General features: G+C 38.9%; 2 protein-coding genes and 2 non-coding genes across 20 annotated transcripts; 2 read left to right on the plus strand and 2 right to left on the minus strand.

Annotated features, from left to right (window-relative positions):
- Positions 1-115,083: 115,083 nt before the first annotated feature.
- BBX (BBX high mobility group box domain containing) lies at positions 115,084-407,273 on the minus strand. Of its 17 annotated transcripts, XM_067034706.1 has the most exons (20): positions 407,094-407,231; positions 406,562-406,693; positions 403,763-403,834; positions 287,379-287,452; positions 256,286-256,386; positions 215,077-215,247; positions 209,523-209,765; positions 198,804-198,999; positions 194,671-194,738; positions 179,051-179,131; positions 175,948-176,022; positions 166,627-166,707; positions 150,902-151,910; positions 149,522-149,660; positions 146,009-146,157; positions 136,717-136,806; positions 135,298-135,357; positions 127,358-127,555; positions 125,141-125,327; positions 115,084-120,953 (listed from the first exon to the last, which is right to left on the minus strand). In XM_067034706.1, the coding sequence occupies exons 6-20, from the start codon at positions 215,236-215,238 to the stop codon at positions 120,866-120,868; spliced, it is 2,826 nt and encodes a 941-aa protein (XP_066890807.1). In that variant the 5' UTR covers positions 215,239-215,247; positions 256,286-256,386; positions 287,379-287,452; positions 403,763-403,834; positions 406,562-406,693; positions 407,094-407,231; the 3' UTR covers positions 115,084-120,865. The 17 variants fall into 17 exon arrangements, with proteins under 17 accessions (XP_066890807.1, XP_066890802.1, XP_058921475.1 ...); XM_067034701.1 differs by lacking the exon at positions 406,562-406,693 and having other exon boundaries at positions 407,094-407,243; XM_059065492.2 differs by lacking the exon at positions 406,562-406,693 and having other exon boundaries at positions 256,268-256,386; positions 407,094-407,243.
- On the plus strand, positions 367,775-367,847 carry TRNAE-UUC (transfer RNA glutamic acid (anticodon UUC)). The gene has a single exon. It is a non-coding gene; the product is annotated as a tRNA-Glu (tRNA).
- Positions 407,274-413,571: 6,298 nt separating the features above from the next.
- On the plus strand, positions 413,572-413,644 carry TRNAK-UUU (transfer RNA lysine (anticodon UUU)). Its single transcript has one exon. It is a non-coding gene; the product is annotated as a tRNA-Lys (tRNA).
- Positions 413,645-560,427: 146,783 nt separating this feature from the next.
- CCDC54 (coiled-coil domain containing 54) lies at positions 560,428-561,673 on the minus strand. Its single transcript, XM_059063946.1, is given in 4 exon segments — positions 560,428-560,860; positions 560,862-560,929; positions 560,931-561,381; positions 561,570-561,673. Coding segments are annotated over 4 exon segments (1,056 nt in total).
- Between the last annotated feature and the right edge of the window lie 4,506 nt (positions 561,674-566,179).

Below are 566,179 nucleotides of genomic sequence, written 5' to 3' on the forward strand. Positions count from 1 at the left end.
CCTGATGAAAGCTAAATCTGGGGTAAAGTCATATTATATCAGCTTATTACCTATTCATTTATTGCAATTCATTCCAATAAGTATATTAAATACCTGTCATGCACCAGACTCCATAAGGCCATGGAGAATAAAATGAACTAAACATGATCCTGCCTCAGGGAGTTCACACTTGAGAGGAGGAAACATATGGGTATAAAAATAAGTATAAAATTCAAGGCAGAATATGCATAATGCTATAGATACCAGGAAGTCACACCGAATAATTTATACAATAACTATATACTGAATACCAACTATGGACCAGGCACTGTTCTAGAGCCCAAAGAGACAGGAGTGAACAAGGAAGATAGAGAGCTTGTTTTCATGGGGCTTACTTCTCATACATGAAAAGGGATAAACGGTCCAATTTCAGCTAACTGCTGTGTTGAAAAGGAAACAGGATGATGTGATCATGAGTTCTGCAGGAGCAACAGGTGGTCAGCTAAGGTCTCTGATATCTGACCTGAGACTGGAGTGGTGCCAACAGGGCAGCTTTGAGAAGATCTTCTGAAAGAGAGTTCGCCACAGAGAAAGTAGCAAGTGCTAGGAGTTTGTGGGTTCGCGGCTGTGACAAAGTGAGGAAGTGCAGTGACATGAGAAGCCGCGAGCAAGGGTGCATGGGGCCAGCTCACACAGCACACTTCGGCTGTGTTGAAGAATTTGGGGTCTAATCAAGGTACTATGGGAAGCCAGGGAAGGGTTTAGAAAGACCAGAGGTATGATCTGATTTACATTTTAAAAGAGCACTCTGGTTGCTCTGTGGAGCAGGTTGACTGCAGTGGGGAGAAAGTGAATGAAGGAAGCCCAGACAAGATGCTATTTTTGTAGATCCAGGTGAAGGATGATGAATGGCGACTTGTAGCTAAGCTAGAAGCGGTCTAGATGGGGAAGAAAGGGACAGATGCAGGATATATTTTGGAGGTGAGCCAACAAGAATTTGAGGAGGAGGAAAAAGGTTGTTTCCAAATGAAGAACACTTCAGTTTCTATCTTTACTTCAAAATCCTTTAATGTCAAACAGTAAATATGTCTAATGTCTATTTAAGCTAATATTAAAATAGTTTGGCTCTTTAAAGTTTTCCTATGGTAAATATGGTTATGCACGAAAGTTGTAAAAAAGAGCAGGGTAAAAATTAAGAAAAATATACAAATATATCATATAAAATATGAAATATGATATATACATATCTAAGATGAGAATGCTTAACTTTTCCCCCAGAACTATGATTTGATCTTGTGTTTCTGAGGAGGTGGTGCTGTATCAGATTTTGTCTCTTTGTCTATAGCATCTTTCAAAAGCTGAAAACAGTTTGACAACTTTAACACAAATGCTAGGTGTGAGCATTTCTTTATATAGCAGAGGTGACTTCCACCCATTGGGGAAAATGGGAATGCCTAGTGTCCCAGTATGTCAGGGGCTGGATGGAGCACACGGGCATCTCACCAAGGCCTTAAATATAATGCAATCGGACAGATTGCTGTTAAGTCCATTCCCACCCCTGCTTTGACCGGGGAGGAGGGAGACTGCAGCTATTTACAACAACTGGCTGGGTGAGGCCCGTGTAACGCAGTCCCTTGGGGAAGCTAGGTTAGAAACCTTTGTCCACGGGCAGTCAAGCCCTGAAGGGTTAGAAGGGGCCACTGCAGACTCGGCATCTACAGGAGGTCCTCTGATGATTGTTATGCCTTTTTGGTCCTGTCTGTTTAAAGACTAAGGATTCCATAGAGGTAAGGAATGGGCGGGAGTGAGTTCTTGGGGGGGGGGGGTCCTCCAGGGGAAAGAATCCCGTAGAGAGCAGTTGGACCACCGACTGCAGTAGTGTATCCTTCCACTGCCCGCCCTGCGCGGATGGGAGGTCGAATGAAGCCGGGACAAGCCAGCGAGGCTGTACCGTGGCGCTCATCAGACCCTTGGAACATCCTCTCCCCTGCCGCGGTTGTAATGGATCTTTGCCTCCTAAAAGAGGAAGATAATGCCGGGTTTAGCTTATAAATAGATAGTTGTACGCTCTCCCTGCGAAGCATTGATTGAGAGAGCCAAGCTGACTGTTGATCTAATTTTAACTTACATTTTAGCATGCAGCCTCTCCGCCTCCCTGTCGCTATTTGGCGGAGCGCAGAGCTCAGCTGTCTCAAGCGACCGCCAGAGGGCGGGCCGCTAGTGTTCCTGCCACCGTACCCGTCTGGCCTCTGTTTACGCAGGCATACAATGCCGGCCTTTATTGGGTTTGAAAAATAGGAGTTTCATTTTCCTGCGCCGGGATGACCTCATCACTCATGAAAATCAGAGGAAAGCGAGGAATTGGATGACGGGCAGTCAGGAAAATAAAGCTTGCATTTCACCTTCTCCCACTCCGCCACCTACACAGAGCGATCGGGATGTGCTTCTCATTTAAAAATCACGTTGCTGAAGCCGGGAAGTGGGGGAGGGAGGGAGGAGCGGAATGTTAAATTCTTGTTGGTACCGGCACTGTGTGTTCTGTTTAGAAGGTTAGTATCACCTACTCTCTGCTTACAAGGGTTCTCTATGGAGCTGTCACCAAATGCCAGTGCACCAACACTCTCTAGGAAAGAGTGACTTGACTTTAAAATATTATTAGTTATTCTTAAACATGATTCATCTTGCCACAGTTTAAATAATGGTCATCAGCAATTTTATACTGCTAGCTTGTAAATTTCAGATCTGCTTATGGCTTCAGACGAACAGGATCGGTAATTACAGTCTATCACGTTTTTGTTGCCACCTTTTGGGACCACAAATTATAGGGTAGAGTATAATGTGATGGGAAGGGAGACAGAAGACAAAGAAAAAAATCCTCCTCAGAAATTCCCCAGCCCTTGGAGCTCAGTATTTGGACTTTCCTTCTGGGGTTGAGTGAAACATATTAATAGAAGCTAATGTTTATCAAGCACTTGCTATGTGTCTGGCACCGTACCAACCGTTTCTCCTTAAATCCACAAGACAACCTATCTGTTAAGTTCTATCATTATCCCCATTTTAGGGTTGAAGAAATTGAGGCTATGTTACTTGCCCAAAGTCAAGTTAGCTAGAAAGGGGCAGAGCCAAGGTTCAAGGCTCAGAGGTGAGTGACTCCGAGCCCATGTTCTTGATCACCGTGTTATACGTCTTGAAAACCTGCCTACCCTTGGCAAACTCGTAAACTTCCTTCATCCCTAAGCGAAGGAGGGTATGTGTGAAGAGAGGGTGACAACTTTCAGACAAGGCCTGCCAAGGCCAAAACCAAAAGGTTCTTCACAGGGAGAGCTCCTGAAAAAGTGAAAAACATACAAAGAAATTATCATCTGCAGCTTTGCCCCTGACAATAGCTTATAAGATGGACATAAAGTCACCAGAAGAAGGAAATGTTCAACAAAGTGTCCTCACTTGGCCAATCATTCAACAAATATTTGCTCACGGTGAACTGGCCTTTGCAGTGAGCACTGGGGTAATATGACACAGACAAGGTCCATCCTTTCCTGGAACCTCATGCGGGAGGGGGTTATACATAGGTGAACAATGCAACACATAATTCTAATTGATGATGACTGTAAAAAGAACATGAGTTATTTGGGGAGAGGGAGCCCAGGCTGGCCTGTCTGAGGAAATGACATTCCAGCTACAACATGAGTAGGAATTAGCCAAGTGAATGGCAGGAATGAGTGTATCGTGGACAGACATGGGAAGGCTTTGAGGAGGAAATGCTGTTGGGAATGGAGCTATCAAGAGGGAGAAGAGATGTGAGAGGAGACTGGAGAGCTCTCATAGGTCTTGTAAACTAGAGTGAGGATTTCGAACATCATCTTAAGTGCAATGGGAAGACCCCTTGAAGAGTTTTAAGCGTGAGAGTGAAGTGATTTTATTTATATTTTGAAACAATCACTTTGTGATGGGGAGAATGCGTGGGAGATGGGATAGGGAGTGGGTGTGGGCCGACCATTAGGAAGTCAGTACAACAGCTCGGGTGAGAGTTGATGGAAGCTTGGACAAGGCCTGGCATGTTGGAGGAGGAGGGAAGTGGATGAACTAGTTAGGGGTTGGTGATAGATTAGACAGGATAGTTGAGGGAGAGAGCAGGGTCATGGATCTCTCTCAGTTTCTGGCTTGGGGCACAAGATTGAATGAGGCATCATTTATATTTATATTTATAAATCCAGTGGACATGAAAAGAGGAGCAAGCTGGTGCAACAGTTGGTTTGGGCCATTCTTATCTGGAGAGCAAACGCTGCTGACCAGCAGACAGAAAGGAGACTTCAAGGGGAAGTTTTGAGTGACTTGTCATTTCTTTATGGAAATGACCTTGTTTTTGTTGCCTCCACGGTTGAAAGGTAAGCATTAATACTGCAGTAAGACGCTATAAGGAAGCAGTGAGGTGGTGGTATATGTATATGCTTTTATTATGAAACTTGGAGTCTGTGAGCTCCAAAGGAACCTGAAGAAGGCAACCAGCAGCAACTCTCGACTTGTAAAGGATCGCAAGCCCAGGCAGCAGCACTGTGTTTTACAGCCCCACATAGAAGCAGAATCACCAGTGTTGGAAGTTGGAAAGGATGGCATTACACCCACTAGGAAACTAAATACCTACAGAGATGAAGTGATTTGTCCAAGATCATGCAGCAAATCTGTAAGTGAACAGGGAAAGGAAAAAAAACAGGTCTTCTGGTTCTTTCCCATGCCACTCTGCCTCTCAGGGGTCAAGGCTTTCTCTCTTGGGCACACAAGTCTTCTACTTCATCAGGGGACATCGCTGAACTGCTGTGATACTGGTAATACACTTTCATCCAAACTCCGTGAGAAATGCAAGTCTCTGTAGTCTGCCCACCATGCTGCAATTCTTCAGGACAAGAACCCCAACTTTCCTTAGCATTTCTGGGCACTTGCCCAGGCAGCGCTGCCCGAGGTACCCAGCTCCTGGCAACAGATCATTTTTTCTTGAGTCAGAAGGGATGGATGGATTATTTCCTTCCCTCAGGGACTGTAGGATACACTCTTGCCCTTGTGGGAGGCTCCCAATTATAAAGGAAGAGTTGATGACCTGCTTTGCACCAGACCCTTTGCCCGTGGAGCTCTTCCCAGTTAATGAAGTAAACACTAGCTGCTCTTCTCCTTCCTTCACATTCTATTTCCTTCCCTGCCTTTTTTTCTTTGGAAATTTTAGCATTGGACTGGAACTGAAAATCATTATCCTATGCTTTCCTATTCTGTTTTAGAGTCATGGAAACGTCTCTTTTTCCTCAGGTATGTACAAACCTGAGATGCAATCAATTGTCTGACCAATTTGACATGTTAAGAGTAGAAATAAATGGTCAAAATTTGCTGCTATCAAGGTAAAGCAAGAAAAGTGAAAGTAGTTTAAATCCATTTACCTAACACATCATTTTGAAATAAAGTTTTTCACAACTATGATTAGTGGTATTTAATGACTATGAATCTTAGGTGTTAGGTATAAACAGTCCTATCTGCTCAAATACACTCATTTCTTTTAATCTCTTCAAGTGGTAAATATTTGTGTGAGTATGTAAATCTTCTTTTTTCCAGTTTTATTGAGATATAATTGATATACAGCACTGTATAAATTTAAGGTGCACAGCATAATGATTTCAAGTGGTAAATATTATTGTCCTTATTTACACAAGTTTCTTCTGAAATATTTAATCTCCAGGAATATCAGTCTCTGCTATTACGAGGACAGTAATATTTAATGGCAGTAGTTTTCTAAAGAAGGGTATATTCAAAAGTATGATTTATAGGAAAGCAACTGATGGCATTTCTCAGCAGAGATGGACATTTATGCAACAGAAAACAGCCATAATGATGTTTTAAATAAACAACTAGGTAAAAACAATGGCATGAGGAAATAGTTACGAATGGCTCCTATAGCATAGAATTTTATCAGAAGAATTTAATCAAATCACTTACATGCTAAAGGCTGCTTCATCATTTAGTCTTTGTTTCTTTAAAAAAATTCTCACATGGACTAAAGAAGGCTTAATTTTTCAATTTATACTTTTCTGCATTTTATTATTTCTACAATGCATATATGTGACTTTTACTAATAGAAAAAGCAAAAATATTAAAGAAAATTTATGCCATGTTAAAAAAAAAAACACCTCAAAATCAGAGGATTGTTGCATAACAGGAGGACGCTACTTTGATATTAATCTCCAACAAAAGTCAAAGTCATTTAGAGGAAAAATGCCTGTCAAAGCAGAGAGCCCATATAAGCAATAAGGAGAGCTTGAGAGTTGAAAATTCTGTTGTTTAGGCTGCCCTTAAACAGGAAAATGTTTATTCTTTGATACCAGAGAATAATTACAGTGGTTTGTGATTCATACAAGATGTACACTGAAATGACGCTGCTTTGAATTCTTTCTCCAGTAGGGTATGGGCTTGTGCTGGCCTTGAATATAGGTATTAAACAGAAGGATGTCTTCCTGGGATTAGGCACTCAGTTTGTAACTATGCAATACAACAAGTTGTCCTAATTAGGTTTAGAGTCCACGCCCTTGACCTCATTAGCAGACAGTGACACTAACTGCTTACAAGCAAGCAAAAGCATTGATAACCTAAACTGTATAGATTAATGAAGGAAAAGGACCCACTGCTCTGTGGGAGCAGACTTTTCCCAACCAGTCAATGGGTGAGGGATTGCAGTCTCCTTCTGGATGTTATAGGCAAATGAATTATTAAGAACAACTCTCTGAATAAACGAATCAAGCACTTTTTCTCTGCTTTTCATGCTGCTTGTCTCACTTAGGCTAGCTGTTCATTGATGAGAAATTTTTTTAACAACAAAGTTTGGGGGAGGTCCCATTCTTTTCATGGCCGTCTTGATAGCCTCTGACATGCTCAAGCACAAACATGGTGTTTTAACCATCCCTGCTTGCTCTGCACACATATCTTGTCCTTTCTTTTCTTTTCTTTTTTTTGATAGGGAAGTGCATTCAACTTCTTGATGCTAATTGAGGAAAGAAGACTAGGAATGAAAACGTCTTAAAATTCTTTGCTCTTGTGTTCAGGCAAAAACACCTTTTCCCACTCTTCAGTGTTTTTAACTATCCCCCCTCCACCTTTTATTCCTTCAGTTTGGAGCTGTGGTTCCCAGTGCTTTTCCTGCAGAAATTCACATAGGCATGTGCCACCCCCTCCCCAGGTGTAGAAATAAGATGGGATGCAGGTTGGTTGCCTTCCGCTTCCTCGCCTGCTCTGTCCCCGCTCTGAAAGCATGTGAGAATGTGTGGGAAGGAGAGCAAACTTGGTGCAAGGATAATCTTACATCCACTGCAACTTTCATGAAAAGTACCCCATGTGCAAACTTCAGAACTTTATTACTTACAATAAAGTGCCTGTGGCAAAGTGCACAACTCACTGGACAGTATGTCATAACACGGTGCTTAGGAATTAGAGCAGTAATATATTCCCATTCTTAAGATGAAGTGAGGGACAGAGTCTACAGGATTTTACCACAGAGGCCCCGAGACCCACCAAGCACAATTCCTCCTATTCAGAGTAGAGGTTTCTCTGTGAGTATCAATCTGTAAAAGGGAAAATTAACTCTGATCTGATGCAAATGAAAAGAAATACAATGTGCAGAAATACTGAAACAATCCAGGTTATGATGCTAAATATTCATACCGAGAAACTACATTGATTCAGGCTCTTATCCTTTTCATGACGTGGTTTCCGCTTCTTTACAACAAAGGCAAGTATAGTACATACCCAATAGGACTGTTAATACCTGTGAAGCAGTGTAAATTCTGCCTGTCATATAATAATCTCTCAGTAAAGGTTAACTCCATCACTATTATTCTCATGACATGAGCACAGGCATTGAAGTTAAACTGGGGATAAACTCCAACACTGCTAGTATTGTTAATTTTACTAGCACTAAATTCACCCTAACTATGACATAATCTGAAAGGGAGGTGGTTTTATGGCCATCCTTGTAGCCAGTTCAAATTATTGTTGAGCCAGAATACAGGTATGGTTAAATAGAAAGTTAACCTTGGGCTTCCCTGGTGGCGCAATGGTTGGGAGTCTGCCTGCTAATGCAGGGGACACAGGTTCGAGTCCTGGTCCGGGAAGATCCCACATGCTGCGGAGCAACTAAGCCCGTGCGCCACAACTACTGAGCCTGCGCTCTAGAGCCCACGAGCCACAACTACTGAGCCCACGTACCACAACTACTGAAGCCTGCATGCCTAGAGCCCATGCTCTGAAACAAGAGAAGCAACCGCAATGAGAAGCCCGCGCACTGCAACAGAGTGGCCCCCGCTCACCACAACTAGAGAAAGACTGTGCGTAGCAACAAAGACCCAAAGCAGCCAAAACTAGAATAAGTAATTTTTTTAATAAATAAATAAATTGTGGTAAACAAATGACATCTTGAAAAAAAAGAAAAAAAAATTTAAACATCTTTATTGGAGTATAACTGTTTTACAATAGTGTGTTAGTTTTTCCTTTACAACAAAGTGAATCAGTTATACATATACATATGTTCCCATATCTCTTCCCTCTTGAGTCACCCTCTCTCCCACCCTCCCTATCCCACCCCTCTAGGTGGTCACAAAGCACAGAGGTGATCTCCCTGTACTATGCGGCAGCTTCCCACTAGCTATCTATTTTACATTTGGTAGTGTATATATGTCCATGCCACTCTCTCACTTCGTCACAGCTTACCCTTCCCCCTCCCCATATCCTCAAGTCCATGCTCTAGTAGGTCTGTGTTTTATTCCTGTCCTACCACTAATCTCTTCATGACATTTTTTTTCTTAGAGTCCATATATATGTGTTAGCATACGGTATTTGTTTTTCTCCTTCTGACTTACTTCACTCTGTATGACAGACTCCAGGTCTATCCACCTCATTACAAATAACTCCATTTCATTTCTTTTTATGGCTGAGTAATATTCCATTGTATATATGTGCCACATCTTCTTTATCCATTCATCTGTTGATGGACACTTAGGTTGCTTCCATGTCCTGGCTATCATAAATAGAGCTGCAATGAACATTTTGGTACATGAGTCTTTTTGAATTATGGTTTTCTCAGGGTATATGCCCAGTAGTAGGATTGCTGGGTCGTATGGTAGTTCTATTTGTAGTTTTTTAAGGAACCTCCATACTGTTCTCCATAGTGGCTGTATCAATTTACATTCCCACCAGCAGTGCAAGAGGGTTCCCTTTTCTCCACACCCTCTCCAGCATTTATTGTTTCTAGAGTTTTTGATGATGGCCATTCTGACCAGTGTGAGATGATATCTCATTGTAGTTTTGATTTGCATTTCTCTAATGATTAATGATGATGAGCATTCTTTCATGTGTTTGTTGGCAATCTGTATATCTTCTTTGGAGAAATGTCTATTTACTTCTTCTGCCCATTTTTGGATTGGGTTGTTTGTTTTTTTGTTATTGAGCTGCATGAGTTGCTTATAAATTTTGGATATTAATCCTTTGTCAGTTGCTTCATTTGCAAATATTTTCTCCCATTCTGAGGGTTGTCTTTTGGTCTGGTTTATGGTTGTTTAACCTTTAAAAATTGTCCATATCTAGTGGAACCATAAATTGGTACAAACATTTTTTTAACATCTTTATTGAAGTATAATTGCTTTACACTAGTGTGTTAGTTTCTGCTGTATAACAAAGTGAATCAACTATATGTATACATATATCCCCATATCCCCTCCCTCTTGCGTCTCCCTCCCCCCCTCCCTATCCCACCCCTCTAGGTGGTCACAAAGCACTGAGTTGATTTCCTTGTGCTATGCGGCTGCTTCCCACTAGCTATCCATATTACATTTGGTAGTATATATAAGTCCATGCCACTCTCTCACTTCGTCCCAGCTTACACTTCCCCCTCTCCATGTCCTCAAGTCCATTCTCTACGTCTGTGTCTTTATTCCTGCCCTGCCCCTAGGTTCTTCAAAACCTTTTTTTTTTTTAGATTCCATATATATGTGTTAGTATATGGTTTTTTTTTCTCTTTCTGACTTACTTCACTCTGTGTGACAGACTCTAGGTCCATCCACCTCACTACAAATAACTAAATTTCATTTCTTTTTATGGCTGAGTAATATCCCACTGTATATATGTGCCACATCTTCTTTACCCATTCATCTGTCAGTGGACACTTAGGTTGCTTCCATGTCCTGGCTATTATAAATAGTGCTGCAATGAACACTATGGTACATGACACTTTTTGAATTATGGTCTTCTCTGGGTATATACCCAGTAGTGGGATTGCTGGGTCATATGGTAGTTCTATTTTTAGCTTTTTAAGGAACCTCCATACTGTTCTCCATGGTGGCTGTATCAATTTACATTCCCACCAACAGTGCATGAGTCAAGTGCACCCCCTCCAGCATTTATTGTTTGTAGACTTTTTGATGATGGACATTCTGACTGGTGGGAGGTGATACCACATTGTAGTTTTGACTTGAATTCTCTAATGATTAGTGATGTTGAGCATCCTTTCATGTGTTTCTTGGCAATCTGTATATCTTCTTTGGAGAAATGTCTATTTAGGTCTCTGCCCATTTTTGGATTGGGTTGTTTGTTTTTTTTGATATTGAGCTGCATGAGCCACTTATAAATTTTTGAGATTAATCCTTTGTCAGTTGCTTCATTTGCAAATGTTTTCTTTCATTCTGAGGGATGTCTTTTTGTCTTGTTTATGGTTTCCTTTGCTGTGCAAAAGCTTTCAAGTTTCATTAAGTCCATTTGTTTATTTTTGTTTTTATTTCCATTTCTCTACGAGGTGGGTCAAAAAGGATCTTTCTGTGATTTACGTCATAGAGTGTCCTGCCTATGTTTTCCTCTAAGAGTTTGATAGCGTCTGGCCTTACATTTAGGTCTTTAATTTATTTTGAGTTTATTTTTGTGTATGGTGTTAAGGAGTGTTCTAATTTCATTCTTTTACATGTAACTGTCCAGTTTTCCCAACACCACTTATTGAAGAGGCTGTCTTTTCTCCATTGTATATTCCTGCCTCCTTTATCACAGATAAGGTGACCACATGTGCGTGGGTTTATCTCTGATTTCTATCCTGTTCCATTTATCTATATTTCTGTTTTTGTGCCAGTACCATAATCTCTTGATTACTGTAGCTTTGTAGTAGAGTCTGAAGTCCAGGAGCCTGATTCCTCCAGCTCCGCTTTTCTTTCTCAAGATTGCTTTGGCTATTCAGGGTCTTTTGTGTTTCCATACAAATTGTGAAATTTTTTGTTCTAATTCTGTGAAAAATGCAATTGGTAGTTTGATAGGGATTGCACTGAATCTGTAGATTGCTTTGGGTAGTATGGTCATTTTCACAATGTTGATTCTTCCAATCCAAGAACATGGTAAATCTCTCCATCTGTTTGTATCATCTTTAATTTCTTTCATCAGTATCTTATAGTTTTCTGCATACAGGTCTTTTGTCTCCTTAGGTAGGTTTATTCCTAGGTATTTTATTCTTTTTGTTGCAGTGGTAAATGGGAGTGTTTCCTTAATTTCTCTTTCAGATTTCTCATCCTTAGTATATAGGAATGCAAAAGATTTCTGTGCATTAATTTTGTATCCTGCTACTTTACGAAATTCATTGATTAGCTCTAGTAATTTTCTAGTAACGTCTTTAGGATTCTCTATGTATAATATCATGTCCTCTGCAAACAGTGACAGCTTTAATTCTTCTTTTGTGATTTGGTTTCCTTTTGTTTCTTTTCCTTCTCTGATTGCTGTGCTAAAACTTCCAAAACTGTGTTAAATAATAGTGGTGAGAGTGGACATCCTTGTCTTGTTCCTGATCTTAGAGGAAATGCTTTCAGTTTTTCACCATTGAGAATGATGTTGGTTGTGGGTTTGTCATATATGGCCTTTATTATGTTGAGGTAAGTTCCCTCTGTGCCTACTTTCTGGAGGGTTTTAATCATAAATCAGTATTGAATTTTGTAGAAAGCTTTTTCTGCATCAATTGAGATGATGATATGGTTTTTATCCTCCAATTTGTTAATATGGTGTACCACATGGATTGATTTGCATATATTGAAGAATCCTTGTACTCCTGGAATAAACCCCACCTGATCATGGTGTATGATCCTTTTAATGTGCTGTTGGATTCTGTTTGTCAGTATTTTGTTGAGGATTTTTGCATGTATGTTCATCAGTGATATTGGTCTGTAGTTTTCTTTTTTTGTGACATTTTTGTCTGGTTTTGGTATCAGGGTGATGGTAGCCTTGTAGAATGAGTTTGGGAGTTTTTCTCCCTCTGCTATATTTTGGAAGAGTTTGAGAAGGATAGGTGTTAGCTCTTCTCTAAATGTTAGAATTCGCCTGTGAAACCATTTGGTCCTGGGATTTTTTTTGTTGTTGTTGGAAGATTTTTAATCACAGTTTCAATTTCAGTGCTTGTGATTGGTCTGTTCATATTTTCTATTTCTTCCAGGTTCAGTCTCAGAAGGTTGTGCTCTTCTAAGAATTTTTCCATTTCTTCCAGGTTGTCCATTTTATTGGCATATAGTTGCTTGTAGTAACCTCTCATGATCCTTTGTATTTCTGCAGTGTCAGTTGTTACTTCTCCTTTTTCATTTCTAATTCTATTGATTTGAGTCTTCTCCCTTTTTTTCTTGATGAGTCTGGCTAATGGTTTATCAATTTTGTTTATCTTCTCAAAGAACCAGCTTTTAGTTTTATTGATCTTTGCTATTGTTTCCTTCATTTCTTTTTCATTTATTTCTGATCTGATCTTTATGATTTCTTTCCTTCTGCTAACTTTGGGATTTTTTTGTTCTTCATTCTCTAATTGATTTAGATGTAAGGTTAGGTTATTTATTTGAGATTTTTCTTCTTTCTTGAGGTAGGATAGTATTGCTACAGACTTCTCTCTTAGAACTGCTTTTGTTGCATCCCATAGGTTTTGGATCATCGTGTTTTCATTGTGATTTGTTTCTAGGTCATTTTTTATTTCCTCTTTGATTTCTTCATTGATCTCTTGGTTATTTAGTAGTGTACTGTTTAGGGTCCATGTGTTTGTATTTTTTATAGTTTTTTTTTCCTGTAATTGATATCTAATCTTATAGAGTTGTATTTGGAAAAGATACTTGATATGATTTCAATTTTCTTAAATTTACCGAGGCTTGATTTGTGACCCAAGATATGATCTATCCTGGAGAATGTTCCATGAGCCCTTGAGAAGAAAGTGTATTCTGTTGTTTTTGGATGGAATGTCCTGTAAATATCAATTAAGTTCATCTTGCTTCATGTGTCATTTAAAGCTTGTGTTTCCTTATCACAAGGAAACACAAATCACCATTCCCAAATCACCTTTCTGATTGGTGAAAGAGGGGTGTTAAAGTCCCCTACTATTATTGTGTTACTGTCCATTTCCCCTTTTATGGTTGTTAACATTTGCCTTACCTATTGAGGTGCTCCTATGTTGCATACATAAATATTTACAATTGTTAAATATTCTTCCTGGATTGATCCCTTGATCATCATGTAGTGTCCTTCTTTGTGTCTTGTAATAGTCTTTATTTTAAAGTCTCTTTTGTCTGATACGAGAATTGCTACTCCAGCTTTCTTTTGATTTTCATTTGCATGGAATATCTTTTTCCATCCCCTCGCTTTCAGTCTGTATGTGTCCCTAGGTCTGAAGTGGGTCTCTTGTAGACAGCACATATAGAGGTCTTCTTTTTGTATCCATTCAGCCAGTCTATGTCTTTTGTTTGGAGCATTTAATCTATTTACATTTAAGGTAATTATCGATATTCATGTTCCTGTTACCATTTTCTTATTGTTTTGGGTTTGTTATTGTAGGTCTTTTCCTTCTCTTGTGTTTCCTGCCTAGAGAAGTTCCTTTAGCATTTGTTGTAAAGCTGGTTTGGTGGTCTGAATTCTCTTAGCTTTTGCTTTTCTATAAAGGTTTTAATTTATCTGTTAAATCTGAATGAGATCCTTGCCAGGTAGAGTAATCTTGGTTGTAAGTTTTCCCCTTTCATCACTTTAAATCTGTCCTACCACTCCCTTCTGGCTTGCAGAGTTTCTGCTGAAAGATCAGCTGTTAACCTTATGGGGATTCCCTTGTATGTTATTTGTTGCTTTTCCCTTGCTGCTTTTAATACTTTTTCTTTGTATTTAATTTTTGATAGTTTGGTTAATATGTGTCTTGGTATGTTTTTCCTTGGATTTATCCTGTATGGGACTCTCTGTGCTTCCTGGACTTGACTGACTATTTCCTTTCCCATGTTAGGGAAGTTTTCAACTATAATCTCTTCAGTTTTCTTAGTTCATTTCTTTTTCTCTTCTTCTTCTGGGACCCCTATAATTTGAACGTTGGTGCATTTAATGTTGTCCCTGAGGTCTCTGAGACTGTCCTCAATTCTTTTCATTCTTTTTTCTTTATTTGGCTCTGCAGTAGTTATTTCCACTATTTTATCTTCTAGGTCACTTATCTGTTCTTCTGCCTCAGTTATTCTGCTCTTGATTCTGTCTAGAGAATTTTAATTTCATTTATTGTGTTGTTCATCATTGTTTGCTCTTTAGTTCTTCTAGGTCCTTGTTAAACGTTTCTTGTATTTTCTCCATTCTGTTTCCAAGATTTTGGATCATCTTTACTATCATTACTCTGAATTCTTTTTCAGATAGATGGCCTATTTCCTCTCCATTTGTTTGGTCTGGTGGGTTTTTACCTTGTTCCTTCATCTGCTCTGTGTTTATCTGTCTTCTCATTTTGCTTAACTTACTGTGTTTGGGGTCTCCTTTTCACAGACTGCAGGTTCGTAGTTCCTGTTGTTTTTGGTGTCTGCATCCCGTGGGTAAGGTTGATTCAGTGGGTTGTGTAGGCTCCCTGGTGGAGGGCACTGGTGCCTGTGTTCTGATGAATGAGGCTGGATCTTGTCTTTCTGGTGGGCAGGACCATGTCCGGTGGTGTGTTTTGGGGTGTCTGTGAACTTTTTATGATTTTAGGCAGCCTCTCTGCTAATGGGTGGCGCCGTGTTCCTGTCTTGCTAGTTGTTTGGCTTGGTGTGTCCAGCCCTTGAGCTTGCTGGTCATTGAGTGGAGCTGGGTCCTAGCATTGAGATGGAGATCTCTTGGAGGTCTCTGGCTGATTGATATGACGGACCAATGTCCTGAACTTGGCTCTCCCACCTCAGAGGCTCAGGACTGACACCCATCCAGAGCACCAAGACCCTGTCAGCCACACGGCTGCTAGAGTTGGATGGTCTCCTGCATAGGGGGCATGGCTGTGGCTCACCATGGGGACAAGGACACTGCCAGCAGAAGTTCTGGGAAGTACTCTTTGGCATGAGCCCTCCCAGAGTCCACCATTAGTCCCACAAAGACTGCTACAAACATTCTAAAGAGTGTTAAAAACCTTAAAATTTGAATTACCCTATGTCTCAGCCATCCCTTAACTGTGAATTTATCTTATGGAGAGAATTAGAGATGTGTGAAAGATATACATCTAAGATGCTTTATCAAATTTATTTATAACACTGAAAAACTGGAAGAGCCTTAATGTCCAACAATAAGTTACTAGTTAAGTAAAATATGTATGTTTAAATGAGGGAAAGCTGCATAGACATTTAAAATTATGTCATAGAAGACTATATACTGGCATGGACAAATGTTCCTGATATGTAGTCCAGTGAAAATAGCAAGTTACAAAACAGTATATTATAAAAATACTATTCATATATAAACGTAACAGACTGAGGTGTACAAATGCAAATATTTTTTTAATGAAGCTTGTTGCTATATTCTCAAAACTTTGATTTTCTAGTCTACACAGAACATACATATTTTTTGGCCTATTCTTATTTAAATCTTAGTCTAGTCCCCTGATATTTATAATCCAATCTAGTTATTAGAGTCTTAGGCTCTCTTTGTTGACAATTATGTCAAAATTCAATATTATCAGCTGTCACTATTCAGAGTTCCAAGCTTTCTCTCCCTGGACTAACACTGTCTCCTCTACCTTCACCAATTCTAAACAGAGCAGGGAAGAGAAATCCTCTTCTTGTGCCTGCCCAAGAGCATCAGTAGTGGGAGGAAGACCTGATCTTCACCTGGGGCCACCTTATTTCCATGGCATCTACTGCTGTGGATTCTCAGTGAAAGCCAGATGCATGGTTTCCTGAGACCATATTTTGTTCCACACTAGCGCCCTCACAGAGCACCCCCTCACCATGTAGGGGCAGCTGTGTGTCATTTTGGCACACTCAGGAAGCTCTACATCTCCTACCTGTCTGCTAATCTCTGTGCTCAGGTTAGACCTTGAGATCTTCTTCTGTGCCCTCTGAGGTGAGTCATTGACAACTGGGAAGGTGTGTCTCCTTTCTCCTCTCTCTCTCTTCCAGGCACACTCCAAGATCTCTTTGAGTCCTACTAGTATTGATTATCCCATCAATCATTCTGCCTTCTGAAATCACCTGATTTCCTGAGCAGGACCCTTCCATCTTTAAGGGTCACATGTCAAATAGCTACCTTGCTACCTGGGAATGGGATGGGATGGGGTAGAAAGGCCATGCAGTCAGGAAGACAATTTGTCATCCCTGAAGGATCTCAGAGAGCCATCCTGAGAATCCTGGCCAGGACTTTCTCAATTAAAAAAAAAAGTTTTAAGTGTATTTATGTAAGATAAACTTCTCCATTGTAAATATACAGTTAGGTGAGTATTAACAAGGGCAAACACCCATGTAATCACCACAATCAAAATACAGAACAATGGGCTTCCCTGGTGGCACAGTGGTTGAGAATCCTCCTGCCGATGCAGGGGACATGGGTTCGTGCCCTGCAGAGCGGCTGGGCCCGTGAGCCATGGCCGCTGAGCCTGCGTGTCCGGAACCTGTGCTCCGCGACGGGAGAGGCCACAACAGTGAGAGGCCCACATATCACAAAAAAAAAAAAAAAAAAAAAAAAAAAAAACAGAACATTTCATCTGTCCAAAAAGTCCTCTCTTGCCCTTCAAAGTCAATTCCTGCTCCCCTGTCTTAGGCAACTGATGACCTGCTTTCTATCCCTTGAGATTTGCTATAATTTCATGTAAGTGCTATATACAGCATGTACTTTCTTGTGTCTGGCTAAGCACAATGTTTCTGAGATTCACCCATGGTGTTGCTGTAGTTTGTTTCTTTTCATTTGTAACATTTCATTATGTGGATATATCATAATATGATTATCTTTTCACTTGTTAATGGATATTTGTATTGTTTCCAGTTTGGGGTTGTTACAAATAAAGCTGCTATAAACATTTATGTACAAGTCTTTTTGTGGATATATGTGCTCATCTTTCTTTGGTAAATACCTAGGAGTGGAATGATTTGGTCATATGATAGTGTACATATAAATTTATAAAACTGCCAAACTGTTTTCCAACATAGTTGTACCAGTTTTTTCATTCTTATTGGAAGTGTATAAAAATTCCAGTTCCTCCATATCATTGCCAACACTTCTTTTTGTAAGTTTAATAATTTAAGCCTGTCTAGCAGATGCATATCTGCTATCCCACTGTTGTTTAATTTGCGTTTCCTGATGACTAGTAATGTTGAGCATCTTTTCATGTGCTTATTAGCCATTTGTGTGTCTTCTTTGGTGAAGTATCTGTTCAAATCTGTTGCCCATTTTTAAAAAATAAACTTTTTTATAATAGTTTTTTGATTTACAGAGAAGCATAGAACAAAAGAGTTCCCATATACCACACACCCAGTTTCCGCTACTGCTAACATCTTACTTTAGTATGATTTATTTGTTACCACTAATAACCCAATATTGATATATTATTATTAACTAAAGTTCATACTATATTCTGATTTCCTTTCTTTTCACCTAAGGTCTTTTACCCCCACAGGATCCCACCTAGGATACTACATTAAACATAGTTATCATGTTTCCTTAGGCGCCTCTAGACTGTTCATTTCTCAGGCTTTCCTTGATTTTGATGATCTTGACAGTTTGGTAGAATATTGGTTAGCTGTTTTATAGAATGTCCCTTAACTGGAGTTTATCTGGTATCTTTCACATGGTTAGACTGGGGTTGTGAGTTTTTTGGGAGAAGACCACAGAGGGAAAGTGTCACTCTTATCACCTCAGTCATATCAAGGGCACATGCTACCAACACGACTGATAATTGTTGATGTTAACCTTGATCACATGGCCAAGGTTATGATTGTCAGGCTTCTCCATTGTACAGTTTCTCTTTTTTTCTACCTCCCATAATATATTTTGTGGAAGAAAGTCAGTATGCATAGCCCACACTTAAGGGTTGGGAGTAATATTCCACTTTCCTGAGGTAAAATATCTGAATAAATTACTTGGATACTTCTGTATGGGAGATTTGCCTATTGGCCCCATTTATTTACTCATTCAAGCATTTGTTTACATCAGTATGAACTCATTAGCATATATTTTCAATTTTGGATTATATTCCAATACTATATTATTCATTTTGTTGCTCAAATTGTTTTATCGGTAGGCTTTCAGTTAGCTCCTGTGTCCATCTGATATGTCCCTATCGTGTTTTTCAAGCATTTCTCTTCTGGAATGACAAGATATATCTGGGAGAAAAGATTTGATGTGTTAATTAATTTGCCTTTTCTCCTACCCAGGTGCTTGCAAGACTCAGATCTTTCCACACTCTGTTGCTGCTGGATCCCTTACACGTGTCCCCCACTCCCCACAGATGCCATCTTTTGTTTAGAGGACACAGGGCAAGACATGTAGAGAACATGCTTGAATGGTGCTTGAATAGGTACATAGGGAAGAGGTCACAGTAATTGTAACCCTGTGACAACACTGAGTATAAGATTCTGCGTGTCCAGTAGGAACTATATAGTGTATGTAATACGGAGCACCCTCTAAAGCAAAGTTTGAACAGCGGTACCAAGTGGAGGAATTAATGTATGTAGGTCAACATAAACAAGTGACTGCCAGTTCTGTTTTTGAAAACCTGCAATGGAGCACCTCAGTCAACTATTCCAATGTTGAAATAATTTTTTCCTCTGGTTGCTCTGTATCAGTGGTCGTAAAACTAGAGCCCACAGGCCAAACCCAAGCCAGTGACTGCTTTTGTAAATAAAGTTTTATTGGCACACAGCCACTCATTCTTTGTGCATTGTTTATGCCTACTCTCACGCTCAAATGGCAGAGCTGAGTAGTTGCAAAGCCTAAAGAAATATTTCTCTGGCCCTTTACCGAAAAAGTTTCCTGACCACTGCTCTATTTCATGGCTAGCTTAAATCTTACGCAACAATAAAGGGTCATTTTTGTGAGTTACAGCCTCCAGGGGGACAGAGAACCATCTATCAGTGCCATCTCTCCTAGTAACCTTCATATGAGAAGTCTTAAGTACCCACTTATAAAATTAAATAACCATGTTTATCTAATCCCCTTGCTTTGACCTTCTCTATTTTATCTAAAACCTAAATTCACAATTATGCTTAATTGCTAAATAGGCTCACGGGTTAGGAATACATATGCAGAAGCTTAAAATGTTTATCAAATACCTTTCAGAAATTTAGGAGCGAGACAAACTTTCTCCTTAACTGGAGGATGTCAGGCATTTAAAGAAGTGAAGAGCACCTGGATACATTGTGGGACTTGGATCTTTTCTGCTTTTCTAAATTCAGGACATTGTATTTATTGATCTACAGAAAGGCTTTGGGTAGTGGGTGTGGAGAGGTGGAACACAGGGTACCACAGGTGTGACAAAGGCTTTCAAAATAAAATGCAGGGCTTCCCTGGTGGTGCAGTGGTTGAGAGTCCGCCTGCCGATGCAAGGGACACGAGTTCGTGCCCCGGTCCGGGAAGATCCCACATGCCGTGGAGCGCCGTGAGCCATGGCCGCTGAGCCTGCGCGTCCGGAGCCTGTGCTCCGCAGCGGGAGAGGCCACAACAGTGAGAGGCCCACCTAGCACACACACAAAAAATAATAATAAAAATAAAATGCAAATTGGGTTTTAATGAAGTGCAACTATCGCAAAACCGTGAAGCGATCAGGGAACTTTTTGTTCTACCTGCTTGGTAGAGTTTTATTTTATTTACTTTATTTCCTTCTATGTACACATTTCTTTAAAAAAAAAAAAAAAAGCCAGAGACTACTGAGAATGGTTATGAGAGATATAAAGAAAGGGCTAAGTGGCCAGTAGCTCTTCTAACTCAAGAACAAAGTGACTGCCAGAGAACTCTGCCGCCCAAGGTTGGCCAAAGGTATGTTTGTCTTTGCGGACAGGTGGTGCCGTCTAGTGGGAAAACATCCTGTCTGGCCTTGGTTGCTGGTTCAGCCACCCTCGGTTCTGTGTCTTGAGCTAATTCTGTAGTCTCTCTGAGCCTAATCTGTAAAACAGGGATTGTGTGTGCCTTGTATAGTTACTATAAGGATGTGAAATAATAGACGTACGGTGTATGGCACTTGATAAATGATAGTTTTCATGACTTATTATTTCCAGGACACTGTACAGCTACATACACCAAGAGTAAGGGTGTCAGAGAGTGAAGTGAGATGTGACAGACCACAGACATTCTGGAATAATCACTGCGTGATCATCTCTCCTCCAAGAACCCCTTTAATGTTTTACAGTTTGCTTGGACATGGAAAAGGTTAAGGAGAGCCCTGATGTAATCTCTGTACCACTCCCTTTTCATTTCTGCCTCTGCCTGCACAGAAAGTCAGGGACCTCTATGACAAATTCCAGGCATCCGTGGAGGAAATGCAGACTCCAACATAATGAAGATTCAGGGCACAGGGGATCTGCACCCATGTGACACCCTGGCTGGGCCCTGCCTCTAGTCAAATAGTCCATTTTCTCTAGCTCCAGAGAAAAAATTTAAGGTCAAAGTCAGAGCTTTATTTGGTTTCTCTTCTGATTCTCTTCACAGCTGATGGACCCTTGGTTTAATCCTGAAGGTGGCCAGGTAGGTCCACTTTGTGTTTATCTTTCTCTGAAAGATCAGGAGGCAACCCGAGGTCATGGACTCCACGCTCTAGAAGAGGCCAGACCAGGGAATGAGGTGGCAATAAAGATGAGCTACAGTGCTGAGTCACCAGCAGGGCTGGCATCAGGCAGGAGTAGAAGAGGTGACAGCCTGCACCTTGAGACTGGGGGAGGGGATGGGTGGGGAGAGCATGTCCGTTTGCTAGGGCTGCCATAACAGAGTACCACAAACTGAGTGGCTTCCAACAGCAGACATTTACTGTCATACAGTTCTGGAGACTACAAACCCCAAATCAAGGTGTTGGCAGGGTCCTGCTCCCTCTGTAACCTGTACAGGAGAATACTTCCTCACCTCTTCTAGCTTCTGGCGTTTGTCAGCAATCCTTGACATTCCTTGGATTATAGGATTATATCCTTGATGTACCTCTGATGTTTCCTGTTAGAAAAATCCTTGCCTCCCAAATATTTGACAGAGATGCTAGGTCCCTGCTTCTTCAGCCTCTTTTCAATATTGCTTAAGAATTTAGCTTCCTGGAAGGCTAGTGGCTCTAGGCTAGAGGAGAAATGTATAGGAATGTGTTCAAGAAATGCATCATCCTGAACAAAGTAGAGATGGGAAGATGTCTCAGGAAGAGATAATAAAAAGACCAAATAGATTTTGCATTCCCAGGAGGAATAGTAATAGTCGAGCTCCATGCAAATGAACAAAGGAAATGGGAAAAGGAAGGTAATTCCGTGACCACTCACAGGAGGGGTTGGGCTAGGGGTAAAGATGTCTGTGTCCATCAGGGAAGGAGACTTTTAAGGAGGAGGAGAAACAAACTTTATATTTCTATGCTTTAGACCTAGAACACCGGGATATGGTTCTGTTTTCCACAGTTGACAAATTGCTATTTGGAATACGAGTTGCACAAAAGGAGTTATGAAACTCTGGACTGCTTTGTCTCCAAGCTGGCCCATGGTGGTGGGATTTCTTCAATCGGAAGTGCTCTTTCAGTGTAATAAAAATGTCCACAGACGGCACTGCCCCAAAGTGTTACTGTTTGAAGAGTTCATGTCCATCTGTGTTTCATATACAGTGTGATTTCCTGGGGACATGAGGCTCTCTCTACCCCCAAACATGACCTGTTTTAGCTTCTCCCAAAGTCTGAAATCTCCATGATTAAACCCCTTCCTCCAGTTTAAGACATTTTCTCCCCAAGGCTCCTGTAAAAATGCAAGTATCTTCCTAGGAAAAGCAACAGTCCCATGGTTTGTCAGATTCCCTCTTGACACAGTTTGGCAGCAGGATCCCAAGAGCACCAAATTAGTCTGCAAAGGAGGGAGAGGGATGATGTGATAAGGAGATAAGTCCTTCTCCCCAGCAGGCTCCACCCATCCAGGCGTGAGGGCTGCAGAGGGGCTGGCCTTGGGTGTAACTACAATGCTGGGGCCCTGGCAGTAATGGGTCATCAGATGGGGGCAGGGGATAAACCATCCCAAAGGATGACTTGGGAAACAGTGACGATACACTCAATATATTGGCAGACAGCCCTCCGTGAGAAATACTGTTTGGTTTCGGTTTTAATTTCTAAAGGCATACTCTATGTTTTAGGGACTTTCTAACTTTTTACACCATGGAAGAACATGTTTTCATTAAGCAACACTGTACCAAAGATGACGTACAGACATTGCCTTGAAAAGCATGTACTTCAGTTCCTTTGCTTACTTTCAGAAGTCCTGAGTCAGGCACTGCCAGGTCTCCCAGGTTTCCTTTCTTGCTGGGGTGTGATTCTTTTCTTTCTGATTCTTTCCTCCCTGTTGATGCCCCTCTGGCATGGGGGCTCTTCTCCCTTCTGCACAGAGCTCCCCTAGACTGTTGGTTCTCTATGTCCTTCCTAATAAGACTGTTTAACGTGAAATTTTATTATTGTGCATTTTGAATTCTACCTTTTTTTAGAATGAAGCCAATGACAAAAGAGCAAGTTTATAGGGCTAATATGAAATACACATAGAACACAGAATAATTAAACAAATACAATACAATCCACTCTAAGTCTTTGCAGATCTCTGCTTTAAGGTAATTTGAGATGTTTCTTTCCTTCTTTTCTTTTTAAAAGAAGGCAGCAGGGAATAGTGGGGGAAACATGGACTTTGGACCCAGACAGACATGAATTTGAACCAACTCTGCCTCTTGTGAAGTGTGGCTGGACAAGTTTCATAAGCTCTCTCTGAGCTGTGCCCATTCAGCACGGATAGAAATTGCTATGTTGCAGAGTTGTAAGGATTAGTAGTAATTCATAAATCCTAAGGCTGTTTTGAGGACTAAATAAGTTAATGTATGTCATCTAACTAGCAAAATGCTTGGCACTTAGGAAAAGCTCTATATATGCTATGTACTCTTATTAAATTATTAATAAAATTATAAGATATACATAAGAAAACTAGAGTTGAAAAAAATCAAGACAGACAATGGACTATTATTCAGTGCTAAAAAGAAATGTGTTTGTCAAGCCATGAAAAGACACGGAGGGGGAACATATGTATATGTATAACTGATTCAGTTTGTTGTAAAGGAAAAACTAACACACTATTGTAAAACAATTATACTCCAATAAAGATGTTAAAAAAAAGAAAAAAGAAAAAGAAAAGACACGGAGGAAAGTTAAACGCAAAGTTACTAAGTGAAATAAGTGAAAAGGCTATATTCTGTATGATTCCAACTACATGACATTCTGGAAAAGACAAAACTATGGAGACAATAAAAAGATCAGTGGTTGCTAGGGGTCTGGGATAGGGGGTGGGGGGAAGAATAGGAAAAGCATAAAGGATTTTTAAGGCAGTGAAAATACTCGGTATGATACCATAATGATGGATACCTGTAACTATACCTTTATCCAAGCCCATAGAAGGTACAATACCAAGAATGAATCTTAAGATAAACCATGGACTTTGGATGATAATGATGTGTCATCGTCGATTCATCAATTGTAACAAATGCACCACTCTGGTGGCGGATGTTGATCGTAGGGAGGTTATGTATGTATGAGGCAGGAGGTATATGGGAAATCTCTGTACCTCCCTCTAAATTTTGCTGCTCTAAAATTACTCTAAAAGATAAAGTCTAAAAAATTTAGCCAGACAAGGAACACAAAAGAAACATTGAGCGGCGAGAAGTAAAGTTGCCTTCTTTCCCACTTTGAGTTAAGGTCCTGATTTCTATGGCTCTGGACATCCAGCAGTGGAATAAAGATGAAGACCACCAGAGGCAGGGGAGATGCAGCTTGGGGGAAGATGACAGGAGGAGAGGAGAGCGCACAGGCTTTTAGGCTGCTACAGTCTCACAGCATTTGGTAATAGCTTGAAAATGGGAGATGCCATTATCATAAAAGCATACAAACAAGGAAGTAGAGAAGTATTCATTGTTTTAAAGTCACTTAGTCAATAACATTTATCTTATTGTCTGATTATGAAAATAGCATATGTTTGTATTAAAAATTAGAATATACAGAAAAACACAAAATCAAAAATGAAAATAATCTGTAACAGAGAGAGGACCATCCATCACTTAGGGTCAGTCCTTATAAGTCAGTATATATACTGACTTAGGGTCAGTATATATACACTGACCCTAAGTGTATATATATATATATATATATATATATATATATATATATATATATACACTTCTTTTTCCTTCTACAAACACAAGCTTATTTTATAAAAGTAGCATACTTACCTTTTCACTTAATTATATAATGTGAATATTGTCCCATGTCATTAAATATTCTTCTAGTGCATCTTTTAAAAAGTGTATTATTAAAAATTTTAAACATATATTTTATATTTATTTTTACCAAAAAAAGGCACAAAAGCAAATTTATTTATGTTAGATATTGGAAATCTAAACCAACCAACAAACAAAGCAAACCTAATATATTTACTGGCACCCATGGATACCCATTTACCAAGCAAAAAAAAATATTTTTTTAACATATAAAAATATAGAGTCCAGAATACCGAACCTCCATGTACTCATCACCCTGATACAACAATTAACAAGTCATGACAAGTTTTCTTTCATCCATATACTGTCCACTTCTCCCACCCCTCTTGGATTTTCCTGAAGCAAATTCCCTGTAACATGGAATTTCATATATAAATATTTCAGTATGTATATCTCTCTAGAAGACATAGGGATTGTTTTAGAAGTATAATTACAATAACATTATCACACCTGAAAAATAGTAATAATTCCTTAATATCATCAAATTGCATTCAGTGTTTACTTTTTCATGGTTGTCATATCTTAACTGTTTGAATCAGGATCAGATTTGGGTATGTGAGATATTGCAAGAACCCTGAATTTAAATTGGAAGTATTGATATGAACTCACAATGTATTTTTATCTAAAACCAAAACACATTTTTTAAAACTCTGTACACTGAAAAGGACTAAAAACAATGACTAACCCAGTAGCAAAGAACACTTCTAGTGCCAAGATTATAGGCTCTAAATACCATTTTCCACTAAGAAAAACTAGAGTTTCTTGGAGAAATGTTAGATTCCAAGTGTGGGGCAGAAAATGAGCAAGATCTTATACCAGAAAGCAGAGAAAGTATGCCCAAACCCCAGGGTCACATCCAAAGGACTCAGGAACTGGAATAGGCTCCCATGGGTCAACGATGCAATCATTTAATAAGGATAACTTCAATAGATTGAAATGTGTCAAATATGTGTCAATCCATGAGTTCACAGTGTTACCCCTCCAACTTCAAAATATGTGTGCTTAAAGAATGAATAGAAAGTAATTGATTTGAAATGGAAAAGCATTAAATCCTGAAAATATGGAAACATGAGAAATGACCCTGAATTAAATGTGTTTAAAATGGATTTTAGGGCTTTCTTTGGTCCATATAAGCCACCTTAACAAAACATTTTAACAAAAACTGAAAAAAATAGTCACTGGACTTTTTGGAAGAAAATGTCCCTACTGATTCAAGGCCAGTTTTATGGCTAAAAATTATAAAAATTTTTGCAGAGCTCCAAAAGGCAGCTCTTGCCTCAGGGCGGGTGCTGATTTTTGTTCTATGGAGGGTGTTTATGTGGTCAACACCAGAGGTTCCTCCCTGTCCTGAGTCATGTTTCCTAGATGCAGATCCTGAGATGAGTGATGTAACCGAAGGCAATTCTCTAGAGAAGAGGACAGCTAGCCGTGGTCATCAGCCAGCCCTGCAGCACTTAGGGGATAGGTGTCCAGATGGCAGAGTGGATCTGGGTGGGGCTCTGAGACCATGCACGATACCACCTAAACACCTTCCACCCAGAGACATGTCAGACAGCAACAAATAGTGTGCTTTCATCAAAATCAAAACTGAAAGACAGTGAGGCAGCTTAGCGCAGAAAAAAGAATCCCTTTGATGGAGGTAGCATACCTGGGCAAAGGTTTGCCTTCCACCAAAGTTGTGAGATTTGGGGCAAATTACTCAGCCCCTCCAAGCTTATTACTTCATTCGTAAGATTGGAAAAAATTAAAATGCCTATTTTGAGTCCTAGTAGAAAATAAGTATGATATACATAGAAAATATATTTATATATGATATACTAGTGAATCACATATACTTTTTTATATTAATAGAAAAATCTCTGGAATGCTGTCCTCTAAGGTTAACAGTAAGTGATCTGTGGGCGAGGGGCATTGTGGGTAGTCACAGAGAGAAGCACAGCAGGTGACAAAGAGCATAGACTTTGGAGCCAGGCTGTTTCGGGACTCGGGGACAAGTTGTTGAACCTCTCTGTGCCTCAGTTTCCTTATCTCTAGAATGGAGCTAGGTAAAAACCTACCTTCCAGAAGGTTGCTCTGAGAATTAAATGACCTAACATAAGAAATCATCTAAAACAGTGCCTAGCAGGCCATAAGGGCAATAAAACTGTTAGATATTTATATTGTTTTACTTGGCTTATTCCTGCTTTCTAGTTTTTCTACAGTGATTAAAATATTGGTTTTACAACATGAAAAACGTATAAAACCTAAGAGAAAGTTTCTTTGTAACATGCGAACTGTTATTGACAGACATTTAACTTAATTTCTATTCTAAACGGAACTAAAATAATGAAAACTGTTCTGGTGATATATCAAACAGAGAACCATGGCCATAAGTTTTCTACTGCTCCATTCAAGAAGATAAAGCCCCTTAGGAGTGAGGTTTATATCTTTGCGTTGAGTTTTCACTGCGGTTATCTTTACCTTGCCCTTTGCACAGCCGTGGGCACCTCCCGTCCTGTGTCGTGTACTGCTTTGTGTAGGTGCAACATCAGGATTTCAGCTGTCAGCGGTGAGGGTCAACTCGCTTAGCTGTCCAAGCTGCGCAGGACGCTTTTTGTTTTTTTTTTTAAGAGTATGAAAAGGTAACAGCGGCTGCCTCGCTCACCACAGACAAATGAGTACAAAATGGTTGACTCATCAGCAACTCCTGACAGACGCTAAGCCCGGTGCACGACAAAGCTCTCCTGGGACTGGCCACCTTGGTCACAGCCTTCTGTTGTCACGGTCACATGCAGACTCAGCAGGTTCTCCACGTACTGGGCGTCTCTTGCGTGAGGGGTGGGCTCAGGACAGCCAATTGCTGTTTTATTGAAAATATTCAGCTGGCTGAGCAAGGCCAATATTGAAGAAATTTGTTTGAATTGTTCATTTTCCCCAGAATTTTCCTCTTACTGTTCAGGAGAAATGAAGAAATGGCGGTGCATATCGCACACACACACACACACACACACACACGCACACACATGCTTTAGGTTAAATTATCATCAAGAAGCCAGTAGGATACCTCTCCAAACGTGCTGCTGCAATCACATTTCAATCCAGCCACCACACTTTGCAGGTAATTGCACGTCAGGGGCAAGCCACAAATACCCTTAAATACAGATTTTATCGTTCCTGACGCCCATAAGCGCCATCACCACAATGAACACTCAGATTCCAGATCACATGGACTATACATTTCACAAGAACTTTTAAAGTCCAGACTAACGGAGGAATTCTCCAGGCTATAAAATTTCTTTGGAGACGACATGAATTCAGAAGGATAAAGTTAATTGAGGAAAAAACAAAAATAGTGATGGATTGATTCTAAATTTAGAGAGCAGAAAGGTTTCTCTTTTGTGGTTCAGCTCTTGCCTTTCAAGGTTTCTTTCTGTCTTTCTCCAGTGGGTCTATTAGCATGACTCTCTAGACCTAATTGGCAAATAGAAATAAATAAATCATGGCGCCCATCCAAGCATTTTGAGGGAATTTATAGCTGGAGTGTATACATATTGATCAAAATGAGCATCCTGCCATTGTTGATAAGGACCTTGGCAGACAGACCTCGGAAAACCGAGCAAAATTATAGTACCGTAAACTGTAGAATCACTAAACATTTCATCACGTATCACAAATAAAACAATGCAGTTTCTATCAGAGGAAATTGTTCCTGATTGAGCCGCCAGACTGTTTTGAGGTATTGGGCATGAAAATGTGAGATGTTAGGGAACTGCTTTATTTCCATACTTTAAAAATCTTCAACGAGTTTTATTTCAAAGATAATTTAAAACAGCACACCCTGTATTGGGGTGGGGACGTTTTGTTAAGACATACAGATTTTGAGACAGAAATCAAAGTTTAGAGGCAAACAAGGTTTTCTCTGGATAAACAAGCATAAGTAGCAAAGTCTACAGGCCAATGTGCCATTTAACTTATTTTGTAAATGCTCAGGAAATGGGAATACAAAAGCAAATACTCTCAGGGACATAAAGACTTTAAATGTTTTTAGGTAGTTTAATGGTATGCTAACTGAAACAATTGACTCTGTATGGGATATAATGTGACATTTGAGCTTCAGGATCGGTAAATCAAGAGGAAATATCTTTAAGAAAAAAGAAAACAAAAATTACTTATAAAATTATGAACTCTGACATGATCTGTCCAAATAATGAATATTCAGTGTCTTTTATGCACAAAGTACATTTATGCAAATTCTGGAGAGGAAGGAATTTGCATTATAAAGGATCCCAAAGATGTGGCACAAATGTGTGGCTGGAAAATAAGCTCTAGTTATCACTGAAATGAGAATTAGAAACAAAATGAAAAATATTCTTCAACCTTTGAGCAAGTCCTGTTGTGTGTGCATCTTGAAAATTGCTTCAATATTGGACATTAAGAAATGCAGTGAAGGGCTTCCCTGGTGGCTCAGTGGTTGAGAGTCCGCCTGCCGATGCAGGGGACACGGGTTCGTGCCCCGGTCCGGCGGGCCTGTGAGCCATGGCCGCTGAGCCTGCGCGTCTGGAGCCTGTGCTCCGCAACGGGAGAGGCCACAACAGTGAGAGCCCCGCGTACCGCAAAAAAGAAAAGGAAAAAAAAAAAAAAGAAATGCAGTGAAGCAACTGAATAGGGAAAATCCACTGGGCACGGTGTGGGCAGAAGGCCTGATTCACACGTAAGGAGAGACACACATCTTGAACATTAGGCTAAGAGGAACTGAATACTCATTCAATGAAATTCTAAGAGGTACTGAAACAGTCTATATGGACTTAAACCCTACGCTTCCTTTCTGGTTCAAACTTCTTAATAATGTACATACTTTACGTTTCTAGTTTTGATTTTCTCACCTCCATTTTAGTCTTCAATCATTTAATCAAGTATCTGCACTCCTCGCTCCAGATGAACAACTCCTTCTGATGGAATTAAAAATTTCCTAATTCCAAATTTAATAGAGAATTTCTTCTTCTCATTTACCTGATCTTTCTCCCCTGGCCATTCCTTTATTGCAATTCTCCCCTCCCACAGCTCCTGTGGTGCCTGCTCCCAAGTTTTCTTTCCGCCTCTCTGATTATTTCCTGTCACTCCACTGGCTCCTTTCTCTCTACTTGTGCCTTCTGTTAGGTTATCCTTGCCTCTTCTCAAGCTACATGCCCACCCACGATCTTAACCACGCCCAGACTTCAATTACAACCTATTCTCTAGTTTTTTCCAAAATCCTCCTCTCTCCCCATCATCTCTCCCCTGAGCTCTAGATCCATATTTTCAGTTGTCCTTTGGACATCCCAGTTGAATGTCCCTCACAAATACAAAGACAACATGCCTGAAATCAGACTCAGAGTTCTCCCTGCACCCCTTACCCACTCTTCCTCACTCTCGGTTCCACTGCCAGAGCCCTTACTGACACACACTGGGTCTTGGGTGAATTACAAAAAGGATCCTTCCCTAGGCTAGCTCAGCCCTACACCAGACTGGACTGTGGCACCCAGGGAAGACTTTAGCCCTCACATCCCCTCTGCTGAATGTCTTTGTGGAAAGTACAGACTGCCCAACAGTTTGAAGTAGGTAGTTCTATGTCAGGGAGGGAAAAATTTCCCCCTACCCCTCCCGGTTCTTTCGGCTGGTCTGATAATTAAGTTGATACAAGGCAGAGTAACAGGAGGGAAAATAATTTTTGGTTTTGTATATATGGAGGTCTTAAATATAGGGCTCAAAGAAGTAATCAAAGCAGGCAGCTTTTAAACCTTTTAGACGAGAAACAATAAATTTGTGAAGAATTGACAAAGAAGATTGGGCTTAGGGTAATAAATTAGTGAAGAAGTAACAAGGTTTCTTTACACAGCCTTCTCAGCCCTAATCCCTATCTCTGGTGATAAGGGTGTCTCTCTACCTTCTGGTGCAGGGAGGCTACCTTTCACATGGGAGATTTATTTCCTGCTTTCAGGGGAACAAAGAAGGGTCAAAGTGTCCTTCTTGTACTGGCTGTTTCCTAAGTAACTTTAATTCAAAATAATTGATATGCCAAAGTGGTATATTTGGGGATGGCCTGCCCTGAACCCCATAACCTACCATTTTCTTGTCACTCAAACTTAGAATTTCAGAGTTATCATCTCTATAACTACTCAGGCATTAAATTCTGTCCATTTTATCTTAGGAATAAATGTACTGTATGAGAAGTGTTTTTGCCTAATATACCATCTCTCAATTTGTACAGTGTATGTTCGCAAGGCTTTCTTATTTGTTAAAATAAATAAGCATCAATGGAAATTCTAACATTTTTGTTTTAGTCTGTCCAGGCTGCTATAACAAAATACCATACACTGGGTGGCTTAAAAAACAAACATTTATTTCTTACAGCTCTGGAGGCTGGAAGCCTGAGATCGAGTGTCAGCATGTTCAGGTTCTTGGTGGGCCCTCTTCTGGTTTGCAAATTGCCAATTTCTCATTGTATCCTCACATGACAGAAAGAGAGCAGAAGCAAGCTTTCTCATGCCTCTTATAAGGGCACTAATCCCATTCATTAGGGTTCTACTCTCATGACCTCTTCTAATCCTAATTACCTCCCAAAGACCCCACCTCCTAATACCATCATATTGGGGGTAGGGTTTCCACATATGAATCTGGGGGGAACACAAACATTCAGCTGGTAACATTTTTCTTGCCTCAGTGCAGTAGATCACTCACTAGGGTAGACGTATCCCACTTTGTAGACTGATAATAAAGATTAAACTTCATCACATAATGCACAAGACCTTTAACAACTGGTCACAAAATGCCTTTTCAGCCCCATGTTTTATTCCTCCATGCTTGCTCCACTCAGAACATGGTGCTTGGTGTTTCTTGAATGACTCCACACGGCTTCCTGCCTCTGTACATTGGTACATTCCTTGATTCTTTCTAGAATCTCTTAACATCTCCTTTCCCTAATGCACTCTTCCTCATCTTTCAAGGCTTAACTCAAACGTTACTTTTTCCATCAAACTTCCTCCAGTCCTTCTTCCACCCTCTCCCACTCCAGCTACCACCCAGGGAAGAGTTATCACCTCCCCCTCTCGTAACGCCATAGCTCCTTCTATATGAAATATGTACTACAACCCCCTCATGCTAGTTGGTTAGTGACTAACTTTCTCCCCCATTAGATTTTACTCTCTCTGAAATAGAAATCATGTCTTATTCATTTTGTATACCAAAGGCTTAGGATTGTTAGACATATTGTAGGTGCTTTGTGAAGGCTGAATGACTGAGTAAACAAAATGGATGAATATTTTAAATTAAAGTTCCCTTTCCCTATGTCCAAGCAGAGGCTGGCAGAAGAAATTTAAATATTGACTAGGTGTGTAGTCTAGATATGTTTTAACACACATAAACAACTTGTGTGTTCCAGCAAGCCCCTTCCAACTTCAAAATGTCATGTCACCACCCCACCTCACCAGTAGGACACCTTCAGTGTCTGCAGAAAGAATTGAGGTCCTATAGGTTTGCTACTTAATTTTACCAGGCACCAAATGTGCTAAAAATACTTCTATCTTCTAATTCTATTGTTCACTGCAGTGGTTTTACAATATGTACACAAATTTTTGGCTACTCTTTTCAAGGGTTGGAGCCTAATTCCCTATCCTTGAAAGTGGGCTGGACTTTTAGACCCCCTTCTAAGAAATAAAATCAAGTGGAGGTGATGGTGTGAGACGTCGGAGTGTAGAATTTTAGATTACCAAAGGCACTGCAGCTTTCTCCTCACTTGCTTGCACTCTCTTGGACTGCTTGCTCTGGGGGAGGCCAGCAGCCATGCGAGGACATTCAGGTTCCCTGCAGAGAAGCCCATATGGTGTAGAACCCCGGAATCCTGCCACCAGCCAAGTGAGGAGCCATCTTGGAAGCAGACCCTCTAGCCACAGTCAAGCTCTCAGATGACTGCAACCCTAGAACATCTTAACTGCAACATGAGAGACCCGGAGCCAAAACCACACCTCAGAAACCTTGTGCAATAATGAATGTTTGTTGTTTTAAACTGCTAAACTTCAAGGTAATTTATTAGACAGCCAAAGTTAACTAATACATGTATTGACTATCTTTGTTTAGAACAACTCCCAGAATATGAGAAATAGGCTCTCCTTCCTCTCTGCAATCCTCAGGAAAAGGTTACTTTAAGGCAAAAAAAAAAAAAAAAAAAATGGAAATAATGTTTATCAAGGCCGAAAGTAAATTCATGGAACTCATTAACCCATGAGTTGTAATAGCTTGGGTGTATTCCTAGGTTCAAGGGCTTAGCTACACTTACAAATGATATTCATTTACTCATTCATTCATAAGTCCCTTAAAAGCACCTATTCTGTGTTACTCACTGTGCCTGATGATGGTAGGATCCTACTTGGTTATTAAAGAAAATGACTTATATTGGTAGGAGGCACCTGTAGCCCCCTGAGTCTGAGGGAAAGGCAGACATCCAAGCCCTCCTTCAAACTGCACCACAGTGACCCTGGGGGAGAGGAAGTGAGCTGGTGAAGTATGGATCAAGGAGAGGATTAATTAAGTCCTCATAGTTAAGGTTTCCGAGTTGATCACTCACTGACTTCTACGTGACAAACCTATGGTTTTTCTCTCTGCAGCATCCAGGGAAGTTCTTTTCATTTTCAGAGCCTGAGTGCACCCTCTCCACAGTGCTGCAGACATGAAAAGGAAATGCTGCCCAGCACTGAACATCAGCAGAGTCCCAAACTTACAGTCATCATGCTTTTCCCAGCCAGAAATTTTTAGACACTTGAACAGGAAACTTGTGGCACAGATGGAAAATGAATTTCATCTAAGTTAAGCAGAGTAAATGAGAGAAAGGAAAAAAAACCCTCAAAGATCAAAAAGCTGTGTAAGAGATACTCTAAGGACCCAGATTATATAAATGCTTGTAAGCTATGAGTGTTTTCATGCAGTGCTATTAAGAAACCTGAAATTAAGGTGTTGGAGGTTTTACTTAAACACACATGCATGCACACACACTCGCAGGGAAATCAATCCCCTATCAAGAAAGAACGGTGGTAGGTGTGCAGAGCAGTTTCCAGGCCACCGCAAGACACGGCGCTTCTCGTGGAAATGCAGCCCCCCTCGAGTCGAGTCAATCTAACCTGTGGGAAGATATAATTTGCTGTACCACTGAGAGCTGGGAGAGAGTAACACCTCCCTAGGAGCCTGCCACGTCTCCTGCAAACCCCAGACAAAGATGTATGGAAAACCCTGCCGCTCGGGGGTGGGGGTACGGGGGAAATGTTTTCTCCTCCAGAGCCAAGTAGGGCATTTGTGAGACAGTCCTGCCATCTCCTAACCAGGCACGTGCACGTGCTTCACACGTGCACGTGCTTCACCATGCAGCCTCTCTGGAATTAAGCCATCATGCCTTTGCTCAGTCGGCTTCCATAAAGGGCACATTTTAGAATGGCCAACGCCATTGCCAGTGCTCTTTTCTCAGGGCTGACGCACAGTTAAAGTGTTTGAATAACCTAGACCCACTGCTGTCTGAAAAGGCAATCCAGGCTGCGCTTAACTTTAGTAAATGAGACCCAACCGAAAAAGTGTGGTATGGGTAGAACCAGGATGTCATATCCTTTCTTTAGGAAATGGTTCTCAAGTGTGGTCCCTGGAACAGCAGCATAGGCATGATCTGGAACTGGTTAGAAAGGAAAATTCTCAGGCCCCATCCAGACCTCCTGAAGCAAAACTCCGGGAAGGGGACCCAACAATCTGTGTGTTAACACGCCTTCCAGTGATCTGGGGTGCATGAACGTTTGAGAACCACTGCCTCAAAGGAATGAGTCATGATCTCATTCTGTGGCTATTCATAGAATCATACACATGGTAGAGGAGAATCTACTGGGTTCCATCCAAAGGTAATAAAGTAGTTCTGTTTCTGCACTTTTTCAGGTGAGAATTTCTGGCTTCTTGTCTTCCCTAACTTGTCTCAGGAGCCACAGTGAAAACCCTAGGATACCTCCCCCCACTGATCCCTGCTGTGGTGTTTGTGAGGTCTGCCTCAGCTAATCTTACACTTTCTCAATTTGCGTTATAGCTGAGTCTAGTTTATCCCATTTGATACTGGAGTAATGCATTCCTAGAAAAGCAGACGATGCTGCAAGGGATGATATCTGGTAAATGTGTTCGGGCTGTGAAAGTACACAAATGCCCACATAGAGAAAAATTTTGTCCCGCAACGAACCACTACTGCCAAGCATCACAGAACCGCATGAGATTCAGGGCAGGGCTGGGCAGAGGACTGAGGTATTATGGCATCATTCTTTCCTGTCACTCAAATTACACTTAGAAAACGTGAGCCTCCTTCAGAATTAAAAAGGAGGAGGGGCTTCCCTGGTGGCGCAGTGGTTGAGAATCCGCCTGCCAATGCAGGGGACACGGGTTCGTGCCCCGGTCTGGGAAGATCCCACATGCCACGGAGCAGCTGGGCCCGTGAGCCATGGCCACTGAGCCTGTGCTTCCGGAGCCTGCGCTCTGCAACGGGAGAGGCCACAACAGTGTGAGGTCCGCATACCGCAAAAAAAAATAAAATAAAATAAAAATTAAAAGGAGGAGGACCCATGACTTCTACTTAAATAAAATAGCCTCTCAATTCAAGTCCCTCATAGCTGTTCAGCTAATATTAGTACAGTGATTCTAGACATACCAATGTAAAAAGATAAATAACTGCATGTGGAGTATGATTATCAGCAACAGAAAGCAACAGAGTCAGGGCACACAAGAACCACAAGTCAAATATCTCATTGTTCTCCTTGACGGGCTTTCTCTATTCCACAGGTGTCATTAGTCCCAGGAAGCTGACCTGTAGTTTCTTTAATCATAACCACCCAGTATTATAGCTCCGAGAGTGAGTTTTTTTTCTCCTAATGTTTAGTGAAAGAGATTTCTACAACCATGTTTCTTATGCAGAGGTAGTCAGAAAATGAATAAAAATGCTGTTCTGAGGTCTTTTGAGATGCCATATAATTTAATACATAACTGTCATCTTGTTCCTCACTGGATTAATTTTCCAAGAGAAGATTCCAGAATTTCTTGTAGGGAGTAATTATGAACATACAGGGATATCTGTTGAGCAGCTCTGTAAAGGTGAGGAAGTGGGAGAGGACTGCAGACTAGAATAAGCTCCCAGGGACACTCTCCAGCCCTGGTTCTCGACCACATGAAAGATATCACCATCTCACTATCCTTAGAACAGGCTTGCAAGACAAAACAGTATGTAAAATTCAGGTTCAACTCTCCCGCAACATTATGATTTCCCTAAGTGCTGCTACCAAAATGTCCGAAACTGTAGGCATGAAAAAACCCTCTACTTTAGCCCCCATGTCTCAAGTGGTAGGTCATATGTCCAATAGTTTCCAAAATCATCTCAATTTCTGTCCTGTTCTCATGTAGTGGGCCTGAGATCATAGAAAATATATATGTTGGTCTCTACCCTCAGTTCCTGGCACAGAGCTCCTGAAACCCTTGTAATTACCTGGGTGATAGGAGTGCTTTTACTCTAATGAGATGACTCTGAGTGAGCTAGTGGATGTGGACTGGTCACTGGAAATACCCAGCCATGATTAGAAGCTTGGAATCTTCAGCCCTGCCCCTCATTCTCTCGAGAAAGAGAAGGACTGAAAATAGAGTTTATGATTGGTCATGCCTATGTGATGAAGCCTCCATAAAATTCCAAAAGTAAGGGGCTTCAGAGAGCTTCCAGGTTGGTGAACAGGTGGAACTTCCTGGAGAGTGGTGCTCCCAGAGAGGGCATGGAGGCTCTGCTCCCCTTCCCATATACCTCGCCCTATGTATCTTCCCATCTGGCTGTTCATCAGTATCTTTTATTGCATCATTTAATAAACGGGTAAGCATAAGTAAATGCTTCCCTGAGCTCTGTGAGCTGTTCTAGCAAATTAATCAAACCCAAGGAAAGGGTGGTGGGACCGTCCTTTGTAGCCAAAGTAGGACAGAAGTCTGACAAGTGACCTACTACATGCAATTGGCCCTGAAGTGGGGTGGGGATAGTCTTCTAGGACTGAATTCCTAACCTGTGGGATCTGATGTTATCTCTAGGGAGATAGTGTGAGAATTGAGTTGAATTGTAGGACACCCAGCTAGTGTCACAGAGAACTGCTTAGTGCAGGGGAAAACCTCTACACATTTGGTGACCAGAACCTCTTGGTAGGTAACATTATTATTTCATTAATGCAACAGTTATTCTCAGCCCCATTTTCCCTCACACATCTTCCATGATAAAGGCTGAAAAAGTGAGATTATTTGCTTTCCCAGATTCTCTTTCAGCTAAGGGTAAGTAAGCATGTGATCCAGATCTAGCTAATGAGTCAAAAATGGGTTTCTGGAAAAGCATTTATTGCCAGCAGTATAAAATATGCAAAAGGTTTTTGCTTCTGCCCATTCTTTCTTGCTTCAAATGCTGCTGTTAGAACATTACGCCCAGAATGTGGTGGCAATTATGTGATCTTGAGGAGACAACTTGAGGATAAAAGTGATTCTGCAGAGGATGGTTATGTGAAAGGATGGAAAGAACCTGAGTGTCCGGTGGTGTCACTAAGTCACCAGATCAAACCTAGAACTGCCTACCTCAAACTCACTGATATGGAAAATAATTAAATGTCTTCACTAATTAAAATATCATCAGATGGGTTATCTGTTGTTTGCAGCCCAAGTCATTCTTGACTGAAATATTTGTGTTTTAATTCTTCGCTTATAAAATATCAATGTACCCATGGCTAATCAATAAGTCTCATCAAAGTTTCCTTTGGGAAAGACTCCTCATGTGCTACTCTCTCTCTAGTCATGTTGTCACCTTACTTGATATGTGGATAAAAACCTGTTGTTAGGGACTGGATGTTTGTGTCTCCCTCCCCAAATTTATATGCTTAAGCCTAAGTCCCCATGTGATAGTATTTGAAGATGGGGGCCTTTGGGAAGTAATCAGGGTTAGATGAGGTTGTGAGTGTGGAACCTTGGTCCCATGGGATTAATGCGCTTATAAGAAAAGACACCAGGGAACTTGGTTTCACTCTCCACAGTATAAAGACACAGAGAGAAGGCAGCCTTTTATAAGCCAGGAAGAGAGCCCTTACCAGAAACCAACCATTCTGGCACCCTGATCTCAGACTTTCAGCCTCCAGAACTGCAAGGAATAAATTTTTCCTTAAGCCATCCAGTCTATGGTATTAAGTTATGGCAACCCAAGTAGAGCAATACACATGTTTTGGCCTAAGAATCTTTTTATTAGAAAAGTTAGTACAACTTTTTTTTTTGGCCACACCACACTGCTTGTGGGATGCTAGTTCCCCGACCAGGGATTGAACCCAGGCCCTCGGCAGTAAGAGTGTAGAGTCCTAACCACTGGACAACCATGGAATTCCTAAGTATTAATTTTTATTTTGGAGACATTACAGACAACAAATTAAGAAAAAATAAAATATTTATTTATCAATTTGTATATATCAGGAGCTTTAAATCTTAACTTTCCCATGAGTAATAATAGTTATTATTATCATTATTATTACAGATGAGGAAACTGAAGTCTAGAAATGTTAAGTAATAATATGTCCAAGGTCTCTTTAATAAGGATCAGAGTCAAGATAAGCACCATGACTTGTCTTATGGCGATGACTCTGCTCTTTCCTCCTCATCCAAATCGTCTTTTCCTACATTCTAAGAGAACTTGTTTGTTCCATTCATGAAACTCTTTATATATTATCTTTCAATACAGGCATTTGTAAGAAAAGTGTATACATAATCACTGACAATATAATAAATACATGGTCAAAATATTATTTTTTACATACCTTTCATCTTTTCATAAGTTGAGCGCTTGAGGCCAGGAGCTATGGACCTGAGAAATTATGTCTTTATAAGGAGGTACCAACACTTTGAATACCTAATGCTTGTTGAGGGACTTAATTCCTGTTATGAAAAGCTTAAGTTTATAATCATTACTCTGATATAGGCTTTTTATAACAAAAACTGTGTTGAAATAAAAATTGATGAAACCTTTAATTTTAAAAATTATGAAATAAAACCTTAGTGGATGAATAAGGTAAAAAGTTGGGAATAAGATATTTTGCAAAATTGAGTTATCTTCTCACCATTAAAAATGATAAGATATAGAATAATATGTTCTTGAATAAAAGTGTGAGTAGAAATTTGCCATGTTATAGATTCTATAAAACTCTTGGTGCACTAAGTACATTTCACAGATGTTAATTGTTATTATCATTTATAAAAATACCAGTGATGAGGTCATGAGACATACTGTCCAGTCTAAATCCTAGTTTTAAAAAAATCAACTAGGGCTTCCCTGGTTACGCAGTGGTTGAGAATCTGCCTGCTAATGCAGGGGAAATGGGTTTGAGGCCTGGTCTGGGAGGATCCCACATGCCGCGGAGCAACTGGGCCCGTGATCCGCAACTACTGAGCCTGCGCGCCACAACAAGAGAGGCCGCGATAGTTAGAGGCCCGCGCACCGTGATGAAGAGTGGCCCCTGCTTGCCACAACTGGAGAAAGCCCTCGCACAGAAACGAAGACCCAACATAGCAAAAATAAATTAATTAATTAATACAACTCCTACCCCAAACACCTTTAAAAAAAAAAAAATCAACTAATGTAAAAAGATGTCAGGAAAGTACCTAAAAATTATATTATCTGCTAAGCTAATCTAGAAGGCTTAATATATATTTAAATATATATATTTATTTAAATTTATTTATACATATAATAACGATTGAGCTTAAAAAAGATAAAAACTCAAAATATCTTTTATCTCATTTCTTTAGAAACCGTTGGTATCGGGGCTTCCCTGGTGGCGCAGTGGTTGAGAATCCGCCTACCTATGCAGGGGACACGGGTTCGTGCCCCGGTCCGGGAAGATCCCACATGCCGCGGAGCGGCTGGGCCCATGAGCCATGGCCGCTGAGCCTGCGCGTCTGGAACCTGTGCTCCGCAACGGGAGAGGCCACAACAGTGAGAGGCCCGCGTACCGCAAAAAAAAAAAAGAAACCGTTGGTATCATTTTAGGTGGACGAACACAGGACAAGAGTAAAAAATAATACCTTCAGCTTGAACACTCTGGTACTTTATTAAAAAACCACCTATCCCTTGTTCTGACTGCCTAAAAATAAAAATGATTTAGGAGCAAGAAGGTTTGAAACAATCTTTAAGTCAAGTAGTATATAAAAGCAATTATGAGGGGCGACATGTTCTCTGCTATGAGAGGAAAAGTATATAAAAATGTCAAAATAGTAGCAATAAAAAGACTATAAACTTCATCCTTATGTCCAGTCAGGAAATGAAAGATCTTTGTACAGGCTGTACTTTGAAAAAGTTAAAGTGTGCTATGAGTTAAAGACATTGTAGGACCAGGACATCACTAGTTCTCAGAAAGGATAAGGGGGAGAAGGTACACATGACATAAAAGTGGTTGTTTTAGAACTTTCTTTCCATTTCTTTGTATGTGGGGGCAATAAAAGGCAGACAGGATTTGCCATCATGTTTCTTCCCACGCAGAGAAGCTCAGGACAAAATACTGGCGCAGTCACCCGTGCTCAACCCCCTCCATCACTTTCCTTCCCCGTGCTGTGTGCCCCCTCCCTCTGCGAGGTTCAGGGCCTCTCTCTATGGACCCCACCTGGACCAGTGGTTTTCTGTCCTGATCTCCATTCTCCAGAGACTTGCGAGGTCTTGCCAACTGGATAAACAATATAAGCTAAAATGTTTCTCACTGATAAATGACAAAGTGTGTTATCCAACGTGGAAGACATTTCGTTTTAATGCTTTATGCCAAAAAGAAAATGGCATAGACATTTCTGGCAAGGCCAATAGAGGAAAACTCTGTGGGCCTTTGATCTTTCTCCAAATAAACCATTTCACCACATTCTCAAACCCTCCCTAAGTCAACAAAATAGAACCTTCCAGTTTCACTGCCTACTTCCACCAGAAAAGCCCTCAAAATACCCGATCTTATATCCTAAGACCTTCTTACATTAAAGATGCCTCCATATACACATATATATATTAAAAGTTTAAAAAATTGAGTCTTTGGCCTTGAGTAGAACTTTTATCTCAGTCATTGTATTAGTTTTTATGGCGGCATAACAAATTACCAGGAAGAGAGGGACATAAAGCATCATCCATTTGTTAGCTTCCAGTTCTGTGGGTCAGAGTCTGGGCAGGCTCAACTGAGTGCTCTGCTTAGGTTCTCACAGGGCTGAAATCCAGGTGTCAGTCCAACTGATCTCTTATATGGAGCCTCTCTTCATTCAGATTGTTGGCAGAATTTAGTTCCTTGTGGTTGTAGGGCTGAGGTCCCCACTTCCTTGGTGGCTGTCACTTAGAGACCATGCTCAGCTCCTAGAGGTCATTCTCAGGCCCTTGCTCTGATGCTCCCTCCATCCCAACAGCAGCTTCCTTCACATTCATCCCTTCTCAGGCTTCGAATCTCCCTGACTCCCCTTCTGCCACCAGCCAGAGAAAACTCCTTGTTTTTAAAGGGGTCCTATGATGAGGTTGGTCCATCTGGATAACCTCCCTATCTGTGGTCAACTGATTGGTAACCTTAATTACATCTGGAAAATCTTTTTTTGTCATGTAAGGTAACATAATAACATGAGTAGCACTGAGGGCCATGTTTACGGGGGCCGTTTTAGAATTCTGTAAGCCACAGGGATCTCATAGACATTTGCTTATAATGCTTTAGAGCAGTCTTATTTTTGCCCTTTTTATGGGGGATTTACGTAGATGTCTTAGCTGTCTGTAACAGAAAGGTAACTCTTTAGAACAGAGATATTTTGTTTGTCAATAAATTACTTTGAAAGAGAGATAGCTGAGGCAAAAAAAGTAAAATATAAAGAGGGTGCTGAATTTGTTATGTCTAATCAGAAAACAAAGAGATAAGTTGTGATTTAGCTAAGGGATTCAGAATTCTGTTTATGGAAATCAAATAACAAAAATTTGAAAATTGGGGTCAGGATGAAACCCAAAAGGCACACAGAAGATATACATGATACATGGGACTATGAAACTAAATTTTATCCCAGTTGAAAATTGCAAGCTTGGAGTCTGCCAGGGATAAAGCCACTAAAATCAGATTGTAAGAAGGGACTCAGGAGATGTGGCTCAGGTAGCACCATCCTGGGTGCTGGTTCCAGGCCACATTCCTTACCTGGACCTGGACTAGAACCCTTCTTGTGGTCCTAAGACTTTAACCAGCAAGCACAACAGTCTTTCTCTCTCTTTTTTCCCAGCTTTACAATTGACAGATAAAATATAAATATTTATATTTATAAAAATATAAAATATAAATATATATTTAGAGTATACAATGTGGTGGTTTGGTATGCATAAACTTTGTGGAAAGATTACCACAGTCAGATTAACTAACACATCCATGACCTCACACAGTGACCTGTGTGTGTGTGTGTGTGTGTGTGTATATACGCTTAAGATCTATTCTTTTAGCCAATTTTGAGTATACAATACAGCACATTAATCATAGTCACCATACTGTACATTAGATCCCAGAACTTATTCATATTATAACTGAAGGCTTCTACCCATTGGTCAGCATCTTACCTCATTTCTCCCACCCCCCAACCCCTGGCAACCACCCTTCTATTCTGTTTCTGTAAATTTGGCTTTTTTTTATTTTGTAAGATCCCACATTTACGTGAGATCATACAGTATTTGTCTTTCTCTGTCACACACAGCAGGCTCTTGATGGTGATCCTTTTGGTTGGGTGCCTGAGTGCCCAACTCCAGGAAAGTATAAATTCAAATAGAGTTCATCTTTTTGTGTAAGCTGTCTACTGTTATTATGCTGCTTTGTTTATGCTTTATCTGTTTTAAGATGTTTGAAATGGATAAGAGAATCTGATTTATTAAACTTGTAAATCTGATTTACTAAATTTACAAGAGTTTTGTAAAGATTATAAATATCTTGCATGTTAGATTTATAAGTTTGTCTTATCAGGTGTCTGAAATATTTGAGAGAATCAGTTTATCAAATTGGCAATGATAGTGTGAAATGTCTAAAAATTTAGTTGCTAAAGTGTCTAAATAGTGTTACCATTTAAAGGATTTAATCCATCAAATTTATAAGCTAATTGAGCAATAATTAAATAATAAAGTTAAGTGTTTAAAATCATAACACTATCATTTGTAAATATAGTAAAAAGATTTGTGAGTTAAAAGTAAAGGCTTATAAAAACTAAGTTATAAAATTTATACCTTTTATAAATTGAATATTAGCACAAACATAAGGCACTATAAATATGATCTTCTATGCCAAAAAAAGCAGCTTTGGGCACTAAAAACTCAATTACTGTTATTAAACACTGACGAGAGATATAACTGCAATGGATATCAATCATAGTAGTTACTAATTATAATCTACCAACTACATATCAGTTGTGTGATATATACTGAGTTTATTCATTTATTTGTTTGTTTTTGAAGATAAGAGATAATATAAAGTACATTGCTCCTTAAATGTGTGTTGAAGTGAACTGACAATCTTTTAAAATCTAAAAATATTACTTCACATACTAGTTGGAATTCCTTTAGTTACAATTAACAGAAAAGAACTGAAGTCAAATTGTTTTCATAATAATAATAACAGCAATAGCAACAATAGTTGTTCAAGTCACTTAAGAAGTCCAGAGATAGAGGAATTACACCACGTGGATCTTCCTTCCAAAAAGAATGAACTGTCCACTGTCAGGAGCGCAGGAAACTGACAGCCCCCAGCTGCTAAGCATCGGGGTTCCCTACAGTCTTGAGCCGGAACCACCCTCTTTCTGGACAGCCCTGGTCAGTAAGCGCAGTAGGATTAGCAGGGCCTGGGCATTTCTGCCCAATGTGAGACTCCTCCAATAAGCAAGTTTGGCTCTAAATCTCCCTGTTAGGTTGACCAATACTTTATAAAATCTGCATCACAGTCTGGGCTCGCCCTGCACAATCCTGAGTTCTCTCCCTTTGCTTTCACAGGCGTCACTGTCCAATATGCTTCCTCCACCTTTGTCTTTCACCAGCATTACCCCCAATAACTCTTGGTCACTGGCAACTCCATGCTGCTTACCAAAGGGCCTGAATGGCCTCTTGGGCAAAGCTTGACCCGGATGTTTAATGACACCACAGGGTTCACTTTCTTTCTCTCTACTCTGCCTTCCCAAGTGGCAGAATTGCCCTAAAGCTGTCACTCTTCATGATAGCACCATGCCACAAGTACCAGCTGGAGCTAACTGCTTCCCATTCACAACCAGTGGAAGAAGGGAGCATCTTTGGGTAACATTCATGAGAGAGAATAATTTTCTTCTCCAGACGCTTCTCATCAAACATCTCCTTTCTGTCCCTTTAACACAGCTTGAATCATCATCCTACCCAACCACCATGACTATGGTCCATCCCTAGAGCTCCTGTGAGATCAATTCCAACCAATCTGCAAAGCTGGGAAGCTCTGGATCCCATTAGAAAGGAGACAGAGAGAATGAATGCTGGGGGAAGCAACAACTACATTTCCCTGAGATGTTTCTTCTAATGTAATTTATTTTAAGAAGATGAAACAATTCATATTACCCAGAACAGTAAAATTTTGAAATTGACTCTTACTGTAGTCCACCGATCCATTGCAATTGACCTAATGTGAGACCACTATCCAGGTTGGCAGCACAAGTACTTACTTCTGTGAACACCTGTGCAGGTGTTATGCAGGTCTTGTGCAGAACACTTATTTTACTGTTACTGGGGGGATGACCCTCTTGCACTACTAACAAACTCTCTCTGTTTTTGTTTCACAGACTTTGAGCCCCAGATCACCATAGTTATCCTATTTTCCTCTGGAGTAAACAGTATGCCCCAACTTAACTTTATTCCTCAAGAATTCTTTGTGTTTTAGCTATTCGCAGCTTGTTTTTATAAAATGGTGACATATCAGTTAAGTTTTTTGTTTCCACATTAAAAGGGTAAGCATCCTTGAACACTACCCAAGATCACACCGCAGAATTAGTCCCATGAGGGCACTGCTGCTCCCAACAATGAGCATAAACTCTAGAGCATAAACTGTTAATAACGGAGGCACACAAGTCAGAAGCTACAGTTGGAACTCTGACCACTGTAGCTTCTGGAAACTGGATGTCCTGTCGCTTCTGCCCACAGCCTTGCCAGAGTGAATTCTGTAGAGTTCTTTCTCCAACTCACTGGGTTCCCATTCAAAATGGGGCCAGAACATCTGATTAGCAGAGCCCACATCCTGAGCCCTGACTGCAAGGGAACGGTAGGTGGAGAGTTTCTGTCAATTTCAGCTTCTAGAATGGGAGGTGAGCTCTGCCTCACAAAGTGGAAGATTCCAGATGCTGGATTCTTTGCATTTACTTTCGTTCTGCTAGAATCTCCTGTGTGTAATCCTCACAAGGACTTTATAAGAGATTTCCTTAGTACCTAAAGCCTACGAGAAAAGAATACCCTAGTGTTCATATGTCTTAGGTGAACCAGTGTCAATAATAATTGTCAATAATCGCATTCAGTTTGGACTTTTTTGGGGAAGCCGGTTACCATATTAATAATACATTTGTATTCCGTTTTTGTTTTTGTTAGTAAGACAAGAATATATTGCCTTTATTAATGCTAAACCCATAGACTGTATACAGAGTACTTGTCACTATTATCTCACCATTCCTATAAACATTCATCTTGGAAAGATTAAATTCAACTCGGCAGATGTTTATTCAGCTCATAATAAATGAAAGACCTTGTGCTAGGAACTGGGGGATGACAAATTTGCCTTAAATTTTCACTGTGGTGACTACTTAGTTGTTATTTTAATTCCTTCATTATAGAGAATTTGGGTATTAACTATTCATAATCTACTTTTATATTTCACTGTCAATTTTCCATTATTTCCAATTCTACAAAAGAGCTCCAAAATCTTCACACTACATTTTTAGAGGTTAATCTTCACTACAGTTTTTTTGTTCATATTATGAATATCATTTTGAAATCTAAGCAATAGATATTTGAATATAAAAGGCAGTTGATAAAAGACATTAATTATTCATATGCTAAGGTTATTACTCTCATTATTGTGCAAAAAGAGCATTAGAAATTCACAAATGTGAATATGCGTTTGAAGGGATATACCGTTTACACTTGCTTTCGCGCTAACCTGATATTTAGTAGGCATTAACAGCAGAGGAGCCTGATGAGAAAACATTGATCAGAGCTCTGTTTCAGTGCTGGAGGTTGACACAATCCTATACTATTCGAACTCGATAAAAAGGTAAAGGTCATGACTCATCTTTAAATTGAGTTTTGAATTGACTCTCATTGTCATCTTCTTATATTTGCCACTTTGTGATCCAGTCCTGTTTTCCCCAAATCAATTCTATAAAGGCTTTCCATGTAATATGCTCTAATCCTTTTGTTTCTCCATCTGAAATCAAGTCTTGAACACGCTTGATCGCAGATGTGATGAGGCCACACTTTTTACTTTAATTTCCAAACTGATTAGATATAGCTGGGAATAAGTGAGTAGTAGTTACAGAAGAAGTTAACAGTTGAGACCTCAGTCTCTGCAGTCAAATCTGGGTTTCTCCCCACTGACCACGTACTTTTAGACAATTACATAATCTGTGTAAGTCTTAGCTTTCATCTCTAGAGAGGAATTGACAATAACACTTTCCACAAATGGCTGCTGGTGATAATTAAATGGCATACTGTATTTAAAACTCTCTGTCATATCACCCAGTAATCCCAATCCTAGATATTTACTCAAAAGATATAAAGACATAACACCACCCAAAAACCTATACACAGGGCTTCCCTGGTGGCGCAGTGGTTGAGAATCCGCCTGCCGATGCAGGGGACACGGGTTCGTGCCCGGGTCCGGGAAGATCCCACATGCCGCGGAGCGGCTGGGCCCGTGAGCCATGGCCTCTGAGCCTGCGCGTCAGGAGCCTGTGCTCCGCAACGGGAGAGACCACAACAGTGAGAGGCCCGCGTACCACAAAAAAAAAAAAAAAAAAAAACCAAAAACCTATACACAATGACCATTACAAATAACAATGTCGTTGATTGGATGCTTATAGTGTTATGTTGCAATGCCAGCTCTGAGGGAAACCAGAGCGACAAGGCCTTTGCGGAGTTATTAGGGTCCTTTTCCACTTCACATCTAGGAACTCAATTTTTCAGTTCACTATGAGATCACAAGGTTATAGGAGACTGAGTTACATTAATCTCATAAGCCATTGAAGTATAAAGGTGACAGCACTTTCCAACAGAATTAAAGCTGCCACATGGGTCAGCACAGTCCTGTGCTCTGGTCCCATCATAACAATCTCTCCTGTGGGCAGATCTCAAGGAAGCCTGATACATATCAGCTTCCTGGGTGAGCAGGGGATCAGCACAAGGAAGAGAAGTTAGTCCAAAACAACATATGATCCAGGTCATAAGAAGAACCCTGGCAATCATTCCTGTTTTCGTAATTCACCAGAATCAATGTCTTTGTTTGTTGAACAGTGTGGGATAAACACGCATAAAATCTTGTTGGCAACTCTCTCTTCTCCAGACTCCGTCCTCCCGCTCCTCAGTCTTTCTTTGGATCTGGTACATTGCCCTTGACAGAAGCGGCTTTCTTGGTTACAGTCACACTTGTTCCTTCCCCCTGAGATGTTGCCTTTACTGGATTTGGTGTTCCCAAGTCACCTCTGCCCCACAATGAGAGCTAGTATCTAATATTTCCTCAGCAAGTAGTTAATCTCATCCTTTTATGGATTGCTTTTGCTAGATTAACAATTAAAGAACAATTAAAGCTTTGGTTATCTATTGCTCTGTAACAAACCAACCCAAGGATTTGTGGTGTAAAACAATGGCCATCATCTTATTATTAACTCTCCTGGTTTGGGGTGTTGACTGGACTCAGTTAGGTGGTTTCCCTCAGCGTGTGACCTGCAGTTACAGTCAGACAATGTCTGGTGCTGGGATGTTCTGAATGCTTCCTCCTCCCATGTCTGGTATGTAGGCTGGGAAAACTCAGACAGCTGGAGGTTGGAATCTCTAGAGGCCTCTAGGCACGTTTCTTCATCTCTGTGTGTCTCTCCACATGGTGTCTCCAGCAGAACTGCATCAGGGTAGCTGAACAACTCACAGGGTGGCTCTGGATCCAAAGGCTCATGTTCCAAGTGAGACAGAGCCAGCAGTCCCCCAGCATCATTCCACCATACTCTGTTAGTCAAAGACCCCCCCCAACCCCAGGTTCAAGAGGAGGGACATAGACTCTGGCTCTTGATGAAGATATGGCAAGGTTCTGGAGGTGCACACTGGAAATATTATTGCAGACAGTTTGGGAAAATACAATCTACCACAAAAGGTAATGTTATTTGTAGTTATTAGAGGACCGAAGCTCTTTTATTACATATCACCAAATGCCTATTTGCAGGAATGCTAAATATATGGCCCTTATTTTCCTGCTCTTCTCCACAGCCCTGTGAGGTGGGCAGTGAAAGGTATAGGTATTGCAAATGAATAGATGAGGACATTAAGATGATTTACAAATTGATAAACTCCCCCCAAAATATAATATGGAATTATTTCAGGATCTCTGACTCTAATCTAAATAGTCAAGTGCTTTTCAAAATGAAAATGGCAATTCAAGGAGAAGAATATACCATAAACATTTTTTTTAAAACAACTAGTTGAGTTGGTTTAAGATGTGTGTCAGGAAGTGAATACTTATGTGTCTGTGTGGCTAGGGCCTTCTTGGAAAATTTACTGGGAACTGGTTACAAAATAGGACGTAGAAGTTAATTGATAACTGGATAGATAGTAAGAGATGTATCTCCCTGGAGGCATGTGTTTACATTTCAAGGGGGTGTGTGTGTAGAGAATGAGACCCAAGCCTTGGAGACTTCCCCGAGATTGTAACTCAGAGATGATTGCCTTCTCTCCCCACTGGAGACATTTATTTGTATTTCAAAGGGTAGCAACTCAGGATCCTTCTCCTTCTCTTCTCAAGGAGACTTTGCTTTCATTAGGGAGATTAAGTTTATTTCCCACCCTCAGGAGGGAAAATTTTATACAAACTCTGAGATTCATATCATTTGGGGGTTCCTCCCTACTGCACAGACCCTGGTATGTGTAGGATGATGTTCTGCTCTCATCACAACTCTCCAAGGAGAATTGAGACAAAGAGGAACCAATGAGATTATTACTGTGAGTTGGTGATAATAATCTGTCTTGAATGTCATGAAGAGCCTAGGGGTAGGACAGGAATAAAACACAGACCTACTAGAGCATGGACTTGAGGATATGGGGAGGGGGAAGGGGAAGCTGTGACAAAGTGAGAGAGTGGCATGGACATATATACACTACCAAATGTAGGGTGGATAGCTAGTGGGAAGCAGCCGCATAGCACAGGGAGATCAGCTCTGTGGTTTGTGACCACCTAGAGGGGTGGGATAGGGAGGGTGGGAAGGAGGGAGATGCAAGAGGGAGGAGATATGGGAACATATGTATACGTATAACTGATTCACTTTGTTGTAAAGCAGAAATTAACACACCATTGTAAAGCAATTATACCCCAATAAAGATGTTAAAAAATAATAATAATAATCTGTCTTGGCCCTAAAAATCCCATGTCTCTAGGAATATAGAAATTAAAAACCTATCAATGTGAAAACAGTACAAAATACACTTAAATATACCTATTTAGGTACATTATTGCTTAATTCCCTTTTTCTTGATACTATACTTACTGTTGCATTGGTTTTGGTCACAGAGGGAGTTAGAATTCAGTGGGGTTTTCTAAGTGAACTGTAGGAAAGGAAAGATTCTCTTCTACCCTCTTTGGGTCTAAGAATTAAATTGAGATAAGACAGATTCATGGGAGAAAATCATACATATTTTATTGAATTTTCGCATATGATGGGAGCTTTCACAAGAGAATAAAGACCTAAACAAGTGGCCACAACAGGAAGCTTTTATACCTTTTAGACAAAGAAACAATAAAAATAAACAAAAACAAAGAATTGACAATACAGTGGGCTGAGGTAAGTGCTGAAGAAGTGTCTAGAAGGATAAGGATTAGTTTAACAAGGCTTATTTGTACAGATTTATTGGCCCCAAATGTCCAGTCTCTGGTGATAGAAATGTCTTCCTTCCTCCCGGTACAGGGAGGGTACCTTTCACAGAGGAGCTTCATATCCTGCTTTCAGGGAAGAAGGGTGGGTGGGAGTCAGAGTGATCTCTCTGCTTCTGCTGTTTTCTCAAACTTCTTCAACTTAAGATATTCAATATCCCAAGGTGGTATATTTTGGGGTAGTGTGTCCTAAATCCCATCACACTGGAAGTTTTAATCCATGAATTCATGACTATGTGTCCCAAAGCCCTCTTGACTAGTCCCCCCATGGGGTAGAGAAACCCTAATTCCCAGGGAAGACAGGTACAAACTCAGTAAGGATCATGGGTACATCTCTCATGGCAATATAGTATGAGACTAAAAGTTTAATGGAGGCATAAATTTTGTTTTTGTCTCTTCTATAATGCCTTTTCAATAAGTATTGTTGAATTGAATTCTGTTGGGGAGGAAAAAAACTTTACTGTTGTGTTGCACCCCACTAGCCTGCCATCCTCAAGACCCAAGAAAGAGCCTGGAGTCAGCAACAGAGGCATCAACAGATGTCTTAATGGATATGGGATCTTACGTGTCTGAAGCCAGGTCCTGGAGTGACACCCCACCATGTCTGGCAGACAGCAGGCAGGACATGGGGGTAGGGGCAGGACGTGTTACCAGTTATAGGGGGAATTGACATCAGGTTGGCTCACTGGTTACCAGAGAAACCAGCAGAGGAACACACCCTTCACTGCCCCTTTGATAAGCTATCATAATGGAGGTGTTCTAATCTTTAGATTAGAACAATCACTAGCTGGGGTTGAAGACAAGGATGTAAGCATTTATTGATTAGGCCCTCAATGATTAAGAGGGAAGATTAGACATGTGAATAGGATATAGGTGAAGCAGGGACTGGTCAAGCAGGGGATGCATAGAGAGCAAGAGAACGGCCATCTTGAGTGGCCTGACTGTACATCTACCCTACTAGGTTCTTCTGGCTGGTCTAAGAATTAAATTGACTCCAGTCCAGGATATCACAATGACCATGGCTTCTAGCAGAATATAGAGTAGGCAGGGGAAGAAAAAAGACAAGAAGCCTTTGAGGGAAGAAAACTGATTTGGATGAATGCTGTATCCAAAGAGCTAAAGCAGAAGGCTGTCTGGAAGAACCACTTTACAAAGAAAAATAACATTATCTTGAAGAATCATTCTGGAGACCGTTCAGATCATTTGAGCCAGTATCTAGAACACCAGCTGTTCCAGAAGGTAATAGGATTTATTTTTATTTTTTATTTGGTGTTGTGAGGTTAACCTTTGAAGGCATGCAGTTTGGGACATGCTTCTATTTAGTCTCTGTGCAAACTGAGAAAATCTTATTCATCTGTGTTCTCATGTGGAAAATGAGGCAAAAGAGTGATGATTAGAAATTCTGTAAAACACACACACATGCAGGGTCAGTATTCTGTCCTTCAGCTGTGTGGCCTCACATCACATGGAAATGGCTAAATTCTAAAGGACGACATGAGTTCTTCCTGCATCTCATTCCTCTCCTTCTTGAGGCTGGAGGGTTGGACCCTAGGAGGCTTTTTCCAGCAGATGCCAGTCACTGAGATGCTGTGATGATGCCCTGTGGGGTGGGGGTGGGGGAGGGTGGTGGTATGTTAACTCACGTGAGTTAACAGTGAGCATGGAGATGAGGGTGTGGTAGCAGAATCAGGAGCCCCAAGGATGCCACGTCCTAAGCCCCAGAATCTGTGAGTGTGTTACCTTACACAGCAAAGGGAAATGAAGCTTCCAGAAGGAATTAAGGTGCTCCTCAGCTGGCCTTGAGATGGGGAGATTACCCTGCGTTATCGGGGTGGGGAGCCCAAGGCAATCCCAAACATCCTTAAAAATAGAAGAGGGAGGCAGAGAGAGAGAACTGGAGAGCTGGCAGCATAAGGGGACTCAGCCTGATGTCCCTACCGACTTTGAAGAGGAAGAGGCCATAAGCCAAGGAATGCAGGAGCCTCCAGAAGCTGGAAAGGCAAGGACACATTTCTTGGAACATTTCTCGGAACAGCCTCCAGAAGGGAGCATGGCCCTGACGCCACCTTGATTTTAGTGAGATCTGTGAGATTTGTGTTTCTACAGAACTGTGAGATAATAAATGTGCATCAAGCCAAAAAAAAAAAAAAAAAACTGACATGAGAGATTAATAGGAGAAAATAAAATTTAATTTTACGTATATATGGGGGGTCCATAAGAATATGAGGCCCAAGGAGAAGTTAGGCAATTAGGTTTATATGTCATCTGAGAGAAGCCGAAGGGGATAGAGGTCTGGAGCTTCCAAGAGAAGGAAGACCATTCACAAAAAAAAGATGAAAAAGAAGCACATGTTTGGTAAACGAGTGTTTGCTGGGCCATATAGAAACCATGGGATACAGAGAGGAATTTTAACAAACAGGCTTTGCCAGGTTCCTCGATGTCTACCAGATCCAGTTCATGTTCCAGTTCACATTATAGTGTAGTTATCTATGATGATAGATCCCTTCCTGGACCAGTCATCTATCTAAATTCTTTTAGGCAGTTAGGGGCAAGGACAAAGGTTCTTTCTGAGTCTTTTGAGCCTTGTTTGTTTTTAGCTCGAAATAATCCCTGTGCCAGAGACACACATCTTGGGGTGGCGATTTTTGCTCCCCTACTATTCCATTAATCCACAAAGATCCAATTTAAAGACAGTGAAACTCTCCAGCCTGCTTGATTCAATCTACAAAAGCATGTCATTTGTCCCTCCCTCACCCCTTTTCAGGCTTACATTGGAGGCTTGGCAGAAAGCCAAAATATTTAAACTGTTTACATATGGTCGCTAAATTTTCTTTAATCTTTGAAACTAAGCCACTGAGCATTTGTCTATCTCACCCTTACTAAGTTTTCACACAAGGTTGTGGATCTGAGCTGCAGACGTGTGGTAACCTAACCCACATTCTCCTCCTCCTAATGTAACTATTTCTCCTCTCCTCTAAGTGTCTAAGATAACTATTAGTAGGGCTGTAGCAACAACCACTGCTTGATAAGTCCCAACACAGAGCCTGCAAGGGATGTTCCATGAGTTCCCCTGATTATACATCACAGAGGATACCCAAGGAGTAAGTGAAAATTTGCTGGACTGATAGGCTTATGCTCTGCTGATTCTACTCTAAAATGTAAGCTGCCCTCTAGAAAGTTACCCTGGACTTGCAGTCAGGGAAGCCTGTTTAGCAATTCTCTGATAACAGTGCTGGTCCCTGAATAAATTATCTCACCTCTTAGCAACACTTAGTTTTTCCCTCTTAACTCCCTTTTTTTTTTTTTAACATCTTTATTGGAGTATAATTGCTTTACGATGGTGTGTTAGTTTCTGCTTTACAACAAAGTGAATCAGTTATACATATACATATATCCCCATATCTCCTCCCTCCTGCATCTCCCTCCCACCCTCCCTATCCCACCCCTCTAGGTGGTCACAAACCACAGAGCTGATCTCCCTGTGCTATGCAGCTGCTTCCCACTAGCTATCCACCCTACATTTGGTAGTGTATATATGTCCATGCCACTCTCTCACTTCATCATATCTTACCCTTCCCCCTCCCCATATCCTCAAGGATATGCTCTAGTAGGTCTGTGTTTTATTCCTGTCCTACCCCTAGGCTCTTCATGACATTTTTTTTCTTAGATTCCATATATATGTGTTAGCATACGGTATTTGTTTTTCTCCTTCTGACTTACTTCACTCTGTATGACAGACTCCAGGTCCATCCACCTCACTACAAATAACTCAGTTTCGTTTCTTTTTATGGCTGAGTGCTCCCTTTTTCTCACCTGCTGCGAATCAGGGATGCCCAGAGCAGGTAATGTAACGTGGCCACCTCAGTCGAAGAGCAGAATCTCATCACAGAGAGCAGAGTCCACAGGTGAACTCATACAACAAACAGTAGCTGCACTTTAATTGGTCTCCATTGTCTATCTCCACAAGTACTTTTGATTAGGATATGCTTACAGCAAGAGGAGAGTCTACGCAATTACTCCAAGGAAGATACATATTATTCACACACGTCTGAAAAATTAAATATACACTCAGCATTATTCACAACCAACAATGCTAATCGTTCCCAGAATGGTAATCAAACTTATAATACAAAGAAATGGAAACATCCACGTTATAGCTTTGTTTCATTGACTTAGGAATTTTCTCACAGGTAACATTTATATAATTCTCATTTAGCCCTAGTTTAAGACTTTAAAAATATTTAAGAAGAAAATTTAAAAGGAAAGAACAGAAGACTTTTTTATTTTCAGGGCAGGTAGAGAGACTGTGTCCTTTCTAGGAGCCAAATTTAGGGAGACAATGTTCTTAATTCCTATACTCATGTATTAATTTATTCAAAACACATTTGTTGAACTCTCATTCACTGCTACTGGGAGTGAAAATTGGTACAACCACTTTGGAAAACAGTTTAGTGATTTTTACTGTAAAAAAATTAATAATAGAAACCTCAGTTAAATAGAGTCAGGGGACCAGAAGGGGAAGCTCTCATGCCCTGTGATGATAGCAGAGCCCAAGAGGAAGAAGGAAAAACCTCTCTTCTTTCCAGACAAGGACGCGACCAATGAAAAGCCATGGACTCTCGGTTTACTACAGCCCTCCCAACTTCCTCTTCCTTCCATAAAAGTGTTCTCTTTCCCTTGTGTGTGGGGGACTTGCATGTGGCTCACCATGGTAACAGACCCCCATTTGCAAATTCTCTGCTGATACCAAATAAACACATCTTTGCTGGAGGAATATCTGGCGGTCTATTTGTTTCAGGTCAACACCAAGAAAGCTGAAAATATGCAAAACTTATGATCCATCAATTTTTCTCTTAGCAATGCAAATACACATGCATCAAAACACATGTATGAGAATGTTCATAGCAGCACTATTTGTAATAGTCCCAAACTGGAGACTTAAATGCCCAGGAGTGGACCAAATAAATAAATTATTGTAGACTTACACAAAGGAATACTATTAAGCTAGGAAAATAAAATAACTAGAGCTATACACACAAAAATACTTGGAAGGATCTTCTGAACAGGAGGAAAAATAACTTTCCCTCTACCCTTCTGAGTTCTTGACTGAGACCCCTTGTAATAAAAGACAAGTTCACAACAGGGAAAAAAAAAAATTATTACTATGTATACTTCATGTATATGTGAGAGATACCCAGGAAAAATGAGTTACTTTCCAAGATGGTGCAATCTAGCACCTCACATACCATCTTCAGCTAAAGCAAAAAGAAAAAGAGTGGAGGAAAGGGAGCAGCCAGTTGGAGGAAATTACCAGGAAAAGCATGATAAACAAGGACACGGTTTATTATGAGGATTTAAGTCTGTGTCTACTCCATTGATAACAGTTTCTTGTGATTTAGAGTCACCCTTCTCTTCCTGGTACAGAGAAGGAGACACCTTTACAAATGGAGATTTCCTTAATAGGTGTAAATTTCCTTTACTAAAGGGTAACTTCTGTATCTTCAGAGCTTCTCTGTGTCTGGTGTTTCTCAAAATAATCCTTAAGCCAAAAGAGACATATTTTGGAGTGGCACATTCTGCAACACTTCAAGCATATACGGGATATGACACCATATTTAAAAGTTCTTCTCTTTTCCCTACTGTTAAAGTAACCAATAGGCCCAAGATGGAGTCACCCATGCTTAAGCCCCCCATCAGCAAACCAGAACTTAACTAAATGTCTGTGCTCAGCTCTCCCAGAAAATGAAGGCCGAGGTCAACAAGTCAGCACGTGCCTCTTGACACAAGTTACCTGACCCAACTCCAAGACTTCTTGTTCAGTTTTGATTGGGGCTGCAAATTATACTCAGACTGAGATTGTCTTCTCCAATATTTTATTTAACACAGATTCACTGCAGGAATTATAATAATTTCACAAGCCAATAACATACAGGATAATGTCTCTTAGTCAACAATAAAGAAATAACATACTCCAAACCAATAATGGATTAATCATACTATTGTTCCAGGCAAAAGGAAGATGACGGGAATAAAGTCCTAATTTAGCTGAAGTATACAATTCTACAAGTTGGTTCTGGGGAAAATCTGTTTAGTCAACCAAGAGCTGAAGTCCAGCTGCCAACACAAAAGTCCCTTGTTGCTAGAGCTCGTTGCTAGGCAATGAAGATGCTGGTGTTGAAGGGTAAGATCATCTCCTTCTCGCGGCCACTGCACAGTTTTCATCACTGCTGACAAAGAGTCGCTTTGCCCAATCAGGAGCTAATGTGCCAAGATCTTTGAGAGCTATTTACATCAGCAAAGGGTAGCCCTGCCCAGACCCAACACTCCGAGTTGCAGGTCAAACCTCTTAGTATTTAAAGCTTACACATCCCCTAGCCATAGTCTCTTCCGCATGTTCATATTGATAAGCCTCCAGTAGTGCTCATCAATAGCTGAGCTACTGAGTGCTGATCGACAACCTCAGATGTCGATGATGACATCCTGATGCAACTTCCTCAATGTAAACAACTTCACCCTTAGAACAAAACTTTCTTCTTAGATCAAAAAATAAAAATAAAAACTAAAACAAAAACAAAAAAATACCTGGATTTGAAATCATATCAAATCAATACACAACACATTTGTTTACTCCATGCAAGGAAAGTAACCCTGCTTCAATCAATCAGCAAATGCCCAGTATGACTTCCTCATTCCTGATCACTTTGGTCTACAAAAATCCTCTGACCTTGTCTAGTTCTTCCAAGCTCCTCTTTATCTGCTAGGTTGGATGCTGCCCCATGTGTGAATCACTGAATAAAAGCCTACTAGATCAGTAAGTTGGAAAATGTTCTGTGGAAAATGTTCTTTTAGCACGGCTAAAAGATTGCCTGTCTTCTTGTCACTAACCATTCCACCTTGGAAATATGCACCTAAGGACTTGAGCTTTGGAGGGTTTCTTTAAAACCAACTAGCTTAGGCCCTTCTAAAGGAAAAGGCATTCTTCATTAAAGGCATCTTGGGCACTTGCAGCAAATTTCTCTCTTTGCTTTTTGATTTATATTTGAATTAACAAATTTTTTGTATGGGTGGCCCTAGCTTGCTCTCCAGAGCCTCTACCTGCTGGTTCTGGTTTAGAAGACCATCTGATGAGCAGCTTTGAGGAGACAGGAACCACCCCCACCCACTGTGCTTGTTAAGGGAGTTTAACCAGAAACCCAGAAATTAAGGTTTTCACATTCTTATCTCAAGAAAAGGAAATACTTAAAAATAAAGATCTGTTTTAAAATACTCAGATACTAGGCTTCTGTACTCCAGCATAATGCTTCCTTTTTGCAAGTTGCAGATTCATGGCCCTCAGCTCCTTCTTTCAGTGACTAAACTAAAGAAACTCAACTATTTGACAAAATCCTTTAATTTTTCTTCACATGCACCTCCCTTCCACCATAAGACCTGGGGGCACCAAGGCAAATTAAGTTCCAGGGATTGGTCACTTTGATCACCTGGGTATCCCATAGTTCTCCAAAGTAATTGTGCAGATTTAACAGCAATATGTTCCAGGGTTGGAGCCATATATTAAAAGGAACAAACTATATTGCCAAGAAGGAGACAACATTTGCAAAATCCTTTCTCTAAAAGAAAGGTCATAGGATGGAATCTTGGGATAAGGCAGAGAGAGGAATGAGAGATGAAAAAAGCAAGTCTGAGTCAGGAGTCAAAATCTAGTTCAGTAGTGCTTAGGATGGGGTGACTATAGGACAGGTGCAATAGAGACGAGCTTAAAGAAGTCCAGAAGTGAAGAGTCATGGTGCTCAAGAACAAAAGCATATCATATCCAAACAGCAGAAGCTGGGGTACACAGTGTCCGTGGAACTCAGGCAAATTCATGGGAAATATTATACCGTCATTGTCTTCCCCCTGGGCCCTTACCTCGACAGGTGCTGAGGGACCTCTTGGGTTCATCATGACGTGGTCAAGGACAGGTCAAGGGCAGAGAGCAGCAAGCAGTGTCTGGGAGTCTTTACTCCCTGACTAGGGCCAGTGAGGCCTCAGGAGTTATAGGATCCCACCAGCCCACCAAATATTTGAACAGAAAAGCTAGTTAGATGCTAGTTTCAGCAATGTTATAGACTGAATAACCTGAAAAATACCTAGGGATGCTGGATAAACATAAATAAGTGTCCTTATAAATTTTCATCTGAGAATACTAGAAAGTAAAGGAAATTCCCAGTGGCCTAAAAACAAAGAGGAAACTAAAAAACAGAGTAGTAAGTGTATGAGTTGATACTGTGGCAGCTGTGGAGATGGAATAGTAACTGTTTCCACTGCCGGGGGGATTGGGTACAGTATGCAGAAGAAAAATATATTTTCCTCTATTCTTCTCAGTTATTAGCTGAGATCCCTGTTATGAAATACAGATTAACAAGAGAAAAAACAAACAAAAGTTTATTAACAGGTACACATCGTGTATACATGGGAGAGAGAGAGAGAGCTCAGGAAAATGAGTAACTAGAAGAGGTGGGTTAGAATTCAGGCTTAAATACCATCTTAATAGGGAAAGTGCAGAAGGAATGTAGGCCTCTTAGGAGAGAGTAAATGATTTTTAGGGAAAATGAATGAACCCTTAGAAGAACAGATGGGAGGTATGATAGTTTGTGATGAAGTTTGTCTGGGTGTGGTATCAACTTTTAGTCTCCTCTTCTGTGATAACAGTCAATCTTTTCTGGTTAACTGGACTCCTGAGAAAGGGATCTATGACAACCAAGTTCCTTTTGGAGGACTAGCCTTTAGCAGATAAGTTCAAAGAAAACGTCTCCCTGCGTTTGCTGTTTTTCAAGAGCCTGTGGCTCAAAATAATCAATATGCCAAAGTGGCAGATTTTGGGGTGGCATAGTCTGCTCTCCCTCAGGTATTAACCCTGGGTAGGAACAGGAATAAGATCTGGGGCCTACATAATACATGGGGGTGGTTAGAACTGTATCAACACATGAATCCAGGATCCTTGAAAGTGTTATTTGAAAAGGATTCTATAAAATGTCTAGAGTCAAAACTTTGCTTTTCTGCTCAGACATATAAAGAGCTTGAAAGTTGTCACTCCTGTTTTTATAATAAGATAAAGCTGGATAAACTGAAAATCAATGACTTTTCTTGGACGCCTCATAGACCCGAGTTTGCAAGGTAAACCACCACCTTGAAATCTGTAAAGGGAGGTGCATCTATATGAGTTACAGTCGAGATCTGGTGGAACAGAAGCTTCTGGAGCCAAAACCCGGTAGGAACACTTACATGGTAATTTTGATGAATTGCTGGAGGCTGAGTGTGAAATAACATGAGGATAAAAAACTCCTGGAAGACACATTTCTTGGGAGGGATGGTCTTTACCTCCAGGAACTCTACCAGATTCTAATGGTGAAAATCCAAGAGAGATCCCCTTATTACCCTGGCAGGGGGAGAGAAAGAGTAATCATTGTGAAATATATCCAGAGACCTCCTCTCCAGCGGAAAAGACTTTGCCAGAGCCTTATCCCAGCTTGGGAGAGTGCATTCCCCTCTTCCTGTCTCACATAATTGGAAGGACAGTGTAGTCAAAGGAGGTCAAGGCTTTAAGGAAATAGATTGGGAACACAGCAGCCAGGGAGAGGGTTACGGGATGCAAGAAAAGCTGTACCATAGGAGAAATATTTCTGAAGGTGAAAGACTCAAGACACAGGCTAACTAATGGACTGAGATTTAATTGGAAGATTATATATAGAATGCTTTCTCTTCCTGATACCTTAGCACCACACCAGGGGGCTCCAGTATAACAGTGGATACTGCTGAAAGATCTGCAAAACATCTATCTTCTCTGAGGAGGAAGACAAAGAAGAGAGGAGACAAAAACAAGGAATTCGGAGCCTCTAGTACCTGTAGCTACAAAAAAGATTAAACACAACATAACTCCTAGCCAGATTAACATAAATCCTCATATAGACTTATTTACCTTAATTTCTATCATCCAATATAACATGTCCAGTTTTCGAGAAAAGATTATAAGGAATACCAAAAGGCAGAAAAACACAATTGGAAGAGACAAAGTAATCATCAGAGCCAGATTTAAATATGACAACAATGTTGGAATTATAAAACAGGAAATTTAAAATAACTATGGCTAGTAATTAAGGGCTCTAATGGAAAGAGTAGACAACATGCAAGAACAAACTTAAAACTAAGAATCATACAATTATTAATTTTCATACAATAATAGTAAAAAAGGATATTCATATAACTTATCCTCTTTTCATATTAAAAAAGAAAGCCATATAATCTGTCAGTAGATGCAAATAAAAGCACATGATAAATTTTAGTATATTTTATTATAAAAATTTAGCAAAATAAGAAGAAAACTTTCTAAGCCTGATAGAGGGTATCTGACAGGAACTCACAAAAAATCTATAGTTGACATAATTCTTAAAACATTAGAAGCATTCCCTTTAAAAGCCAAGGATTTCTATTACCCTAGATTTTATTAAACATTATATTTGGAGGTCCTAAACAATGCAGTAAGATTTTAAAAAGGTACAAAATTTATAAAGATCAGAAAGAAAAAAATACTGTCACTATTTACAAGTAATATCAAAATTAAATCTAAAAGAATCCACACAAAATCTCTTAGAGCTAACAAGAAAATGTGGCAAGGTTGTTGAACAGAAAATCAACACACTAAAATTGATTTTCTTCTAATGGACCAGAAACAAACAAAGCATGATTTAAGGATACCATTTACAATAATACAAAAACTGGAGGTACCTAGGAATAAAGCTAACATAAGATGTGCAAGATTTTTATCAAGACATAAAGAGAAAGACTGGAGAAATGAATAAAATTCATCAGTAGAAGGCCATATTGTAAATATCCACTAATAGGGTAATGGACAAATAACATGCACTTTATTTAAAAGCTGAATACTATATAGCAGTTCAAAGGAATAGACTCTAGCTACATGCATCAATGTGAATAACCTCAAAAAGTTAATATGGAGCATAAAATCAAGTCTTAGAAAACACACATTGTTATAAAATTTATATATTTTAAAAATATTTAAAACTGTATACTGTTTATGAATACACATGTGTAGTAAAAACATAAACATCAAATGTAGGATAATAGTAACTTTTGGAGTGGGGAATAGGGCAGTATTTCCCAAACTTTCCACATTGTAATAATTACCTGGGAATCGTAAAAAATATTAAGACATTCCAATGTAAGTGGTATAAAATAAGACCTGGGCGATGGGAGTTTTAAATGTTTGGTGGATTCTAATGTGTAGCAAAGTTTGGGAAGCACTAACGTAAATATGAGTTAAGGGCAGGGTAGTTATACAGGTAACTTCAACTCTATTTGTGAATTTCTGTTTCTTAAAATAAGTTCTGAGGCTTCCCTGGTGGCGCAGTGGTTGCGAGTCCGCCTGCCGATGCAGGGGACACGGGTTCGTGCCCCAGTCTGGGAAGATCCCACATGCCGCGGAGCGGCTGGGCCCGTGAGCCGTGGCCGCTGAGCCTGCGCGTCTGGAGTCTGTGCTCCGCAGCGGAAGAGGCCACAACAGTGAGGCCCGCGTACCGCAAAAAAAAAAAAAAAAAAAAAAACACATGGTGGAGAGGAGCAGCTGAATGTTTACGCATGTGTTAAAAGGCAAGTAGAATAATGCCTTGGTTTCTGCAGTGAAATTACTCATTCAGTGTGAACCTACTGTGTGCAAGGTACAATAAGTGGTTCAATTTTAGCATTTAAAGAAAATACATAAGGCAAAATACACTCTAACATTGTTTTATCGATGCCAACACTAACATTTATACCTGAGCACTTAAAGGTTTGTCAAAACAGACCCTCTTAATTGAATGAAACACATCTTTTCTTGACAAAAGACACAGATCAGTGGAGTTAAAACAGTGAAGAGAAATGGTTTGAGAGTCAGCAGTTATTCTTGGTAGGTGTCAAGGTGGGAATGTTGATTTATGAAAGAATATGGGAAGAAAGAATAAAACAATCTCCATGAACATTAATTCTCCTGGGCAAAACTCTATCTCTGGCAGAAAAAAAATGAGACATAGCCCCTACTCATTTCTGCTTAAAAGGAGATCAATACAGTTGGACTAAAAATTAGTTCTTAGACGTGGCTGCAAGTTAAAATCCTCTGCGGAAAATTTTTAAATTGTTAATGTACCCGTCAAATTCATTGAATCAGAATATGTAGGGGTGGAATCTGGCGTGAGAGTGGAGAACTACAGGACTTAAGTGAACAGAAATTTTAGAATTATCTAATTTGGTAATTCGAAAAATAATTAGTTTTAAGTTGTTGGAGCCTTTTTTCAAATTCAGTTGAAGCAAACTAAGTATGGGACTTCCCTGGTGGTCCAGCAGTTAAAAATCTGCCTTCCAATGCAGGGGACACAGGTTCAATCCCTGGTCCGGGAACTAAGATCCCACGTGCTGCAGAGCAACTAAGCCCAGGCGTCACAATGAAAGGTCCTGCACACCCTGGAGCCCACGAGCCACAAGGAAAGATTGCAACTGAGACCCGACACAGCCAATAAATAAATAAATAAATAAATTTTTTTAAAAATAAAGCAAACTAAGTGTATAAAATGTAGACTGTGCTGGCTTAGTCAAGGTTGGGAGGGCAATGTTGAGGCTGAGAAGAGGGTGTCCAGACCCATGCCTACTCACACATCCTACCCTTCCCTCTGCCCTCCCAGACCCTGAGTGGTTCTGTCTCCTTGGAGCCAAGTTTAAAAACTTCTCATCTGCAAATTTCAAATGTTTTATTTGGCATATTGGAAAGTGAAGACACATTTGCTGCTCATTAGTGCCTAGGAATAGATTAATAGTCTTTTTAGATGTCTAGAAAGAAAAAAAATCACAAGTGCAGGCCTGAAAAGGATTACAGAATGTCTTGTAAAGAGCTTTATAATAAGGGGTCATCTGTCCACATTGATTTAAATACAAAGGCAGTGGAATGGATGAGATGAACTCACATGATTCCGTTTTCAAATCCACTGTTCTACCAATCAACTCCTCTTTTTTTTTTGGTTTTTGTGGTACACGGACCTCTCACTGTTGTGGCCTCTCCCGTTGCGGAGCACAGGCTCCGGATGCACAGGCTCAGCGGCCATGGCTCACGGGCCCAGCCGCTCCGCGGCACGTGGGATCTTCCCAGACCGGGGCACGAACCCGTGTCCCCTGCATCGGCAGGCGGACTCTCAACCACTGCGCCACCATGGAAACCCCTGAACTCCTCTTTTAACCAACTTTTTCCAGCAGAGGAGCACTAAAGTTATTGTTGAAAAAAAATTTTTTTCTTGATATATTAGCTTAAGCTGTTAATTACTGTTGCTGTTTAATGATTCATTTATGGTAATTAATGTATTAATTATTTGTACTTTTACCCTTAAGCAATTCTGTGCAGAAGGCAAGTTTAAAAATTCAACAAATGTAAATAACAAGCAGTAACTGTCCAAGCAGTATCATTTAAGTGCTATTTAATGAATTATAATATTTCAATTCCATTAAGTTAAAAGGATTAGCTTCCAAGGTATTGTTGTCTTCTGATCCTATTTCATGTTAATTACTCTAGCAATACAAATAACATCAGAGTTTGCACAGCATCTTTCTTTCACAGGATCTTTATTCATAGTGAAAGCAAGAGTGTAAAAAAAGAGAGGGAATACTCCAGTTCAATTAAATTCAACAACTATTTATGGAATACCTACTATGTGCTGGACTCTAAGATAGATACAAAGATGGGTGAGTTACGGTCTGTGGTCCAAGGCAGGCTAATGGGCTTTATGATACAATAGCATCATTTTATGGAGTACCCACCATGCACCAGATTCATGTATATAATTTTTAATCTTCATGACAATGGTGCAGGGTAGGAGTTATAGTCTCTATTTTACAGATGATGAAAGATTAAGAAGAGTTAAATAACCTACCCACAGCCACCCAGCTAGTATTGGTAGAGCCAGAATTTGAACCCAGGGATGACTTTCTGGAAAATTCTGCCTTTTCCTAGTAGAATATATAATCAGGAGACTCCAAGCAAAATTTTGAAGTAGGCAATGCTTGCCTTTGGTATCCCTGCCACCCCCATTTTTTCTGATCTCATTTCTCGATTGGAGCCCATGCCCTTCCCCACCCCTTTCCAGTACTTCCTTTGTTGTTCTTTGTTTTGTTTTGTTTTGTTTAACATCTTTATTGGAGTATAATTGTTTTACAGTGGTGTGTTAGTTTCTGCTTTACAACAAAGTGAATCAGTTATACATATACATATGTTCCCGTATCTCTTCCCTCTTTCGTCTCCCTCCCTCCCACCCTCCCTATCCCACCCCTCTAGGTGGTCACAAACCACAGAGCTGATCTCCCTGTGCCATGTGGCTGCTTCCCACTAGCTATCCACCCTACGTTTGGTAGTGTATATTTATCCATGCCACTCTCTCACTTCGTCACAGCTTACCCTTCCCCCTCCCCATATCCTCAAGGCCATGCTCTAGTAGGTCTGTGTTTTATTCCCGTCCTACCCCTAGGCTCTTCATGACATTTTTTTTTTCTTAGATTCCACATATATGTGTTAACATACGGTATTTGTTTTTCTCCTTCTGACTTACTTCTGTTGTTCTTTGGATTCCAAGCACAACATAGAAACCGTCCATTTAGAAATACTCTCTCCATTAAGTCCCCTCTACTCTAGACCAGAGCTGTCCAATAAAACTTTTAGCAATAATAGAAATGTTCTATACCTGCATCGTCCATTATTGTAGCCTCTAGCTACCTGTGGCTACTTAACACTTGAAATATAGCTAGTGTGACTAAATGACTGAATTATTGATTTCATTTTAATTAATTTAAATTTGAATTTAAGTTTAAGAAGCCACACATGGCTAGCGTTCCTTGCACTGGACAACACAACTCTAAAACATTTTCAACTCGCTTCTTGTTTAAAATATTTTCCCATGTTTGATTTTTCAAAGCCTGTTCAGCTAGGACACAGTATCGCTGCATCTAGTACACTGATGGTAATTAATTTGTATGTGTATTTCCCAGAAAAAAAAAAAAGGTTGCATTTGAACAGAGGCCTTCTGGACATGAAAATGTGAATTTTCAGACACAATGACAAGACACTGGGGGAGATTTCTCTTTTTTTATCAAAGGGACCTTTGAATCTCATTAATTCCGTAATGTGAACAGCTAGATGTTGGTGCCACAAAATGGTTTTTGTCACATTCACCCTTTACAATAATCAAGCAATTGTATTACACATCTCAATACAGAACTCGGATATTTTCAAACATTTTTCAAAGTACTTTTCCCAGTGTACATTTTTTTCTGTTTTCTGATTTCTTTCTATTTTGGAACCCAGAAATGTAACACCAACTGGAGTACCCAGTTCCATGAAAAATACTGCTTCCTCGGGCCCAAAGGCAGCAGCCCAATGTGTCCCTCACCTGTAGCAAGTGTCTGCAAGGTGCTAAGGAGGATACAAGTGGCTGTCCATCTCAGAGATATCACATTTTTTTCCCCAGAGTTACAAAATTGAAAGCTTTCAGAGTTATAAAATTGAAGGCTTTCAGAGTACAAAATTGAGGAGCAAAGTGTGTAGCTGAAACGCAAAAGCAGATAATAGGAGCTGACCTCATCCAATCAAGGGACTTTGGGAAAAGAAAAAAAGGCATAGGGCTGGAGGAAGGTGGATCAGGGATCAAAGCAGAAGTTGAAATCCAAGGACCAAATAAGACAACTCCAAATCATGCCCCAGGTGAGAGGGAACAGGCTCAAAGGAGCCTAGAAAACAATGTGAGGTCTGGAAGTTGATTCTGAAGGTCTGTTGGTCTGAAAGTGCCTTTGCTTTCTGGAAGGTTTTCCATGTGACACCCAGATGTTCACCTGGTCTTACCTAATTTTAAAGAATTCTGACAGGAGGTTATGTGAGGATTTGCCTTACCCTAATACAACCTTTCTTTGTTGCACACAAATTTAGCACAGATCCCTAGATGGGCTATATCCTGTTGGCATTTAACTTCAGGAAAGTGACGTGTAGGTGTGAAACAATAAGAAATGTATACTGGTCTTTACTCCTGGTTCCTGCTAATATTTAGTCTTTAACCCCAGTTCCTGACACAGAACTCATAAACCCCTTGGAATTTCCTGGATGATAGGAGTGTCTTTTGTTCAAATGAGGTGACTCTCGGTCAGCTCCTGGATGGGGGCTAGTCACCAGAAAAATCAAGCCAAGACTAGAAGCTTGGAACTTTCAGCTCCATCCCCCATCCTCCAGAAAGAAGAGAGGGGCTGGAAATTGAGGTAATAATCCATCATGCCTACATGATGCAGCCTCCATAAAAATCCCTGAAGTACCTAAAGTACGGGATATATTACTGAACACATCCACATGCTGGGAGGGAGGTGTACCCTAACTCCTCAGGGACAGAACTCCTGTACTTGAGACCCTTCCAGACCTAGCCTTAGGTATCTCTTAGGTATCTGGCTGTTCATCTGTATCCTTTATTATATCCTTTATAATAAACCAGTAAATGTAAGCAAGTGTTTCCATGAGTTATGTGAGCCCTTCTAGCAAATTATCAAATCCAAGGAGGGGGGGTCACAGGAACCCCAGTTTATAGTCAATTGGTCAGAAGTACAGGTGACAACCTGGGATTTGCAGCTGTTGTCTGAAGTGGGGGCAGTCTTATGAATTTGAGCCCTTAACCTGTGAGATCCATGCTAACTCCAAGCAGACAATGTCAGAAATGAATTGAATTGTAGGACATCCTGCTGGTGTCACAGAATTGGTCAATGTAGGAAAAACCCCTCACATCTGGTGGCAGAAGTGTGAGAGTAAAGGAAAACACAGGAGTTTTCCCTAGATGGCAGGGAAAGAAGGGCCAAAACCCACAGAAAACAACTGAACAGAATTATTAAAACAAATACCTCCAAATTTGCACTGAAAAACAACTCAGGGAAAACCACCCTTGTCAGTGTTTATTCTCAGAACTGTTTTAATTCTTTCATTCACAATCAGTACACCTTCGCTCTGGGTTATTCACATAAAAGCACCATGTGACTCAATTCTCATGGAAATTAGAGGGTTGCCCTCTGGGAAAAGCATTACAGTTTATATTTCTATCCTTTAGATACAGCTCTTCAGGTACCTGGAGCCTCTCCCCTGAGGGACATGAGCATTACAGGATTAAGTTAGCAGATGTGACGTACCATGATTTCCCAATGAAAATAACAGTAATTTGGCTAAGTAAAATAAAACATCTTTTTAGGGGGCTTACAACTGCTCATTTTCTGTCTCTCGAAGATGACTTTCCTCAGTGTTTTAGGTGGATGGCACATGCTTTGGGTCCAACACCAGGGATGAGATGACTGAGCAGTCTCTACTCTGAAGCTGTTTCTGGCAATGGGCCCTTGCCAAGCCTTTGGAAAAGGTGAGTCTGTGGTGTTCACCACCCCAACTCTTCAGGTTTTTCTGCATACACATTAAAAGGAGCTTATTCTTCCTGACAGAGCCTTTCTGATTTGACAGAACGGTGGAAGATATATTCACTAGAGTGAGAAAAAAGGAAATTGAGGTCTGTTTGTATTTCCTTTAGGCCATACGTTTCCTAAGCCGAGACTTTCACGTTTTTGCTCCTTAGTGGACTATAACGGCAGCATGATATTCTGCATCTAATTAGTCATTTCGTTAATTTTATTGGAGCCACGATGGTGACCACTGGCCTAATTCGAAGGAATTGCCCTTGGCTTCTAGGCTTAAAGATAAGCCCTTGTAGTGTAGAGGGAGGTGACGCTCTTGACAAAAAAAACATAACTGTCCGCTGCCCGGCACTGCTATCTCTGCTTTGCATTTCTCATTTCCTTCACTCTCAGGCCTGCTGAGGCCCTGCAAGGGGCCTGGGAACTGTTGGCAAGGGGTGGGGTGTGCCCACAGGAGCGGGAGGGGACCCAGGTTCCACTGTGCTGTGCTTTGTGGCTTCTGGGTATTGGGTGACAGCTTCATCAATGAATTATTGCTTTTAACTTATTAAGTACACATTTAAAAATTATAATTTGAATAAATTTATTATGTATATATAATTATAGATTATACATATGTGTCTGTGTGTATATATACATATATATATATATATTTTTTTTTAATTAAAAGACATTACTCTCAGAAAAGGTCACGAGTGTTTAAGGCCTTTACCAAACTTATAATCTACCTAATGGTGAATATTCAAACTATTCACTCGCCCAAACACTTTTTAACTAATTTTTCAAGGTCTTTTGAGATTGCTCATGATAAACTTCCGCCCACACACAGGACAGTGTTCCTATTGTGTCTGGTCCACCACAATTCTGGGGCTACAAGTAGACGGAGATTTTATTTTCACACCTCAGAGGGTTTATTTTTCCTGCCAGAGTTTATTTTCAGAAGCCAGTTCCTGCCCCCAGTTTTCTCATCACAATTCATTATAAAAAGCTGACTTAAGGAACAAATGGTTAAGCAGTAAGATTTAGTTGTCCTCATGTTTGCACAGTTTTATATTCAGTTTAAATTTTCCGGTGCAAAGCACAATTAACATTTGAGTCTGCCTAACCGTGAAGAAATAGCGATTACTGTTTTTACTGGAAATAATTCATTTTGGTGTCTTCTCACAGCCTGGTTGCCTGATCCTTCTACGGTTCCTCTTCTCCATGACAACCCATCCAACACGGCTTTCTTCCTGCCCTGGTGTTTTATTACATATAAGTGAAGACTCCTTTATATGCTGCTTGGTATATTTTTGCCAAAAGGAAAAAAGATTGTTGAGGACAGGGACTGAATTATATGCAGTATTTCTTTAGAAGCCCATTCAGCATCTAAAACAGTGTTTAGTACATAGAGGGCCCTCCATAAATATTTGCTAAAATGAAACTAGAAACAAATGTTAAGTCAAGCTCAAACCCATGAATCACTGTGGCTAGTAATCATATTTTAGGAAGAATTTTTTTTTTAATGACATTTTTATTATTATTACTTTTCTTTCTTTCTTTCTTTCTTTTTTTTTTTTTTTTTTGTGCTAGGCGGGCCTCTCACCGTTGTGGCCTCTCCCATTGCAGAGCACAGGCTCCGGACGCGCAGGCTCAGCGGCCATGGCGCACGGGCCCAGCCGCTCCGCGGCATGTGGGATCTTCCCAGACCGGGGCACGAACCCGTGTCTCCTGCTTCGGCAGGCGGATTCTCAACCACTGCACCACCGGGGAAGCCCAGGAAGAATTTGAATAATTTCTCAACTATTGCCTTAAATCATTGAGATACCATTTTTCTGATTTTTGCCCTTGCCATTCAACCACTTATTTCTCAAATAGATTTTTACCCAAACTCAAAAGTCTGGGCTTAGAAGGAAAGCATAGAGTTTACTTCTAGGCCAGTTCAGCAACAGGTTTTTGGGTTTTTTTTTTTCAATGAAAATGTCCAAATTTTTCCCGTTTGAAAACAGTGAGATACTCTCCAGTTCACAAATCCATTTGTGGATTTGTGAACAAAGTAAAATGGATGCCTGCTGCCTGATCATTCTGGAAGAGAAAACTGCCATTTTTCTGTGTTGTATTTCATGGCAGTCTCAATAACCTTCTCCTGGTACCACCTTGTGCCTTCTGTACTGTAACCAAGAAGAAGTACCTTCCCAGGTTTACCATCGCTGTTAAACCCCAAACACACCAGGCAACACGGCCCTTCAAAGGGGCAAGGGTGATATCTTTCCTCCTGGTGTTTCAGGTGCTTTATCTCAGTTCTCACCACAATGTAACCAGTAGTCATGTTTATATCCCTTGTAGAGATGAGATATCTTTTGAATGAGAAATGTGGTGCCTGGATTCAAAGATTTTGAAATATGTGTAATGAAGATGAACAATTTTGCTTCTCTCATCTCCCACCTACTCAGTTCTCATTCTCCCAACCTTCACACGGCTTGTTGTTGGTTTCTGTGAACCCTTACAGAGTTCATTGATGCATAAAAAATTAAAAGTGAACATATAGTCTTATCCCCCTTGTTCATTAAAAAAAAAAAAGTTAGTATGCTACCATATAGTTTGTGCCTTCATAGGAGAAATTTTAATCCAATTCTAGCAGACATCAAAGCTCAAGGTTTCTGTACACTGCAAAACTGCTTTCTTAACTACAGAGAAGCTGGAAAAAGCACACTGGATCTCGGTCCATATTCCTACCAAGCCAGTCTCCCTGTCCCAGCTATGCGAAGTCTTCAAGGCTCTAGTAGGATTGATGATGAGCTGAGAAGTGCTGAGAGGATCATACGAAATTAGTGAAACCTTTCACTTGCTGGTTTCAAGGTTTGCATCAGGTATGGTGAGGACAGGAGAAGAAAAAGAAAAGATCCATGATCCAGAATATTTCCTGACCATAATACCTTCTAACCAGCTTGCACTCCAATTCAAGATCTGTTTTTTTATATCAAAAGAAGCATGTTTTACTGGCAGTAGGATGTCTGGGGTGAGTATTACAGACCTGGCCCAGGTTGCTCCTGGGAGCTGGGGTTAGAGAGTAGGAGAGAAAGGGAATTCAACTCTTACTAAACTCCCAGTGGACAAGGAGCCCAAAGGGAATTATTTAAAATGTAAATGGTTGCAGCAACATGGATGGACCCAGAGATTATCATACTAAGTGAAGTAAGCCAGACAGAGAAATACACATATCATATGATATCGCTTATAAGTGGAATCTAAAAAACATGATACAAATGAACTTATTTACAAAACAGAAATAGACTCACAGGCATAGAAAACAAACATGGTTACAGAAGGGGTGGGGGAGGGATAAATTAGGAGTTTGGGAATAAAATATACACACCACTACATATAAAATAGATAACCAACAAGAACCTAACAGATAGCACAGGAAAATATACTCAATATCTTATCTTATAATAACCTATAGTGAAAGGAGAATGTGAATAAAGAATATACATATTGGGCTTCCCTGGTGGCGCAGTGGTTGAGAATCTGCCTGCCGATGCAGGGGACACGAGTTCGTGCCCCGGTCCGGGAAGATCCCACATGCCGCGGAGCGGCTGGGCCCGTGAACCATGGCCGCTGAGCCTGCACGTCTGGAGCCTGTGCTCCGCAACGGGAGAGGCCACAACAGTGAGAGGCCCGTGTACCACAAAAAAAAAAAAAAAAAAAAAGAATATACATATTTATATATATATGTATAACTGAATCACCTTGCTGTATAGCTGAAACTAACACAACATTGTAAATCAACCAAATTTCAATAAATTTTTTAAAAGAAAAAGAAATATTTAATTTCTTCCTTGTTGAAAAAAAAGTAAAAAATAAAATGCAAATGGTATCATATCACTCTTTGTCTTAAAAATCAGTCAATAGCCCCCATTACCTTTAGATGAAAAGTCCATACTAATTCTAGTCATAGCACCCAAGGCCCTTGATTTCTTTCAGGCCTCTTGTCTCATGGCTCCCACACCCCGCCAGCCATGCATAAAGTTCAAGGTGCCCTCTTGGCTTGCAATGCTCCTCCACGCCCTTTCCCAGTTAATTCCCATTTATTTTTCAAGACCCAGATCTGGCCTCATCTTCTCCAGAAAACCTTTCCAGACACCCTTATTCTGGATGTGTTGCCCTTCCTATGTGTACCTATTGAAATTCTGCTTATCTAAGTATGCCACCCGTCATACTATATCCTCATTTCCTGTCTCCCCCACCAACTGGGAGATCAGTCCTACATCTCACAGGTGGTTTTCACAAAGTTTTATAGTATAATGAGCCCTGGAATAAAATTTCCTGCATTTGTATTTCATCTCTGCCACTCATGGGCTTTGAGATTTGGGGTACAGTGATTTACCCTCTCTGTCCTTCATTTCATTCATTTGTAACATTAAATGAATAGTAGTACCCACATGGGTGGTTCTGATAATTAAATGATATGGTGTAATTAAGTGCTTAGCACAGTGTAGAAAGAGAGTCATTAGCTTGTTCATTTATTTGCTTAGTTTTTAATTTTTTTTTCTTTCCCCTCTGGAATGTAAGCTCCAGGAGCACGAGGAAGTTATCTGGTTTGTTCACTGCTGTATTCTCAGTACCTGGAACAATACCCAGGAGCCCAGTGCATAATTATAGACTATTTGTTGAATGGATGTATCAATGAATGACATGTGAGTTCGTCATGGTGTGTTCAAACCACTGCAGGTCAGCCAATTTCCCCCTAGCATGGTCGCTAGACCTATTAGCTGCTCAACAAATATCGGTGCCTGATACTTCGTGTTGTCAGTCACAATCTCTTGCATAAGAATGAGACCCTTTGGCAATATCCACATGGAGTTTGGTGAGAGCAACAAATATGAGTACAAAAATCAGCAATTGCAATCACTCTGTCAGATGTGAACATATACAGCCTTACTGGTAACAATGACAGTCATAACAACAATTTCAAAACAACTCAGGCAAAGCAACTTTCTAGTTATCACTTGTATCTCTACAGATACTGGAATCCAAGTCTTTTAGAGTTTCTATCCTTAACCAGAAATTCATATTTTGTAGTCACTGACATCATCATTTAACAAACAGGAACTTGGCATTTTCAATATGAGAAATATATTGTGACTCCCTTTTCTCTGTAGAAGAAATGTTAAGCATCTCAAGTAAGGAGAGCACCATATAATAAAAATCTTTTTTTGTTGTTTGAGGGAAGCTTTTTTGTAAATGGAGTCTGGGAGACATTGCTAAATTCATCAAAGTTTGTACTTACTTTTGCTCAAGCTAGCTGGCAAAAGAGTATACGGAGAATAAGGAGACCAGGCTTTATTTACTCTAGACCAGGCTACTCAATGTGCACCTATCTGCCTATGTGACCCTGGACAATCACTATATTTCTCACTGCACATGCAGGTGGGTTGAGTAGGTGGTCTCCAACGTCTTCCTGGCCCTATCCTTCCGGGTACTTTCAGCGGATGTGGTCAATTCTAGAATGGATGAAACAACCATGGGATACTCCCTGATATGACTCCATGCAAAACATAGTAAAGAATGAATAAGAGGTGGTTTTCACCCTCAGAAAGCTTAGCAGTTCAATAGCATTTCAGAACAACGGGACAAGGGGGACAGACATTGAAAGCAAAGCAATTCTCTGTCCCATTGCTTTGATTTTCTTTAAAGTACACAAATTAATTTGTTGTAAAAGATTATTTTTAAAAATCATGATAAAGTCATGAAACTTTCTGTGGTTATCATAGGGAATGGATACAAGAAGTGGTAGGTGGTGGGAGAAGATGGTGGGGGGATGGGTTGAAAGGACTGGGGCTTCCCTGATGGCGCAGTGGTTGAGAATCCGCCTGCCGATGCAGGGGAAATGGGTTCGAGCCCCGGTGCAGGAAGATCCCACGTGCCGCGGAGCAACTAGGCCCGTGAGCCACAACTACTGAGCCTGCGCATCTGGAGCCTGTGCTCCGCAACGAGAGGCCGCGACAGTGAGAGGCCCACGCACCGCAATGAAGAGTGGCCCCCGCTCGCCGCAATTAGAGAAAGACCTCGCACAGAAACGAAGACCCAACACAGCCAAAAATAAATAAATAAATTAATTAAATTTTTAAAAAAAGAAAGGACTGATAAGTGCTGGTCCAGTGAAACAGGATATGGGTGTCAGCTGTGAGATGTTGGACTCATTCCTTAGTCTCTCTTACCCTGTTTCCCAGCAACCTCATCTACGACTTGAGCATAATACCTTTCCTGCTTACCTCCCACTCTTCTGGAAAGACCCCATCTTTAACAAGTTCATGCTTTGAAATGGTAAAATCTACAACTGTAAGTTTAATCATTCTAACATCTACAAAGGAGGGTAGGAAAAATAACACTATATGACATGAACCTTGTTCACAATTCAGATGTACAAAAACATAGTTGATTTTCTACCACTAAACTTAATGTCTGCCTCAAGCCTAGAAACACGCTCTCAGTCACTCTCACACTCAGAGTGGAGTGTAAGTTCTGGGGGTCCTCGGAGCACAAGGCGTGAATATGGTAGGGGTACGGGTGCCTGGCTTTGAGTCTCCACACACATGCCTGCTGGGGCCTCCATGCGTCTTCAGCTGTTGACCCACAGGTTGCCAGTGACATATCCTTTCCTTCTGTCCAACCGGCATCTTAGACCCCATGCCTCTCCCCACACATCCTTGTGTGTCTCCACATCTTTGGAGTTGTGGGAATGTGTCTATGAGGCTATGTAAGGACCCTCTTCCTCTATTTATCAAAGTCCCTCTCTGGGGTCTTCCTGACCCTGTGAGCCATCAGCTTCCATCAGTCACCCAGTTCTAAGATTGTCTCTCAGGCTCCTAGTTACTGACAGGAAGGAAACATCTGTCTATACTTTCTGGTCTCTACTGGTTCTGGGGAAATGCCTCCCAGGCCCCAGAGGAGACCGCTTCCCTTATAATCCCTCGACAGTCTCCTTCCCACAGATTTGGTTTTTCCCCAAAGGCTTCACCATTCCCTGAGGCCTTGGGTTTATCTTACCTGTGCTCCCTTCTCTGAAGTCCTCCCTTGAGAAAATGAGCTCAGAATTGTCTAGTGACATGAGGGGATGGAGACGGTAGTGGAAAATACTGAATCAGCGATGGAAGAAAGTTCAGTTAACATTTTATAAAACTTACAATACTTTATGAAAGTTAATATCCCACTACTGCTACCAACAGTAATAATGGATGTGCATAAATAGAACCAGGTTAGTTGAGTTTGAGACAGTCCACCTAGTGGAAGAAAAAAAAGATTTCAGATAATGAGGAAAGGAGAAAATAACACATGGTCTCTGTAACATGGTTGCTTTTGAACTGAGTTTCACAGAGAGCAGCATCGTTTTGTCACGTGACTCTCCTGCCTCTCTCCTACGTCTAAGCCCAGTCTGTAGCCGCAAGGAAGCATCTGTCTTATGCCCTCAGGTGTTCAGGTGGCCCCTGGGTCTGTGTCCTCCCGCTGGAGGGGCGCCCTCCTCTGCTCCACCCCTGCCTCCCAGGTCCCCTCCAGCCCCGCCACTCCAGCTAACCTGTCAGTCTGCATTTTCAATTACTGTCCTTGGAAAGTGTCCAGGTGGTCCCATGAAATCAGTGAATGTGATGAACTGAACACAGGCAATGGCAGTTCTGTGGCCTCCCTTGGGATAATTGGTGATACCACGGGGTGTTAAAAATACAAGCCTGAAAATCATTGCTTTGAAGGAAGGGAGGACAACTGAGCCATTTTTTCCATTAAAATGCATGACATTTAAGTAATGCCCTTGTTCTTCTGGGTGTCCATCAACCTTCCCTTTTTTATGCACTGAAAAGTCTAAATATTTATTAACTTCAATTCACAGACTTTATTATAGCTGCATTCAGCCGGGGCACACACAAGCATTTTTAAACTATATGGCTTGGGCTTCCCTGGTGGCGCAGTGGTTGAGAGTACGCCTGCCGATGCAGGGGACACCGGTTCGTGCCCCGGTCCGGGAAGATCCCACATGCCGCGGAGCGGCTGGGCCCGTGAGCCATGGCCGCTGAGCCTGCGCGTCCGGGGCCTGTGCTCCGCAACGGGAAAGGCCGCAGCAGTGAGAGGCCTGCGTACCGCAAAAAAAAAAAATAAGTTCTGGAACTGCCTTCTGAGTGTTTCTTAATGGCCATTTCCCACCAAAACTGCAAGTGATTAAGAAGATACTCTGTGTTTCTTCCCTGTCCTCTTCATTATCATGCTTTGCTATCAACTAACACAGTTTTGGGAGATAATATTAGAAAAAAGCCAACAAAGGAATGTAATTTGAAATTCCACCGTGCAGAGAAAACCACTTTTCCTTGGGAATATAGACCTCTTCCAGTTTATGCAATCATGTAGTTTTTTTTCAAAGGTCTCGAGTAAATCACATTTCATAAACATTGAAATGCATTAGACTTGCTTCCACTGCTTTTGTATCAACATTAGCAGTGGTACCATTCCTTTTTCAAATGATTTTTTTTAAGAGAAAAAGACAAGATCTTTAAAACTATTGAACCACCTGTGACTAGCTGCAAACGTTTGTACTAAGGACGATGTATTTTTCCTTTTATGTCTTCAAATAGACTGCTAGTCTCTGCCTTATCACCACTGTGCAGTTGCAATTAGAATGCAGTAAAGGAAAATGCCACAAACTACAGAGGAGGAGCGGCCGGCACCTGAGATCTCACAGGCAGCAGCTGGGGTCACTGGGCCATGTGGGGAGGCTGCCATGGGCTGACTTCTACTCCCTATGGTTTGCCTGTGCAAGGGGCTACTTTGTGTTGTACGCTGGGGGTGAGGATGTCCAGTCTCTAAAATTAAATTACGTCCTTTATGGAGCAATTTTGTGTCCATTCTGCGTCCCACAACCTGGGGAACATTGTATACTTATAATTTCTTTAAAAAATAAAAAATAAACTCATAGTGTATATACCACTCTGTAACTCACTTTTTGGTTGGCAAATTCCTCTTTACATCCATAAATAAGCACAGGTGTCATAAAAAAGATTCTGTTGTACGAATCTATAACAATTTATTTAAACAGTCTGTAATTAGTGGCCGTTTGGGGGGTTTGCACTTTGGGCTGTAGTGATGTCTCTGGTTCCCAGGGTCACATTCCTTGGTGTACCTACCTCTGGCTACAGCCACGACTGCAATGATGAAGTGTCACGAGGGCTCAGACTCACCTGGTGCGGACAACCCAGCCCAAGGCTGCACTGGCTTTCCAGGGCCGAAGGAGCCAGGAAGCAGAGGAGAGACTGCTGTCCCCGCTGCCCCCAGGCAACCTTCAGTGAATGGGGAATAGAGCTAGTGAATAAATGCTCCAGCCATCTGTCCTTCAAGAGGAAAACTGCAGAGGATTTTTGAGTGATAGCCATGTGGGTGCAGTGGAGTCCAGCCCCAGGACCCCAAAGCATCCACCTCATTATATTTGTTTTTCCTTCTTTTCTACTCTCTCCTTCCTGCTTCTCAGGATCATCTTGGAAATAAACTACCTGTTCTACAAGTTCTGCTCTCAGGCTCTGAACCAAAATAGACTATGATAAACAATGATGCATAAGATGTCCTTAAATGTACAGCTCGGCCACTGATTTATCCTTAGGATAAATTTCTGGAAATGTACATTGCTGAATCAAATGGCAAGAACTTTTAAAACTAGGCTCAAACTAGTGCTCTGCTTAACAGAGTTCCTAACTGCAAGGCGATTGATTTTATTTTATTTGCCTGTGACTATTCAATCCCAGAGCTCTCATGAAGCTGACTCTTCCCTCAAGAAGTGAAGCATTGATACTAACTTCCTGTAGTCTTTTAAGCCACCCTCCCCAGATGCTCTGAAAATCCCTGCCTTATGCTACCCTAAAATCATGATGAATGGAATAATTGGAATGCACACCCACTGCCTCCCAAATAGACATCTCACTTCATTGCTTGAGAGTTATTAAGAATGAGTAGTAATTTCGCTGCTGAAAAGACTACTTAAGGGGAAAGTAAGAAATAAGAAAAACATTTACTCATAATTTAAGCCACAAGGAGATAAAACCAACCACTAGATAAAATATCTGTTTCTCAACTCAAACTTTATATCATAGTGGCAGAAAAACTCTTAATTATAGATAGTAAAGTCTCTGGATTTTATTTTTTTACCCAGCATCAGTGGTAAGAAATGTAAAAATAACTGCTTGGCATTGTCCAGAAGGAACTCTATATACAAGCACTTTGGGAGGACAGCAGAATCCTCTCACTAGAGAGCGGACGGTGGAAAGACAGTGTCAGAGCCAAATTGGATAAGCCACAGCCTTTCCACGAGGGGAACTGGTGAGCATATGTTTGCATGTATAATTTATATAAACACATATGTGATTATTTTTTAAAATAAGTGAACTATTCATAAATCATTTAAAGAGGCAAGGTACCTTTCTGCCATCTTTCAGGAAGTCTATTTTATTTTATTTTTATTTTTTGCGACAGAGAAAGGTTGTATTTGACTTTTGAAGGCAAGTAGTACACAGCATACCAGATTCTAATGTATACTCCCCACCTTCTTTTTTCTCCATCTGCATTGCGAAATCTCAGCTCTTCACGAAGTGTATTTTAAAATGGTATATAAAATCTTTCGGCAAACCCTTGCAGGTTCTGCCCTCTTGAACGGTTTCCCTATAAAGAAAGAGAAAAAAAAAAAGAAAGAAAGAAAGGCTTCCTTGGCTGTGTTTGCCATCAACATCAATAACTGCAGCAAGGCATTCTGACTGCTATTTATTCTGTCATAATTACTATCACCAAACTTACATGATTACGGAGTTAGTAATTCTGTTGATTATAAATAGCACTAATGCTGTAATACATCAGCAAAGACTGGCAGCATTATGGAGACGTGATACACACACACATGGAAAGTCGGACCTTTGAGGATTATAATTTATATATTTCCCAGAAAGTGTTATCCCCACGTGGCCTCTCTTTCCAATCGCTCCGATAAAGGTTTCATTTAAACATTACTACACTGCTCTCCGCTCAGTGTCTCTGTGGCCTTCTCGGATGTCCTTTACACAGTCTGGGCTGTGTTTTGTATTCAAAAGATAATCCCTTGATAGTGTATGGACCTAGTAATGTCCTGGTTTCTTGCATTTGCTAAAAGCAGGGGCACTGGATTGTAAAAGCCACTAGAGCCAATTCTATTTCTGTTTTAACAGTGGTATATCTTCCTTTTGGCCAAAGGTTTACTGAGTGAATTCTTGTAGCATTGAAGCCTTCACTGCTGTGGGGGTTTGGTTTGGTTTGGTTTGGTTGAGGGAGGAGGGCAAAGGGTACAACTGGACCTTTATTCAAAATACCACGTGTCACAGAGGGAATCTGCATTTACTGCACAATTTCAGTTTTCAGAATTTTTGCAAAAGGGTCACTTGGGTAAAGAGAATTCCTCTGTGGAACAATGTGTTTCCACCTTCCCCGAAGCATACTCCTCTCTGAGGAATGACGCTTTCATTTAAAATGATGTGTACTGAATAAAGCTGACATACTTCCTGTTTTCAGCTGTCTACCTGATTCTTGGGAGCACTTTTTTTTAAAACATAAATCTTTATTGATTCAGAACTAGAGAATGTTTAATGCAGTGGTAATGTTTATTAACAAAGGAAGTATGTTTTTGGCAATTCTCTAGTTCATGGCATGAACGTGTATGAGTCTGTGTGTGTAAAAACTCTTCTGATTCATCTTAAGGTGAGTTTTTTTTTTAATGGAAATATAAAAATTAGTATTCTGATAATCACGACTACAGTTTGATATTTTACTATGTCGTTTTCTGCTCACATTCAGATATGGTGGCCTCACGTCTTGAAGTTTTCAAGGATAATCAAAATTCCAAATATCCTGTTATGTTGTTAGATAACTTGTCCCGATTTGAAAGTACAGAAAAGATGCCACCTTAGACAAGAACTGAAGACAGGATAATTGTGAAACATGATAAAAATACACAGACTGGGCTTCCCTGGTGGCACAGTGGTTGAGAGTCCGCCTGCCGATGCAGGGGACACGGGTTCGTGCCCCGGTCAGGGAAGATCCCACATGCTGTGGAGTGGCTAGGCCCATGAACCATGGCCGCTGAGCCTGTGGTCCGCAAAGGGAGAGGCCACAACAGTGCGATACCCACGTATGGCAAAAAAAAAAAAAAAAAAAAAAAAAAAAAACACAGACTGTAAGAAAGCCTAATCCCAACCTTCATTTCAAACCATTTGTTTCTTCTACTTGGAAGAGTTTTGAAGCAAATAAACATTTTGATTGTCTCCCAAATTTATTTCAAATTAAATCTGTGTTCTGCTTAAACTTCCAACCATTCTGCAGCTATATGTAGACCCCAAAGGCGTACAAATAATGAAGCATATTGACAACTAGCTGTCATGTGTAAACCCAACTTAAAAGAAACAAAAAATGGTAGAGTTTCAGTACTGTGATCTTATTTTGAAAGGAAAGCCAGTTCCATTGTGGAGCTTATTTGTAGCATGAATTACTCTTCTTAACAAATAAAATCAATCTTTTTACCTTACTTGACCCTACCCCAAACAGAACAGAGACCCCCTGGTCAAGAAGACTGAACATTTTCTGAATAGCAACAGACTTCCAATTCTTGCATTAATTATTACAAATGTTAGGTCAAGAGATTCTGATTGCATTTTTCTTAGATCTACTATAACTATGAAAAGACTTTTGATGAGGCTCAGAAATTTGGATGAAAAGTAGAGCACAGCCAGTGACTCCAATGGCTGCTTGGGTCACCAGGCCAAAGCAGTGAGTGGCTTTCATTTCGTATTTGCTCTGAGTGAAGATCACATGACTTAAAAGAGGGATGTATTATTTTGTTTCCAATGCTTCCAGAATATTTATATGTCCCTAGAGAGAAGAGGGAGTGGGAGAAAAAAGCCTTTGGCGGGCATCACATGCTGCTCACTTTTCTTTTTTTTTTGCTCACTTATTTTTTTAATTTGAGGATTGCTTGCTCTATGTAGGGCTCAACTTCAAATGTGAATAACCATGAGGAGATCTGATTACAGATTTAAATGCCCCAGAAGGCACAGCCTGCCCAGAAGTTAGTCAGGTCAGGCTGTTTTTCTCCACTGGTTTGATTCAACCCTCTGGTGACTCAGATATAACTTAAGCATGATTAAATTTTAGAACAAGATGCCGGGAGGACTGTGAAATCTTCATTCCTAAAATTAGGAGCAACAATCCCTTGGCTCAGGTGGTTGACTAAGGCAAAAGTTTGGGCTGGACTAGTGATTTCTAAATGCTGGTCCCCGTCCCCTGCAAGGCCACCATGAGAACACCATTTCTCAGCAAAATGAAAAAAATGAATGATATATCATGTTTTTCCAGAAGTTAAATTTGTTCCATTTTAATTATAGATTATATCTGTCATAGAACTCCCTTTGTTTGTAACACCATATTGTTGCTAGTAGCTGGAAATTAATTTTCCCATGACATAGCTTAGAAAAATAAAAAGTAAGCAGCCCTATATCAATCCCAATTTCTTTTTAAAAATTTTAATGGGCCTGAAATCCAAAATTGCTTTTCATGAAACCAAAGCTTGAGCAGTGGGGTGGGAAGGGCATGGTGATGAAAAGAAACAAACAACAAAGAAGTGGGTGCTATAAGAATTAGTGGAATTTTTTGATGTCGTGAACCCCTCTAATCAGTCAGTTTTCAGTAATCAGAGACCAGGTGTCCAGAAGGCCTGATCTTCCTAGCTCAAGCATCCAAATCTCCACTTCACAGGCTATCTACTTTCAGCTCCTCAAACCATGTGAGCAGTTCTGCATATGTGGAAGCATTAAACAAGGTGTGAACAGAAACTGGTATCTAGCTCATGGTGATGGCCAGTTACAGAATGGAAAAAATAATAATTTTCTTTTGATAGAGCCACATTAATATTAATTCTAAATTCAAAATCAGGAATGGGAATGAAGGTATATGCCAAAGGCACTTGGAACTACAACCCAATCCTTAGGTCACTGAGCTCTAAACTAGGTGAGTTAAGTCATCATTTTGATGCCATTTTTCACACGTAGAGTGAGATGCCCCAGATGGGGTCTAGAATCCCTAGGAGATAATCAGTTAGCTGTTGCTATGGACCGAATTGTGTCCCTCCCACCCCAAGATCATGTATTGGAGCTCTAATCCCCAATGTGATAGTATTTGGAGGTATAGACTTTGGGAAGTAATTAGGTTTAGATGAGGTCATGAGGGTGGGGCCCATGTGGTGGGATAAGTACCCTTATAAGAAGAGAAGACACCAGAGCTCTCTCTCCACTATGTGAGGACACAGCAAGAAGGTGGCTTTCCACAAGCCAGGAGGAGGGTCCTCACCGCAACCCAGCCATCTGACACTGATCTCAGACCTCCAGAACGATGAGAAAATAAATCTGTGGTTTAAGCCACCCAGCCTATGGTATTTTGTATTGGCAGCAGAGCTGACTAAGACTGCTGTCCTTAGAACTGTGAGGCAATAACTCAACTGCAGTGAAAAGAAGTAATCAGCACTTTCTGACTGAGGTTTGAAAAAGGAAAAGCAACCTGACCCCAAGATACATGAATCTTCAGGGAGGAGAGGAAAGAAATGTCTGCATCCACCAGGGGCAGATACCTGGCCTGATTCTGACACAATTCTGACATAGAGAACTGCAACTCCAGCAAGTAAGCAAGGAGTGTCATCTCTGAGCATCTCTGGCACAGAGATAGTGTCTGGGCCATCCCAGAAAGCATATGCTAGGCCAGTGCTGGCTCAGCCTGCTGTGACAGCTCAGCCTATGAGGCCAGTTTTCAGGAGAGCCAATGGGCAGTAGCAGAAAACAGTAGCAGGAATGGTGGCAGAGGACTTCAGACCTCTCCATAATTTGATGTAGCTGACTTCTCACGTGTCCTGCGTAGCCTGCAGCCTGAGACAGTTCAGTGAAAGAGCAACACTCCACAGGGAGATAACAGATTTGTTGACCATCTGGCATAGGGAGACCTAAGCTGGTTTGTATTTTTAATTGGAGAAATAGAGATGATGTGTGTGTGTGTGTGTGTGTGTCTGAGTGTGTCTGAGTGTGTGTGTGTGTGTGTGTATCTCTATCTATCTATCTATCTATCTATCTATCTATATTTGTACCCTTAGTTTATTGAGCTGCTATAATAATAGATAGAAATAAAGAAAAAATGGCTTTTTTGTAGGAAAATCATCAACTCTGGACTCTGCAAGGTCTCTCAGCGAGGCAGTACTGCATGGTGCTTCAGAGCACGGGCCTGGCACCGTGTCACCAGGGTTGGAAACCCAGCCTTGCCTACTTGCTAGCTGTGTAACCTGAAGGAGATTCCTTTATCTCCATGTGCCTCATCTGTTACATGGATATAATGATACTGCCTTCCTTCAGGAGTTACAGTGAGTATTAAGCATGAAGTATTCAAAACTACGCCTTGGACAAAATTCATTCTTCTTATTATTTCCAATCTAATATTTTGTAGAACAGGTTACCAGGATTCAGAAATAAATCCCTGAGGTCACAAAGCAATTTAGTATCATTATTATCAGTAGCATGTTAAGGTGACCACCCGCCCAGCTTTCCCGGGACTATGTCGGTTTTAGCATTAAAAGCCCTGCATTCTGGGCAAAGCAGGATGTTTGGTCACTCTCCCGTGAAGAGGATAAAGTCACATGGAGTGGGATCAGCTAAACAAGGTCCTAACCATTGGAGAGATTTTCTTCTGGAAAGGAGAAACATTACCACTGAAGCTGTAACTCCAAACGTAAGTGCCTGGTGTGAGACTCTGATAATAGTTAAGAACGCATCTGTTGAGTTGTGCGTGACCATACAAAGCAAAGTTTCTCTAAAAATGTGTGAGTTTGGTGGACAGGCTTTCTATCCTCTGGGGGAATTCCAGCCGTGCAGATGTGGTCTGGTCTCATAAGTTGAAGGTCTGTCCTGATATTTACAGAATGGAGTTCTGAATAACAATCCAAGATGGCATGTGTAGAACATTTATCTCCAAGGAACTTGGTGTTCTTGGCAGTCATTATTTAATTAATCCTCGCCCTGTCTCCATGCAACACAGAGCAGGCAGGTGTAATTAACTCTGTTTTGCAGATTTCATGACTTGGAGTTATGCCTGGTTACAAGGTGCCTTGGAAAGAGATGTTCCACTCTGATAACAGGTTTGATTTGGTTCCCATTCATTTTAGGGAGCCTGAGACTTGGTGTGACTCTAGGGAACCCCAAATGAACACTATAAACATGCTCCACCTCTCTTTGCTTGTCACAAGGTTTATTTGCTCACCACGTTGGACAGCTTGTGCCCTACAGGCAGGACACTCAGTCTCCAGAGGTCAGCCAACCCAGTCCATTCCCTGCGTGAAAAACGTTCACGCTACGCCTTTGTGTGAACTGTGATACCTTTACTGATCGATCAAATAATGGATTAATAATTGAGAAGTGCGCTACAACTCAGCCCACACCCTCACCTCGGGAGCAGTAAGTCCAAACAGGGAGGGAATAAGTGAAGATAGGAATTGATTTCCCCATCTGAAGAGCTGAGCTGACAAGGGAGGTGCTCAGAATAACAAAAGGGGATAATAGTCGACACGCACTGAATTCTGAAGGCACACCAAGCATTTTGTATGTATCAATGCTATGGACTCAATGTTTGTGTGCCCCCAGCAAAATTCATATGTTGAAACCTTATCCCCAATGTGATAGTATCAGGAGGTGGGGACTTTGGGAGGTGGCTGGGATAAGTGCCCTTATAAAAGAGGCCCCAGGGCTTCCCTGGTGGCGCAGTGGTTGAGAGTCCGCCTGCCGGTGCAGGGGACACGGGTTCGTGCCGCGGTCCGGGAGGATCCCGCATGCCGCGGAGCGGCTGGGCCCGTGAGCCATGGCCGCTGAGCCTGTGCGTCCGGAGCCTGTGCTCCGCAACGGGAGAGGCCGCAACAGTGAGAGGCCCGCGTACGGAAAAAAAAAAAGAGGCCCCAGAGAGCTCCTTCCACCCTGTGAGGTTACAGAAGATGGATGTCTGTGAATCAGGAAGCAGGTTCTTACCCTAAGCCGAATGTGCCAGCGCCGTGACCTTGCATTTCCCAGTCTTCAGAAATGTGAGAAAGAAATGGTGTTCAAGCCACCCAGTCTATGGTGTTTTGTTATAGCGGCCCAGATGGATCAGATAAACAATTCATTTAATCCTCACCAATAAGACAGGAGTTAATATTTCAGCTAAGGCCGTGTGCCCTTTGAGGGATCTTCACCTCCTCTGGTTGTGGGTATGGCCAGCAAGGAGAAAGTTTTATCTGTCTAACCTGAGCCCAGGAGGGGTACTGGGCACAGCAGAAAGTTTGCCAGTATTGAAGGCCTTTCCTGGTTTAACTAGTTTCCCAAACATATCATTCAGGCTAGTGGGAAATCAACATCATTATTTTGTGCCCCATGCCTCCACATTTATCATGGTTTGCTCACAGGGACACAAGCTCATCATTTATTGTGATTTCAGCTACGGCACCTTCGTTTGTCCTTGTGCAAGTCAGGGGAAGGTGGAGTGGAGGGATAATCCAGAGATAGGAAAGATTTTGGAGGCACTCAGATAGGAAGGCGAAGGCTGTTTCATTATGGAACATTTTGCGCTAGTTCCAAAAAGCCAGAGCTGTCACCATGGGTCCAAGGCACACTCCAGGATCAGGCAGTCCCTACAAGCATTTATGGCCGTAGGTACAAGGCCTCCTGAGCACAGAGTATTTACTGATAATGAGAAGTGTGTAGACAAGAGCTAGTTTTAGGACAATTCTAAAACGTGACAAGATGACATCGTCAGTAGGGTCTTAAATCAAGCCCCATATGCAATTCCAATCAGTAGTTGCTTTTTTTGCTACTTTGGAAGCTGCCACCAATCTGCTGGGGTGAGAACAACTAGTTTCCACTTCCGTTTCATCTTCAGAACACGGGCCAATATAAACTGGCCTATCACTTGCCAATTTGGACATTGCTCTTAGGAAGTCAAAGATATTTGAGAGTCGGCAACCACCAGTCTTGCTGAGGCTGCCTTCTCCTGCCTCAGGTTCACGAGCGCTTCTCCCACCGACATGTTCCATCCAGTCTCCGGGTCAGACAGATGGAGGCAGGTAACAGATGAAGGTGAGCAGCATAAACGCTGATCCTGCCTCACCACAAATCCCTCCCTCGACACAGGGAAATCCTTCCCTGCCACAGAACTGCTCACCTTCTGACCCAGGCTCCAGTGCCTCATGCATAAGACTGAGTGCTGCCTGGATCCCTCAGGAGTCCAGCGATTCCTCTGGGACCCTGGGACCCTTACCCTTCCCGAGGCCTGGGGTTCACCATGCCTGAAGCACGGATTAGTATGCTAGAGGAACTGGGGATGGTGCCAGGAGCAGGATGGACTAAGCCTTTGCCTCTTAGGGGCAGAAGGGAGATGGGCCACAAACAGACAATAATAAATACTCGAATTCAGGAGATGAAGCCTGCTCTGAAGAAATGTCAGGCAGGGTAAGGAGGTAAGAGTGAGGTAGGCTGCGGAGTGGAATGCAGTTTTGCCCCAAGCCCTAAATTGCTTCCTGGGGCCCTGTCACCCGACAAGAAACATCACCCTCCCCTCTCTTGCCAGGGCCCCAAACCACAGCACAGGACTGGCCCAGTGAAACATGAAAATGCCAGCCCCTTGTTAAAAGAGTATTAAGTGTTTCAAAACCGTGAGAGCAGAGAATTAAACCAAGCTCGGGGCCCCGCGCATGTGCACAGGCTGCCAGCCGCTGCAGATCCACGCCTCGTGGGGAGCCAGCCCGTTCCTCTTGGTGGTCTCAGCTCAGCCGTCAGAATGCCCGTCTGCTTCTACTGCAGTCCGAGGCATTGCCTGTTGGCCTCTCTATGGCTGGGGCTTGCCAGGCCCCTTGAGCCCAGACCCTGCACCCTGCCGCCCCCCAGCCCCCATCCCAGCCTCCGAGAACCTCATCTGGTCACCAGGCCCGCCCTCCAGCCCGTGCTTTGCTGTAGAAGCTGGTCCGTCTCCAGGTTAGTTCAGATTATCCTTCCTCACTCCCCCCGGGCTCTTCTCACTTCCACTCCCCACTCCGTTCTCCTGTGCTGCTTCTCTGTCTGGCAACCCGCAACAGGATTAGGTCCATGGGCACCAGTGATGTTAATATTTGGCTTTGGTTTCAGAACCTCTGGGCATATTCCTCCCAGCAGCACTTAAGGAGAGAGCTCAGAGGATCACCCACATTCAGAATATGGCTGCAGGGAACTAGCCAGCCTGCCCAAACGAGAAGCACTGTCACGAAGATGCTGGTGCAGGAATACTCACTGGGCTCTTTAAACCGCATGCAAAGGCATTTTAGCACCCAGGTTTCAATGCCGTGTTCATGTCATCTCTGCTCCTGCTACTGGTGAGCTGAAGGGGAAGGTATAACTGAATATGTTTGTTGAATCAGCTTCTGTGACAAGAGAGATAACAAATGTGAGTCAGAAAGTGAAAGGAATAGGTCTTACAAATAGGAAGCAGCAGAATCCTTTTTGTCCCCACTATGGAACTTGGAGCTGAGTCATGTGGAGAGGATCGGGCTGGGTAAGCTTCTTCAGTGCATAGGAAGGAGGATGATAAGGGCTCCTGCCTGGGACTCACTATTGTACCTGGAGGAAGAAGGGAACTGATACCCTTTCTAGTTTAGTAATAAAGAGGATTAAAAATGTGCTTTCAGAACTGTGTGGGCTCTTTTTTATATTCTATAGCAATAGGAAAACATATAGATTAACCTGGTTCCATCCTCCCATGCACATAAAAACTGTGAACAAAAAGATGTCTTAATTTTACGAGTTGATATGATTTCAGCATATTCAGATAATCTGAGATGACGGCCTATTATTTCAGTAAAATATATTAAAGCCTGCAATTGATTCCTGCCGAAAAGGAACTTATCCAAGGCATGGTTTCACTCCTAAAATCGAGACAAAGCCCTGTGGAAAAGTGCAAGCTTGGAACGGTGACGTTGACCCCTCCAAGCTGAGGAAGGTGCCGGGCACGCTGTCAGGATCGCGGCAGAAGAGGGAGTGCCAAACAGAGGAAGCAGCTCCACCTGGTCTGGCCGCCGGTGCCTAAGAGTTCCCTGGGCCCACATGCCCCCACTTACTCTATGTTCTCCCTGTCTCTCAATCTCCTGTTTTATTTTGCTTCGTTTTGGTTTTGTTTTCTTTGTCTTGACCCATTTCTGCCTATATTGTCCTTGATCTTGAAACTCTCTCGAGTGTCCACTTTCATCTGTCTGGCTTTCAACTCCTTTCTGGTGGATGACACTTGGAGCGGGTCATTTGCAGTCTCCAGACCCACCCTGGTCTGGAGCTGAGCATCCTTGGACAGCCTCACCCAGGACAGGAGACTCCCACCTACACCTTGTCTTCAAACAGGGCCATCTCTTACCCCGAACGCTCCCTCCACGCCATGAGTTCCTGCCAAGCTTGAGGTTTTCCCCTCCACCTCCCGTTCAGCTGGTACCCAATATACATAGTTCATGGATCGTTGAACAAGAGTAGGCAAATTATTTTCTACTTCTCTTTCTTGGGATAGTTTTTCCAAAAAGTAACATTTTTTTATTAAGCCCGGATCCTATGAGTAACATATGCAGAAGTGCTTTGAAAACTGTAAAGTGAGGTACAAACATTAGCTATTATGTTTCACCTGAAGGAACCCTTCTGTAACGGCAAGTAGAAATAAAGCCTTCACAAGAGGCATATCTACTCACTTTAGGTTTTTGTTTTAGTTTTCTAAAACCATTCGTCAAATTTCAAACACCATTTAATATTTGTAAATTCCCCTTATCCATATTTTTAACCATCTTGATCTTAAGGAATTCCATTCAGCGTACCTGCCTATCGTATGAAATTACAAATTAGTCACCCTGGAGTCCTGATGAGCCCAGATAGGCAGGCTATAGGCCAAATAGAATGTTTCAGGGCTTCCCTGGTGGCGCAGTGTTTGAGAGTCCACCTGCCGATGCAGGGGACACGGGTTCGAGCCCTGGTCTGGGAAGATCCCACGTGCCGCGGAGCAACTAGGCCCGTGAGCCACAACTACTGAGCCTGCGCGTCTGGAGCCTGTGCTCCACAACAAGAGAGGCCGCGATAGTGAGAGGCCCGCACACCGCGATGAAGAGTGGTCCCCACTCGCCACAGCTAGAGAAAGCCCTCACACAGAAACGAAGACTCAACACAGCAAAAATAAATAAATAAAATTAATAAACTCCTACCCCCAACATCTTCTTTAAAAAAAAAAAAAAAAGAATGTTTCAGCCTTCTGGTAAAAACCTCCCTAGGATAATTTCCACTGGAATCTTTGTTATACCCAAAGCAAGCTCTGATGTAGGGTTCCCAGGACATGTATGTAAAGAAACACACCCACAGGCCTTTTAAGATATCTACTCAATACTCTGTTTCAATGATTTAGCAATAAAAAATAAAAAATTTTTCCCAAATCACTTCTGCTTATCCATCTTTATTGATCCAGTGTGATACACGGTAACAGCATAAGATTTAACTCTAAGTCCAGGTTTTATAGGCTCTGTAGTGGTGGCATTAATTGAAATAAGCCTGTTTCATCTAAAATGTTTTCTGTTGCTCCCATGTCATAGTCAATGTGTATTTGTTTGTTTAGATCCCCATGTTTGTCCAACACTGTTAACTCCTTACAGTGCCTCAGTGAGGTCTAAGTAGAACACATTGAAAAATGTTTGAGAGTGCAATTTAGTGAGTCTGTTGTTGTTTTTTTTTAAGTATGCAGTAAGAATTATCTTAAGAAGATATTCATAGCCTTACAAGTACTATATGTGCCAACAGCTAGAGCTATTGTTGGTGTAATAGTTAAGTCAATAAGCACATTTAAATTAGGTCACTCAACTTTCCGCAGTCAGTGTTAAGCTACCTTTGTATTTAACATAACATTTTCACATCACACTTAACTTGATACAAAAATTTTAAAGTACAGTTTTCTAAGAAAGAAGTCCATCAGATTTAATAAGTAATTCTTAACCCTAATTGCACATTAGAATCACCTGGGGAGCTTTTGAAATTATATATGCCCAAGCCCCATCTAAGACCAATTAATTCCAGATCTCTAGGTCTTGGTTCTCAAAGTGTGGTCCCCTGACAGGAATTTCAGCATCACCTGAGAACTTGTGAGGAATGCAAATTTTTAGGACCACCTCAGACCTACTGAATCATTACTCTGGGGCTGAGGGTAGGCCTGGGGCCCAGCCATCTGTGCTTAACAAGTTCCCCAGTTGTCCCTGATGCTAAAGTTCAAAAACCACTGCTTTAGGTACCAAGATTTGCATTTTTTAAAAAGCTTCCGGAGATTAGAAAATGCACCCAGGGCTGACAATCACCAGGATAGCAGTGCTGTAGGACTTCAGAGGCATAAAAACAGAAGAAATTGCTAAAACAGAAAAACACATCAAGCTTCTGTTTATAGGGGAGTTGTCTCCTACACCCCAAATGTGGGTCTGTGGAGAAAAGCAGTCGGTGTAGCCTCCTAAGGTCACACTCAGTGACTGGAGTAGACGAGCCATGTCCCTAGATGGGACATTACCCACAGCCCCACCACCCAGACTAACTCCTCCTGGTCAGGATGCAGAGATGGCAATAAGAATGACTGGCCAGCGGACTCACCTGCAGGGTCAGATATATTACCACCCTGCCTGGATAGAGTATTTCAGACCAGATGGTTGAATTTGGGATTTCAAGTACATAATATTTTATTTGAACTTGTACCTAGCAAATTTCATTGAAATAAATATTCCAAGTGATTGTGTCAAAGAACATTCAGATAAATACATAATTATGACAAACCAATAAATGCTTCCACTTGATCAAGCATTCAGGTTGAATACAATAAATCATTTGCAACCATTCTTTCAAAAGTTTCTTAGGAGTGACTCTTAGAGACTGAAAATAGGCATGTGGAAAACTACTGATGGAATCAATTTATAGCTTAAGTTGTCTACAAGTAATTCCCCTTACTAAATTCCTGGTAATAAAATGTATTAAAAAATAAAAGATTTATTTAATTTTTCCTATAGTGTGTATATATTTCCTAGATGTCAACATAAATTTCGTTTTAAGTTACTTAGGATTTTTAAGCTTACCTTTGGCAGGCACTTGAGGGTTAAGTAACTTTTCTTTGAAATCACTTCCTTCAGAAAGAAAGGAAGCCTTGTATTTAGACTCAGTAAAATATATTTTGAGAATTACTTAAAATAGAATTATCTTAGAAAAGAGTAAGAAAAAAAGGTACTAGATTCAAAGTCAGCTCACTGCACTAAAAGCCTCCTAAATTGAAACCTTCTCATTAGTCTTCCACCAGGAGGCCTCCTCCCTCGTACTCTCTTTGCATGTTGATGAGATTTTATTTAGGGTCATTTTAAATTCCACTTTGTGTCTGGAAAAGATATCATCTAATGCCTGAATCATCTCTACTATGTCCCTCTCCAAACACCTCCAGTGACATGAAAACTAACCCCTCCTGATGCAGAGGAAGCATCCTATTTTTATTTTGAAGGCTAGAAAATTACTTTTCCATGCTGACCCTTTATCTGTCTTTCTCTTGCCCACATCTGTCCTGCTTCTGGCCCCTGGTCGCACAGACCCTATCTAATCCCTCCACAAATATACTAACCCTTCACATATTGGACAATTGCTACCAAGAAAAATTTTACTGAGATAAAAGTAAAGGTTTCTATGGGAACCTAAGAAATAAACTGCATAAATACAAGATTGTAACAGCATGAGTCAACGGCCCACGTATTTTAGCTCCAATGTACAGAAGAGGAAGTTGAGGCTGAAAACCATGAATGAGCTTGAAGCTCACAGTGCTGATCACTGGTGGGACTGAGGCTCGAGCCCAGATCATCTTATGTGAATTTCTGCCCTCTTTCCAGCTCTCTGTAATGACCCACTCTACTCTTTTACAATCTTTTTGAATTTCCAACTTAACCCAGTTTATTATCTTCCCACACCAGCACTCTCTATATGGTAAACTGTTTACTTGGCTTCCCAAGCCTCCCCTGTTAGAATATGATTTTTTTTAAAGGCAGAGATCATGTCTTTAATTTAGTCTAATATTTCCCATAGTATCACCCACATTGACATGTGCGATGAAAAGTCAAATCTTTATTTTGACAATTTACTCTCTGTAGAAGCAACATAAGGAAAAAGAAAATTATCCCAACCTAGAAATGTAAATCCATTTTTGTTTGTTTTTTTTTTTTTTTAGTGTGGTCTTATATATTACATACAGTTACTGGTGCTAAAGATATGTCTTAGCTAAAAACTTGGTATATTTTTTTCCCTAAAGATATGAATGCTTAAGGGCTTCCCTGGTGGTGCAGTGGTTGAGAGTCCGCCTGCCGATGAGGGGGACACGGGTTCGTGCCCCGGTCCGGGAAGATCCCACATGCCGCGGAGCAACTGAGCCCGTGAGCCATAGCCGCTAGGCCTGCGCGTCCGGAGCCTGTGCTCCACAACGGGGGAGGCCACAACAGTGAGAGGCCCGCGTAACGCAAAAAAAAAAAAAAAAAAAAAAAAAAAGATATGAATGCCTAAGTATAACACTAACAAATACCTAAATATTTTTCATTTTTCCATTTCTTTGATTAGACATCTTTCTTTCCTCCAGATCTGTCTCTACATTCTTTCCATACTACTCTTCCTCCATAATAAAACAAGTCTCCTGACCCCCAGAATGAATTGCACACTCCTTGGCATGGTTCAGGGCTGAACGGTCCTGCTCATTTATCTCACTCTGCTCGCCTCGCAGGGACCGTGAGCACCCAGCCACACAGAACTGCGTGCCCTTCTCCAGGCCCACACCAAGTTCTCCTGCCCTGCACTTCCTCTATTTCCTCTGCTATCCTGTAAAACTGGGGAATATGAGCAGTTTGTTTACTTTTTGTTGTCTTCCAAACTACTAAAAAAATTTCCAAAAGGCAACCGTCAAACAATAGATTAATCTGGCTCTTAATATGACTATCAACACTGAAAAGAATATATTTCAATTCCTGGTTATTCCCTCATATGGAGAGTGCTGGCAAACGAACTGTCGTTGATTTGTTTCAGGCTGAGCCTTGCTGGCGGGTTTGATGGTTAATTTTATGTGTCAACTTGACTGGGCTAAGGGATGCCCAGACAGCTGGTAAAACATTATTTCTCCATGTGTCTGGGAGGGTGATTCTGGAAGAGATTAGCATTTGACTCAGTAGATTGAGGAAAGCAGATCACCCTCAGGAATGCCTTGAGGGCCTGAATAGAACAAAAAGGTGAAGGAAGAGAAAACTTGCTGTCTTCTCTTGAGCTGGGACATCCATTTTCTCCTGCCCTCAGACATCAGTACTCTGGTTCTCAGGCCTTCAGACTCAGACTGAATTACACCTCCAGCTTTCCTGGGTCTCCAGCTTGCAGACGGCAGATTGTGGGACCTTTCAGTCTCCATAATCACATAAGCCAATTTCTGTAATGTAAATATATATATATAGGGGGACCTTCAAGATGGCGGAGGAAAAAGATGGCAGAGATCACCTTCCTCCCCACAGATACATCAGAAATACATCTACATGTGGAACAACTCCTACAGAACACCTACTGAACGCTGGCAGAAGACCTCAGACTTCCCCAAAGGCAAGAAAATCCCCAGGTACCTGGGTAGGGCAAAAGAAAAAACAGACGAAAGAATAGGGATGGGACCTGCACCAGTGGGAGGGAGCTGTGAAGGAGGAAAGGTTTCCACACACTAGGAAGTGCCTTCGCAGGCCGAGACTGCGGGTGGCTGTGGGGGAAGCTTTGGAGCCACGGAGGAGAGCGCAGTAACAGGTTGCGGAGGGCAAAGCAGAGAGATTCCCGCACAGAGGAGCAGTGCGCACCAGCACTCACCAGCCCGAGAGGCTTGTCTGCTTACCTGCCGGGGTGGGTGGGGGCTGGGAGCTGACGCTCTTTCTTCAGAGGTCGGATTCCAGCGAGAGGACTGGGGTTGGCTGCGTGAACACAGCCTGAAGGCGGCTAGTGCACCACAGCTAGCCGGGAGGGAGTCCAGGAAAAAGTCTGAAGCTGCCAAAGAGGCAAGAGACTTTTTCTTCCCTCTTTGCTTCCTGGTTCGCGAGGAGAAGGGATTCAGAGCACCACCTAAACGAGCTCCAGAGACGGGCGCAAGCCACGGCTATCAGCGCGGACCCCAGAGATGGGCATTAAATGCTAAGGCTGCTGCTGAGGCCACCAAGAAGCCTGTGTGCAAGCACAGGTCACTCTCCACACCTCCCCTCCCGGGAGCCTGTGCAGCCCACCTCTGTCAGGGTCCCGTGATCCAGGGACAACTTCCCTGGGAGAACGCATGGCACACCTCAGGCTGCTGCAACCTCACGCCAGCCTCTGCTGCTGCAGGCTCGCCCCACATTCCATACCCCTCCCTCCCCCAAGCCTGAGTGAGCCTGAGCCCCCCAGTCAGCCACTGCTTTAACAACTTCCTGCCTGGGTGGGAACAGAAGCCTGAGGGCAACCTACAAGCAGAGGTTGGACCAAAACCAAAGCTGAACCCCAGGAGCTGTGAAAACAAAGAAGAGAAAGGGACATTTCTCCATGCAGCCATGGGATCAGAGGATTAAATCCCCACAAGCAACTTGAGGTACCCTGCATCTGTGGAATACCTGAACAGACAACAAATCATCCCAAAATTGAGACAGTGGACTTTGGGAGCAATGGTAGACTTGGGGTCTGCTGTCTGCAACAGACTTGTTTTTGATTTTTATGTTTATCTTAGTATAGTTTTTAGTGCTTGTTATCATTGGTGGATTTGCTTATTGGTTTCGTTGCTTTCTTCCTTCTTTTTTTTTCTTTTTTTATTACTTTTTAATTTTTTTATTTTAATAATTTATTCTTCTATTTTAATTATTTTATTCTACTTTTAAAAATTTGTTTTCTTTCTTTTTTCCTCCCTTTTCTTCTGAGCCCTGTGGCTGACAGGGTCTTGGTGCTCTGGCCTGGTGTCCAGCCGGAGCTTCTGAGGTGGGAGAGCCAAGTTCAGGACACTGGACCAACAGGGACCTCCTGGCCTCACATAATATCAGTAGGCAAGAGCTGTTCCAGAGATCTCCGTATCAATGCTAAGACCCAGGTCTACAAAATGGCCAGCAAGCTCCAGTGCTGGATGCCCCATGCCAAACAACTAGCAAGACAGGAACACAACTGTAGTCATTAGCAGAGAGGCTGCCTAAAATCATACTAAGTTCAGAGACATCCCAAAACACACCACCAGATGCAGCCCTGCCCACCACAGGGACAAGATCCAGACCCACCCACCAAAACACAGGCACCAGTCCCTTCTGCCAGGAAGCCTACACAAGCCACTGAACCAACCTTACCCACCAGGGGCAGACACCAAAAACAACAGGAGCTATGAACCTGCAACCTGCAAAAATGAAACCCCAAATGCAGTAAGTTAAGCAAAATGGGAAGGCAGAGAAATATGCAGCAGATGAAGGAGCAAGGTAAAAACCCACCAGACCAAACAAATGAAGAGGAAATAAGCAGTCTACCAGTAAAAGAATTTAGAGTAATGATAGTAAAGATGATCCAAAATCTTGGAAACAGAATGGAAAAAATAAAAGAAACCTTTAATAAGAACCTAGAAGAACTAAAGAGCAAACAAACAATGAAGAACAACACAATAAATGAAATTTAAAATTCTCTAAAAGGAATCAATAGCAGAATAACTGAGGCAGAAGAACAGATAAGTGACCTGGAAGATAAAATAGTGGAAATAACTACTGCAGAGCAGAATAATTTTTAAAAATGAATGAAAAGAATTGAGGACAGTCTCAGAGACCTCAACATTAAATGCACCAACATTCGAATTATAGGGGTTCCAGGAGAAGAAGAGAAAACAAAAAGGTCTGAGAAAATATTTGAAGAGATTATAGTTGAGAACTTCCCTAACATGGGAAAGGAAACAGTCAATCAAGTCCAGGAAATGCAGAGAGGCCCATACAGGATAAATCCAAGGAGAAACATGCCAAGACACTTATTAATCAAACTATCAAAAATTAAATACAAGGAAAAAGTATTAAAAACAGCAAGGGAAAAGCAACAAATAACATACAAAGGAATCCCCATAAGGTTAACAGCTGATCTTTCAGCAGAAACTCTGCAAGCCAGAAGGGAATGGCAGGACATATTAAAAGTGATGAAAGGGAAAAACCTATAACCAAGATTACTATACCCAGCAAGGATCTCATTCAGATTTGACAGAGAAATTAAAACCTTTACAGACAAGCAAAAGCTAGGAGAATTCAGCACCACAAAACCAGCTTTACAACAAAGGGTAAAGGAAGTTCTCTAGGCAGGAAACACAAGAGAAGGAAAAGACCTACCAAAACAAACCCAAAACAATTAAGAAAATGGTAATAGGAACATATACATCGATAACTACCTTAAATGTAAATGGATTAAATGCTCCAACCAAAACATAGACTGGTTGAATGGATACAAAAGAGAGACGCGTACATATGTTGTCTATAACAGACTCACTTCAGACCTAGGGGCACATACAGACTGAAAGTGAGGGGATGGAAAAAGATATTCCATGCAAATAGAAATCAAAAGAAAGCTGGGGTAGCAATTGTCATATCAGACAAAATATACTTTAAACAGAAAGAAGGACACTACACAATGATCAAAGTATCAATCCAAGAAGAAGTTATAACAATTGTAAATATTTATGCACCCAACATAGGAGCACCTCAATACGTAAGGCAAATGCTAACAGCCATAAAAGGGGAAATGGACAGTAACACAATAATAGTAGGGGACTTTAACATCCCACTTTCACCAATAGACAGATCATCCAAAATGAAAATAAATAAGGAAACACAAGCTTTAAATGAGACATTAAACAAGATGGACTTAATTGATATTTATAGGACATTCTATCTAAAAACAACAGAATACACTTTCTTCTCAAGTGCTCATGGATCATTCTCCACGATAGATCATATCTTGAGTCACAAATCAAGCCTTGGTAAATTTAAGAAAATTGAACTCATATCAAGTATCTTTTTCAACCACAATGCCATGAGACTAGATATCAATTACAGGAAAAAAAACTGCAAAAAATACAAACACATGGAGACTAAACAATATGCTACTAAATAACCAAGAGATCACTGAAGAAATCAATGAGGAAATTAAAAAATACCCAGAAACAAATGACAATGAAAACACGATGTCCCAAAACCTATGGGATGCAGCAAAAGCAGTTCTAAGAGGGAAGTTTATAGCAATACAATCCTACCTCAAGAAAGAAGAAACATCTCAAATAAACAACCTAACCTTACACTTAAAGCAATTAGAGAAAGAAGAACAAAAACCCCCCAAAGTTAGCAGAAGGAAAGAAATCATAAAGATCAGATCAGAAATAAATGAAAAAGAAATGAAGGAAACAATAGCAAAGATCAATAAAACTAAAAGCTGGTTCTTGAGAAGACAAACAAAATTGATAAACCACTAGCCAGACTCATAAAAAAAACAAGGGAGAAGACTGAAATCAACAGAATTAGAATTGAAAAAAGAGAAGTTACAACTGACCCTGCAGAAATACAAAGAACCATGAGAGATTACTACAAGCAACTATATGCCAATAAAATGGACAACCTGGAAGAAATGGACAAATTCTTAGAAAAGCACAACCTTCCGAGACTGAACCTGGAAGAAACAGAAAATATAAACAGAACAATCACAAGCACTGAAATTGAAACTGTGATTAAAAATCTTCCAACAAACAAAAGTCTAGGATCAGAAGGCTTCACAGGTGAACTCTATCAAACATTTAGAGAAGAGAAAACACCCATCCTTCTCAAACTCTTCAAAAAAATTGCACAGGAAGGAACACTCCCAACTCATTCTACGAAGCCACCATCACCCAGGTACCAAAACCAGACAAATATATCACAAGAAAAGAAAATTACAAACCTGTATCATGGATGAACAGACACAAAAATCCTCAAAAAAATACTAGCAAACAATATCCAACAACACATTAAAAGGATCATACACCATGATCAAGTGGGATTTATCACAGCAATGCAAGGATTCTTCATATATGCAAATCAATCAATGTGATACACCGTATTAACAAATTAAAGAACAAAAACCATATGATCATCTCAATAGATGCAGAAAAAGCTTTTGACAAAATTAAACACCCATTCATGATAAAAACTCTCCAGAAAATGGGCATAGAGGGAACCTACCTCAACATAGTAAAGGCCATATATGACAAACCCACAGCCAACATCATTCTCAATGGTGAAAAACTGAAAGCATTTCCTCTAAAATCAGGAACAAGGCAAGGATGCCCACTCTCACCACTATTATTCAACATAGTTTTGGAAGTATTAGCCACAGCAATCAGAGAAGGAAAAGAAATAACATGAATCCAAGTTGGAAAAGAAGAAGTAAAGCTGTCACTGCAGATGGCATGATACTATACATAGGAATCCTAAAGATGGTAGCGGAAAACTACTAGAGCTAATCAATGAATTTGGTAAAGTAGCAGGATACAAAATTAATGCACAGAAATCTTTTGCATTCCCATACACTAATGATGAAATATCCGAAAGAGAAATTAAGGAAACACTCCCATTTACCACTGCAACAAAAAGAATAAAATACTTAGGAATAAACCTACCTAAGGAGACAAAAGACCTGTATGCAGAAAACTATAAGATCCTGATGAAAGAAATTAAAGACGATACAAACAAATGGGGAGATATACCATGTTCTTGAATTGGAAGAATCAACATTGTGAAAATGACTGTACTACCCAAAGCAATCAACAGATTCAGCGCAATCCCTGTCAAACTACCAGTGGCATTTTTCACAGAACTAGAACAAAAAATTTCACAATTTGTATGGAAACACAAAAGACCCCAAATAGCCAAAGCAACCTTGAGAAAGAAAAATGGAGTTGGAGGAATCAGGTTCCCTGACTTCAGACTATACTACAAAGCTACAGTAATCAAGAGATTATGGTACTGGCACAAAAACAGAAATATAGATCAATGGAACAGGATAGAAATCACAGAGATAAACCCACTCACATATGGTCACTTTATCTTTGATGAAAGAGGAAAGAATATACAATGAAGAAAAGACAGCCTCATCAATAAGTGATGCTGGGAAACTGGACAGCTACATGTAAAAGAATGAAATTAGAACACTTCATGGCACGATACAGAAAAATAAACTGAAAATGGATTAAAGACTTAAATGTAAGGGCAGACACTGTAAAACTCTTAGAGGAGAACATAGGAAGAACATTCTTTGACATAAATCACAGCAAGATCCTTTTTAACCCACCTCCTAGAGAAATAAAAATAAAAATAAACAAATGGGACCTAATGAAACTTCAAAGCTTTTGCACAGCAAAGGAAACCATAAACAAGATGGAAAGACAACCCTCAGAATGGGAGAAAATATTTGCAAATGAAGCAACTGACAAAGGATTAATCTCCAAGATATACAAGCAGCTCATTCAGCTCAATATCAAAAAAACAAACAACCCAATCCTAAAATGGGCAAAAGATCTAAACAGACATTTCTCCAAAGAAGATATACAGGTTGCCAACAAACACAGGTAAGGATGCTCAACATCACTAATCATTAGAGAAATGCAAATCAAAACTACAATGAGGTATCACCTCACACCAGTTTGAATGACCATCATCAAAATATCTACAAACAGGGCTTCCCTAGTGGCGCAGTGGTTGAGAGTCTGCCTGCCAATGCAGGAGACATGGGTTCGTGCCCGGGTCTGGGAGGATCCCGCATGCCGCGGAGCGGCTGGGCCTGTGAGCCACGGCCGCTGAGCCTGTGCGTCCGGAGCCTGTGCTCTGCAACGGGAGAGGCCACAACAGTGAGAGGCCCGCGTACCGAAAAAAAAAAAAAATCTACAAACAATAAATGCTGGATAGGGTGTGGAGAAAAGGGTACTCTCTTGCACTCTTGGTGGAAATGTAAACTGATGAAGCCACTATGGAGAACAGTATGGAGGTTCCTTAAAAAACTAAAAATAGAGGTACCATGTGGCCCAGCAATCCCACTACTGGGCATCTACCCCGAGAAAACCATAATTCAAAAAGAGTCATGTACCCCAATGTTCATTGCAGCACTATTTACAATAGCCAGGACATGGAAGCAACCTAGATGCCCATCGACAGACGAATGGATAAAGAAGATGTGGTACATATATACAATGGAATATTACTCATCCATAAAAAGAAACAAAATTGAGTTATTTGCAGTGACCTAGAGTCTGTCATACAGAGTGAAGTAAGTCAGAAAGAGAAAAACAAATACTGTATGCTAACACATGTATATGGAATCTAAAAACAAAATATGGTTCTGAAGAACCTAGGGGCAGGACAGGAATAAAGACACAGACATAGAGAATGTACTTGAGGACATGAGGAGGGGGAAAGGTAAGCTGGGATGAAGTGAGAGAGTGGCATGGACTTATATATACTAACAAATATAAAATAGATAGCTAGTGGGAAATAGCTGCATAGCACAGGGACATCAGCTCGGTGCTTTGTGACCACCTAGAGAGGTGGGATAGGGAGGGTGGGAGGGAGACACAAGAGAGAGGGGATATGGGGATATATGTTATATGTATAGCTGATTCACTTTGTTATAAAGCAGAAACTAACACACCATTGTAAAGCAATTATACTCCAATAAATGTTTAAAATATATATATACATACATATATATACATACATATATATATGTATGTATATATATATAATATTTTACTTTACTTCTGGTTTCCTGGAGAATTCCAAAAATACAGCAGAAAAAGTCTACTGACCTGGTTTCTTATGAACTTTCTGTTCTATCCTTGAGCCAAATGGTGATGTCGAGGAGACTCATGAGGAAAATAATGTTAGCTAACTTTTACGGAGAGCTTACTCTATGCCTCTATATACCAATATTCTAAGCTCTTGTATAATTTTATCCACATCCCTCTACAGTTCTATGAAGTTGGTACAGGCTTTGTGAGAAGACTGAGGCTCAGAGAGGTGAGGTAGCTTACCCAGGGTCACAGAGCTAGGAAATGATAGAACTGCACTTAAATCTGTGTAGTCCGATACAAAGCTCTAGCTTGTAACCATCATGAAACACTGCCTTCCCAGCTTCAAGGGTTTGTGAACACCCACTTTGGGTAGATGGGCTCATACTTTGTTTTCCATGAGTATCAGATCTGTCCTCAGGTCCAAAGGATTCTGGGGCTGACTCCCCTCATTTATGTGCACAGAAGTAAAACATCTACCGATTCTCAGATGTCTCTGTGGTTCTCACCTGGCTGTCCATTGGAACCACCACATGGACCCTTTCAGGCTACAGATGCCCTATCCCAGAGATTCTAAGTTGGTCTGGGATGAGGCACCAATGTCCATAAAGTCTAGGGATTCTAATAAGTACCAATGTGGGTCCAGGTTGCCACAAGTAAATGGACTGAGACTTTAATTTCATTGAAGAGGAGCCCAGATTCACTCCTCACAAGGCTGACAGTATTCCAGAAGGGAGAGAGGCCACCGAGACCCCTGTTCTCAGTCTCCAGGGGTTAACTTCACTTTTAGAGCCCACTTTGCTGGCCCAGACGAGGGAAAAGAAGCACGCAGGGGTGGCGTATAGCTTTCAGCCAGGGTCCAAGTCACAGCTGCACCCAAGGCTCTGGCGAGGGCCGCACAGGCAGGTATAATCAGAATTTCCCAGGGGATATTCAGAGCAGATCCCCCAGCAAGCACAGCTTCTAAATTTGTCCTCAGGAATGATTAATCTGTTTAAGCTAATTTCTAGAGCATAATTAAGATGCTCTAATCAAGGAAGGAGATTGCTATGCAGCAGCCTCGGGCACTGATTTGGTGGTAGGCGGTCGTGACCATAAGGCCTGAATAACCTAGAGGAACCAGTGAAGGTGAGGGAGCAGCCTCAGCCAGGCAGGTAGGAGGAGTGTGGGCTGCTGGAGGTCACGAATGTCAAAGGAGAGAAGCGGGTGAAGGCAGGGGGCTCAAGCCAATGGAACGCTGGTGAGGGTCAAGGGCCATGAGCTGCGAGGTCATACCTCCAGATTTGGGAGATCAGGTTATTAACGGCTTTGGGAACAGCAGCAGTGTTTGTGGAGGTGGATGTTCTTCTCAAGGGGCATTGAGGATTGGCTACTTGGTCCCTGGGGGCTTCCAAGCCTGGGAAAGCGAGGCCAGGGGCTAGGGCGCAGGGCTGTTTCTCCAGTATGCGTCTTCCTCTTTGGGGAGGAGAGTTGGACGATGCTGGAGCAGATCATGTCTCTGGGCCCTAGAAAGTGACAGTGATATAGCATCTCCCCAATAACCCCCCAAGGCCCAGCATCACAATGGCATTTCCCCTCCCCATTTGGGTGGGACACGAGGGCTGCCACGCACATAGGCTTGAAGTGACACTGACATTCTCACTGGGCCCAGGTCTCAAACTGCAATGACAGAATCCCCTCTCCACTCCCCTCCCTTGCACAGAATAGTACTGGAAGAGGCCTGGGTGGGGGAGGGGGAAAGAAGTGGGGAGGAGAGAAGATTGGGGAGGGCAGGAACAGGCAGAGGGGGGTGTTTAGTGTTTGTAATCTCATCTCTGGCTCGGTCTGCCCCCGCCAGACCTTTACTACCTTCCTTTCCGTCGTGCTGTGTCACTGCCAAGCCTCTGGATAACACACATCGCATCTTCTCAGTCCCTTCCTTCAAGCCAGCTGCCCCAGGCCAGGCCCACGCCACTGATGAAGATATATGGTCTCGGTTGGTTGGCACTCTAATTTCCTCTTAATCTGCATGAGGCCCATTAGATTAAGCACTCTTGACATCCAGGCTCTTAAACCAGAAAAGGCTCAGAGAGCTGCGTGGTCAGCATAGCAAAGATAGTGGGGTGTTGGGCCAGCCCCTTCCCTGGTTCTGGGGACTGGAGCACCTCGCACCTCAGCTGGCATGCAGGGTCCCTGTGGTTTAAACAAGGGGGAGGAAATGGCGACACTACAGATACAGAGGATGGTACCTACTCAGGCACCTCTGGCACATGCTCAAGGGCTCAGCTCCTGTTTTGGTGAATTACCCTCCCTTTCAAGACATTAGGATGTAGTTTCTGAATTTAGAGGCCAGGTTAGGAGAGGAAAGTCGAGTCAAGTGTGCGAGGCCAGTGTCAACAGGCCAGAGACGCGTTTTCTAGGAATTCAAGGGAGACTTGACTAGATGGAGTTGCAGCCTCTGTCCAGGGACAGTGCAGGCCCTCGATGGTGAAATTAGCAGGAGCAAGAATAGCAGCCAGGATATCCCTGAGATCTGTGCCTTCCGTGCCATCCCCACCACCGGAGTTCATCTTCCCCGTTCTCCAACTCAAGGGCACCTTTGAGGAGCTGACACAGTCCTGATTCCCATTCAAATGTTTTCTAAGGTTTGTTGACTACTATTGAAGACAGATTCCAGCTCCCTAAAGAGTGCAGCTATGGGACAATGTGGACCTCATTAATGCTCTACAAACACAAGATATGTTTCACTCAAATATGTAAATACAAATGCTCTGTTTTGGTACCAAGTACAGATGAAAATGCTCTGCTGCGTTTAACTACTGAGATCCACTGAGAGACATCAATGTTATTAAATAACCACAAACATTCCCCTGGAAAAATCCACTGGGGTGTTATGTACTGACCCTGAATTTTTTCTAAATTGGCTGTGTGGGGCAGCTTGCCTCCTGAATTATGTGTCTCTCTACTCCTACCACGCCTGAAGTGTGCCAACCAGACTGACACAGGGGCAGGTGGCAGGACACATGTGTGGCTGGCCTGATGAGCAAGTTATGGCTCTTCCTACCCTTCAGGCTAACAGCCCAGCTCTTCTCAAGGTCAGAACCTAGTGAACTCAGCTGAGCAAAACATATGGTCCCTCCTCCGGAACCTTTGATATTCCTGGCTGGAGCAAACTGAAATCTACCAAGATATAACACCCTTAACTTTTCAAGTCAGATGCTCTGAAAGGGGAGGGCCAAATGAGACTTTTAGAGGCCTAGAGCTTGAAAAACAATTGTGGTTGCTCCTTTACCATATATTTCAAAATAATATATTAAGATATAAAAGAAATCAAGACATTTGGGGTGCCACCAATGACCACATAAACATCCTATGCCGGGTATCTCCCCTTTGCCGCTCTCTTCCACTCTCCACTTCTCTCTGACCTGCTCTGTGTCCTGGGAGGCTAAATGAACTGATTGTTCCAATAGGTTCTCTTGCTCTTGGCTTCCAGTAGGGTCTGGCCAATGGGAAACAGAACAGGAGATTAGGAGAGCAGGAGGAGAGTGAAGCCTTGTCACCGTGGGCTGACAGTGGTCCTATTACCTGCTCTTTCCCCCTAGTTCTGTGTGTCTCCAGGTGTAGGTCACCCTTCCAGGACCTGGACCCTTCAGGCCTGGGGTAGACAGGGGTCACTGGGCCCACTGTTACTAGCCCAAGGACCCTGCACCATCTTTTGTGGTTCCCCTATTCCTTGTTAAATAATTCTCTTATTAAACTCAAATTTGCCCAATTCAATTGTGCCATTTATTTCCTGCTGGGACTTAACCAATATAGTATCAAATGTCAAATTATTTCAGAAATGTTTCCTTTGGTGCCCCAGCCTTGTTAATGCCCTAAGAATATCCCGAGATTTTTTCTTGGGTAATCCAGCGCCTCAAGTGAGGGTCAGTTTGTAATGCAAACAGGTTGCCCCTATATTGGGTCTACCCCTAAACCATTACACCAGGGCCAATGCACTAAAGTGCAGACGGCCATGGGCAAATAATGTTGAAGAACAGGATGAGATATTCAAAGGCAAAGGAATCGGTACTTTTCTTACAACAATTCAGAGAGTGATTACGATTTCTAATTTAGTATCGCTGAAGGTCATAAACGATTTTATTACAAAAATCTACTTAAATAAATGTGATTTGGATTTTAGCATTGTCAGCTGAAACACTGTAAAGAGCCTAAAACATTGTAAGGAAAATAGGAGTAAATTATCAAATTTTGTAACATTTGTGCTCACTGGGAAATCCATCCCTGCCTTCTCTCTCTCCTTATGCCACGGTCTGCTTCCTGCAGAAATGAAACAGAAGCTAGTTCCCGTTGCACAGTGAAGGATGTGCCAGTCTGCAATATACCTTTTGATTTCCTTGGTCGGGAATAGAGTTCAGATGGCTCATCCTGATTCCAGGCTTAATTTAGTCCTCTCCTCTGGGAAGCCTTCCTGGCTCCTTCCACTGTACTCCTCTGGCATTAAAAGGATTCGTATTTTATATCATAGTTCTCAAATTTCTGTCTTCCCAGCCTCCCTGCAGATTGTGATTTTGCTGATGGCAGAAATGAGACCTTTCCTCCTGTTACAGTATCTCTCACATACACTTCAAGCCCCATCCTCAGTTATTTGCTGAGAGGATGGATAAATGAATTGGTGAGAGAGTGAAGGTCTATCGCCTGTCAAGATAGATTCATTCTCAGATTTTTAAAAATTAATTAATTAATTAACTCCTTTATTTTTGGCTGTGTTGTTTCTTCCTTGCTGTGCACGGGCTTCTTACTGCTGTGGCTTCTCTCATTGGAGAGCACGGGTTCTAGGTGCATGGGCTTCAGTAGTTGTGGCACATGGACTCATTAGTTGTGGCTCGCAGGCTCTAGAGCGCAGGCTCAGTAGTTGTGGCGCATGTGCTTAGCTGCTCTGCGGCGTGTGGGATCTTCCCAGACCAGGGCTTGAACCCGTGCCCCTGCATTGGCAGGCGGATTCTTAACCACTGCACCATCAGGGAAGTCCACAGAATTTTTTTTTTCCAGGTCCTAATAAATATCACATTGCCAAACCTGATGCAAAATAGTAGTGAAGTTTGGAAGTCATCTTTTTCCATATCTAAAATACTGAAGTGGTTTAGTCAAACAGGACAAGGCACAACTACTTCTACTTTGAAGGGCATCAAGACTTTCTGACGACTGTAGTTTTTAAAACACTCTTTTCTATTTGGAAGCAAGCAGAGCACTCGCATAAAATGAGGTAGGTATCCCTTTCAGAGGAGAGCTTTCTTATTTTCATTTCATGCAGTGTTTACCAATCTTTTTTGTATATAGGTCCATTCAGGAAAAGGAAAAATTTACCAATGACTTGTTTTTTTCCCATTCAAAATAGGAAAAAAAAAATTAGCCTTGTTGAGTCCCAGAAGGAGGAAAAGTGGTTTTTTTTCCCATTTAATTACTTCAGTAAACAGAAAAATGCTGATGAAAAAATTAACAAGGGCTTTTAGCCACCTAACTGTTCCTTTTTGGTGATATCTGAGAAGTAGACAGGCAGAGGGGCTATTCTAATTTTTATTTAATTAGTTGACTTTATTATTTGTACTGGTTTTAGGTTTACAGAAAAGTTGAGCAGCAAGTACAGAAAATACCAATAAATCCCCTCACTATTCCATCCCCTCTGCACTCCCCTCCCCCAGTTTCCCCATCATTAATATCTTGCATTAGTGTAGTGACTTTGTTACGACTGAACAAATATTGACATATTCACTAAAATTCATCATTTACATGAGAGTTCACTTTTCTCATGCAGATTCAATGGATTTTAACAAATTCATATCATGAATCCATCATTACAGTATCATGTAGAAGATTTTCACTACCTAAATATTCTGTGTTTCACCTATTCACCTTCCCCAACCACTGATCTTTTTACTGTCTCCATAGTTTTGCCTTTTCTATAATGTCACATAGTTGGAATTATACAGTATGTAGCCTCTTCAGATTGGCTTCTTTCACTTAGCAATATGCATTTAAGTTCCTCCATATCTTTTTGTGCCTTGATAACTCATTTCTTATTCTTGAATAATATTCCACTGTATGGATGTACCACAATTTGTTTATCCATTTCTAATCGAAGGACAACTTGGTTGCTTCCAGTTTTTTGACAATAATTTGTTTGTTTAGCTTCTATAAACATTCACGTGAAGGTTTTTGCATGAATATAAGTTTTCAACTCATTTGGGTAAACACCTAAAGGGACAATTGTTGGATCATGTGGTAAGCCTATGTTTAGCTTTGTAAGAAACTGCCGCACTATTCCAAAGTGGCTGTACCATTTTGCATTCCCACCAGCGACAGAGTTCTAGTTACTCCACACACTTGTTAGCATTTGGTGTTGTCAGTCTTTTGGATTTTGGTTATTCTAACAGGAATATAGTGGTATCCTGTGTTAATTTGCAAGTCCCTAATGACATAAGATGTTGAGCATCTTTTCATATGCTTATTTGCCATCTGTATATTCTCTATCACCTCTTGTGTGGCGTCTGTTCAGATCTATTGCCCACTTCTTAATTGGGTTGTTTTCTTATTGTTGAGTTTTAAGAGTTCTTTGCATAGTTTGAATACAAGTCCTTTATCAGATATGTGTTTGTAAATATTTTCTCACATTCTATGGCTAGTCTTTTTATTCTCTTAAAGTTTTCTAATTTTTTAAGCATTATAGAATTTTAGAATTTACAAAACTTGTTCAAATGTTGTATCTCATTGCATCCACAAAAAACAATCCCCGGAAGCAGATGTTATAATGCCCACATTAGAGAGGAAACAAAGAGGTGAGGTGATTTGATTCTGGTTATGTAGGGGTTCAGTGTACAGAGGGGGAAAAGCTTTGCCCTGATCAATGGGATTTGGGGGCTGCCTGTGGTGTGTTGGCACCATACTTGCTAGGTGTTACAGGGCTGTACAAAATAACTCCCTCTCCTTCCCACTTGGCTGTCTGATTCCTGGAGATGTCTGTTTTCTGCTTGCAGTGAGCTAAAGATTTATATTAAAGAGTATCCTGGTTTTCAGAGATCCCACATCTAGCATTCCCCATCCCACATCCCTCAGTGGATGATGGGTTTCAGGGCAGGCCACCCCAAACATGCCACTTTGGCATATTGATTGTTTGGAATTAAAGTCAACATAGCCAGTACAAGAAGGACACTCTGACCCTCCTTTGCTCCCCAGAAAGCAGGAAATATATCTCCCAAGTGAAAAGTACCCTCTCTATACTGGGAGGGAGAGACATCCTTACCACTATAGATAGGAACTTCAGGGCTGAGAAGGCTGTGTAAACAAACCTTGTTACACTAATTTACTACCCCAAGCCTAAACTTCTTTACCTTGCCAATTCTTCACAAATTTATTATTTATTTGTCTAAAAGGTATACCAGCTGCCTGCTTTGGTCACTTCTTTTAGTTTCATATTTTTTAATGAATTCTCCTATATACCAAATTAAATTTGGTTTTCTCCTGTTAATCTGTTCTATGTCAATTTAATTACTAGGTGATCCAAAGAGCCTAGCGGGAAGGAGGGAAAAGTTTTCCTGCCCTCCATGGGGTGACTCCATGAGCTCTCAGCTTCCATCTTGGGGTGCCTGTGGTCCAGATCCCACTGGAGTGCAGCTACTTTGAGACAAGAGATTTAAGATTTTTTTTCTTTTTTTTTTTTAGAGTCCAAGGTGATTGTCCTGGAAACCCCCTCTCCTCCTTTGGCAAAACAAAAACAACCCACGACAAACAATACCAAAATGAAAAAGTGAAACCTCTCTCTTTTTGTGAGCTGACATACTGCATTTTGGCTTATTTGTGAGTGAGCACATCTATTAGGGGTTGCTGATCTCCATTTTACTCTAGTCTCAGCCTCTCCGGAGGTGGGTACCACACTTTGAGACTCATGGCACTTTAGGAAGCTGCATAAACTCTTTCAGTGTATCACGAGCAGTAAAGGAACCATGATGGTAACTCTGCGCTATAGATAATCCCAATGACATCACCCATGCACAGGGACCCACATGCCAACTTCTGCCCACCTGAATGCTCGGGTCCAGCCTAAAGGCAGTGTCAGGGTCTCCAGCTTCACGTCTTTCCTGAGCCTAGAGATTTAAAGTTCCCTTTCTTCTTGTTCTTGGCTGAATCAGATTACACAAAGACAGCATTAGCACTACAGAGAATTTAATGGAGTGGTTAACGGTGTAGGTGATGTCAATAGGAATTTGGCAGCATCTGAGAGAAATAATCATGACTTGACAACCCTTCTTTCAGAAAGCAAAATTGCCTGGTTCTGGTTATACCAGTTGTTATTGGCTTCCCTGCCTGCAAAAAATGTCACAGTAATTCCAATGGGGTTGTTTACACAAGTGGAAAAAATCTGACTCTTTGATAACATGTTTCAGTTGCAGCCCCTTTAATGACACTCAGGGGCCTTCCAGTAAGAGAGAAATTTCCTCCAAACTAAGGGAGCAGTTATCTGGAAACAGTGCCCTTCCTCGGTAAGGTTATTTATGTTCATTGGGCTAATGGTTTTTGTCCAGTAATACATTTAAATTGCTTTTCATTTTACAGTTATGCTTTGCTATCACATTTCAGAAAGTGGCTTCTCTTCCTCTGTACAGCAGGCAATTTCCTCAAGTATGTGATGACAGCATTGTCCTTTAGAAGTCATTTGAAATAGACTCAGTCTCAGCCATCTCTCAGGAGAATATTCTCTGGCTGATCATCATAGCCAAGTGGAAAGTACAAATGAACTCAGGCTGTCTGGTAGCTCCTTTCACTCTCTGGTTCCCTGGAGGCCCTGCAGCAGGGCGATGGCGAGCCTGTTGATCTGGGACGGAGCCCGACATTCAGACATTCTGACGTTACCTGAGAAATAGGCCCCCAACTTGGGTGTAAGAAATGCAAGGATCAAGAGGAGACACTGCAAATGATTTATAAACTGAGTCACCCTTACCTGGTATGGATGACAAAGAAAAAGAGGGCTCTGTAGAAATGAACATGATTAGGTTTATACAACATTGTAGCAGAGATTTCTCAGTTAAACTGATAGCTCATGGGGCAGTTGGGAAAAAATCATATTCTGTTAAAGCTAAAAAAAAAAAAGGAGGATTAGGCTGTGGAATGAATGTGAAGCACATATAATTCTATTCAAACATATTGGGTAATAACTGCAATATAAGTGCTATAATACACTAGCTTTATTTTTTAAAAACAGAGTTTTCATGAAAATGGATCATGCTTCTTTCTGCCTGATTTTCAAACTGAGAACAGTGTGTGTATATGGTAAGTTTTGAAGGTACAGGCATACCTCATTTTATTGCACTTCACAGATTATGCATTTTTAACAAATTGTAGGTTCGTGGCAACCTTACGTCGAACAAGTCTATTGGCACCGTTTTTTTCCAAGAGCATTTGCTCACTTCGTGTCCCTGTGTCACGTTTTGGAAATTCTCAAAATAGTTCAAACTTTTTCATTATTATATTTGTTATGGTGATCTGTGATCAGTGATCTTTGACGTTGCTACAACGACTCACTGAGGGCTCAGTTGATGATCAGCATTTTTTAGCAATCAAGTATTTTTAAATTAAGGTATGTCCTTTTTCTTTTTGACATAATGCCTTTGCACATTTAATGGACTACAGTATAGTGTAAACATAACTTGTATAGGCACTGAGAAACCAGACAACTCTTGTGGACTCGCTTCATTGCAGTGGTCTGGAATCGAATGCACAATACCTCTGAGGTATATCTGTAAATGGTTTAAGCTCATATGAGGTTGACATTCAAGTTAAAAAGTTTTAACCTTAATATATAATTGACTAGGACGCAAAGAAAAGGGGCCAAGAAGTGTAAACCGCGTTGCTTATCAGTAGCAGTTTAAGCTCAGAAAACTTGGCTCTGTTCCAAGACTTGGAGGCTTGTGATGGCAGTCAGCGCTCTTCAGCAGGGAAAGGTGAGCCGCTGAGGAAAATCGGTTCCCTGCTCCGTGACGCGGGCATCTCCCAGGGCCCCGCCCGCTGTGCAATCTTGCCACTTCTTTGGCTCTGCCTTGTCTTTGGCTGCAGGTGAAGGGCTGCTCTTCCCCAGGAAATATTATTGTCAGCTAATTTATGACTCAGTTCATCCCGCCACCACCAATTACCGATGCTGCTGTCTGCGGTAGGCTCAAAAGCTGGGACAGATTCCGTCTAAAATAGATCTTTGGCTGAGGAGCAGGTCGTGGGGGGAGCAGGCAAGAATGTCACACAAAGGCGACTCGGAAGAGAAGAGTGCACAGCCAGACCAGACAACCAGTTGTTTTTTTTTCAAAGAAGGCATATGGAATATTGGATGTGTGTGTAGGAGTGAAAGAGGAACGCCAAAATAGTAATCCACATGGATAAATGCCCATACACAGAAGAAAAAGATCTTGGTCCGATTCCAGTTTGAATGGTGTCCCTAGGGAGGGCTGTGGCATGCCTGAGAGAGACAACCCCTCTGCATTCCCCTTCGAATTTCAGGTGTCACCCCAGGTGGGCTGGTGCCAGCGTTTGAAGACCCTCGTCTTCGCTGTTGCTTCAGCCATGGTCCTCGGCACCCGCTAGCCACTCAGGAAATGTTGTTCCATATGTGACCCACTCATTTGAAGTCAGACCTTTGGGATGTGGTGAGAGGAAGACCAGTGAAGACTTTTTAGGCAACACAGATCTCACTGACTTGAGCCTTTGGGGGCCACAGACAGAGGCCTGATGAACTTTGAATTCAACTCTTTAAAGTTCTAGAACTCTTCTGAATTCAGACATAAATTACAAGGCAGTTTCCATACCTAAGAGATAATCTTAATTCCTAAAGCAGATGATTTTGGAGTTAAGGAATTCCTTTAACTATCAATCCCTACAATGGGGATTTTGATTTGGCCGTACTGAGGTAAATAATTAGCTTAAAAGTTAGATTCATGGCCTTCAATACACGGGAAGTAACGCTGAAGAGTTCTAGGTAAGAATAGGTTCTTCCTTTCTAAAGGCTGAGGATTAGCCAAAGACTCATGTGCCCGACTGAGATCCAAATTGAAATGGTGGCAGCACACATCAGAAAACAAGAATCTTTCCCAGCAGTTCCTTGGAGCAAAGCATTTCTTGAGTCATATGCACCCAGCCATAAAAACCTTACAGATATTCTCAGTGGAGAAGAAAAAAAGAAAAGGAAAACAGAAAAGAGCTTTTGAGTATGGAGGATGTGGAAGTGGGAAGGTGTGCTGCCTCAGCAAGATGCAAGAGCTGGGACTAAGATAGGGAAAAGATGCATAGCCCACGGAGAAGGAAAAGAAAGTCGGGGAGTCATATTATCTGGCTCCAGGATTACCTCTCTAACCCTAAGGCCAAATGCTTACACTGTGCTGCTTGACCTTGCAATTTCGGATATTCTCCAGCCATCATGGCAAGGTTGTAGCCGATGTGCTATCTAACTGCACATCAGTCCTGGAATTAGCATAGCTGGGAGGTTCCATACCCTGGGACACACATAAAGGAAACATATGCTGCATCATGGATCGTCCCCAAAGGCTTTTATCACATTTTTGTCATTCTCAGAGACCTGAGAAATTAAATTTTATTCTTTTAAAGTAGAACAGTAACACACCCATTTTTTTAGTCTTCAAAATGCAGATTATCAAGTTTCACATGCACTTATATGTAACTTCTTTCTGACAGTCTTTGATTTCCATGCCCAACCTCATCTCTGTTGTATTTCAGTGGACCATTTCTAACCCCCACTAGATTATATATCCTCAGAAGACTGTCTTGTTGATGCTTAGCGGTCCAATAGCAGGCATCCACCGCAGATTTGCGGAACGACTGGATTGCTGTAAGAGCATGACAGCAATTTAATGGGCGTGCCATATGGGTAAAGAACTCTTCTGGAGCCAAAACAAGTGAGGTGAACTAATTTTCATGGGCCCTGAAACAGAGAAGTGGATGAAGCACTGTTTTTAAGGCGTTTTATTCTAACAACACAGTTTTGATTTTGACTGATACACAATACGGGTTTAATACAGGTGAGGCTACGATTGGTGTGTTAAGTACTTCATATTCCACTTACAAGAGGGGTTTAGATTTCTGAGAACTTGTCAGAGTGTATCACTTTCATTTTTAATATATTGCTATAAATACCTAAGCCAAGATACAGTATGGGAGAAGCGAAACTTTAAAGTTATTTTGTAAATCTCCATCTAAACTTCTCCAGTATTTATCTCAAAGATTATATCTCCAAGGAAAAAAAATTTTAATTATATCTTTTGCTTTTCTATTAAATATTTTTCAAATAGCTGCTTCATATTAGATGGCAAATTGTTACCTATTTTTGTATCTACTGAGTGTATTTTAATTGTTTTTAATGTATTTTTTCAGTGCTTTCATGTTTATTTCTGGAAGATATGAATTGTTATCTGTTTAATGTCTTTCATAAGCAACACAGATAAGATGCCCAATAGTGGAAAAAAAATCAAGAAATTATACTCAAGCATATTTCTTGGAAATATTTCCATGCTGGCTTTAAAACCATTTGACTTTGGCTTCAAAACCATTTTGACTTTTAGACACTGAACTCTAAAGACCTGTTTGTATGAAATTTCCCTTTCCCCCTTTCATCCTCTGTCATTCTCAAGAAACTTTCAATCCCCACATTTTCTCTTCTGACTTTGCAATACACAATCCTGAGACAAAATGACCTTTTGTGAAATTCTCTAGGGTAAGGGATCGCTGAGTAGATGAGACTTAAAGTAGGAATTATCATTTTATCTCTTCCAGCAAGGGATTTCACTTTATGCTTTAATTTCTGGCCTGTTGACCCAGGACTGCAGATTTTTAAAGTCTTTGGCAACCTGCCTTGCAGAGTTCATCTAAAATTTTGTCTCCACCTCTCCCCTACAAGAACAGATTTCACTCTTAAAAGTCTGAGACAGAAAATGCAGCAGGGACAGGGTTGGAGGGAAAAAGTGTAAAGGACAAAGGAAGTTTATAAAAGTTTTATATAGTTTTAAGTTTTAGCCCTTGGGCCTTTTTAGACATTAACTACAACAAAATCATAGAAAGCAAGACCTAAATAAATTACATAAATAACATGCTAAGAAAAGGCCGCCTTTCTGTTTAGAAACTGTAAATTTAAAATGTCAAATACAGAGATACCCAATTTGAACAGCATTTTCTAATTCCAAATGATCTTCACTCCAGCAGTGCTGTGGCTCATGAATTCCTTTTGCTTTGGACAAGAAACATACTTTTGGAATCGTGAGGAGGTGATACTTAAAATGAATATTTATGCATATCAAAATATTTGATTTAAAGACTATCTGAAGTATTTATACATGAAATCACACTTCTGGGATATACGTATCTGGGGTTGGGGGATGAAATGGAGGAAAATGGGTGAAATACAGATGAAGGAATTGAGGAAATGCAGGTGCTTGAGGTTGGGTGATGGGTACGTGGCATGCAGTACACTAGCCGCTCTATCTTTGCATATATTTGAAAATTTCCATATTTCGAAAAGGTGACAAGGTTTCCGATACATTATGATCAGCAAATTTACCTTTGTTCAATATTCATGGAATAGAGTCAGTAGTATTAGTTTTAGCTCACTTATTGATAAGAACCATGTTATTGTTCCTTGCAAGAGATTTCAGGTTCTACCCGAAAGGACAGATGTGATTGTATATGTAGGGTCATAAAACCACACACATATGCATATTATCACCCTTTTTCCTAACAGAATTTATATTCCCCCAATACATTTTATTCTCTATAATCCAAAGGAAGTGTGCTGGAGTATTAGAAAATGTAATTAATTAGGCAGACAGATTTTACAGAAATATCTTACAGTGCTACATACACAAGTATGAGTTAGCTATGTGAACTTAACCTACCGTGAGTTTTCCACAACATCAAATCCAAACAGCTTACCCCTAAGGCATCAGGACCCTAGTTCATTCTGAAGACGAAGTTATACTTAGCATCTCTTTTGAATACACTAACATATCAACCTTCCAGTTGGAATAAATATAATACAGTCAAAATTACCACTTCATGGGCATTTCCGTTACAGGCCCCATGCCAACATTTTCATATATATTTCCTTTTCATCCCAGTAGTGGTGTTAAGAAGTTACTATTAACCACCATCATTTAGGTTAGTGAGGTGTGAGGTTAAGAAACCCAGCAGTAAATGGGTGGAGCCACACTTTGGAGCCAAGTCTGTCTGAATGCAACGGCTGTGACATTATACTATATATGTAGTTATACACTGTGCGTGCATGTGCACAATTGTGTGCCAATCCAAAGGATTAAAAAAAAAAAGCAGCATATCCAAGGTTCTAAGGTTCAGGAACATCATATTCACCAAACTTGAGGCCTGAGTTTATACTACAGTCTTAACGATACTATGTCCATCCTTTTATTATAGTTTGGGGAAAGATGGTACGCTCAGGCAGGTCACACTTTCCCAAGGAGCCTCTCCTCCTGCGCAGCAGACTGAAGCATGTTTTCCTTCTTCTGTAGGGCTGATTTCTGCTCCACTCGTTAGGCAAAAGCAACCAAGGCTGCTCATACAATGGTGAATCTCAGGTAAAGTTTAGGGGAGACCATCATTTGGTATTCTAAAATAGTTGAAAGGTCTTATTTGTGTTAAAGTATTCTCCCTACTGTTTTTAGCAAATATGGTATATTGAAGGCACATACACTATGGCCAGTAGTGTGAACAAAAAAAAAAAAAAAAAAAAAAAAAATTGAATAATATCTTTAAAATATTTCAAATTTTTATTAAATATTTTTTATTCAGTTTTAAGATCACAGTTAAAGTACTTTAGCATGTTATACACATGACTTACATGTGCAATTTTTAGAAATATCAAATTAAGTATAAGATTTTGAAGAAAGAAATTATATAAATGTGTATATTGACTTTTACTACACATACATCTAAGAAAGCAATAATTCTGTTGTACCATTAAGTGGAAATCAATTATTACATGGCATGTTTACACCAACTCTAAAGAGAACCAAGCCAATTTCTGAAAGCAAAAAAAAATGAGCGATTCGGTCATGCTGAAAACTGTCAACAGACTTTAAGACCTGGTGGTCCAATGAAGCTGTGGTTAATTTATGACAGGTAAGTAAGCAATTCAAACCTATGGGAAAAGTTCATAATCTGGTATGTGTACTCTCAGGTGGTTTTTATTCCTTTTTGACAGATTCCTGAGAGCAAGACATGAGTGCTAAGGAAATGAGAAACATGTTGCCGAGCATGTGCTGAGCTCCAGATCACAGACCTCCCCCACCCCAGTTCCGCCACTACGAGCTGAGGCACTAAAGTGAGGTGTCAGGGGACGTGAGCACCCCCCTGGGGCCGAAAGGGGAGGTCATGGTTAGTCCACGAAACGAGTGCCTCTGTGATTTAGGTTAGAGCTTGTGAGGTAAGATGTGTGGTGCGGTGCGGTGCGGTGGGAGGGTGTGGAGGCATGGAATTAGGTCCTTGCTCCTCGGTAACCAGTTCTGGCCCAAGTTATTAGAAAATCTTTGGAAAGAGTAGTAATGTTCACAATAACTAATTCTGTGCATAAAGATCAATTTAAGGGCAGGATCGATTTTGACCACTGACTGCAACAAGAAAACAGTGGCCACCAAACTTCTAAGTACAAGGTTTCCTCTTTTCAATTATTAATATATATCATACCACCACAAATAAAATTTGGCCAGGAGAGGAAACTTTTTTGTATGTGTGAAGAAAATGTATATTTATATTTTTAAGGAAAGTGTAGCACAGATGGGGGTGTATGAGAGGAATCAGATGTACTTGTCTTGTTGTTCACTCTTTTGCTGCTTCTTTTTCTAAAATGTAAGATAATGTCCCCAGTGAAAAGGACAAGGTCATTTAATATGGGGTATAATAAACTTTGCTATCACTTCCAAACTATATAAAAGCAAAGCAGTCCATCAAACCCTGAATACTTCACCAGACATATCTGGTAAGATGAACTGAACAACTGTTTCTTTTTTTATTGTAAGTATGATGTTAGTCAATCTAAATAAGATAACTGTAAAAAAAAAAAAAAAAAAATCCCCAAACTCAAACACAAAATCCAAATCTAATTCTTTGGGAATGCTTGTATAAATAAAAGCAACACCTAATTAACAATTAGTACACTCTTTATAAGGTGCAAAACAAGATCCTACGTGGGGAAAGCTAAATTTTAATTCCCACCTAGCAGTCACTCTGAATACTTTATAGGTCAAATGTAATAAGAGCATTTGCTTCTACTGCCCATTTTCAGCAATACATTGTTCTCTCTGGAGAAGGTGGTTTGGGAAGTCAAAACACTGCAGCGGAAAACAGTGGCACTGAAGGTAGAAGCAAAAAAAGACAAACCTTTGAAACAGGACTTACTGAAATTAACCGTTAAAGCCGAGGTAGCCCATTAGAATTGGCCTTATCTGAGGGCTCTGTGGAGCAGTGCAATCAAAGGTGAACCTTCTCACAGCATCACGTACACCCCGACTTTCCCTTTACAAATGATGACTGCAGGCCTTGCACGACTTCCTTCCTTTTCCCCCATGAAGCGGCGATACTTCCCCTTTGCTGTATGGATGCTGGCCTCCAGCCTCCAGCCGCTGGTCTCCAGGCTTCAGCCGCTGGTCTCCAGAACACTTAGGATTCATACAGTAGTTTAGCAGGCAGCATGGTCCCACTGCTTCACATTAATGCCAAATGCCAAACTTGGAACAGAGTTACTTGATATTCCCCATCCCTCCCCCGGAACTGTATAAACAAAGCATGTCATTCAGTTTTCAGCTTACTCCTAGTGCTGTATCGATTTATAATTTGCTTGAGATTTTACATAGGTGCAAACATTTCCAGAGGATGAGCCAAGGACTACAGAGTGCAAACAAAATTTTCTATGACTCAGGCAGAGTAGCACCTGACTTGATAAGAGGGTGACGGGGATTACACAAGTTGGATTCTAAATCACCAGACCAGTTCAGATGCTCCTTTTTGTTCATAGTGTTCCATCACTTTTTTTCTCTGCAGCAGTTTTAATGGCAGGAACTATAATAACAGTGATAACGTGGGAGTGAGTCCAGCAAGGCTTTGAGGGGGCACTGGTAGAAAGCTCATCTGACAGAATTAAATAAATATATTTTTTTGGGGGAAAAGACTGTCAGAATTACAATGGTATGATATATCCTTTAAAAAAAGAGGGCTTTAAAGAATTCACCATTTTGATCTAAAATCTGGGAACTAACCTAGTTTGGGGATAAGAACCTGTGTCTTCAAAGTGGCTGTGGGACCTTTTTCCTTTTCCTGGCCTCATTACAGTTATCCAAACAAATAAACACTTAAGAAGGGTGTCTTACAGTATTTTCTCTCTTTCACTCAGCTTCTTAGAGCTGCAGCTTCAGTAACTATAATATACTCTACACACTTCAAAATTACATAGGAAAATACCCAGAATAACTAAATAAATAAAGGGCTAAAGAAAACTGGAACAGTACTGTGTCTCCATCTGAGACTAAATCATCCACTTCCAGCAACACAGAGAAGGGCTAGGACAATTTTTTTCAAAAGATTTATATACAGGTTTGAATCCAGAAATTAAGGTTAAAAGCATAAATATTGATAATTTCAACTAGATTCAGAATGGTTTCAGAAAGATATGATACAACAATTTAGAATAAAACAAAAGCAGAAGAGCATCATATTTTGGTTTGCTTGAGATATACATAAGGTGCAACAACTTTTCTCTTGAGGATGCTTGTGGGACAAATGTTAGTGTAGATGGTGTTTGCTGGCAGATTAAGGTAACACACCATAGCAATATGATTTTCCAAAATAAAAAAGAATGAGAGAAGTGAAATGAAAATGATAAATGGGGGAGGGTACTACATGTTGGCCTGCAATATTTGTGCTAACAAATGTTGTTACCTGAAAATACCAACACCCCTCTCCAGTGGATTCAGGGCATGAGAAAAGCACTATTTTTGAAATCAAGACTTTACTCAGAGAAATGACAAGGCGAGTGTCTAAAAGACTATAAAGCTTTGCAGGATTTCTGCTACTCTCAGTGCCTAACCGCTTAAAAATTAAGCATGTCTACAAAAAGGTGTTTTTTTTTTTTTTTTTTTTTCTAAAGTATCTGAAAACAGTCGTATCCAGTAGGTTGCCCTCCACCCCAACCCCTGCCTAAGGGAAAAGCCACTGAGGTTTAGGAAAAGCAGATCAAGTAAGATATATTAATCACATAGAAAAAAGTAATCTTTTGTTTTGCTTCTTTTTAAAAAAGGTCCCATGAATATACAGCACTCTCTTAAGGAACTCTAGTGAAATGTAATCAGAGGACTGGAGGAGAGGGCACTGGCAAAAATAGACCTATTCTAACATGTTCTAGAGAATAACAAGTTAGTACCATTGTCAAGGTGCATGTTCTGCACCAAACAATTTTTGTTTTGTTTTGTTTTTGGATTTTAGCTAATTATAATTTTTAAATCACTGCTAGCAAGTGGTCCAGAAACTCCAACAGCCACCAACACTGGGACCCAGCAATTTTCAAACATTCACTTTGTGTTTCGAAATTTAGAAAATATTAATACAACAGCATCATAGTAAAAATCTCATGCTAAAATCTGGGGTTGCTCACCTGATTTATTTCTATGTGAATGGGGCTAAGCTTCTGCCTCTGATGAACCTTGCTTACTAATTCCTTTTTCCTCCATGCCCACAAGGAATATGTATTTTTGAGGACACCATTCCAATGCCCTGATGCCCTCTTTACCTGCTTTGAAAAAAAAAAAGCCCAAATCTCTCTGTTCTTTTTCAATTCTGTTAGTATGTTGTACATATTTTCCAGCACCGAAACTGAAGTAATATCTACAACCGTGAAAAGCTAAACCTAGTCAGTACTAATAGAGTCATTTTTTTTTGTATGGCTATTAGGTCAAATTACGATTAGAAAAAAAATCATCATTACAATTCAGTCAAGTATAAATAAGAAAGCTAGATAAAACCTTGTAAACTGTCACCATTTAGAGATCTAATTCAAAAGTTTCAAACTTGAACTAACACTATCAAAATTCCGCCAGTTTGAAAACCAGTAAAAATTATTGCTGGATTCCAACAATTAAAATTTGGTAGTTTGTGCTGTGATGCAAGAGTGGGGAAATACTTTGTGCTATGGAACAAATACCCTGTAAAATCTGTAGCCGCCGACTAATTTTGATTTATCACTTTGCATCTGTTGCTAAGAAACAAGATACTGTGAATGTCAGGTGGTGGAGTCAATATGTTGAATGTTCTAAGCCAGTTAATCCACATGCACTGGCATATGTATGGTTGGTTTTATGTTCAAAAGCAACAAAACATGAAAAGGAAACAGGAAACTTGCAGGTGGATCTATAACTGCGAGTCCCACTCTGGTCAGGCACACCTCCCTCATCAATACCTCCGTAACCACAAAAACTCAAAATGGCTCTAAAAACCTGCAGTGCCAATTAGGCTGTGCATAGCAATTGCTACCCGTCCAGTCTGTCTGGGATGGATGTAAAAGGTCTGTAGCTCAAAGTCTACACGAAGTGTGTGTGTGTCTTCAATGTGTTCTGAATAGTGAAGTAATACTAAGGTCACTTCTGAATAATATTTTTCTATTTTTGTCTGTATGAACGATCCATTGGTCACTCAGACCCCTGTGTAAAAATAAAAGAATCCTCAAGGCATGAAAACATCAGTAATCTGTAATCTGCTGGACTCTTCCCCTGTCTGGGAAAATATTCGCCACAATTTGCCCCAAGCAAATTCTTCTTGGTCACTCAAGGCTAATGAAAAAATTCTGCTTGTAAGAACTGTAATTTTTCCTCTTCTCTCTCTTTCTCTTTTTGCCAGCAAACTACCACTCTGGTGGCAAATATAAAAGTGCAGAATATATGGACCACGAGGCCGAGCATACACCGCTAACAATGGTACATCTGCCTGCCCGTGCTGCTTGGGCGTCTCTGGAACAGGCTTTTTAATATTATTCTACAATATAAATGTAGGTATAACCTATTATATAAACCATCTTAGAACATAAATCTCCATGTACAAAAAAGACTAAGAATATCTAATAATAACTAGTGCAGTGTGTCAGTTTTTGTTTTTTTGTTTTTTGTTTTTGTTTTGAAAGAATAACTAGGTAATATACGAAACTAGTTTCACACTCTCTGGTTGGTAAAAGAGATGCTGGATGAGCTACAGTAAAGGCAGCCTTTTACCAAGTTACCACCTATTACCATCAAAAGCCTTCAATAGAAAGCAAAGCTCTAGGATCACCCCGTTTCTGCTCATTATCAGACAGATAACATCACCCTCAAAGACTCTGGGTTCTGAAAGAACAAACTGGCCCAGGGTGCCAACTTCTGCTTCAAGTGAATCTGGGCCGTGTAGGGCAACAAGCACTTGTTTGCAGTCTTATATTTTCCACCACATGGACTCACTAGCATCTCTCAGTAAAGACAAGGCTAGGGTAGTAGGTAAAGCACAATGTTTTACAATTAAAGGGCGCCTCACTGGTCAGCGCAAGAAATAAGTACAGGAGCCTGTGGCATTTCTTTTGGCTGTCCATCATGGGTGAGCGGAGTTGATCTCTGACCTCTGTAAAATAAGAGGAAGAAAAAGAGAGAAATCACTTTTTGAGAGTACATTATCAGAAATAGGAGAGGATGATGAATGACCAACAAAAGCTTTCCAATATACCTTGTTTAATAGCTACGACTGACTTAACTACTTATACCGTTTAATTAAAACTGTTTTTATTCTTAAAGCTTCTTTATTTTTCTTTTTTAAGGATTTCTTATCTCAGTTCCTCTCATACAACTCAACAACATACTCTGACCCCAAACAACCACCTCCATTATGTAGAGACAAAACCTGAAGCACCAACAGATTTGGGGAAATTCCCAGGAAGTGGAAAACTCTCAGTCAAGGGCTATGGTTCTAGGATGACAGTTTTCCTCTGGATCTACTTATATTAAAAAAATGACACATTCCTTTCCTTGACTTGCCCGAGGGGAAGAAGACTCTCCTATACTAACCGATAACCTTCAGGCTCGTTTCTTGAGATATATAATAATAAGCCCGATTTCAAAACTTAAGGCCAATAAAAGGGATGGCCTCTGCAGAGAGAGGTGAACTGTGACTTCAAAAATGAATGGAAAGAAAACACTGAAACCCCCCTAACGAAAGAGAAGTCTCAAAGGCATATGGAGGGAGAATGCACAGGGAAGAAGGCAAGTACCAACTCTGAATTTTAGTGTGTGAGAAAATCCAGTCAACTTGGGCCAAAATCAACACATATGGAGAAAGAACTCTAGACAAGACTTTAAAAAATTCATGGAAATTCTTATCATTTGGATTGGATCTACATCAAACAGATGTAGATCAGACAGTTATTTTTCACTCAGCTTGTTGTTTAATGAGTAGGAGGAAAAATATGATTTACTTCATGGTTATAAGAAAATTTCTCGGTACTTTCTATAGAGCTGCTCATTCTAAAAAGATAGGATTGGACACCTCCTTGACATTTCCTAATAGGTTTCCCAAGCCTCAACAACGCATACTCATTGCTCTGGCCTACGATGGTCTGTAATGCACAGCACTGTGCTGAAAATAAGGGATAGAGCAGCAGTGGTTTCACTGGTTTGACCGTTTCAATACAGTATCTTCTTCAGATTACGTGAAATACAAGGGGCTATTTTAAAATTCAAATTGTATCTCTCCATAACTATATCCAATTTTCTTTTTCTTGATGAACAAAAAAGAAAATTAATACAGATAGATTACATTAGGGATTTTAGAATCCAATGATCACTTAGCTTAAGATATTAGGAATTTAGAAAAACAAAACGTGTTATAATCAAGCCTCTGGATTAATCTGTTTATTTATGTGAGGATGCTGTACGAACCAACTACTCAATATGTTCAACTCTTTGTTCAAGAAAGATGAAATTAAAATGCTATTTTTTACTTTTAAGATTGAATATGTAACAATATTACAAAAGAGAAAAAAAGTTTTAACAAGTATTGGAAAAGGAAACATACAAAGAAAAAAAAAGTGAAAGATGAAAAGTACAATGCCAAAAAAAAAAAAACCAGCAAGCAAGAGGGAGTGAGAGAAATTGGGGTGAAAGCCCAGCTTACTCAGTGGAAAAAGAAAAGGATGTAGGAGCATGATGTGGCTGCCACGAAGTGATGGTTCCAGCTCCCAGGGGAAGGTCAGGTGAGATTCCCCATGAATCTCTATGACATGACAGATGCTTGCTTAAGTGGCACACTGGAGCAAAGGCAAAGACAATGAAGTTCAAAGACTTGGATTCAGATCTTGACTCAAGCTTAGTTGTGTGCTCTCAGCAAGTTAATTAACCACCTGTACCATCATTAAAATGGAACTAAAAAGACGCACCTGGCAGAGCTGATTTTAAGAATAAAAGTAATGAGCTTCCATCCTCATAAACCTCCTAGTAAATAAACAGGCTCTCAACAAAGGTTAATTCCAATTTCCTACTACCTGCATTCTGTAAAAGTGCTTTTCTATGTTGGGTTTCTGAACCCAATATTAAGATTTCTTGTGGCAAGAATGCAGGTAATATATGTTTACCCCTAACTCTATCAACCACCCTCTAAATTATGAACTAGCTGATGCCTAAGCAATAATTAATTGATGTGCAACCCAGGTACAATTACATTAAGCCTGCAGGTGGAGGGACGGCTGGGAGCTCTGCTTTAACAGGTTAACTGCTGAAGTTACAACTAAGGTTCTCCAAGGCTGTCTGTCTAGATAGTAAGAACACTAACCATTTGTTAGGTTGATAGTAAAATTCTAATAGGCAATATTTTTTCTTGCTAACGGGAGGTGTAAAAAAAGAACCTTTACTCACACCATTTTTTCTATGCCTGCTAGCTAACTTAGGCAGTCATTCTCAAGAACACCTCATTTATTCATTCACCCATTCATTGGTTCATTCGTCCATTGTGTAACAGGAACTAAGGAAGCTGTGTACATGAAGAATAAAACCAGTGCTTTGTTTTCAAAGCGTACTGGAAGGAGACAGATGCATCAACAAATAACTACAACCCAGTGTGGCAGCTGGTCTAAGAGAGGTGTGCACAGCGAGTGTGTAGGACTTCGGGAGGAAGACTGAGAGAAGAGGACAAAAGATAGACAGGCTGTTCACCCGAGAGGAGGACAAAGGCAAGAAGTGGGCTTATCTGGACAGGAGTAAGCGATTCCATGTGACCGCAGGACAGAGAGGAAGGTGGTGGTGACAGTGGAAAGGCTTGCTGCCACTTTCTGCTGCTGCAGCTGGAAGTCACTGGGGCAGGGGCAGCTGGTTAACAGAGCAGAGGTGTCACCAGTCGTGCTCAGCAGGGGACGCTGGCAGCAGCAAAGGTGACTGTGTGGTGGCCCTTCCTGAGCCCTGGATTATGACCCGCCTCTGAATTCTTACATGACCTCTTATTCCCACAATTTATGGGGGCACTTAATAGCACTCAGGCATATTTTTAATTCTTTTTACTTGTGCTATGAGTTTGTCCTCTGTGCTCGACTGTAAAACCCCACGAGTGGAGAAGTGTCTGTGCATTATCTCCCTCAGAGACCTGAGCAGATTTTAACAACGTCTGTCACCGTTCACTTGCTATTAGGCACTTGCAGTGTACAGATGAAAAGGAATGTGACTTCTTGGAAAAATATAGAGGCTGTTTGTGAGGAAGCACTAGAACTGTAATATGACAGGTAAACAGCAAGAGACAAACAAAGCTTCCATTGGGGTCTGCTAAACCTGGATGTGAAGGAGAATGGAGCCTGACAGATGGGTAGACACGTTGGGGTAGATTTCAGGCTCTGTTGGACTGAAGACTGAAAACCTAAGAAAGAACTCATCTGTGGGTAATCCACTTTGAATAAAAACAAGAAATACCTGAATTTACAAAAGGCTTTTTTATCTTCCCAAAGGATCCATTAAGTAGCAGAACACCCAATTATATACTTAGAACTTAATATACTTTCTGTGGGGCTTCACTGAGTTCAAAAGGCTTTCATATCTGGTCTCATCTGATCCTTACAACTTTGTGATTCTTTGGGGATACTGTTATGCTAAACAGAACATGAGAAAACTGAGGCCCAGAGAAATAAAAGACTTTTTAACAAACACAGAGAGCTGAAGAAAAATCCAGGCCTTCTGCCTTCCATGAGTCAGATGCTGAGATGCTCTTTTTCCTGAACCACACTGTTTTCTTCCGCTAGTACCACCAACGCCATCCTCAATGGGGGTGTTACCATGTGCCAGTACTGGGACACTAGATTTATTCTATATAACATCTCTTATGAAATGAGAACCACTTACAGCCATAGTATAAAAGAAAAAACAGAGGATAGAGAAGTGAATGATCTTGCTCAAGGCCTTACAGTTTTCAGGTGACAGAGGTGGGACTCAAACTCAGGTCTGAGAACTGACTCTAAAGCTTTAATGATTAGATAATGTTGCTTCTCTGCTCTCTCAGGCTTTTTCAGAAATGAAGCTTAATCACAGAATAATACTATGTTCAAAGTAAAACACTTGGTGGGCAATACTCCCTTATATTTTCCCACACGGCTAAATAGTATATATACTTTTGTTAACACCTCGTGAACAAGTCTTCCGAACCCCAATCATTGTGAAAAATATCACAAATCACATCAGAAAGGATGATTTGGGCTTCCATATCACTGTCTCCACCCATGTTCCGTGAAAGGGGGTGAAGTTGAACAGGATCCCCGGGCAGCGAGGTTTCCCACTGCTAACCTATGCACATTTTCCATGGCGGCCACTTCGGCCAGTGCAGCGAGGCTGAAGAACGCAGACACGGCTGGCATCTCCGGGGTGCTGCTCCGCGTCTCCGTGGCCTCCCGGTTGTGTGAGCATTCGTCATTGCAGCCTGTCTCGGTCACCTTAGCAAGACTCCTCTGCAGTTGTTCCTTTGGTTTGTCATCTGTAATGAAAAGGAAATTCATCACGAGAGGGATCGCTCTGTTCTCTCCAGAGGAGGGACACAGAGAAAACTCAGTGTCGGACAATGTGAAATGAGCTAATATGCTTTACTGTTCACTTCTGTCATCCACCAAATAGTAAGGCTTTTACAGAATCTCTTCTTCCATGGGAATAAAACTCTTTTATTAAGCTCAACTGCAACCATGGGCAGCACCATGCCCTGAAGCTGAGAGGAGGAGCTGTGTTTTACCCAAGAACAAAGAATAGGTCAGTCTTAGAGAAAGAGGGAAAAATGGACCGTGGCCAAAATAAAACCCAAGGGACTTCTGCAGAGGGCCCAGTGGATGCTGTAAAATGGCCCTTAAAAACTCAACTGACCAAACATTCCTGATGAAGCCACAGCATGCCCTGCTATGCACCTTGGGCATTCAGTATGCTATGTTACCAACACTTAGGATGGACTAAACTAATCCCAATGAGATTAATCAGTTCCAATGAGATCCTAAACTTCTTTTTGCTCTGAAGACCTACTGAAAGGAAGCAAAGGGCCCTCTGGTATTTATGAAGAGGTGGCTGAAATGCTATGCCAGTACATTTGTTGGAAATAAGTACACTTTATACAGCCATTAGAGAGGAAGAGGAGTAATCTTTACCATGGTTTTTATAATAAAACATTTTAACTACAGAAAGTAATTGATAAAGGCTGTAAATGTCATATATTAGAACATGAAGTGCTATATGCTTTTCTACATAAAAGGGAATATTTTCTAAAATCTTTCACTCTTCCTACAAGCAAAAATGAGGCTATAACAATTTATACAATGTGAAAATCACAGAGCAGAATCCAGAGTGGAAAGGGAAGGAGAGAGGAGCCCGCTGGACTAAATATCATGAAAACTAGATTCTATTCCTCATCCTACTTAGTGGTTTGATGTGTTATGAAACAAAATTCCACCTCTTTAAGTTTCACTTCGTATACGACAGTAAAATTGGGGGTCTTTAATATACTTTAAGGTTTAACAATCTACATATGCAAAACACAAGTGCACAAAATTCACTAAATGACTTCTATCTCAGCATACAATAAGTCTAACAACTAGATTAACCTAAATCAGTTATTTACAAATATTCTCAAAAAGCATTCATTTAAACATTTTTTTTTTTTTTTTAGCTATTTATAGAAGTAATTATGGATGCTTGACCTTTTTCTGGAAACTGGGTTAGGGTAAGGCGGGGTGGGGGGGCGGGGAACACCTCCTTCAGAGCTGATAGAATGAGATGCTAGAGGCACTGAAAGGCAGAAAGGCAGCAGCTAAGCCCACTAATACTTAGTTGGTGTACCACCCCTAGATATGAGGGGGGGGGATGCTCGGTGTCACTCGCTTAAGCCGGGCCCCTCAGGCAATTCCACAGAGGCCACCAGGAACAGTAAACAGCCCACAGGCCAAGACTGAGATGGAGAAATTCACTGTAAGTTAATATTTGGTTAGGGATTAGCCCAGAGAATCAAGAAATCCAGAAGCATTCTCAGGCTCCCTTAGTGGTCTGAATCAGCTGTATAGGAAATGCTGGATGCTTTCTTTCTCAGCTTTCTTAATTCATTGGTTTAAATACCTGATGATCTGGTTTGTAATGACTTAAAAAGTGAGCCATGGACAAAGACTCATCCAGTATTTTTAAAAGTCTCGAATCTTTGGGAATTTACTTAGGACTGTTTTTGTGCATGCTGAGAAAGAGAAGGTAGCTGACAGTTCTAAAAGCTACCTTTCCTTCCTAGGGATTCCAGATATGCTCTTGGGAAAAGAGCTATGATTTTAAAACATGGACTAAAACATGTATGTTTAGAACGCTGTAGGAAACCAGTTCTCAAGGAGATCCAGAGAGAGAAAATGTTACTGTGACCAGACTGACAGAACAGACCCATTTTTCAGTGAGGACCCACTGTTGGATTATTGTCATTTTCTGGCCACTGTGGCCCTGATGGTCACCTGCTTGCTCTGGCCATCTCTGTTTAAAGCTTCCTTGTCTTACCCAAAGTACCTCCTGCTGGCGATACCCGGCCATCTGCTGTCCTGACAAGGTGTGTGATCTTGGTTTTCCTTGCTTTTCTCTTTTGACTGCCCACCAAGGGTTCTTGCGTTGTTGTTGGCTCTGGAGTGTTGGGAATGGATGGGGCATTTTTAACCTTATAAGCAGGCTCTGTGGTGTTTTTGTCTTCTGAAAATATGGCTGAAAAAGGACAAACCATATAACGTTACACACAAAAACACAAGGCACCAACGTTGCTCTGGGAAGGAAACATTTCTAAATGTCTGACCTATCTGAACAAGAACTTACATTTAGAGTTTTCAGAGTATTGATGGAAAAAAGAAATACTGACTATACTTTTAAACAAATATTTCTTTAAATGTGTGCTTTGATAAATTAAGTACAGAGGGATAGGATGCCCTCTCTATATTTTAATAGAATACTTAACTAAGAGGCCATTGGAGTAATATTTTCTAAGTGTTTGGATCTTGCAGGTTGGTGGGGAGGACAGTGTATGCAAACCTGAATAAACTGTGTCCCAACAGACCACAATTTCTACATGTGGTCAGGGTCCCTATCTGAGACCCTTTGGACCAGCTAGTCTGGAAAGGATGATAAAAGAAGTTTCTCTTCTTCTGAGGATACTGAGATTAAGTATGTGCTTCTTAAATTTACAGTTATCATTGGGACACTTGCTTTCAATCTCCAGGTTGGACTGATGAGAAAAGAAACTTTCTTTTATGCACACTGAGTATTCAGTAAGGACCTGGCAAACACTGATGAAGCCAGCACCTATGGAAACTCTCTCCCATCGGCTGAATTCTAGGACCAGGCGAACGTGCTTTAGGGAGATAATTCAGCAGGACACCCCGAAAGGTTAGTTTTAGGTACTCTAATTTTAACTATAACACCAGCAAATCATTTAATAGCACATACTTGTACCCTATTAGTCACTGTGTCAAGAGTAAGGAACACACTTGCCACCAAAGACTTTGCTCCCAGTTCAAATGGGTTGGGAATGCTGTGTCTCTTCTTACTCATTTCCTTAGGAGTTCGTCTCTCCCCCTCCCCCCTTAATTTAAATTTAGACAAGAATATGCAGATGTGAGTACAACAAGCATTTAGGAGTATATATTTGTAGGCGTTTCCTCATTGGGACTGTTTTTATTCCAGTGACCTAAGGGCTTTGGGGCAGGAGAAAGAGGCATCTTTCCATTTTTTAACTATCCAATCTCTTAACACAGGCATAGAAATTGTTTTTGACAAAGAAAGGGGGGAGTGTGGTTCAGGAAATCACACTGTCATGTTTGTTTGACATGACAAAGTCTGTGCAAACTTAACCTGGAGGATACCTGGTGGTGCTCATAAGAAGGTGGATACGAAGGTAGACACTGGAAATAAGACAATATATGTAACGTGGGAAGACAAAAAAAAAGCTAAAATAAAAGGAAAAGCGCGAGAACAATTCAGGGTGTGAAAAAAGGCACTTATTGGTATAAACACTTACATAGGTTTCATTTAAAATTTTTAATATAGCTCCCTAATGGGTTTAGGTACATCCTTGAGAAAGGAGGCTATAAATTAGTAACATCTTTGCCCTCAAGCATTTGATTCCAGGCTTTCTATTCCAAAACAAGTGGGAAATCTTTTCAGTTACATCAAGGGAAAGGATGTAAAGCAGAAATCATACCATGATTTGTGTCTTGGCCTTACCATATTATTGCGTAATAGATAGCTGTGTGTGGACAGGCTTAAGATAACAGTTACTTTAAAAAAAACCCAAAAACTATTTGGCAATGCTCCCAAACACCTTTTTTCAAGCAAGTAATCAAAACTTAGGAAAAAGGCTCCTTTCAAGTTGTAGGTCTATACCCAGGTCAAACAGTCTTTTAGTTATTTATACTTTGATAGTTAACATAGGCCAGTGGTAGTACATATGCATTAAAAAAAATTTTTTTTACACTTAAACTTCAATAAAAGCTACCAGCAAAATGAAAAGATAATTTGGTTAGAAACACTCCAAAGGAGTTTCATGACTCTGCATTAGCCCTGAAGTTCAAAGCCTCCTATACAAAGAGGCCAAAGTCTGAGTTTACAGCAACCTCTACTGGATATTCACAAGCTTCAAAATTCTAGTTTCTTATCCAGACCTATCAGTTGTCCCTTCTGATTACAGGGGGAAACTTGTGATCTCTCCAGTATGATCACTGAATCATAGATGAATCTTCCAGAAAAAGCATGAACCTCTTCCCAGAAAAATCCAGAACTTGTGGAGATAAGGGTACAGCAGGATTCCAAAGCTGAAGTATGTATTACATTCAAATTACTGCTTATGGAAAGAAAAACCAAGGAGGTCAAAGAAAAGGCATGGACACCAGAAAAGGGCTAAGAGGGCTGGGAAAGATGACCTGGTTTCTACAAGACCAGGGATAATGGAAATAACATAGTCAGAGAGAGACCTAGGTTCTACTCTTGACTTTTTAATTTACTAACTGTGGGACCAGGGGTCTCAGTTTCTTCATGTAAAGATGGAAGCTGGACTAGATTAGCTCTAAAGGAGCCATCCAGCCCTAAAATTCTTTTCATTTTGCCACACAGCCTAGAATCAGTGTCCTGGCCAGTGTTTTCCTTAGCCAGCTTCAGAGTCTCAAGGCTGTGGAAGAGTACTCCCTTCACTAGGACTGTTAGGTTTTTGTTTTTGGTGAGCCTTCAGATGTTTTAATTTCTTTTCAGGGGTTACTCATTTCCTGTGTGTTCCAGATGAATTGATAAAAACACAATATGAAGCCAAGGGGATGGATGCAAAGGGACTGCAAATGGAAGGTGAATCAGGCCTTAAGGCAGACTGAGACTAGGGGAAGCTCAGAAACCAGCAGACAAGGAGCCAAGGGGTCAAAGGCAGGGCGGCTGATAGATACAAGTGATCATCGAGTCCCAGAGGTCTGGAGGCTGGGAGATACTGAGAGAATCAGGCTGCAGACCAAGTGAAAGAGGCAAAAAAGGAGAATGCATTGGAAGTTCTCATAAATCACTGGAAAGGAGGCAATGCCACCCTTTATATGTTGTCTTCTCTAAACCTACTGTCAGATCAAGAAGTAATCACAGGGCCTATAGATCATCCACATTTGAGAAACGCATGTAATGTGATCTTGCTGGGGTTAGGAAGAGAAGGTTAAAGTGAGTCTACCCCATGCTTTGACCCATGGGTGACCCCTAGAACATCCTGCCTTTTTGGCGGCCTAGACCAATGACAGTCTTCAGGGTCAGTGCTCAGGGAGAACCCTCTCCTAGGAGAGGAGAATTGGGGAAGGCAGGTAAGGCTAAGTCAAAGAAGTACAGTTGACCCTTGAACAACACAAGTTTGAACTGTGCGGGTCCACTTATAAGTGGATCTTTTTAAAGAAATACATACAATAGTACCACACAATCCACAGCTGGTTAAATCTGCAGATGTAGACCTGCTGATATGGAGGGCCTGGAGGGCTAGCTGTAAAGTTAGACATGAATTTTTGACGAAGGGGGTGAAGGGGGAGGGTGTACCCTTAACCCTCACTTTGTTCAAGGGTCAACTATAATTGTCTGGGACAGAACAGCAGATCTGAGTCCAGCAACATTAGCAAAGAGAAACTTCTTTTATCATCCTCTCCAGACTAGCTGGTCAAAAGGATCTCAGATAGGGACCCTGACCATATGTAGAAATTGTGGTCTATGGGGACACAATTTATTCAAATTTGCATACACTGTCCTCCCCACCAACCTGCAAGATCCAAAACAAAGGCTTAGTGGTGCAAAAAATTAATAAACAGAAACCTCAATTAAATAGAGTCAGGAGACAGAAGGGGGAGCTCTCACGCCCTGTGATGACAGTAGAGCCCCACAGAAAAACAAAGACTCCTCTCTTCTTTCCTGGCAAGGACTCAAGCCAATGAAAAGCCAGGGACTTGATTTACCATAGCCTTCCCTACTTCTTTCCCGCCTATAAAATTCTCCTTCCCTTGACCTCATGAAGACTTGCACACCATGGTTGTACCCCTCAAATTTGTATTCTCTGCTGATCCCAAATAAACCCATCTTTCCTGGAGAAATAACTGGCAGTCTATTAGTTTCAGGTCAACAGTGGTGAGGGACAGGAAATTTAAAAAAACTCAGAGAGGGGAAGAGCCTAAAGTTGTATACCAAGACAGCAAGGCAGCTCCTTTTTTTGCCCTCCCTGCCAAACTAATGGAAATGTGAGAAAAGAAAGGCTTTTGCCCTCTAAAAACAAATCAGTCATTTCTCTTTGGGCTTGTAATTGAACACACAAACCTACCCAAGCACCACCAAACAAGTCCACGGGGCTGATTTTTACACTCCACAATAATCATAACATACTTGGAGCATATCATGTGAGGGTGATAATGTAAGCTGATTCCTAGGGCAACATTAGGAATGTGGCAATCAGAGACTATCTTGTTTTCCAAACTCTGCTCCCAAAATGTAGAGTAAGTTTTTTGGGAAAGCAGCACTGTGCTTGTACTATACTCCAGGAGGCCACTAAAGTGCTCCAGAGTCATGAATTCACATGCCAACTACAGGAGTCAAACTTGCACTGCAATTATTATAGCCAAGTCTGGAATCTCATTGCCATGGGTTAGTCTCCCATGAGCTGAAAATGCAGTTAACTGCTGAATGGAACACAGGAATCAAATGAATGAGCCTCACTTAAGATCCCGGGGACCTTGCTGAAATTATAAAGCAACTATTTTGAACTTAGGAAAAGAAATCAAGTTAGCCTGAGTGTGTGGATCATATTTCAAAATCTAACTAGAAAACCAGATTTTTCTCCCCTGTAATCAGATTTATGTACTGCAAAGAAACTAATCTTTTAGACATACCTAGTTTGAGGTTTAGGTTTTTTGTTTTTTTTTTCTTGTAAGACAGCATTTATAATTTCAACAAATGAAGGCTATCCAGAAACACCTGAAAAATCAAAACTGCAGTGGCCAGTGTACTTTAGTGCTGGTTTCTTCCCTTCCTGCTTACATTCGTCAGGCTTCAATTCCTTATCATGTATTTGGGGCTGATAAGGTCTCCTTAAATTGACTGGAGCTGCTGTTAAGATTAGTTTTCACAAAACGTATATGTGAAAGCCCTCTGGAAACACAAAGCAATATAGTAATCATCACCATCAGTATTACTACAATTAGAAACCTCTACCTTAAGCATGAACATATGTCACCATAAGTTGGTGGAAAGATAAACACAGTGGCAGAGGGAGGTCATCTTGGTTTATCTGAAAACTTTAACTCTAGCCTATAGGCAATCTTTTTTTTATGATCTGCCAAAATTTCAAGAAGTGGTTTAGCGATTTTGAATTTTAAAAGCACGGGGAGAATGCTTAAAATAGATTATAAGCGTAGCATTTAAACCTCAGATTTGATTACTAAACACCTGAAAATTTCTAATATTTTGGGGAAAAAAAATTCAAAGCTAATTATACTCAGGGTGGTGTAAAGAAAGGATAGTGAACTTTAAGTCATCCACTTTAACAGAAGCCAGGAGTGGCTAACAGCTGTGAAGCCTCAGTTGAGTCAATATTTCATTTATAGACATCAGCTACAAACAACTCCTTTCTAACCTTTGCCCAGGATAGCCTACACATGCTAACTGTCCTGATTATGGTTTCATTTTTCTGTCCTTATATATTTATAATATCCAAGGTAAAGTTTTAATAAGCAATGATACGGACATAGGTGAGAAAGAGGATGGAGTAAAGGGCCTAGATAATTCACAAAGCACATAGTCACCACCTGAACAAGTAAATGTAGGGGATGTTATAAAAATAAATAACAAAAAAAGTCACTTTAAGTTACTGGTTAACTTCCAACCCTCAAGTTGTTTCCTTTTTTTCTGGCCATGTAAAATGAATTTGCATTCTACACTAAAGGACATGCAATTTTCAGTGCATGTTCTCCACAGTTTTGTTGCATATACATTAATAGTAAATATAATTAAATGTCAACGGTAATAAATATTTCCATCTAAACCCTTCGGACTGCCTAGAAGACTCAAAATTGATTTGCTTTTCTGCCCTCCAAAGGGCAGAAAATTAGGGCTTCAGAATATGGTATTTTTAGTAGCACACCACCCACTCAAGATATCACAGTAATAAAATCATCAGGTGTTAGAAGGGAAATGAAATGTATAGTTCATGTATTACTATGCCTTCTCATTCACTCCACCCCTAAACGCACATATCTTACAACACAGTACAAATGTGGACAGTGAATCCTAGTAAGGTTAAATGGTCTGTCCTATTGAAAACCGCTTATTAGTGGCAGATCTGAGACTAGCACCCAGGTCCCCTAATTCCTACTTACTTCGCTCTTTGTACCACCCTGGCACATGCTATGATACCTCCTTTTACATGCAGTAGGGTTTTCATTGTTTAAAACCAAAATATTTAGAACAGTATCATTTTAAGAAAAGAGTAACATTCTCTTAAATGCCTCTTTTAGATTCCTCTGATAGGTTATCAGTGCCTTACATTTATTTTTAAAATACACAAGTGTGAATGCATGTCAATTGGGGGTTGTTAGGATTTAATGCTGAGAGCAGCACAACAATTCATATTTTGTTTTGCCAGCAAAGTGCAGAAATGATACTCCACAGAGGTTGTAAACGTGAAGTAACAAGTCAGAAAAGAGATGTACTTCTGGCATTTTCTATAAAAGCAAAACGACACAAAAGCAGACATGCAGCTCATGTGAACTGTGCCTACCAAACAACAGAAGTTCAGGTTTATAATGAACTCAAATTTGAATTTTTTCACAAATATCTTGAAAACATGAGTATTTTTTTTATGAATGACTGAGGCCACATGTGCATTTTAATTTTTTTCTCCTTTTAACAAAGAAATGAGAGTACATTTGGAAATCAAGAGAATGGACTTGTTCATCAAGTTCCCCATAAGTAAATCAAAGGGGTAATAAATCAAACGATGATCACTAAGGTCCCTTCTAGTTTTCAAATGAAGTGACTCCTCATTAAGCACTACAGAAATGTTCAGCTCTTCTAAAATATCTGAATGGAAAAGAGAGCATCAGTGCGAAGAATGGAAGGATGGCTCCTTACCACCACGAAATCAGCATTCACCTAAGAGTTCAATATTTAAGAAGAATTAAAGTCACAAATAAATACGACTGTGGGAAATTTTGAAATAAAATCTGTACCTATACCATCATACCAGTCAATATGGGACTTTTCTTTGGCTACCATAAGCCTCAGGGACATTCCATGTGATCACAGTTAGAGGAAGTGGGAGGTGGGCTAGGAAGGAAGTTCAGGTCAGGAATCATGTCTGTAGGGCACCCACGTCCAGCCAACTGGGAGAGCCCCGTGCTGCCCTATCTGACTCCCCATGAGCACCTGCCTGCAATGTGAGCTGCAATACTGAATATTTTCAGTTATGAAAACCTCTAATTTCTGGTTATTGTGGTTCAAAGCTTACAAGTCCCCTTTTCACAAATTAAACTCCACAGGACACACAGCCTGACCCTTAGTAGGATCAAAAATCTATCAGTTTTGATTTGAAAATGAAAAATAACCCAATTATGAACACTCAGGTCTAATGCCCTTGGTTAAACCTATATAAATTATGCCAGTTTATGGGGCTTCCCTGGTGGCGCAGTGGTTGAGAGTCTGCCTGCCGATGCAGGGGACACGGGTTCGTGCCCCGGTCCGGGGAGATCCCACATGCCGCGGAGCGGCTGGGTCCGTGAGCCATGGCCGCTGAGCCTGCGCGTCCGGAGCCTGTGCTCCGCAACGGGAGAGGCCACAACAGTGAGAGGCCTGCGTACCGCCAAAAAAAAAAAAAAAAAATTATGCCAGTTTAAACCTACAAAACTTATGCCATTTCCAGCACAGACTACCTGAAATGATACAATGAATCTTGCTTCTTTTACCTTCTGTAGGGTGAATGGCATCCAAGAAGAGTTGCTTGTTTGACCATTTATCCCCACTTCCTAAAAAAACAACAGAAAAGGAAAGTGAAACTCTACCCCTAGTATAGACACATACACTATAAAAATAAGACAATACACAAAACCACTTCAATAAAAAGCATTATCACACAAATGAAGCAGAATTTTACTTCAACTACTTAAGTCTCAAAACTGCATTTGCCAACTAAAATAATTAGGCCATATAGGAAATGCATTAAAAGTAAACAAATTTGCCTTTTTAAAAATATGTTGTTGGATAATTTCTATGACTTTAATCAAGATAACCTGAAGATTGTTTAAAAGGTAAGAATAAAAGCTGACATTTTACCTAAAGAGTGATCTTTCTTCACTGGAAGCAGAGAATAAATATTAACATACAAAACAAAACTAAGAGGCTAACGTGGAGGTGAAAATAAAACCCAAATTAAGTAAAAGGTTACACGCAGGAACACAGAGGCACGTATGTCTACACATGGAAGACAGCTGCATTTAAAGCCTCAATCCAGAAACACGAAAGGCTCCACATCTGGCCATGCAAGTAGGATGCAAACGGGCATCAGGCTCATGGCAGTCATGACACTAACATGCAGGAGACGCTAGAGAAAGCCTGACTTCCAGGACACGTGGCTATATTGAATTAGATGGGATTTATCTTCTGTGTGAAAGAAGAATAGGAGCCTGACCTGTGAGAAGAGACAAATCTTCAGATGAGCCCTGAGGAGGTTCAAGGGCCTATCCAGATCATAACAACGAGACAGATGCTCAGAGTAAAGGGAGGGTAGAGTGCGTATATTTCTAGTGCCCTCTGGAAATAACAGTTATGTGACTGAAGGAGGTGGGAAGAGTCTGACAAAGTATATAAGTAGAAAAAAAGAAGAGAGATAGGTTACGATGTAGGAGTGGAATCCTCCTGGACAAGAATCCTCAAGTGTCAGAGAAAGTATAGCAACTGTGGGACTTTCATACAAATACGAAACTGGTTAAGATTTCAGGAGGCAGGAAAATGTGGTCCTGCTATGAAGGCTGCCAAACATGAAAAAAAAAACAATAGTCAAAGAAAATAAGTGGAGAAGAGCTCAAGAAGACTAAATTAGAAAATGCACCAAATACAAATAAAAAGAAGCAATTTTAGGATTCATATGGAACTCTGAAAATAGAGACAAACATGGGATTTCAGTAGGAATCCAAGTGAAGAAGATCTCTCTTTGCAATTAGCTGCAGAATCTAGAAACAATGAATGTGCCTGCGTCAGGAGCGGATGACATTGAAGCAAGCAAAGGGGAGGTAGAGGCAAAGGCGGTGCAGTGAAGCATCACTCAAAGATGAATTCACAATGGACGTGGCCAAGAAATCTTAATGGAGGATGGAAGGCACCAATACCTTTTTCCGGAACATTAGGCTTCTCCTTTTTGTGCTTATATTTGCTGACAATTTTGTGGAATAAGTTCTTTTTCTGAGACTGGAAAGGACCTACAGACAATATTAATATAAATATATTTAAAATTCACAATGTTTCATAAAAAAATACTGTGTTTCTAAACAATTACACCCTCCCCCAGCTTGTGGAATAAGCAAACTGATTCACAAGAAATGTCATCTTGCATCTTTTCTCATCTAACTTGTGCTTAGTGCCCTTCCCTAGACTTACTAAAAAACCAGTGAGATTTTCCTTAGAAATATATTGGACAGAAGTCTCCACTAGGGCTGGGACTCCCTCAGCAGAAACTTCAGATTTTGTGACTAGAGACAGACCACAACCAGTGACAGCAGAGTAGATGTAGTCTGTAATAAAGAAAAGATTTTACTTTAGATTCCTAAATACCATGAAGGAAAGGATGGCACTGGCATTTCATCTCTAAAAAACTGATTTTCACAAGGACAGCAGTTTGAGGACAACTTCCAGGTTGGCCCGACAGCTTTCTAGCCTATTCTGAGGATATTCTAGGAGGAAAAAAACGATTTAAAAGTAGAAAAATATTTGCCAAAACTTTTTTTTGGAGGGTTGTCGGGGGAGGGAAGTGGGGAGAAATCTCAGACTGTATCTGTTTTTTCACATAAAGAAAAGAGAATTGGGATTTTTCAGTCACCCATCAGAAATGCCAACAACAGCACTGACCTCCAAAAAGCAGGTTGCTTTCTACACTTTGCTGATATTCCTATGTGAAACTGACATTTTCCATAACTTCTGTTTCCTCGTGTGTAAATGGGGATAATAATAGTGCCCAAGTCACAGGGCTGAAGGGAGAATTTAAAAATTAGAAGCTCTGGGCTTCCCTGGTGGCGCAGTGGTTGAGAGTCCGCCTGACAATGCAGGGGACGCGGGTTCGTGCCCTGGTCCAGGAAGATCCCAAATGCCGCGGAGCGGCTGGGCCCGTGAGCCATGGCCGCTGAGCCTGCGCGTCCGGAGCCTGTGCTCCGCAACCGGAGAGGCCACAACATTGAGAGGCCGGCGTACCGCAAAAAAAAAAAAAAAAAAAAAAAAAAAAAAACCCAAAAATAATAAAAAATAAATAAAAATAGAAGCTCTATAAGCTGCTCCTGCTGCATCTACCCACCTGCCAGTGTCTGCATCCACATGACCTGCCTTCCTGCCAGAGGCAAACTATCTGTGCTCCTATCTAAAGTATACAACAAAATGGTTTTTATATTCACACATATTTGCAGCCACCATCAATTTTAGAACATTTTTACCACCTCAAAAATAAATCCCATATTCTTTAGCTATCACCCCTCCCAATATCTGTATTCTCCCTATCCCAGACTGCCCTGGCTAGAACCTCCACTATAATGTTGGATAGAAACGGTGAGAGTGAACATCCTTGTCTTTATTCCCTATCTTAGGGGGAAAGCAACAAATCTTTCAACATTAGGCATAATGCTAGTTGCGAGGTTTCTTTTTTTTCTTTTTGGTGTCTTTTATCAGGTTTATTAATAAGTTCCCTTTTATTTCTGAGTTTGTTGGGTGTGAATCATGAAAAGGTGTTGAATATTGTCAAATGCTTTTTCTACATTTTCTACATCTATTGAGATAATCCTGTGGATTTTTCTTTGTTGTTGTTTTACTGATATGGTAAATTACATCAACTGATTTTTGGATGTTAAACCAACCCTGCATTCCTGGGGTAAAATACCAATTGGTCACGGTATATAATTCTTATATCAATTCAGTTTGTTGGTATTTTGTTAAGGATTTCTGTGTCCATTTCTGTTAGAGATGTGGTCTGCAATTTTTCTTTTTTGGGATGTGTTTGTCTAGTTTTGACATTAGTATAATACTGGCCTCATAGAATGAGTTGGGAAGTGTTCCCTCCTCTTCCAATATTATGGACAAGCTTATGAAAAACTGGTATTAATTCTTTAAGTGTTTGGAAGAATTCAGTGGTGAAGCCATCTGGGTCTGGTACTTTTTCGATTACTAAATTCAATCTTTACACTAGCTATAGGTCTATTCAGATTGTCTACTTCTTCTTAAGTCAGTTTTGGTAGTTTGTGTCTTTCTAGTAATTGTCTGTTTCATGTAGGTTATCTAATTTACTGGCATATAACTGTTCATAGTATTCCTTTATAATCCTTTCCAGTTTTGTAAGGTCGGTAGTAATGGCCCCTATTTCATTTCTGATTCTAATGATTTGAGTCTTCTTTTTTCCTTGGTCAGTCTAGCTAAATATTTATCAAATTTGTTGTTCTTTCAAATAATTAGCTTTTGGTTTTAATGATTTTCTCTATTGTTTTCCTATTCTTTAATTAATTTTATTTCATTAATCTCCTCTCTAATTATTTCTTTTCTTCTACTTCCTTTAGGTTTAGTTTGTTCTTCTAACAGTGTCTCAAGACAGGTTATGTTATTGATTTGAGATCTTTCTTCTTCCTTAATATATGCATTTATACCTATAAATTCCCCTCTAAGCAATGCTTTGGCTGTATCCTACAAATTTTAGTATGCTATGTTTTCATTTTATTCATCTTAAAGTATTTTCATATTTCCCTATTGATTTCTTCTTTGACTTACTGGTTATTTAGAGTGTGTTGTTTAATTTCCACATATTTTTGAGTTTTCTAAATTTTTTCCTGCTGTTCATTTTTTTTTTTTTTTTTTTTTTTTTTTTTTTGCGGTATGCGGGCCTCTCACTGCTGTGGCCTCTCCCATTGCAGAGCACAGGCTCCGGACGCGCAGGCCTAGCGGCCATGGCTCACGGGCTTAGTTGCTCCGCGGCATGTGGGATCTTCCCGGACCAGGGCACGAACCCGTGACCCCTGCATCGGCAGGCGGATTCTCAACCACTGCGCCACCAGGGAAGCCCCCTGCTGTTCATTTTTAATTTCATTCCATTGTGGTCAGAAAACATAATTTGAATTATTTCAATCCTTTTAAATCTACTGTTTTGTTAAATATCCCAGCATACTGTGTATTCTGGAGACTGTTCCATGTCCACCTGAGAAAAATTTATATGATGCTATTGTTGGGTGGAGCATTCTATATATATCTGTTAGGTCTAGCTGTTGTATAGTGTTCAAGTCTTCTCCTTCTTTGTTGATATCTGGCCTTCTATCAAAACTATCAAAACTTCTATCAAAACTATTCTTTTTTCCATATCATTGCTCACCTTCTGATACATTATATACTTTTCTTATTGTTTAGGCTTGTTTATTTCTGGTAGTCCCACTAAAATGTAACCTCCTTGGCAGCAGGGTTCTTTGTGTTCATTCACAGATATATTCTACATGCCTAGAGTGGTGCTTAACACATGACTGGTTCTCAACAATACTGTTGCATGCACAAATAAATAAAGCTCTTAAAACACTGATGGCATCAATAAAGAGCTCAAGAAATGACAGTTTTTGCTGTTATTACTGATAACATAAAGGTGTACAAGTGTTTTTTGATGACTACACCAAGTCATCCTTCTAAATAATCAATAGCAAATACTTCTGAATTGGGTGGTGGTGATCTGAAATGGAAACAGAACACTTCTTATTTGTTCTTTTTTGGGGGTGGGGGGCAGTGAGCAAAAAGGGAAAGAAAATAAATTTAACAAATACAAAGAAAATATATCATGTATACAATCTACACTAATATTATAGGTATTCTCTATAGTCCATTTGCAATTATTCATATGTATTTTATACAATCCAGGAAACTGCAGGCCAGTGCACATGAATGACAGATACATGGGTAATCACAGAAAACAGAAGAAGAAGAAAGCAGAAAAACAATTCTGAGACTTCTGAGGACCATAAGGATCACCCATAGGAAAATAATTTAGTAATAATAAGCTATTGCCTCACAGGGAGAATGATTTGTGTGTTCATCACTGTGTATGAGGACAATGGGATAAGGAAGTGGTTCACAGAAGCAAACTGATTTGATGTATGGAATGGGTTAAGAAAGAAGAATAGAATACATATTTTCAGACCAAACCATACTCAGACAAATCTAAAAAGTATAATTTAAGGACAAAACTAAATATAGAGCTTGCCAATTTTAACATAAAAAAAGAACATCCAGGGTGGTTTAGTACATAGAAGAGCTCCTGTAAACTTGTATTTTTAAACCTCCTTTGCTCCCAAACTATAACTAGAAAACAAATCTAAGCAAATGACAAGTTCAGTTAAAAAAGAAAGTGACAAACTTGAAGGAGTAATAGATAAGATATGATGGTATTCACTGAAAAGCAGAAATTTTAGAGTCAAGAAGTGAACAGTTTGATTCCTGCCCACCAGTATGGTACATATATTTGATATTTAGTTCAAGGAAAATAAAGTCAAAGTTTGTAATAAATAGCACATATTACAACTATTTTTTCCATAGTTTATTCTATTAATATAGAAATGTCCATGGAGGGAAAAGAAGGTAGGAAGTCAGAAGCAGAGAAAAGAGTTTTAGAAGGAATCATTCAGAAAGCAAAGAACTGGCAGCTGTCATTCACTAAAACACTGTCTCACGTTTCCATGCCATCTCATCTCCTCATCTTCCTACCAAATTTCGTGAAAGATTGTTTGTATCAGCTTCCACTTCCTTATGATAAAATCTCCTGTTGCTGGCATATAAACTAGCTTAGGACTCCACTCACATTTTTGGGCTGGATGACCTGTGTTTTGAAGGTATCAATCTCTTTGGCACCCCAACTTCACAGCTGGGTAGAAAATAGCAAAGACAAACCACAATCTGAGAGGGTAAGAGGAGTGCCATAGAGACATTAACAATAACTTTTCCAAAACATTAATGTTGTTCATGGTTTGCTGAAAAATGGACACGTTTTGGCTGAGAAGTGTAGTGACATAGGAGCCATTTCAGTATTAGCATGGTATGAAAACTTTTCAAGGTCAGCAAGTAAGGTGAATTAAGTGAACCTTGCTCTGGAGAACTATTATAGGAAATAAGCGTTCGGCATAACTAGAATGGTGGTGGCTTAATGCCCAGTTTCTATAGTTTCATGTTTTTAAGCTATAAAAAGGGAAGACGGTTTATTCTAAGACTAGGCTGTCATTTCTGTAATGAACACATAAGTGATGAATGACCAGTGAAACAACAAATTCCTTTGCAATAATTTATAGCAGAGCTTCCCTGGTAGCCTAGTGGTTAAGAATCTGCCTGCCAATGCAGAGGACACGAGTTTGAGCTCTGGTCGGGGAAGATTCCACATGCCGGGGAGCAACAAAGCCCGTGCGCCACAACTACTGAGCCTGTGCTCTAGAGCCCGGGCTCCGCAGCAAAAGAAGCCACCACAATGAGAAGCCCATGCACCGTAACGAAGAGTAGCCCCTGTTCACTGCAACTAGAGAAAGCCCACATGCAGCAACAAAGACCCAATGCAGTCAGAAATAAATAAATAAAATAAATAAATATATTAAAAAAATAATTTATACCAAAGTGCTCCCAGCTGCTGGGCATATGAATCTGTGGATTGGAGTAAGTTTAAGTAAACCAGCCACAATCAAGTTAGGATTCACTGAGGGGCAAGGGTCACCTTAGTGCGCTAGATATACATGCCTTGTTTAAAAAAAAAACTAGGATTATACTAGGTATACCTTTTATACATGCAAATGTGCTGTCACCATGTTCAAGAAAATGTCTGGTGGCAGTGAAGACTCTCAAACAGTTACAGGGCGAAAAACAGAGTTCTGCCCAACCTGGAAGCTATCACTTCCTGATAGGAAAGGATGGCCTGGCTTTCATCACGTTTCAGCTCTTCAGCACAGAAAGTATCCTCAGGTTGGCTCAATCCCAAATTGGGGTTTCTGTCCTCAATCTTTGATTTTGTAAACCTGCTTCTTTTATTTCACTGTGATTTTTAAGAATCTCAAATCCTTAACCATTTGAAATTTCAATCTTGCAGTGTATGTGTGAATTGGAAAAAAAATGAGAAAGACCAACAGTATGTTTGTTAATGGGCTAAAAAACAGTGTGAAAAGATAAAGAGATGAGGGAGGAGAAATTAAGTCAAGGGTCAAGCTCAGGCATAATTTAAACACTCTAAATTGAACTCAATTAACTTTTTCTCCATGACCCTACTTTACTTGAAAATTACTATTTTACAGAGCACTCCGACTTCTGAAACTTTTATAAAAAGTGCTTCATACATTAAGAGTAAATAAACACTTAAAATAATGTGTCAAAACAAACCTCTCAAGAAGTTACAATTAAATTTAGATTTATAATTCAAAGCTTTCATTTGAATATATATGTGGGAGAGAAAGCAGAAAACACTATAGGAATGGGCTGCTTCAGCTGACCTGCATTGTGAGTTAGATGGATCATAATTTCCTGGATAATTTGTTCTTTGAAGCAAAGGGAAATTCTATTTCTAAATCATCTATATACTAAGCCTACTATAATGTAGGCTGAGCCTCGTTGGAGGAAGGTGACAATTATTTTCATCCCTTTTTATTGTAAAGTTTCTGACAAGACCTATTACATAGACATAAGGGACAGGGCAGATAGTGGAGGGAAAGATGGAAAAGGGGAAGACTACTTAGAAATACAGATATAAATATGAAGACCCCTGGAAAAACAGAATTGTAAGCCCAAGCAGGTGCTATGATTTTGAGATATGTAACTATATAAATGCATACATAATCATTTTCCTCTAGAAATTACATTTCATAAACATTCTATACATATAACCTGGAGGAGCTAAAAAAGTACCTAGTGTAAGGCAGGGAAAAATGTAATAAGTGTTGAATAACAAATATAGGAGAAAATAAAATACAGACAAATGGCAAACTGTTGGAGAAAAAATGTGGTTTCCTATGAACACTCGCTCCTTTACTAAAGAACTAATGATCTCACTCACAATGTTTGCTTTGAACGATTCATTATGTAAAGATGCAAAGGGTCTAGACTCTAAGAAAACAATCTCCTCTATCCTCTAAAGATCAGGCAATTACAGCACAGCTGGTATGATAATTTCATTAATAACTTGTAGGATAGTACACTGGCGCTGCTAATGCCAAATTACAATCAGCCACAAATACTATTTCTTTAGTTTGCTAAATAGAGAATATATTATTTAATTTCTGCTTTATTTTAATCGCATTTTGCTCCACAAGTCGGAATGCAGAGCAAAACCTAAAGCCTTGACAGACCTCCTACCTATGTAATTACTGATATACTGTATAAGAACCAGGGACTCTGTGGCTTGAGAGGCATAATGGAAGAGTTAAGGTGATATTGTGTAAAGTATAATCCAAAACTCCAAAAAGCTATTTCATAGCAAAAGAAATACTGTTAATCTCAGCTGGGAGAGGAAAAACATAGACAATCAAGACCCAAGAGAAGGTCTCATGAAAATACATCCTAACTTCAGGGTTTTATAGCTTTATAAAGATAAATCTATTGTTACTGTCCCTGAAAGATAATTCGGCCAACTTCAGAGCTCTAAAATGAATGTCTCCAACTGCAAGGAGTGGAGGAAGAGAATATATCCTGCATAGCAATCAGTTAAGTTCCATTTTATTAGATTGTCAGGTATTTATCAGCAACTTTAAATCCAAGAATTATGGTGCTGACGATACCTGGCATCTTTGGGCTCATGGACTACTTTACCTATTCCTAAATATCTCTGGGGCACAAGGACTGTCATTTCATTTGGCAGTCTATTACAGTGCTCAGCTAGCTACCTACCTGTCAACAAGCTGCTTTATTTCTTTCCTACCTATCTTGGGAGATCTCAGAACAACCCTATTTTATTTTCCCTGATGAGCAAACTTGGTGATGCAACGTTTCTTTTTTAGTTCTTTATTCATTAGACTTGTTTTTATTAACCACAGCAGAAAACCAAGCTAATTCTAAAATCACTTTTACATTCTTCCCTGCCTTTAATCATGAAGGGAGAATTTTTTTCAACCTTTCAGATTCATCCTGAGATACAGGTATCCTCAGCTGTTTCAGTGTACAACGGGGGTTTTAGGTCTTGAGGGAAAAAGGTTTAGGTTTCTTCAGACATAATTTTTCCCTAGATATATACCTTATAGACTTCCCCAAATCCATGAAATTATATATCCTCATTAACATTTATCTTTGATCATTATCCATGACTGCTAGATTTTGGCAAGATTTATGTAAAGATATATGTCATCATCTATCCATCTATCCAACTAAAATACACACACACAAAAGAATTAATCTGATTTGCCATAAAGCAAGCAACAGGTAGCCTCTTTTACAGGGTAATTATGAGAAATCTACCAAATCCTGCTCAGAATTCGATCCTGGAAACAACAAAACCTTGGCCACACTAGTTCTTCATCTCTCCATTCACTACCCTTATAGGAGAGCTACCAAATGAAGTCTTTCACATCTGTATGGAAAACTAGAGGTATACCTGCCTATCAACCTTTAGACCTAAAGTAAAATCAGAAGACGAGTTTCTCACTGGGAGCAATATTGTCATTTAGGGTAGGACAATTCTTCATTGTACTTGAATGTACTGAGTGGGTTTGGATATTTAGAACCCTAGCCCCTGCCCCACAAATGTAACGGTGGTCCCAGGTGTTGAGACCACTGAAAAGGCATCCCCCCCACTCTTTAAAACCCCTCTAGGAACTACAGTGCTGCCCCTAATGAGTGCTGAGACCCACCCAAGTCACACTGATAATTTTAAAAGCTTCCTTGATATACACAGAGGAGAATCTGGTATTCTTGAAAACACAGCATTTTTCTAAATTTAACGAAACCAATAAAAATTATATTGTCGGAGTATTATAGGGAGTTTTATTTTCATTTGATTCACACTGTTAGTAAAGAATAGAGTCTCCCTATTAGGTGAATGGAAGGATTTCACCGCCCCAGAGTCCAGCCTGTTGCAGACAGACAGGGAACAGGAGAATTAGGCTCAGCCAGCAGTTTCTGCTCAAGAGAAGCTCAACATTCCCAATCTGAATTCTGGAGAGCAGGAGGTCGAAGACCATGTATAACACTTTCAAAAGAGCTACACACTTATGGGCAAATGTATAGGCTGAGATGCCAAAGGACAAAGGCTGAAGAGACTTAGGAAGGAAAGAAGAGAGAGAGAAGGCAGGAACCAAGATAATTTTGGAAAGCAACCTGAAATTCCAACTCACTGCTTCAACTGTAAACACAATTACATTATCTAAAGGGAGCTGCAGACGCTGAGGAGAGGCTTCAGTTAGATTCTGACCACACTGCAGGAAAGTACAGCACACATCTAACCTTTGCTGGTTTTAGTCGGTTCTGAGGACATATTTCCAGTCTTCTTCTTTTTTCTTGGGACAGGTACACATTTCCGGTCAAATGTAACAGGACTATACTGAGGGAGGCTGTTGAATTTCTTTTCAAATTCTTCATCCAGCTTTGCTGAGCTAATAAAAGAGGGGAGGGGATAGAATCAATCAGCACATGATGTAAATATTTAAACAGAAAATGATCTCAGATATATTTTAAGATATTCCATTTGAAAATGGGGTCCCTAAAAATTAGGGCATTATTAACAAATTCTGTGCAAGGACAAAATACATCTTTTCAGAAATGCTTGAGACTTACCAACACAATTTTCTTCATAAACTCACACAACAGGTTATTACCTTAGAAAAGTAGAAACATTATATAAAAATAGCAGAATATTTTTATTTTGTTCTTCCGGTACGCGGGCCTCTCACTGTTGTGGCCTCTCCCGTTGCGGAGCACAGGCTCCAGACGCACAGGCTCAGCGGCCACGGCTCATGGGCCCAGCCGCTCCGCGGCACGTGGGATCCTCCCAGGCCGGGGCACGAACCCGCCTCCCCTGCATCGGCAGGAGGACTCTCAACCACTGCGCCACCAGGGAAGCCCCAGAATATTTTTAAAGTGGAGAATTTGCTGTTCTTTCCATTGGCATGGGAATTTTTCATTAAGTTCAATACAAAACATATTCCATCCAGACAAGTTTCTCATTCTAAAGGTTCTCGTGTGTGTGTGTGTGCGTGTGTATGCAAGCTTACTGATAGTATGGTATATTGGTAATTTTGTAAGCTTAATTTAAAAAAATATTGACTAGTATGTGATTAAAATATATACTCACAAAGAAAATGCAAACAAATATTCTGAATATTAGAAAAAAATTTTGGGCAGTTGACCAGGATGAGGACAAGACACTCAATGAGAAAAGTAAAGCCAGTTTTCAAAGAACACAACTGGCAGAGAGGCAACATTGCTTTAATGCAAACCACAAATGACTTCATAAATGCCACCAGCAAGCCACCAGCAAAGTTGGGAAATCCTTGGGTTGCTTTTGACTGTCTCTAAGTCCCCCTCACAGCAATGGCAGTATGCCTGCTGGATCCTAGGCTAGCTGCTGGCTTTCATTTATAGTGAGACTTATTAGCTAAGATGCAACCCAAACAGATGGGAGAAGCTGCAGGAGAACTGCTGTGCTTGGTAGATGGAAAATGGAAAGCATACTGAGAAGAGAGCAGCTTTGAGTACCAACTTACAAGAAGTTAACGTGTTAGGCTGCTACCTGAGGGATGTCCTTGAGGTGTGTCCACTTAAGACTGTTCTCAGTTTTGGAGAAATGTACAGGAATTGGGAGCAGAGATAAGACACTCAGATGACCATCAGAATGGCTAACTGAAAAAGGCCACTACTAAGTTCTAACAAAGCAGTAAAGGGTGGTGGGTGGGAGTGATGTTCCTCCCTTAATAAAACTGTCTTTTCTCATTTCAGTTAATAAACATTTATACTAATGGAAAATCAGATACTACCTGATACTAACCAGATGCTGTCAGAAAGCTATCTATACGTCATATGTTTTTCAGATACTCTGGAGAACCAAAAGAAAAATACAAAATGCAAGGTCCCTTCTTTTTTCAACTAGAATAATTACCTATGTTTTTCGTGGAGAAGTCTATAAAAGTAGAACTGCCAATACTGAGTGAATTTTTCTTGGCTATAGTTAACTAAACAGGTAGCACATTTTCTGCGATAAAAAGGTTTAAAATGCTCATTTAGAAATCTCAGAGAAGACTGACAGGATCTGGCATTTTTCACTGCTCATGAACTATGTTGGCATATTCCAAACAAAGCAAACCCAGATAGTCTGATTCTGATGGGCCAATATTTAAAGAAGGGAGAGAAGGAAAGATCAGAGTTTTATCACTGATTTAGCCTGTAGAAAACCACACTCCCAGTTAAATACATGTGGCTTCCTTAGAAATGATTAAAACAAACAAAAACTCCCTACACCCCAATCTCTTTTCAGGAACAGATTTTCAAAAGATTGTTTCACTTTTCGTGTTCCTCAAAGAAGACTGGTAAAAATATCTCTCTCATAGCTTCAGCAGTTTCGAATGGAAGCACCAGAGAACTTTCTGTTGGGGAGCCTTCATGCCTACTTAATTCCCCTGGCCTTCATACTGTTTGCAACAAGACCTGCTTCTTTCTCAGTTTGTAGACCCACAGGGCACTGGAAGTTGCAGGAGATATAGAGCACTGGTCCTGATGCTCGATTGTCACTTTTTAAGAAGATCATGCAAATACTTTTGTATTTGACAATGACCAATGTGAGGATTTTCATGTCATTCTTTAAGCATAATGTCAGCAAAACTAATTTGAACTACTTTGGACTTTTAAAAACATTAGAAACAAAATATATAACATTATAAATATATCATCTCGATAGAAATAATAATGAGGAATCATCATCACAAGACATATTTTCCACTCTCCCACTGTATGATGAGGGCCTTGAGATTAACCAGACCTTAAAGCACTGTAACGTCCAGTTGAAAAAGTATACTATCCCACAAAGAGAAATGCAAATATTTATGGATAAACCAAATATAATACTCCCAAATGCATAAAATTTGCATGCCTCTAATATACTTATGAAAAAATATGGAAAATATATTAAAATGTACTTATTTCTAGTCAATGTATTCTTTTCAAATTGGACTAATGAGAAATCTCAAAGGATTTTTAAATCAGTACAACTGAATATACAGATGATTTCTTCACCAATAGAAAGTACTGAATCTCCTAACTAACAAAATGCTTTCTGTTAAGATTGGTATTAGAAGTCCGCTTTATATAATAAAAAATGAAATAATTCTTAATGATTTTATCTTGATGTATGCACCTTCCTGATACTGCATTTTAATACATAATTAATTGCTGAATATTCTCTGTATCAAGAGAATACTTAATCTAATATTTTAATCTCAGAGCATTAGAACATGGTTTACACAAAACAAAGTCAGAGGTAGAAACATAATTTTATCTACATTTTCAGCTGTCATTATTTTATAAACATGTACATAACCTTCAGAAATATTAAATGAAGTACATACAGTATGTAAAATTAGCAAAGTATAAACATACTTATATAATATCCATCATAAACTTCAGATGAGAAATGCATCCTGGAGATGCACTGTAAACGTAAAAACATATACAATGTAACGAACGCCACTAATACAAGGTGGACCTCCATTCAAACTCAGGCCTAAGTCTAAAATCTACACATTTTGTACTATACTTGAAACATGATGACACTATCACTCACACAACCATGCTAACGGCAGGAATCATGCGATACACCTGATTTGTATTTCTCCATGTGCTTACTAAGATGGCAGGAAGTGCTGACTGGATACTCAAAGAACAAGCAGTTAGTGATCTGTTTACCTTGAAAATACCACCACATGTGGGGTCTATGCTGTGTGTCTGACTGTGCTCACAGACACCTACCCAAGGAGAGAGTCTTCCTTTGGCTTTGTCTTCTTGAACTTCTTGCTTCCACTGGCCCCACTCTGGTTAAATGTCCAGCTTTCTTCATTCCAACACCCTTCGTGATCAGAGGAGTTTCCTTTTCCTGAGCTTCGTTTCCCTAAGGAAATTCAAAAGAAAGAGTGTGCTTGGTATATTGGGATGGAAGGGAAATCATCTTAGTTGCTTCACAAGTGACCTCTTGACCCCTTAGGTATCATTTGCATGATGCCATTTGTAACTATTTCAGATTCCTCAGAGTGATTCCTGATGGACCACCTTTAATAGCAGAACATGCAAAAAAGTAACTTACAGACTCTGAACAGGTGCTACATGACTCATGAGACAGACTAACTATCAATACTACTAGCTTTTCCATTAGATAATCAGCCTGAGGTGTGGGAGCCCTTTTCTGGTATGCACTATTAATTCTAATTTCCCCAAGACTTACTGGAATGACATCCCTGGAGAACTATGTACTCTCAAGGATCTTCATTCAGGACTTGTTAGACCTATTTTCACACATCTCTACAGTTGGAATTTAGCTGGGCAACAGGTAGTCCCGTAGCCAGATACTATATTTTAAAATAGATGAATTTATATGAAACACTCTATGGAATAAAGGTATATATATTAACTGGTTTCTGGATACTGTTATGTTTTAAAGAGCTCTTCACTTCAACTACAGTTTTGTTTTTTTTTTTTTTTTTTTTTTTTTGCGGTACGCGGGCCTCTCACTGTTGTGGCCTCTCCCGTTGCGGAGCACAGGCCCCGGACGCGCAGGCTCAGCAGCCATTGCTCACGGGCCCAGCCGCTCCACAGCACGTGGGATCTTCCCGGACCGGGGCACGAACCCGCGTCCCCTGCATCGGCAGGCGGACTCTCAACCATTGCGCCACCAGGGAAGCCCCAACTACAGTTTTGATTACCTAGTGGGGAGGGCTAGATAAGTTATTTGCTTCTAGAGTCTATAGGTCAAGATTCTGCCAAACATATCTGCTTGTTTCAGAAAATTATTTCCATCAATTTTCAAAACCAGACTTAAGAGCTCTACACATGCAATACTGATCCTTCAAAACAAAAAGCCAGCCAACACCAGTAAAAAAAAAAAAGGTTGGAGTAACTTTGAACACTTATATTCTGAGAACTATGTACTAAGTGAATAGAAACTCTCCTTAATGGTGCTAAAAACATATAGGTAAAATGACAGATGTACATAATCTATAAACCATAAAGAATTATACAAATGTAAAATGTTATTTTGATACTATACTGTTCTTTATTGTGGTTCTTTTCAATACATCTAAAGGAGAAATTCTGCTAGGTTTCCATGTGCTTTTCAGATTTAGAGAAGTCACTTACCTCTGTCAACATTAGCTCGCAGAGAGGTGAGCATACCCTCAGACACCAGGGTTTTATAAAGAGCACCTTTGCAAGACCTCTCGGATTTCCGGGAGCCACAAGTCTCTATTTTTCTGTGACAGTCACTGTCCTCAGGCTTGGCCTGTCCCGAAAGGCTGGGTGGTAATGCATCCTCTGTAGGGGTCAATGGTTCTGCTTTTATACCCTCTGGCACCTCACCAGAAATGTTCTTGCTGGCAGAAATACTGATAAAATCTTGAGGTCTTGACTCTTTGGTGGTGTCTGAGGATTTCTCCTTTGACATTTTCTTCTCTCTTGATTTCACTTTCTTCTTTGGTGGCTTGGCATCCAAAATGCTTCCCTTGCCACTTGAGGATGTGCGGACCTTCTTGCGAGGGGTTTCTCCAAGCTTCTCGATGCCCCAGTCTCCCTTTGCAACAGCTTCAATGGTGTACATGACACTCTCGATATCAGATTCTGAGGACTGCCTCTTTTTGCAAGTCTTCTTGGGTGTGGATTTATCATTTCCATGTCGATCCATTTTGTTTTTCTTCTTTTTCTTTTTTAGCTTTTCTGGTTTGCTTAATGCTGTGGGATCCTCAATGATCATAATTCCATGAGGATGGCACATGTGATCCTTTCTACTGGGAACATCGCTTATTATTATCTTGCTACTGGCAGAGTAAGAAAAATCAGGGAAGTGACTACATTTTTGATCTTCCTCTAATTCTTCCTTTTTAATTTCTTTGGGAGCTTCCATTTTTATACCCATTATATCATCCATTCGCAGTTCCTCAAAATTTCTTAATTCCTTAGAATCTCTTACATTTTCCTTAGCTGATTTTTCAAATTCTGCTTCTTTCTGTAACCTGGCTTCATCTATTTTCTCCATTTTTATTTCTCTTTCTTCCTTTCCCTTCTCCAATTCTTTAATTCTTCCACCATCTGATTCTTTTGTTTTTATTAGCTTTGATTCTTCCATTTTCACCCCCTCTGATGCCAGGCACATCTAAACAGTTAAACATGAGAGAACAACCAAAATACATTATTCTATACTTGAAATTAGCTTAAACTTTTAAATTATATCCTTTTAAAAAATAATCAAAACAAATTTCAAACTTTACAAGTCCACTTCTGCCAAACTAACTTAAATTATTCAAATTAATAAAAGGCTTTGTAATATATTCATTCAACTCTAGAGAAGCATATACTCAAATTCTCACTTTCCAGTTTCTCATGAAGCTTTCCTCTGAAAACAAGATTTGGTAAAAGAAAGATGGGATCTAGAGTTGAAAGACCTGAGTTTGAATCTCAATTTTGCTATGTGCTAACTCTGCACCTAGAATGAGTCACTTCAGTCCTCATTCCTCTGTTGTCTTTTAAAATAAAAATGATGATAATAGTTGTCTCAGGATCCTGTGAGGTCTAAGTGAGATGATGCACATATGGCAGTACTTAGTAAATCATCCCCAAACTCTATTCAGATATTTACCTTTTCTTTTTTCTTGGGGAAATGAGAGAAATAGCAACAATTTCTATCTACCTGCTTAAAATTAGAAATGATAAGATGATTCATTAAAGAACTACAGAAGGTTTTGTTTAATGAACAAAACATTATAGGTCCACAAATGCCAACAGATAACCTGAAAGATCACAAAAGCTCTGAAAAATAAGTGGGGGGTGGTTGTTTTTTTTTTAAAACCCATTTGATGGCAAACTTGTGATCCAAACTTACCTGGCTGCAAATTCTGACCAGAACTATTATCTGACTTAATGTGACTATTCATGTTTTTGCTATTAAATCTCCATGAATTTGAATATATATTAGGGGAATTCATGGCATACTGTAAGATACACACACTGTTATCATTTTCCCTATAATCTGAAAAATTTTGAGCACCAAAACACATCCGGGAGTAATTCGGTTAAGTTTTTAAATTTCACATATAGGACATTAAAGGAGAAACTCGCCATCTTCCTCTCCAGCAACTATGTACCTTGAAACTGCAATCTAAAAGCTATTTTCTAAAAGAGGAAATTACAGCTCACTGTAAAAGTCATTTTCAATACCTGGCTTTTCATTCACTAACACTCCCTGTAAGGCTCCCCAGTGCTAGGTTCAGTGGGGGACACTAAATGTGCAAAGATCAATAAGGTCTGTCCTATGATTCCTGACAGCTTCCACTCCAGCCCCCCAGCCCCTCAGAGGGATTCATCACGAGTCACTACAAGGCTGATGAAGCCAATGGCAGCACAGGAATTCTTAACCATTACTCATTTTATCTACTCTGCACTGTCAATTTGGAGGAAAAAAGACCATTAGGGCTTGCTGAACCCCCCAAATCAAGTACACGAGTAGGAAACTGATCTGTCTTAAAAGAAAAATCACCATTTTATGGAATGGCAAGTAGTCAGAGATTGTTAACAGCTATAAAATTCATTTTTTAAATGGATAATACATTGAATTAAACATCAGATACTATTTTACCTCATTTTTTCCCTTAGTACTTTCAGTACATCTCAAATCCTTCCGTGAGAATTATGTTATGATTAGTAAGTCTCGGAAGAAGCTGGAGAAGGGGCGGGAGGAGGCAGACAGTGCAAGGGTTTTTTTAAAAAAATGAACATGACAAGAGTACCCAGCCCTTCAGGATCATTCACAGGGAAGATGTGTAATATCATGAATTCACAACAGAGCTGTCTTTTTCAGGAAATCATGTAAGTTAACTTTTAGACCTCAGCAAGTAGTTATGAAGAGTGAGAACTTCCCTTTATTAAACCTAACCAGAAAAATGATCAAAGCAAAATGTTAAATTAATTCTGAAACACTGGGATACATTTCATCTTCCCTGCATGCTTTATTCTCAGGGGAGATTTGCTGTTTTTGTATCAATTTTGGAATAATTTTTATTTTCCTTTCTCAATTATCCTAGTCCTTCATGAATCTAACTGTCCCGTGTGGGGAGAGAGACTATGCTAGAAGAAGGCTAGAAAGGCACCCTCAAGGTAAATGTTATAGTTCTCAACCCCTATCGCTCTGGTGGCCTTTAATAAGTCACTTCAGGGACCTTTGCCACACAGGCACTGATTTTGCCAACAGTTTGCATTTGCACAGGTTCATCTTAGCAAACCCAGTAACACTTTGCAAACTCTATTCTCAGCTTCAGTGTATTTCAAAACAATTCTCCTCATCACCCCTGATAGGATTCTACAGCTAGGAATGAAATGGAACAAATGCAGACATTCACTCTGGGGACATATTCTGGGAAATAGCATAATATTTCTTGGGAAGGTAATTACCCCGAGCACTAGTCATGCTTTACTTCCTTGTTTCAGGCTCTTAAACTTTTTTCATAAACAGAGCATGTTAATTCTAAATTATGAGAAAAACAATTACATGGCTGGAAGTTAAACTATAAAAGTAAAACAAATCACAAATTTCACTAACCAAACCCCCAAACAAACACAAATCAAACTCTCAGAGTTGGGTGTCACTCTAGACTTACCTAATTATCTTATCTAATGTTATCTAATTTAACATTCTTCCTAATGTAGAAATTCATTTTATTATAAAATGCCTGAGAGTTATCCAACGTTTTGCACAAAGACAGTGACCATATTGGAGGGCAATGCTGTTTGAAATTTTTTAAATATTGAGCAAAAATCTATAAATCCTATCAGTACTGGTTGTTCCCTGAAGCCACTTAAATTAATCCACTCCTTCTCTCATGTGACAGACTTCTAAATCCTAGAAGATAGACTTTATGTTCCCATGAGTCTCTTCCCCTGGAATAACTGCTCATTATATGTAAAGGCTTCCCAACCTTGCAAAATTGGGTCCTTCTTATCCAGATGCAGTATGGTTGTCCTGAAGTGAGAATGGACTTTATTGAAATAAGCTGGGTTTCTGTGCAAGCACCATACTTGCTTGCTTAAGGCCACACAGTGAGCTAGGCAGGTAAGCTTATACCTGAACCCATAGGAGGATATAAAGGCTGAGAAATCGTAACAGTACATCCTCCGCTGGGTTGTTGCCAGGCAAAAGTAAACGAATGTGTGCAAATAAAATTCATAAATGACATAAAGCTTATAAGGGCTGGAAGACAATGATATTTCAATTTAGCAGTATCTTAGATTAAGTTCCTAGCCTTCCTGTAATAATCTAGATGAAAAGTGAAACTATTTGTCAGTTGATAAGGACACTAATCTTTTAATGAGAACCAAAGATGAACTTGCTCCACTGTTTTTATTTTTAATTCATTTTTACTGGAGTATAGCTGCTTTACAATGTTGTGTTAATTTCTGTTGTACAGCAAAGTGAATCAGCTATACATACACATATATCCTCTCTTTTTTGGATTCCTTCCCATTTAAGTCACCCCAGAGCATTGGGTAGAGTTCCCTGTGCTGTACAGTAGGTTCTCATTAGTTACCTATTTTATACATAGTAGTGTATATATGTCAATCCCAATCTCCCAATTCATCCCCGCCCCTCCTCCTTGGTATCCATACATTTGTTCTCTACCTCTGTGTCTCTATTTCTGCTTTGCAAATAAGATCATCTATACCATTTTTCTAGATTCCACATATATGCATTAATATATGATATCCTACCTGTTTTTTAAAAACAGGTCAAAACTTCTGGCTTGTATCAGGCTTGTGGTCAATTAAAATCCTGGATTACCCACATACTATGCTGGGAAGCTTGGTCTCTCCCATTCTGTAAAATCTTTATAAAATCTTCATACTTTTTGTAACTAGATGCAAGAGTTTCCATTTTTCCTTACAAAGTATATCTTTTCAAAATTTGAGTTAAATTACCTTCCAGCTTTGTGTTATAGACACATTTGATAAAGTTGCTTTTTATGTCTTTGTCTAAATCTTTGGTAATAAAGTTGAGTAGGTCATGGCCAAGGACAGAGCCTTCTGGCAAACCTCTAGAGCCCTTTCATCAGGTTGATTTGAACATTAATAAGCTCCAGCAATCTAAGAATGTTTAATAATCCAGTCTAAACTCCCCCCATTTTGTTTACAAGGACATCATAAGATTGTCTGTCAGAAGTTTTGCTGAAATCTGGATACAGTATGCCATTAGCATTCTCTTAGCCTATTTTATAAGCATACAAAATAAAAAATGAGGCCGGCTTGTGCACCAGTCAGGGTGTAACTGCGCAAACAGAAACAACTTAAAGCATATCTAGCCAAGGGAATTTAATGCAGGGAATAAATTAATGACACAGGTCATGAAGAACTGGGATACCAAAACAGGAGGTCATGAGGGAACCCAGGGATTAGCAACAGCAGGAAGGCACAGGAGGGACAAATGGGGGAAGGAGTGTGACGAAGCCCAGGGGCTAGGTCCCTGGTGGAGGATGGACCTGTGGTGGGCCAATCTGGAAGGAGCTGGATACACAGACGAGATGATGCCTTGGCTTACTCCCACCCCTCCTCACCCCTTCCCTACACATCCCCGACTCTCTTTTCCTCCCATCCCCTAATCTTCTGCCAGTGTCTCCCACTGGCTGAACCCCGCTAGAAATCAGGGGACACAGGAACCCAGAAAAGGCAGTCTGCAGTCACCCAGGATATAAGCCAGCACACACGGTACAGAGATTCGGGGAAGCACATTAGACAATAACTTTGGGGGGTGGCGGGAGACTTCAGTACTTCCCAGTTTCCATCTTCTTTTCTATGAGTTCAAACATGATTAAAAATAATTTTCAAAAGTTTCTAGGAATTAATAGCCTGCATTTTCACATGACATAAACAGAGCCCAGGAACAGCTATGGAGTTAGTAACTCTTAGAAGATGCCATCACTCTGAGATGTGAACCAATTTTATATTGAGAGGCAATTTCAAAAGTCAGGGATTCTAGAGAGATTGTCTATAACAACAGACTGACTCTGCCACCAATTAAGCTCCTTTTCTCTAAACCGTTCTGTGCCTGTTTCTCAATCTACAGAATGTGGATGTTAACATAGTACTTGCCCTAGGACTACTGTGAGGTTCAATGAATTGCACATGTATAGTACTTAAAATACTATCTAGCACAGAGCAAGCATAATGTATTGTGACAATCATCCCTTTGGGGCTTAATGTCATGTAGGAGAAATGCTGGCTGTTATTAGTAGTAGTAATATTCGTACTGTGTCATTAACAGCACATCATAGCCCTGGTAGACTAACTGCTTTGCTCCAGTTTTTAACTCTAGGGATGAATGATTCTATATCCGCAGGGAAAACCATATACAACAAAATTAGATTCAGAAAGATCTTAAATCAATTATCTTTCAAGAAGCAACTCTTATTAAAGATATAATCAAGCTCAGTTCTACTTCTGGGTACAAGCATTACTTACTCACATCTACTTTTGGGTCCATATATCAACACTTTAGTGGGACCTAGGAAAGCACACACAAACTACATTATGTACATATGCAGGGAGTGCACATAGAGAAGCACACAGTGGACACAAAAGAACATAAATCAGTGTGAACTCAAGTGAATAAAAGTGCACTGTGGGAAGCACAGAATTAATGTCTGTTATTAATTAGCCAACTTGCCCTTAGTAGAGAGAGGGTTGGTTGTTAATCAGGCCTTGAAACAGAACATGCCTTAGTAAATGACAATTTATTCTTCTGTTATTATTTTAAATTGAACAATAACCTTCTTTAAAAGTGAGAATGGAAAATCATCTGCAGGACACCTTCTGGATGGAATTCCCATGGCTGTAGTCAAAGAAGTTAAAATGTTAATGTTTTCAATCAAATGCTGGGCATAAATATTTGATATATAGCGTCTATTCCCTCAGGAACTACTCTATTTTTAATAACTGTAACTTCCGGGGGCAGGGGCACAAAATGTATCCTGTTCACCTTTGTATTCTTCTCCAAGAATATCCTAGTAAAAAAAATGAAAGCATTCAACAGATAATTGTGTTGAACAGTTCATTAATTCCGAGGTAAATGATGAATCTAAAATGGATTCTGATTAATACCAGGAGAGAGTTAACGAGTCTATAAAAAACAACGCTAATTATGACCATGCTGCTGTTTGGCCTAGACCAGTGATCACATTGTCCTTAGTTATGGTTCCCAGGAGCACCAGTGAAAATTAATCACCAATATTTTAACTTTACCTCTGACAACCGAAACCACACTGAAGTTTCTTACTGTTTTGCATAGTCAGTGGCCTGATAGTGATGTGCTAGAAGAAATGTAACTCATTCCCAAAAGAAAAACAAAAATCATTATGTTGAAACCCAGATCCTTTGGATGTACACATGGGACAGACATATAAAAAACTATCCTCTTCCAAATGATTGCAAAGGAAAAAAGAATCAATAAAGACACTGAAGGGATGAGATAAAATGAAGGGATTATTTTTCATGTCCCTGAGTTCAGGGAAGCTGTCATTTTCAGTTCAGGTATGACCACACCTTAGGTTCAGGGTTTGTTACTGGGTAGTGGCCTTAAACACACAATAAACCTGTGCTGCACCAAGGTTTTATCTCCTTAAAGACATTTAAAAATGTATTCCTTTCTACAAATGTTAAGATATTGATTCATTTCTTTAATGTGTCCTGCTTTAAAAGACTGAGTGAAATGGCCAGTGAAAAATAATTAATCGTGCAGTAGATGAGAAGTAATACCACAGAAGACGATGCCCTTAACTGGTACAAAGAAATGGGTAAGTAGTTCCAAAATGTACCATATTATTTCACTATTATATTTTGTCTTTCATTGTCTGTTATAAAGAAGCCAGCTGGATTAAAAACAAGGCAGTATGGAAACAGACCCACTGACACTAATCAAGAAGTTTCCATTTCTAAATTTCTGTTTTTTAGTACAAAACAAATGTTTTGCAGCCAAGGTATGTTTACAATCATTTTGTACTGGCTTATTATCTGCCAAAACAGTGTAGACATAACCCTAGGATGGCATTTCGCGGTGCTTTTCCAAGATGTGCATGTCTCCCATAATTAAATAGAACCAGAACGTTTTTGCCATAAAAATATATTGGCTGATGGTTTCAGAGAATAAAGAATAGCATCACTGCTAAGATAATTCAATTTTCTTTATTATAAAAGATAACTGGTCACAGAACAGTGGTCTAAGTGTCTCTCAGCACTAAAATCTGTGCATATTAAGTAGCTTACTGTTTGGTTTGCTGAAACAATTAGGCCAGGTGAAATGGTGGTTTAAATGGTTATTCACTATTTCTTCAGAAACTATACCATTTCTGAAGACACTAGATGGGGTGGGGATGGCCTTTGCTCCAAAAGGCCATTTACTGAAGTCTCCTCGCAAGGTGTTAAAGGAAGTCATTAGGAGGTGCATTCCTATGTTTCAGTTCCTACAAAAGGAAGTTGGTGCAATTGGAAATAAAATGAAAAGTTTTAGAATAGGAGTTTTCTAAAAATGACTTGCAACTCAGCCCAAAAAGGAAAGAAATACACCGCTTTCAAACAAAAGGCCCCCTCTAATATATCGTTAAGTGTTAGAATTCAATTTTACGATAAGAGTCCAGGTGAAGCTGAGAACTTGGGAACTACATGTTGAGGTTCTAGGCTTCAGGGGGTTACAGTAGGGTGAAAGGAGAATGCACATCAATGATATGAGGACACAACAGAACACTTGAATGGTGTCATACCTCAATCAAATACCACCTATAATTGGTAATGTGGGAGGGTGGGATTTCCTACGTTTTTCAATATAGTATAGAATTTCTGTAATTTTAACATGACTCATCTTTTCTTAAAGTGAGCCATAACTTTCCATAAGATTTAATTTTTATAGATACTAGAATAAATTCATCTTTACCTACCCATTTGACTTTAATTATAAAGGTTTTTTGCAAATTAGAACGCAAGAAAAACTAGGGTGTTGAGGTCTCTGAAAATGTCTTCATCCTTTTTTTAATAAATAGGGTTAATGACAACTTTTCCAATTCCCTTGGACCCACCATATCTACAATCTTGCTTTTTATATATATGAAGAGAGATCCTGTCTAGAGAGATCCAGCATTCTCTTTCTTCAACTTCGCTGTAACAGATTATCAGTTTAACAAATTGAAATAAAGAAGAAGAGTATAACATAGACAAATCCAGCAATCCTGGGGTGACCGTTTTTTACCTTTCTTTCTTCTGTGCTCAGAGGAACATGGGTTTCTGCTTTCCAAACTCAACTGTTTACCCAGCTGGCAATCCCCTTGTGTTGACTCTTTCAATATTGGATTTCTTCAGCTATCCCTTCCCCCTCAGCATCTTTCACCTCTGCTTTTCTACTTGTGGGGCCCCCTCTCGGTTCACAAACATCCAGGTTTCCTGAAGTTGGGCTCCAAGATCAGGGTAAACTTCTGAAAGCCGTTCTTTTCCCACACTGAGGTTCAGAGCTGGAGTTGTCTCCGACTCCCCTTTGCTTTACCTCTCACATTGACTCGATCACCAAATCCACCTGAATCCCCTGCAGCCTCCCATGCCCACTGCCAGCTCCCCAGATGCTGGTTCTTGTCTTCCCACACCCAGACGTCCACAGAGGCTTTCCGCTCTGTTCTACACAGCTGCCAAGTGAGTCTCTCCAAGGGCTGCTCTCACCACTGCACGCCCCTGCTCCAAATTTTCAACCACCGTTCATTATTTTCAAGTGCAAATTTCTCTGCTTTACACTAAACACCCTCCCAATTCTGACTTGCAGCTACACTCTATCTTTACCTTCCATATATCTCCTAGCACAGCCCTCCCCTCTGCCCAGCTGATTTACTTGTCATCTACCTATTTCACGTTTGCCTGCCTTTACCTCTTTGCTCTATCTCCTCCATCTCTCCATTTAATTACGCATAAATCACAGTCTCTACTGTGTTTGGATGGTTGGGTATAAAGGGGTGTGGACAAGTGTATATGGATGTTGGCAATGACTGTTGGACTCAGAGTCGGGGCTCAGAAGGGAAAGGAGAGGACGGTGACATTTGTACAGCAAACACCTCTCTAAGGGGGCAGCCATTTATCAGCTCTGACCAATTGTTCTCATGCAGAAAGGCTGGTCCAGTGTCTCCAGACCCTCTACATTTTCAAGAGAGGTCAGAGTACGCATTTATTTGAAATCTATAATTTAAAAATACTAGCCACTAATTCAAATGTAAAATATAATGCAGGTCAACAAATTGTGGGCCAAAGAAAGCATCTCTTAACAAAATTGGATGTGGCCCAAAGGATGCTAGTTTCAACCTCTGTTCCTCAACAACTCCTTCATCAAGAACCATCTTTCTTCATGCTCTTTCCCCTGTGCTGGGTCCTCAGAGCACCCCAGTTGATATTAATTTCTCCGTTTCCTGGTTTTACACGTTCACTTTGCTATCACTCAAGTTGAACTTCCTCATTTCACTGCATGCTTTCCTGTGAAACCACTTGCACCATTAATTTATTTCTTATCCCTTAACTTTTTATATTTTATCTCTTTGCAACTGGAGAATAAGCTCCTGGAGAACAGGAGGCATACACTGTAATTTCCTACAGTCCTCACCGTATCTTCCAAAGTATATTCACAAACAGGCACTTACTTATTTAAGGGTGTAGGATGTATCTTGGCAGTTTCAAAAGTAGAATCACTTTTAAAAAAGGAAATATCAGCTCCATTTCTTTGACAGCAGTCTTGAACAATCTGTCATTTTATTCAGCCATACACATATGTGTAGGAGTAGGCTATCTTCCACAGAGACTTCTATAACGTGCAAACTCCTATAACAAGTAACTTGCACAGTCTTTTATATTAATCTAAAACAAGGTGACAGAATAGCACAGTGCTGAAGAGCCCAGGCTGTGGAGAGACTGACTGGGTTTCTACGGAAGCTCTAACATTTCCTGTTCACATGACCTCAGGCAAGTCACAAAACCTCTCTGTCCTTTTGTTTCTTACTGCGTAAAAGAGGAATGATAATAGTACTACCTCAAAGGACAGGTGTGAGAATTCAATGACTACATATAAACTACCTAGAAAAGTGTCTAGCACACAGTAGATAATAAATGTAGGTCATTATTATCTTATGTTAGATAATAAAACTTACTTGTAGATAAAAAAATTGGAACTAAAACAAATAGTAATATTTTTAGGCTTATGCTCCAGCCTCTCATGGCACTCCCAACCCCAAAACTGGATCTTGAGGTAAGGTCTTCCTATACCACTGATCTCAGAAGAAGGCTCACAGGTTATCTCAGTGTACATCCATATGCAGGTAGCTTGAACAACCTCGCTGTTAATAGCACAGAGTAGGCCCTCAGAAACTACTGTTTGTTAGAATAAATGAATAAACTGCTCCACTTGTTGTACTAGGCAATATTAGTATCAGGTATCTTTAAGTGTAGAATTTTCTTTACTAAAATGTACAGATAAAGATGTGTCTGTGTGCTCTCCAACTATAGCAATTATAATATACAATGATCTCCAGGAGGATGCTTTGCTATTCTTTATGTGACCTGACCTAATTAATCTCAAAAGGAAAGGAAAAACAATACATTATAGTACCTGTGCCAATTAACTGATTAACTGAACAGTATGACCCTCATGGAGGTTCAAACATAAATGACTGTATTTTTTACAATTCCCGGACCTCAGTAGCACAATGCCAAATCTCCCTTCCTAGCTGGAGTAGATTCCTGAAAAACACCTGGAACAGATTCCAGAATTTTCAGGTCACTTTCAGCCATTCAAAATCCACCCAGGGCTTCCCTGGTGGCGCAGTGGTTGAGAATCTGCCTGCCGATGCAGGGGACACAGGTTCGTGCCCCGGTCTGGGAAGATCCCACATGCCGCGGAGCGGCTGGGCCCATGAGCTATGGCTGCTGAGCCTCTGCGCGTCCGGAGCCTGTGCTCCGCAATGGGAGAGGCCACAACAGTGAGAGGCCTGCATACCACATATACACACACACACACACACACACACACACACACACACACACACACACAAAATCCACCCAATTTAAAATGCCAATCAAATGCCTGAAGCAGACACTTCCACCGGAGCATCTTCTGGCTTGGGGTGCTGGGAAATGGGGAGCGCTCCTTGCAATGCCCAAACTGAGAGCGCAGGCCAATCTAAGTCTCCTTCTATCTGCTGCCAGCCTCCTCCAATTTTCGTTTTGCCTGCTGAAGTGGGTGTAGGGCACAGCAATAAATATATGCCTACAATATTTCTTGCTTCTCTCCAAGAGAAGAGTTTTCTTGCAAGCAACAAACCCTGTCTTTGGGAGGGCTCCTCATTCACTCCTTCTCCCATGTCCACCCACCAGAATGGAGCTGGGAAGGGTGAATGGTTAGTTCTGGGGCTGGTTCCTGGCCCTTCCTTCACAAGACATATAGCCTCTGGTTGAGAGGACAGAGGAAGGAATGGTGCAGGTAAAACCAACTGCGCATGGTTATGTCTTTGTCTGTTCCTGCTAACTCCACATAAGACTGAATGACCTTGACAGAGATGCCAAGGACAGAGACAATATACAAAATATTTAACAGGCAGGGGTGCTAAGCAATCAGAAGGGATGTGGTCTCAGGGCTAGAACAGGGTGCTGCAGGCCCCTTGCTGTGCTGTCCAGTCGCTAGAAGGATAGAGGAGACCTGGGATGCTGGCAGAGTAGCTGCAAAGGTACTCAAGGTGTAGGGTCCCAGTCTTTTTATCAACAATAGGAAGTATTTTGTACCGGGACAGCTGTCCTAGTGCAAACAAGCTGAACATCACTTCTATTTGTGGGAGTTCCTCAGAGTGTCCTCAAGTGAGATATGTGATGGTCCCAGGCCTTGCCCTCTCCCCACGACCATTCGTGGCCTCTTGCTTGATCAAGCTGAACTACTTTCTACTTGTTCACTTGGCCCCTGGAAAAGTCATGCATCTTTGCAATGCCAAGACAGTGTATCAGGCTGTTCTAAGTCTCTCCCTGCTGCTGACTTCCTCCAGTTCTCTTTTGGCCTGGTCAGAGAGGTGAAGGGCACCGCAGTAAATAGACGTCTAAAACATTGCTTGCTTCTCGCCGAAACATGAGAAGACACTTCTTGCAGTACGACCCCTAGTCTTTAACAGGGGTTCTCTCAGAGCTGTCTTCACTCTGCTTGACAGAGGCCAGGGGTGAAGAAGGGAAAGCACTGCCTGCTTTCCTCCACAGGACAAGGAGAAAAGCCACAATATTCCAGATGACTGCCAAGCCCATGATAGCCCCACCCATGGGGTTAGGGTGGGGACGTGAGGGGAAACCCTTGGAGTGGTAGAAGGGATGACAGCTGCATAAGGCTGTCTCTTTATAAATCCCAAGAGAAGAATCTAGCGCAAACTGAAGGTGGCTTGTTGATGGCTTTCCCTTTAGAATGTGTAAATTTAAAGCTGTTCCTTAGGATATCAGACAACGGCATCAATTCTGGGCCACAGGAAAAATCCTCCTCAATTTCCTATCATACTTATTTAAAGAGGTACCCAAAATAATTAAATATTATACTTTGTTCAAGAAAAAATTAACATCAAATACACAAGGAATAAAAAATAACTGAGGAAGCATATTTCTACTGGTGATTATTTAGAGATGCTGATTAATCCATTGTGCACATATTTATGTTTAATTATAAACTGGGAAGGCTTTAGGATGTTATTCTAAAACACACTCTATTAGCATTATGGCATCATATTCATGTGGTGCAAATAATAATGTGAGAAGATTTTCTTGGTAAATTATTTTTTACCCACCCTGTTCCACCAAAAGCATATTATTTTTACTTGGATGTTATAAGAAACTAAGTCTGAGTATAAGCTGATTTGCTATAATTGGAATAGGCTTATTGCAGTCATTTTACCCCTTTAAATTATGATACCAGCATTGAAACATCTGTTAAACCATAGCATCTGTTTTATATTTGGGATGCATCCTTACAAATTTGAAGAGTGTTCTTTTTAATGAGCTCTGATTTAATGGGGAATCCATTTTTTTTGTGACTGTTATGCCAAAGAAAGAAAATGAGAAGACAAGATTCATTGCTCTAGCACCCCGCCCACAGCAAAGCACCTCTAAGGGCCATACATTTCTAATACAAAACTATTTAATAAACAAATATTAACACTGAAAGCTAGTGTGTTTTATAAATCAGTGTTGTTTAATATTTAAAAGACCATATGGATATGTCTGTATATATGCACATACCCCACCCCCCTGGAAACGCAGAAAGGGCCATATTCATCTTAGTTAAGAAAAATAATCACTTCTTTCAAATAAATTATCTTGACAATGTATATAGTCTTAAAGATACTGGACAAATTTATGACCTCAAAGTCTCCCTGTATACCAAGACACGTTTACAACTCTAAAGGCAGACTCATTGCCAGATCTTTATCATTTTAGTTCTATCAGAAACAGTACTTTGCCACTGACTTACCCAGTTCTTTAAAAAACTATTCCCTGTGGCATTCCTAATTTTTCTAGTCATTCGTAGCCCTTTATTTGAGTCTGAATTTCTCTTATACAAGAAGCATGTCAGCTTCATGTCAGACAAAAATGGATTAGTTTGTCCCACTATTTACATACTTTACTGTTTCAGGCCTTTTTATTTTTATATTCCTAATTTGGATCTGGCTGGACTTTAAAAGCTTAATTTAAAGATATTTAGGGGGAATTCCCTGACGGTCCAGTGGTTAGGACTCAGCACTTTCACTGCCGGGGCCCGGGTTCGATCCTTGGTTGAGGAACTAAGATCCCACAAGCCACAAGATGCAGCCAAAAAAATAAAACAAAACTTAAAAAAAAAATAAGGATATTTAAAACTGCTAAATTTTTATGATACAAGCTACCATAAAATTTAGAAAATGACAGGTTGTCCCATTAAGTTCAATAAACTAAAAGAATTTATAAAAGAACCATATCACAAAAAAACTCAGAAGGAACTCATTGGAAGGAAGACAGAAAAAAGAGAGAAAAGGAAGTTTAATATAGAGATTTTGGGTCACTCATTTTGTACCTCCTAATTTGTCTCACCAAAAAAGAAAACTGTTACAACAGTGTCCAGGCGCTAAAGCCATTTCTTGCACACGTCCCCATAGGGCAGATCGGTCCAGCTTGGCAGAGGAAGCCTTGTTGCCACCCGTCCCAGCAATGACCACTCCCGGCATCTTCTCCCGCCCACCATCCCCCACCAAGTGAGGGCTCTGTCCTTCTTAGGCTTTACAAAACATCTTTTCTACTTTGCCAAAGGAGTAGTAGCATTTTACACCCACATCACATCAAATGTACAACTGATAAGATGTTATAAAACCAGACTTTAGAACAAATCCTTTTGAGTTCTTCACTGAAAACAACCCCCAGATTAAAACATCAACCACCTAGTTTAATAGTAGTGCTTTCTAGGGATTTATAGATATCACAAGAGAATCAGAGAAGAGGAAAATGACCTAGGCCTTTCTTCTAGGTTTAGGATGTACTTACTTAACCAACCTGAGAGAGACAAAAACTGACCTTATTTTAAAATACTACCTGTGAAAAAGATTTTGCAATTTCCCTGGGTAACCTTTTTCAATGCTTAATGACTTTTCGTAGCAAAATCCACTTCCTTAAGTCAAAGGTTAACCCTCTCATTGTTGAAAATTAGATACAACACACTTTATGGTCACAGGTGAGATGGTATAGTTTAGGGAACACAGTTACAATTAACTTTTTTGTGACTTCGACCACTGCAGATCTTATCACAACATATTCTTAGAACTTGCCTCTGCCAGTTGAAAGAGTGCAGACTTTCCACAACGTTTTACAGGTTCAGCACCGCCCAACTGTGAAGTGTTCGAAGAAATCTATATTGAAAACAATTCACATAAAGAATATTAATTGTGATATCAGAATTTTCGCTCCTCATTCACACACATTCAGGAGCTTTCCTTAGTTTAATGAGAACATCATTGCTACCAAGTACCAAATAACTTTAAATGTGTTACGCTTGGGATTATAATTTTGAAACCGATGTTAGTAAATAGCCTCAAAAATAATAACAAAAAAACAGGTGTGGCTTGGGTGGTTGTTGGATGACAAGAGTATTAGTATCTTGAGAATTCCAGGCCCTATTTAACTCTACATCCTTAAAACAAGTTATGCATTTCCATTTCCATATAAATACCAACTCAGCAACTTGCCACATAGAAAAGAGATTTAATGTCATTTTATATTTACCAAAAAGTAATTAGTTAATTTTTTGTTGAAATATATTTGGAATCACTGTGAAAAGACAGCCAACAAGCCAGTCAACAAAATTTTTTTTGAGAATCCAATATAAATGTGCTAGGCAATATGACAAGAGCTGGTGAAGCTAAAAGTTTTACATAAAACACTGGCACTGGCTCTGAGAGTATGCTCTAAAGTACACAAAGATTGACAGTCAAGACCACAATAAGCCATACAGTTAAGACCTAAGTTGTAGCACATCAACATACACACAACATTACATTGTGACTGCATCCTCTTCTGCAAATTTGGTTCAACAGCAGCCAGGCACTAATAACAATGAACAGCAGTGTCCTTTCTCGTTTTTATATGAAAACTTAATTTTCAATTTCTAGCTTAACTCCATAAAAAATCGAGGAGGGCATACGTTCTTAAAGATCTTTACAAAGTATTCTTCTCCTAGAGAAGTTCTGTCATCATTTGAGCAGCTAGCTATGGTCTAAGCTTTTAATATTCTTCGTGATTCTGAATTCTTTCTCAGTTTAAGACAGAGGTATTTCTCAGTTCAGTTTAGGAGATAAACCTACCTTGTGTCTATACACTTACAGGTGACCCCAAGACCCCCAGGGAATTCTGTGGAGCTGTCAGCCCCAGAAGAGAATGGGGACTTACTGCTAGAGAAAATTCTCCCTAGAACACCTGCTGATAAGAGCCAAATATTTAATAAGCTCCCTGGGCCACTCAAAAGGGACTAGTTTAAGAAAGTTTTAAGGAATTTCTCTTCCTGGGTACTATCATTTTTAAAAGAGTCCTTTCCTATTTAACCCAATCACTTACTTTTTCTTTAGAAGATCAACTTAGGGGCTGAATCTTTTTGAAGATTTTCCTCTAGCTGAATTTCCTCTGGTATATGCCATTTCTCCTTTTTTAGACAAGGTGAATTCAATTACTAACCTTATCACTAGACTAAGAGAAATAAACACATTTAATATAATCACCGACTCTAGGGACTTGGGGGAAAGAAGTACTGAACATCAATGCCAGTCCTGTGAACCAAGGTTGCATAATAGAAAGGACATGGCTTTTGTGTCAGACAAACACGCCTTCATTACTTCTTGCTGTGTGGACTTAAGCAAATAATTAAGACCTCATCTTCACCTTCAAAATAGAAACAATACCTGCCCCATATTAATTACTTTTGTGAAGATTAGATGTTATGTTAGTGAAGAGTTCGGCACAGTGCTCTGCCCACATTATGCTCTCAATAGACAGTACAATTATTAGTAATAAGGATTTATCATTGTTAACACTAATAAATAAACTCTTTTAGGACACTTCCAAAAATTAGTTACAGACTGAAATTAGAACATAATTAAAAATTGCAATGTCAGAGGAGAATTATTAAATTTAATAATCTATAAAATATTAAATTTGTCACACAATCATACGACATCCTCAAGAGAACAACAAGCCGGTGATGCTCCCCTACACAGCCTGACACTGTTTTCTAGCTCTTCCACTGGCTCCCTCTGCTGTTGCTTTTGCTGCTGTAGTTTTATGTTCCCGATGCTGTGTGTGTGTGTGTGTGTGTGTGTGTGTGTGTGTGTGTGTGTGTGTGTGTGTGTGTGTTCACTACCACGAAGCCTGTCAAATGCCTGCACGGCACACCCAGACGCTCAGCATCGAACTTCTGACCGCTCGGATGTATTACCTGCCAGCTGAGTTAATGCACAGCTGTTCGAGTCGAGGCTTGAGAACGGTTCCTTGCCTTGCAAAAGAAACCATCACCTAATGTTTAGTAAGAACTATTTTCCTCATCACTTATGGGAGGATTTTTACCTATTTGTAGGTACAGGGCAGTATTTTAAATGCTCAAGGTTGCTGGAAGCCTTATTTTCAAAGGATGTTGGGGGAGAGTCAACATATTTTAGCAGTCCAACATTTTTAGAATCACTTAACAATAAAATTTTCATAGAACAACTTAGGGGTAAGATATACTTTCTAAAAATGTCTTTTGGCTTCTTAATTGGGGGCAGGGGGTTGAATATATGTTAATGTCTGCAGCACTGGGCATAGCTGACCTTTCTTTTGAGGGTCTCCTCTGGATTTCCAATACTGCAGAGTCCTTGTTTTCCTCCTACCTCTCAGGCCACTCCTTGCTGTTGATCTTTGTTGGCTCTCCTTTTTATAGAGAGCACTTAAATGTTTTCCCTTAGGGTTTTGTCTTAGGGCCCCCTCTCTTTTTCTTTACACATTTTCTCGTAGTAATCTCATTTACTCTGATGGCTTCTAATATAAGCATAGCTTGTGTAATGCCAATTTGGTATACCATTGTTCATTTCCCTGTTTTTTTTTTTTTTTTCTATTTAAGACATACACATCCTTTCAAGTAAGAACAATGTAGCTAATACATGTTTTTCAATGACAGGTCAGTTAGTGGTGGAAAGTGTGTGTTATGCTACCCTCCTGGGTAGGCGGCAGTAGTGGGCCATACTGCACAGTAGGTTCATGGCTATGCTTTTTATTTTCTTCAAGTTGGATGGTGCTTGCTAATCTGTTAACTCCACTGTAGTCTCTCCTCTGCCTATTATGGAATGTTCTGATAAACAGGGTGGGTGTTAAAAGTATGTGATGTACAGCAAAAGCGCCAAGAAAAATTATCACCCTGGGTGTTAAAACTGTTAATTTTATAGCTGACTGAGGTAGGGGAGCACACCAAGGAAAGAGGTGGTAAAGATCAAAAGCAAATTAGCTGGAAGGCTTTGCAATTATGAGGGGTATCATAAACACTGTAGCCTGGGAGGAAATGACTAACAATTGTTGAGTGAATAAATGAATCAGAGAACAAATGAACAATATGAGATGACTGGTGTTCCTTACCTTAAAAGAAATATTAACACTCCCAATAAACCATGTAAGACTTTCACACTGATGAGCTGCTGTGTGAGTATATGGAGTCTGTGTTGAGTGTAATATTCTGTAACATTGGGCATTCCATCATGAAAATGAATGCTTTAAATGTGCACCTATTGCTTATATCCAATTGTGAAGATTCCTTGGTGAGATTATGGTGGTATTTATATTGGCAAAGTAAAAGCCTTCTAAGGAAAGTTTTAATGTTCAAATCTATTTGTCTAAATTGTCCAGATTAGCTCCCTCTCTTCAAAGTAAATATGCAATTTTTCAACGCAAAGATATACCCTAGGTGTAAGAGTCAGCCACACAGCAGAGAAGTGGACCAGGCAAGGCTTGCCTGTGGACCAGGCAAGGCTTCCAGACTTATTTTATTTATTTTTTTTTTTTTGCGGTACATGGGCCTCTCACTGTTGTGGCGTCTCCCATTGCGGAGCACAGGCTCCGGACGCGCAGGCTCAGTGGCCATGGCTCACGGACCCAGCCGCTCCACGGCAAGTGGGATCTTCCCAGACCGGGGCACGAACCCGTGTCCCCTGCATCGGCAGGCAGATTCTCAACCACTGTGCCACCAGGGAAGCCCTCCAGACTTTTTAAATAATGGAAGACAACAGCTCCCTTCTGGCATTACATTTTGTCATTAGTCTTCAGTAAATGAGATCTAAACAGTGACAGATGTGTCACTCTACCTGTAAACAACAAAAAATGCAGATAGGAAACTCACTTTGACCAACTTAATGGATCAGAGCCTGGAAACAGAGTGATGGCTCTTCAGAAGGGCCAAGTTGAATCTAGATGAATTATGAGCATCAATACAGAATGGGAGACAGGCTGAAATGCGAGGAAAACAGGCTCTGCACTCTATATTTTTCTTTCTAGATCTTGTAAAGCAGATGTATCTTTCTCCCTTTAAACATAAACATTTATAAGGAACCTACAAAGAAAATGTTCTTTTTTCAATTTCATGGTTCCATGCAGGTTACTTCAATGGGTTTTAAAACTATCAGGTTTGGTTAAGAAGGAAAGATATCCTTCTCAGCTTGTGACACGGAGATCCAAGACATAAAAGAAAAAATATTTTCAACTTAAAGAAATGCCCAGGGCTTACTGTTTTTTTAAAAACTGCATTTCTAGGATAATTGTATTACACGATAAATGACCAATAGCTAATGTCTTCCTAGAGTTATGAACACTTGTAAATGAAATTAACGCGAATGGTCTCTAAGAATTCTGCAAGCCTGATCTTAAAGTGATACTACAAAGCTAAACATTTTTAAAGAATAAATTGTTTCCTAAATATACAAACACCTACTTTTCTCTAAGTGCACTTAATAGGACTGAGAATCCCTCTGAAAAGGGATGAGGGCCCTTTGGGATAAAGTGATAAAGTGGCCCATTGGATATATTTCTATTATCTGCCCATTCCTTCCTCACTTAACCCTTTCCCTGTAAGGTCCCAGAGATACCAGAAAGTGCCTTACCGATGCTGATTTAATAACCTGTGGTAAAAATTGCAAACTACAGAGCAGTGATCTCAAACTGCAGTTCCTAATAGGAAACTTGTTGAAAGTGCAAATTCTCAGGCCCCGCTGCAGACTTAATAAGAAACTTTGGGAGTGGGGTTCAGCAATCTGTGTTTGAAGAAGCCTTTGAGGTGACTCTGGTGTACTTTCAAGTTTGAGAATCTCTGCTATAGACTAATTAGAACAAGAATTTCAAGAGTCTTTGTGTTTTCTCAAAGGTGATGGGTGTTTTATGAAATAATTACAAGAGTTTTAGGGATACAATCACAGTAATTATAGGCTATTCTATTTCTACTGCAACAGATATGCTCATAGCAGATTGTAGTAGATAATTTTATTAGCTCATCTACTTAGATATTGTTTAGCTTTGAATAAACCAACACAGTACTGGGCTGACAATAAGGTCAGATCATAACACGAAAGAGATTGAAACTTCTCTTGAGTCAGCTGAGGAAAGTGACTGGAGGTCACAAATATCCTTAGAGAACCATGTACTATACTTTTCTTGTATAATCACGTATAACATTTACAAGTAAACAACTAAGTATGTAATAATTTAATTTGCTTAGGAATTGTAAGGGCTCTTAATTGTCAACCTATGCAAAATATAACTGGGAAAAATAATATATGGAGTTGAGAAGGGGAACTGTATTTGATTCTAGGGCAGAACATTTTGTTTTGGTTTCTCCATCATGCATGTCTTCCTTTGTTAATGATGCCTGAAACAACTCATAATAAGTTTTCAAATTAATTTTTTTAAAGCTTCCTCAAATCTTATAAATGCACAGTCAAAAACCCTCAGAAGATAAGTACCACTGAGGAGAGGAGTAACATCTGGAAATGTCTCCCTGCACAACTCCTCCTAAGTAAGAAGAGGTTCTTCCCCAGAAAAAAACTTTCTTTTTGAGGAGTGAGTGTACTGAGCAGTAAGAACAAATTAATTTAAGAGAGGTATGGGATCTCACTCTCCAGAATCACAGGACAGTGGCTGTTACACTATCAAACTGGTTCCTCAGAGCTCCCCAGGGCATATCTGATGGTGATTTCGCTTAAACAAGAACCACACTCTGAGTGGCAATACCTGTTAGAAATGCATCAGCTGAGGTATGTCATACAAACATTTTAAATTAAATTGAAAACTCTTGGTAAATAGTGCATATGTAAATATCAGATGTGTCAAAGACGAGCCACTACGTTCTGATATTCATGATACAAAAGTGTAGAATTTAATCAAAAAGAATATATGGCAAATAAATTCTGTTTTGAAGGAGCTGTTTCTAAAAGGTTGGATGGGACTGCTCAGGTACCAACATTAAAAGTAAATTTATAGTCATCACGTCAAAATTCTTTTTTACCTTTGAAAAAATTATTAGTATCAAGTAAAAGGATGTCAATGACTAAAGGAAAGCAAGGAAATATTGAACAAAACTATTCCCCAGACAGTGAAAAGCCTGTTTATCATAATGAAAAATTATGATAAAATCTTAATTTATTCAGATTCATCAAGCAAATTGTTCTTCGTTGAATGATACCATTATATGATATTTTTGTTACCAGTTTTACAGAATAGCCCTCAACGAGTAAAGCAAATACTGTGGCAGAGAAGCCTAACGGATAAACAGGCCAGAGGGCTGGATCAAGTCATGGTGGTTGACACAAGTGTCCAAAGAGGAAGCAGCATTTTTTTTTTTTAATGTAAGTGCTAGAAGTAATTTTTTCTCATTTTTGAAGTAAGATGCTGGGTTTTCTCTTGCCAAAAGGATATCATTTTACATTTCATTTATGCAGTACACTTTATGCAAATGAATCAAAGTGATTCAATACATCAATATTAAACAGAACAGTCCTGCTTGTCATTTTCTCTCAACCCTATAAAAATTGCTTAGTTTATTATATGCATTTTTGGTTGAAATTAATAAAAGGGAAAATGGGGAAAGACCTAAAGCAGATGGCATCTTATTTTTACAAAAGGGATATATTTTATTATTTGTCATATAGTGCTCGTTAGAAATGAGCATATGGTTGAGGCCAGGGCTTTTGAGGCAAAATCAAGCATTATCAGATTTGCCTACTCATCATACCAACCAAGAAAATACTCTCTAGTGTGTACTCTCTCTCTCTGGCTGACAATCCGAAGAAATCTAAGATCCTGCATGAGCTGACCTGACCTAAACCCAGGGTTAAACGCTAATAAAAATACTGGCTGAAGCTACATCACACCCAAAGCTAAGCACTGATGATCTAACAGGTCCTATTCACCCCTGCATTCACTGTGAGAGTTATTCATCAACTACAGCATCTAATTTCACTCTTGGAAAAATTTAATAAATTGGAATGCTATGGCCTTCACATTGACAATTTTCCGAAGCTTTTAAAGTAAGTTAAAAACAAGGCAAAATGAAATAAATGAATTACTGGAAAGTGTGTATTCTGAGTGAACTCTTTAATGAATGCTTGTAAAATGGGTATAAATTCTGTAGCTGATCTGTGATTAGAGCAAAGGCAGCAAAAAGCCATAAGTAGCCTCCCATGTGTATTATGTTAGTAATGGCAAGAGGCATGCCTAAAGTTCTCTGTATGTTATAAAATTCCATTCCAATACTTCCTTAGCTCAACAAGTTTTCTGAATCCAATGTGTGTGTGTGTGTGTGTGTGTGTGTGTGTGTGTGTGTGTGTGTGTATTAAAAAGAAGGCCATACCTCTGTAAACTGAAACCATAAGACACTGATGAAAAAAATCAAAGATGACACAAACAGATGGAGAGATATACCATGTTCTTGGATTGGAAGAATCAATATTGTGAAAGTGACTACACTACCCAAAGCCATCTACAGATTCAATGCAATCCCTATCAAATTACCAATGGCATTTTTCACAGAACTAGAATAAAAAATCTCAAAATTTGTATCAAGACACAAAAGACCCCAGATAGCCAAAGCAGTCTTGAGGGGAAAAAAAGGAGCTGGAGGAATCAGACTCCCTGACTTCAGACTATACTACAAAGCTACAGTAATCAAGACAATATGGTACTGGCACAAAAACAGAAATATAGATCAATGGAACAGGATAGAAAGCCCAGAGATAAACCCAAGCACCTATGGTCAACTAAATTATGACTAAGGAGGCAAGGATATACAATGGAGAAAAGATAGTCTCTTCAATAAATGGTGCTGGGAAAACTGGACAGCTACTTGTAAAAGAATGAAATTGGAATACTCCCTAACACCATACACAAAAATAAACTCAAAATGGATTAGAGACCTAAATGTAAGACTGGACACTATAAAATTCTTAGAGGAAACCATAGGAAGAACACTCTTTGACATAAATCACAGCAAGATCTTTTTTGATCCACCTTCTAGAGTAATGGAAAGAAAAACAAAAATAAACAAATGGGACCTAATGAAACTTCAAAGCTTTTGCACAGCAAAGGAAACTATAAACAAGATGAAAAGACAACCCTCAGAATGGGAGAAAATATTTGCAAACGAATCAACGGACAAAGGATTAATCTCCAAAATATATAAACAGCTCATGAAGCTCAATATTAAAAAAACAAACAACCCAATTCAAAAATGGGCAGAAGATCTAAATAGACATTTCTCCATAGAAGACATACATATGGCCAAGAAGCACATGAAAAGCTGCTCAACATCACTAATTATTAGCGAAATGCAAATCAAAACTACAATGAAGTATCACCACACACCAGTTAGAATGGGCATCATCAGAAAATCTACAAACAACATATGCTGGAGAGGGTGTGGAGAAAAGGGAACCCTCTTGCACTGTTGGTGCGAATGTAAATTGATACAGTCACTATGCAGAACAGTATGGAGGTTCCTTAAAAAACTAAAAACAGAATTACCATATGATCCAGCAATCCCACTACTGGGCATATACCCAGAGAAAACCATAATTCAAAAAGACACATGCACCCCAATGTTCATTGCAGCACTATTTACAATAGCCAGGTCATGGAAGCAACCTAAATGCCCATCGACAGACGAACGGATAAAGAAGATGTGGTACATATATACAATGGAATATTACTCAGCCATAACAAGGAACGAAATTGGGTCATTTGTTGAGACGTGGATGGATCTAAAGACTGTCATACAGAGTGAAGTAAGTCAGAAAGAGAAAAACAAATATCGTATATTAACGCATATATGTGGAACCTAGCAAAATGGTACAGATGAACCAGTTTGCGGGGCAGAAATTGAGGCACAGATGTAGAGAACAAATGTATGGACACCAAGGGGGGAAAGTGGCAGTATGAGTGGTGGTGTGATGAACTGGGAGATTGGGATTGACATGTATACACTGATGTGGATAAAATTGATGACTAATAAGAACCTGCTGTATAAAAAAATAAATAAAATAAAATACAAAAAAAAAAAAAAAAAGAAAACAACAACAACAAAACGAAGGCCATACCTCTGCAAACTGAAACAAGGCTGATGCTTGACATTGTTTTGAAGGAACATCAGGGTGGGAGGCACCTGAAGATATCTGAAAGGAAACAAATAATTTTTAAAGCACAGGGACATTTTACCATAACAGACTAATAGATTCTGCCAAATATTTCCACTGTACACACAGATAAAGATTAAGACATGAGTCATCACCCTCAATACCTTTTAGAAAAACAGTATCAATGATAAACGAAGACAAAGGCCATGTTTCTAAAAACACATGTGGAAAGAACAAAAAAAGACTGAGTTTGGCTCATTTGCCATGTCTCTTGAAAGGGTGTCAGATATGTATCAAATAGCAGTTGAGGACACCTGTAGAGATAAATTTCCTTATTTCAGTGAATTTTCTAAAATATTATTAAAAGTTGAAAGCTGCAAGTAAATCTCTCTCCTCAAGCTGTTCTCTGCTTTGAGACAGCTGTGAAACAGGGTTGGAGAAGCAAACCATGTGGGTCAGAGTATCTGGGACTGAATCTTAGTTCTGCTACTCACTAGCTACATGACCTTGGGCAGCTCAGCTAATCTCTCTTGAGATTTATTTTTCCCAACTGTAAATTGATGATGATGATGATAATCCCCATTTTACAGGATTATGGTAAGAAGAAAATAAGCCATAGAATACACTGCCTGGCATGGCACCAAAACTCAATAAATTGTTTATTGAATATGAATAGCATTTCTTTATTTTATAACACCATGCATCTTCCCATCCAACACACACACACACACACACACACACACACACACACACACACACACGCCCCTCAGGTGTCTGACAGTGGACAGAGGATTCTGTCACACCATCCTTGCTTCAGCTAGGAGAACTTTTGTTTCTATTTGGTGATTATGGTAGCCTCATTAAAAGTTTGCTCTGAGGGCCACATGGAAATAGTTTTAGGATGTTTTGAGAGCAAGGTCAGTTATTAATTTTGGTTTCAAAGTGAACAAAGATTCTATACAACTACAAACTAGGGTGAAAATGAGTCACAAGAGCAGAAAGCATGAGCATTGTAAATTCAGCCCATTTCCAGTTCCACAAAAGTCTTTTTCTTCAATTAACTGTGCTCACCGACTCCATCAAAGGGAACTTAGCAATACATGCAGCTTGATCATGACTCCTCAATCCCAGGAATCATTTTTTCATATTAATTAAATTAAGTTGTTTAGAAAAACAATGGAGCCAGTTGGTGATACAATATCAAAGTCAATTTTAGGGATAAGAAAGAATTAGAAGAGAGCCTGATGGAATTATTGACTCTATTCACTGCTGAAGGCATTAGGAAAATTTTAATTCCACCATATCTTTTGCATCAGACAAATAAGCATTTTTAGAACAAATATCAGTAAAAAGAAAAAAGATCTCCCAGATCCTATTTAACAAACTAGATATACACAAATTGTCGTAAATGGCTAAGATCTAACCAAGTACTTTGAAAATATTTCAGGGTAAAGATGTAGAACTCTTCTTGGTCAAACCATGAAACCTATCATTTCAAAAGACCTCCGTGTGCAAGCTGTGACAGACTGCAGATATGAATCCACAAGGATGTTCCTGAAATCCTGGGAATTATAAACTGTAGGTCTTACTTCAGACATGACTTTTCACTCCTACCAACCCTCTATAAAAGTTAAAGAAAATAAATAGTTTGTGTAAGGGGAAATGCCTGACCTACAATATATTTCTTCAAGGATTAAATTAGACAGTGAACAAAACAGAACCAGTGGTATAAACAATCTAGATTTTTGAAAAGCATTTCACAAGTTTTTAAACAAAAGGATGTTTCTCCAAATTAATATTGGGATAAAGGAGATGCTGACATGAATAGGGAGCTCCTGAAGAAATATTAGATTAGGGTCAGGGATCTCTTTGGAATCTTTGGTTTGCTGTAGTAACCAAAAACACGCACATGTGTCAACACACCCAAAATTTCATGTGAAATTTGAGAGATTTCACTACATCTTTCACCAGGGATCACTGGCTAAGTATCTTTGCTTTCAAAGTTGAGACTAACATTATTTAATATGTCTGAAACTACTGTTTAAAAGGGAGTGCAGATTGAATCTGCTATTACATTAAATTCTTGAGGAAACAACATAAAAAACAATTGGAATTCATGGCACATATCACAGAGAGCAGAAAGGAAAGTGATAGATAAGGAGTATTATGTGAGCAAATATATATTAAAACATTCTGGTGATATCAGCAGGACATTTAGGCATATAATAAACAATGTCATAAAAGAAATGACCTAATATGCCAGTGTGAAAAGTAATTCTGCCAATGAAATGTTGAGAACCACCAGGAAAGGACACTAGAGGAGAAAAAATTTTGAAACTAAAAATATGCTCTCCTTTGTACAAAACTGTACCACAAGGGGCAAACATTAGGAAGGATGACAGTGTGAAAGAAGGTCTAGTGAAAGACAATTAGAATGATCAAGGGAAGAACATGTGGTTTAGAGTTTAGAAAAAAGTAATCAATGATGGCTCCATATTGAGTTCTAGGGTAAATGCAGATATTTGGGGAAGCAGTCTTAACCTTTAGACTTGATATCAAGGATAATGTGCTTTCCTACATCATCTCTGAATATGTCAGAGACATACTGAGCCAAACAGGTTTGACACAGACATAAGATTTTGAAAACTGCCAACTGCATGCTAAAGTTTCAATTAAGAGAAGTTTACTTAAAATAAATACAAAGGAATGTACAGCCAATAACCATGAGTCAATTCTGTCTTCTGATTTAATACCTGGAAAATCAATATCTGATAAATGACTAAGTTCTAAAAATAGTTCAATTATATTCTTAACTTCCCTATCCATGAATAAAAATTAGTGATGAGGTTTACATGAAATAATATTTAGTATGAGTTAATAACAAGCTTCTATAAACACATTTATTCCTTAATTAAGAGACTCTAAAGTTCCAGAATTTGGTACTATTTTCCGTTTTATGATTACTTGAGCTAAGAACGCAGGGTTCTTCTTTGCTTTAAGTTACTTTCATCAGCCCAAATTTAAGCTCACTTTACAATTTCATTAAGTATAAATTGTAATATATTACCTCAGCAAACTGAAATAATGGTGACTTCTGACGCAATTCAGAGGATTCTGAAACATCAGGCCTGCACGTGCCAGAGGATATCTGAAACAAAGAAAGGTGGTATAAGGCATCACAAGAATAGCTTCTGGAACACAACAGAAGACAAATGTCACGTAAAACATTCCTATTTGAGGAAGGAATGGTTTTGACTCCCCAAATTTGAGGGATTACTGTGACAAAAAGGTACTTAGAGTCTGCAAAGTCTTACACAAGGTTTTATCAAGTTTTATATATTCATTCAACTTCTAAATAATGCCATAAATTGTAGGAGATAGACAGGACAATGCATTTCAGAAAAATTACTATTAACCAAACAGAAATGTCTACAATGATGCCTATTTGATCTCTTGGCTTTCTGCAACCAAATCCAAAGAATATCTACTTCTTCCATGTTCTGTGTTTCCCCACTATTTCATATAACCTGACTACATGAAAACCCAAATGAGTTTCGATTATAAACCTTTTGGGAAAACAAAACTAAGGTCCAATTTTTGTTTTCCAGGGCTTTCATGTATTTATATACAAGCCCCAATCTTAGAAAAGTCAGTACTATTTTCCTAAGAGAAATTTCCTTTATAATATATTCTTGTATATTATTTACGACACTGGGTAAACATTTAATGCTCTACAATCTTTACCTGTGATTTTCACTATTAACAATAGTTACAGAAACACCACTGATTTTTTAAAAAATTCTTGCTGTTTATCAAGTACTATTCTCAGGATACATAATTCCTCTTTATCTCAATGTTAAAAATTGACCCATTTCTGCACTTGGGTGTGAAATAATAACTTAGGTGGTAGCCTGTAATTCAAAAGTCATAGGAGTCATAGAACGTTAGAGGGGAAGGATTTCAGCATCCCTCTGATCTAACTCTTTTTAAAGATAAAGGAACGTAGGACCAGACAGGTAAATGACATCTCTACTCCCCAACATTCAATAATCCCCTTATTCTTTATTATTAAATAGCACATAGCACTGACCACCACAAGACATAAATATGTGTTTATGGTCCATCTTCTCCCACGGATTTTGTTTAATGCAGAATCCTCAACATTGCCTGGGCACAGTGTAGATACTCAAGTATTCGTTGAATTAACTAAATCAAAATTGACAACATGTCTTCTAAATACCAAAATGGTGTGTCCCCTCTCTCTCCTTTCCTGAATGACAAGGTGAGAGTCTTAGGGAACAAGTTATCTTTCACTTTAGAGGAAAAATAAAACTTAAAAATACTTTTAAATAACATGTTTCTGACAACAAAATAATCCAAGATCACTATTGAAAATATTAAAAAAAAAAAAAAAAAAAAGGAAGAATCATCTCCCAAAGATAAGCACCGGTAATATTCCATGTATATTCTTCTAGTTGTGTGTATAGATAATGTTTTCAACAGAAGTGGAACGATGTACTACAGTTACAAAATATTCGTTTTTAACAATACATTGATTTTCCTGTTACTAAACCTTTTCCAATGTAATTTTAATAGCTGCATGTGGTTAAATTAGATGGTTGAATCTACGGAAAGAGCTGGCAGTCACCCAGGTTATGTTCCTAAAACTAGAGTTTCTCACTGAACTTCTTCAGTAGACATGGAAGATGTGTTTCTCTAACAACGTCATAGGCCACTGGGCAGGAGCAAGCATTTAAAATTTTAATTGTCACCTTTGGATTTGAAAGGGTAATGGCCAACTTCTTCCAGTGATAAGCTCCACAGAAAAGGTGCAGAAGCTTTAATTAATTTGCCACCTGTGGTTTTGGCTGCCAAAGCCTGATTCCCTCCCTGTCACGTGACTATTTGAAAACTAGTGTGCCAAAAAGTCCAGAAGTTTTTATTTGCTTTCTAAAACTTTGAAGCCAAGGAGACACAGAATGTACTAAAAAAGGCCAGCAGGGCTTCCTTGGTGGCGCAGTGGTTGCGAGTCCGCCTGCCGATGCAGGGGACACGGGTTCGTGGCCCGGTCCAGGAAGATCCCACATGCCGCAGAGCGGCTAGGCCTGTGAGCCATGGCCGCTGAGCCTGCGCATCCGGAGCCCGTGCTCCGCAACGGGAGAGGCCACAACAGTGAGAGGTCCGCGAAACGCAACAACAACAACAAAAAAGGCCAGCAAATCCTGAAATTACTAGCCACAAAAAATTCCTTTATTGGAAGGAATACTTGAATGAACTGTATCTTTATAATTTCTAAACAATGAAAAAACATCAATACTGTCCTGATTTATAAAGAAATCCTGTGGGCTTAACCCCTAGATATCTTGGTAAATAATCAAAATTTTGTTTAAAATTGAGCCTAGGGAATTCCCTGGTGGTCCAGTGGTTAAGGATTTGGTGCTTTCACTGCCGTGACCCAGGTTCAATCCCTGGCTGGGGAACTAAGATCCCCCAAATTGCGCAGCCAAAAATTAAAATAAAATAAAACAGAGCCTAGGACTAAATAAAAATTATAAAGTGACTTTTAAGACTTTAATAATGTAGGTTGTACACACTACAGAAAGCTATGGAGGTATTGAGAGTTATCATTTTTGAGATTAGTTAACCTATGGCTCAATTAGAGTTCATATTAACTGTAAGAAGAAAAGTCAACTTTCTTTTAAGTGCCATTATAGATAATATGGCCATGACTATACATCCAGTCGTAAAGGTTTAAAGTTAAATGAGACCCTCTGCAATCATTATGATGGATGGTCTTAAATAAAACTTTCTATTTGTATGGAGAATTCAAATGTAAGTACTTATCAAGACATCTGTGATCCTACACGTTATGTCGATTGTACTGTGCAATCAGAGAAGTCTATGCATGCGTGTTTGTGCTCCCCACGCACCCGATGCACAGTAGATACACAGTGAATACTGGTTGACTGACTTGATTCTCTGTGTTTATGAATATGAGGAATCTCGATGACCTGGCCAGGAATCACACAACAAAGGCTGTCCAATGGTTAAAACAGCAATTACAGTCTCCGAGGCTATGCATTTTACTGTAGTGGATAACATCTCCTTATAAATTCTAGTTTACTCTTACTTTAAAGCACTGTGGATTTAGCCTTTATTTTCAGTGTAGTATAATGGAAACAGCACAAAATTAGGAGCCAGAAGAGTTGGCTTACTACTAAGCTGTGTGGTTACCTGACTTTCTAGGCCACAGAATTAACAGAAGCAGCAAATCAGAAGGGGCCAAGAGTGGGGATAAGAAAAAGGAAGAGGGGCTTCCCTGGTGGCGCAGTGGTTGGGAATCCACCTACCACTGCGGGGGATGCGGGTTCGAGCTCTGGTCTGGGAGGATTCCACATGCCACAGAGCAACTAGGCCCATGAGCCCACATGCCACAACTACTGAAGCCCGCGCGCCTAGAGCCCATGCTCTGAGACTGCAACAAGAGAAGACACCGCTGTGAGAAGCCTGCGCACCACGACGAATAGTAGCTCCCGCTGACCACAACTAGAGAAAGCCCGCGTGCAGCAACAAAGACCCAATGCAGCCAAAAATAAATAAAATAAATAAATTTTTTTTAAAAAAAAAGGAAGAGCGTTGAAAAAGAAACAATGCCACCAGCAAGAAGACACAGAGCGAAAAGACAGAAAAACTGTAAGTACAAATTAAAAAAAAAATTTTATTGAAGCATAGTTGATTTACAACACAAATGTTTTATAAAGCATTGTAGTCTATTTAAAACAAAATAACCAAAATATTGGGTGTAAGACAGGCTTAAGGATGTACTGTACAACATGGGGAATATAGCCAATATTTTGTAAAAATTGTAAATGGAAAGTAACCTTCCAAAATTGTATTAAAATTTTTTAAAATCTTGGTTATTTAGTAAAGTGGATTATTACAAAAGCTAAAAAATATATTTATATTTAAATAATAATAATAACATAGAGCAAGTAGTCCTAAAGTTTTTCCTAAATGTAGTAATTAATATTTATAACTGTGATTCTAAGTTGTCAAGATAAGAATAATTATAAAATATATCCCTTATTAAAAGGCAGAAATGCATGTGATACATGCTAGACATATTTCCATCTAAAATCTCAAAATGTAAAAATGTTTCAATGACATGGAAAATGTACTGAGGTAGAATTCATTCTTGAGTGTTTGATAAATGAGGCATCCAGTGCAAGTGTATATATTTGTACATACATGTAAATGTTTGGCAAAGAAATCTGGCATTACATCCACATGGAAGGAAGAGGTTATTTCCCACAAAGGACTCCTGTTTAATGTTATTAGAGGATCCTAGACCTTGTCACCTCGCAATATCACCTTGCTGTTTGTATTTACAGTATCATAAATTACTTATTAGGCAGAGTATGCTTTTTATGGAGAAACATCATTCTTCAACATCCATTCTTCAGCTAAAGCCAGCTTACTTCCTAAACATAACAAAATATAGAGATCAAAGGTAACTGTTCTGGGGCTTCCCTGGTGGTGCAGTGGTTAAGAATCCACCTGCCAATTCAGGGGACACGGGTTCGAGCCCTGGTCCAGGAAGATCCCACATGCCGTGGAGCAACTAAGCCCGTGTGCCACAACTACTTAGCCTGCGCTCTAGAGCCCACGAGCCACAACTACTGAGCCCACGCGCCACCGCTATTGAAGCCCGCGCGCCTAGAGCCCGTGCTCCGCAACAAGAGAGGCCACCGCAATTAGAAGCCCGCGCACCGCAACGAAGAGCAGCCCCCGCTCGCTGCAACTAGAAAAAGCCCGCGGGCAGCAACGAAGACCCAATGCAGCCAAAAATAAATAAATTAATAAATAAATCTATTTTAAAATATATATATATATATATATATGTTCATCAATTAAGAGGAAAGAAAAAATACCAAATAAGTAGAGATTCAATAAAGGGAGGAAAAAACCCAAGAAGCTCTTTTTAGAAATAGTCTCTGAAATAATCCATAAAGCCACTAGGTGTTGCTATATGCCCAATAAAGAAAACTGCTAAAGGGATTTAAAAAGCAGTTTTGTTAACCACATACGTTTTCAACTTGCCTTAAATCCAATCTTCCCTTTAAATTAGCTATAATTCTCAATAACCAAGGAAGGGGAATGATTAGCATAATTAAGAATTACGACGACGAGGTAATACTTTTTTCCCACAGGCAAAATGCACATCATGATAACGAGAGACATAGAAACATGATCCAGCCCCTTGATATAAAACAAGATCAAGCCACTCAGATGCACTGTTTGGAAAGCTAGGTTTTATTAAGAGCCCATTCCTACTTTGCAAGGCACAAGACCACAGACACAGAGCTGGATTGTGATGGACACATAGTCAACAAACGGGATGAAGTACACTGGTTGTATCTGAACTCCACATCCCTGCTCTTGCTAATTTAAACATTTACTGATTACTCACTCCTTCAACAAACAGTCAATAAACACCCATTACATACCAGCCACAAAGACTGCTGTTCTCTTTCAAGAAGCTTACATCCCACTTGTGTGCATTATATGCTGGGGAATAAAATGAGACTAAGGGGATGTGTCTGGCTGTTAAGTTGCTTGCATTTCAGTGCAGGAGACGGCTACACATTAAGAACGGACTTGCCTCTTGGTGGACTATTACAAGGTCTGTGGGAGGACAGAGAAGCAGCCTTCATTCTTTCTGGGGACAGATGGAAGAAGTAAGGTAAGTTGCATCTGAGATCTCCCTAAAAGGAACGCCAGAATTGTGGAAATGATGTGGTCACAGCAGGAGGAAAAGCATGGAGGAAGTGCCCTGTGTGTGTGAGAAGCAGTGACAGTCCCTGTGTGACTGAAGCCTGAGATGCCCGGGAGTGCAGCGGGAGATGAAGCAGACTGAGAGGGAACTGAATGCTAGGTTAAGAAGTCTGAAAATTAGGCTGGAGGCAATGGGGAGTCAGCCAAGGTTTTCAGTCAGAGGAGCGGCAGGATGAGAGATGTGTAGTTAAATAATTCTGTCAGTGGAGTGCAGGATGACCTTGGCTGGGGAGTGACTGGAGGCAAGAGACCAATTAGAAGGTTAAGGAAATAAACCAGCTGAGATGCAGGGCCCCAATTAAATCAGAGATGGCATTTGCCAGGGCTCAGTAATTGCCTGGAAGGGTGTCGGGGCGGAGGGAGAGGGGTCAGTCAGTTCAGTGCCAGTGTTCCTAAGGTAAGTTAAACCCTTTCACCGAAAGAGCAAGGATGAGAGAAGGAAGACTGTTTAGGCAGAGGTGGAAGGCGGGGTCGTCTTCTTCCCGAGGAGAGGGGTTGGGGGTAGAGGATTCCATTTCAGAGTTCAAGGACAAAGATCCTGTGTGACTCCAAGGCCCAGTGATCTGATTCTCACCCTCACTCAGCCTAGGCGGCCCAGGCTCTCCTACAATTGGCAGCTTTTGCCACGTGTCCTTCTATAACGGAGGACCTGAGTGATCGCTTAATTTGCATTTAATGTGAGATGTTAAATGAAGCTCTGAAATGGACTTGAGCTTTTTAAACACAGGTGAATTCAATGTAAGTATACTGCATACAAGTTAGTCCTTCAAAACCTACTTAAGGACTAAAAAATGAAGCCACTCTCAATTAAACCTAAATGAGGTTAAGGAGCACCTGAGGACTAAAGCTGCACACCTGAGCAGCAGACACTAGGACTGGGCTGCAGTTGAGAGAGAACGGGGTCACCCAGAGGAGCACAACCCAACAGCACCGCGTAGAGCTGTGAGCTCCTCAAAATTAGAATGTATGTCAAGCCATTTGGCTGAGAGGAAGGATAAGTCCCTGGCTTTTCTCAGGGCACCAGGGCTACCAGAGTCAAGTTTCCTATAATTCTAAGCCGTGTGGCAGATCACTAGGATGGAAGTCCAGGACAGACTCCAGGTCACCTCTACACACTGCTAGAGTAGTTGAGACAAACCATAGCACCTTCCTGCCTCAGTTTCCTCATTTGATTAAACGGGCAACAACGCTACTGACGTCTTCACAGGGCACCGTGAGAACAGAATGCGGTTGTGTATACAAACATGCTCTCAACGACAACGTGGCAGCAACAGTACCACCCTTCCTGTTTACCTTCTTGTTCTCTATTCTCCTCTTTCTTTCCCCGCTCACTTGTTGCCCACCTTCCCCACTACCCCTTCCCACCATCTCTGGGAGACCGAGGATCTCATGTGAGTTCACCACTGTCTTGAGCAATGCGGCCTAGGAACTCAACGAGGACAGGTGTTTGTCAATCAGGCTGGGTCGAAGGACTCGATTGTCTGGGCTTTGAGCCCCACTGCTGAGAGGTGGGAGAGGCTGGGCTGGATGGGCAGTTCTGCCAAAGTGGGCAGTGAGCAGTGACATGAAAAGGAGAGGTTTCTACCCGGAATTGAGAAAGCTCAAAGAGCCTATTTAATGTAAAATTTAAGTATAGTATTTCCTCACAAAATATGTTTAAAAGCTATAAAACTGTGAGAAGGGAAATTAACAGCTTCAGTGGGAAGGGGGCAAGAGTTGGGGGTAGGGTTGGAATTCAGTGGATTTAAGCATCCTGGAGTAGTCAAATATAGTAGCCTAAGAGAGGCGCATGTCAAACTAGCTCAAATGTACCAACAGGCGGTAAAATAACTTTCCCCACTTCACTGATATCAGATATTATAAGAAAGGGGAAAACTTTCAAGTTTATCAAAAATCTGTATTTGTTTTAAATTTAAAACAGTGTTTTAAATATAGACATATTCATTAACAAGAATTGGTATTATCACCTTTTCTCTAGCTTAGATTTCACCCATCTCATTACTTAATGGAAAATATACAGGTTTAAATCCTAGTATAATGACTTTCTTGCTCTATGACCTTAGACAGGCTATTTAACCTCTCTAGCCTAGTTTCCTCATTTATGAAATGGGGAATAATAAACCAATCTCTTAAGGCGCATGGAAGGATGAAATGAGATAATCAGTGTAAGTGCTCAGTACAGTGCTTGGTGCCCAGAAAGCACTCATGAAATGGCTGCGTAAGGATGCAGACACCACTGCATAAGTGGCCCGAGTTGAGGTCAGGTGGGTGGGGACTGAATCACAAAGGTCCCTGTAGGCTATATGAAGACTGAAGCTAGTCCCCCTGGGTTCAAATCCTAATTCTGTCACTTCATAGCTACACAATCTTGAACAGATTATCTTCTCAATGTGAATACGCTGCTGGTAAAACATACTATAGCCTGTAGGAGTAATAGCCTGACATAATATAAGCTTTCAAGTTAAGTATGAAATACCAAGAATCAATTATGGTAATAATACTAGGTACCTACAAGAATGCTTTTCAGGAGAGGTGAAAATGCCTTACAGGTTTTATTTAATCTTCATAGATGTCTTGGGAGTTAGAAGCAAGTGGGTATTATTATTTTTTTAACATCTTTATTGGAGTATAATTGCTTTACAATGGTGTGTCAGTTTCTGCTTTATAACAAAGTGAATCAGTTATACATATACATATATCCCCATATCTCTTCCCTCTTGCATCTCCCTCCCTCCCACCCTCCCTATCCCACCCCTCTAGGTGGTCACAGAGCACCGAGCTGATCTCCCTGTGCTGATCTCCCTGTGCTATGCGGCTGCTCCCCACTAGCTATCGGTTTTACATTTGGTAGTGTATATAAAAAGAAACGAAACTGAGTTGTTTGTAGTGAGGTGGATGGACCTAGAGTCTGTCATACAGAGTGAAGTAAGTCAGAAAGAGAAAAACAAGTGGGTATTATTAGTTCCATCTTACAGGATGGAAGGCAAAGAAAAACGTGGCTTGATCGTAACTCTACTGTCATATCTCTTCATTCCAACAAAAGAACTAGGCATTCTAAAATCACAGACCCAGGTCTAATATTACTTCCCGAACATCTGAAACTTTGCCTTCAGTTCATTCATTCAACTAAATAGATATTGATACCGTCAAACCTTTTCATCAGCCAAGATCACTCTGCCTACCTTTTCTTATTTTCTTTTATTCCCCAAACTATCTTTTCTGTTTTAGCCAAGATGACTTTCTGGTGCTCACTTAGGTCCAATACTGAAATGTCGACCTTTCCAATATTATTCCAAGCTGTTCTATATATTATGTGTTGAATAATCTCCCCTTCCATTTCTGAAATGTATCGCTCCCTACCTTTATTTTTAAAATTTAATTTAGCTTTACATTTTTATTAAAATAAGTTAAAAATATAACACTATAGAAATTTTCAGTCCTGGAGATTACTTCTAGAAATTCTTGATCAAATACTTATACTTTATTTATTACATTTTCATCTTCAGATAGTAACTCACTGATATGAATCATAAAGGCTTAACTCAATGTAACTAACTGCCTTCTCTTTAGCTCTTCCCAGAGTTTGATGTGAACATTATTACTTTTATTTCTTCTATTTTTTTCCTTCTTGTTCCTTTAAAGTAAAAAGGAAAAGTGTTCACTTAAAGCTGCTAGACACTGTAGAATGGACTGGCTCTCTACAACCCCCTGGTTAGCATATTTTAAGCATATACCATATTTTCTTGATTAAAAAGCTTCATATGTTTTTCAGCTTCTGTTTGCTAAAATCTCATATTCATTGCAAACACTCATTTCCATTTCCTTCACTATTATAGGGTTATTTCCTAATAAGATTTCTATGCTTACATTTCACTGGGTGTCAGTAGAGACAAGCTTAGGCTGTTATTTTGAGTGTGTGTGTGGGGGGGGGGGTGTAGGGTGTCACTCCCTGATGGCTGTGTTGCTCAATACAGGCAAACCTCGGAGATACGGCGGGTCCGGTTCCAAACCACCACAATCAAAAGTGAATATTGCGGGCTTCCCTGGTGGCGCAGTGGTTGAGAGTCCGCCTGCCGATGCAGGGGACGCGGGTTCGTGCCCCGGTCCGGGAAGATCCCACATGCCGCGGAGCGGCTGGGCCCGTGAGCCATGGCCGCTGAGCTTGCGCGTCCGGAGCCTGTGCTCCGCAACGGGAGGGGCCACAACAGTGAGAGGCCCGCGTACCGCAAAAAAAAAAAAAAAAAAAAAAAAAAAAAAAAAAAAAGTGAATATTGCAATAAAGCTAGTCTCACGAAGTTTTTGGTTTTCCAGAGCATATAAGTTATGTTTACACTATAATGTAGTCTATTAAGTATGCAATAACATTATATCTAAAAAAAAAGGGACATGCTTTAATTTTACAATGCCTTATTGCTAAAAAAATGCTATCATCTGAGTCTTCAGTTAGTCATCCTTTTTCTGATGGAGGGTCTTGCCTCGACATTGATGGCTGCTGACTGGTCAGGGTGGTTGGTGGTAGATGAAAGTTAGGGAGGCTGTGACAATTTCTTAAAATAAGACAACAATGAAGTTTGTCACATTAATTGACTCTTCCTTTCACAAACGATTTCTCTACAGCATGCAATGTTGTTTGATACTATTTTACCCACAGCAGAACTTCTTTCTAAACTGGAGTCAATCCTCTCCAACCCTGCCACTGCTTATCAAGTAAATTTATGTCACACTGTAAATCCTTTCTCGTCATTTCAACAATCTTCACAGCATCTTCACCAGGAGTAGATTCCAGTTCAAGAAACCACTTTCTTTGCTCCATTAGAATCAACTCCCCATCTGTTAAAGTCTTATCATGAGATTGAAGCAATTCAGTCACATCTTCAGCTCCTAATTCTAGTTCTCTTGCTATTTCCACCACATGTGTAGTTACTTCCTCCATGCAAGTCTTAAACCCCTCAATGTCATCCATGAGGGTTGGAATCAACTTTTTCCCAACTCCTGTTAATGTTTATTTTTTTGTTTGTTTTTTATTTTTCTGGCCGCACTGCACAGCTTTTGGGATCTTAGTTCCCCCACCAGGGATCGAACCCAGGCCTTGGCAGTGAAAGCACCAAGTCCTAACCACTGGACCGCCAGGGAATTCCCTTAATGTTGATATTTAGATCTCTTCCCATGAAACGCAAACATTCTTAATGGCATCTAGGATGGTGAATCCTTTCCAGGAGGTTTTCAACTAACTGACTTTGCCCAGATCCATCAGAGGAATCACTATATATGGCAGCTACAGCCTTACAAAATGTATTTCTTAAATAATAAGACTTGAAAGTCGAAGAGACTCCTTGATCCATGGGTGGCAGAATGGATGTGTTAATAGGCATGAAAACAACATTAGTCTTCTTGTGCATCTACATCAGAGCTCTTGGATGACCAAGTGCATTGTCAATGAGAAGTAATTTTTTTTTTTTTTTTTTTTTTTTTTTTTTTTTTTGCGGTACGCGGGCCTCTCACTGTCGTGGCCTCTCCCATTGCAGAGCACAGGCTCCGGACATGCAGGCTCAGCGGCCATGGCTCACGGGCCCAGCCGCTCCGCGGCATGTGGGATCTTCCCAGACCGGGGCACGAACCAGCATCCCCTGCATCGGCAGGCGGACTCTCAACCACTGCGCCACCAGGGAAGCCCGAGAAGTAATATTTTAAAAGGAATCTTCTTTTCTAAGCAGTAGGTCACAACAGCGGGTTTAAAATATTCAGTAAACTATGTTATAAACAGATATGCTGCCATCCAGGTTTTGCTGCTCCACTTATACAGCACAGGCAGAGTTGGTTTAGCCTAATTCTTGAGGGCCCTAGGATTTTCTGAATGGTAAATGAACACTGGTTTCAATTTAAGTCACCAGCTGCATTAGTCCCTAACAAGAGAGTGGGTTTGTCTTTTGAAACCTGGAAGTCAGACATTGACTTCTCCTCCCTAGATATAAAAGCCCTAGATGGCATCTTCTTCCAATAGAAGGCTGTTTCATCTACACTGAAAATCTGTTGTTCAGTGTAGCCACCTTCATGAAGTATCTTAGCTAGATCTTTGGAATATAACTTGCTCTAGCTTCTACATCAGCACTTGCTGCTTCACCTTGCCCTTTGATGTTATGGAGATGGCACCTTTCCTTAAAGCTCATGAACCAGCCTCTGCTGGCTTCAAACTTCTGCAGCATCCACACCTCTTTCAGCCTTCACAGAATTGAATAGAGTTATGACCTTGCTCTGGATTAGGCTTTGGCTTAAGGAAATGCTGTGTGTGGTTTGATCTTCTAACCAGACCACTAAAACTTCTCCGTATCAGCAATAAGACTGTTTCACATTCTTATCATTCGTGTGTTAAATGGAATAGTACTTTTAATTTCCTTCAAGGACTTTTCCTTTGCATTCACACCTTGGCTGTTTGGCACAAGAGGGCTCACTTTCAGCCTTTCCCAGCTTTCGACATGCCTTTGTCACTAAGCTTGATCATTTCTAGCTTTCCATTTAAAGTGAGAGACATGTGACTCTTCCTTTCACTTGAACACTTAAGAGACCAGTGTAGAGTGACTAACTGATTTAATTTCAACATTGTTGTGTCCCAGGGAATACAGAGGCCTGAGGGGAGGGAGAGAGATGAGGGGGAGGGGGGACTGCTGGTTGGTGGAGCAGTCAGAACACACACAACATTTATTAGTTAAGTTCGCTGTCTCATATGGGTGTGATTTATAGCACCCCCTCCCCAAATTACATTTGGGATCAACATTAAAGATCGCTGATCACAAACCGCCATAACAAATATAATAATAAGAAAAAGTCTGAAATACTGCAAGAATTAACAAAATGTGACACAGAGATAAGAAGCGAGTAATACAGTTGAAAAAATGTTGCCAATAGACCTGCTGGATGCAGGGTTGCCATAAACCTTCAATTTGTAAAAAATGCAATATCTGCAAATGCAATATCTGCAATTAAATGAGGTATGCCTATACATTTATTTTGCTTCTTTAATCCATAAACTCTTTAATAACAAACACTGCTTTTTAAAATTTATCCCAAATATGTAATGCATTTCAACGTACAGGACTGATCTTTTATGTGAAAAAGAATCAAACAAACTATAAATGCAATTTTTATCCCTTTTATTCATCAGAGACACAAATTACAGAACCAAGCTTGGCTTAATAACAGTAGCATATAAAAATGTTGACCTGATAATGCCAAAAATCTATGGTGGCAGATTCAGAGTTAATCAGAAGACAGAAAAAAAGGAGAAAAGTCAAACATTTTGCTTGTTATTATTTGCTCACTGCTATCTCACGAACATATAAATTCTCTCTGAAAACCCTAAGAGCACATCACATGTAGATCTGGGAAATTGTACAGGCCAAAGAAGCTTTTAACCTGGAATTTTACTGTTCCTGTAACAGCAAGCCTCTCTACCTTCTAGAATTGTTTTTAAAAATACAGCTATTACCTATATTAAATTTTCTATATTAAAAAAATAGACTTTTGAGGACTTTTTCTATGTGATTAGGTTTTAGACTATTGAACAAAGGAAAATCTCCCTTTAAATAAAATATTTCAGAATAAGAATTTTCTCGTGGCATTTTTTAAAGCCATTACGATTAGACCTCCTCTGTGGCAGAATTTTTGTAAAATGTCACTTTATTTGACTGGTCCTACCTAATAGTATAAACAGACTTCACAGTAATTGTTCCAAATGTCAGAAGCATGAAATTTCTGTACTTCTCTCCTTATCTCATTATATTTATAATTTTCTTTTAAAAATATAAGTATGTATTCACTGTATTTGTCATCTGCCAATGTACATAAGCCCCTGAAGTTCTATGACCATGACTACATATTTGGAATAAGACATTGCATAGAAATTAGGTGCTAAATGAAATCTACTGATACCTATGACATAAACTCTCAAACTAATATTTAGAAACAGTATTATTTTATACAAATTTTGCTGCTTTATTATTTCAGTATCTCAAGATTATTTTCAATAATGACTTAAATATATCTGAGATGAAAAGTACGGATTATGAAGAAAGAGTTGTATTCTTAGAAGTGGTTCTTAAAGACCTAAGTGCTGGCAACTTCCTCCTTAGCATAAATTCCCTTCTCCTGTACAGTTTACTTCTTTAAGCCATTTAACTTTATTTCTTTAGCTTGAGAATTTTCAAAACAGTTCCCCTTCATCAGAAATGGAAGACTGACCAATGCATGGTTTAAACTGCTTGTGTCAAACTCTGCTGTCCTTAAAAGCTGTGAGAAGAGCTATTCACTAAAAACAGCCCAAGAGACAAACTTTAATCAAAGAAAAAAAAGTATTCCTTTCTTTGACTAGCATTTACAGATAGATAGCATCTATCTGTAAGTTCTTAGATGTTTATTTGTTTACATTTTTTCCTGAAAGTTAAAAGGAATGCTAATAGATATTGGGAAGAAAACTCCATTATTATCTTATCTGTTAGAAAAGATGATACTGACTTTCACAATACAGTGTATTCTTGGAAATCATGAGTCAGACTGTGTTGAAAGGTCAAATGTGCATTATTACTCCAACATTCACCTGTGGGAACATGCTTGGGATACTCTACACCCAAGTGAGAGTTAGTCTGATTGCTATTAGGGAGCAGCCATGTGTTAGAAAGTAAGATGATGCCAGAGAAGGCTATTGTGTGAGGAAGTACAAACATGCTGAATAATGAGTATGCAAAGGTACAAAGTGACATGTTTACTTTTTCTAGCTAAAGATTAGTATAATGTAAATAACTACCAGTCCACCAAATTTACATATTTATTGCTACACTGAATTGAACAGAAATAAAAAGTTAAATCAAATTGAACATATGGTCAACTACTATGGATCCCAAATATAAACTGTAAATAATAAAAACCTTTTGTGATGTAAATATCTTATGTGGTATCCTCTAAAGCGATTATCTGAATAGACTTCAACTGTAATCCATATATCACGTACACAACTTAAAAAACAAAAGAAAGAAAGAAAGAAAAAAATATATATATGCAATAAAATTGCTATTTTGTCCTAAATAGCAACTCTGGTTGGGGATTGAAAAACTTCAGGCTCAAGGACCTGAGTTTGGTAAAATAATATGATCTGCAGGTCACTGCATCTGGCCTCTGTTAAATGGGTCTGGAAGATAGAGGAATTCCACAAATGCAAACTATGCATGGCTACCGGATACTACCTGCCTATCAAAACCATACTTAAAAATATTTAGCAAAAACAGCCTAATAACAATACAAGGGAATAAAAAATGAAACCAAGGTCATAAGGGCCTAGGTCCTTTTTCATTTCCATTTAAAAAAATAAGCAATCTTGGAATGCCATGTTTCCTGATTTTCAAAAACAGGAGTTTGAATTTATTCAGGTACCAGAGAGACTGACAATTTCATGCTTTTTTAAACTCTCATCTTTTCACTAGCAAGTCTAATGAGAACATCACAAAAGCAGAGAATGTTATGAATAGAATGAATGAATCATAGGATCCACCCTATGGACCCCATGACACAGTCATGGCAAATGCTAATTATCTGTACATTGCAAGTCTTATTCCTATGCTCAGGGAACCTCAAAATCTGCACCTGACTTGTGTTTCTGTCCTTTGGGGTTTACGTACCCCACTCTGTTACCCTCAAGGCACAATATAATGCACATAGAGATCTTAATGAAAACAATTAAAAGCAGAGTTTATTCATGAGCTGTAAAAAGTGAAACTGTAGAACTAACAGTGTGAACAGAACACAAATGTCTGTGTTCTCAAGCCCCAGCAGAAGCAGAGTGGAGAGGGATGAGGGACCGCTTACCTCTGGTGTACCAAGAGCATGTTCTCCAGCTAAAAGCAGCATGCTCAGGCCTCCCATTTGAGTAGGATCTAAATAAGTCAAAAACAAGTAAATCATCAGTTCACAACCATGAAGTACATATAATCCAGAGTCGAAAAAGAATATTCACAAAGACTAGCAATCAGAAATCCAACAGAACCACATGTAAATTATTACAGAAAACTTCCGAAACTCTTTATGAAGGAAAAACCTGGAGTACATGTGCTTAGTACTCATACTTTTGTGAGATTTTTAAATACCACTGTTGTCCACCATTCCAACAAAATACTTTCTTCAATACCACAGCTGTTTATAACATGAATTATCTCCTAATGTGATGCTTCTTTCCTTACTGCATGGGGAGTTTGGATGGATTTTTTTTTTAAATGAAAGAGTGCTTATACTTGTCTTCTAAGAAAGTTGAGATTGTTATTCTCAAATTGTTATTTCTGCCACATGATATCAGGGCTGATAAAAAGAACAAGGCCATCAGAGGAACTAGAGAACAGGGAGATATTTTACAAAGGGGACTCCAAAAATCTAGTGGGCTTTGTTCAAATATTCTTTCTTTAAAACTTTCAAAAACAAATTTAAATTAAACAATGATATGTTTTATAACATCTTAAATCTTAGGGGTGCAGTTAGGCCCTTCCTTGAAAGGCCTCGAAATACCTTTAACATTGAAAATGAACCCTTTTTATGCTACCAAAGGTCTTTGTTTTCATTCCTTCAATAATCAACAGAAAAAGAAAGAGAAAACAAAAGCAAACTGGTAGATCTATGACCCAGGATTATATCTAAACAAGTAAAGTACAGACAATAAGAAACCTATAGACTTTAAGGTGGTCTTAAATGAATTAAATTTCAGAACTTCAATGAACTAACATATCTGAAACTGCCTAAGTCAGTGCTTAGCCCAGTGCATATTGGTCCTCAATAAATGCACTTTTTATTTTAGTAATCTCTCTACAATTCAAAATGATGACTGGGCATAGTGTTGCCTGAAGACATTAAGATGTCTCTCTTCTCTTTCTTTTTTGATTTTTTTGTTTAAAGATATGCCCTTAAGTACATCTTTGAATACAATCTGTCTCAGGAACTCATGAAGCAACTCTGACCACATCTTACATACAGTCAAATTAAAAAAAAAATTTTTTTTGAAAAAAGAATCTGAGGGGAGGGAGGGAGGGAAAGGAAGGAGGGAGGGAGGGACGGCAAAAGGAAGGAAGGAACGGCTTAGTAGAGGGGAAAATATGTCACCAAACAATCAGGTGGTTACAGAACAGCTCCATATTGTAAGGTAGCCACGTAGGAATACACAGAGGAACATGAGCTGGTTTGCTGAAATAAGGCTCTTTGTTGTTGTTTTAAGAGTCCATCCTTAATTAAATGTTAAGTTTATGAACTATTTTGGCTGCTAAAAGAGACACGTAAATCTATCGGCAAATAAAATTCAGGAGAGACAAGTGAATTTAGCAGAAAGTAAAGGTGTGCTTTGGTTCTTTGAGCAGCTAAATACTTTTGCAGCTGCCATTCTAGAGATCACGAGTCTTGCATAATTGCATTCTAATAAAGATAAAAATGTGTTAGTTCAAATTATAAAGTGAAATAGGAACATACTTCCGTGATAATTTATTTAAGTTATATACCAATATGACTTTGCTGTGTAGATACTAAAACACAGACAAGAAATAATCATCTTTTATATTAATTTATACTTATATAATGTTATTTGGATATATCAAAAATATATTTATATAAATAGCATGCTTTCCCTTCACCGAGAGGGCTTCTACTAAATTAAATTCTACATAGCTTTCCCTCCTTGGAAATCATACACTTGACTGCTTTGGGGTTATTCAAAATGCAAAATGTCATGTGACAAGGACTATTGGGAAAACAAAACAAAATGAGATTCCATGTTGAGGAAAAGCATAAACTGGCCTCTAAAAGCCCTATAGTATCCCCTAGATTTAAACAGCTATGCACCATGTTTCAATTAAAGGCAAATTAATTTGCTTTCATTGTGTTAAAAAGGAACATCACACCAACGTTATCCACTATACACTAGCTTAACAAGGGCTCTGATCATGGATTTCCAACATCCGTCACAGGCCCTTATATATAACGAGATAAATGTGAGAAAGTTGTTTTCCTTCTTTCCTGTATTTTGCTTAAAGAATGCTGTTTTTAAAAACTGACTTGTAGGGGCTTCCCTGGTGGCACAGTGGTTAAGAATCCACCTGCCAATGCAGGGGACATGGGTTCGATCCCTGGTCCGGGAAGATCCCACATGCCGCAGAGCAACTAAGCCCGTGCGCCACAACTACTGAGCCTGCGCTCTAGAGCCTGTGAGCCACAACTACCGAGCCCACAAGCCGCAACTACTGAAGCCTGTGCGCCTAGAGCCGGTGCTCTGCAACAAGAGAAGCCACCACAATGAGGAGCCCGCGCACTGCCAACGAAGAGTAGCCCCCACTCGCCGCAACCACAGAAAGCCCATGGGCAGCAATGAAGACCCAACGCAACCAAAAATAAATTAATTAATTAAATAAATAAATTTTTAAAAATAAAAATAAAAGGTGACTTGTAAATATCCTGGTTGAAGTCTAGGTCCCACTTTGAATTTGTAGGTATAACAGGTAGATTAATAAACTGTCAGAAACGGTGCTACAGGCAGACATCTTTTACTGCTTTCTGTAGTTTATCCACAATTACTTTTGGTTTTTGAAGAGCCACTGTGTGCAAAAAAACAAAACAAACACAAGCTACATAGACCAATCTAGATTTAGAACTGGGAGAAAAAGCAATGGAAGATAAATGCTAATCAAAGGAATTTACTTAGAAGCCAGTCATAATATCCTCTTATTTGATCCTGATGATAAAATGTTTTATAAGAGACTCTTACTGACACAATCTGGGGAGTCTAGAGAGCTCACCAAGACTACTAGCAAGTGGGTTGAAGCTAAAATTATACAAAGTTAACAGCTAAAACAAGGACAGATTTCTATTCTGATTCCTCTGGGATATGCAAAAGCATCATTTTGGAAGCTCACCTAGAATTATACTACAGACACTTACATAACAATCACCTGAAGACTTCGTTCCCCCAGAATGCTGCCATTGCATCAGACTGCATTTCTTAGATGTATATATGACATCACCACACACTTTGTTATACCATGAATCACACACTGCACTGTTAAATCTCATTAGGCCTACTGGCTATTAAAAAATGAAGTGTCATCACAATACTGCTTAACTTCCACTCCCAAGCTTTCCATTTTGCAAACTGTTCAGAGCTCTCATCTTAAAGAAAATTTGCTTGTAATAATGAAACAGGAACCCTATAGCTCAACACCAACTTCAGTGCTTCCATCCTGCCCAGTCTCCCTATTTCATCCCGGAAAACTCCCCTCTTGATTACGGTATTATAATAGCCATGGAAGATAGAATCATTTGCAGGGTGAATAGAAATGCTTTATTTCATGGTAGTAAATGCTGTAGCATTCCTTACCACCCAAAGAGTATTAAGGTCTCATAACAAATGGGACCATCTGGAATGTTAAATTTGCCTGGCCCATAACAGGAATGGGGGCCAGGGAGAGGGTAGGATGGAAATTCCCTCTAAGAAACAGCTGTCAGATCCATCACAGATTTGTGATGGAGTTGTTCATAGTCTTGGCTTCGATGTTTAATATCCTCAGATGATCTACATAATTGTGGTTTTTTAGGTATCCAAGATAACTAAGGTGCTTACCGGGACACCTTAATACTGTGCATGAGTGTGTAAACTATTTTGTTACATTATAAAATTCCCTGAGCTCCTGACAATCTCCACATTGCTGTCTGCTTTTCCATAATGTCAATGTCAGGAATCCACACATATTTGTAATGACTCAACCACTTGTTCTATACCTCCTTTCTTTAATTATATTATATATACACATTCTATGTATGTTATACTCCAAAGCTTTAAGCTATGCTGCATATTTGCCATTGCTTCCTATCGGTTAAATTTTGCTTTTCTCTCTCTTTCTATTATCTGTTAAAAATACTGCCTAAATGAATTGGCCTGTTCTTAAAGAACAGGTGAAATTAGTGTCTAAACTCACCAGCCATCCCAAAGTTAAGCTGAGGCATTTCTTCAGTCTTTGCTTTCTTGGGGCTTGGCAAGTCTCTTGAAGAGTCAGATGGGAAGGCCCATAGTTTCTTTCGTGGATTGACAGTGGATGTTGGGGATTTCACAGGCTTGTTTGTGGTAGGACACCATTTGTAGCCAGGATTTGCTTTCATAAATGCATCTTTATACTATAAATAAAGAATAGATAAAATATTTTAATTAACACATAGATTGAAAAAGTTCTAGTACCTTCACCTTACTCCCCTATTTAGATAATGAATGAAAAAAACACTTTCAGTAAGTTCTTTCCTTGTAGAAGAATGACAATCTCAGTACAGGGCTTTAGAGCTAGGACATGAATTTATCTACTAGAAAGTTCATTTGTGGGACGAGGGTTCAGAGGCAACACATTTTGTATCTTTTAATCCTCTTCTTTTTTTTTTAGGATCCAAAACGTTACCTGACCTTGGTAGAGAACGGGAGTTATTAATAATGTGGTGCGTAAAGCAGCACCTATTTCAAAGTAGGCATCAAGTACCTTACAAAATGTGAGTCAGTACCAGGGCCAGTAATTAGATTCTGCTCACTGCTTAATTTGCTAAGTATGTTAAAATTTAAATCTGTGCTTTACTGTACAGGCAAATGCAGGGAAACCTAACAGAGCAAAGTAATCAGTTGTGGGATAGAAGCACCAAGATCACGAATGGGAGAATGGGAACAAGGTAGGGCAAACTGATGAAGAACTTTTTAGTTCTTTGAAGATGCAGGGCCATGTAGACGAAAGAGTACTGGATGCAGTGTCTGATGACCTGGGTTCAAAACCCACCTCTGCTATAAACCAGCTGTGGATATTAAGCAAATTGTACAACCTTTCTCAGCCTCAATTCTTCCATCTAAAAAGTGTAGCTGCACCTGGTAACATCCCAGGGTTTTGTAATGAGCACATGTGATCTCAAAAGTGAACGTGCTGAGAGCTGTGATGTGTGACGTTTCAGATTAATCCATCAAAAACTGTATGACTTTACTTGGAGGTTTCAAACATCACTGTTAATATCTTCCTTTCTCCATTTTTCTGTGGTTTTCTCCCTTTTCCCCAACTCGGCCATTTATTTCCCTTTCCTGACAATAATTAAACAAAAATATATTTCTTGCTATTCATGTTATATTGCCAATGGTTATGTTATCTGATAAAAAGAATTTTTCACGTATTCTTCAATGATTTTATGTTATATTATTGCTAGATACCTTATTTAATTAATACAATTCTTTCAATCCCCTAAACTTGCTTTTTAAAATGGTCACCCTGTGTGTAAAATTAATTTAGTGTAAGCTCAAAATAGCATTTTTATCTAACTCATTAAAGAAAAAAAAGTTCCTTTACCCTTAGTGTAAGTATATGTAATCCAACTAACAAACTTTTTCCACCACTTCACTTTAAATCATATAAATGAAAATTGTACTGTAAATAATATAATGCAATGTTAGTAGTCAATGGTTTAGAACCATCCCAAAGAATCACCCTTAATTCAAATTTTCTGAATAATCAATTTTTTTAACTAAAAGCTGTACATCTGCATACTGATACATAGGTACATGAAGAAGGAAGGTAAGCATAAAAAATAGTAAGATATAGTTCTACTTTTCCTACAAAAATAATTAAAATGGGATACAAGGCCAGATGCAAACTAGAATTTACCATCACATAACAGAATAAATTTGGAGGTATCAATGTAATGTAAGAGGTACTCTATCCCAGCCCATTCACATGCATAAGGGGATTTACATCTTAAGCTGAGGCAGACAAATAGCCTCGCCTGCTGTCTGGAGGTGGAAAGTGACAAATGATAGGGTGAGACGAAAGCAGCAGGCACATGCATCATTATTTTGTCCCAGCAAAATGCACACGAGCTGGTCTGTCAGATGAACAGTCATTTGGACAAAGGTCACCACTCTATAACGTAACAAAAGACTATCAAATAAATTAACATATTTGTCATAAGACATTTTAAAAGTTTTGGGTACTTTTGGTGGTTTCTTAAGAAAAAAGTCCCAATTCACGGATGGGACTAGACTGATGGATGTCACTAGCCTTCAGATTTCTTCTGTTTCTCAGGTGTCCCCTTCCTCCCCTCCAATGTTGTCAATCTGCTAGGTAAGTTCTTTCCCAGTAAATATTACATCCTTTTCTAAGAATCACTTAGCAATTTGCTTTGATGAAAATCAACATGTGTAATGAAAATGATAATACTGTCATTCTTAAGAATGAATTATTACCAGCATCAACTATTTTTAAAAGTACTGATGGTATTAATAAAGGCTAGCTTAAACTAACTTATGATGTGGAGCTGTGCTGAAGATAACATAAAACAGTGACAATCACTGACCATAAACATGTCTTTTTCTTGCACTTATTCTACCCACCCACCCATATCCATCTAATACTTTGTGAGGATCAACTAGGTGACAGACAATGCTTAGACACTGGGGACTAAAAGAGCATAAATTAGAGTCCCTGCCTTCAAACTGTTTACAATCCACAATCAGTAATCAAAATGTTACTTATTCTTATACATGGTCCACGGACTTTCCCCTGGCTCAGGCATGAAAAATGGCTTTGCAGAGGGTTCGTAAAAGGGGAAGCTAACTATGTGTTGAAGAACAAAAGGCAAGAGAAACGCCTGGAGTATGTGAGGTTTTATGGAAAATGGTGACTGGGAATTCACTATGAGAGTCAATGCTCTATAAATGTATTACAATTTTAACCTTGCAGATTCTTAAACTTGATGTAAAACAACATTCATTAGCGCAATCAAGTATATATTTGAGCAAAAGGGTTAAGAATGTAGGAGACAGAGAAAAGAATAACACACAGCCCTTGTCCTTAAGGAGTTTAAAGCTTAGATGGAGATGCCATAAATTCATGAAAAGACACACAGGTCAACACAAGCAGTGTGTGAACACCAAGTGAGGGCGGAGGCAGGAAGAACCCTCAGCGTGTGAGGATGTCTGTCCTTGGAACTGGGCTCATGATCAATCACTTGCTCTGATTCAGCTATAAGAGACAACAGAAAGGCTTAATCATTTGTTGTGATGAGGTTATTAGGAAAGGGATTACAGAGAAAGCTGAGTAAGGGAGAAATGAAAAAAGACTATATATAGTCTGAAGCAAATAGCTGAGTGAAAGTATTAGCAAGCTGGTCAACCATGTGGGCAAAAATCCATCAGCACAGGACTGAAAGGACCAAAGAGACAGGCCCACCCATCCAGATCCCCAAGGCAGGGCTTTCATGCTGGGGGTGGGAGGGGAAGCTCAGTTATCCTCCAAGAACATCAATCACAGGCTACTGGTCCTATCTCCTAGGTAACTAACCTCCTTTTTAACATCTCCCATTAATATAAAAATGCCTATTTTATTTTTGCAAATTTCCAACTGATTAGATAACCTAAGTGAATTTACCTTATAGGCACAGATCCTGACTTACACAAGATGCTCAGTAAATGCTGGCTCCCTTCTGTCCACCCTCAACTACTACCACATTTCATTAGCAATGATAATACATCACTGTTATTCAATAATGGTATTAAATACATACCCTTTGCCACAGTATTCTGTCTACTTCATATATGACAATGGCATTACTATATACCAAAAGACAACACTCTATTATGTTAATCTTTAAAAACTTGGGTCTCAACATTACATACTTTTGCAGATCATTTATAAGAATGGTAAATCTGATCTTAAAAAGCACCTTAAGGAGAGATGTACTTATTAACTGTCTTCCAATTGTTTGTTTCTAATTGGAGGAGGGGATGTATCAAAAAGTCCAGGAGTATTCTAGCTATTATTACAGTCTAGATCTTCTCAACAGAGTGAAAGAGAATGATAACCCTGGAGAGGTCCAGTAATAAGGGACCCTGGGAATATCTATACAAATAAAGAGAGCTGATTCTGGTGCAAATATGTGAAATATCACCATGATTAAAAAAAAAAAAATCTACCAGAATTATGAAGGAGAGATTACACAGGAATTATCTGATTTTTAAAGAGCTATAACACACTTTTAAATCTTAGAACTCTGCAGGGGGCTAAGTGAATCCCTAGCATAATAAATTTTGAGACAGCTAATGAATTTTGAGACAGCTGTACCTTTTCACATTGGCAGGCAGAAATCACATTATACAGGGTGGAAGAGGAGAGGAAGATATTTGAGAAGTGGAATTAATTTGTACTTCCTTAGTTTTAGGAACTCTCCCTCACAAAACTTTAAAACTTCTCATTTAGATCGGAATTTTTCTTACCAGATACTTTAACAGGAAGAAAATTAATTAGACTTTTATATGACACAACACTGAATTAAGTTTACAGTTCCAATAGAACAAAAATATTTCAAATTATACATTAACCTATAAAACTTTCATGTTAAAGCCACTCCAGTAAAAACTATACACTTCAAAAAGTGACTTGAGTAAGTGACCAGGGAATTGTTTGGTTCTCTTGTAGAAAAGTCATAAAGGAAAAACTGAATTGGCTACAGATACAGTTGCCTAAAATGTCTATAAGGATTACTGTGGCAACAGCAGTTCATTTCCACGTATAAAGTTTTTTAAAGGACAATTTTACTCCCTAATTTGGGTAAGGAGGAGAAAGTCAGTTTAATCAGTCAGCACTATTTAAAAAGTACCAAAAATTTCATAATTTCTTTTAAAATGTACTTTTGGTACATTTTAAAAGGCAGATAGGGATCTGGGTAAGAAAACTATCTACATTTCTGAAAATGTATGATAATTCACGTTAACTAATTTGAATTGTAAAATGTTTTCTTTAAAAAATGTGTTCGCTTAGGTTTAGTAATTTCCTTAAACACTTTAAACCTTTTCTTTAAAAAATAGTTTATGGCATGCATTTGCAACATTTCAAACAGTACAAATGTTAATTTTTACCTACATCCCTTTGAAAGACCACAAATTCCAAAGTAATCAAGATTTACTGTAGGATATTGGAGTATTAGGTCTCTAAATCAATCCGAATATTAACATCTGAAACCAACACCAAAAATTAGTTTTAAGAGACTCAGTTTAAATTCTCAATGTCACTCACTATGAGGTCTATTTTTTTTATCACTAGCAATGGGGTCTTTATAAAGTCCCTATAATTTTATTTTATTTGAATATTTAAATGGTAGCGTTTACTAACAATTAGCAAATGGATTGATGTTTCTGAAATCAAGTAGTTAGCTCACTTAATGGAACATCTATTTTGTTAGGGATTATTAATCACATTGGACAGTATCTGCCAAGTTGGGCAAATGATGCATTTTAGTTTTGTTGACTCTTGTGTTTCAAAGACTAACTAATTTTGTATTTCAGTAGCACTTCAGCGTGTTAACAGGTTCTAATAAAAACAGTAAAAGATTACTAGGTAAAGAAGTAACAAATACAAACAAACATAAGTTTGCTTATCAGGAACAACTAACGTTTGTATAGCATTTTAAACTTCAGACCATGCTTGTGCACACAATGCCTTATTTGCATCTTACCTTGACCCTGTGAGGGCAGGCATCTTTATTGCCATTTATAGATGTGGAAACTCAGAAAGGTCTGAGAATGGAGAAGGCCAAGTATGAGAACCCAAGCTCTACTACTACTAATTTGCTGCCCTGAATAAGTCACTTAAGTTCTCTGGGCCACAGTGTCCTCAACCTTAGCTTTCGGAAAATAATATCTAACTCATGGGATTATTCTTAGGATTAAATGAGTCAAATGTTTATAATGGAATCCTGGGCAGAATAAAGCAATATTCAAAACTTGTTATTATTATTTCAAAAATAAACACTTGAATATTTTTTATAGTAAGAAAGTCCTGACATCTGGAACACAGGAATGGGAAAGGTCTCAGAAACAAAAAGTACTGGGAAACATGAAGCCCAAATCTTTGGTTTTACTACCCACCTCCCCGCAAAGTGGTGGGGCCCCTAATTAAGTGATATTCAGAAAACCCCACACAGAGTCAAGTCATTTCATTAAAGGCAGTCCAAAGTGGCTGACAGAAGAAAAAAATGTCAATTGACAGCTGAGGGTGGACCGAAAAGAAAGACTCATGGAAAAGCAAAGAGGAAATTCAAAAGAACAAAAGGGTTAAGAATCATTTAGTATACAGATAAAAATATGACTGTAACTCAATTGTTCACAATGGTCTCACCAAATTACAGATTATAAAATTATTCTTGCAGAGAAACAATAGGTTGAAATTTTGAAAAAATTCAACAGGCATTCTGAAATTTTTAAGTAAGGAAGTATTTAAACAAAATATTACATAAAATTTCCAGGATAAATATATAAAATAAGTGTGTTTAAAGAAACAGCAAAGTTTCATCTACCTAGAAATCACTTTTGTGTAACACTTGTTTCTCCAGAATGCGGGGATAAATGAGGTGCTGCTCTAGCTTAGTAGTATGAAAGATGCCCACAGCATTCTTGTAAAAATGCAAATTCTGTTAAGCATGATGTGATAATTAACAAAAACTGTTCCGAGTAATACATGAGAAAATGACGGTAAATCTTCTTTGGAGAAGAATACATTTCTGATGAAATCAAAGCAAGGGAATGAATACGTTAATTTTATCTTGAAGAAACATGGAGGAAGAACTGATCACTAAAGACCCCATGGAGAATTTGTGGTGATAATCTCTCCTAGACTACTGAGGACAACAGATACCAACAATTACAAAAGGCTATTACAGTTTCCCTTCAAGCTGTATTTTATTGCATTTAATTCCACGGCTCTTTTATTGACATACAACTGAACTTCCAACTTTTCAGGCCAGTCTCTCAAGATTTTTTGCCTTTATATCATCGTTTCCTGTTACTCTGATACAAATACCCCAGGCTTGGGGTAAAACTTTCTTGTTCTTGAAACTGTTCTCACTTTTCCATATCTGCTCTTATCCTTGCCTTTCTTCTGAATCCTGTACCAAAGCCCAAGCCAAATTCTATCAACTTCATAAAGCCCTTTCTGAAATACCCGCAACCTGACCCCAACCTCTGCACAGGCAGACTATTCCCATAAGACCCACGACATGTTACTGTTACCATTTTTGACTGACTTACTCAAATCTCTAGTCTCTCAGCTGTCTAAAGTGAACAGGAGATACTAAAAGGATGCTAGAGTCAAATAGGCAAGAGTATCCCAGGCTCCACCAATGTAGAGGCGGTCAAGATACTAACTCCAAAGAGCCTTAGGTCCCTGCTCTGAAGAATAGGATAACTGACTTTACATGTTTGTGCTTAGGTAAAACATCCAGTCTGGAATGAACCAATTAATAAATGCATGCATTCTGCCTCATGCCTCAGATCCTACAAAAACCAAAGGAGGGGGTATTATAAAAGGTCACTCAAAATTGCCTTAACTTTCCAGGTCTTCTCCTCTTCTTTGCACTGACTCTGCTCTACCTGAAGGACAACATATGTGATCCTCTACATTGACTGTCCATTAATTAACTATGACTATTAGTTTAAGTGACATGTGGAAGTTTCCAGCAATATCCTAGTCAAAAATGCAGATTATATTCATGTATTTGTAAGGGAAAATGTTAAAAGGAAAAATTTGTTTCTGGGTCTCTTAACAGGCAGTTGAAGAAGCAAGAGCCTGTGAATGTCCACAACACTGCACCATCATGCACACTGCCGAATTTAAGAAAAGAACCCAGGTTATATCCTTAGGACAGTATTTTTAAAATTACTTATAACTAATTATTGCTCTAATGAGATTCATCAGAGAATATGAAACCCTCATTCAAACATTTTTTCAACAATGCCAATCAGCACTGGGAAATAATTCAAGAAACCGAAAACAAATCCCAAAACAGGTACATCCTCTTACCAGATGCACAAACAGAAAATAATCAAAAAGTAAGGGAAGGGGTCAGAGAAAAAAAAAAAAAAAAAGTAAGGGAAGGGTTTCCCTGGTGGCACAGTGGTTGAGAGTCCGCCTGCCGATGCAGGAGACACGGGTTCGTGCCCCGGTCTGGGAAGATCCCACATGCCGCAGAGTGGCTGGGCCCGTGAGCCATGGCTGCTGAGCCTGCGCGTCCAGAGCCTGTGCTCTGCAACGGGAGAGACCACAACAGTGAGAGGCCCGCATACCGCCAAAAATAAAAAAAAAAGGAAAGAGTCAGAGAAAGTTTTAACAGATTAAAAAAAATGATCTCTTCAAAGTTGTATTAATTATTACTTTAAGAATATATTTTAAAAACAAGAAGAGAATGGAAAAAATTAAGTATTTCTCATTCAATTGGTAATGACAGAATAGATATTGGTGAACATCACAAAACTATTTACATGCACATGCAAACTATGCTGCAAGACTATGTCTTGTTCCTAATAGAGAACACATTTTAAATTGGGGGTTTTAAATTAAAAGGTTACACATAAAAAAATAGTTTTAAAAATGACTGCCTGGAGAGAGTGGACCTTGAGGAACTGAGACCATATTTATCACTAACAATCGTTAAGACCCGATACACTGAAGCCACCAATAAGTTTTTGTTGATTAAAGTGACATTTCAATTAAGGCTGCAATATTAACACTAAAAGCACCAGCACAATTACCTGCACTTTAACGTAATTTCGAAACCATTTGGTAAATAAGTTGAAACAAGTATCATTTATGCCTAGAAACCAATTGTATAAAGGATTTTCAAAGCAACTGAACCTTCCACACTTGGTACTAGAAGTGAGACAATATTTCATAAGAGCAACAAGGCAAGTTGTGAGATGGAAGATCCAGTTATGGTCTCTACTTGAAGTAGTTTGCAGTGGGGGGCACCTTATCAGATTTAGATTTCATTACTCACCACAATGGCAAATACTGTGAAGCTAATTAAGTAATTAGTAAAGGAATTCCTGTATGAAAATGATGCTTCCTCCTCTTAAAAATGGCCACCTATTTGGTTTGTAAAGTAGCAGTATTTAAGAAAAAGCAAACGGTATACGTGAGACAGGCTGCATGTTATCCAAAAGCAGTAATCCAAAAACAAACTCAAGAGTTTAATTATAGGAAGTTTGTGAAGTTCCCTATGAGGTTTCAGATAATTGTTTGTTTTATCATATAAGCATGACTATGAAAGGATCTAAAGCTATTTAATAGGAAAATTTTACTGTTAATTACTGTTATGCTCGTGAAAATGTCCTGCAACATTTAAAATCATGTAGGTTACTGGAATTGATTTTAAATTTTCTAGATGCTCTACATAGTTAAAATCCTGTCTTTAACAATATATTTAATTCCTGAAACCTTATGTAATCATTAATTACATAGCTACTATGTTAATCATTTACTCTGGATTCAAATTTCCCTGAACATTGCATAAGAAATTTTTATGTTCCATCTTAACTTGTTAAAAAACTCAATAAAACCACAGCAATTGAAAGAACTATTTTTCTACATACTGAGATGTCTAATAAAATGTCTCACTTGAAACTCTGTATTTGTCCCCTGCTGGTTCATCTTTCCATAGAACTTAACCAAATGTTTGCATGGCTAGGGCTTTCATGAATCAAGATTATTTGCAAGTTGCAACACTCAAGAAACAGTTAGAATTACTCCTTTCACGTTTAACCACAATGATATTGCTTTGCTTTCCCCTTACTTGCTAAATCCATTAGACAATATATTTTAAATGCATAATGAACTCACATTAATTTCAATTATTTTAGGAACAGACCAGAATACAGTTTTTCAAGAAATTTACTCACATTTTGGAATTAATGCCCCACCTCTCTGAATAGCCTTCCTGAATAGAAATACTTCTCACCAACTATTGCCTACACAGTGTTTACATGCATGCACACATCACAGTACCTCCTGTTACACCGCCATTCATTCATTTACTGGTTTTAAATATTCATGCTGCACAACCTACAGAGAAACAAGTCAAGGCAAATCTCTTGATAATTGCGTTTACTGAAAAATCAAAAAGTATTAGTGCTGGGAGGGATACAAATTTTGCTCTAACTTTCTCATTCTAAAAACATATTTTTAAAAAAGAAAAGAAAAGAAAAGCCGAGACGCAGAGATTGACTTAGATACGGTTACAAAGCTATTCAGCATCAGAACTAGATTAATATTGTCATCTTTGCGATGGGCATTCTCGGACAGCAAAAGCGGGTTCCTAGAAAAACTAAAAACAAAAACCATTCATGGGCTTCCCTGGTGGCGCAGTGGTTGAGAGTCCGCCTGCCAACGCAGGGGACACGGGTTCATGCCCGGGTCCGAGAAGATCCCACATGCCGCGGAGCGGCTGGGCCCGGGAGCCATGGCCGTTGAGCCTGCGCGTCCGGAGCCTGTGCTCCGCAACGGGAGAGGCCACGACAGTGAGAGGCCCGCGCAGAGCAAAAAGAAAAAAAAAAGAAAAAATCATAATAAATAAAATCACCTTAATAAAAATCAATCCCCCACATCAATCAGTGGAATATATATAATGAGAAAAAACTTCTTGGTAATACGTTGCTTTTGGCACCTCACCAGTATTTGCAAGGTGGACTTGGAACTCAGGAATAGGAAACAAAGCTTGTATGTCTTCACTTAACACTTGATTCAAGGATTCACCTTCGTGCTGCTAGACTTTTAGCACGGACTCCAAATTTACTGACTGGGGGTTACAGGATTGGTTGCTCCCAGTCACCATAAAACCTCATCACTGTAACCTACCTCCTTGGCCATGTCTGTGTATTTCTGCTTTTCCTTTGGATCGAGAACAGCCCACCAATCAGCTAGTATCTTGGTAGCACCTCGGTTATCAAGCCTGGGGTGTTCCTGACGTACAAGGGAGCGATGACGTTTGCAAAATAAGAGAAATGCATTCATTGGTCTCCGGGCTCGCTGTTCTGGTGATTCATCATCTTCAGTTTCACCAACATCTTGCTCTAGACCATCAGCCCCAAGAAGTTGAACCTATCAGCAATAAAACAAAAGCCAAATGTTTAACACATCCTGGATAACTTTGCTTTAACAATTAGTCTTGGTTTTTAAATTGTATTTTTCCTTAGCTCCACTTAAACAACTTACAAATTGGGGGGAAAAAACGATTTTTTAAAAGTCATCAACCACTGTTTGTGGTTGGTAACCAACTTAAGATGTTTTCTTTTGCTTAGTTTCTACAGCAACCTGTGCATGTCTGTATTACAGCATATATTACATTGTTGTTATAATTTCTTACATTTTTTTCTCACTAACAGTGAGCTCTTTGAGGACAAAAGCTCTCTTATTTTCCTCATACACAGTGCATAGCTTAATGTCTGGTCTAACATTAGTATTTAACTAACTATTGAATGAAGGATTCAACCCATTCTGTGATATATGGGTCTCAAGATTAACAACAATATCCACATAAGATACATGAGCATTAGTTCTGTCTTTCTACTCTTTGGAATGTGCTGTTGTACAACTAATAATATGAAAATGTTTAACATGAAAGTAGATAAAAATCTAATACAGACTACTTAATGTTTTTGTGCATATCACAAGTGGAGCCTCCTAGTGTAAAAATCAAAACAGACTTCTAACATTATTTGAAGGAAGAACTACATAGTAAATTTTCAAGCTTGTAGATATCACACTTCCTTGTCCACTGAAATTCAATGGTGATAGGGCTTAAACTTTCAAAATCTGTTTTGAATCCTCCCCTTTCCTAAGCATTTCATTCAAGGTCTTCAAGGACTTCTGCAAAGCTCTGATCCTCTCCATCTGTGTAATTCTCATTGCCACTGCCCTAGTACCACTCTTGCCTATGGCCTTGTCTTTCTGCTTTCAATCTCTTACAATACTTCCTACGCATGGCTGCAGGTTAAATTTCTTAAAGCACATTTCTGATCACAGAATCTCAGAATATAACAGGATTGTTAAGTATCTTCTAAGGCTAAAATATGACAGTGCGACCAAGAACAGAAGTCCAGTATGCTTACTAAAACCATTTCTTTACTTGCTGCTTCACAGTTAAAATCAAGAAGGATCGAGGTAGTTGTTAGACTGCATTACACAGTAGGGCAGTAGTTCTTAAACATGAGTGGGCACTGGAATCCCTGGAGGTCTTGTTAAAACACAGATTGTTAAGTCCCATTCCCAGAGCTTCTGATTCTGTCGGTCTGGAGTGGGCCTTGAGAATGTGTATTTCTAACAAGTTGCCAGGTTATGCTCATGCTGCTAGCCTGGGGATCACACTTGGAGAACCACTACTATAAGGCAACCAGGTTCTGTTATATCGTGTTTATTGGGCAACGGTTACAGACGCTCTAGGACAAATCACTAGCTTAATCCAATTAGATGTTTTTTAAAAGCCTTTTAAGTTTAAATTAAGTATTGCACATGCATTTAATTAACCATCAATTATCTTCAAACACAAATAGTACAGAACAATCGTGAAGTCATAGCTACTTGATTTGGAAATACATTAGGGATTATTACTGGGAGTGAAGGATACAGATTTATCTTCCTCATTATGTATATAATCATTAAAAATGATTTGAGTTTTCAAGGAATATTTATTTAGCATTCTGAAACTAAGAAGCTACAGAAAAAAATCAGGCATAAAAAATGTATTATGTAGGTTGAGGAAGTAATTATAGTTTCCCTTCAGAAAAGAATAACTTTTGATTCAGTTACTAAATTATAAAACTCAAGCCAAGAGCTGAGATAAATAAGACAAATCCTGCCCCAAGGAGTTCACTGTGTGGGGAGAGGAGAAAGATATATACGCAAATAAATTAAAAAGCAGGTTAATGACTGCAACAACCAGTGCAGCAATGAAGCACTAGCAGATGGGTGGGAGAACAGGGAAGTCTCCCTAGAAAAGGTGTGGTCTGGGCTAAATTTTGAAAGATGAATCAGAGTGTGTAGGGGAGTCAATGGGGAGTCATGGGGAACTAACAGAGATTAAATAAAGCTCAATAGTTCAGACACTTATATGCAGCTCAATAGTACCAGTATATAAAAGATTAGAACAGGAATCTAAGGTTACAGAAGAAGCTATGGGCCACTTCATGAAGCATGTGCTCTGTTGTGTTAAAAAAACAAAAAAAAGAAAAAAAAGTGCATTTAACCCTGTAAATGAGTGGTTTCAAACTGCACGGATCAATAAAAACCCTTGGGAGGGGACCAACAGATTACCAACTTTTTGTTTTGCCAAGTATGAACATTAAAAAATTTTTTAACTACTATCTAATATTATAATTGTTTCACTAAATTAACTAATCAAAAAGTAAGTAAACAAATAAATATATGTATGATATATAAATTAAATTAAAACGAAAAGGTATCTGGACCTATTTTTCTTTCACCAGAGGCCAAGTAACACTCTGCAACAAATCAACACTAGCACTGGACCAGGATATGGAAACCACAGCTGGATGTAATGAAGAGCCATGAGTGGTTTCAAGCAGGGGAAAGACATTGTTAGATCTGTATTTTGAGAGAAGTCCTGTCATCAGTGTTGAGCATGAATTACGGTAGCAAAACTAGAGTCAAACAAAACTAGAGGAACAAGTTAAAAGTTTATTCCAGCTGTCCATGCGAGAATGGAGACACAGGGCCGAATCAAAGCAGTAATCATGAGAATGGAGAACTGAAAAGAGAAACAATATTCACTAATGAGGTAGAGCCAAGAGTGACTGGTGTCTAACTGGATGTAAAGGTTGAAAAAGGAAGAGTGTTTCCAACTTTGGCAGCAAGATTCCTTCATACACAACAGAGAACACTTTTTCTCAAATGAGAGAAATGAGATCTGGTGGCAGAATGTGAAGTGGCTCTTAGCAGAGAAGTCCCAGTTGGGATAATGAACTGATGTACCAATATAAAGAAGTTAAGACCAATGGTGTGGGTGAGATCTCTGAAGGTGGACCAAAAAGAGAACAGGACTCGATGACTTCATTCTTTCACTTAATAACTATTTACTGGGCACCCGATATGGAGCAGGCACTGTTCTAGGTGATTCAGACAGAACAGTGAGCATACAGACTCCCCATCCTCATGAAGATGAAGAGTAGCACAAGTGGCCTGCCACTCTAGAAGGATCCCTCTGGCTGCTCTGTTGAGAACAGACTGTAGAACGGCAAGAGCAGAGGCAGAGAGAGAGAGGCAGAATACAATAATCTGCACTAGCATTGGTGGTAGCTTGGATCAAGGTAGCAGTAGTGACATTGCTAACAAGGGGTCAACTTGAGAACACATTTGCAATGTATGGCTGAGAATTTACTGACGGATGGACAGATGTGAGACTTGAGCAAAAGAAAACAGACAAGGTTTCAGGTCTGACCAATTTGACAGTTGGAGTTGCCATTCACTGAGAGAGGAAAGATGTAGGAGGATGGGGTTTGCAGGAGAAAAGTGAAAGCTTCATTTTGAACACATTCAAACTGAGATTCTGATTTGGTATCTAAGTGGATATGTCAAGCAAACAGTCAGAAATACAAGTCCAGAGTTTAGAAGAAAGGTCCAGGGTGGAGTCAGGAATTAAGATAAGAAGCCCAGAGAACATCAACATTTGAAGGTAGAATAATGGAGGGACATCAACTGGAAGGAACTAGAATGGTATAGTTGGGAAGGTAGGAATAGAAATGAGTGATTGCTGTCATGGAAACAGCAGACAGCTTCAAGGACCAAGTGATCAACAGGTGCAAATGTGTCAGAGAGATCAAATTAAGCATAAGCATAAACTTGGCAATTTCCTCAAACAGGAAGAATAACACCATCTCTCTGAAAATGGAAAGGAAAAGATGGATAAGGAGTGAGATAAGAGTAAGAGGAGTAAGTAGAGAAAGCTGAAGGAGTCATTTCTGGTGGCCTCTCTTTTCTCTGTGAAAGAGAAGAATAGTAACAGTGAGGAGACCATAAACAGTACCCAGAGAAGATGTCTGTGAAACAGAAAAAATGTTTATAATTCGTGCTGAGACGAGTGGAAAAGGAAGCTGACCCAAGCCTAGGACAAAAGACTGAATGGATATTGAAGGCCTGGAGAATAGTATAGGCATGTTTATGAAATTTGTAGTGACACAAAATAAGTACTCATCTATTTTTTTTATTTTTTTATTTTTTTTACTCATCTGTTTTTTATCGATTGATTGATTGATGGCTGCGTTGGGTCTTCATTGCTGCGCGCGGGCTTTCTCAAGTTGCAGCGAGTGGGGGTTACTCTTTGTTGCGGTGCACGGGCTTCTCATTGCAGTGTCTTCTCTCATTGAGCACGGGCTCTAGACGCGCGGGTTTCAGTAGTTGTGGCTCGCAGGCTCCAGAGCGCAGGCTCAGGAGCTGTGGTGCACAGGCTTAGCTGCTCCGCGGCATGGGGGATCTTCCCAGCCCAGGGCTCCAACCCATGTCCCCTGCATTGGCAGGCAGATTCTTAACCACTGCGCCACCAGGGAAGTCCAGTACTCATCTATTCTTCTACTGAGCATATAACTATTCAAAATCTACTCTGTGCCAGCCACCACTCTGGGCTTTGAGGAAGGAGTAGAGGACAGGAAGGGCAAGACCCCTGCTCTTACCGAGCTTATAGCCTAGTCTAGGAAGGCAGACATAAACAAGTGCACAGCTAAACACAAAGCAAATGAGAAGTGTGAGGGAGGAAATCCTCAGACGTGGAATGCATTGGGTGGGAGGGACACCTGAGATGATGGGGAGGTAGTCCTTGTGCTGAGACCTAAATGATGAAGAGGAGGAACCAGTCATGCCAAGATCTGAAGGGACGTGTGGCTTTCTAAAGTCAGCTGCATGGCTGTGTGACTTTCTCGCAAGAGCCGGCTGCTCAAGTGTGAGACCAGAGGAGGGGACCAGGAGCTGACTGAGCACAGAGGCACGGAGGGGTAACAGCAGCCAGATGCTCTGGTGGCCTCAGAGATGAGGACCTGAACAGCTCTGAACCTGCCTACAGTGGCAAGGCTAGGCTGGGAGGGAAGAAAGAGAGGTCAGGAGCAACAGGTGGGTGCAGGTAAGCACATCAAATTTTATGAACTCACTGCATTTGAATATTGTCTGCAAATTATTAACTGACAGAAATACTATTTAAGAAGGATCTGTTTCAGTTTAAACTACTACTACAGATACTTTAAGAGTCATCAACATTTGGAATAAAAATGTAGATTAAGTAGTTAACTAGGATTCAAGTTATACAGACTCCTAGAAACGCCTCCTTTGCACCACACATGTTCACTGCAGTTTCTAGAATGAATGGTCAAATAAACTTAAAACTTCTACCATAAAAGGAGGAAATTACCTTATCAATATCCTCCTCTTCGTCCTCCTCTTCCTCCTCTTCTGAAAAGTCAAGAAGTTTCTTTGCTAGCAATGGATGCCACTGAAGACACTTTCGTTTTGGTCGTTTTCCAGCCCCTTCTCCTTCTGCTGAATGATCTTTATTTCTATTACTGCCTTTCATTACTGTGACCTGTAGTAATGAAAAAAGGAGAAACAGAGAAATCAAAGTAAATTTGATTAAAATTAGTTTATTTAGCTTCCTTAACTTTAACTGGATTATAGTTTTAATGATGGAAATATCTACCAGCTTAGACATTTACTGGATTCAGTAAGAACTAAGTACATAATCAAACATTCATTTTAGTGGGTTAAATTGCTAATAAAATTTTCCTTTTATGAAATCTGCTTCCTTCCACTTCAGAACTTCAGAACTCAAAACCCGAATAAAGTGTTAGGATGATTACAAGTTACTGTCACCTGTTCGTATTTACTCAAAATAGTGTTTCTCAACGTTTTCCACCAGAGGAATGTGAAAAATGCCTCCCAGGGGAGCAAAGGTGCTCACAGAGGTGGGCCTCCCTACATTCTCCAATGGCTCCTATTTTATCATCATAATTTACATGAATTTCACATTCCATACTATGATAAATCTGAGTCCGAAGTATTATTAAGTAAAATGAATGCTTTATAAGAATCAAATGTTTTAGATTTAAAATACAACTATTTCATAAGATGACACACATTTTTCAAAAACTGTGCAGCCTCCAAGGATCCCGTCTATGCATGAATCACTTAGTTGGATGAGCACCCTTCTGTACTGGCCTGTGATATAACAAATCACAAAGATCTTTGCATCTCCCTATTACATATGTACTACAATCCAGCAACAAAGTTTTGCTCTCTAAGTTTTTTCCCCCTAAAAGACGATTGGCTGAAATAGCTAGGCTATAGTCAAGCTATGAATCTGACAATATCTTTCAGAAGCCAAAAATTCTAAATTATTTTTCAGAGAATATTTTAAAAAGTTTTTCTCCATGAACGAAACTACATATTTATATTATAAAGGTGAAAATAACAAAAAATGAGGTTTACCTTCTCCATCATGCCCAGTCCCACAGCCCAAAGGTAAATTATACACAGTTTCTTACATGCTTTCTCATAATTATTTAATATTTTTCATTCATTCATTTGAAGTAACATTATATACAAATTACTCTTTATACAAAGTCATGTGAAAACTGAAATACAGTTAAATGCTATCAACGTAAATGGTTCATGCTGACAATTACAAACGTAAATGCCGTTGCCAAAATCACAGGGTGGTGGTCTTTTTGGTCAGTTTAAATCTGTATTGGTCCAAACACTTGCGAAGTGTTTGATAGCACTTGCAAAGTACTATCAATAAACTTTTAATGCCATGTTGCTGACACTAGGATCCATGAACATATAGTTTCAATATTCATCTAGTTCTCAAGCCTTCAAAGCAATACGACATAAGCAATTTTAAAATCTTCCTTCCTTGTTTCTGAGTTTGGGGTCATATTTAAGTCTTCTTCACTTCAAAATCGAGAAATATTCACTAATGTTTCCTTTGAGAACTTATGTGACTTCATTACTTTAAAAAAGCCATGTAAATAACTGATCAATCTGGAATTCATTCTGACAAAGGAGTGAGGGAGGGATCTCGCTTTTTTTTTTTTCCCAAATAGCTAACCAACTGTTCCAAACCATTTATTAAATTATCCAGCTTTTCCCCATTCCTTTGAAATGCTACTTTTATCCTATACTACATTACCACATGTGTATAAGTCTACTTCTGGATTCTCTTATTTTAATAATCATCCCCTCTGTTTTCCTATCCTTTGACCAACTTTAATATCCTTAGGACAATCCCATTCTGTACCTTTTTCTATACACAAATATATCAGTAAACAGAGCCATTTAAAACTTTTAAGTTGAAAATATCATGCTCTTCTAAGTCAATACACCTTGATCACCCTCATTTTGTAATAACTATATAATATTCCAAAATAGGAACAATCACAATTTTCTCAATTATTCCATGATTGATAGACGTTCAATTTCTTGTACTACAATAAAATCTTAATTAAAAAATCTTTTAATCTTCATTTTGATAAAATCCTCATTATTAAAAGCTGTGTCTAGTCCAAAAAAAAGGGTGGGGAGGTGAGAAAAACATGTTCCCGTGGTTTTCTTAGCAAGATACTTCTGCTGAGTATCTGAAGCAATTACATGATTCATGTGGCTGCCTCAAGAGTAGAAGTTATTGAAAAACTCTAAATGGAATTAGTTATCTGGTATGCTCTTAATAAATAATAAAGGAACAACGATTTCTTTGAATTGATAGACCATTTAACGATTCCCAGTCTATCTACAAATAAAACTTGGCATGGAAAACCCAATTTCTAAAAATACCAATGCTATATAGAGAGAAGAGGAAACAGCTATTTTTGTGGCTTATTAATCACTTCAGGATGAGATGCTTGAGTGGTAATTAAACCCATACTGGGTTTTAATACCGGATATTTTATAACACATTTTTTAAACAATAAAAGAAATTAATGGGAAACTATATGTCAGGCAAGCTGTTATCAACAGGAGAGGTCAAAGTGATTGCCGGTGCCTAGAGAAAAATACATCATTTACCCTCAAGGATTCCGATTATGCTATTTGATTATGTGTGAATTGTGTTTAAGTGTATGTGCCTTTGCATATATTTATGTGTAATTTCAATATTCAAGCAGAAAACAGAATATCAAGAATCAAATGAATGGATGGTATATGTGGCTTTGGGGTTCAAAATAACCACATTCACCTCCTCCCACCTCAATGTTCTGATTCTTTCCACATAGCTGCTACAGCACTACGATAATGTATATCTTCTCTGATACTCCCCAAATTAATCTCTCCATCCCCATAAATACAATAGAAAGATTTTACATTGCTAACAACACTTACCACATTTTCCCTCGAATTACAATTATTTGGGTACATCCTACCTCCATCACTAGGCCTTTTTCTTGATGATCCAAGACTAGTTATCTTTATATAGAAGCATCTGGCTTATCAGAACATCAAGATCAGTTAGTTGTGAGAATTGTTATAAACCATATGAAACTCCATGCTAAATTATGGTGATAATTCACTATTTTTATACAGTAGAATGGCTTCAAAATTAACCCCCATCTCTCTCATTCCTGTGAATTCAGATATTTCTTCCTGAGTGGGAAAAAAGGAGGTCTGAAAACTATGTATAACACTGAATGCGGGCCAGGGTGGCATGTTCTGTGTGAGAACCACCGAACCCCTGGGCTGTACGAAAAGTAAGATTGATAACCTCTAGCACAGTCTAGAACAAAGTAGGGGGAAAGCAAGTATTTTTAGCATGAATGAGAGCTGAATTGAAGATAGTAAACCTGGGACAAAATAGTCAAGAAAAGTGTAACTGATCTAATGACCATGAACTACCCAAAACTATAAACTACAGATTTTAATAACTTAGTTATCTGATTACTTTTTAATTCACCATGGATCTGTTTTCAAACTGTTGAAAGAAGGCAAAAGAATATGTGTGTGTGTGGGGGGGGGGGGGAGGATGATGCTCCTGATTATCATTCAGAAGTAATGAGAAAGCAAGAGAGAAGAATGAAAGAAAAGATGAGGAAAAACATCTGAGAAAGAAAAGGGAAAAGAAGGCAGAATTTTGACACTCAAGCATATTGCTTTTCTTATTTCAACAATGAGGAGGAAAAACTGTTAATTTTTGACAGTAACAGAGGGCTACCTTTGTAATTATTTTGCCACTAAACCCCCCCCCCCCACATTATAAAGTTCGGCTTCTTGTTCTGGAACATGAGCAAATTAAGCTAGCAATCTACATGTAATGAATGAAACAATTGGGGGACTTTATTCAAAAGGGGTCCTTCTTCCTTTCTGCCCGGCAACTGTAGAATAACAAATCAGGTTATTCAACTACCAGTGGACTCTGTACTTGAAAGACTCAAGTTGCTGAGATTATCAAACGATGGAGGCTGAAGGTCCCTATCCAAAATACAGTTGACCCTTGAACAACACGGTTTTGAAACTGTGAGCATCCACTTATACATCAAATTTTTTTTTCAATAAAAACAGACTATATTACTACATGATCCACGGCTGGTTGAATCTACAGATGGGGGAGCCATGGGTACAGGAAGGTGACTGTAAAGCTTATATAACCCCTGCATTCAAGGGTCAGCTGTATTGAATATTTACTTATCTTATAAAAACAAACCAACCCATGTGTTCCCTTTTCTTTGCCAGATGAGTTACCCTAATTAGTACTCATAATACTGAAGTAAATGTAAATCAACTTGGTGATGAATTAGGAAAAACTTCATTTACCTATATTCTTCAAATGCAGCAAGTCCATTCATGAAGACCTTTACTGAGGTCAAACTTCATGAGAAATGTAAAGAAGAAATATCGTAGAAGACACAGGACAAAGTAAATACCACAAAAGAAAAAAATGGACATTGACGACTAACAAGCCTCCTTTAGAATCCGGCCTCTACCACTACCTGCTTGTTGTAAAGTTATTCATCTTGCTGATCTTTCCACACATTAAAACTAAGTAACAGCTCTACTGTGAGAACACTTATTATATAACACCCAGCACAGAGCCTGGCATCTAGAAGGTCCTCACTCCATGTTAGTAAATCCTCCCTTTACCCACAAGCTTTTTAGAGAGAGTATGGGTTTAACAGGCAGCACGTTCTTGCTTAACTCAGCCTAAGATGCAGTTCAAGAGAGAGCACAGAGGACTCCCATTTAACAGTGGTCCACATGCTTCCCAGATGATATAACCTCCAGCCTCAGCAACTGAAAAAGAAAGACGGAAAGTTTCTTTTCTTTTGTCTGAGTGATATACAGTCAGAAACAGAGCCTTGGCATAGCCATAAATTCTGTAAGATCCTCTAGTCTTTCCTCTTGTCTCACAACTTAGGCAATCAGTACACTTTAGCTTTTAAAACACTGTAAATTTAACTGTGTCACAGGGGTATTTTAGAGTTTAAACTGTTTCCTAAATGTCCAATAAAATCCCATTCAAATCATATTAATGGAAATTCAGACCAAATGAGACAGGGGAAGGTAAGGGAGGCCCACAAAATTTCATTGTCAGACAGCCATGCATTCTAACCTCAAGTAAGGCCTCTCCTGGGTCCAACTAAGACTGTAAAGCTTTAGAGCTGTCTCGGACCTACAGAGAAGATGAAAAATCAGCACAGAGAAATGGTGGTAATTCGGTAGCTCTAGAGCTTCCCACAAGTTGGACCAACCTGCTTAAAACCTTCTGAGAGCGCTGCTGCTCTCAACAGCCCTTGTTTCCACTGCCTTGCACACTCCCTAAAATTCTCTCACTTTCTGCCAAAACGGACATCCTCCTCCAAAGCCCAGGTTATATATCACTTCCCTTCTAAAGCTTTCTGTGAAAACCTTAAGTCAAATGCCATCGCTCTTTGATCACACTTGAGCTTGCTCGTCAAGCACTTACCATGGTGTTTCAGTTAGTTTTATCTACGTCCTCACTATCCTCCACGAAATAGGTTGTGAACTTCTAGAGGGAAGGTGTCATGGTTTCTTACTTTTCTGTCCCGGGACCTCAAACTGAGCCTGGTACACAGCAGTCCCTGTAAAGGGTATTTATGGCTTATAATTTCCTCACCTAACACTGAACCACATACTACAACTTCCCAGAATGAACTGTTCCTCAGGATAATTTTAAAAACAATACTAACACACAGCTAATATTTATTAAATACTAATCGCTTCATACTTAATATTCATTATCTCATTTAATCCTTATAAGAACCCTTGAGGCAGGTACTATACTATGCATCCCAGTTGAAGAAGCTGAGGGTTAAGCCACTTGCCTAAGGTCACACAGTTAGCAGCAGAGAAGGTGGCACTAGAAGCAGGAAGGCCAATTCAACAGCCCAAATGCACACCTAGGACAAGAAGCTCTAATATAAAGCCTTCCATCTGTTGATGCTCTGGGCATTTCTCATAGAACAAATAGCTTATGAGCCATGGAACTACCTAAAGGAAGCACTGAAGGGTTGGAACGTGAACACTTTCAATGGTTCACAGCAGAAAAGTAAGTGTACATCTCTGATGACTCCAAGCGACAATTAAATTAGATTAACTTTAAAACGCTTTGAAGATTAAAGCCCTACAAGTGCTAATCATTATTATTTATTGTAATTCTAATGACAATTCTAAACTGTAGACAGATTAAATGAAAAATATCTTTCTATAAAGTAATACTCTCATTTTAGAAGCAATTCAGTCACGCTATTCATGCAAAGAGTGTCTTTAAATGCACTCCTTATTGAAAAGCAGTAGCTCTTCAAGTTGAAACTTTAACTCTGTCAAGATGTTATCTACATGCTCTTCATGAATACTAATAAGACACACACTATTTAAAGAACGGCTTAGCTGTACTGGCAGTTCTGGTTCCTGTGTCCTTCTCTCATGAAGGAATATGTATTTTAAGATCTCCAATACTTACAACTCCATGACATTTAGCCTTAGGAGAGCTTAACATGGTTCTCAAAATGCATGCTACTCTAGGCTACAGATAGAAACAACAGCTACCTTGAAAGAGATAAGGCACCAAAAGAAGTGACTTAGGGAAGAAACACTACTTACACAAGGAATTCAGTAACAGGCCGAAACATGTTCCCCATCACACCACCCTCCCCCAAAGGCCCAACTCTCTGTTTTCTTGTAATTTTATGGTGGCATTTACATTCTTCATCACAAAGTCACCAAATTCCTATTCTTCAACAGGCTTAGCATAATACATTTGCCTCTTTCAGTTTCTAAATTAACAGAGGTGCTTTTTAAAAAAAATCCATTTATTAGATGGTTAGGACATACTTATCCCACCGACAAGAATCTGATGCACAAAGTCACGGGAGTCTCTTGCTCATTTATTCTCAATGCAGCTGAACGCGTATTTATTGATCACATGTTGAGCTATGCACTGTGGGAGTTAAGTGTACAGCCTTACCTCTCATTTAACCATCGCCCCTGCCGCCTCTGCTCCCCTGCCACGCTGGTGTCGTCCTGTCTGGCAGCACCTGCCCTGCGCTTCCTCAGCCCTCCCAGGCCCACACACTGTACCCCACACACCCATCCTCACTTTCTGTGCAAGTCCCTCTGAACTCCCATTTCTGAGGAGCTATCTTCATTTGCCCCAGCTCCTGTCTCTTTCCTTCCTGAGCACCTGTTTTGGCCACCCACATTTAATGGCTGTGCCATATTTTTTGACACCTGATTGTGTAACAATCATCATTTTCCCGTACAATATATGTATAATGATTCCATATGAACTCCTCCCACAGAGACCCTTGAGGGTAAAGAACATGCCAGATGCTATATTTTCTGGATCTGTCAGAGCAAACCATCCCGTGTTAGACAGGGAGTACGTGAGGAAGTGAACACAGAAACAATACCTCTCTGCTTTCTTAGAATGCTGTTTCTTTACGTTGTTTTGCTAGAAGGCAGAAGAGATATAAGGCTTGAAAAGAAAATATGCAGAGAAGGAAAAATAAGAACCCAGAGGGTTGCTCGGGAGGGGAGGGGAGAAACAGGCAAATTGACAAGGCGATGTAATAAATATAATGAAATCTAAGTCATTTCCAAACAGCTGTCAGTACTAGTCTCAGAACATGTTTTCGTAGCTTTATTCCCCTCTCTGGTTATTTGTTACTGACTCTCATTATTCTCTCAAAATAGAATAGCATAGCACCTTCAGCTCACTAGCTCTCTTTTCCTATCATAACTGGTCTGCTAATTAACCTTAACTCTGAACTCATCTAACCATTTTTCTTTCCCAGTCTATCCCCAAGTTGCCAGCTGCTCCCGTGGTCTCACACTACTACAAACTTTTCCAACCTCAGGTTGGTCTTCAGTGCTCGTTCATAGTCTTGACGTGTCTTAGTCCCACCCAATCCCACAGTGCCCATGATAACTTATTGGTTTCTCTGCAACCCCTATTGATGATGATGAGTAAGGATAGTAATAATAGTTATATATATGTATAAAATGCTTCTATATAGGGCTTCCCTGGTGGCGCAGTGGTTGAGAATCTGCCTGCCGATGCAGGAGACACGGGTTCGTGCCCTGGTCCGGGAAGATCCCACATGCCGTGGAGCAACTAAGCCCGTGAGCCATGGCCGCTGAGCCTGTGCGTCCGGAGCCTGTGCTCCGCAACGGGAGAGGCCACAACAGTGAGAGGCCCGCATACCGCAAAAAAAAAAAAAAAAAAAAAAGCTTCTATATATGTAATGCTTATATATATATTGCTTCCTATGTGCCAGAAGCTAAGAGCATTCTAGTTATTCTCTTAACACACCACAAGCCTAAGAGGTAGGCTTATATTATAATCTCCTTTTTACGGATAAAAAAACTGAGGCACAGATAACATATAGTCTGCCTTGTTTAGATTGTTAACAAAGGTTTTTATAGGGGCTTCCCTGGTGGCGCAGTGGTTGAGAATCCGCCTGCCTATGCAGGAGACACGGGTTCGTGCCCTGGTCTGGGAAGATCCCACATGCCGCGAAGCAACTAAGCCCGTGAGCCATGGCCGCTGGGCCTGTGCGTCCGGAGCCTGTGCTCCGCAACGGGAGAGGCCGCAACAGTGAGAGGCCCGCATACCGCAAAAAAAAAAAAAAAAGGTTTTTATAATATTATATGTATCAAAATGGTGGGACACAATTATCACATTGGAAAGAAGCTGAAGCACAAGAAGACAAGCTCACAGGGTCATTTATTGTCAATGAAGTTGAATACATATTTACTGATCACCTGATTAACTATGCATTATGTTTGTACATTACAGAATGTCCAAGGTCACACTGCTAGCACATAATTGGTGGAGCCAGTATCTGGCTCCAGTCTGGCTTTGGAATCTGGTTCTGGACCATTATACAATATTGCCTCCTAATAATAACTAACCTGATTAAACCTTTGCTACCTGCTAAACACTGTATATGAATTAATTTCTTTAATCCTCCTTGGAGAAAGGAACTATAATGGTCAAATATTATACAGGAAGCAGCTGGGAATGACAAAGCTTAAACAACATGCCCAAGGCCATTCTGCCAGCATGTGGCAGAGCCAGGATTCAAACCTAGGCCTTCTGTCCCCAGAGCCCAAGCTTCTCCATACTGTCCTTCCCGCCATAATCCTAGTCATTCTAAGAAAATGTCTTTGCCTCCTGGTTAACAGAAAGGTCTTCATATGTGGACCCTCCCGAAGTCCCACCTTGCCTACCAATTTCAAAACTTGTTTCTTCTACCCTATCTCAAAGGCAGAGTTTCAAGGTCAGCTCCTCCTCTCACTCCCAGTCTGTGCTTCTCATCTTTCCTGCCTCCCTGAGCCATTAGTCTTTCAGTTTCTTCGATGAACTATCAACAGTTTCTTTTAGTTAATACCTTCTCTTTCGGTCTGTACACAATCTCAAGTCTAAAGCCCTCTCTGAATCCTCCTCCTCCTTCAGCTAGTCCTCTTTTTTGGTACAAATTGGCCTCCAGCCATCAGGCCAGGAGAATGCCTAACCCCAAGCCATGAAGCTAGCAGCCAAGAAGACCTGGGCTGTCTGGTAGTAAGACTGTTCACAGGCTCCACCTTGCACTTCCTGTATTGACTTCCTTCCTAATCTTCTTGGTTCTAAAGCCCAGGATTAATTTCCTAGAAAGCATTCACAGTTCATTCCAACTGTGTCACAGGCTCTGGCTTCTCTACCTCAATAATTCACACTTACATCTTTGATTTCTAGCCTCTCAGAGAAAACACCTTGCCTGGGCCAGCCCTCTGTCTCCACCATATCCGTGGGAAATATGCCAGAGCCCGCATGGTGCCTAGGAACTAGACATTCCTTCCTTTCACAGAAACATCTGGAAAACATATACTATCTTTTCTACTTTCTCACTGTAAGTTCAAATCATTGCAAACGGTTCCTAGCCCCAACACCTAACCTCTCACCACGTTCTGTCCCCTCCACCTGCTACATGTATGGTCTGCTCTCATCCATCCCCCATACTGGCTCAGCGGTCTGGTCTTATCTATAGCCATGCTGACTTCAATTCTCCACACTACAAATATCTGCTCATGCCCTTCTCCTGCATGAACCTCTTTAATAGTCAGTCTCTCAATGTACTCAGGAAGATGTCCGAACCTCTTCCTTCACAGAGCACACAAGACTCTTCCTGACTTCGTCCCTACTTAGTTTTATGGCTCACGTTTCTTTGCTCAATTCTCACTCTTAAAGCTCTACCTACACTGTGTTACATGCCATCACCTGGAACTCACCAGGGACTCTCACCTCTTAGCATCTGTACTACTCTCTCCTCCCAGTGGAGCTCGGATCTCACATAAGCCCCCACTGGCCCTTACTAGTCTGAGAAAGAGGTACTTCTTAGGTGTCTCCACAGTACCCTGTACTCAATATCCATCCACCAATGAAACGGTGTCTTTCCCTCTGTATATCCCATTGGCTTTGACAGAGAACGAGGGCTATATAATGCTCACCACAGTATCTGCAGGGCCTGACACAGAGCCGGGCCCACCGTGGGAAAACACTTGTTCAGGTCTGCTCCCTGCACTCTCTTCCTGTCACCTTTATTGCTTCTCGTTTGCCACTGCTTCTTTTCTGCTCCTTCCTCACCACACCTTGCTCTTTCTTCCTGCCCTGTGACCCTCCATCTCAGAAGTTCCTTGCACCAACTTCAAATAGCATTCTAAAACTACCAAACCAGAACACCTGGCAATTTTACTTGTTTGGAAATACTAGTTTCTAGGCAACAAATGTCAAAATGACTCAATGAATAATTCTGACCTCATAAAGAGAAATAATTATCTATTCCCTTTTCTCTTGTACCCATCACTGAACACTATTTAATCTTCTGTGCACCAGTTTACACACAGCCCTTTAAATTGTAAGAATGAGAATGCATATTTTTAAAAGCAAATATATTAAACTCCATCTAAAATAATCAAAGTTTAAAAAATTATTTTTTCATTTATATTAACTTAAAACGTTTTCTAAACTAATAAAAAAGGTCTGGATGTCTTTCACCATCCTGATCTCTAATTATAACTTAAAAAAAAAAAAACAGAAACAATGGTTCTAGTTAAGAATCAACAATCTCTGATACCTCTAGATGGAAATCTCTTTTTCCTAAGCTACTGTTCTTTACTCTAAAAAGATGGCAAATAATCTTAAGATACAGTTAAATTTAGTATACTTAATAAAGCAAAACTTCTCAGTCTTAATGGTTACAAAGCAAAACTATTTTTCCACAATGTAAAAAAGAATTGGTATTTCTTATTTTAATAGTTACACTGTTTACTGAAGCAGCTTATCCTAGCTTCTGCGATGCCCACCTGCTTTACACTGTGGAATTGAGGTAACTTGTCATTGACCAGATCACACATTTTAAGAAGGTAGGATGTTCCTTATCTATATATTCCCAAATGCTTGGACTACTGTCTTGAATATATTATGTATTTAATGAAAAGTGCTTGAAAATGCATTAACTTAATGATGTTATATCAGACTGAACATTTGCCAAGGAAATTAATCAGAATACATAGGGAGCTATGATACATTTATAGTTTCCGTTTAGAGTTAAGCAGAAAACCATTTGTTTTATACTTGCTTCACACTTGGTAAAATTTTTTTCCATAAGTATATTCCAATTTCCGGACTTAATACACATGATACAAAAGTGCTTATTTGCTGATTCAGAGTCATAACAGTGCCCTGTTCAGAGCATTATACATTCCATTTACATTCCCTGAAAGCTTTTTTAAATTTACCAAATGTATTAAATTCATATTTGTTTTAAAAAGTTCTTCACTTCATAGAATAAACAAAACAAGTTCCTATTTGCATACCACTTGCTTGCATTTTTTTTCCCTTTTGAAAACTACCAAAGTGAGAATATAAATGGCTAGATGTTTTAAGATGAGCCTAAATTCAGTCTTCTTTCCTTCCATTTTTCTCTCAACGCACAGCATGAGAATGGACATTACCCACAAAATACATGTCTACTGAGGCATCCTGTAATATTTTCCTTACAACCTAATTTACATAAATCTGCTCCCTCTGCTGGCCGCATTTTTATCCTCTAGCATCCTATTTAAATAAAAAGGCGGGCTTCCCTGGTGGCGCAGTGGTTGAGAGTCCGCCTGCCGATGCAGGGAACACGGGTTCGAGCCCTAGTCCGGGAAGATTCTACATGTCGCAGAGCAGCTGGGCCTGTGAGCCATGGCCGCTGAGTCTGCGCGTCCAGAGCCTGTGCTCCACAACGAGACAGGCCACAGGTGAGAGGCCCGCGTATCACAAAAAATAAAAATAAAAAAATAAAAAGGCAATGCTTTATACTATAAAGAAAACAAAAGCTCCTCTATAAAAAATTATAAACCAAATAAACCTGGAAAATCACTTAAGAAGCTCTTTTACATCATTAAGGCATGGCATTAGCTGATTTTAGGGAGAAGCAGTCTTCCAAGTATTGAATTTTCAAATATAGTGTCATTTTGCCCCAAAGCAAGATTCTTAACTCTACTAAGACCATTTCTCATTAATTCAGTTCCTTTTAACCTGAAATCTCCACAGTACTTTGCAACGAGTATCTAACCAAGCCTTCCATAATTACATGAACAGCATTATGTAGAGTGGGCAAGCAGGAGGGAGCTTGCCTCACTCATACACATAGTGATTTGTCACAGCAGCAAGAGTTAATGGCAAAATATGCAATCAACAACAGGGGCTACACAGTGCTACCCATATGCCCACACTACTTTTTCTTTCACCTTCTTTTTTCAAAGATGGAAGTTACTTTGCAGACATATGTAAGAAATTCTGTTTTGATTATTATAATAAAGTTCTTTATAATATGAAATTTGGGTACATTTCACTAATAAGTTCTAAATATATTTTCTAATAAGAAAAATCAGTGCTGCTCTAAGAACCTCCTGGCTACTTTAATTGCTACTTCCCAATCATGAACCACGTTGTAACTTGCAAAGCATGTATTGCATATATTAATTTATTTAATATTATACAATCCTGTTAAGTGGGTGTAATTAAGCCCACTTTACAGCTGAGTACGAGGAGCCTCAGATTTACATAATTTTTCCAATGTCATCAAGGGGCAAAACAGGGACACAGTCTAAAGGCTCTGACTTTAATCCCAAAGCACGACTACTTTCTTCCACTTAACTGCATAACTGATTTTAGCTTTCAGTCAATACATTTATTTTGAGAGGAAAACTAATCCATTTCATAAGCCTTTTTAAGCGTTCTTTTAGTGGCTTAGCATTTACTTAGCTAGAGAATCCCCAAATTTACAGTCATATTTAAAATAGTCCTTTGTATGGTTTTAGACATACTACATACATTGGGGAAGGGAGGCAATCAGGGAACAAGAAAGCATATGTATCTGTGACTCAGTGTACTTTGCTTCACTTTGCATTTTGTAAATATTGATGTTGCAGCTCCTAAAGTGCTCTCAGAAGTAGTTATGACTGATAGCCCATGAGTGCTGTGTCTTTCAAAACAAATATGCTTTACTGATGGAGAGCACGTGCATCTCCATCTAATTATTCTGAGAGCCAGGGTGGAACAAACAACATGATTTCTCAACTCAACTCAGCATTCTACGTTGAACACAATAGGCAGGTTACAGTTTAACACATACCATGAAAGCTTGTCATTTCCATGAGCAACGCGACATGTAAGGGAAGGGCATTACAATTCTGCCATATAATCCTAGAGAAGCATAAGACTTCCTGTGGTTATTGCAAGTATTTTTAAGTATAAACAAAAATTCAGAACATATTTATTACAAAAAGAGGTTTTTAACATATGTCCAAGTATTTACTGCATTTTAAAATATATAATAATATATACAGTTTTAGGATAAAAGTACATTTGGGCAAGAATTTGAAAAAGAACCAACTGGAGTAAATAAAATATGCTTGTTCACCCCAATTTTAGGGGAAAAAATAAATAAAACCCGTCACTGTCTGATGTGTACCCAAAGTCACAAGCTAACAGAAAATATCAGGCACATTATTTATATCCTGTTAAAGCATTTCTCAAACTAGAAGGTAAGCCTCATTGAGGAGTGACAGAATTCTGCTTGCAGCGCTCTCCCAGCTGTCTGGATTCAGTGACTACCAAATCTGTCCCTGAAAGGCACGCAAATTCCTCCTCAGCTCTTACGTTGCTCCCCTAGGGAGACCTCCTGATCCCAAATCAACCTTTTGAGGACCTACTAATGCACTAGGATTACGAGAGATGACACTGATTATAAAAGATGAGTTGGACCAATAAAGGACTTGTTGAGATAAGATCTATATAATAATGAAACAATTTGGGAACTAGACAGCACACAATAGAGTGCAATAAACATGGTCCAAACGATCAGGGAATATTTAGTATGCAATAATAAGACATTCTCAGCACCCAGATACTTGGCAATTATAATAGACATTGGAGAATTCATACAATTCTCTTTATTCACTTTGATGATCCCAATTCGTCCCAGTGTTAACCCTTTAACTAATGGCTAAACTTACCCACATCACTGAAGACACTGCCAGGGGTGAACTCCAGGTTCTGGGATTTCCCTGTCACTGCAAACTTTGCCAGCTCTCACCTAGCTTCTCTTACTCTGGGCACCAGCAAAAATAGCCCTTTGAAAAGATCCTGAAAACAACTATTCAGATCCTCGTTGTCTTGTTATTTAAGACTGGGTTAGGGTCTGCAACTTTCCACAGGATGAGGTACCTGGAAGGAAGTCAGGTGGCTGGCTATTCCTGAAACCTCAGGCTTGACTTAAGAAGAATTGGCTGGCACTTTATGGGAAAAAGTGATGCTTAAGGGAACACAGAACTGGAATTTTGTTGGCATTCACACAGAAACTGGTCAATGATGATCTGAGACAGGTGTAAAGTGTGGTAATATTTTCATGCTTCTCATATTCATTTTTCTCTTGCTTGTAGAGTTTTTGCATCAAGAAATGGGAACTATGGAACCAGTAATAGTAGCAGATTCAGAGTAAGGAGGCCCAGCATCTAGTCCTGGTTTTCACCTCACAAAAAGAGAAAGATTCAAAACCAGACCCGAATCAAGGACAAAATTAGTAACTGATTAAGGAGGAAAACTGTGGAAGGTCTTCAAGCATCAGAACCTTGGTCTAGATGACCTTGAAGACCCATTATTACCATTCTCTGCTATGATTTTTGCCTCCATGTCTCCAGCCGAGACCAGGCTGTACTGCAGAGTCCCCCCTCTCCTGTATATAGGCCTTCCTTCCCCTCTCTCATCTCCTACCAGGAAGATAAAGACACAATAAATCAGCTTTCACAGCCCCTCACATAGCATTTACACTGGTGACAATTCACCTGTATAGGTAGGTCTTTAAAAAATACAGCTGTTTTGTATATTTCTTCCCACACTGCTTTTCTCACAGTCTATGCCAACCCCTTCTACCATTAATTAACACTGGATTCTATAATTTGAAAATTGAATACAATTTTGAATTTTGTATATCTTCATTAAGTTGTTTTTCATTACTGACATTTTAAACATTTTCCATGTGCTTCTTAGAATTCTATATTAAGGAAAAATAACTCTTCCAACTTTTAAATAAGACTTCCCAACATCTTTTTAGAGAGTGTATAGGAAGCATTTTTTTTCCTTAAAAGAAAAAGTCAATTTCTAATAGCTTCAATTCAAGGCCATGGAGGTCCCTAGTAATTTTTTTTACTTTATAAATATTTGAGTGTATGCTTTTTTATGGAGATGTTAAACTCTCAAAGACCAGGAGATTCAGATTGCTAACAGGTTGGTTAGGATTAAATCACCTTTGCCTTACTTTTGCATTTATTAAGAATCACATAAGCCTGGAGAATCTGGAGCAAAACTCTGCCTACGACACTGGAAGATTTGAACACCACAATATGCAGCTCAGACAGGTAATAAATGTGGCTAAATCTGAGACTTTAAATCCTGGGTCTCTTCACATCAATCCAAACCATTCATGTGCCAAGAGGGGAACGAGCTGGAACAACTGAAGAGCTCCCTGGTGATGGAAAGATTAATGGGGAATTATAGGTACCTAATACATGAATAGTAGACAAAGGGGGCTGTCCTTCACCACTGAAAGTGCTAAATTATTAACTGTGCCAAGCCCAGGCAACTACTGTCACTATTCTTTCAACATCTAACTTCCAGACAGTTTAAGATGTTTACTTTTCTACCTAAAAATTACCACTGGTTTATAGTAATAGAAATCTAGTCATCATATATCCATTTAAATATGTTATACCTAATATTTAGGATTTACAAAGTCAAAAAGAATGCTGTGTAATAGAAACAATAATAAACACTTCCATTTCAGACATTTACTTTCAATTTAGTTAACTACATTTTTATTGTAAATAAGGAAAGACTTGTAATTTAAAACTGAAAATAGAATTTTCATGTGCACAAAGTATGCCTTTTATCATTTTCTCTCTGGACTTAATCATACATCAGGACACTATTCTAACTACAATCATTAGTTCATTTAATCCTCAAAACAACTCTGTGAAGTAGGAAGTCTAATTATCCACATTTTACAGATAAAGCAGCTGAGTCCCAGATGGAAATTTGCCCAGGGTAACAGCCAGGAAACTGGTACAATGGACACCAGGATTCAGACTCAAGTGGTCCAGCTGCCATACTATACTGCTGTTCAATACTTCTTGTCCATACATAGATGGCTCTAGAAGCATTTGGGAAAATGATAAACTCTGCAGTTGTCGCAATGCATTTTTAAAAATGGGATTAAACTAAAAAGGTTCCTATTGAGTCCTCTGAAGATCAAGAGGGCCTCAGTAGTAAAACATATGATGTTTACCTTTGTCAGCTTTAATCTGTGATTTTCTTTTTCAAGTGACATGCACCATGTACTGCTAAAGTGACTTAGTATAGTTTAACCTTCCTGTAATTAGCATTATGAGCCTGTACCACAATTAAATCATTGCCTTACCTCAGTAGTTTATAAGATTGTATTATTAAATATCCTTGAGTTCATTGAATGATTTTTATATAAGAAGTAAATATTAACAGACAGAATACAGATAAATATTTTGTTGGGTGATTTTACCCCCCACTCTTTGGCTGATTAGTTAAGTATTTCATAACTAAAACTTGCTTTACTTAGTATTCCCCAAATATCCTGGAGTCCATATGTTATAACAACTTTCAAAAATTCTGAGATTCGTCTAAGAGTTATCTCTGCTACCAAACGGTTATATGGAACCCTAAATCCTAATTTCTCCTCTGTTACTACAGATCTCTCACCCTGGGTAGGATAAAGCAAAGTATGTGGGAGGTGCAACAGGTGCAAGAGCTATAACTACTTCATTCATAAATGTGACAGTATCTGAACCACAACCACTACCGAACTTTGGGAATTCTGCAACTATAATTCTCAAATCCTGTCTGGAATGCTCCCTAAACATACTGCAGTCAGAAATTACTGGCCAGGTACCTATCATCAAAAAAGATGAAATTCTTTTAAACACATTAAAAAGGGAACAGGGGGGGCTTCCCTGGTGGCGCAGTGGTTGGGAATCCGCCTGCCGATGCAGGGGTCACGGGTTCGTGCCCTGGTCCGGGAAGATCCCACGTGCCGCGGAGCAACTAAGCCCGTGAGCCATGGCCGCTAGGCCTGCGCGTCCGGAGCCTGTGCTCCGCAACGGGAGAGGCCACAGCAGTGAGAGGCCCGCATACCACAAAAAAAAAAAAAAAAAGGGAACAGGGGTGGGGGGAAGAATGGTTATTCTTATATAAAAATTGGACTCTACTACTGCTAAAATGGAGAGAGGCAAACCAGAAGATTTCTCATGGTTGTTTCTAGACACTGGATTCTACGAGATATAAATTTGGGTTGGCTAATAAAACTGCACATTAGAACTGAAAGGGACCTTAGAAATCACAGACCAACCCCATCAATTTAAAGATCTGTAAACGTAAGTTCACAAAAGGTTGGGATTAAAATTAAATCTTATTCTCTGAGTTGGTATAAAGTTTGGTCCCTTTTGAGCAAATTATTATCATTATTATTAGGGTATTTTGGTTTGTTGTTTACTGAATTACAAACCTGAGATTGCTTTAAAGTTGTGTTATTAGTAAGACAAATGAGAAAACCGCCATTTAAAAAATTCAGAATTGCCAGGTTTATTTACAATCAAATAACAGAAAGAACTCTTTCTTTCTCTTCCTCCATTTTCAGCCTATGAAATGAACTGGATCAATATAGGAAAAGCTTCTAAAGGGCAATTTTATTCTATTATCCTAATGAAAGAAATCACTGCAGAATGGAACAGCCAAGAAATGATCTGTTTGAGAGCAACTTACAATTCTCCAGGTTCCTTGCTATTTGAAAGAGTAAAATATCTCAAAGACAAAGCATGTACCAACAAAAAACCCTAGTGGCCGCAAAATGTAGGAGAGCAAAAACCTGCACCGAGAGTTAACTGAAAATCAATCAATAAAGACAAAAATCAGGAAAGTTGAATGAAGGATTCCATGGTTTGGGGGACTTTTGCCCAAAACACAGTATTAGTCAAAATGCTCTGGGACACAGGGAGTATTTCTGTAAGGCATTACTTACAGCAGATAGCAAGCAATCAGAAAAGTGGAAATCAGTATCCATTACTCATGGCAGGATAACCTGCATTATCCTCTTCCAGATGCATCACTGGCGAGAGTGGATGAAGAAAAATGAAGGCTGAGAAAGAAAGGAAATGGTGTTTCTTTTACACATAACTTTCAGCAAACTTTGATGAGTTTCAATCCAGGATGAGTTTTCCTCCCTCTCCTTCCTTCAATTTCTTTTAGAAGAATCATCTTGGTTAGGTTGTTCAAGTGTGACTTTGCAACTAGCCTAATGTGGTCCCAAATTACCACCTTCAACATTCCTTGCAACAAGCACCTGATTAAATACCCTCTGGTTAAGCAGATCGAGGTAGCTTTACGCCAGTTCCAAGAACAAGAACCTGTCAAACTGACAAATCAGTATCTTTACCCTGTCGGGTACTGTCTTCTGTCAGGACGGTTTCCTATTTCTTAAAACTTGCTTCTCCACTTTGGTAGCCTCCTATCAATCTATATAAGGGCCTGGCTCCTAAAGCATGTAAATTCTTATTTTCCATTCTCCTTTTTCTCCGAAGATTACACCGTTGACCTGATCTAGCAGGAAGTTACCTGGGAGACATTTGCAGTGACCCTACCACAGAATTAGAACTGCATTTCTACCAGAGCCAATTTTAATTTCTAAAATGCCTACATCAGTTGCGGGTGTTTTAAAACAACTCATAAAAAAGGATCGCCACTACTGTGGTGCTGCTTCCCCCCACCCCCGCCCTTTCTCCACAGTCAGAAAGAAAGATGAAAGGCAGGAAGTAGCCTAACTATCAACAAGCAGTTTTCCTTTGAAGACAGATAACAAGATACTGCAGTTAAAAGTATATCTGTAATTGCAAATTTACTCTTCTTGAACAAATTCCAAGTACAATATCTGCCTTTGATCTTGGAAAAGCATTTTTCTCACTGTTCATAGCTGACACTGATAGTTCAGTTAGGCACCCCTGCTCCCAAATATGGGAAAAATGTTCCCTGAAATTCAATCATGTGAGTTATTAGCTTTGAGCCATCAGCTTAGAAGTAGCTGTTTATGCTCTGCCACTGCTGCTGCCTGGGAGAGTTCTGCCTGCTCTGACGATGTGAGGACTTGTCATAGTAACGGCATCCACCTGACCACCTGTGTGATGTCAGACTGTCCTGGAGAGTCATTCAGCATCTCCTTGGACAGGGACCATTATCCCAGTAAAACATAATTACAGCTATGAGAAAAAAGTTTGAGGACCTTAAACCTAAATTCTGTTTAAGGTTTTAAAATGAAATCCATTCTCAACCTTCATTTTCTATTTCAGTAAAAGTCTAATGGTAATATGTGGCTTCAATAATGAAGCAAGTCTATTTTAAAACAATAAAAATATTCCTAGTGTCTCCATGGTCCATTTTAAACAATTAGAGGAGATAAATACCATAGCATTGTACCATTTATTCAAAAATATTTTCTTAACTTCAACAGCTATTGGTTGTGGATCTCTTAATATAAGGAGGAAACAAGAGACATTAACGTGGTAAAATTATGGGGTTAAGCTCTTATCTTTGGTAATTAATAGCCCTTAAAGCTCAATTAGTAGAGAGAAACAGTAGTATCTAACTGAACGCTAAGAAACATTTGTAATCCTAGGTTAAAATCCTCCATTACAACAATAGGATTTTTTCAGGCAATGAGAAAAAGAACACCCTCCATGGAAAACAGCTCACACATACACACACACACACGCATACACACATACACTCTTAAAGTGTAGAGCTGATATATTGATAAGATACCAGAGAACTGCTATCTGAACTTGGATAGTAAAGTATTCCATGCTCTCATAAAATATGATTTTGATTGAACATGACCCCAAAAGCCAAATCTAACTTTTGAGATTCTTTGAAAGTAGCATTAACCACCTAAGCATGTGAACACACAGTGACTCACAGTATCTGCACGTAACATCCTAGGTAGCAGAATTAAGGAACGATAATCATGTCACTCTGTCAGCATCAGGCAAATGTTGTCATTAATAAATCCTTACAGTACCCGAGCAAAATAGCCATTTTCTTTTCCCTGAAAAAGAAAACTTTGCCTCCTATCCTTAAGAAATGGCAGTGACTTTACAGATATATAGGGAACAAACATAAAATAGCATACATTTCTAAAATGTACAGCTCCAGAGTGCAAACCCTGAATCCCACCATCTTTGTGAAATACAAATAAAATACTAAATAGGAAGAAAACTCTCAACAAGAAAGGCATAGGAATTAGGTAATCAAGAAATTAAACAAACAAACACCTTTCCTTAAATGCATTTATAGCAACATGTATACCCCATGATTCTAATTTAGAAGAAAACAATCTGTAGAAGTATATCTATACATAGAAAAGACACTGGAAGGATAAACATGAAAATGTTGTGTTCACAATGGATATGGAGTAGTATATGCATTGAGGGTGACTTCCATTTTTGTCTTCATGCTTTTCAATGTTTTCGACATGTATTATAAACAAAAAAGAAAGCCAGTAAGGTGTTTTAAAATCAGATATTTTAAATGTAATTTAATAGAGAACAAAGTAGCTGGCTTCTGAGGTACCAAATCAATAAGCTACAGTGGAAAGTCATTTTCTCTTTCTGATCCTGCCTGCGACCATGTGACATCTTTTCACACTTGCTCAAAATTAACTGCTTCACTACATAATGGCTGCAACTACAGCAAATGGGCCTTTTTGTCTGTAATTCAATTACTGTAGAAGGTTTTATAGTTAGAATATTAAGAAGTGAAGCATGCATTTGACTACATACAGAGAAATATAGCAGACTCTCGACATACCATATGCTAATTAAGAGTGAATTTTAAAATTCCATTGTCTATTTACCCCAGAGGCCTCCTAGCTTATTAACCACCGCTGTGGGTCTAGTGGGAGAGTAGAGACATTGTTCTGTCTCATTTCCAGGTAAGGTAAGTGATTTCCATACTGTGATCAAACGCCAGAGTTAGTTTGCTAGAATGTGTTCCCTCGTTCCCGCCATATTTTATTCACACAGCTACTGCAACTTTATCACCTTGGATAGAAATTTTCATGTCTTCCACACTTGATTGAAGCATACTGACTACAAAGAATGCATCCAGTAAATGACAGACAAATGAACAAACTGTCCTAGAAATAACTAAACTTGCAGGCAAATGTCAGAAATGGCTCAAGAAATCATAGTGAATCATCTGTAATCTCAGTAACATAAAACACGGAAAGAAAGCTAGTAAATGTTCCTTCCTTATGAGAGGTTTCTAGCAACTTAAGGCTTCTTTCCTTCCTTCAACCCCCTGCTCACCCCCCATCCATGTTCCTAACATCTTCAAAAATTTATTCAACATCTGCTTTTAAAAAGAGAGGGACAAAATTAGTTTTTTCTGTAGTACAATTATAAAGCTTGATTTTTCTCCTCACTAACTACAAATTATCTTTTGGATTTCATTACACTGTGCTGTTATGAAGAATGCTGAACATGTGTCATTTTATTTTACATTTGATTACATGATCAGTAGCTGCTGAGAACATGCTTTAGGTGTATCTATAGGTGCAGCCTCCTCCATGATCTAGATTGACTTTTATAGCCAACAGGTGTTAGATTTGGGGAATTTATATCTACAGCATCCACGCCGTTAGTTTTACTCTGAGACTGGGAGATAAAAGTTTACCCTTAGTTAAGCAACTGAGTAAAAGTATCCACAAGATAATTTAACTTAATAAAATAGTAAGTGTAGAAACCTCCAGAATTTCTACAGGATTACAGTACCATCCACCTTATTCTTTATGTATGTGGCATGCATCCTCTGAGTCCAAAGAGGAGAAGCTTCCAATTACCTATATGGTTCTGCTCAACTTACAGGAATATCCTTTACTCTAAATCAGCATTTCTTAGTGAGGATGCTTTTGGCATTTGGGGTGGGACAGGTCCTTACTAGGCAAGACTGTTTTCACTCCCTGCTGAGTCAAAATACATCTCAGCTCCTTTCCCATCCTTTCATCCCCATCCTCAATCTTAGGTAGTAACATTCCCCAATCGCTGAGAAAAATAATGTCCCACAACTTTCCAAACACTCCCGAGGCGAGGGGCTGGAGGAAGTACTATGATCCGCACTACCCCCCTGCCAGCTGAGAATCACTGCTCTAAATAAACCCTATATATAAAAATTCACAAAGATAATTTAAACTCCCTAAAAAACAAGCTTCACAGGGCTCCCCACATGAAGAGCCCACGAATGACTACATTCACTAACACCTCCATCACCCCATCCTCACCCCTTCCATTTTCAGGAATATGCAAGGGTCACCTACACTATATTCTTAAGGCGTCCTTGGTCAGCTTGAATATTTTCTATGAACCTCTGACCGTTAACCCTTATGTCATAAAACTTCCATGTCAGTTAATATTTCCATGTCTATCTGTGTTGATTACATACGGGATATCTAAATTGATTTAACCTTGTCAAAACAGGTTTCTAAAGCATTATTTATTCCCACTACAATCATGCTTCCTCTCTCTAGTCAGTTATTTGAAGAGAGACAAAGACCCAACTTGTTCAATTAATGAAATTAATTCGTTTCGGAATTGTAAATCTCTGTTTTTTTCATTGTCAGAACTGAATAATCACTTACATAGAAGTTGAAACATGACTGCCTGCCTTATTTACATGTGCAGCAGGTCCTATAGGATCCGTCAACAGCTAAGAGGCCTTTTAAAAACTGGTATAGCAAGACCTGGTACTACAATACAATCACAAATGGTCTCCTATAAACATTAGATAAATAGTGGCTTTAGTGGTTTCTGACTGAAAACCCAGCCTCCTTCAGGTGCAGCTAGTCCTAATGTTTTCGTAACTTGGCTCTGTCGCCAGAGTCAGGCCAATCAACATTCTCATTTTACTTGGAAACCACTTCACCCTTGTGCTTTTTGCATGTCTACCACCACTTCTACTCCTTGGCTTCTGGAATCCTATTTGGATTTCACGATATTTTGCCTTGGGAACAGATACTCCTTGAGATAAATGAGGTAAAAGTCTGCTCAGGGTTAGCTCTGGTTAAAACAAGGAAGCCAGATGTGTTCATTTATGTCACCCTTCAACTCTGCTCTGCAAACAACTTTTCTAGACTTTCCTCAGAACCAAACAGTCCCATGTGGCCAATGAGCAAGTCTGACTTCTTCGGCCCTCCATCATCCAAAAATAGGACTCGCTTGTCAGTGACGGCATTCTGGGCACATTTAACACTTATGGGCTCAGCAGGAAGCATCTGAAATCTTAAATTACGCTCTGTTTTACCCTTGTTCCTCCCAGCCTTCCTTGATCCCTGGGACTCAGATTGGACTTTCTTACTGGCGCTATTCATTGCTACCAGACTTTCTGCTTTAAATGCCTGCCCTGAATCAAAGCCCAGAAAATTCCATGAGTCTAAATTTAAGGTAATATACATTAAATTATTACCATGGTCTATAAATTCCAAACAAGTTAAAAATTATGTATCTTTGTATCATCCTCACAAAATATTTGCTAGGTAGCATAACTCTAATCTATATTGAGAACTTTACAATATCCAGTATTGCATTCAGTAAGAAAATCTGATGATACTGATATCAATTTTAAAGAAGCCACTTAGATTTCTAGTATTTTTTTTTTTTTAATGAAGTCCTTAAATACAACTTTGAAAGAAATCCCAGACCATCCTGCCTAATTCCACTTTGGCTACATCTAGTGCTTCATGTGGTTTGGCAGAAAGGTTAACAGTGTGGACTCTTGTTTTTTCCTGGATTCATAAACCTCTATCAACAAATAATTAACTGTGTTACCTGGAGCAAGTAACCTAACCTCTTTGTGCCTTAGCATCCTCATCTATAAAAAGAGGAACAATAGTCCTACCATATTGTGAGGGTTAAACCAATTCATATATATATATGTGTGTGTGTGTGTGTGTGTGTGTGTATATATATATATATATATATATATATACACACACACACACATATATATATACATGAACTGCTTAGAGTACTGCCTTGCTTATAGTAAGTGTATATGTATGAACCTTGCATAGAGTAAGTGTATATGAGAGTTTGCTATTATTATCATCGTTATGATTAGTCACGGAATATAAGCATTCAAATCAACTTGAAATAAACCATAATTAACAACTACTAATCATTAACCTCATACATTCAAAAATGTAACAAATTCATTCAACACCGAGAACTTAACTTATAAACAGATGCCACAACTTATAAACAGATGCTATGCTAAGCTGACCCACGCTGCTTTAATCTAGTGCTCTTATTAGTAAATATTGCAAGTAAAGGAATACTTCTGCATTTCAAAATTCTATGGGTAGAAAAAACTGGGGGAAAAACAAAATATAAACAGTGGGAGATTCGTTTAAAAGGAACAACATGAAAATCCTTTTCTTGACATGAAGAGATATTTGAGATAAACTGTTAAATGAAAAAAATAAGGAACAGGTTCATGAGACATAAGAAGATTAAAATTCCTCTTTTATAAAAATACGACATAATAAATATGCTTATATATGCATAGACAAAAAAAAAGAAGCCTGGGAGAATGAACACTGAATTGTTCACACTATTATCTCTATATAACAGGATTGAGTTTTTCTAATTTTTGTTAAGTTTTTAATAAATAAAAATAATTCAAAAACCAAAAGTAAGAAAACACTGGGGTATACTGTAAGCATTCATAAAGAATAAGCTTTTAAAAATACTAATTGGCTAAACAGAGATTAGCCAAATCATTCATAAATTTATATGCACTATGCAGAATAAGATTATTAGCGTATTAATAATTAACTATTTGAAAGCTTAACTTGAATAGCAAAAATCTTCCATAGAATCAGGCCAGTGCTTCTTACAACCTTATCTTAAAAGGAACTTTGGAACCACACCAAATATAAAATTTATATCTGTTATAAACACAATGTCCCGTATGTGGCAGAAAACATACATTATTTTCTAACTGATGGCTATTCTAATAGAGGACCAGTTTTTTCTACGCTTGTTGTTTTTTTTATAAAATTAAGAAAAAAGTGGTTAGGAAAGCAGGCTTCCCTATGTTACTAATACAGGTTACCAACATCATGTGTTTGAGAACATGTCAGGGATGTTGTAGAAACTTTCCTTACAATGAGTGGGCGATACAACAGAATCACTGATAAAAACGTTTCACTTTAGGATTATTTTAAAGTTCATATAAGTCCAGATGCTCACGAACACCCAACCTTCAAAGAAAGACATTTTCTGTTTCAATTATACCCTTTAGTCAGGAATGCTGCAGGGCTAATTCTAAACACAAATATAAAGTGCCACCTAGTGGATATTTTTATAAAGTTTCTCTGCTTACACTTTAGTGTTATGAAGTAATCTTTAGAAAAGCTACTTGGGGTGGTCAAAAGGTACAAACTTCCAGTTATAAAATAAATAAGTCCTGGGGATATAATGTACAGCACGGTAACTATAGTTAATAATACTAAATTCCATATTTGAAAGTTTCTAAGAGAGATGGTCTTAAAAGTTCTCATCACAAGAAAAAAAATATCTAACTATGGATGGCGATGAATGTTAACTAGACTTATGGTGGTAAGCATTTTACTATATATACATACACACACTTATATATTGAATCATGTTGTACACCTGAAACTAATATAATACTATATCTCAATAAAAATAGACAGCTACTCTATATGAGGAAACAGCCATCCCTTAAACAGTGTTTCCTCACCTATTAGTGATCTGAGCTGGTGGAAAACATATCATTTTTTTAAAAAAACACACCTCTGACTGATAATATTGATTCTATATCTCAAGTTGAACCTCTGCCACCATCACAGAGAATAAAAAAGAGCCCAGTTATCTTCTAAGTGTTCCAGGACCTGTAACGACAGCATACACAAACTAGAAAGGAGATCCAATTTAACATCCTTTTATCATTCACTTCAGTTGATAACAATAAAATATTAGCATCATTATATCAGGACAGTAATTACTATTACATCTGCTCTACACTATATGAAAACAAATTCACTTGGTCTAAATACACTATATCTGGTATTTAGAAATCAGAAGGGTTTCCAGCAAAGCCTTTGTACAAGCTGCAAAGGCCCTCATTTACCATTAGAGGTGGCAGCAACACAAGTTATGACCAATTAAAATGAAATTAATGAAAAGAATTAAAGTGATATAAACACATAATCGAGGTAAAGTAGAAGGCTGAGGTATCTAAGTGTTCATAGTTTTAGTATGTGATAATTCAGATAACAGTTTAGGGATAGACTTAAAAAGATGAATTCCACATCTATCTAAATTTTCCTAGTTATAGACTCAATATTTTGCCTTAGGAAGTAGTCTCTATAAATATTTTTAAAAGCTTCTAATTATCTAGATATTTTCAGATTCTCACATGGTAAAACAGAAATGACTAATTTATTTGGAGAGCATCATACTCACTGATGAAAAGTTTTGACTCAGAAAAGAGTTGTTCACAACCGGTTGTATTTGACATCTTTAGGAAAATTCTGCATGTTTTACTACTGTTCCTTGGTGTCATATTTAATTTATAGTATAATTTCTGTTTAAGGAGCTACTCTTCTAAAAATGCGATGCTTCCTTTTAGAGAATTGACAGGGACTGCAAATCCAAAATCCAATCCTTGGAGGTCACTGAGTCCTCCAATTTACAGATGAGGAAAAAACAAGATCCACAGGGGTCAAAGATTAGATCAAGTTCACCAAATAACTTAGTGGCAGAGTAAAAATACAGGTCTCTTAATCACAAAATTAGAACGCTTTCCACTATCTCACACTGCCTTTTTTTCTTCCTCAAACAGAAATGGAATGTTTCCATTAAATTCTTCTTAAAGTACTACAGTTTCACTTTTAATCTAAAAGGTCCACATGGGGACCTCCCTGGTGGCACAGTGGTTAAGAATCCACCTGCCCATGCAAGGGACACGGGTTCGATCCTGGTCTGGGAAGATCCCATATGCCGCGGAGCAACTAAGCCCGTGCACCACAACTACTGAGCCTGCCCTCTAGAGCCCGCGAGCCACAACTACTGAGCCCACGTGCCACAACTACTGAAGCCCGCGTGCCTAGAGCCCGTGCTCTGCAACAAGAGAAGCCACTGCAATGAGAAGTCCCCGTACTACAACCAAGAGTAGCCCCTGATCGCCACAACTAGAGAAAGCCCGTGTGCAGCAACGAAGACCCAACACAGCCAAAAATAAATAAAAATTAAATCTTAAAAATAAATAAATAATAAAAATTTAGAAGTAAAATAAAAGGTCCACATGGTAAATGCTGCCCAGATGATGTGCATGAAGGGCAAATAGGAGTGTTAGAGCTGTGAGTTTCTTCATGATCATCAAAGAAAATATAGCGGGATGGGTGCAAAGCAGCTTCTGTGGAGAAATTTACATCAATGATTTTGAAGAGGGGACCCAGAGACCAGGGAGCAGACCCAGCAGTTATTAAAGTGGGAACCGTTATTGTTTACTGAGAGGGTAGACGGGGCTGCTTCTGCTTCCCACTGGCATGGTCCTTAAACTTTCAACAGCTGGGGAGATGCCATTTCCTCAACAGGTGCTCAGAAAGTGATAGTTGAGAAACAGAAGTTTGCAGGGTAAACAGAAGTGCACGGGCTCACTTATATTACTTAAGAAAAGCTCTGATTTCCCTCAAAACTGCTATTTCTTACCTCTCATACCTCAAAGAGTAAGTATATACACACCACACATTCTTTCAGCTCTGAATCCGTTGCAGTTTCCAGGGTCTGAAACTTTTATCTGTGGTCTTCCTGTCAGATTTGGAGAAAGTGACACTTCTCTTTAACTTTTAATCTACAGTTTAAAGTGTCCTTTTTGTTACTACTTTACTGTTTATTTCTTAGTACTCATAGGGCCATATTCCTGACACAGTAAATACACACTAAGTGAAAGTCTGGAAAAAAAAAAAAAAAAACGTGGATTCTAATACCGAATCAAAGCAGGAGCATGCCTTGGCTAAATCACCTAACCTCTGAATCTCTGGTTGCTCTATCTGGTTCTGGAGAGGCCCATCTAGCTCTAAATTATTTTAAGGCTCTATTTCTTGAGAACACGCTACAATAGACTTCAATACAACAAAACCTATCTGGCCTGTCTCTAACATTACGTCTTCAGCAAAGGCTTTAAACAGAAGTCTGAGGACTGTGGTGATAGGACCAAATCGAAAAGGGGTTCTTTGTAGCTTATAAGTGAATTGCTTTTGAGAAAGCCTCTGTCGACATCTTACTTTGGCTCCTCCTCTATACAAACTGCTGTGGGAGCCTAAGAAAAGCAGCTTTCAAATGTGCAAGTGCATAGATTTGGTGTTGCTGCCGCCAGGCTGCAACGGCTGCCAGAGGACCAGAGTGAGTCAAAGCAATTCTACACATCGCAGGCCTCAAGGTCTTCCCTTTACTTGGCAACTATACACTGGGATCAGTCATCCAGCTAAATGTCAAGAGTCCCAAAGTCATTACTGGTGCAAAGGGTTCCAGTCTGAAACTTTCAAAATGATATAACTTTTAAATCATTACAAAGGAGATCTTTTTATGTTACTACAAACTTAGACTAATTTGTGAAAAATTAAAAGGGTAGTGAGACCATGACTCAGGAATTATACGATGTATGTGTTTGGAAGAACATTCACATACACCTTTTCTGGATCAAAGGTATTACTGGCACTTATTAAAAAAATCAAATAGAATCAACAGGAACCATTATTAATGCTACTTACTCAGTCTGAGAATTCTCAAAGATATTTACATCTGAATGCCTCATTTTCAGGCTCCTGTAACACTTGCTTCCAACTTTTAAGGCAATTACAGATGATTTACTTACAGGCTCTTTTCCCTTGAAAAATGTATCTCCATGAGTATTATTAATGGTTTCGGTCAAAATACATCATATGTAAGCTTGAATGCACTTTATTTTTTCGAAAGGGAGAAGAATTAACTTTACTTTTGTGGCCGCACCCCTCTGTAAAAAGTAGTTCATTTCTACCCTCCAACATAAATGAAATATTTAAAGACTATCACTGAAGACAGCTCCTCTTTTACAGACACTGTTCTATGAGACTTTTCACTGTTCTAGATGAAAATAAATTATCAAATGAAAAAAGGTCTACATGTTTAGATATTAGGAAATGCAGTTCTATCAAATAGGCTTCTTAATTTTGAAAGTAATTCTGCATGTAATATGTTACACTAATTTTTGAAAAACTATACAGTAGACAAACATCCTGAGTAAGACATATTTCTAAGAAAAAATTTTGAAATGGGTCTTACTAATAATCTGTTCTCTTATCAAAGAGCAATTTGTAAAAAGGAAAATCTTATTATAAAGGAGACACACTTTGATCTTAATCTTAATCTTCTTTCCCCAACAGCCTGACAGTTTTTAAACTTTTGGCTATGCTCTTAATTTGGGGAAGAAACTACACAACTCAGTTAAAGAGGAAATGAATAAAACAATTCTTATGGTTTGGAGGGGTGGGGAGTGGGTGGGTAATGAAGCAAAAATGCTGGGAGTTTGAAAGAAATGTAGAATAAAAGTTTATTATAAACAGATTTTAAATGGCCATTTTATCAGAAATTGAACTTTTTGACAGGATATAAAAACTCACTATCTTACTCCAAGAAAAACCTTTGCTTGAATCAAACAAATCTCACTGTTACTGAATCCCACACAAGGTTGTGTTACTATGTAACTCCTTGCATCACTTCTGTAAGGAATATTTTCTCTACCAACTTGTTCTCTTTTCTTCCTCATCAAAATTCTGCTAAAAACATAATGAATGCAGAACTCCTTCTCTTATTAACCTCAATAACTTGATTTAGGAATACTCATACTTATTTCGAATTCCTACTTTGTTCATCATTCAAAATTCACAGATTTCTAGAGTTAGAACAAACTTTAAAGATTATCCGTTTAACTGTGAAAGAGGAGGAAATTCAGGTCCAAATGAAGAAATTTGCTCAAGGTCCGAGAACCTGCTCAAGGTGAAAGAGCTGGGACTAGTAACAAAGTCATCCCTGGGATTAATTTTTCATTTTCATTCATCACTGAGGAAGTTGAAAAGGCAACATTTAATAATAACTAAAGTTTATTCATTTTATATATTTTTTAAAACAAGAAAGCAAATCATTGACACTTTCCACAAAGTATAAAAATTTCTTTTCATTAAATTTCATGTCATTGTGCTTTCCTGGTGGCGCAGTGGTTAAGAACCCGCCTGCCAATGCAGGGTACATGGGTTTGAGCCCTGGTCCGGGAAGATCCCACATGCTGCGGAGCAACTAAGCCTGTGCACCACAACTACTGAGACTGCGCTCTAGAGCCCATGAGCCACAACTACTGAGCCCGTGTGCCACAACTACTGAAGCCCATGCACCTGGGACCCATGTTCTGCAACAAGAGAAGCCATTGCAATTAGAAGCCCGCACACAGCAACGAAGAGTAGCCCCTACTCCCCACAACTAGAGAAAGCCCGCGCGCAGCAACAAAGACCCAACACAGCCAAAAATAAAAATAAATTAAAATTTTTTTAAATTACTAAAAAAAATTCACGTCAGTAAATTTGTTTCATTAAAATGATCAACAGCCATTCAACATTCAAAACAAATGCATCCACTGCCTTGCCAACCACCTTGAAAAAAAGACAAAACAATATATGACAACTAAGAAGGAATTCAGACCTATGAGAAAATTCATAAGATCATAATATTATCCTGGAAAGGTTTGATTAACTCACCATACCATATTCCAATAGACGACAGAACTTAGTAAAAAAAAAATACCATTGTCTATATTCTTCCACTGTTGTAGCTGCTTTTTACACCACCCCCTACTTCAACCTCTAAATGATTCACACCTTACACTGAGGGTGTATCCTATCTCAAGGAACTAGTGACAGTACAGCACATCACAAATTCAAAAACACTGTAAACGTTCCATGAAGTTTCTACCTGGACTACATAACATTTTCAACCTAGGTTTTTTCCATGAAATGCCACATTCAACTATGCTTGAAAACTGCAATCATATTATCCTAGATCTTCTTTAACTTAAAATACCATTTTGCATCATATGTCTCTATAAAGTAGCTAGGACCTTTCTACTAACAGGTCAAATCCTCCCAATACTTACTTTTCAAATTGTAATTTCAGAATAAGAACAATCTTTCTCAAACAACCTGAACTAAGAATTATGTAAGAATACATAAAATAACTAATGCACTTATTTTACACTTGAAGAACTAAGCTGAAGAGATCCTTAAGGTTTCACATAAATAACTCTAAGACACTTGCTCTACTTCTCAATTCAACATTCCAGACATAAGATTACATTTCATCTAAAAGTCATCAGGCAGGAGGCAGCATCTCCAATTTGCCACGTTTTAATAATGAGTTTTGTCAATGGTCATAATTTGGTGTTTAGGGCCTTTCCCAACCATATTAATTTTTCTGTGCCTATCAGGGATGAACAGTCACAAGTGAAAACTTTGAAGATATATGATTTTCAAGAAAAGGATCTCAGAAAACAGAATCATAAAAGTAACCTGGATTTCTAACTGAAATACAATTTATTCTTTTAATACACTCTTCTATTGTGAATATTTAGTTATGCCAGACACTTATCAACACTCTTTCTCCCTAAGTATTTACAGTAACAGTCTCTCAAGGAGACAATCGGTTTGCAGTCCTAGATGGATCTAATAAGATGTGTGAATAATTTTATACCACTGCACTCAATTTTACAGTTCCTAAAAGTCTTTGGGGATATCATTCTCAAATGTTTCCGGTTTTGTCCATTTCATTCTTTGGATCGATTTTCTTTGGTGAACTAAAGCAGTCATCGCTTTTTACCAAACAGCACACACACAAAATTACAATTTTCTTCCATCTTGTGAACAGTATTGAGATATATCCCTTGTCATGTCAACCTTGAGATGAAAATTCAATGTTTTCCTTTGAGGATCAAAGAAATAATTCAAGAGAAAAATAGTAAGCATATTATCACTTAAGACTTCTTACTAACAGTCTCATTGGTGTTGAGGCTCAAATTTGTCCAAATTTTAACATGAGATTACACTACATATGAATTTCAAGACTTCAAGTTACAGAAAGAAGTTCTTATTACAGCAGCCAAAACCTAATCTGAATGCTTATTTTTATTTCTTTACACTACCCAAATCAAAGAACTTTTTGTTGGGTAACTGCAGACACTCAGCTGAGTCAATGAACATATTTCAGACAGCCGCTTCTTGTTTGTGAACCTAAAACTATTTCTGCTGAATGAAATGCAGGTTATACAAAGAGAAAAATTAGGATCCCCCCCAAAAAAAGCCTCCACTTAGCACAGCTGGAGGATGAAACAGCAAATGAAATATATATGTAAATCTCATTTAACCAGAAAGCAACTAACTGATATTCCTTGATTGACCACATGGGCCGGGAGTGGGGAACCTTTTAGAAAAAAAGCTTTTAGAAAAAGTCAGGAATTATATAAACAAGCAAACATCAGCTTAAAAAACAAAAACAAACAAACAAAAAAACAATCTTCCAGAATGTCTTGGGCAGGAGGTGGAGAGGTTGTTGGTGTTGGTAGTGCGCAATTCACTGGATGTCTGTACCACCTACTTCTTCAAACCTCCCACCTCCTCTACATACTATAAATATTTAAAACTGTGAAATAAGTGTTAATCATTAGAGTGATGACACCAAGTTCATCTTCTCATTAAAAAATAAGTTTTACTATTAATAAAAAATTCAGTTGTATACTAACATTTCTACAATGATTTTATTTACAAATATTAAAACTTTTCTAGCTGTCAATGAGTAAGAAAAATTAACCAAAAAATTCTTTTCTAAACAACTGTTCCAGTTTATCCTATAAATTTTATTCTAGGAAACTGGGACACTGATTTCATTCACTATACACCAAAATTACTATTTGGTTGGAAATATCTCTTCCTATTTATTCTAAATTGATATAAAATATATCACTGACCCAAATTTTGTCAATTGACATTTTTCTCTAAATTATCAGAAAAGAGCATTTTTCTCAAATGCTGTGATTGAGAAATAGCTAAGTCTAACATATAACACCTTTATCAAACGCAAATTCAGGTGTACTGACATACATACAATTATGTGTATATGAATATGCATGAATATCATCCTAATTTGGATCCATTTAATAATTCCTAAGAAAGGAGTCTATGACAAATCAAATAAGGAATAAAAAGTTCATCTGTTCTCCATTTCATGGTTCATCAGTCAGAGCAAGGGAGCAGGAAAGGCTTGGACTTGGCAGCCAGATAGGCCTGGCTATGAATTTTTACCACTACCAGTTGTCTAATTTAAGGGTCTCTCTGTTCACTCATCTATAAAAGTAGGCTAGTAGCTACTTCACAGGATGGTAAGAATGGAAACAGATAGTACAGAAAATCCCTTTTAGAATGCCTTACATATGCTGCCTTAAATATTTACTTGTAAAAAAGAGCATGACAGGGTGTATTTTCTTTTTTTTCCAAGCCCTTTGGCACCCCCTTACCCCAAGAGATGCTTACGTAACTTATAAGTGATCATCTCCATTTCCAAACTAATCTGTATCAGTAGATTTATTCAGAGTCATGCTTTAAGCCTTTCATTCTCTGAATCCAAACTCTGTGGGACTTCACAGTCTAGTCCCAGAATTTAATTCCTCAGATAGGCATTCCACATCTTTTTTTGTGCCCTCCCTGCCTCACCCCAACTCTCCCCCAAAATCTGGCCCCAAACTTCCACTGCCTTTCTCTACATCCAATACCCCAGAAGGTGTATTCAAGGCCCAGCTTCGTGTATTTGAGTACTTTCTTGCCTCTTTTTATTTGCCCAGGGATCCCTTATTTAAAATGCCCCTTTCTCTCTTCCTCTCCATGCAGGTGGAAATAACACAGCCCCTTCCTCCAAATTTCTTAGTTCCCTACAGCATGAGCCATAAACTTCCTTGTGACCCTCTTCTGTTATTGGCTTGAATGATTATTTTAAATCTGTTACTCTTAGCCTCTTATCGTTTTACCTCCACTACAGACACATCCACAGCATCATCATCAGTAGCCTCTTAACCACAGACAGTGAGTCTTACACAGAGTCCCCCATTGAAAATGATAGGCTTAAATCCTGTAAGATAAACTTGTCCAGGTTTATTCTCCTCATAACTGTAAACTCTAAATGGAGGAGGAGGATGAGGAAGGGTGGGTATCCCTACGGGTCTTTGAAGTCCCCAGAAAAATGTAAAGGGAGAAACAGGAGAATGCAACCCCATCGCGATTTCACCATCCTTACTAAGTTCAAAGAGTAAAAGAGCCAGAACCTCTCAATGAAAACTGTCTTTGAAATTATTTAAATGCAAATAATTTTACACAGACCCACCAAAAAAATCTCTGGCACATTTTTTAAAGTTTGAAGGAAAAAGAAACAATCCTTGAGTAAGCTCCAGTAAGACCAGAAGAAAGGCTTGTTTGGATGAGCTTTAATCTCGAGAGAACAGCTGACTGGATGATTCCATTCAGTGAAAAATCAGACTCACTCACTCCTGCCCTGGCACTGAGATCTAGACGTTCTCTGACTCGAGAGTTCCAGGGCACGGACTTCCCTAGGTCCAGAGAGGTCCTTCACAGTTGACAGGGTACTAATTGACGAACACAAATCCTGTGTTTACAGGGCAGCTTGAAACTCACAGAAAGTAACACTGCCATCTACCCAGTGTAAGGGCTAAGTAACAGAAATTACTATAAATGGATGAAAACAGCAGCCAAGATTCTCCTAAGCTCAAAACAGACCTTAACCAAAGAGCAATGATGCCATCATTCAAACAAGACACCGTGCTTGGCTAGCACAGGGAAAGGGAGTGAAGTATCCACCAGCAAAGCACAAAAGAAATGTACAGAATCTGAGGAAGATTTTGTGGGGGAAACAGTTTGGCACAGACACAGAAGAATACCATATTTAGTGATCTTTAACAACATTACGGTGCCGGCGTGAGCTTCCTAGGAGTCCCAATCCCTCAAAACAATTATCAATATTAAAGTGCTGCTGCTCTGCTTTCTGTTCTATTGCCTTTATTAAAAAAAAAAAAGAATCAGTGATTTATTATTCAGATTTAATACAACCTAGTCAGCCTTTCAGAAATGTAGATTTTGCAACTAAGATAATGAATGGAAATTAACTTCAGGAAAACAGATTCATTCCTCACTTCTTTTTCCTCAAAATTACCGACCCATTTGAACATTTCACTATTTTTTTATCCAGATACAAACTCCCACACAAAATGAATATTGCTATTCTAGCAACACCTAAATTTGAATGAAGTTATTCAGAACTATTTTAAAAAGATGCTTTTTAGTAATACAGATAAATCTGTATTTTGTATAATTACATGAGTAATTACATAAAGCTCAACTTTGAACTTACTGTTGTATGTATTACTAACTTTGCCGTATAAAAAACATAAACCAAGAGTGAAAATTAAATGTGCGGTTCAAAATTTATTAATTTAGCATTTAAAAATTCCTCTTCCAAGTTAAGAACATTCAGTGGAAAATCTGTAATAAATGCATTTCCTAGTTTCTACCAAAGGAAAATTTTGTATCACTTGTTTATATACATTTATAAATTTTCTACTGTATTTAAACATGATCCTGGGCTTCCCTGGTGGCGCAGTGGTTGAGAATCCGCCTGTCGATGCAGGGGACACGGGTTCGTGCCCCGGTCCGGGAAGATCCCACATGCCGCAGAGCGGCTGGGCCCGTGAGCCATGGCCGCTGAGCCTGCGCGTCCGGAGCCTGTGCTCCGCAACGGGAGAGGCCACAACAGTGACAGGCCCGCGTACCGCAAAAAAACCAAAAAAAAAAAAAAAAAAAACATGATCCAACTTATTAACACAATGGTGTATTTTTAATATTTGCTGCAACTTAGTCATTAGAGAATATATGGTTCTTTTTCAAAAGACATTAAACTAAAATACTAAGTGACTACTAGGTTTTCAGACGCACTTTCAAGTCTGTCTAAATTAAAATACTAAGTGAATTAGTATTACAAAAGAAACTTATAACTGATAAGTTAAAATATTAATGTGAACACTTAATAGGTCAAGCCTTTTACATTAACCAAAGTCACAACATAAAGGCAGCTAGAGTGAGCATAAAAGGATGTTTCTCTCCTTGTATTCCTGAGGAACAAACAGTAATCTGTTCTTCTAGAGATAGGATGGTATTAACTGCTTCTTTCAGAACAGAACATTTGGCATAATACGGTTTTATAGAGTTCTGTGAAGTAAGCGGTTAGGAGGGGTGAATTATCACAGGTAGCCTGGCTTCTGGCTCCTCATGGCAGGACTGCACAGTAAATCTCCAGTGTTTCGTGTCTACTGAGGCTGGAGGTGAGGTTGGAGGTTAATGACTGGTCTTTCACTGAGTATTTTAACATTAAAAAAAAAAAAAAAACCTAGAAAGATTTTTTAAATCCCATTTAAAATTAAGTTAATGTTATTAAAAATCGTTCCTCATTTTAAAAGTTTTCTCCCTTTTTCATTTTTTTTTAGTTACAAAACTTTTCTCTTGCCTTACTCTCTTCTTAGCCTAAAATTTGCCTGACTTACATGGGATTTTTCACAAAGCAGATCCATAATATCATGACAAGATTAGATTATTTTGTGTCCCATAATGAAAGAAAGAGCCTCCTTAATCTTGGTTAATGTTCAAATAGACAGCTCTCTGGCCAGGACCCTCAGGAGTGACTGGGCAGTGTTTACAATTTACAGAAAGTTAAGACAGTTTGTGTCCCTTGCCCCGTGTAGTCTGCTCTCTAGCTTCTTTTGCTTCTGATCGAGTTCAGCAGTACTCACAAAATGAATTCTGGACAAGTAACAGGTTCAGGAAACACTAGTCATGTGCAAATCCGAAGAGTCAGATGACTCCTTGAAAGGGGTTATAGCACAAATCTATCTTAGAGTGAGAGTCCCTGCAACAGCTATGGGAAGGCGGAGCGAAGGCGGTGAGCGAAGGAGTTCAGGTCTCACTCCCCATTTACCTTGGGTTGAGGAGTTCCTGGCAGAGAAATCACAGGAGAAAGGGACGGGCAACTTGCCTCTAGCACCAGATAAAGACAGATCCATTGACTTCAAGGATCCACAACAGTTAAAACCAAAAGTTAAAACCAACACTAACTCAAAGATGGTAGCTGGCATGTGAAAGGAGACATGGAGTTACGTGGTACAGCAAGTAGCAAAGGGAGGATGCACTGTCCCACTCACAGCTGAGGGGCTGGAAGAGGAGGTGGAGGAGCAAGAGGCCAGGACTCAAGGTTTTGCTCCGAACAATGCCTGGGCTGCCCGGTGAAAGAAATTGGGAAGCCAGAGGAATTCATCACCCTTTCTCAAAGAAAGATAAACCTATTCTTTCTCCAGAACAAATCAAAGCTAAATAACATGAAGGGAAGTTCGATGTATGCCCCACTTGCTACGGTTATGAGAGACAATAACTGGCAGGTTGCTGTGACATAGCCCAGTAAGGTAGATGGATTCAGGCTTTGGTAGTGGTGCCCAGACATCCCGTGAGAAACTGTATTTCATTTCAATTGAAGATAAAATACAAAAAGGTTGGAGTTAAAAGGATTCTTACAGATCACTGTTCTACCACTCTCATTTTGCAAAAACCCAGAGTGCAGCTCAAGAAGAAATGACTACTTATGGTTTACAAAGCTACCCACAGGCAGAACTGTTTACAGTATGCATGATTTTTGCCCACTGCTTTTAGGGTAATTATTATTGCTCAGCTGGGAAAAGGCATTTCCGTCCTTACTACATTTACATCTTTCCTTTCTTCATTCAATAAACATCAATTGATTAATAAGTACTAGGCACTAGACCTGATCCTGGAAGACTCCCCTGGAAAACCTCAGAAAATGAATGTGGTAGATAGTGGTACCAAGTTTGACAATAGGCAAAAACAATGAAGTCAGTCAACTAAAATCACAGACCACCAAAGTACAAAGTACAAAGTTAGGAGGAACTGTGATATGAAAATTGGAATGGATTGTGCAAGTATAATCAGATACCAAAAGAACCAATGGCTGAGAAAAACAGAAGTAGGTGAAGGACAGAAAAGGGAAAAGGGTGGCAAATAGAAATTGTCATTTACTCGAGCTTTTGGGACTTTTGCAACACAGAACAAAACACAGGTTGCAAACAGTCCTCTGTGGGTCACTCTTTCTCTATCTCAATTCAAATTAAGGAAAAAAGAAATCAGTAAAAGATGTGTACATTTCTCTGCCCAAACTATCTTTAGAAGGCAGGAATAGCTGACAACTTTCGTTTAACATGAGAACATTACATTATTATGATGTAGTTTTCCTGGGAGAAAAAACTCAGCTAGCAAACATACCCAGCTATTTCAGGATGTCTGGACTTAACTGGGTTTGAGAAAAGGTGTGAGTGACAACTGGAAAACTAAGAAATACAAGCAGCTGCTGCAAAGGATAAAACTAATTTTAAAAAAGGTCATCAGGATTATTGCTAAAATGGTGTTACAGGCAACCTACAAAATTACTTTAAAAATAATCTAGTCATTTTAAAGAACTATATAAGGGATATAGAATGAGAACACTTATACTCAGCTAGAGGGAGGATTAAGATGTAACAAGTTCTATGGAAATCCATTTGCCATGATCCTACAGAGTTTGAGGTTGGGTTGACCTAGCATTTCTACCCATGAACATACATCCTAGAGAAATAGTATGTGCATAAAGAGGCATGAATAGGACTCTCAAGATTTTTTCCTTTGCAGTTTTATCTCCCATAACAAAAACTGGAGACAATCTAAATAGACATCAAAAGAAAGTGGATAAATAAATTGTGGTATTTTCATACAATGAAATACAACTGTGATCATAAATGAATTACAGGTATAAGCAAGGATGAATCTCTCAAACATGCTGAGTGGCAAAACAGGTGTTACAAAAGAAAACATATAGTATTATTATTTATATAAATTTCAAAAACAAGCAAAACTTAACGTAGGGGATACATAAAACGTGGGAAAAAACTATAAAGGAAAACATGGAATTAATAAACTCAACATTCAGGATTGTGGTGGTAGTTAAAGAGAGGTGATGGAATCTGGGCCAGGCATAGCTCTATTTCCTAAGTTAGTGGTAGGTACTCAGTTATTCATGTTAATGTTATTCTTTGTATCTTATTCACATGTTATAAATACTCCTTGTATATATAGCATTTTCTAAATACTATGGGGTTACTTCTATTTTTAAAAAGCTCTCCAAAATAACACTATATTTAACAAACTATTTTAAAGGTATGTTTTAAGTATCTGCAAGTAACAAGTACCTAGCACACACTCAGGACTTTATAAAATTAACTCTTTTAATTCACAGAAAAACTCTCTGAGGTAAACATTTTCATTCTTAGTGTACATAGGAGGAAACTGAGATGTCTGTTACGTAGACTGCCCAACATTACATAGTTAGCAGCAGTAGAATTCATAACCATATATATCCAACTCTGAAAACCATGGTGTGTCCCTAGGTAGGACTATCTAAAATACAACAGCACAGATAAATTTCCAACATAAACACAAAACTGACTTGTTATACTGAAGTTTACTATTTTAATTCATCTTAGCATTTATAATGCATCTCTAGATCATATCCTAATATTGACAGTTTGTATTAACTTTATGTCACAGTACCTCATTATTACTTCATAATCACAATTTACCGTTAAACTCTATAAATTCTAAAACTGGCAACAGACACCAAGTATGTTTATGGAAATTCTCAATTTGGCTGTACTTCTTTTCATAACTTGACTTTCTCTAAGACTGGAAGTTTAAGGAAAGTTAGCTGCTGGTAGGCTGAAACACAGCATTCTCATTTCACTGCCCTCCCATCAGGGACTCACTCGCAAGCAAGCAAACAGGCTTGCCAAGTGAGAAATTACTCACTTCCACCCTCTTTTTCCTCATCTTTCTTCCAATAATACTTCAAAGCCTAATTTTAAACTCATGCAGGAAACCTGATTAATACCACCTGCTTTACTCTACTCCATTAACTCTAGGCCTCTTCGGCACACATACAACACAACTCACTTATATAATTATTTGTCACACATACAATACAACTCACTTATATAATTATTTGTCAGCTTTGTACATCAGTGTTGTTTTCATTTGCATGGGTGTCCAGCCTACAAGAGCCACTGAAAAGTGTTTACAAGTTTATTTCTTCTGAGCTATGCCCTAACTCATTCTTCTTTGCCTAAAACACCATCAACTGTGCTCTGTAAACAGTAGTCACTTAATAAATGCTGATTGACTTACTACAGCGGAACAATTCACCTCTGGTATTTCTCAATGTCCCAGTGACTCCGCCACATCTACAAACATGCTGGAGATGATACCAGGTACCCGTTAGAGGCTTGGGGTCTTCCTGAGGGTGCCTGGGACAAGAAAAACACAGAGAGAGACCAAAGACAGTCAGGAGAAACACAGAGAGAGGGAACATGGAAATAAACAGAGGACAGAACAGAGTGAGAGGAGTCAAAGAGCCAGGAGTTATGAGAGACACTCAGAGACAGGGAAGAGGTCAGTAATCCAAACTTGGGTTTTAGGTTGGAAACCACATTTTTGGTATTATTGACTCCTGTAATAGGTGCATTCATGTTACTAAATTTATGATATAACTGACAACTTCAAAGTTATTTCTAAGGTTTTTCTGAGCTTGTAACTTTATCTATTAAAATTCATCTTTATGTGGTAGCATCTTTGGAGACCTACACACAGATACAAACATGATTCTCATATTAACCCAGCTGTAAATAAGGAAATATTTTTCTAATTCTTCAGTTTAGAAACTGGTTACTTCAGAGACATAATGTGACTTGCCCAAGGTCACAAGCAAGAATATGATAATTGGGGCCCCAAATCTTCTGATTCCAAACTCCAGTGCTTCTTCTGATGTCCTATGTTCTCTATTAGAAATGAATCATATATAAATTCAAATTGTTTTTATAAAATAAAGTTCAACCTACATATTCAAGATAAAACTTTCTATCTGTTCAGACAATCAACTGCTGAGGTTACTCGCTAGGATACTTTACTTCAGAGCTTCATTTATTTAAAAAAATCTATCAGAAAAAAATAAAGCAGAATAAAACTATATCAGGAGGGAGGAGAGAAGATGGCGGAAGAGTAAGACACGGAGATCAACTTCCTCCCCACAGATACATCAGCAATACATCTACACATGGACCTGCTCCTATAGAACACCCACTAAATGCTGGCAGAAGACCTCAGACCTTCCAAAAGGCAAGAAACACCCCCACGTACCTTGGTAGGGCAAAAGAAAAAAGAAAAAACAGACAAAAGAATAGGGACGGGACCTGCACCAGGGGTAGGAAGCTGTGAAGGAGGAAAGGTTTCCACACACTAGAAGCCCCTTCGCGGGCAGAGACTGCGGGTGGCAGAAGGGGAGAGAAGTTTCAGAGCCACAGAGGAGAGCGTAGTAACAGGGCTAAGAAGGGCAAAGCGGAGAGATTCCCGCAGAGGGTCGGTGCCGACCCACACTCACCAGCCGAGAGGCTTGTCTGCGCGGGGGCTGGGAGCTGAGGCTCGGGCTTCGTTAGGATCCCAGGGAGAGAAGTGGGGTTGGCGGCGTGAACACAGCCTGAAGGGGTTAGTGCACCACGGCTAGCCGGGAAGGAGTCCCAGGAGAAGTCTGGAGCTGCCAAAGAGGCAAGAGACTTTTTCTTCCCTCTTTGCTTCCTGGTGCAAGAGGAGAGGGGATTAAGCGCGCCGCTTAAAGAAGCTCCAGAAATGGGCGCAAGCCACGGCTATCAGCGCGGACCCCAGAGATGGGCATGAGACGCTAAGGCTGCTGCTCCACCAAGAAGCCTGTATGCGAGCACAGATCACTCTCCACACCTCCTCTCCCAGGAGCCTGTGCAGCCCGCCACTGCCAGGGCCCTGTGATCCGGGGACAACTTCCCCGGGAGAACGCACGGCGTGCCTCAGGCTGGTGCAATGCCACGCTGGCCTCTGCCGCCAAGGGCTCACCCCGCATATGCGCCCCTCCCTCCCCCGCGGCCTGAGTGAGCCAGAGACCCCGAATCAGCTGCTCCTCTAACCCCGTCCTGTCTGAGCAAAGAGCAGACGCCCTCAGGCGACCTACACGCAGAGGTGGGGCCAAATCCAAAGCTGAACCCCAGGAGCTGTGCGAACAAAGAAAAGAAAGGGAAATCTCTCCCGGCAGCCTCAGAAGCAGTGGATTAAAGCTCTGTAATCAACTTGATGTACCCTGCAACTGTGGAATACCTGAATAGACAGCGAATCATCCCAAATTGAGGAGGTGGACTTTGGGAGCAAGATATATAATTTTTCCCCCTTTTCTCTTTTTGTGAGTGTATACGTGTATGCTTCTGTGTGAGATTTTGTCTGTATAGCTTTGCTTTCACCATTTGTCCTAGGGTTCTGACGGTCCCGTTTTTTTATTTTTCTTCTTAATAATTACTTTTTATTTTAATAACTTTATTTTATCCTACTTTATTTTATCTTCTTTCTTTCTTCCTTCCGTCCTTTCCTTTCTATTTTTTCTCCCTGTTATTCTGAGCCGTGTGGATTAAAGGCTTTTGGCGCCCCAGCCAGGCATCAGGGCTGTGTCTCTGAGGTGGGAGAACCAACTTCAGGACACTGGTCCACAAGAGACCTCCCAGCTCCACGTAATATCAAATGGCGAAAGTCTCCCAGAGATCTCCATCTCAACACCAAGACCCAGCTTCACTCAACGACCAGAAAGCTACAGTGCTGGACACCCTCTGCCCAACAAATAGCAAGACAGGACTACAGCCCCATCCATTAGCAGAGAGGCTGCCTAAAATCATAATAAGGCTACAGACACCCCAAAACACACCACCAGACGTGGACCTGCCCACCAGAAAGACAAGATCCAGCCTCATCCACCAGAACACAGGCACTAGTCCCCTCAACCAGGAAATCTGCTCAACCCACTGAACCAACCTTAGCCACTGGGGACAGACACCAAAAACAACGGGAACTATGAACCTGCAGCCTGCAAAAAGGAGACCCCAAACACAGTAAGATAAGCAAAATGAAAAGACAGAAAACCACACAGCAGATGAAGGAGCAAGATAAAAACCCATCAGACCTAACAAATGAAGAAGAAATAGGCAGTCTACCTGAAAAATAATTCAGAGTAGTCATAGTAAAGATGATCCAAAATCGTGGAAATAGAATAGACAAAATGCAAGAAACATGTAACAAGGACCTAGAAGAACTAAACAGGAAACAAGCAATGATGAACAACACAATAAATGAAATTAAAAATACTCTAGAAGGGATCAAGAGCAGAATAACTGAGGCAGAAGAACGGATAAGTAACCTAGAAGATAAAATAGTAGAAATAACTACTGCAGAGCAGAATAAAGAAAAAGGAGTCAAAAAAACTGAGGACAGTCTCAGAGACCTCTGGGACAACATTAAACACACCAACATTCAAATTATAGGGGTCCCAGAAGAAGAGAAAAAGAAAGGGACTGAGAAAATACTTGAAGAGATTATAGTTGAAAACTTCTAATATGGGGAAGGAAATAGTTAATCAAGTCCAGGAAGCACAGACAGTCCCATACAGGATAAATCCAAGGAGAAACATGCCAAGACACATATTAATCAAACTATGAAAAATTAAATACAAAGTAAACATATTTAAAGCAACAAGGGAAAAACAACAAATAACACACAAGGGAGTCCCCAAAAGGTTAACAGCTGATCGTTTAGCAGAAACTCTGCAAGCCAGAAGGGAGTGGCAGGACATATTTAAAGTGATGAAGGAGAAGAAACTACAACCAAGATTACTCCACTCAGCAAGGATCTCATTCAGATTTGATGGAGAAATTAAAACCTTTACAGACAACCAAAAGCTGAGAGAGTTCAGTACCACCAAACCAGATTTACAACAAATGCTAAAGGAACTTCTCTAGGCAAGAAACACAAGAGAAGGAAAAGACCTACAAGAACAAACCCAAAACAATTAAGAAAATGGGAATAGGAACATACATATCGATAATTACCTTAAATGTAAATGGATTAAATGCTCCCACCAAAAGACACAGACTGGCTGAATGGATACAAAAACAAAACCGGTATATATGCTGTCTACAAGAGACCCACTTCAGACCTAGGGACACATACAAACTGAAAGTAAGGGGATGGAAAAAGATATTCCATGCAAATAGAAATCAAAAGACAGCTGGAGTAGCAACTCTCGTATCAGACAAAATAGACTTTAAAACAAAGACTATTACAAGAGACAAAGAAGGACACTACATAATGTTCAAGGGATCGATCCAAGAAGAAGATAACAACTGTAAATATTTATACACCCAACATAGGAGCACCTCAATACATAAGGCAACTGCTAACAGCCATAAAAGGGGAAATCGACAGTAACACAATCATAGTAGGGGACTTTAACACCCCACTTTCACCAATGGACAGATCATCCAAAAGGAAAATAAATAAGGAAACACAAGCTTTAAATGATACATTAAACAAGATGGACTTAATTGATATTTATAGGACATTGCATCCAAAAACAACAGAATACACATTTTTCTCAAGTGCTCATGGAACATTCTGCAGGATAGATCATATCTTGAGTCACAAATCTAGCCTTGGTAAATTTAAGAAAATTGAAATCGTATCAAGTATCTTTTCCGACCACAACGCTATGAGACTAGATATCACTTACAGGAAAGGATCTGTAAAAAATACAAACACATGGAGGCTAAAAAATACACTACTTAATGACGAAGTGATCACTGAAGAAATCAAAGAGGAAATCAAAAAATACCTAGAAACAAATGACAGTGGAGACACAACGACCCAAAACCTATGGAATGCAGCAAAAGCAGTTCTAAGAGGGAAGGTTATAGCAATACAATCCTACCTTAAGAAACAGGAAATATCTCAAATAAACAACCTAACCTTGCACCTAAAGCAATTAAAGAAAGAAGAACAAAAAAAATCCCAATTTAGCAGAAGGAAAGAAATCATAAAGATCAGATAAGAAATAAATAAAAAGAAATGAAGGAAATGATAGCAAAGATCAATAAAACTGAAAGCTGGTTCTTTGAGAAGATAAACAAAATTGATAAACCATTAGCCACACTCATCAAGAAAAAAAGGGAGAAGACTCAAATCTACAGAATTAGAAATGAAAAAGGAGAAGTAACAAGTGACACTGCAGAAATACAAAAGATTTTTAGAGATTACTACAAGCAACTCTATGCCAATAAAATGGACAACCTGGAAGACATGGACAAATGCTTAGAAATGCACAACCTGCCGAGACTGAACCAGAAGAAATAGAAAATATGAACAGACCAATCACAAGCACTGAAACTGAAACTGTGATTAAAAATCTTCCAGCAAGCAAAAGCCCAGGACCAGATGGCTTCACAGGCGAATTCTATCAAACATTTAGAGAAGAGCTAACACCTATCCTTCTCAAACTCTTCCAAAAGATAGCAGAGGGAGGAACACTGCCAAACTCATTCTATGAGGTGACCATCACCCTGATACCAAAACCAAAGATGTCACAAAGAAAGAAAACTACAGGCCAATATCACTGATGAACATAGATGCAAAAATCCTCAACAAAATACTAGCAAACAGAATCCAACAGCACATTAAAAGGATCATACACCATGATCAAGTGGGGTTTATTCCAGGAATGCAAGGATTCTTCAATATACGCAAATCAATCAACGTGATACACCATATCAACAAACTGAAGGAGAAAAACCACATGATCATCTCAATAGATGTAGAGAAAGCTTTTGACAAAATTCAACACCCATTTATGATAAAAACCCTGCAGAAAGTAGGCATAGAGGGAACTTTCCTCAACATAATAAAGGCCATATATGAGAAACCCACACCCAACATCGTCCTCAATGGTGAAAAATTGAAACCATTTCCACTAAGATCAGGAACAAGACAAGGTTGCCCACTCTCACCACTCTTATTCAACATAATTTTGGAAGTTCTAGCCACAGCCATCAGAGAACAAAAAGAAATAAAAGGAATCCAAATCAGAAAAGAAGAAGTAAAGCTATCACTGTTTGCAGATGACATGATACTATACATAGAGAATCCTAAGGGTGCTACCAGAAAACTACTAGAGCTAATCAATAAATTTGGTAAAGTAGCAGGATACAAAATTAATGCATAGAAATCTCTGGCATTCTTATACACTAATGATGAAAAATCTGAGAGTGAAATAAAGAAAACACTCCCATTTACCACTGCAACAAAAAATAAAATATCTAGGAATAAACCTACCTAAGGAGACAAAAGACCTGTATGCAGAAAACTATAAGACACTGATGAAAGAAATTAAAGATGATACAAATAGATGGAGAGATATACCATGTTCTTGGATTGGAAGAATCAACATTGTGAAAATGACTCTACTACCCAAAGCAATCTACAGATTCAATGCAATCCCTATCAAACCACCACTGGCATTTTTTACAGAACTAGAACAAAGAATTTCACAATTTGTATGGAAACACAAAAGACTCCGAATAGCGAAAGCAATCTTGAGAACGAAAAATGGAGCTGGAGGAACCAGGCTCCCTGACTTCAGACTATACTACAAGGCCACAGTAATCAAGATAGTATGGTACTGGCACAAAAACAGAAATATAGATCAATGGAACAGCATAGAAAGCCCAGAGATAAACCCACACACACATGGTCACCTTATCTTTGATAAAGGAGGCAAGAATATACAGTGGAGAAAAGACAGCCTCTTCAATAAGTGGTGCTGGGTAAACTGGACAGGTACATGTAAAAGTATGAAATTAGAACACTCCCTAATACCATACACAAAAATAAACTCAAAATGGGTTAAAGACCTAAATGTAAGGCCAGACACTATCAAACTCTTAGAGGAAAACATAGGCAGAACACTCTATGACATAAATCACAGCAAGATCCTTTTTGACCTACCTCCTAGAGAAATGGAAACAAAAATAAACAAATGGGACCTAATGAAACTTAAAAGCTTTTTGCACAGCAAAGGATATCATAAACTAGACCAAAAGACAACCCTCAGAATGGGAGAAAATATTTGCAAATGAAGCAACTGACAAAGGATAAATCTCCAAAATATACAAGCAGCTCATGCAGTTCAATATCAGAAAAACAAACAACCCAATACTAAAATGGGCAGAACTAAATAGACATTTCTCCAAAGAAGATATACAGATTGCCAACAAACACAGGAAAGGATGCTCAACATCATTAATCATTAGAGAAATGCAAATCAAAACTACACTGAGGTTATCACCTCACACCAGTCTGAATGGCCATCTTCAAAAAATCTACAAACAATAAATGCTAGAGAGGGTGTGGAGAAAAGGGAACCCTCTTGCACTGCTGGTGGGAATGTAAATTGATACAGCCACTATGGAGAACAGTATGGAGGTTCCTTAAAAAACTACAAATAGAACTACCATATGACCCAGCAGTCCTACTACTGGGCATATAACCCTGAGAAAACGATAATTCAAAAAGAGTCATGTACCAAAATGTTCATTGCAGCTCTATTTACAATAGCCAGGACATGTAAGCAATGTAAGTGTCCATCAACAGATGAATGGATAAAGAAGATGTTGCATATATATACAATGGAATATTACTCAGCCATAAAAAGAAATGAAACGGAATTATTTGTAATGAGGTGGATAGACCTGGAGTCTGTCATACAGAGTGAAGTAAGTCAGAAGGAGAAAAACAAATACCATACGCTAACACATGTATATGGAATCTAAGCAAAAAAAAATGTCATGAAGAGCCTAGGGGTAGGACGAGAATAAAACACAGACCTACTAGAGCATGCACTTGAGGATATGGGGAGGGGCAAGGGTAAGCTGTGATGAAGTGAGAGTGGCATGGGCATATAAACACTACCAAACGTACAGTGGATAGCTAGTGGGAAGCAGCCACATAGCACAGGGAGATCAGCTCAGTGCTTTGTGACCACCTAGAGGGGTGGGATAGGGAGGCTAGGAGGGAGGGAGATGCAAGAGGGAAGAGATATGGGAACATGTGTGTATGTATAACTGATTCACTTTGTTGTAAAGCAGAAACTAACACACCATTGTAAAACAGTTATACTCCAATAAAGATGTTTTACAAAAAATCTAGAAACAATAAATGCTGCAGAGAGTGTAGAGAAAAGGAAACACTCTTGCACTGTTGGTGGGAATGTAAACTGATACAGCCACTATGGAGAACAGTATGGAGGTTCCTTAAAAAAATACAAATAGGGCTTCCCTGGTTGCGCAGTGGTTGAGAATCCACCTGCCGATGCAGGGAACGAGGGTTCGTGTCCCAGTCCGGGAAGATCCCACATGCCGCGGAGCGGCTGGGCCCGTGAGCCATGGCCGCTGAGCTTGCGCGTCCATAGCCTGTGCTCCGCAATGGGAGAGGCCACAACAGTGAGAGACCCACGTACCACAAAAACAAACAAACAAACACACACAAAAAAACTACAAATAGAACTACCATACGACCCAGCAATCCTACTACTGGGCATATACCCTGAGAAAACCATAATTCAAAAAGAGTCATGTACCAAAATGTTCATTGCAGCTCTATTTACTACAGCCAGGACGTGGAAGCAACCTAAGTGTCCATCAGATAAAGAAGATGTGGCACATATATACAATGGAATATTACTCAGCCATAAAAAGAAACGAAACTGAGTTATTTGTAGTGAGGTGGATGGACCTGGAGTCTGTCATACAGGGTGAAGTAAGTCAGAAGGAGAAAAACAAATACCGTATGCTAACACATATATATGGAATCTAAGAAAAAAAAATGTCATGAAGAGCCTAGGGGTAGGACGGGAATAAAACACAGACCTACTAGAGCATGGACTTGAGGATATGGGGAGGGGGAAGGGTAAGCTGTGACGAAGTGAGAAAGTGGCATGGACATATATACACTACCAAATGTACGGTGGATAGCTAGTGGGAAGCAGCGGCATGACACAGGGAGATCATCTAGGTGGTTCGTGATCACCTAGAGGGGTGGGATAGGGAGGGTAGAAGGGAGGGAGATGCAAGAAGGAAGAGATATGCGAACATATGTATATGTATAACTGATTCACTTTTTTGTAAAGCAGAAACTAATACACCATTGTAAAGCAATTATACTCCAATAAAGATGTTAAAAAAAAAAAGAAGAAAGACAAAAAAAATAAAAAACTATATCAGAATGACAGAAAATTCCAACAGAAAGGAAATCACGTGAACAGGCACTTGACAAAATTTTAACATTTTAAAAAAAAGAGCTAGAGTTAGTTCATTGCTTTTACAACTATAATTTCAAAGTTTTGGTGATTCAAGAAATTTCAGCTGAAAGATCAAAAGCTCCACATTTCAATGAGTTCTTACATCTAAGTACTAGTAAACCTGTCTCAAACATGTTCTCTCATAATGTCGTACCTAAAGTCTATACTGCAATTCTATTTCAGGGTACTACATATAGTGACAATGATTTCATGCACCACTCTTTGTAACCATTAGTATTTTCTCTTGAGGAATTCAGATGCTCTCTTAAGTAATCATGCCCTTTTAGAAGCAATCAATTGCAATCAATTTTCTGTAATTGTCAGAAAAGCTCCTTTGATACAAGTGTAATAAGCATGTGAGTGGATTTCACAGCAAGACAAGATAATAAGACCACAAAGAAATTTCTATTCAATTGTGTATCAATATTTTCCCATGTTCGGCAATTTTTTAAATTGTCAAATCAGGCCTGAAGCATAGTACTGTTCTGCCCTCTAGTGACTGGCTAGGTTCTATTAACTACATGTGTTCTTTAATTGCTTTTTGAGCAATACTTAGGGTTTTTTTTTTTTAAATACATATGACAGTGCTTATTTATAACTGAATAGTGAACAAAGGGAACTGGTCAAATTTAAGATACAGAATGTGGTATGAACACTATGCAGGAAAGATAACACAATTTCTTCTCATAACGATGCTACACCTAAGTATTACAAACAAAAAAAAATTATATCATTTATTCCAATCTTTATTCACATTTTTATGTAGTTTATTTGGAAAGGCCAAAGAATTACATTCAGTTTCTTTGCTAAAAGTCTTGCAAATTTCACAACTATAAATCCTAAATTGGTTTAATTATATTATTTTGGAGTCTGAGGTATCAAGGTAAGTGGTACTACATATACCATACATAGATGAACAATTTTCTAATAATTATAACAGAGCCAAAATATGCTTAATACAAAACTATACTGAACATTATTTACCTTTAACTGTTTCAAGTGGCACTTTAGGATTCTTCTGAACCTCAGTGTTGTCTTTAAAAAACTGTCATTTTATATGTGGAAACATTAATCAAGGATGCCAGTTAAGACACAATTATTACACAGAGATTCACCATAGTATTTTGATGAAGGATACTTCTTTCCCTTAGTTTCTCTTGCCATAAACCTCTTGTAAGAAACCAATGCATCTCTAGAACAGAATTTCTACACTCACTAATCCTAAGCATCCTACTTCTGTGTCTACACACTTATGTTAAAAACAAAACTACATTTGTACACATGAATGTAAAGGGATACCTGAACATGTGAGGATAATGCACAGGCAGTATGGTGGTGTGGTTAGGAGCACAAACCCTGCAGCCAGACTGCCAGAGCTTGAATTCCAGCTCTGCCCCTATTAGCAGTATGACCTAGGGAAGATTACTTAATTGCTCTATGTTTCAATTTCCTCAGGTACAAAATGGGAGTAAAGAGAGACACCTACCAATAGTAATATTTCATATCTTCGTAAGTATTTGGGTTATACAGGTACATATATGAGACTATCAAAATCCAGAAAAAAAATATTTAAGATTTGTGTATTCCACTGAATGTAAATTTTAAATCAAAAGAAAAGACTTGTACATAAATACTGAGCTACAATCAATAATATACATGCTGAAGTAATTAGGGGATTTGCAGTGATGTCTTTACTTTTAAATGCATCAAAAAGAAATTGAGGGCTTCCCTGGTGGCGCAGTGGTTGAGAATCCGCCTGCCGATGCAGGGGACACGGGTTCGTGCCCCGGTCCGGGAAGATCCCACATGCCGCGGAGTGGCTGGGCCCGTGAGCCATGGCCACTGAGCCTGCGTGTCCGGAGCCTGTGCTCCCCAACGGGAGAGGCCACAGCAGTGAGAGGCCCACATACGACAAAAAGAAAAAAAAAAAAAAAAAGAAATTGAACTGATGATGGATGCACAGATTATAGGTATGTAATAAAATAAGGAGAGTAAAATGTTAATGGTTAAATCTAGGTGGTGAATATAAACGTATGCTATATGTTTGAAGTTTCAAAATAAAACGTTGAGGGGGAAATACATCTACCTTTCAAATAGTTGATGTGAAGATTAAATAAATAAGGGAATTAAATATATAGAAGAGAGCCTGACAATCAACAGTATAGAATGGCGATATGTTTAAGCAAATGAAACTATTCATCCCTAGTTGGAAAGAAAAGGTAAGAAAGTAATAAGGCATTGGGCTCCAATTGGGCTCTACTGGACCAAGTAGTTGCCATCAAGGTTGTTAAAGCTCAAATTTCAAATATTTACATCATTAACCTGCATGAGCCATGTAGAGAACATGGTCTTTGAAAGTCAGAAAGAGCTGATTTGAATCCTGGCTCTGTCTTCAATTACTCAAGAAGCTCAGACAATTTATTTAAATGTTCTGAGTCTCAGTTCTCTCATATATATAATATGAGAGTAATGATACCTACATCTAAGAGTCATTGTGAAGATTAGAAAAAAAATACAGACACACACACATACACACAGAAATTAGCACATGAAATGTAAATAATAACTACTGCAGTTCTTTAAAATTATAATCATTATTACTACTTAGGGTGAGTCTTTTATACCCTTACAACTATTCTCTGCAGATGGAAACAAAAGTGGCTATGTATCTGATTCTAGATATGCAGGTGGCCCTACTAATCCAAAGAGCTTTCTACAGGATCTTTATTTAAACAGTAGGCCTTTCTAGAAGTACCAGTGTACTTAGAGTAAAAGAAGAACTGACAATGACAGGGAATTCACTTATCCCTCTGTAATGCCAATTATAATAAATGTAAGTCCTATGGGTGAGGCATTTAGGAAGTATGTTTGCTGATGATATTTTAAAGAAAGTCACACTTAGTGTATGTGAGGAAATAATATTAGCATCTGGATAAGATCTGATTTGAACAGTCTTAGGTAACACATTTAAAGAAAAGAATATTAAAACCATATTTATAGAAGATGAGTTCTATGCTCCCAGGGAGTGGCTTTGAGTCATTATAGATTACTCCACGAAGACAGTGGCTCAACATAGTTTCAGCTAAAAATAGAAACAAGAAAGTGGAAATGAAAGGGGGAATATTGAAAACATATATGCAACTTGGCTTCTTCCTTGACTACTCTACAAAAACTGCTTCTCCAAATGTAAATCAAAACCACAATATCAGAATGGCTATCACCAAAAAGTCTACAAATAACAAATGTTGGCAAGGATATGGACAAAAAGGAACCCTGGTACACTGTTAGTGGGAGTGTAAATTGGTGCAGCCACTATAGAAAACAGTATGAAGGTTTCTCAAAAGACTAAAAATAGAACTACCATATGACCCAGCAATTCCACTCCTGAGTATACATCCCAAGAAAATAAAAACACTAATTCGAAAAGATATCTGCACCCCAATGTTCATAGCAGCATTATTTATAATAGCCAAGATATGAAAGCAACCTAAGTGTCCATCAACAGATGAATGAATAAAGAAGATGTGGTATATATGTGTGTATATATATATATATATATATATATGTGTGTGTGTGTGTGTGTGTGTACACACACACACACAATGGAATACTATTCAGCCATAAAAAAGAATGAAATGCTGCCATTTGTAACAACATGGATGGACATAGAAAGTATTATGCTTAGTGAAATAAGTCAGACAGGGAAAGATAAATATTGTATATTATCACGTATATGTGTAATCTAAAAAATAAAACAAATGAGTATAAATGAATATGACAAAACAGAAACATAATTATAAATACAGAGAACAAACTAGTGGTTACCACTGGTGAGAGGGAAAGGGGGAGGAGGGGCAAGGTAAGGGTAGGGGATTAAGAGGCACCAATATTATGTATAAAATAAACAAGCTACAAGAATATATTGTACAGCACAGGGAATGTAGCCAATATTTTAAGATAAATTCAAATGGAGTATAATGTATAAAATACTGAATCACTACGTTGTACAATATAATGTTGTAAATCAACTATACTTCAATTAAATGAATTCATTATTTTTAAAACTGCTTTCTCCAAAGGACCCATGGATCACCTAACCCAAACACCTTTTTTTTTAAAAAAAGATTTTTTTTTTGGATGTGGACCATTTTTTTTTAAGTCTTTATTGAATTTGTTACAATACTGTTTCTGTTTTATGTTTTGGTTTTTTGGCCACATGGCATGTGGGATCTTAGCTCCCCGACCAGGGATCAAACCTGCACCCCCTGCACTGGAAGGCAAAGTCTTAACCACTGGACCGCCAGGGAAGTCTCCCCAAACAACTTTTTTAAGCATTAAATGTCTCTATTTTTCTTGAAATCTCTTTCCCATCTTCCTTAGCACTATACTCTATTGCTCTTCCCACCAAAGACCTGATTGTTCTTCTTTCCTTTAGACGTGTTTTCAGAGGTTCTGTTTTCAGAACAGAGAGGTGTTTTCATAGGTAGGTGTTTTCAGAGGTGTTTCAGAGGTGTTTTCAGAGGTGTTTTCAGAGGTTCTGTCTTACCCATATTTTCTACTTTCACCAATTTTCAAAGTTTCAGCCCCACCCCTCTCTTAAGCTATACCCATCTTCAACCAGAATCTCTTCCAAACTCATATCAAATTCATAAACGCATCCTATACATAATCACATGGATATTCTCTGCATTTCAAATCCAATCCATCCCAAATTTCACCTTCCCCTCCCACAAATCAGTTTCTACTACTATCTCTCTACAGCTGGTAGTAGAATTATCTAAACATCTACACTTAAATTAAAAACCTACCTCTGACTTCCTTTTCAACACCCCCCCACCACTTCCTTCCCTCTTATGATTCCTTCTACATCCCCAACACAAGTTCAATCGGTTGCTAAATTCTACACATTAGTAGTTTGGTTCAAGCGATAAGACAGGATTTGTATTCTTTGAGAAACAGAGTGAAAGCTAAATTTACAATCACTAAAAACACAAAGAAACAGACACACACAGGCTAAATAGTAGTAGGCATCAGACATTTGAGAAAATCATTGAAGGAATCCTTAAAAGTGAGTATCCATTAATTTTTCCCTTGCAAAATGGGAGATTTATTTGATTTTGTGAGTTGGATACCTCAATCCAAAATATTTTAAGATACATCCAGACAGGGTATAACCTTCATAATGTCTCCCACGATGGTCCTATTTACAACTCTCAAATCCTATTAGAAAAACAAATTTCTTCTTACCTAGGATATGTATGCTAAAGCCCCCCAAACCAAACTTTCCAATGTCTACCTCTTTTCCCTTCCAATCCAGCCCATTTATATTGTCTACTCAAAAATTTTCAGTGGTTTATCTGCCTTTAAGAAAAAAAAGTAAACTCACGGTGAGTTTCAAGACCCTCCTACATCTAGCTCGCGACCAAAATTTCCCATTTTACCCTCCCAAACATCCCATCCAAATGGCAAAAGGGGTCTACAGGCATTCCTTGAAGATATTGTGGATTTGGATCCAGTCCACCTGAATACAGCAAATATCAACATAATAAAGCAAGTTGCACACATTTTTTGGTTTCCCAGTGAATATAAAAGTACATTTACACTATACTGTAGTCTATTAAGTGTGCAACAGCATTATGCCTAAAAAAATGTACATGCATTAATATTTTTTATTGCTAAAAAATGCTAACCATCATCTGAGCCTTCAACAAGTCATAAACTTTTTGTAATAATAACATCAAAGATCACTGACCACAGATCACTGTGATGAATACAACACTAATGGAAAAGTTTGAAATATTGCGAGAATTACAAAAATGTGACAAAGAGGCACAAAGTGAGCAAATGCTGTTGGAAAAAAATGATGCTGATAAACTTACTCGACATAGGGTTGTCTCGCCTTCAATTTGTAAAATATGCAATATCTGCAAAGCACAATAAAATGAGGTGTGCCTGTATTTGCCTTCTCCAGACTTCTGTATTTACTCCTCTGTGTAGTCTTCCCTGATATTCCTACCTGGGATTTTAGATCTTCCTCAGAACTCTTAATGAGGTTTATTTATCTACCTTTATTCTACCTAATTAGTTTGCCTTCTATTATCACATCGTGACCTTGACAGTGTCTAACAGTTTGCACATAGTAAACATTTATCAGATAAACAAATAGAGGAGCAGAAAGTATATTACTCTATCTTTAAATAAAACATTTTTCCAATGAGTTTACTATAGGGAGTTCAGGTTCTAAAAAGGAACACAAGAGCTGGAGAAAGAGTGCAAACACTCCTCACTCTTATAGGTGGGCCAGAAAGGTTTAGAATTTCAATATATAGTACACTAATAATTGAAAAAATATATAACTAAAGTCTATAAAATCCATAGCTGTTATGGTTAGAAAGTTCACATATTCGACTAGGAAATGCAAAATTGCTATAAAAAGATCACAAACACCTAATACATACATACTAACTTACAGAGCAGCTTTTTGAAGGAACCAAGGTATTTTCATAGACGGTCCTAAATTATCTTCAAAACCAGTTTAGATACACTAGAGATATTCAAAATTAATAAATAAAAGTTACTAGGGACAAAGGACAAAGGTGTACTGCTTCATGCTCATGTGCATAAAAATTATTAGAAATAAAAATACTTTCTTCTCTTGGATCAATTAATTGTGAAATGTTAAGTCAATGACCTAAAATGAAGGGAAATTTTGCTTTTCTAGTTATGGAAGAACAGAGTAAGTTCATGAGTTCACACAGCTGTTTAAAATTTTTTAAATTTTTTATAGTGATCAGGTTGAGATAATCAATATACAAAAATAGCTCTCATACTTTAAAATTCATTAAGAATTTATAATATAGTTCCTTGTTTTGTTAAAATAATTATAGTCTTTGAAGAAAATTGTATAATTATAAAACTGTACTATTATGCTTAAATAATTTACTTGAGTTGCTAATTTTGTTAATCCCAACAGTATGAGATGATAATATTCCTGAAATAACTATAATCCACTGAATGATAGATGACTTATGTCCTAATACTTTCATATATTTGAGCTTTGATTACGCTTTAACAAAATTGCAAAGTTAAATTGGGCAAAGTATAATTAAACTCAAACATCTATTATTATGATTGTATAGAAAGTATTTTAAGATATCTAACAATATAAAGAATAAATGTTATTCTTTCCTAATGGCTTAAAGCAAGCCAATCCTGTATTCTATAGACTTTTAATATAAGATGTGCAGTATAATGACATTTCCCTTGTTGTGAATAGAGACAATAACATGCTTGAAATTCCATTTCAAAGAACAGTTAAAATAGTAAAAAAAAAAGTCAAACTCCACTTTTGACCCACTGTCCATTGTGAGAACAAACATTTTCTTAGCAACCCTGACAATGTGCTGAGTTGGCAGTGTACCCTGCAGCACTTTTAATCCTCTTAAGAACCTCACATGGTCAGTATTCACCCCATTTCACAGATGAAGTTAAGTAACTTTCCCACAGCCCAATCAGTAAACAACTGAGTTAGATGTAGTCTTGTGTAGAGTCCATCTGACTCCACAGCCTATGCTTCTGAGATCAAATTACAGCTGAAAAAAGTGATTCATTTAAATTTGTCTTCTATAAGGAAATCTTTAAGTTTCTACCTATACCCATAGGAATCTCCAAAAAGCAACAGTGATCATTATGCAGTTGACAATCTAGAGGCAAGAATAAGAATGTTTATAAGCATTAGGAAGTAAAAGTTCTAAAATATTTTTCACAGGCACATTATAAACTCTAATGTATGGAACAGTTTATAATAATAGAAGTAATCGGTAAAAAAATTCTATGTCTTTGATGATTAGGTAAAAATTCATAAAAAAAGAGCATAACTGGGACAACTTTACCATCAACAAGATAGATTTATCTTATGTCCTCTAAAAAGTGAAACTCTCAGTGAATTATAAGGAAAAGCAACACCCATTATGCTAACAGGAAAAACTAAACTTTCGAACTTGAAAACTATCATTGCTTTAAGTATTCATTTCACCAAATGACCTGAAAGATGAGCTGTATGCGTCATCAAATGGCAGGACAAAAATGACTGCTATAGGAAGAGGTTTGGTATTTAAATAGGATTGACAGTGGCTGCTGATTTCAAACTTTTCTCTATTTTGTCTTTATATAATACACCCATTTGATGACATGGTAACTTTAACAAAGCTGAAAACATAGCAGATATTCAAAAACAATATTAAGGGCAGGGTTCAGAGTTTCAATACGTGTCCATCCAGGTGCTGCCTGGATAGATAGATGGACATATCCTCCTCTGCACATGGATACATCTCACATTCTGTAGGTTTCACTCTCTCTAATCTTCTAATTAGTGTGGCAAAACTAAGAATGCTTGGGACACTGTTCACCACATAAATGGTATCTTCTTATTATTTAAGCCTTATTCAGAAGACAGTTCCTCCCCATCTAGCTGGCTCTTTCAAGAAACCTGTACACTGTATGTGCCTATGATGACTCAACACCTTAAAACATTACATTCCTGAAGAGGAATACTTCTGCCTCAAAGAGATGCTTGGTAGTAAATGACTTTACAATAAAAGTTAAGGAAACACTGAAATAATTAGATAACTCATCTATTTTTTAAGAACAGTAATATAACCATGGCAGAGGCAGAGCAAATGCAAATTAAGCAAATTATAAAAGTCTGTAAAACCAAAACACAATGCTCTTCTCTAACATATTTATAGATCAATTTGAATATAGAAATATCCTAAAAATAACACCCCTAAGAATAAAACATCTAAATGTGGACTTTAGTCAACCTTTCGGTCACATATTAACTGAATCCAGGTACCATATAGCATCTCTTTTGGCCCAGTCTGAACCAATCTGCCTTCCTTAAATCTCAGAACCTTAACAGGCACTCCACTCACAGGACCACTGATGGAGTGTTAGGGAAGTACGTGGCAGAAGGCTTACAACTCTTAATAAACCCCTGCTGACTCAATGTACACTATAAATGAGCCAACAGCTACCCAGAAATTTTTTGCTGCTCATTTTAAGTTCTTTTCTTTTTAATTTTTAAAATGAATTTATTTATTTTTGGCTGTGGATCTTCTTTGCTGCGCACAGGCTTTATCTAGTTCGGTGAGCAGGAGCTACTCTTGGTTGCAGTGCGCGGGCTTCTCATTGCGCTGGCATCTCTTGCTGCAAAGCACAGGCTCTAGGCACACGGGCTTCAGTAGTTGTGTCATGCGGGCTCAGTAGTTGTGGTGCACAGGCTCTAGAGTGCCGGCTCAGTAGTTGTGGCACACAGGCTTAGTTCCTCTGCAGCATGTGGGATCTTCCCAGACCAGGGCTCGAACCCATGTCCCCTGCACTGGCAGGCAAATTCTTAACCACTGCACCACCAGGGAAGTCCCTCATTTTAAGTTCTTAAGCTTACTAACATTTATTGATTATAGGACTAACTGCAACTTAAAGGCACAGAAAGATGTATTTTTAAGGAACACTCCCCTCCCTGAACTCAGACTGGGAAGAACAACTATCTCCAGGTAGACCTGGGGATGTTTATTAACATAAATGTCAATGGAATACATGATTAATAAATGTGAACTCCTGTATTACCAATTCACCAAATGTTCACTAAACAAGTTCCACATGCCAGACACTGTTTCTACGTTTGGAGTATACAGCCATCAACAAACTAGACTCTCTAATGTAAACTTAAGTCTCTTGGCTTCTTCAAGAGGTTATCTGAAAAAAATTACATGTATATACTACTATACATTTACACATATCTGTGTATGTACAGAATATCCAGTAAATGCAGTACATATTTTACATTAAAATGTATGGAAATTCTGACTGAAATGGTATGAGAAATTTTACCCCATTTGATTTATTTCTTTTCCTGGAGAAACACAATTCTCTGTAATAGAGATCAGAGGGAATATGGACTTCAGTATAAAAATAATTTATCCATCACCTTTCATAGTAGTAATACTGGATGAAGTGGTTATGTCTGACTTTATTTGTACTGTCCTTAACTAGTAAATTCAATATCAGTAGACTGATCCTACTGTCTACAGAAGAAATATATTGCTAAAGTTTATCATATACAAGGCTTGAGTTTTAGTCATTCTGTAAATAGCTTTAGAGGGAAACTGAAATCAAAAGCAGATAAGGAGATTGGTTCAAGACAGTGGGAGTAGAAGGACGTGTACTCATTCCATCTTGCGAGAGCACTGGAATCACAACTAACTGCTGAACAGTCATCAACAGGAAGACACTGGAACTCACCAAAAAAGATACCCCACATCCAAAGACAAAGGACAAGCCACAGTGAGACGGTAGAAGGGGCACAATCACAATAAAATCAAATCCCATAACTGCTGGGTGGATGACTCAGAAATTGGAGAACAATTATACCACAGAAGTCCACCCACTGGAGTGACAGTTCTGAGTCCCACGGCAGGCTTCGCAAATGGGGGTCCGGGAACGGGAGAAGGAATTCCTAGAGAATCAGACTTTGAAGACTAGTGGGATTTCACTGCAGGACTTCGACAGGACTGGGGAAAACAGAGACTCCACTCTTGGAGGGCACACACAAAGTAGTGTGCACATCAGGACCCAGGGGAAGGAGCAGTGACCCCAGGGGAGACTGAACCAGACCTACCTGCTCGTGTTGGAGGGTCTCCTGCAGAGGCGGGTGGTGGCTGTGGCACACCACAGGGACAAGGACACTGGCAGCAGATGTTCCGGGAAATACTCCTTGGCATAAGCTCTCCCAGAGTCTGCCACTAGCCCCACCAAAAAGCCTATAGCATCCTGTGCTGGGTTGCCTCAGGCCAAACAACCAACAGGGAGGGAACTCAGCCCCACCCATCAGCAGACGAGAAGATTAAAGTTTTACTGAGCTCAGTCCACCAGAGCAACACCCAACTCTACCCACCATCACTCCTTCTCATCAGAAAGCTTGCACAAACCTCTTAAATAGCCTCATCCACCAGAGGGCAGACAGTAGAACCAAGAAGAACTACAGTCCTGCAGCCTGTGGAACGAAAACCACATTCACAGAAAGACAGATAAAATGAAAAGGCAGACTGCTATGTACAGATGAAGGAGCAAGATAAAACCCAGAAAAACAATTAAATGAAGTGGAGATAGGCAACCATCCAGAAAAAGAATTCATAATAATAGTGAAGATGATCCAGGACTTCAGAAAGAAAATGGAGGCAAAGATCAAAAGACGCAAGAAATGTTTAACAAACACCTAGAAGAATTAAAGAACAAATAAACAGAGACGAACAATACAATAACTAAAATGAAAAATACACTAGAAGGATTCAATAGCAGAATAACTGAGGCAGAAGAATGGATAACTGACCTGGAGGACAGAATGGTGGAATTCACTGCTATGGAACAATACTAAAAGACCTCTGGGACAATATTAAATGCAACTACATTCGGATTATAGGGGTCCCAGAAGGAGAAGAGAGAAAGGACCCAAGAAAATATTTGATGAGATTATAGTCGAAAACTTCCCTAACATGGGAAAGGAAATAACCACCCAAATCCAGGAAGTGCTGAGTCCCAGGCAGGATAAACCCAAGGAGAAACACCGAGAAACATAGTAATCAAACTGACAAAAATTAAAGGCAGAGAAAAACTATTAAAAGCAACAAGGGAAAAATGACAAACAACATGCAAGGGAACTCCCATAAGGTTAACAGCTGATTTCTCAGCAGAATCTCTACAAGCCATAAGGGAGTGGCACAATATATTTAAAGTGGTGAAAGGGAAGAACCTACAACCAAGACTACTCTACCTAGCAAGGATCTCATTCAGATTAGACAGAGAAATCAAAAGCTTTACAGACAAGCAAAAGCCAAGTGAATTCAGCACCACCAAACCAGCTCTACAATTAATGCTAAAGGAACTTCTCTAAGTGGGAAACACAAGAGAAGGAAAGGACCTACAAAAGCAAACTCAAAACACTTAAGAAAATGGTAATAGGAACACACATATGGATAATTACTTTAAATGTAAATGAATTAAATGCTCCATCCAAAAGACACAAACTGGCTGAATGGATACAAAAGTAAGACCCATATATATGTTGTCTACAGGAGACCAACTTCAGACCTAGGGACACACACAGACTGAAAGTAAAGGGATGCAAAAAGATATTCCATGCAAATGGAAATCAAAAGGATGCTGGAGTAGCAATACTCGTGACAGATGAAATAGACTTGAAAATAAAGAATGTTACAAGAGACAAGGAAGGACACTACATAATGATTAAGGGACCAATCCAAGAAGAAGATATAACAATTATAAATAAATATGCACCCAACATAGGAGCACCTACAAACATAAGACAAATGCTAACAGCTATAAAAGAGGAAATCGACAGTAACACAATAATAGTGGGGGACTTTAACACCTCACACCAATGGACAGATCATTCAGACAGAAAATTAATAAGGAAATACAAGCTTTAAATGACACAATACACCAGATAGATTTAATTGATATTTATAGGACATTCCATCCAAAAACAGCACATTACACTTTCTTCTCAAGTACACACGGAACATTCTCCAGGATAGATCATATCTTGGATCACAACTCAAGCCTCAGTAAATTTAAGAAAATTGAAATCATATCAAGCATCTTTTCTGACCACAATATATAAATTAGAAATAAATTACAGGTAAAAAACATCACAAACACATGGAGGCTAAAAATACGTTACTAAATAACCAAGAGATCACTGAAGAAATCAAAGAGGAAATGAAAAAATACCTAGAGACAAATGACAACGAAAACACGATGATCCAAAACCTATGGGATACAGCAAAACCAGTTCTAAGAAGGAAGTTTATAGCAATACAATACTACCTCAAGAAACAAGAAAAATCTCAAACAATTTAACGTTACACCTAAAGAAACTAGAGAAAGAAGAACAAACAAAACCCAAAGTTAGTAGAAGGAAAGAAATCATAAAGATTGGAGCAGAAATAGACGAAATAAAAACAAAGGAAACAATAGCAAAGATGAATAAAACTAAAAGCCAGTTCTCTGAGAAGATAAACAAAATTGATAAACCTTTAGCCAGACTCATCAAGAAAGGAGGGAGAGGACTCAAATCAATAAAATTAGAAATGAAAACGGAGAAGTTACAATAGACACCACAGAAATACAAAGCATCATTAAGAGACTACTACAAGCAACTCATTGCCAATAAAATGGACAACCTGGAAGAAATGGACAGTTTTAGAAAAGTATAACCTTCCAAGACTGAACCAGGAAGAAATAGAAAATATGAACAGACCAATCACAAGTAATGAAACTGAAACTGTGATTAAAACTCTTCCAACAAACAAAAGTCCAGGACCAGAAGGCTTCACAGGCGAACTCTATCAAACATTTAGAGAAAAGTTAACACCCAACCTCTCAAACTCTTCCAAAATACTGCAGAGGAAGGAACACCCCCAAACTCATTCTACAAGGCCACTGTCACCCTGATACCAAAACCAGACACTACAATAAAAGAAAATTACACCCTAATATCACTGATGAATATAGATGCAAAAATCCTCAACAAAATACAAGCAAACAATATCCAACAACACATTAAACGGATCATACACCATGATCAAATGAGATTTATCCCAGGGATGCAAGGATTCTTCAATATATGCAAATCAATCAATGTGATACACCATATTAACAAATTGAAGAAGAAAAACCATATGATCATCTCAATAGATGCAGAAAAAGCTTTTGACAAAATTCAACAACCATTTATGTAAAAACTCTCCAGAAAGTGGGCATAGAGGGAAACTACCTCAGCATAATAAAGGTCATATACGACAAACCCACAGCCAACATCAATGGTGAAAAACTGAAAGCATTTCCTCTAAGATCAGGAACAAGACAAGGATGTCCATTCTCACCACTATTATTCAACATAGTTTTGAAAGTTCTAGTCACGACAATCAGAGAAGAAAAAGAAATAAAAGGAATACAAATTGGAAAAGAAGTAAAACTGTCACTGTTTGCAGGTGACATGATACTATATATAGATAATCCTAAAGATGCCACCAGAAAACTACTAGAGCTCATCAATGAATTTGGTAAAGTTGCAAGATACAAAATTAATACACAGAATTCTCTTGCATTCCTATACACTAACAATGAAAGATCAGAAAGAGAAATTAAGGAAACAATCCCATTCACCAGTGCAACAAAAAGAATAAAATATCTAGGAATAAACCTACCTAAGGAGGTAAAAGACCTGTATTCAGAAAACTATAAGACACTGATGACAAAAATTAAAGATGACACAAACAGATGGAGAGATATACCATGTTCTTGGATTGGAAGAATCAATATTGTGAAAATGACTACACTACCCAAAGCCATCTACAGATTCAATGCAGTCCCTATCAAATTACCAATGACATTTTCTACAGAAGTAGAACAAAAAAAATTCAAAATTTGTAAGGAGACATAAAAGACCCCTGATAGCCAAAGCAGTCTTAAGGGAAAAAAAACGAGCTAGAGGAATCAGACTCCCTGACTTCAGACTATACTACAAAGCTACAGTAATCAAGACAATATGGTACTGGCACAAAAACAGAAATATAGATCAATGGAACAGGATAGAAAGCCCAGAGATAAACCCACGCACCTATGGTCAACTAATCTATGACAAAGGAGGCAAGGATATACAATGGAGAAAAGATAGTCTCTTCAATAAATGGTGCTGGGAAAACTGGACAGCTACTTGTAAAAGAATGAAATTGGAACACTCCCTAACACCATACACAAAAATAAACTCAAAATGGATTAGAGGGCTTCCCTGGTGGCGCACTGGTTGAGAGTCCGCCTGCCGATGCAGGGGACACGGGTTCGTGTCCCGGTCTGGGAAGATCCCACATGCCGCGGAGTGGCTGGGCCTGTGAGCCGTGGCCGCTGAGCCTGCGCGTCCGGAGCCTGTGCTCCTCAAGGGAGAGGCCACAACAGTGAGAGGCCCGCGTACCGCCAAAAAAAAAAAAAAAATGGATTAGAGACCTAAATGTAAGACTGGACACTATAAAATTCTTAGAGGAAAACATAGGAAGAACACTCTGACATAAATCACAGCAAGATCTTTTTTGATCCACCTCCTAGAGTAATGGAAAGAAAAACAAAAATAAACAAATGGGACCTAATGAAACTTCAAAGCTTTTGTACAGCAAAGGAAATTATAAACAAGATGAAAAGACAACCCTCAGAATGGGAGAAAATATTTGCAAACGAATCAATGGACAAAGGATTAATCTCCAAAATATATAAACAGCTCATGCAGCTCAATATTAAAAAAACAAACAACCCAATCCAAAAATGGGCAGAAGACCTAAATAGACATTTCTCCATAGAAAACATACAGATGGCCAAGAAGCATATGAAAAGCTGCTCAACATCACTAATTATTAGCGAAATGCAAATCAAAACTACAATGAAGTATCACCACACACCAGTTAGAATGGGCATCATCAGAAAATCTACAAACAACATATGCTGGAGAGGGTGTGGAGAAAAGGGGACCCTCTTGCAATGTTGGTGGGAATGTAAATTGATACAGCCACTATGGAGAACAGTATGGAGGTTCCTTAAAAAACTAAAGATAGAATTACCATATGACCCAGCAATCCCACCATCTACTGGGCATATACCCAGAGAATACCATAATTCAAAAAGACACATGCACCCCAATGTTCAATGCAGCACTATTTACAATAGCCAGGTCATGGAAGCAACCTAAATGCCCATCGACAAACAAATCGATAAAGAAGATGTGATACATATATACAATGGAATATTACTCAGCCATAAAAAGGAACAACATTGGGTCATTTGCAGAGATGTGGATGGACCTAGAGACTGTCATACAGAGTGAAGTAAGTCAAAAAGAGAAAAACAAATATCGTATATTAACACATATATGTGGAATCTAGAAAAATGGTATAGATGAACAGGTTTGCAAGGCAGAAATAGAGACACAGACGTAGAGAACAAAAGGATGGACAACAAAGGGGGAAAGTGGGGGGGATGAAATGGAAGGTTAGGCTTGACATATATACACTAATATGTGTAAAATAGATAACTATTAAGAACCTGCTGTATAAAAAAATAAAATAAAATTCAAAAAAAGGTAGATAAATGAGTTAAAATAATTTTCAACTAATTAAACTGTCATCCACAAAATTAGATCAGTGCTCAAGAGCTTATCCTTTAGTCTATAAACACAAAAGATGAGAAAAAAAATTACAAATAAATTTAAAGTTATTTTTATACATAGGTACATGTCTCAAAGGTTTGTTTCCTTTGGAGTATGTTTTGTTTTTATAAAGGCATCAAATCACCAGAAACTGAAATTATTCCAGTGACACGAACACACATATTAGAAAAAATTTAAAGATAAAACGAAGAGTTAAGCTGAGCCTACATCGATGCTATTACCCATCACTAATCCCAAACACCCATCAACTGACTTACCTAATAGAAAAAGTTCCTATTACGTAGTAGAAAGAAGTACTATACATATGTTCAAAGAATTGCACTTAGACTATCATGCTTGAGAAATATAATGATTACCTAACTCAAGAGCTGATATCAGAGGAAAAAAGGGAAAGAAAGGAGGAAGAAAAAAGTGGATAAAAAAAGAGAGAGAGGGAGGCAGGAAAATAAACAGGTAGAATAGCAGATTTAGGACTCCATGGCTTCTGCTGGCTTTATTTCAAACAAACAATCTCTTCTTTCTGTTTTCCAGAATCTTTAAGAGTATGCCATTTCCCTGTTGAATTCACAACTGATTCACAAAGTAAAAGAATATAGCCTTGAAAAAATGTGAATTGGCTTGATTATAGTAAGCAGAAACAGATACAACTCAAAAGAGTAATCGTCTTATTCCTCAACCTAATTTTCAAATACATTCCATTCCTAGATAACAATGAATACACATGGAATACACATGTAAAAATCGATTTTTACAATGATGTAATTCCTCCATCATACAAAACACTCTAATTTTCAAGTTCTTAGATTTGATCCCTTCACTTGAAAGACACTTTTTCATGCACAGTGACTTCAAAGTGGAAGAAATATGAATTCAGTAATTTCAAATGTCTCCCATCTCAAAGATCCAAAGATATTTTTAGTCTTAGATGACTATAATAAACAAGGTTTTCTTGTTTATAGATTAAATAACATAGAAAGTTGTTTGGTTTTTTTAACTTTCACGTCACTCTTTGGCACAGAAAAACAATTATCTCTGGGATGAACTGAACTGGTTGCCCTCAAATTCATATGATGAAACCTCAAAACCCAGTGTGATTATATTTGGAGATAGACCCTAGAAGTAGGTAGAAGTTAAGTAAGGTCATTAGGGTGGGGCCATTATCTGATAGAACGGGTGTCCTTTTAAGAAGGGGAAGAAACCAGAGCACACTTTCTACACACACACACACACACACACACACACACAAAAAAAAAAAAAGGTCATGTGAGGACACAGCAAGAAGGCAACTGTCCATAAGCCAGGAAGAGAAACCACACCAGAGACAGAATTTGTCAGCATCTTTATCATGGACTTTTAGCCTCCAGAACTGTTAAAAAATATCTGCTGTTTAAGCCACCCAGTCTGTGGTATTTTGTTATGGCAGCCCAAGCAGACTATATAATCTTTAAAAATTAAAAGATTCTATTTTTGAAATAGTGTTACTCTGTCAATAATCCAGCTGAGACGACTTCCCTGGTGGTCCAGTGGTTAAGACTCTGCACTCCCAGTGTAGACGGCCCGGGTTTGATCCCTGGTCAGGGAACTAGATCCCACATGCATGCCGCAACTATGAGTTCTCGTGCCGCAACCAAGAGTCTGCATGCCGCAACTAAAAGATACTGTATGCGCCAACAAAGATTCCCAAGTGCCGCAACTAAGACCCGGCGCAGCCAAATAAACAAACACACAAAAAAATCCAGCTGAATATGTAACTGACAGTTGTTGCAACAATGATTCGTTTATGAAGAGAAGTGCCTGGAGCAATGTGAAGAATAATTCACTCCAAAATTATTTATATATGTGTGTGTTGTTCTACATTTAATTGTCATTTGGAAATAGCATAAAGCTTTGAACCCCTAAGAGATATCCTCTGTTGTCCTGATTTTGAGTGCAAGGGGACAATGCCAACAGAGAAGTCCTCAAAGGAATCTAAATAATCTCACCCTCACTGGAAAACAGCAGCATAAAAATCTTGAAATAGAAATGTTGATTCTTTTGAAACCAAACAGCATTTGCTCTACATGGTGAAGAAAATTTCTGTGGCACTGTCTCTCGTTCTTGTACCTTGTGCATTGAGATTATATAAAATTTGATTTCTTTGATGCTGACCTCATTAATATCCAGAGTCAAGGCCATATATCCACCTTTGGCAATCACTCTGTCCTTAGGATTTCTATGTTCTCAGTGGCAAGAAGTGATTTATTAGATCGTAGGGTGACTAGTATTTCTACAGGATTCACCCTTTCAGTGGAAACTGTAGAATATATAGGCTCTTATGCATTTAGGACAATTTGTTAAAACTCGAAGTATGTGTGTGTAAATATAAATATGCAAACATAGTTTAGATATACATACACTGTAATAAAGGTACATTATAGTGCATTCAAGATTATTGAACTATGATCACATTTTTCTTAACTACCATTTCTTGACTGCATCCCATGTGCCAGGCAGTGTATCAACACTCAACATAATTCCCTTATTTGATTAACAGAATTCCACAAGGTAGAGATCATTATCCGATATTAAGATGAGAAAACAAAATTTCAGAGAGGCTATATAAACACCCAAATTCTTTCCAATTTAAAAGTTCCAGAACTACGGTTTATGCCTAAGTTTCTCTGAATCCACAGATGTCTAAGAATGTTCCTTTTCCCCAGTCTTAAAGAACTATGAACTATCAAACAAAGCACTGTTTATATACTCCTTGATATTTAAATCATCTTAGTCCACACAGGTCTGGTAGCAATGTTTTATAAAACCTGTGGGATTAATCAAATCAACATTGGTTGAGTTCATAATGCCTAGCAATTTTCTAGAAAACTTAGGAGAGAATAATGCAATCACTGTATAGTGAATACGACCTCGAGTGAAGCACATCAGAAAACCCATGGGATTCAATTGTTAACCACCTTATAGTATCTGCATTTTTTCTCTCTAGAATGATTCCTTAAATTGATCTTAAGTAGAGGCATTTGGTTACCACTACATGGTAAAATTATTGTATTACTACTGGAAAAAACAGAGTACCCATTTTCTCATGCTCTTCCTCTATATCAAATTAGATAACATCTGTCAAAAGTTCTTAGGGCTTCCCTAGTGGCACAGTGGCTGAGAGTCCGCCTGCCGATGCAGGGGACACGGGTTTGTGCCCCGGTCCGGGAAGATCCCACATGCCGCGGAGCAGCTGGGCCCGTGAGCCATGGCCGCTGAGCCTGCGCGTCCGGAGCCTGTGCTCCGCAACGGGAGAGGCCACAACAGTGACAGGCCCGCGTACCGAAAAAAAAGAAAAAGTTCTTAACTTAGTAAACATAGGTAAGAAGTTATTATGAGAATCATTATTTCCCTTCTTTAACTCTGTATGCAAACCATAGAGGGTCCAGTCTGCAGCAACTTTCATTCATTTTAAAAAAACTTATAAAACAATAAGGTAAGTAAGTTTAGTATAGACTGTATTTCCATTTATTGCATAGTGGAAAAGTGATAATGTTCAAAACTTAATGAAACTCTTGAATTGTAGCAACTCCTCATTCCTTAAAATTTGTCACAGGGTTTCAAAACTCAGTGTGTTCCATGTAACTACAGGAGGATTCATTGTCAAATAACTTTCCATGTTAAACAGATTCATTTACTACAGGACTTCCTGGAAGCTTAACATACTAGGTGCATTCTGTCTGTCTAGAAGAACCCTAGACAGGATTATGCAGATATTATACTTAAAATATGCATTATGCCTCCCTATCAGCCTTCCCCTACCCCACCCCTCTTAAAAGGCCACTCCTATCCTAGGACATGAGTTGGCCATGTGACATGCTTTAGCCAATGAAATATAAGAGGTAGTGACATATACCACCTCTCAGCAGCAGTTTAAAGAGCCCAGATTCCGCCATCATTCCTTTCTCCTTCTGCCACAAGACTTAAGCATCCCAGAGAGGCTGTCCTTCAGCTTTGGTCCAGGAATGAAGAGGATATGGAGCAGAGTGGCAGCAGATTCATCAAGAACATGAACATGAGCGAGAAAGAAACTTTTACTGCCTATAAACCACTAAGACTTGGGGACTCTCTGGATAATTAAACAAAATTTTGCCTAAGCTAACTAAAATAGCATGTTTCCCAGATTTACTGAACCCCGGCATCATTCTGCTCTGTAACATTTTCCAAAATTTGTTTCCTAAATTACTCCCGATTTTGTATGGCAATTTTCTGTTAGTTAATACTGTATTTAAGATGAATATATAATTATGCTAGAAGTATAAAGTCTCAGTCTTCTTAAATTTTATCAGCATTTTTTGTCAATTTCTGCTTACAGTCAATAAAAGTATTGTATTAAAATAATCTGATTAACATTTAGAGATCATAGATGAGATGGCTAGTCAAGACTGCCAACAACTACTGATTAATGATTTAGTTTTCTGACTCGGTAATATAAAAGGTCCTGCTTTACTTTCTATATATGTATTCATATTCAGAAAACTAAGAATACTGCCACAAATTTAATTTTCTTTGTATCTCACTATACTCAACTGCCTTTAGGATTAGTAATCGAGAACATATTTGACATTTCAGTATAGGTATTCAAATATTCTGTAGTCTATTCTGCTGACCCAGTAAAACCATAATCAACTGTATCCTAACTGGCATTTGTAAATCCAGAATTTATATTTCTAGCTTCATTGTGCCTTAAAGGATAGCACAGAAAGGAGGAAAAATAACTAAATCCCAATCTTCTCACTGGCAGTAAGATTTTGGTGTTGTTTCAATATCCTAGTAAACACACAAGCTAAAAAAATGGCATTTATTTTTACAATGTGTACAACCCTACACTGCAACATTCAGAAGAATGGTTCAGAGGCCTTATATTTACATTCATATCATAAAAGCAACATTCAGTCATATACTTACTAAAACAAAAAAGGTAGACACAGATATTCTAGACGGACCTAATAAGCTATCAAAAATACTTAAGAACAGAAAAGATTTAAGATTTTGATGAATAAAAAAATTGAAAAATAAGTTCATGTCCTAAAAATTGCAACTAAACAATATTTACTATTTCTGTTAATTTTAATTTATATTAAATTCCTTGGTCTTATAAATCATCAGTTCACCATAAAGTATTCAAACATCAGTAAAGCAATCACACACTTTCATTCCCAGACTGAGAAAACGCTATGCATTTAAGTAATCATGACCAAAATTAATCTTAAAATATTCCAGTTTTGAATATAACTTATATACAAGAGGACAGAATTATAGGATCTGTGAGTTTCAAAGTCTGATATAATTTGCCACATGTATATATTTTAAAATCTCAACTTTTTCAGGCAATACAAAAAAAGGCTTTGGGGGAACAGACCAATGTAATATTTATTTAGGTATGTGTTTTCTAGATAATTAGGACTTCAATAAATGTACTTTTCACCAACAGCCCATTACTGTGGAGAAACAAACCAGAGATTCTGAAATAGTTAATTTTTTAAAATTCATGATTTTAAAGGAAAATTTAACTTACTTGATGATAGAGATTAAAGTGTCACTTAAAAAATACTAATAAAATTGACCAAAAAAATACACAATTATCACTCTTCCCTGATCAATATGGAAGGTGAATCCATCTGACAGGAAAAAGTTGAGACCAGCTCTGTTACCACTTAGCTCCTGACTGTTTCACTGCTTCCAGGTAAGTAAGTAAGATGAACCTGCAGGGCTGCTCTTACCGGTCAAGTCAAGACTTTCCATTGTGATTTCAATGGAACATCAGAACTTCCAGCTTCTGTGATGCAGCAGAATTCTGTGAAGGACCCATAGCAAAGTGATTAAAATGGTGAGCCAGGAAGCCCTTTCAAACAAAGCTGACACTTATTCTCCTTTAGCAAAATAATCCCTAAATAAGATGAATTAACAGCCAGGCAATCAAAATCAGGAAAATTATTAAACATCCCTCTACTAACACTATTTAGGAAAAAAAGACCTGAAGTGTTTATTGTCAACTTTAATTTAACAAAAAGATAGTCACTAAAATTACTCAATGGGAATTCTGAGACTAAAGTTACAGAGACAAAGAATTACAGCCAATCACTTCTTAGCTTTCTAACTAAATTCACGTGTAGAGTTACAGGTGAATTCTCTGGAAAAACATGAAATTATATTGACATCCTGACTAAATTGAAGTTATTTGAAATGACAGGCCCAACCCATACAGTTGAGCTGTGGTTCAGATGTTAATATCTTATATTTTATCTTTTAAATGTTTTAAAGATAACAAGTGAAACCAATATAGTTTTTTTTAACGTGGGGAGTGGGGGGAACACATACAAATAGAGAAAAGCTGTAACTACAAAATTACTTTCTAGCTACATATGATGAAATAAATATAAGAGGATCAAAATCAACAAGAGTATACAAATTAAATGAACATTTTACATTAATACTGCAAATATAGACATACACTTACACTGTATCTTTTTTAAAAATTATTTCAGTTTCCGAGACATTCATTTAGTTTCTCAAGTGCTTCATGGTAATACTAAATTCACACTCAACTAAGAGAGACAATTTCCCACCCTCCTGCAGATTATAACAATATATTTCCTTACAATCAGTAGGTTATAACACACTATAGAAATCGGATATCACTTACTGGCTTACAGCTTGATTAATACTGTTAGTGATTTTATGGCTTGGCTAAAGTTTTTTTCCCTAATCAGCCACTACAGTATGGAAGAATTGGCTCTTATACATTAAATATCAAAAATGTGTAATGATTCATCTGAGTAATCCTAACTAGACTTAGATGATTCAGTTGTCACCCAGTGCTACGGAAGAAAACAACAGCTTGAAAGAATAAATAAAATATTAAACGGCCTCATGTGGCTTCACACAAGATACTACTCATTCATCCACATTTTTAAAAACAAGGCTATGGATGAAAGAATAAATCCTGATCTTTGACGAAAACAACAAAGGACATATGAATACTTTCAAATTAATGCCTATGTTTTTATCAAGGAAGTGTACAATTCCAAAAACTGATTAAGTAAATTATATAAAAGTCTATCCTTAATTATCATAAACTAGGCAACTAACATTAAAACTGCTGTTTTGGGATTCCCTCGTGGCTCAGTGGTTAAGAATCTGCCTGCCAATGCAGGGGACATGGGTTCAAGCCCTGGTCTGGGAAGATCCAGCATGCCACAGAGGAACTAAGCCCATGCGCCACAACTACTGAGCCTGCGCTCTAGAGCCCGCGAGCCACAACTACTGAGCCCACGCACCACAACTACTGAAGTCCGCGCACCTAGAGCCCGTGCTCTGCAGCAAGAGAAGCCACCGCAATGAGAAGCAACGCACCGCAATGAAGAATAGTCCCGGCTCGCCACAACTACAGGAAGCCCAGGCGCAGCAATGGAGACCCAATGCAGCCAAAAATAAATAAACTTTTTAAAAAAACTGCTGTTTTAAGAAAATCACAGGTACTATCTCATATATTTATTTCCATACTTTTTCTTGATATAAATCCATAAAAGCCAGTATAGAGAAGAACCATTAAAATAAAAAGTTAATAAATAGGCAAAAATCTATATGAATATCTATAAATAACTGTCAAGTAAATAAATTGCTATAAACTAAAAAAACAAACAGTATATTTATTAATACTGCCAAAACTGGGAGAGGAGGGTCCAACATTAATTCTGATAGTGTGGGTTTAATTCTTATTTTGGTTTAGAGATTTGCTTACATTTTAGTGGGGTTTTTAAAAAATTTATTTATTTTATTTTATTTATTTTATTTTTGGCTGCATTAGGCCTTCGTTGCTGCATGTGGGCTTTCTCTCGTTGTGGCGAGAGGGGACTACTCTTTGTTGCAGTGTGCGGTCTTCTCATTGCGGTGGCTTCTGTTGTTGTGGAGCACGGGCTCTAGGCGCGCGGGCTTCAGTAGTTGTGGCTCATGGGCTCCAGAGCCCAGGCTCAGCAGCTGTGGTGCACAGGCTTAGTTGCTCCGTGGCATGCTGGATCTTCCCAGGCCAGGGATTGAACCTGTGTCCCCTGCACTGGCAGGCGAATTCTTAACCACTGCGCCACCAGGGAAGCCCCTACATTTTAGTTTAAGAAGTGAGTGCATGCTATCTGAGAAATAAAATATGCTAGTATATCCTATATACAGAAGTTCTTTTAGGAGCTCAACAATAAACTCTCACTAATCTTAAGGTATCCTTACACATTTGTTTGTTTCTATAATCAAATATATACCCCCAAAATGGACCATATCTATACTTTATTTTGATTACTGTTCAATAATTTATCACCTGGGATGCAACTATCTATGGATAAAGTAGGGAGGGAGAGGGAGGAGGCTGACTGTGCTGTGGCCAATATGAGTTTTAAAACTCAGGATAACAAAGAAATCATGTTGGACTTTACTGACTAGGAGCCAGGGAATCAGCCACAGAGCAGAGGTCAATTTCAAGGCTGAAGATCCTGCCTGAGACAGACTCCCTTTGAGTTCTCTGACAGCCAAACTCCACATTTTATCTGGCTATTACAAATGCTCACATGAGTAGCTTCAGAAAAGTAGTTTCAGCATAAGCTGTTCTACATTTACGTTACCAGTACTTCAAAAGGGTTTTGATTTGATGGAAATGGGTGGCTGTGTGAGGTGTCAGAAGAACAGGTGGGCAAGAATGGGAAATGTCTAAAGGGTGAATATAACCCCGCAGAATGGTGACCTGAACATGCCCTTAGACCATAGCCAGGAGAGATCTTCAAGTGAGCCACGCCAGGCCTGTCTGTGTTCTCTGGGTCACACCACAGCTTCCTCCTAACCCTCACTTCCCATCCACACAGGGCCTTGGATTCCTGACTGCCCACACTTAGCTCCCACTGTCTCGTTAAGAGCCTGCTCCGTTAACGGGCTCCTTTTCCCTTTGCAAGGCCCGCTTCCCACCACAATACGGCTTCCCACAGGATGCACACCTAGCCAGGACGGACCTGGCACAGCTCAGGATGCCCTCTGAGATCATCCTGGCAGATGGGAGAGCTAATGTTGAATTATCTCCTCTTTACCTCTTAACCACAAAGAGAGTATCTGACTTGGCATCTGAAAAACCCATCTTAAAGATCTGGCCTCAGCAACCACTGAAATATCCCAAAGCAGCTGGCTTTCTGGCAGTTTACACATTGCCCCCCTTGGGGTTCTATGTTTTGAAAGCTTATTATACTAAAAAAGGTGAGGTGCCACTTCTTATAACGAGGCAGGCTCCCTCATTAGTGTTAATGTCCAGTATAACATTCAAAGGCACATCATGACAGGATCCCCTCTATGCCAACACTGTATGTTTTGCACCCTAATGTCACTACAACCTAGTCAGTGCAGAAGGGACTCTAGGCAACCATGTTGCCCATTTACATGGAAGAATATTTAATCCCCATGAATGACTGCTTTTCTGATGTTTTCATCATTTCTCTGGGTAATAGATTAAGCTTTAACTAACTCATTTTCATACATAACCCTAATTCAATCAAGCTCAATAAAAGTCATTCTGGACTGCAATTATTTGCTAAGGAACAATTACATTCAAATGAAAAAAAACTTGCTGGGCATGATACAATGCACGGTACAGATGCCTCTCCATTTATGGAGCCAGAAACAACAACAAAAATAGCCAAACTGCTAGAAAAGGAAATAGATTTTTTTCCTCATCTTCCTGAATATAGAATACTCACGCTTTTACACCTGAAGAAAACAAAATGGAGAACCCAAGAAAGCAAATTTCAAAATTATTTTTTTCTATTATGTTTATGCTTTGAAAGAGGCTGCATTTCTAATCTAAGAGTAAGCATGACCTCTGAAAGCCAAAATAAATCCAGGTCACAAATAACAGTCTTAACATCCACTCTTTCACTAAATCTTCCACTGGCTTCCTCCATTTTCCCAACAATATGTATTCCGATCTCCACTTTACAAAGTCGGTGTTCTTAAAATATTTTTCCTGTCTTAAAATTACTACTTTAAATAAATACAATTCTTACATTTTCCTCAATTCACTCTTTTATACACTGCATGTTTACAAATGAAATGTAAAGGTTGTTTATAAAAAAACTTAAATACAAACACCGAGCTCTTACTTCTACGTAAATATATCATATTTTTAGTCCAAAAAAACTCATTAACTAAAGCCTCCTTATGTATATGCATAAGGTCTCCCACTCACCCCAATGTAATTAATATTCTTTTCATCTCCTCAGTAGTAGCACCAGGCACATTACAAAATAATATAGTACTGAAATTGCATACCGGCTGTTATGCAATTTTGGCCAATGAATTCCATACCTCAGGTCACTGTGGTACACCAGAGGACAAAGGATTTTTTTTTCTAGAAATGATAAGCTCCGGTTAAATCATTTGCTGAAATAAATTATCTTCATGTAGACAAAGATAAATGCAGGGAAATATATGCTTTTTAACAAGAGTTGCCTTTACTTCATACTTCATATTTTCACTGTCTTTATTTTATTACAGTGACAATATAAAGTATGAATAAAGACAACACTTGTTAAAATCACCCTGCCTGTCTTTATAGTTGAAGCTTAAACCAAAGCTATTTCACAGCCATTTCTGGCCAGGCACCAATCTTTAACAGAAATTACAAGTGTCAGCTATACTAAGAATGGAAATTTCTTAAAAGAAAATGCAAATCTAAAGTATCTTTTTATCACCTTCCCACCCCCACCCTTGCATTTCCTCATGACCCAGAGCCTTTCAGTTAAGAAACCTTAAACATAGTAATAAATGCAAAACAAGTCCTAAGAGTTCACTAGATACTAACAGCAAAGCAAAGTAACTAAAAGTCATTACAGATCTGTCCATCTGTTTGGAATTTCCAGAAAGGTGTTGGAAAACACCAGCAGGCAGAGACAGAAACTGTAGCATTCACTGTTAGACACAGGTCTAAGATGAAAGATTTGGAAATCCTCTCTCCTTCAGTACTCAATATTGACCAATTATAAAACTATACTTTAAAAACTACCTTCCACCTATCTACATGCCAAGAGCACAGAGATGCAAATGGTATAACCTTTTACAGTTTGAGAAATTAATAATGACCTACTATTAACACTGCAAAAGGTATTATAAGAGTTGTTGTTTTCTAGAAGCTGATGATCTAGTTGGGTAATCGCATACACACCCACACCCACACACACACACACAGTTACACAAGAAGAGAGAGAAATGTATAATGTCAAAACGGTAAGCAAAGAATTCCCCAAAAGTTAGACTGCACAAGGGAATCTTTATGCAGGAAACAAATAAAAGCTGCAACCTAAGGCACCAGCTGCAAACTGAGATATGGCGAAAGGGGATGGAGAAGGGTGTCACAGGCACAGGCAGAGACTGGGCCTAAGTTACATACTGGGAAGAAGCATGCTGGAAGGGACAGGAGGCAGATCTGGTCGAAGTGCAGGGCTCACATCAGAAAGTGGAACGTGAAATGCGGGCAAATGAGAAAGTAATGTAATTTGCTCTTTTTTTTTTCTCTCCATAGCCTCATAAACAGCAGAGCACAGTTAGCAGCATGGTGTTCTGCAAAGCATACTGACTTTAGGGCCAAACTTGTACCCCTCATTTACTTACTCCCCTGTAACTGTGGGCCAATTCCTGAGACTCTCTGCGCCTCTATTCCTCGTCTGCAAAATCAGGGTAACAATTCCTACACCTCTAAAGGCTGCCTTAAATTATTAGAAGATATTATAAATACAAAGGTCTTGGCATACAGGAAGTGCTCAGTAAATGTTAGGAAGCTCACCAGAGTTAAACTATGTGGTAGAAAAGCATTTAATAAAGTAATATTGTGAACATGCCGAAGTTTGCTTTGAATATTCTCAACATTTGGATACTAAGTAAATTGCTAGCTTTTCAAAAGGTAGATTTTATTTTAATTTAGGTAGTTTTAACATACGTTTAATTCTGACAGTCTGAACAACCACTTTTTACTCCTACCAATTTCGAGCTACATTACCTGATTTGATAATATGATATTTTATTATAATGCTCATATGCCATAAGACTGTTGTTTCTGGGACCATGGTGCAACTATGAATTTCTGCAGTTTCTGTAAGTAGAGGTGGAAAATGAGTAGGCATTAGTCCAGTCAGATAGATGGCTTGGCAGGGAGGCCCTGAAAGCCTCTTTTATACTCTTGTGAACTATATAAATGTGCCTTTGACCTTCTCAAGCAGGGGAAACTGCACATTTAAGACAGAAAGAGTTTCACTTCCAGGAAAAGTATAAAAACATGCTTGCCAGCAGCTATGTGACGAACACCGACAGGGAACCCCTAGGTACTTTGGGAAGATTCCTTAGCTCTATCAAGCCACTGAGCTGGAAGATATAAGGTTAAGATAATCCCAGCCCTGTGGGACATCGCGCCTATGCATTACTCTGGTTTAGCCCAAGTAAACCTTGGCCTACACACTTGAGGAATTAGCCTATATCTTTAGGGAGGGGTTCTGTGAATGAAACCCACTGGAGGAATCTCAGGACAGCCTTGTCCTTTGAGGTAAGAAAGGATTCCTTTAATCAACAATAATTCACAATATACAGAAAATCACACTCTTAATTTAGTCCAAAGTCATTTGATTAAAAAAAGGAAGTCAGCTGTTAGCAATTTACATAATTTTAAATGGAAAATATTCTGTTCTGAGAAGTAGACACTAGTCTTTCCCTTTTTTCCTTTATCACTTAAATTGCACAAAGACAATTTAAAGACATATAAGCGTAATTTAAAATTTTGTGATATTAATAAGCACATATCTATTACAATTTACATTGTGTTATTAAAAACCAAAAAAACTATACTATCCAGAAAGAGCCCCTGTCCCTTTCAGGTATGCCTAATGGACATCTAGCAAAGAGCTTTGCAACAGAAAGACTGGTTCCAGATATGTTAATTGCAAGAACATTCCTGATATGAAGACATAAAGGAGTCTGCTCAAAAATGATCCACAATAAAGTGTTAATATGCTCCCTTTTTGAAGTTATTTATTCACAAAGCAGTTATTCCCAAGATAAATAATCCTATACAGTGATTAGCTACTTTAAACCAGAAAGATCCAAAAAACTTTCCTTAGAGGGAAACAGAGAAGTCCAATCCCAACATTTCCATAGCTGAAACCAAGACAGACCCAAAAAGGTTAAGACACTGGACAAAAGGCCTTCAGCTGGTTTGTGGCCATGCTGGACCACACCCCATGGCTCCACACTGCTGCCTCTGCAGGATTTGATGTTATTAGCCCCTACTGGACATTCCAATCAGTCGTGGAATCACAGAATGCTGCAGGCAGTCAGAGGTCACTCAGTTCAGCCCCTTCGACCACATGGCAAGCTACAGGCATAGCTAGGCCAGAACCCAGGGCTCCCACTATGGGTCAGTGCATTGCCCCTACTGCACACTGCTCTTCTGGACTATCATCAATCAGTTTGATCTGACAGCAGGGAGCTCCAGACCAGGTTACCTTAGATTCCCTACTCTTCCTCTGGTCTTCCATTGTAAATAGCAACATTCAGCTGGAAAAGGATCATTAAAAAGGGCCTAACTTCACTCTCGGGGTTGTCAGAGAATGCCTCTTGGCTCTAGAACACTTTCCCCTTTCTAGTCTGAAGACAGAGAAAGACAACTTCTAGTTGCAGAAGTAAAAGCACACAAAATACTACTTTGTGTTTCTAAACACTTTTATAAATACCTTGAATAAAAAGTTAATGTTCGTTTACGTGGGGGGAGGGGGTAGTGAGTATATGGAAACTGTACTTTCTATCCAATTTTGCTGTGAACCTAAAACTGCTCTAAAAAGTAAAGTTTATTAATTTTTAAAAAAGCTAATATCAACTTATTTCATTCTAACAATATGAAAATTATATACTCACTAGCAAACGACAGGCCAATGCCAGTTGAGAATTTATAAACAGTAATTCTCCCTTAAATGCTCACTCCCACCAGAAACACCTAGTAACAATTAAATTTATGTCCTCCATTAAAACTAAGCCCATGCCCTACAACAATAATGTCTGTACAGTATATATGCTCCACTGATCACTAATCTTCAATAAATGCCTCTGCTCCTATGGCAGTCATTTAAAGTAATATACAATATCTGGCTCAAATTAAACCAAGCAAAAAAAAAAATCAAAGGACATATTCTCCAAGTATTCCCATTGATAGACAAAGGGTTTATCCTTTGTGGTTAATTCCAGCATACTGACCCTTAGAGCTCAGTGTTACACACCCACAGAGGCCACCAATTACAAGGTGAATGGTGAAAGGTGTATGCCCTGCAAACATCTGTAACAGCCGTGGTTCTCAATACTGCCAGAAAGTATTTTGAAATGTTAACTTTTTTTATAGTTAAGAAAATCAGGTTTTGTCACCTTTCAAGTTAAAATGGAAACTCACTGTAGATGCCTTATTTAAATGGGAGAATAATCAGCCACAAAAGTATGTTTTTCTATACTGGCTTTTCTTAAGCAGAAATTATAGACATGTATGTTTTTGCCTGCAAGGTATATGTGTATCTCCCGTTTTCTGGTAAAAGCACTTTGAGTTTGGAGAAAATACTCCACCTTCTCAAGGTCCATGTGCCCTGAGTGGGACTGAACTAATTATACTCAAGCTTCAGAGATAGAAATATGACCCAGGCTTGGCCCATCAGCTTATTCCATCTTCCGGAATGAGAAATGGGTGTGAAACCTGGATTGGGGCACAGCACACAAAATATATAACAGGTGTGTTAACCTACATTATTACTAGTGTCTGAAGTGAGAGGAGAAAAGAAAGTAGAATGCTTGGCAGTGTTGCTGTAATAAGAGAAAAAAACCCAAAAGTAATGGACCACACATAAAGCCCCTGAAAAGAAATGATCGAGAGCACTGATTTATTTTACTTTATTTCAAATCCTAATTTCAATAAATTTATTCAAAAATTTTGGCACATCATGACATTCAGTAAGTCAAGATGTTTAAATTTTCAATCTGTACTCCTGTAGCACCAATTTTCTTTCAATTTATATTTCCTATAAAGAGAAGTTTCAAGTTTCAACAAAAACACTGAAAACCTGGATAATGTTAATGTGACTTCTAAAACCAATTCTAAGGGCATTTCCAATGCCTTGTTTGTTATGTATGCTATTATAATTAAGTGGATAGTAGCACACAATTCATTCTCCATGCCTGAAATTATATTTTTTTTCTTATATTTTGGAGGAGGAAAAAAAAACATGGAATAGTTGGGAATACAGTGCTTTGCTTTAGTGAGAGTTACCATACAAATTTCTGGAAAAATAAACAATTTTTAAAGAACTAAAGTAAAATATAATGACATGAAAGCTATTCTGAATATCATTTTTAATTGAGGTATAACGGTATATAATATTATATAAACTTCAGGTGTATAAAATTATAAATCAATATTTGTACACACTACAAAGTGGTCACCACAGTAAGTCTAGTTACCATCCATCCCCATACAGTTGATCCCCTCTACCCATTTCACTGTACCCCCAAACACTTGCCCCTCTGGTATCCACCAATCTATTCTCTGTGTCTATGATTTTGCTTATTGTTTATTTTATTTTTTAGATTCCACATATAAGTGAAATCATACAGTATTTGTCTGACTTATTTCACTTAGGATAATACCCTATAGGGATCCATGTTGCAATGAATGGCAAATTAAATTAATGAATTTCACGTTATTTTTTATGGCTGCGTAGTATTTCAGTGTCTGCATGTGTGTGTGATCTTTTTTATCCATTCGTCCATTGGTAAACACAAGTTGTTTCCACACCTTGGCTATTGTAAACAATGCTGCAGTGAATGCAGGGGTGCATATATCTCTTTGAATTAGTGTTTTTGTATCCGGATAAATATCCAGAAGTAGAATAACTGGATCATATGGTAGTACTGTTCTTAATTTTTTGAGGAATCTCTCTATATATTGTTTTCCATAGTGGTTGCACCAATTTATATTCCTACCAACAGCATATAAGGGTTCCCTTTTCTCCACATTCTCTACAACACTTATTATTTCTTTCTGGTAACAGTCTGAATATAAATTTTAAAGGGAATCTTCTTTGCACCCTAAGTTACTTTTATAGATAGGAATAGTCACAAAGAACCAAAGAGTTGGATATTATACAATATATTGGAAATTATTTTCTTCATAAATCTCTCATATAAGTTTACTTGACCCAGGCCTTTCATAAAAGTTGACAATAATATGTGATATGTTCACATATGAACAAACACATACAACCTCAACTCCAAAGTGCTGAATTCTATTGTTACTCTGATTCCAGAGAGTCCTTGCTATAATTTAAAAGCAACAACACAGGGCTTCCCTGGTGGAGCAGTGGTTGAGAGTCCACCTGCCGATGCAGGGGACACAGGTTCGTGCCCTGGTCCGGGAGGATCCCGCATGCCGCGGAGCGGCTGGGCCCGTGAGCCATGGCCGCTGAGCCTGCGTGTCCGGAGCCTGTGCTCCGCAATGGGAGAGGCCACAACAGTGAGAGGCCCGCATACTGCAAAACAAAACAAAAAAATAAAAGCAACAACACAAGCACTTATTTCTTACTTTGGAGGTAAGATAGATACAGAGAAATATCATTTAAATGTAAAATCAGACCTAGAATACATTTCCAAACATTAGCTATACTAAGGAGGCTTATACAGTGTTCTGTAAATGTCAGTCCCTGCTTTGACAACACAGTTACTTCAATTACTCTACTTGGGGTGAACAGTAACAGGAAGAATAGTAATATATCTCAGATTCTGATTCTGGAATGTGATTCATTGTCTGCAATGAATCTAGTCAGTGTCAAGAGTTTCATATAATGAATTTTGGGGAATCCTCCGGATATAGTATAAGATACACACTTGAATAGAAGCCTATTTATTTGTAATAAAATCTGCAACACAGGTCAACACTGTAGCTAACAAGACAGTCTTAATTAACTAATTAGCTTCCCTTTATCCCATACTCCACTCCCATTCCCCTCCCTCTCTCCATTTTATTGACTCTTGTCCTTCCAGTTTTATTGAGATATAATTGAGATATAACACTGTATAAGTTTAAGGTGTAAGCATAATGGTTTGCTTTACACACATCCTGAAATGATTATCACAATAAGTTTAAGGAACATCCATCATCTCATACAGATATAAAATTAAAGAAATAGGAAAAAAATATTTTTCCTTGTGATGAGAACTCTTAGCATTTATTCTCTTAACAACTTTCATATATAACACAGAGCAGTGTTAATTATATTTAGCATGTTGTACACTATATCCCTAGTGATTCATTATTTCTATACATTTCAACAGTGATTCATTATTTCTATACATTTCAAAATGATCACCATGCTAAGTCAAAGTACTATATGTCCCCATACAAGAATATTATATATATATAATTACTAACTGTATTCCCCATTCTGTACATTTCATACCCTTGACATTTATTTTGCAACTGCAAGTTTGTACCTCTTCATCTCTCTCACCTATTTCATTCCTCTCCCCAACCCCCTCTCCTCTGGCAACCACCTCCTTGTTCTCTGTACCTCTGTACCTATAACTCCATTTCTGTTTTGTTATGTTCATTCATTTTGTTTTATAGATTCCACATATAAGTGAAATCATACAGTATTTGTCTTTCTCTGTCTGACATATTTTACTTAGCATAATATCCTCTAGGTCCATCCATGTTATTGCAAATGTCAAGATTTCATTCTTTTTTATGGTCAATATTCCATTCAGCCACTCTACGTCTTTAGATGGGAGCATACAAGTCCATTTGTGTTTAACGTAATTTTCTTTTTTTTTTTTTTGCGGTACGCGGGCCTCTCACATTGCTGAGCACAGGCTCCGGAAGCGCAGGCTCAGCGGCCATGGCTCACCGGCCCAGCCGCTCCGTGGCACGTGGGATCCTCCCGGACCGGGGCACGAACCCGCGTCCCCTGCATCGGCAGGCGGACTCCCAACCACTGCGCCACCAGGGAAGCCCTAACGTAATTATTAATAAGTATGTACTTTTTGCCATTTTGTTCATTGCTTCAGGGTTGTTTTCATAGTTCTTTTTTGTTCCTTTCTTCTTTTGCTCTCTTCCCTTGTGATATGGCTAACTTTAGTGTTATGTTTGTATTCTTTTCCCTTTTTCTGTATGTGTATCTAGTATAGATTTTTGATTTGTGGTTACCATGAGATTTATATATAGCAATCTATATATACGTGATTACTTTAAGTTGCTGATTTCTTAAGCTCATACACATTTTAACTCTCCCCCCCCAATGCTTACTAGGTTTGTTTTTTTTGTAATGGGTGGGATGGAGGAGTGGTGGGAGGGAGGTCCAAGAGGGAGGGGATACATGTACACATATAGCTGATTCACTTTGTTGTATAGCAGAAACTAACACACCACTGTAAAGCAACTATACTCCAATAAAAATAAACTGTTTTTTACATATTTCACATTTTTTGTTTTTGTTTGCCTTAACTAATTATTGTAGATATAGATGATTTTAGGCCTTTTGTCATTTAACCTTCTTACTAGCTTTGTATGTAGTTGATTTACGACCTTTACCATATATTTGCCTTTACCAAACAGCTTTTTTCCTTTTTGTAATTTTCATGTTTCTAGTTGTGGCCTTTTCTTTATCGATAAGAGAAGTCCCTTTAACAGTCTTGTAAAGCTGGTTTGGTGGTGCTGAACACTGTTGGCTTTTGCTTGTCTGTAAAACTTTTGATCTCTCCATCAAATCTAAATAAAAGCCTTGCCATGTATTCTTAGTTGTAGGTTTTTCCCTTTCATTACTTTAAATACATTGTTTCACTCCCTTATGGCCTGCAGAGTTTCTGCTAAAAAGTCATCTGACACTCTTATGGGAGTTCCCTCTTACACAACTTGTTGCTTTTCCCTTGCAGCTTTTAATATTCACTCTTTATCTTTAATTTTTGCCATTTTAATTATGTGTCTTGGTATAGTCCTCTTTGTGTTGATCCTGTTTGGGGCTCTGTGCTTCCTGGACCTGGATGTCTGTTTCCTTTTCCAGGTTAGGGAGGTTTTCAGCTATTATGTCTACAAATATGGCTCTCTGCCCCTTTCTCTTTCTTTTCTCCTTCAGGGACCCCTATCATGTGAATGTTAGTAGGCTCGCTATCCCAGTGGTCTCTTTCAAACTGTCCTCATTTCTTTTCACTCTTTTTCTGTTCAGCTTCAGTGATTTCCACTCAGGTCAGTGAGTTTTCCAGCTCGCTGATCTGTTTCTCTGTATCATTTAGTCTACTGTTGATTCCTTCAAGTTTATTTTTCATTTCAGTTATTGTATTCTTCATCTCTGTTTGGTTGCTCTTTATATATTCTCTTTGTTAAAAACATCTAACTTCTCACTCTGTGCATCCATTCTTCTCCCTAGTTCTTTCATCATCTTTACGATCACTACCCTGAACTCTTTCTTGAGCAGATTGCCCATCTCTACTTCACTTAGTCCTTCTGGAGCTTTAGCTTGTTCCTTTGTTTTGAACATATTCCTCTGTTACCTCATTTTGGCCTAATACACTGTTTTTATTTCTATGTATTTGGTTAAGCTGGTTTATGGTTCCTGACCTTGGAGAAGTGGCCTTTTGTAGGAGACATCCTATGTGTCCCAGCAAACACACTCCCCTCTGGTCACCAGAGCTATATGTCTTAGGGGTGCCCCCTATGTGGGCTGCATAGGTCCTTCTCTTGTGGCTGGCTGGCTGACCACCGTGGGCAGTACGGTAGGTGTGGCTGGCCCCCAGTTCGGCTGGCTGCCAGGCTCTGCCTTATTTGGAGGATGCCAGCCACTGGTGGGCAGGGCCAGGTCGCAGGGTGGATGGCTGTGGCATCAGGAGCCCCACATCTAGTGTTGGCTGGCTGGTGGGCAGGGCTGCTTCCTGACACTGCTGGCTGTAGGGTCCAGGGTATCCCAAAGCTGGTGTCGCCCACTGGTGACTGAGGCTAGATCCCAGGATGGCTGGCTGAGGGGTCCAGGGTATCTCAGAGCTGGTATCTGCTTGCTCGTCGTGTACAGGGCCGGGGCTGGGGAGTGGGTCCAGGGCTGGTGCTGGCCTGCTAGGGGGTGGGCTGGGTCTTGACAAGGCAGGCTGGGGGTCTGTGGTAGTCCTGGGGCTGGTGCCCATCCACTGGGGGGTGAGGCTGGGTCCTGGAGCTAGTGCTGGCCCACTGGTGGGCAGAGGTAGCTCTGAGTGTCTCGGGCTGCAAGGCCCTGGGGGTCTCGGAGCTGGCGCTGGCCCACTGGTAGATGGGGCTGAGGCCCAGGGGGTCCTGGGGTTAGTGCCTGCACAGTGGCGGACAGGGTTTGGTCCTGGGGCAGCTGTGGGCTCAGGGGATCTTACGGCTGCTGTGCTGCTGGTGGGTGGGGCTATGTGTGTCCTGTCCCATCATCTCCCCGCCACACCCCTGCTAGTTCCCTGGCCTGAGGCATCCCAGTGCTGGAGCCACTGACAGGCTGGTGGGAGGGGTTAGTCCCAGTACTAATAAGCCAGAGGGAGAATTCCAAAATGGTGCTTCCCAGCTCCAGTTTCCTTGCAGTACAACAAGCTCACAAAAATGGCTGCTGCCAGTGTCCATGTCCCCGGGGTAAGTTCCAGTTGCCCCTTGCCACTCTGGGGTGCCCTCCATGATCAGCAAGTGGGTCTGACTCAGACTCCTTTCAAATTACCACGTCTGCCCTGGGTCTTGGAGTGTGTGAGATTTTGTGCTCACCCTTTAAGAACGGAGTCTCTATTTCCCACAGCTGTTGGTCTGCAGAAAGTAAGCCCCACTTGGCTTCCAAAGTCAGTGTTCTGGGAGCTTGTCTTCCCGAGGTAGGATCCCCTGGTTGGGGATCCTGATGTGGGGCTTGGACACCCTGGCTCCTTGGGGAGAATCTCTGCAATTGTAATTGTAATCCTCCCATTTGCAGGCCCCCCCCCAGGGGGTATGGGTCTTGACTATATCACATCTCAGCCCATCCTACCTGTCTCATTGTGGTTCCTTCTTTTTTTCTTTTTTTTTTTTTTTGCGGTATGCGGGCCTCTCACTGTTGTGGCCTCTCCCGTTGCAGAGCACAGGCTCCGGACACGCAGGCCTAGCGGCCACGGCTCACAGGCTTAGTTGCTCCGCGGCATGTGGGATCTTCCCGGACCAGGGCACGAACCCGTGTCTCCTGCATTGGCAGGCGGATTCTCAACCACTGCGCCACCAGGGAAGCCCTGTGGTTCCTTCTTTATATCTCTAGTTGTAGAAGATCTTTTCTGCTAGTCTTCCAATCTTTCTCATCAACAGTTGCTCTGTAGATAACAGTAATTTTAGTGTGCCCATAGGAGGAGGTAAGCTCATAGTCTTCCAACTCCGTCATCTTGGCCACTCCTCCAAAGCAATAATTTTAACGTGCGTACTGAGTATTCTGAATATGTGCTAATTTTACACAGAACTGAGAACGGTACATCAGATAAACAGAGGTAGAGGAGAGGACAGATGCTGTTAAGAGGAAAATCTCTTTTGAATTTCAAATATAAGAACTCAAATAATACTTTTCTTCTATTTATTTCCTGAGCTATGTTTTTACCCCCCTCAGAGCAAAACATAGTTGAAGATTCAACTCTCTGACCACCTCACCCTCAACACCACCTTAAACTTGGGTCACCCAACGCTTGGAAAGAGGATGGTGGAAATTGGGGCAGGAAGAGAGAAGGAGTTGCTAAGGCTAATGTAAACCTGACAATACCCAATATACCATATGAAATATCTTTCAGAGACTACAAAGCAGGGGCTTCCCTGGTGGCACAGTGGTTAAGAATCCGCCTGCCAATGCAGGGGACATGGGTTTGAACCCTGGTCTGGGAAGATCCTACACGCTGCGGAGCAACTAAGCCCATGTGCCACAACTACTGAGCCTGTGCTCTACAGCCCACAAGCCACAACTACTGAGCTCATGTGCCAAACTACTGAAGCCCGTGCACCTAGAGCCTGTGCTCCACAACAAAAGAAGCCACCGCAGTGAGAAGCCCACGCACTGCAACAAACAGTAGTCCCCGCTCACCACAACTAGAGAAAGTCCACGCGCATCAATGAAGACCCAACACAGCCAAAAGTAAATGATAAAATAAAATTAATTTTTTTAAAAAAGAGACTACAAAGCAGCTGCAAGCCATCTAAATTTCAATGTATAAGGTTCCAAAAAAACAACATAGTTTCTGTCCCATGAACACTCAGTGTTGAGTGTTCAACACTCAACACAGCAAAGAGTCTCAACAAATGCACAGAATTGTTTGCTTATAAAGAGTTAAAATTAGAAGAAGAAATGTATCACAGAAATGGTCCGAAGCAAAATTAAAGCTGAGGGGACTTCCCTGGTGGTCCAGTGGTTGAGACTTCATGCTTCAAATGCATGGGGTCTGGGTTCGATCCCTGGTCATGGAACTAAGATCCCATATACCACAACTAAGCCCGCGTGCCACAACTACTGAGCCTGCCCTCTCTAGAGCCCAGGCACTGCAACTAGAGAGCCCACACGCCACAATTAGAGAGTCCACTCGCCGCAACTAGAGAAGCCCACATGACACAATGAAGACCCAGCGCAGTAAACATAAATAAATAAAATTTTAAAAAAATTAAAGCTGAGGTTTTGTGTCCTCAAACTTTCTTCACAACTCTTCTCCCCTCCCCCAAAGATTCCTCACGCCACCACAGGTACCAGCAGGTTTCACTCCATCATCCTCCATATCAAAACCTGCTTTTACATCAATGATTGAGAATGTTTACCAAGTAGTAAAATATGCATGGTAACAAGCATTATGTCCAAGTAAAAAATCTCTAACTGTGGAGTAATAAGAGTAGGTAGCAATGAAAGCACATCCACAAATTTATAAGTAACCACCATCATCTCCTCTTTATCTGCTTTTTAAAAATTTATTTATTTATTTATTTTTGGCTGCGTTGGGTCTTTGTTGCTGCGCCCGGGCTTTCTCTAGTTGCAGCGAGCGGGGGCTACTCTTCGTTGCAGTGCGCAGGCTTCTCACTGTGGTGGCTTCTCTTGTTGCGGAGCATGAGCTCTAGGTGTGCGGGCTTCAGTAGTTGTGGCTCGTGAGCTCTAGAGCGCAGGCTTAGTAGTTGTGGCACATAGGCTTAGTTGCTCCGCGACATGTGGGATCTTCCCAGCAGGGCTCAACCCTGTGTTCCCTGCATTGGCAGGCGGATTCTTAACCACTGCACCACGAGGGAAGTCCCTATCAGCTTTTATATCACCGAAATGTAACGGTTAGTCTAAACTGAGTAGCATCAATGGGATGAATAAGAAAAGTCTGAAAGTAGCAAACAGGGGATCCCTACCTTAACTGAAAAGCATGTAAAATGACTTATTGCAATATGAGTCAGCAATGTAAAGTACTCAAAAGGAAATCGAATTTAGCAGAACTACACTGTCCAGCAAGAGGGAATGAGAGCCCGCTCTACCTGGTGCTGTCTGTCTTACCAAGTGAGGACAGAAAGAACTAAAGTCCCTCTAGACCAGACCATTGAGAGATTATGGACAGGAGCCAAGCAACCCAGTTAGGGGCAAAATGGTTGAAGGCAATGAAAATATTACTCTGGAAAAGAAGTGCTGTTTTCATATCCTTTTGGAGTCTTATAAAGAAGAGGCATCAAAGACATAATTTTATATAGTCGTTTCAGAGTTTAAAATGGGCATCAATTAACAGATGTTTCTAGGAGGCAGTTTGAGGTATTCAGTATGAGGGAACACTCTCTAACCATCAGATCTGTCTGAAAGTGAAGTGAGTATCTCTTAGATATTTATCCATCAATGGAGATGTTCAAACAGAAACTTTAGGAGTTACTGTATGGGCACTGAGGGCTGGTCGCTAAGCCAGATCAGAGTCTAAGATCCAAACATTTCAAGATTCTCTAGCTTTCTGAAATCAAAGCAAATAAAAGCTGGAAGCCATGAGGCTTGGAATCCATCATGCCCAACAGTCATGATGCCCAGCAACCACAGCTCTATGCCCTTGATCCAAATGTCAAATGTGCTAGTGCAGTAACATACCAAAGGAAAGTTTAGGCTATATGCACTTTAAATCATAACGAATGTTAGTTATTAGTCAAACTGTTTAAGGAACTGGAAATTGATCTGATGCTAGTTTCTATTAAAAGTCTACACAGATCTTTTCATAAAATCAAAAGATTTAATATTAATACAATTCAATCACCTACTAAGCTTATGTTCATATTGTTACACTGAATTCAAACTGGTTTAATATAAGAAATTAAAAATAAATATGAAGTACTATTATTTTCATAAAACTGCTCTTTGAAATCCAAAACTTTTTAGACATTCAAATCTATTAAAAAATTATTACAGTAATTGATATAATATGGTTTTTTAATTTTATATATTAAGAAGACATAGCCACCAATAGTACAGTTATACTCATCAACTTCACAAATGTGAAAAAAATTTTCAGAGTAAAAATTACTAGATGGGTAAGTTATTTAACCACATGCCTTCTCAATGTGTATGTTTTAAATCATTATTTTATGAACATCCCAAAAGACTAGGCCACTAATTGTAAGAGAGCAAAGGATTTGTCAAACACTCACATTTGGCTAGGGATTTTATTTTTTAATCTGTATCTTACAGACTTAGGTCCACATTTTTATTTCATTATCTTATGAAATTTGCCGTTTGGCATATTTTTAGCTGAACTTGCAGGGTGGCGAATACACCCTGGCATCGAAGATCATGAGGTTAATATTTTGGTAGGATTAACATACCTTATAATTGACTTCCTAAGGGATTGTGCCATTGTTCCCCTGCCAGAGGACATTCCCTTTCAGTTAAAATTCCACTGTACAGATAACTACTTTGATATCCGCCCGGTGAGTTCTTTTTGCAATTGTACATTTTTATTGCGTGAACCCTTCTCTGAAGGTTATCCCAAACACCTGACATAAAAGCAAAAAACAAACTCCCACAACCTTAACTTTAGAAATCATATTTCCTCAATAAAAATGAACTTTAAATTACAAGTAGATACACGTAGACACTTCCAAAAACTGAAAAGCACTAACAAACAAGTAGAAACAAGCATTTCTAAGATGCCACAGAAGATTCCCACTAGGATCTGTAATTCCCACTAGCCAGCTCTTGCTTGCCAGTGCTTATGGAAGACAACTAGATTAAGTATTCTAAAAACCATTTTCAATTCACTTTGGAATACTCTGTCTTCCCATAAATGAATTTTCTTAAAGTGATAAAATATATGCAAAAATAATTTGAAAAGTTTTCAAGTATAAAAAAATTTAAATAACTACCATAGCTTTTTCTTGTAGCTAAAAATAAAATCAATTTTACATTTCTTAAATACAGGTCAGAAAGACAGCAACTGGAGAGAAGTTAAGGAGTCTTTGGTAGCTAAGGAAAACTGATCTGATTGAAATGTCACCAGGTTGCTATGGATAATCCACAAATAGCAAGAAGAATGCATGCACTGGTAATATTTATACGCAAGAGACCTCCTCCTAAAAAAGACAATGTCTTTAAAAACAAACCAGAACCCCCAAGTTTATCTTAAATTATCAGCTTTTCCTTTTTCTTTTTTTTTAAGCTAATTCTAAGCAAAAAGAATGGTTCCAGCCCAAACATGCAAGAATAAAACTTACACTACACACCAAACACAATGCTTAATTCAAATCTTCTAGATACCCTAAACCAGAAGACTTACTTGAAATTTTGATCTTTTTCCTAACATTTAACCTTCTCCCACCATACAGATATTCTATGGTAATTTTCTTCTTCCTTTTAACCTAAATAACTTCACTATTTTCATGCAAGTAGTTTACTAACATGACTGCCTGCTCGGGGCACTTTATGAGGTAGATGTGATTAGGCAACAGTCAGATGTGCTGAGTGAAATGGGGGAAGAGCCCAAAGTGAGCCCAAGGGCTTGGAGGCCTGGGCAGAGGGGCAAGGTGATATTGCCCTACTGTGGTGGAAAAGCAGGGCATCCTGGTGGTTAGGGCAGAGGATATCGCAGAACAGCTTACTCTAGTCGGCAGAGACCCAGTTGTGACCTCTTTGTTACACGGAGTGAACCAGAAAAAAGTGGAGGAGACAGCAGAATTTGTGAGTCATCCCAACACGCACAGGCTAAACCTATGGTTGAGAAGTGTCATCCAGGGTCCTCACCTCCGAAGAATGGGGAGGACGGGGGGCCCAGGACTGAAATCTCAGGGAACCTTCACAGCCTGCCTTTTGACACTTCCCTCATCATTTTGAGAACAGTCAGGAAAGAAGCATGAGGGCTCATTACCCATGACTGACACTGTTGAGTATTTTGAAAAGTTGGAGTGACCTGTGGTCTGGGGGGGGCCTGCTGATCCTGAAGTCCCCTTTCCCTACAGCACCCTGTAGCCTGCCGGTAGCATACATTGCTCTTCCACGACTTTTCCTTATGTTTACAATCCCTAAGCATTGCAAAAAAGATCTCTACATGCCAAAGCATATTTCACTCACAGAATTACCAGACCATATCCTATTTTCTGTGAGAACTGGTTTAAAAGTGAAAAGATAAACTAACTGCTTTAGTGGGTAACAGAAATGACAAACTCATCAGGATGAGGCAAACCCTATCTGAAAATCTAGAATCACTTTCCCCACTCCTTACCCCAGAAATTTAAGTGGTTCAATTCAAATTAATGGAGGCAACGTCAGCAACCAAAATAACCCCAAGTTTGGTTTTTTTCTCTGGGGTAAGTTGAGGGTGAGGAGAGAACATATTCAAATATAAAGAGTAGCTGTATTTACTCTGAGACATTTGTTTAACTAATCAGAACTTGAAGGGGCCTCAAAAAGTTTCCACAATGCAGCTTCCTTTTGAGTCAATCGCTCTCAATCCAGACAACAAAACACAATCACAGGAGACACTTTTTAAAATGCAGAGGCCCAGGCACTTCCTATCCTGAAACCACTAAAATGAGAATAAAACCACTTAAATGAGAATAATCAGTGAGGATGCCTGTGGTGGCTTTTCAAAAAACAAATGATTCCATACACTGCCTCAACAACATGTGCATAATTAGTAGTAACTTAGGGACTACTACCTTGCATGATTTTTTGTATTTATATTTTGGTATTCATATTTTGGAGGATTTATATATTCATAGACCCTGGATAGTTTTCAAATGAACAAGTTTAGAAGTTGTTTGTTTTTTACTTTGTTTCACTTTGGTTTTGGTTTATTTCCCCCTCATTAGCAATTAATTAGCATTACAGCTTCCTTTATGAAGAGGAAGTGCTAAGGGACAAAGCTACTGAATAACTGGGGAGCTTAGCTACTCACATCACCCAAAACACACAGCCTCAGCTCTGCAAGCTCAGCACAAAGAGACCCACATCTTCTTATCAGGAGAAAAAAATGCTTAACTACCCTAGAAATTGCAGGCTTCCCCACGTTCAGATCAAACATGTAAAAAGGAAACATTTCACAATTATAAATAAATCAAAACACTTCTTTAAAGTTGGAGAGATCAAGGAAGTAAAAATGCTGTTTTTGAGGAACATGGTAGTTTCCTATCTAGAATTTCTCTAGACAAAAAGAGTCTACCTTCAGGTTCTGACACCTGTTATAAGAGTTTCTAATTTCTCAATTTTTTAAGTTCTCATTTTACTTTAATACTGGAAAATAAACCCTGAAGCTCTCAGGTTGCAGTGCATAATAACAATGTAAACTATACATCTGGATCAAAGAAATGCCAATATCAAATACAAAGACTAAAAACCGGTGATTGCCAACTATCTGATGCCACATCTACTTTTGTTTTGGTTCAATTTTCAAAATGTCTCCTAATGTTCTGTGAATTTTATTAATTATGTCACAGCATTCACTGACATAACTGAAAGTTCGTTAAACTAAATGGAAATAATCTCAATGAACCCTAAAATAAGACGTTTCCTCACATAAAAATAGTACATATAGGAGAGAAAGATGAGAAAAAATTATTTAATCTATCTCAACCTCTCTGTTTACTGAGGGGCTTTCAAGTGACTAGTTTTATATTTTGATATCAGAGTTGGGAGATATTTTATTTATGAAGGAATTCTATGTTTTATTTTCATTCCAATATAAGAAAAAGGAGGAAGCAAACACCTATTAAATACACTTTACTTGCACACGCACACCATTTTCATTTATAACCAGCAAGTATTTAATTCAATATCTTTACTAAAAAATAAGGAGCCCTTTAAATCTTTCTGTGCTGTTTAAAATTGTTGCAGTGAGCATTTTTATCTTTTAATATAATTTTTTTAAATATGGAGCCCTCCAGTGGCCAAATATTTGTTACCATTGAAAGAAAACCATTAAATAAGAGAGTACTCGTCATGCTTTCTTTTTCACAACGAACAGAAATAACCATTGTACATTCTTGTTATTTATCATTTTCTAAATAATTTGGTAAATGTCCTCCTCAAAATAAGCCATACTTATACCATCATCAACGGTAAGATATAGTGCACATAGAAAAGAAAAAAATATTTTGAACCTATTTAACCTTAGAGAAAGTAGAACTTAAATAATATTCAATCACATACAAAAATGCATGCATCAGATTTAAAATACACTATTTTTCCTCCATGATCACGTGCTAGGTGGTAATAAAATTAAGTGAGTTCACTGTGAGTCAAAATTCTTGCTTATAGCATTTATCAATATTCTTGCCTCAAACTCTAATCACCCTAGCTTCTAAACAAATTAACAATTACAGGAACAGTTTGAAGACTTTCCTCATCAGAATTCTCTCTTCCATAAAGATGCATAAAGCTTCCTCTGCATTTGGGAAACATCTAGAAACTGATTTCTATTGATCGAGACCGGCAATGAAAAACACACTAATCAAACAGGTATTGCATGGGGCACCTACCAGCTTCCAGAAGCTTCACTGGGATAATCTCATTTAATAGTTAAAATAACCCTATAAGATTAAGTCTTGGCCAGTCTCCGAGATGCCCCCCACACCCCCACCCCCGCCTCCTAGAAGTCCCCGTCCACACTGAACAGGGAACACCTGTGTAACCAACAGGGTATTGCAGAAATCAAAGAGAATTCTGAGGCTGGGTCACACAGAAGACACTATGACTTCTGCCTTAATGGTTCTTCAACTCCTTGCTCTGGGGGATGCAAAAACATGACGACAATCTGTAAGTCCTAAGAAAAGGTCCATGTGACTGGGAAGCTCATGAACCCTCCTGCCAACCAGGCACAATCTAGCCAGGCCTGTGAGTGAACCATCTTAAAGTAATCCACCACCCCCGGCAAGGCTTCACAGGAACCCCGCCCAGGGTCACCCAGCTAAGCCACTCCCAAATTCCCGACCCACAGAAGCTGTGAGATAATAAATGTTTTAAGTTTCATGTCAATCTGTTATACTTCCATAGGTAACTAATACAGACTGATGCTTCTACTGTCTCCATTTTACAGAAGAGCCTGGGAGTGTTTAAAACTTTAAATATATCTAGGAAGAGGGATATTTTTCTTTCTGTAGAGCTTTTCTACCCCTGTGTTATTATTTGGCCATTTCCCCAAAACATTTAACTTGTAATAGTCTGGATTTTCAAATCACCCATATAGAACATTTCTTCTAGCTTTGTTGTTAAATAGATTAGCATCCCTAAACTTAAAAAAATTTTTTTAATTCTTCACAGAAAATAAAAGTATTGATTATATAATATGTAACCTATTTTACTAATGGTTATGTCTCAGCTTGTATTCCGAATATGTAATATGGCTTATGTAGAAGTAAAAATCCCCTTTTCTTATAATTTGCCTCTGTAGTTCAAGAACTAAGGCTGCTAACACAGCACATACAATTTGACTTTATCTAAATGCACAAATGTAAATGGTGGATAAAATCACTTATTATATGCCAGAAGCTATTCTAAATGCTATTAAATATTAACCATTTAATCCTCACATCAACCTAGGAGGTAGGTACTATTATCCCCATGTTACAGACATATAGAGGTAAGGAAAGGTTAAGGAACTTTCTCAAAAACACACATAATCAATGGCAAAGCTACGACTAAACCCCGGCAGCAGTCTGGCTTCTGATCCTATGCTCTTAACCATGAGCCTATACTGGTTCTCCTAATCTCTATTTATTTCACAAAGTACTATGGGTAGGAGAAAGACCATGTGCTTTGGAATTAGAGTTATTAAGCCCCTTATATCTGTATGATTTAACCATTCTAAATCTGTTTTTCTCATGTGCATAATGGGGATAAATGAGTTGCATTTTTATTTTTATGAATATTAAATTAAAACAAAACATGAATAAAAAACACCCTGTAGGGGCTTCCCTGGTGGCGCAGTGGTTGAGAGTCCGCCTGCCGATGCAGGGGACACGGGTTCGTGCCCCGGTCCGGGAGGATCCCACGTGCCGCGGAGCGGCTGGGCCCGTGAGCCATGGCCGCTGAGCCTACGCGTCCGGAGCCTGTGCTCCGCAGCGGGAGAGGCCACAACAGTGAGAGGCCTGCGTATCGCGCAAAAAAAAAAAAAAAAACCCTGTATAATGCTGGCCCATAATCAATATCTATTCATGTTTTATCTTTTCCCCAAAGGCAGATTTTTTTTATTAATGCCAATGAAGCTTAAGCTTCAGAGTCCTTCACTTTCGCAGCCCAACCCAAGAACAATGTGCCTAATTTCATGTTCATAACTTGTCTTGCTTTTCTTAAAGAGCGCCCTCAGACACCAGCAAAATCTGGACCTACCTCTGCTCTTTCCATTAATTATTTCAACACTAAAGCAAGCCCTATGGGTTCCAGTCTGGGTAAAAGGAAGTAAATATACTCCACCTTGTCTGTCCCACTAAATGTAGCTATAAAACCTGGACAGAATATATGCCACAGCTATTTAAGTAGCAGGAAAATAATGGAAGAACGACAAATTCTGAAGTACCGTCTTCTCCATTCTCTCTTGTGCTGGACTTCTAGATTTCTGTGGTACCAAAGAGAGGCGGCAAAAACAGGAACCAACAGGAACAAAAAATCTAAAGGGGAAACTTCATCTTTGATTGGAGGTACATTGGTTCCAAGAGGGTGGGGCAAACCTACCTCTTTATCCTCCCACCACTTACTCCCAGACACGGGTACAATCATGGGACGTGCATAGTAGACCATGGTAACTAAAGCCCCAGCTTTTCAACCAGAGAATCAAAATGAAAAGTGGGGAACTTCCCTGGCAGTCCAGTGGTTAAGACATCGCCTTCCAATGCCAGGGGTGTGGGTTCAATCCCTGGTCGGGGAGCTAAGGCCCCACATGCCTCAGGGCCCAAAAACCAAAACATAAAACAGAAGCAATATTGTAACAAATTCAATAAAGACTTTAAAAAAAATGAAAGTGGGAGATGGTAAAGAGGAGTTCTTTATTAACTCTTGGTCTCATCCCAAACTACACATGCATGGATCTGATCCTAAGCAGTACACAAGACACTGAGAACTGAACTACTGGATAGAGCACGGCTCAATTCTCAGATTGGCCACTGGGTGGCAAATAAGGAGACAAATCCAAATAACACTGAAAAGGCTTTAAAAAGAGAACTGACCTAGAAAACAATTCACAGATATCCAGCTTGAACTTGAATCCTGAACTTACCTGAATCAATTTCCTACTAAAACTAAAATATCACAATTTTCCATAGACTTTATAAAAAAACCCAGAGTTTCATAACAATCAAAATGTCCAGGATAAAACCCAAAGTCAGTCAGCGTATGAAGAAATAAGAAAAATCTCAACTTGCATAGGAAAAGATAATCAACAGACCCAATTCTGAAACAATGCAGATGTCAAACTTATTTGACAAAGATTTTTAAAATCCTCCAACAAGTGAAGGCAAACACTCTTGAAGATGACAAAAAAAAAAAAGGACTTAAAGGTGGTACAGTGCTCTGGAAAAGTTTGGATATTCCTCATATAAATATGTGCTTACGATATAAACGGGCAATCCTACTTATTCCTAGGTATTAACCCAGAAGAAATCAATGCATATGTTCACACGAAAATCTCTACATGAACGCTTATGGTGGCTTTATTCATGATTGCCATAAATTGGAAACAACCTGACGGGTAAATAGATAAACTCCAATACATACATAATGGAACACCACTCAGCAGAAAAAAAGAATGAGCTATTGATGCAACAACTTGGGTGAACCTCAGGTACTACAGTAAGTGAAAAAAAACAGTCTCAAAAGATTCAATTTGTATCACATGCTCCAAAAGACAAAACTATTGTAATGAAGAAAAAAAACAGTGTTGGCAGGAGTTGGGGTTGGGAGAAGGGTATGACTACAAATAACATAAGAAAAGTTGGAGGGGGAGGAATGGAACTTTATAAATGTGAACATTGAACTGTACATAAAATCTATTCATGTTTTAAATAAATAGAGTTATACACACCAAAAGCCAATTTTATTGCCAGTTAATCTAAAATGTTTAATAAACAAAAAGTTTTAAGCCCAAAGTTTTAAAAAAAATAATAAACTGCTGGAGTATTTATGAATAAAAGCATTTGTAAGAGATGAGTAGTATCAATTTACTGATTGAAAGGACATTTGGCCCATTGCACTAAAACCCGGTGGAATCAACTAAACAGCATCAGAACTGAAAATGACTTAGAAAGGTGTAATCTTACCCAATATGTTTCCTGTTCTATTGTATACACAAAACCAAGACCAAAATAGCACATGGAACGAAAATCAAAAACACTGTGTCACTGTCAGTTACCAGGCATCAACTCAGGCCTTCAAACTGAAGGATATCCAAAGTACCTGAGGTAATAATCTCTCTGTCTTTGGAAGACCCATTCCAATATTAATAATTCCACCTGGGAATTCCAAGCTATGTTCTACATAATACCATCTTTGCAGTATTTTCATCTTCTCTACCACATTAAGAAACAGGTGAGGAAATTTTACTTCCAGAAAGGTGGTACAAACATACTTATCCCTAATGCTCTCACTAAATACAACTAAAAACACTAGACACTACATACCAAACAATCATAAGAAGACTCTGAAAGGAGGAGAAAAAGGCAAGCTAGCTAGGGACTTCACGACCCAAGGAGCAACACAGTTTTGAGATCCCTGGCTCTTCTTTTCACCCTGTATGTCCTAGACTTGGAACTGAAGAAGCCAGCAACCCAGAAATGCCAATGAGGCACAGACCAAAAAGTCCCAACAAAGGTTAGCTCTCTCCAGCCAAAGGACTAGGAAAGCCTAGCAAGACAGAAAATTTCTAGACAATAACTGTACTACCTGAAACAAACATGACAGAAAAAACTATGGTCCCCAACACCTTTAATGGAGTAGTGTCATAGAAGGATGAGTAGGGAGGTGGGTTTTCATCCTATCAGACAGTAACAAGTCCAAGTCCTCCCTCTCCCCCTCCATATAGTCAATGGAGATCATGTGCAGACATAAACTTTCATCTCCCACCTAGCAGTAATAATGTTTCCCTCTCTTTCCCCACTTGAGTGGTATCAGAAGAGGCCTAGTGAAGACACATCAGGATTTTGACCACTGTCCAGCAGTAAAGAGGCCACCACTGACCCTGACCCTTGGTGTCAGTGGAGGCCATGCATAAAGCAGTAATGAGACACTCCTGACCCATTCAGCTGCAGTGGTATCCTCAGAGGCCTAGTGATGAATGGGACCTCCCACCTCTGCCCAGAAGTACCAAGGAGTCCCTCTCTACTTTGGATGTCAACGGAGGCCAAGTGCAGAAAACTAGATTTCTCTTCCAACCTGGCAGTAATAAGATGGTGCCATTCCTTGCCCCTGCTACAGCAGTGTCAGAGGAAGTCAGCTAAAACAGGAGGTTTATGTAAGATCCAAAGATTCACAAGATAATGCCCAAAATATCCAGGTTTCAATTGAAAGTCACTTCACATACCAAAAGCAAGACTGTCTCAACTTGAATGGAAAAAAAAACAAAATAAAACAATTAACAGATGATAAATTAAAGATGAGATGTTAAAATTATCTGACAAAGATTTTGAAGCAGCCATTATTTTAAAAATGTTTCAGTGAGTAGCTGCAAACATACCTGAAACAAATGAAAACATAATATGTCTCAGCAAATAAATAGAAGATATAAAAAAGAACCAAATGGAAATTTTGGAACTGAGAATCACAATAACCAAAATTTAAAACTTAAAGAATGGGCACAAAGGCAGAGTGGAGGGGACAGAGGAAAGGATCAGTGAATTAGAAAAGAAAACAATAGATATTATGCAACTGGAACAAAAGAAAGAAAAATTTCTAAAAATTCTAAACAGAGCCTCAGGGATCTATGAAATAATAACAAAAGTTTAAAATCCATGCTATTGCAATCCAGGAAGGAAGGACAAAAAAGGGCAAGGCTGAGAAAGTGCTCAAGCAAATAATGGTTGAAAACTTTCCAAATCTGGCAAGCAACATATACCAAGACACATCATAATCAAACTAGAAACCATGGAGATGAGAAGGCAGTGGCAATTTTTCAAGTGCTTAAAGAACAGAACTGTCAACCGAGAATACTATACCCAGTGAAAATACCCCTCAGGAAGGAAATGAAAATAAAGACATTATCGGATGAAGGAAAACTCAAGAGAATTTTCACCAACAGACATAACCAAAAAAAGCAGCTAAAGAAATTTAATAAACAAAAAGGAAAAAACAAAAGAAGGAACCTCAGAATATAAGGAAGAAAAAAGAACATTAGCAAAAATATGGGTAAATACAATATGCTTTCCTTCTTCTCTTTCTAAGTTATTTTTGATGGTTTTAACAAATTATAACAGTGTCTAATACAGTTCTAAATGTATGTAAAGTATTTAAGACACTGTATTATAAATGCAGGAAGTAAAGGGACATAAAGAAAGTGGAAGTAAATGTACTAACTAAAAAGCCAGATTGGCAGTGGGTTAAAAAACATGATCTAACTATATGCTACAAAAAACTCACTTCAAATACAGTGACATAGGTAGGTCAAAGTAAAAGAATGTAAATGGCATATCCTGCAAACATTAATCAAAATAAAGCAAGAATGCTATATTAATCAGAAAAGTAGACTTAAAAGAAAATCACCAGACACAGGGAAAGAAAGGAGCATTAAGGGACTCATGATAAAAGGGTCATACCACCAAGAAGATAGAGCAATCCTATAATATGTATGTACTAATAACAGATCTATAAACTATGTAAAATAAAAACCTATCGAACAGATATGAGAGTGTGAGATGTCAACAAACCTCTCTCAGGAATTGACTGAATGACTAGAGAGAAAGTCAGAAAGAATATACAAGATCTCAACAACATCATCAAAATACAGGATCTAATCAACATTTATAGAACACTTGACCCAACAACAGCAGAATACACATTCTTTTTCAAGTGTCCAAGGAATACATACCAAGAAAGACTATATGCTAGGCTATAAAACAAGTTCATCAACAAATTTAAAGAAATTAAAATCTTAGGATTGTGTTCTCTGATCACAATACAATCAAATTAGAAGTCATTAACAGAAAGATAACAGGAAAACTCCTTAATGCTTGAAAACTAACAATATACTTATACATAATCCATGAATCAAAAGTCTCAAGGGAAATTTTTTAAAAACACATTTAACTGAAGGAAAATGAAAATACAGCCTAACAAAATTTGTGGAAACTAGCAAAAGCAGTGCTGAGAGGGGAGTGTGTAGCACTCAATGCTTTCTCGTGGAAAAGAAAATCTTCCAAATCAGTAATTTAAACTCCTACCTCAAGAACCTGGAAAAAGATCCAGATGAACCCAAACAAGTAGAAATTAAGGAAATAATAAGGAGAAGAAATCAATGAAACTAAAAATAGAAAAATGATTTTGGTGTTACCTTGATACCAAAACCAGACAAAGATAGTACCAAAAAGGAAAACTATAAAACAATATTCCTCATTAGCACTGAGGCAAGAATCGTTAACAAAATATTAGCAAATAGAATTCAACAATATATAAAAAGAATTATATAGCATAACCAGAGATTTATTTCAGGAATACAAGGATAGTTCAATATTCAAAAATCAATTAATACAATCCACCACATTAACTGGTAAAAAGAGAAATATCATATGATCATATCAATTGATTCAGAAAAAGTACTCAACAATATTCAACATCCATTCATGATAAAAATTTTCAGTAAGAGGAATTGAGGAAAATGTCTTCAATTTGATGAAGAGCATCTAAAAATAATGTATAGCTAACATTATAACACTAAAATATTGAATGCCTTTTTCCTAAGATCAGGAACAACACAAAAATATCCACTCTCATTACTCTTCTTATGTAGTGCTGGTAGTTCTGCCAGCACAGTTAATCAAGGAAATGAATAAAAGGCATATAATCCTGAAAAGAAGAAATAAAACCATCCCTATTTGCAGATGACATGATTATCTATATGGAAAATTCCAAGGAATCTATAAAAACAGTTTCTAAAATGAGTATGTGAACTTATAAGGTCATAACTTAAACATACAAAAATCAATTATATTTTTATTTATGAGTGATGAACATATGGCCATCAAAATTAATGTTTTTATATACTAGAAGTAAACATGTAGACACCAAAATTAAAAATACAATAAATACCACTGGACTTCCCTGGTGGTCCAGTGGTTAAGACTCTGCACTTCTAATGCAGGGGGCACGGGATTTTTTGTCGTTGTTGTTGTTGTTTTTTGTTTTTTGTTTTTTTGTTTTTTGAGGTACCCGGGCCTCTCACTGTTGTGGCCTCTCCCGTTGCAGAGCGCAGGCTCTGGACACGCAGGCTCAGCGGCCATGGCTCACAGGCCCAGCCGCTCCGCGGCATGTGGGATCTTCCCGGACCGGGGCACGAACCCGTGTCCCCTGCATCAGCAGCCAGACTCTCAACCACTGCGCCACCAGGGAAGCCCTGGGGGGCACGGGTTTTATCCCTGGCCGGGGAACTAAGATCCTACATGCCGCACGGCACTGCCAAAAAACTAAATCAAAAAAAAAAAAAATGTAATACCATTTACAGTAGTTTTTAAAATGAAGTAATTAATTGTAAATCTAATAAAAACATGTCCAACACATGGATGCTGAAAAGTACAAAATGCTGATTAAAAAAATCAAAGATCTAAATAAATGAAGAGATACACTGTGTTCAAGAAATGGAAGACTAAACATAATAAAAATGTAAATTCTCCCCAAACTGATACTGATATACAGATTTAACACAATTCCTTAAAAAAAAAAAAAAAGTCCCAGCAAGATTTTTGAAGATGCAGTAGATAGAAACAAGATTAGTCTAGACTTTATATAGAAAGGCAAGCAACTAGAATGGCTAAAACAATTTTGAAAAAGAAGAACGAAATCAGTCTATCTGATTTCAAGACCTAATATATAGCTACAGTAATAATTAAGAATGCATGATATTGCTGGAGGAGCAGATACAATAGATCAATGAAACAGAATAGAGAACCAGAAATAGACCCATATAAATATGCCTATCCTATTTTTGACCAAGGCACAAAAGCAACTTAGCTTTCAAACCAATGGTGCTGGAGCAACTGGACATCCATAGGTCCATCCAAAGGACCTCATCCTAAGAAACACATCTTATACAAACATTAACTCACAATGAATCATGAATTTAAATGTCAAACACAAAACTATAAAGAGAAAAAGAGAAAAAAAACAAAAAGTCTTCAGAATGTAGGGCTAGGTAAAGAGTTCTTGGACTTGGACTTGACACCAAAAACACAATCCATAAAAGGAAAAACTGAACTCCAACAAAATTCAAAACTTTTGCTCTGCCAAAAACCCTATAAAGAAGATGAAAAGGTAAGATATAGATTGGGAAAAAATACATGCCAACCACATACCTGACAACTATTATCTAGAACTGTCAAAACACAACAGTAAAAAAAAAAAAAACAATTCAATTAGAAAATGAACAAAATTCATGAAAAGACATTTTACCACAGAGTATACAGTTGACCTTTAAACAACACAGGGGTTAGGGGTGCCAACCCCCTCTCCCCACCACACAATCAAAACTTGTGTGTGACTTTACTGTCGACCCTCCATGATTTCAACCAACCATAGATCGTGTAGTACTGTGTTAACATATTTACTGAAAAAAATCCATGTTTCAGTGGACCTGCACAGTTCAAACCCATATTAAGAGTCAACTGTATTGATACACACAACTTGCATGAATCTCCAGAGAATTATGCTGAATGAAAAAGTCAATCTCAAAAGACTATGTACCATACAACCTTATTTCTATAACATTCCTAAAGTGACACAATTACAGAAATGGGAAACAGATGAGCGATTGCAAGCAATTATAAAGGGGGAGAGGGCAAGAGGGAAGTGGATGTGACAATAAAAAAGGCAACATGAGGTATCCTTGAGGTGATGGAAACATTCTACATGTTGTCTGTATATATGCTGATACTCTGGCTATGATATTTTACCATAGTTTTGCAAAAAGTTATCACTGGGGGGAACATGAATAAAAGGTACATGGGATCTCTCCATATAATTTTTGATAACTGCACATGAATTGACAATTACCTTGAAATTAAAAGTTTAGTTAAAAAACTATAAAGCAATACTGATTCAACAACAACAGCAAACAAAAAGCAGGTGAGAAGTGTGTACTTCTTCATGTTGTCATTCCTTGGGGTAAGAGTCTCCTTGCAAGGCCTTGGACTAGGATTACCAAGTCAAATTTCCTCTCACTCTACATTCCCCCTTAGCTAACATCATTCATTCTGGAGGCTTCAATTACCTTCTGCCACTTCCTCTCTTCAGAAGTTCAGCCAACAGATCTGCTTCTCTTGGGGCTGTCCCTGTTTCGGTAGTTGTTACTATATCATCAATGCATCAGACGTTATTACTGTTAATGTGTGGTTTCCTCTGTCTCACTCTCACACATCTAGTCAATCATAAAACATCGTTAATTCAAGTTTCTAAATACACAGTAAATCAGTCCATTTCTTCTCATCTTCACTGCCACCTCCTGGTCTAAGTTATGACTAAAACAATCTCTTGACTGACTTCTACATCCCCATTTGTGCCTCCCTCAAAAGCATCCCTCCTGTAGCAACATAAATACAAACCCCTCACTCTCTAGCCGAAAATCTTTCAATGTTATCCACTGTGTTTGCAGTAATCTCATAAAAGCACACAAGGTACCACATATTCTGGTTTCCACCTCAATGATTCCACCTTTCTCACTCTTTTCTAAAATCCAGTCATACTATTCTTCTAGTTTCTCCTAGACATCCTGCTCTTTATCACCTCAGGGCCTCTGCATTCCCTCCCACCACTCCCAGCCCAATCTACCTAATTTTCTACTCATCAGATCTTATCTATCACTTCCTCCAAGACAGGTTTTCCTGAACCCTCAGATGAGGATAGGTCCCTTATTGAATAATGAAAGAGATACCTATACAGTACTGTACAACTTCAAATAAATCTAATTAAAGTGTTTTAATAAAAAGAATCAAATAATTCTAAGATTCATGCAAAGATAATATCTAAGGTATAAATAACATATTTCAATTCACAAGTCATACATATTTGCTTTGGTGATCTATTTAGGTTAATTTAGACCTACTTGATAAAGACACTTAACATCCATTTTCTTTGGAACTTTCTAAATATGAAATATAATAATAATAATTCTCCTAGTAAGAAGCTTTGTCATTCATAGTCAAATCTGTGACCGTGATCTCAGATTTCTAGCCTGCAGAACTGTGAGAAATAAATGTTTGTTGTTTACAAGCCACCCAGTCTGTGATACTTTGTCATAGCACCTTGAATTGACTAAGACAGAAAATTGGTACTCAAAATGTGGTGCTGCTATAACAAATACCTAAAAATGTGAAGTGACTTTGGAACTGAGAGTAATGGGTAGAGGCTGGAAGAGTTTTGAAGTGCATGTAAGAAAAAGCTTACATTACAGTGAACAGACCATTAAAAGCTATTCTAGTGAGGGCTCAAAAGAAGAGCTGCAGAGAAAGCCTCCGTCTTCCTAAAGAACACCTAAGTGGCCCTGAACAGAATGTTGGTGTAAAGATGGGCAGTGAAGGCCATTCTGATGAGGTCTCCGATGGAAATGAGGAATATGTTATTGGAAACTGAAGGAAAGGCAATCCTTGTTAAAAAGCAGCAAAGAACGTGGCTAAACTGCACTCATGTCCTAGTATTTTGTGGAAAATAGAACTTGTGGTTCTATCTTGTGCAAGATAGAAATATCCAACAAAACTGACTATTTGGCTGAACCTTTTTCTAAGCAAAGTGTTGAAGGTACCATCTGGCTTCCCTCGAATGTTATAGTAAAACGTGAAGAAGAAAGAGATGACTTAAAGACAGAATTTGTAATCAAAAGGGAAGCAGAAACTTAAAATTTGGGAAACTCTAAGCTTATCCATATTACAAAAAATAAGCAAGCATGTTTGGGAGAGACCACTAAGGGTGTGGCCAAAAGACCTTTTGATGAGAAGATGAGTATGCGTATGAACCAGGGATTTAATCAGCCACCCCAGCAAGAAAACTGCAATCTGAACCCGAAGGGAAGGAGACAGGAACAAATGAAGGTTGGCTGTCAAGACTTCTTCAAATTCATAGAAGGGAACCATAGAGCTATTCTGCTTCAAACGTGTGATGTTGGGCTTCCCTGGTGGCGCAGTGGTTGAGAGTCTGCCTGCCGATGCAGGGGACACGGGCTCGTGCCCCGGTCCGGGAAGATCCCACATGCCGCGGAGTGGCTGGGCCCGTGAGCCATGGCCGCTGAGCCTGTGCTCTGCAACGGCACAGGCCACAACAGTGAGAGGCCTGCGTACGGCAAAAAAAAAAAAAAAAAGTGTGATATTCAGCACAAGGTAATTCAGAGATCATCAGGGCTTCCGACTCAGTTTCAAAAGTGGTGAGGGCATACCTGGGTATCAACAGGCCAGAAGACTCCCACCCAAAGCCATGGGAGCCAGACCCCACTCCGGCAGAGCTGTGGGGAAGTGGCTATCTTCATCTTGATTTCAAGGGAAGGAGCCACTTGGAGCTAGAGGCACAAGACCCAAGCAGAAGGCACCATGGCAAGGGCAAGGCCACCACAGAGACCTCCACTAGGGCAGTGCCCAGCAGAGCTGTGAGAGTGGGGCTGCAGGTCCCTACAACTCCAAACCAGCAGAGCCACAGGTGTACCATTCTTGCCTGGGAGAGAGGCTGCGGGACTGCACCCAGCAAAGTCCTGGGGGCAGAGATGCTCTAGTGTGTCCAGAAAGTGGGGCTCCTGCCCCAGTGGGCCTGGCAGGCAGAGCATCAAGTTAAAGAAGATTATTCTTGAGCCTTAAGATTTGATGCTGTTTGCCCTGTTGGGTTCTGACTTGCTTAGGAACTATCACCCCCTTGTTTCCTATTTCTCCCTCTTAGAATGGGAGTGTTTAATGCTATGCCTGTACTACCATTACAATCTGGAAGCACACAATTTGTTTGATTTCACAGGTTCACAGCTAAAGAGGAATTTGTCTCAGGATGAACCGTCCCTTGAGTCTTACCCATACCTGATACAGATGATATTTAGATGAGACTTTTGAGTCAATCCTGGAACCAGTTAAGATGCTGGGGCTACTGGGATGGTGTGAGCGCCTTCTGCACGTAACAAGTTCATGAATTCTGGGGGGCCAGCAGCAGAATGCTCTGGTCTAAATGCTTGTGTCCCACCCCCGCAAATACATGTGTTGAAATCCTAATACCCAATGTGATAGTATTAGGAGGTGGGGCGTTTGTAAGGTGCTTAGGTCATGAGGATGGAGTCTGCCTGAACGGGATTACTGCCCTTTAATTGGCCATTCTGTCATGTGAGGATACAAGAAGTCTGGGATCCAGAAGAGGGCCTTCACCTGGCCAGGATAACACCCTGATCTCAGGCTTCCAACCTCCAGGACTATGAGAAATAAATGTTTTTTTGTTTACAAGCCACCCAGTCTGTGGTAGTTTGTTACAGCAACCTGAACAGACTAAGACAGGCTTACTCATTACGAATAATTTAGCAACCAGTGCACTATTTTCTTGCAATTTTTCTTTGCCATTTTATGGGCTTTAAGGGCAACTTCATACATACACACACACACACACACACACACACACACACACTTTGTTAGAGGTGTTAAGTTTACTGTGTAAAAAGCAACACGTGCTTTGTAAATAAATACTAAAAATTGAACCTAAAGTTTAGGTTTCTTTCTAAAGTATTCTTTCTAAAGTTTGATAAGTTCGACTTAGTTTCTTAATGATAAAAACAATAACACCAGAAAAAAAAAATAGGAAAATGACTGTTGGGATGTGCCATGTAAAAAGAAATTTGTTTGAAGCTTTAGAAAATACGTCTCTACGCACTTTCTGAATAGTACCTTAGAGAGGTTAGGGCTTTAGACCTTTACATTTTAAAATTCTACAAGAAGTACTGAATCTGTATTTCCCAATTTCATGTTTATTTTCCAATATCCCATGTTGATTTAAAATTACACATGGACACTTTGTACTGAGTACTACTCTAGAATTAACTAATTCCACTAGTAATCATACCTTCATCTATTTGTCATACAGTTTTCAACTGTGCTTCTGTATAGTTCATGTACACATGGTTCATAGTTCTGTATACATTTATATGTTCATTTCCTGTTAAAAACATCTAGTTAAAAGCATCATTATGAAGCATAAAAATAATGAATGGGTCATGAGAATGGATTTCAGAATATAAGATAAGAATAGCCATGTAAAAATACAACCACCATTAATTGATATAAAATATGCTTACAAAATAGGAAATAGAACTTGGGACTACTGGGTTTTGCAAAAGAAGCAAGGAATACTCTAAAAGTGCCGCTTCACAGGATATTAGTGTTCATATTTTGCCAGCCTCAGGTTAATAAAACTGGGCTGTTTCCAAACTGTGAAGGAGGACATACACTCAAACCTGTATTAACCAAAAAGCTGGAGGAGTAGCTTCGTTTGACTGACTAAATTTACTTATAAGGCCTTTTTGTTTCAACTACTGCTATCGAAAAACTTTCTAAAATGTATTAAGGAATACTTTCTTGCTTTAGTAAGTACCGTATAGTGAATATAATTAAATCACCAGTGACTGACTGCAAGTCTTATCATACATCAGGGTCAGCCTTGTGAGCATCAGTTTTCATTGGACCCTAATGAAGATGTGCACATTTAGGCTAAATGTATACAGACTGACCCCAGGCTATTCATTCTTTGGGAGTTCGTCTTTTTAAAAAACAAACAACAACAACAAACTGAATTGTTTAAAATTAATATTTCAAAGGGGAGGAAAGGAGCTTATTTTCTTGTAAGTCAAAAACCAGGAAAAATAAACTTGGTTATCTGAGCTTTTACTGTATCACTGGAGCTTTTCTAAAGTAATAGGTACTCTTGAAAAATCTGTTCCATTTCAACACTGTTATGGAAATAAATGCCCAAGGGCAAAGCTGGGGGAAAAGAAAGGTAAAATCCAATTCCTATATAGAGAAGAAAACAATATTGAAGAAAGCTGTGCAATATCCAGGTATTTACTAAGTATTTACTATGTACTAAGTATGCTTAGGTACTAAGTACTCTGCTAAGCACCATGGCTACAGGAAGCCTTTTGTGCCTGGGCCTCAGTTTCTTCATCTGCAAATTTAAAAGTTGAGCTATATATGCCTCTCGTTTAATATATAAAAACTTTCTGGGCTTCCCTGGTGGCGCAGTGGTTGAGAGTCTGCCTGCCAATGCAGGGGACACGGGTTCGAGCCCTGGTCTGGGAAGATCTCACACGCCGCGGAGCAACTGGGCCCCGTGAGCCACAACTACTGAGCCTGCGCGTCTGGAGCCTGTGCTCCACAACAAGAAAAGCCGCGACAGTGAGAGGCCCGCGCACTGCGATGAAGAATGGGCCCCGCTCGCCACAACTAGAGAAGGCCCGCGCACAGAAACGAAGATCCAACACGGCCAAAAATAAAATAAAATAAATAAATAATAAATAAATAAATAAACTTCCCATGCTGTGATTCATTATGAACAAAGTGATACTACTCTACTCTGACCCACTGCATGTATGTATGGGGTTCGGGGGGTGGTGAAATAACTTTCCAAGGGAGCTAGGATACTCAAACTCCTAAGAATACTATTCTCTACAATTAATTTAGGAATGCTGGCTAGTCATTTTATTCCTCTTTCATTGCTTTGGGCAGAACAGTAAATTAAGAACAAATAAAGAGCTGATTGGGTTATGTGTTATGGGATTAAATATTAAATATCCCAAAAGAGACAGTGAAGCATCCATGGAGGCCTTATTTCCTTTCAGTTTTCTCTGAAGTCTTACCCTAAAAGACAAATGGCATCAGCACTTGTGGTCTGACCAACAGAGCACTGGGGTGAACATGAGCAGGGCTGGATTTGGGTTCTAGCCTTGACAGTAGCAAACTGTGTGATCTTAGACAAGTCACCTGCTCATCTGCAAAATATTTTCTTCTATTTCTGTCATTAAACAAGAAAGCCATGACAATTTCAATGTATTTCCTTTTAAATAAAGATATTACACAAATAGTTCAGGAGAATGCCCTGGACGTATTTTGATTTTGGAAAGGCATTTGACCAAGTATTGAATACAAACATTAAGACAGACTGCACAGTCAAATGGGTTCCTAACTTTGAACAGCAAGCTCTGAGTAATGAATCAGAAGAAATGCTGGAAAGATGGACTGAATTAACAAGATTAAATTTAACTGTAGATTCAAATGAATGGTCTAGAACACTCTTTAAAATCGCTACTATATGCATATAATAAACTTCTGGCTTTCAGTTTGGATACCTCACTCTCCCTGTGTGGAATAATTGATTCATTGGGTTTTCTTCTTATGTTTCCCAAGTATAAATGTAAACCCTGGTACTACAGTGAAAAAAAGTCCACCAAGCATGGAGTAGAAGAGGCCTGACTTAAGTACAGTTCATGTGAAAAAGAACTTAGTCTTGAGCTGACTTCGAGCTCAACATGAGTCAACAGTGTGATATGACTGCCAAAAAAGTTAATGTAAGCTTAGCCACCAACAACAGAAGTATAGTGTCCAGAACAAGAGAGTTGCAGCTTTACTGTATTCTCTGCATGCTGTGCTGGACACCACACTTCTAGAATGATAGGCTCCATCCCCAGGACACCCTACTTAGGAGTGATACTGACAAAACAAGCACAATTCCATGACAGGAAGTGACCAGAATGGGAAAGGACCTAGAAAACAAGCCCTCGAGACTGAAAAAACTAAGACGATTTCTCCTGGAAAAGCTAAGTCTTGGGGGAGAGATACTGAATATCTGATGAGCTGCTGGAGACAAAGTTCAGACCTAATAGGACACATAGCAAAGCAGATTTGGTATCATACAAACAGTACCCAAAACAGAATGGGCTGCTTCAGCATTGGGGACATTCAGGTAATGCAATTGTTGTCAACTCTGGCTACACATTAGAAAATACCTGGGAACAGTTTTAAGTCTATCAATGCCCAGGCCCCACCTCTGACCAATTAAATCAGAATCACTGGGATTGGGCCTAGGCAATGGTAGATATTAAAAGCTTTCCAGGGGTTTCTCGCATGCAGCTACACTTAGGAATGACCAAGGTAAATACAGTCAGGGTGGCTACCTGTCTGTGTGTGGTATAGTGTAGAGGGGATTCCTTCTCAGAAGCCTGCATTAGATTTAACTTGTTAACATTATCCTCTATGATCATGAAGATTAGCTCTCTTTGCAAATACTTGAGAAGAAATCAAGTTTAAATGGCACAGTCTCTTAAAGGGAATAATTTAGGTTGAGTTATAATAATCGCTAGCCTATTCTGTTCATGAATAACTGCTTTCAGTGATTTAAGCATTACCATCTTTGAGGAAAAGGACAACAGAATCGACATGTTTATATGTTGATAAATTTAAACAATTTAATTCCAAAGTTTGTAAAATAAATTTAAAATATGCTAACATTCAAGAGTTCTCAAGTTAATTTCATGATAAAATATTCTTAAAGTCAAGCAGAAGCTGCTTTGTAGTTTGAATGGTCTCTGCCACTAGTAGCTTACCAGAGGTACATGATAAAATGTTATATTTTCCTACTTTAAATATTTTCTAAAATGTTTTATAACATAATAGCCTGGACCAATATACAGTCCTCCGTATTTCCTCCAGTGTTGGTTATATTCTTATTCTTAATCCTACTCTTCTGACCATTGAATAGAGGCATTTATACACATTTTCTAATCTCCTTTGAGAAAGATACATCCAGAGCCTTCTGGTCTTAATATAGGTCAGGCAACCACTGTAGTGGGTGGGGTTATGAGTCTAAATTTTAGTGACCCTCCAGATTTTTCCACTTACATATAACACACCCTCTAAACTTTAAAACTTTCACTTTAGGTTACGGTAAATCATCAACCATTTCCTTTTACTTTTGCCATTTGTCAATGCAAAAAGCTCCAAATGAATCCGAAGCTTCTTCTAGACTACTCAAAGTCTCTCCCATTAATCTTTGTCATGTGGTTCTAAATAACGAGAGAGATATAATGAGAGCGATATTAAACAAGATCATCTTGTTTACAGACAACCACCACCAAAAGAGCCTGGAATAACGCCGTGGATTTGACTAGATGGATTCAGAGTGAAGGAGCTTTTCAGGAGTCCTGATGTGGGGACCAAGCATACAGTTAACATTTTACCAATAGCTGGCTAACTGTACCACGTTCCAAGTAACGACTGCCCTTTCCATATCAAAACACTAGAAAGAATTACGACCTTAGAACCGTCTGAGCAGCTACTGGGTGGACAGTCTGCTCCACAGCCAACAGTCACCTTTCCATTTTTCAAGCACATACCTCTCACAGAAATGTTTTCAGTGCAGCAGTCTACAGAGCTGGTTATAACACCGGCACGATGTGACAACAAAATTCATGATGATTTTGCTTTTTTTAGCCTGCCCCCCTTTTTTAAAAAATTCTCCCCTCCCCCTTCATCCCCCAAAGAAAACCAAACCAACGATACTTCCACAAAACCTGACTCAGACTTATGAATATAATGCTTTCAGTGAAAGCAGACCAGCTTTATAGGAGAACAGCTTTCATGAGAAGCAGGAAGCTGATCTGAGCCGCAGAGAGCAGGGATGGGGCGGAGCAGAAAGGAACTGAGCTGGGGGGGAGCGAGCACAGACCGTCCTGGCTGCTTCTAGTTACTTATCGACAGTTTCAGCTTATAGCACAGATTTATGAACAGGGTGAGCATCGGTCCTGCCGTACCTTTTCTTTCTTTTACGAATCCCTGTCAATCTGGTTAACTATTACATGGGATAGTGAGGCCTTACAGCCTCGCCAGAGCCCAGTTGCAGGGAAATGATGTAAGCTCCCCACCTCCCACCAGCCCCTGCTCTGCCAATCCACCTCTACTCGGACCTTTTAACATCCCCTTCCTCCCCCAGTGCCACTGCCCTGGGGCGTCCCGGGCCCCAGGCTCGCCGAGCTGTATCCTACTGTGCAGCAGAAAGTATTTGCCAGGGGATAAGGAGCATTTTTGTTTTGAGAAAAGTCTTCAATGAAAAAAGTAAATGCCTCTCTATTTAAACAATAATGCTGAGTTGACAAAAGCTAGTCCCCAGTCGCCAGGAGAAATAATATTAAATTGGACGGAGGTAAAGAAGGCAATTTAGCAAAAGGCAGCAGAAAGTGTGATGCAGCAATGGGTATAATAATGGGAGTTAGGAGACACTGGTTCTCCTATTCTAATACCACCTCGCTGACCTTGAACAATTGGCTTAATCTCTCTGGTTTCATTTTCTGTAAAGGGAAAGAGTTAACGTAAATTACATCTGAGGTCTCTTGTAGTAATTTTATGAACTGATACACAAAAGAGACAAATCGGGGGAAAAAAGTAATCTGACTGTTGCCAAATTGTTGTTTACTCAAAATTGCACACAACTCCTTACACTGAGCTATTTAACATACGCTTTGCCAAGGTGCTAGTAAATGTGAGTAGGACTAGCAAAAGATGTGTAGGAAAAAAAGTTACAGGCGGGCTTCCCTGGTGGCGCAGTGGTTGAGAGTCCGCCTGCAGATTCAGGGGACACGGGTTCGTGCCCTGGTCCGGGAGGATCCTGCGCGCCGCGGAGCGGCTGGGCCCGTGAGCCATGGCCGCTGAGCCTGCGCGTCCGGAGCCTGTGCTCCGCAACGGGACAGGCTGCAGCAGTGAGAGGCCCGCGTACCGGAAAAAAAAAAAAAAAAGTTACAGGCAATTTGAGTGTTAATCCTGACCTGGAGAATTTATAGAGAATTAGGATTGTGAAGATTTATTCTCAGGAAAAGATGATTTATAAACAGATGCTTAGAAGCAATTAAGACCTTTAACATTAGCCTAGACAACAAACTATTTACCTTGGCCAGCACTGTTCTAAGTTTACAGGACGAGCGTGTGTGTGCGCACACACACACACACATATACATATTGGGGGAGAATTTTTTTAAATTAAGATCCCACTGGTTACTAGGACAAATAAGGATAGGCAAACTCCTAGAAGTGCATAAGACTTTCTAAGGGGTATGAAGGGTATGCAGGCACATAGATGGTAAATCAATTTCCATATCAACCTTTGTAAGTACACTTATCTGCCTGAGAATGCCCCTAGAGAGCAGGTTCACCTGTCCCATCCCCTCTTTTCCTATCCCCCCTCTCCCACTTTATAAAATCAAGGCACACAGTCACTCATCACAAATGTCACTCTGAAGCATTGCTTATGGTAGGAAAAAACCTCTGAGCAGGACATAAGGGTACAATTAGAAATACTGGTAGCGAAAAAGTGTGTGGCCCTAACTCTTGCAACTCAGGTGGTTTTGCCAATTTTTTGCTTGGAATAAAATTGGAGGAGGACCTAATCTGGTTGTCCGCTGGTAAATCATTAAAGACAATTTTAAATGATAGAGCACCATGGTTTTGAATATAACAGGAGGAGTTCAAAGAACTGAGTGACACTGCTGTAATAATACTCTCATCCTCTTCAACATATTTATGTGAACAAAATTTCAGTGTATATATTAAAATGAATGAAAAGTATGCTGAACTCTTTCTGCAGTGAATAATATTCATGTGCTGATATATGAACTAACTAGAAGAAAAGTACCGATAATGCACTGAGATAAATTTCCAGTAAAATAATATTTTTCTCTAATATTATTTATCAAAATTTGTAATTCACATGTTATTTTGATCAACTGTGTATTAATAATCACTGTGATAACTTACATATCACTTAAAGTCTTGTGATCACAATAAATTATATTTTGTCACCAGAAGTACCATAGGGTGATCAAAAATAGATTTTTTTTAAATGTAATAATACATAAGGATAAAATTTAGTGGGAAAAGTATAATAATAAAGACTTCAAGGAGAAAAATTAACACTAAAATTTGACTGTTAAAAAGTAGTTTGTAGGGCTTCCCTGGTGGCGCAGCGGTTGAGCGTCCGCCTGCCGATGCAGGGGACACGGGTTCGTGCCCTGGTCTGGGAAGATCCCACGTGCCGCGGAGCGGCTGGGCCCGTGAGCCATGGCCGCTGAGCCTGCGCGTCCGGAGCCTGTGCTCCGCAGCGGGAGAGGCCCGCGTACCGCAAAAAAAAAAAAAAAAAAAAAGTAGTTTGTAAATGGATAGTGGTAGGTAAATGTTAAACAGCTATGGTATTTGATTCAAGTAAATACATTTTAAAAGGCTATACCAATTTTATTAAGAAATGTCAACATTTACAATCAGTGACGATTATATCATTAGCAAATGATTAAACTCATGACGAAATTTTTAAATGTCATTGAAGAAATATATGACAGAATCCAATAGTTTTCAAAATTCTTTTACTACAGCAAAAATGTTTAAAGACTGGTGAACCCTTCTTCCAGTCCACAACACCTTTCAACTGTCACTAAGAGTTTAAAAGAAATAAATAATTTTTTTTTTTTTTTTAAAAAAAGGACAGCAATCTAGAACTCACAAAACTGAGATGAGTTCACAGAAGTGAACATGCTTTACTTTAAAACTCCATACGGAGAAAACTTAGGTTCTCACTACTGGGTGCCTATATGAAGCTCCCCTCTCCATTCTAATTGTGGAAATAAGCCAAAAAGCTAACTAAATCTGTTTAATTCTGATAAAAATGGTTTAAGTAAGGGATGGGTATCTTCTATAAAATACATACATCAACTTAGTGACATTTAATTCCAGAGGTCATATGGGTTCTGGATCACTGATACTGACGGATGGCTGAGTAACATATAGAAAGATGTAATTCTATATATGCCCCATCCAAAACCTCAATCTGCTGATATAACAAAAGATTTATGGAAAAGAGAGGCCTAACATTTTTAAGATATGATGCTCATTCACCTTACTACCAAGCCTATCACCCTCCCAACCACCAATATACAAATATATGTTGCTTTTATTAATTACCTGCTCACTAAATGTTTTTTATTATTATGGTGTTTGGTAGTCCAAAAGTTCAGTTCCCAAGCTACTGGTCCATCGAGTGCCCTAGAACCTTAGGTTCATTCCCAGAAGCACAAAATAAACCTTTCACTTTCAAAAGTAGCAAATAAAATTCAAATAACATCGAAGGGGAGATATGGTTTTAAAGAGTTAACTGATACTACCTGTTCTATTTAAAATGTTCATATGGTAAGCTTACTCTATTCCATGAATTATTATTTGGTTACTATTATTACAGTCTCACTTGACCCTTGAAGCAATTCTAATATTATTTCCAGGCTACTGATTGTGAAACTGAACCTCAAAAGTATTGAAGTGATTTGCTCAACATCACAAATGAAAGCCAGAACTAGAACTCAATCCTGCAGATGGATGGTCCAGCAAAGTTTGCTGTTACATGTACTTGCCCCACTGAAACTGCAGGTATAATCAACAAAAACTGCAGTGAAAAGCAGTGGCAGCATTCCTGCTCTTTTCTATGTTTCCCACGGGCCATCACAGTTTTAGTCCAAAAAGCAGACATTTTGGAATAGCACAGATCAGAGTTTGAATCCAGACCATGTGACTTGGGTGAGTTATTTAACTTTTCTAAGGCTCAATTTCCTCAGCTGTAAAAGGTATTAAACAGCACCTATGTATAAGGTTGCTGTGGGGATTAAAAGGGATAGTGTTCTTAGCACCACGCCAGCAACAAACTTGAATTTACTAAATAATGATAACTAACATCTTTGAGCTCCATTATGTGATGTGTCTTAATTCATCTAATTTTCCTAATAATTATATGGCACAGTAGATACTATTATTATCACTCCTAGAGAGGTAAGGCAATCTGCCTAGGGCCACAGACAGAACTAAGAAGGGAAGGAGCTGGCCTGAGGCTCAGGAGCCTGACTCCAGGGCTCACACTCTCAACTACCGTATAATACTGCTGCCTCTTTAGAAATGAGCATAATGATAGCACCTTTAGTCTCACCCCCATCTCCATCATCCACCTTCTCTAGAGTTAGCCTGGAGGGCCTTAGGTCTATGACGCACCCCAGCAATGAGTCATAAAGAGCTGGGAATCTGACTAAGTGAGAATGACCGAAGTAAGGGTTTCAGGGAAGAAATCAAGAAGGAAGTTGGTCCCTGGAAGAGAATAATGTGCAACAGAATGGAGAAACTAAATGGAGGCCTGAAATTGGGAACATGAAAACATATCAGCTATTAGAGGGGGGACGGGGCTGGGGGATTCAGCCCAAGAAAAATAAACTTATATTTTAAAATTTTAATTAGGTGCCTAAAGGAAAACTATAAAAGAAAAATTGCAAAAACCTGGCCTGTGATATAATTTGGGGTTTACTCCCTACCTATTTAATAATTGTTATCTGACTCTGGGGGAAAATGTGATCATTTTAATCAACTCTCACTGATGACCTGATACAGGCACAATGAAAAGCATTTACCTCTGAAAGTATCAGGGCCCAGCAAAATGTCCCTTTCAACTACTGAACTGCAATTCTATTCCACTGGCAAATCTTCAATCTCATGCTCATGCCATGTTATTGCTGAGTTCCTGTGGATAACTGTGTTTGGGGCTTTTCATCTACATTATTTTCCTCTGTGCCTTCTGTCTAAATCTAAAACCTGTTTTTTTTCACTTAAAGGGACTGCTGGATATCTCAGTTTACCTATTTCCCTCAGGCAGAGTTAGGCTGCATTCCACGTGTTCCCCAAAGCTCTGCATGTGCCACTATTACAGCATGGGCGACTCTCATTTGTGACTAAAGATCTCATTACCCTGTGAGATCCCACAGAAAAGAATCCACGTTTTGCTCACCTTCACAGCCCCAGCATCTAGTACACTGTGTTGCACTCAATAAATGTTGAAAGATCAGCTGCAAGTTTTCAAGCCTGTTTTTTGTCTCCTTCAAGGTTTCCTTTGCCACTATCTCTTTAGATAGTGATAATCTTGGATCATCAAAAGTGATTAGGATTTAGAGGATTAGTGATTACTTCTCTGGCAACTGGCTGGGGAAATAAAAAGGAAACAATCCTGGGTTGATGTTTCAGTACCCACTTTCCTTAATATGAGCAGATTCCGTTTTCAGACAAAAGATATGCTTTAGGGTCATGATCACTTAAAATTTTTTGACTGGCTCAAGGGGCTGTGTTTACCCCATAATATCCAGCAAAGTGCCTAGCACAAGGTCAGTGTCAGATAAACACTTTTTATATTGGTTAACTGACTGCTGCTATTGGAACTGTCATAGGCCAAATGCAGAAGATCCCTGAACTACCAACAAGGGTGTTAAAAGATTTAGCAAAACACCAGTTAGTCTCTAATTTCAGATAATTAGCTTTTTAAAAATGTGAAACTACGATTAAATATAGTCAGACAATAAAAATTCCCCAAAGTATCATACTTCTATTTGTTCCATATGGAGGTCTTTGAAAAGTATAGTGCTAAGAGAACTTCCTAACCTTAATCTGAAAAAAAACTCTCTCATAAACTATATGGCACAAATTAACAGAAACTGTTGGTCCTTTAGGGTATGTGTATAGGAAGGAGACTCGGGATCAGTGATCAAGTAATACTCCTGCAATTCCCCAAATCTGATTCTATTTTGATAAATCTAAACATACCTATTTGAAAAAGTTACTGGGGGGCGGGAGGGGTGGGAGTTCTGAAAGTTGCACATGCCCCTTTTGTTAATAAAGCCTGAGCTTGTGCATACTGGTAAATATAGCAAAATAAACAAACTTTAAAGAAAAACTTTAGGTTGTATGCAAAGATGTATCTTTCACTGTTGTGGCCTCTCCTGTTGCGGAGCACAGGCTCCGGACGCGCAGGCCTAGCGGCCATGGCTCACGGGCTTAGTTGCTCCGCGGCATGTGGGATCTTCCCGGACCAGGGCACGAACCCGTGTCTCCTGCATCGGCAGGTGGACTCTCAACCACTGCGCCACCAGGGAAGCCCAAGATGTATCTTTAAATGTTTCAAGTTCCCCTAAGCTTTCCTTGCATTATTAGCCTTCAAGAGACATTAAGGCGGAGCATTCTGTTCAATGCTAAAGCAGCTATTATACTAAAAATCATCTTAAGATATTTTTAAAAATCAGCAATCTCTCAGAGAACACCTGGTGATCTTAACAAACCTTTTTTTAACCCAAGACACTACGAAAAAAAAAAAAAAGTATAGTATAGTAAGTAGATTACATTTTACAGGCCCATAGGCTTAAGTTTTCCCAAATGTCAAACTCATACTATACTGAGAGATTATTAACTTTGTGATAGAATTAATCTCTTTAATATAAAGCCACAGTCATAGCTACCATATAATCAAAATTAAGTTACATATACAATGCCAAAAAAATTCAAAGTAACATTGTTTTGTGTCATAATGATTATAAAGGCTAAATGGTATATATTCACCAGTAAGTTACAGATTCTCCTCACCACATACATTCAAATATTCTTTTATTATCTTCATAAAATCTTAATAAGAACATTTAAATTACCTTAAAGTATTCTGCTCAAGGAAATATTTCTATTAGTATTAAGACTCTTGAAAATAGAATGTTACTAGGTATGGGATTTGTGTCCTCCTTTTAACTGCATGCTATTACTAACAGGTGTAACATTCATTGATTCTTTTTTTCTTTTTTAAATGTTTTTTAAATTTTATTTTTTTAATTGAAGTATAGTTGATTTACAGTGTTGTGCTCATCTCTGCTATACAGCAAAGTGACTCAGTTATACACATATAGACATTCTTTTATATTCTTTTCCATTATGGTTTATCAGATACTGAATATAGTTCCCCGTGCTATACAGTAGAACCTTGCTGTTTATCCATCCTATACATAATAGTTTACATCTGCTAATCCCAAACTCCCAGTCCTTCCCTCCCCTATCCTACTCCACCTTGGCAACTACAAGTCTGTTCTCTATGTCTGTGAGTCTGTTTCTGTTTTATAGATAGGTTCACTTGTGCCATATTTTAGATTCCACATACAAGTGATATCATATGTATTTGTCTTTCTCCTTCTGACTTACTTCACTTAGTATGATAATCTCTAGTTGCATCCATGTTGCTGCAAATGGCATTATTTCATTCTTTTTTATGGCTGAGTAGTATTCCATTGTATATATGTACCACATCTTTATCCATTCATCTCTTGATGGACATTAGGTTGTTTCCATGTTTTGGCTATTGTGAATAGTGCTGCCATGAACATAGGGGGTGCATGTATCTTTTTGAATTATAGTTTTGCCTGGGTATATACCCAGGAGTGTCATTGCTAGATCATATGGTAATTCTATTTTTAGTTTTCTGAGGAACGTCCACACTGTTTCCCACAGTGGCTGCACCAACTTACATTCCTACCAACAGTGTAGGAGGGTTCCTTTTTCTCCACACCCCCTCCAGCATTTGTTATTTGCAGACTTTTTAATGATGGCCATGCTGACTGGTGTGAGACGGTACCTCACTGAAGTTTTGATTTGCATTTCTCTAATAGTGATGTTGAACATCTTTTCATGTGTCTACTGGCCATCTGTATGTCTTTGGAGAAATGTCTATAAGGTCTTTTGCCCATTTTTTGATTGGGTTGTTTGTTTTTTGTTGTTGAGCTGTTTGTATATTTTGGTGAACATTCATTAATTTTTATAGTTCCTTATAAAACAAGTAAATCATATTTAGTAGAAATATATTTTCTCAAATCATATTACATATATTATTTATTTGCATGTTTTTTAACCTGATAACTTTTCCAGAGAAAAGCTGTTCTTCTATTATCCTCTAACATCTCCCTAGCTCTATGAGGTCTCAGGTTTGAAAGTCATAATTTGTCAATGTTTTAGCAAGTCCCTTGATACACAGATATCTAAGATGGGTCTACAATGCACAAGGTTTTACTGATGGAAATTTAGCAAGCATATTTTACAATATATTTTCACTTAAGAGAAAAACCACTGAGGTAAACATTATTTCCATTTTACAGAGAAAGACACTAAGCTCCGTAGAGGCTAAGCAACTCACATACTAAATAAGCTTTAAAAGGAAAGATGTGAATTAGGTTTTCTTTCTTGAAATCAGGTGCTTTTAGCATACACTGGAAAGTTTAAAAACACATTTGTTCTTCAATGAAGAATAAAATTTGGGGGAGCAGGGAATTTCACATGCTTCTCAAATGCCTCCTGCTTCTCCTCCCCTTTAAAGCAGCTGTTTCTGCATCATAAACCAAGTCTTTCTAAGCCTCTTTTATTGGACTTGCACTGCTCCCCAAATTCTCTAGCTATTGTTTTGATCTCTTTCATTATTTTTATAAATTTTTTCACTGTCCTATGAAAAATGAAGAATGTTATCTAAGTTTGGTTTTTTGGTTTGTTGTTTTTTTTTTTTTAGATAGGCATTATAGTTTTAAAAAGAAAAAAGGCTTCCTCTAGAACTTACAAGCACCAAGGAGAAGGGAAATATACCTTGAAAGCTAATGATGTGATTCTACACTTAATCTATGATTCTGTCCTTAAGACTATGGGGGAAAAAAACCCATCCAGAATGGCATTAACCTTTAGGAAATTGGCCACTTCCCAAGAGTGGATAATGCATGGAAGCTGGAGGTATTATGGGTTGTGTTAAGGAGGCAAGGTCACAAAAGGTCAGTAACTAAGTTTCCGGCAATACCGGGTCATGCAAAGTTGTGACTTCTGTTGGAACCATACACAGCCTGTGCTTATACTGATGAGTGGAACCCCTGACCTCACACTCTCAAACAGCTTAATTCCTACTATCTGTCCCAAACCCCAAGTGCTGGTTGTAGGCCCACTGGCATGGCTTTTAATGATAGACTAAGTAATAGGTAAATAAGCTCTCAGATGTGAAACACAGCCCAACACAGTCACTGCAAGAGGGATTCATTTATGTAGGCAGGAAGTGCTCTGGATAAAGGTTAAACTCTAAAATGATTTAAAGAAATAAGAGAGGGAGTGGTAAAATAAGAGAGATGAAGATTTAGAAAACGGAAATACAATAGATACATGTATACGAACATACATAAATAATTTTGTTTATAATATAAAACATATATCTAATTATTTCAGTCATAAAGTCTTCATGCTTAAAGCTGATACACCCTTACTGGTCCCACGGAATGGTTATTTATAAAAATATTTTCAGAAGTGTTTACAAGAAATACTTCCTATTTGAAACTGTAAAACTCATATTGTACTTGTGAAGTAATATATTCCTGGGAAAAAATGAAAGGATTAAGATCTGTAGAAAGGAGGAAGGGACCAAATTACACCCCAAAATGTTGGAAAGCACTAAAACAAAGGCATAAAGGAACTAATCAAAATTCATGGAGCACAAGGCAAAATTTCCAGCCAACTGTGAAAATCACACTTTTGAAACAAATTTTGTTTTGCTAGATCTTGTCCTTTCTTTAAATACATCTATGTGCCTTTTTTGTGATTAAGAAGGCCAAAATTCTCAAAGCAGGCATAAAGAAATTCTGAGATATTTCTGTATTTGAACAACAGGTTAACTGTCCTCTGGTATCTTCCCAGAGAAGATGAAGAGTACAATTCCACTTCCGAAACTTTGAAAAAGAACTGCTATGTGGCACTGCTCAAAAACCAAGCCAACACTTAGGCTTTCATGCTTCCTCTGGTGGAACTTCTTGAAACAGTGCCAAGAATCATTTGATCACGTAAACCAGGGCTGATGAGTTAGAAGCAGCTGGAGTATATGAATCAGTGGTCATTTCTCTGTTGCATTTTTGTTTTCAAATAATTATCTGGAGAACCAAGTAACTTGATCAAAAAGGCACAATGGAAACAAAATTAGTTAGAAAACCTAGAGAATAGTTCTGAATTAGGATTAAACTCCTTTGACTTCAACTGTTCTCTATTTTTTTCTATAGCTTTGTTTTCTCAGTCCTCTTATAAGATTTTGGAGAGTAAGGAACCAAGTACACTTCTACCTTCCTAAACACAACAAGATAATGGTCAAATAGCAGATGTTCAAAAGATATTTACTCACTGAGTGTAATTAATAAGCTCAAATAATAAAACGTTTCCTTACTTTTCCCCCACTAAAATCAAGTTTGCATTAAAAATAGGAGAAATTGCATAAAATGATTTCTAAAGATTCAAATGCAATGCATCAAAAAAGCTAAAGGGAGGGCTTCCCTGGTGGCGCAGTGGTTGAGAATCCGCCTGCCAATGCAGGAGACACGGGTTCGTGCCCTGGTCCGGGAAGATCCCACATGCCGTGGAGCAACTAAGCCCGTGAGCCATGGCTGCTGAGCCTGTGCGTCCGGAGCCTGTGCTCCGCAATGGGAGAGGCCACAACAGTGAGAGGCCCGCATACCGCAAAAAAAAAAAAAAAAAAAAAAGCTAAAGGGAAGTTTCATGGGGGCAGAGTACAGTAAATGCAGAAATGGAAATAAATGTGTGTAACACAACAGCCCTAATTCTTACATCACAGATGTTCTTTGTAAACACCATTTATATTTTTTTAACCTAATTTAGGAGATTTAGTTTCTTATATTCATGAATGTTCACTAGTAGACTATATATGATACATACAGTATATGATTTTAAACTGAAATAAATATTGCCCATAATCACTTCACTCCATAGTGATTTTTGACTCCCTGTCTTTTTCTTTGTAACCCCGAAGTCGGCCATGCCTTTACATCATGCTATATGTTCAATTTTTACCCCATTCTTGCACATTTCTGTCAGAGAATAGGACATGAGAAAGGCAAGAGTTGAGAGGAAAAGGTAAGTGGGTATTAAGAAATAAGAACAAAAAGATAATATGGGGAGGAGGAAGGGTAAGCTGTGACGAAGTGAGAGAGAGGCAGGGACATATATACACTACCAAATGTAAATTAGCTAGCTAGTGGGAAGCAGCCGCATAGCACAGGGAGATCAGCTCTGTGCTTTGTGACCACCTACAGGGGTGGGATAGGGAGGGTGGGAGGGAGGGTGACGCCAGAGGGAAGAGATAAGAGAACATATGTATATGTATAACTGATTCACTTTGTTGTAAAGGAGAAACTAACACACTATTGTAAAACAGTTATACTCCAATAAAGATGTTAAAAAAAAAAAAAGAACAAAAAGATAAACAGCCAAATCATTCAGGACTTTCTTAGTCATGGTAAGGAGCGTGTATTTATCCTAAGAATGATAAGAATTCAGTATAGGAGTAATAAGATTAGATCTGCATTGGAAGGTCCCCTCCGGCAACAAGGGGAGGAGGGTGGACAGAAAAGGGGCAAAACTAGAGTCAGGGACACTTTTTAAGAACTTGCTTAGAGACTTCTCTGGTGGTCCAGTGGTTAAGACTGTGCTCCCAATGCAGGGGGCCCAGGTTCAATCCCTGGTGAGGAAACTTAGATCCCGCGCACAGAGATCCTGCATGCCACAAGTAAAAGATCCTGCAACGAAGATCCCAAGTGCCAAAACTAAGACCCGGCCCAGCCAAATAAATTAAATAAATAAATACATTGAAAAAATTGAAGGAAAAAAAAAAAAAAGAACTTGCTTAAATTACACAGACAAGTAATGTGGTGGTCTGTATTAGGATGGGGACAGTAAAGAGGAGGAGCCATGGATCAATTCCAGAGATGCAAAGGAAGTAGAATCAAATAGACTTGATGATTAAACATATCAGGGTGGCAGATGGGAAGATAGGGAAAGGGAGGTTTTACTATAAATCCGTCCTGAGGAGTATTTTTTAAAATGACGAGCTATAGGGGCTCCCCTGGTGGCGCAGCGGTTTAGAATCCGCCTGCCGATGCAGGGGACACGGGTTCGTGCCCTGGTCCGGGAGGATTCCACATACCGCGGAGCGGCTGGGTCCGTGAGCCATGGCCGCTGAGCCTGTGCGTCCGGAGCCTGTGCTCCGCAACGGGAGAGGCCACAACAGTGAGACGCCCGCGTACCACAAAAAAAAAAAAAAAAAAAAAAAGATGATCTATAATAATTATAAACTTGTTTTTCTCTATAGTGGTTGCCTTTATGCATGTATTCCTAAACAATACAGTTTAAATTTGCCAGCTTCTGAACTCTAGATAAGTAGAATATTCTTCTGTGACTTGCTCCCTTCTCTCAGGAGTATATGTCTGATATTCATCTGGGTGCTTGTGTTTAACTCTTTCGGTTATTTGGCCAAATGTTGAATGAATATACCAAACTTAGCTGATCTAGTAAATGAATGATATGCAAAAAAAATTTTTGCCCCATTCTTTTTTACTCACTTATGTTAGTTTTAGGAAAAATAACATAAGTATTTCCAAATGTTATTAAAAATATAAATGAACATAATCTTAACGGCTGAATTTTCTTTTTAACTGGAATTGGTAAACTCAGGAACAGAGAAGTTAAGCATCTTGAACAAAGTTACCAGATTTACAGGAAGCAAACTGGGATTTGAACCCACAGTGCGTGATTCCACAGCCCATGCTAGTAACCAAATTGCTTCTTCTGTTTATGCAATGTATGTTTGCCACACCCCTCCCCTCGTCCCACCTACATCTCATTCTAATGCATCAGCTTCCGCTTCTCTCCAACACGAGAAAGGGCTACTCAATCCAGGCTGGCTTCTTTACGGATCCTCCTACTATCTACCTTTCTGTCCCCCATCCCTGTGCTCCAGGCCACTTTTCTTACTTCGTGGCCATGTTGTTCATACAGTTCCCTCTGTAAGTCACTTCCTCCTTTTCCACCTCCTCAAAGCCTGACCACCTTTTAATATCTGGCTCATGTCCCCTCCCCTCCATAAGGTCTTACTGGACAATTAAAACCTTCATTCGTTTATTCAAAGCATTCAGTAATTACTTATTTAACACCCACTGTGTATCAGGCACAGCTCTGAGCACTAGGATAGAAAGGGGAATGAAACAGACAAGGCTTCTCCTCTCACAGGAAGGACAGAAGATAAACAAGTTAAAAAATGAAAAAACAATTTTTCAGTGATAAAATATTATGAAAACAAGGTGATTTCAGTAGTATTTCTGCTTGGCTTTCTGCCAACTTGCTGTAAAACTGTAAATCATTGAGGGCAAGGATTCCACCTTTTGTCTAAAGCCTGGCATACAATAGGTACCTCAGTGATCAGTGACTTAATACATGTACAAATGAAGAGAATGGGTGGCTGGATGGAACAATGGATGGACGGAGGGATGAATGAATGAACGAGCAACTGCCTCAAACTGTGACTAAACCATTCCATCTCTAAGTTTTGCTTTCCCCAACTAAATTGCTCCCCAGACTAGACTTGAGGGTCAAGAGCCTAGAGTCTGAAAATCTGTACTGGTCTGGCCTGCCCAGTGAAGGTGAAAATGAATCAACATAGGGCAGGCACCTCCAGTTAAGGCGTGATCCCCACTATTTCCTATTCTCTTACACAATGCCCATTTCCCACAGTCATGCTCCCTGCCTGGTTCCTGCAAGCATCTGCCCCCACGCAGGTTTACCTTTAGGACAAGGTCCCAAATTTTCATAACTAATAGTAAATAGAAAATTGAAAAACTCCATAACATAATCTTAACTAATTCTTTAGGAATTGTGAGAATAGCAATTTCTAGCTCAGATTATCTAGAACTACAAGAAGTTCTGAATCATCCTAATATAGGGCTAAGTTCTCAAAAGCTTACCAAAACTAATTTCTTTTTTCTTTAAAAATGCTAATTTAAGTTTTCAAAACATTCCGAAGAAGTGGTGGAATATAGCTTTAAATTAAAGCAGGATAAAATGGCCAAGCCCTCAACAGTGTGGAATTACTTGCTTACATCACTGGACACAATAATCACAGACCACAGACAAGGACACTGTTTACTTAGCCTTGACAACAAAAATAAATCCACAGACAACTCTGCGGACCCCAGTCTAATGAACACAGTCTTAATAGTTCAACATTCACTTTAGGTGCACATTTAATTGTCAACAATATGATAAACATAAATGCAAACTTTGTGACAAAAATCCAACAGTAATGCTCAGTCATAAATAAGTTAACTAACCAGTGCACCCAGAAAATACATTATTTCTTTTGTAATAATCACTTAAGTGAAACATTAAAAAAAAATTTTTTTTTCTCATTAAGAACTAGCTAAACCCCTGAGGATGTGTCAATTACATGACTTAAGTTTAACAAACCCAGATCTAAAAAATACAATTAAGGGTATCTCTCCAAAAATGAATTCATGTTTATTTGTGGTATGGGCCATATATGTACAACAAACTGAATACTTTAATCAAAGTTCAATCCTGATTAATATTCAAATGATAGTGTTTATTAAAACTTTACATTCCTCTGCCCATCAGCCACAGTTCTCTGATGAACAAATAGTTAATGTACATAAATAAACTTTAAAACAGCAGCTTACTGATTACTGTTACTTAAGAGAACCATGTGGATGAATTATCTTGGCCAAATAATTATCCTCTATTTATTTGATTACTTCTGATTTTGCATTGGGATTTCTTAAAATGAGAACATTTGTTTAATATTAAAGTTATATGAAAGAGCATCTGAAAAAATATCCAAAAGTTGATCTTTTATTGTGCACTAATTAAATGTCCAAAAATTATAAATAAAGGGTAACCCTAACAAATGAGAGGTAATGCAGATTGAAATCTGAAGAGTCTGGAACCTCTTCATTTAGGGGTTACTGAACTCGTTTGTGAAATAAACATAATACAACCAAATATCTTATTTTCTTGCATCTCCGTACTGTGTTTTAATAACAATTAAAATAAGTCCACTTTTTAGTTATCCAGAGAGTCTTAAATATATAAAACACAGGTTTCCTATTCAGGAAACATTTCTCTTATTATTTCAAGTGCCTCATGCCAATTTAGCATCACTAAAAATTATAAATTTTGATAAAGTATTTTCCAAAGAAACTAAAGAACCATAGAAAAATGAATAAGATTGTATTTTTGTGGTACTGAGTTAGCTAAAAGCCACAAAATTGGAAAAGAAACACTTCTTATAAACATCATAATTATAAAAACTTAATAATTTAAAGACTTATTTAAATTGCTTTCATATATACAGTATGGGCCTTTCAAGAAGCTATTTCTTCCTACTTGGAAATAAAGATATTTCCTTTTTATCTTAGCATAAATAACCAATTAGCTCCCAATTCCATCTCCAGGTACTATTCTTTCTCTCTTCCTCCTTTCCAAATAACACTTATCAAAACACTTGTCAACAGCAACTATCACCTTTTCTCCCTTCCTACTTGCTCCTCAACTCACTGCTATATGGCTCTCACCCACCACCAGTTCTCAAAACTGACTCTCCATGAGATCACCAGTGGCCTGAACATGCTAAATGCAGGGGTGGATTTACATCCTCACCGTACTATTTCTTCTGCTTGAGTTACTGACTTGACATTCACCCGGTTTCCCTTCTGGCTCCCTGACCAGTCCTCAGCCCCAAACTGGTTCATGTGATCCATCTGCCCTCTTCAAGGCCTTATTCCTATACTTTCCCCTGCATTTCTGTCTCCCAAAGGCCTAACAATTCTTAAGATTTCAACTGAAAACACTTCCTCAAAGAAGCCTGCCCTGCTTCTGCAGCTTTGGTCAGTTACCCAACCATAATTTCCTTACTACCCCATTCTTTTACTCTTAAGCATTTATGATTATTCAAATTAAAATAACTGTATAAGTAATTATTTGATACCAACAGCCTTCACTGAAATGTAAGGGTAGGGACTGTGATCTCTAGTGCCCAGCACACAGCATTCTACACAGGAACATTTGAAGGAAGGAAGGGAGAAAGGGACAGAGGGAGGAATGAGTTTCACAAACTAAATTGAAAGCTATTAACTTTGATTCTAAATAGTAAACTAAAGAAAAAAAATAGTATCATTTCAATAATCTGATTCAGGTGTTATAAACAGGCCAACTGTGAAATCAGTTGAATTTCAGACAAGTAATATTAGAGATATTATGTATAATTTAAAGTACAATGTATCCTGAATATTGAAATGACTGGCACTTAAAACAACAACAACCCTATTAAAAAATAGTTCCAGAAATCAAAACTGAAGACTGTTTTGCAGAATCATTAGTCCTCTCAGGCTCAGTAGAAATTAGGCTATACATGAAGAAAACCATAAACATACTGGAATAAATATTTCTGGTTTTTGTCTTTTGTGGAGCTTTTTTGGCCTGGCCAAGACGCATGTGGGATCTTAGTTCCCTGACCAGGGATCGAAGCCACGCCCCCTGCAGTAGAAGTGCGGAGTCTTAACCACTGGACCACCAGGGAAGTCCCTGGAATAAATATTGCTTAAACCTGAATTAACATTTTAAAACTACTCTCAATGACTCATTCTGCTTCTTAAAATGATAAAGGAAGCACTAATTACTACAAATATCTAGTATATGTGCTGTTCATAATAAGGTGTAAATCATTAACGCTCAGTCTACTCATTCATAAAATAAGCAGTTGAGTAGCTGATCTGCAAGTTCCTTTCCAACCTTTTGAAAGTTAACAGTTATACCAAGAAACCTAACACAGCAACATCCCAGTTAATCTGAAAGTCTGCTTCTGAGTCTCTTTTAACTATTCAAAATACAAAGGATTAAAGCCTAAAAAAAACATTAAAAGCCCTCACTGAGTAGTCAAGATTTGTTTTTATTAATAACCAACAAGTCACATATATTCAAGCCAGGGCTTTAAACTTCACAACACCTTGATTTTTGTTTTGATCCCTGTTGCAATATGCTTCATTATCTACTAAACAAATCATATAACTAGGCTGCTAACAGCCTTAAGAAGAGTCAAAAACATAATGAGATAGGAAAAATGGAACAAGAAAAAATATTAAAGCACAGTTCATTCTCTAAAGATCAGCAACGCAGAGAGGATTTAGTGAAGCAAAGAGCACAAGATACCTCCATAGCTTATACTAAACCATTCTATTAATACTAACAGCAATAATGATAATTTTGAATTATGAAAAAAAGTAAAATTATGTTTGTTATATTCTATTTAGCAAGGAAGGAAACTATATCACCATTGAAATGTTTAAAATTTAAACTTAATTTTTTTTTAAGTTAAAAACTGTTAAAAACAATGGGTCTCAGAACTTAAACTACCAAGCACTACACTTTAACTGGTGCATTATAGCCCCAGAGACAAACCATTAACACAGGAGGTATTATCTTATTTATATGCCAACAGCTTTAAGGTAGGAAAAGTTCTTTAAAGTAAGTAAAGAACTGCTTTCCACTCATGATTTAAAACAAACACAGAAAACAAGAAACAGGGAGAAGACTCTCCTTTGTTGAAATTTATGTCTGGAAGCTCTCTTAAAATGAGTAGTAATTGTTTGGCATTTGGGTGACTCTGGGTTTTCAAAGATGGCTACTTAACTGGCATACTAAGAAAATCTTTCAACAAAAAAAGAAATAATTTCAATGCTTTTGTAAAAAAAATACCTTTTTAAAAAAATCCTAGTTTTATAAACATTGTCTGGATACTTGGATAAAACTAAATACAATGTGACCTAAAAACAAAACAGATGGGTGAAGGTGGTCACCTGGCACAAACTTACAGAAAGAAAAAAAGAAAAAAAAAAAAAAGTCATGTAAAAAAACTTTCCACATATTTAATATGTGTGCTGAAACTTAAAGGTAAATATTGAAGAAATTTTAGCCATGTTTCCAAAAGTATACAATCTTGCTAACTGTTTACTACCTATGGAAAGTACTTTAAAAAATACTTCTACCAAGTTAATGTGAATATTTTATTAAACAGAAAGTTTGCCAAAATACCTAATGCCCTAAGAAGCTAAGAAGAAACTACTGCTTCTGCTGAAATCTTTGAAATACAGAATTTTTAAGTTAGAGATTCTTTTTTTTAAAATGAATATTTTGGTTTATATATATGTATATTATACTAAGATGAACATTATAAAACATGTTTTATAAATATGCAGCTACAGATGTGGTAATACTGTATACAAATTAATAGAATCTAAATTTTATTTTAAAAACATTTTAATGATAGTAATTATAATTATAAAGCATTATTCTTTTCTAAAAATATCAGACTACTCGTTAGAGGACATAGGTCTTAATTAAGAGTTAGATTTAATAAATTCTATAAATTCTGCCTTGTGGTTGATAGATTGTATTATTTATGTAAAACTTGTAAGCTTTCTTATCTTAAATTCCTTATTACAAAGTAAAAGAAACAGCTAACTCAAGGATGTTAAGTACGGAGGATGTATGCAATGTATAAAAACCTGAACAACATCAGTTCATGCCCACAGCAGAGGAGACTAATCAGAAAACCACTAATTATAATTTGGAGTATCATTCCATTCTCAAATCTACCTTTTAAAAACTCTTCTTAATTCCACAATTATTACCTGTCTAGTATGTAACAAAGCACTGTTAGCCCGTGCAAGACAGAAGAATGAAAAAAATATTCAGACTTGGTAGGAGCAGGGCACAAATACAGGATCACGGAAGAATTCCCAAGTCTAGGAATCCTGACACTGGCCTGTAACACCAAAAAAGATTCGGCATAAACAGGGAAACAACTGTTCCTTTCCTAAATGTGGCGGAAAGGTCTTAAGTTTCTCTTTTATCCATTCAACACTTCAGAACTTAAGTGTGATTACTCTCGAAAAGCTCAGTAAGTGAAAATATGATTAAAGGGATTTTAAGGCAAAACTAGCAGCTTCTATAAAAAATCAGAAGCTTGGTTTAACTTTGCTCCTTGTTAAGTACAGATTGTTCTTTCAGCAAAACATTCAAGGATTCACTTACAAATAACAATTTAAAAAGTTAGCAACAGACTAGGTATCAGGTAGACTTTAGGTCTTCCATATTTAAACATTTATTTGCATAATTACAGAAGACTAAAATCATGAAATTTTGTGTCTCAATAAAAATATTAACTAAAAGCTGGTTCTTTGAGAAGATAAACAAAACTGATAAACCTTCAACTAGATTCACCAAGAAAAAAAGGGAGAGGATTCAAATCAATAAAATTAGAAATGAAAAAGGAGAAATTACAACTGACACCACAGCAATACAAAGGATCATAAGAGACTACTACAAGCAACTTTATGTTGATAAAATGGACAACCTGGAAGAAATGGACAAATTCTTAGAAAGGTACAACTTTCCAGGACTGAACCAGGAAGAAACAGAAAATATAAACAGACAAATCACAAGTAATAAAATTGAAACTAATTTAAAATCTTCCAAAAAACAAAACTCCAGGATCAGAAGGCCTCACAGGTGAACTTTATCAAACAATTAGAGAAGAGCTAACACCTATGCTTCTCAAACTCTTCAAAAAAATTACAGAGGAAGGAACACTCCCAAGTTCATTCTATGAAGCCACCATCACCCAGATACCAAAACCAGACAAAGATATCAGAAAAAAAGAAAATTACAAACCAGTAACACAGATGAACATGGATGCAAAAAACCTCAACAAAATACTAGCAAACAATATCCAACAACACATTAAAAGGATCATACACCATGATCAAGTGGGATTTATCACAGGGATGCAAGGATTCTTCATGTGCAAATCAATCAATATGATAAACCATATTAACAAATTAAAGAACAAAAACCATATGATCATCTCAATAGATGCGGAAAAAGCTTTGCACAAAATTCAACACCCATTCATGATAAAAACTCTCCAGAAAACAGGCCTAGAGGGAACCTACCTCAACACAGTAAAGGCCATATATGACAAACCCACAGCAAACATCATTGTCAATGGTGAAAAACTGAAAGCATTTCCTCTAAGATCAGGAACAAGACAAGGATGTCCCCTCTAGTTTTTGAAGTCCTAGCCATGGCAATCAGAGAAGAAAAAGAAATAAAAGAAATACAAATTGGAAAAGAAGAAGTAAAACTCTTACCATTTGTAGATGACATGAAACTATACATAGAAAATCCTAAAGATGCCACCAGAAAACTACTAGAGTTCATCAATGAATTTTAAAGTCACAGGATACAAAATTAATGCGCAGAAATCTCCTGCATTCCTATGCACTAACAATGAAAAATCAGAAAGAGAAATTAAGGAAACAATCCCATTTACCATTGCAACAAAAAGAATAAAATACCTAGGAATAAACCTACCCAAGGGGATAAAAGACCTGTATTCAGAAAACTATACAACACTGATGAAAGAAATCAAAAATGACACAAACAGATGGAGGGATACACCATGTTCTTGGATTGAATAAATCAATATTCTGAAAATGACTACACTACCCAAAGCAATCTATGGAGTCAATGAAATCCCTATCAAATTACCAATGGCATTTTTCACAGAATTAGAACAAAAAATTTTACAATTTATATGGAAACACAAAAACAATCCTGAGAAAAAAAAATGGAGCTGGAGGAATCAGGCTCCTTGACTTCAGACTATAACAAAACTACAGTAATCAAGACAGTATGGTACTGGCACAAAAACAGAAATATAGATCAATGGAACAGGAAAAAAATCCCAGAGATAAACCCACACACCTATGATTACCTAATCTATGACAAAGGAAACAAGAATATACAATGGAGAAAAGGTAGTCTCTTCGATAAGCGGCACAGGGAAAACTGGACAGCTATATGTAAAAGAATGAAATTAGAACAGTACCTAACACCATACACAAAAATAAACTCCAAATGGATTAAAGACCTAAATGTAAGACACTATAAAACTCTTAGAGGAAAACAGAGAACACACTTTGACATAAATCACAGCAAGATCTTCTTTGACCCACCTCTTAGAGTAATGAAAATAAAAACAAAAATAAACAAATGGGACCTAATTAAACTTAAAAGCTTTTGCACAGCAAAGAATACCATAAACAAGATGGAAAGACAACCCTCAGAATGGGAGAAACTATTTGCAAATGAAGCAACTGACAAAGGATTAATCTCCAAAATATACAAGCATCTTATGCAGCTCAATATCAAAAAACAAACAACCCAATCAAAAAATGGACAGAAGACCTAAATAGACATTTCTCCAAAGAAGACATACAGACAGCCAAGAGGCACATGAAAAGACGCTTAACATCACTAACTACTAAAGAAATGCAGATCAAAACTACAATGTGGTATCACCTCACACTGTTCAGAATGGCCATCATCAAAAAAATCTACAAACAATAAATGCTGCAGAGGGTGTGGAGAAAAGGGAACCCTCATGCACTGTTGGTGGGAATGTAAACTGATACAGCCACTATGGAGAACAGTATGGAGGTTCCTTAAAAAACTAAAGATAGAATTACCAAATGACCCAGCAATCCCACTAGTGTGCATATACCCTGAGAAAACCATAATTCAAAAAGAGTCATGTACCACAGTGTTCATTGCATTACTATGTACAATAGCCAGGACATGGAAGAAACCTAAATGTCCATCAACAGAGGAATGAATAAAGAAGATGTGGTACATATATACAATGGAATATTACTCAGCCATAAAAAGGAATGAAATTGGGTCATTTGTAGAGACATGGCTGAACCTAGAGTCTGTCATACAGAGTGAAGTAAGTCAGAAAGAGAAAAACAAATATCGTATATTAACACATATATGTGGAATCTAGAAGAATGGTACAGATGAACCGATTTGCAGGGCAGGAATAGAGACGGAGACGTAGAGAACAGACGTGTGGACACAGGGGTGGGGGGAGTGGAGGGGAATGAATTGGGACTGACATATATACACTACCATGTGTAAAACAGATAGCTAGTGGGAACCTGCTGTATAGCACAGGGAGCTCAGTTCAGTGCTCTGTGGTGACCTGGATGGGTGGGATGGCAGGGAGGTCCAAGAGGGAGGGGATATATGTACACATATAGCTGATTCACTTCGTTGTACAGAAGAAACTAACAACATTGTAAACCAACTCTACCCCAATTAAAAAATTAAAAATTTTTAAAAATTTTAAAAATAAACAAAAATATTGACTGTTTAATATTTCTAACCCACAGGATATTTTTCTTCCTGATAGCATGCCTATATATTAGTCAGATTTTTGGTAAATACTTCACTATTAAAAATTCAACTTAAGTTCAGAGTGACTAACATCAAAAGATAATGTTCCTTTACTAATTGAATCCCACATGGAAATCTTACTTTTGACTCTTCAGTAAAATAAAACAGATTGTTAATATGTATTATCATATGAGCTTGCTGGTATAAAATAACAATATTGAACATTTAAAGAAAGAGCAAGGATGACAATGATGAAGGAGACAGTGAGAATAATAATAAGGAAAAAACTAACAACAAAAAACCTTGGATTTAAGACTTATCTTCCATCCAAAATGCTAGCACAACAGAAGCAACGTCTTTAAAAATCAGATAAACAGCCAACATAAACTCCTGGTAAACTAAAAACTATTTTTTCACTTTTAGAAAACTATGATATATACAATCTATTTTTTAAACATTAATCCTTTATAATTTCCTCTAACTGAAATTAAACTCTATAACTAACGTCAAGTTGTTAAAATGAACTAGACCCGATTAACTGCCTATATAATGCCATAAGTAACTCAAATTTTACAGATTATTGGCTTTTTAAAATCTGCAGCACTGATTTAAAATGAGTACAACCCAGTTACGTGGGGTTACAAAATCCACTGCCAGATATATACAATTATATAAATAACAAAAATACTCCAGAACTTGCCAAATCACGTTCTTAAAATGAGATTTAAAAATTAATTCTACAGAAAATGATAGTAAAACTAAAAGATAATCTACTATAGGTCCTTTCTGAATGTCCCCACAGGATACTGAGAACACAAGTACAGAAAAGAGGAATACAGCTTGACATCTGACTAAAAGCTGCTGTGCAAACTGGGGAAGAACAAACTATACACCGTGAGGATTAAACTCCTTTAATTTCTTCTCTCTGGTCGTAAAAGAGGCACCCTCAACATAGGTTAAGTGTCTATGTAAAAAGAAGGATAAAGAAATCTGTTGGGATGGGAGGGACTGCAAGGCATCCATCAACATTTGTTTGAAAAGACCTGCCAGGCTCTCAGGAGTTACACTTAAATAATGTGACCCTTCTAGACAGGACAATAAGGAGACAGATTAGACCTTTCAAGGGGTGATTCATCCTCGGACACATGGTGAGACGGGATCCAATATACAGCTTGGATCCTGCAAGTTTGCTTAAGCGTCTGGGCAGCTCTTTCTGTAGCCCCGAAACTAACTAGTGGGTGTAAAGCACCTACAGTCCCTGGAAGCACTCGGGGAGGCTCCAGACCGAGCGGTAAAACGCAGGGCTCTTCCAGGCCGACCCCCAACCAACAGCGCCTGCTCTTCTCCTCTTGCCTGAGCAGAGGGCAGTTCCCAGAGCAAGATCTGCAGGGGGCTTACGCACTCACCCTTTCACAAGATCTACTGTCTGCCTGAGATTTTGAAGAAAACTCTTAAACCTGAGTAGTCTAATGAAACAATGAAAAGCAGATATTAAAAGAAAAGTAGCTCGCCTCAACACCCTAGAGGGGACCCAACGTGAAAGTGAGGAAAGATGGCATTCTACACTGGCGACTCTTTTCCAGGTGTGCGAACCTCCTGGGGTTTTTCTCACCGGTTCTAAACTCGACGCCCACCCACGCACTCCAGGGCCGGAGTATAAAACCGGAGGGTCCTTCGGGGCCCAGACAGTTACTGTATCAGTTACAAGAGCTGCGGAGGACCAGTATGTACACATCCACCCTTTTTAATACCTCGAAAGGCTCAAAATCAACTCCCCCCACCCCAATCAGGTAGCTGTCTTCTGCAGAGGGCGCCTTCCTTTCTTGCAATTACACCACTCTCCCTGCATTGGACGGCACGGGGGAAAGGCCACAGGCAGGTGACCAGCCCGCACTCCGCATGGCCCGGGGCGCGGGAGGGACTCTTCCCCCCACTGCTCTCGGTGAACCTGGCGCTGGCTTCACCGGAGGAGGAAGCACCTCCCGGTGGGCGAGGGCGCTGTGCTTCTCCCTCCTTCCTGCAGATGGAGGCAGGCGAGGAAGGCGCCTGTTCCAAGGCCAAGAGCCCCTCTGCTTTCACAGCAGACAGGCGGGGCAGTGAAGCCACAGAACGCTCCGTGCTTCTGGAAAAGGGGAAAGGAGGCGAACACGCAGGTGCTACTGTTTTCAAAATACTGTAAAATTCTAACCTGGCCGCTAGTACGTGATATTTTTTGTACACACAAAACCTGAAGAGAAATGGGTTTCCAGAAACTTTACCCATTGACAAATGAAGTTTAAACTCCACCCTCTCTTCCAGAATCGAGTCTGTGTCCCCAGCGGCTAGAAGGCAGTGTGGTAAAATGTCCTACCCTGAATGAATTTATATTCAAGTTGCTTTCCCTCGGTAGCTCCTCGCTGTTGCCTGGAAACAGGAAACCCTTCCCACCTACATGCTTCCTGACTACTCCCCCCTCTCCTCTTAACAGTGCAGTAAATGTACCTGGCCATGCTTCTAGATACTGTTTGTCTTAAAGAAGAGCTGAGTCTTTTAAATGGAGCAACGGCAGAAATTTTGCCATTCACTAGCCAAAAAAATTAGTACCGAACACTTGAATTACTTAGAACAACAACAAAAGGCACTTTACTTAGAAGCATTTAAAAATGGTGAAATGTTTAAATATACATTTATTAAAACAAGTGTGTCAAATAAAAACAGAAGTTATCCTGAGTTTTTTAACCTACTATTTTGCCTCAATATTTCTTTGAAATCCTGTGTTCTTGGGGTAAGGGAGGACACCATATCAAACAGCGCCCTATGCTGAAATGATCACAGTCACCTTGGCACCCCCTAAACTTCAACACCCAGATCACACCAGTTGCTAAACCCTCGTGGAGTCTAGTTACCCATTCTTCACTCATTTGGTCTTTCCTTTCCACTCCTTTTGCTATGACTGAACGTTAGCTCTGAATGGATTTTCATTGAAGATTATTGCAGCAACAAGAGCTACTGCTATTATTATCAATTACCTAGAGAATACCATATGCCAAGAAGCCATTTACATGTTTCAATCTCACTATTTCTCTCAAAAGTCAATGAGGCAGGTACTATTATTATCCCACGTTAAAGATGAGGAAACTGAGATTTAGAGTTTAAGTAACTTGCCCAAAGTCATTCAGCTTAAAGTAAGCCTCAAAGTCGTCTCCTGGGAAGACAGAAGTAGAACATCTTTATCTTCCAACACTTCCTTCTGTTCCTACTAATTTTTGTTGGGAAAAATTGTTTTGATAAATTTTTAAAATTTTAAATGTTCATTCACTTCCTTGCTAAGTGAATCACATTATGCTTCACACTCACACCAACAGTACCACACAATGGTCTACCCCCTCCCTTTAGAGAGAAACAGGTGTGTTAGAGATCTGTTTTATTAGTATTTTAATTAATGGGATTTATGGCAACAAATTTTATGTGCCTTTCAGAGACACAGTAAAAAAAATAAATTTGTTCTTGTGATTTAATGTTTATAAAGAGCAGTGGGAGAATAAAAAGTCATAAGAAAAGTTTTGCTCAGTTCCTTGTAGCCAAAGACCCAAGACCCTAATAATAAAACAAAATTCACAGGGTAAAAATAACTAACCAGATAAATAGACAGACAGACAGATCGATCGATGGATCAAGCCTCAGAATATTGACTTGTACCTAAAGCAAAACTGAAAACTAGAAACTACCCCAAAGGTAGTGAATTGGTGAGGCCATAAGTTGAAATTGTAAACAAGTTATTGAGAATTTCTAGTAGCATATTCTTTGGCTTTAAAAAAGTCAGTTATTTATTCAGCAAAATGTAGGGTAGTGTTTTGATTCTTAAATGTATTGAAGGGCTTCCCTGGTGGCGCCGTGGTTAAGAATCTGCCTGCCAATGCAGGGGACACGGGTTCAATCCCTGGTCTGGGAAGATCCCACATGCTGCAGAGCAACTAAGCCCATGTACCACAACTACTGAGCCTGCGCTCTAGAGCCCATGAGACACAACTACTGAGCCCACGCGCCACAACTACTGAAACCCGCACACCTCGAGCCCGTGCTCTGCAACAAGAGAAGCCACTGCAGTGAGAAGCCCGTGAACTGCAACGAAGAGTAGCCCCTGCTCACCGCAACTAGAGAAAGCCCACATGCAGCAACGAAGATCCAACTCAGCCAAAAATAAATAAATAAATTTAATTAATTTTTAAAAAATGTATTGAAGAAATCACTTATGCATATGCCAACAAAATCATAAAATAGCCATTTAATTCTAAGCAAACACCATAGGCAGGACTGGGTTCCAGTTGTAGCATTATGATTTACAAGCCACCTCAACTTCAGTACATCCCTCGGATGGCCTGAACCTCAGTTTCCCCACATCTACAAAGATAACAATGGCAACCTGACTTTACTATAGGTTGTTCTGAAAATCAAATGAGAATATGGATGGGATCTAAAAATATAAAGTTAGTTTTTCTGAACTATATATTCCTTGGTTCTCATCACATTTTAAATTGTCAAACATACAACAGAAAGATTTGAAGTCAGCACTTCTCTAATTTCTGGCATACAAGCTTCATTTATCTACATTTAGAAAACCTGCTTTACCATTTTTATTAACTTTCGAGATAGTATGCTATTCAAGAACTACATGCCTATTAAAATTATTTAAATTAGACTTAATTACCCAGGGAAATTAGTACAATGACCAGTACTGCATCTGCAGTTATTCAAGATATGATTGTTACTTATGAAATTTTCAGCCATGGAATTTGTATTCATATAGAACCAAAACCAAAAAGCTAAGAGAAATGGACAGGTGATACAGTATTTCAATAAAAATTAGTATTATAACTAACATAATCCCATATGGTATTTGTTCAGACTACAGGTATCTATCCCCATCAGGTGGTCAGTGTAGGCAACACTGGTGACAATTTTGCCAAAAACTGAAATATTTGTGAGTTGATAGGTTTGGGGTTTTTCTTTTCCTAAATGAAAACCTATGCCACTCACTGCAAAATATAGTCCAAAAGCATCTTATTCACCAGGACAGTGATAAAACCAAGCAAGCCTTGGATAATCAAACTGTCCCTGAATACTGGCAACAAAATGAGAGAATACCAAATAAACTTGAATTGTTATCATTAAATGTTTTTAAAATTGACTATGGTGCATAATTTGATACACAACTAAATAGTGTATGTGTTCATCAAGTGGTGAGGTGGGGAGAGGAAAAGGGGAATACAACTGAGGGTGTTACTATTTTTAATTCAAGTTGTTTACTTAAACAACTAATGAGGAAGGAAAGAAAATTCTTAACAAGAAACTTTATCAAGTTCACTGAGACAAAAATGTTTTTAGGCCTAGATTATCCAGGTAATGATCCTGGTTTTTACACTAGAGTTTATAAGGATACAAATGGTTAATGTCTAACTGCCAGCCTTTTTGTGGGTTTATGTAATTCTTTGGTTCCAATACACCTTTCATTTATCCTTCTCTGTTTTTAAGTGTGAGACCGTTCTAATAACCAGTGGTCAGATACCTGGGGTGTTAACGCTTTGTGGATATTTGGACCGCAGCGACTATTATAGCACCTCTCTAACCCAGCAAGTCCACTGGAGCTGGTTTACACTGCCCTCTACAGCCTTGAGTCATTCCTTCTGAAAGATGAATCTTTTTGTAATGTAGAAGGACAACACAGAACAAGGGGTCAAGAGATATTCTTAAGCATTCAGTTTTCATCTCTAAATCACATTAATAACAGTGACTCGAAAGCTGAATTTTTAAATATTTGTCACATATGTTTTTATCCATTTTTATTCATCATGCTCCCAATGAGGAATTTTCCTTATTTCATTTCAACAAACAATTACTGAGTGCTTATTATTATGCATGACCCTGTGCTAAGTGTTAGAAGTACCAAAATATCTATGATGTGATCCTTTATTCTTCATAATTTCCAAAGAGCAGCCTAAGATTTAATAGATAATAATTAAAGATATGTATGTATTTGAAATGACATTTCTTGAAAGATCAATCTAAAGCTGCTATATTGCAAAGAAGAGTAAAACAACCTATACCCAATTATAACTTACTATAATGTTATCTTGGAGTAAAAGAATGTTGGGTTTGAATCTAGAGTCCTCTATTAGCTGTGTGATCATGGATAGTTACTTCACTTTCTGGATCTCAATTTTCTCATTTATAAAATGGGGATGTTTGTAATTCTTACCTCCAGTTTTTGGCAAGAATAAGTGATATATCCTTGAAACCATACTGCCTTATCATAATGAGTGTTTAATAAATGATAGCTCCTAAATTATTTTTATTACCCACATGTATTTTCCAAACCAAAAATGGAGACACGTAAGCTGAAAAAATGTTAGTGTATTTATGAAGACAATGAGAGAGGAGATTTTAAATTAGGGCTGTCCCAAAAAACCAAAACTGTGTATTTCCTCTTAAATCTACTGAAAATAGTCAATAAAACTGTACCTATGTTTAATCTATAGTTTTATTTTTAAAGCCTACATAATATTTTCACAAATATATTTATTATTTGTATCTCAAGAAATTCTCAGCTTATACAAGGATACCGGATGATCTGACTAATAAATCTTCAAGGAGAATACTTCTTAATCTACATAAGATATATTTGATTCTTTCTGTTGTTATTTAGATTTAACCTACGTACATTATTAAAGGAACAAAACTGTGAAACACTGAAAAACAGTTGCAATAATGTAGGTTAATTATTGTGAATATGATCTTATTCCTATAATAAGGGTATAAGACTGAAAAGAATCTTTTCATTGTTTCTACTTGGTTAATCTTTTAATAACCAAATTGGGATAACATTAAAAATTAGTATATGAGTTGCATATTTGCTCAAAATTTTTAAAGTTGCATATTTGCTCAAAATATTTTTTTAATTTTATTTTTTTTAACATCTTTATTGAAGTCTAACTGTTTTACAATAGTGTGTTAGTTTCTCCTTTACAACAAAGTAAGTCAGTTATACATATACATATGTTCCCATATCTCTTCCCTCTTGCGTCACCCTCTCTCCCACCCACCCTATCCCACCCCTCTAGGTGATCAGGAACCACCTAGCTGATCTCCCTGTGTCATGCCGCTGCTTCCCACTAGCTATCTAATTTACATTTGGTAGTGTATATATGTCCCTGCCACTCTCTCACTTTGTCACAGCTTACCCTTCCCCCTCCCCATATCCTCAAGTCCATGCTCTAGTAGGTCTGTGTTTTATTCCCGTCCTACCACTAATCTCTTCATGACATTTTTTTTCCTTAGAGTCCATATATATGTGTTAGCATACGGTATTTGTTTTTCTCCTTCTGACTTACTTCACTCTGTATGACAGACTCCACGTCCATCCACCTCATTATAAATAACTCAGTTTCATTTCTTTTTATGGCTGAGTAATATTCCATTGTATATATGTGCCACATCTTCTTTATCCATTCATCTGTTGATGGACACTTAGGTTGCTTCCATGTCCTGGCTATTGTAAATAGAGCTGCAATGAACATTTTGGTACATGACTCTTTTTGAATTATGGTTTTCTCAGGGTATATGCCCAGTAGTGGGATTGCTGGGTTGTATGGTAGTTCTATTTTTAGTTTTTTAAGGAACCTCCATACTGTTCTCCATAGTGGCTGTATCAATTTATATTCCCACCAGCAGTGCAAGAGGGTTCCCTTTTCTCCACATGCTCTCCAGCATTTATTGTTTCTAGAGTTTTTGATGATGGCCAACATTAAAAAGTAGTATATGAGTTGCATATTTGCTCAAAATTTTTAAATAAGCCAAAAATATATGAATTGGTATACTGGTAGTAAATTAAAGGCACTGACTTCTTTTGAATTCACAATTAACAAACAGTGTGACATTTAATAACATCAATTAATGAATTTTTGTTGTTTTATATTCTGTAAAATGGGCCTCTTACTATAACAGAAGTAAATCAATATAATATTTCCCAAAAAAGATTAGCTTTCCCGGTCATACTTAAATAAATATAATTATTTATTTCAATGGTTGATAATTTAAATGTTACTTTAAAAAAATCAGCCTGTTCACATATTTGTATATTAAACACTGAAATGATTATTCCATATTGAGAGTAATTTTAATCTTTTTTTAAGAAGAATGTGTAAACATACCAACAATCAGAAAACTACAAAGAAAGGAGGTAACATGTTGAGAGTTTACTGTAATTATAAAGCATGTAAAGACTAACATGCAATTACTTTTAACACATGAAGATCTCCAGTCCATTTCAGGCATTTTTGGCTTCTCTGAAGACTAACAATCTCAGTAAACTAGCCCTTTGATGGGCACCAACTGTCTCAAGACAATGTATTAAATGAGTTTTTAATTATTTGTTCTTATTTTTAAAAAAATAAATGACTGTCACAAATCCGTTCACTAGGAATTGCTGAGAAGTAACAAAAGGACCAGCTGAATACTGCAATCCCAGAAAGTTCAGGCAACACAGAATTTCAGAAGTAGTCACCAGCACACAGTGGTTCTGTTCAGAAATAACTGTACCATCCAAGTGTACTTTCTGGGTAATATTTTCAGTCTCTTAGTCTAGTATGATATAATTTCCCATAACCTTTATTTACCCTTTCATATTATGTTGCTAAATGACTTCTTCATAAAATAAGTACATTATCCTTTCAGAAAGAGCAAATGACCTGCACAATAAATGGCGAACAGGAGAGAAACTGCACCAGTGGTGTGTAGCTCAACTAACATATCCCAACAAGTGGATTAAATGATGCACGCACACACACAGGGACCAAACACTGAGCAGGGGGGAAAGAAGAACAAAGAAATTACTCTAAATAAGAAACACAGTCAAAGGTAGGCCAAACATACCTCTCTTAAAAATACTGTTTACTTAGTAAGTTTGAGAAGCCAGTAGAACCAGTGATCTAAGATTTGCTTAAGGCAATGAATCTCAACAACTAGAACAACATGATCAGCTGCTTTCAGGGGAATAAGATACAAGAAACTATCATATTTAGGATATTTTCTTAGGTTTGTTGAGAAGGAATTGCTAACTTAAATGAGGTAACAGTTGTGAGCAAAATAACCTAGTACAGTTTCTGACATGTAGTATCTAGTAAGTTAGTTAATAGTATTACAATTACAGAATTTCATCCCCACACCAAGATAGCACAGTGATATTTTATCACAACTTTGCCAGAAAACTGAAGCTTAAATAGAGGCATCAAGTAACCAGCCATAACACAGTTAACTGGTGGTCAAACAAGATGTGAACACAGGTCTGTATGATTGTTGAAAGCTATATGCTTGTATCAGACATATACTTTACAGGTGTTTCAAAATCATCTGTATATATATATAAAAAGAACCTTGAACCCTGGAAATGAAACTCTGGACCTCTTGGAAATGAAAAATGTATTTATTGAACTAAAAGACTGAATATGAATAGTAGGATACCACTAAAAGAATACCACTGAAGAAGGAGTTAGTAGGCCAAAGATTTCTTCAGAATGCAAGAGAAAAGGATAAGGAAATAAAAGGTAAAAAAAAAAAAAAAAAAAAAAGAAAGAAAAGTTTTCAGACACAGAGACCCAGAGGACAGATCCATTTTTCATTATTTATTAGCAATGCCAAGAGGTGAGACTAGAGAGTGAGGAAGAGGCAATATCTGAAAATAGAGTATTTGAGAATTTGACATAATTGAAGAACATAATTCCAAAGGAATAAAGCTTCACATTGAAAGCAGTCACTCACTGAGTACCAACTGGGATAAATTAAAAACAAAAACACAGAGCTTCCCTGGTGGCACAGTGGCTGAGAATCTGCCTGCCAATGCAAGGGACATGGGTTCGAGCCCTGGTCTGGGAAGATCCCACATGCCGCGGAGCAACTAGGCCCATGAGCCACAATTACTGAGCCTGCGCGTCTGGAGCCTGTGCTCCACAACAAGAGAGGCCGCGATAGTGAGAGGCCCGCGCACTATGATGAAGAGTGGTCCTCGCTTGCCACAACTAGAGAAAGCCCTCGCACAGAAACGAAGACCCAACACAGCCATAAATAAATAAATAAATTTTTAAAAAACAAAAACACACACATCAAAGAGAAATTCTGAGTAACAAGGATAAAGCAAAAATCTTTAAAATTATCATAAAAAGAAAAAAGACTTATCCACAAAAGAGATACCAAACTTCCACTTTTAATAATAATTCAGGGGGAAACTTCCCTTTATCAACCTAAAAGGCTGAAAACAGAGAAGGGGGAAAATAAGAGCATGCTTAAGTTCTTCTCGTATTCAGAGAAAAGCTAGATACCTACAACTCCAGACATTATAAGAAAAACATGTTTAAATACACATGTTAAAAATATATTGTGGGGGCTTCCCTGGTGGTGCAGTGGTTGAGAATCCGCCTGCCGATGCAGGGGACACGGGTTCGTGCCCCGGTCCGGGAAGATCCCACATGCCGCAGAGCGGCTGGGCCCGTGAGCCATGGCCGCGGAGCCTGCGCTCCGCAATGGGAGAGGCCACAACAGTGAGAGGCCCGCGTACCACCAAAAAAAATATATATATATATATATATATTGTGGGGCTTCCCTGGTGGCTCAGTGGTTAAGAATGCAGGGGACATGCGTTCCAGCCCTGGCCCGGGAAGATCCCACATGCTGCAGAGCAACTAAGCCCATGCACCACAATTACTGAGCCTGCGCTCTACAGCCCGCAAGCCACAACTACTGAGCCTGCGAGCCACAGCTACTGAGGCTGCATGCGCCTAGAGCCTGTGCTCCGCAACAAGAAAAGCCAAATCAATGAGAAGCCCACGCACCGCAACAAAGAGTAGCCCCATCTCGCCACAACTAGAGAAAGCCCATGTGCAGCAACAAAGACCCAACACAGCCAAAAATAGATAAATTTATTTAAAAAAAAAATATATATATATATATATATATATTGTGAAGGTGGGGGAATTGGAGGAAGGGGGTCAAAAGATACAAACTTCCAGTTATAATATAAATAAGTACTGGGGATGTAATGTACAGCATGATAACTAGTTAACACTGTTGTATGGTATATTTGAAAGATGCTAAGACAGTAAATCCTAAAAGTTAAAGAATTTTGTTTTCTTTTTTTGTGGGGGTATCTATATGAGATGATGGATATTAAGTCAACTAAACTTACTGCAGTAAACATTTCATAATATATGTAAGTCAAATCATTAATGCTGTATACCTTAAATTTGCACAGATGTATGTCAACTATATCTAAATAAAACTGGAAGAAAACAAATAAATAAACAAGCAAACAAACAAAAGTGATCACAAAGTAGGAACGAAATGTATGCTGTTCAAACCAGCAGAGCAAATAAAGAATAAAACAAAAGAAATGTGATCATTCTAATGACAGTATGGAAAATGGAAACAAAGAGAGGGTAATATAAAAAAATTAGTAGGTGTAAGTCACAGTAAATATTAACACACTGTCAGAGACATGCTCAGACTAAATTAAAAAATAAAAATCTATGTCCACATCCATAAAAGACATCCTAAAACAAAATGACACATAAAGTTTTAAAATTCAGGGATTTGAAACTATACAGCAGGCAAATGGAAAGAGAAAGTACTTATAGCAACAGTGACACCAGACAAAAAAGAAATCAAGGAGAAAAATCATTAAAAGGGAAAAAGAAATATTTACAATGCCAAAAAGAATAATCTTCCAAGAGTGAATAAGAGTCACTGATTCTTATACATTTTACAACACAGTTTTTGAAATATAAAAAGAAAACGTTTTCAAATAGCAGAAATTAACAAATCACAATCAAATCACACTGACAGACTTTAAAATACACCTCAGAAAATAACAGATAAAGTAAAAGAAAAATAATGTTATGAAGGATAGGAATAACATATTCAAATTACCCTAATGGATATAATATTAATCTAACAGACATTTTATATGTAACACTCTGGACTCCACATAGAAAGAAATCACATTATTTTTGAAGACATGAAACACTGAGAGACTGATCATATAGTGGCAGACAATTCCTGGGGCTTTCCTGGTGGTGCAGTGGTTAAGAATCCACCTGCCAATGCAGGGGACACAGGTTCAAGCCCTGGTCTGGGAAGATCCTGCATGCCACAGTGCAAACTAAGCCCATGTGCCACAACTACTGAGCCTGCACTCCAGAGCCCGCAAGCCACAACTACTGAGCTCACGCATCTAGAGGCCGTGCCCTTCAACAAGAGGCACCCGTGCACCACGATGAAGAGTAGCCCCTGCTCGCTGCAACTAGAGAAAAGCCCACGTGCAGCAACAAAGACCCAATGCAGCCAAAATAAATAAATAAATAATTTTTTTTAAAAAACCATTCACTTAAAAAAAAAATCCTAAATATTGTTATCCTTCAGGCCACGTTTATTAACCTAAAAACAATAAGGTATGAAATCAATTAACAAACAAAATAGATAAATTAGTTGTTTGAGATTAACATATCACACTACTATATATAAAATAAACAACAAAGACCTAATGTATACCATAGGGAACTATATTCAATATCTTGTAATAACCTATAATGGAAAAGAATCAGAAAAACAATTATGTGTGTATATGCGTGTGTGTGTATAACTGAATCACTTTGCTACCTGAAACTAACACACTGTAAATTAACTATAGTTCAATTTTTAAAAGGTTAAAAAAAGAACATGCAAAAGAAAAGAAATCAATAATAAAATGACAGCCAAAAAAAATTTAACTGGGAACTTTATTTCTAAAAGTAGCGTATTGGTTAAAGAGCAAATCAAAGTGCAATTTTTTTATATTTCAAACTGACAATGACCGCACTATGTAAGAAAAACTGTGAGATGTCACCAAAATCGTACTCATTGAAAATAGTGAGACAAATGACATTTTAGAGAACAATTAAAGTTTGAAAATAAACGAATTATTTTAAAACAAGCACTAGAAAACAAGAAAAAGAAAGAATTAATTAGAATAAAAGTTAATGAATGAGAAATACTAGAGACAGGGAAAAATTAAGCATTATAAGAAAACACTAAGAACAACTTCATACCAAAAACTTTAAAGTCTATATGAAATGGATGGCTTCCTAACAAACTATAACTTATCAAAACTTACCAAAGAACAAGCAGAAAAACCAACACCACACTAACCGAGGTAAAAAATTAAAGCAACTGGAAGAAGGTCTATCTACATCCTCAAAAAAGGCACTAGCCTGAGGGAGTTTTATAGGAGCTCTAATACACAAGCATTCAGAATAAACAACTTTCACCTGAAACAAACCATTCCATAAGTGAGGCTCACTTAACCCCATTCAAGAACCAGGTAAGAACAGCAAAGAAAAGAAAAATTATTGTTCCATCACACTTCAAAGTAGATGTAAAATTCTTAAGTAAAATTTTAAAATGGAATAAAACAGCGTATGAGAAGAATAACATCAAATAGAGTTTAGCCCAGAAATGTAAGGATGATTGCCATCAGAAAATGTATCAATGCAATTCACTATATTAAGAGGTAAAAGAAAAAAATGACATGATCAGGTCAACAAACTGTTTTACTACACATTCATGATAAAAATTTCTTAGCTAAGAATAGGAGAGAATTTCCTTAATCTGATAAAAAAAAGATATAAGAGAAGGACATAAAAACACCATTCATAGTAGTCAAATATTAGATGCATTAAAATATGTAAATATAGAGACTTCCTTGGTGGTCCAGTGGTTAAGATTTCGTGCTTCTAATAGAGTAGGGGGCACGAGTACGAGTTCAAGCTCTGGTCTGGGAACTAAGATTCCACATGCCACACAGTGTGGCCAATAAATAAATAAATAAATATGCAAGAAAGGATGTTCACTATCACCAGGAGTAATCAGCATTGTACCAGAGGTACTAGTCAATGCATTAACCAAAAGCAAAAATAAAAAGAAAGAAAAACGGAAAAAGAAAAACACTGGACAAGGCGACACAACTATCATTCATTAGTGACTTAACGATTTGACTTTATGTAAGAAAATCTCCAAGAGAATAAACTGACAAACTAATAAAACTAATAAGAGAGGTGGTGTTTTTTGTTTTTGTGTGTGTGTGTGTGTTTGTTTTTTTCTCACTGTTGCGGCCCCTCCCGTCGCAGAGCACAGGCTCCAGACGCGCAGGCTCAGCAGCCATGACTCATGGGCCCAGCCACTCGCACGCAGCATGTGGGATCTTCCCGGACCGGGACACGAACCTGTGTCCCTCCCCTGCATCGGCAGGCGAACTCTCAACCACTGCGCCACCAAGGAAGTCCAAGAGAGATATTTTAAACCTATATAATTCAACCTATCATTTCCACAGAAACAGAAAAATACATCAAAAGAACACAGTATTTAAGTTCCAAAATATCTGTACATGATTAAAGCATTTCAAATTAGTTAGAGAAAGCACACACTATTCTACAGATGGAGCTGGGACAACTAGTTGTGTGTGTGTGTGTGTGTGTGTGTGTGTGTGTGTGTGTGTGTTTGGGGGTTGGGGGTGACAGGAGAATAGGGGTAAAAAGATTGATGTCCACCTCACAACATTAACAGTAAATTTCAGACAGATTTTTTTAAAGACTTAAACATGAGAAGCAAACAGATACATGTATACTCATATATGTATATACATATATAAGAATATACAAGGGAGTATATCAATGACACTGGGGTAGGAAAGACCTTCTTAAAGTACAAAAAGAAAAGCAAGAAGGAAAAGATTGACAAAGTTGACTACATAAAAACTGTCAATGTCCCCTGGGAAATGGCATTATAAATAAAGTTAAAAGAAAACACACCTAAATGATAAAGTAGCTAGCTTGGGGAGTTGGTGGGGCTGACAGCAAAACATTAAGACTAGGAATGAAAGTCAAATGGAAATTTCTTCTTATCTTTTATTCATTCAGCATTCATTCACAAACATTTATTGAGTGTTTAATATGTGCCAGACCCTGTTATAAGCACTAGGTATATGGAGCAAACAAAACAAAGGGCCCTGTTCTCATGAAGCTTCTTTTCGAGAGGGAGAAGCAAGGCTCTAAACATGTAAGCCAGCAAGCAACTAAAACACTTTTTATTTTAAATTAAAATAACTTCAGAAATTAGTAAATAGTAGAAAAAATAAAACAGGATTATAGTTATTCTCAAATGTATTGGGTTTTGGCAAAGAAAAAAATTTATTCGTGCATTACCTCTGAAAGGGAAACATTAACCTTTGAAACTTTATGAAATTTTATTTTCTCTATAGTAGTTTATATTTAAGGAATTTATGCACATAAAGATATTTAACCTTCTGAAATACCTGGATAGAAATTCTTCAAAGGCCAAATCCAGCAATGACTGACCAGAAAATGGGGGTTTAATGAAAGAATTACAGGCTTTGTGGAGAGATACTTATATATCCATTGTGGCACCAAGTGGAGGATAGCACCTTGTGTCTGGTCCTGAGAGATGGAGGTAAAAGCCACACTGAGCTTCACAGAGGTGGTGAGCAAGTTCCTTGGGTCTTGAGAAGAAGGCAGGGAAGGGTCCTTCAGGTCACAAACACTAAGGCTCTAACTGGGCAAAGGAGACGGACCAAAGATGTCCAGAAATTCCATCACTCCATCAACAACCTGCCACTTTCTCTCTCTCTCTCTCTCTCTCTCTCTCTCTCTCTCTCTCTCTCTCTCTCTCTCTCTCTCTCTCTCTCTCTCACACACACACACACACACACACACACACACACACACACACACTATACACACATACTATTCCTATACACCAAGGAGGAGAAGCTGCAGAGCCCAAAGCTGTGGGGCTGACAAAACTTCTAAACCAAAAAACCTTATAAGGACAGTAAAATAACAGGCTTTCAGGTCAAAAACAGATGTCAGTCTGTCTACTTCCTAAATATCTGCATAATAACACACATAAAAATCCATCACGCTCCCCCCCCATTTTTGGAGGGAAAAAAAAGACCTCTAGCTGCTATAATCTTATGGTTCATTTGTTAAGGAAAAAAACTCAAATACTGGTACTTTATAAGTTACATTCTATTTCATTAAAATATTTTATAGAAGGTTGAAGCATGTTAACTCATTTCTTTGCAGGTTACCTATAGTCATTTCAGCAGAAATAGAAATGTGCATAGTACTCTTCCCGGTTTGGAACTTTTCTCTATTTTCATTCTAAAATTTAAAATGTAAAAACACAGATTTACAAGTCTAATTAAACAAGAAGCAGTTTCCAAAATATAAAAAGCTCCTTCACTTTTTAATTTATCATTAATATTTCTTAAAAATATACTCACAAATCTATTTAACATATTATATAATTTATTTAAAATTCTATTACATTCAGTCAATCTGTCAATAGTAAATGAATTCCGAGAGTTCCCTGATGGTCCAGTGGTTAGGACTCGGCACTTTCACTGCCGAGGGCCCAGGTTCAATCCCTGGTCAGGAAACTAAGATTCCACAAGCTGATTGGTGCATCCAAATAAATAAAAATAAAATAAATTACATAAAATGTGATATCCAAACATTATTTTTAATTAATTACTTACCTAAGACAACTACCAACATATTAAAAAATTGCCCATTAAATAAACCCTGCATTTGTCTAAAGCAATGACAGACTCTAAAGAACTATTATTCTTTTTAGACACTCAGTCCACATCTGCCTTCTATAAAACACATGTTCAAAGTATGAACGTTTGAGTAAAGCGAAACTTTCCTTAGAACAAGTGTGTTTATTTGAACACACAATTTCAGAACCAAATCAACAAGTGTTTTACGGGTTCACACTCATAAGGGATCACATGTGTGTTTATTTGAATGTAATCTCATTGAAATAAACACAGCTGCATTTATTTCAACGTGTGAGAATCGAGATCCACACATGTTTGTGCAAGGACGAATCATGAAACCATGGCTTTGTGCATGGAAATGTGACTAGGAAATAGCACACAGCACAATCACTTTCTTCAAACATGTCACTGAAAATTAAATCTACAGTGAAAAGATATTTCAGGAAAAGCTACAATTCAATGCATCCCATAATGAACTCAAGATATCAATTTACACTGTGAAGTATTAGTGTCTCTTTTATGTTTCATTTGAAAAAACTTTTTTTAAATGCAAAGATGATAAATAATAAATACGCAAGAACCTACCCACTGAAATTTACCATCCTGTAGTATAACCTCAGCCCTTTTTAAAAAAATAAACAAAAAGATGTAAATAAAATTGACATCCTCCATTTTTCTCTTCCTGGTCCCATTCAGCTTCATCCCGTCCTCCTCAGAAGTGAATACTGTCATGAATTTGAGCTAAACAATGTATATAGCATTGTTTTGCTGTTTTCTAAAACATATACAGAAGATATAAAGTATAAATTATTCTGTTTTGTTTTCTATCAACTTTGTTTTTGAGATTGATCCAACAATGCTATTTCCAGTTTTCTCTATTACAAAACAATTCTGCCATGAATATCCTTGTACACATCCTTGTGCAGATGTTTGAGGCTTTCTCTAGGGTATAACTAGATACAGAATTGCTATATTTCTCAAGTTCTGCTAGATACTGACAAACTGTTCCCCTAAGTGGTTGTATCAAAGTGTACACTGATTTGGAATGGATTCTATATAATCAGGACAATCTGTCCCAACCATAGTGTTCAAGAAATTGGTTTCTTAAATGGCAAAATTCCATTTATTCCATTCCTTACAACACCTAAGATACAAATGTGCAGACTTTCACGTTTTTGCTTGATCTGCTTAGGTTAGCACAGTAGTTCTCCACCAGAGGTGACTGTGCCCCTAGGAGACATTTTGATGGTCATGATTAGGGGAATGGTACTACTAGCACCTAGTGGCTGGAGATCAGGGATGTCTCACTCTCCCCAGCTTTACCTTTTGAAAAATACAGTGTCCAACTGGCTTGTTCTGATATAAACTCAAATTCACTCCTTGGCCAAGTATAAATTCCAGAAACTTTTGGCCTACGAAATCATTCTTTAGATAATAATAACCAGTGACCTTAAGTGGAAGTGCTTTCTGACATCACAAACAGTTGAACTCAGAATAAGGAGAACAAGCTACTGCACATAATGCCATTCTATAGCCCCATTAATCAGACTTCTTACACTTCTTTCTGAAGTAACTGACTACACATATCTAAACTGAAACAACTGGAAATACAACTAAATCTGAGTCTCATGGTTTATCAGAATGAAATCTTACTCTCACTTCCTAGTCGACTTTACTTAGTACCTTGGCTGACATTTTTGCCTTTTCTTTTATTTACATATCTATGCCATAGCAAGAGCAAGAAAGAAAGTTTTTAAGCTAAACTATTTAATTACCTCTTGGAAAAAAAGAAGACAGGTGATAAAAGGTCAAAATACTATCTAGGAAGAAGAGCTGAAAAGACATATGTTTGCTTTTGCCTGTCTGAGAAGGTTTTTTTTTTTCTTCTTCTTCTTTTTTCCCTACCCTACCCTAAGTTAGAAAGTAATAAAGGGTTTAACTTTCTCTCAATTTAATATGCAAAATGTAACCTCATTATTCATTTGGAGGCCATGTGAGTCGATGGGTTAAAAAAAAAATGAACAAGAAGTTGAGACAAAGAATTTTAATCCTAACTGACACTGACTGTCTCTTTTTATTGTCATCCTTGGCAATTTTATTATCAGACCTTGTGGCTCTCAATAATGGCCTCTACAATGAAGTCTTCTAAATCTACACATCCATCCCTGAGTTTTAGTTCAGCATTTTCAACTACTTGCTTGACTTCTCCACAATCGTTGCCCCTTACTACATTCCATGCTCCTGAACCTGAACTGCAATTTCTCTGCTCACTCTCCAACACCCTCCATCACAGAAGCTCCATCCGTTTGTGAAAAAACCCAGCATCCTCTTGGCCAGCTTCTTCTCCTTTATTCCCCTAATTCCTGTACTGCTTCCTCTATAGCAACTTTTCTATCCATTTCTTCTTTTCCACACCCACAGCCAAGAGCAGGTCCTGGTTTATAATGTACATTCACTGCTTCCAGACTTGTCTCGCTTCTGCTTATTCCCAGTTTCTCCTCCTGAAATTCACCCTACACATATGTGGTCATATTAATCTTTCTTCTTCTTTTCTTTGTTTGTTCTTTTTTAAAAAATATTTTAAATATTTGCAGTTTTTATTTATTTATTTGGCTGCGCCAGGTCTTTGTTGCTGCATGCAGGATCTTTAGTTGCGGCATGTGGGATCTTTTAGTTGGAGCATGCAAACACTTAGTTGTGGCATGTGGAATCTAGTTCCCTGACCAGGGCTTGAACCCCAGCCCCCTGCATTGCGAGTGTGGAGCCTTAGCCACTGGACCACCCAGGAAGTCCCTTGTATGTTCTTTTTTTATTGAGGCATGATTGACACACAATCAACTGAATATATTTGAAGTGTACAATTTGATAAGTTTGATACTCCTATGAAACAGTTACATTCAAGATAATGAACAGATCCATCATCCCCCCAATTTTTTCTTGTGCCTCTGAAATCCCTCCCTCTATTCCTCTCTCCACTGTGAAGCAACCACTTATCTGCTTTTTATGACTACAGATTAGTTTTTATTTTTTAGAATTTCATGTAAATGGAATCATAGAGTATGTATTCTTTTTTGTCTGGGCTTTCCGATAAGCATAATTATTTTGAGATTCACCAATGCTGATGCGTGGATCAATAGTTCTTTCCTTTTTATTGCTGAATAATAGTTCATTGGATGTATAGAACATCATTTATCCAGTCATTTGTTGATGGATATTTTGGATATTACAAATAAATCTACAATGAACATTCATGTACGCATCTCTGCATAGACATACGCTTTCTCTGACTTGGATAAATACTGTAAGAGGAAAATGACTAGATCAGTGGTAAGTGTAGGTTTAACTTTTTAAGAAACTGCCAAACTATCTTCCAAAGTGGTTATACCATTTTACTTTCTCACCTGTAGTCTATGAGAGTTCTAGTTTCTCTACATTGGATATGATCCATCTTTTTAATTTTAGCCACTTTAATAGGTGTGTAATGGTCTCTTGTTGTGGTTCTAATGTGCATTTCCCTAATGACTAACAATGTTGAATATTTTCCATGTGCTTAGTAGCCATCAACTATCTTCTTTGATGAAATGTCTATTCAATCTTTCACCCATTTTTATTAGGTTGTTGATCTTTCTATAATATCATTCTGACTATGTTACTTCCCGGATTAAAAATCTTCAATGCCAATTGCCTGGCATCGAAGGATATCTAAGACCTGGCCTCAAACCAATTTGAAACGACTTTTCTCCCAGAACTCTTTAATAAGCCAAATTGCAGCCCAGCAGAATAACTGGTTTCTAGACACAAACCCACATTTGCATGCCACTATGCCTTTTCTCAGGCTATTCCTTCTACCTAGAAAGCCTCTCACAGAAATTTGTACATACATGTCCAGATCTCTCCGACGTCAAGGCAAAATCAAATAACACCCCTTTCATGAGGGCTTCTGTTTTCCTCAGTCAAAAGCAACTCCCTCCTCTAAACTGTCTCTTGTTCATCTATGTCCATGTTGTTATTTCTATTATTGTCCTGACCACAGGAGACACTACAGCTAATGGTTAGGAAGATGGACTCTAGATCCAGACTGCCTGAGTTCAAATCCCATTACTAGCTGTGGGACTCTGAGCTAGTTACCTAACTCCCCTGTACCTTAGTGTAGTAGACACTGGGATGCCCCACCTAGACCCCCTTCAGGCCAGCAAACCCACTGCCCAGCTGCTGCAAGTGTGGAACGCTAAGGGCTCAGAGCTGCACAAGACCTACCTTTTCCAGAGATTCTGGGAGATCATACCCCTCCCCTCACTGTCTGTCCCCCAAGGCAGTCCCCCACAGCGGATGTCTGACTGGCCCTCTATGGTGCTATTCCCACTCCAAAACTTCTCAAAGGATCCCACTGAGGCTACATTTTTAGCAAAACCCAAATCTTTACCTGTTTTTATCCTCTATCCACATGGTTCTCAAATTTTAGTATCAATCAGAATCACCTGAAAGACTACTTGAACCGCAGGATGCTGCCCGACTCCCCTGAGTTCCTGAGTCAGGGTTCCTGAGTGGGACCTGAGAACATGCATTTTCAGGTATCAAAGAGACCACTGCCCTCCCCATCCTGCTTCCCTCCCCTGCTCAGGTTCCTGCTGAGCCCTCCCCCTCAACAAATCACCTTTGCAAGACTGCATCTCAGGCTCTGCTTCTAAGAAACCTGACCTAAGACACACAACTTAATGTATAAAACATATACATTATTAATTAGATTAAATGATTATTGTGGAGATAAAATCAGGAAATATGTGTGCTATGCTCAGAATAGTATCTAGCACATAAAATCTTTTAATAAGAATTAGTTACCATCATCAGCTCCCCTAATATTACTAAACATTACTTGAGCATAGGGTCTATCCCTTATCCAATTTTGTATCTCCTTTATTACCTACAACCAATACCTACAATTGAAATCAATCTAGTGGGCTTAATGTATTGTTCATTGCATTAGCTAAAATAATTACACCTTGGTCTCTACTGAAAGAGAGATATAATATCTGCTCTCTGAAAGAATTCTGGAGGAAAACAAAGTACAAGCACTCAGTTATAGTTGCAGGCAATGTTCAAGAAAGAATTCAAGAAATGAGAATAAAAAGCTGGGAGTGGATCATCAGTGGGATTCCTACAAGGTGACTACTGCAAAGGAAAGAGTGTCAAATGTTATCTGGAAAGAATGTTAAAGGAACTAAATGGCAGATCACATATACACATGAATAAGGCCCTATTATAAAACAGATTACCAGAAAAAACAATGAGAGTGAACAGATCTTTAATTTCCTGATCATAGATCTATCGCTTGACTTGGTCAACTATTTGCAATTAGAGCAGTCAGAATTTTTTGGTGTTTAGGTAAACAATGGACATCAACCAACTTCTCTATCTAGACTTTAAAGAAAATCCATTAAGATGCCTAGCCAGGGCTTCCCTGGTGTCGCAGTGGTTGGGAGTCCGCCTGCCGATGCAGGGGGCGCGGGTTCGTGCCCCGGTCCGGGAAGATCCCACATGCCGCGGAGCGGCTGGGCCCGTGAGCCATGGCCGCTGAGCCCGCGCTTCCGGAGCCTGTGCTCCGCAACGGGAGAGGCCACAACAGTGAGAGGCCCGCGTAACGGAAAAAAAAAAAAAAAAAGATGCCTTGCCGTTTTGCAGAGTTATCTTGATGAGGCCCACATTTCTCAAAACAGAATAATCATGCTATGTCCACGGCCATCATCCCAAGAGAATACAGAGTGGTATAACAAGTAGAAGACACAAAATTAAAAAGGCAGTTAGTCTTAGGGAATGAATTTTCTTTTTCTTTTTTTTGCGGGGGGGGGGCATGAATTTTCTTGATGGAAAATAACTTCAAACACTACTTCTATGTTAAAACATGTAGGTATATTCTTTTTTTTTTTTTTTGCAGTACGCGGGCCTCTCACTGTTGTGGCCTCTCCCGTTGCGGAGCACAGGCTCTGGACGCGCAGGCTCAGCGGCCATGGCTCACGGGCCCAGCCGCTCTGCGGCATGTGGGATCTTCCCGGACCGGGGCACGAACCCACGTCCCCTGCATTGGCAGGCGGACTCCCAACCACTGCGCCACCAGGGAAGCCCCTGTAGGTATATTCTTGATAGGTGTATAAATTATACCACTGTATGCTTGTGTCAATACTCACCAAACTCTATACTTAAGATCTATACATTACACTGTATGTCATTTTTACCTCAATTTTTTAAAAAAGGAGGCATATATTATGGAATAGAATATAATATTCAAATAGATTTTTAAGATCAAGCATTCTGGAAACTTCAACAAAACTGAGCTTTCTGGAAGCACAATTTGGCCTATGACCCATGACTTCACAAGAAAATGAGTTTACCTTCTTCTGCTATTCAGGTACTTCAGTAGAAAATTTGAGAAGCAGAACACCAAGAAACCAATTATTGGTTTTTCATTGGTTATTTTATATAATTTGAGCCTTTTCTGGAAATTTAAATGGGTGACCTGGTAGGATTACCACCTAAGACTGGTCTGTGCCTTAAAACACATTTCCTAAAGCAACCTCTTCAAAAGAAATGCCAGAAAAATCACCGCAACCACAGTAGCCCCAGTGGGGCAGCCCCACTGCTTCTGTTCATTAAAGGAATAACTACAGAAAGTTACCAGATACCTGTAACGGAAAAGGGCTCTGAAAGTTTGCTCAGCAAAATGATTTGGCTCAAGGCCAGCATCGAAAACAGCATCTAATCCAAAAATATACACACACACACACACACACAGAGCACTCTTAAAAATCATGAATCTAACGTGAGCTCTTTTGTATGTAATAATAAGTATATAAACCTGTTCAATAAACATCTGTTAATTCACAGAGTTGATCAGGCAGTGGATTCTATTAACCAATAATTTTCTAAAACGGAAAGCAAAGCCCTACATCTTGGAAGAACTTGCCAGGATAGCAACAAAGAGTGATATAATATCAGAGCACTGAACAACGGAGCTGAGTAGGCTGGGCCACCTGGGCCCATACTCGATTTGACAGTAGAGACAAGGGCTTGCTGTGGAAGGATATGGCTTCCACCCCTGATATCAACCTCACAAGATTATGGATAAACTCCAAAACCTCCCAATTGCTATGATGAGGGGTGGGGCAGAGGGGTGAGGGGAGGGTGATATTCATCCAGAAATTTTTAGGACTCTAAGGCATTACCACTCATTCAAATTCACAAGAATGTGGGTGAATAAACCTTTGCTGGCTTCATCCATGGTTCCACAAGTTTAAACTAGAGATTCTTCAGCATTCAAAAAGAGAGCCTCCTTCGATGACAGCACTCCATCCCAGCAGTGTTTCAGATGCCCTTCCATTGGGGCCTCCTTAACTCAACATCTTTCTAACCTAGAGATGCATATTGTATTTGTGGAATATGAGCACTGTGTTCTTAAACATGAGTGGGATGGTATTTTTGGTTCTGTTTCTGCTTTTTGACGAATATTTTTGTTGTTGTTGGACTTCCATGATCATAGTGGTGATGTGATCTTAGTCAATGTCTTCTTGGAAAAGTTAACAAGCACTCAAGTTTTTTCCAGGGTCTTTAATGAAGAACCCAACTTGTGTGAATTATGTGACATTTGCACATCACTTTTCCTTTCTAAACTGTCCTTTGAAATCTACAAATTCCTTTGTAGGCTGGGTATATCTAAAACCTTAAACCAAGAGGCAAGCACCTGAAAAGTTACCCCAATTGTGCTATTTTGTTTGGTCGAATCATCCTGTTCTCACCCCCTCCTACTCAAAACTGTTAGTCTACATGCAAATAGAGAGGGTAAGATAGGGTGGGAAATTGAGCAACTAAACCTCAAACAGGAGGCTTTGGTAGAGAAGAAACAAATATTCTGGAAAAGAAGTAGAATCAAAGTGTTTTTTTTTTTAAAGGATGAATTGCCATGTTAAGGTAAAGCCATTCTCAGTCATTTGCGTGGATTTATGTCCTGCCAAAAATATTTCTTAGGTAGTAGAGAGGTTAGACAATACGGAAAAGGCAAAAAATGATGTTATAATAATTGCTGTAGATGAAAAGACCTCAGGAGAGCCCCATCACCAGATTCAGTATTAACTTTTGGATTGTCTTCCCACACATTCACTTCCATTTCATCTTCTTATCACTCAAGGTTTTAGAGAAATATTACCACTAGCAAGTTTTAAATATTTACAAACCATAAGATATAACCACACCTCCAGAGCCACTCACAGTAACTGCCAATCTGGAGCATTAAACACAACGCAACACACAGAAAACAAACCTAAAATACTACCAATCTTCCCAAAATATCACATTCCACCACTGTTAGAAACCTAGAAAATAAGTGTTGTGGAATTGAAGATTTAATGAAACTAGAATCTAGTATAAATAATTAAAAGAATTAATAAGATACTTAGAAGTTAAGCTGAGTGAGTAACCATGTCTTTTTGCTTAAAATTAATATTGTGCTCAAAAAGTAAGTGAAATGATACCAGTCTACTTACAACACAACCTCTTTGTGTACCAGGTCATTTAAGCTAGGCCCACTTCATACACATAAAATGTGAGAGAAAAAGGTCAATTTATTTTCCACAAATAGCCAGAAAAGGATTTAAAAATTAAGAATGAATAACACTCCAAATCCGTAATCAGTAGACCCTCACCACTGTCTGTTTTGTTCACTGATACTCAGCTCTGTTCTTCAGAAAAGGAACATCCCTCGACATACTCAGCACTCCTGGGTTTAGATTCCAAATCCCATTTCATCCACTTTACTCTCTCCACATACCTTTTGGTATCCAACTAGCCTTTGGGCATATGAGAATCATCTGCGCAGAACTTGTGAAAAATACAAATCCTTAGATCCTACGCTGAAGATTCTGATTTGTTCAGGAGGAGAACAGGGAGGCAGTAGTTGGGGCAGTAGTAGTAGCACATCTCAAGGCCTGATTTATTTACCTCTTCATCTGCACTTTCACTTTATAGTGTCTGATGTGGTATCTTTCAGTTACTATCTTGGGTTCTCCTGTTTAAGCTCCAAAGTCTCTCCTCCCTCACGTGCCCTCACAGGTGCAACCCTCATCTACCCACCTGTCCTGTAGCCCATGCATTAAAAAGCACAGGCATGATGTTAGCTCTAAGTATGTGAGAGCAGGGGGAAAAGTGGTGAATTGGACTTAGACTCTAGAGTCAGAATGACCAGAATTCAAATCCTGAAGCATAAACAGCATATATGGATAAGATATTTAACCACCTGCAGTCTTCGGTTCTTCACAAGTAAAATGGGGAATAATAATCTCTCTCTCATAGTATTACTGTAAAGATTAAATAAGATGATTTTAAATACCTATGGCATTGTCTGGAACATTACACTCTAATAAACAGTAGCAGTTATTATTATGGAGAAGAATTTATAACAATGGTTAAAGTCCATCAGTTGAATGCAGTGAGAATTGTTACCTTTCATTTTAATGGGATGTCTAAATACCAAATAAGTCAGATTTTTCACTACTAACCATCTGCTCAAACTCAGATTGAGCAGATCCTTACCAACCTGAGGTCACACTGTACTCCAAAATAAAACCTTTGAAATGGAGTGTTCTCCTTATGAAGCCAAGTACAGCATTTAAAGGGTGGGTGAAATGAGGTCTTTGCTACCTCAGCAAAACTGACTAAAAATGACTTTGATCTATAAATTCCTAAATACTTGGAGCTGCAGTGTCCTTAGAGATTGCATATGTCCCTCCCTCCTGTCATGGTTGCTGAGACTAGCTGAAATGTCCCTGTTCTTTGGACCTGAACAAGGGAAACATGAAGAAACCAGATGAGAATTTGTCATCTTACTTCAAAAGAAAGAACCTTAAGTTGGGGGAGGGGAAGTCGGGGTAAGTCCTATTATCTTTCCATTCTTTGTAGGTGCTTTTACTGATTTGGACATTTTTTAAAAACACAATTTTACTTTTTACAATGATTTAGAGGACAGTCACTTGATATGTAATACTGGAATAATACCTGTCTGTACTAAGTCGCAATGCCCATCTTCTCTACTACTGTGGAAGCTGGCATTGGGGATACCTATTTTTACTTACTTTATATTCTCGGGGCTTAATACCATGCCTGCCAAGCAAATGTCAGGACCTCAATAAATGCTCCCTGAGTGTATATAATGGTTTCTGTGATCATCCATTCAAGAGTTTACTTCTGATATGGAAAGAGTTGTTTCAACTGCTTTTCTGACATCAGCAGAGGATCAGACCAAGTCCAAGAGTAATCCCTTAACACACTAATGTCTCTCACAGCTGAAACAAACCCAGCAATTGTCTATTGGGGGTATCTTCCATGTGCCTTGCACTCTGCTCAGAAAAGGGCAATGTTCTGCAACGAAAGTAAACATGGGCCTTTCAGCCTCCTACATAAAAAAAGATACTAGTCAGGAACTTGGGAAGAATACTAAATAATTTGAATTTTGAAATATTACAATTCATCAATGTTTCTGGGAGATTCTTCCCCTTGTGGTTCTAATGGGTCATAGAGTCACAAGGAGTTATCATGGGAAGGACCTTCCTGATCATTCCAAGCCAGGTCAAACACTTATTTAATGAAAGAGAAAACTGAGGCCTGTTGAAATAAAGGGTCTGGTACAGGTTACACACTTAGTGCCATAAAAGCCAGGGCTGGAATCTGGGTTTCTCCATTTTCAGGACTTACACCCTAACACACAAATATACTGATGAGGTCTGTAACACTGGAGGGAAAGGATCATACATATTACATTTTTTAAATTTTATTTATTTATTTTTGGCTGCGTTGGGTCTTTGTTGCTGCACACAGGCTTTCTCTAGTTGCGGCGAGCTGGAGCTACTCTTTGTTGTGGTGGGTATGCTTCTCGTTGCAATGGCTTCTCCTGCTGTGGAGCAGAGGCTCTAGGCGTGCAGGCTTCAATAGTTGTGGCACGAGGGCTCAGTTCCTCTGCAGCATGTGGGATCTTCCTGGACCAGGGATTGAACGTGTGTCCCCTGTGTTGGCAGGCGGATTCTTAACCACTGCACCACGAGGGAAGTCCCTACATTTTTATATTGTCTCTCCTTACAATCTAATACACTTACGCTAGATGTGAAGGCAAAAGCTGATTTTTCTAAAAGTGCTTTTCTAACAAAAATGTATTGTACTAAATAAAACCTAAATAGCATTATTATTCAAAAAAAATTTCTTTAAATGGAAAACAAAACAAAACATTAAACCTCCTGAAATGCCTTCTCGGAAACCATTTTATAAAACTGATGATCATAAGGAATTTTTACATTAAAAAAACAAGAGTTATCATTGGGCTACATTACTGATTCAAGATGCAGCATCAAATAAGTAACTGATATGTGGTTATTTCTGTATTTCTGCTCTTCTTTCCTGGTGTGTGTGTGTATTTAGAATAGAATATACAAAGGGCTTAAAAGAGCTATAAAACTATATTTATAGTATATAAAAACCGAGCTCTGCTGTAAATTACCTAAACGTTGATATAATAACTTTACTTAACATTTTTTTGCTTTCATAGTGTTTATAAGGGTTCCTGAGAGCATGACTTCAGATAGTGCTAAACTCTTAGAAAAGTTGTTCCAGCGAATTTGATTTGATGCTTTCATTTTCTCAAAAAGAGTTCCTACAGCAAAAGGAGGCATTCAAAATCACTCCACCGAGCTACAGTTGAAATACTTTAGTGTGCTGTCAATTCAGCCTTTAAAGTACCAGACCTGCATGCCACAACTAGAGAGAAGCCCGTGCACAGCCACAAAAGATACCATGTGCCGCAACTATGACCCAATGCAGCCAAAAATAAATAAAATAATAAATCGGTCTATAAAAATATATATATATTACCTGGCTTCATTCGTGCCTCTTCAATCCCTGCGGCCACCCTAGATGAGTTCCCAGTTACTTCCAACCTCTGATGCTATAATAGTTTCCTCACCTGATGCTCTTGCCACCCATCCCCTCCTCCAATGTTGCTGGTGCAGGGTGCATTCTATGGAGCCTGCTTCAATTATCCTCCACTGCCTGGTCTGGCAATTATTAGCTCCTAGGATCTGACCCATTATTACCTTGAAGCATATTTCCCTTTCCTAAAGGTCCTTGGGCTTCCCAATCTCTACCATGCCCTTGCTCTAGGTTTTCCCTTCATCAAGACTGTCCTTTCCCCTTATTTATTCAAACAACAAATATTTATTGACCACCTATTCTCTATCACCTACTAAAAATACAAAACCAAATAAAGTAATCTCCCCACACTCAGGGGCTTATGCCCAAATCCCAATCTCCAAGGCCCATTTCCAGTTCCCATGAAGATGTCCTTAATAATGGAGTCAGATGTTACTGCTCCCTCAACTAACCTCCTTTTAGCATATTATTTTTTTTTTTGGCCACACCATGCAGCTTGTGGGATCTTAGTTCCCCAACGAGGGATCAAACCTGGGCCCATGGCCTTGAAAGTGTGGAGTCCTAACCACTGAACTGCCAGGGAATTCACAGCATACTATTGTCTTTACCTCTCCAGTTAATAATTACTTTATCCAAGGGTCAACACACAGGTGTTGAGCATCCACTATACTCAATTCCCCTTGTGTTATCACATTAATATCTTATAAGGAGGTTATTTCTGTACTTCCTCTCCCTTCCTATTGTACACACTCCTTGTGAGCAAGGATATCACCTTACCCACCCTTATCTTCTTGGTACCATTCACAGAACATAGCAGTTGCTCAATAAATAAATGCTGAAAGAATTAACAGACCTATAAATGAATGTGGTGGGGGGAGTATTAACTCAACACTATTCCCCTTCTCCCTGTCTCGATTCTTCATAGATTATTTTAAAATTTAAATGTACCCTCCTCTCATTCAGTGTTGCAAAAATTTTAAAAAGGCAATTAAGAACAGCACACTTGGGGCTTACCTGGTGGCGCAGTGGTTAAGAATCCGCCTGCCAATGCAGGGGACCAGGTTCGAGCCCTGGTCCAAGAAGATGCCACATGCCACGGAGCAACTAAGCCCGTGTGCCACAACTACTGAGCCTGCGCTCTAGAGCCATGAGCCACAACTACTGAGCCCACGTGCTGCAACTACTGAAGCCTGCGCGCCTAGAGCCCATGCTCCACAACAAGAGAAGCCACGGCAATGAGAAGCCCGCGCACCGCAAGGAAGAGTAGCCCCCGCTCGCCACAACTAGAGAAAAGCCCATGTGCAGCAACAAAGACCCAACGCAGCCAAAAATAAATAAATACATTAAAAAAAAAAAAAAAAAAAGAACAGCACGCTTGTTTAAGACACTCTTCTCAGTCTGAAAGGTCTCCTTACTAGCTCACCTGACTGCTATCAGGGAATTTCAAAGAAAAGTCTTGAGTAGTATGAGAGAGTACTTTAGCTGCAAGGAATGCACATGGTTTGCCTCTAATTCTGCCAACTACAGAGAAAGCCATCCAGAGTACTAGGCATCCTCTTCCAAGCATAATAGTATATTCCCCAAAGCCTGCCACCAGGTACAAACTTCTGTACCACCTTTCATGCTGAGCAGGAATGTCTCCAAGAGTGCCAGAGGCACTCTAAAAACTGTGCAGAAAAAGACACTCAGCTCTTGGAAGAAGACAGGGCATTTCTGAGGTCAGCACCACGCCCTGCTCTCCATCTCTGTAAGAACCCCTCCTGGACTTGCGCAGTTCCTGACCCCTCTCTAATCACAAACCACCCAGATAAAACTGCAACCCCTTCTCCTTCCTGTGCTTTATTTTTCCTGTAACATATTACCATCTAACATACCATACAGCTTACTTGTTTTGTTTTATTGTTTGTTTTCCCACATGAGAAGGTACCTTCCATCCAGGAAGCATTTTTTAACCATCTTATTATTATTACCATAGTCCCAGAGACTAGAACAGAGCCTAGCCCATAGTAGCAGCTCAATAAATGTCTGCTGAATGAATGTTACAATTCTTTTATTGTTTATTTTTAACTGTATAATACTACCCATTATAGGATACCTCCTCCATCCCCAAGAAAGCCACTTGTCTTCTGGTTTTTGTTTTCATACAGAAATGACTGTAAATATAAGACCCTATGTTATGTGTATGAATAGACAGATGAACCCACACATAAACACAGATGTACTGAATACATCTAATAGAGGCAGAAGTGCCTTTTTTACAAAGGAGTATAATTATAGCTGCTAAGTTAATCTATTGATATAGGCAAAGCACTTGACTGCTTTACATAGGTTATATCTTCTAATTTTCAAAATAACTTTAAAAAGTAACCATTATTTTTCTTTTTTATAGATGAGAAAACCAAAATACCATGGGATTAAATGCCTAGCCCAAACTCAGACAAATAAGAGGTGGCAGAGATGACACTCAAACAGGGCTTGTCTGACACACAATGATACTTTTAAACCATGCTGCCTCCCAGGTAGATATTTAAAGACCAACTTAATTAGGTTTCTGAGTGTGGCTGGATGCAGAATATCATTTTAAATCATGAAAAAGAAGCCAGGCAAATGCAGGGGGGAAAAAAAGCAACCATTCCAAGAATCAGAAATTAGAGAGTACAGGCTTAAGAGTCCCTGGATAAGTCAGGACACTGGAAAAGGAACTGGCTTTGCACTTAGATGCTGGTCCCTCCTGTGTGATCCTAGCGTTACTCATCCTCTTGGAGGCTCAGCTTAAAAATTTGTGAGAGAGGGAAGGGGAGGGGAGGGGAGGAGAGAAGGGGGTAGTTGGATAAGTTATATCTACCAGCAAAAACCTGTTATGATATGAGATACTTGAAAGTGCATATTAGAGTGCCTGATATACAATAGGTGGTAAATATATGCTATATTTAATGTCAGATTTTACTGATCTCTTGAAGGGCAGGACAAATATAAAACAAAAAGAAAAAACAACTGGGATAGGTTTCATGAGCATCTGGGAAAGATCTGATCAGATCTTATAATGACATGTCAGACGGGCCCACAAAACTCTGAATTCAGCCTTACATTTCATTCACCCACTAAGTTAACTCCCAAATGCCTCTTTACTTGATAAGTAATGAAGTAGGTACTGTTGGGTCATGAAAGGCAAAATCATCACCAACAAATAAGACGAAGTTCAATAATTTCACTTACTGAATAGCTATTTAGTGAATGGTCACCAATACCATTAATTTACTAAGTTTTAGAACCGTCGTAAATTCTTTCAAACTTTTCTTAAGTTTCTGAGGAAAACTATAATTCATGCCACCATCCTGAGTTTAGCTAAGAAAATTTATATTTATATAAAAATAAAATTTATATTTTATTTATAGCATATTTATTTATCATATAACACTTTAAAATTTTTGAGAATGTTTGAGTTTTATTTTCATGTTTTCAGAGCAAATACTTTTGTAGCACTATCTCTCTATAATATAAAACAGATTGTTTAGGCAATTGTTACTTGAATAGCATTTACACATTTTAAAGCAAGGAAATAAGTAATGATTAATCTTTCAAACTATCTTGAACATTATGAAGTTTACCTAAAATACTCATTACTCACAAGTCAGAACAAATAAACTAGCAGAGCAGTTATGTGAATAGACCATAACAGACACTGGTTGGCTAAAGTTACTCAAGAAATCAATATAATCACTTTTCCTTCTGAATATACAGCAGGGGTTGGGGGGATTAAGGAACCATACATTTTTTTCAGGTACAATAACTATATCACATTTGTAGTGAAATAAAATAATTTTACAGGTATGTTTAATGAAACGCCCAGCAAGACAACCAGTTTTCCAAATATGATCAATTATCTAATCATACATTTTAAATTAATAAGACATATTTAACAAAAAAATTTCTTGCATTATTATTATTACTACAATTTTTATGAAGGTAAATTTTTTTTTTATTTAACTCAGAAGTCCAAACCCTTCTCATAATCATAACCTAAAAAGAAAGTAAAAAGGATACGAGTTTCTTGCAAAAATTATCTGTCTCATGTGAGATAAAACGAGCTTATCACATTTCCTAAAATGATTTGTCACTAAAACCACTTGATAATGATTTATTTAATCATGTAGCCCTGTGTATCATGATATCTAAAAATAAAATCTGGGTTTTATTTAGCCAATAACCAATAAGCAAATAACCAGTGTTCTGACAAAGGGCTTTAAAAACCATGGTCCTTAAGTTACTCACGCTAACATTTCCTAAAATTATGGCAACAGGAAATACAAAATTTAAAAACCAGTAATTTATGGTCAGGAATGACTAGAGAACGAATGTTATCTCAGCAAAGTCTAAAGAGTTGAGGAATCAAAATATGGATGGTCCGTGGATCCCAGGTCTTAGAGTCGATATTCAGAGGGCAGAGATAAAGGTGCTAATTTAAATAAACTTCACATTATCGAATCAGTCTACTGTAAGCTAGGAAGCCGGCAGGAAAGCTCTGGACAGGTTAGGTACTATAGTATGGAAAAACTGGTTACTGGCTAGAGGTACCTAAGTAAAAGTAAAAGGTTAAGGATTACCTGGAGATTTCATGTATAATAATATTCCCATTAGAAACAATTAGCATGTTCGAGCTACTGCAAAAAAGCACTCTCCTTTTTACACACCTGCAACACTTTACTGCCCTTTCTCCCAAACTCTGAAAAGGATTAGTAGAAGAGCACATTTCAAAATCTTTGTTTGGATTCTAGTAATTTACGATCATGTCACCAAACTGAATGAAAGACCCAGCACAACTGTGGTTTTAGCTACTTAATGCATCATCACTACCTACTGGGCAAGACTCAAACTCAACCAGGGAAGCACCACAGACAACAAACAGGGTAATGGACTTCCTGCTGAATATCCCACCCACTGCCACTCCTGAAATAAGATTGAGAAAGGTAATTATTGCTCCTGTTAAGAAAATAATTCCATGGACCAGCACAAAGATAGTGAACGTATTATTGTCTTTTCCAAATGTGTAGGGGATTAAACCTCTACACGCCTGAGTCGCCCAAACGACCACCCTCACATCAGACAAGCTGCATTCTGAAACCTTCTGCTTCCAACTAAACATAAGGTACTGATCTGCTATCACCATCCTCCCACAAAAATTAAAAGCTTTTATTTCCATTTAACTGCCACTTAAGATTTATAAAAAGTTTGTTTTTTCCTTTCTTTCCCTTAACTCAAGTCCTCACAGAGCATACTTTCCTCATCACAGGTTGCCAATTTTTGGAACATTAAAAATCCCATCAAGTTGCACTTATATGATGTGACAATTAACTTTTAATGATGGATAAAAGAGATGGATGCTTAAAGTCATTCTGCATTCTATTACTGTACCCATCTGATAAAGGAAAGCTCCTTCATAAAGGTCAAAAATTTTCTTCTTTAATCAGAACTCTAAAAGACAGACTAACTTTGAAAATATATTAAATTGGTTGAGCCAAGAGATGTGTAATAGAATATAGAGCCTTTTGTCAGTACACTGCAGAGGTAAAGAAATGTCTACACTCCATTCCAACAGAAACACTTTCTATTATGTTTATAACTAAGAAAAAAATGATTTCATAAATAACTAGCATTTTATATTCAAGAACTAATAATCTTCTAGATGTGATGTTTTAATATCTGATGTCTAAAGACATAATCTCCTTGGATACAACTATCTTCAGGGTCTCCATGTACAGCTGTGCAAGCTGTGCTGTGCACAACCCTAGGGGGCGCCATTCACAGCAGAGGGTGTAGATCTATATGTTTATTATGACAATTTCCTGCCAAAAGGCAGTAAAGTGTCTTGTTCTAACAAAATCAATCTATTATGACAATTTTCCAACATTTGAAACTAGAATATCTCAAGAAAAGGGTGTTTTTTTTCTGATTCACACAAAGAAGCAGAAGATGCCAGAAACTGCTGGGACTACATAGCTCTTATTCTAACTGGAAATTCCGGGCTGGAGGATGGCAGGTGAACTCCGAGAAGCAATGCTTTGATAAGGCATTACAGGCTTCCTCCCTGGACTGCAGAAAAGAGGTTTAATTTCTCCCAAATGAAACATAGAAATACAAACCTTGAAAATATTATGGAGCGTCTTAACTCACCAATGTTTGTGCACATGCATTTGAGGGGATTCAGTCAGAGATACAAGGTATGTGGTCACTGTTTCACTACAGTAGTTTCTTAATAAGGCCACCATGAGGCGTCCCAGTACACAAATCTTTCACAACTAAATCTGTTAGGGTTTAAAAACTTTCTCCTGATCAACGCTTTATACTTTCTTGGAGAGAACAAAATCTAACAGCCCTAGAATAACTTCAATGGCTCTTTCACTTAGATTAGGATGAGCTGCTATAAGGCTGAGATGTTTTTTCCTAAGACCAGACTGTAATAAACTTACGGCATTTGATAAACTGGCATGCCATTTAACAATGTGTTATTGTTTTGCAAATTCTTCCTGTTTTCACAGGACACAGGGAACAACAACACCAAAGCCATGTATCTGTTAGATACCAAAATTATGTTATACTACTAAGTAACTTAGAAGTCAAGTAGCACGATAATAAAATACTTTCAAAGTTAATATGTATGCTGTATTACATACAGCTCTACTCTAACAAAACATTATTTTCGTTCTTTAATGTTTTTAACCATTTATGAACAACACACCGAAAAGTCACACATTCCTGCTGTGAAAATGGCGCCATCAATGGACTAAAAATATTTTCTACATCATTTTGGAGCTAAGCAGATTTCTCTAGCAAAACACCAAATCAGAAGTCTTAAGTCTTGGTTCCAGCTCTGCCACTCACATGGCCTGGGTCCCAGTTCCTTAATCTGGGCCTTGCTTTCTTCAAATTTAAAATGATGGATTACAGGCCTCCAAGATCCACTGCCATGTCCCTTCTAGAGCTCAAATTCTACTATTCTCTTTGAATGTAAACGATCTGAATTCTGGGACTTCCCTGGCAGTCCAGTGGTATAAGAATCCAGGCTCCCACTGCAGGGGGCACGGTTCAATCCCTGGTCGAGGAACTAAGATCCCATGTGCTGTGCAGAGAGGCCAAGAAAAAAAAAAAAGATTATAACATTAAAAAAATAAAAAAATTATGTGAATTCCAAAACTGTTTTCTTTTTTATATTTGCAGCACAATCTTATTAAAAGAAAAAAACAAAACAAAACATAGATATTTCACCTCTTAGAATACTATATAATACTACCTTTTTTAACTTTAGAAGTTTACCATATGCTTGGGATGCTTTAAGAAATAATTAACAAGCAAATGTGAATACGGCAATGTGTTCGACAAAGAAGAGGTACTTTTATCCTGGGCCGGAACCTCACCATTACAATTCAACAGGAGTCAAGACGGGTACAGGGCACTACGCAGTGGTACAAAGGCCGCGCTGGCAGCACAAGAGGCAGTGTAAGGGAGAGAGTGAGTAGGAAGGAGCGTGGCCTCCTTAGAATGAGCTGGAATGGAATGCCAGCTCCACCACTTACCGGAAGAATGACCTTGGGCAAGTTGCCGAGCCTCTGAGACTCAATTCTCTCATCTAAAATGGAGATGATAATTCCTCCCTCACAGGCTGTTTCAAGATGGAAAGAGAGGGACCACTGGATTCAACTGCTTAAAAACTGAGGGTGGGAGGAACTCTACCTAATTATCCTTATGATTTTTATTTTCATACCTCATTTTAAATGAAAAGCCATAGTAACCTTCACAGTTTCTAACCCCTTCCATCTTTATACACTTTCTTCAATAAACACATGCTCTGGCTTTTCTTCAAATTGTGATTCTTCAACAAACTTCTTTATCCATTAATACTACACCATGTGTCCCAGAGTTGGTATAAATATTCAAAATCAAATTATGAAAATTAAATTGAAACAAAAGGAATCTGTAGAAATAAATATTTTAAATAAATTTCCTTTGTGTCAGACCTTAAATCTATTAAATAAAAAAAGGTTTGGGAGATCTAATGCAATCAATCTTTTATCATTCTCCCACAGTACAATAATTAAGTAGGCCTCTTTACTCTTAGGGAACTTTGAGGTAAGAGCCTAACAAATAAAACTTTTCTACTATGTAAAATATGAGTTGAATAATTGATCCTGTCGTTATTTTTGGATAGAAATATCTTCTCTTGTAAAGTTGGCAGCAGTGCCATATTGAATTCTCTAACTGGCCTGTGAAACGTTCCTTTTCTACAGAGTGCCAAGTTAAAATGCCTTTTAAATTTAAAAAGAAAAAAACTTTAGCACTTCCCATCACTTCTTTGAAAACACCAGTTGATATCACATTATAAGATATGTCCTAGAAATGGGTGTAGCTTAGATATTCAGACATCAGTTCATATTTTCCAATTAATTTTCATTATAGTTTCAGAAATATGTCTCACAGGAAAAAAAATGGCCCCAACACATAATCCAAATCTCACTAAAGAATCCTAATATACACTTCAAAGCACATTCTTTGTCCGTGTGTGGTCGCTATGCATTTAATTTTCCACCACAAGCTGTAAAAAAGTTAAGTCAAATGGACAATCGTTCCAGATGATCTGAGAACACTTATTTAAATACACAAATAGATTTAAATACACCAGAAATTTAAGGCCCATTCCACTGATATTTTATAGCCCACAGGACATTGACAATTAAACAACCATATTGTCTATGCCACTGCCGTTCCAGGTATTTACAAGAAGTTATCAGGTTGAAAGTAAGAAAAGAAAAAAAAAAATCATAGTTTAAATAAGATAAATTCTGCTCTTCACCGTGGGCAGTTCTCTAGAGGAATGGCCAGAATACAGGGCTTTTTGCCTCAGGGGAGCTACTGCAAACTCAGTAACTCCGGTCCAGCCACTTGACAACGTTGAACCTGTTTCCTCATCTGCAAAAATGGGACTAATGATACCCTCCTATCTACTTCACAGCATAAAGAGCAAATAAGATGTCAGTGAAATCACAGTGTAAACTCTAGATTGCAATAACAAACGTAACATATATTACTCTTGTGCCTTTCAGGGTGACAAACTTACAATAAAGAAAGACTTGATGACTAATGACCAAAAGGATGAGAGCAAAGAAGTTTTAACAGTTTAAGTCTTTATTTGGAGACTATGCTAAAGATGCAGGAGGGCTCTCAGAGGAAATTTTTATTCAGCTCTAGGAAGCTTGGGCAGACTAAACTGTTTTTGTAAGGGCAAAGGGGAACTCGCTGTGCTTACTTCAAGACATCAAAAATGCAAATTAGAGCATAGTAATTTATTAATTGTGCAGATGTGAAACTGCTTTAAATAAACATGCCCTAAATGAGACTGAACTGCAGAGGGGGTAAGGGGGTACCTGTCTTGACTGGTGTGTCAGGGCCAAAGAAGGATGCCTTCATCTGGCCAACTTCTAAAGGAGAGAGCTAATGCCATAGTTGCTTCTCAGGGGAAATGTTTGTTCTCCCCAACTCTTGACAACACTCAATAAAATGCATAACAGGTTTACTTTATGATCACAAAACTAGAATTTTTACCACCTTTTAAAGAGGAAGTCTGAATAAGAAAATTCCAAAAATAGGAGGAAAAACACAAACTACCTTGTTTTATTTATTTGTAAATAAATTCAGTCCTAATTGAAATAATATACATGAGGGTGATCCATGACATATGCCAGCATTAGTGATGAGGGAAGAAGGTATAGGATGACAGCTTATAAAAAATAATTCTATCACAAACCCCATTTTCTTCATTGATAATGTGTCGACAGAAGTATGTTAATAATGACATTTAAATAAACAGCTAAATATGGTTTGGCAGTTGTGGTCACCAGAGCACCTCTGTGCAGGCAATACTGCCAACGCTTAAAACCATGTCTGCCTATGAGGTAATCCCAGAATCGTTGGCTTTGCTTCAATCAGGGCAGGATTCATTTACAGGCCCCTGATCTTTACACTAATCCATTCCTGTACCTTGCAGAATCTTCTATATCTAGTACATAGTATAAAACAGAGCAATTCAACATAAATGAATCAGACACCTACTATACTGTTCTACGAACTGTGGGTACAAAGATAAGTAAAATCCAGATCTTACTGCTTAAGAGGGTCACATTTTTTAAGATCTGAGGCTACCAAAGCCATTCCTCTGAGATGTTCTTACTAACACTGTGACCCCCTCCCCCCATTGGCTGTATTTTTCTGCCTACTGATAGCCAGTCTATCTCCATATACTGTCCTGCTCTAGGGGACCTCCTGGAATTTACCTTTTCATGCCCACCTACGGCCTCTGGCAGATACCTCATGCTGAGCTACACACTGTCCACCCCCTTAACTCAGTCAACTAATATTTTTTTCGTCCCTACACTTTTATAGGTATGGGAGATACAGCAACAAACAAAAATTATCTCTATTCTTATCAGATCCCTCATGCTGAGCTAGACTCTGTCCTCATCCCTACAAACTAGCCTAATTCTGCCTATTCATTCAACAGTATCCACTGCACTCCTACCATGATATAGGTGCTGAGGATACGGCAGTAAGCAAAACAAAGTCCTTGAGCTCATGGAATTTATGGAAATTTGGTGTGACACTGCCCAATTTTGACCTATGGTCTCCAAAATGGGGGTTCTTGAGCCCCAAAACATGAACAAGACTTAGCCCACTGGAGTAAGTAAGAAGGAAATAATATAATTTTTCTTTACATTCAATTTATTTTTTATTTTTAAGCATTTATATTTTATTACATTAAATAATATATTAATAGCCCAGTACACGTAAGTTATAAATAAATGTACAGATATTAAAGATGTATGCTCCAATTCTTTTACTGAAGGGAATAGCACTTAAAAAGTCCAGAGACCATGGGCTTGGATGATGACACAACTGCAGGGAACTGTTTTGCCAAGATGGGGTTAGCCTGGGCTTTCCAATAGCCTGGTTCATTTTTGTCTGATAGACTCAAGTAAGCATTTTGGCAAGGATGCCTAAACATTAAGCTAAACAACCAAAGTTCACGTTCATCCCAATTTCCCTCCCTAATTATCTCCTAACAACAATATACTCATCATCCCTGTGTCCCATGGATATTACAGCATCTTTATTTTCTATTCCACATTTGGTATGTGTGTGTCATTATGATACTAGAAACAACCTGAAGCCAAAGCTATTACCATTTTATTCTGCAAGCCCCAGAATTCCTAATCCAGCTTTATACATAATAGGTAGTCAATAAACACATGCTATGTAAAATAAAGACAACTGAATATATGGAACCCAGAATTACCAAACAGATATGATAAGAGGCCAGTCATTTGCTTTACCAAAGATTGCTCTCCTTTATAATGATCAGTACTGTATCCCTTTAAGCAGCTCCCCTCTGTGTAACTTTACAGATCACTGATTACTATTAGGACCTGGCAATGGTAAAGCTTCAATTAACCACTGCTAATTGAAGATAAATTAGAAATACATATGAAATGTTCTGAAATTATAGTTTGTCAATAAGAATACATAGTCAATTTTGAAAAACTAAATAAGTCAAAACTTTTCAGGAAAACATCTTTAACGATGAAAAGCACCAATCACCCTAATACTTAAGACCTATATATTAGACTTCATGATCATCTAGCTGTATTTGAAATACATGTCAGGAATGATATATACTGTTACCTTAAAAAATATTACAGAAACAAAATCCACCAATTCATGATCACAGTTCCTTATGTAGTAAACTCACCACTATGTGTGTGAGACCAGATCCTCAGATGTATAACTCTACACCCATTCCTCAAGACCCATTCCCAAGACCTTGCAAGCTACAGAAAGCTTTTGCATGGATTTAAATTTATGCAGTGGCTGTGTGTAGAAAATCATTAAAACTTTTTAAAACCCTGGACCTTACAACAAATCTGAACATGTTGTCTGGGACAACTAAGAATGTACAGCACCAAATGAGACAAGAATGCATATCCATACACAAAATTTATTTAAAAATTCATTATTACCATGAAGACTGGTAAATAAGATCCGAATAACTGTACTTCCATGATGCCAAACAGCCCCGTCCGTGACAGAGAACGGAAGAAAGACTAACAAACCACTCTTCTGTGTGTCTCCGTTCCTCTTTGCTTCTTTAATGTAAACATTAGGGTCATTATCAATGTCGTGAGCTTATGAAGAAATATTTTCCCAGATCAGTTTCTTCCTTATGATTTCACTTAACGAATGTATTTGCTTGGCATTAAAGCACCCAGGGTTGGCATCTGGAACACTGAGCATTTTAGAAACAAAGTTTTCATCTAAACTGTGTTGATGTCCATAAATGACCAGTCAAAAGGGAGCCATAAATAATACTGGGTGAAAATGCATACATTCTGAGGTGTAATAAACAGAAAAGTCATGATTTTAAAAAGCGATACTGAAGGTCTGATCAAGTCAAAGGGAAATCCAAAGACCAGAACCCAGATTGCTAAACATAAAAGAGAAAGAGGACCAAACTCATTTGTGCACTCTAGGTCATGGCTTACTAAGCCATGAGAGAAACCAAAGCTGTAAATACAGGTTGAAAACATCCTGGAACACCTGAAAATTGCTTGATGGAAGCATTGGGCACAATTTTTAATCTATAATCTCTCATGGATAGAAAAGTATATTTTTACCTCTTTAGAATCTCACGTGTGTTTAATAACTAGGCTTGAGATCTTATTAATATATATATTTCTAGCTAGTATAATTTATCTAAGTAAGAATAAGTGTTAGCTATAGTAGTTTATAATATTTTTATTGGAATGTGTTTGAACACAGTTCAAACTTATTCTGTTCACTATACTTTTAACATGATTTGGTATACAGTACGTGGAATCCTCAAACCCTTCCCTTTACTTCAAAAGTGTTGTCATTACAGATTGTGACATTAATAGTAATAAATAAAAAAGTAAAAATAAATAAAAAGAAAGTCCAAAACTCTTGAATGAAACATAACAATATAAATTGAAAACTTCATAAAAAAAAAACCAAAAATTCACTGGCTTTTGAAATAGACTACAAGCAAAAAGAATGTACTAATAAGTATATAAAAGCCAAATCAGGGTTAAAAGTCTAATTTTTTTTTTTTTTTTTTTTTTTTTTTGTGGTATGCGGGCCTCTCACTGTTGTGGCCTCTCCCTTTGCGGAGCACAGGCGGACGCGCAGGCTCAGAGGCCATGGCTCATGGGCCCAGCTGCCCTGAGGCATGTGGGATCTTCCCGGACCGGGGCACGAACCCGCGTCCCCTGCATCGACAGGCGGATTCTCAACCACTGCGCCACCAGGGAAGCCCTAAAAGTCTAATTTTTAAAATCCACTCCAGTGCTTGGGCCAGATTAGTTTACAACCCTAATGACAATTAGGACAAATACAGTGCCACAGGAAGAAACCCCTGCTGTATTTCAATGTCAGCTCCTACGTTGGAATTAGCCAGTTTTTTAGTGGTTTTTACTCAGTACTATTTTAGGCCATATCTGTTAGAACAATTAGCACAGAATAACTTATATTATGTATATTTACATCTACTGGACTTTTCCAGCCAGTAGAAGACACTTACTTTGAGGATAAGGGTTGTTCTATACTCATCTCTTATATCCTCAAAGTATAAATCAGCATCAATACACTGTAAGCACCTAATCCATGACCAGTGAATTAAATCAGTAGTAGTTTTTGCTACCTGAATCTTACCTACACTTGATCAAATTATTTAACATGCAAAATGGTCTTTGAACATGACCCAAGAAAGCAAGTCAAAAGAAAAGTGTCAGCTGCCATAAAATGTACTCAATTTACCAGCCTACCTGAATGAGAACAGTATGGAAGTGGTTTATTGTGGGGGGATGAAAGACAAGAAATGGAAGCCTGACACACCCCGGGCAAAGCATCATGCATCTAGAACCATGCAAGAGCACTCTTTGTAAGATTATCATCCACAAAAGTTACTTTGCCAAAATAGAAAAATACCCTATTCCTATGTTTCATGGATCAGGGAAAAAGAAAAGCCATTTAAAAAGAACAAACTTTTAATCTTCTATATCTGAGTTAGGCTCTGACTTTGCTGAATTTGCAAAGAAAAAAGAACTTAATTTCAGATGAATAGGGCTCTTAGTACAAAAAAAGCAATATGTTACTTTGTATTTTTAAATGATTTGCTACTTGTATAGAAATGTGTAATTTATGAAATCTTTTCTACTTATCATAGCAGAAATAAGTTTCTTAGGTAAAATAAATCAAAAGTACCCATAGACCACTTTGAAAACTGATAACTTTTGATTAACCCTCTAATCCATGTTTGCTCATTAAGACACTCTGAAATGAAGTCTATGAATCTGCTTATTAATTTTTTCCACAAATACTGAATTTCTTTTCAAAGCAAATGCCAGAAAACTATTTTACAACACTATCCATGTTAAATTGTTAAATTCCTTTTGTAAAATATATTCAGATTAAGTACTTAAAAGTACCAGAGTAAAAACATATAGAATATTCAGTGAGAAAAACTCCTCATGATGCATGATGATTGCTACTGACATACCAGAGGAATTAATAAGTAGTGAAACCAGTAACTGTTATTAGACATTTCTGTACTAGATATACCAAACAGAAAGAAAGTTCACTAAATATCAATTTATAAACTAAGTTTGAAGCCAGTTTTGTTTTTGACTGTGACCTCACAGATGAAAACTGACAGCTGGTCCCAGCTCAGAAAGTTTCTCATCTACCTCTCTTAAGACTGAGAGAGAACAGTGTTCCAAGCCTTATCACTTCAAAATGAAGACGATTTCTCTTTTGGGAGAAAGAAAAATTGGAGGGAACTCTTGGCTAAAAGTTGCCTCAAAACTTTCATTTCTAACCTTTTGGAATGTGGTCCTCAAGGCAGGTAAATACAAAACAAGCCCAGGAGACAGTGGCACTGCAGACAGGCATTCTAAGCCTGGCACAGTCACTTGCTAGCTGTGTGACCTCAGAGAAACTACTTAACCTAAGACTTAGTTTCCTCCTCATTAAAACAGGGTCACCTCTCATCAGAAAGTTGTGAAATAAACAAAGTAGTAAAAATAAAACTTGTACTGATACTTCACAAGGCAGCCCTCAGTCCAAATATCTTTCTCCCGAGGGGTACAGCTCAGTGGCAGAGCATCTGACTGCAAATTATCTTTCTCCCTTCCTCCCAAAGAGAAGTACTATTTGGGCAACTCTTCTAAAAACTGCTTTCAATTTTCCCTTAAATATAATTGAAACCATGTAATCACACTATCACTTTAAAAAACAAAAATGATTGGATAAGGAATTTACTTCATAAAAACAACAGGTGCCTTTACTTCACATAGCCCTGCTAAAGGCTCCACATGATCCCTTCCTAACTGACACATATGTAGGGACTGTGTAAGTCTCCAATTCATATATCAACAACTTCATTATAATGCATAGGGATGAATACTAAAAGGACCCAAAAACTACAAACAAATCTTTAAAATCAAATAATGGTAAATTTTTAAAAAGTTCAACCCCACATCCCATTCTCAGACATTTCTAGGCAGTATCCCAGATGCACATTAGTGAATATAATAATCAGCTGAGAGAAACAGGACAGAGAGTTAAAGGGGGAGGGGAGGGAGGAGAGGGAAGGAAGAACAGGAGAGAATGAAAAAAATGGTAACTTTAGTAACTCAAAATATAATCAAAGTTTGACAGCTGGGTGTAGAGAATTATTTTCTCATTTTGTTACATGCTCCACCACATTCCCTTTGCAGTCAATGAGAACTCTACCCTTGGGTGAGTTTTGAGAGGTGCCCCAAAAGCTGGAAAACAAGTCAGCATTTTTTATTATTAAAAGAATCAGCACTGCTAATAAGACTCCCTCTGAATTACTCAATCTGTAGCTTTCCTACACCAAAGGATGTAGTCAAATCAACAAATAATAAAAGACAAAAAACTTTCTTTAGCCATTAACAGTTTTAATCTACCAAATGAAGACTGATTTAAGTCTTACCATAACAATAGTTCAGGTACAGCTATTACTTTATTCCTAGGGTGTCATATAGACTCTTCCTCACATCATACTTTTCAATTTTTATAGTGGTTTTTATATGAAATTAGAAGTACAGATGAAAGATCTTAACTCAGCATTTCACAGCTAATTATTGAAAATAAAGATACCTAGAACCTCTACAAGACAATACAACCCAGAAACATTCTCACCTGAGAGGAGACCAAATTTGCAGAAAACATTTTCTATTTTTACTTTTCTGATAGAAGGAAAGAAACATGCAAGTAGCAAAGTAATAAAGGAAATATAACCCCTTCATGAAACTTCTCTGAAGAGTAAAACATAATGAAAGGAACCTAAATTTTGTTCACCATTATGAGAAATGTTCAACATGGTAGAAATTTCAAACATTACAGCTATCAGTGTGTTTGTGTTTATTTAACAAACCTAAAAATTACAACAACCAAAAAAGAATCACAATGTCAAAATGGATAGACGAGGTTCAACTAGTGTGTGTATCTGTGTTTACACTTTCCTTATCAAAATTAGCAAAAGGATTTTCATTGAGTTAAATGGGTAGGAATATCAGATAATTTCACTCTGTGGACTAAGGAAGTTAATACAATAGGATCACAATTGCTTATAGGAAACCCTTAGGTCCAATGCTTCAGATTTTTGGGGGCTTTAAAAAGGTCAGATGGAGCATATAGTATATTTTATGTAACATTCCTAGTCCAATCTAGGATAGGGCCTCATAATCAACCATACTACTTACTACTTCTACAGCAAAATATGTGAATATTCTAAGTGGGCTTTAAAAACTATTTTAAACAGGTCCATGACACTCTGGGTCAGGTTTTGCCACCAAGTGAGTTTTGATGTCAAACTTTTGGAGGAACAAAAACTTTTTAGTTTTTCAGAGCTTTTTTTAGATAGAGGATTGTGAATGTATATCCAATACCACTACAGATCAAGATACAAAGACAGTTTATTTATTTATTAGAGATGAAAAAGTACGGCAAATTTAAATTTAGCCAAGTAGGAAGATGTTCTTGGCAAATCTATCCTTACAAGTTAGGTAATACAGGGAATTCCCTGGTGGTCCAGCAGTTAGGACTCCACGCTCTCATTGCCAAGGGCCTGGGTTCAACCCCTGGCTGAGGAACTAAGATCCTGCAAACCGCACAGTACGGCCAAAAAAATTAATTAACTACTTAATTTTTTTTTAAGTTATAAAAAACAAAGTTATTTAATTTTAATTTATTCAAATAAAGTAAATGAACATTGAGACTACTTTAAAATGTCTGTTAGAAGCAGTGAGTATTCAAGTTTGAGAACCCTGGTACTTGCAGTCTTTTGCACTTCCTTTGCGCTTAACCACAGGTTGCATTTCCCCTGGCTTTTGATTTTCACATTGTTCAAGGTTTCAGGGATTTGGAGTATTTCTGATTCATCTTCTCCTTAGTATGTCCCTCAATTTTATTTCAGTGCCAGTTTGCATGATGTAATTTGTTACACACTTCGGATATAATGCTTCTCAATCTTCATGCCTTGACACAAAGGTAAGTTTTAATTGGTTGTGAGGAGTGCCCCCAAGTAATTAGTTATGAAAAGTTAAGGTACCACAGTTTATAAAGGATTTTACATGTGTATATATGGGTGTATTTAAGGTTTTCATCATAATAACATCACTCTTGCTTGTATTCTGATATACTTTCTTGATAGGGAAAGAAATGGCTTTATCACACTGTGAACTACCTATAAAACTGACTGCATGGGACTTCCCTGGTGGTCCAGTGGTAAAGAATCCGCCTTCCAAGGCAGGGGATGCGGGTTCAATTCCTGGTCAGGGAACTAAGATCCCACATGCCGCGGAGCAATTCAGCCCAAGTGCCGCAACTACTGAACTTCTGTGCCTCAACTAGAGAGTCTGCATGCCACAAATTACAGAGCCCACACACCCTGGAGCCTGCGAGCCACAGCTAGAGAAGAGAAAACAAAACCTGCAAGCCACAACTAGAGAGAAGCCCGCACACCTAAACGAAAGATCCCTCATGCCTCAGCAAAGATCCCAACTGCCACAACTAAGACCCGAGGCAGCCAAAAATAAACTTAAATAAATAAATAAATAATAAATCTTAAAAAAAATGCATAATTTATCTACTTCTATAACCAGGGAAATCATAGTGTCCCATGCATAAACATTACTCGCATGTGTCTTGGAAGAAAAGAGAATTGACGCTCTAAGACATTCCAAGATGTATCAAAGTCACCAGAGGGAATGTCCAGTGCTGTCAACTAACCACTCTGAATTGTGTACTGTCGTGTGCTATGCCTTTTTAAAGAGGTGGGAGAATCATTGCCCTAACTTGAAGGAGCACTGTATTTAAATGTGGCATGCCTCAGTTGTTTTTTTCTTTTTTTCCTCCTGGTTATTCTTATTATTTCCTTCGGTAACAACTTGTTTGTCCAGCACCTCACATCCAGTTAAAAATGCACCAGTGTTTCTTGATATCAGAGTTGAAAATTACTTTGGAGGAAACAAAAATTAAAAGGCACAGCCTTGTGAAATTTCAAACTTAGTGGGAGTTGGGGTGAGATGAGATGTATTGAATAACTATAAATCATATACTATTGAGCACTGACTGTGGATAAGGGTCATTACAGACATTATTGTCTTCTGTAATTCTCATTCTGCTGCATGATAAATATTAAGATGCCCTTTTGCACATATGATAATGGAAGTTCATTCTGAAGTGACATGCCCAAAGTCCCTCAGCTTATAAGCTAGAGAGGCAGCAAGAGTGAAACCCAGGGCTCTTTGGCTGCAAAGCCTCTGCTCTCTGTACTATACCTGCTACTATGGGACATCTACATCTACCTCTGAGTATTGTAAACATGCTGACTGAAATACAGCCATAGAATCTTGAGGCTCTGGAAGAGACCTCAGCAGTAAATGAACTCTAAGCCCACATTCAAGTATGTGACTCTATTTAATCTTTAGCCATCAGTCCCTAATACCAGAGCTCCTCAAAATATGTCAGAGGACTTCACACCTGCTTCAGAATCACTGCAGTACCATTAAAATGCAGATTCCTGGGCCCTATCCCAGATACACTCCTGGGCCCTATCCCAGAATCAGAATATGAGGATGGGGCCTGGGAAATTCCATATTTTGCAAGCAAAACTGGTGTTTTTTAAATTGTAAGTCATAAAACAAATTTAGTGAATGACACCCTGTTATTTTTTGTTAATAAAATTGTTTGGAACAGATTAGATTTATAAAGATTAGATAGGAATAGAAAACATTAGAGCACTGCTCTTAGTACTGTTTCAGGAAACTTTCGTTCCAGGTTTTTTTATGTGGATTGGAATATAAAAGGTATTTCTTACCACAGACCTCAAAAACATTTGAGAAATACAGCTGCTTTAAACAACTTTTCCCCATTCTTATTTGTCCTTTGAAATAAGTTATCAACCTTTTTTAAAATTATTCCCTTTACAAAATATCCAAACTTCTATGTCCTTTTCAGGATCTCAGTTATTCCAATCCAGGAGTTTCTGTTTTATTCCCTGATCTTTTCACCCAAGGGCTATATTTAACTATTGGTTTAATTATTTAATCAATATTTTACAATATTTTTCATTTTTCTAAGATTTCATAAAATCCAATTCATTCTTAATAATTTTTACTTTGCATTTTACAAAACCGCCTCACTCTCTGAAGTTATTTTACTATCTAGATCCTGGAACTGACTCACATATTTTAACTTATTAAGTTTATATTTTGGAAGGTGTGTCAGTGCTTCATGGTCTATATTTAATCCTATAAGTCTTTCATTCCCTTAGTCTTTCATTTTCTATTTATATATACTATTAGATAGAATTCTTTACTGGCTTGTCTTCTTTTGAATTTCCGTTGTGTAACTGGTACTTATTTCCATTTTCACTTTATCTTTTTCTTTGAAAGAAAAAAAAAAAGGAAAGAAAACAATCCCCATTAAGACATGAGGATTTTCTGGGCATATCTTTACAGTTATAAAATGATGTCCTGGCATTTTAAGAAACTATAATTGCCTTCTAAGGGATAATATGAACACATATGAATGTTGAGTGAAGCTGAACTCAAAAAGTGCTTTCCTCAGGTATGACTTAAAATACAGAAATCTCTACAATTCGACACAGTATGTGATGACTGCCCCTGAGGTAGTACAAACCCACTGATGGAATTACAGTCACAGAATCTTCAAGCTGGAAGAATGTCCATTCAGTCATTAGCCTTAGTCCTTACCACCTTTGGAGCAGTGTTTCTCAAAGAGTAGCTGAGGACCTCCTGCATCCAATTTACTTGGGGCACATGATAAAAATGAAGCAGTGGGACTTCCCTGGTGGTGCAGTGATTAAGAATCCGCCTGCCAATGCAGGGGACATGGGTTCGAGCCCTGGTCCGGGAAGATCCTACATGCTGCAGAGCAACTAAGCCTGCACGCCACAACTACTTGAGCCTGTGCTCTAGCACTCGAAAGCCACAACTACTGAGCCTGTGCTCTAGAGCTCGAGAGCCACAACTACTGAAGCCCACGCACCTAGAGCCCCTGCTCCGCATCAAGAGAAGACACCGCAATGAGAAGCCCATGCACCGCAACAAAGAGCAGCCCCCGCTCACCGCAACTAGAGAAAGCCCGCATGCAGCAACGAAGACCCACCGCAGCCAAAAATAAATGAATTAATTTTTTTTAAAGTGAAGCAGTGAAATTACAATGTTTTTATAATTTGGGTTTGTTTTCATTTCATAGTGAGAGGAAGGAAGCTGACTAAAAATACAGGAGAGATACCACTCAGACCTATTTTAAAAGGTGCGCTTGGTGGTGAAATGTTGAAAAACAAGGTGGATTTCAAACTACGAGTTCAAGAAAAGTGTCTTCTTAAGATAAATACTTGCTTACGTTTAAATTTTAAAATATAGGTATGCCACACTGGTGGTGATGCAATATGCCCAAATTAACTGCCTATATTTAGTAATTCAGAACATTTAAAAACACAATCTTAAACATTTCTGCACTCTTGCAAGAGACTAATAATTTCAGGGATTTCTGTTAGTACAGCAAAAACAGGCACATCTATAATGAGGCTATTTTCAAAAAGTTTTTTTAATAGGGTTGAACTGTGAAGTCTTTATTACTTCTATTAAAGATTTCTAATATTAAAGTAATTGATATTCATGGTAAGATCCCATTAAAACTATGGCCCTTGCTTTACCCATGCTCTTTATGAAATGTAGGAAAACGTAAACATTAAGTATAGTGGCTGATGATTAATAATTAGAAATTATGTTTGTAATTTTACTGAAAAATATGGCTGTATAAATACTTTAGCTGCTGAATTAGATTTTCATGAGTTGTGCCACATTTTAAGGCTGTTGTTCCTTCTTTAACTATATATAAAAAACATTATCAATTACATAGTTACTTACAGCACAAGCAAACCATAATTATATGTTCATCCTAGCTTTCACTCAAAGCTATGTTATAAATTCAATGTCTAAACAAATCTGTTTCAATGGATGAAGTATAAAGATCAGGTCTATAAGGTCGAAGACAATATACACTTTTCAAGTTGTACAGCAGAGCTATATATACATTAAAAGCAGAGATACCTCACAAACTCCTAAACCTGGAACTTTAAAAAAAAAATTTAGATATAAAGATCAAGGTGGATATATAAAAAAAGAAAGGTGTCAAAATTTGTTAGTATCTTAGTCCGTAGGGGAAGATTCTACCTAAAACCGCCACAGTACCTCCAAAGACATACTGCTAAGAAACAACATAGATGAATCCCCTTTTCAAGAGCTAGCTTTAAATGTGAAATGCAAATTAAGATTTCAGCTTCAGAACTTAATAGAGATATGCAGAATAATAAAATGAGAAGTTTGAAAACTCTTGGCAATGTAGAAGCAAAACCTTTATCTAAAATCTTATTTTGAAAATTAAGCCTCAAATCTAATAAATACATTTTAGATGCAAATAACTTGTAATTCATCGTCGGCATGACTTTTAAAATCACTACTTCAAATTTTATACTATAAAAACTACTCTGACTTCAAAGACCAAGACTTTTCTTGAAAACATTGTTTTAATGAAGCAGTTATTTGATATCTCAAAGAAATGCAAGAGCTCATCAGATCGCTTTTATTCTGGAAATTACCTATTCCCATTTTAAATTTTGAATTGGTCATATATATTTCCATGGCGAAAGAACTAGCATTAAAAGTTTGCTCCAGTGAACAAAATAACGTGCCTCACATGTATAAATGTGGTGTTCTTCAGTAATCAGGAATGCATTTTGAATACTCTTGCCATATGTTCAAAAATGAGAAACTTCTCTTGCAAAGAAGCTTTAAAAAAAAAAAATCAAAGACGCTGAAATCCACATATTTTGTTGTGCACTAAATTCATCTTACAGATCCATCTCATTCTGACCACTCCAACTGGCCTGTTATGCATGTGACATATTAGGAGGCTCTTCTATCTGAAATAACACGATATTTTACATTCCATTAAAAAATGCTGGACACAGAGCTTCTATTATATATCATCTAAGGTTCTCAACAATGTCAAAGTACATTTTGCTACCATATAGAAACTACCAGTAAGGCCTGGTCTTCAAAACTCAATTCCTCTCAATACTAAGACAATTTTTTAGTAACATACACAATATGCCAGCAAGCCAGGAAACAAAATAAGGTCCCTTTTCTTTTTCTTTTATGGAAAACTGAATTCAAGTCCGTTTTCATTCACAAAATACTGTCCGTCTTCATTATGGTAATATTACAAAGCACCAAAGCTGATTTACACAATTTTGTACTACCAGTTTTCTTAATGTATCAGCATCTTAGGGTACCTGAGGTGTTTCTGACAATGGAGGGGCAAAATTACACATTGGTTTTCTGCAGTTTGGGCTCATCATGCGGCTTTCAAATGTTAAACCCTCAGTTTTCACCCAGAAGGTTACTTCTCACAACCAGACATTTTAGGCACTTACTGTCCCACACGTTATTTCACCAACTTTTCCATTTGGGAGGCATATATCTGAAAAAGGCACTTAGTGTCAGATTTCAAAGTTGCTATTTATTATAGATACAGACTGTTAGAATGCACTCAATTTCTCCAAATATATAAAATTTGACAAAAATTACTACAAATTAGGACAGCTATTTGCCTTTTGAATCAAGCTGGTACACTAAATGCTAGATTTACTATATTGCCCAGTCCACCCTCCCCCCACTACAAAGGTAACTGTCACAAACAGCACAAGTTCCCTAAGAAAAGAGAGCCCAGGAAAGAGTAAGCAAATGTCAGTCACTGTAATTTAGAGAGGGCTTCTGAGCAATGATTCCTTGGATTTTTAATAATTCTCTCTACTCACAAGCTACAATCTTTCTACAACATTATCTAGCATTAAATTTCCTAGGCCTTCAACTCTACGTACTATTTTATTATCAATTAAAAAAGATAAGTTTTCAAATGACACTTACTTGCAGGAAAATGCGAAATGCACACTTAAACTATCTTAAAATAATAAAACCATAGCTGAATTGTAAATACTAGAAACTATAAATTGACTTCTGCTATGGGAAACTCAGCAAGACAAGTTTCTGGGGTGCTGCAAACCCAATAAGCCATCTTCTTATGTGTACAGTAAGGACCCTTATGTCATTACTAATACCATCCAGCTTCCCTGTATGAAGAGTTTGCATACTTACCCAGGAAGGCAAATGGAAAGTACACAGGGAGGAAGATGAACTGCTGCAAAGCCTTTGTCATATGATAGTGACCTATAAAGTATCAAATAAAGGTACATCATCAGTGTGGTAGAGCTTTACAATTGAGTCCCAACTCCTGCAACATCTATGAAGGAAGGACCCCAAAACCCAGGAGTCCAGTTCCCCACCAACCCCTCCTTCTCACCATCCCCACCTCTACGCTCGAACTGTGGGGCAATAAAGGCAAAGAAGCTCCCTGTATTCAAAGGGCAGAGGCTGAGGGCAGGGTAGCCCAGCTGGCATTCCAGGGTGTCTCCAGCACACTTGCCCCCTACTCCCGGTATGTATAAGGCAGTTGATCCATCCCGCAAACCCAAAACCCATATCGTGATCATTCATCAACTTGCACAAGTGATCGCCGCCCCCAGGACAAATGCACCAGGAACCAAATCATGGCAATCGATAGGCAGTCCGAGCCTCCCCGTGCCCAGGAGCCGGCAGGAGGTAGCAGGGCGACGGCAGCAAATCCAGCAGATCCAGGTAGCGCAGCCCTCAGCCCTGCAGACCTGGGCGGCCACAAATGTCTCCCCAACGCCCGGCCCCGGTCACAATCCCGAGATTGGAGATCGGAACCGAGCGGGGAAACACATTCACCAGAGCCCCCGGCGTCAAGTGCAGGGCCACCAGGTCTTCGAGGTCGGGGTGGGGGGAGCTGGAAAACGGAGAGGGAGGAAGGGAGCGAGGGATCCCACCCCGGCTTTGTTGCTGGTCACCATCAAGTTTGCATCTTAGTACAAAATGTCGATCTTTAAGGCTGACAAGACAGAGGCAGAGGGAGAAAGAGAAAGGGAATAGAGTCCATCTTGCTTTGGGGAAGCGGGGGGAGAAAATAAAATGAAGTGCAAAGCCCACACTCCGGGCGTAAAAGTCTGCTAACACCTTTCCATAACGGAGGAGCAACGAGTGGGGTGTCCCCGTCCCCGTGCCCGCTCGAACTGGCGGCGGTCTGGAGAGAAAATACCTCCTCCCTCTCCTCCTCTTCCTCCTCCTTCCCCTCCTCCTCCTCCTCCTCCTCCTCCTCCTCCCGCTCCCTCCCTCTCCTCCCTCTCCTCCTCCTCCCGCGGGCCCCGGCGAAGATCCCGCCGCCACCACCGCTGCCTCCGCTGCCCCCCGGGGAGGCACAGCCGCTCCGCCCGGCGCTGCCATTCCGGGCTTGGACCGCGCGGCGCGCGTGGGGCCGGGAGAGGGGTGGCCGCGCGGAGACGTCCGCGCCGGGGACCCCCTGCGCCCCCTCGCCGCGGGCTGGCTACAAAAGTCGCGCGAGCCGAGGTGGCGGCGGCGCGCAGAAGAGGCGCGCGTGGGGGCCCCACGTCGCGAGTGGGCAACCCCAGGGGATGGCGAAGAACGTCCCTCCCCGCGCGGGGAAAGTACCCCGGTCCCCGGCAGCCCGGCGTCCGCGGCCGGGAGACGAGAACTGGACGTGTCATTAGCAGGACAGGCAATGGTTTCAAAGCCCCAGGCCAATGACCATCAGCAGAGGCAGAGCTCGCTCCGTCCCCATCCCCCATCACCTCCACCCACCTTCCCCTTCGTACCCCCCCACCTCCACCCCACCTCGCGAAACTTTTCGGCGAGATCCACCTGGACTAATTTGTCCTCAAACAGTTAAAATATTGACTGGACCCTACACACCGGGAGGGACGGGGAATGCATGCTTTATTTTCCTTTCTACCGAAAGGAAAGCAAAAAATAGCTTCTCTCTCCGTCTCTCCCTCTCCCCCCCCCCTGTCGTACATGTTGTGTCTTAGCTTTTTGCATCGTTTCGTTTTACCTTCCTCATTTAGCTGAAATGATCGCGGATTATTTCACACATAAACGTGTTCCAGATTCCTGGATTCAGGGTCCTCGTAAATTACAGGACTCGGGTTTGGTCTCAGTTACGTTAAGTTTCATACAATACCAAAAAATAAAAAAATAGTAATAATAAATTGCTTAGGGTGAGCGAGCGAGACGAGGTGGAGGAGGAAAAGAAACCTCGAGTCTGATTTCTGTAATTTACTAGCGACCCGGATCGCAGCAAATAACATTGTAACACGAGTGTGGCTTAAGAGGGCTGGGGAGCTCTTTCTAGAGGCATCGACCCCATCCCCGGATAAAGGATCTGCAAGTTTTCTGTCATCGCGACCATGCAATGCCATCACTTACCTTCAGAAATAAGACTTTAAACAGCCAAGGCCTTCCTCCTCCCCTCCACCACCACCACCACCCCCCCGCCAGCTTCGCTCTCTCCACCTTAAACTTATTGACACAACATAATCCCACATTCAAGCAAAATCCTGACACAGCCTCCCTCCTCCTCTTCCCCCTCCTCTCTTCCCTCCCGTTCTCTCGTTCGCTCTCCCTCTCGTCCTCTCCGGTTTTCTCTCGCTCTCTCTCTTGCCCTCACCCCCCGCCCCCGCCGGCTTTCCCTCCCTCTTCTCTCTCCCCTTCTCCCTCGCCCTCTTCCCCCTCTCCCCCTATTCTTCCTCCTAGCCACTCTGGCACTAAAACAGCACTTTCTCTACTCGCCGCGCATTTGGTTAGGGGTGGGGGGGTGAGAGGGCACCGATCTCCGGGGCCGGAACACCCAAATCCCAACTCTCCAGATGAACGAGCAACTGGGCTGCTGTTCCCGGTCACCGACGCAGACGAAACGTTCGATAAATCCACTGAGGGCTGGCTCCTTGTACCTTCCTCCCCTGCCCCGACTCCCCAGGCCCCACCTCCCCTGCAGCCGAGCCCAGGCTGGGCTCCACGTACTTTCGCCGAGATGAAGTTTGGGGCTCCCCAGGCGGCCAAGAGCCGCCCGCCGGCGTGAGGGCTCTGTTGTTGTTTTCCTCGGACTGCTCCTGCCCGCGCCGCGGCTCCCGTGCCCCTCTCGGGCGGCGCTGCCTGTGTGCCGAGAGGTGCTGGTTGCAAACGCAGCCTGGCACCGGCTGGCCTACTACTCCCCAGCCCGGCCCCCAGCCTCCCGCCCGCAGGGCACTGCCTTCGCGCCCCCGGCTCGCCGCCGGCGCGGCCGCGGCGACCCTCGCCCCCGACCTCTCCCGACCCAAAGTTTTCGCGGAGGGGTAAAGTGCCCGAGGAGCGGGCCGGCTGGCGGCGGCTCCGGACGCGCGGGGTTCCCTCCGTCTTCCTCAAGTCCAGCCTACCGGCTGCCGCCACCGCCGCCGCCGCCGCTGCTCCTGCCGCGGAGTCCTTGGGGCTGCAGCCCGGCGGCTCGCAAGTGAGTAGGAAAACAGAAAGTGCGGGGAGAGCGCCCGGGAAGGGCTGGAGATGGGGGGGAGCTTACCTCGCGGGCTCGCCGGGCGCGAGGGCGTGTGTGTGGCTTGCCCTCAGCGGCCAGTCAGGGGTTCTCTATGGGAAAGTGGAGAGAGAGGAGCTCGCGGAGCCGCTCTGCCTCCGCTTCACTGTACACTGCTCCACATACAGTACATGCAGCCAGGAGAGACTGAAAACACTCATTTTATATAAGGCAGCCTGCCATTGGCCCGCTCCATGATGGACAGGCCGTGCGGCCAAACAGAAGGCCCGTTACACCCAAACACACGCACACATACACACATTTTACAGAGACACACAAAGATCATCACATTTTCTATTTTCTAATGTTCGGGACCTGTAGACAGTAGGAGAGGACAGGTAGAGAGGCCCAGCAGAGTGGGTTGCGAGCGAAAAACCCTGTCAGCACCAAGTTTCAAGGCTTGAAACTGCTGTCCTTTTGATTTGGGAGGGTTATAGTAATAAACTACAACTCCACTGGATATGGAAGTGAGGGTTTTTTTTTCTTTTTTTTTTTTTAATCGTTGCCTTGTGGTGCCCCATGGAAGAGGCGTGCATTGTGTTATGATTTTACAGCCTGACCTGGCTAACAAGTGGCCAGGAAAGGCTTTTATCAGCTTGGATTTCTTTTGTCAATGGGTTAACTATCACATAGGCCAAAACAGTGCAAGATAAGTTTATTAGGACTGTGAGCACTGAGGTTGTTAGTGCTTCATTCGTAGGTAAATTGAGAAAAATCAACACAACAATACACAGAAACAAAGATAAACATTTTGCTGAAATAGCCACTCTACTTTTAGCTGGTCAGAGGACTGCAGATCACCTGCGTGGGCATACAAACAGTGCTGTAAAGTAGAATAAGTCATGGAAGATCGGCTATTGCCCCTTTTCCTTAAAAATAGGCCTTTTGAATCAATATATGCAAGATTTATATTTTGCATATTATATATATGTTTACTTTCCATATTTCACATCATATGTGAACATCACATGTTGGTTGACTTTGGGAGATGGAGAACCCAAGGGCTCTTCTTTCTGATTTTTTTTCTGTGATGCGTCTTTGACAGATTATATTTGACAGTCCTATATAAACAAGTCAACAGGTTGCTGGGAAAAAAACATAGCTGGAAACTAAGAGGAATAAATTCTAGACCAAACTCTTAAACTCGCTAAACAATCTTGAGCAACTACTTTAGCCTCTTTAATGCCCAGATTTGGTTTGGGGTTTTGTTTTCATTTTTTCTTTTAAGGTTAAAAGAAGAAGCTTCTCCCAGTTTTATTTCACTAAATGTTTATTCAGCATCTACTGTGTACCAGGCATTATCATAGGCCCTAGATGTTTTCTTACAGTTCTTTCTGATTTAAGAGTCTGTGAATTAGTCTTAAACACAAACATTTTGAAGATTAAATAAACATCACGATTTTATGGCCTAGATGCGTAGCTTTAAAACTTAAAGGAAAGCTGGATAAGAGAACTTATTTCAAATCCCGCTTTATTTCCTTGATGTTATCTTGAGATTTTTCTCTCACATCCATAAAGTTATCGAAGGAGTGTGTATGTGCGTGTGTGTGAAAGACTGGGAACCAGAAACAGATACAGAGAAAATTTGTTTATGAAGTTTAAACAACAAACAGTGGTATTTAGAAATGTGATGTTTTATTTTTTAAAGGAAAATAATTTTTAAAAGGGAAAAGTATATAAAACCACAGCATTTTAAACTGATAATATTAAAGATTATATTAATGATGCTCTGCATTTAGTTGACAGAAGGCACAAAGTGTTCTCTATCCACATTACACACTGCTTTGAGATTGGTGCTAAGTATTGTTATCTCTATTTTATCCATCAGAGAAATGGGACTGCTCAAGATTACACAGAATACCAGTGAAGAAGGAACTTAAACCCAGGACTCTTTACTACCCAACACTGGTTTTAAATAACTTGACAGTCCTTCCTTCCAAATGACAAACTTCAGGGACAAGAGGCAGATAGAGGAAAAGCCAGAAAAACCTTCTCAGGATTTCACTGTTCTCTTTTTTGAAGAGGAAAAAAAAAAAAAAAAACAGCACAAATTGCTATATTTAATTGCTGAGTGAAGTGCTGTGAATTATTTGCTAGTATATTCATGTTATGAAAAATATGAAAGACCTGCCCATTTCCCACCCCTACGCCTAACCCCAGCCATAGGAAAACATTCTTTATTTCTTTATGGTCTCAAAGATTTTTTTTTTTTTTTTTTTTGGTTGAAGTATACTTAGCTTAGCAGGATTATCTAGAGTTACATTTTCAAACTTTTAGATCACCCATTGCTGTCAGTAAAATGTTTGAGTGAGTATCCTCAATATATGTATATTTCTGTATATGTTTTTAAAATGTACCACTACATGGATATATTATTTATTATTACAAAGCATGCAATCACAGAAACTAAATCAAGATCAGTAAGCCACGCAGTGCAGCCAAAAATAAAATAAAATAGATGTTAAATAAAAGTTTTAATATTTATCACCACACTCCTATGATATAGCCTTATCACGTGCCCAGGGTTTTTGTATTCAAGTTTAGAGACCTCTGACAGTGCAAGTTACTAACTGACCAGGACTGATGCAATGGAGCATAAAGAAGTGCATAGAAATGATTAGTTGCAAGTCATTACTGCTACTGGAAAACTGATGGGTCCATAGAGCCTTTAGATTCGGATAACGGCACATTTTTTTAACACAAATTATATATTGGTGGTGTTTGGGGCATTATGTGGCAGTATAAGCCATCATTCAGTATTCTTTTGCAGATCATTTATTGAGAAGGATCTATGTGCTAGGTAGGCACCGTGCATACCAGAATTTTGGAAAAGGAAAATTGCCTGCTCCTAGAAGTGATGGAATACAATTCCAGTCTCTTGTGTGATAGGTAAAGCCTTGCCACAAAGTAAGAAGAGGCTTAGAACTAAATGTAATGTAGCACTTTACCATTTATCATTTAGGAAATACTTTTCAGAATTTTAATTATCTTATTTAAAAATAAATATCAAGAAATTTTAAAAGCCAGTAGTGCCCCAAAATTAAAAATATGAAAAATCATAGCTTTCAGGGAGTTTATTTAATTTTTATAATGTAAGGTTATGAAAAGAAAAGTAACTGTTGGTTTCCTGAGTAAAATGGCATTCAAAAGGGTCTCCAAGAAAGGGTTTTTCCTTTCTTGTTTTCACAGTTGATGGTCAATCATAAGTTGAACTCATAGTTAGCATATTCCTCTTTTTCATGGCCTTGATTGTCCATTTTCTTAATTTCATTTTGAAATAAAATAATTTCAAAATAATTTGGGAAGAGTAAATTTAAATATATGTGTAAATGTGCACATACAAGTGTTTATGTGTACATGTGTATATATCTATAAACAACTTTTTACTTCCTTATTTTACATTATTTCTTTATTCAGTCGTATTTCAAATCCTGATTTCACCACTTCCTAACTGTGTAACCTTGGACAAATTCCTTGATCGCGCCAAGACTCAGTTTCCTAGTTAGTAGGATAACAAGAGAAACCATAAATGAAACAATCCATATAAAATGCTTAAACCTGGAACATACTGAACATTAATACATATTATTTTTATCTTTCACACATACAAGCCAGTACAGCTGCTTTACAAAATGTTTTCTAAGACTTAACCTTCACATCAAATGGAGCTTATAGAACTTGTTGCAACTTACTTGCCCAGTGTTTGTAATTTCCTTTTAGCCTGCATTCTACTAACTCCAGCATCTCTGCACATAAAAGGACTGTCAGCCTGATCCCAGGATAAAGCAAACATCCTATTGGGTGGCCATTATTAAGCACCTGAAAAGGCAAACTTGTAATAAATCATTCCTTGAAACAAGCCTTGCTTTGTGCATTGAAACTCTCAATAGTTGCAGAGAGGAGGGTCTTCCTTACCTAACAACAATTTTTGACTTGTACTTCACCTTGCTGAACTTCAGTTTCTTTTCTCATATAAGAGAAAATCACACCTCTTTCCCCAAGGCCAATGCAAAGGGACTAGAAATTAGAACTTGGACAGCTGGACCACTTCTCAGCACCAATGCAAAAATTCATAATCTTGAAGACAACCAGCTTCTACTGGATCCCAGCAGAGTTGGGGGTAGAAAGAAAGAGGAAAACACCCTGCTTTCCCAGAGCAGTGCTAGCCAAATCATCTTGGAATTCCCTCTCTCCTGTGATCTTCTGTAGCATTTTATCTATATTACTCTTAAGGCATTCAAATGCCTTACCTTGTATTATTTGTATGTTGATAGAGATCTCTATTTGATGGCAAACACCTTGAAGAAAGATGCTAGCACAATAGCCTGTACATTGCCTAACATGTAACAGTAACTCAACAAAGATTTGTAAAACAAATGAACAAAACAAGCAAAAACAAACAAATAAAAAGACTAAATTTTAAAAAGAATCAGAGAGAATCTAGGGATGAGACAGGTGCCAGAGAACGTTGGGCGTCCCAGGTATATGGTGAACAGAACTTACATTATAGTCATCATTGGTTATACCCACATATTGTTTAAATTTTCTAAAGCACCTTTACATTTGACATAGCCTGTCATACTCAGTAAAATACACGTGAGGTAGGTGAGACAGATAGAGGGAACTTCTTTTTAAAGGTGAAAAAACTGAAGCAGGGGTATTTCCCTGGTGGCGCAGTGGTTAAGAATCCACCTGCTAATGCAGGGGACAAGGGTTCAATCCCTGATCCGGGAAGATCCCACATGCAGTGGAGCAACTAAGCCCGTGCACCACAACTACTAAGCCTGTGCTCTAGAGCCCTCGAGCCACAACTACTGAGCCCGCGTGCTGCAACTACTGAAGCCCGCGCGCCTAGAGCCTGTGCTCCGCAACAAGAGAAGCCGCCACATTGAGAAGCCCGTGCACCGCACAGAAGAGTAGCCCCGGCTCGCCGCAACTAGAGAAAGCCCGTGTGCGGTAACGAAGACCCAACGCAGCCAAAAATAATAAATTAATAACGTAAATAAATTTATTTAAAAAATTGAAGCAGGGAAAGGTTAAATTATTCTCTCAACATTATACAGCCAGTAGAAGCGCTGGGGTAGTAGTAAGGTTCTAGACACTTAGTTCTACAAGCTTTCTGCCTTAGGTAGCAGGCAGGGGAAGGGGGAGTTGCCAAGGTGTCACTTAAGGATCATACCATAAAAATAGTTCTCTAAGTGGATGATGATTTTACACTAATGGTTTTGATAATAAAGTCAGTTAGCACTAGCGTTAGCATTAGACAGCCCTTCTAGCCACCGTCTCATTAGAAGCTTCAACAACATCCCGAACAGGGAAGGTATACTGTGACACATCCAGCTCTTGGGAACTCCTTTCTTCCCAAGACAATCTATTTCATCTTCTGATGGTTTTGACCACTACAGAGTTCTTCCAAATCTTTAACATACCTTCTCTCCTCCTAAAATATACCTTCTCTCCTCCTAAGTGTTACCCAGTGTTCCTTTTTCTATTCCCTGGTTACCACATAGAACAATCTAATCCCTTTTCCATGTGCCACTTGAATTATGTGAAGACAGCTCTCATGACGGCCTCCTGCTCTGAGCTGTACCTTTTCCAGGTGAACAGTCCCGGTTCCTTAAATCATTCTTCTTATTCCTGATTCTTGGTCTTCTCTCAAACCCTGCCTGTTGTCCTTCACGTGGGATATCTAGAGCAGGTGGGGGCGGAGGCAGTTTGCAGTACATCATGACCAGGGCTCCCTTCTCTCTGATACAAAATTTCTATTACTGCAACCTAAGACGGAACTCGCTTTTTTGGCAGTCAGTCACTCTGCTGACCGTTACTGTGCTTATTCTCCAAAAAAACCTTTTGTTTGAAATGTGGACTGTTAAGCCATGTCTCCTCCATTCTATAATATGATTTATTTTGGGGAAACTGAGGCATAAGCTTTTATAACCCTGTGGTTGTATAGTGATTAAGATTCAAGGCTTTGGAGTTAAAACAACATGAGTTCAGAGCTTGGATGCAGCAGTTACTAATTTGTGTGGACAAATTTTATAACCTGCCTTTGCTTCAGTTCTTCATGTGTAAAGGGGAAGGTAATATGTAACTCATAAGGTTATTGAAAGGATTTGATTAAAATAATGTATATAAAATACTTAAAACAGTGCTTTCATATAATAAGTATTCAATTAATGGTAGAGTTTTCTTTTTTCTTTAGCTGATGAAATTCAGCCCAGAATTCCATTTTGCCAGCATCTTTTTGTATGCTGATTATTTCATTCAACATATTTGCTATTGATCTCACTATCCTTGGTTCATCCACAAATTTGATGCCTTCTTTACATTTTTCCAAGTCATTTTTAAAAGCATTGTCTAAGGCAGAGACATTGATCATTAATCAGCACTCCCATGACCACAGTTGTTGAACCTTTGATAGAGCCACCTAATTTCACCTAAATTTTAAAAATTTAAAGCTGGAAATTCCCTGGTGGTCTAGTGGTTAGGATTTGGCGCTTTTACTGCCATGGCCCGGGGTTCAATCCCTGGCTGGGGAACTGAGATCCCTTGAAGCCCAAAAAGAAAAAAAAAAAAAAAAAATTTAAACCTAAAGAAATTTATAAAAAATAATATAAAATAGCAATCATGTAAGAGCTTTATTAAAATTTAACATATTATTATATTGCCTCAGATTTCTTTATAAGAAATAAAACATTGAATATACAATTGAAGCCCCATTCGCTGGTCCAGTTCCTCTCCAGTTCTCCCCAGAGGGGACCATTATTTTGTAATTTCACTCTCATCTTATCCATATTTTTTGCAGCCCACTCATGAAGACATCTGATGTGGCTTTGTCAAAAGGCTTTATGAAATTTTCATTCACTAATGTTACCAGAGAGGAGTTCTTTAATGGGTGGGTTATACTAATTCTGGTTAATTAAAACAAAATAAGGAAATTATGGAATGATATGAGAAGGCTCTTAGAAATAAAAGAAAAGCTGCAGAACCAGATCTCAGAAAGCCCAGGGGCATTGTCAACTCCAGGGATTGAGATCACTTTTGGTGAGAATATCTTCATTATGATGAATTTGCTCAAACTCTTTTCCTTCCTTTCTTTGTGCCACTAAAAAGAGTGGAATGGAAGAGTCCACTTGCCCTTTTCCAAGTTTTATGCTTACTCTTTGGCCAAAGTAGAAGCGGACACTTTGCTTGACCCTCCCACCAAGATTGCATGGTTACATGCTGTGGGGAGGAGGGGGCATTGTTGGAGGCGGCAGGGAGCTGAGTTAGTACAGAATTATTTAGACGGATGCAATGTGTTGCTAACATTCTGCTTCTTGGTGGACTCACAGGTGCTCATTTTATAACTTACCTAGATGCTACATTATTCTTTTATATGTATTAAATATATTTTGAAAATACTTTAAGAAAACAATAGAAAAAAAGATTGCATACAAAGGCTATTAGCTTTCCAAAGTAAAACTGGAGTACTACTCAGAGAAGAAGGCAAATAGATACTAGGCAGGTAAAAACAAGAGATCTGTAACACATCCAACGGCCACAGTGCAACTGAGCTATCAGTTTATTAACCTTGTTACAAAAGAAAAATAGATTTAGGCTAGTCTTAGGAACTCCATGCTGGCTTCTAGAGATTACTTGGTCCTTTTTTTGAGTACACGCAGATCTTTCCTTCACTTGCTTATCTTAGTCAGATTTCATTTCGTTCCAAGGACCATAAAGCCACTCAGATAAGCTCAAGAGAAAAGGGAACTTAACTGGACAAATATTGGGGTCTTTCACAGAGCTCAAGTGCGGTAAGGACGATCAGGTATGGAAACAAAAAGCACATGGCCTCCTTTGCTGTCAATGCCACCAGGTGAGGGGCAAGGACTCCCCTATAATGGAAGGCTGCTCTTTTGGTGTTTGCAAGCAGAAATTGTCCTCTAAAGTGAGGACAGGGATGGGAGGATATAATGGGCATTCCACTACATAGCACTTTCTAGAATATTATCTAGGCTCAGTATCTCATTTACAACCATATAATTTGCAGAATCCACCTTTCTTCCCCTAATCCCGAGAAATTTAACTAAGAGTGTTTGTGGCCTGATTTTATACTCACATATATTTAGAAATAAATTATTTCCTTGTATGTTTGTTTATTTATTTGTTATATCCCTTGACTCATTCCAGAAAGGATTTCCATTGGTGTTCAACAGTACAAACTTAACTGCATATTTTCTCAAGACTCTCAGGTGTTATTCAATAGAGCTCGGAAATCTGAACACATTTAGAGTGCCTGGGTGGTCTCTTAAATTTTTTTAAACTTATTTTTACTTCCTATTACATTTTACAGCAATCTCCTCAAGCTAGCTAAATAAAAGGGGGATTTATTAGAATCACCACACAGGTAAAGTTACGGCAAGGAACAACCAACAGAAAGCTATAATTTAAACCCCAAATGAAGTGAGATTATCAGGGCTCGGAGATAGGCAACAGGCCAGGGACATTTTCTGAAGCTGTACTTGCAATGTGGGAAGTACAACTCATGAGAAAGGTTCCTTTTACCTGAAGTGGGATGGGACAGACAGGAGAGGCATACAATTGAGAAGTTAACTACAACAGTGATGTTTTGAGGTAATGGAGCTAAAACTAAGGGGGAAAGGTTGTGTTAAATAATGGTTTTTATATGAATTCACTTCTAGTCTCACCCTCACCATATGGGGTTATTGACAAAAACAAATCTATTGAGGATGGCTGACCAGAAAGGACAGCTTTAAAGGAACAATGTTGGCTGTCCCTAGTGGTGCAGTGGTTGAGAATCTGCCTACTAATGCAGGGGACACAGGTTCGAGCCCTGGTCTGGGAGGATCCCACATGCCGTGGAGCAACTAGGCCCATGAGCCACAACTACTGAGCCTGCACGTCTGGAGCCTGTGCTCTGCAACAAGAGAGGCTGCGATAGTGAGAGGCCCACGCACCACGATGAAGAGTGACCCCCGCTTGCCACAACTAGAGAAAGCCCTCGCACAGAAATGAAGACCCAACACAGCCAAAATAAATAAATAAATAAACTCCTACCCACAACATCTTCTTAAAAAAAAAAAAAAAAAAAAAAAAGCACAATGTGACAGTGCTTAAAAAGGAAGCATTAAATGTTACCTGAAATCAGACTGAAGTCTCTTTACAGTGGAAGAATCGACTCCAGGTCTTAGGAGGATTTAGCTATTTGCAAAGGGATGTTTTCCTTTTCCATCATTTGACACTTTTTCTTACAATACCATCTTCTTCATTCAAAAACCAAGATTTCTAGTCTGTCGGATTGCTAAAGTCCTCTTTCCAAGTATCAGATCGACTGTTACAAGTCTGTTAAAGTGCTGACCTTTGGCCCGTGCTATTTGAGAGAAGGAAAAATGAAATGGGTAACTTTGCTTGTCACAATATAGAAGGAGCGAGGAAGGGAAGAAAGGAAAGAAATAGGAAGGGAAGGAAGAAAGGTATATTCTAAGAGAAGTTATGCTGGGATGATTTCAGAATTCACCCACCCTTGGCTCTGACTTGACATTTAGATGTGACCTGAGTAGGAGCCGAAGAGGGGGAAGAAATAAATATAAAAGAAACCTTTCCCTAAGTAGATAATTCTGAATTAGAAAAAGAAAGGCTTTTCAACAATGTCTGGGTCCCCAGCATCAGACAGGGGGATAAGGGTGTCTCTGCCCTCTAAGTCCCCAACTGCTCCAGACATAACAAAGTCAATGGCTGCAGCCAGACAAGGCATCCTTTGGCCATCCCGCCTTACATGATTGGTGTCTTCCGCTATACCTTAACTGCTCAGTAGAGTCCCATAGCTTCCTTCCAGTCTTACTTGTTCTGTTCACAAGAGAAAATCAGGCAGCAGAAAGCTCTCACTTTTTCATCCCCCACCACTGTATCCAGTCTTCCCTTCCCAGTTTGGAGGCTGTATCTGCCTTCACCTACTGGAGTTGTCCCTAGCACTCCAAAAGAGAGAGAGCCAGTGATCTGACAGGTATTGCAAAGTGATGAGTAGAGAGGAGCTGGTCCAAATTCTTGGTGATTGTCTGCAAAACCAGTGGCTTTTCAATCCTAAGTGAAGTAAAGTAGAAAGAGGCATCCACCAAAGTTCAAACTATTTTCCTGGTGAGGTTGGAAGAAAGAACCAAGCTCTAGGAGCCACTAAGTTTCATGGGTCACGCATCCATTAATTCATTCAACAGCATTTATTAAGTGCCTTCTCTGCATCAGGTCCTGTGGTTATTGTAAGAGATACCAAATAGATGTGGTCCCGTGCTAATGGAGCCTATGGTCTAGCAGCAAAGATGGATATAATACACAACATAATACGAAATGTTCCTTGGAATCATGGATGGAGGCAGAGCAAGCCAGTTTACAATGCTGAAGGAATCTAAAAGTAGAGGAGCAAATTCAGGATCTGAGAGTGCTAAAGCTTTAGCTGTTTTAAAGGGTAAAGAGGTTTTCCTTAGCTAAGGAAAATGGTTGGATTATGGGATCTTTAGATTCTTAGATTGGCTTTGTATTCTACATAAAAGAAAATACTATTTTGGGACATGTCCTTTTTATGATTTTTGTGGTCAGTATTCTTCTTTTAGAATTCTAGGGTTTGTGTGTACTAGTGAGTGGCTGGGAGAGATTATTTTGTTTGCTTCAGAAATTTCAGTAGGAGGCTAAATGTATTAGGAGTATTCAACAGCAACAAAAAAGTTTAAGTATTGGTGGTTATAAGAAGATATGTCAGGGCTTCCCTGGTGGTGCAGTGGTTAAGAATCCACCTGCCAATGCAGGGGACACGGGGTCGAGCCCTGGTCTGGGAAGATCCCACATGCCACGGAACAACTAAGCCTGTGAGCCACAACTATGGAGCCTGTGCTCTAGAGCCTGTGCTCTGCAACAATAGAAGCCACTGCAATGAGAAGCACCACAACAAAGAGTAGCCCTCTTCTCTCTGCAACTAGAGAAAGCCCGTACACAGCAACGAAGACCCAATGCAGCCAAAAATAAATAAATTAATTAAAAAAAAATTTTTTTTTAAAAAGAAGGTATATCAGAAAGTATGACGCATTGGAGGTTTCAGGTGGAAGCTACACTGAACAAAAAAAGTTTACGTGCTAGCAACAAGAATCACCATTTCCATAGTTAAAGCATGTCTAGCAAGAATGGCAAGCACCGGATAGTGATGTAGATTTTAGTTTTTATTTATATTTTGGAGAGGCATAATTACATTTTGATCTTATGTCATTTTTTATGAAATAGACCTGTTACTGGGGTTGTGTATCTTTGGTAAGCTATGCAATTAGTATTGACATTTGCTTTATCTGTGCATGTCCATAGGGTGTGTGTGAATGAAGACTCCAGTGGAGACAGAATTGCTTAGAGCTTTAGGAGCTGGTGCTTCTGGAGTCAGAAAGATCTGAATTCAAACATTGGCTCTGCTATTTACTAGTCATGTGACTTTGGATAAGCTTCTTTTTTTTCTTTTTTCTTTTTTAAGGTGACGTTGGTTCATAACGTTACATAAATTTCATGTGTACAACATTATATTTATACTTCTGTATACACTACAGCATGCTCACCACCAAAATTTGGTTTCCATTCATTGGACAAACATCTTAAACCTGCTAAGCCTTAGTCCTCAGTTTCATAAACTCTAAGATGAAGATTATAATGGTCCCTACCTGTCAGGCTTATTGTGAGAATTAAACAAGATGCTGCATATAAAAACAGTCTCTGACACTCAGTAAATAGTAGCTCTTATTTTAAGTGTGGCTTGTCATGTAGAGTAATGTTTTGTGTCCAGTGATATGGAGCCCTGGAAGATAAATAGAAATTTTATCTTCTGAGGTTGTTAGTTAAAATGCTTGAGAGATTTGGGAAGGCCATTCTTGGAAGATTGCTAAAATTTAATATGGTGGCACAGAGATTACAATGGATGGAATGAACTAAATATTTCCTTCTGCTTTCTTTATAAAATATAGTGATATTCACAGTTATTTGGTAACATTGGAGACTTTAAGAGTATTTATGCTCTTCCGATTTGACTTGTTTAGCTTTCCTCACAGCTTGAGTGATCTTAGTTCCCTGACCAGGAATCGAACCCGGGCCCTGGCCATGAAGGCGCCAAGTCTTAACCACTGGACCACCAGGGAATTCCCTTCCTTAGTTTTCTTAATATGTCTGCAGTCCTGTAGTCAAACATGAACTCATTTTTAGCTCCAAATCACCATTGCATCTGTAGTACTCTGCAGTCTTATGATAGCATCTTTCAAAATGTGGTTCATCAGAATCACCCAGGTGACTTGTTACAAATTCAGATTCCTGGCCCTGACGTGTGAAGAAGTCTCTGAATTTTAAATAAATATCCCAACCCAGCTTATTTTTATCAACACCTAAGCTGAAGAATGACTAGACCACATAAATAATGATGCTTCACAAATCAGCTCTACTCCCCAAGCTCCATCAGGTTATGCCTATTATTTAAATGGTAGCTTGTATGAAACATTTATGGGGCACCCCCTAAAACCCTCACAGGACATAAAACTATTTGTTCTTTATGCCTTAACAACCATTCAAAATCACTTGATTATTTATTTTCTCTTCTAGTCTTCAGAAACAATTGTCTTTCCCTGCTTGTTGTGGTTACAGCTAAACTGTTACCTTATCCCTGTTACTGGAGAGAAGAGCTGGGGATGGAGCAAATGTGAATAAATGTGTGATTGGGATCCAGAGAGACTCCCCCTGGTTTCTGCAAACCTCTCCGTGGTTGAACTGGTTAAAGCTGGCCTTTCTCTCCCCACTTTCTTCTGTCCTTAAAGTCTCAGATATCCCTGGCATATATCCCCATGACATCCCCAACCTGTATATCCCTGACCCTTCCATCTTGATCACTACTCCAGATCCATGTTGATCACATCAGCCAGATACCTGTGATTACAGTCTGCTTCTGCTTCTAGAAATTCGTTAACCATGAAGGCAGTAAAACTTATATTTCCGTGTCCCAATTTATAAACAGAAAAAATATATATGTGTGAAAGTATCAACTCGAGTTGTGGGGTGAAGGTAGAAAAGGAAAGATGCCTATGAAGTCAGGGAAGAAATCTCTACTTTTTTTTTTTTTTTTTTTTTGCGATACGCGGGCCTCTCACTGTTGTGCCCTCTCCCGTTGCGGAGCACAGGCTCCGGACGCGCAGGCTCAGCGGCCATGGCTCACGGGCCCAGCAGCTCCGCGGCATGTGGGATCTTCCCAGACCGGGGCACGAACCCGTGTCTCCTGTATCGGTAGGCGGACTCTCAACCGCTGCGCCACCAGGGAAGCCCAGAAATCTCTACCTTTATATAGCCTAAGTGATTGCAGGCAAAGAAGCAGGTAAGCCATGGAAGTGGGTCTGATGCTGGCTGCCCCAATATGTTGAATCTGTGAGTACTTAACTCATTAAGCCATTTTCTACTGCCCAGGCAACATGACAAGTTCCGATATTTGAGTTCCATGGTTTGGAGGATTGATTCATGAATGAACAATCCCAATTTACTTTTTTTTTTTTTTTTTTTTTTTTTTTTTTTTGTGGTACGCGGGCCTCTCACTGTTGCGGCCTCTCCCGTTGCGGAGCACAGGCTCCGGACGCGCAGGCTCAGCGGCCATGGCTCACGGGCCCAGCCTCTCCGCGGCATGTGGGATCTTCCCGGACCGGGGCACGAACCCGTATCCCCTGCATCGGCAGGCGGATTCCCAACCACTGCGCCACCAGGGAGGGAAGCCCCCAATTTACTTTTGATTAAGAATGTTTTTAGGAGATTTGTTATGTGGTAAATTTGGAAAGCAAAACCTGTTCAGCATGAATCTGCCAGTGTCCCACAAAAGAAACCTGTCCATTTAGCCAGTTTAATAAAATCAGGCCTGTATGCTGAGCTGGCTCCACCAGCACTCTGGTTCAGAGGGGTGGCATTACATAGTTTTCTACAAAGCAGTGGGGACACACATGGGCTTTGCAGTCAGGTGTGGGTATTGAGCCCTGGCTCTACCCCTCACCAGTCGTATGAACCTGAACAAGTTATCTAGCCTCAGTTTCATCAACTGAAGGAACAGAATAATAGCGATGATAATAAGGTAATGGACATAAAGCTCTTTGTGTTGTCCCTGGCATGTCATAGCGCTCAATAAGTGTTCTTTTCCTTTGTCTTCACATGATTCTATTGTCCCCATCTTTTCTTTGCATCTTGTCCAAGTCTTTTGCAAATATAACCGTGTAATATGTCAAGACGTGCCTTAATTACCTATGCTTCATTTTCCCATTTTCATTTTTTAATTCAACAAATATTTCCTGAGCGCCTATTATGTGCAAGGTACTATTCGAGGTAAACAATCAGAGAACTAAACAGAAATCCTTGCCAGCAGGGAGCTTACATTCTAGTTGCGGGGAGAAATATAATAGCCAATAAACATAATAAAAGAGTTAATTACGTTGTATACTAAGTGAGATGAGTGTTATGGAAAAAGAGAGATCAGGGGAATGGAGACTGGGTGTAGAGGTAGAGGTGTTCCGGTCTTAAATAAGATGGTCAAGATAGGTCTCCCTGAGTTGTGTAAACACAGAGGGTGTGGGAACAGCGTGGTTTTTGTTGTTGTTTGCGGGATTTTTGGGTGTGAAGTTGTGCAGAGCTCACTATACTTGGGCAATTTTAGGCAAAAATGAGAGGCCGGAATGCCTAAAAGAAGTAGGATGTTATTCCTTAATTTCTCAAATGCAACAGGAAAGCAGCAGAAGACAGCTTAGTGATGCTTGTCCATTAGGTGGCAAGAACTGTTTTTCTGCTTATCTCTTTCTGACCTCACTCACTTCTAGTCTCTACTAAAGCCATTGAATCTTCATACCTCCCTCTCCTTGGTTTCACATCTCAGGACCTTGGGGAATGGTTAGTGATATCAATAAGAAATAAGAAATTAGGGCTTCTTATACTATATCTCTGTGTTTGATATAAAAGAAATCCTTTGCAACTCAAGGAAACACGTGATTTAGTTATAAACCCATGATCGGACTTAACCTTAGACAATTTTTATTAAAACAAAGCAGATAATTTTTTTCTAAATCCTGGTAAACTAGAAAGAGCACTGCAGTGGGAATCAGAGACCAGTGTCTGCCCCCGTCCTGCCACCAACTACCATTTAACAGTCTACGTCCAAGACAGTCTCACCTATGAGTTGTGGGGAGAGGGAGGTGTCCGTTCTGCCTCTCTAGTTACACAAGTCTTTGAAAAACTCCAAGAAAAAATTTCTCCTAGAAACTAAAGCAGGTGTAATGTGTGGGCTTAAAAGCTTTTGACATCTTCTTTATTGAAAACTGCAATTAAGGCGATTTGTCCATTTCTGGATGGGAACAAAAATGGGGTGGTAATCTTCCACATATTATCTGTGCCTCTTTACCTTTCATGCGATAAATGAAGGGGAGAATGTTCTTATCACATACTGCTCACCAGCAGTTTTGCCAAATACATAGAATATCAAGGCCTTACTATTCGATGTTATCTATCAAACACTTAAATTAATCCAGTACTTAGGAACTTAAGAAGACCTACGAGTGACAAAGTCTTGTCCTCAAGGTCTCAAAACATTTTAGCAATTATTATTTTAATATCAGAGTTAATTATATTAGTCATATGTTATTACATAAGTGATATAATCTTCATTTCACATGGGAATAAATTGAAATGCATACAGAGGTCCACTGAAAAAAAACCAAAGTCACTCCAAACTGTAAAGCCAGACCTTTCCTTAATCTTCTAAACCAGAGACTGGCAAACTACTCCCCAAAGGCCAAATATGCTTCCCCTTACTAGCCACCACCTCCCGACCTATTTTTGTATGGTTTGTATATCTTTTTAGTGGTTAAAAAAATCAAAAGAATAATATTTTGTGACATGAAAATTATATGAAATTCACATTTCAGTGTTTGTAAATAAAGATTTACTGGACCACAACCATTCCCATTATTTATATATTATCTGTTTTACATATACGTGTGTGTGTGTGTGTGTGTGTGTGTGTTGGATGAGGTCATCAAGAGGGCATAACTGTGCACTCAGAGACGCCTCACATGCTCCCCTGTCTTGGAAGGTACCTCTGCCTACCGTTCCCTCAGTGGGAGCTGTTCCAGGGACGCAGCCTTGAGAGAGCAAGGTGTTGTTCAGACCATCGCCACTGAACACGTGACTGACCCCAGGTAAGGCCTCTGTATAAACTTTTAAGATTCTGGCGGGCGCGTGTGGAGACGGGTGTAAGTTCCGTTGCTTATTAAACCTGCCACCTACCAATCTGGAGTGGCTTACTTCTTTCTTCAGTCTCTCTGTGCCCCCAGTGTCTGGGGTCAGTTTTCGAACCAGCAACATGGCTGTTTTCTCTTGAAAATGGCAGAGTTGAGTAGTTGTGACAAAGATCATATACATATAGCCCACAACGCCTGAACTATTTATTGTCTGACCCTTTACAGAGAAAAATGGCCAATCCCTGGTCTAGCCCATACGGCTGTCTTTGTTAGGGGTCTAAGGAGAACATATATAGACTTTTGGCATTTCAGGCCTGCCTGATTTTATATATACTTGCACATGGTACCGTTTTGCAAGAAAAACTACACGTCTTCTCCCATGTGACTGCGTTTCCTTCTTTATGGGTTGTTAATTGTTATTCATGGAAATTCCTATTTCTTCATTCATTCACTTCATGAGCCCTTACAGGGCACCTACCTGGGAATAAGCGACTAACAAAAAGTAGCTTTACCGGTCATTTTTTTAAAAAATATTTATTTATTTATTTTTGGCTGCGTTGGGTCTTCATTGCTGTGTGCAGGCTTTCTCTAGATGAGGCGAGCAGGGGCTACTCCTCGTTGCGGTGCATGGGCTTCTTATTGTGGTGGCTTCTCTTGTTGCGGAGCACAGGCTCTAGGTGAGTGGGCTTCAGTAGTTGTGGCACATGGGCTCAGTAGTTGTGGCTCACGGGCTCTAGAGCATAGGCTCAGCAGTTGTGGTGCATGGGCTTAGTTGCTCCGTGGCATGTGGGATCTTCTTGGACCAGGGATCGAACCCGTGTCCCCTTCATTGGCAGGTGGATTCTTAACCACCGTGCCACCAGGGAAGTCCTGTTGGTCAATTTTTATAGACAACTAATGAGCAAATATAGACCATTATTATACAATAATGAGAAGTGCCATCCTAGGGTTATGACTGGGACAGAAAAGAAGGTATTTGACTCAGCTGCAGGGGTTGGTGAATGCTTCCTAGAAAAGAAGACACTTGAACTGAGAACAAGAGGATGAGGGGTTGAGAGGGGACATGCATTCAATGTTAGACAGAGCAATATTTTCCAAGACTTGTGTTAGTCAGAGTTCAGTGCAGGAAACAGAAACCAATATAGTCATTTTAAGAAGGTGAAAATCCATGGGTGATTAGGATAAAATCATGGAAGGGCCAGAAGAATGGGCTGTAGGCTGACCTACCAGGAATGATTCCTGAAAGACTATAGTACTGTCCCACTGAGGCCATCACTGGAATTATTCAGACCAAGAACATATTACCATCCTCTAATGAGGAATCAGGAAGGCAGCCCTGATGCTGGTGCCACTGGACTCTGCTAGAGAAAAGGATCTCTGCAAAATTGCTTGCCAGTAGAAAAACAGGCAGGAGAGCAGGAAAATGGCCTCAGCTCTGTTTTTTAAATTTCTAAATCTCACAGGAGTGCATCTATTTTGTGCATTCAGAACTTTTGCTGCAAAAGAATTTGAGAAAGAAAGCCATTAGCTTTCTAGTCTCTGCAGCACAGGAAGGCACCATAGAAGTACGGTGGGATGGAGGTTGATCAAGCCAAACCACAGAATCCACCACATGTACAGAATCAATGTCACTGTCCATTCAAGGAAATGCAAATAGTTTGGATTGGCTACAGCGATAGTTCCCAAATAGTCAAGAGTGGATCCCTTTTTAACATCAAAACATTGAGCCCCAGATACATGTGACAGTAGTTTTCTTTTTTTTTTTTTTTTTTCGTTAAGCCGGCCTCTCACTTTCGTGGCCTCCGGACACGCAGGCTCAGCAGCCAGGGCTCACAGGCCTAGCCGCTCTGTGGCATGTGGGATCTTCCTGGACCGGGGCACGAACCCGTGTCCCCTGCATCAGCAGGCGGACTCTCAACCACTGTGCCACCAGGGAAGCCCATGACAGTAGTTTTATTTAATATCCTACAACTTAGAAATATGTTACAAATAGTTTCATTCAAAAGGAATTTTATTTTATTAATCACAATAGCAAATAAATACATTTGGAAAATGATGGTGATAAAAGTAACTCACATAAGTTGCATGCATTATATATGTTAACTCAGTAGTAACGCATATATATTTAAGCTGTATCATTTGTTTAGTCAGCAAATAATGCCTGGACCTCTTCTGAATTCCAGAACTCTTCAGTAATGCCTAGGAAACCAGGTGTTTTAGACTCACACTTGGGAACCATTGAGCTTTAATAGTTTAAGATGTGTGATAAGGAAGACATAGCAAAGAGGCTCTAAAAGATGGCTAATTTCTTTTGATATTAGTCGAGAGGTGATGCAGAGTTACTGAATTTTGAGCAAAGAAATGACAAAATCAGATTTTCATGTCAGAAAGACCACTCTGGCAAAGGCTGGCTAATAAATCAAAGGAATTAGAGACTGGGGGCAAGTAGAAAATATAGGAGGCTATTTCAGCGATCCAGGTGGGAAAATCAGGAATCTAATAAGCAAGGTATAGATAGTGGGGATGAAGAGAAATGGATGTTTAGTGGCAGAATTGATTGCTGATTGATTGATTTGGTGTGATATGGGTGACTAAGAGGACATGAAAGGAAGGACTAAGAGGAAGAAAGAGGCCATGCTTGGGTAACCATGTAAATATGAAATACAGAAAAAAAAATGAATTGTTCCAAGTTCTCAAGATATGTATTGGGTTGGCCAAAAAGTTAGTTTGGCTTTTTCCATAAGACCAATAGATATCTTTTTTAATATTCTCAAGAAATATATATGTATTTAAAATAAAAATCAGTTAAGTGATATGATTACTGTTCTAAATTAGGCAGGACAAGCTAACTGCTATAAAAATAACCCCCAAATCTCAGTGACTTGACACAGTAAAGATATGTTTCTTATTTAGATCGCAATCCAATGAAAGAGAGGCAGACTCTGGCCCATGTGATTATTTAGAGACACAGGCTTTTCCTTTCATTGATTCTGCCATCTTCTAGGGCTACTGGGTTCTCCACAGCATCTCAACAAAGGAAGACAGAGAGGTGAATTGCAAACAGGAAGATTCTATGGTCCAGGCAAGGAAGAAATGTGCATTATTTGTCACATGTTCCAATGGTTAGAGCTCAGTCGTGGTCATGAGGATGTAATCTAGATGTGTGCCCAGGAAAAAGAAGACATGAGTTTCAGGAGCATTTAGCCAGTCTACCATAAGCACTCATTAGGTTATAAAGAAAAACTGACAGAATTTTGAAATATGATGCAGTGAATGACAAAGTGATTTGAGTTTAATCAGACAATGTCTAAATGTAATGATATAACAGAGAAATCTGTGAATCACTTGATTATATTACTGAAGAAATTCTGTGGTCATATAGTGTGGGGATTGGGAAGAAATGGGAGGGAGTAATACCTCTGCCGAGTCTAGAAATAGATGAACCAAAGATAAAGAAATTACCACTATCTCTCGGGTTGGGGTACTCCACCTGTTTTCCATTAACTATTTATTAAGTACCATTTGCTAGGCACTGTTCTAGGTTCTAGAATAGAAACAACTTATCCTGCCTGCCAGACAGGCGTATCCCTAGAGTCGAGGTGGGTCTAACAGATCCTCATGGCTTGAAGGCCCAAGCTTTTATAATGGTCAACTTGATACACTTTGCTCTGATTCTCTACTAAGCAAGTGCCTTCTAATTCTCTCTTGACTGTCTTTGATCAACCAGCACAAGTCTTCTAATCCTTGTGGTTCCTGCAGCCTCCTCTCCTCCTCTCCCTCTCCCTCTTCCTCCTCTTCCTCCTTTTTGTCATCACCACTATCGTGCTCCTCATAATAACCACCATTCACTGAGTACTGGGCATTGTGTTAGGTACTTTATACGTTTCTTCTATTCCTCATGACAGTTGCATTTTACAGATGCATGCACTGAGTCTCAGAGAAATTCAGTAACTTGCCCTCACAGGTAGTAGTGGTGAGCCTGGATCAGAATGCAGTTCTGCTGACTTCATATCCCAAGTGCTTCCTACCATTATAAAGGAGTAAATCTGCATCTGGGTCTATAGATCAGTCCCTTGAGAATTTATGAAATATGGATTACTTGAATTGGTCAAGTCTGGGTACATTGACAATATCAAGTTTCTGGTCCCACAACACTCAGGACCTGATACTGAGCTGAGAAAACTCCTCAAAGGTCTTCGACCCTATGAAGTCTTGCCAGGGTTGCTGGTTGGCCACTGGCCTCTATTCCTTTTTTTAAGGTAAAAAGTCATTTATTTTATTATTTTAATTGAAGTATAGTTGATTTTCAATATTGTGTTAGTTTCAGGTATACAGCATTGTGATTCAGTATTTTTGCAGATTATATTCCATATAAGCTATTATAAGATAATGGGTGTAGTTCCTTGTGCTATACAGTAAATCCTTGTTGCTTACCTATTTTACATATAGTATTTTTTTAACATCTTTGTTGGAGTATAATTGCTTTACAATGGTGTGTTAGTTTCTGCTGTTTAACAAAGTGAATCAGCTATATGTATGCATATATCCCTATATCCCCTTCCTCTTCCATCTCCCTCAGTATTTTTAAATCTGTTAATACCATACCCCTAATTTGTCCCTGACATCCCTATTTCTGAACTTTAACTTCAACATATGTGACCTGGTAATATCACAAAATAATCTGTTTGTCAGAGGGAACTGTTAACATATTTACATTTTATAATGAGAGAAAACACTCTCACAAACAGATACAAAATCTACTGAGGTTACAAGATAAACATTACATTTGATTCCTTCAACAAAACCATACTGTGTAGTTGCAATTATTGAACAAAGGTGTAATCAGAAAAATATATTTTGAATTAAAATGTATTGATAGGAATAAATCAACATAAATGTGTTTTCCTCTAATGGCAGTTTTATTTTCCCAGAGTGGGAATTTAAAATTGCTTAAATTGCTTCTAAGTTAGTGAGTACAAAAAGTGCTTCAATGTTGATAAAATACATAACAAATGTTTAACCAGCATGCAAAGGATGACAATGAAAAGCAGCACAGTTCTGCATGTGTCAAGATAAACCATGCACACTTACATCACTCCATACTGATATTTCTAACCTATGTACAACTAGCAAAAGCATCTACTTCATTACAAACTTTCACATTATTACATATCCTCATGTACCAGTAACCCTTGCACAATATATCATTTCTTTTATTTCACAATATTTCTGATTTTGCATCTTTTGTTGTTATTTCTGCTGGTCCTTCACTTCTGAATTATATCATCGTTATGTTATAGAAGTAATAGAAATGTAGGTCAAAGTGTGTCTTTCAAAAATCACTGTAGGAACACCAAAAGAAACAAATGAGGGAAGAATGTGCTTTTCTTATACAATATCCAATAATGATGACAGTTGCTCATGGCTGTTCTTGGGAGAAGGGCCATGGTAAGTGTGTTGGGTTGGTGTGACTTGGGTTGCAATGACATTTTTAGTGATCTGTACAAACTTGAAAACCCACTGTTCTCAAGTGAGTTGCACTAAAGCCTAGCTTATCACAAGTAAACCTGTGATGATTATCCAGCTCAACATCTCTGTGGATACAGTAGACAACTACAAGGCTGCCTGGCAGGACTTGATAACTCATCAATCTATGAGCACTTTAATGTAGTGACTGCAAATTCTACTCTGAGAAAGTACAGGAGCACTGCCTAAGAGTGAGGATACTTGATTCTAGCTCAGGTTCAAACCTGTGACTCTGAGGGATTCACCTAACCTCCTGCAGGTTCAAGTTTTTAATCTGTAAAATGACGGCGATAGGCTAGATCTACAAGGTCCCTTCCAGGTTTAAAATAGAGCAATACTACTCCATTGTGGGAGATAACAGACTTCCTTAAAAAATTGATTAGTGATATTGTATATGAGGTGATACTTAGAAAATAATTGCAATCTATGTGGTTGCAGTACTAGTGTAGTGAACATGAATATCTTAATAAAAAAGATTGCATTTCTTTTTGTCCGATAAACCAGTTTAAACCTGAGACTGCATCATTGGCCTCCAGGCTGGTGATAGCTGTAGTATGTGCTTACTGGGACTCCCCATGCCTGCAAGGGTTCATGCAAAATTGTCAGGTTCTCTTGATATCACAAAGTTCCTGGGAAGCTATTCTGTTGACCCTACAGTCAACCCTGGTTTCCACTGGAACCTGTGCCAGCGCATGAGGACCTTTTGTCTCAGGGGTTTGGATGGATAATTCGATGACACTGCCAAGGCAAGGCAAGTTTGGGTGAGACAAGTTATGTCTGGGCCTGGGACCCAGCCCTGCCAGGTACCCCAATCCAAGGGCCACTTGCCCCAGAGTCCTGTTCCCCCTCTACCCTTGACTTCTCCCAGGGTTGAGAACAGCCCTCCTTTTTCCCTCTTTTACTTTCAAAGGACCTTCCCTCTCTCCTGTCCATCTCTAGGAAACCTTGCATAAGCTCTTCAGTGAGTTTAGAATTTTATCTAAGTTGGAAGGAGGATATGGTTCATGCAGCTTCTACTTGGTCATGCAAATACCTCTGAAGAAAGGAAATTCAAAATCTTGAGACTAACATCTGGGATTGAAGGCAAAGAAAAATGCACAGGGCAAAACACAAATTACTATTTCAATAAGTGAACCTGTCACACTATCAAGTAGATAAAATGTAATCAGATTTAGGGGGAAATGGATTTGTATTTGTTTTTATTGTAATTTTTTAGTAACTGCTTTATTGAGATGTAATTATATACCATACAGTTAACCTATTTAATGTGCATGTCTTTATTTTTAATAGTGAGTTTGAATGAAGGCGTGTTTAATTAGAGGGATAGCTGGAAAAATTTATGGATGTTTTTAAAGGGAACTTCTGAATACATTAAAATATTTAAGAGGTTAATTGTGCTGGCATTTTTATTGTGTAAAATTTCAATAAAGTATTACTACTATAGGATGTAATGGGGTATATAATAACATTAAAAGTTTTTATACTATGATGTTAACTGAAAGGGCAGGCTACAAAATTATAGATATGACCATACCTATAGGAAAATATGCATAGATAAAAAGACAGGAGCAAAAAAATTGGCTAATTTTGGGTGGTCAGATTTAGGGCACATATTTTATTTTCCATTTTTACAGCTTATTACATTCCTCAATTAGTATGTATACTTTTGTAATGAGAATGGAAACTTTGGAATTATCTTTTTTTTTTTTTCTGAAACACATATCATGGGCACTACTCATCAGGCCTGACTTGGGTTATTTGGGGAGATTATAAATGATAACAATAAACTGCCTTTGTTTATTGTTTTATAATTTACAAATTGCATTCAAGAATATTATCTCATTTCATTGAGCAAAGAGACAGGCATTTTCCTGAGGAAACTGTCAAAAGTTGGGGAAGCCAAAGAAAGAAGAACATTTTTAAAGGACTTCTAATGTAAGCAGATGTCTCTGGTGGTGAATTACCATCATCTGAGATGATGAAAGAGGAAGGGGCGTGGGGTGGAGGTGAGAAGAGCACAGAGCAATTACATGGGGCTATCACTGACCCAAGGGAAAAGGGGAAGAAATGGGATTTGGGGGCATGGGATTCGTATACATATTTCTATGCCTTTCTATAGTATCATCAACTTAGGTCAGGTTAGCAGTTGCCCATAAAGAGGTTGTTCACAGGGGGCAAAAGAGGAGTGAGGAATAAGGAACCCCACTTCAGTGCCAGTGAGTAAGTGTAGGAGAAGGAAGGAGATAACCAAACGCCAGTGGCATTTGTAAATCCATTATTTGTTAAGTCTGAAAACACACTGGGGAGTATGCAAGATGGGTTTAGATAAAGTCTATATCATATACATTTTAAGAGAAATGGAGTTTTATTTATTCTAATATGAGTAGACTATATTGACAGCAATAATTAAGATGAGGTGAATGAAAAAATATTTCTCAAAAGACTTACATTACATTATTTTACATTAAGATTATAACACTTTTTGATATACATACTTTGACATAACGGCTAAGTATAAGAAATTTCTTTGTTTTTATTTTACAGATTCATAAGCAAGGTTATGAAAATTCAGAGGGAAACACATGTCACCTATTTTACTCAGTGGCAATAGCTTATTTTATCAGAATTATCATTAAGTTAAATTATCATGGGTTGTGTTTTTTGTTCACGAGGACTTTTCAAATAACCACTATTAACCTTATTGGAATTTCTCGGACTCTAAAATCACTTGAATTGAGGGAATATTTTTTGGTGTCAAAGCCCAGGCAGGTATTTGAAAGACACCTAAACGCCATCACCTCAGTGTAATGTTATTGCACGGAATAGTACATAGGCTGAATCATGGAGGTGCAATGCACTGGAATATATAACTGCTGCCTTTAGCACAGCCAGACTTTGGAAAACTCCAATCTTGATGCGTTGCAAAATTTCTGGCATGAGAAATTCCATCATTTCTCTCCAGGCTCAGCTGGAGTCCAACCTCCTTAAGGAAACCTCCCTAAACATTCAGGCCGGCAGTGACCTTGTGCTCATTTGAATGCCTCACCTCTATCAAGTATTTCTGTAGGTTGACGGGCATCTCTAGTGCCCTTATCACCTCCCTCTGACTCACCTCTGACTTCAGCTACAGCTGTGGTAGAAGGGCCCTTGCAAGCTCAGACTCACCTCATCCCAACTCATCTGCTTTAAGTTCCCTTGCTCAAGAAGCTTTCTCCAATACAAGGGACCTGGTGCTATGGACAATCCCATCCTGGAAGTGTGGGAGAGTTATCGTTCTTGGGAAAAAGCTTTCATCAGTAGGATGTGGGGAGACTTCCCTGGTGGCACAGGGGTTTAAGACTCCGTGCTCCCAATGCAGGGGGCTCAGAGCTTCGATCTCTGGTCAGGGAATTAGATCTCACATGCATGCTGCAACTAAGAGTTCAAATGCCACAACTGGGGAGCCCATGTGCCACAACGAAGGAGCTGGTGAGCCACAACTAAGACCCAGTGCAACCTAATTAATTAATTAATTAACTAATTTTTAAAAAATAGAATGTGGGAACCAGTGAATAAATACTTTCACCTGCTGTGGAAATTTCTATTCTGTATGCTTCTTAGAGATCCTGGCAGAAATGAGCCCCCATTGTCTACAACAATGACCTCTAAATTGTACTATTGTATTGATTTTTCATCTTTTTCTACCCCCTCACTTCTGCTTCCTGGGATCACCTCCAAAATAGACTGCCTGACCCAAGTCCTCCCTTCAGGTTCTGCTTTGAACAACAGTTATGCACTAGTTTGCATTGCTCTTGTGTTTTAATCACATCAACCTTTAAAGATCTTATTGATATAAGTCTTGCTTCCACAACTAGATTATAGTCTCCTGAGGACAGCAAGAATTTCTTACACATTGTATCATGCCTTGTACATGGTAGGTTTCTATTAGTAAATATTTGTTAAATAAGAAGTTCAAGATGGTATATGGAGATATTATCAATCCCTCTGAGAACTTCTGGTCATCCAATGTCAATTCTTGTAAAAACACTGGGTGTTCATCTGCATCAGTCTAGAGAATGGACATTTGACATTCTTTATGTCTACCAAGCATCTGTATTGCTTCCTCAGAAGATGGACCACTCTGATCTTAGGCACCAAAAATACTAGCAAATCACTTTCCAAGCCTCCCTTGCAGCTATGTCATAAATTCCACCAATCAGATTCATGCGCTCTGGACTCTGAGTCAAAGTCAGGATGTGAAGAAGAAGGGACTACTCAGAATCCATCTTGGTAATGGGATAGTGGCAGTTGCAGTGGCAGCCACACCATGAAGCCAGTTCTTCAGCATGTTTTGGAGCACTTTACCTGTCAAGATAGCCTCTAATCCTAGTTCTCTAGGCCTCTTAGAGATTCCCTGATCTATTGAATATTTTTAAAGTTAAGTTCTCTTTTTCTGAGTAAATTACCCAGCATGGCAGTTTGTTGTTTTCAATAAAACCTTTGATCCATTCTATGTTTCTAAGAAGCCTTGAGGATATTTTGGGTTGCTGGTGGGAAACAAATAGCAAACTCCAATGTAGCAGGTGTTTTCAAAATCTCCTGGGGAATTTTAATACAGTCCACAAAAATATATGTCATACCTATAGAAAACCCCAGAAACATCCTTAGTCTTCATACAACCCAACCCAACTTGTGGCAAGCAAGAAAAGTAGAATGTATTGGAAGCCAGAAGAATGGGATAGGGAGAACACCCCGTAAAGCCATCCTTTATTTCCGTCAGCTCCACTGGAATTGCTGCCAGATATTTCACAAACATAAAACACACACACACACACACCTTGAGCAAAGACAGTAGCTGACCCTTAAACAATATGGGTTTGAACTGTGTGAGTCCATTTATATGCCAGTCTTTTCAATAGTAAATACTACAGTACTGCATAATCCCCTGTTGGTTTAATCTACAGATGCAGAATCACAGATACAGAGGAACCACAGATACAGAGGAACGCAGATAGAGAGGGCCAGCTATAAGTTATATACAGATTTTTCACTGTGAGGGAGGTCTGTGCCCCTAAACCTTGCTTTGTTGAAGGGTCAAATATATTTCAAATTCAAAAGACAACTGACTATTAACACACCTACCATCTATAAGCTAGGAATATTCATGTTAGCAGGTAGAATTCACTCACATGTTGAGAACATGATCTCTTTAATGAAAATAATAAGTAATAAAAGACCTGTAAATGATAAAAGGCTAGGCCCTTATGGACACTGTATGCTTTATCAGGCAATCCTAAAACAAATAAAGCAAATCCATATTTATTATTAGGTTTTTTTAAAGCACATAGCAGCTCAGGTCTTCCGAATCCCAGCCACCCCCACCCCAAATGCCTGGTATTGTCTACAGATTTTGCAAATATATTAGGGTTAACTTTCAGATTATCAAGTAATGAGTATATTGTTATATTTTTAGAAAAAAGTGTCATATTCTACCTCATGTGATACTAAAAACTGAAATAATAAAATAGCTAGTACTGGATAGGAAAGGGTAGAATAGAGGTGACTCTCTGATGTCAGGATGGAGAAGAATACTATTAGCATAAATCAATGCAAGAAACACTAGGAAAGAGATTGAGTACATATTCAATACATAATCAAGATACTGACTATAAAAATTTTTAATTTCACAGAGCTATCATAACTAAAATGAAAATGATATGAAAAAATTTTCAAAATATATGAAAAATTGGTTAATAGCCATAATATATAAAGAACTTTTAAAAATTAAAAGTAAAAATATGCTGATCACAATTTTTAAAAACAGGGTGCATATAAATAGATACTTAACATCAAAAGGAATAAACTTGAAAACATGCACATTACTAAAAATAAAAGAAATACAAGTGAAAGTAAATAGTATTTTCGACAACTAAATTGGCAATTTTTTTCAAACCATTTTGTTTGCTGAATATGCGCTGAAATGCTATTCTCATGCTGGAGTGCAAATTAATGCATAGTTTTTAGAAGGAAATTTGGCAATAGTTTCAAAAAACCATAGAAATATTTGTATATTGATCCAGTATATCCAACCACTAATTTCTTTTAAGGAAACAATGAGAGATGTGTGTAAGTATTTTAAGAATGTTTATCTTAATACTATTTTAATTGCAAAAAAATTAAAACATCACGTGTCCAAATAACTTGATAAATGTTTGATGGTTTATTCATATGATGGAATAATAGCCGAAAAAAACATGTTTTTAAAAGAGTATTTAATGACATAGCAATATTCTCACATTGAATGGAAAAAAGCAGGGTAAAAAAGCTAATTTTGGTTTTTAAAATATTTTGGTTTCTTAATTTTGGTTTTTAAAATATTCATGGAAAAAGTACTAGAAATGACCGCATGAAAATGTTAACAGTTTTATCTCTGGTTAGTAATATTTTGAGTAATTTTTATTTTCTTTATAATTTTTGTATTCTTTCTATAATTAATCATACTATTTGAAAAATAAAATCTTACTAAAAGAGTAATTCTTCATTTTTTTCCCACATGAAATAACACATGATCTGCCTTTAGTTGTGTTAAGGAACTAGAAACAAATATTCATTTAGTCCATCTTAAGAACAGGTGTTAATGATACCAGTTAGGAGAGGAAGAAATTGAAGATTAGAGAGACTAAATGATTTGCAAGTATTCAGTTAATTCAACAGCAATTTTTTTTGAGCATATAGTAATTACTGTGAATTGGATTAGGCATTTAGGCGTTAAGAATAAAAGATTAAAAATTGTTCCCAAGAGTGTGTGTTCTCATAGTAGGTGACATTATATTAAAAAAATTATATTTTCAATTAGTGGGATAAGTGCTGGCAGAGATCCCACATACCACAACTAAGCCCTTGTGCTGCAACTACTGAGCCCACATGCTCTAGGCCTGCGTGCTGCAACTAGAGAAGCCTGCCGCAACGAAGAGCCCGTGCACCACAACAAAGAACCAGTGCACCCAAATTAATTTAATTAATTAATTAATTTTAAAAAAGAAGCAGGGGATATGATTAAGGCGGAGTTGGCTAGATAGAAGTATAAAGAACTCTAAAGGACCAACCACTACTCAACCCTAGCAATACACCCAAGGAAGAGCTCCTCCTTTCTATTCCAGGTCTGAGAGCCAGAAATGGCAGAGAAGTTGCTGCAACAGAAGTCTCTGGGGTGTAGGGGAAGTTGTTCCCAAGGAGGTATTTCACTGAAGGCACTCTGCTAGGAAACAGCCCAAGAGGGTGCTGGGGAAAGCTGCTGGCTGCTCCCTGCTGCTGACTGTCCTGCACTGAAGAGGCTGCCTGAGCTGCAGAACCCTGGTTCTGGCAAAGCTGAAGTCACCAATGCTGCAGGAGGTGGGTGCCTGGGAAGCCATGGGCAGTATAGGAGCCAGACACTTGGGAAATTGTGAGCACTGCTGGAGCCTGGTACTGGAGAAGCTTCACGTGCTTGCCAAAGGAGCAGACTGGGAACTGGAAGGAAAATCCCTTCATCCTGCAATGTCTCTCCACCACCCTCTATTGACAAAGTTTAGCTTTATGTCAGCTGGCAAATAAAAACTATTTTAAAGGCACAGTTGCATTTTTGCATAGCAGGCAATGAAGAGTGAGTTTGGAACTGAAGTGATAAATTTGTAACTGGCATGGTGTGGAGAGTTTTCCAGCTAATGGAATAACATGAGAGAAGACATGTAAAGAGGACTTCCATATCTGACAGCATGATAGACTAGATACCCAGACTGATGCTCTCACTATAAAACAAACAAAAAATCCCCTAATATCCTGGATTTTAAAAATAAGATATTTGTGTTTAAATTCATCGGTGAGATGGCAAGAAAGTATGGAATACATAGATGTCAAAACTAAGAGAAGAAAAAAAAACACTAAGAGAAGGCATGAACTTGAACACACTGAAAATATCTTTCACTTTGGGACCAATTGCCAAATCTTTTGAATTTGAACTTTACTTTTCAGGTCTTGAGGAGTACAAGGGACAAAGATTATTTCCAAGTTCTTCTCATGGGGAGTCTAATTTTGAGACTCTTACATTTCACTAGGATGCAGAATACTCAATGTGAAAGTAAACAAAAAACTGATGGTGAATCTGTACACTTAATCAGTGTGATGGTGAAATAAACCCACCCTACTCCCCACTTTGTAAGGGAACTTCAAGGAAAATTGTAGTATTTAAACTTTGGCACTGGTTGAAGGAGGACAATTCTTTCCTCATAATTCATAAACACAAGTCAACCCCTAGAGATTACAGCCTGGATTTACACTACCCACATGGTCTGAAAAACTTCAAGGTAAATATTAAGTTTAAAGTGATGCCAAATTAGTAGTGTCCTAGGGTTTGGAAAAAGTAAACACAAATCCTCTCAGAAGGATAGTGCCTTCAATCTAGGCATCAAAAAAGTCCTACACATAAATTCCAAGAATGACTAGGTCACCATCAAAAATCACAAAATAACCAAGGAAGCATAGCCACAATGAGAAAGAATCAGCAGAATCAATAACTCACAAAAGCTTAACTATTTGAATTATTAACACAATTGGTATGTTTAATATATTTAAAGAAATAGTAGACTAAAAGATGATCAAGCTAATTTGAAAATGAATCACATATAACCTCTGGAGATGAAAAATGTAGTACTTGAAAAAATTCAATAGGTTGCTTTAGAAGCAGATTAGACACTGCTGAAGTCAGAATTAGTGAACTGGAAGATAGCACTGAAAATTAGACAGAATGTAGTGTGGAGATATAAAGAGGCAGAAAATATGAAGAGACATTGAGACACAAATGATAGAGTGAGAAGATTTCACATACCTCAAATTGGAATTCTAGAAAGAGATGAGAGATAGAATGGGGCAGGCAGAACATTAGAAGAGTTAGTGATAGAGAACTTTCCAGAACAAATGAAAAACCTATATCCAAATATTCAAAACACATATCAATTCTCAAACAGCATAAAGTAAGAGAAAAAAATACCCCCAGCCATGCTGTAGATAAATGTAGAACACCAGTGACAAGGAAACTTAAAAGAAAAAAGTAGATTACCATGAAAAGATGATTAGACTGAGAACTACCATGGAAGACAAAAGAAAGTAGCATAATCTTAATGTGCTAAAAGTAAATAACTCACCCTGGAATCGTATAACTGTCAAAAACATATTTCAAAACCAGGGCAAAATGAAGACATTTCAGACAAACGAAAACTGAGAGTTTGCAATTAACAATCCCTAACCTAAGGAAACTCTAAAATATGTGCTTCATATGGAAGAAAGTGACCCCAAATCAGTGGTCTGTGATTCAAGAATAGGTGATAAAACAAAACATAAAATATAGGTAAATCTAAGTAAACATTGTAAAAAAATAATTTTGAGGAGCTTAGAAAAAGATATACCTAAAATATACAGCTATAAATTATAAGGGATAATCAGAGTTAAAGTGTTCTAGAGACCTTATGTTGTTCAGGAGGATGATACAAATACTGATTAATTTTATGTTTTTTAAGTTAAATATTATGGACAAATTTCTATGGTAAATGCAAAAGCAATGGAAATAGAGTGGGCTTATCTGTATTTTCAGATTTTTCTTCCATGGTTATTTATTACTTAGCTAATAAAAAATCTATCCAAGATCAGAATTAATTGACTTCTATGAAAAAGTTCAGATGTATAAAGGGCTTTGTGAAGGTTTGATATGGCTTCATCTCTATATTTTCTTTTTATGATTCTCTCACTGGCCTTTTTAGTATGTCATCTTCACTCTTATAACAAAACAGTTGCAACAGTTCTAGAGATAACGTATGAGTCAGACTCCAGATTAAGAGAAAAATTCTCTTTGCTCAACTTTACTGTGACAGGACCCACACATAAAGCAATCATTGTGATGGGGGGGCAGTATCGGGGGGATGTCATGCGCACTCTCTTAGGCTTGAGTTGCACAGTGCTCTCTATGCATCTGACTATGTCCCAGTCCATTAAGCTAAAAAAATAAGACAACAGTTTTGAGGATTAACATTCCTCTGTCAGTTATTTACCCCATGTATGCTTATTGAAGCTTTATGTTAGTTCTAAATCTCAGGTTTTAAACTTTTAAAATAATTTTAATATTAAAACAGACTCACATTTCTGGGTAAGTCCCACTTTGTCATGATGTAATATCCTTTTTGTTTATGGCTGGATTCAACTTGCTAATATTTTTCTGAGAAGTTTTGAACCTGTAGGGAAATTGATTTGTAGTTTTCTTGTAATGCTTCTGCCTGGTTTTGGTATCATAGTAAATGCTATTCTCGTAAAATGAGTTGGTTAGTATCCCCTCCTCTTCCTTTATTTTCTTAAAGAGTTTGTGTAAATTTGCCATTATTTTAAAAAATATTCTGTAGATATCATCAGTGAAGCCATCTGGACCTGGAGTTCTCTTTGTGAGAATACTTTTTTTTTTTTTTTTTTTTTTGGCTGCGCTGTGCATGGCATTTGGGAATCTTAGTTCTCCTACCAGGGATCAAACCCGTACCCCCTGCACTGGAAGCAGAGTCTTACTTAACCACTGGACCACCAGGGCAGTCCTTGTGAGGATACTTTTAAATTATGGAATTCTACAATAGTTGTATGGACATAGTATAATTCAGATTTTCTGTTTCTTCTTTTGTTAGTTTTGGTCATTTATACCTCTCAAGGAATTTGTTCATTTTATATAAGTTGTTGGAATTGTTAGCATAATGTTGTTGATAATTTTTCCTTATATCTTAATTGATCTGTAGTGATATTTCCTCTTTCACTTAAAAAAAAATCAATTTCTTTCTTTATTTATTTTTGGCTGTGTTGGGTCTTCGTTTCAGTGAGCAGGGGCTACTCTTCATTGTGGTCATGGGCTTCTCATTGCAGTGGCTTCTCTTGTTGCAGAGCATGGGCTCTAGGCTCGTAGGCATCAGTAGTTGTGGCATGCAGGTTCAGAAGTTGTGGCGCACAAGCTTAGTTGCTCAGCAGCATGTGGGATCTTCCCAGACCAAGGCCCAAACCCACGTCCCCTGCATTGGTACGCGGATTCTTAACCACTGTGCCACCAGGGAAGTCCTCCTCTTTCATTTTTGATATTGGTAATTTGTGTTTTTTCTCTTTTTGAGACTTTTAAAATAATTTGAATAATGATATACACCTCCATATTACATAATTATAAATGCCAAGAAGCAAATTTGATGTAATGAGGCTTAACTACTATTGAAAGTCACTCTTGTAGTTTTAGTACCAAGGAAATCTAAGAATATTGGGGTTTCTTAAAGTTGAAAGGAATTAAACATTAGTTAATCAATGGTAGTAATATATACTTGGTCATGATAACTCAATACAGGATTCTTGGCCCATGGTAGTTGTTAAATTAATAAATGGATAAATATCTTTATTATAGAATGAGGAAAACTAGATTGATACTAGATGAATATTCATGGAATTCACTGCAATGTGATCAGTCCTCCACATTGCCACATGTATTATTTTTCTAAAACACAAATATGCTTTTGTAAATTCCTAAATTAAAAACTTCAGTGGTTTTCCATTTTCTTTAAGATCCATCTGAATGCCGTACAGTGGCATGCAAGCCTTTTTATACCACGGTCACATCTTATTTATTCAGACTACTTCTTACCTCTTTCTCCAATATGTTGCATCCATCCTAGATACATTCCTTTTACTAATTTAATTATTTTGCCTCAGGTCACCATACACATGTTGTTCTCTTTTACCTGAATTTTTCTTTCTTCCTTCAAGGCCAAAGTCAAAGGTCATGTCATATGCATGTTTTCTTGTCTCACTCCCAGAATAACTTACAGAGTCTTTTTCTGTTCTCCCATGGCATTTGTCCATCCCTCTATTCTATTATAACATGTGTCACAATTAATCAGGTTTAGATGGTTTAGTGGCTTTTCCCTAACAAATAGAAGCTCTTTGAGGACTGTGATTATCTTATTCATTTTTGTTCTACAAATTTCTAGCAATGCTTTGAGTATTGTAGGCACTCAGCAAATGTTACATGATGCACAGACACATAATTCCATAGTCCAAAATCACAGTCTCACTCATAGAACATACTAGAATTTTATAGAGGAAGACACTGTACTTTCGTCTGGGAAAACACTACCAGTCTGGATCAACTAATTTACAATTGTGAGTCTTTTCACAAGGGAGAAAAATCCAAGTGTAAGTTCAGCTGGGAAAGTATTATCATTTTCATGTACAAAAGAAACTACACTCATCAAAACAATTATAAAATAATTGGAGGTTATACTTAGCTGCTGAATGAACAACACGAGTATACTGTTAATTTTGCAGGTCAACGTTATGACCTCAGATGTGAGTTTGCAAATGGATTAATACAGCATAATAAATGTAATCCTACGAATGTGTTGGAAAACTGCTACAAGGTGTACTGGGACCGAGACATGGTAATATCATTAAAGTCTACCAATAGACTAGACAGTCTGCTGTTTGATAGGCCTATAAAATTGTAGTGCTTATTGGTATTCCCATTTTGCTAAGCATAAATATTATAAGAAATACACAGTAGGGAAGCAAATATGTAGGTTAGATTAAGAAGCCAAAAGAAAAGTGACATTTACAGCACATTGAAGAAATTAAATCATCATCTAAATGACTCCATTTAATTATCAGTTGTTTAAGAACATATACCTAGTTAAATATTTTAAAGAACTGCATTTATCGTGTGTTTGCATTAGTTTCAGATATAATATTTCTGCAAATAACAAAGCCTTTTCTCCTTAACATAGTACATTATTATAAATCACACTAGAGCATGGTTTACCTTTTATCCAGACAAGCAAAATTAAAGGCCATGATGTACTCCTATGAGAAATAGTCGTTCATAACAGTGTTATAGCGCAATCTGAGGAATAGACACCACCCCCATCACACTGAGAATCATTTTCATAGGGCATGTCAGTGATGACGGTCATTTATTCTCCTCCATACAGGCTTCTTGGAGATTTGACCCTACATAACATGGGAAGGGACAGACCTTTATATCACATATTCCCCCAGCAATTGTGCATTCGATACTTGGACAAGGAAATTGACCAGAGACTGTTAATGGCCACAGGAGCTAGATGTATAACGTCATATAGCCACTGATGCCACCACTTAGGGGCATTCATTGTAGGCTATGTGTGTTGGATAAACAGGCAGGGAGCACTGAGAGAGAGATCATGTGGTTTTGGAAAGAGGGAGAGCTGGAGAAATAAGCGGCTGTGGGCTCTGAGAGCTTCCGAGTTCTTAGTCCACTCCAGCTATGAAACTCAGTGATTTCTCCTGTCCTTGGATTCTGCAGTTTCCTTGGATTTGGTCTGCACTTAAACTTTCTCCAGTGTGCCTGTTTCTTATAATCAAATGGTCCTTGAACATCAGGACATAGAGTTAAAAAATAGATTAGTAAATGTCCATATGCTTCAATGTTTTAAAATCTGATTAATCTGACAAATATACACACAATTTATCTATTAAAATACTGTCAACATAACAAGATGGGAAATATTTTCAGCATGTTTATTCTTTATTGAGGTTTAGGAAATAAGGGTTTGGAGTTTGTAATATTCCTTATGTCAGATCATCTTTCAGAGTCATAAATCAGTGAGTTGTGCTTTAATAAAACAGGCAGTGGGCCAGATTTGACCTCTGGCCACAATTTGCTGACCCCTGGACTAAACAATTATAAACCCCTGGGCCTAACCAACTTCAAGATTTAGTGTTAGTTTTTCCAGTGATTCTTTAAAGTCTTATACATTCACTCAGTGTTTTTCAGAATCATGTTTTCTAGTTTAAAAAATGAGGTTGTGATAATAATTCTAATTGGCCTCATAGAATTTAATGAAGAATATTTAATTAATCAGATCAAATGAGATTAACTATAATAAAGTAGTAAATACAGTGCCTGGCTCAGGATTTATTCAACAAATATTGTCTGTGTCAGACTTTAATATAGCCATTAGAAGAAAGAGCAGAGGTAAGTAATACAAAAAAAGCAGTAAGCAGCAATAAGATTAATACCTACACAAAACTCGCAGTGCAATAAGATAAAGCAGAAAGCAGCTTTACACTGGGAAAGAAGTTATTTAAATACAGAAATAGCACCTTACAAAAAGGAACTGAGAAACGTAAACTTGGTAGGTAGATTCAAGTATAAAAGTTATACCCCCAACTCTTGTACCAGAATGACAGGGTTTCCCAAACCCTGGACAGTGTAGGGCACACACACACACCTCTGTCAGTGCTGACTCAAAGCTGCATTTCCTTAGCAGGATCATTGACAATCTTGTTTTTTTTTTCTTTTACGAAATTATACAATGATAGACTCAAGATTGCCACGGCTTCTTCACCACTGGAGGGAGGGATTTAAGGGGGGGAAAGCAGTAATAAGTGGTATCATTATTTATGGGAGGTGGATGGAACACTGGAGAGAAGTTCATAAACTCTATACATTTCACTGACCAATCTCCTAATAAATAGGAAGCTTTTAAAAATTTAAAACACTGATAAGTTAAATTAACTGCCAGGAGCTGTAAATAGCCCTATAACAAGAGGAGAAAAAAAAATCACACTCTAATTGCTAATACATACAATTTAGCATCATATTATATATAAAAGATGTGTTTAATATGTTAGTAAAATATGTTTTTTGCTTCTTTGTTAAAATAAAAAACTACAATTCCAACCTGTCAATTTAGATTCATTCTGTCCAGAATAAACAATCTTACCACCTTTGTGCTAGACAGAGTCTAGGTGGCTTTAGTTAAGTTTCTAATAAAGTCCTGACTGGTGAGACTAAAGATATAAAAGGATCAGGAAGCCCACAAGCCTCCCTCCCTTGTTTCTTGCAGATAAAGGTCAAGGGTCGAATGACAGAGAGAGGCTTATATCATTGTTCTCTTAACACAGACTGAAGTTATCTTCCAGATTACAGATAAAGTTATTGCAGATAAGATAAAGGAGTTATCCCAGGCACTGTGGAACAACAAGCCTCCAGAATCTAAGAAATCCTTACCCTTTGTGCTCCGAAATTATGGGGTTCTTAAAACATCAGTGTATTTATTTGGCACCTTTGTTAAGAGTTCAAGCCTCTCAGTGAATCATGTATTCCTTTTAGTCTCTGCAGAATCCTGAGGGGAAAACCGGGGAGATGAGAGAGAAAAAGACTGAGAATATTTCCATTTCGCAAAAGAGGAAAATTTAGTCACAGATTTCATTTCTGATGGGAACTGTAAACCGCTCTGCCCTGATGGTGAACCTTTAGAATTAGACTGCTGTCTGCCCGAAACCAGTCACCTGAGGGGCTGGCCAGGCAGCTGTTGGGAAATGCTCTGAAAGGCTTTGATGCTTGCTTCTTTCTCTTCCATTTGGAAACACAAATTGCTCTCAAAAGAGGTCTCTGCTAAGTTAGACTCCAGGCTAATGCATCTGGTCAGCAGCCGCTTAATTACCTGGTAGGATCGTTTAAAATGCAGATTCCTGGGCCCCACCCCAGACTCACTGAATTAGAAACTCTGAGGTGTGTGTTTGTGTAGAGAGAAAGGTGTGTTTGGGGTTGGGGGGCTTGTGGGAGTGTCCAAGAGTATGCATTTTTTTCTAGATTCCCCAGTTGATTGTTAAGCAAGGTGAAGATAAAGGCTTCAGAAATGCTTTTCTTTTCTCCTTTTTTTTTGGCCATGTGGCAGAAGCAGTGGCGCAGCTTGTGAGATCTTAGTTCCCCGACCAGGGATTGACTCCCCGGCCCTTGGGAGTGAAAGCGCAGAGTCTTAACCAGGCTCGACCGCCAGGTAACTCCCCAGAAATGCTTTTCTAACTAATCCTTCCCCACAGCACTTCTCAATTCTTGTCATTATAAGGGTCACTGTGTCCAAAGCTGCTGCTGTGTTAAGAGGCTGTATCCTGTCCTTCTAGAGAAACTTTCCTGGCCAAAAATTTTGACAGTGATGGAACTTGTCTGTGGAGTGTCTCTAAATCAAGACAGGCCAAGTTGAGCAGGATGAAGCAGATAGGGCCAGACTATTGGAGTTAAATAGAAGGGGTTTTAACCCCAGATCCACAGGTCCCTCCAAGGGGTCTATGGATGGGAAAACATTCACATCTTTATTTTCACTAACCTTGAACTGAAAATGAGCATTTATTTCTAATATGAATTTGGCAACAAACCACATTAGTGTTAGCAGTACCTGTGCCTCCTTGTCACTGTTAGAAATCACAGATATTCCTGTATCACATTTTAGTTGTTATGGATAGCTTGAAATATTATTTACATTCATCAAAACATCAAATTACAGTTGTTTTTAGACTTGTCACTAGATCTTTTTAAAGATGTTAATAAGGAAACACAGATATTACCCTATCACACATTAAAAAAATTTTTGATAAATGTAATTCAGTATAGTTGCCTGCCTTTGTCATTTCATACCTTTGTTTTACACATTAGAAACATTATTCTGAGACGTGGTCTATAGGCTTCAACCTTTCTCAGAGTAATTTTCTAAATACATGCTATGTGACTTCACATATGATTGCCAAAGGAACCCATGGAACTTAAGAACCCCTGACCTCAAGGAACCCCAAACCATCAAACGGCTTTGGAACAATGAAAACGAACATTTTGAGATTTTTTGTTGGCTTGATCTTGTGTTAATAGTTGTAATACACTGGAGATTTCCCAAGTACTCCTACATCTCTCAGACTAAGGACGAAGTCTTATCCTTGACCATTTAACCCGCTTCATAACTAACCCAGCCAGACAATGGAATCTAACCCCTTGTGGTTCTGACTGACCATCTTGATACAAGGTACCCTTAGTCCTACTGTTGTCTGGCTGGCTGTTATTTGGTTCTTTCTTTGTCCATGGTCATTAATTCAACAAGTACTTTTTGGCCCGTTCTGTATGAAGCATTCTGCTCCTTGTGGAAGGAATAGAAGAGAACTATGGAGGCATGTTTCTTACCCTCCAGCACAAACTCTGGTACTTGAGGCTATATAATTAGGGGTTAAGTATGTGAGGACGAATGCCTGGGTTCAAATCTTTTCCGTCTTTTACTAGCTGAGTGACTTTGGGCAAGTTGTTCTGTGTGCCTCTGTTTCTTCATCTGTCAAGTGAAGATAATGAATGGGTTCACTCAGGAGAATACTTCATATATAGTAACCATGCAAATGTTAGTTTATACAATATACAGAATTTGGGGCCACGGCCCAAACTTCTGAATCTGAATCTCTGGGGGCTTGGCCACATGTAGTTTACCAAGTTCCACAGGTGATTTTGATATACTTTAGAGCAGAGTTTCTCAGCATATTTTTCATTATTGCCCCTCTAAGTAACCATTTTAGACATTTTTTCCCTAATTGCTCCCTCCCTATGAAATTTTAGTACTATAGATATGTGTACTATATATTTGCTTATATACTTGGGCCTTTTGAAGGATGACAGGCCATTGTAATATCTAAGATTTTTCTACCCCAATCCCACCCCAAGCACCAATTTTAGCCCTCCCTGTTGAGAACACGAGCTATAAAATTGTGGTTTCTCAATCTTGGCTGCACATTAGAATAAAGTAAGGAAGATTTTTAAAAATACCTATGCCTAGGACACACCCCCAGACCAGTTAAATTAGAACCTCTTGGGGTGGGACACAAATAAGAGTTTCTTTAAAAATCCCCAGGTAATTCCAATATGCAGCCAAAGCTGAGACCCACTGCTTTAGAGTTTGAGATCTCTTTACAGGAGATTAAAATCTGGTTGGCAAACAGGAGCTACTAACATGAACATAAACAATGCAGAAATGAAGGGACCAAGGAGTGCTATAGGAGTTCAGGAAACAGCCTGTTCTGATTAGGAGAAGCTTTGTGAGTTAGACTTAGAATCTGAGCAAGATCTGGAAAAAGGAATGGAAGAGAAATTTCAAATGTGGAAATAACATGGCCAAAGGTATAAAAAGGACATAGGGTGTTCGGGTGATGTAATGGATTTAATGGTGGTGTCCCAAAAGATATATTCACCTGGAATCTTTGAATGTGACCTTATTTGCATAAAGGATCTTTGCAGATGTAACTGAGTTTAGGATCTCGAGATGAGATCATCCTGGATTAGGGTGGGCCTAGTGATAAGTGTCCTTAGAAGAGAAGAGCACCCAGAGAAGGCCATGTAAAGACAGAGGCAGAAGTTGGAAATGGATGTGTGTGTAAGGCTAGGAACATGAGGGATTGCTGGCAACACCAAAAGCTGGAAGAAGCAATGAAGGATTCTCCAGTAAACTCTTAGTAGGAAACACAGCCCTGCTGAAACCTCAATTTGAGACTTCTGGCCTCCAGAATTGCGAGAGAACAAATTTCTGTTGTTTTCAGCCACCTAGTTTGTAGCAATTTGTCACGGCAGCTCTAAGAAACTAATGCAGGGGACAATGAGGAAACCAATCTGATAGAGTAAAAGAATTGTAATAAGAGTGGAAAATAAAATTGGAAATATAGGGTGGGTCCAAACAGGAAAGCCATTGTTTGCACAGTATACTGCCTGCAATGAGAATAATTACAGGTCTGGGGTAGCAAGCACAACCTGATAAGACCAATGTTACTGCAGAATTAATCTAGTAATTAGTGCAGTTTAACCTACAGGGAGTAAATAGAGTTAGGGAAAACACTTACAAATATAACAACATTAAGTAAGGAAGTAAGAAAGATCTGGATGAGTAAAATGGCTTCAGAAAGAAAAATAAAGAAATGGTTCATGCAGTAAAGTTCACAAGAAGAACAAGCAAGGCCTTGACACCTGATCTGTATAACCATGAAGAAGAGGAATGTTTCAAAAATGACGTTTAAGATTTGAGTTTGAGTAAATGATGTATATTCCATCAAGAATCAGATGATACATTGGCTTTTACTAATTTATTTTTAAATTTTTTTTCTTAACAACTTCATTGAGGTATATTTAACGTATAAAATTTACTTATTTCAAATATACAGTTCAACAATTTTTAGTAACTTCACCAAGTGGTGCAACCATCACCATAAATCAATTTTAGAACATTTCCACCCCCCTAATAAGATCCCTCATACTCATTTACAGTTAATCCTAGCTAGTACCTCTAGCAACAGGCAACCCCTATTCTACTTTTGTTCTCTATAAATTTGCCCTTTTTTGGAAATTTTATAACAATGGAATTTCAAAATATGTGGTCTCTGTGTCTGGCTTATTTCACTTCACATAATGTTTTTGAAGTTCATCAATCACGTTTCCTTTTTATTGCTGGATAGCATTCCATTGTATGGATAGACCATGTTTTGTGTATCCATTCACCAGTTGATGGACATTTGGGTTGTTTCCAGTATGTGTTGATATGAACATTCTGGTGCAAGTCTTTATGTGGACATGTGTTCATTTCTCTTGAGTAGATACCTAGGAGTAGAATTGTTGGGTTGTGTGGGAATTTTATGTTTAACTTTTTAAGAAACTAACAAATTGTTTTCCAAAGTGGCTGTACCATTTACATTCTTATCAGCACTGGATGAGGGTTCCCATTTCTCCACCTTCTGGCCAACATTTTTCATTGTCTGTCTTCTAGCCATTCCAGTGGGTGTAAAATGTTGAGCATCTTTTCATGTACCTGTTCATATATTGGGTTGGCCAAAAAGTTCATTTGGTTTTTTCTGTAAGATGGCTGTAATAGCATTTAGTTGTGTTTAATTTCATTCAAAACAATTTTGTTAGATTGTATTGTGACAGCTGTCATATCAGCATGCATTAAAAAAAACTTATCAAAATTGGTGAATTTTTGTGTTGCCATTTTAATACTGAAGATGGAAAAAAAAAGCTACATTTTCGGTATATAATTCAAGAACGGTAAAAACGCAGCTGAAACTGAAAAAGATTTGTGCAGTGTATGGAGAAAATGCTGTGACTGATCAAACGTGTCAAAAGTGGTCTGCGAAGTTTCGTTTTGGAGATTTCTCGCTGGACGATGTGCCACAGTTAGGTAGACCAGTTGAAGTTGATAGCTATCAAATCGAGACATTAATTGAGAACAATCAACGTTATACGACGCGGGAGAGAGCTGACATACTCAAAATATCCAAATCAAGCATTGAAAATCATTTGCACCAGCTTGGTTATGTGAATCGCTTTGATGTTTGGGTTCCACGTAAGTTAAGCAGAAAAAAACCTTCTTGACTGTATTTCCGCGTGTGATTCCCTACTTAAACGTAATGAAAATGTTCCGTTTTTAAAACAAATTGTAACAGACGATGAAAAGTGGATACCGCACAATAATGTGGAACAGAAGAGATAGTGGGGCAAGCAAAACGAGCCACCACCAACCGCACCAAAAGAAGGTGATGTTGTGTATATGTTGGGATTGGAAGGGAGTCCTCTATTATGAGCTCCTTCCAGAAAACCAAACGATTAATTACAACAAGTACTGCGCCCGATTAGACCAACTGAAAGCAGCATTCAATGAAAAGCTTCCGGAATTAGTCAACAGAAAATGCATAATCTTCCATCAGGATAACGCAAGACCGCATGTTTCTTCGATGACCAGGCAAAAACTGTTACAGCTTGGCTGGGAAGTTCTGATTCATCCACAGTATTCACCAGACATTGCACCTTTGGATTTTCATTTATTTTTGTCTTTACAGAATTCTCTTAATGGAAAACATTTCAATTCCCTGGAAGACTGTAAAAGGCACCTGGAACAGTTCTTTGCTCAAAAAGATAAAAAGTTTTGGGAAGATAGAATTATGAAGTTGCCTGAAAAATGGTAGAAGGTAGTGGAACAAAGGGTGAATATGTTGTTCAATAAAGTTCTTGGTGAAAATGAAAAATGTGTCTTTTATTTTTACTTAAAAAGCGAAGGAACTTTTTGGCCAACCCAATATCTTCTTTGGTGAACTGTCTGTTCACATCTTTGCGCATTTATTGATTGGGTTTTTTGTCTTCTTATTGAGATGTAAGAGCTCTCTATATATCTCAAGTCCTTAATCTGATATGCGGTTTGCAAATATTTTCTCCCAGTCTGTTGCTTGTCTTTTCATTTTCTTAATGATGTACTTTGAAGTACAAAAGTTTTGAATTTGATGAGATCTAATTTATTATTATTTGTTCTTGTATGCACTGTGCTTTTGGTGTCATATCCAGAAAATCTTTGCCTAACCCCAAATCTTGAAGATTTTCTCCTGTACTTTTTTCTAAAAGTGTTATTGTTTTCACTCTCACATTTAAATCTATGACCTGTTTTGAGTTACTTTTTGTATATAGTGTGTTGTGAGGATCTAAGTTAATTTTTTGCATGTAGATATTCAGTTGTCCCAGCACCACTTGTTGAACAGAATCCTTTCCCCAGTGAATTGCCTTGGTGCTTTTGCCAAAACTCAATTGACTGTAAATATAAGGATTTATTTCTGGACTCTCAATTCTGTTCCACTGACCTATGTCTATCTTTATGCCAGTACCACACTGTCTTAATAACTGTAGCCTATGGTTAAGTTTTTTAATTGGGAAGTGAAAATCCTACAGATTATTCTTTTTCAAAATTGTTTTGACTATTCTAGATGTTTTGTATTTTTCATATAAATTTCTGGATCTGCTTGTCAATTTCTGCAAAAAAAAAAAAGCCTGCTGGAACTTTCATAAGAATTGCATTGAATCTATAGATCAATTTGGGGAGAATATTCATCTTAACAGTATTGAGTCTTTCTTTCCCTGAACATGGACTATCTCTCCATTTATTTCGATTTTCTTTAGCAAAGTTTTAAAATTTTTGGTGTAAAAGTGTTACATTTATTTTGTTAAATTTATTCCTAAGATTTTTTTCCTTGTGATGCTATAGAATTGTATTCTTAATTTCATTACTAAGTTGTTAATTTCCCATATGTACAAATGTATTATCCCACCTATTGCTTAATAAATACTTTTTAAATTAATGGATTGACCTGTGAATGAGCAAGAGGAAAATTTTTAGCCAAAGGAGAGAGAAAGATGTAAGGTTAAAGATAGATTTATACAGCATAAGCTTAATATTTCAATTTAACATTTGTGAAGGTCCACGATATATGTAGTTTATGACAGAGTTTATAATGTCTACCTCACAGAGTGGTAGTAAAGGCTGAAATAGAATAGCATATGTAAGTTCCTGGAATACACATAAACTTCAAATGCTCTAGGGCTGGTATTCAGAAGGGAAGCATTTTGCTCAGGAATAAAGTTGGCTTAGTACTTACTGTTTTCTTGTCAATCTGGGGAATCACTGGGGTTGTCAGGGCTGTGCCTCATAAATATTGAGGCTCTCCTAACTACTTTTTTTCTCAGTTGGATGTTTCTCCTGCTGTTTCTTTTTTTTTTTTGCGGTACGTGGGCCTCTCACTGTTGTGGCCTCTCCCGTTGCGGAGCACAGGCTCCGGACGCGCAGGCTCAGCGGCCATGGCTCACGGGCCCAGCCACTCCGCGGCATGTGGGATCTTCCTGGACCGGGGCACAAACCCATGTCCCCTGCATCGGCAGGCACACTCTCAACCACTGCACCACCAGGGAAGCCCCTCCTGCTGTTTCTTTACTCTTGGTTTTCCTTTCCATTCTCTCCACTTAAGTCAATTTGAATGATAATTGTTAATAATTGTTAATGTTTCACATAAAACTCTGGAAAGTAAATTGATGCATTTCTCAATAAAAATTGAGTTTTTTATTGCCTTACTGGAACAGCATCAATTTTTTTTTCATCTTGTACTCTTCTTGAATGAGAGGGAAACTTTATTCATTTGTTCATTTATTCATTCTTTCATCATTTCCCATTTATCGAGTGCTTACTATCTGCTGTGCTCTTTGCTAGTTGAGAAGTGATTCCACAGAAACAAATGGACAGAATAGTCTTTTGTCATTTCCTGGGTAGAAAAGACCGAAGTCTTTCCAGAGTAGAAGAAGGAACACAGCCTATGGCCTCAGAAAATCTTGCTCAGATCAAGATAAATAAGGGCCATGTGAAAGTCTGCTGCTTCATTAAGTTCCCTCTGGGTTAGAGATTCTTTGAAAAAGTTAACACCATCTGGCTGATGTTTCTGCTCAAAGGCACCTTTTTTTTTTTTTTTTTTTTTTTTTTTTGTGGTACGCGGGCCTCTCACTGTTGTGGCCTCTCCCGTTGCGGGGCACAGGCTCCGGACGCGCAGGCTCAGCGGCCATGGCTCACGGGCCCAGCCGCTCCGCGGCATGTGGGATCTTCCCGGACCGGGGCACGAACCCGTATCCCCTGCATCGGCAGGCGGATTCTCAACCACTGCGCCACCAGGGAAGCCCCTGAAAGGCACCTTTGAGTGGTGTACAAAATTGTGCAATAAAGTAACTGTGCGTTTTTTCAGATATCTTCTTTAAACTTAAGGGATACTAGCCTAAGATTTTCCACTAATGAACTGTGTGACTTTGGGCAAGTCACTTCACTTCCCTGCACTGACAAGTCAGACTAAGTGATCTCAGAGGATTTTTCTAACGCTAGATTCTGTTTTCCAACTCTTGTTAAGCCCTTAGACTATGAGTTTGTGAGTGGTGAAGAAGGAAGATAAGCAACAAAGAAGAGAAGAGTCTTTTTCAGATGGCTTCACGTTTTCAGGATATGGGCCATCCAAGTAAATAACTGACTAAAAAATAAATGACTTCACTTTTTGGTGATATGGGATGAGGAACTGGGAATGCATGACTCTCCTCTTTTCTTCTCTTTTACTTTTGATGTTGGGAGCATCATTTTTTGTTGGCTTTTCCATGCCTGGTTTGTTTTACAAGGTAGGTTCCCACATAGGGAGACCTGTGGTTCTCCACTTTTGCATATGACTTGGTGGATAAATCTGTCTAATTCAGAGGTTCAGCATTAGGATGTCCATTGCTGTTCCTCATATAGGCCACAACTCCTAACCTAGTCTTCACAGTGATAATAATTATGATGGTGGTGGTTGTGATGATGATGATCGTGATAATAATAAAGGTGATATGTTGTTATCATAAGATATATGATGTCTTTTGGTTCAAAACTCAAATGAGGAAAACAATATGTTATTTATTGGGCCTTCACAAACTTCAACCCATGTCTTCATCACTAATTGTCTGATGAGCTTTAGTAAGGAAAAGAGCAGACAGGTGGCCTAAAGTTGCTCAAGAAATATTTTTCAGAGCCTTTGGAGCTGCAGATTACCAGGTACACAGACTTTAGAAAAGGAAATCAAGTGGTCAGTTTAGAATACTAGAGGAGCTTAGCAAATGTGAATTGAGTGACTGCTTTATTTTATACTTTAAAATTAGTAGCTCCCCTCCTGGAACACAGTTGGAGTATTTCTGGAATCAGTCAATCACTGCTGTCAGGATATAGTGGTTCAGGTACTTTTAGCCATTACCCAAAGATCTGAATAATGCATTTGTAGTTTATCCTCGATTTACACTTATAATTCCTGTATTCTAATTCATAGGAATATATCCTATTCAGTAAGAGAAGGAAATGTTTTACATTTTATGGCTCATAAGCCTTTTACTCTCATAGTTAAAAGACAAATTAGAAAGGGAAATTCTATATTCTAATTAGTGAGTATCCTGAAATGATTGTTCCAAATTATATATACAGGAAAATATCACTAATTCTGAGTATTTGGATGGAGACCAACCTGGAATTGTCTCACTTTATCCTCTTCCTTGGTAACTTCTTTTAGACGAATCTTAAATGTATACCTCTGGCTCCAACTCTCTCTTGAGGCTCTGGACACACATCCTTCTAACTGCTTGCTGGACCTCTCTAGATTAACAGCCTACCTTGAATTTAACAGATCCAAATTCCAACCACAAAACCTCCTCTTCCTGCTATGATTTGTTACCTCAGTCAAAAACATCAGTCCCATGAGTTACCAGGCTTCATTCTGTGGGCGGCTCATCTGCTCCTCCATCTTCCTCTCTGGTACCCAACGCCTGGGAGCTTCTCTCAAAGTGCCTTCTGCCTATATTCCTTCTCTGTTCTTACTGTCAATCTCCTGGTACCACCACTGCTTATGCCTCACCCTGGCAATAGTGATGGCCTCCTGTCCACCTCCTCCACACCATCCTGAACATTATGACAAAGTTTTCAGAGTAGTCTTGCTAAAATAAAAAATGTAATCATGTCACTCCAGTAATCAAACATACTCAGTGTCCTCAAGACCTAAAGGAGAGAGTTTAAAGTTGCTAGATGGGACATTTAAAGAGGCCTTCTCAGGAATTCCCTGGTGGTCCAGTGGTTAGGGCTCAGAGCTTTCACTGCCTTGGCCAGGGTTTGACCCCTGGTCGGGGAACTAAGATCCCACAAACTGGGGATTCCCTGGTGGTGCAGTGGTTAATAATCCACCTGCCAATGCAGGAGACACAGGTTTGAGCCCTGGTCTGGGAAGATCCCACATGCCGTGGAGCAACTAAGCCCGTGAGCCACAACTACTGAGCCCATGTGCCACAACTACTGAAGCCCATGTGCCTAGAGCCTGTGCTACCAACAAGAGAAGCCACCACAATGAGAAGCCTGAACCCCACAACGAAGAGTAGCCCCTGCTTGCCACAACCAGAGAAAAGCCCACGTGCAGCAATGAAGACCCAACACAGACAAAAATAAAATAAATAAAAAATAAAATAAAATGAATAAAGAACAAAAACAGATCCCACAAGCTGCATGGCGTGGCCAAAAAAATAAATTAAATAAAGAGGCCTTCTCATTCTGATTACTATTTTCCTTTTAGCTGTATTTCCCTCCATCCCTACTTCCTTGTGAGTCCTAAACTCTGTTTACCTAGGGCTGCTTCTCTTCAGTGACTACTATGTGCCTCTGATGTGGCTTTTCCTCCATCACCCCTTTCCTCTTGTGCAGCCCTACTAAAATGCCATTATTTCCGACAGCCTTCTTCCATAACCGTATCTGGAATCATATTTTCCCCTTGTGGAGCAGCTACTATGAGTACCCTGCCCTTTCCCCCCAGGAACATCACTCCCATACACTCCAACAAAATGGGCTTCCAGCTGTGAGCAGCTGCCTGAGGACCTGCTTTTTGCACCTGAAACCAGGGCCGGCTGCTAGAGCCAGGAGTTTTCATTTCCCAAGAGTAGTTCTCAACCAATGAATTGAAGCAAGCTGGAGGATAAAAACCCAGGTATCTTTGCCCCTCAGTTAGGATAACTGAAACATCTTCTGTATTGTTTACCAGAGTTCCCCATCTTTGAGCAACTGGGATTGAATCCCAGTTGCTCAAAGCCAGGAATCTGCTCAGTAATGCACCTTTTATTACTGGCTACCTTGCTTCCTTGCCTGACTTCCCTGCTGCCCTGCTGGTACTTTCTGTGACCTACCAGATAAATCATTTGCATGCACATTCTAGTCTCAGGGCTGGCTTTTGGTGGAACCCAGTGTAATACTCTGTGTCTATGATCTCCTAGCAGGCTGCTTAGGCTGCTCCTATTATAACTTCACTACCTTGGGAAATATTCATTCGGAAATCTATCCCAATCCTTGAGGTCAGGAACAGCATTTCCTTCCTGTGTTCCTTTGAACACCTGGCACCATCTCTTACATGAAGTAGGCACTAAACAACTAACAGTTGCGTGAAAGCACTAAATCTGCATTACAGAACTTAAAATAAAGAAAAAATTAAAATTTCAAGTACTTAACAGTAACTTTATACCAGAGCAATGACCACTTCATGCTTTAGGAGATTTGCCCTAACATACAGAACAAATTACTTGTATCCCTCGTTCCATACTGTTCAATTTACCTGGTGTTGAGAATTATATTTCCTTTTATCTGTCCTGTTTCACCCTCTGGCCTCTAAGCTCAGGCCAGATTTATGCTGATACAGGCCTTTGATTTATGCTTCTTTACAGTACCAGCTGTGCCCTCTTGACATCTTCAGTATGTACTCAACTCCAAAAATATTTTAAAATAAGGCTATAAAGCACCTAAGGGTGCTTTAAAATGGTTGATTGTTTAACATAGTTTACTTTTTAATAATCATCTTTATGAAACAGGAGGGAAGGGGGCAGGGCACAACCTGTAAAAGAATGACATAGCCCTTGAGGATATGACATAAACTGGGTCAGAACCAACTAGGTCCAAGATGGCGGAAGATTCAACTTCCAATAGACCTTGAGCCACATTATACAATCATCGTAATACATTAGTATATGCTAAGTGACACACCCACAGGCACCATGACAGTTCTGAGGCCAGCCATAAAAGACCAAAAAGTGGGCCGTGGCCAAACTCCTGGAAATATCCACCCCTACCCCGAAATAGTTGGAATTATCCTCCCACTCATCAGCCTAGGAAATTACTCAGCCCGTAAAAACTAACCACTCCATATTTCCAGGTCTCTCACCTTCTGAGATGGTCCACACTGTCTGTGGAGTGTGTTTCTCCCATGGCTGCTCTCACTTTCCTGGATAATCCCATGCCCTGGTCTTGCTCTTGCCTTTTGAGACATTCTGTGTATGGAATGTGTATCTCTCTAAATAAATCCACTTCTTACCTATCACTCTGTCTCTCACGGAATTCTTTCTGTGATGCGACATCAAGATCCTGAGCTTCATTAAGTCTTGAGACCAAGTTTGTGATCTCAATTAAAAGATAGTGGGTTCAAGTCCCTACCTGGGTTCTGGCTGGGTTCGAGTCCCAGCTCGTGGGTTCAAGTCCCATCTGAGTTGTGCAGCTTCATTATACTAGCTATTTTTATGCCTACTATATAAAAAGGGAAACCAGCAGAGTTCTATCATATTACTTAAACAAATTTTAAGTTGAAAGCATCCAAATTAATGGGGTTTTACTGTATATGAAATTACTTGAACAATTATTGAAATCAGAATCTTGCAGATAGAATGTGTGATATAAATGAATAGTCTGAATATCCTAATTCTGTGAGCTTCACCCATCAGTTTCTCTTTTTGCCCTCACCTCTAATGCAACATTTATTCACATTTAGTTCTCTCTCTTCACTCCAAAAAGGCAGTATACAGATCTTGTAACTTTTCCTGCAGCCAGAAAATCTAATTCACCATAACAGACACAACTGTGTATGTTCCCTAGGCTGCCATAGACATAGCCCTTTAAAGTTAGCTTAAAGAAGATAAAATAACGCAAAACTATAGGGGGATATTCAGTGTTGTATGGCCTGGACCCAGTTGTATCTTTCTTATAAAGTGACTGTGTGTTTGGCATTTCGGCTTTATTTTAATCATCAGCAAGTCTGAGTAGGTCATTATTTCACTTGGGCATCATCCCTTAGGAAATAGTGTTAGACATTTCTCTGCCAGTGGCATTTGTAGCGAAGAAGGGGCAAATTAGGCATCAGTCAGTACACACTTCACTTCCTTGGACGATCTACAATTCTGCATGATTTTACATATGGAGATAAAAGTCAAACACTTTTGAATAGATCGTTCTTATGGATGTGGGTCAAAGGCTTGTGGATGTAGCTGTGGTTCAGAAGCAGTTACTTTGTGAAAAGGAATGCAGATACAATGCAGATGTATATAAAGGAAAAACTTTCTGCATGAAACTGTACTCATAAGATTACTGTTCTGGCATTCTTTTTTTAATGTAAAATAAATTTTGGATTAAATAAATTTGCACTCTGCAAGATTTAAAAATTCTTGTTAAGGAACAATAGAACACATAGTTTGTCAGGGTGTAGCAGTTGCTTTGAATGACCATCTCTTTTGAAAAATATCGCAAGCAGGAGTAGGGTGCCCAGGCGGAAGAGATGTGCCACCAGGGAGGGAACTGTAATCCGCATACTACATTGTTACACTCAAGATGGCCTACAAAATCTGAAGCCTGATGCAAACTGAAAATGCAGAACACTTTGTTCAAAATTTATTAAAAATTTCAAGACAGCGACTGCAGAACTTTAAACCAAGTTGGGGGAGGAGGGCCTGTGTGACTGCACAGGTGCCATGCCCATGAAACTGTTCCTGGTCCCCCTTCATTTACTGAGATTCTACAAGGCCTCGTTCTTAAAGGTTCTTGACCAAATGAAGTGTCCCTGGGCACACTTAGAAATCTAAAGCATGACTGAGCCTAGATAAGGGTTATGTAAACATGGTTCTGTAATTTCTTAATATACTAGAATACCTAAGCACACCACAGTGGGAAACATCAGAGATTTGTTCGGTAGGGCTGGCTCTTAATAGAACTTTAATAATTAATCCTGGAAGGATATTCTCTCATTCCTTCTCATTGGATTGTCAGCTGTTAAAAGCCAAGACCTCAATCCTGGAATCCTGAGATTTTATGCAACCATCTACCTCCACAGTGTTTGGGAATAAGGGAGAAATGGAAAATGCACCCATGTTATTATTTCACTAAGGCCTTTCCTAAAAAATCCCTCCCAGATCTCCCTTGCTGTAACTGAGTCCTTGCACCCCTTTATTTCACGACCACCCACCAGGCAGGTCTGAGCAGTCTCCTCTAGGCCTTCCCTCCCTTTCCCATCTCATTCTCTAGGCAGTGAGTTGGGGAACTTGATATTCTTCACTCCTCCTGCCCCAAACTCCACTCCTCTCCTTATCTTGGAGGCCACTTGTATCCTTGAGTTTATCCTTGACTTGTATTTCTTTGTTCTCCCTGGGAACAGAGTAATAGAATAGAACTTATGTTTTCTTTTGAAGTTAGAATAAAGATGTAGTGTGTGCATGACCCAACTCTAGTATATTCAGTTTTGCATTCCTAAACCAGTGGGTTTCATGTATCTACTAAGCCGCAAATAATCGGAGAACAATATGTATTAGTAATCCTGAAAAATTCCAATAATAGTTCTACAGGAGTGTCTCAAAATTTGATTAGAATTCTTTGCTCACTGACATCATATTTCTTCCAAGTCCTAAAAACTCATGTGCTGTGTGAATTAACTTTATTGTCATTGTTCTAATTAATGTCTTTAAGAAGCATTGGCTATTATGCTTATTGGTGAACTTCTATGACAAACCAGAACATTCAACTGAATTTTAAACCAATTTTTGACTCTGAGCAAAGCAAACTTCCAAACATATTGTGATCCTTGTTATCAAAAGCACTTAAGGAAGAAGTTATGAAAATGGCATTTTGGGGTCAACTTAAATTTTATTATCTATTATATGGGAATAATCCTATCTATCCTCTTACTTATTTTAAAAAGAAAATGAGAATTTAAAAATTTTTTTAAAATGGGGAATTTAATAAGAAAATGATATTACTTCAACTAATATTATTGTAACTATTGTAATTCTATTTAAATATTATTTTAGTTTTTAGAATTCATGACCTCTTAAGGCCCCATTGTTTTTGCTTATTTTTAAATTTTTATTGAAATACAGTTGATTTACAATGTTGTGTTAGTTTCAGGTGTACAGCAAAGTGATTCAGTTTTATATATATGTATATATATTCTTTTTCAGATTCTTTTCCATTTTAGGTTATTACAAGATATTAAATATAGTTCTCTGTGCTATACGGTAGGTCCTTGTTGGTTATTTTTTTGTAAATGGTAGGACATATATTTTAATCCCAAACTTCTAATTTATCCCCCCCACCTTTCCTTTTTGGTAACCATAAGTTTTTTTTCTATGTCTGTGGGTCTATTTCTGTTTTATAAATAAGTTCATTTGTATCATTTTTTTTAAGATTCCACATATACCTCATAGTTTTTATTTTATAAATATTTATTTATGTATTTGTTTGTTTCTTTATTTATTTGTCTGCACCGGGTCTTAGTTGCAGCACACAGGATCTTTGTTGCCAGTGACGGATCTTTAGTTGCGGCATGCGGGATCTAGTTCCCTGACCAGGGATCGAATCCAGGCCCCATGCACTGGGAGCACTGAGTCTTAATCACTGGTCCACCAGGGAAGTCCCTACCTCATTGTTTTTTAATTAACTAGAATTTTCTGTTGAGTTAGATTTTCATAGAACCTAAGTTATTGTTTAACTGATATTTCTACTTGGAAATTGGCAAGACATATTAAGTATAGATTAGACATGCTGAAAGGGCTGGTTTATCAAAATTACCTGTTCTATAGGTCTGAATCTATACTAAACACAATTTTCAATCAGTTTCTAGTAGGCTAATGATACTGGCTACTTCACAGGATTTGTGGATTTTACTTAATATATTTAAATACAAATGTGGGGTTTTTTTGTTTAGCTGTTGGTTTTTTTTTTTTTTTGGTGGCCTTGCCACGAGGCATGTGGGACCTTAGTTCCCTGACAAGGGGTTGTACCAGTGTCCCCTGCAGTGGAAGCACAGAGTCCTAACCACTGGACTGCCTGGGAATTCCCACAAATGGGTTTTTAAGAGCTTTATTGTACTATAATCAACATACAAGAAACTGAGCATATTTAAAGTGTACAGTTTGATAAATTTTAACATATTTAGATACCCTTGAAATCACCACCACTATCAAGATTGTGAATGTCAGTCACTTCCAGAAGTTCCCTTGTGCCCATTTGTAATCCTTCCCTCCCAAGTCTTCTCAAGGTCCCCTTCCCAGAATCCCTTGGCAACCACTGATCTGCTGTTACTATAGATTAGTTAGCATTTTCTAATCTTTTTTAAAATTATTATTTCTTTGACTTTTCTTAGTCACCATAATTATCTTGAAATTATTCATGTTGTTGCCTGTTGTTTTCAATAGTTCAGTTCATTTTTATTGCTGAGAAGTATTCTATTGTACAGATATACCATATTCTATTTATTCATTTACCATTAAATTTTTTATCTTCCTTTCTTTAATCTCTTCTTTAGGCTAGACTTTGCTTCAGTCATGCCTCTGCGGAGGCTTCGTAGTACTGCAGGAGTTTTGTTGTCAGCACAATAAAATCCAAATCCAAGATCCAAATCCCAGCCATGTCTCTAGTGAGCTGGGTGAACGTGACCTGCATGGGTTTCTTTTCAGGGTTGTAGTTACCTCGTCTGAAAAACAAGCATAGTATCATGTAGGATTGCCGTAAGGGTTATATATGTAAAGCACATAGAACAAAGCTTGACATACATTAAGTGCTATTTGGGTGGTGGTTATTATTATTTCTATTGTTATTATTACTATTATTAATTCTATATGACATGTTTGGTGGAACTTCTAGCCTGCCATAAACCCTCAACAGATGTTAGCTATTATTAGTAATTTTATTAAAATTACTACATTACCAAACAACTATTCATTCCCATTCTTTCCTCATCCCTCTTATGTTTTCAGTCTCTTCACTATCCTAGTTACTAGTAATCTCAGTGTTACCTGACCAGGTAGAATAGAGGAAGGCAGTGGTTCCCAAAGTATGATGTAGGGAGAGCAATTTTAGCACCAACCTGGAAACTTGTTAGAAGTGTAAATTCTCAAGCCCCATCCTAGACTGACTGAATCAGAAACTTTGGGGGTGGGTGTTTTAACAAGACTTCCCAGTGATTCTGCTAAAGCTAAAGAACTAGAGCCGTAGGGTAATCAGCAGGCTTGGGCAGGAGTTAATGCAGGCTCAGTTCACACTGACTTTCTTGTTAGCAAAAGCAAACTGTTGACTAATTGAGCTTAATATCAAGTAAAACCCCTAAGTCTTTTTCACACATGTTGCTGCTAATCCCCATATTCCCCATCTAGTACTTGTACAGGATTCTTTTTGGACTGAAGTATAAGTCTTTACATTTATCCCTATTAAACTTAATCTTGTTAGATTCGGCCCATCGCTCCAGTCATGTTTGGGGAAATTTTAGTTCAGCTGGAATGAACCATGACAAAAAGCAGGGCCTGGAGATGGGGGAGGGGTGCTTTAAGGACAACGTCCTTTTATATATCGGCCAGATACTGGCCCTTGAGATTCAGGCTATGGTGGGCTTCTAATTAAACTCTTGAGACCCAGGAAGAGTGGTAATTTGATTTCAATTTAATTCTCCTAACATTTTTGGGGGACCTACCAAGTTCCTAATTGTGTACAAGGTATAGGAGAGATTACTAAATAGTGTTCCCTTTAAGGTCAGATATAAGTGGAGATAAAGAGGTTTTCGGGGTTTTTTGACATGTGAAGCCCAATGCAAGCAACGATTGCAAGTCTCTTGAGGAAGAGAACTAATATTTTTTGCGTACCAGATCCTTTGCTGTATGCTTTGTTTACATTTTCATATTTAATTTTCAAGCCAATTCAATGATATAGGGATAATTACCCCATTTATAATTGAAGAAACGTACAGGTTAATGCATTTCCTCAAGGTCACACAGGCAGTTAGCAGAACTAGAGGAAATCCCAGATTTGTATGGGTTTAAAGGACGTGCTGTATGTAGGCTTTCTCCCTGAGATCAAGAAAATCAAGCTCCTATTTTATTTTATTTTTTTAATTGAAGTATAGTTGATTTACACTGTTGTGTTAGTTTCTGGTGTACAGCAAAGTGGTTCAGTTATACATATACATACATATTCTTTTTAATATTCTTTTCCATTATGTTTTATTACAGGATATTGAATATTGTTCCCTGTGCTATACAGGAGGACCTTGATGTTTATCTATTTTATATATACTAGTTTATGTCTGCTAATCCCAAACACCGAAAAAATTAAGCTCTTTAAATATCATAACTACCAGCAGCTTAAATATAACTATTGATTCTCTTGGGCTGATTTATAATAAGTTTATGATCCCCCCAAACATTAAAATATCAATAGATGACCCAATCCTATGTACACTAGGAAATGCATCTAACTGTACTCACAGTCCTAAGTTTAAAAAAATCTTACATTTGGGTTTATTTTTATTTGCCTCTTTTAAAGTGATAGTTACATATTTTAATAAATATCACAATATTAATATTGTAATTGCAAGTCGTTGCCTCTAGCAAACAGATCTTTGGAAAGGATATAATTTCTTCCTCTAGGGGGCAGAGCTAGCCAACCCTACTCTGTTTAACAGGTAATACCTATTATATTTTATATGATATAAAATGTGTATTTTAATAAAGTAGATTGTACTATAATGGAAAGTGCACTGGGCTTGGAGTCCGAAGATTAAAATTTGGTTCCACTTGCTAGTTATATCACCCTGGGCAAAAAGTTTAACTTTTATAAACCTCAGTATTGAGATCTCTAAAATGGGGTAGTGAGAATTAACTGATATAATATCTATGAAGGAAGGGACTCTGTAATCTGTTAAGTGTTTTATAAAGATAGTATTATACTTTTGATACTTACCTATTTTACAGGTTGCCTTCAAGAGAAAATGTGAAATATTTTGGACATTTCTGCCACCTACATATCAACTTAATTGATAGAGCAGAATTCGAAGTTTTTGAGCTTCTCTGAAAATGCTACGATTCTTTCATAGTTTCTTTTTAACTCTAGAGCTTCCAATAGAGATATAAGAACAGTGTGGTAGAACTGATATTGAAATACTAGGTTTGGTTAGTTAACTAGCATTTCAAAGATAAATGCTCTTTAAACAGCACTAACATTGTCAGTACCACTAGCATCATCATTATAAAGGACACTCACTAGGTGCCCGTCTGCCTGAAGGCATGTGCTGTGGTTATACAAAGTGAGTTAATCTGGTAAAAATTCCAGTTCTTTAGGGCTTTATAATGTAATACAGACAGACTTTATATGAATTGGGAAAAATAAAGATATGCACTTAAATGCCTTCATTTGAATCCCTGAATATATCCCTTACCAGTTGTGTGACTTTAGGCAAAGGACAATCTCTTAAACTTCAAAGTCTTCATCTTTAAAATGGGGGTAAAAATTGTACCTACCTGATAGAGATGTGAGAATGAAATGCTGTATTATGGGTAAAGTCCTTAGTATAATATCAGTACTTAATGCTGACAATATTAGCTTTTGTTAAAAGAGAAACTGAGACATGTTAAACATTTTAAGAATTTGAGCAAAAATTGATTCCAATCAGCAGCACTAAACCAGAAGTGTTTAGGAGCAGTCCTCTAACAAGAGCTCAGGGAAGACTTTTATAGAGAAAAGGCACAAACAAAGTAAGGAAATTATTGATTGGCTATAGTTTAAAGCCTAGTTGGCTATGATAGGTTATCCTTAGGTTTTAATTTTGTGGCCCTGAGGCATTTACAGGCCTTGAGTTCAGTTTGCTTATGTGGGCGCCACTGCATTACAGCTACCTCAGTCTAATAGCCTCTTTATTTAATTTAACAGGTATTATTCGAGCTAAGTACTGTATACTCCACTATCAAACTCCTAAACCTTTCACCTCCCCCTTCTGGTCTCCATACTCTGCAAATAATGAGCTTTCTCTGGTCATTATGGATAGAATGGGTAGTCTGGAAATCATTGTCAGTCACCCATGGTGCTTCATTAACTCCCTGGAATCACAGAGTCCTAGAGCAGGAACCCCAGACTTCCAAAGTCATTTAGACCAGTGACCTTATTTTGCAAATAAGGGAACTGAGGCCCAGAGAGGTTGTGTCCTACCCAAGCTATAGGGCCAGTTAGTGATAAAGATAGAAAACTCTGGACTCCACAATCAAAGCATGTCACTCTCCCCCCTCTATACAGTCTCTCCAGACTCCCTGCTCCCCTTAATCTCCTCTTATACTTGCTCTGCCAATAGGACCATGCTTACCTGGCCTGCCGCCAATTCAGGTTGTCTGGCTTCAGCTAAGTCTTCATGGTTAATCTTGTTATTCATTTTCTCTTTTTTTCTTAGTATGTAAGTTTCACAATTTATTTAGTGGAGAAAAGAAAAAAAAAACTCTGCCTTTATTAATTTTTCCAAATAAAGCCTTACTTGTGCCAGTAAATGAAACCAATCAAATCTTCTCTGGTTGGAGCAAGAATGGGGTTATGGGCCCGCAGGCCCATAGCCTCAGCTCCGCCCTTCTATCCCATCCCTTCCAAAGTGGTCCCTGAGGGAGCCTTAGGGCATCTAGGGAGATGCCCTGAGAGAGGGAGGCTGAACTCTTAGGGCATCTCTTAGCAAAACAATTTAAAAGCTACTTCCTAACACCTACACTTAACAATGGTTATTCTTGGGAACTCTCAAAAGTCAAGAAAGGCTCAGTCCACCTCCATACTAAAAAAATACAGAAATATTAAATAGAATTGCACAAATTATGATATATTTTAAAGGTTTACACTTAAGAGGTCAACACTTTTAACTGAGATACAAAATTGATGGCAGCGTGTGTGGCCTCCTTTTGACATCACATCAGGAGTTAACGCTGAGGCACTTCACTCCCACCCCCAGTTTTCCACTGGCTCTCACACTTTTCTTCAGTTCTACTGCTACTCTCTCATTCAACCATCACTTAATGAATGTCCACTAAGTGTTAAGTTCCATGCTAGGTACCGGGATCACAAAGATGAAAAAGATAATCTTTGCCCCTCAGGTAAATGGCAGACTAATGAGGAAGATAGCCCCAAAGACAGTCCCCAGGGAACCATGCCTTCTGGTATTCATGCCTTTGAGTAGTCTCAAGCCCTGAGCCCCATGACTTGTGTTAATAGCAGGGGGAGTGACACAGTGTGGGAGTAGCATTTAAGAGGACCTGCAGCTTTTGATTCTTCCTTTTGGAAGGCTCTTCTTTGGGAGCTCTGAACTGCTGTGTAAGAAGTTGGGCTACCTTGGTGGAAAGACCATGTGGAAAGAACTCATGGAGAGAAAGAAGCCCAGTTTTCCCAGCATCCCAGCTTGAGCCCAGTCTTCCAGCTATCTCATCCAAGGCACCAGATAGATAGGTGAACCATCTTGGAAGTTTCAGCTTAGTTGAGCCCTGCAGTTGACTGTAACCCCAGCTGTTATCACATGGAGTGAAAGAATCACACAGCTGACCCTAAGCGATCCATAGAATTTATAGAGATAATAAATTAGTTTTTGTTTAAACCACTATGTTTTGGAGTAGATGATTGCATAGCAATAGATAACTGAAACAGATGGGTAAAAAAAGAAAATTGCAATGCATGTGGTAAATACTGTCATTGAGGGGTGCAAACGAGTGGTGCATTGAGGAAGCATTGACTGTGCAGTATTTGCCTAGGAACTAGGGATATACAAGGATTCACAGAAGAACTGACATAATGAGCTGGAATTTTGAGTAGAATTTTGTCAGGCAAAGAAAGTAGCATGTGTAAACATAAAGAAGCTTAAAAGAGCATATTTTCATGGAGAATAGTATGTAGGTCTGTTTGGGATGGGTCATCTATTAGAGCCAATTTATAAAGAGCTTTTTTGGGTCAGGCTAATATTATTCTATAGGCAATGGAAAGCCAATGATGGCTTTTAGGCACCACCATGAAATGAGCAGGTATCATATCTGTTATCTCAGGCCTCCTCTTTGGCCATTTAATACCAGTGATGACTTCTTAATTCCCCCTTCTTCTTCTTTCATGGCCCTGCCTATCTAATAGATGCTACCCTTACGGTTTTATTACCTCCACAACAGTGTTTTCCAAGTTTCTGTCTTTGGTTCTCATCTCATCTTTCCCAATATTCTCTTTTGGCTGCAACTGAGATTTCTTGGCAGAAGATTCCAAATCTGTCTCTAGACTGGCCTAACTTTCTAAACATCACATTATCTCAGAGAAGTCTAAAACCCAATTCAATCCTCTTCCCTTCTCTACTTTTCCCCCAAGAAAATTTAGCCTCTTCTCTTCATTTCCCCATCGCTGTAATTTCTTTCTGTTACAGGCTTACAACCTCAGAATTACAGCTTCAATTCCCAACTTCTCACACAACTAATCTATCAGTCAAGTTCAATTGTTCCTCCTTTACACCATTTTTCATATTTTTCTGTTTCATTGCTCTCTTCTTTATAATTTCCTTAAAATCTAGTATTGATCTTGTCAATCTCCTGATGAATTATTTTTTTCAAGGCCATTAGCTTAGTAGCTGAAAAAATGGTCCCTCTTCAATCTGGTCCAAATCTATCTTATTTTTCAAAACTCTATTTCTTAAACTCACTACTTCACAATATAGCTACTAAAGGGCCTTAATGTCAAGTCAAATGTGGAACCCCATCCCTGTGTTATATGTTCTATGTGTAATACCTCCTTTTTATTTTGCAAATTGGCAAGTAAAGTTAGCTAAATGAGGATGGGATTCTTGGTGAAAAAAGGGAGGAAAGGAAAGAGGTGATGTGTTTGTTTTTTCTTAGGAGATTAGAGAACTGACTGAGGAATAGAAAATAGATGGCTTAGTGCTGAGGATCAAATGTTTTTCATGGGTTGGCTGGGAAGAATCACTTGGCTCACCTACTGAAAGCACAGATACTCAGGCCCTACTGCCTACAGCCGTGGGTCTCCAAATTAAGTACACATTGGAATCACCCAGGGAGCTTAAAAAATTACTGATGACTGGCTCCCACCATCAGTATGTCTGATTTAATGGTCTGGACTACAGCCTTGGCATCAGAATATTTTTTAAAGCTCTCTGGGTGATTATAATATGCAGCCAAGGTTGAGGTTCTGCCTTAGAGGTTCTGTTTGGCTATATGGATCTAGGATGGGGACAATGAATAAAGCCCCCCACGTGATTTTGGGGGTCATTGGCATAGATAGAAACATCTGTTTCCCTGGGTATTTCTGGAAAAGGATTCAATGAATGCATAAGGCAGCCACAGGATGGAGCATTAGGTCAACAACAGGTTGTTCTGTAGACAGGGTAATAGAACAGTTTCTGAGTCCTGCTGTGGATATGCTCAGCTTGTCCTCACACCCTCCCTCACCATGAGACTATCCCTCACTCTTTTTCAGTTCTCTCTTTCCAGAAACCAAACTGACTTAGTTTCTTCACTTCTGCTCTAGCCAAATTGGCCTATCTGGTGTTCTTTATTTTTCACATTCACAGCTTCTTTGTTACCCCATTCCTTAGCTACTTACATCAAAACCTTATCAGGGGACTTCCCTGGTGGCGCAGTGGTTAAGAATCCGCCTGCCAATGCAGGGGACACAGGTTCAAGCCCTGGTCCAAGAAGATCCCACATGCCGCGGAGCAAGTAAGCTGGTGCGCCACAACTACTGAGCCTGTGCTCTAGAGCCTGCAAGCCACAACTACTGAGCCCGCATGCCACAACTACTGAAGCCCTCGCGCCTAGAGCCCAGTGCTCTGCAACAAGAGAAGCCACCACAATGAGAAGCCCATGCACCACAATGAAGAGTAACACCCGTTCGCCACAACTAAAGAAAGCCCCATGCAGCAACAAAGACCCAACACAGCTAAAAATAAATAAATAAAATAAATAAATTTATTAAAAAAAATACGCATTCTCTAAAATACATTTTTAAAAGACCTTATCCATTCTTAATACTCAGCATAAATCATACCACTTTAGTGAAAATTTCTCTTACATCTTGGCTAGAATTGATCTCGTGAAAATCTGAATGCCCATCCAGTCTATAACATTATCACTCTGGTGTCACGTTAACTTGCATGTGATTATGATTGCCTGATGAGTAATGTTTCTGTTCAAACGTAATAACATGTTACATGATTAACATATGTACTTGAATTTTTTAAAAATTCAGGGCAGGGCTTCCCTGGTGGCGCAGTGGTTGAGAATCCGCCTGCTGATGCAGGGGACGCGGTTTCGTGCCCCGGTCTGGGAAGATCCCACATGCCGTGGAGCGGCTGGGCCCGTGAGCCATGGCCGCTGAGCCTGCGCGTCCGGAGCCTGTGCTCCGCAACGGGAGAGGCCACAACAGTGAGAGGCCCGCGTACCACAAAAGGAAAAAAAAATTCAGGGCAATTACATTTCAATACCTATATATTGTATTAATAGTCAGTTAGGTTACTAACCTGTGCAAGCAGCTAAGTCTTAGCTATTGTATTAGTTTGTTAGGGCTGCCATAACAAAATACCATAGACTGGGTGGCTTATCAACAGGAATTTATTTTCTCACAGTTCTGGAGGCTGGAAGTCTGAAATCAAGGTGTCCTTGGGTTTGCTTTCTTCTGAGGCCTCTCTCTTTGGCTGGTAGATGGCTGTCTTCTCTCTGTCTTCACATGGTCTTCCTTCTGAAGGTGTCACTGTCCACATTTCCTCCTCTTATAAGGACACCAGTCATATTGGATTATGACTCACCTTAATGACCTTATCTTAATTACCTCTTTAAAGACCGTATGTCCAAATAGTCACATTCCGAGGTGCTGGGGAGTTAGGACTTCAACATGTGAAATTTGGTGGGACATAATTCAGCCCACAACAGCTATCTTGCTATATTAATGGCATACATTATATGTCAGGACACATATAAATCTTAGCATACTGAAAACAAACAGGCAGAGAGATACCTAGTTACAGCTACATCTGTGTTTTATGATCATGCTAATAATTTTGTATTGAATGACAATTCTATGCATAAGACTCTGAAGGTAAGAAAATATAAGCAATTGTGAACTTAATTTTAATTTTATTGATATTATAAAGTCTTGATTCATAATTGCCCACATAAGAGTTTACTTTTCAAGCAATAGGCATAACTGAAGTTAAAATTAAAGAATATAGACAGCTTTAAGGTATTGTTGAAAGAGGCTGGGGTTTGTAGGTTGACCTTGGGTAAATCACTACTTTTCTGAGTCTTTGTCTCATCTATGAGATGGGATGTTAGTTGCTTTATCTCTGCTTTATTTCTGAACATTAAAATCCTTTGCAAGTTGTGAAACACCATTCAAATATTACTCAATATATTGTGATGGGCCAGGAAGAAATTTAGAGAGAAGCCCTTGAAATGGTATCATTCCCCACCAAATAAGTAGTTAACAGCAGCTCAGAGAAACTGGGAGTAAACTGCTCCAGATAAAAGCTAACCGTCTTCTGTTGCTTTTCTTTACTAAAATCTCCCCTGTAGAATCCACCAACCATGTATGACAACATGGACAAAGCCCAGACATTGTGCTAAGTGAAATAAGCCAGTTAGAGAAGTACAAATACTTTGTGATTCCACTTAGATGAGGTATCTTTAGTCAAACTCATAGAAACAGAGAGTAGAATGATGGTTGCCAGGGGCTGAAGGGAGGGGGAAATGTGGAGTCACTGTTCAATGAGTATAAAATTTCAGTCATGTGTGATGCATCAGTTCTAGAGATCTGCAGTACAACACTGTGATTATAGTTAGCAATACTTTATTGTACACTTAACAAATTAGGTAAGAAGGTAGATCTCATGTTATCTGTTGTTACTACAAAAAAAATCAGAACCCAAAACTAGAGTGGGATAACAAGACCTTTTCCCAAGTCCCTGACATTGAAAGGGCTCCTATATTTTTAAATAATGCTTTTTAAAGGTTGTACAAATTTTTAAACTACTCCCTACTTGGCCTCCCATGAACCTCTAGTCAAGGTGGCAAATTAGCCTTGGGCCCTGGGCCAGCTCCCTTGGCAGCAGCTAAGATGATGGAGTAGGAAGCCAAAGATCAAGACTGGGGAGCCTATTAGTGCCTTCAGGATCCCTTCCCCTTATCTCTTTTCTTCCCCACACTACTGATTTAAGGGTATGTGGTACTCTTTGCACTTGGGTCAGAATTGCTACTTATGGCTCTTAAAGGCATGTAAAAGAGTCAACAGCTTTGAAATCAATGCCTACCTGATCATAGTTCATCATTGTTAAAGACAGTAAATGTAGTGAGAAGTTTGCATACACACTGGGTCTATAACATAGTAAATAGATCTGATCCTTTCTTCTGGTCCTACCTACTAGTCAACAACAACTCACCATCTTCTTCACCTTTCTCTCTTATTTATACCTATATACTGAGTACCTACTACAATATTCCTGTCACTTAGTGAGTAACATTCTCAGTGGAAAAGAGAGTAAGTAGGATTGCTAAAACCCATATGGTTCAAGTTAATCATGTTAAAACAGAGCAGGACACCTTGGAGGTCTGCTTAGGGCCCATCTCTAAGTTTGCTGCTCTACTCCTTACAGTTACCAAACTTGTCAATTGTCCTAGAGCCATGGAGAATGGATAAAGTTGCCAAGCAGCACTGAGAGGTGGGAGGTGATGCTGTATGGCCTGTTTTTACATAATTAATCTTCTTTTAGGGGTTGAAAGGTAAATGTAAAGAGCCAGAAATTCAACCCAGGAGACTAGGCGAGATCATAGCCCCTTCACGTCCCAGGCTAGTTAGCTGGGAGGAGAGGCAAAATGACGCAAAGCTTGAGAGAATGACTTCTTTAATCAATGTCAAGCCTCATTGTTACAACTTGCCTAGAAAATAGCTGGGATCTTCTTCAGGATTAAGGACCACTGTTGCAGCCCTTGCTTTTTCAGGAGAGTATGGAAAAGAAGAGTCCTTCTGACAGAGACGAAGTTGTTGGAGTGGTGATGGCAGCCAGAGAAGCAATCTGCATGACCTCTCTTGAGCCGAGAAAACAGCTGGACAGCTGATATTTTCATCAGCTATGTCTTTGCCCAGCTGCACAGATGGGCTCTTAAATTATATAATAAATCACCAGCATTCCAATGTACCCATCAAGCCTCGTCAGTCACATTGCTTAAAACCTTTAGAATCACAAGATCCTTGAGTATTCTAGTCACAAATGGACCAGTTTGCTTTTTAATACATTATTTCACCTATTGTTGTAAAGGAAAGGAATCTCTTGGACAAGGAGAGTTTAACACTTGTATTAAACCCGATGTTATACCTTTGATTCTTTCACTTTGCTGAAGATCTTGCTTGGCTTCTTAGGGAACACGTGGCCTCATCTGTGAATGGGAATTGTTGCTGTCTAGCCCCAGTGTATCTTCTAGGGTAAAACTGAAATTGAGCTTTGTGAAAAAAAAAAAATGTAAGAGTGTTTTTATTTCTTACAGGTTGTAAAGAGTTTAACTTCATCAGTATTCAAGTGGTCTTGTATCATTCATGATGACTCAATAGCAACATGTGTCTACAAATTATTCAAGCCCTTTTCATGACTCATGCCATGTATTATGGCAAAGTAAATTTTTCCCTCTCCCCTGGAAAAAAAAAAGCGTGTTTTTCTCATGAAGAAGGTTAAACATTTGGAAACTTTTAAGAAAGATATTTTGCTAATAATAATAAATGGTTATTAACATTTTAAAAGTAAGCTTGTCACTAAGATACAACTAAGATCCTATAGAGCTTGGCCTCCCTGGTGGAGCAGTGGTTGAGAGTCCGCCTGCCAATGCAGGGGACACAGGTTCGTGCCCTGGTCCAGGAAGATCCCACATGCCACGGAGCGTCTGGGCCCGTGAGCCATGGCCTCTGAGCCTGTGCATCTGGAGCTTGTGCTCCGCAACGGGAGAGGCCACAATAGTGAGAGGCCTGCATACCAGAAAAAAAAGATACTAGAAACCAAACACCTCTATTTTGGTGGAACATGAGCACTGGTATTATGATGATTTCCAATGATTCTTCTAGAAATGCTGACTCTTACCCAAGTGAAAAGAGTCTGGTCTATGGTCTATGTAGGGTTGGAACCAGTTTGACATGAGTATATCTAGACAGCCTATTGTGATTGAGAGTGAACTTAAGGCTTTTGAAGCCTTCTCCACCTACCTGACCACCATCCTTCTCCTTTTTTCTGGCCAATTTCCCCAGAAATCCAGGGATAAAGCTAGTCAGTGCAGAAGATGGTTTGGTGGGCAAGGCCATTGCTGCCCCCAGGGCTGGGAATAAAGAGTTTTGGCATGACTCATCAGCTCAGGATTGTCATTGCTTCTGGCTGGTTCCTACTGTCACTGAGAGGTCTGTGCCCCAAATCCAACAGATGCCTGTCTACTCTGTGTGATGCCCTTGCTGGTTTGGATTCCTGCTAGCCTCACAGTGGACCTATGAACTTGGGCTTTGAACTTATAGCTCTCTTAGTGCGTACTCAGATATCCTGCCATTATTCATCATAACAAAACCTTCCATGTGTCACTATGTCATCATGGGTAGCCTTAGTCACACACCATGGAGACCACTCCACAAGTGTAGACTGGGGATACCACCCTAGACTTGCCCTTCCCTCAAGGTTATTTCAGGGGCATCCTTAACAGTTCCAACTCCTAAACCTTGGGCAGGACCACCCTATTCACCCTTCCAAGTCTATTTTACTTTGAGTCTCAAGGAGAAGAGGTCAGTGATTTGGGCCCTTTGCCACAGAAGGCCTGGGCTCCTTTTGCAAAATGATCCATCACCTTCCAAGGACAAGTTCTCTTTATGAAGTTACGAGGTAGATTGTGTTAAAAAAAAAAACAAAACACTTTTTAAAGATATGATTACAGGGACTTCCCTGGTGGCACAGTGGTTAAGAATCTGCCTGCCAAAGCAGGGTACATGGGTTCGATCCCTGGTCTGGGAAGATCCCACATGCCGCGAAGCAACTAAGCCCATGTGCTGCAACTACTGAGCCTGTGCTCTAGAGTCCAGGAGCCACAACTACTGAGCCTGTGTGCCACAACTACTGAAGCCCACGTATCTAGAGCCTGTGCTCCACAACAAGAGAAGCCACCACGATGAAAAGCCCACGGACCGCAACAAAGAGTAGCCCCCACTCTCCAGAGCTAGAGAAAAACCTGCGCACAGCAACAGAGACCCAATACAGCCAAAAATAAATAAATAAATAAAATTATATATATATATATATATATATATATATAAAGATATTATTACACCCTCCTTTTGAAACCATGGATACTTAGTTATTTAAATAACTAAGAATTTCCTTTCGAATAAGTCTTCTCTGAGATTTTTTGCAGGTAATTTGTAATCTGTACATCTAAACATAAGAGTGAGTGACGTAATTTTTAAGTACTTCTTTGTCCCCACCAAGGGGCACCCCATTTATGCTCAATCATAATAGATATCCTGAATATACAAATATCATCCCAGTAAATGGTACAGCTTTTACCACCTGGTTTAAGCTAAAGACATGCTTGATTTTCTTACATAAACATCCAAATCCAATTCCTGTTGACCAAATAGGATATATCACCAAAATATAGCTTTTATTTGGGGGGGGGGGGCACACCACATGGCTTGTGGGATCTTAGTTCCCCGAACAAGGTCCACAGTGAAAGCACTGAGTCCTAACCACTGAACTGCCAGGGAACTCCCCACTACCAAAATATATCTAAAGACAGCATCAAATATTCTAATATATCATCAAAATATACCATCCAAATATATCACAAATTTCTCCATCTCAATAGTCACCCTTTAGTTCAAACTGTATCATCTTTGACAACACGAATGACTTCCTTACATTCACCTGTTGCCATTCTTGCCATACCCCAATAGATTTCCTTGCCACAGCAAGATATAAAAACAGAAATCAGATCATGTCACTCCCTAACTTAAAATCCATCAAAGGCTTCCCCTACTTTTTATTTTTCAAAAGCAAAAAGCCCTTTCCCAACTCTGGGCCTTTGTACTTGTTTCCTAGTCCTGACATGCTTCTCTCCAGTTCTTCACACATACAGCTCATTCTCATCCTTTTGATAACAGATCTCATGTTGCTCTCTTGGAGAGGTCTTCCCTGACCTCATCTCTTAGGTTGCCACCTGCAGTTATTCTCTTATTATTCTCTTTATTTCCTACATGGAACTGTCATTTTAGTGTGGTTTCAGGAAGGAGTAAAGGTAAATGTTGTTCAGTCTGCAATATTTACCTGGCTATTGTAGTCATACTTTTTTGGGGAACAAAAATTATCACCATGCTCTGCGTGGTTTTAAAACCTGCTTTTTATAATATTAAATCACAAACCCTTCTTAGATTATTAAATATTCATATAGAACATAAGTTTTATTTTTTAATTTTTTTTTTTTTTTTTGGTACGCGGGCCTCTCACTGTTGCGGCCTCTCCTGTTGTGGAGCACAGGCTCCGGACACACAGGCTCAGCGGCCATGGCTCACGGGCCCAGCTGCTCCGCGGCATGTGGGATCCTCCTGGACCAGGGCACGAACCCGCGTCCCTTGCATCGGCGGACTCGCAACCACTGCGCCACCAGAGAAGCCCTAAAACATAAGTTTTAATACATCATATAGATGTGTCATAATTTAGGTAGCCAGACTCTATTGTTAGAAATTTAGGTTCTTGTTAGTCTTTTACAGAAGAGTTGGAGAAAACCAAGGTGCTTATTAAAGCCCTCCAGAAAAAAAATAGAGGTGGGCTTTGGAAAATAAGATTATTGTCTGAATGGAGAAATGATGGACCAAATGAAAGGGTAAATAAAAATATATTCACAGAATCATAGAGAACTAGAATTTGGGTTGCCCTTTAAGGTCGAAAGAACTAAACTTAGGACAAATACAGGAAGTACAATGCTAAACATTATTGAGCTCATCGCACTGAGGTTTCTGTACTTAAGCAACATGGTGGATAGTGATAGAAGAGCAGATTTGGTGGTGAAAGCAATTGGTTGGGTGTTAATGTTTAATCTGAGATATTTGCAGAATATCCAAGGGACGCTATCTAGTAAGCTGTTGAACTGAATGGTGTGTGGCTTGGGAGGAAGTTCTGGTTTAGAGTTAAAGACTGGGGAGACATCAGCATATATTGCATGGTAATTGAGACCAGTGGAACTGGAGGCAAAAACCCAGGGAGGGTATGCAGAATGAGAAGAGAAGAGGGCCCAGGACAAAATGGTCAAGTACATAAACACTTGCAGAATAGGCAGAGGAAGATGGGCATTTGAAGAAGGTGGAAAACAAGAGGCCAAGGACCTAGGAGCGAAGCCAAGAGAGGACGTGTTGTGAGATTCTCCAGCGTTGATTAGTCTGACCCTGCTTGACTGGTTATATGACTGCTGACTTTTCCTCCTCTTCACTCTTTGTTTATATCTCCCCAAGCTGTGTTCAGAGAGAATAACTTTTCCAGATAGATTCTTCTTCAGTAGAAGATATACATGTTGTTGTTTTCTCCAGGTGGGATATCAAGTAAGTTCTTTGAGCTCATTGAATGAGTAGGTGGAGATCTCTAGGACGTGATTTGCAACATTCAGGGAAAGCTGCTCCTGTGTCCTAAAATAGTTCTCTGGCTGACCCGTAGCAGTGCCTGACATCGTGTGCACTCCATAAACCCTCTTGAGTAAATGGATCCATTTGTTCAATATGTAATAGTGAATGACTAGGTATCCTAGCAAAATGCAAATACCCTGAGAGGGATGACAAATAAATTGTCAACCCCTATTTAACAAGTTGGTGGGCTGGAGATTTGTTATCAAAACTCTTCCCACTGTGGTCAGTCTCTGTTCAGTTGACTCACAGGGCCAATTATTGTGGTTGGTTTACAGGCCTAGAGTGGAGGCTTACCTGGGAAGGGAATATCTGAGCATATTAGTTCAGTTTTACAACCATCTATACAAACCATCTGTTTTCATTTCCTAGGCTGCCATAGCAAATTATATACTACAAACCAGGTGGCTTAGAATAACAGAAATTTACTGTCTCACAGTTCTGGAGGTTGGAAGTCTGAAATCAAGGTGTCAGCAGGGCTATGCAGCCACTGAAAACTCTAGGGGAGAATCCGTCCTTGCCTCTTTCTTAGCCACTGGTGGTTGTCAGGAATCCTTGGTGTTCCTTGTCTTGCACATGTAGCCCTCCAATCTCTACCCTCATCTTCACATGGCGTTCTTCCCTCTGTGTCTATGTGTCTGCGTGCCTCTGTTTTCTCTTCTTACAAGGACACTGGTCATTGGATTAGGGCACACCCTAATCCAATATGACCTCATTTAAAAAATTTTTTTTTCAATTTTGGCTGCATTGGGTCTTTGTTGCTGTGCGTGGGCTTTCTCTAGTTGTGGCGAGTGGGGGCTACTCTTCACTGCGGTGCACAGGCTTCTCATTGTAGTGACTTCTCTTGTTGTGGAACATGGGCTCTAGGCGTGTGGGCTTCAGTAGTTGTGGCACACCAGCTCAGTAGTTGTGGCTTGCAGGCTCTAGAGCGCAGGCTCAGTAGTTGTGGCACATGGACTTAGTTGCTCCGTGGCATGTGGGATCTTCCCAGACCAGGGCTCGAACCCATGTCGCCTGCATTGGCAGGCAGATTCTTTTTTTTTTTTTTTTTTTTTGCGTTTCGCAGGCCTCTCACTGTTGTGGCCTCTCCCGTTGTGGAGCACAGGCTCCAGACAGGCAGGCTCAGCGGCCATGGCTCACGGGCCCAGCCGCTCCGCGGCATGCGGGATCCTCCCGGACCGGGGCACGAACCTGTGTCCCCTGAATCAGCAGGCGGACTCTCATCCACTGCGCCACCAGGGAAGCCCGGCAGGCAGATTGTTAAACATTGTGCCATCCGGGAAACCCCAGTAGGACTTCATTTTAACTTAACTAATTATATCTGCAAATACCCTATTTTCAAATAAGGTTGCATTTTGAGGTCTGGGTGGATCTGAATTTCTGGGGGACACTATTCAACCAGCACACTATCTATTAAGTCTAGACACTCATCTAACCTCTAGAGCAAATCTGGTTGTGGAGACAAGTAATTATATGATATGAGGCACTGACACTGTGTGTGTGTGTGTGTGTGTGTGTGTGTGTGTGTGTGTGTGTGTGTGTGTGTTTCCATTGTTTCCAAGTAAAAGGGCACTTGGTACCTATTGAATGTAAGAGGTCACATGAGATTACCATGCAGTAGAAAAGAAAGAAAAGGACGTTAAGTTACTCTAAAAAATATTGTGAGTCCATATTATGAGCCAGGCTTTGGGTAAGGCCCTGGAAGGAGAGTGGTAATTGGAAGGACATTATTCATGTCGTCAGGGAACATACAGTCTAGGAGGACAAGATGAAAAAAGAGACTTATAGAATAAGTAAATTTTAAAATTTAAAAACTAAGAAGTATTATGAGATTTACTAAGTGCTTTGTGATAGAAAATAACCAAGAAGAAGCTTTTCAGATAGTAAGGTCAGGAACAAACATTTATGCTGTAACTGGAAAGTTGAGGAGGATTCAAGAGTGTTTCACTTCCTTCATCAGGTTTTTAGGGCTGCCTCTGAGCAGAGACCCCGAAACTCGGCCATCAAGATGAGGGTCTTCATATCTGAACCTACAGCTTAATATTTAGTTGTACTTCCAGATAGAGATCTTGATATATTTCTCCTCACATTTTCCTATACCCCTCCTCTCTCTTCCCCTACACACACCACTTTTCTTTATTCTCTCTCTCTTTTTAAGTGATAAGAACTTTACTTAACACTTCATGAAGTAGACAGTTTCTTTTCAGAGAACTGCCACACCACTTTTTTTTTCCTGAATCATTTGAGAGTTACAGATATTTTGACACTTTAGCCCTACAAATTTCAGCATGTATCAACTAAGAAAAAGGATATATTTCTTAGTATAATTCCTATAATTGGACAATTTAACATTAGTTCAATACTATTATCTAATATACAATCCATAATTTAAACTCTTCAGATTGTCTCAGTAATGTCTTTTATGACTATTTTCTTTTTTTCTGATACAAAATCTAATGAAGAATCAAAGATTACGTTTAGTTGACATGTCTTTTTAGTATCCTTTAATATAGAATAGTTCACCAAACTATTTTGTCTTTTATGCCTTGACATTTTTAATGAATCCAAGCCATTGCTTTGTAGAATGTCCAATAGACCCAAACATATACTAATTTGTAGCAGTTTTTGATATTTGCTCTGAATGCTCATTTGGAAATTAAAACTAACTGAAATGGCTAGCAACCTATGCTACTGCAGTTCAAAGTATCCCAACCCAGTTCTGTGGGGTGTGAAAAGACATTTTGTTAAGAGGGACTTGGAACTTCATTATAAAAAAAAAAGTAAAAACAGGTTTCTTTGCTGGATGTTTCTAGAACCTTTATATATTGATAGACATTTTGAATCTTTAAGAGAGTTTCCCCAACTTAACTGATCATAGAACACTTTGTTTGAGGACTGTATTAGTAATCCATTGCTGAGTAACAGATTACCCCAAACTTATAGACTTAAAGCAACAAGCATTTATTATCATAAACAGTTTCTGAGAATCAGGAATCAGGAAGTGGCTTTGCTATATGGTTCAGGGTCAGAGTCTCTGCTCAGGTTGTAGTAAAGATGTTGGTTGGGGCTGCAGTCATGGTAAGACTTGACTGGGCCTGAATGGTCTGCTTTAAGGTGGCTCATCCACATGGCTCTTGGCAGGAGGCTTGAGTTCCTCACCATGTAGACCTCTTCATAGGGCTGCATGAACACCCTCATGCCCTGCAGCTGGCTTCCCCCAGAGTGAACAATTTAAAAGAGAGCAAGGATAAAGCTATAATGTCTTTATGACCTACTCTCAGAAGTCACACACCATCACATCTACCAATGAGTCACTAAATTCACCCCACATTCAAGAGAAGGTGAATTAAGTTCCACCCTTTTTTTAGCTTCAATTTTTGAAGGGAGCAATGTCAAAGAATGTGTGGGCATATTTTTAAATCACTAGAAGGAGACTATTTTGGGGGTTCAGAATTCTTCATAACACACTCTAGAAAACTAGTTATAATGTTGAAAGAATTCAGGGTGAGAAGTTACAAGAGGTGGGTCTGAGCTTCACCTCATTGGTTAATTGTGTCTTATTAACCAGTAACTGGTTATTGAGATAACTTGGGCTTATCTCTGAACTTTTTGAGCTTGAATTTTTACATAAGTAAAATGAAGATGATAATACTATTAATCTTTGAGTATCTTAGGTTTGTTGTGAAGCTAAAATGAACCAGTGTACATAAATATGCTTAAATAATTATAATGTACTACTCAGATGTTCACTCTTACTAAAATCACTGGCCAGCATATGGCCTGTCAAATCACCAAATGCTAGATGTCTTACTTTTCATATTAAAAAGCTCCTCTTCCTATCTTCCAGGAGAATGTCACATGCATAGATGTACTTAAAAATGCTTTTAATGAGCCTTATAATAACTCCATGGGAATTTTAACCTGACATTTGTCTTCTTATGCAATTGCTTCTTTGCTAGACATATAGAACTTTGTCTCTGCAAGGTGCTAGTTGTCTGCTAAATGAATTGTTGCTGTTGTTTTTAAAGATCTTTCTGTATTCCCACAATTTCCCTGAACCATAAGGAGGCTGCTTTTCTCCTATGTCTCCATAAGCTGGCTCCAAAGCAGTTCCTAAAGAGCATTTCAGAAAATGTTTTAAGCAATGACAGCCTCAACAAAATAAGTACCGAGTTTCCTATGGTGACCACATGGCAAGACAGAGCAGGGTTGGATGCATGAGTCTTGATGGGATATGCTTGTCCAAGATTAGTCTCTCTACTTTAAAGTCGTATCCCATTACCAAATGAACCACACAGACTAGACATAAAGAAAATGTAGCTGCCAGCCAACTGCAGTTTTTAAATCCAAAGAGCTTAGAACACTTATAGGCATAATCTCCTTAATCTTTATAACACTGGGAGGTAAGTCAAAGTATCATCCCTCTTAGAGGCAAGTGTGACCAAACTTGGGTTTATTTTGAGTCCCTGTATTTTTCTAATACTTTGCTCTGTGCAACTATTATTTGAATTTTGAATACGGTTTAATTCTAGTACATAAGAAGAAGAACAGACATAGGCGTTATGGTTTAATTAGGACCAGGGCTCTTAACCTAGAAAGAGCTATTGGTCAATACATTAATTAAGACATCAAGTTTACACCCTGTTGTCAACAGTAATTGTTTATTGCCTAACTAAACCCTCCTTAATTTATTATAGTCATTAGTGTCTGTTAGCAAGGGAGACTGTGCTTGAATTTTACAAGGGTATGTGGTTAGCAGTTTTCTGTCTCTGAGCTGGGACCTGACTCACTTGATCTTCTCACCTCACACTTAACACAGGACCAGGGCCTGATTTAAGAAATGATTAGTCTTCTATAATTGTAGAATTATAAACAGTCATAGTTCCTTCTATTCTGTGCCTCAGCTCTCAAAGCTATAAAATGAGAGGATAGGATTAGATGATCTCCAAATTATCTTGTATATCTAAAATTCACAGTTAATGATTATCTGCTTTGATGCAGAGATTAAGGCAATGACAGAAAGAAATACCACAAATTAGAGCATTTGAGACAATCTGAGTTATTTGCATATTTTCATAATTTCCTAAAATCAGTTTGAGGGTCAATAACTTGATCCAGGAAAGCAAAAGACCTCTGGCCACCTCAGTATTGACTTTCTGAGAGGGAGATGGAAGAGGGAGAGGGAAAAGGAGAAAGAGAGGGAGGGGGAGAGAACTTTTGCTTTGCAGTTCAGCAACACATGTTTGGGGCAACAGGAAGTCACCAGGAATCTAGACATCACTGAGGAAATAGGCTGTTAAGGGAGAATTGCTAAACCTGTAGGAGCAGATCCAGGCTTCGTAGAGCCTACAGCTTCTTCAATCTTAAAGGCTCCCCTTAAGAGAAAGAATTAAGTAGGAAAATGCATGTTTATTCAGAAGTGAATTCATTTGGAAGTGAATATTTATTTGAATGCTCACAGCCTCTTCAATACCATCCAAAACAGGGAAAGTGCCATGGAGGAAATATGGACAGAGACTGAAGTCTTAACCAATCATGTTTGAAATATCTTACTCTTGCAAATTTTATAAAAACCTATGGCCGGGGCTTCCCTGGTGGCGCAGCGGTTAAGAATCCGCCTGCCAATGCAGGGGACATGGGTTCCAGCCCTGGTCCAGGAAGATCCCACATGCCGCGGAGCAGCAACTAAGCCCGTGCGCCACAACAGTAAGTCTGCACTCTAGAGCCTGAGAGCCACAACTACTGAGTCTGTGTGCCACAACTACTGAAGCCCACGTGCCTAGAGCCCGTGTTCTGGAAGAGAGGCCACCGCAATGAGAAGCCTGCACAATGAAGAGTAGTCCCACAACTAGAGAAAGCCCACACACAGCAACAAAGACCCAACGCGGCCAAAAAAAAGAAAAAAAGAAAAAAAAGAAAGAAAAGAAAAAATTAAAACAAAAAAACCTATGGCCATGTGAACATGTTGCTAACCCCTCCCCAGGTCCTAGAAAGGGTCTGTGAGAGTGAGGAACCCAGAAGCCTGGGTTTTATTAGTTTCATATATTATCAACCATTATAAACATGAAATATATCTAGGCTGGTCCAATAGATAGTTCTTCTGGAAGTTCACTTAACTGAAAAGAAAAAAATGAAGCCATTGAAAAAAATGAGAAAGATCTATGTAAGCAATCATGAAGATTCCAGACTATATGGTTAAATGAAAAAATAAGGAATGGGATAATATACCATGATTCCATTCATTTAAAAAAACAGAAAAACAAGAAAACAACAAATAAACCACTGAAGCAATGTGTGTGTCGCATGTATATATGTATATGTGCTATACATTTGCTATATATCAGATCCATAACACCGGTTACTTTTGGAGAGTGTATGGGGTTGTGGGGTATTATTCAAATTTTGTGTAACAGATATTCATGTGTTACATGTAGGCCTCCTTATTAATAATAATTGCATATCCCTCCATAATCCCTATTCAAGCATCCCATTCTCACATCATCATTGGCTACTTTTCCAATTCACTTCCTCTAGAGTCTCTATCTATCTTTGACCCACCAGCATCTATAATCAAGCCTCCTATTATTCAGTGTCCTCAGTCCCTTCATATCCCCACTACCATCCTTACCCAGCTTAAATTTCATGCTCCATTATTATAATCACTCGTTTGCATACACCTTTACTGCTCTGCTACCTCTCACTTTGTTATACTTACTTGGTAAACTCCATCCATGCTTGAATCCAGCTCGCCTACCCTGCCCCTATAGCTTGGCAGCTGAATGTGGATGGAGAAAAACCACACAACTCATGCTGCCTGGTCTCATTTTCCATTCCTCACCTAACCTCAAGGGAGCTTTTAGTGCTGTCCTGGAATGCTACTACATTTCCCCTGATCCATTCACACTCCCACACTCCTTGTTTCCTCTCTCTTCAAACCTTCATACCTCCTCCACCATCCTCACTCTTAACATGACCATGCTTACTATTTCACTGAGAAAAAGAAACAATCAGGGAAAAAAATGCCAAATACCTACCCTGCACAAACTCCCAGCACTGTACCTAGCCCCTGTTGTCTGCCTTCTTTCCTGTTCCTGTGGATGAAAAACCAGGGCTTTCATCTCAGGCCAGCCCTCTATTGTGCACTAACCCCGTCCTTTTCTCACCTACTTAACAACATCCAGGGCCATGGATCTACAGGTACAGTAGGCACAGTGTGTAGGGCCCACCTTGCTTTTAGGCAGCCATGAAAATGTTTAATTCCCTTTAAAAATCAGAAGAAAAGTATGAACTTTTAGGTCAAAGATGTTTAAATGTATAGTGTTAATATATTCATTCTCATACAATGCAGCTCTTGATCTCTAGGGTCTCTTTATAAGGGCACTAATCCCGTTCATGAGGGCTCCACCCTCATGACCTAATCACTCAGAAAGGCCCCACCTCCTACTACCATCACCCTGGGGATTAGGCTTTCACATATGAATCTGGAGGGACACAAATATTCAGTCCATAGCATTATCTAAACCCTGTCTTGACTCACCTTCCCTTCCAACCACTCCCTCTCCATCAACCCTCTGCCTCTTTTTTTAACAGCAAAACTTCTTAAGAGATTTGCCTGAATTTACTGTCATCTGTCACTCTCCTCCCATTCTCCTTTGACTTCTGGTTTTCACGCCCACTGTACCACTGAAACTGCTTTCCTGACAAGGTCCCAGTGGCCTTCATGAGACTAAATCCAGTAGCCAGTTCTCAGCCATCCTCTTACTTCACTTTGGCAGCAGCATTTTAAATAGTTGATCATTCCTTCCACTTAAACTATTTTCTCCACTTGGCTTCTTTGTAGGGAGACCACATAGTTTTCTGTCAGAATAAATACATTTTTGAGAGTGAAAGTTGGGCATACTATTGATTACATTGATACAGATGCCAACTGGGACCATCTCAGACAAACTGGACCACAGAGTCACTTTTCTTCTAGGACACCACACCTGCCTGGTTCTTCCTCCTCAGTCTCCTTTGCTGTCCTCCTCTTCTCTCCAACCTCTAAAGATTGGACCACCCAGGGCATCCTTGGACCTCTTCTTGTTCTTCTTCTCTTGTTCTTTCCCTTCTCTTCCTTCTCTATACTCCTTTGGGGCTATTTTCCAACTGCTACACACTGGTATGCTATAATGCTTGATAAAGTGTTGAAATATTTCATTCAAATTAGTAAAGAGCTGCTCTCAAACTTTCCTACCCCACCACTCTGGCCTCACTCTGGGAGCCTCACTCCTACCCATGATCTAGTTTCTAAAATGTTAACACCTGACCCTTTAGAACTGTGTTCCAGCATCTTCTGATTGGTTAGCATGATTACCATCTAGTTGTTAAATATTCTGAATATCATCCTTGCACTCATTTACAGAGCTTTAAATGAACTCCTAAATTTATACCTCCAGCTCAGACTTAAACATTTCCCCTGAACCCCAAGACTTGTATATCCAGTCATCTAGTCAATATCACAACTTGAATACATAAGAGGTATTTTGAACTTAAAATATCCTGATTTTTATCTCCAAACCTGCTCATACAGTCTTCCCCAATTCAGGTAATGGCAACTTTATCCTTTCAGTTGCTCTGGCCCCAAGTCCTGGTTTGTTTGTTTAACTCCTCTCTTTCACACCCCACAGGCAAGCTATCGGCAAATGCTGTTAGCTCCACCTTCAAATACATATCCCACTTTTCACTACCTCCACAGCTGATACTTTCCACCATTATCTCTCACCTTGACTGCTGCAGTAGCTCCTCTCTGTTTCCACCAATGCCATTTCTAGTTATTGTTAACTCAGCAGACAGAGTGTTCCTTATAAAATATAAGACAGCTCATGTCAGAATCCTCCCTTCTCACTTATATAAAGGCCAAACCCTTATAATGGCCTCAAGGTCCTATGTGTCTGCTCCACACCACCCACTTATTACCTCTGACCCCATCTCCTACTCCTCTCCCCATCCTCCATCCACACCAGGCACACTCGCCTGCCTGCTCTTCCCCACCGGGCACATTCTTGCATCAGAGCCTTGGCACTTGCTGTCTCCTCCTGCCTGGCCTGTTCTTTCCCCATGCTGCACACAGCTGGCTTTTTACCTCCTTCAGGTCATTAATTAAAGGTCACTCTCTCAGTGAAGTCTTCTTTTAACAAATTATAACCCCTTATCCATTGCCCTTTCCTACTTTATTTTTGTCCATAGCACTTATAACCACATGACCCATTGTAGATTTTACTTCTGTTATTTGTCAGTTTTGTTCCTTGCTGTCTTAGTCTACTTGGGCTGCCATAACAAAATACTATAGCCTGAGTGGCTTAAGCAACACAAGTTTATTTCTCACTGTTCTGGAGCCTGGAAGTCTGAGATCAAGGTGTGGCAAATAATTTTCATTCTGAAGACTCTTCTCTTGACTTGCAGAAGGCCACATCCTTCTGTGTGCTCACATGACTTCTTTGTGCCGGTGCCCAAGGTGGGGAGGGGGGCAGGGGAACAAGCTCTCTGGTGTCTTCTCTTATAAGGACACTAATCCCATCAGAGGGTCCCCCTCATGACCTTATCTAACCCTAATTATTTTCCAAAGTCCCCATCTCCAAATACTATCACATTAGGGTTAGGGCTTCAACATGTGAATTCTGCAGAAACAGAATTCTGTCATTAACACTTGATGCAACTACAGGGCCTAGAAGAGTGCCTGGTACATAGTGGGTACTCAGGAATTAATTGTTACATGAACTCATAATGAGAAAATAATATCAGAAAAAAGAAAATAATGTTGAATATTACTAATATTTTAATTCCTCAAAAAGTTTTAACACTATTAAATTTTACCCACTATTAATTAATATGCTATAGGGAAAGTTTCCAAAAACAGAGTAGCTCATTTTTCACAGCCCTGTTCTACAACTTTTATATAGAGGTAGTAAAATATAAATTTTTGTATATTCTTTGGAAGTTTATATACTAAAAGATACATCATGCAGACTTACACACCTAGAGTCAGAGAGAAGTCCAAAGCACTGAGTCAAGGGACTCAGTGTCCCAAGCCACTCACGCAGTCAAGTCTGTCTACACCAGTCTCAGGTCACACTGCTGATTCAGTATCACACAGTGGCTAGGGAATTCTTGCTGGCAAACCCAGCTCTCTCAAATAATGCTGAAAACTGAACTAGGGAAAAGCAAGAAATCAGGCCCTCTGTTCTTCAAGGAAGACTGGAAAACAGAAGAAAGTTAAGAATGAATTGGAGCCATGGAGATGCTGTGAGGGTTTTCCAACTTATCTTTTACTTTTCTTGTGATACTTAGACTAATTGTCCTCATAAAATCCACTAATTGGCACAGTGTATCATGAAACCCCTTCTTTTGTCATCTATGATGCTCTTATGTAGACATGGACCTATCTTTTATTCTGTCTGCTTAAGAACAGTTTCATTTACCAAGTTAATCAGGAAAATACAATCATAAAACTGAAGAGTCTTTAATAATTCTGGTAGGCGTTTTCATAGCATAACCCCCTGGACACCTGTGTAACCAACCCTGAATCTTAACATTACTCACTACTTGGCCTTTCCAGGGAAACCTCCAGAGAACATCAGTTCTCATTTGCATAGAGATGGGAGTTGCCAGTCACTGCCTTCCCCACTGCAGAAACATACAGAATCATCTCAAACCTGGCTTCTCTACCTGTTAGAAAGGAGCTCAATTCAGTAAGTCACTCAGGATGGTTACAACCTTACAGGATTTAACAGATATAAGGAACTTAATTCTACATACAATTTTTATGTAATCTATGAAAGGCAGTGGTGCTCAAATTTTCCCTTTCCTTCTCCAAAATAAAAAAAATGTTTTGAGTTAGGTTTGTTTTGTATTTTCATTTTGCAATAATTTTTCTTCTTTTTTTTTTTTGTTTTTTCTAGTAGTTGGGAGATAAGATGAAAGTGGGGGCATGTTAAGGCAATTATTATGAAAAGGATATACATTTTGATCACTAATCACCAACTGCTAGGGAAGGTAGAGGTGGGAAGTGAAGCAGACAAGTCTTATTTAAGAAAACCTGACTGGAAGAAATGGGTGTTGTTTTGAGTTATGATGCCCCTTGTTGCTTCTTATACAGCTATTTTTATTAGTGCATTTTCCTTTCACTTCCAGTTTGAACAGCACTAGTTTAGAATTATGAATTCATAGCATCATTTTGCTTAGGAAAAAAAATGGTTTCATAATCAAACGTGAGGATCTACAATAGAAAACAACTTTTTTTGTCCTTCACTTTTCTCAGTTGCCTTGAATATAAACTCACAAATATCTTGATCAATGGCTACAGAATTTATAAGTGTTTTGTTTAAGGCTATTGGCATAGATGCTTATAATGAACCCAATGAACTCATAGTAAAATGAATTATGTAAAATGACAAGAGGGAACAGTGATACTTTTTGTCACTGCATTGATGCTTTCTTCATTGATTTAGAGTAGAAATTGGTTGGTAGATTCAGTAGTATCAGGACTTGTTTTACTGATCAAATACAAAACAAACCCCCAAAAATGGACAAATATTTGAGAAGGTAGTTTCTTGGTACCTAATTCAGAGAATTCTATTCTATGAGTAATTTCAAGAATCAATCTGGATATTTCCTTAACTCATTTCAAGGAATATTTCTCTTAATTAAAAATTGTAAGACCTACATCAGAAACATATATTTGAATTGCTCTGCAGTTCAAAGTGCAGTTTGCATATCCAGTACCTTATTTGATTCTCACAATACCTCCCTAATGGTAGACAGGGCAAGTGAGATATACCTGTTTCACAAAAGGGTTAACAAAAAGAGGAAAGAAGCTAAGCAAGGCCAAGGCCACAGAGCTGATAAATGGGGGAATCAGGATTTTAATACAAATCATTTGGCTCCAAATATGTCCAATAAATTGTATTGCATCTCCTACTTTAAACTAATATGATTACAATGGTGATACTGATGAGGTAATTGAAACAAAGATAGTTTATCTGGGGGCCTTAATTACTCAGATAACTGACTGGATGTTTTTGGTTGCTTTGCAAATTGAGACATGACCTGAGTGTTACTAGGAAAAAAAATAAAAATTACATTTCTAAAAATGCCCCTTGTTGGGGGTACCGACACTCACCCCTACTTCTCAAATTTGTAATCTAAGAAATGTTTCTTGAGCCAAGAGTTCCCAAAATGATTTTTGTTAGAGAATATAATCACTCCTTGGATACAGAGACTTCATTAATTCTTCATATCTTGCTACATTTCACATTATTTTCCTCAGGACTAAAGAATCTAAAGTTCTAGATTCTCCTCCTTAGTGATGTACAAGCTATATTTTAGTGATATTAAAAAGTACATTCAACTGTACCTACTATGTCACAGGTTTTCTTCTTCATTAGTTACCTGAGGTGAAAATATGAACATTACTAATATACCTAAATAGACAAACATATGAGATAGTCATGGTATTATTAAATGCTATGTGAACTTGCTAGAGGTTCAGATCTCTTATTATATGAGATCAGTTTGTTAAAGTGAGACCGTTTTTCAGGGATGTGGACTATAGGTACATGTTTATTTGTGCTCTAGAGGTGCTATTAAATATCTATCAATTATTTCTTAAATTTTGCATCAATAGACACAAAATTCTTTAGTCACTAAAGAGTTAACCTGACATGGAAAATTTATCCATGCAAAGCCCTTACTTTAAGTGCCTGGTTTTGGCACGCACTCACGGTCTTGGAAGGTATAGAAAGTTCTTGCACATTCGTAAACTTCCGGCCATAGGAAATCCTGCAACAAGTAAGACTGGTGATGGTACTTCCCTGGTGGCGCAGTGGTTAGGAATCCGCCTGCCAATGGAAGGGACACAGGTTCGAGCCCTGGTCTGGGAAGATCCCACATGCTGCAGAGGAACTAAGCCCGTGCGTCCCAACTACTGAGCCTGCACGCTGCAACTACTGAAGCCCGCGCCCCTAGAGCCAGTGCTCCGCAAAAAGAGCAGTCACTGCAATGAGAAGCTGGTGCACTGCAACAGAGTAGCCCCTGCTAGCTGCAACTAGAGAAAGCCCGCATGCAGTGACGAAGACGCAACGCAGCCAAAAAAAAAAAAAAAAAAGGTTGGTTAGAACAGGGCTCCTCCGCAGGTCTGGGAGGCCATTGCCTGGCCCATAGCCTAGCAGACAGCACATGCTGGAAAAATATTTGTTGAATAAATGAATGAATGGTCCATTAGCTGATTTGGAGGATTTATCTGCTCTACCACTCCATCAACTGTCTCTGTCCCTCAATAACTTGTACTGTCATCAGTGGGGAAGAGTTTGGGGACTCCTTTCCATAACAAATGTCCAAAGCATGTAAATAATTACAATTTAGCCCAAAGCACTGATTCTAGCTGAAAGAGAGAACAAATGGAGGAGTGTGACTGACAAAGTGACTAAAGCTGATAAGAGCTCACCAAAAGGAGAGACAGAAGCTGGAGCTGTGATGACCTAAAACCGGAAGCCCCTGGACCGATGGATATTTCAGTTGGTTGCTCTGTTCAGTTTAGAACAATACAGCAGTTAACATATTACATTATCAGGCACCTGACATAGTCTTAGGTGCTCGACTACCAGGGGTCTGAAATTCAGGAAACAGGATATACTTATATTTAAACAGTATTTTAGTTACAGTTTCAAATATTATGTCGAGTATTTTTTCTTCAACCTCCAGAAATCTTTTTAGGTTAAGTATCTCTAAATTTAAAGTGATGGGGTAATCTGAAAAAAAAGTATAATACATATACTATGTTTTCCTCTATTTCCAGACTTTTTTTCGACATCCTGTAGATAACAAATGGACCTATTGTTTTAAACATACTGAGCATATTAAAAATGTAAATGATATCCTACTTAAAAATAAATTAATCCTATGTTTCCTAATTTTTCTGATACACTAAACATAGGTTATATAGACAGATTTTCAAGAAGCTCCAGTCTAGTAGAAGAGAAGGACATGGGAAAGAAATCATTTTCACAGACTGAGAGCCATCACAGAGAATATAAAAAGAACAGAAGTGGCTTCCCCCATGAGCAAGAGATTATTGCTTTGGGGAGATGTAGCAGAGTCAGGAAAGAATTCACATGTGTAGCACTGTCTGAGTGGAGTTTGGGGCAATAAGTAGGCATTTACCAAGAGGACAACGTGGGGAAGGAATTCCAGGGAGAGGACGGGCGTAGTTCAAGAACACAAAGGCAGGAGACAGCGTTGTGTTTTTATAGAACTACAGCTAGTTTAGTATTGCTCAAAGTTTCAATGAGAGGCAGAGGTGAGGGTGGTGAGAAGTAGTAAGGGGCTAGTCAAGTAATATATTGTTTGCCATGTTAGTGGGTCAAATTTTATTCCATAGAGTTCATGGGGAATCAGCAAATGATTTTAAGTAAGGAAATAATTTGGTCAGAGTTGTTGAGAAAAGGCAGCAGTCCCTGTTGTTCTTGCACAGCCTCTCAACATCCCTATGACCCGAGAGTAGGTTAAAAAGAAAGAGATTAAAAGCAAAATAAATAGAAGTCAGGATGTTATCAGCTGGCTAAATCTATTTGTTTTAATGACAATGTATGACTGTCTATGCTCAGTGCTTGGGACTGAAGGTGTAGTAACAGTGGCCTAGTTCGTACTATAGCTCTTCCATTCTCCAAAACAAGAGTAAAAATTTTTCCAGAATACTTCATCACACTCCTTTTATTATTTCCTTTCCTTTTTCCTACTTCTCAGTTATCAACATTGGGTAGCCATGGGATCACAGGAAGAGGAAGAGTGGAGGAATGGCTGCATTAGGTGGGTCATCCATATTGCTTCTTTCCCCACTTCACACCTTCACTACAGCAATGGGAGTTATTAGTAGCATGGAAAACAAAAATCCAGGGATCATCTGCAAGTCTTATTTTAGGAACTTGTTCTAGCCTTTTCTGCTATCAAACCTCTCCGGCTTTTCTTTTTCATATTAAGAGTTCTTACCAGTTAACATTAGCAGAAAGGAAATAATTGAGTTTCACCCGGTTTCTCACTCCCTCTGGGAGAGAAACTGTAACAGTAAAATATCCAGAAGGGAAGCAATTAGAAGAGGAAGCTAGGGATAATCAAGATTTGACTGTACGTTTATTGTAATTGTTGAATTATTTACATTCTTTGACTCCTCTTGGACTGAACTGCAGTGGTTTGGAGGGTAGAAAGGACATTGGGCAAGGAACCAGGAGGTGCTTCTCTGGATCTCATTCTGCAATTAATTAACTGTGTGTCTTCAGATAAATCACTTCTTTGAGTCTGTTTTCTGATGAGGAAAAAGAGGGAGTGCGATTATATCAATGCTTCGCAAGTTCAAGTTCTCAAGTATTTTGCATCAGATTCACCTGAGATGGTTCCAAAACATACAGATTCCTGAATCTGACTGGAGGATATAGTGGTTGCGACTGTGGACTCTGTATAGGACTGGGCTTAACCCCCTGCTATGCCACTTACCAACTAGGTGACTTTGAGCAAGTTATTTCAAGCCTGTAATATCTCATTTTTCTCATCTGTAAAGCAGGAATAATAATAACAGTATCTACTCCATATTGTCCCTGGAAGGGTAAAAAGGTATAATACTTTAAAAACATCAACTATATTGCCTATCTCTAAGCATTCAACAGATGTTATGTTACCATTTGTATAGCCCACAGTATGTATGTATGGGGTACGTGTTTGTGTGTGTGTGTGTGTGTGTGTGTGTGTGTGTGTGTGCTTGGTGCTGGGTAGGTGCTCCATAAACATCTGTTGAATAAATATGGGAAGTATAACTGAAGGGTTAGGTTTCTTGTTTTTTTTTTAAGCAACATTTTTTGACCTCAGATCTGAAATTCTGTATTAGCCCTAGGAATTATTTCCCCAAGAAAGGTAAAGATAGTTTGAGTGTTGTGTTGTGCTCAATCTTTGTCCTCGTCTTAACTCTCAGACTCATGAGAGCCTCATGATAATTTAAAAAATAATTAAATGATAAAAGTCCCAACAAGTGGGTTAGCTGAGAAAGGCAGGGAATGAGTCTCACGGACCTTGTTGGCTGGATCCAGCCTGCCACTGCATAACACAATGACTCTCACCTAGGTGTGGATCTCCATTTTACCTCACAAGATGCGGTGGATTCTCAAAGTCACTGTTATTACAGTTGATTTTGAATCATAAAAAAGGGCAAGATTCCATTTCCCGTTGTTGGCCGAGCAGAAAACTGGGCAATGTAACTTTAAAAAAGCTTGAAAATCAGGGCTATCAAAAACAGAGAGCGAACTTCTAACCCCCATTAACCTACTGATCAAAACATTCCACGTACATTGAACTATGTGTTTTTTTCGATGATGGTGGCCCCTCGCTGAATACTCAGATTGTGATTCTCCCTGGTGTTTTTAGTGAGAGGAGTTACCAGTTTAGTACCAACAGAGAGGAAATTGCCTCGGAATCTCTGGAGGTGGCCTCCTAGAAAGATCGCCGGGAGGGGAGGAGTCCTGATTGTCCTGGAAGAAAAGCATGGCCCCATCCGGGAAGTCAAGGCTTGCCGGGAGGCTGGGGTTGGCGGCTTTGAGTCCTGGAGGTGGCAGACGCGGGTAGCGGCCAACGTTGGAGCTGTGGCCTGCGCGGCTGGTGGGGGCTCGGTGTGTGCAAGTGAAAGATGCACAGCCGGACGGACACGCGTGGGCTCCGGCCTCAGCCCCATCACGCGCGGGTACGGGGCTGAAACTGACCAGGGGCCATCCTTCCCTGGCGGGCGCAACGGCCGCCTAAGATCTACTCCTGCACCGACGGCCGCCGCCGGGGGTCGAGAGCCCTGGGCCTTGCTGGGCGCGGCAGCCCCTCCCCTCCGAACCCCGCGCTTCCGCCCGAGACCCGGCAGCGGCCGTGACCGTGGACGTGCCGCGCCTTCCGCCTGCGCCTGTGAGCTGCCGCCGCCCGTCCGCGCCCCTGTGCGCCGCGCCCACAGGCCGCGGGAAGGGAGAGCGTCCGGGCCCGGGGACCTCCGCCACACGCCGGAGACCCTCTCGGAACTGGACGCTGGGAGGTCTCGGCTAGCCCCGCGTTTCGCTCCCGCCGGGGATGGGCCACTCGGCACCTGCGGCCGCTCGGGAGCGGGGACTCGGTGGGGCTATGACCGGCGGCTGCCGCCAGAGCGAGATGGGAGGGAGAACGGAGCTAGCCGAGCTTCCTTCCTCTCCCAGACTCGCAGCGACACTGGAGGGCCCGACCCCCAGCGCGGACGAGCGGGGACCTCGTAGGGGACCAACTGGATTCCGGATCTCCTGCTGCCACTTGCAGATTGGGGGCGCCAGTACTAGCGCTGTGAGCGTGTAGTGGGACTTTTCCGTTGTCGTCCTCTAGACCCTCCGCCGGGAGCGTCTTCCCGCTTAAACATTAAGTCTGGCGTGGAAGACGATTCTCCTCCCTCGTCTCTTCCCTCCCTGCCCCCACTCACCTTCGTTCATCTGTCTCTCGCCTTCTTCCCAAAAGGGCCAAGACAAATATAGACATGGGTGAACAAGTTAGGATACTACAAAGTGTGTGTGTGTGTAGGGAAGTGGTAATGGGGTGGGAGAAAATAAAATAAAATTAGAAATATCTGGGTATGTAACAGTAACACACACATCCCCAGCCTGCTAGCAGTCTCGGCGTCCAAGTGGAGGCAAATTTTACACTTTCAGTCCTAGGAGAAAATTAGCCTGGGGTATCCGGGAGCTTTCTTCTCGATATTTATTTTATTTTTCTGAAGCATATACATGTTCCTACCAAATAAGAGGCATCCCCAACCAGGGAAGTAGCACGCTGTTGGGAGGCCATTCCTGGACGCAACTGAGGCGGCTTTCGTGGCCTTTGTCACCTCTACAGCAGAGGTCACTGGACTCTGCTCAAGGTGTTACATGAGGGGCAGGTGCTGGGAAGACACCACACAGTGCTCTAATGAACGATCCCATCCCGACTGAGGGCAAATGCTTTTCATAAGGATGAGGCGGATTGGTGCAAGGTGGAAAACATAAACTGAACCTGGGGTGTATCTTGGACGCGCCCCCTCTCCCTCTCCTCCCCAGCCTTCACCGAAGTAGCGACACATTCCTCTTCATAACCCAACATCCTCTCCCTCACTTGCTAACACCTGCATTAAAACGCCGCAGTCGGAGGGGAGTGTCTGCGAAAGGCAGGCTCCCTGACAGTCCTCTCGCTACTGCGTAGTCATGGAATATTCTTTTATTCAAGAGGCTCTTCTAGTTGATTCTAACGGGGCTTGGGCTACTTTGCCCCTCACCACCGATAGGGGGCGGCAGATGCCCTGCGATGCCCCGGCGACTTGCAGGAAGAGCGTCCTGTTGTCTCTGGGAATCCAGCTTAATGGAACGTGTGGGTTGGAAGGTAGGACCTACCGCCTCTACGTCTATCGCAGCAGCTCCGGGGTCTGGGGTCTCGGACTCTGGGCGCCTCCTGGGGGCCCTCGGGGCTTCCCTGTGCAGGGAGTGAGCGAAGCCCTTTGAGAGCCAAGCAGTGTCTGTAAACTCAGCGTACAGCATAAATAAATACATTCAGATGTATGCGAACGTTATGATTAATACGATATATAGACGTTTGAGTGTTACAAAATCGATTGAAGCTGTTGATTTTTTTTTCTTTTTTTCTCAGTTCTCTCACTAAACAAGACAATTGGAAAGTACGGCTACCGCAGTCTGGATTCTGGTGGCGGTAGGGTATGCTCAATTGCTTTGAATTTTAAAAGGGTTTCTCTCAGAAGTTGGGAACTACTGTTCAGCCATAAAGTCGTCGGATTAGTGTGGTAAAGGTTCCGAGGCATCTAGGAAGGGAAACAGGGTGGACTCGGCGGGCTCGGCGGGCTCGGCCAGGGTGTGTGTCTGCGAGCGCGGCGAGGCGTCTCCGGCTGAGCCCTGTTGCGAGAGCGCGGAGCTGTGCCGGCGCGGATTGGTCCAGACCCAGAGGGATTCGCTACCGGCCGGATTTTCCTGAAAACCTACCTCGCTGCGTAACTCCAGCCCTTGAGTTTTCACGATTGTCAGAGGCATTATGTGTCTTCTTCAAAGCCATATTCCCTCAGAAATGAGAACTCCCCCCCCTCCCAAGGTAAAGAGTACATATGTGGAGCAGTGGTTTGTTTTTGAAGAAAAGAAAAATCCAAAAAAAGTTTAAAAAATTGGAAGACTGGCTATTACAGTCATCTCTAAATAGCTTTTGACAAGCGATAGCTTCTAGGTTTTCCAAATGAAAATGTATGTAATAGTAGCAAGGTTGTGTCCTTACTCTATAAATCTCATGCACAATTGAAAACTCTGATTAATACCTAAAATACCTTTGGAAGGTAGGGAAGAATTACAGTTTTTATTTGTAGACATTATCACAACACGAGCCTAAGATGTTAATTTTAATTATGGACAAAACATATTGGTGTTATATACTTTAAACGTTTTTCCAATACTGTAATAGATTTTAGAAGTGCAGCCATAACTTCTAAAGAAGGGAAGAATTTCAACAGCACACTTAATTGTCAGAAATTTCATTAACTTGGGAAGTCCATAACATGTTTTAAGAATATAGAATCTTCCCCAAATAATGATAAATATTAATTAAGGTACTATAAAATTTGAAGGAAAATGTTAAATTTGTATTTGAGAAGAATGAGGAAGAATTAAGAGGAGAAGGAAAGGACTGACTTGTCCAGGTGAGGAAAAGAAAGCTAATAAGTCTGGGTAGGGAATTTCCAAATTGGGTTCAAAATCCTAAAACAAACCAGAGGCCCTGCTGCTCCTGTGGATAGTCAGTCCTATAGCTGTTGAACCAGGAGATCTGGCTCACCTTGGAATCTGAGAATGCAGATAGTTCTTTGTGTCTGAAGACAAACCTGAACAATTTTAAATTTGCCAAGGACCAGCACTATTTACCTTCAAATGTATGTATTAAACAATTGCGCAGGAAGCATGGAAATATGTTTTATTCCATGTTTTACAGGTGGCAAAAATTGCACCAGGGGCCAACCACGAAAGGTTTCTTTAAAAAATTTTTTTGGTCACAAATTATCAATACTACGAAATAGCGATAATATCAACTTTTAAAACAGTGTATTGATGTGTAACACAACTTGGCTTATTTACTTTATAATGATGCTGTCCTTTTGTGTGCCCCGCAGAAGCTTTACAAGGCAGATGTCATTAGTTCCATTTCGCATATAAGGAAATTGAGGTTCAAAGAGCCTAAGCTATTTGCCTAAATTCACAAAGCTATTAACTAGAAAGGTACTTTCTGATTCTAGAGCCCAGGCTTTTTAACACTATCTTGCTGCAAACCCTAAGACTGCAGTGTATCCCTATAAGGGAGAAACTCTTGGACTCTCAGATATCTGGTGATTGAGCAAAAATGGGCAAACTCATTACTATCACAATTTGAGTGACCAAAAACCCAAAACTAAATTAAAAACAAAAACACCCAACATGCCACAGAAAATCTCAACCTCCAAATCATTTGGAGGTAATAATGTATAGGGAGGAATCCACACCTATTTAAAAATTTCAAAAATCTAAACAGAAATTTCATGATTACTCTAGATAGAATAACTAAAATTCCACTGTTTTTGCTTTACCTGACAGAGCTGTATCCATGTAAATTTCCATGGCTGTATCCAAATAAATTTTCTATTTATTTTTCAATCTAAAAGAGGAAAATGAATTAACTGTTACTCAAATGTAGTTTGTTTGCTAAATAATATCTTTAATTACATTAGTTTCATGGAGGGTAGTAAATGATAATAAATATTGAAAAGGAGACTTTTGGACATGAAAAGGAACCACTGGTACATGGTAAAATCTCATAAAATACAGTTAGTTATTCTGTGTTAGTTATTCTGCCACTTAACGGTAGGTCTCTGATTATGAAGGAGTTTTGCTGCATTTGGGATTTTATATTGCATTTCCACAAGTACCACGCATTGGTATGTAAAGAACACTAGTGTAAATTGGTTATATTTAAATAATTAACACCATCCATTTGGGGCCTTGAAAGATTTCCAGGAAGGAGTATGTTTGGATACGATGTGATAACTGGTCAGACAGAGCAGTTTCCCTAGCTCCTCCTGATTGCTCCTTTATCTGTAGTCCAGCAATTCTCAAATATTTTAGTCTCAGGACCCCTCAGAACTTTTGCTTAAAAAAAACACACCACAACTTTTGCTTATGTGAGTTGCATCTGTTGAGACTCATTGTATTAGAAATTAAAATTGGAAAAACGTTTAAAATATTTGTTACCTAAGTTATAATAATAATCAGCCCATTACATGTTAACATAAATGACATATTTTAATGAAAAACAGCAAAATTTCCCAAAACAAAAAACAAATTCAGAAAAATGTTGTTTTACATTTTTAAAATAAATTTATTTTTGGCTGTGCTGGGTCTTCGTTGCTGCGCAGGCTTTCACTAGTTGTGGCGAGTGGGGGCTACTCTTCATTGTGTTGCGCCGGCTTCTCACTGCAGTGGCTTCTTTTGTTGCGGAGCACGGGCTCTAGGCGCACGAGCTTCAATAGTTGTGGCACACAGGCTCAGTAGTTGTGGCTTGCAGGCTCTAGAGAGCAGGCTCAGTACTTGTGGTGCACAGGCTTAGTTGCTCCGCCGCACATAGGATCTTCGCAGACCAGGGCTCAAACCCATGTGCCCTGCATTGGCAGGCAGATTCTTAACCACTGTGCCACCAGAGAAGTCCTTGTTTTACATTTTATAAAGCTCTTTAATATCTACCTGGATTTCATAGTTAGCTGAATCCAAGCAGCTGGATACTCACATTTGCTTCTGCAGTCCATCTATTGTGATACAGTGTATAGTTTGAAGTATATGAAGAAAATCTGGCTTCCAAGAGATATGTAGTTGGAAAAGGGAAATGTATTTAAATAGCTTTTTGGATAATTATGGATAGTCTTTAATACTACTCTAAAATTCTTCAAGTGGTAATTTTTAAAAAGTTAGCTGCAATGTGGAATAAAAATCCATATCAATAAACTTTTCATACTCTGTGCCATTAACACCTATTGGTCTATTGGATGGACTTTTTACTCATGAATGATTTGTAATATTATACACTGATCATTTGGAGACTTTGGTTCACTGAGTTATGCAGATCTTCCAAATGTTGACTCATTTCATCATACAATATCAAAAATATCATCTTCCTTAATTTTATCATTGTCTGCATCAGGAGACATTTTACATATTAGGATACAAGTTTTCCAAAATTCTAATTTTTGTTTGAAAGTTCAAATTTTATCATTGGCAAGAAATACTGTTGGTTATTTTCCTTGAAGAACACTCACTTTGTTTATTGCCGAGAAAATTTCTGTCAAATATTCAAGTCTGAAAAAACATACTTTGTCAGTTGTTCTTTCAAATAAAAATGCTACTCCATGAGAAAAGTGGCTAGTTCAACTTGAAACTCAATTGCACCAGTGCTTTTCCTCAAGACAACCATTGTACTTCTGTCTGTAGCAGAAGCACTTTAGGTATCCCACCCATTTTGTCCCACAAATTAAAAAGACATGTCCTGAAGGGTCAGGATTTAATAAAATTAATAATTTCACTGCTTTCTCAGAGACATTTGTAAGTGAAAATGACTTTCTTCTCCTCCTTCTCCTCTTCCCTTTTTTAAAAAAATTTTAATTCATGTGTGTGGTGGTGAAGAATATAGTGACTATCGCTACAGCTTGATGCCACTGCCTTGCTTTTACCCTGTGAAAAAGGTAAATAACGTCTTAATATTATCATGAAACTAGTTGTAACCTCACAGAACCCCTGAAAGAATCTTGGGGACCTCCAGGGTTCTGTGAACCCCACTTTGAGAACCACTGCTCTAGTCCTAGATCAGTTTTTATTTGGATCACTCACTTGCAATTTTACTGTATACTGCCTTATGTTATTAGTGATCTTCTTTGTAAACCTAATCTCCCTGATTAGGAACTGTATCATTTATGTAGTTGTATCTTGATGTCTGTTGAAGTGACTGGCAGTACAATGAAAGTTTGTTGATGTTTGATTGACACATTGGAACTAGTTGTTCATGTACACTCTTATGTTATCACATACCACATTCTAGTTGGTTTTTCTTTTACTTATGTTACTCAGTGAGGATGGTGGTTTGGGGGAATACATTTATTCAGAGAAAGGAAAGAAGCATTTGTCATGATATGTTATCATTTTTCCAAACAGCATCAATTGGCAGCCATGTTCATGTATGCATTGTATTTTAGCTATTCCATTGCTAGTACTTAGGACATGACTTATCATAACCAGTGTGTAAGAATTCAAGTCCAGTTTGTGATGCATTCAAAATTTTGCAAGGATTGCTTCCAACAGTAAAGGGCTTGTGCAATTTGTATGAACAGGCTGAAAAGCACAGCTGAGCTTTGGACAGTTCATTAGTTCTATTCCTTTGGGTCATTGCAAGACTTCTTAAATATGTAAGGAAGTTCTGTTGCCTGGGCAATCACAAATCCATCTACTGTAAATAGCACAATTCCTGTATTTCAAACTCTTCACACCCTCAGTCTCTACTATTAGAAATTGTACAGTGGCAGAATCATCCCTAATCCAGCAAAGGGAAGTGAAATTGTGCAGGGGATTTATTGCTGGAACTAATACCTCATTTTCATATTACTTCTCTTTTTGTAGTTAAATTTGCTGAGAATAACTCATCAAGTGTGTGATTCAGTGATATTAAAAAGAGGCCAAGAAAGTAGGTAAGGATCCACAGTTCACATTTCTTTTAACATGATTAAGATTTAGATTTGAACTTGCTGAGTAGTAGGCATATTCACACAAAGTTCCCCATAAAGTAGCATATCCATTGTCAACACTGACTATTAATCCCTTCCAGGAGAGATGTCCAATAAAGTAGCCTCTAACCACACATGAAATGTGGCTAGTGAAACTGAGGGACTTGATTGTTAATTTTATTTAATTTTAATGTGCTTAAATTCAAATTTGAAAGCAGATTCTCAATTCAGTTATAGGAAAATTTAATTATGTTTGGAAAAATTTATGAATGTTAGCCTACTCTTTCAAAAGTAAATTTATGAAATCTAAACACCAGTCAAGTATTTCCAATGAAAATTTTATCATAAATTCAGATATGCTGCAAATGTTTTGCATTTGCATTTCACTAATAATTAGCACTGATGAGCATTTTTTCATGTGCCTGTTGGCCATCTGTATGTCTTCTTTGGAGAAATGTCCATTTAGGTCTTCTGCCCACTTTTCTATTGAGTTGTTTGCTTTTTTTGTTATTCAGTTGTATGAGCTGTTTGTATATTTTGGAAATTAAGCCCTTGTCGGTCCCATCATTTGCAAATATTTTCTCCCAGTCCATAGGTTGTCTTTTCATTTTGTTGATGGTTTCCTTTGCTGTGCAAAACTTATAAGTTTGATTAGGTCCCACTTGTTTATATTTGCTTTTATTTCTTTTGCCTTGGGAGACTAACCTAAGAAAACATTGGTATGATTTATATCAGAGGAAGTTTGCCTGTGTTATCTTCTAGGAGTTTTATGGTGTCATGTCTTATATTTAAATCTTTAAGCCATTTTGAGTTTATTTTTGTGTATGGTGTGAGGAAGTGTCCTAACTTCATTGATTTACATGTGGCTGTCCAACTTTCCCAGTATCACTTGCTGAACAGACTGTCTTTCCCCTATTGTACATTCTTGCCTCCTTTGTTGAAGATTAATTGACCATAGGTATGTGGGTTTATTTCTGGGTTATCTATTCTATTCCATTGATCCATATGTCTGTTTTTGTGCCAGTACCATGCTGTTTGATGACTGTAGCTTTGTAGTATTGTCTGAAGCCTGGGAGGGTTATGCCTCCTGCTTTGTTGATTTTCCTCAGGATTGCTTTGGCAATTCTGGGTCTTTTATGATCCCATATAAATTTTAGGATTAGTTTTTCTAGTTCTGTGAAAAATGTCATGGGTAATTTGATAGGGATCACATTAAATCTGTAGATTGCTTTGGGTGGTATGGCCATTTTAACAATATTAATTCTTCCAATCCAAGAGCCTGGAATATCTTTCCATTCCTTTGAATCGTCTTCAATTAAGGAATCATTTTTTTTGAAATGTATGTTGCATATGATGTTTCTGCTTTCCCATTAGTATACGTGATTTAAACATGGAATTGAAATAAGGGTTTTTAATGTTTTAAAAACAACTCTTTTTAAAATGTCATATTGTTATAGAAAATTTGAAAATACAATCAGGTATTTTATTTATTTATTATTATTATTATTATTATTTTGCGGTACACGGGCTTCTCACTACTGTGGCCTCTCCCATTGTAGAGCACACGCTCCGGACGCGCAGGCTCAGCGGCCATGGCTCACGGGCCCAGCCGCTCCGTGGCACGTGGGATCCTCCCGGACTGGGGCACGAACCCGCGTCCCCTGCATCAGCAGGCGAACCCTCAACCACTGTGCCACCAGGGAAGCCCTATTTATTATTTTTTAAAAACTTATTTATTTTATTTATTTTTATTTTTGGCTGCATTGGGTCTTCATTGCTGTGTGTGGGCTTTCTCTAGTTGTGGTGAGTGGGGGGCTACTCGTCATTGCAGCAGGCGGGCTTTTCATTGTGGTGGCTTCTCTTGTTGTAGAGCACAGGCTCTAGTTGTGTGGGCTTCAGTAGTTATGGCATGTGGGCTCAGTAGTTGTGGCTCGCGGGCTCTAGAGCGTAGGCTCAGTAGTTGTGGTGCACGGGTTTAGTTGCTCCGCGGCTTGTAGGGTCTTCCCAGACCAGGGCTCGAACCTGTGTCCCCTGCATTGGCAGGCAGATTCTTAGCCACTGTGCCACCAGGGAAGTCCTACAATCAAGTATTTTTAAAAAGAAAAGAAAGTAACCATAGTATTACCAATCAAAAAAAAAATCAATTAACAGTATGTTGTCAGTCTCTTCTCTCTCTGTATATAAGTATACATTCTGATTATTTTGTAATATAGCTTAATAACTCTATTTAATCTTTTTATAAATACTTGAGCATTTTCCAATGTAATTATTTTTGAAACTGAATAAATAACTGTATAGTATTAATTATTTATTTTACCAGTCCCCACCATGATTATTCTTATATATACATTTCTTTTGTATCTTGATTATTCTTTTTGGACATACAGGACCTTGGCCTAAGGAATTGCTGTGTCAAGGAATAAGCACATTAAGACTTTGGATATATATTGGCAAACTGTTATTCAAAAAAGGTTACATATGATAGTACCCTTTTTGCAACACCCTTTATGAAACCAGGTATTACAATGTTTAGAATATTCATTGATTTTAGAGGCAAAAACTTTCTCTTTTAATCTGTTTTTGATTCCTAATGAGATTAAACATTTCATATTGTATATTGAACATGAATATTTATTTTGACTTGTCTATTCATGACCTTTGCTCATTTTTTGCTATATAGATATTTATCTTATTTGTAAGGTATCTTTAGATATAAAGATATTAAACCTTTACCTACCATTAATGTTGAAAATTATTTTTCCAAGTTTGCTATTTGCCTTTTAATTATCTTTATGATGCTTTTAACAGAGATACTTTACATTTTTGTTAACCCACACATCAATCTTTTTTCTTTATTGTGTTTTCTTTATCTACATTACAGTTCAATAAATAGTCACTTATATTTTTAAATAGACCTTTATTTAAAAAAATAGTTCACCCTATCTGGGCTTTATTTTTGGGTATTATGAGGTAAGAGATATAATTTTATTGTTTTTTCAAATAGTTAACTAATTGTTCTATCATCATCTATTAAATAAGCAATTTTCCCCACATTAAAAAATAACACATGCTAAATTCTCATCTATCCTACTATCTGTTTCTGCTCCATTCATCTATTCTTCTTTTCACTGATACTTTAATTTATACAATTTTAAATTAATCTGGGGAAATGACATCTTTGTAATTGTCAAATTACTTTAGAAGATAAAATAACAGGAAGTTTTGTGACATTTCACGGTAATTATACTTAAAAAAATTTGTTTTGGAAAAGTACTTGATGGCATTGTCTGATAATAGGGAATGGATTTTGAATAAAGAGAAAACTGAAAGAGGGTACTATAGGTATTGCTAATAGTACATAAAAGTAATTGGCAACTTGCAGTGGACTTACTAAGTGAAGCAAAAGTAAACCAATGAAGGGAGGAGGAAGATGGGGAAAAAGGGAAAAGTATAAGCACAAAGAAAAGTAATTTTAATAATAATAGTAATAAAAATTAGATCAAGAATAGATTATGAAAAAGAGAGCTGAATTTATAAAAGAAAAAAGAGCAGAGAGAGAAATAGAGGGAGAAAGAGAGAGAAAAGTTGGTACAGAACTGCTTATAATTCTTATGTTAACCCATAAATGAAGGAGGAACTAAAATGTAAAGGGGAAAAAAAAAACCTTCTAGTTTAGAAGCCTCAATACATACACTTAAGGAAATATTTTCTGTAATATGTACAAATTGTTCTGGAATTATTTTTTAAAACCATGTACCTAGATGTTTTTATATATATTTTATTATTTGAGTACAGAAAATATTTTAGAGCCTGTTCTTCATGCTTCATAATTTAATATCTGCAAAGCCTTGGTTTTATTAAAGTAATTTTTATTTGATGGATAATTGTGAATTCTCTTCCATTTATTATTTATGGGCAGCTTTTTACTGTAATATTTAGTTGCTTGGGAAACAAACCAATAAGTTAAAAAGGTATACAGAAATAGATTAGTAATATTTAGGTATATGGGAAAAATAACAGGATAATTTACAGCTGTTTTTAAAGAAAGGGAAGTGTAAAGTTTGGATTTAAAGGGAACCCGATGAGAATGTAATTGCAGATTCCCACATTTCTTCCTGAAGGTGGCAGTATTTCAGAGACTAAAAACTGACGACAAGCCGAATAACTACCAGGAGCTCTCAGAGATCTATGAAGGTGTCATTTTGTGACTAGAAAGTCCCTTCAGCAAGATTTTTCTATTTCTCGGTTTGAATCATATGCCCGTAGGGACACATGCTTCTTGTCTGCTAGCCAGTGACTCCTTAGGATGAGGACTCTGGAGGGTAGGGTAGAATTTTAGTTGCCCAGATATTGGGGAAAAACTTTTGTTGGTAATTGAGAGAGACAAAGAGAGAGAGAGAGAATAGAAATATGTTATTAAACTTAGAATTTAGTGCCAAGTAGAAAATATAGAGAGACAAGAAGCAGAATGATGGTTTTACAATTGTCAGCTACCATCTTTAATGGGTAAGTGGCTGTTTAATTCATACTGTTATTTTTCTTAAAGGACAAAATTTTCCAAGTGTTTGGTAGATATAATGATTATATAAACACAACTTTATTTTTGTCAGTAATTAACACATTGCCAGAAGTATTAAGAGCATTAACAAATTTTGGAATAAATATACTAACAGTCAAAAGAAAATGAATTTTATATGTTTTGAGCAGCAAATTCTGAGGAGAACATGTACATGTATATGTTATATATATTAATTAACATGGAGAGGTGAATACACATAAGCAACAAAAGTAAATACAGATGAGCAAAACTGATCTAAAAAGTGTGTCAAACTGGTAGTACTATTTAATTTTATTATGCTATTTTATGATGATATTTTAAATAACTGATAAACATTAACAGTATTGATTGATGTTTGGGATTTAATTCATCATTTATTTTGATTGGTCAAGACCACATTAAACTTTTTTTTCATTCATAAATGACATTTGGTATATTATGGATGTGGCACTAATAGGAGTGGGGAAAGGATGGTTGACACAGTTTGATATCCGTATGAGGAAAATGAAACTTGACTTCCAACCTCATACTCCATCATTACCTGTGTGCCACACACACACATTAGAAAATTTCTTGCATTTGTATATTTGGACACATGACATAAGAATGTTCATAGAAATACTGTGTGTGAGAGTAAAATATTTTAAAATCAAAACAATACAAGTCCATAAAGAGTAGAATGAAGAGAGAAAGTGTTTATCCACTGAAATACTATAGTGCCATGAAAATGAATGTTACAACATGGATTAATCTCAAACAGAATGTTAAAAAATTTGGTTACAGAAAAAGAAAAATATGATTCTACTTATACAAAATTAAAATGTGCAAAACTAAAAGTATATTGTTCAAAGATGTAAACGTATATCATAGAACTATAGGAAAGTAAGGAACTGATAAATGCAAAAATCAGAAGAGTGGATACCTCTGGGGAAGAAGGATGGGATGAGGAAAGGCACTGAAGAATAATAGCATATTGTTCTTTTTCTTAAATCAGGTGGTAGGTGCTAGATAATCCTTGTATTCTGATTATTCTTTCGTATCTATTCACAATAGAAATGTAACAAATAACACATTGGCTCAATACCAAAGGGCCAAGTTTGAACTCAATATTCAGATGAAGTCAAAACCAAAGTTGGGGTCACCATCACAGGATGAAATTCTTGAGACAAGGATACATCTGAAAATTTTTCCACAAAGTAAATTGAATCATCACTTCGATCTTATTGCTTAAAATATTACTTCTCAAATGTTTGACGTTGGCATTATAGTGCAGAAATAATCATTTCCTAGCTCTGTTGACTGCCAGATTGCTCCTATGTGTGGTCAGTGTACCACACACTGACAATATCAAATAGGTTAGCAAAAGGGGAAGATTTTTTTTTCCAACTTTAGTCAGAATAGGCTACCCCTGGTAGTAATGTTGCCCTTCCACTCCAGTAGCAACTGGATTCAAGTCATGTCTCCTCTGCACCTTCTGGACTTAAAGCTTTGGGCAATAGTAATTATGCAATTTCATTGATGCCACCTCACAAACAGAATTCTCTGCATTGCTTGAAGAAGGCGCTTTCTGAACATTTTCAGAAGCAAAGGAATTATTTTGCTCTCACTTTAAAAAAAAATTTTAATGTTATGCATGAACTTACTATTTTAATTTGCCCTTAAACCTTGGATCTAAAACTGAAGGCCACATTAAACTTAAAATGGAATGGCTGATTTGTTGTATTGTCTGATACTTAAAATGTCTGGATTATAGTTCTTACAAAGGAATTTGAAATGACACAACCCCAAAGAATGCTGGGAATTGTAGTCCTCTGAAAGTTGTTATCAGGAATGGAAACTGATTCTGGATTAGTATCAGAATAATATTTTATTCAGTTTATGATATTTTATTTTATTTATCTTTTTTCAACATTTAAAATCTTTTTTATTATTTGACTCTTTCTCAAAAGCACTTTGAAAACTTTAGACTTACTCCATGGATACTGCCTTTCCACAAAATATTTATGGAATTGCTTTTGTTCCTTAACATACTATTTTGCATGCACATACTAGTTTCATCTGAAATCTTTTTTTTTTTTTTATACAGCAGGTTCTCATTAGCTATTTTATACATATTAGTGTATACATGTCAATTCCAATCTCCCAATTCATCACACACACACCACCCCCCTACCCCCTCTTTCCCCCTTTGGTGTCCATACGTTTGTTCTCTACATCTGTGTCTCTATTTCTGTCTTGCAAACTGGTTCACCTGTACCATTTTTCTAGATTCCACATATATGCATTAATATACAATATTTGTTTTTCTCTTTCTGACTTACTTCACTCCGTATGACAGTCTCTATGTCCATCCACGTCTCTACAAATGACCCAATTTCGTTCCTTTTTATGGCTGCATAATATTCCATTGTATATATTACCACATCTTCTTTATCCATTCGTCTGTCGATGGGCATTTATGTTGCTTCCTTGACCTGGCTATTGTAAATACTGCTGCAATGAACATTGGGGTGCATGTGTCTTTTTGAATTTTGGTTTTCTCTGGGTTTATGCCCAGTAGTGGGATTGTTGGGTCATATGATAATTCTATTTTTAGTTTTTTAAGGAACCTCCATACTGTTCTTCATAGTGGCTGCATCAATTTACATTCCCACCAACAGTGCAAGAGGGGTCCCTTTTCTCCACACCCTCTCCAGCATTTGTGGTTTGTAGATTTTCTGATGATGCCCATTCTAACTGGTGTGAGGTGATACCTCAGTGCAGTTTTGATTTGCATTTCTCTCATAATTAGTGATGTTGAGCAGCTTTTCATGTGCCTCTTGGCCATCTGTATGTCTTCTTTGGAGAAATGTCTATTTAGGTCTTCTGCCCATTTTTGGATTGGATTGTTTGTTTTCTTAATATTGAGCTGCATGGGCTGTTTATATATTTTGGAGATTAATCCTTTGTCCGTTGATTCGTTTGCAAATATTTTCTCCCATTTTGAGGGTTATCTTTTCATCTTGTTTATAGTTTCCTTTGCTGTGCAAAAGCCTTTAAGTTTAATATGGTCCCATTTTGTTTATTTTTGTTTTTATTTCCATTACTCTAGAAGGTGGGTCAAAAAAGATCTTGTTGTGATTTATGTCAAAGAGTGTTTTTCCTATGTTTTCCTCCAAGAGTTTTATAGTGTCTGGTCTTACATTTAGGTGTTTAATCCATTTTGAGTTTATTTTTGTGTATGGTGTTTGCGAGTGTTCTAGTTTCATTCTTTTACTTGTAAATGCCCAGTTTTCCCAGTACCACTTATTGAAGAGACTGTCTTTTCTCCATTGTATATCCTTGCCTCCTTTGTCATAGATTAGTTGATCATAGGTGCTTGGGTTTATCTCTGGGCTTTCTATCCTGTTCTATTTATCTATATTTCTGTTTTTGTGCTATTACCATATTGTCTTGATTACTGTAGCTTTGTACTGTAGTCTAAAGTCAGGGTTCCTCCAGGCCCGTTTTTTTCCCTCAAGATTGCTTTGGTTATTTGGAATCTTTTGTGTCTCCATACAAATTTTAAGATTTTTTTTTGTTTTAGTTCTGTAAAATATGCCACTGGTAATTTGATAGGGATTGCATTGAATCTGTAGATGGCTTTGGATAGTATAGTCATTTTCACAATATTGATTCTTCCAATCCAAGAACATGGTATATCTCTCCATCTGTTTGTGTCATCTTTGATTTGTTTCATCAGTGTCATATAGTTTTCTGCGTACGGGTCTCCTGTCTCCCTAGGTAGGTTTATTCCTAGGTATTTTATTCTTTTTGTTGCAATGATGACTGGGATAGTTTCCTTAACTTCTCTTTCTGATCTTTCCTTGTTAGTACATAGGAATGCAAGAGGTTTCTGTGCATTAATTTTGTATCCTGTGACTTCACCAAATTCATTGATTAGCTTTAGTAGTTTTCTGGTGGCATCTTTAGGATTATCTATGTATAGTATCACATCATCTGCAAACAGTGACAGTTTTACTTCTTGTTTTCCAATTTGGGTTCCTTTTTTTTTCTTTTTCTTCTCTGATTGCCATGGTTAGGACTTCCAAAACTATGTTGAGTAATAGTGGTGAGAGTGGACATCCTTGCCTTGTTCCTGATCTTAGAGGAAATGCTTTCAGTTTTTCACCATTGAGAATGATGTTTGCTGTGGATTTGTCGTATATTGCCTTTATTATGTTGAGGTAGGTTCTCTCTATGCCCACTTTCTGGAGAGTTTTTATCATGAATCAGTGTTGAATTTTGTCAAAAGCTTTTTCTGCATCTATTGAGATGATCATATGGTTTTTCTTCTTCAATTTGTTAATATGGTGTATCACAATGATTGATTTTCATATATTGAAGAATTCTTGCATCCCTTGGATAAATCCCACTTGATCATGGTATATGATCCTTTTAATGTGTTGTTGGATTCTGTTTGCTAGTATTTTGTTGAGGATTTTTGCATCTATATTCATCAGTAATATTGGTCTGTAATTTTCTTTTTTTGGTAGTATCTTTGTCTGGTTTTAGTATCAGGGTGATGGTGGCCTCATAGAATGAGTTTGGGAATGTTCCTTCCTCTGCAATTTTTTGGAATAGTTTGAGTATGATGGGTTTAGCTCTTCTCTAAATGTTTGATAGAATTTACCTGTGAAGCCATCTGGTTCTGGACTTTTGTTGGTTGGAATATTTTTAATCATAGTCTCAATTTCATTACTTGTGATTGGTCTGTTCATATTTTCTATTTCCTCTTGGTTCAGTCTTGCAAGTTTATACCTTTTTAAGAATTTGTCCATTTCTTCCAGGTTGTCCATTTTATTGGTACAGAGTTGCTTGTAGTAGTCTATTATGATGCTTTGTATTTCTGCAGTGTCCATTTTAACTTCTTTTTCATTTCTAATTTTATTGATTTGAGTCCTCTCCCTCTTTTTCTTGATGAATCTGGCTAAAATTTATCAATTTTGTTTATCTTCTCAGAGAACCAGCTTTTAGTTTTATTGATCTTTGCTTTCTTTATTTTCTTTGTTTCTATTTACTTCTGTTCTGATCTTTATGATTTCTTTCCTTCTACTAACTTTTAGTTTTATTTGTTCTTCTTTCTCTAGTTCCTTTAAATGTAAGGTTAGATTGTTTATTTGAGATTTTTCTTGTTTCTTGAGGTTGGATTTTATTGCTATAAATTTCCCTCTTAGAACTGCTTTTGCTACATCCAATGGTTTTGGATCATTGTGTTTCATTGTCATTTGTCCCTAGGTATTTTTTGATTTCCTCTTTGATTTCTTCAGTGCTCTCATGGCTATTTAGTAATGTATTGTTTAGCCTTCATGTGTTTGTGTTTTTTACATCTTTTTCCCTGTAATTGATTTCTAATCTCATAGTATTGTGGTCAGAAAAGATGCTTGATATGATTTCAATTTTCTTAAATTTACTGAGGCTTAATTTGTGACCCAAGATGTGATCTATTCTGGAGAATGTTTTTGTGCACTTGAGAAGAAAGTGCTGGTTTTGGATGGAATTCCCTATAAATATCAATTAATCTACCTGGTCCATTGTGTCATTTAAAGCTTGTGTTCCCTTATTAATTTTCTGTCTGGATGATCTGTCCATTGGTGTAAGTGAGGTGTTAAAAGTCCCCCACTATTATTGTGTTACTGTCAGTTTCTTCTTTTATAGCTGTTAGCATTTGCCTTATGTATTGAGATGCTTCAATGTTGGGTGCATGTATATATACATATATATATTTACTTTAAAAATAAATTTATTTATTTTATGTACTTTCTTTTGGCTGCATTGAGTCTTTGTTGCTGTGCACAGGCTTTCTCTAGTCGTGGCAAGCAGGGGCTACTCTTCGTTGTGTTGTGTGGGCTTCTCATTGTGGTGATTCTCTCAATGCAGAGCATGGGCTCTAGGCACGCAGCTTCAGTAGTTGTGGCCCACAGGCTCTAGAGCACAAGCTCAGTAGTTGTGACTCACGGGCTTAGTTGCTCGGCGGCATGTGGGATCTTCCCAGACCAGGGCTCAAACCCCTTCCCCCACTTTGGCAGGAGGACTCCTAACCACTGCACCACCAGGGAAGTCCCTGAATATATATTTATGATTGTTATATCTTCTTCTTTGATTGATCCCTTGATCATTATGTAGTGTACTTCTTTGTCTCTTGTAACATTATTTTAAAGTCTGTTTTATCTGATATGAGCATTGCTACCCCAGCTTTCTTTTGATTTCCATTTGCATGGAATATCTTTTCCATCCTCTCACTTTCAGTCTGTATGTGTCCCTAGGTCTGAAGTGGGTCTCTTGGAGATAGCATATATATGGGTCTTGTGTTTGTATCCATTCAGCAAGCCTGTGTCTTTTGGTTGGAGCATTTAATCTGTTCACATTTAAGGTAATTATCAATATGTATGTTCCTATTACCATTTTATTAATTGTTTTGGCTTTGTTTTTGTAGGTCCTTTTCTTCTCTTGTGTTTCCCACTTAGAGAAGTTCCTTTAGCATTTGTTGTAGAGCTGGTTTGGTGTTGCTGAATTCTCTTAGCTTTTGCTTGTCTGTAAAGCTTTTGATTTCTCCATCAAATCTGAATGAGATTCTTGCCAGGTGGAGTAATCTTGGTTGTAGGTTCTTCCCTTTCATCACTTTAAATATAATGTGCCACTCTCTTCTGGCTTGTACGGTTTCTGCTGAGAAATCAGCTGTTAACCTTATGGGAGTTTCCTTGTATGTTATTTGTCATTTTTCCCTTGTTGTTTTTAATAATTTTTCTTTGTCTTTAATTTTTGTCAGTTTGCTTACTATGTGTCTCAGTGTGTTTCTCCTTGGGTTTATCTTGCTTGAGACTCTTTGCGCTTCCTGGACTTGGGTGGCTATTTCCTTTCCCATGTTAGGGAATTTTAGACTATAATCACTTCAAATATTTTCTCCGGTACTTTCACCCTCTCTTTTTCTGGAACCCCTATAATGCGAATGTTGGTGCATTCAGTGTTGTCCCAGAGGTTTCTAAGGCTGTCCTCATTTCTTTTCATTCTTTTTTCTTTATTCTGTTCCACAGCAGTGAATTCCACCATTCTGTCTTTCTGGTCACTTATCTATTGTTCTGCCTCAGTTATTCTGCTATCAATTCCTTCTAGTATATTTTTCATTTCAGTTATTGTATTGTTCATCTCTGTTTGTTTGTTCTTTAATTCTTCTAGGTGTTTGTTCTTTAATTCCTCTAGTTCCTTGTTAAACATTTCTTGCGTCTTCTCGATCTTTGCCTCCATTCTTTTTCTCTGGTCCTGGATCATCTTCACTCTCATTATTCTGAATTCTTTTTCTGGAAGGTTGCCTATCTCCACTTCATTTAATTTTTCTGGGGTTTTATCTTGTTCCTTCATCTGGTACATAGTCCTCTCCCTTTTCATTTTGTCTATCTTTCTGTGAATGTGGTTTTCGTTCCACAGGCTGCAGGATTGTAGTTCTTCTTACTTCTGCTGTCTGCTGTCAGGTGTGTGAGGCTGTCTAAGAGGCTTGTCAAGCTTCTTGATGGGAGGGACTAGTGGTGGGTAGAGCTGGGTGTTGCTCTGGTGGGAAGAGCTCAGTAATACTTTAATCTGCTTGTCTGCTGATGTGTGGGGCTGAGTTCGCTCTCTGTTGGTTGCTTGGCCTGAGCTGATCCAGCACCCAGCCCACAGGCTCCTTGCTGTGGTGAATGGCGGACTCCAGGAGGGCTCACACCAAGGAGTACTTCTCAGAACTGCTGCTGCTTGTGTCCTTGTCCCCACAGTGAGCCACAGCCCCCTCCTCCACCTCTGCAGGAGACCCTCCAACACTAGCAGATAAGTCTGGTTCCATCTCCTATGGGGTCACTGCTCCTTTCCCCTGGGTCCTGATGCACACAGTACCTTGTGTGTGCCCTCCAAGAGTGGAGTCTTTATTTACCCAAGTCCTGTCAAAGTCCTGCGGTCAAATCCCACTAGCCTTCAAAGTCTGGTTCTCTGCGAATTCCTCCTCCCATTGCCCGACCCCTAGTTTGGGAAGCCTGATGTGGGGCTCAGAACCTTCACTCCGTTGGGTCGACTTCTATGGTGTAATTGTTCTCCACTTTGTGAGTCACCCACCCAGTGGTTATGGGATTTGATTTTATTGTGATTGCACCCCTCCTACCATCTCATTGTAGCTTCTCCTTTGTCTTTGGATGTGGGTTATCTTTTTTGGTGAGTTCCAGTGCCTTCCTGTCGATGATAGTTCAGCAGTTAGTTGTGATTCTGGTGCTCTTGCAAGAGGGAGTGAGCCCATGTCCTTCTACTCTGCCACCTTGAAGCAATCTCCAGTTTATCATATTAAAAAAAAACTTTTGAAGATAAAATATTTCTCCTTTATATTTTTCATCAATTTGGTGTCAAAATATATTTCAGTAGAATTGTAAATGTGTGTATGTATAATTAAACCAATTTTAACTTTTCTCTTCTTTCTATCCTAACCATATAAACTGTAACAATTTATGTTGACATCCAATTTATGAGTATAGTCCCACAAAGTTTTTGCTAGTTTTCGAAGATCACATTTCTACATTTATAGACACCTTAGGCATATTTTCTCAAACATCCCAATCTCTAGTGAATTAATACTCTCTTTTCTTGACTCATAGATATTTACTGGCCTCTTTATTTTTTCTCTTTTCTTTTCCACTCTATACAATCAATATCTAATAGAACGATGAACACTTTTAAAATCAGAAACTACCTTATTCAATTATTTGCTTTTTTTTTTTAAGAGCAGTTTAGGTTCATAGCAAAATTGAGTAGAAAGTACAGGATTCCCATATATCCTCTGCCCAGATACACCTACAGCCTCCCGCACTATCAACTGCACCAGAGGGGTACATTTGTTACAGTGAATGAACCTACAATAATGCATCATTATCACTGCAAGTTCATTATTTACACTAGGGCTCACTCTTGGTGTTGTACATTCTCTGGGTTTGGAGGAATGTGTAATTCCCCCCTCCTGTTTCTTGTGTCACTGCTTTCATTCATTTCACTTACACATAAGCATATATATGTATATGTTTATGCATGTATATACATATATACACATATATGTAGGCATACACAATCACATACATTGTTGCTATTATTATTTTGAACCAATTATTATCTGTTAGATTAAGAATAAGAAAGATAAATTATTTTTTTCCTTTATTCATTCTCTGATTCTCTGATTCATTCTCCGAATCTCAGATTAGTTCTCCTTTCTCCTTTCTTTGTGTAGATCCAAGTTTATGACCTCTATTATTTTCCTTCTCTATGAAAAACTTCTTTTAACATTTCTTGCAAGCAGATGTATGGCAACAAATTCCCTCAATTTTTGTTTGTCTGAGAAAGTCTTTATTTCTCCTTACTATTGAAGAATAATTTTATAGGCTACAGAATTCTAGTTTGGTGATTTTTTTTCCTCTCAGCACTTTAAATACTTCACTGTACTGTCTTCTTGATTGCATGGTTTCTGAGCAGAAGTAGGATATAATTCTTTGCTTTTCTATAGGTAAGGTGTTGTTTTTCTCTGTATTCTTTCAAGGTTTTTATTTATTCTTGATCTTCTGTAGTTTGAAAATGATATGCCTAGGTGTGGTTTTGCGGGGCATTTATCTTGTTTGATGTTTTCTGAGCTTCCTGGATTTGTGATCTTGTGTCTGACATTATTTTGGAGGAAATTGTCAGTCATTATTGCTTCAGTTCTTTTGTTTCTTTCTTTTCCTTCTGGTATTTCCATTACATGTATGTTAGACCTTTTATAGTTGTCCCACAGTCCTTGGATAATCAGTTCTATTTTTTTAATTGTCTTCTTTCTCTTTGCTTTTAAATTTTGGCAGTTTCTATTGTGTGTCACCAAGCTCAGAGATTCTTTTCTCAACCATATCCAGCCTACTTAGGAGCTCATCAAAGACCTTCATTATTCCTATGACACTGTTTTTGATCTCTAGTATTTATTTTTGGTTCTTAGAATTTCCATCTCTGCTTACATTATCCATCTTTTCTTGCATGGTGTCTGCTTCTTCCATTAGATCTCTTAGCATATTAATCATAGTTTTAAATTCTCAGTCTGATAATTCCAGCACACCTGCCATATCTGACTCTTGTTCTAATATTTACTCAATCTCTTCAAGCTGTAATTTTTGCCTTCTAGTTGTTTGCTGAAATCTGGACATGATGTACTGACTGAAAGGAACTGCAGTAAATAGGCCTTTAGTGTTACGGTGGTAAGGTATCAGGGAGGGGAAGCCTTCTGTAGTCCTACGATTAGGGCTCAGTCTTTTGATGAGCCTGTACTCCTTGATAGTGAATTTCACCAGTGCTTCTTTTTAACTCTTTTTTTTCTGGCCTCACCAGGTGGCATGCAGGATCTCAGTTCCCTGACCAGGGGTTGAATCTGGGCCCCCTGCAGTGGAAGTGCAGAGTCTTAACTGCTGGACTGCCAGGGAAGTCCTCACCAGTGCTCCTTAATTTTCCCTCTCTTTATACAGGACAAGATAGCTAGAGGGGCCTAGAATTGTGTATTTCCCTTTCCCCATGTGGAAGGCTAGAGGAAGCTGACTTTCAGTATTTACCTTCCCCAGGTAGGTTAGGCCCTGGTAAAACCCCAGCAGGTTAGGCTCTGGTAAAATAGTTTCCCCTGAGAGCAGGTCTTGTTAAGAAGAACAGAAATCTCCACCATATTTCAAAATGGTTATTTTCCCCTCCCCCTGCCAGAAGCATGAGGGGATATTTCTCTGATCTTCACTCTGAGGACCTGGTAGAACTCCTGGAGGTGAGACTCACAGCAGGTTGCCCTGCTCCTGCCCCACCCACCTCTGCCAACACTGGATCTTTCTGGAGTTTTAAACTCCCAGACTTGTCCAGCAGCAATTCATCAACTGCAGTTTCATTTTTTATACCCTGACACCAATTCCCATGGAGGTTTCTCTTGTGGTCTTTTTTTTTCTGCAAGTTGTGATTCTCTGTATTGCCTATCTGTCTTTCCAATTTAGGGGGCAGCATTTTGCTCTGTAACCTCTCTTCTCAATCTGACCTAGGAAGAGTTGTTGATTTTTCAGTTTGTTCAGCTTTTAACTCATTAGGATGGAGTGACCACTTCTGAACTCCTTTCCTGATGGACTAGAAGTCTCCAGTTCTTTACTTTATAATCACAAATATGAGTCCCCTATGCAGGAAAATTGAAGCAATATATCCATATATTCACTTAATTTTTGTACCTAATGCTTTGGAAAGCTTTTGGAGAAAAACATTACTGTGGTATAATCTTTATATTCTCCTGAGAGGTAGCAGAATAAGAGCAAAAGAAGCACAGAGTCATTCTGTATTCATGGTGGTAGGTAAAACCCGAGGTATGCAAAATTTCCTTTTTTTAATCACTCACTATTTGGGCATTATGAGATGGTAACGTAGACACAACCTCCAACGTAAAGAAAGTGCACCCTTGCCCCACCTGTGTCCTGAGTCCTCCCTGACATTCTCATTATAAGCAGTGGATCTTACGTAGAAGGGGCATGATAAGCACAAGTTGACTGCGTTCTTTCTTTGAAGTGTCACAAATAATTTTTTTTAACCTCTCAAAATACAGAATGTTCCTGAGCTATTAAACATTCCATCAGTGTGGTTAATTTTTCCACATAGATTATTATCCTAGAAAGCTCATAAAATAAGTTTTTTGGAGATTTTGTTCTCTGTGACAACGGTCATCCTAGGCATTCAGTAAGCAATTCATGCTATTTTCCCAACTTTGGCTCTCCAGAAAAATGGGTCCCTAATACTTTGTATGTATTTTTCATATTTTTCTGCATAGAATAATATAACCTGATGAACATAGGGTTCAAAAATGATATAAAAATTCATAGGTGAGTGAAATTAAGTTAAGAGATCTTTGGTTAAGATCTTAATCTTTGGTTAAGAGATCAAAACAGAAATCACAAGCTAATGGCATCAAAGACAAACACTTTCAGTGTTTCAGGCCAGCAGTGTGTACCAACAGCCTTAAAGCTGTTCATGCCATTTTGTCTAGTTATTCCACTTTATTTATTTATTTATTTATTTTTTAATTAATTATTATTATTATTTTTTTTTTTGCGTTACGCGGGCCTCTCCCTGCCGTGGCCTCTCCCGTCGCGGAGCACAGGCTCCGGACACGCAGGCTCAGCGGCCATGGCTCACGGGCCCAGCCGCTCCGCGGCATGTGGGATCTTCCTGGACCGGGGCACGAACCCGTGTCCCCTGCATCGGCAGGCAGACTCTCAACCACTGCGCCACCAGGGAAGCCCTAGTTATTCCACTTTAAAGTGATTCCAATTATTACAAAGTTATTCATCATAACATCATTTATTGTAGCAAGACAACTAACAATAGGGGAGTAGGAAAAACCAGAAAATTTTTTTTATCCTTTTGGTGGAAATCCAAGTAGCCATTGGCATAACCTTGAAAATGTTTGTCATCCATGCCATTATCTTTATTATCTCTTTTTCAGTCCCTTGACCAAGGGTAATTTCACTCATCTACTTTTACATCATTTTGAACATCATGTTCATCAGATTATAGAAAGTATGTAGTTATTTTATTGCTGTCCATTAAACTGTAAACTTGTTGAAGTGAGGGATTTTGCCTTTCTCATTTGTGTTTTTTCTTGAATGTTACTCGATTTTCATATGTTGCTAGATTTTCAAGAAAAATACAGATTAAAAAAGACTAAGTCCTTCAAAAGAATTTCAGTTACCATGATTTGGTTAAATAGCACCAGCCCCCCCAAAACATGATTAAAATTTCAGTTAATATGCTATGGTAGGGACTTCCCTGGTGGTCCAGTGGTAAAGAATCTGCCTTCCAGTACAGGGGACGCAGGTTCGATCCCTGGTCAGGGAACTAAGATCGCACATGCTGCGGGGCAACTAAGCCCATGCGCCACAACTACTAAGCCCACACGCCTCAATAAGAGAGCCTGCATGCCGCAAACTACAGGGCCCATGTGCTCTGGAGCCTGCACGCCACAACTACAGAGCCCATGCGCCTCAGAGCCCATGCACAACAACTAGAGAGAAGCCTGCGTGCCACAACTAGAGAGAAGCCCATGCACCACAACGAAGAGCCGCATGCCACAAATAAGATCCCACATTTCACAACTAAGACACGATGCAGCCAAAAAAAAAAGGTATGGTAATAGTGACTAATTACATAAAGTACAAACGTTGCTTCTCACTCTTCAGTCTATAAATCACTTCCTAAATCACTTCCTAGTAGAGGCACATCGTGATTAGCGACCTGTCACATCACTGCTTTCAGAGATAGTTGGTGATTTGTCATTGAACATCTGTTATTCAGTTTATGCACAAACAGCAAAGCTTGTGTTGTGTTGCCTCTTTGTCTCCCAATGATAAATCCAAATGACATTTTTACAAAAGGATAATTAAAAGAGGAAATTGGCCAACAAAAAATGAATGTGAAGCAAAACAGCAAAAGTGGTAACACTGGAAAGGGAACTTTGAATCAAATGTGAATAGAGCCATTGCAGAAAGAGCTATGAGAATGTTGACACTACTGCTGTTCAAGAGAGTCTAGGTGTACAGCCAGAGGAAAACAATGAAAGTGAACTTGTGGACATCTATAAGGCACTTGGTTGTGAGGAAAAGAATTAAGATGTCCCAGAGGAAGTGACGCTGGCAAAAAATTTCACATTAAAGGAACTTCTGGAAATATTTCATGGTGTTAAAAGTGGGAAGGATAAAATGTTGGAAGCTGATCCAAACTTAGGAGCACTGTAGTTCACCAAAGTGTAAAAACAGTGTTTGCTTCTTATCTTAAGTTAATTTGGTGAGAAGACAAGCACTGTTCAAATTAACCTTGATAAATTTTTTTACAAAGAAATACGCACTTTACTTTTCAAATTATTATAGTGTTTCAAATTATTGTGCATTAAGTAAATACTAGTTTAACTTTTTTTTTCCATTTCTCTATGTGATTATAACTGACAGTAAGAGTTTAACGTTTTGATAAAAATCGGAAGATTTCTCACTAGGCTTTTAACTTTTGACAGTGTTTATGCTAATTTTGATTCTGTCACCAAAATTAAGTTAAATAACTTGAATTATTCTACATATAATGGCAAGAGTATAAAGCAGAATATAAATCACAATGAGGTATCACCTCACACTGGTCAGAATGGCCATCATCAAAAAATCTACAAACAATAAATTCTGGAGAGGGTGTGGAGAAAAGGGAACCCTCCTGCACTGTTGGTGGGAATGTAAATTGATACAGCCACTATGGAGAACAGTATGGAGGTTCCTTAAAAAACTAAAAATAGAACTACCATATGACCCAGCAATCCCATTACTGGGCATATACCCTGAGAAAACCATAATTCAAAAAGATACATGTACCATTGCAGCCCTATTTACAATAGCCAGGACATGGAAGCAACCTAAATGTCCGTCGACAAATGAATGGATAAAGAAGATGTGGCACATGTATACAATGACAAATTACTCATCCATAAAAGGAACAAAATTGAGTTATTTGTAATGAGGTGGATGGACCTAGTCTGTCATACAGAGTGAAGTAAGTCAGAAAGAGAAAAACAAATACCGTATGCTAACGCACATATATGGAATCTAAAAAAATGGTACTGATGAATCTAGTAGCAGGGCAAGAATAAAGGTGCAGACGTAGAGAAAGGACTTGAGGACATGGGGTGGTGGGGGGAAGGGAAAGCTGGGACGAAGTGAGAGTAGCACTGACATATATACACTACCAAATGGAAGATGGATGTCTAGTGGGAAGCTGATGCATAGCACAGGGTGATCAGCTCGATGCTTTGTGCTGACCTAGAGGGGTGGGATAGGGAGGGTAGGAGGGAGGCTCAAGAGGGAGGAGATATGGGGATATATGTATACATATAGCTGATTCACTTTGTTGTTCAGCAGAAACTAACACAACATTGTAAAGCAACTATACTCCAATAAAGATATTTTTAAAAATAAATAAAGCAGAATATATAGTGTGCTCACTAAGATTACACTGAGTTTAAAAAACATCAGCAACATAAACATGCTAATAGTCCCATAATAATTATTTAATTTAAAAAGTTACCCCTTTGGTTATGAAAATATAATACTTTTATAGTTAAAAAATTAATAAAATAGAAAAGACAAGAAGCTAAGATGGAAAATATTCAAAGTAAAAGTTAATTCTTCACTTTGGAAAACAGACAACTTTAACAGTGTACATGGCATTTGCTCTTGTCAGGTGAAAACCCATGTAGTTGCTTCACCTTCCTCCTCTAATCTTCTGTCTTTATGGTCTGTGCTTGACATTTCTGAATGTCTGAGCCTCTTTCCATCTCTTAGAACAGGAAAGAAATTGGGATTCTTCTGTGGGGCCCACTCTTTGTTGCTCCTTGATTTTCCTTCTCAGTGTGTCCCTTTGTGTGGACACTTCATCAAGAAATAAGTCTTTTGCCTTCATTTGACTCCTTTTACAGTCCAATTTCTCATCCACTGATATCAAGATTAGACAATATCATAATATTGATTTATCTAGTTGTGTTCATACTTATATTTTTTAAGTTAGCAGAATGTGTTTTCCAAAAGAATTCTTGAATGGAAGCTGAATGTAAGAGTCAGATGAAGGGACTTCCCTAGTGGTGCAGTGGTTGAGAATCCACCAATGCAGCAGACACGGGTTTGAGCCCTGGTCCAGGAAGATCCCACATGCCTCGGAGCAACTAAGCTGGTGCGCCACAACTACTGAGCCCGCATGCCGCAACTACTGAAGCCCATGCACTTAGAACCCATGCTCCACAACAAGAGAAGCCACCACAAGGAGAAGCCTGTGCACTGCAATGAAGAGTAGCCCCTGCTCGCCACAACTAGAGAAGGCCCGCGTGCAGCAACAAAGACCCAACTCAGCCAAAAATAAATAAAATTAAACATTTAAAAACAACAACAATAACAAAATGCACTTCAAGTGTTATTAAGCACATTGAGTATTCTCCTAGACTTTGAAATTTTAAATCCTTTGCTGTTGTCTTTTTGTTGTCTTACTAGCAGTGCTGTTTTAGACCAATTGATACCTAATAGAGACTGGGATTTTTCTCAAGCACCAGCTTTGAATTTTATCATATAACAAAACAAATACCCCCTCTGCTTCCAATACAATTAGAGCCTTAGTCAGTATAAATAATACTTAACCAGATTTTCCAGGAACAATAGCTAATGTTGTGAAAGTGTAATGGTTTGGGGACTAAACGTTTGGGGAGGAGGAAGTGTAGCACAGTGCTGTGTTTTCTAAACTGTTTTTGACCATATACTCCCCAATACCAACATTTTTTTTTTTTTTAAAGAAGATGTTGGGGGTATGAGTTTTTATTAATTAATTAATTTATTTTTGCTGTGTTGGGTCTTCGTTTCTGTGCGAGGGCTTTCTCCAGTTGTGGCAAGCGGGGGCCACTCTTCATCACGGTGCGTGGGCCTCTCACTATCGCAGCTTCTCTTGTTGCGGAGCACAGGCTCCAGACGTGCAGGCTCAGTAGTTGTGGCTCACGGGCCTAGTTGCTCTGTGGCATGTGGGATCCTCCCAGACCAGGGCTCAAACCCGTGTCCCCTGCATTAGCAGGCAGATTCTCAACCACCACGCCACCAGGGAAGCCCCCAACATATTTTTTAAGATTTTTTTTTTTGATGTGGACTAATTTTTAAAGTCTTTATTGAATTTGTTACAATATTGCTTCTGTTTTTTCATGATTTGGTTTTTGGCCACATGGCATGTGGAGTCTCAGCTCCCCAAACAGGGATCAAACTGGCACCCCCTGTGTTGGAAGATGAAGTCTTAGCTACTGGTCCGCCAGGGAAGTCCCCCCCATACCAACATTTTTGAGTGTGGTTTCAATATACGTTCATTCATATATTTATAAATTACTTAAATAAATGTATTATAAAGAACATTCAAAAATAGACTAAACATACGTTAAATAATATTTAAATATAATTTATTTTATTTTACTTTTGATAGTATATCAGTATGTTTAATAAGAGCACTATTATTAAATATGCTTTATTACTTTTGAAAAAAATTTATGAGTACTTTCTTATGTAGCAATTCAAAATTCTTGTTCTATATTTAATTTTAATCCTGTCTTCCTGGAAAAGAAATCTCACAAAGATATGTAGATTAAAATGAAAGAGATGTGTCATTGGCTAAACAAATTTTAATCATGACAATAATTTTTCAACTCTATCCACTAGTTATACAAAGTTTCAGTTGAAATTTGTATAGTAAATTATCTTCCTTCATGACAACCAATATTTCTTGCAAATTAGCAAGAATATTTTTAATATTGGGACCCAAATTCACGAAAACTCTTTAAAAAAAATTTATTTATTTATTTATTTATTTATTTTGGCTGCACCTGGTCTTAGTTGCAGCACATGGGATCTTTAGTTGCAGCATGTGGGATCTTGTTTTTTTAGTTGTAGCATGCATGATGGGTCTAGTTCCCTGACCAGGGATCGAACCCGGGTCCCCTGCATTGGGAACGTGGAGCCTTACCCACTGGACTGCCAGGGAAGTCCCACCAAAACTCTTTTTAAATAAGATAGAAAACTTTGTTTTCAAGGTTTTGATTGTACAGTTATGATGACATCACTTTTTCAGCAATAAAATTTTGGAAACATCTCCAAAGACACATTTTCAAAATCCTTTCTCTATAGCACAACTTTCTTTTGAAAAACAGTTATTATTTCACCCATTATCAAAGTGTTACTTTTTCCTCAAAGGAAAGATAAAGTTTATGTATTTTTTAAAAATCTGCTAGGTAGTACACTATTCATAACAATTTTTCATTATAGAAAAGGTCAATAAATTAGGAACACTTTTCAGTTGTAAAAGAACAGTGTGTAACATGTCCTTAACTTTAAGAACTCTTAAGTGTTTTGTCATGAGATAACTAGTGAACCTCTATTTTCAGTGGCTCTCAACTGTTGGCTATCTATTAGAATCACTTGGAACATAAAAAAAACACAAAAGACAAAAACCAAGAAACAGTTCTCAGACTTCACCCCTGGAGATTCTGATTTAATTGCTGTGGAGTGGGACTCAGATGGTGGTATTTTTCAAAAACATCCTAGGTCAATCTCACATGGCAGTCAAGATTAAGAACAATTGGTATGTGTAGGACAAAGATTTCCTTGGATACTGTACAGTATAGAATACAGTATATGGTATATATATAATATATGCAGTATATAAGAAAGTACTATATATATTCTATTTAAGCTAATATAACCCATAAATTCACTTAACGGGCCACAGGTCAAGAGCAGTATGTGCCAGTATCCAGGAGAAGAAACACTATGATTGCTATGTCAAATCCTTTGATAAAACTCTCACCCTTCCCTCTAGTTGTTGTGTTTTTTTAAATTACAGTTTAAAATTAAATTGTTTAAATTAAAAATTTTAATTAAACACTTAATTAACAAATTTAAAGCACATAATATAAAATTTACTGTCTTAATCATTTTTAAATATACAGTTCAGTGATGTTGACTAGATTTACACTGTTGTATAACAAGTCTCTAGAACTTTTCCATCTTGCAAAACCGAGGCTTCATACCCATCGAATGACTCCACGTTTCCCCCTTCCCCCAGCCTCTGGCAACCAACACTCTATTTTTCTGTTTCCATGATTTTGACTACTTTGGATATCTTATATAAGTGGAATCACACAGTATTTTCCCTTTTGTGGTCCTCTAGTTACCTTATTGTTACCCCCTCGTGTACCTTATTTGTCATGTGGCCATCTCACAAAGGGAGGGATGAAAGAAGAAAGCCATGTTTCCATACTACGTTCAATATTTGTTGGGTTATTTTCATATTATAATTGAATGTTCTAACATTTTCTTTCTCCAGACCCCAAAATAGTCTTGTATAACTCACTATCAATGCCCTCCAGCCAAAGACCACCGGGAACATACCTGTGGTTGCACAAGTTGGGTTTATTCCTTGTTGCAGCAGGAGAGAACACACACCATGAGAACAGTGGTTCATTTCAGTAAAAGGATGTTTAAAAAGACATGGGATTTGGGTGATTTTGAGGAAGGCCTAAGGAAACAGAGACTCACTCTAGGTGGGTGCTGTTAGGAAGTGAGGGCAATTCTATGACTGGGTATCTCAATACATCTCATCTATAGAGAGGCAAGGATAAAGCCGTACTTGGTAAAGAAGCAGCAGAAACTCCTCTTAGGAGAGGGAGATGTTGGTATTTTGTGAGTTTTTCACAGTGACCGTATTTTGGTCTGTGCTTAGACAAAGTTATAAAGTGGCGTGTTTTGTCTCACTTTGTCATGGTCTCAGAGTGGCCTTGTCTGATGTTGATGTTCTGCGAGATTGTTTTTGTGCAGCAAGAGGAAATCACAGTCCAGTCTTTGAGGTCAGTCTCCAGATTATGATAACACCGAGACCTGGCTGGGAGTGTCAGACCAGTTCCTGGATTTCAGGAGCCACTATTTTCTTCTCTACCACTTTTGGAAATATACAAGTTTGGAATCAGGAAACCTGTGATTCAACCTGTTTCACCACTTACCAGTAGTGTGAGAAAGGGCAAATGTCTTATTCTCTGTCATTTCAATTTCCTATCAAGAACCTACCTCAGAGGAACATGGTGAACGTTCAATGAAGTAAAGCATCTAGAATGCTGAGCAGATTAATTCTTATAGAGTAGGAGCTCATGTTAGCAATAAGAGCCTCTTATTTGGTTCTCCCTCATGCGGAATTCTTTTATTCATTTAAGAAACACTTATTGGGTGATTGCCATGTATGGGTCACTGTTTTAGGTGAGCAGGACACATGAGGCCTCTGCCCTAACAGAGCCAGCCATCTAGCAAGGGTTTCGGCCAATTAAATAGGAAATTTAATAGAGGGTGAAAGGTTCTATGAAGGAGGACTGCAGGAGAAAGTGATGTTTATGCTGATATCTATCTAATAAATGAACGGGGTTATCTGGGGAGGAATGCTTCTGGTAGCAGGAACAGCATAAACTAAAACAAAATAGTGAGAGAGTACATGCCACAGCCTGTTTGGTGGAAAACAAATGAACAAACTAAAAAACCACAAGGACAGAAAGGAAAAGAATTCTCACTTTTTCAGTGCACGCCGTATAAAACAATTTCTTTCCAAATCTTGTACACAATTTTGTATGCCACGGCAATAGTAATTATCACTCGTTAATTAATTAATGATGATACAATGCTTTGAAAATACAAAGTGCAGCACATTTGCTAACAAATTGGTGATTAGCATGATTGCTGTTTCGATACAGCCTCTGTTTACTCTATGCATTTGGACTTCCAACTGTCTGCTTGCCTTAGTGCACCAAAGACAGCTGCTTCACTATAAGCTTGGCGTGGTGGCTATTTTTGGCTTTCCTTTCCCTGGGTTGTGAATGAACCTAGGAATGACTAATAGTAGAGAGGAAAAAAGTGACTGAATGACTTCCAACATCCTTTCCTAATAAGTCATTCTGCAGCGTTTATTGCTCTCTCAGTTTCTGATACGCTAAAATCTGGCTAAAAATATTGGGAGTCTGTGCTGTAGGGGCACCTGGTGAAGCAAATATACCAAAGGCTATTTTTGGTTTAGTATTTAAATGTCCTTGATTGGGGTCCACCAAATAAACATAACTTCTTGTGGCTTCCACTTATACCTCTACTATTGCACATAGTGTCCAGAGAAATAATGACTAAATGAAATTCTAGCAGCATGTATCTTTTCCCTTGATAAAAAGATTTCAATGTTATCATCTTCTACCAGTTAAAAAATAAAAAGCAAACCCTCAAAAAATAAAATAAAATAAAAAATGAAAAAAACAAAACCCAGCGCTAATGAGTTTTGATTGTCAGTGAAGATCTGAAGGCATTTAGTTTATAATTAAACCGGATCAAAGTGTTTTTTTTGTTTGTTTTGTTGCTGCAGGGAATAACCAGGATAAGCAGGTATGGGTGGTAACCTCCTCTTGATAAAAATCCCATTGACTAGTAGACATAGTTCCATCAAAATGCTGGCTTTAACCAGTCTGAAGGAAGTTTCTGGTGAAATGTTCATCTCCTTTGTGTGCAGAAAGCTCTTGAGTGTCAGGTGACTCGTACACTTGGTTGGTTGCCTAGGTAAGCTAATGGGAATTAGGCTTGGAGAGGCTGCACTAACAGACCAAGGCCTGGAAGTGGTTGAGGACTTGTTTTTATTTCATGTGCTGAATGTTTACAGCTATCTTTTGGCCCAGTATGGTCCCTACCATCAAGAACTTACTTCGAGTAGGGGAGAAAAGACACATTTACAAATATATTTATATTAAATGAGGTAGATGGTGGCAAGTGCAATAGGAGATGACAGGTACATGCTAAAAATGGAGCAGGGAAGGGGGAGATTACTCTGAGCTGTGTAGTTTTCATGGTGGAGGTGGTTTTCCTTGAACAAGAGGAATTATTTCAAACAGCAGAGATGGCATTGTGGGTGAGAAAAGGAGAGCATTCCAGGACTTGGCAATGGCAATCACAAGCACACAGAGATAAGATGGCACTAGATGTTCAATCCTGTCTTTTCTATTAGGAAAGGGTCCCAATGTCCCAGTTTTGTTGGGATAGTCCCATTTCATACCTTCTGACCTATGGTAACTGTGGTAAACTGAATAATATTTCCCATAGATGTCTATGTCCTAATTTTCAGGACCCATGAATTTGTTACCTTACATGGTAAAAGGGACTTTAAAGATATGATTACATTAGGGATTTTGAGATGGAGATATTATCTTGGATTAGCTGGATGGGCCCAATGTAATCACACGAGTACTTATGGAAGGGAGGCAGGAGGATCAGAGGTGGTAGTAGGAGATGTGATAATGAAGCATGAGATTGGAGTGATGCTGGAAGGAGTCATGAGCCAAGGAATGCAGGCAGCTTCTAGAAACTGAAAAAGGCAAGGAAACAGATCCTGCCCTCAGAGCATCTACCAAAAGCCAACATCTTGAATTTTACCCAATGAGACCAATTTTAAACTTCTGACCTCTGGAACTGTAAGAAAATAAATTTATGTTGTTTTAAGTCACCAAGTTTGTAATAATTTGTTACAGCAGCAATAGGAAATGAATACAGTAACTATACTGAGCCCTTTTACTCCCTCATAAATAATCTGGTTTGGTGATAACTTATATCCTTAATCTCTGCCCTAGGCTACAGCAGTTTATAAATCCATGGGTCTGTCAAAAGTAACTTTAGGAAGTAAAATTTAGGTCCATGAATGGTGAGTATCACAGATTAGACCTTGGAGGTCTAAAAGAGGATCATCTTCCAGAGGGTGTGGGATGAGAGGGTTACATTACCAACCAACCAGATTAAATGAGGTGAGAATCCAGAGGGAGCAAATGGGGAGATGGGATGTCATACTGACTCCTTTTCTTCAACAGCCATGTATGTTCAGATTTCCCTGAGATCTTAATCAAAGGCTCAGCTTGGCTTCAATCATGTCTTCTGGTTCTGTTTGCTGGACTGTGACATAGACAGGAAGTAGAAATTATGGTGCAACATTTTCAGAACCATATTTCCAGAACAGTTGGGAGTATTTATTTGCCTTTTAGATTCAGCATCTCAGTTCATTTCCCAAAACTATATGGAAAGGATATTTTATTCTAGGTAAATACCTCAGTTGTATCTATTATCTATTTTAAAATAAATGCAATGACTTCGAATACCATGATTTCTTCAATTAAAAAGTCTCAAAATGTTTTAGTCAGAGAAAACCCCTCCTACAGCCAATTTCTATAACATCTATATTGCTTGAGCGATTAAATCTTTAGTCATTTGTTTTTTATTTATAAAATGTTTTGATTCTTCAAGGATTTCCCACAAATTTCTGAGACATTCTTTGTAGGAGAATTAATTTAATATGGTAACTCATTCATATATGTGCCAAAATGGTGTCTTGGCCCAGTTTATTATTTAATAGAGAAATTCCTTTCAGTAGTGACTAAGTAGAGCAGTAAAATAATTCTATCTTTGTGACATTATAAAAGCCATCTCTTTCTGTCTCATTATTTCTTGAGCTTTTAGATTTGTTCAAATGCCTATATAAATGAGTGATTAAATTATATACTAATTTTAGTTTTCTGAAAGATAGTAAAAGATTTATTTTTATATTTTAAGACCTTATGAGTCCTAGGAAAATTATCACTTGGACTTATAAATTGACTATTTTTATCCTTTGTATTGACAGAATATTACTTTACAATTATTCTACAGAAGGCTATGTGATTAACTTTTCACAGCAGAGTAGATATGGTTCTGATCTTGCTTTTACTTAGTTTATTCTATTCTAAATTTTAGACATTCTTTATTAATTAAAGAAACTAAGAAAAAGTCAACAGAAGAAACAAAGACAGCTATACAGAAGCAAAATAAAAATTAGCTTATGAAACAACAATTAGTGTAAATTAAACTAAAAATCTAATTAGCACTTTAGTAATTTGTGAGCAAACTCTCCGGTAAAGTAAATAATTAAAGAAGTATAATATATAAGAGAAAAATTTCTATCATGGATTAATTTATTATTCTTTGTAAAATTTTTCTTTGTAAATATCTAAGGGTTTAGAAATAAAAATACTATATGTAAGAATCTGTGAAAGTAATAAGATAAAATAGCGCTAGGTGATAGCTGGAGAAGAGCAAGTCAAAAACAGAAAAACAGAAAAAATGATGGTGAAAACAGATGTATGTACATCAAGACTAATAAAGCATATGCAAAGACAATGACATAAAAATCAGTTTGAGTAGTACAACCTCACATATGCAATAATTAGTAGACTGAAAAAGTCAGTCCTAATTCCTGGGTAAACAGGAACTCAGTCTCATAGGACCGGCTCCTTTGGTTAATTTTCATCCTTGACTGTGTGAAGTAAGTTGTTAAAATGAACAAACAGTTCATCAAAAGAAACAGAGAGCAACAATTAAACCAAAACAACATAGAATGTCCTAATGCATGTTTTCAGCAATATTCTGAAATCTCTTCCAAAACGAAGGCTTCATGACTGCTGCACAGGGTACTTTATCACAGATAAGGAGATCCAGTCAGATTCCCAGTGTACATCTGCTTCTTCATGAAGACAAATGTTCCAGTCTGTGTGTAGAGCTGAATTATTTTGGCATTTTAGGTACTTCGCATTACTGAGGTCACTTATTAGTCTCCATTTATAGCTTTTGTAAAACATCAAGCTGGATCTTTTGGGTAGTAGGCATATTTCTAAAGTTCGTGGGCTGTATTTGTAACATACCAGAGGAAAGAATTCGGGAGAGTCAAGAGTCACTCAATTGCCTAGGCAAAGAAATAAGTGGGGATGACTCAAAGGTCACATAACTATTGCACAGAAAGCTCTGTGGGTGTATGTGAAAGAAAGCTGTAAATGGTAAAGCCACATGAACCAAGTGTTTTACATTTTAAATATTTATATATATTTATAAGTATATACATTATAATTATGAAGAGTAATTAACATTTATGATACAATTGACTTATAAATGCTAATCTAGGCATACTTTAATAAGCTTCCTTAAGCTCTGTCTCACAGTTTATATCAGTATTAGTGAATGATTGATTACTAATAGAGTCATGTAAGTTAAACTTCAGTTAACTAGGACTAGAAAGCTATCAGTTAAGTAGGTATACCCCTAAATATACATGAGAAGATTCAAAGGAAGGAAGGAATCCTACGAATATAAGAAATACAGGCAAATTTTGAGCCATCAAATATCCCTTAATGAACATCAGTTGCAACCCTTTGGGTGTAATCAATATGGAAAATATTTGGTGCCAACACAGATATGCACACGTATACAAACACACACACACACAAACACACACCCCTCTACAAGTTACCAGATAGTGAAAACTTGTGCATCATTTACTGGAGAAGAAATCTGTTAGATTTTATATTTGGAAGGAATCTTTTAAAGTATCTATTCCAAAGTCTTTATTTTACAATTGGAAGCTGAGCCCCAAAAAGGTATCTTCACATCCTTATTAGGTCTAGAAAACCACTGGGTGGCAGATAATATCATTTCACAGGTAAACAATGCTAATCACAGAATGTTCCTTTAATTAACATTTATTGAGTATTCATAGCATATCTGATTCTAAGTGTTATAGGTTTAGAGAGGTCCTATGGAATGATGTGATGAGAATTGAGCTAGGAATTCAGATACCGCAGTTTGCGTCCTGGCTCTGATACCTCCTGGCAAGATGTCTCTTAAAACTTTCACATCTATAAAATAATGATTATAGTATATAATAGAATATAACATTCTTCAAGTGAGATTATGTGTGATCAAGTTTTATCAACCATAAAACACATATGAGACACCATCATCATTATCTTCTGAGTTAATCTTTTAGGTATTTTTAGACCAATGTTTATTAGGTTCAGTAGAATTTTGGTTTTATCAGACCACTGGGGGAAAACACTAATGAGCTTAATTCTGCTTAGGCTGGAGAATAAGTGTTTATAACGTACCTAAGCCCTTTAGGGAAAGCCTTCAGAGGTTCACATACGAAAGATGCGCCTACTTTGTATGCTGTGGGCAAAGTTATTTTTCACAAACAGTAAGTGGAATGTATATATTATTTCCTCCTGTACCTACAGTTTCTTTCTTCCCAAAAGGTTTTTCAAGTTTTTTCTGCAATAGTGATGTTCTCCAAATAGCCAGTTTCCCCTTAGTATTTGACAACTGCTTGACTATCCCAGGTCTTGCCTCTGTCCTATTGCAATAATTTTCCTGGCTCACTCTCCTCACATGCTTCCTCTGTCTATAGCTGGGATTTCCTAATCCCTACCTGTAGGTTTAGCCCCACCCAAGGCTGTGAAATCAACCAATCAATCCTGTTCTTAGACAAAAGAACTTGACCAAGGATCTATTCAATCTTACTATTTATATTTGTGCCTGAGTTTTGGCAGCCAGGCTCTGTCTTGTTGGAGTCCTGGCTGCCAGCCTCTGCCCAAGTTCTAGCCTCTGAGAAGCTGGATCTGCAGTAATGGAAGCAGGTTTCAACCCATAAGAATATTCTCCAAAAATTAAAAAGTGCCAAATAATTTTTGAAAAAGATGATTATTACTATGATGAAAACATGTTGAGGAACTAGTGGGGAACCAAACTACTGAGAAATATGGGAGAGAGTCACATGGTAGCTCCTTCTAATTTTTTATTTTCTTGGCTGTGTGGCATGTGGGACTTTAGTTCCCTGACCAGGGATCGAACCCGCACCCCCTGCATTGGAAGTGCGGAGTATTAACCATTGGACTGTCAGAGAAGTGTGGTGGCTTCTTTTTAGATGTGTATTCTCCCACTAAATATAGGCCCAGGCCCTTCCCACATGTACCACTGGAACTTGGCTCTGAACCTCAGTCGTGACTGTGTTGCTTTTAACTCTCTTTGATGCAACTGCCTACCTACTTTGATCTCTAAGTTGCAGCTTCTCTCAACTGATTCTCAGTGTTTGACATGCCCTGATTACATCTTGCTGACTTCTCTGTTACCCACTGCTTATCTAAAGTACCACATATTGGCTATTACTCAACTGGAAAGATATACTAATTTGCTATCTCCACTGTCCTTCCTTGCAATGTTATTTGCTTGTTCTTGATTTAAACTCTTCAAATGTCAAAGGACCACCCAACACCAACACTACTGTCTTTGAAAGGCAGTGGTGGTAGAAGTAGAGGTGGTTGGGGGAGTACTGGCAGAGCTGGATTGAAAGTCTCTCGCCCCCATTTAAAAAAATGATTTAGACAATTTTCTGAGAGTCTGCACTAGAGAAGACTCACAAGGGTACCTAGACTAGCAAAATAATAGACCACCATCTTAGTTCTTTACTGGTTCTGTATCAACAGATAGTCTGGTTAAATTCAGGAATTCATCCTACTTTCATCTTCCTTCAATATTTATAAATCAGTAAACTAACCTTTTGCTAAAAGTGATACTAAATAATAAATGCTTAGTGTCTTAGTTTGCGTTCTCTGGGAAACACACTCTGAGATGGAGATTTGTGTCCAGGAAGTTTATTGGGGCATGTGCTCCAGAACAACCCCCATGAGGGAGTGAGGGAAGCAATGCAGATAGAACAAAGGCTTCAGCTAATATAATACCACAGGAATCTCTGGAGCTGGGATAGTCCTTTATAGTTGCTCTGAATCGAGACAAAGAGGCCTAGCCTTGGTACACCCACATTGATGAATTATTGTGTGTGCACTGCCCCCGGGGTGTGGGGGGTGAACTTGACTGAGCATCTCTTCGCCTGAGGGCAGTTGCTAGAGAGACCTGAGCTGTGAGCAGGCTGTAACCAATCTCTCTCACAACTGACAAAATGTGTGCCTGATTTCTGAAGGGTGGGTCTGGAGGGTTTCCCACACCATGTACACACACACACACACACACACACACACACACATTTATATAAATATACACATATACAATACATGTATACACAGCCATACACATACATATATGTATATACACCATACATATACACATACAGCTCTAGTGCTGCTTATCATAGTTCCTTGACGTCACCCAACAACTATCTTCATCTTTTAATTTAAATACAGAATTCCTCAAGAGAGAAGTTAGTCCTGTTTCAACATGAAATCCTTCTGGAAATTCCAAATTCAAATCAGGTTAGCTTATACTCAGTAACAAAAAGTCACTTTAGAGTCTAAAAATAGCATTCTCCTTACCTCCACATTCTCACCACTGCCCCAGAGCTTCACCAGAAGAAAGCTTTTATAATACATTATTTGAAATGTTTCTAAAGGCATTTCTTTTTCAGAGAGAATAATACCCTCATGTACAAAAATCTATATATCAGCTAATGGCTAAGGATTACACTGACTAAGGTATAATGAGGTCACCATGTCAGGTTAATATTAAGGATATTTCTTTTTAGCCTTTTGGGCCTAAGTGTCAGAGTGGTTATTCCTCTGTGTTAAAAATTCTATATTCTTTTTAATTTATAATAAGAAATTCCATTACAGTAGCACCCTGAACATAACTGCTAACCCTGGACTCAATTGTTTAGTCCATTTTTACTCCCAGCTGACATTGTCAAAAAACTTTTTAAAGATTTTTTGATGATACCAGACTAATACTAATTCCTTTTTTTGTTATTGTAATGAATTAATTGGATTAATTGGTTAAATGTCCTATCTTGGTATGAAAATACATTAGCATAATACATCCTATATTATGACAAATTATATCTTACTTCAGTCACTTGAAATGAATGTTTTTGGGGCAAACTATATTGTACAGTAATGGTTGAACAGATTGTAATGTGAGTCAAATTCGTTATTGAGAGCTGGTGTTTTTCTTCACAAACACTGAATTTTTTTCTCTGGTAACTTGTTATGGTAGGGGTCAGATTCTCCAATAATATTTTCCCAAGATGTCTAAGCCACTATGGACTAAAAGCCTGAGTTCTCTCTGTGACATCTTGTGACTTCATTCTTATCATTTGTAATATCATCATTATCAGTGACTAATTATTATCTTTGGCATAATAATGGGCATTAAAGAAAATATAAGATAAAGTTAAGGTAAGGAGCTGGAAATGAGCTTGCAAATAAGTGTGTAAAACAGTAGTCAGTAGATAACATTTATTGAGTACTAAATATGTGGCAGGCAATGTCCTAAGAGCTTTAGTATTTTAACAATAGTATGAGGCAGGGATTATTTCTGAATTTTTCAAACGAAATCGGGGCAAAGACAGGATATGCCCAAAGTCACATGGCTACTGACCTTGTGATTTTGGTCCAGACAGCCTGGCTCCAGAGTAAATGTTCTCAACCATTATACCACAGTTACTTCTAATTAAGAGAATTATATTAGAAAGATTATATTTGCTCCCCCCATTTCTGCATTTTTGAGTATTGTTACTGTGATATTTTTTCTTGAAATATCAAGGAATGCAATGGAAAAAGTGAACATTAGCCAAAAACCTATGATTAAAGTAAAAAGGCAAGATTTTAAAGATATGTAGTTAGTGATATGTAAGGAGGAGGAATTGGATCACCCCCCAGTCTGTCCTCATAAGAAGTCTAACACTTTGGGATATGGTGAGGGATGATGTCAGAGCGAGAGATATCAGGGTTAGATGCAACTTTCACTTTTTAAAATTTTGGGCCTGTGGCTTGGCTAATGGTTCTGCTTGAACCTGAGGTTGGGGAAAAGGTGCAATGACCTAACCTACAGCCATATTTGTTGGAACTATTAAATAATATGAAACTGGTCAATACTGGCTGATAAAGCATTTACATCTATGAACTAACTCAATTATCTTATAAATCTTTTTGCATTCTTAATGGTATCATGAAGCTCAGAGTCATTGTCCAACCCGAAGTAACAAATTTATTCTTTATTTTTTATTGTATTTGAGTATAGTTGATTTACAATGTTGTGTTAGTTTCATGTGAACAGCAAAGTGATATTGAGTAGAGTTCCCTGTGCTATACAGTAGGTCCTTGTTGGTTATCTATTTTATGTATAGTAGCATGTGTATGTTAATCACAAACTCCTAATTTATCCCTCCCCTCGACATATGTTTCCCCTTTGGTAACCATAAGTTTGTTTTCAAAATCTGTGAACCTGTTTCTGTTTTGTAAATAAATTCATTTGTATCATTTTAAAAAACTAGATTCCACATATGACTGATATCATATGATATTTATCTTTCTCTGTCTGGCTTACTTCACTTGGTGTGATAATCTCTAGGTCCATCCATGTTGCTGCAAATGGCATTATTTCATTCTTTGCTATGGCTGAGTAATATTCCATTGCGCATATGTACCGCATCTTCTTTATCTATTCACAAATTTATTCTTGGATTGGAAGGGGGATTCAGGCCCTGGAAAAATTGACCTCAGTAAGAATGTAATACTTATCATCCCTGTCTATTTTTCCTGATTGCTCCTTCAGGAGGAAGAGAAGGGCCTGTTTTACACCTCTGTCTACTGGCCATTGTAGTCTTATCTTTTTAGATAAATAGTGTTCTTGTCCACTATGTCTAAAAGTCATCTTTTTAACCCTGTCCAGCTGTCTTAGTCCGTTTGGGCTATAACAAAGTAGCACAGGATGGGTGGCTTATAAACAGCAGAAATGTACTGTTCACAGTTCTGGAGGCTGGACATTCTAGATCAGGGTGCCAGCATGGTTGGGTGAAGACCCTCTCCCAGGTGGCAGATTTTCCTTGTATCCTCTCATGGTAGAAAGGGCTAGGGAGCTGTGGGATCTCTTTTATAAAAGCACTCATTCCATTTATAAAGGTTCCACTGCATGACCTAAGCTCCTTCCAAAAGCCCCACCTTCTAAAACCACTATATTGGGTGTTAGGATTTCAACATATGAATTCTGGGGGGACACAAACATTCAGTCCATGCTTTGTGTGTGTGTGTGTGTGTGTGTGTCTAATATTTTATATACTAGTAAATGATGTTTTTCTCACTGATAGAATATTTTTCTTCTCTTCCTTCTCCTTTGACACCCGCTCCCATCCCCAATTCAAGCAGCTAGTTTCTTTGAACTCATTGCCTCACTGGAAGAATGTCACAAGGTGGGAAAGAGAAACCCAATGTGTCTTTCTGTTTTTTGGTCTAAAAAACCCTATGTTACCTTGGGGAAGCATCACAAGTGAAAGCAAGACTTCCTTCCCATGACTCCTCAAAGGAAAATCATACCCCACCCCAAACCTGTATTGAATATGGAGAGAGACTGAGGAAGTGAGCAGAGAAGTTGTGGTGATGAAAAGAAAATGTCTGGACCCGAAAGGGCTCTTGCAGCCAGGAGTGAGGGCTGTCTCAGAGCAGGACCCCAGTGAGAGGTATTTCCAAGTGTCCAAGGGCTCACTGAGCATGGAGTCTGTGTCCTTGTCATCCAGGGACTCTCCTAGTTGCATTTCCCATTGGAAACTAATGGGGATTTTCTTGGTCCAGGCCTGGATTTTGCCTGGTGATGTCCAGCAGGAGTGTTATTGCCCATCCTCTTGCAAGCCTTTGTTCAAAGCCAACCTCTGTCCAACTATACAGTGTAAATAATCCTCTCTTTCCCCCAGTTTTCATCCACACAAGAAGAGTGGGTCTGTGAAGACTTAAATCAGGTTGGGGAATGGAAATCCTGACTGGCACTAGCTCAAGGTCCCCAACATCCCATAAGCAGGGACAATGTAAAGCCCCTACTCTTATTCACATTTTTAATTGAGGTAGGTATCTTACTTGATAATTCTATGACATTTGATTATCCTTTTCCCCCTCTATCCCCTTACTTCTTTGGATGTTTCTTGTCAATCTTTGTCTCCTCCCTTTTCTCTGCACATTTTTAAAGTGTTGGTGATTTTAGGTCCCCTTTCATTCCTTTTCTCTTTTCATTTTACACAACTTTTTTTAATGCTTTTAAAAAAATGAATGGCTCTTTTGTTCATGTATTTATTTATTTATTGGCTGTGCCACGCGGCCTGCAGGATCTTAGTTCCCTGACCAGGGATCGAACCTGTGCCCCCTGCAGGGAAAGTGCAGAGTGTTAACCACTGGACCACCAGGGAAGTCCCTACTCAACTTTTACAGGCTGAGCTCATCCACTATCAAGACATTAACTACCATTAACATTGCAAAGATTCTCAAATGTGTTCCACAAGCTTAGACTCCTTCCCAAGCTTCCGATTTACATATCAAGGTGCCCAATGAACATCTCCTATTTGACGTACCACAGACATTTCAAACTCAGAATATCTACAACTGAACTCATTACAGTTCCCCACTCCCAACTTCCTTTCCTATATCTTAGAGAGTATTACCACCATTCTCCTGTCTTACAGCTAAGAAATCTGGCAATCATCTTCGTGGTCTTCTCCGCCATCCTCACATCCAAATGACCTTCTAATTCAGATCCTTCTGAATTTATAGAATTCTGACCCTCATTTTCTTATATGGATCACTGCCATAAACTCTGTAGAGGACTCCCTGCTTCTCTTCTAGATTCTCAAAAATGCAAATCTATTTATGCTACCTCTCCATGGAGCCTTTGGGATAAAATCTGAAATCTAACAAGGCCTACAAGGACCACTCTGAGGTCAGAGGTTAGGGTGGTCTTGCTGAGATGGAGGATAGATTTGTTAAGCAATGAGCTGGCCTAGGAGCTCAGGATTTCAATCCATTTGGACCTCAGTGTAGTAAATGAGAGCAGATTGCTGGCCTCCTTTACTCATAAGTTCAATTCTTCAGCTTCCTTGGGCATCTTTGGAAATATTAGAAACAGCATTACGTGCTACAATAATTTTATGTAAAAGAGACTATTTTCAAAGCATTAATATGCTGTAATCTTTTGTAATTTGGTGTACTTGGAAATATTGATTTGCCTCAAGGAATGCTTATTGAGTGGGATTACATGCATTACATCAAAAGTGCAAAGAAAAAGGGTTACTATCGGCTTCTAAAATTCAAAATAAGACTTTAAGCAAGACAATATATTAGAAGATCAGGCCTTGTAGAAAATGATTATAAAAATACCTCAGGATATAAAAAACTGAGCCTAGAGAACTCAGAATTTAGTGTTTCTTCCATAGTGTGAAAAAGATTTCCCTTTGCCTATGACCTATACCATGAAATTTGCTCCCTTTTTCTCCAAGACACAATCTAGATTAGAGTTCTCAGCTCCCTGGCATTTAGACATAGCTGTGTTACTGAATTCTGGTCAGTGGAATGTGAATGGAAGTGATTTGTGTTATTGCCACAACCTTATGTGTTTCCTAGCAATCTTTCTTTTTTTTTTTTTTTTTTTTGCGGTATGCGGGCCTCTCACTGTTGTGGCCTCTCCCATCGCGGAGCACAGGCTCCGGACGTGCAGGCCCAGTGGCCATGGCTCACGGGCCTAGCCGCTCCGCGGCATGTGGGATCCTCCCGGACCAGGGCACGAACCCGTGTCCCCTGCATCGGCAGGCGGACTCTCAACCGCTGCGCCACCAGGGAAGCCCTCCTAGCAATCTTATGAGTAGTATTCCTTAAGGGCCAAAAGGAAATCAGAACTACATGATGGAAGAAACTTTGTCCCTGTTTGACCACATAGAAAGGCATCTGACCAGGAACACATGCACTGAGCTGTGACAATATAAGTGAGATACAAACTTTTCTTTACGTTAAGTCATAAATATTACAAGACATATTTGTTATAGTAGCCAATGCTCTCCTAACTACTACAAAGATATGATTCAGAGGACATGAAAAGCTCTTACTGGGTCTCAGAGATTGTGAAATGGAGGGAGGGAGGGAGGACAAAGAAATAGATAGAGAGTGAGACCTGCAGACAGTGAGTTCCCATCATCTCTCTCCAGGCTTTGGCTTAGACACAGAGGTGTGGTATGTTAGAGAAGTTGAGGAGACACCAACTACCTAAGGGCTTTTGCTTTTCCTAACATGTGGAACTCAGGAAAGAGATGCCTCACAGACTGTCCCACAGCAAGCTGGAAGTAACTGCATAAAAATGCACTTAAGGGCTTCCCTGGTGGCGCAGTGGTTGAGAATCCGCCTGCCGATGCAGGAGACACGGGTTCGTGCCCTGGTCCGGGAAGATCCCACATGCCGCGGAGCAACTAAGCCCGTGAGCCATGGCCGCTGAGCCTGTGCGTCCGGAGCCTGTGAGGCCACAACAGTGAGAGGCCCGCATACCGCAAAAAAAAAAAAAAAAAAAAAAAAAAAAAAAAAAAAAAAATGCACTTAAAAGCTCAACAAAGTTGGGTGGGCTGATGAAATTCCAGAATTTAACGTTCCTAGGTCACTCTCAATTCCTAAATTGTGACTGGGATCCAGATATTTCCCCATCCCCTTGAAGAGGAACCCAGAATTCCTCTGGTTGGAGACCAGGCCAGTGTGTAGGAGGGGTGTCACATGGAAGAGGGGGTGAAGTGGCTTGAGAAAATGGCTACAGAAAGAGCTAGATCTCTGTGTGTGTGTGTGTGTGTGTGTGTGTGTGTGTGTGTGTGGTCTGTAACACTAGAGACAGCAGAGATGGAACTGAATCAGCCAAGGAGGGATATTGAACCCTTCCTACCATACAGACCAGCTCATAGGTTACATCAATGTCCCAATGTCATCCTTAAATATCAGGAGGGTACTCGGTCAAGTGGTGGATAAAGGATCCTGTTGTGGAGACAGAAGCAAGGGTCAGAAGACCTTTCTGTCCCTGCTATCTGGAGATTACCTGAGCCACACACCTCCCCATATTCTGTATTCTAGATACCACTTTAGGGATGAGAAGGGGGAAGGGCAGACATCTGAAAGACATAAGAATGAGTTATCCAAAGGAGGTTTTAAAAAACCAGTTGGATAGGAAAATGTAATTCTGGTAGATTGAACGTTTAAAGTGAATGGAGATAGTGTAAAACAAAAATGAAAAGAGTATAAATCAATAATTTTAAACTTCTGCCACTACTTAGAAGGACGTTGGTTCAAAAGGAAGATTAGACATTTTTCAGAGACTAAAGGAACCAAGTGTTATTTGTATATGTGAGTGTCCCTCGGGTATGATAGTGTCATCTGCCCTCTTTTTTTTGTTGTTGTTTGCTTGTTTTGTTTTTTAATAAAATCATCTCTTACCCCAAAGCAAAGATTTTCTTTCTATTTACTTGTCCTCTTGTTCCACTCTCACTTCTCATCCAAAATTATCTTTTTTGCTTGGCCTTGACCACACCCCATATCTCCTGGTCTGAAGGAGAAAGAAGTTTTTCTGTAATGTGTAGGAGCCCACACTGGACTTTGTTCCAGGACCCAATTTGCCTGAGGTATGTTTTTTTTTTCCTTACCTTTTGCCATCTCTAAAGACAGGAAGACTCTTACAGTCAAAATGTCTCACAAGTTGCCAGGCAGAGGAGAGAGTTATAGTGTTTTGTCAGTAGTCATTTCTTGAGCATCTGTGAACCAAGTGATGCGTTATGGTATTTCTTCATTTTATTATCTCTCCCAGTTGAGCTTTTTTGCACTGATAACAAGTGGTTGAATTTAACCTAAATTTGGATCCCTAATTCTTTGCTTAGAATGTCTGCAAAAGGATATCTTTATGATGCAGCACTGAAATGAAAACAAATTCTGTACATAGAAGATTGCCTGTCATGTACTCCAGGAGATGGAATTAAAGGGTGTCAAACTTGCCAGATCTCTTGCCACAGATCACAGGCTTTCCAAAACAGGGAGAAGTTTGTGTGGCTAATTTCTTTTTCACATAGGACGATTAGTCAGTATTGGAATACCGATCTGTGAAAAATTTTTGGCTAACTTTTAAGAGAAGCTATTTGACCTACAGTAATATGTAATAAGGTAGTAACAGAAAACACAAAATGCTGAGTTCAACCACATAGGAAATGCAGAGGAGAAAGTCCTAATATGATTTGATATGGCTTGAAATTTACTGACAATCTTAAAAAATGTCAAGATCCCAGGCACCGGTGAAAAGCTAACTTTAACCAACCTCCAAATAACTGAAAGTGATTTAGAAGGAACTCCAGATCCTCTAGACTCTCCTAGGCAAATATTGTCAGGAAGGTTTAGGTCAAATTCTGGTTTAGGTATTGAAGAGAGAGAGTTTAGATCGATAAGTGAATGGTATTTTTAGTTAGTTTTAAAATAAATGAGTACATTTAGTGTAACGTTTACATTTTTAACTTGAAACCTCTTATAGACAGTGTGTCATAATCGGTGGCCTGTTACACTCAAGAAAATGGGGAAGTTACATTGTTCCCTCTCTTTCATGATCTCGTTTCTGCCGTCCAGCTGATCTCTGAACACTTCCTACCTCTCATTATACAATCCAGCTGCCCTGAACAATTTCTAGCTCTGTAAATATACCATACTTTCTCAACTCTTTATACCTGTGGCACATCCTCTGCTTCCAACCTCGAATGTAATTTTCCTGGCACATTACTGCTCATACTTTAAGACTCAGCTCCGGCGTCCCTTCTCTAAAAAATCTTCCCTGACTATGTACCACCTCCTTATTGCACACTGTGCTTATCTCTGGCACTGCACTTACAGCACAAATCTTTTATTTTTACTCGTATCAATTCAACAACACGCAAACAAAAACAAACATATTTTTCATGCAGCATGGCCCCTAAACGGAAGCCAAATTCTTCATCTGGTGCTTAACTGAAGAATCTGATCTGTTTTCTTACTGGGGGTGTGTGATCACACAGTGTGATGGGTTTACTGAGTTAGTGCAGTTTGTTGTATAGAGTTGCTGGGCTCAATTTGCAAAAAGCAGAACTCACTCTACATATTTTAAGCAGGATAAACTAGAATTAAAAGAACCAGGCTCATACATATTCATCAGAGTGCTAGAGACTATGGTTGAATCTTTCAGAAAAAATTCCAGAATAATATTGCTACCTGGCCTGCCAGGAGTGCTGCTGCCTCTCTCAGAGCAGGTATGTGGAATTAGGAGGGCACTACTGACTTGTTGAGTTCGAGAACACAGTGCTATAGCTGCTGTTTGGAGGTCAGGAAGCCACCACTATCCTCACTGCACCTACCTTTGGAGCCCCACAGAGCTTGATACGGACACTGGAACACGGCTGGGGAAAGCCCAAATACTCCAGGACTGTGCCTGTGAGCAGCCAGCAGTAGGAAGATGGGCTGGTCTTCACTTTCAGATTCAATCTCATGCAAAGGATTGAAGGACTGAGCCAGTCTGCACCAGGTAACCTGGTGGCAAGGGATCCTGGACCAAGTAGTTTTATCTCTCCAGCTGGTGCAGGTCAGGGGGGTGTCCTAGGAAGCTGAATTGAATGTGAATGCTAATTCCCTACATCCACTCTAACTAGGTATGCTGTGCATCTTGAGCAAGGTTGAGACCTTTCTTGGGTAACTTTGTTTATGCATTAAAACCAACACCTCACATAACTTCAAATCCATGATCTATTCTAAGACAATGGCCTCTTTGTCTTAGAAGTAGACTTTTAGCTCTGAACAGAGCCTGTGCTCTACTCATCTTTGGAACACAATGTCTAGTACTGTGACTTGTCAAATGAATGAAGGAATGTATGAATCAATAAACCGGTGAAAGATAAAAACAAAAACCAAAACCAAACCCTTTGTCCCTTTTTTTTTTTTCCTGTACGTGGGCCTCTCACTGTTGTGGCGTCTCCCGCTGCGGAGCACAGGCTCCTGACTCCGGACGCACAGGCTCAGCGGCCATGGCTCACGGGCCCAGCCGCTCCGCGGCATGTGGAATCCTCCCAGACTGGGACACGAACCCATATCCCCTAGCATTGGCAGGCAGACTCTCAACCACTGCGCCAGAAGGGAAGCCCTGTCCTTTTCTGATTCAGCTAATCCCTTTGACTTTTTCTAATTCAGTGGTTCTCAGTCAGGGGCAGTTTTGCCTCCCCAGGGGACATTGGAGATGTCTAGAGACATTTTTGAGTATAACTACTCTCAAGGGGGAGTGCTATTGGCATCCATTGGGTAGAGACCAGGCTTACTACTAAATATCCTACATGGCGTAGGACAGACCCTTGAAACAAAGGATTATTCAGCACAAAATGTCAGTAGTGCCAAGGTTGAGAAATCTGCTCTAATTACTTTTTCTCACTCTGTCTGCCGCAATATTCTTATGTCAATAGATCAGAGCCCTTGAGAATTTGGACTTTCTCAGAATTCAAATCCTCATCTGTCTTTTTCCTCTTTGGCAGGGGTTTCCCCCGTCGTCTCATTCCATGTTAATCATTCTGCCCCCACATGTATTACTAATGGACCTCAGGGACACAGACTGGCCTTTAAGCTCTTATATTAGAATGTTTCTAGAAGGAATTTTTGGAGTGTCACTCTTCAACTTTGTTTCTTAATCTCATAGCTCTAGATTTGGAATTAAAATTTCGTTCAACTTAGAAAATATCCTGAAAAAGTGGGAGCTTTTATTCTAATGTATTTTGAACCTTGATAGTCAATAGAACAATTTTACTGAATTAGTTGATTTTTGACTTGTTTTCTTTCCTCTTTTTATAATGATCTTTCCAGTAGTCTTCAAGCACAATGAAATTTTTCTCCTAAAATGAACTTCCTAGAAAAATTCAGTACTTCTTTTAGTTTATAGAAATTATCCCTTTTCACAATTAAATACTTCTGTAAGTGTAAGTATACCACAATTAGATGATTAATGTAATTAAATACTTATAATTAAAACATAAGTATTTTGTCATAATTAAAGTCATATATGTCTATGATTAGAACAGGAAGCTAATATAGGCCTTAGAGTCAGAACTATTAGGCATCCAACTCTTATTGATCACCTACTATTCCCCACTGTTTGCCACTGAGAATACATCAGTGAGCATATTATATCCAGTCCTACCCTCATGGAGCTTACGTTATTTAGTTAGGGTCTCTCTACTAGATAATCACACAAGTAGGATTTAATAACTATGGTGACAATCCTATAATTAAAAATCACAAGGCGGTATGAAAGTAAATAGGGAATCTGACACTATTTCTAACTTAATCAGGAGAGTTTTCCTTAAGAAAATAGTGATTAAGCTCATACCTGAAGGATGAGTAAGAGTTAGCTGTGCACAGTCTGGAAGAAACAGCATTCCTGGAAGAGGCATATGTAATGCCTTGAGGCAAAAAAAGAGTTTGTTTGTTCAGGAAACACAAAGAAGGATTTTGGATTTAATACTTAGAACTCATGAAATAGTTTTAGTAGAGGAATGATTTAATCCGATTTACATTTTAAATGGTTGCTCTCACTGCTATGTGAAAAATGGGCTTGGGGCAAGGAAAAGTGGGTTAGAGGAAACTAGTGGGACGGTCATTTAAGTAGCCCAGGTGAGAGATGATGGTGACCGAAACTGGAAAGCAGATGGATTTAGGAGGCAGAGTCAACTAAATCTGTGATTGATTTTTTGGAGGCAGAGGGGTGTGTGCAGAGGTTGGGGGAGAATCATTGAAGGAGAGAGAAGTGTTAAGAATGGCTCATAGACGTCTTTACTGAAGAGTCTGGGAGGATGTTAGTACCATTTACCATGAGAGGTAACGCTAGAAGAGAAGCAGTTTGTGGATAAGATAGTTAGAGATGATAAGTTTATTTGGGGGCACGTTGTATTTGAGATTCTTATAACACGTTCAAGTGTCTCAACTGGAGATAATAGAAACATTTGGAGCAATGAGTCTGTAACTCAGAAGAGCAATCTGGGCTGGAGGTATGATTTTACAACCATTGCCATTTGTTTGAAGATACTGGAATAGATGAGATCACTTTGGGAGAGAATTGAAGAGGTCCCAAGACTGAGCCCTAAGGAAGTTCTACACAAAAAAGGTGGGTAGAGGAGGAGACGTCAGCAAAGCAGGCTGATAATAAATCAGAAGAGAAACAAAGGAAGTGTGGGGACATGGAAGGATGCAAGGCAAGGAAGGAGACTGTTGTAGAGGGAGAAGTGGAAACCTGTGTGCTACAGAGGAAGCTGGCAGTTTAAATAGGATAGACGTGAACATTTTCATTGACTTGGCAACATGTAGGTCATGAGTGACTTAGTGCTAGAATTTAGGTGGTAAGAACAGAAGCCAGGTATATGGCCATACCACCTTGAACACACCTGATCTTGTCTGATCTCGAAAGCTGAGCAGGGTCGGGCCTGGTTAGTTCTTGGATGGGAAGAACAGAAGCCAGACTAGAATGGACTGAGAAGTCAATCATAAGAAAAAGTAGAAATTGAAGCTATGGCTATATATTTTGTGACTAGGAGAATAGATAAGATTTTAGTTGGAAATTTGTAGTCTGGTAAAATTTTGTTTTTTAAAATAGGAGAAATAGTATGCTTAAATGATAATGAAGAAATTCTGGTGAAGAAAGAGTTTGAAGTTATGTAAGAGATAATGGATATAATCCAGAGGGGGAAGTTCCTGAGAAAGTGGGAGGATATGGGATTCTTTGCACAGATCAAGAGATTTTCCTATGATAGAAAATACTTCCTATTTAGTAACAGGAGGAGAGAGATAATGAATGTGAAGTTTAAAATATTTAAATATGACTCTCCTTTAGAATGAAATATGACTTAAATCCTCTTGTGATCTGAGGGTATTTGCATATATACCTCCAGAGCTTGAAATTAGTAACCATATTATTGGGAGATTAAGATGTAGGAATGCATTTGTGGATGCCTTCCTATCTGGGGAGTATTTAAGAGGTAAGTTGCCATAATCTTATTTAAAGTGAGTTGAGGGGCTTCCCTGGTGGCGCAGCGGTTAAGAATCTGCCTACCAACGTAGCGGATACAGGTTCAAGCCCTGGTCCGGGAAGATCCCACATGTCATGGAGCAACTAAGCCCATGTGCCAAAACTGCTGAGCCTGCGCTCTAGAGCCCGAGAGCCACAACTACTGAGCCCACGTGCCACAACTACTGAAGCCCGTGCACCTAGAGCTTGTGCTCCACAACAAGAGAAGCCACCGAAATGAGAAGCCCGTGCATCGCAGTGAAAAGTAGCCCTCAGTCGCTGCAATTAGAGAAAGCCTGCACACAGCAATGAAGACCCAAAGCAGCCAAATAAATAAATAAGTAAATAAATAAAGTGAGTTGATATCTGTGTCACTCCACTGGCATGGAGATTGGGTACATACATGCATCACAGGTCTCACTTCTCATACTCAGTCCCACAAGATAAGTAGCCCCAGGCAAACAATCAAAATAACAGTTGATGGAAACCAAACAACCATGAGAATCCTGATGTGCTTGTAGACTTCATAAGGATTGAATAACACTTTGGGACTAGTTTTTCACTCTTGTTCTGGACAGCACAAGAATAGAAAGATTTGCTAAACTCTTAAGATGCTGAGGCACCCTTGGCTGTGATAGTGGCAATGTGTCAGTAAGACTTGCACTAGACTGCAAATGACAAAAAAATCCAACTACATTGACTTAAACAATATGGGTTTATTTTCATATAATAAATAATATGAAATTATTTTCATATACTATATGAAAATATAGTCATATATATAATATATGGTTCATATAATAATACTGGTTCATATAATAATCAGTCCTTCAATACAGATTGCTGGTGTTTCAGTGGCTCAGCAATGTCAGGGCTGGTATCTTTGTATTCTCTTGATCTTTCCTCAAGTTTACAACATAAGTGCTGACGTTCCAGCCATTATCTCTGCTTTCAAAACAGGAAGAAGTAGAAACCTGGAAGTGCTTACCAGTTGCATGTGTCCCTCTTTATCAAGGAAGAAAAAATTCCTCAGATTTCCCTCCAGCACATCTCTGCTAACATCTGGGGCCAGAGGATAAAAGAAGCTGTAAAAGCGTATACTTGACTATGTAGCCTCTTTGGTGGAGGCATCGTGGTAGAAAAGTGGGAAATGGCTCTTGGGTAGACCAGTCAACAGTGTCTATCACTTAACGATAGGGGGCCAAGGAAGCACCCCAGGGGGAGATAGAAGTGGCAAGTCATGTCCAGGGCCAAAGCAAAGGAAGTGAGTCACCACATAACAATGGCTCTGAAGAGATTGAAAACAGATTGGCATCTGAGAAGAGGAAACTTTACGAAGACTGTGGGTCTCTAACCCATTCTCTGGGAGCTTCAGGATAGTATCGTATCTGTTTTACTCACCAACATATTACCAAGTACTTAGCATGGTGTCTGGTATATATTGATAGTAGGTGCTCAGTGATTGGTAAATTAACTAATGCATGAATGAATCATCTATGACCATGGTGAGATAAACCCAAGATAATAGTAGGAGGAACCTGGTGCTGCCTCACTCAATTTGGGACTTATTTCAATGGAGTTGGGGCTGATTTAGCAGATTAAAATTGTTAATCTTCACAGACTAGGAGGAGGACATATCCTCTTCATTTTCCTTTCCAATGTATGTCCTGGTAAGGGGCCTGTTTAAAAAAAATCACACAGAATTGAGGAGTTTGGGACTGAGATAAGTTTCAGGGCTTCTTACCCATTGTAGGGACTGTAGGAGAATGCACTGGGGAAGAGGGACCCTGTGTAGCTGAGCCCCATCATGTCCATGCATGCCTTTCTTGTCCTTAAAGGATATTCTGCACATTCAATTAACAAGAGACCAGAAGAGTTGGCTGGGGAAATTTCACTACTGATTAAAAATTCCATTTGTCTGTGAGCTGAGCTTGTCTTAATAAAGTGACAGAAATGAATCTGAGGCTGCTAGTTCTTTGGCCCATTTAAATGAGTCATAGTGAATTGAAACTTTCCAATTTTTTCAGGCTTCTTTAGGCTGCTCAGTCATATACAATAGTATTCCCAAAGTTATAAATACATTGTAATTGATTTTACAATTGTGAAAGTTCAAAACTTGTGAATTTTTTTAAAAACAGAGAAAACGGGGGAGCTATGCAAGCTATCTTGTCTCAGATTCAAGTAATTTTCAAAAATCTGAAATTTACATATAATTATTTTTTCTGTGTTCTTCTTGACTTTCTTTTCATTGTTGTAGATGACAGTTATGATCAGAGTTCTGCAAACCATGCTTATTCTGAAAGCCATTTTCAGTGAACTGAAAAAAAAACCCAACCAAAATACCTCCTACCCCTCCTTAGAAATTAAAAATAAATTAATTTGTTGGAAGCTATAAAGGGACCAGAATAATAGAGCAAATAAAGAGAAGAAAATTAGATTAAGACCCTTCTTTATATATTTTCTCAGCATAGAGAGTTCTTTTCTCAACTGAGACACTTTAAGAAAATAATAAGTAAAAACAACTACAATTAATGTTATTTCCCTAGTTAAATTCTAACTGACTCCACTCACCTGTGTTTGAAATTCAGAATAAAGGACATTCAATTGTCTTCATTATATATAATAAAATCTATAGTAAACTTTTATTCTATATTATGATTAATTTTGTGGGGGGAAACATGAAAGTTGGAGTGAAAAAAGAAAGGCATATGAGGAGAGCAGCAAAGAAAGACTGACTAAAAATGGAGGAAGTAGTAAGTTTTTGGGAAACTGTCTTAGGAGGTCACCCTAAAACTATAATTAGAGTGGAGATACAGTCCAGATTCAGTTATGTAAATTGAAGTAGCCATCCAAAGGGGATAATCAGGGTGAAGGGTAGTGCTGGCATGAACTGGATACAGAAATCAGGACCTGGAGAAAAAGTCTGTGGAATAGGTATACATGGCCACATGCCCAGATAACTGGTTAAATATTATTTCTGGGTGTGTTTGTGATAGTGTTTCTGGAAGAGATTAACATTTGAGTGGGTGACCTGAGTAAAGCAGATGGCCTCCTCCAATGTGCACAAGCATCGTCTAATCTGAGGGCCTCAATAGAACAAAAAGGTGGAAGAAGGTTGAATTCACTCTGTTCCTCACTGATGAGCTGGGACATCGATCTTCACCTGTCCTTGGTGCTCCTGGTTCTCAAGACTTCAGACTTGAAAAAAAAGACTTCAGACTTGAAAAAAAAAAAAAAAAAAAGACTTCAGACTTGGACTGGGATCTACACCATTGATTTTTCTGGCTCTCAGGCTTTTGAACTGCACCATTGGTTCTCCTGGACCTCTGCCTGCAGGTGGCAGATCGTGAGGCTTCTCAGTCTCCATTATCACATGAGCCAACACTTTATAATAAATCTCTTTATATATTTTTGTATATTTTAAATGTTATGTATGTATGTATGAGTTTTCATTCATTCATTCACTCATTCATTCATTTGTTCTGTTTCTGGAGAATCCTGACTAATATACCAGGGATGCCTGGAAGTAGAATCAGGAAGACTAGGAAAAGGTCAACACTAAGGTTCATGGGCTGAAACTGAGCAGGGGAAATGAGGAAAGACAAGTCAGTGCACATGACCTTGGCTGGCAAGTGAATGTATGTCTAAGAAAACCTGAGATAGAGGGAGGAAGGAGGGAGGGACACAGAGACATGGAGAGAGAGAGAGGTAAAGAGGAGGGAAAAGCCCATGGGTAGAAATAGTAACACATTATCAAAAACACAGGAAAAGAGGGAAAGAGAAATACTCTATGTTTTAAAGATGATGAAAAGGAAGACAGGCTAAGAGTGTGGTTCACTAGGTTTTAAGTCGTGTATTAATACATATTTCCTGTCAAAGTCTATTGTTCCCTTGACTGACAGGCTGTCCTTATCAGGACAGGTTATCACTGTCCTTTAAAACTCATATAAGCTACTTAAACACTGTTCACAGCTCTTCAACTTTTAAAAAATACTTTAACATTTAGAAGTACGATCTGAGGCTTCCACCAGAAGTCTGTGTGTGTTTATTATTATTACTTTTAAACAAACTATAACTATAATAACCAGAACAATATCACTGACAAAAGGTGAAGAAATTAATCAAAAGTTTTATCTATACATATATATTTGATATAGATATATATGTATACATATATATTTGATACCAAATATATGTATGTATGTATACACAAACACATTGCCATATAATATTTGTGTCTGATCCCTGATGAAATGCTCAGATAATAGAAGACCCACATGGCAAATTCTAGTGCGAGAAAGGTCAAAGTTTCAAAGATAATGGAAAAAGGAATGAATGAGCTGGGGAAAGAGGCTTTGGTTGGGTGGCAGTAATGGTAGATTTCTTATCCTTGATCAATGCACCGCCCTACTTAGAGAACATTAGGAAACTCTCAGAGGTGGTGAAAGACAGAGTTAAATGTGTCTTTGACCACTAACCCAATGCATTTCCCCCTGCATCTTGCTATTCTTCTTCTTCTTCTTCTTTTTTTAAAAAATTATTCATTTATTTGGCTTTGCTGGGTCTTAGTTGCGGCATGCGGGATCTTTAGTTGTGGCGTGCGGGATCTAGTTCCCTGACCAGGGATTGAACCTGGGCCCCCTGCACTGGGAGCGTGGAGTCTTAACTGCTGGATCACCAGGGAAGTTCCTCTTGGTATTCTTTTATCTGTCAGAATGCAAGAATTCACTGTGGTCTAAAGGGCACCAGACCCATCATCTGGAATCTTGTCCAGACTCTTCCAATCTGGGTAACTTTAGGCAAGGCACTTCTACCTCTAGATCTCAGGTTCCTCTTGAGTGAGTTGGACTAACACTTTGGTCCTCAGTCTTTTTCTGCCTCAACATACTGGATAGTTGCTGCCCAGCAAATTCAATAGTAATAGTAGTAGAGTATGTATTCGGGTTCTGCAGAGACTCAGAATGAATAGGATAGATACATAGGAAGAGATTTATTGTGAGGGATTGGCTAATGCAATTATGGTGACTGAGAAGTCCCATGATCTGCCACCTTCAAGCTGGAGGCCCAGGAAAGCTGATGGTATAGCTCCAGTCCAAACCTGAAGCCTTGAGAACCCAGGGGAGCCAGTGGTATAAGTCCCAGTCTGAGTCCTAAGGCCCAAGAACTGGAGGGCTGAGGGTGTAAGTCCTGGTCCAAGGCCAAAGGCCCAAAAGCCAGGAGTGCTGATGTCTAAGATCAGGAAAAGATGAAAGGTCTAGCTCCAGCAGAGAGGAAATGCACCCTTCCTCCACCTTTTTGTTTTGTTCAGGATGTCAACAGATTGGTTGATGCCCACTGCATTGGGGAGGGAAATCTTTTTTACCTAGTCTACAGATTCAAATGCTAATCTCTTCTGGAAATATCTTCACAGACACATGCAGAAATGTTTTACCAGCTATCTGGACATCCCTTAACCTAGTCAAGTTGACACACAAAATTAACCATCACAAGTTATATTTATTGCGTACTTACTATGTGTCAGATGCCGAGTTAAGCACTTTTCCTTGTTTCATTCTCAGCACATGATTTTGCATTATATTTTATTATTATCCCCAATTTAGAGACAAGGAAATTGGCCTAGAAAATTTTAAAAAGTCAGCAAGGTTACACAACTAGTGAATAACATATCCCTTATTAATTCAGGCCTATCTAATACCTAGGTGTTTGTTCTTAGTCCCTATATTATTCGGCTCCATTATATAGTCATGATTCTCAAATGGGGTAGCGATAAGTTTTGCCCCCTGACACACGGATATGTCATGATATTGGTCTCCCAGTAAATTTTTAAAAGCCCACTTGAATATCACTGAACTAGATAATCTGTAGGCTTCTTTTCATAGATAACTTTTACGACTTTGGGATCCTGCTGCTGAGAAGGAAGGAAACTTTTGTCATGCCTTGCAACAAGATTGAATCTAGTACATTCCATTGCTTTTTGTTGTCCTCAAATAGCCTGCATGAATCTGCCACTCATCAATTCCTCTTTGTCTCCTTCAATAACTCACTGTCTTCAGAGCAGCCTCTGATCAGAAACTTCATTAAGTTAGCTCTGACTTGTCTTCTGATCATACCTCTTAGATAACATTGAAAATGCCAGTTGGGTCACCGATGGTGCTCTTCTAATTAGACTGCCTTAGGCATAATTTTGTTTATATTGCTATAACAACAAATAACCATGTCACTGATGGCTGTGATCCAATTACAACCTGTACATCAAGCAATTAGTATCTTTATAGTTGGCAAAGATAAGTTGACTGAGGGTCACTATAAATGAGAGTGGCACCCATATTTCAATTATCTGATATCCAAAAGATGTGTCACACCTTCCATCGGGGTATTGTCTCATGAGAGCACCCCTTCTGCAAGGACTGGTAGAAAGAATGCATCATCAGAATCACACTATCACCTGGGCACATTTTCATGCATTTCATTTCCTATCTTCAATGAGAGCTGGGGAGAGGAGAGATGGCTAAAAATAGGTGGGATCCTTGACTAAAGGAAAAGATTGGAAAAGTCCTGTGGAGAGCTGTTCCTGGAAGCTTTGCAGATTCTTTAGAGCTAAAATGTAACCCAAAGTAGAAAAAGGATGACCATCACATTTGATTTAACTGCCTGTGGAGGCACTGCCTGTTTGTTTGGTTTTTTTTTAAAGTATTTTCAGAACACATGGTGTAGTGCTTTACTTCTGCCTGGTGGGAATATCCTTATTGTATGAAGGGCTGCACCAGAACGTCAGGAGTGTTTTTCACTCCTCTTGGGAGTTTTCTTTTTTCTTTTCCTTGTTCTTCCCCTCTTTCTTGACTCTGCCTCTGTCTGGGGTGCATGTCCTCACGCCGTACACTCTTCCACCTCAAGCTTTAAGTGAAAAGAGTGGGCTGGGGAAGGGGAAGGATGAGGGGCTATGCAAACATCCTATCTTTGTCACAAGAGCCTTACAAGAGCAACATTCCTACCTGCATTGGTCCAGCCACTGCCCTGCTCCACTAACTCCACTGGCCACTAATATTTCATAGTTTAGACAGGCTTGGAGTTCCATGTTTCTCACCAATACAGTTATTTTCTAACTAGATTGTATTCTAAAAGACAAATGAGGGAGAAAAGCCTACAGGTTTTGCCTCTACCTCACCATCTCCAATATCTCCATCACCATTTATTGAACACCACCATGTATGAAGAATTATGCCAAGTGCTTTACATGTAAAAACCCTCTCCCTTCTATCTCAGCTTTCAATCCATCACTGTAAAAGATGACCCTGGCCCCCCTTCAGCCCTTATTCCCTGGACTAGATTTTCAGGAGCCACATGGAGCACTTGTCTCCCCTGCCCAAGAACTCCCCATCTCAGCTTTTCATCCTTAGAGTTCCTGCATTGGTCCCCATTTGGATCCTGCCCTTTTTCTCCTAGTTCCCCAAGGTGTCCTCCTAGTACCATCAATCTGTGAAATCTTCACTCTACTATCAGAAGTGCATACCCTGATCCAGCTGTCAGGATACTGCTCTTGTTACTTTCCTGAATACATTTTGACCTGAGAACACACACAAGCTTGGCTCTATAGTTTAATGAGTACCGATATCTCGGGTGTATTGTAGTTCAGTCGGCTTTTACAGGTTGGCCCCAAATCCAACTCTAGTACTGTTTCTTTGTAATAGGCATCTTGAATTGTACTCAGCGGATTTACAAATGAAGTTTTGAAGCATGAGCTATTGATATGTTAGGGACTGTCTACATTTTGGATGCATATAGAAAAGGTTGCATTTTTGTGACTTGAAGAATTAACCTTAAAACGTTACTTTTAGGAATAGCAATGTCTTTTTCTAAATGAGACTTGAGTTGTGTCCTGTGACAAAACGAAATTAAGTTTTAAATGAAGTATGTGGTTTTCTACTCCAGTTCGAAGCAATGGACCAAAATAATTGGCAACTGGAGAGAACACTATTGAAAAGTATGTTCCTTTTTCAGTAAAGGAAAAGAAAGTACATGTAATTTTCATCTCTTTTGCTTCACATCTAGCTCAGCTAGTTCCTGGCATAGAGTCACATTTCAGTAAATATTGGTGAATGCAGTTTTTGAATAAATAGTTTGCTCTAATGTCTGTGTCTATGCTAGCAGGTATTCCTAACTGAACCAAATTATTTATCTTAAACTGAGTCTCTTCCCCACTCTCACCCCCGCCCCAATACTTTTCTCTGATGTTTATTTTTATAGTGTGCAATTAAAGGTTGGCAAATGGCTGTTACAAATGATGGCATATTTGTTGAATGCCCAGACCAGGAGGAGAGCTGTCACACCCTATCTTATTCTTATCACACTATCTTTGATTGAGGGAGTCAAGAGTTGGTTTGGAGCTTTTGTATTCAGCCTGTCACTTGGTTCATTATTTGTCTGGAGTCCTTTATGGTTGATGAAAGGAGGCAGAGTTCTAATGGGAGCTCGAGACAGGGTCCATCCCTGTTCACCTTCATGCCCTTTTTAAACATCTGGCTTAGAGAAGGAAGGAAATGACTACCATTTGTTAAGTAACTACTAAGTCAGGCACTGTTCTGGGCAGTTTATACACATGGTCTCATTTAATTAGCACAACAGTCATGATACAAATTTAGAATTGAGAAAATTGAAGAATACAAGGCCTAAGGAATTTGCCAAAATCACATAGTTATGAAGTTCACCATTGTATACTCAGCTCCTAGAACTGTGCCTGTTACATAATAAATATTCAGTAAATAAAGACTGTTCTGCTTTGAATGTTCTTGTTCTTTTCACTGTCAAGCACTGCCTATCCAATAATTGTGCTTAATATGATAGCCACAAGAATGGTTGGAGACATTTAGGTGAATGTGCAATGGTTTTCATGTTTGACATATACATTATAACCATTCATCTTGTTATACCCACTCTTTTTGTAGAGAAAAATGGTGCTTTCTTTTCTTTTTTTAAATTCAAAAATATTTACCTATCAGTAAAACTGATTATGGTGTTTAAGATAAACAGGTAAGTTTCTATCTCTAACATAAAAACTCAAAGTTGGGACTTCCCTGGTGGCACAGTGGTTAAGAACCCGCCTGCCAATGCAGGGGACACGGGTTTGAGCCCTAGTCCAGGAAGATCCCACATGCCACGGAGCGACTAAGCTGGTTCACCGCAACTACTGAGTCTGTGCTCTAGAGCCCGCAAGCCACAACTACTGAAGCCCACGCACCTAGAGCCCATGCTCCACAGCGAGAGAAGCCACTGCAATGAAAAGCCTGTGCACTGCAGCGAAGAGTAGCCCCCGCTCGCCGCAACTAGAGAAAGCTTGCACTGCAACGAAGACCCAATGCAGCCGAAAGTAAATTAAATAAATAAATTAATTTAAAAAAATAAAAATCTCAAATTTTTATGAGGGAGACATGTGAGCACAAAATGACAATATATATTATATGTATATAAAATCAATGGCAACACTGGCAGGGGTTTTTTGGGAGTCCCCAATTTCTGCTACAGAGAGACTGAGGTAGAGAATAAGAGTCAGGGAAGGTGTCTTAGAGAAAAAATATATGAGTTGAGACTCAAATGACGAATTATTGCTTATCAACTAGATAAAAGAAAGGCATCCAAGGCAGTAGGGGCAGCAAGTACAAAGATACACGATTTGAAAAAATCTGTAAGACATTTCATGTGGCTGGATGGTGGTTTGCATGTAAAATTATCATGGAAGGATGAGGATGAAGAAGTAATTTATTAATAAATACCATTTATTCTATACTTACTGTATGTCAATTAGATTGCTAAGAGCTTTATATAATAATCAACATTATTCCTGGCAACAATCTATGATTATTATTCTTATTTTGGAATAAGGATATTAAGGCTTTGGGAATTTACACTTTGACTTAATTCCAAAGTCACACAGCTAGTGAGTGACAGAGCCAGCTCTTGAATCAGGCGAGTCTGACACCATAGCCATTGTGCTTTACCACTATGGAACACTGCCTTCCAAAGGTAAAAATTCAGGATGGAAAGAGCAAAGGCTCTGCTAAGAAATTTGGATTTTATTCTCTTCATTATGAGAAACAATAAAAATATTTTAGAACTGTTTGTTTAAAAAAAAGCCACCCTCTCTTTGACAGTGGTCTTGGCAATATATTTCTGGATGTGTGTCCTTAGGCAAGGGAAAAGCAAATATAAACAAATGGGACTACATCAAACTAGAAAGCTTCTGCACAGCAAAGGAAATCATCAATAAAATGAAAAGACAACGTGCTGAATGGGAAAAGATATTTGTAAATCATATATCTGTTAAGGTGTTAATATCCAACATATATAAAGAAGTCATACAACTCAATAACAACAACAACAAAAAGCCCGCACAAACAACCTGATTCAAAAATGGGCAGAGAACCTGAATAAACATTTTTTCCAAAGGAGACACACAGATGGCCAACAGTCATATGAAAAGATGTTCAGGGGCTTCCCTGGTGGCACAGTGGTTGAGAACCTGCCTGCCGATGCAGGGGACATGGGTTCGTGCCCCAGTCCAGGAAGATCCCACATGCCACGGAGTGGCTGGGCCCGTGAGCCATGGCCACTGAGCCTGTGCGTCCGGAGTCTGTGCTCGGCAACGGGAGAGGCCACAACAGTGAGAGGCCCATGTACCGCAAAAAAAAAAAAAAAAAAGATGTTCAGCATCACCAGTTAATAGGGAAATGCTAATCAAAACTACAGTGAGATATTGCTTCATGCCTATTATAAAGGCAAAAAATAACAAGGGTTAGCAAAGATGTGGAGAAAAGGGAACCCTCATACACTGTTGATGGGAACGTAAATTGGTGCCCACTATGGAAAACAGTGTGGCGATTCCTCAAAAAATTAAGAATAGACCTACTATATGATCCAGCTATCCCACTTCTGTGTATTTATCCAAAGAATATGAAAATATTAATTTGAAAAGATATATGCAAACCTTATGTTCATTGAAGCATTATTTACAATAGCCAATATGTGGAAGTGACCAAAGTGCCCATGAGTGAATGAATGGGTAAAGAAAATATGGTATATATATATATATATATATATATATATATATATATATACACAGTGGAATACTACTCAGCCATAAAAAGATGAAATCTTGCCATTTGTGACAACATAGATGGACCTAGAAGGTCCATTTTGCTAAGTCAAATAAGTCAGAGAATTTCACTTATATGTGGAATCTAAAAAACACAACAAATGGACAAACATAACTAAACAGAAACAGAGTCACAGATAAGAGAACAAACAGGTAGCTGCCAGAGGGGAGGGGTATGGGGGATGAGTGAAATAGGTACAAACTATGAGAGAAATTAAGAGGTACAAACTTTCAGTTACAAAATAAATGAGTCATGGGAGTGAAGTGTACAGAATGGGGAGTATAGTCAATATATAGTCAATAATAATGTAATATCTTTTTATGGTGAACAGGTGGCAACTAGACTTATCATGGTGATCATTTTGTAATGTATAGAAATATCGAATAACCATGTTTTATACCAGGAACTAACATAGTGTTATAGGTCAATTGTACTTCAAAAAACAAACTTATAGCAAAAGATTTGTGGTTACCAGAGGCAGGGGGTAGGAGGAGATGGAATTGGATGAAGGTGGTCAAAAGGTATAAGCTTCCAGTTATATAAGATAAATAAGTACTAGGGGGGCTTCCTTGGTGGCGCAGTGGTTGAGAATCTGCCTGCCGATGCAGGGGACACGGGTCGGTGCCCCGGTCCGGGAAGATCCCACATGCTGCGGAGCGGCTGGGCCCGTGAGCCATGGCCACTGAGCCTGCGTGTCCGGAGCCTGTGCTCTGCAACGGGAGAGGCCACAACAGTGAGAGGCCCACGTACTGGAAAAAAAAAAAAAAAAAGTACTAGGGATGTGGTGTATAACATGATTAATATAATTAACACTGATGTATGTTATATATGAGAGTTGTTCTCATCACGATGAAAAAATATTTTTTCTTTTTCTTTAATTTTGTATTTGTATGAGATGATGGATGTTCACTAAACTTACTGTAATCATTTCATGATGTAAGTGTGTCAAATCATTATGTTATACACCTTAAACGATGCTGTATATCAATAACACTGGAAGGAAAAAAATAAAGCTTTCTAGTTGGCTTTTTCCAGCCTGTGGAATCACAAACAAACAAAATAAATGAACAAAGCAAACCAAACAAAAACAAACACACAGATGGTACAGATGAACCGGCTTGAAAGGCAGAAATAGAGACACAGATGTAGAGAACAAATGTATGGACACCAAGAGGGGAAAGAGGAGGGAGGCGGGTGGTGGTGTTGTGATGAATTGGGAGATCGGGGTTGACGTGTATACACTAATATGTATAAAAGAGATAACTAGTAAGAACCTGCTGTATAAAAAATAAATAAATAAAATTAAATTAAAAAACAAACAAACACACAGATACAGAGAACAGAGCAGTAGTTACCAGAAGGGACTGGATAGGGGAGTGGGCAAAGTGGGTAAAGGGCCTCAGCTGTATGGTGATGGATGGAAACTAAAGTTTTGGTGGTGAGCACGCTGTAGGGTATACAGAAGTAGAAGTATAAGGTTTTGCACATGAAGCTTATGTAATGTTATAAACCAATGTTACCTCAATAAGAAATAAATTTAAAAATTATCTTTGTTTCATAAAAAATAACCCTATTAGGATTGGACAGTGGACATTGTGGAGGCTGAGATACCAAGCAGGAAAACTTTTCATTCATATAGAGGTATGATGGCTTGAACCAAAAGAGAAGTGGGGACAGAGATAGAGGATGGATTCCATGAATTGTTGGAAGGTAAAACAGGGAAAGATTTGATGATTAATACATCAAGTAAGGGAGAAGATGAGAGTAATTTTCAATCTGGTGTTGTGGATAGCTTGCACTGTCATGCCATTAACAAAAAGGATACTGGAAGAGAAATGGGTTTGAATCAGAAGAAGGAAGAGCTATTAATGTTAATTTTAGAAAATAAAGAGTTTGACACTCATCCAAGTAGAGAAGATAAGTAGTGACTTGGAACTAAAGCTTAAGATGTCCCAGGAGAGTCTGGGTTAGGAGTCCTTTGATTTGGGCGTGAGTAAAGTGAAGCATCAGTATTTTAAGGGAATGACTAGTGGCGGAGGAATCATCTAAGAGACTGAGGAGGAGCTGCCAGAGTGATGGGAAGAGGACCAGAAGAGAGAGCATGGAAGACATGATTCTAAGAGCTGTGGAAAGAGTGGGAGGGGAGGAGGTAGGGACAGGGGGGTGGGCCTCTCATTCAGAGAGGATGACGAGAGATCAGCAAGAGAAGAGGGGACGCAGGGACAAGGCAAACATATACTTGTGAAAGCTGAGCCAAAGGACCTGGGAGGTGGTGATTAACAGGGAGGACAGAGCAGGACTAGCTGATGAAGACCTCATGGGCCACTGGAGGAAGAAGGTGGACAAGGGAGGCATCGCTTCCTCTGAGCTAGGTGGGATGGAGGTGAGTAGGCCGAAAAGTAGGTGGATTTGAAAGCAAGGACTGGGGAAAAACTATTTGCTCACATGTAGTTTCAAGTTGAGTTACCATTTTAATGAGTCATGTGAGATCTCATCTAAGTGATGATAATAAATATTTGACTCAAGAGCAAAATTCTGTTTCCTCACAGGAAACTTACGTGAATTAACAGGGTAAAATAGTCATCTTTTGGGAAAGTTTGAGATCCTGAGAAAATCATGTAGTGTACCTCTCACTTTCTCCTTCTCTAACATTCTTATGTAGGTGAAAAACAGGTTAAAATGAACATGGTGGGAATCCCTGAAGAGGAAAATGAGATCCATAAAAGAGTTAAAATGATAGCCTGTCAGTACTTTACATTTATAAAATGCTTGGTGGCTTTTATTTCCCACGTTCCCTACTGGCTCCACTCCTGTGCTCTTCTTTTTCTGTACACTGCCCTCTCCATCTCTTCCTCACCTTACCTCCTTACGACAAGGCTCATCAACCCTCTTTCTCCTCTGATACCAGGAGCACTTTTTTATATTGTTCTTTGCTGCCCATCCCCATCTATCATGCCTTAGAGTTGTGTGTACGTGTTTTGTTTGTCCCATTCGACGTTATGAGTCTACAGTACAGGGAATGTCTTCTACTTTTTCTTTTACCCTCCACTATCCCTTGCTATTAGCAAACACTGAAGAAATATTTATTAAATGAATATAATGATTCCCTTTTTATAGATGACAAAACAAAGGTACTTGAGATGAAATAATAAAGCTTGCAAGTGTAGAATTTAAGACTGTTCAGAACTAAGGTCTTCTGATTCCAGGCTCTTTTCCTAAATTCTTTGCCTCTCTAGAAACATTAAGCAAGTGAAAAGGGGGAACATAGGGCAGAAAAAGTGAAAATGTGCATTAATATAGAGGCTCAGGTGACCCAGGCAAATACCAGCTGAGTCACTTTTTGCTTTCCCAGTAGCCACTTGTAATGTCATTTGCCTGTGTCATGGCCGACCTTCCCTAGTTACTCTGATACGAGGGTCACAACCAATGTGCCCAGCCAGAGCTCAGCTGTTCTTTACGGATATTGCTGATGGTCAATATAGACATAGAGTTTGCTGGTGCCTTTACCAGAATAATACTTTGTTGGCACTGTTAGCCCATTGAAAACAAACCCATTTAATAGATAGCCTTGCTTTAAGTAGGTATATGATAGGATCATCCATGCTGCCCCTATCACATATTGACATATTTTAAAAGTTATGTGCACATCTTATCTGTAAATTTGTAAGTAAGGATCAAATAAAATGCATTTGTAAATGAAAAAATTGTAATGTATAATTATTACCAGACTGGCACCAGACGATGTTGTGTCTTCTTATCCTACTTCTCCCTTTGTTTCCTCTATACTCACCTTAGTTCCTTTTTCCTCATTTGAAACTGGACTGTTCTTAGCTAACTGCCGAAGCCATCATTTCAAATGATTAGCTGAGAATAGTTTAAAATAGTACATTTTCCAAGGATATTTGTAGTTTAACAGCATATGACTCTCTATTGGTAGATTTCATTTACTAACTTAGTGGTGAGGAAAACATTTTTTTGCAGTTAATTTGCATGATATTTAGAAGAATTACATTACAGTGGCAACCACCTATTATGTCCAAAAATGAAGCACACACCCTGGATATGTAGTATATGGTTCATGCAAACAAACAAAGGCTGTCATATAAGAATCTATGGTGGTATAGTGTTGAGATTGAGATTTAACTTAGTTCACAAATCCCACCTCAGATTCTCCCTTTTCCTGTCTCAAACCTATAAGATATGGCATTTGTCTCATTTCATGAAAATGTAAAAATAAAACTACAATACCATAGTCACCTTTTCCCCCTTTTCCAATTGTTTGATAGAGACGAAGTTGAAGTTGAAAGAAAAATCCCATTTTTGGAATAAATATTTTCCTGGCAATAACTTGTCCTTTCAGTGCCTTTCACTTTTTATAGCTCTAACTTTAGTAACCTTGACAGTGGGTATCTTTTTCACTCTATGCTGTTTAAAATTTTGTTAATAGAGTCTGTCTCTAGTATCACGAATCTTATCTGCAAAGGCCACTAAGATAAGAATGCATAGAAAACTGATGCGCGGGCTACTAAATGTGTTTCTCATTCCTTCGAACCCTTTATTCTTTGCCTCCAATTATCTATGAAATTGGCGCTGGATGAGTCCTCATGAACTGCCTTTGAGAAAACAAGAAACTTGACAGAGAATGCATCACGATTGTCCAGTGGGATGATATGCCTCAACTTACTGTAGACGTAAAGAAACTTTGCAGACAGCCAACCCATAGTGAGCTAACTACCAAGGAGTTCACAGCAACCACAAAGATGTGTGAATGCTCGGAATGGCCAGGTTACATTTATTTTGTACCAAGCAAAGCAGAAAATTACTCTGAGGTCGAGTTACTTCCTCTTTTGAGGAACCAAAAAGACAGTAAATATAGTTGAAAACAGAGAGACAGATTGTGGTCAAGCTTACAATAGGCCCAGTGAGTGGACAATATCTCTGGGTTATGACTAGTGGTTCCTCAGGAGGGATGGCTGGCCTACAAAGAAGCCACTGGATGAATTTCTCTAACTTTGTTGCACTGAGGAAAAAGCTCCACTTTCCTCCACGGACAAAAGTTGGCTTGATCCATGTATTAAAGTCTGGGTAAATACAAATATTTGACTTTGGTTTTTGAAAGCTTCTTAAAGCATTTGAATGATTACTTTTCTTCAGAGCTTTAATTTGGGGAGAAATTTTTTTCCTCAAGATGATTAGTGGGCTTGGGGTAACTGGGCACTTTCTCTGGTTCTGCTGAGATTTCAAGAGTCTGTAGAGGCCAATGTGCTCTTCAAAGTTTCTGGTTGTATGAGTTTGTGAAGAAGTTCTATGATCTCTTTATCCTTTTCTCTATGCAGAAACTCTAAACAATGTATACTGGAGCAAGAATTCTGGTTTTCCAATTCTGTCACCTTTTTCTTTAAAGCATCAATGTCTTCCTTCAGAGAGAAGATATCTTTAGTTATAGTGCACTGTTTGTCTTCACTAACATTCATTCTGTTTTCCAGTACCTCCATTTGCTTCTGATAAAAGTCAGTCCTTTCCTGGATTTTTGGTACTGGACCCACAATGTCAGTCACTTGTCTGAGGATTTCAATCTGGGCAGTTTTAATATCTCGGAGCATTACTATAATATTCACTTCTTCATCAGCATTTACGTCATCTTGATCACAATCATAAGAAATCATAGTTGGATATCTAGTTGATTGGGTGCTGGTTCTTGCATGTATGGTAAGCATTTTTTTTTTCACATCTTTATTGGAGTATAATTGCTTTACAATGGTGTGTTAGTTTCTGCTTTATAACAAAGTGAATCAGCTATACATATACATATATCCCCATATCTCCTCCCTCTTGCATCTCCCTCCCACCCCTCTAGGTGGCCACAAAGTACCCAGATGATCTACCTGTGCTGGTAAGCATTTTTAAGAGATTGTCTGATCTTGGAGAAATTTGAATTCCACATCTGCCCAGCAGCAGCATTTACCCTTTTGGTGTGAAGTTTGTACATCTTTCATAATGAAACAAGAGACAGGGTGTTGGGAAACCTGACCAAAATTAAAGAAAGAAGCAATGTCAGAATGAAACTGTCTTTCTCTTCCTATTTTTCTGGTGGCACCCTAGAACGCCCTATGGAGAACATCAAAGGCAATAGTAGGCACCCTTTGATGATTAGCTTCTTGCAGGGTGGTCCAACTGGAGAGCTTTGTGAAATAATGGGCAATTGCATGGAATCCCTCATAGGCTGACCTGATGCTGATGCCACAATGGCTGCTGGCTTAGAATATATTTAACCTTAGGGCAGTAATTCTCGAAATTTTTGGTCACAGGACTCTTTTCCACATGTAAAAATTGAGCACCGCAGAACTGTTGTTTGACTTATATCAATCGATATTCCATATTAGAGATTAAAACTAAGAAAATCTTAATATATTAATTTATTTTAAAAATAAATCCATTACATGTTAACATAAATGACATATTTTTATGAAAAAATAATTTTATCTTCCAAAAGAAAAAATAGTGAAAAGGGTGGCATTGTTTACATATTTGCAAATATTTTAAAATACCTGGAATACCTGGATTAATAGAAGACACCTCTATTCTCATATCTGCTTCTGCATTATATCTGTTGTAATATGTTGTTTTGGTTGAAGTATATGAAGATATTATGGCCTCACAGAGATATATAAATGGAGAGGGTATTTTAATGGCCTTTTCAGATCACTGAGGTTTTTATTCTTTGCTACTCCACCAAAATTTGACAAATGATAATTGATTAGAAGGTAAGTGCAATGTGTAATCTTACAACAGAATAATACTGTTATATTAAAATTCATTGGTCTATCTTCCATTTTTAATAGATGTGTAATATCATGTATTGGTCATTAGGAAAATAATGATTCACTGAATTATGCAGATCTTTCAAGTGGCAACTCATTTTATTATATAATATCAAAATATCACATTCATTAATATCACCACCAGTCTCACCAGAAAAGTCTTTGAGTATTGGCAAGAGGCCAAGCTCATGGTGGCAGATAAAATTTTCTGAAATTCTAATTTTAGCTTGAAAAGCTTGAAATTTATTAAGCTTGTTAGTTGTTTCTCTTGAAGTGACAGGCTCTCTATATCCTTTTTTTTTTTTTTTTCAAAAATGCTTGTCAAATACCCAAATATGAATACCATAGTTTACTATCAGTTTTTCTTTCAAAATGATGTCCCATGAAAAAAGCAGCTACTTCAGGTTGTAACTCAGATAAGTACTTTTCCTGGAGACAACCATTATATTTCTGTAAGCAGCAGAAGTGCTTCATGTGTACTTCTCATTACATCACATTTAATATTAAAAAGACATACTGAAGGTTGAGATTTAATAAAATTTTTGCTGCTTCATCAAGGACATTCTAGAGCTAAACTGGCTTCTTCTTGTATGCATTCTTTTTTTTTTTCTCTCTCTGAGTGGAGGTGAAGAATATAATCACTATTGGTAGCTTAGTGCCATTGCCTTGGCTTGTGCTAAGGTATCAGTTTTACCCACCCTTGCTTTTGCAAGGCAATTTGGAAAATTAAAATGACACGATAACCATGTCTGTCAAGGTGTAGTCCCACTTTATTAAAGAAGATATTCCTTCTTGGATCAATGCCAGTTCCAACCCTCTTCTAAATCACTCTTTCTCACATTTATGCTTAAATGCAGGGCCAGCTTCAGCCTAGGTTTTGGTATAAACTCTGAATTTAGGCAAAAGTAATTTAAGAATTTTGGGTCATCAGTGATATCTGGGATTTTGCTTTACTGTCCTATATTTGAATCCTTCTTTAGTAACCTTTCCAAAACTTCTAGAAACCTTTCCAAACTCTTGCTGAGAAAAAATGTTCCTATCACAGAAAGATATTTGGAGCCAGAAAAGTTAGTGTTCAAAGCTGTCCCATTTACCTTGGCCAAGTCCATTTTATCCATGAAACACTACAGACACGGTGCTTAGGGCCTATGAAATTTCAAGGAACCAATAAAAATAAATATTTTAGAGCCAGAGAGGGAAAAAAAAATTGGGCTCAGAATACTAAAATCTGCAAGATTGAAACAATAAATGTTTAATTAAATATCTCCAAAGTGTACTGTTATATCATCTTCATTGATTGTTAAATTATTATTAAAATTTCATTACATTTGGAGGCAATTTGTAGGTTAGGTATTCTTGCTTTACAGGAATTCCCAGTTAAATTAGAGGGATTGCTTGTAGCAAATACTCCCTTCGGGTTAATAACAGCTAAGTCTTATTGGCTGCATACCAGACATTGTTCTAAATATTAGCTTATTTAACTGAAATTCATAGAAGTCAAATAATTTTCCTTTCTGCTAAAAAATGGGCAGAGTCAAATTTCAAATCCTTACATTCTAGCTCCAGGATCCGTGTGTTTTTCCTCTACTGCCACACAAACAAATACGATAAAAATATATATTTGTCAACTCAAGAGAAAGATAGACATTTCACTTTTTAGAAAAAATACACTATATATTTATTTTAAAAACTCGTTTTGATTAAATTTTTAGAAGTATGAAAAAACTAATTTTTTGCTTATTTATCAAAGCTAATTGAAGTAGAACTTTGTAAAGACTTTAGAAGTTAAACTATCTCTAATTTGAGTAAGTAAACATGATCATTTAGAGTCTATTCTTGCCTTATTGTAGTAAAAGTATAACAACTGTAATAAAAATAGACTTAAAATTTTTCAACTAAAAATATTTATGTATACTGATTATTTTTATAAAACAAAACTTAATCTAGTAGATTTGATGCAAACATAAACCTGTCTGGTTTCTAATTACTTACCTATTAACATTAACGAAAGGAGCCTCAGCCTATTTGGGGCTTGTTGGGCAGTGAAAAGCTGTAGTGGGAGAAAACAAGCCTGTTGATCAGGGTCAAGTTGTGAGAGTAGTCAACACGTGAATGAATAACGGGAAATGAGCTGACCCCCTCTCTTCATGTTCCTGCCAGAGATGTGGAGCCATTTAGGAGTAAAATAACATGGCAGACTGGAGCCTAGTTACTGACTCTTACCAAGGAAAAATGTCCTTCAGGAGGCAGGCTTTTAAAGGAATGGTGTTTGGAGCCAGAAAAATTAGAGTTCAAGGCCCTCCCATTTATTAACTCTGTGCTCTTAGTCAAGTTACTAACTTCTCACAAGACTGTAAAATGGGATAATAACAATACCTATTCCATAGAGTAGTTTTGAGGATTAACAGTGTTCAGTCTTTGTAAACTCTTTTCCTGTTCCTCTCTGACCATCTTCTTCTTACTGTCCTTTCAAAAGAAAGAGGAAATGGTGAAGAGTTTTAAACTTTGGCTCTGCTATCCCCGTCTCTCACTCTGCCTTTTTTTATTCCTCTCCTTCAATAAAGAGGCCACTGTACCATCATATGACCAAGACATAAAGCATGTGCTGCTCACTGTTCAAAATCTACAAATGCAGGTAAAGCATTTGGATTAGGACACCAGAATGCAGCAAACAAGGCCAAACAAACTGGTATTCTGTCTCCTAGTACAGCTAGTATAGGTAGCACAACCAGCTATGGTGTCAGACAGCCTGGCATGTAATAACCAATGGAGAGATGGGTCTAATAATAGATAATCTTATTAATGTTTAAAATGCTGGAGTTTGAGTAAGTTAACTATAAATTAATTATGGTAGAGTCTTCTTTTTTTTTTTTAAGATTTATTATTTATTTGGCTGCATCGGGTCTTAGTTGCAGCACATGGGATCTTCATTGAGGCATGTGGGATCTTTTATTGTGATGTGCAGGCTTCTCTCTAGTTGTGGCGTGCGAGTTTTCTCTTCTCTAGTTGTGGCACACAGGCTTTAGGGTGCATGGGCTCTGTGGTTTGCGGCACGCGGGCTCTGTAGTTGAGGCACGTGAGCTCAGTAGTTGTGGTGCACGAGCTTAGTTGCACCGTGGCATGTGGGATCTTAGTTCCCTGACCAGGGATCGATCCCACATCCCCTGCATTGGAAGGTGGATTCTTTACCACTGGACCACGAGGGAAGGCCCTATGGTAGAGTCTTTATTTAATTAATTAATTAACTTTTGGCTGTGTTGGGTCTTCGTTGCTGTGTGCAGGCTTTCTCTAGTTGCGGCGAGGGGGGGCTACTCTTTGTTGCAGTGCGTGTTACTCACTGTGGTGGCTTCTCTTGTTGCGGAGCACAGGCTCTAGGTGCGCTGGCTTCAGTAGTTATGGCACATGGGCTCAGTAGTTGTGGTTCGCGGGTTCTAGAGCGCAAGCTCAGTAGTTGTGACACACGAGCTTAGTTGCTCCGTGGCATGTGGTATCTTCCCAGGCCAGGGCTCAAACCTGTGTCCCCTGCATTGATAGGCAGATTTTAACCACTGTGCCACCACGGAAGTCCCTCTGGTAGAGTCTTGATTATCTATATAAAGTCACCCTGATTTACATCTTTTTTTAATATGCTTTTTCAAGTTGGGAGAGAATGGGGTAGAATAATAGTTATCCTG

This window comes from Kogia breviceps, chromosome 5 (assembly GCF_026419965.1).
Source record: "Kogia breviceps isolate mKogBre1 chromosome 5, mKogBre1 haplotype 1, whole genome shotgun sequence".
NCBI lineage: Eukaryota > Metazoa > Chordata > Mammalia > Artiodactyla > Physeteridae > Kogia > Kogia breviceps.

Coding starts and splice junctions, on each gene's coding strand:
- BBX (XM_059065491.2), bottom strand. CDS start 215,238: ATGAAAGGCAGTAATAGAAATAAAGATCATTCAGCAGAAGGAGAAGGG. Junction 151,911..166,626: donor CACTCTTTCAACTGGCAGAG/GCAAGTTCTAAG, acceptor TTAACTGTTTAG/ATGTGCCTGGCATCAGAGGG. Junction 149,661..150,901: donor GCGAGCTAATGTTGACAGAG/GTAAGTGACTTC, acceptor GAATTTCCTTAG/GGAAACGAAGCTCAGGAAAA.